The 572532-nt window shown below is 49.7% G+C and overlaps 4 protein-coding genes, 4 long non-coding RNA genes, 4 pseudogenes and 5 gene segments (V, D, J or C); 5 read left to right on the top strand and 12 right to left on the bottom strand.

Annotated features, from left to right (window-relative positions):
* Positions 1-9421: 9421 nt before the first annotated feature.
* LOC149119885 (uncharacterized) lies at positions 9422-96438 on the top strand. Of its 5 annotated transcripts, none has more exons than XR_016227032.1 (6): positions 9422-10019; positions 31031-31138; positions 38867-39057; positions 56665-56792; positions 79710-79837; positions 96058-96438. It is a non-coding gene; the product is annotated as an uncharacterized LOC149119885 (long non-coding RNA). The 5 variants fall into 5 exon arrangements; XR_016227029.1 differs by having other exon boundaries at positions 9424-10149; XR_016227030.1 differs by lacking the exon at positions 31031-31138 and having other exon boundaries at positions 9430-10149.
* A 23072-nt stretch (positions 96439-119510) lies between these two features.
* LOC149119884 (Ig lambda chain C region pseudogene) lies at positions 119511-121332 on the bottom strand (annotated as a pseudogene).
* A 2287-nt stretch (positions 121333-123619) lies between these two features.
* LOC108178662 (Ig lambda chain C region-like) lies at positions 123620-485668 on the bottom strand. Of its 15 annotated transcripts, none has more exons than XM_089323441.1 (4): positions 485447-485668; positions 485029-485336; positions 131235-131271; positions 123620-124089 (listed from the first exon to the last, which is right to left on the bottom strand). In XM_089323441.1, exons 1-4 carry the CDS (start codon positions 485493-485495, stop codon positions 123770-123772), a joined length of 714 nt encoding a protein of 237 aa, XP_089179567.1. In that variant the 5' UTR covers positions 485496-485668; the 3' UTR covers positions 123620-123769. The 15 variants fall into 15 exon arrangements, with proteins under 15 accessions (XP_089179567.1, XP_089179566.1, XP_089179562.1 ...); XM_089323440.1 differs by lacking the exons at positions 485029-485336; positions 485447-485668 and adding exons at positions 460877-461184; positions 461295-461439; XM_089323436.1 differs by lacking the exons at positions 485029-485336; positions 485447-485668 and adding exons at positions 395016-395346; positions 395457-395528 and having other exon boundaries at positions 131235-131272.
* On the bottom strand, positions 179074-181226 carry LOC149119883 (immunoglobulin lambda variable 3-9-like). The segment is given in 2 exon segments: positions 179074-180956; positions 181109-181226. Coding segments are annotated over 2 exon segments (381 nt in total).
* LOC127484779 (U2 spliceosomal RNA) lies at positions 195886-195972 on the top strand (annotated as a pseudogene).
* LOC103351717 (uncharacterized) lies at positions 235215-256514 on the bottom strand. Its single transcript, XR_016227360.1, has 3 exons — positions 256314-256514; positions 250092-250195; positions 235215-236087 (listed from the first exon to the last, which is right to left on the bottom strand). It is a non-coding gene; the product is annotated as an uncharacterized LOC103351717 (long non-coding RNA).
* Positions 257032-270376, top strand: LOC100341560 (melanoma antigen preferentially expressed in tumors). Of its 2 annotated transcripts, none has more exons than XM_089323434.1 (4): positions 257032-257172; positions 265822-266141; positions 266528-267133; positions 268852-270376. In XM_089323434.1, exons 2-4 carry the CDS (start codon positions 265882-265884, stop codon positions 269426-269428), a joined length of 1443 nt encoding a protein of 480 aa, XP_089179560.1. In that variant the 5' UTR covers positions 257032-257172; positions 265822-265881; the 3' UTR covers positions 269429-270376. The 2 variants fall into 2 exon arrangements, with proteins under 2 accessions (XP_089179560.1, XP_089179559.1); XM_089323433.1 differs by having other exon boundaries at positions 257033-257191; positions 268852-270373.
* LOC103351722 (leucine-rich repeat-containing protein 59-like) lies at positions 271227-278081 on the bottom strand (annotated as a pseudogene). The gene is made up of 2 exons (XR_016227462.1): positions 278039-278081; positions 271227-272131 (listed from the first exon to the last, which is right to left on the bottom strand). The product of XR_016227462.1 is annotated as a leucine-rich repeat-containing protein 59-like (transcript).
* On the top strand, positions 281003-286832 carry ZNF280A (zinc finger protein 280A). Of its 2 annotated transcripts, none has more exons than XM_089323431.1 (3): positions 281003-281137; positions 281459-281594; positions 284848-286832. In XM_089323431.1, the coding sequence occupies exon 3, from the start codon at positions 284918-284920 to the stop codon at positions 286544-286546; it is 1629 nt and encodes a 542-aa protein (XP_089179557.1). In that variant the 5' UTR covers positions 281003-281137; positions 281459-281594; positions 284848-284917; the 3' UTR covers positions 286547-286832. The 2 variants fall into 2 exon arrangements, with proteins under 2 accessions (XP_089179557.1, XP_069921952.2); XM_070065851.2 differs by having other exon boundaries at positions 281032-281198.
* On the top strand, positions 290744-308874 carry ZNF280B (zinc finger protein 280B). Of its 5 annotated transcripts, none has more exons than XM_051826711.3 (3): positions 290744-290904; positions 298678-298786; positions 303549-308874. In XM_051826711.3, the coding sequence occupies exon 3, from the start codon at positions 303613-303615 to the stop codon at positions 305212-305214; it is 1602 nt and encodes a 533-aa protein (XP_051682671.2). In that variant the 5' UTR covers positions 290744-290904; positions 298678-298786; positions 303549-303612; the 3' UTR covers positions 305215-308874. The 5 variants fall into 5 exon arrangements, with proteins under 5 accessions (XP_051682671.2, XP_089179558.1, XP_008270389.2 ...); XM_089323432.1 differs by lacking the exon at positions 298678-298786 and adding an exon at positions 293513-293785; XM_008272167.5 differs by lacking the exon at positions 298678-298786 and adding an exon at positions 293001-293054.
* On the bottom strand, positions 326389-330575 carry LOC149119882 (uncharacterized). Its single transcript, XR_016227359.1, has 2 exons — positions 328491-330575; positions 326389-328381 (listed from the first exon to the last, which is right to left on the bottom strand). It is a non-coding gene; the product is annotated as an uncharacterized LOC149119882 (long non-coding RNA).
* LOC149119881 (immunoglobulin lambda variable 4-69-like) lies at positions 378370-380546 on the bottom strand. The segment is given in 2 exon segments: positions 378370-379894; positions 380005-380546. Coding segments are annotated over 2 exon segments (369 nt in total).
* On the bottom strand, positions 421035-421386 carry LOC149119880 (uncharacterized). Its single transcript, XR_016227275.1, has 2 exons — positions 421319-421386; positions 421035-421194 (listed from the first exon to the last, which is right to left on the bottom strand). It is a non-coding gene; the product is annotated as an uncharacterized LOC149119880 (long non-coding RNA).
* On the bottom strand, positions 427635-428272 carry LOC138847364 (putative non-functional immunoglobulin lambda variable 5-48). The segment is given in 2 exon segments: positions 427635-428095; positions 428206-428272. Coding segments are annotated over 2 exon segments (462 nt in total).
* Positions 485669-507555: 21887 nt separating the features above from the next.
* On the bottom strand, positions 507556-509337 carry LOC149119879 (immunoglobulin lambda variable 4-69-like). The segment is given in 2 exon segments: positions 507556-509113; positions 509224-509337. Coding segments are annotated over 2 exon segments (369 nt in total).
* Positions 509338-510942: 1605 nt separating this feature from the next.
* On the bottom strand, positions 510943-511666 carry LOC149119878 (immunoglobulin lambda variable 4-69-like). The segment is given in 2 exon segments: positions 510943-511466; positions 511573-511666. Coding segments are annotated over 2 exon segments (378 nt in total).
* A 30257-nt stretch (positions 511667-541923) lies between these two features.
* LOC149119877 (putative non-functional immunoglobulin lambda variable 5-48 pseudogene) lies at positions 541924-542477 on the bottom strand (annotated as a pseudogene).
* Between the last annotated feature and the right edge of the window lie 30055 nt (positions 542478-572532).

Here is a 572532-nt window from a genome sequence, read left to right as displayed (position 1 = left end):
ACAGAACCTGTCCCTGCAGGACCTCCTGTGCAAGCTGGGCCGGTCCTTCAGGGAGTACAAGCTGTGGGCCCTGTGCCTGGCCTGCCTCTGTGCCCTGCAGGTGCCCACGGAGCCCCCAGGTGACCCAGTGAGCCTGGGGGCAGGGCAGTGTCCACATCGTGGCCCTGGGGGAGGGGCAGAATGGGATACCAGGGACCGAGGATCCACCTGTGCGTGCTGCAGACCCTGAAGCCCGCTGGCCCCTGACCACACCCCTGGGTGCACGTCCTGTAGCTTACCTGTGCCCGGACTCCATGCTGGTGGCCGAGGACAGGACTGTGCTCCTCAGGCCGGCCCCTGACAATGGTGCGTCAGCAGGGGCACCCTGGGACCGTGGTCCAGGGCTGCTGGCCAGGCCGAGGGGAACACAGCGGGGCCTGCTCTCTTCCAGGGCCCCACAACTCCTTCCTGGCTCCTGAGGCGGCCGGGCAAAACCGGTGAGCAAGAATGTAACTGGGTGGTCTCTCCCCAGGCCCAAGATCCCCCACTGCCTGGCGGACCCCGTGTCTGCCCTGGGGTGGTGCAGACCTGAGACAGCTAAATCCGAGACACTCAGAACCCTTGGCTCCCACACAGGCGGAGGACACAGCAAGGGCAGGGCGGCGGCCGGCGTGGGGAGCCTGGTGGGGAGCCGAGGAAAGGCCGCCACGCCGGGGCTCTCTCTGTCCAGGCACAGGAGCGCGACGGAGGCTTCAGCCTTTGACACCCCTGGACAGCAAGCCCCGCAGGGCGCATAGAAGGGCTGCCAGGAGCTGAGGCTGGGAGTGGGGCCTCCCCGCTATCACAGCCCCCAGTGTCAGGGGGTTGGCCGGGGGACGGGAGCGGTGGCATAGGAGGGCGTGGCACGAGACCACAGGGGAGCGGTGGCATAGGAGGGCATGGCACGAGACCACAGTGAATGCCGGCATGGACAGCACAGAGGCCAGGAACACCCAAGAGGGGCGGGCGGCACCGAGGCTGTGCCTCCGTGGGCAGCCACGGCACGCTGGCGATGTAAACACGCTCGCGGCAGCACGCTGGTGACGCAAGCACACCGGACGGTGCCTGTGAGCGGTGTCTGAGCAACAACGTTTCCACAAAGAAGAGAAATCCAGCATAGACGTTAGACCGCGCACTGTTCCCGGCTGGGCGGATGGGGGAGCGCAGTGAGCTGGCGGTGTAGCCCTGGGTGCAATGCCATAGACCACCGAGTGGGCCCTGCTGCTCTGCTCCCTGCTGACGGGAAAGCGGCGGGAGATGGCCCAAGTGCCTGGGCCCCTGCGCCCGCGTGGGAGACCCGGAGGAAGCTCCTGGCTTTGGCCTGGCCCAGACCTCTGTGGAGTGAACCCGCTGACAAGAGATCGCTGTGTCTCTCTGCGACTGCCTTTCCAATAAATAAGAGAGGCAGAGAGAAAGAAAGTGAGAGACACAGAGAGAGAAAGAGGTCTTCCATCCGCTGGTTCACTCCCCAAATGGCTGCAACGGCAGGAGCTGTGCTAATTTGAAGCCAGGAACCAGGAGCTTCTTCTGGGTCTCCATGTGGGTGCAGGGACCCAAGGCCTTGGGCCATCTTTCACTGCCTTCTCAGGACACAGCAGAGAGCTGGATCAGAAGTGGAGCAGCTGGGACTCGAACCGGCACCCATACGGGATGCTGACACTGCAGGTGGCACCTTTGCCTGCTACGCCACGGCACCGGTCCCATAAATCAGTCCCTAGAAAAAGAAGAAGAAATAGGGGGCGGAGCCAAGATGGCGGAATAGTGAGGGCGTGCACCGATAGTCCGGGAAAATTTAGTTTAATAAAAGGGGAGTTACGGTAGCCTCAGAAAAAAGAACCAGGAAAATATTGCAGAGGAAACTCTTCTGGATCGAGTGGCTGTGAATCGGAGGACCTACTGGGAGAACAAGGTCACCCACCGCGCGGAAGCCGAGCCGCGGGACCGAGCCGCGGAAGCCGCAGGGTCTGCGCGCCAGTGCTCGAAGGGGAGTGCATGCCACACAGACAACAGTGGGGAGACTTGGGACGTCCAGGGCTCCGAGTCCACACATCGGTGCTGGAAGGGGAGGTGAGCTCAATAACCCGAGACATTGGTGGGGAAACGGGGGTCAGAATCTAGAGGGGGCCGGAAAGTGCAGCAAACTCACTACCGGAAAGAAGGAAAAAAAAGCTTGAGGGTTTCTCTTCCCCCTAACCTTGCAAAGATTGCAAGGCTGCAAGGCTTGAAGAATTCGCAAGAGACAAAGAGCAGGCCCCCTCTCTGGATTTACATATCAACGGGGGAGAGCTAAGGAACTGAGTCACTACAATTCAGTAGCCTAGGCAACCCAGTGGGAGTCCAGAGGAGCCTAAACGGACTCTGTGGGTAGAAGCCAGAATGAAGCTGGAAATTAGCAACTCAGGAAACCCCAGAAAGTATGCAAACACATGGAGACTGAACAACATGCTCCTGAATGAACACTGGGTCATTCAAGAAATCAAAAGAGAAATCAAAAACTTTCTGGAAGTAAATGAAGACAACAACACAACATATCAAAACTTATGGGATACAGCAAAAGCAGTATTGAGAGGCAAATTTATAGCAATAGGTGCCTATATCAAGAAATTGGAAAGGTACCAAATAAATGAGCTTTCAGCGCATCTCAAGGACCTAGAAAAACTACAGCAAACCAAACCCAAATCTAGTAGGAGAAGAGAAATAATTAAAACCAGAGAAGAAATTAACAGGATTGAATCCAAAAAAAAAAAAACACTACAAAAAATCAGACAAGCGAGAAGCTGGTTTTTTGAAAAAATAAACAAAATTGACACCCCATTGCCCCAACTAACTAAAAAAAGAAGAGAAAAGACCCAAATCAATAAAATCAGAGATGAAAAAGGAAATGTAACAACAGACACCACAGAAATAAAAAGAATCATCAGAAATTACTAAAAGGACCTGTATGCCAGTAAACAGGAAAACCTATCAGAAATGGATAGATTCCTGGACACATGCAACCTACCTAAATTGAACCATGAAGACATAGAAAACCTAAATAGACCCATAACTGAAACAGAAATTGAAACAGTAATAAGGGCCCTCCCAACAAAGAAAAAGCCCAGGACCAGATGGATTCACTGTTGAATTCTACCAGACATTTAAAGAAGAACTAATCCCATTTCTTCTCAAACTATTCAGAACAATCGAAAAAGAGGGAATCCTCCCAAATTCTTTCTATGAAGCCAGCATCACCTTAATCCCTAAGCCAGAGAAAGATGCAGCACTGAAAGAAAATTACAGACCAATATCCCTGATGAACATAGACGCAAAAATCCTCAATAAAATTCTGGCAAATAGAGTACAACAACACATCAGGAAAATCATCCACCCAGACCAAGTGGGATTCATCCCTGGTATGCAGGGATGGTACAACATTCGCAAATCAATCAATGTGATTCACCACATTAACAGACTGCAAAAGAAAAGCCATATGATTATCTCAATTGATGCAGAGAAAGCATTTGATAAAATTCAACACCCTTTCATGATGAAAACTCTAAGCAAATTGGGTATAGAAGGAACATTCCTCAATATAATCAAAGCAATTTATAAAAAAAACCACAGCCAGCATCCTATTGAATGGGGAAAAGTTGGAAGCATTTCCACTGAAATCTGGCACCAGGCAGGGATGCCCACTCTCACCACTGCTATTTCACATAGTTCTGGAAGTTTTAGCCAGAGCCATCAGACAAGAAAAAGAAATCAAAGGAATACAAATCAAGAAGGAAGAAGTCAAACTATCCCTCTTTGCAGACGATATGATTCTGTACTTAGAGGATCCAAAGAACTCTACTAAGAGACTATTGGAACTCATAGAGGAATTTGGCAAAGTGGCAGGATATAAAATCAATGCACAAAAATCAACAGCCTTTGTATACACAAGCAATGCCATGACTGAGAAAGAACTGCTAATATCAATCCCATTCACAATAGCTACAAAAACAATCAAATACCTTGGAATAAACTTAACCAAGGACGTTAAAGATCTCTACGATGAGAATTACAAAATCCTAAAGAAAGAAATAGAAGAGGATACCAAAAAATGGAAAAATCTTCCATGCTCATGGATTGGAAGAATCAACATCATCAAAATGTCCATTCTCCCAAAAGCAATTTATAGATTCAATGCAATCCCAATCAAGATACCAAAGAGATTCTTCTCAGATCTAGAAAAAATGATGCTGAAATTCATATGGAGGCACAAGAGACCTCGAATAGCTAAAGCAATCTTGTACAACAAAAACAAAGCCAGAGGCATCACAATACCAGATTTCAGGACATACTACAGGGCAGTTGTAATCAAAACAGCATGGTACTGGTACAGAAACAGATGGATAGACCAATGGAACACAATTGAAACACCAGAAATCAACCCAAACATCTACAGCCAACTTATATTTGAACAAGGATCTAAAAACCAATTCCTGGAGCAAGGACAGTCTATTCAATAAATGATGCTGGGAAAACTGGATTTCCACGTGCAGAAGCATGAAGCAAGACCCCTACCTTACACCTTACACAAAAATCCACTCAACGTGGATTAAAGACCTAAATCTACGTCCTGACTCCATTAAGTTAGAGAACATTGGTGAAACCCTGCAAGATATTGGCACAGGCAAAGAATTTCTGGAAAAGACCCGGGAGGCACAGGCAGTCAAAGCCAAAATCAACTATTGGGATTGCATCAAATTGAGAAGTTTCTGTACTGCAAAAGAAACAGTCAGGAGAGTGAAGAGACAACCGACAGAATGGGAAAAAATATTTGCAAACTATGCAACAGATAAAGGGTTAATAACCAGAATCTACAAAGAGATCAAGAAACTCCACAACAACAAAACAAACAACCCACTTAAGAGATGGGCCAAGGACCTCAATAGACATTTTTCAAAAGAGGAAATCCAAATGGCCAACAGGCACATGAAAAAATGTTCAGGATCACTAGCAATCAGAGAAATGCAAATCAAAACCACAATGAGGTTTCACCTCACCCCGGCTAGAATGGCTCACATACAGAAATCTAGCAACAACAGATGCTGGCGAGGATGTGGGGAAAAAGGGACACTAACCCACTGTTGGTGGGAAGGCAAACTGGTCAAGCCACTATGGAAGTCAGTCTGGAGATTCCTCAGAAACCTGAATATAACCCTACCGTTCGACCCAGCCATCCCACTCCTTGGAATTTACCCAAAGGAGTTTAAATTGGCAAACAAAAACGCGGTCTGCACCCTAATGTTTATTGCAGCACAATTCACAATAGCCAAGACCTGGAACCAACCTAAATGCCCATCAACGGTAGACTGGATAAAGAAATTATGGGATATGTACTCTTTAGAATACTATACCGCAGTAAGAAACAACGAAATCCAGTCATTTGCAACAAAATGGAGGAATCTGGAACACATCATGCTGAGTGAAGTAAGCCAGTCCCAAAGGGACAAATACCATATGTTCTCCCTGATCGGTGACAACTGACTGAACACCAAAAAAGAAACCTCCTGAAGTGAAATGGACACTATGAGAAATGGTGACTTGATCAGCATAGCCCTGACTGTTAATGAACAACTTAATACATTATCCCTCTTAGTAGTTTTTTTTGTCTGTTCTACTTAATATGACTGGTTTAATTCTGTAATTATCACACAGTTATTCTTAAGTGTTGAAAATTAACTGAAATGTGATCCCTGTTAAACATAGAGTGGGAATAAGAGAGGGAAGAGGTGTACAATTTGGGACATGCTCAAGCTGACTTGCCCCAAATGGTAGAGGTAGAAACATACCAGGGGACTCCAATTCAATCCCATCAAGGTGGCATGTACCAATGCCATCTCACCAGTCCAAGTGATCAATTTCAGTTCACAATTGATAATAATGAAAGGACTAAGAGTCAAAGGGAGCACATAAACAAGTCTAGTACCTGCTAACACTAACCGATAGAATAAGTAAAGGGGAGAGTGATCCAACATGGGAAGTGAGATACTCAGCAGACTCATAGAATGGCAGATGTCCTAAATAGCACTCTGGCCTCAGAATCAGCCCTAAAGGCATTCGGATCTGGCTGAAAAGCCCATGAGAGTATTTCAGGCATGGAAAGCCAAGACACTCTGGCAAAAAGATCTCTGTGAGTGAGATCCCAGTGGAAAGAACAGGTCTTCAAAGAAGGAGGTACCTTTCTCTGAAGGGAAGAGAGAACCTCCACTTTGACTATGACCTTGTCTAAACAAGATAAGATTCGGAGAACTCAAGGGGCTTCCATAGCCTTGGAAACTCATGACTGGTGCATAGGGAGATTACTGATGCCATAAACAGGAGTGTCAATTGGTAAAGTCAACAACAGGAGTCACTGTGCACTTACTCCTCATGTAGGATCTCTGTCCTTAATGTGCTGTACATTGAGGCTTAATGCTATAACGAGTACTCAAACAGTATATTTCACTTTGTGTTTCTATGGGGGTGCAAACTGTTGAAAGCTTTACTTAATATATACTAAACTGATCTTCTGTAAAAAAAAAAAAAGAACTTATCAATTCCCAACTTGACTCTCACTGGGATTAAACATGACAATAAGTCTGATCTGATTTCATCATCATTTAAAAAACCATCTATTATTTTTCACTTTATGTTTCTGTGTGGGAGCAAACTGTTGAAATCCTTACTTAATGTATACTAAGCTGATCTTCTGTATATTAAGATAATCGAAAATAATCCTCATGTGAATGGAAGGGGAGAGGGAGTGGGAAAGGGGAGGGTTGTGGGTGGGAGGGACGGTATGGGGGGGAAGCCATTGTAATCCATAAGTCGTACTTTGGAAATTTATATTCATTAAATAAAAGTTAAAAAAAAGAAATAAAAAAAAGAAAAAGAAGAAGAAATAGCACAGCTGGAAGACAGAGAGCAGCCCCAGACTTGCACGAAGACATTCTCGAACCTCCTTCATCGTCTTGCACACACGAAGGAAAGAAATGAGGAAATGAGACTGAGAAGTGAGTATCCTGGGAGACAGGTGAGGACCCACTGCACTGACCCCAGCCCAGGGAGTCTCATTCGGCTACTGCTGTGTCTCCTCCTTTCTCTGCTTCTTTCCAGCATGGCTTAGCTCCTCCCACCTGAGCTCTGTCTCTGGGGGAAGCACAAATAGAAATAAAATGGCCTCAAACACATGCCACACATAGGATTAAAACATGCCTAGTAGTCACATTGTATAAAAAAGATTCATTTGAAAGAGAGAGAGGGAGAGATCTCTGATGTGCCGGTTTATTCCCCAAATGGCTGCAACAGACTAGTCTGGGATAGGCTGAAGCCAGGAACTCAGAACTCCATCCTGGTCTTCCAGGGGGGTGGCTGGCAGTGACCCAAGCAATTGGGACATCACACCATTGCCTTCCCTGAAGCACTAGCAGGCAGCTGGATCAAAAGTGGAGCATCCAGGACTCGAACTAGGATGGGATGCCAGTGCCCCAAGCAGTGGTTTCTCCCGTTGCTCTACAATGCAAGAATGTGATCGTTTCAACTTGTAGTCATTATAAAAATAAGATATTTTACATTTCTGAACTAAATCCTCATCATCCATGCATGTTTTCCTTGAAGAGAACATCTCCATTCGGGTGTTTCCAGGGCTCAGTAGCCACACCTAGCTCCTGGCTCCTCAGTGGGCAGCAAGGTGTCAGGTTCTCTAACTGTGTCCTAACTCAGTCTCTAACTCTGTGTGCTGCCTCCATACTCCTCACCACCTGCACGCACACAGCTGGGCATGGGGGACTGGAGCCTGGCTCCTGAGACACTAGGGGCCTTTCCCCAGGACACTGACTCCGAGGGATACTGTGTAACCAAGAGCTACAACAGCAAAAAGGAAAACACCCACTCTCTCATGAGCTTGTATGGAAAGAGAGCCAAGGCGTGGCATCCAGTGAACAAGACACAGTGTATGTGGAACTCACCTGCTGCAGGAAGAGCAGGGACTTGGTTGTTGGCACACCCACTTCCCAGAAGGATTCTTCAGGAACTCGGAACACCCAGAGGGGCAGCTGGATGGATGGAGGGCGGGAGTGGGAAGAGGGCTTTCCATAGCCTGCATGCTACTCTCCCCAAAATAACATCAACACTTCAGCTAAGGACACATTTGGGCCCAGGAGTCCTCCCAGTGCCTTTATCCACACGTAGTCCTTGCATCCATTCCCTGGGGCTTTGCATCAGAGGAACACACACAGATGAGGTCTCTGCTGTTCCGGCTGTTCCACAGCGGGAAGGGGGCTTGGCAGAGGCACAGGCAGGAAGATAATACCGGGGGACTGCAAAGAGCTCTGTTGTTTCAGGAAGGCTTCCTGCCCCTTCCCACAGCCCACCGGCAGGGACCCCTGGGCCACCTGCTGCAAGAGCATCCCGTCCCCCCAGGAAGAGCCCTGGCCTTGAGGTGGGCGGGGAGGGAAGCAGTTTCTGTGAGGCGCATCATCCTCTCTCCCCGAAGGATGTCCCTCATCCCCAGAGGCCAGATGCCATCCTGCGGCTGCCCCCTATGGCCCGGCATCTCCAGCTTGCGCCGTGTGTCCCTCTGCGCACACCCGTTCCCCGTGCTCTGGCACCCATTCATTCCTTCTTCACATATTCATGGAACACGTACAGCTTCCCGGTCACTGTGCTGCACCCTGGAGACAGAGGCAGGAACGAGACAGAAAGGCCCTGCGTTGTGCAGTTCACCATCCAGCAGGAGAAACGACGCTAACGTAAAAATGAGTCACTGCTGCTGTCGTGATAGAGTGGACACAAAAGGACAGGAAACCGGGCACACGGCGCACGATCCGGCCTTTCAGCTGAGTCTAAGAAACCTGTAAATGCAGAGATGAGATGTGAGAAGTGGGCCTGCAGCAGTGGTGGGGAAATGAGGCCGGGAAAGGTGAAGGCAGGTTCCTAGGAGCCCGCACCTAGTGAGCGGGGGAGTCCAGATTCGAATCCAGACCTATCCGGCTGCAGATCTCGGGGTTCTCCAGCGTCCTGCTGCTTCCCAAGCTCCATCCAGAGCGAGAATCCTCTGGGGTCAGGTTTTTAACCGACGTGGCCGCTGACCCCGCTCCTTCCGTGCGGTCACGTGGTGCCTCCGCTTCCACTCGCAGGGGACCCCGTCCGGGTCGGCGGCCGTCACCCCACGGACCCCAGGGGCCACGGGCCGGCTCCTGCAGGCCCCGCGTCGGGCGTTCGTGCGCGGGCGGAGCGCGCCGCCTCCAGGGCCCGCGCGCCCCGGGCTCAGCCCGGTCGCGGGGTTGCGGCGGCCGCGCTCCTCCGTGCTGGCTGCGGCCGCCTGCAGTCGGGGAGCGCGGTGGGGACTGATGGGGGTCCCCTGAGGGGAGCTGCCCTTGGAGGGTAGGACAGAACGAGTCTGGTTCAGGGAGGCGATGCCAGCAGTGGCCGCTCGGGGCGCTCTCGGGCAGGGCCTCCAGGAGCGGCGAGGGCTGCGCTGTTCGTCCCGGGGTGCAGGCCCTGCAGCTGTCAGCGCCCGGCTTCTGGGGCAGCCGTGAGATGCGGGACTGCAGAGTGTGGAGCTGGCGGGCGCCGGCTCGCAGGGGCGCCCTCTTCAGGCAGCCAGGCCTTCCTGCCTCGCTCCCGCCAGTGCCGCATCACTGCGCAGGCGCAAAGCGCTGTCCTCCACAGCTCAGGGCGGGGTCTCCAGAGGTGGCAGACCGGCCCAGACGGAGGACAGTGGCTACGCATGCGCAAGCACAGAATTACTGATTGGTTGCTGCTCTTCCCGTCTTATCCAATAGAAAAGAGTCCCTCCGGCACCCATATTTGAATACAGAGGCTATGAGTATGCTATGCAGTTGGCGTCGGCCATTTTTTTTTAATGTTTCGTTAGATTTGTTGTCGTCCGTTGGCGTGCGCTGTGGACTGCAGCACATACGGAGGCCAGGCTTGAAGCCAGGCACGTGGAGCTGCCGCGGAGAGGGCCGACTGGAGAGAGCGCGGGTCTGCGGGTGCGTGAGGAGAACGCTCCCGTGGACGGCTGCCCCGCGCTCCCCGGCGTCGCGGGCCTGCTGAGCGCCGCGTCAGCGTCTGTGGCGCGTCCGTGGGGCCTGGCCGGGCCCGGGCGCTCTCCTCAGGGAGGTGGGAGCCGCGGAGAGGCGTGGAGGGCGCGGGGCGTGCGTGCCGGGAGGACGGACGCGGGCTGTGGGCGTCGCCGCGCCGCTGGGCGCCCTGTGGCAGGCGCTGCTCGCGGCCATGAAGCTCCTGGGGGCAAACTGGAATGAGGGTTTCTCCTGTCAGCGGCCGGGGGAGCTGCCGTCTGAGAACTGGGACCCGAGCTGCGCGTTGGTTTCCTTGATGGATTGATTTTATATTTTATGGAGTACGTGTTTGTGGGCTGTGTTGTCGCTTTCCCACCAGCTTCTGCTTGTGGGGTCTGGGATGTTGTCCGTGGAGCGTTGGTTGTGCTGTCGGTTCAGTTTGGGGTCGTTTTCAGGGTGAACAGTGTTTGTGACTGAGGGGTATCTTGGTTCTCTTGGGTTATCTCACTGTAACGCTACGGGAGAGTCTCCTGGAACTTGGGGCCGAGTGTGGGCATTTGGGAGTCATAGATTTTAGGATTGTTTATGGAATAAATTATATGAATGGTGAACTATGATGGGGTAGAAATTTCTTTTAATTTTAAAAATTCAGAAGATTGATTTTTTGAGGTCTTGGGGAAGAGTCTGTTTTGTGGGCGATTATGTCGTTATGGAGGGCTGTGGGTGCTGGTCATTGTTGCTGCGTTTCTTGTGACTGACATTTTCTGGGGGATTAGATGGCTGGTGATGTGGTTAATCAACGTGAAATGAGGGAATGAAGAAATGCAGTGTAACTAAGACTCTCTATTTGACATTGTAGTTCAGGCTGTTATTTGGGAGGGGAAATATTTTGGGGCTCATTTTTTCCCGTCAGATTCTGTACAATATTAGCGATGATTGAATTTGGCTTGCAAGAAATGTGATTGGCAGGCCGGCGCCGTGGCTCACTAGGCTAATCCTCCACCCGTGGCGTCGGCACCCCGGGTTCCAGTCCCAGTCTGTCCCGGTTGCTCCTCTTCCAGTCCAGCTCTCTGCTGTGGCCCGGGAGTGCAGTGGAGGATGGCCCAAGTGCTTGGGCCCTGCACCCGCATGAGAGACCAGGAGAGGCACCTGGCTCCTGGCTTCCAATCAGTGCAGTGTGCTGGCCGCAGCGCACCAGCCGCAGAACCAATGGTAAAGGAAGACCTTTCTCTCTCTGTCTCTCTCTCTCACTGTCCACTCTGCCTGTCAAAAAAAAAAAAAAAGAAATGTGATTGGCAATGCATGATTGTTGGGAAAAACTAGATGATTAGAGAATTTGAAGGCGAGGAAAATCTGGTTTTAGGATTGTATATTAGTTGATGGAATTGTATTTCTGTAGTCCTAAAATGGTTATGATGGAAGCTGATAATTTTGTGTGAAGCATCATTTGGTAAATGGTTACAGGGAGAGACATTGTTGGACACGAGTGAGCCAGCAGAAACCCCACCAGCAGGCTGGCATTTGATTGACTTAATTAGGAATGGGTCAGTTTCCACATTAGAGCTGAGAATCAGGGCTGTCCTCAGAATGCAAAGACGTTAATGTGAGTACCACGGGCAGCTTTTGGGGAGGTGACAGTGTCATTACAAGGGGATGGGATGTGTTTGTGGATTGAAAGTCTCAGTCTTTAGAGTAGAAGCCTTTCAGGAAAGGGATGCCTGTCAGTTCAAGGCCACCAGGAATAAGTAAGGGCTAACATCGACTGTGTTTCAATCTGTTGTGGAGGCAATGGGTTGCAGATCTGGAGCACATAAATAATACAGCTTTGAGGAATGGGTGTATACTAGTGTGTAGACATGATAGATGTGTGGGGTCAGTGCTATTGCATAGCCAGTAAAGCTATGGCCTGTGATGCTGGCATCTCTGCAGGCACTGGTTTGTGTCCTGGCTGCTCCACCTCTGCTTTAGCACTCTGCTAATGGCCTGGAGAAAGCAGCCAAAAATGGCCAAAATATTTGGACTCCTGCTGCCCACCTGGAAGATCTAGATTTATCTCCAGCTCCCTGGCTTCATCCTGGCTCAGCCCCAGCCATTGCAGCCATCTGGGAAGTGAACTAACAGATGGCAGATTGATCTATTTATCTCTATCTCTATTTCTCCCTAACTCCGACTTTCAAATAGAAAAATATTTTTAAAAGAAGAGATCAATGTAACTGCTTAATGCCAATGGTAACCATTTTTAAACCCAAATGTTCCGATTTTTCAAATACAGAATAATTTACAATTAATTGGAACCACCTCAAATATGCAGCTACCAGGCATTCTTGCAGCGTAGTTAGAAATAGAAGCTGTGGAATCATGCTGACCTCGCTTAGAATCCTGACTCTGACTTCCCAGCTGCAGGTCCTCAGCTTGGGCAAGGCAGTTAACCACAGTGAATTCTTTTTTTTTTTGACAGGCAGAGTGAACAGTGAGAGAGAGAGACAGAGAGAAAGGTCTTCCTTTTGCCGTTGGTTCACCCTCCAATGGCCACCGCGGCCAGCGCGCTGCGGCCGGCGCATCGCTCTGATCCAAAGCCAGGAGCATGGTGCTTCTCCTGGTCTCCCATATGGGTGCAGGGCCCAAGGACTTGGGCCATCCTCCATTGCACTCCAGGGCCATAGTAGAGGGCTGGCCTAGAAGAGGGGCAACCGGGACAGAATTCGGCACCCTAACCGGGACCAGAACCCAGTGTGCCAGTGCTGCAAGGCGGAGGGTTAACCTGTTGAGCCGTGGCGCGGGCCACCACAGTGAATTCTAGGACTGTTGCAATAAGGAGAATATGAAATTCAATTTAGGCTGTTTTGGGGTAAATAGATGTTAAAACTTATGTGGCTTCACCAAGAAAATGGAATTGCAAGCAGCCTGCTGTGATACTGGCTCTTCATGGGGCCAGGGCTGTGTAAATGTCTTCATTCATCAAAATATTAGATTGTACCCCATAAATATGGATAGTTAGTATGTCAATAAATAAAAAACTAAGTTGACAGCTTTGATAATTACTGATATAGGAATGAAAGGGGAATGGTTGCCTTGAGGGCGGAGATGGGCTGTAGATAGTTGTTGTTGTTTTTTGACAGGCAGTTAGAGAGAGAGAGAGAGAGAGAGGGAGAGAGAGAGAGAGAAAGGTCTTCCTTTTTCCATTGGTTCACCCCCGAAGTGGCCACTACGGCTGGCGTGCTGCGACTGGCATGCTGCGCCGATGTAAAGCTAGGAACCAGGTGCTTCCTCCTGGTCTCTCATGCGGATGCAGGGTCCAAGCACTTGGGCCATCCTCCGCTGCACTCCTGGGCCACAGCTGAGAGCTGGACTGGAAGAGGAGCAATGGGGACAGAATCCAGCGCCCCAACTGGGACTAGAACCCGGGGTGCCGGTGCCACAGGTGGAGGATTAGCCTAGTGTGCCACGGCACCGGAAATAGTTTTGTTTTAGGACAGAAGCCAGTAACCACTGCTTCTGAGGAGCAGCCAGGACTAGAACCAGTGCCCAGATGGGATGCCGGTGCCACAGGCAGATTAACCTGTGCTGGGGCTGGTGCCATGGTTCACATGGTCAACCTCTGCTTGCGGCGCCGGCATCCCATATGGGTGCTGGGTTCTAGTCCCGGTTGCTCCTCTTCCAATCCAGCTCTCTGCTGTGACCCAGGAAGGCAGTGGAGGATGGCCCAAGTGCTTGGGCCCCTGCATATGCATAGGAGACCAGGGGGAAGCACCTGGCTCCTGACTTTGGATCGGTGCAGCTCTGGCCGTAGCAGCCATTTGGGGGGTGGACCAGTGGAAGGAAGACCTCTCTCTCTCTCTCTCTCTCTCTCATTGTCTAACTCTCTAAAATTAAAAAAAATAAACTACTCTACCATGGTCCCGGCCCCCTGGAATCTCCTCAGAAGTTGTGGGGTTGAAATCAACCTCTGAGCTGAGGATTTTCTACCAGATTTTTTTCTCAACAACACATCTTGAAGTGTTTGGATTTGGTCTACAGAGAATGTGCTAGTTCTTTTAAGAAAACTTGTATTTATTTTTTGAGATAACATATAATTTACATTATAGCCAAAGGCTTATTGGTGCCCCTAAATAAAGAGTTCCAGAAATAAAAAGTGAGAAGACCATAGTTCAGTAGGAAAGGAGGCACGGGCTACACAGAATAACCAACAGAAAAGATGTTCATGTTGACTCACATAAAGTAAATTTTAAAGTAGTCCCCAAATCATTAAAACTCTAGCAGAATATAATTCCTATCAATTTTCTTGGATAAATATTTAACACAAAATGAGACAAAACACTCTATTTCCAGTAAAACTATATATTCAGGCATTTTTCTCTTTAAATATTGGCTGCCACCCTATAAGAGAGGACATGCGCCATTTGTCTTTCTGTGTTTGGATTATTTCACTCAATAGCATGTCCTCCAGTTCCAGCCATTTTTCCTGCAAATGGTAGAATTTCATTCTTTTTATGGCTGAATAATCCTCCTATGTTTGTGTGTGTGTGTGTGTGTGTGTGTGTGTGTGTGTGTGAGAGAGAGAGAGAGAGAGAGAGAGAGAGAGAGAGAGACCTTAGCAGGTTTTCAGCTGTCAACTTCAGTGGGTTTGTTAAGAAGTGACCCTGCCGCTCCTCAGTTGAGTGTGTGTGCTCCATTCTGCACACCTGCAGATGGAACCAAGGGCTGGAATGGTGATTGCTTTATGAGGAAAGGTGGCTGTGAAGCTGCTGGGTCATCCCAGGGCTGCACCTGGTTGCATGCTCCCCAGCAGCCTGCTCAAGGCCCATCTACCCTTGGTCTGACCACAGGTATAGAGTTCAGCATTTCTTTCCCACATGTGGGCACCCTTTCCTCTGTGGGATTTATGTGGATTCTCCTGTTGGGAGTGAGGGGCTATCTTGTTAGGCACATGAGGCCATTTGTATTTCCTTTTGGTAACCTGTGTGCTTCTGTTCAACCTGCATTTCTTTTGAGACATTGATGTTTTTCCCATTGAATTATGTATGCTTTCATTTTTAAAGATTGTATTTATTTATCTGAGAGGCACAGTAATATTAAGGGATGGTGGTGGTGGGGAGTGATCCTGAGATACTCCATCTACTGGAGATGCTCCATCTATTGATTCCCTTCCCAAATGGTCACACTGGTGAGAGCTGGGCCGATCCAAAGCCGTGAGCCAGGATCTTAGGACCTCTCCTTATGGGATGGGAATAGCAATGGGAGCAGCAGAGCTCAGGCAGCAGCTGTTTGTATTGCAGGGACTGCTAGTAGCCCCAGTTGACATGTGGGACACTGAGGCCCAGAGCCACCAAGTACCTATCTCATGGTGGGGGTCTGGAATCCAAACTCTTAGCTGTCAGCTGAACTTGTAACTGCACCCTCCTGTCAGTGAGGTGGGAGGGAGGAGGAACTGAAGGCGGTGTTGCTGGCAAAGCCTCGACACAAAGGAGCTGCTCAGGAATGACAGCTGTGTCCAGTTAGTAGCATGGAGCTTAATCCAGATCTCCCACATGGGTGTCAGGCACCTAACTACCTGACCATCCCTTGCACTCTCCTACGACCGACACTAACTTCTTCTTTTTTTGTAGTAAGTTTATTGATTTATTTGAAAGAGTTGCAGGGTGGGGGAGAGAGAGGGAGAGAGACAGAGAGTTCTTCCATTAGCTGGTTCATTCCAGAGATGGCTGTGATGGGCAGGCTGAAGCCAGGCACCAGGAGCATCATTCAGTTCTCCCATGTGGGTGGCAGGGCCAAAGATTTGGGTCCTGTTCCTCTAATTTTTGCAGGTCAACAGCAGAAAGCTGGATTGGAAGTAGAGCAGCTGAGCAATGAACTGACCACCATATGGATGCCAGCATTGCAGGCAACAGCCTTATACACTAAGCCACAGGACTGGCCTCCACATGAACTTCTATTTCTCTCATATTGCTCTGTCAGAGCCACATGGACCTATGATTTTTAGTTTCTGCCTGCATTGATAGAATATTATACAATAAAATCATCTTGTTAATTTGTGTGGCAACAAATTTGCTGTGTTTCCAGTGCACTTTGTTATTGGCAAAGCTGATGCTCAAAATATAGTAAGAATCACTAGAAGCACATTTAGCCTAGTGATTAAGATGCTCATTAAGAGACCCACACATCGGAGCTGGTGCTGTGGCACAGCAGGTTAAAGCCCTGGCCTGATGCGCCGGCATCCCATATGGGTACTGATTCTAGTCCAGGCTGCTCCTCTTTCGATCCAGTTCTCTGCTATGGCCTGGGATAGCAGTAGAAGATGTCCCAAGTTCTTGGGCCCCTGCACCCACATAGGAGACCCAGAAGAAGCTCCTGGCCCCTGGCTTTGGATCGGCACAGTTCCGGTCATTGCAGCCATCTGGGGAGTGAACCAGTGGATGGAAGACCTCTCTCTCTGTCTCTATCTCTCTCTGTGTCTCTGTCTTTCAAATAAATACAGTAAATATTTACAAAAAAAAACCACATCATTGGACCTAGGTTCAGTTCCTCCTGTCTTTAGCTCCTGATTCCAGCTTCCTGCTAATGCAGACTCTAGAAGGCATCAGTGATGGCCTGAGTAAGTCAATTCCTGCCAGCCACAGCCACATGGGAATCCTTGGTTGCATTTCCAGCTCCCAGCTTCAGTTCCTACCTGGTTTATCCCATTTGGTTGCAAGAATTTTGGGAATAAACCAAAAAATGGGAGTACCATCTGTGTCTCAGCCTCTCCAAAAATTTAAAGACTTAGAAGATGTGTTCATTATTGAAAGGCAGAGTGACAGAGAGGGAGACACAGAGAGATCTTCCATCCAGTGGTTCACTTCCTAGAATGCCACAGCAGCCATGTGTGGAACTCCATCATGATTTCCCACATGCGGAACAGGGACCCAAGTACTTGGGGTGCCTTTGGCCTTTGCAGGCACATTAGGAAGAAGGCAGATATGCAGTGGAGGAGCCAGGACTCAAATCATTACTCCAGCATGAGATGCCAGCGTCATTGTTGACAGCCTAAACCATAGTGCCATGATGCTGTCACCACAAAATAAATAACTTTAAAAATCTTTTAAATGCATAATGAGAACACTGGAGTTGCCCCAGTGGTGGGGGAAGACAGGGAGCCCGCCAGCCAAGGACATGTTACAGGCTGAACCTACTAGGTCCCTGCTGTCTGGCAGGGGGCACTGTGGAGTAAAGCATGCTCAAATGATTGAGTACAGTGAGGCTTTGGTGGTACTAGGCAAGACTGATGTTTATTGCACCTGGCAAGCAGCAGAATTTGGCCCAAATGCTTGCCCCATTTCCAATGTGTGGGAGACCCAGCTGGAATTCCTAACTCAAGGCTTTGGCTTGGCCCAACCATGATCATTGAAATCATTTGGTGAATGAACCAGTAGATGGAAAATCTCTCTCTCTGTTTCTAGCCCTCTCTATCTGTAATCTGTCTTTCAGAGAAATAAGTCTTTTTTTTTTATAAAAGGCCCCTCCTTCCAATGCCATTGCACTGGGGGCTAAGTTTCCAGCACAGGTATTTTGGGAGGACATTTGAGCCACAGCATTCTTTCAAGGAAGCAGCCAGCAGTGCAGACAGGTGAGGGCTTTGCAACCTTCCTGCAAGACATCTCTAGTGGGTGGGCCAGAGAGTGGGGCCAGGAGGAAAGACTCTGTTCTGTCCCACAAGGACCACAGGCAGGGCATGGCAGCTGAGAGGCCCCCATCCTGTAATTGGTTAAGATGAAGTAGCCACTCTTTTCAGCCAGGAGAGAATCCTGGGCTCCCATCCCTTCAGTTCAGCCACAGGTTTCCTGCTCAGGTGTCAGTCCTTGTGGACACCAGTGTGTTGGGCTCCACAGCCCCCTGGCCCACATGACAGAAACTTTCCAATAGGATTAGACCTTCCCTGGTAGCTGTCACACAGGTCAGTGCTTTCTGACACAGGATCTGCAGAGCAGACACATGAGCACAAGAGACAAGGAGGCTTTTGTATTGAACACTGCCATCTAATGTCAATGTTCAGCCAGCAGGAGGCCACAAGACGAGGGGTTCTCCTGAGTAAGAGGTGTGCCACAGGTTGGAGGGCAGAGGAAAGGATCAGACAGATGGGAGGGTCTCCAATGAAGAGACTAAGGAATCAGGTTTGGAGGCCAGGGAAAGGCAGGAAGCAGGTTGGCAAGTGGGTCCTGCATCCATGGCCGTGTCCCTCATCAGACACTGCCTGGGCGGTAGGACAGCAGCAGCTATGAGGGTCCACATCCCTAGGGCTTAGATAATCTGGTCCAGAGGTGCAGGGAAAGGCAGGAATGCAGGCAAAATGGTCCCCTGGAGACAGCTGTAAGCCCCAAGAGGAGAGGCTGGCATGGAAAGAAATACCCATGGGCTTTTTAAAAAAGATTTTTCTTTTTATTTATTTATTTGAGAGGGACAAAGAGAAAGGTCTTCCATCTGCTGGTTCACTGCCCTGATGGCTGCAATGGCCAATGCTGAGGGGCGGAGCCAAGATGGCGGAATAGTGAGGGTGTGCACCAATAGTCCGGGAAAATTTAGTTTAATAAAAGTGGAGTTATGGTAGCCTCAGAAAAAGGATCAGGAAAAAATTGCAGAGGAAACTCTTCTGGATCTAGTAGTATGACTCAGAGGACCTACTGGGAGAGCAAGGTTGCCCACCACGCAGAAGCCGAGCCGCGGGAGCCACAGGGTCTGCGTGCCAGTGCGGGAAGGGGAGTGGATGTGGCACAGACACCAGCGGGGAGAGGAGGGTGGCCAGGGCTCCGAGTCCACACCTCGGTGCTGGAAGGAGAGGTGAGCTGAGTAACCGGAGACATTGGCGGGGAAATGGCGGACAGAATCTAGAGGGAAGCAGGCTTTGAAGCGGGAAAGTTCACCAGACTGACTACAGGAGAGAAGGAAAAAGAAAAAAGGGTGGGGGGGTACTGGTACAGACTAGTTTCTCTCTCCGCCAACCTTGCAAAGGCGAGCAAGAGACAAAGAGCAGGCCCCACTCAGGATATACATAATAAAAGGGGAGAGCTAAGGCTACAATTCAGTAACCTAGGCAACCCAGTGCGAGTATGCAGGAGAAACTGAGCTGGCACAGACTCTTTGGGTAGAAGCCAGAGATCGGAAACTAAATACCATCAATTCTGCTCAGCCGTGCGGTATTACTTACCTCCTGAATAAAAAATAAAATAAAATAAATAAATAAATAAAAAGAGAGAGATTTCCATGCGTAACCTGAGGGTGTCACCTTTGCACACCTGTAACCTGGAAGAACCAAGCAGAGCTCTCAGGCCACACCCATCTCAAGCCTCCAAGGCTCCTCCAACAGCAGGCAGTCCACTTAACACAGACATAGTATTAAAAAAAAAAACTCACAGTGAGGGAAGAAGAATTAACTATGCCAAGCAACAACAGAGACATTCTAGTACAGGAAGCTCATAGAACCCCCAGTAAACATGACCAAAAAGATCCTCACCACGACACGTTGTAATTAAACTCACCACAGTGAAACATAAAGAAAAGATCCTAAAATGTGCAAGAGAGAAACGTCAGATTACTCTCAGAGGATCTCCAATCAGACTCACAGCAGACTTCTCATCAGAAACACTACAGGCTAGGAGGGAATGGCGAGACATAGCACAGGTGCTGAGAGAAAAATTGCCAGCCCAGAATATTATATCCTGCTAAGCTCTCATTTGTGAATGAAGGTGAAATAAAGACCTTTCATGGCAAACAGAAATTAAAAGACTTTGTGGCCACTCATCCGGCCCTGCAAAAGATGCTTAAAGATGTGCTACACTCAGAAACACAGAAACATGGCCATCAATATGAAAGAAGGTAAAGGAAGAACACCTACCAGTAAAAGAGCTTGGGAAGCTCAAAGCATATACTAGAAAATATTTCCGGGAAAATGGCAGGGCAAAGTCACTATGTATCAATAGTCACATTAAACGTTAATGGACTTAACTCTTCAGTTAAAAGACACCGATTGGCTGATTGGCTTAAGGAACAAAACCCAACTATTTGTTGCCTACAAGAAACACATCTCTCTAACAAAGATGCAAGTAGATTGAAAGTGAAAGGTAGGAAAAAGATATTCCATGCCAACAGAAACCAAAAAAAAAGCAGGTGTAGCCATATTAATATCAGACAAAATAAACTTTAATACAAAAACTGTTAAGAGAGACAAAGAGGGGCACTATATAATGATTAAGGGTTCAATTCAACAGGAAGATGTAACTATTATCAATGTATATGCACCTAATTACAGGGCACCGGTTTATTTAAAAGATATGGTAAGGGACTTCAAGGGAGACTTAGATTCCAATACAATAGTACTGGGGGACTTCAATATTCCACTCTCAGAAACAGACAGATCATCCAGACAGAAGATCAATGAGGAAACAGCAGATTTAATTGACACTATTGCCCAAATGGATCTAACAGATATCTACAGAACTTTCAATCCTGCATCTAAAGACTTTACATTCTTCTCAGCAGTGCATGGAACCTTCTCTAGGATTGATCACATACTAGGCCATAAAGCAAGTCTCAGCAAATTTAAAAGAATTAGAATCATACCATGCAGCTTCTCGGACCACAGTGGAATGAAGCTAGTGATTAGCAACTCAGGAATCCCTAGAAAGTATGCAAACACATGGAGACTGAACAACATGCTCCTGAATGAACACTGGGTCATTCAAGAAATCAAAAGAGAAATCAAAAACTTTCTGGAAGTAAATGAGGATAACAACACTACATATCAAAACTTATGGGATATGGCAAAAGCAGTATTGAGAGGCAAGTTTATAGCAATAGGTGCCTATATCAAGAAATTGGAAAGGTACCAAATAAATGAGCTTTCAGCGCATCTCAAGGAGCTAGAAAACCTACAGCAAACCAGACCCAAATCTAGTAGGAGAAGAGAAATAATTAAAATCAGACAAGAAATTAACAGGATTGTGTGGGGAGCAACTTGGACTAGACTAAGTTACTCGAATTAAGACTTATTCTATGCATTTGCTCTCCCAAAATATGGCGCTGAGAAGGGAGTAAACATCTTCTACACAGCTGCCTCTCACCAATTTGATTGACTGAGCTGCAGGAGCTGATCTTGCTCCTGATTGGAGGAGAGCAGCGTACTCGGCATGTGGGTAGCAGAGTTGGGATTGGTGGAAGAGGACTATAAAGGAGGAGAGAGATGGCATGCACCAGGAACATCTAAGGGGAACATCTAAAGGGAACACCTGAGCAGCCCCTGAGAGAGCCGGCCGGCTGTGTGCTGCTCCCCGGCGGAAGTGGGGAAAGTGGCAGGGGGAACCGCCCTTCCATGGAGGTGGAAGGGTCGGTAGCCAACCCGGGAAGAACTAGCAGCAAACCCAGGGAGGGCCGAGCAGACAAAAGAACAGCGCAGGGTCTAGTGTTGTTCCTCCACGAAGAGGGGGAGTGACAGGATTGAATCCAAAAAAACATTACAAAAAATCAGCCAAACGAGGAGCTGGTTTTTTGAAAACATAAACAAAATTGACACCCCATTGCCCCAACTAACTAAAAAAAGAAGAGAAAAGACCCAAATCAATAAAATCAGAGATGAAAAAGGAAATGTAACAACAGACACCACAGAAATAAAAAGAATCATCAGAAATTACAGAAATTACTACAAGGACTTGTATGCCAGCAAACAGGGAAACCTATCAGAAATGGATAGATTCCTGGACACATGCAACCTACCAAAATTGAACCATGAAGACATAGAAAACCTAAATAGACCCATAACTGAAACAGAAACAGTAATAAAGTAATAAAGGCCCTCCCAACAAAGAAAAGCCCAGGACCCGATGGATTCACTGCTCAATTCTACCAGACATTTAAAGAAGAACTAACTCCAATTCTTCTCAAACTATTCAGAACAATCGAAAAAGAGGGAATCCTCCCAAATTCTTTCTATGAAGCCAGCATCACCGTAATTCCTAAGCCAGAGAAAGATGCAGCACTGAAAGAAAATTATAGACCATTATCCCTGATGAACATAGATGCAAAAATCCTCAATAAAATTCTTGCCAATAGAATCCAACAACACATCAGAAAGCTCATCTAACTACACCAAGTGGGATTTACCCTGGTATGCAGGGATGTTTCAACACTGGCAATTCAATCAATGTGATTCACCACATTAACAGACTGCAGAAGAAAAACATATGATTATCTCAATAGATGCAGAGAAAGCATTTGATCAAATTCAACACCCCTTCATGATGAAATCTCTAAGCAAATTGGGTATAGAAGGAACATTCCTCAATATAATCAATTTATGAAAAACTCATGGCCCGCATCCTACTGAATGGGGAAAAGTTGGAAGCATTTCCACTGAGATCTGGCACCAGACAGGGATGCCCACTCTCACCACTGCTATTTAACATAGTTCTGGAAGTTTTAGCCAGAGCCATCAGACAAGGAAAAGAAATTAAAGGAATACAAATTGAGAAGGAAGAAGTCAAACTATCCCCCTTTGCAGACGATATGATTCTGTACTTAGAGGATCCAAAGAACTCTACTAAGAGACTATTAGAACTCATAGAGGAGTTTGGCAAAGTGGCAGGATATAAAATCAATGCACAAAAATCAACAGCCTTTGTATACACAAGCAATGCCACAGCTGAGAAAGAACTGCTAAGATCAATCCCATTCACAATAGCTACAAAAACAATCCAATACCTTGGAATAAACTTAACCAAGGACGTTAAAGATCTCTACGATGAGAATTACAAAATCTTAAAGAAAGAAATAGAAGAGGATACCAAAAAATGGAAAAATCTTCCATGCTCATGGATTGGAAGAATCAACATCATCAAAATGTCCATTCTCCTAAAAGCAATTTATAGATTCAGTTAACTTTAAACACCTAAGAATAATTGTGTGTTGATTACAGAGTTCAATTAATAGTATTAAGTAGAACCAAAAAAGTACTAAAAAGGATAAAGTATTAAGTTGTACATCAACAGTCAGGACAAGGGCTGCTCATGTCACTCTTTCTCGAAGTGCCCATTTCATTTCAACAGGTTTCCTTTTTGGTGCTCAGTTAGTTGTCACCGATCAGGGAGAACAAATGATATTTGTCCCTCTGGGTCTTGCTTATTTCACTCAGCCTGATGTGTTCCAGATTCCTCCATTTTGTTGCAAATATCCGGATTTCATTGTTTTTGACTGCTGTATAGTATTCTATAGAGTACATGTCCCATAATTTCTTTATCCAGTCTACTGTTGATAGGCATTTGGGTTGATTCCAGGTCTTAGCTATTGTGAATCGAGCAGCAATAAACATTGAGGTGCAGACCGCGTTTTTGTTTGCCAATTTAATTTCCCTTGGGCAAACTTCAAGGAGTGGGATGGCTGGGTTGAATGCTAAGGTTATATTCAGGTTTCTGAGGAATCTGCAGACTGACTTCCATAGTGGCTTAACCAGTTTGCACTCCCACCAACAGTGGGTTAGTGTCCCTTTTTCCGGACATCCTCTCCAGCATCTGTTGTTGCTAGATTTCTGTATGTGAGCCATTCTAGCCGGGGTGAGGTGAAACCTCATTGTTGTTTTGATTTGCATTTCCCTGATTGCTAGTGATCCTGAACATTTTTTCATGTGCCTGTTGGCCATTTGGATTTCCTCCTTTGAAAAATGTCTATTGAGGTCTTTGGCCCATCTCTTGAGTGGGTTGTTTGTTTTGTTGTTGTGGAGCTTCTTGATCTCTTTGTAGATTCTGGTTATTAACCCTTTATCTGTTGCATAGTTTGCAAATATTTTTCCCATTCTGTCGGTTGTCTCTTCACTCTCCTGACTGTTTCTTTTGCAGTACAGAAACTTCTCAATTTGATGCAATCCCACATGTTAATTTTGGCTTTGACTGCCTGTGCCTCCAGGTTTTTTTCCAAGAGTCTTGGGTCTTTGCCTGTGCCTATATCTCGCAGGGTTTCACCAATGTTCTCTAATAACTTGATGGTGTTGGGTCGTAGATTTAGGTCTTTAATCCATGTTGAGTGGATTTTTGTGTAAGCTGTACAGTAGGGGTCTTGCTTCATGCTTCTGCACATGGAAATCCAGTTTTCCCATCACCACTTTTTGAATAGACTGTCCTTATTCCAGGGATTGGTTTTGGATCCCTGATCAAATATAAGTTGGCTGTAGATGTTTGGGTTGATTTCTGGTGTTTCAATTCTGTTCCATTGGTCTATCCATCTGTTTCTGTACCAGTACCATGCTGTTTTGATTACCACTGCCCTGTAGTTTGTCCTGAAATCTGGTATTGTGATACTTCCAGCTCTGTTTCTGTTGTACACGATTGCTTTAGCTATTCAAGGTTTGCTGTGTCTCCATATGAATTTAAGCATCATTTTTTCTAGATCTGAGAAGAATGCCTTTGGCATTTTGATTGGTATCACATTGAATCTATAAATTTCTTTTGGAGAATGGACCTTTTGCTGATGTTGATTCTTCTAAACCATGGGCATGGAAGATTTTTCCATTTCTTGGTATCCTCTTCTATTTCTTTCTTTAAGATTTTGTAATTCTCATAGTAGAGATCTTTAATATCCTTGGTTAAGTCCAAGGTGTTGGATTTTTTTGTGGCTATTGTGAATGGGATTGATTTTAGAAGTTCTTTCTCAGCCATGGCATTGCCTGTGTATACAAAGGTTGTGGATCTTTGCACATTGATTTTATACCCTGCTACTTTGCCAAACTCTTGTATGAGTTGCAATAGTCTCTTAGTAGAGTTCTTTGGATCCCCTAAATAAAGAATCATATCATCTGCAAAGAGGAATAGTTTGACTTCTTCCTTCCCAATTTGTATCCCTTTAATTTCTATTTCTTGCCTAATAGCTCTGACTAAAACTTCCAGAACTATGTTAAATAGCAGTGGTGAGAGTGGGCATTCCTGTCTGGTACCAGGTGTCAGTGGAAATGCTTCCAACTTTTCCCCATTCACTAGGATGCTGGCCGGGGTTTTTTCATAAATTGCCTTGCTTGTATTGAGGAATGTTCCTTTTATAGCCAGTTTGCTTAGAGTTTTCATCATGAAGGGGTGTTGCATTTAATCGAATGCTTTCCCTGCATCTATTGAGATAATCATGTGGTTTTTCTTCTGCAGTCTGTTAATGTGGTGTATCACCTTGATTGATTTGTGAACATTGAACCATATTGAGGATTTTTGCGTCTATGTTCATCAGGGAGATTGGTCTGTAATTTTCTTTCTTTTTTTTGACAGGCAGAGTGGACAGTGAGAGAGAGAGAGACAGAGAGAAAGGTCTTCCTTTACCGTTGGTTCACCCTCCAATGGCTGCCGCGGCCGGTGCGCTGCGGCTGGCGCACCGCGCTGATCCGATAGCAGGAGCCAGGAGCCAGGTGCTTTTCCTGGTCTCCCATGGGGTGCAGGGCCCAAGCACTTGGGCCATCCTCCACTGCACTCCCTGGCCACAGCAGAGAGCTGGCCTGGAAGAGGGGTAACCGGGACAGAATCCGGCACCCCGACCGGGACTAGAACCCGATGTGCCAGCGCCACTAGGTGGAGGATTAGCCTAGCGGAGCCGGTGTAATTTTCTTTCAATACTGCATCTTTTCCTGGCTTAGGGATTAAGGTGATGCTGGCTTCATAGAAAGAATTTGGGAGGATTCCCTCTCTTGATTGTTCTGAATAGTTTGAGAAGAACTGGAGCTAGTTCTTCTTTAAATGACTGTTAGAATTTAGCTGTGAATCCATACGCTCCTGGGATTTTCTTTGTTGGGAGGGCCTTTATTGCAGTTTCAATTTCTGTTTCAGTTATGGGTCTATTTAGGTTTTCTATGTCTTCATGGTTCAATTTTGGTAGGTTGCATGTGTCCAGGAATCTATCCATTTCTGATAGATTTTCCTGTTTGCTGGCATACAAGTCCTTGTAGTAATTTCTGATGATTCTTTTTATTTCCGTGGTGTCTGTTGTTACATTTCCTTTTTCATCTCTGATTTTATTGATTTGGGTCTTTTCTCTTCTTTTTTTAGTTAGTTGGGGCAATGGGGTGTCAATTTTGTTTATGTTTTCAAAAAACCAGCTCCTCGTTTGGCTGATTTTTTGTAAGGTTTTTTTGGATTCAATCCTGTTGATTTCTTCTCTGATTTTAATTATTTCTCTTCTCCTACTAGATTTGGGTCTGGTTTGCTGTAGGTTTTCTAGATCCTTGAGGTGAATTGAAAGCTCATCTATTTGGTGCCTTTCCAATTTCTTGATGTAGGCACCTATTGATATAAACTTTCCTCTTAACACTGCTTTTGCTGTATCCCATAAGTTTTGATATGTTGTACCATTATCCTCATTTACTGCCAGAAAGCTTTTGATATCTCTTTTGATTTCTTCTATGACCCATTGTTCATTCAGGAGCATGTTGTTCAATCTCCATGTGGTTGCATATGCTCTAGGGATTCCTGAGTTGCTAATTTCCAACTTCATTCCACTGTGGTCTGAGAAGCTGCATCGTATGATTCTAATTCTTTTAAATTTGCTGAGACTTGCTTTATGGCCTAGTATGTGGTCAATCCTAGAGTAGGTTCCAGGTACTGCTGAGAAGAATGTCAATTCTTTAAGTGTAGGATGAAAAGTTCTGTAGATATATGTTAGATCCATTTGGGCTATAGTGTTGTTTAAATCTACTGTTTCTTTGTTGATCTTCTGTCCGGTTGACCTGTCTGTTTCTGAGAGTGGAGTATTGAAGTCCCCCGTACTATTCTATTGGAGTCTTAGTATCCCTTGAAGTCCCTTAACATATCTTTTAAATAAACCGGTGCCCTGTAGTTAGGTGCATATACATTTATAATCATTCTATCTTCCTGTTGAATTGATCCCTTAATCATTATATAGCACCCCTCTTTGTCTTTCTTAACAGTTTTGGTGTTAAAGTTTATGTTGTCCTATATTAATATGGCTCTGCCTGCTCTTTTTTCATTTCTGTTGGCATGGAATATCTTTTTCCAGCCTTTCACTTTCAGTCTGCATGCATGTTTGTTGGAAAGATGTGTTTCTTGTAAGCAGCAAATAGATGGGTTTTGTTCCTTAATCCATTCAGCCAATCTGTGTCTTCTAACTGGAGAGTTGAGGCCATTGATGTTCCATGTGACTATTGATAAGTAGTAACTTTGCCCTGCCATTTTCCCAAAGATATTTTCTAATATATGCTTTGAACTTCGTGTGATCTTTTACTGTGAGGTTTTCTTCCTTGACCTTCTTTCATATTGATGACCATGGCTCTGTGTTTCTGAGTGTAGCACATCTTTAAGCATCTTTTGCAGGGCTGGACGAGTGGCGACCAATTCTTTCAATTTCTGTTTGCTATGAAAGGTCTTTATTTCACCTTCATTCACAAATGAGAGTTTTGCAGGATATAATATTCTGGGCTGGCAGTTTTTCTCTCTTAGTATTTCGGCTATGTCTCGCCATTCCCTCCTAGCCTGTAGGGTTTCTGCTGAGAAGTAAGCTGTGAGTCTGATTGGAGATCCTCTGAGAGTAATCTGATGTTTCTCTCTTGCACATTTTAGGATCTTTTCTTCATGTTTCTCTGTGGTGAGTTTGATTGCAACGTGTCATGGCGAGGATCTCTTTTGGTCATGTTTGCTAGGGGTTCTATGAGCTTCCTGTACTAGGACCAGATCTCTCTGTCCTTCTCCAAACCCTGGAAGTTCTCTGCTAGCATCTCACTATAAAGGCCTTCTAATCCTTTCTCTCTCTCTCCATGCCTTCAGGAACTCCTAGAACTCAAATGTTATTATTTTTTTTTAAATACTATCCTGTAGATTCCCAACAATATTTTTTAGATTTCTAATTTCCTCTTCTTTTCTTTGGTTTGACTGTAAACTTTCCTGTGCTTATCTTCTAAGTCTGATATTCTCTCTTCTGCTTCACTGACTCTGTTTTTAAGGCTCTCTAATGTGTTTGTCATTTGATGTATTGAATTCTTCATTTCATTTCATTTTCTCTTCACTATCACAATTTCCTGCTCTACTAGTTCCTGCATTTCATTTTGATTCCTCCTTCATTTTGATTCCTCCCTCCATGTAGGTCCACCATGAACCAATAGTTCCGTAAGTCTCCTCTGCTGTTTCTTCCCTAACTCTTCCTTGAACCTGCAGTATCTCCACTTTTATTAAACTGTCTTTTCCCGGAGTATCAATGTGCTCCCTTCCTATTCTGCCATCTTGCCCTCCTCCCATTTCTGGCTTCTGTACCTCTGCTTGCTTGATAATGGCCAAGGCCACCAGACTATGGTTTCTCCTGTCTTGTCCTGGATGCAACCACAAGATCACACAGGTGGCACCAAGGTCAGTGGCACCATGTTTGACCCTGACTGGGAACAATCAAATAATTAAATCTTTATGTTTTTCAATAAGGTTACAAAGAAACTGGCTGATTGGCTAAGTGCTTCTCGCTTCTGTATGTCTGAGTCCTGCTTGCAGAATCCTGCACATGTAATTAAATGACTGATAAAAAGTAGGTTTTGCCTTTACAGACTCTCTGCCCCTGCAACTCTCTGCTGTCTTCTCCAGACTTGCTCTGAGAGGGCAGTCACCAGCTGGACACTAAATATTCCTAATTGGACCTCAAAAGTCTCATTGTTTTTAATCTCTGCACCCCAAAACAAGAGACTCAGGTATGGATGTGAGTCTTTGGCTGCTCTGCCGTGTTCCCTGTGTACTGCTGAGTGTTCCAGCCATGGAGAGAACCCCAGGGGAGGCTCAAGAGCATCCACATTTCGGTCATTTCCACATTCCCTCACACTGACAGTTTGGTTTGTAATCCCTGGGATTAGTGATGACTGGGTTTCATGGAGAATTGAAATAGTAAATCCTGACAACTTCAAGTCAACACAGAATTGACTCTGCAGCATGGGCCTTCCCCAGCGTCATTCATTCTCCATTTGAATCAACTATTGGGTTGATCCTTGCAAGCTCCCTACCCCCATGGACACATCACTTTGTTTCTCCAATGTTTTAGCCTTGAGGTGGTCGAGGAGAGTGTTCAGTTATACATAAGTCATCCCACAGAGCAGCTGGGTGGAGACAGGCATGGTGCAGCACTGACTGAAGAAACAGTAGTTGGGAACAGGAAACATGTCAGCTGGTTGGAGATATAACAGGAGCTTCAACTATGTTACTTTTGCACATGAATTGTTTCACATTTAAAGGATGGATAAAAAAGCCAACAATAACCTTTATTCTTTCTAATCATTGCTCAACCTTAGGAGCAAGGTGATTCATAAAAAATGATTGACCCAATGCAATGTAATTTCTAAGCAAACCTGCTGAATATCCAACTTTGTGGAATGGTGATTCTCAACCCTTAGGTAAACTAAGTGGGAATTCATTTTCTGAGTTAGTTCAGAGGAATTATTAATAACACTTTTCTTACAGGTTTTATTTTTTGAAAGGCAGAGATACAGAGAGAGAAGGAGAGAGACCGTCATCCACTGGTGCACCCCTAGGTGGCCACACAGCAGGGGATGGGCCAGGCCAGAGCGCAGAGCCAGGAGTTCATCCAAATCCCCCACATGGATGCAGGGGCCCAAGTACTTGAGCCATCTGCTGCTGTTTTTCCCAGGCCATTAGCAGGAAGCTGGATCAGAAGCAAGGCAGCCCAGACTGGAAAAATATGGGATGCTGACCCCACCAGGTGGAGGCTTTACCTTCTCTCCCACAGCACCATCCTCTATTAATAACTCTTGTGCAAGAAATACAAGCAGAGATAGGCATGAAGGAATAAAGTCCCTCAGCTAAGTCATCCAGGAACTCATACAGTATTTCAATTAGGACAAGGTAACAAAGAATTATGAAGTTATGCTAGAAGAGTTACTCTGTTGTGAAGAGAATTCCAATAGATTTCATATGGCTCAGGATGGACACCTAAGGGAGAAAACATCTGTGGGTTTCCAATCCCCAAGGGTGGGCTTCAGCCCTCACAGGGTATAGTACAGTTACACCCCAGTAGACAGTGGACAGGTGTATGTGTGACCAAAAACAGGTTTGGTTCACACTCGCTGGGCTGAAGGCAGCCACCTTCCTGGGTAAAAGTGAGGTCTCTTGCAACTCTGTCTCCCTGCACATTCCTCATGTGTGTTTTCTGTTGGGCTTTGACTCAATACTGTATCATGAGAAGTATTTTTTTGTCACAACCACCACAAATGGAGTTAAGTATTGTAGAATCTCTCTGAGGTTGATATTATTATTATGACCATGTCACAAGTGAGGAAGATAAATCAGGTGGCAAAGAGAGACCTCTAGTGATCTGATCTTCAGGCTTGACCAAGGGGCTTTGGACAAGGATGGAAGGGCCCTGTGCTTTGTATTTCCTCACTTGTGCAGAATGGTGCACAAAAGAGACTTTGTCTAGTAGTGGTGGGAGGGTGTGAAGGGGTCAAGGACAGAATTTGGGGAGTCAAAAATACAGGGTTGAACCGTTTGGGAATTAGAGTGTTTATATGGGCAGTAGGTCTTACTCTTCCACAGACTTGGGAAGTAATGCTTACATCAGTGGTGCTTAGGACATACCAGCTATTTTCTTCAGGATTTGGATTTACTTAGTTTTAACCTCACAGTCATCCTAACACAGGTTCCATTAACATTTCCACACCACAGGCAGGGAACTGAGCAACAGAGTGGCTGAGGAACATCCTCAGGTACACTCAACATTGTCATCAGGCATCAGGCAGCTGTCCCCATACTCTAGTTCAGTGCATGATGCTGACTTTCTCCATCATCTCGTGGAAATACAGCAGCCGTTCTTGTATTTCACGGCACACCCAACTGTGAGAACTTACTCATTCCTACTCTGACCCAGGTGGCTCCTCCAGGCAGCCCACACTAAAGAGATCCATGATTGGGCCTGGGAAGAAATCATTTCTTATTTTGCCAAGAAGATGGCAACACCATTCTTGAGTGAATGCATTTCCTTTCATCTTCCTACAGGAATACGAAGAACAGCAACAAAAAGACAACTCATTTGTCCCTCAACAGCCTTTTGTTCATTTGTTCCAGGACCACACCCATAGCACCAGCAGTAACCAAAACACACAGGTATTCAAGTCCCTTCTATAAAGTGCCCATGGGATTGGAAATAACTATGCACATCTTGCATGTGACTTAAGTCATCCCTGTGCCAATAAATCATTACAAATTGTACTGCCTAATACAATGTAAAGGCACTGAAAAGGAATATGTAGTCTGAGGAATAATGACAAGAAAGACCTCTACATGTTCTGTATAGATGCAACTGTTTCTGAGTGTTTTCCAAGGTTATTGAATATGCCAGTGGGGGCACATGTCTTTGGAGGTCACTGAGTTAAAAGATCCACATGGGGATTGATCTTTGAGGAGGAAAACTCATCACTGGCCCCACAGTCACCGAGCAGCACCAGAGTGGGCTCTGACAGGAGACCAGGATTAAGCTTCCAGTATCACCTCCTATGACCTTTTACCACTGAAGTCACTGTGAGCACTGAATTGTTAAGGTGACTCAGGAGTGATGACTGTGGTCTGTATTCAGTCTACCATCTTCAGAGGCATACTGTACAGACATCTTAATTCATGTTCTTTTTAGCAAAATAGAATTCTCATGTGATAAATGGACATATTTAAAGTGTATAGTTTAGAGGCCAGCATTGTGGCATAACAGGTTCAGCCACCACCTGCAATATAGGCATCCCATATGGGTGCTGATTCTAGTCCTGCTGCTCCACTTCCTTTTTTTTTGGAATTAGTTATTCTTTATTTTTTTTTGTTTTTATTTAATAAATGTGAATTTACAAAGTGCAACTTTTGTATCATTGTGGCTCCCCACCCCAACCTCCCTCCTTCCCGCGGCCCTCCCCTCTCCCACTCCCTCACCCATCCCACCCTTCCATTGAGTTTCATTTTCAATTACCTTCATATACAGAAGATCAACTTAGTATACCCTAAGCAAGGATTTCAACAGGCTGCACTCACACAACCGCACAAGGTATAGGACATTGTTCGACTGGTAGTGTTGTTTTTAAGTTTCATAGTAAAACACATTAAGGACAGAGATCCTACATGGGGAACCTGTACCCAGTGACTCCATTGTTGATTTAACAATTGGCACTCTTATTTATTTTTTTTTCATTTTTTTTAAACTTTTATTTAATGAATTTAAATTTCCAAAGTACGGCTTAGGGATTACAATGGCTTCCCCCCATAACATCTCTCCCACCCGCATCCCTCCCCTTTCCCACTCCCTCTCCCCTTCCATTCACATGACGATTCATTTTCGATTCTCTTTATATACAAAAGATCAGTTTAACATACATTAAGTAAAGATTTCAACAGTTTGCTCCCACACAAACATAAAGTGAAAAATAATAGATGATTTTTTAAATGATGATGAAATCAGATCAGACCTATTGTCATGTTTAATCCCAGTGAGAGTCAAGTTGGGAATTGATAATTTCTTCTTTTTTTTTTTTTTTACAGAAGATCAGTTTAGTATACATTAAGTAAAGCTTTCAACAGTTTGCACCCCCATAGAAACACAAAGCGAAATATACTGTTCGAGTACTCATTATAGCATTAAGTCTCAATGTACAGCACATTAAGGACAGAGATCCTACATGAGGAGTAAGTGCACAGTGACTCCTGTTGTTGACTTTACCAATTGACACTCCTGTTTATGGCATCAGTAATCTCCCTATGCACCAGTCATGAGTTTCCAAGGCTATGGAAGCCCTCTGAGTTCTCCGACTCTTATCTTGTTTAGACAAGGTCATAGTCAAAGTGGAGGTTCTCTCCTCCCTTCAGAGAAAGGTACCTCCTTCTTTGAAGACCTGTTCTTTCCACTGGGATCTCACTCACAGAGATCTTTCATTTAGGGTTTTTTTTTTTTTTTTTTTTTTGCCAGAGTGTCTTGGCTTTCCATGCCTGAAATACTCTCATGGGCTTTTCAGCCAGATCGGAATGCCTTTAGGGCTGATTCTGAGGCCAGAGTGCTGTTTAGGACATCCGCCATTCTATGAGTCTGCTGAGTATCTCGCTTCCCATTTTGGATCACTCTCCCCTTTATTTATTCTATCGGTTAGTATTAGCAGGTACTAGACTTGTTTATGTGCTCCCTTTGACTCTTAGTCCTTTCATTATGATCAATTGTGAACTGAAATTGATCACTTGGACTGGTGAGATGGCATTGGTACATGCCACCTTGATGGGATTAAATTGGAGTCCCCTGGTATGTTTCTACCTCTACCATTTGGGGCAAGTCAGCTTGAGCATGTCCCAAATTGTACATCTCTTCCCTCTCTTATTCCTACTCTTATGTTTAACAGGGATCACATTTCAGTTAAATTTCAACACTTAAGAATAACTGTGTATTAATTACAGAATTATACCAGTCATATTAAGTAGAACAGACAAAAAAACTACTAAGAGGGATAATGTATTAAGTTGTTCATTAACAGTCAGGGCTATGCTGATCAAGTCACCATTTCCCATAGTGTCCATTTCACTTCAACAGGTTTCCTTTTTGGTGTTAAGTCAGTTGTCACCGATCAAGGAGAACATATGGTATTTGTCCCTTTGGGACTGGCTTATTTCACTCAGCATGATGTGTTCCAGATTCCTCCATTTTGTTGCAAATGACTGGATTTCATTGTTTCTTACTGCTGTATAGTATTCTAAAGAGTACATATCCCATAATTTCTTTATCCAGTCTACCGTTGATGGGCATTTAGGTTGGTTCCAGGTCTTAGCTATTGTGGATTGTGCTGCAATAAACATTAGGGTGCAGACAGCTTTTTTGTTTGCCAATTTAAACTCCTTTGGGTAAATTCCAAGGAGTGGGATGGCTGGGTCGAATGGTAGGGTTATATTCAGGTTTCTGAGGAATCTCCAGACTGACTTCCATAGTGGCTTGACCAGTTTGCATTCCCACCAACAGTGGGTTAGTGTCCCTTTTTCCCCACATCCTCGCCAGCATCTGTTGTTGGTAGATTTCTGCATGTGAGCCATTCTAACCATGGTGAGGTGAAACCTCATTGTGGTTTTGATTTGCATTTCATTGATTGCTAATGACCTTGAACATTTTTTCATGTGCCTGTTGGCCATTTGGATTTCCTCCTTTGAAAAATGTCTGTTGAGGTCCTTGGCCCATCTGTTAAGTGGGTTGTTGGTTTTGTTTTTGTGGAGTTTCTTGATCTCTATGTAGATTCTGGTTATTAACCCTTTATCTGTTGCATAGTTTGCAAATATTTTTTCCCATTCTGTCGGTTGTCTCTTCACTCTCCTGACTGTTTCTTTTGCAGTACAGAAACTTCTCAATTTGATGCAATCCCACATGTTAATTTTGGCTTTGACTGCCTGTGCCTCGCGTGTTTTTCCAGAAATTCTTTGCCTGTGCCAATATCTTGAAGGGTTTCTCCAATGTTCTCTAATAACTTAATGGTGTCAGGTCATAGATTTAGGTCTTTAATCCATGTTGAGTGGATTTTTGTGTAAGGTGTAAGGTAGGGGTCTTGCTTCATGATTCTGCACATGGAAATCCAATTTTCCCAGCACCATTTATTGAATAGACTGTCCTTGCTCCAGAAATTAGTTTTAGATCCTTGATCAAATATAAGTTGGCTGTAGATGTTTGGGTTGATTTCTGGTGTTTCAATTCTGTTCCATTGGTCTATCCATCTGTTTCTGTACCAGTACCATGCTGTTTTGATTACAACTGCCCTGTAGTATATCCTGAAATCTGGTATTGTGATGCTTCCGGCTTTGTTTTTGTTGTACAAGATTGCTTTAGCTATTCGAGGTCTCTTGTGCCTCCATATAAATTTCAGCACCATTTTTTCCAGATCTGAGAAGAAGGTCTTCGGTATCTTGATTGGGATTGCATTGAATCTATAAATTGCTTTTGGGAGAATGGACATTTTGATGATGTTTATTCTTCCAATCCATGAGCATGGAAGATTTTTCCATTTTTTGGTATCCTCTTCTATTTCTTTCTTTATGATTTTGTAATTCTCATAGTAGAGATCTTTAATATCCTTGGTTAAGTTTATTGCAAGGTATTGGATTGTTTTTATAGCTATTGTGAATGGGATTGATCTTAGAAGTTCTTCCTCAGCCATGGCATTGTCTGTGTATACAAAGGCTGTTGATTTTTGTGCATTGATTTTATACCCTGCTACTTTGCCAAACTCTTCTATGTGTTCCAATAGTCTCTTAGTAGAGTTCTTTGGGTCCCCTAAATAAAGAATCATGTCATCTGCAAAGAGGGATAGTTTGAGTTCTTCCTTCCCAATTTGTATCCCTTTAATTTCTTTTTCTTGCCTAATAGCTCTGGCTAGAACCTCCAGAACTATATTGAATAGCAGTGGTGAGAGTGGGCATCCCTGTCTGGTACCAGATCTCAGTGGAAATGCTTCCAACTTTTCCCCATTCAATAGGATGTTGGCTGTGGGTTTTTCATAGATTGCTTTGATTGCATTGAGGAATGTTCCTTCCAAACCCAGTTTGCTTAGGGTTTTCATCATGAACGGGTGTTGTAGTTTATCGAATGCTTTCTCTGCATCTATTGAGATAATCATATGGTTTTTCTTCTGCAGTCTGTTAATGTGGTGTATCACATTGATTGTCTTGCGCACATTAAACCATCCCTGCATACCAGGGATAAATCCCACTTGGACTGGGTGGATGATCTTTCTGATGTGTTGTTGCATTCTATTAGAGAGAATTTTATTGAGGATTTTTGCATCTATGTTCATCAGGGATATTGGTCTGTAATTCTCTTTCAGTGCTGCATCTTTCTCTGGCTTAGGAATTAAGGTGATGCTGGCTTCATAGAAAGAATTTGGGAGGATTCCCTCCTCTTCGATTGTTCTGAATAGTTTGAGAAGAATTGGAGTTAGTTCTTCTTTAAATGTCTGGTAGAATTCAGCAGTGAATCCATCGGGTCCTGGGCTTTTCTTTGTTGGGAGGGCCTTTATTACTGTTTCAATTTCTGTTTCAGTTATGGGTCTATTTAGGTTTTCTATGTCTTCATGGTTCAATTTTGGTAGGTTGCATGTGTCCAGGAATCTATCCATTTCTGATAGGTTTCCCTGTTTGCTGGCATACAAGTCCTTGTAGTAATTTCTGATGATTCTTTTTATTTCCGTGGTGTCTGTTGTTACATTTCCTTTTTCATCTCTGATTTTATTGATTTGGGTCTTTTCTCTTCTTTTTTTAGTTAGTTGGGGCAATGGGGTGTCAATTTTGTTTATGTTTTCAAAAAACCAGCTCCTCGTTTGGCTGATTTTTTGGAATGTTTTTCTTGATTCAATCCTGTTGATTTCTTCTCTGATTTTAATTATTTCTCTTCTCCTACTAGATTTGGGTCTGGTTTGCTGTAGGTTTTCTAGATCCTTGAGGTGAATTGAAAGCTCATCTATTTGGTGCCTTTCCAATTTCTTGATGTAGGCACCTATTGATATAAACTTTCCTCTTAACACTGCTTTTGCTGTATCCCATAAGTTTTGGTATGTTGTGCTGTTATCCTCATTTACTTCCAGAAAATTTTTGATTTCTCTTTTGATTTCTTCTATGACCCATTGTTCATTCAGGAGCATGTTGTTCAATCTCCATGTGTTTGCGTATGCTCTAGGGATTCCTGAGTTGCTAATTTCCAACTTCATTCCTTTATGGTCTGAGAAGCTGCATGGTATGATTCTAATTCTTTTGAATTTGCTGAGACTTGCTTTATGGCCTAGTATGTGGTCAATCCTAGAGTAGGTTCCATGTACTGCTGAGAAGAATGTAAAATCTTTAGCTGTAGGATTGAAAGTTCTGTATATATCAGCAATCACCCAAGACTCTTGCTATGAGCTGTCTAGGCTATGGAAGCCCCTTGGCTGCTCCACTTCTGATCCAGCTCCATGCCAATGCTTCTGGGGAAACAGTGGGAGATGGCCCACGCGCTTGGTCTCCTGCCACCCATGTGAAAGATATGGAGGAAGCTCCTGGCTTGTGGTTTCAGGCTGGCCCAGTCCTGGCTATTACAGTCATCTGAGGGGACTGAACCAGTGGATAGATCTCCCTATCATCCCCCACTCCCCATCACTCTGCCTTTCAAGTATATAAATCTTTAAAAATAAACAAAGCATACTGTTTACTGGGTCTTGGTATATTCAGGTTTTCCTGTCTTGTAATTTCTGTACTTTTCTCATCATCTCAAAGGGAAACACCATACTCCTTGCCAGAGAACCTCATTCTCTCCACCTGCCTTGCCTTGGTAACCCTTATCTACCTCCTGTCTCTGTGGATTTATTTTCACTTCTGGCCATATCATGGAGATAGAGGGTCACTTTTATGTCTGTTTTCTTTCAATAAGCAAAATATATCCAAGGTTCATCCATATTGTAGCATATATCCACACCTGATCCTTTCATGGCTGAGTAATATCTACTGTGTGAACGAAACATATTAATGCTTTTCATTTATCACATGCTGGGTAAATGGGTCACTTACACATTTGGCTACTATGTATACTGACACTCTGAACTTTTCTGAGGAAGTGTCAAACTTTTAAGGGAGGGGCCGGCACTGTGGCTCACTTGGTTAATCTTCCACCTGCAGTGCCGGCATGCCATATGGGCGCCGGTTCTATTCCTGGCTGCTCCTCTTCCAGTCCAGCTCTCTGCTGTGGCCCAGGAAGGCAGTGGAGGATGGCTCAAGTGCTTGGGCCCCTGCACCCATGTGGGAGACCAGGAAGAAGCACCTGGCTCCTGGCTTTGGATAGGCACAGTTCCAGCTGTAGCAGTATTTGGGGAGTGAACCAATGAAAGGAAGACCTTTCTCTCTGTCTCTCTCTTACTTTCTGTAACTCTACCTGTCAAATAAATAAAACAAATTAAAAAAAAAGCTTGTGAGGGATTTGCAGAATAAAGTGTGATGTTTAAATTCCAGAACATTACTAGCTATACTTTTTAAAAACGGATTACAGCCATACCAGTGTTCATCTTCTCAGAGATACTTTGTGCATGACAATTCATTCTGGAGGCCCTTGCATGTCTTTGTCTTTGCCTTCCAACTTACTAGGATGTGAATTTCTACTAGTGCAGTTCATTGAACTCCATGTATATTTTTGCATCCTATGATGTGTCAGCGATAGAGGCATGAGAGATATTCCAGCTGCTGATTGACTCCTGTGAAGTACTTTCTACAACTGTAAGATCACAGCTGGGAACTGGGTTCCCAATCCAAGTTTTCCCCATGTGTGGAATGAGCCCAACGACTTGGACCCTCACTGCTGCCTCCCAATATTCATAGGAGCAGGAAGCTGGAAACAGGAGACAGAGCTAGGGAATCAAATTGAACCATTTCTTTGTTGGATATTGATGTCCTGTTTGCTTTATGACTTGGCCAAACACCCATGCATATTTTGATTATTCTTGTTCAAAATGTTTAGGCAATTTGGGGACACAATTCATATATTCTTGCTGTCCCTGTCTCATATCCCTGTCTCTCTGGACTCTTTATGAATATGTGTTATGCTTGATAGTGTCCCACAGGTTTCTGAAACTATTGTTTGCTTATTATTCATTGGACTGGGTCATCTGCAGGGTCTGATCCACAGGTTCGGTGTTTCTTTTGCCTGTTCAAAATCCTATTGTATGAGGAGTTTGTCCTGCAACGTTTAAGCCTTAGCGCTCAATGTCTGTGTGGGAGGCTTTCTGTGGAAATAAGGTGTTCACAGGTAGAGTCAGGGATGATGAGCTCATCCTGTGTCAGAGTGGGCCCTGATCCATTGCTGTTGTCCTTCCATTCCAGGCAAATGTGGATGTGGAAGGAAGAAGACTGATGGCACAGGCAGAGGCTGGGAAGTTGCAGCTGCAAAGCAACAACCCAAGATGCAGCAAGTGCCAGAAACTAGGAAGAGCCCATGGAGGACCCTACGCTGGAGCCTTCAGATAGAGCAGGGAGCAGCAGGCCTCTGACATCAGGCCTTGCCCTCCAGAACTGTGAGCAACCTTCCTTTAAAGCCAGGCAGATGGCAGTAAGGAGCTATGGTGACTGTAGGAAGCTGGTGCAGGCCCCTGCAGGGGGGTTCTCAGTTGTTCTTTTGAATTCCAGAAACTTGAGTCACTCCTCTCATAAGATATATTCCCTTCCTGTTATTTCCTATCCTGTGAAACACTTCTCTTGATGTTTGTAGGGCTTAACACATAGATTCCTTCACTAATTTGAGTATAGTGTGAATGCCGAGTGCTCTGGGCCTAGTGAGTTCCATGTCTGTACTTCCTCAGAGGTAGTGTCAGCTGGCTGCAGTCTTTTCTTGGTGATTCTGCTTGTGTTGGGAGATCCTGATCCTGAGCACTCCCAGGGTCAGTGCTTCCTGTGGAGGCCCCCCTGGACTCAGAACAAGTTGTGACAACAAGAGTGACATTTGCCAGACAAGGTCTCAGAGTCTGATTGCCCAGGCTGTTCAGTGGTGCCTTCTTCCCAGCCCATGGGTAGATTCTAGTACCCCAGGAGGAGCAAGAGGTTTGGCATTAGTCCTTGTGTATGTGAGAAGTCCAGCACCTTGAGGCTCTCTCATCAGAGAAGGGTGCACCTGTGCATTTCTAGATTCCCAGGAGTGTGCCAGAGCTTCCTGAGTCCCCTACAGACACTCATGACTTAGCTCTCCTGCAATATTGTTGGGTTAGTTTGTCCTTTCTCTAAGGGAGTTGTTAACTACTTAGAGTATCCACAAAGTTAAGCAGTGGCTGTGATAGTTTTGAGAGTTTTGCTGGGGACCATTGTACTTATCACCTTGGACAAGCTCAAGGTCAGGTCAAGTTCAGCCTAGAAAGTGGGTTCTTCCCGAAGGCAGCAGACTCCTCAGAGAGTGCTCATTCTCTATGAATAAGGCTTTGGGGAAGCCACAGACTGCTTGTGCTCCCGGCAGTGGCTGCCCACTGCTGGTTTTCACCATGAATGTGGGCTTCCGTTTTCTGTGTTCCTGTGGAACTGCAGAGCAGCAGGTTGTACTCGGACTGCCACCAACCCCCTGTTCTTCCTGAGAGTCAGCTGTGCTTTGTTTTTCTGTGCTCGGTACTGCCTGGGTTCCTGCAGACGTTGGGTTAGTTTCCAGGATTCTTGAAATGCTAATGGCTTTTTGGCCCTTTTCCCTTTTGTGCTGGATGGTCTTGCTGCCCCTGCACCTTTGGGCATGTGGTCTTCAGGCCATCTGCTCCATGCTTCCTGGCCTGCATACTCCTCCACATGGTGGCTAGTGGTGTTCGGTATGAATCCAGATTTCTCTGTCTTTTTTAGATAGGGCCCTCACTCTCCTATGCATTTCTCCCACTGAATCAAAAGATTAAAAACTTACAAAATGTTAATGGTGACTGTTTTTACCTGGTTTCTCACTGATTTATTGGAGGGCAGAATTGGAGGGCTTTCAGCTGCTGTTTACTATACAGTCATCTACTTCTCCTTTTTGTGGCAATTGTAAGGATATAGCACATAACTGACTACCCTTGGGAGCTTGTGACTGTCAGAATATGCTGTAAATTCTCTCTCAGAGTGAAGGGCCCGAGTGCTCAGGCGAAGAAGATATTTAGGTGTGTGTGGAGCTGCTAAAGGGCTGTGGACTCCCTCAGACAATGACAGAGGACATGGGTCCCATGTTGAGATGTCATGGTCCCAGCCTAACTTGGAAGTGCAGAGGCTAAAGTGGATGAGAGCATCAGTGAGGCTGAGGGCACAGTGAAGAACCTAAGCAGCTACGTCCTGTGCAAGATCTTGAGGAGAGCAAAGGAGGTGGAGGAAGGGGAGAGAAGGGGCTGGGAGGGGCAGGACAGGGATCACTGGCCCATGGGGTTGAGTCATGGCTTCTCCCATTCTGCCTTTCTCCAGTGCCTTCCACGACCAGTGAAGATGCCTTTGATCTCTGTCTTCATTGCTCTCTTCAGAGGTTCCATCAGCTTTGTGTCGCTCCCTCTCTTCGTGGAGGAGCAACACAGGACCCTGCGCTGTTCTTTCGTCTGCTCGGCCCTCCCCGGGTTTGCTGCTGGTTCTTCCCGGGTTGGCTACTATCCCTTCCACCTCCGTGGAAGGGCAGTTCCCCCTGGCCACATTCCCCACTTCCGCAGGGGAGCGGCACACCACCGGCCGGTTCTCTCGGGGGCTGCACGGGTTCCCTTAGATGTTCCCCATAGATGTTCCTGGTGCATGCCGTCTCTCTCCTCCTTTATAGTCCTCCTCCGCCAATCCCAACTCGGCTGAGTACGCTGCTCTCCAATCAGGAGCAAGTCCTACAGTTTATTAGCTGAACTGGAGGCAGCTGTGCAGAAGCTGTTTACTTCTCTCCCAGCGCCATATTGTGGGAGAGCAGATGCATAGAATAAGTCCTAATTCGAGTAACTTAGTCTAGTCCGGATTGCTCCCCACAGATCCCCCTTTCTTTTTATTTTTTAGCGTTGATACGCGCCTGTCTTCGGTGTCCCGCGGCTAGAGTTGCCACAGGCTCTTACAAGTCCTATCAGGCAAACCGAATCCGGGTCCTCTCTTCGCCATGTTGTGAGGAGGTTTTTAGGCGCTGATGCGTGCCTGTATTCGGGAGTTGCCACAGGCTCTTACAAGTCCTATCAGGCAAACCGAATCCAAGCCTTCTCATTGCCGTATTGTGGGGGAGACTTATTAGTGTTGGTTCGTGCCTATCTTCGGTGACCTGCAGCTCATACTCTGGTCGAGCTTTGCTGGCGCTTACCGCCTTAAATCAGGCAGACCGAATCCAAGCCTCCTAATTGTTGCATTGTGGGGAAGCTTTACTGATGTTAATTCGTGCCTGTCTTCAGTGACCTGCGGCTAGCCGCCCAGGTGCTCATCGCCTCACTAATCGGGCAGACCGAATCCAAGCCTTCTAATTGGCATGTTGAGGGGAGCCCTTATTTTTCTCTATTTCTCTATCTCCGGGCATTCCTACCTCTCCCATTTCACTTCTATCTTCCAGCATTCCCATTTCTCTTTTACTTCACTTCCAAACTTCTGTTTCTCTTATCCCTGCGGCTTTCCGGCACCTCGCCCCGCCGGCGGGTTCCCGGCTCTGCGCCGCTTCAGCCCGCGCGCCTCATCTGCGCGGCTTCCCGGCTTTGCGCGGCTTGGCTTCGCGCTCCGCGGTCTCCACGCCCTTCGCGTCCGCACCACGGCCTACGCCAGCCCCGTTCCCTATCTATTCACGCCCCGTGCTCTCTGCATGCGGCGGCTTCCGCGAGTAACACAGCGTAGCTCACGTCTCCGCCACTAGGATTCAATCTAAGTTCCCCGGGCTAGCCTGGCGAATTCAACCCAGCGTACGTCTCCGCCCCACGATTTGGCTTCCCGTCCTTTGCTCCCCGGGCTAATCAGACGGATCCCAATCTGGCTTAGGTCTCAGCTTCTGGTTTCAACTTTTCGCCCCCTATTCCCGGGCTAACCTGAGAACCCCAAAGTGGCTTTCGTTTCCGCCTCGGCCTGCCCCCCGCGGCTTCAATTTCCCTAACATTTTTCTCTACCCGGTATGTTTCCCCAAGCTTTCTTCCAACAATACTCCTCCCTCATTTCTCCTGGCCTCTCCCCACAGTCTGCATCCGAATCTGTTTGTTCTAGCTTTCACTTTCGCTTTCGACCTTAGAGATTTCTCCCAGCTTCCCCCCGTAGTCCGTATCCGAGTCTATGCCTAGGCTTTCAATAGCTTCTTCCGGCACCCTTTTCGTCCGGCTTTTCCCTAGGCTGTTTGCTAGTCTCTCTCTCCGGTATTTTCCCAGTTCTTCCCGTTTCTTCCCTCCTAAGTTTCATATCCGTCCTAAGTTTCCTATCCGAGTCATTTCTTCCCTCCTAGGTTTCCTATCCGAGCTAGGTTTCCTAATCCGAGTCACGGCACCATTATGTCGCTCCCCCTCTTCGTGGAGGAGCAACACAGGACCCTGCGCTGTTCTTTCGTCTGCTCGGCCCTCCCCGGGTTTGCTGCTGGTTCTTCCCGGGTTGGCTACTATCCCTTCCACCTCCGTGGAAGGGCAGTTCCCCCTGGCCACATTCCCCACTTCCGCAGGGGAGCGGCACACCACCGGCCGGTTCTCTCGGGGGCTGCACGGGTTCCCTTAGATGTTCCCCATAGATGTTCCTGGTGCATGCCGTCTCTCTCCTCCTTTATAGTCCTCCTCCGCCAATCCCAACTCGGCTGAGTACGCTGCTCTCCAATCAGGAGCAAGTCCTACAGTTTATTAGCTGAACTGGAGGCAGCTGTGCAGAAGCTGTTTACTTCTCTCCCAGCGCCATATTGTGGGAGAGCAGATGCATAGAATAAGTCCTAATTCGAGTAACTTAGTCTAGTCCGGATTGCTCCCCACACTTTGGACAGCTCTATAGGCTAGATGAGTTGGTGAGTGTTCTGCTCTCTTTGGCAGCTCCTTTGTTTTCAGAAACACACAGGTGATTCTGTAGAAATTGACCCTAAAAATCCTTCAGCCTCATCAGGATTTCACCAGCTTTACATGCATGTGTGTGTGTGTGTGTGTGTGTGTGTGTGTGTGTTGCTGTATGAAATACATCAGCTCAGTAATACGGTGCTAGAAAAAGAAGATCCATGTAGGAAATGGCATACTAAGAAGGTAGCTGGAGGAAGGAGAGACATTTGTATTGACAACCATTAACACAGCAAGAATAGTTCTAAGTAGCACAAAGACAGGTGGATAAATGTGTGTAGTATCGTCCCCTGAATAATAGAGTAGTTATGTCCCCTAGCAATTCCACTGCTGGTGATATGAGGAAATTTAGAATTCAAGGACAGTGGGATTTAAAGATACGCCTAAAATATATACTTTGTCAATAGAAGGTAGTTTAAGTTCCAGACATTTTTGTAATAAAACAAACTCTTAGTACTTTCCTCAATAACTAAGGATCTTGGCAATTTGGCCATGTCCATGGAGTCTTCCAGTTTGTATTTTTTAAAAGATAGATAGATAGATAGATAGATATATTTATTTCTTTATTTAAAAGGTAGAGTTAGAGAATGAGAGAGAGAATCCAGTCTCCCATCCACTGGTTCACTCCTGAAATGGCCACAATGGCTGGAATTGTGCCTTTCTGAAGCCAGGAGCTTCTTCCATGTCTCCCATGTGGGTGCAGGGTCCCGAGTACCAGAACTGTCATCTGCTGCCTTCCCAGGTGCAATAGCAGGGAGCTGCATTGGAAATAGAACAGCCAGATGTTGAACCAGTGCCCGTAGGGGATGCCAGCACCACATGTGGCAGCTTTCCTCACTATGCCACAGTGCCAGCTCAGTTCTTCCACTTCTTTACTGAAGAAAAATGGGTCACCTTCACAGATATTGGAAGAGGCAGGTTTTCAGCACAGCACCCGATGCTGCTTGGGACATGCACATCCCTTGTCAGAGTGCCTGGGGTTGAGTTCCTGTCCCACTTCTGATTAATTTTCTTCTGATGTGTACCCTGGGAGGCAGCAGGTGGTACTGGGTGCTGTTGGTTGACTGTGATTCAGGTAAGAGACCCAGAGTGCCTTCATGTCTGCTGACTGTGGCTTGGCTACAACTGGGCTGCTGTGGATATTTGCAGGGTGAACCTGCAAAAGAGATGCATCTTGATCTCTGTCTAAAGATTTTATTTATTTGTCTGAGAGGCACAGTAATATTAAGGGGTGGGGGGTGATCCTGAGATACTCCATTCACTGGAGATGCTCCATCTATTGGTTCCCTTCCCAAATGGTCACACTGGTGAGAGCTGGGCCGATCTGAAGCCATGAGCCAGGATCTTAGGACCTCTCCTTCCTTCCTCTTTCAAATAGGGATGGGATGGGAATAGCAATGGGAGCAGCAGAGCTCAGGCAGCAGTTGTTTGTACTGCAGAGACTGTTAGTAGCCCCAGTTGACGTGTGGGACACTGAGGCCCAGAGCCACCAAGTACCTATCTCATGGTGGGGGTCTGGAATCCATACTCTTATCTGTCAGCTGAACTTGTAACTGCATCCTCCTGTCAGTGAGGTGGGAGGGAGGAGGAACTGAAGTTGGTATTGCTGGCAAAGCCTCGACACAAAGGAGCTGCTCTGGGATGACAGTTTCCTTGTGGTGTGGCCCTTGTTGTCTGCTGTCAGGTTGTTTCCTGTGTGCTCTGGGGAGCAGTGTTTGTCCCCTGGTAGAGATGAGTTTGGACAAATGTGCAGAGGTGTGAAACTGTTCAGGACGATGGACAGAATCGAGTGCTAAGGGCTGAGCTAAGACCTCCTTGTGTCTTGCTGGTGAAGCCAGGCCCTTGCTTTTCTGGGTGGTGCTTTGTTTTTGACATGTCCCTATGTCTGTACCCAGGATCATTCAGTGTGGTTGTCCGAGGGTTAAAGCATTCAGTCCTTAGGTCTTTATTCCAGGGACTGGAAAATAGGGAGTATGAGAGAGAAGGTTGAATCCTCTGAGCACAGTAGTAATTCCTGTGAGTGGGATGCATGTGCAGTGATAAGGAATTCAGGGAGTGGCTCCTGAGAGGTCCAGCCTTGGTCTTGATAGATATTTGCCCTGAAGGTGGTTTGGTGAATGGGCATCCCAGTGGCAAGGAAAAGATCACAATGTGAAACCAGGAGAGATAACTTCAGACTCTTTGGGGAGGAAATGAGAGAAAAGCTGAATTTACCTTGTTGCAGAAAGAATTTAAGTCCATGTGTCAGTTTACTCATAATGTGCATTTTCCATGACCTTTTGAAGTCCCTTCATAAAGGAACTGCTGGAAGTAGCTCGTATGGACATCTTTCCTTAGTGTGGTGTGTTTATTGCCATCAGTGAACCTGCACTGATACTTTATTATTCACTAAAGGCCACAGTTTATTCAAATTCCTTAGCTGTACCCACATGTCTGTTTTCTGTACCAACACTACATCCAGAATTTAGTCTCAGACTCTTCATGTTTTTCTTATAGAATCCATTTACTACTTTGAAAGTTAGACACACCCACTCACATGCACACTGACACACACAGAGTGAGAGAGAGAGAGAGAATGAGATCTCAAGACCTTCTATCTGCTAATTCACTTCCCAAATACAAAGGTGGGGCTGGGCCTGACTGAAGCCAGAAACTCCATCCTGTGCTCCCACATGAATGACAGGAACCCAAGCACTGAGGTCATCACCTTGGCCTCCCAGGGTGCACATGTGCAGGAAACTGGATCAGAAGCAATGGTGGGACTCTATCTCAGGAAATCCAATATGGAATGGGGGCTTCCCAAGCAGATGGCAAATCTATTGTACTGCAATGCCTATCTCCTTAGACCTGACTTGATTATGATGAGATTGATGTCTTGAGAAGTCCAGGCCACAGATTGATGGGATGCACCTGCACTGGCATGTATGTGGGACTTGGTATTTCCTAGAGATTTCCAGGTTATGCAGCATGGTTTGGGGTTTGATTTGTGTGAGAGAGAGCAAGAAGGAAGACGACAGCATTCCAGGCATGTGGGAAGTGGGCCATAGGAAGGAAGATCTGAGTATGGCTGTTTCCATCTCTTTCTGCAGCTCTCCTAACAAATAAAATGAAAATAAGTTTTTTAAAACTTTGTTAGCTCTTCTTTTAGAAAAGATTGCCCCCTCCCTGGAGTTTTATCCTCTCTAGCATGTGCACATTGTGCCCCCAGCAGTTGACCTATTACAGTCTGTGTTCCCTACCTACATTTGAGTCCCAGCAGAGGTCTGTGCTCAGTTAAGCTGGGATTCTCTGTATCTGACAGTCAAGGCAATTTCTGAAGGTGTGTTTTGCAAGTGACCTCACTTTTCTGTAGGGTACAAGATGAGTTGGTGAATTCAGGTGTTCAGCTTTTGTCTTGTGGCATGGCTGGGAGTGACTATTGATATGCTTTGTACTTGTGGGTTAAAAGATATAAATCAATTAATCCTTTTTTGGAAAATGGGACTCTAACTTAGCTTGTTTCCCCTGCAAATAGTCTCTTTGCTTCCCCTTTCCTAATCTGAATGGAAGAGCAACAAGGAGGACATCTCCGCATGTTGACAATCAGATCACCCGGGAATCAGTGACATCCTAGAGTTACGGTTGTCCTTGGTTATTGTGGGGCGATGAGTTTTCTTCCTCTGTTCTTCGTGGCCTGTGAGCTTCGATGCCAGATGTGTGCTTTCTGGCTGAGCTGTGAGTGTAGATTTCCCTAAGGGACCAGGTGTGAATGTGTAGAGTGTAGACTGCTGGTGTGTGTGAGGGGAGATCCAGCCAATTGCAGCTCAGAGAGGAGGTGAGAAGTGGTGGCTGCCATAGCCAGGATGACCCTTCCTGTCTCCTCCCTTCCTGGGTTCATTGATCCTGGGCCCCATCCCTTAAGTTCAGCCATAGCTTTTTTTTTTCCTTCGTTTAGAGATTTATTCATATATTGAAAAGTCTGAGTTACAGAGAGAGAGAAGGAGAGGCAGGGAAAGAGAGTTCTTCCATCCACTGGTTCACTCTCCAGTTGGCTCCTAAGGCTGGAGCTCTACTGATCCAATGCCAGAAGCCAGAGGCTTCTTCCAGGTGTCCCATGTGTGTAGAGGGGCCCAAGGACTTGGGCCATCTTCTACTGTTTTCCCAGGCCATAGCAGAGAGGTGGATCAGAAGTAGAGCTCCCAGGATTTGAACCAGTACCCATATGGGATGCCAGCACTGCAGGCCGCAGCTTCACCCACTATGCCGGCACAGGTGCCAGCCCATCAGCCACAGCTTTTCTGCTCAGGAGGAGTCATTATGGCCTTTGGCTCCTTCTACTCCCTAGCCCCCAACCCTCCAGCCCCTGTTTCTTGCACCACAGGAACATTTTCCCATAGGATCTGACCTCCTGTCAGCACTCACACAAGCCAGCATTTCTCACACTGGATCTACAGAGCATAGACACAAAAAACAGAACGAGTATGGTGTTTAATATTAAATAAGAATCTTGTGTGGTGAGGAGCCAGCTGGAGGCCATGAAAGGAGCTGCCTGGGAGCAGAGTTGTGCCATGTCCTGGAGGGGAGGGAGGAAGGGTCACGCGGGAGGGTCTATATCCATAGGTGCTGGGAAACTGGGTATGAAGATGCAAGGAAAGATGGGAAGGCCAGGCATAAAACTGCCCCTGGGACCAGCAGGAGGAAAACAGAGGGCAGGAGACGTGGTTGACCTTTCCATGGACTATGCTGGAAACTAGGGGGTGAAGGGTCCATGGCCTCCTCTGGAGGGGGAGTGTAGGTTGGTGTTGTGTCCATGGGCTCCTCTGGAGGAGGAGCCTATGGGATTGTGGTATCCATTGGTTCCTCCCTTGGTGGAGCGTAGGAGGGTGTGGTGTCCAGGCACTACACTGGAGGAGGAGCCTATGGCACTGTGGTATCCATTGGTTCCTCCTTTGGTGGAGCTTAGGAGGTTGTGGTGTCCAGGGACTCCTCCCATGGGGGAGCACAGGAGGGTGTGGGTCAATAGGCTCCTCCCATGGTGGAATGTTGGGAGTGTGATATCCCTGGGCTCTTCCCGTGGTGGAACATGGGGAGGTGTGGACCCGCCCAAGATGTTTCTTATGGGGGCGTGGTGTCCATCAGTTCTGGTGGCTCATATGGCGGTGTGGTGTCCATCAGTTCTGGTGGCTCATATGGCGGTGTGGTGTCCATCAGTTCTGGTGGCTCATATGGCGGTGTGGTGTCCATCAGTTCTGGTGGCTCATATGGGGGCGTGGTGTCCATGGGCTCCTCCTCCCGAGGTGGAGTGTATGGAGGAGTAGTGTCCATGGCTTCTTCCTGTAGGGGAGCAGAGAGGGATGAGTTGTTTATAGCTCTCTCCTTTCAGGGAACATATGGGGGTGATGTGTCCCTTGATACCCCCCATTGGGGAGTATAGGGGGAGAGATGTCCATGGCTTCCTCCTGTGGAGGAGTATCAGGGGGTAAAGTGTCCATATCCTGGATAATTGGATGATGTACTTTGCAGGTTTGCTTCCTCCGCCTTCCATTGCCGGTTCGTCTGGTAGGATCAGGCGTGCTCAGTACAGGTCCTAGAAAGGAAAAGGCAGGAAGGATGTGAACTGCTGTGCACCTGGGTGACCTCAGCATCACCTCCCAAAGTGCTTTTGCTTTCTGTTACAAATGTATTATGTGTAAAGGTTGAGTTGGGGAATGAGAAAACCAAAAGAGAGCTTCCATCTTCTGACTTGACCCTGAAATGGCCACCACAACTGGCAAGGTAGCTGGCCAGACAGGGGCCTGGCACTTCACCAGTGCCTTCCAAAATGGCCACGTACTTGAGCCATGTTCTACTGCCTTCCCAGGTACATTAGCAGGCAGCTGGGTTGGAAGTGCAGCAGCTGGGACTCAACCCAGCACTCCTTTGGGATGCTGGTGTTGCAGGCAGTGGCTGAGCCCACTGCACCACAGCACTGCACACACACGTGCTCCCCGCACTTCTACCACACCTCCCCTACAAGGCTTTCAGATTTCCATGATGATCAGGTTACCTAGCCTAGGGGGTGGTGGCATCCTGGCCTTACCGATGTTCACTCTGTTGGAGCACACGCGTTGTCGAGTCTGAAGCCCGCAGAGAGTGGTCAGCAGTGCCACGATGGCCCTGAGTTTTCTTATCATCAGACTGGGTTGTCTGACTTTTGGTCTGTAAGACCTATGGTATTTTGCCCGTGGACCAACTGGTCCAGGGCCAGAGGTGGGAGTGTGACCCCGACCTGGGCCTGGGGGCCCCTTAAGTCGGTGGTCAGCCCCCATTGCTGGGGCAGGTGAGGGGGGCAAAATTTGCTCCCCAAAGTTTTTGAAAAGAAGCTGGTGAGTCTCTATACTATGAAGACTTCCCAAAGCACTTTTGGCTGCTATCGCTCCGAAGGGCTAAGGCCAAAATGCCACATCTGCAGAACCTTAGTGGTCACAGAATGGGCACGTGTCACAGAACCTGCTGCTAGGGGTGCGCATCATAGAGAGCAGGGCCTGGAGATGGGTGTGTCCAGGACCCAGGCTAGGGGTGGAGTTTGCCAAGATGGCCTTAGGAGTGGCACATTGTGCAGATGACATGGGAGGAAGTGGCCCCAGCAAAGGCTGCCGATCCCCTCTGGACTCTTGTGTCCCTCCAGGCTCCTACTGAGGGCAGAGGGTGTCTGTATTGAGCATCATGAGCTGTTGGTAGTGCAGTGGCCCCCTCAGTGCTTTTCCAGGGCCTAGAGCCCTCAGGACACTGGGCAGGACCCATTGCCCGATCCCTGACCCTCAGGTGGGTGAGTGCTAGGAGCGGTCTCTTGGCAAGCAGGTCCTGTAGGCTATGGCCGCATTGGTGTCACCCAGTGGGGTCCTCCTTCCCTTGTCCTGGAAACACTGAGGAGAGAGCCCTCAGGGCAGAAATGCATGTGCCCCTCAGAGCCTGAGGTGCTGGCAGCATAGTTTTGGGCCAGGTAGGCTGGGAGAGACATGCTGACCATATAACTGAGATTCCATTCCTGCGAGTTCTCTGGGGAAACGCCAAGTTGGATTTCCACAAAGACCTGTTTATCAATCTGTTGCTGCTCCATTCCCAGATCTAGATCCTGAGGTGACCCAACTTCATCCTCTTATTTAAAAAAAATTTTTTTTTAATTTATTTGAATGACAGAATTAGAGAATGATCCTCCATCTGCCAGTTCTCTCCCCATGTTGCCACCACAGTCAGGGCAGGTCAGCAGAAAGCCAGGAGCTTCCTCCATGTCTCTCACATGTACAGGGGTGCAGGGACTTGGGCCATCCTCTGCTGCTTTCTCAGGCACATTAGCAGGGAGCTGCAAGTGCCTCAGGGTGTGGGATCGCACATTGCACCATGATGCCGGCCCACATCCAGCTTTTCTAGAGCGTGTCTTCATGTTTCAGTTGTTCTGGGCATAGCACTGTGGGTCCTGTTGCTTTTCCCATCTGATTAGAGTCCCTTTTCTTCCTGTTCGGCAGAGTAATGAAACCTTAAGGCCGCACGATTCTTTGACCCTCTGCTCTGTTGTGACTGTTCCCCTTGGTGTGACCTTTGTACAAACAGAGCCTCACCCTCTGAGTCTGTGCTTTCTGTTTTGGGTTCTGCAGATGTCATTTAGAGAATTTAAGGGCGAAAACACAGCCAGCAGTGATTTAAATCCTTAACGTTTCTCCTGCTCTTCATTACTCCTGATGTACCAGACTTCCTGTGGGCAGGATTTCACTTTAGCCTGAAGAATTCCATCCACTTGGTGCTGTTTTGATAGCAAGTGGTCTTCTGATGACTGCTCTTAGTATTCCTTCTTGTCCATCACCCCTCCTTTTTCTGCATAGGGGGCTGAGATCCTTCAGGGTGTCTTGGTTCCCTGGAGATTCCTGGGGAGGTCTTTTCTTTCCGCACTTGGAGGACAGGGTTCTAGTATCCTGTGGACTTTGTGTTTTCTGATGAGAAGTCAAACCCTCTCATGTGGGTATTCCCTCATTGGGAGCATGTCATTGGCTCTGATTTCAAGTTTTCTCCCTTTTTGTGCATTGCTCACATGTCCCTGTAATGCTTCTGAGCTACTTGGATTGTATTCCTAAAAGGGTGATCTTCCTGGCCATTGGATTCTTTATGGATTTTGTTGTTCACTGTCCCCCCCTACCATTTCTCCCCCCCCCCATTTCAGGCTCCCAAACATTAGGACTCTTGCTCTGGTTCACACATCTCTGAGGCTCCATTCATTTAGCTTCCAGCTTCTTCCCTTCTCTTTGTTCTTCAACTTGTACCTTTCTGTTGATTGGCATGTAATCTGATCCTTCCTCATTTTCTACACTCTGGTCCTGATTCCATCCATTGCATTTTGATATGAATGTTGTACGTTCAGGCCTGACATTTCCAGCTTGTGTTTTTCATGTAATTCTTTGTCTGCTCGGAACATTTTCTTCCCATTAATTTCCAGAGCATTTGCCTTTCCTTCTTTGGAAATGGTTAGAGGAGATGCTGTCCCTAGTCATTCCTCTATGAGGACAGGTTCAGAGCCAATCGGTGGTCTTTTTCTTTGAGAGCTGATCAGACTGTCCTAGTCATCTCTATGTTTTGTTGTGTACTGCTCCGTGGTATTCTGGACAGTGTGGGAGACTAAAAGCTCTCAGGAGGATGCTCATTTTCCTTCTCCGTTGCTCTGTGAAGCAAACCACATAGCGCACATCTAACTGATCTTGGTGTTTTGGCTCATGTCCTACAGTGGTGCACCTTTGTGCAGTTTTCAACTCATTTTCATGGAGCTGTGTCCACTGAGACCTTGTCCCCTCAGAGGTCACCTGGAAGTCAATTGCTTGGTTTCGTGGGGGCTCAGTTCAGCAGTCTTTCTTCCTCTGGGGCGTGGCCTGTGTATGTACAGTCAGAGGGATCTCACATCTTGTGCTGATTCATCTGCAGACTATTTGTCCCCTGCAGCTCTCTGATGTGCACAGTTCTCCTGACCTATGCAAGTGCTGCTCTTCCATGTTCTTCTCAGTGGTGTTTACCCTCGTGCCGTGGTCCAGATCCACTGACAAGAATACCTGTGAGGTGAGATTGTTTGAGAAAAGATCGCTGGAGACTTTCCTCCTCTTCCTTGGAGAATGCCATTGTTTCTAATTTGTTTGAGCAGAAATAGAGTAATTTCCAAGGTTTTCCCTTCGCTACTGCAGAGAGAAAGGACAGCTTTGTCAGTGAAGGGAGAGGAACAAAACAGATGGGTATAACATTCCTATTCCCCATCAGTTTCAGGTTGACTGCAGCCCCGGTCAGGAAGACCCTCCCTTTATCTCCATGACAGGCTGGCCTGTCAGCCTGGTGGGTCCGTGGTTCTTTGGCCTCTGTGTTCTCTGTGCACAGCTGAGTTTGCCAGCCATGGAGAGAACCCCAGGGGAGGGCCAAGTGTGTCCACATTTCAGTCATGTCCATGTTCCCTATCGTGACTGGTTTGTAATCTCTGGAGTTAGTGATGACTGTGCTTAATGGAGAATAGAAATGATCAATCCTGACACTCCTCAAGCAGCACAGAAGTTGATATTGAGCATGAGCCTGTCCCAGTGTCATTCCTTGCCCCTTTGAATGCATTGGGCTGATCCCTGCAGGCTCCCCTTCCCCATGGATGCATCTCAGTTTTTTCTCTCTGCAGTTAGCCCTGATGTGTCGCAGGAGAGTGTACAGTTCATATGTAGTCATCCAGGGGAAGGAGCTGTGACTGGACAGACATGGAGCAGCCCTTACTGTGTATAAATGATGGCTGGCAACAAGAAAGGAGTCAGCTGGTTGGGGGGATAACAGGAGCTTCAACTATGTTACTGTTGCATGTGAATTGTTTCCCATTTAAATAATGGATCAATTGAGCCAACAAAAACCTTATTCTTGCTAATCATTGATCAGCCATAGGATTGAGGTGAGCCATAAAAGAGAAATGATAGCTGGACATGTTCACCCTCATTTTAGACCTGGTACATCGTAATTGCTGAGTAAGCCTGCTGATTACCCAACTTTGTGGAACCATGATTCTAAATCGTTTTGGTAAAGCAAGTGGTAATTCATTTCCTGAATTACTTCAGAGTGGATATTAGTAACACTTTTCTTACAGATGTTAATTATTTGAAAGGCAGAGATACAGAGAGAGAAGGAAAGAGACTTTCCATCCTCCAGTTCACTCCTAGATGGCTGCAATGGCTGGGGTTTGGCCAGGCTGAAGTTCAGAGCCAGGAGCTTCATCCTGGTCTGCCATGGGGGTGCAGGGGCCCAAGTACCTGAGCTGTCTTCTGCTGCTTTTCCCAGGCCATTCACAGGAAACTGGATCAGAAGTGCAGCAGCCATGACTCAAACCATATGTGATGCAGACCCTACCATGTGGAGGCTTTACTTTTTATGCCAAAGTACTATCAGCTATTAATAACTTTTGTACAAGAAATACAAATAGAAATGAGCATGAAGAGAAAATAATCACTCAGTTTGGGCCATCTAGGAAGCCAGAAAATAGTTTGATTAGGACAATGTAACAAAGAGTTATTAAGTTACGATAGAAGAGTAACTCTCTTGTATAGAGAATTCCAATAGGTGTCCTAGGGCTCGGGAAGAGCACCTAAGGAAGTAAACATTTGTAGGGGTCCCACTCCCCAAGGATGGGCTTCAGAACTCACAGGTTGCAGTTGATCCCAGCAGACAGTGGGCAAGTGTTTGTATGACTGAGTGCAGATTTGGTGCACTCTCACTGGGCTGAAGACAGCCATCTGAGGTCTGTCTCCCTCTCTCCTCAACTCTGTCTCCCTGCACACACCTCATGTGTGTTTTCCTTTGGTTTTTCTAAAAGATGTATTTGTTTGTTTGAAAGAGTTACATGGAGGGAGGAGAGACAGAGAGAGGTGGAAAGAGGAGAGGGGGGGGAGAGAGAGAAAGGGTGAGAGAGTGAGAGAAAGTTAGAGAGAGAAAGGTTGAGAGAGGGAGAGAGAAGGAGAGAGAGGGAGAGAGAGGGAGAGAGAGGGAGAGAGAGAGAGGGAGAGGGAGAGGGAGAGGGAGAGGGAGAGGGAGAGGGAGAGTCTTCCAGGCACTGGTTCACTCCCCAGTTGGCTGCCATGGCCGGAGCTACACCAATGCAAAGCAATGACCATGAGCCAGGATCCTGGTGCTTTTTCTGGGTCTCCCACATTGTTGCAGAAGCTCAACAACTTGGGTCTTCTTCCACTGCTCTCTCAAGCTATAGCAGAGGGCTGGATCAGAATTGGAGCAGCCAGGACTTGAACCAGCATGCATATGGGATGCTGGTACTGCAGGCAGTGGCATTTTACCAGCTACGCCACAGCACCAGCCCCTTTCCTATGGGTTTTGATTCAGTCCTGTGTTTTGAGAAGTATTTTTTTAAGGAACACGAATGGATTTAAGTATTTCAAACTCTCTCTGAGGTTGATATTATTATTACGACCATGTATGTCACAGGTACTGGAAGATAAGTCTAAGGTGGCAAAGAGAAACCTCTGGTGACTGATCTTCAGGCTTGGACTGTGGGACTTTGGACAAGCGAGGGAAAGCCCCTGTGTGCTTTATTTCCTCACTTGTGCAGGATGGTGGACAAAAGAGACAATGTGTAGTTGTGGTGGTTCCTGGGTGTGGCTCAGACTGGGGCTGTCACGGTGTGCTAGAAATGTGGAGAGAGTGATAGAGAGGAGGCCAGGTGATGCTGGGGGGGTGTGAAGGGATCAAGGATGACTTGGGGAGTCAACAGTACAGGGTTGACCTCTGGGAATTAGCAGAGTCCAGGGCTCGGTGGGGGAAGCTCTATGTCAGAGGAGGGGTGGCCCTGGCCTCTTTCTCCACCCCTAACTCATACTTGCCTGCATCTCCCAGCTCATCACCCAGCTTGGCCAGAGTGGGCACTAAGGAGAGCATGGCATGGGGTGGATTCAGTTCAGCCTCTCACAAGTGGGTGTGCTGGGTTCACCCTCTATCTCAGGTGGGGCCTGGGGCAAAGCCTGGTCACAAGGCCCGGCAAGCAGACTCCTTCAGAGTGGCTTTGCTTTGGAGGTGACCCAGAGGTTCTCAGTAATGACTTCCATGGTGATAGGTTCAACTCAGACGCCTGATCCTGTGAGTGGGGCTGACTCAGGCAGATATAGGGGGAATTTGCAGGATGCAATAATCATGTGTGGATGAAGAGTATTTTCTTGAGTCTCTTGGTTCTTTGTGACCTGACTAGAAAATGTCATCACCTGTGTCCTCCTGGGGGAATGTTGTCCACATGTATGTGGATCAGCATCCACTGTGTCTGAGATATGTTTTATAATGTCTGTATAATACACTTGTGCAGTGCACTGTGATGTGTTCTGAGAGGTGCATAGTGATGGAGCAGTGGTCAAGTGATGCCAGTGACCCAGAGATACACCATGAGATACAGTCATATCTGGTGATATGTTAATATACAGTGACAGATAATAGTGACATACAGAGACAGGTAGAGTGGTATACAGTGTCAAAGCAATATTCAGTGACATATGGTGATGTACAGTGACAAATATAGGTGTATAGTGATATAGAGTGACAGATACAGTAATACATAGGGTAGATATGGTAATGCATAGTGGCAGATGTAGTGATGTGTAGTGATATAGTGATACATAAGGACAGATATGGTGATATACAGTGACAGTGATACACAGAGACAGAGTGATATACAGTGAAATCATATGTATGGTGAGAGATATGGTGATAAACAGATATGACCAATATAGCCCTATACTGACATATTGTGATAGTGATATATAGAAGTTGGTGGAGTATAGTGTGGAAGATGTTGATACAGTAGTGTAGTGCCACAGTGATATTTTAGAGTGACATAGTAAAAGACACAGATATCGGTGTATCCATGGGTGACATGTGAGTGTTGGTGTGTGGTGTGTCATGCACAACATTCCTTGTTGCTCTGTTCTTGCACGTTTTGGCACAGAGTTCTCTTACACCTGAGAGTGTCCATCAGGAATAAGGATTGGCTGTCTTTGGGGATGACTAATTCTCTAAGGTCTCAGGATTCATGAATATGCACACCACTTGCTGCATTGTGAAATCTCCTCAGGGCTGGTGTTTGGGACAGTAGTTGCACTGCCACTCGGGACACCCACGTCCTGTATCAGAGTGCCTGGATTTGATTCCTGACTCTGCTTTTGATTCCAGCTTCCAGCTTCTGTGACTGCTGGGAGGCTGCAGGTCATGGCGCAACTACCAGGGTCCCTGACACCCTTGTGGAAGACCTGGATTCAGTTCCTGGGTCCTGGAACCACTCTGCCCCAGCTCTTCCTGAGGTGAGCTTTTAGGGAGTGAACCAGCTGAAGAGAAATCTCTCTCACTCTTGTCACTCTGCCTTTAAAACAAATAATTTAAATTTTGAATTTATTTTAGTTTCATTGTTGACATTTCTAAAGTATAGGCAAAAGGGAATCTCATATTTAAAAATAGTGCAAAGCTGGGGCTGGCTTTGTGGCACAGCAGGGAAAGCCACCACCTGCAATGCCAGCATCCCGTATGGGGGTTGGTTTATGTCCTCCCAGCTGCTCCACTACCAATCCAGCTCCCTGCTTATGGCCTGGGAAAAGCAGCGGAAGATGGCCCAAGTGCTTGGGCCTCTGCGACCCACATCGGGGACATGGATGAACTCCTGGATCCCGATTTCAACCTAGCACAGTCCTGGCCATTGTTGCCATCTAGGGAGTGAACCAGTGGGTTTAAGATAGATCTCTCTCTCCCCTCTCACTCCATACCCCTTAACTGTGGGAATTCTCTCTCACCCTGTCTCTGCCTGTCTCCTATCTCTCTGTCATCACCCTGGTTTAAAATAAATAACATAAACAGAAAACTTAAAATCCATTCTTTATGTACATTTACAAAGCATAGGCAAAATGGATAATCATATTTAAAGTATGTGCATAGTGGCCATGGGGCCCTGTGGACACCCCTAGGGCAGAGCACTGAGAACTTTGGTGGGTGACACAGGGAACTTGCCCTGGACCTGTGATGTGGAGGTCACTGAAAATGTGTCAGCGTCCCAGGGGTGGGAAGTTGAACAACCCTGGATGAGTCATTCAAGCCCGTTGTGTCCCAGAAGTTCTTTGCCTCTGGGTGCATCATGCGATGTCTCTGGGATGGGCTTGGAGGGGATGACCTTCTGTGGGACTGGAGCCTGGAAGCAGTGCATCTCCCTGCATTTCTTGTTCTCTTTCTTCCTAGAAACATTTACAACTGTGGAGTATGGCGCTCTTGGAATGAAAGAGAATGTGTTGATAGTGTTAGCCTAACCCATGGCATGGGGCCTGTTGCGTGGCTGAGTGACAGGGGGAAAGTCTCTGTGAGGCTGTGATGTGTGTGAGCTGCCCCCGTTCTCACCATCGTCCTTGGTGTTAGGATCAAGTTAACGTCACAGTTCCCCATGTGCATTCCATTGTCTCAAGGAGTCAGCAAGTTGTCTAGAAAAACACTTTTTCCCCCTACAATCCCGTGTCTTCAGTGGAGTATAAATCTCTTCCAGGAATAGGTGGTGTGGAGGGATCTGTCATGCATCTCAGTTTTTGCTGTGGTTTATAGCAAATGCTCTATGATATCTCTTTCCTTTCCATTTAAATGGTTCCAGTTAAAGTCAGTAATTAGAGAATTTCTTGTTGAAGAGTCCCATGAGTTGTTTGCTAAAGGGTGAGGTACAATAAAATGGTGTGACTTTTGAGATGAAAGATTTCAGTGTCACTTGTTAGTTATTTAAGAAAATTATAAGGTATTCAGCCATAACTCGTGTCAACAGCTTCAGGAGGTCACTGACATCATCACATGAGAGTGCTAATTGTTAAATTAACAACAGGAAACTGTACACTAACTCTCATGCAGGTCTGCTGTCCTCAATGAGTTGAATTATGCGAGTTAACTGTAAAACTACTTCTTCAATAGTTTGTGTCTGTGTGTTTGTGTGTGTACGTGCAAATTGTTGAAATCTTTTACTTAGTAGAGTATTGGTCTTCTGTGTACAATTTTTTTTATCTTATTTTTTTATGTTTTTTTAAACTTTTATTTAATGAATATAAATTTCCAAAGTACAGCTTATGGATTACAGTGGCTTCCCCCCATAACTTCCCTTCCACCCACAACCCACCCCTTTCCTGCTCCCTCTCCCCTTCCATTCACATCAAGATTCATTTTCAATTCTCTTTATATACAGAAGTTCAGTTTAGTATATATATATTATGTAAAGATTTCCACAGCTTGCACCCACATAGCAACACAAAGTGAAAAATTCTGTTTCAGTACTAGTTATAGCATGAAATCACAATGTACAGCACATTAGGGACAGCGATCCTACATGAGGAGTAAGTGCACAGTGACTTCTTTTGTTGACTTAACAAACTGACACACTTGTTTATGGCATCAGCAGTCACCCTAGGCTCTTGTCATGAGTTGCCATAGCTATGGAATCCTTTTGAGTTCACCGACTCTTATCATATTTAGACAAGGTCATAGTCAAAGTGGAAGTTCTCTCCTCCCTTCAGTGAAAGGTACTTCCTTCTTTGATTGCCCGTTCTTTCTACTGGGATCTCACTTGCAGAGATCTTTCATTTAGTTCCTTTTTTTTTTTTTTTTGACAGAGTCTTGGCTTTCCATGACTGAAATACTCTCCTGTGCTTTTCAGCTGGATCCAAATGCCCTAAGGGCTGATTCTGGGGCCAGAGTGCTGTTTAGGACATCTGCCATTCTATGAGTCTGCTGTGTATGCCGCTTCCCATGTTGGATCATTCTCTCCCTTTTTTGTTCTATTGGTTAGTATTTTCAGACACTAGTCTTGTTTATGTGATCCCTTTGACTCTTAGTCCTATCATTATGATAAATTGTGAACAGAAATTGATCAAATGGACTAGTGGGATGGCATTGGTACATGCCACCTTGATGGGATTGAATTGGAGTCCCCTGGTATGTTTCTAACTCTACCATTTGGGGCAAGTCAACTTGAGCATGTCCCAAATTGTACATCTCTTCCCTCTCTTATTCCCACTGTTACATTTAACAGGGTTCACTTTTCAGTTAAGTTTCAACACTTAAGAATAACTGTGTATTAATTGCAGAATTAAACCAATAGTATAAAGTAGAACAGACAAAAAATACTAAGAGGGATAACGTATTAAGTTGTTCATCAACAGTCAGGTCAAGGGCTGATCAAGTCACTGTTTCCCATAGTGTCCATTTCACTTCACCAGGTTTTCTTTTTGGTGCTCGTTATTTGTCACCGATCAGGGAGAACATAAGATATTTGTCTCTTTGGGACTGGCTTATTTCACTCAGCATAATGGTTTCCAGATTCCTCCATTTTGTTGCAAATATCCGGATTTCATTGTTTTTTTTTTTTTTTTACTGCTGTATAGTATTCTATAGAGTACATGTCCCATAATTTCTTTATCCAGTCTACTGTTCATTGGCATTTGGGTTGATTCCAGGTCTTAGCTATTGTGAATTGAGCTGCAATAAACATTAAGGTGCAGACCGCTTTTTTGTTTGCCAATTTTATTTCCTTTGGGTAAATTCCAAGGAGTGGGATGGCTGGGTTGAACGGTAGGGTTATATTCAGGTTTCTGAGGAATCTCCAGACTGACTTCCATAGTGGCTTAACCAGATTGTACTCCCACCAACAGTGGGTTAGTGTCCCTTTTTCCCCACATCCTCGCCAGCATCTGTTGTTGGTGGATATCTGAATGCGAGCCATTCTCATATTCAGAAGGTGAGGTGAAACCTCATTGTTGTTTTGATTTGCATTTCTCTGATTGCTAGTGATCTTGAACATTTTTTCATGTGCCTGTTGGCCATTTGGATTTCCTCTTTTGAAAAGTGTCTGTTGAGGTCCTTGGCCCATCTGTTAAGTGGGTTGCTTGTTTTGTTGTTGTGGAATTTCTTGATCTCTTTGTAGATTCTGGTTATTAACCCTTTATCTGTTGCATAGTTTGCAAATATTTTTTCCCATTCTGTCGGTTGTCTCTTCACTCTCCTGACTGTTTCTTTTGCAGTACAGAAACTTCTCAATTTGATGCAATCCCACATGTTAATTTTGGCTTTGACTGCCTGTGCCTCCAGGGTCTTTTCCAGGAAGTCTTTGCCTTGCCAATATCTTGAAGGGTTTCTCCAATGTTCTCTAATAATTTGATGGTGTCAGGTTGTAGATTTAGGTCTTTAATCCATGTTGAGTGGATTTTTGTGTAAGGTGTAAGGTAGGGGTCTTGCTTCATGCTTCTGCACGTGGAAATCCAGTTTTCCCAGCACCATTTATTGAATAGACTGTCCTTGCTCCAGGAATTGGTTTTAGATCCTTGATCAAATATAAGTTGGCTGTAGATGTTTGGGTTGATTTCTGGTGTTTCTATTCTGTTCCATTGGTCTATCCATCTGTTTCTGTACCAGTACCATGCTGGGTTTTTTTTTTTTTGACAGGCAGAGTGGATAGTGAGAGAGAGAGACAGAGAGAAAGGTCTTCCTTTGCCGTTGGTTCACCCTCCAATGGCTGCCGCGGCCAGCGTGCTGCGGCTGGCGCACCGCGCTGATCCGATGGCAGGAGCCAGGTACTTCTGGTCGCCCATGGGGTGCAGGGCCCAAGCACTTGGGCCATCCTCCACTGCACTCCCTGGCCACAGCAGAGAGCTGGCCTGGAAGAGGGGCAACCGGGACAGAATCCGGCACCCTAACTGGGACTAGAACCCGGTGTGCCGGCACCGCAAGGCAGAGGATTAGCCTAGTTAGCTGTGGCGCCTGCCCTCCATGCTGTTTTTTTGTTTTTTTTTTTTTGATAGGCAGAGTGGACAGTGAGAGAGACAGAGAGAGAAAGGTCTTCCTTTGCCGTTGGTTCACCCTCCAATGGCCGCCGCTGCAGCCGGCGCACCGCGCTGATCCGATGGCAGGAGCCAGGATCCAGGTGCTTTTCCTGGTCTCCCATGGGGTGCAGGGCCCAAGCACCTGGGCCATCCTCCACTGCACTCCCTGGCCATAGCAGAGAGCTGGCCTGGAAGAGGGGCAACCGGGACAGAATCCGGCACCCTGACCGGGACTAGAACCCGGTGTGCCGGCGCCGCAAGGTGGAGGATTAGCCTATTGAGCCACGGCGCCGGCTTCCATGCTGTTTTGATTACAACTGCCCTGTAGGATGTCCTGAAATCTGGTATTGTGATGCCTCCAGCTTGTTTCTGTTGTACAAGATTGCTTTAGCTATCCGAGGTCTCCTGTGCCTCCATATGAATTTAAGCATCATTTTTTCTAGATCTGAGAAGAATGTCTTTGGTATCTTGATTGGTATCGCATTGAATCTATAAATTGCTTTTGGGAGAATGGATATTTTGATGTGTTGATTCTTCCAATCCATGAGCATGGAAGATTTTTCCATTTTTTGGTATCCTCTTCTATTTCTTTCTTTAAGATTTTGTAATTCTCATAGTAGAGATCTTAACATCCTTGGTTAAGTTTATTCCAAGGTATTGGATTGTTTTTATAGCTATTGTGAATGGGATTGATCTCAGAAGTTCTTTCTCAGCCATATCATTGCCTGTGTATACAAAGGCTGTTGATTTTTGGCATTGATTTTATACCCTGCTACTTTGCCAAACTCTTGTGTGAGTTCCAATAGTCTCTTAGTAGAGTTCTTTGGATCCCCTAAATAATCATATCATCTGCAAAGAGGGATAGTTTGACTTCTTCCTTCCCAATTTGTATCCCTTTAATTTCTTTTTCTTGCCTGATGTCTCTGGCTAAAACTTCCAGAACTATATTGAATAGCAGTGGTGAGAGTGGGCATCCCTGTCTGCTACCAGATCTCAGTGGCATGGACCAACTTATTTTAAAAAATGAAACCTGTGATTTTCAGTTTCTGCCTACATTGATGGAATATTATACAATAAAATCATCTTGTTAATTTGTGTGGCAACAAATTTGCTGTGTTTCCAGTGCACTTTGTTATTGGCAAAGCTGATGATCAAAATATAGTAAGAATCACTAGATGGACATTCAGCCTAGTGATTAAGATGCTCATTAAGAGACCCACACTTCAGGGCTGGTGCTGTGGCACAGCAGGTTATAGCCCTGGCCTGATGCGCCGGCATCCCATATGGGTACCAGTTCTAGCCCAGGCTGCTCCTCTTTTGATCCAGTTCTCTGCTATGGCCTGGGATAGCAGTAGAAGATGTCCCAAGTTCTTGGGCCCCTGCACCCACATAGGAGACCCAGAAGAAGCTCCTGGCCCCTGGCTTTGGATTGGCACAGCTCTGGCCATTGTGGCCATCTGGGGAGTGAACCAGTGGATGGAAGACCTCTCTCTCTGTCTCTATCTCTCTCTCTGTGACTCTGTCTTTCAAATAAATACAGTAAATATTTACAAAAAAGAAACCCACATCATTGGACCTAGGTTCAGTTCCTCCTGTCTTTAGCTCCTGATTCCAGCTTCCTGCTAATGCAGACTCTAGAAGGCATCAGTGATGGCCTGAGTAAGTCAATTCCTGCCAGCCACAGCCACATGGGAATCCTTGGTTGCATTTCCAGCTCCCAGCTTCAGTTCCTACCTGGTTTATCCCATTTGGTTGCAAGACTTTTGGGAATAAACCAAAAAATGGGAGTACCATCTGTGTCTCAGCCTCTCCAAAAATTTAAAGACTTAGAAGATGTGTTCATTATTGAAAGGCAGAGTGACAGAGAGGGAGACACAGAGAGATCTTCCATCCAGTGGTTCACTTCCTAGAATGCCACAGCAGCCATGTGTGGAACTCCATCATGATTTCCCACATGCAGAACAGGGACCCAAGTACTTGGGGTGCCTTTGGCCTTTGCAGGCACATTAGGAAGAAGGCAGATATGCAGTGGAGGAGCCAGGACTCAAATCATTACTCCAGCATGAGATGCCAGCGTCATTGTTGACAGCCTAAACCATAGTGCCATGATGCTGTCACCACAAAATAAATAACTTTAAAAATCTTTTAAATGCATAATGAGAACACTGGAGATGCCCCAGTGGTGGGGGAAGACAGGGAGCCCGCCAGCCAAGGACATGTTACAGGCTGAACCTACTAGGTCCCTGCTGTCTGGCAGGGGGCACTGTGGAGTAAAGCATGCTCAAATGATTGAGTACAGTGAGGCTTTGGTGGTACTAGGCAAGACTGATGTTTATTGCACCTGGCAAGCAGCAGAATTTGGCCCAAATGCTTGCCCCATTTCCAATGTGTGGGAGACCCAGCTGGAATTCCTAACTCAAGGCTTTGGCTTGGCCCAACCATGATCATTGAAATCATTTGGTGAATGAACCAGTAGATGGAAAATCTCTCTCTCTGTTTCTAGCCCTCTCTATCTGTAATCTGTCTTTCAGAGAAATAAGTCTTTTTTTTTTATAAAAGGCCCCTCCTTCCAATGCCATTGCACTGGGGGCTAAGTTTCCAGCACAGGTATTTTGGGAGGACATTTGAGCCACAGCATTCTTTCAAGGAAGCAGCCAGCAGTGCAGACAGGTGAGGGCTTTGCAACCTTCCTGCAAGACATCTCTAGTGGGTGGGCCAGAGAGTGGGGCCAGGAGGAAAGACTCTGTTCTGTCCCACAAGGACCACAGGCAGGGCATGGCAGCTGAGAGGCCCCCATCCTGTAATTGGTTAAGATGAAGTAGCCACTCTTTTCAGCCAGGAGAGAATCCTGGGCTCCCATCCCTTCAGTTCAGCCACAGGTTTCCTGCTCAGGTGTCAGTCCTTGTGGACACCAGTGTGTTGGGCTCCACAGCCCCCTGGCCCACATGACAGAAACTTTCCAATAGGATTAGACCTTCCCTGGTAGCTGTCACACAGGTCAGTGCTTTCTGACACAGGATCTGCAGAGCAGACACATGAGCACAAGAGACAAGGAGGCTTTTGTATTGAACACTGCCATCTAATGTCAATGTTCAGCCAGCAGGAGGCCACAAGACGAGGGGTTCTCCTGAGTAAGAGGTGTGCCACAGGTTGGAGGGCAGAGGAAAGGATCAGACAGATGGGAGGGTCTCCAATGAAGAGACTAAGGAATCAGGTTTGGAGGCCAGGGAAAGGCAGGAAGCAGGTTGGCAAGTGGGTCCTGCATCCATGGCCGTGTCCCTCATCAGACACTGCCTGGGCGGTAGGACAGCAGCAGCTATGAGGGTCCACATCCCTAGGGCTTAGATAATCTGGTCCAGAGGTGCAGGGAAAGGCAGGAATGCAGGCAAAATGGTCCCCTGGAGACAGCTGTAAGCCCCAAGAGGAGAGGCTGGCATGGAAAGAAATACCCATGGGCTTTTTAAAAAAGATTTTTCTTTTTATTTATTTATTTGAGAGGGACAGACAAAGAGAAAGGTCTTCCATCTGCTGGTTCACTGCCCTGATGGCTGCAATGGCCAATGCTGAGCCCATTTAAAGCCAGGAGCCAGGAGCTTCTTCTGGGTCTCTCATGTGGGTGTAAGGGCCCAAGGTCTTGGGCCACCTTCTACTGCTTTTCCAGGCCATAGCAGAGAGCTGGACTGGAAGAGGAGCATCTGGTACCAAAACTGGCACCCATATAGGATGCTGGCACTGCAGATGGAGGATTAATCTACTGCGCTACAACACCTGCCCCAATATCCATGGGTGGTTCTTCTTCTGCACCCTGGGCAGTGGCCCTGCTGGTGTCTCCTGTTTCCTCTTCTGTGTCCTCTGCTTTCCTTGTTGCTGGACACTGGAAGGGCAGCAGTCAAATGAATAATCCCTACAGCTGGCACAGGGTTAAAGGAGGAGGCTGTGTGCTGCTCTGCTGTGGGTGGCCATTGCTTCATCCCCAACATGCTCTTGATGCTCCACAGCCCTGTTGCTTCTCCCTGTCATGGTCTTTCCTGGTGACCCCGTTACTTGTCTTGGTGGGGACTGTAGTGGTTGTACTTTGCTGGAAGTGTTCGCTGAGCTGCAGGGATGGTGGTGAGTTTGTTCTGCCAGTGAGGCCTGCACAGAGGCATGAGCACCTGAATCAAAGGCAGCACCTCAGGGTGGCACAGTGAACTCAGGGTGGTGATCAGAGAGACCTGCACCCCTGCAGCAAGATCCTGGGGTCTTTCCCTTATGTCCTACCCATCAGTGCAGGACCACGGACAGGTGCTGACCCCGACCTGACGGAGGAACTTGACAGGCTGAGTAAATGGGATCAAAACAGTTGAGCTCTCTGGTCAAGGGCAGAAGTGAGGACAGAGTTTGCACGGGGAACTCCCTTAGGGATGTGGAGTCACATGGGGTGCTTGGATAGACAGCTAAACTCTCACCCTTCACCTTTGGCTGGGAACTCTGCCAAAACCTAAGTGAACAATCCTGGGGATCTTCTGGACAAAAGCTATAGGACTGTATTGTGAGTGAGGGCTGATTCCCTTGATGTCCAAGAGATGGCCTGGTCATATCCTGGAGGGGTAGGCAGTGTCCATGACCCCTCCCCCATTCTAGACCTTGTGCCAACCATGATTAGATGTGAACCCAAGTCCAGCCCTCACTCTGAGACCCAGGGGCTTGTGGATATCACTGAAGCAGCTGAGCAGCAGCCCTGCAAGTTGATGCCTCCTCATTGCTCCTCACCCAGTTCTGTTGCCTGTCACATGGGCAGTTGGTTTGGAATGTCCTGGCTTCTGACCGTTGGGAACTGAGCAGTGTACTGGTCACTCCAGGTGGTCCCTGACCACAGTGATGCCTCAATGCAGGGTGGTAGGTTGAGCCATGTGCTATGGGGGGATGGACACTGTGTGGACCCCCTGATTCTTCAGTGGGGCTGCATATCAGGGAAGCGATTGCATTTTGGCATGGATTTTAAATATGGAGCCATGAGGTTAGTCAGGATTTGGGGTCATGTACATCTTCAAGGACATCAGCAGTCTCTTGCAACCCCCCAGGAGATTTTTGGAAAGTGTGGGAGGACAGTCCTTGGTTCCATGGCCAGGGTAGCATCTTGTGGTCTCAGGGTTCAGGGATCTCCATGCTTAGGGAATCCAGCTGTACGTTCACCTTAAGATTCACGAATCATCAGTGAGGTAACTCTGGGGAAGTCATTTAATCTCATTTATTTCAGTGCCTTGAAACCATCAGAAGTCACAGCCGCTATTCTGCCTACACTACATCTCAAGACCATAGGTTTTGTTCGTGAGCTGTGAACAATCAGTCCCATGCCAGTGTGGAAGAGAAAGCCCTATTTTCTGATTTGTCACCTGTGAGGACCCTCCTCTGAGGACACTAGCACTCAGGTCTCCTTAACTCTACTGGATACTTGGGAAATGAATACTTATGTCAATGGCTCTTATGACATAGCAGCCAATTTTTTCAGGCTTTGAATTAACTTATTTTTAACCTCACAGCCATCCTAATACACAGGCCCTTCAACATTTCCACATGTGAAAGTGGGCCACTTCCACTTTTGTTGCTGCTGTGAATACTGCCACTATGAACATTTGCCTCAGATTGTTACATGAAGGAAAGATTTTTTTTCCTGCTTAGATATCCCTGAGCAGAATATCTGGACCACACAGTAGCCCTGAGTTTAACTTTCTGAGAAAGTGTCACACTTCTGGGGGGATTAGCTGAAGCAGTGTTTGAAGTTTCCAATTTTGCGACCTCACTGGCAGCACTTTTCTAAACAATTTGCAGGCATCCTAGTGTTGATCTCTCAGCTCTTTTATACACAGTGTTTCACTCTTGTGAGTCTCTCTTTGGCCTTCAGCTTATTATGATATGAAATTATAATGCCAGGGTACATTGAACTTCCTGGTTATTTTTTAATTGCATAGACAGAATCAAAGAGATGTCCTCTGCTGGTTCACTTCTAAAATGCTTGCTACAACTACAGGAGCCAAAGCTGGGAACTGAGAACTTGATCCACATCTTCCATGTGGCTGGAAAGCACCCAACTTCTTGAGCCATCACCACTGTCTCCCAGGATGCATATGGGCAGGAACTAGAGACAGAGGTAGGGGATCAAATGCAAGAATTCCTATGTGGGACATAGGTGTCCTAAGCATTAGCTTAATGACTAAGCCAGTTGGAGGCTTGGGGAGCCAGTTGGAGGCCATGTAAGGAGCTGGCTGGGGGCAGAGTTGTGTCATGCCCTGGCGGAGAGGTAGGAAGGGTCATGCAGTAGGGTTTATATCCATAGGTGCTGGGAAACCAGGTATGAAGATGCAAAGAAAGGTGGGAAGGACAGTCACAAAACTGCCCCTGGGACCAGCAGGAGGGAGACAGAGGGCAGGAGGTGCAGTTGACATTTCTGTGGTCCGTGATGGAACACAGCAGGGTGAAGTGTCCATGGCATCCTTCTGTGGGGAGCGTAGGGACTTGACTGTCCCCCTTCTGGGCTCATAGAGTAGTGATTTTTGTTTTTTTTCATGCCCCGTAGAGGAGTGTATGTGGGTGTGGTGTCCATGGCTTCCTTCCATGGGGGAGCATATGGGGTTTGCTGTCCATTGGCTCCTTGTGTGGGAGAGCATAGGGGGGTGTGGTATCCATTGGCTCCTCCTGAGGGAGAGCATAGGGGAGTGTGGTGCCCATGACTTCCTCGCATGTTGGATCATAGGGTGGTGTGGTGTCATGGCCTCATCTGGTCAGGGAGCATAGGAGGATAAGTTGTCTGTATCTCTCTCAGTTCAGGGAACATATGGGGGTGATGTGTTCATTGATAACCCCCCATTGGGGAAGATGGAGGAGAGATATCCATGGCTTCCTCCTGTGGAGTATCGGGGGTACAGTGTCCATATCCTGGATGATGGGATGATGTACTTTGCAGGCTTGCTTCCTCCGCCTCCCATGGCTGGTTGGTCTTTAGGAGCAAGAGTGCTTGGAACAGGACCTGCAGAAGGGAAAAGGCCAGAAGGCTGTGTACTGCTGTGTACATGGGTGACCTCAGCCTCACCTCCCAAAGTGCTTTTGCTTTCTATTACAAATGTATTTTGTGTGAAAGGTCGAGTTGGGGAGCAAGAAAAAAATCAAGCTTCCATGTGCTGATTTGACCCTGAAATGGCCACCACAGCTAGCGCAGTCACTTACAGACAGGGCCCTGGATCTTCAACAGAGTCTTTCAAAGGTCCAAGTCCTTGAGCCATGTTCTGCTGCCTTCCCAGGTACAGTGGCAGGCTGCTGGGCTGGAAGTGCAGCAGCTGGGACTCAACCCAGCACTCAAATGGGATGCTGGTGTTGCAGGCAGTGGCTGAGCCTGCTGCACCACAGCACTGCGCACACACATGCCTGCTGCACTCTGACCACCACCCCAGTGCTTTCAGATTTCCATGATGATCAGGTGACCTGGCTCAGGAGGTGGTGGCATCCTGTTCTTGGCAGTGCTCCCTGTGCTGGAGGACATGCCATGTCTGAGGCCCACAGACAGAGTAAAGCAGTGCCAAAATGCCACTCAGTTTTCTCAGGATCAGAAAGGACTGTCTGATGCAGGGTTTGTAATACCTATGATACTTTGGCCATCTTCCAATTGGTCCATGGCTTGAGGCAGGAGTGTGACCCCAACATGGGCATGGGATCCCTTTTTGTCAGTGGTCACCCCCCATTGCTGCGGTCAGGTGAGGGGGGAAAAATTTACTTCCCAAAGTGTTTCTCAAACAGGGAGAGTCTCTCTACAACAGTAGATGTCCCAAACAGCTTTCAGCCACTGTCCCTCAGAAGTGCTAAGGCCAAAATGCTGCATCTGTGGAACCTCAGGAGTGGCACATCTGCAGATGACATGGGAGGAAGTGGTACCGGCAAAGGCTGCTGATCCCCTCCAGACTCTTGTGTCTCCCCAGTTTCTAGCTGAGGGCAGAGGGTATGTGGATGGAGCACCATGAGCTGTTTGTAGTATGGTCACCCCCTCAATGCTTTTCCAGGGCCTTAGCCCTCAGGGTGCTATTCTGGACACATTTCCCATTTCCTTAGACCTGACTTGATTATGATGAGATTGATGTCTTGAGAAGTCCAGGCCACAGATTGATGGGATGCACCTGCACTGGTATGTGTGTGGGACTTGGTATTTCCTAGAGATTTCCAGGTTATGCAGCATGGTTTGGGGTTTGATTTGTGTGAGAGAGAGCAAGAAGGAAGACGACAGCATTCCAGGCATGTGGGAAGTGGGCCATAGGAAGGAAGATCTGAGTATGGCTGTTTCCATCTCTTTCTGCAGCTCTCCTAACAAATAAAATGAAAATAAGTTTTTTAAAACTTTGTTAGCTCTTCTTTTAGAAAAGATTGCCCCCTCCCTGGAGTTTTATCCTCTCTAGCATGTGCACATTGTGCCCCCAGCAGTTGACCTATTACAGTCTGTGTTCCCTACCTACATTTGAGCCCCAGCAGAGGCCTGTGCTCAGTTAAGCTGGGATTCTCTGTGTCTGACAGTCAAGGCAATTTCTGAAGGTGTGTTTTGCAAGTGACCTCACTTTTCTGTAGGATACAAGATGAGTTGGTGAATTCAGGTGTTCAGCTTTTGTCTTGTGGCATGGCTGGGAGTGACTATTGATATGCTTTGTACTTGTGGGTTAAAAGATATAAATCAATTAATCCTTTTTTGGAAAATGGGACTCTAACTTAGCTTGTTTCCCCTGCAAATAGTCTCTTTGCTTCCCCTTTCCTAATCTGAATGGAAGAGCAACAAGGAGGACATCTCCGCATGTTGACAATCAGATCACCCGGGAATCAGTGACATCCTAGAGTTACGGTTGTCCTTGGTTATTGTGGGGCGATGAGTTTTCTTCCTCTGTTCTTCGTGGCCTGTGAGCTTCGATGCCAGATGTGTGCTTTCTGGCTGAGCTGTGAGTGTAGATTTCCCTAAGGGACCAGGTGTGAATGTGTAGAGTGTAGACTGCTGGTGTGTGTGAGGGGAGATCCAGCCAATTGCAGCTCAGAGAGGAGGTGAGAAGTGGTGGCTGCCATAGCCAGGATGACCCTTCCTGTCTCCTCCCTTCCTGGGTTCATTGATCCTGGGCCCCATCCCTTAAGTTCAGCCATAGCTTTTTTTTTTCCTTCGTTTAGAGATTTATTCATATATTGAAAAGTCTGAGTTACAGAGAGAGAGAAGGAGAGGCAGGGAAAGAGAGTTCTTCCATCCACTGGTTCACTCTCCAGTTGGCTCCTAAGGCTGGAGCTCTACTGATCCAATGCCAGAAGCCAGAGGCTTCTTCCAGGTGTCCCATGTGTGTAGAGGGGCCCAAGGACTTGGGCCATCTTCTACTGTTTTCCCAGGCCATAGCAGAGAGGTGGATCAGAAGTAGAGCTCCCAGGATTTGAACCAGTACCCATATGGGATGCCAGCACTGCAGGCCGCAGCTTCACCCACTATGCCGGCACAGGTGCCAGCCCATCAGCCACAGCTTTTCTGCTCAGGAGGAGTCATTATGGCCTTTGGCTCCTTCTACTCCCTAGCCCCCAACCCTCCAGCCCCTGTTTCTTGCACCACAGGAACATTTTCCCATAGGATCTGACCTCCTGTCAGCACTCACACAAGCCAGCATTTCTCACACTGGATCTACAGAGCATAGACACAAAAAACAGAACGAGTATGGTGTTTAATATTAAATAAGAATCTTGTGTGGTGAGGAGCCAGCTGGAGGCCATGAAAGGAGCTGCCTGGGAGCAGAGTTGTGCCATGTCCTGGAGGGGAGGGAGGAAGGGTCACGCGGGAGGGTCTATATCCATAGGTGCTGGGAAACTGGGTATGAAGATGCAAGGAAAGATGGGAAGGCCAGGCATAAAACTGCCCCTGGGACCAGCAGGAGGAAAACAGAGGGCAGGAGACGTGGTTGACCTTTCCATGGACTATGCTGGAAACTAGGGGGTGAAGGGTCCATGGCCTCCTCTGGAGGGGGAGTATAGGTTGGTGTTGTGTCCATGGGCTCCTCTGGAGGAGGATTGTGGTATCCATTGGTTCCTCCCTTGGTGGAGCGTAGGAGGGTGTGGTGTCCAGGCACTACACTGGAGGAGGAGCCTATGGCACTGTGGTATCCATTGGTTCCTCCTTTGGTGGAGCTTAGGAGGTTGTGGTGTCCAGGGACTCCTCCCATGGGGGAGCACAGGAGGGTGTGGGTCAATAGGCTCCTCCCATGGTGGAATGTTGGGAGTGTGATATCCCTGGGCTCTTCCCGTGGTGGAACATGGGGAGGTGTGGATCCACCCAAGATGTTTCTTATGGGGGCGTGGTGTCCATCAGTTCTGGTGGCTCATATGGCGGTGTGGTGTCCATCAGTTCTGGTGGCTCATATGGCGGTGTGGTGTCCATCAGTTCTGGTGGCTCATATGGCGGTGTGGTGTCCATCAGTTCTGGTGGCTCATATGGGGGCGTGGTGTCCATGGGCTCCTCCTCCCGAGGTGGAGTGTATGGAGGAGTAGTGTCCATGGCTTCTTCCTGTAGGGGAGCAGAGAGGGATGAGTTGTTTATAGCTCTCTCCTTTCAGGGAACATATGGGGGTGATGTGTCCCTTGATACCCCCCATTGGGGAGTATAGGGGGAGAGATGTCCATGGCTTCCTCCTGTGGAGGAGTATCAGGGGGTAAAGTGTCCATATCCTGGATAATTGGATGATGTACTTTGCAGGTTTGCTTCCTCCGCCTTCCATTGCCGGTTCGTCTGGTAGGATCAGGCGTGCTCAGTACAGGTCCTAGAAAGGAAAAGGCAGGAAGGATGTGAACTGCTGTGCACCTGGGTGACCTCAGCATCACCTCCCAAAGTGCTTTTGCTTTCTGTTACAAATGTATTATGTGTAAAGGTTGAGTTGGGGAATGAGAAAACCAAAAGAGAGCTTCCATCTTCTGACTTGACCCTGAAATGGCCACCACAACTGGCAAGGTAGCTGGCCAGACAGGGGCCTGGCACTTCACCAGTGCCTTCCAAAATGGCCACGTACTTGAGCCATGTTCTACTGCCTTCCCAGGTACATTAGCAGGCAGCTGGGTTGGAAGTGCAGCAGCTGGGACTCAACCCAGCACTCCTTTGGGATGCTGGTGTTGCAGGCAGTGGCTGAGCCCACTGCACCACAGCACTGCACACACACGTGCTCCCCGCACTTCTACCACACCTCCCCTACAAGGCTTTCAGATTTCCATGATGATCAGGTTACCTAGCCTAGGGGGTGGTGGCATCCTGGCCTTACCGATGTTCACTCTGTTGGAGCACACGCGTTGTCGAGTCTGAAGCCCGCAGAGAGTGGTCAGCAGTGCCACGATGGCCCTGAGTTTTCTTATCATCAGACTGGGTTGTCTGACTTTTGGTCTGTAAGACCTATGGTATTTTGCCCATGGACCAACTGGTCCAGGGCCAGAGGCGGGAGTGTGACCCCGACCTGGGCCTGGGGGCCCCTTAGGTCGGTGGTCAGCCCCCATTGCTGGGGCAGGTGAGGGGGGCAAAATTTGCTCCCCAAAGTTTTTGAAAAGAAGCTGGTGAGTCTCTATACTATGAAGACTTCCCAAAGCACTTTTGGCTGCTATCGCTCCGAAGGGCTAAGGCCAAAATGCCACATCTGCAGAACCTTAGTGGTCACAGAATGGGCACGTGTCACAGAACCTGCTGCTAGGGGTGCGCATCATAGAGAGCAGGGCCTGGAGATGGGTGTGTCCAGGACCCAGGCTAGGGGTGGAGTTTGCCAAGATGGCCTTAGGAGTGGCACATTGTGCAGATGACATGGGAGGAAGTGGCCCCAGCAAAGGCTGCCGATCCCCTCTGGACTCTTGTGTCCCTCCAGGCTCCTACTGAGGGCAGAGGGTGTCTGTATTGAGCATCATGAGCTGTTGGTAGTGCAGTGGCCCCCTCAGTGCTTTTCCAGGGCCTAGAGCCCTCAGGACACTGGGCAGGACCCATTGCCCGATCCCTGACCCTCAGGTGGGTGAGTGCTAGGAGCGGTCTCTTGGCAAGCAGGTCCTGTAGGCTATGGCCGCATTGGTGTCACCCAGTGGGGTCCTCCTTCCCTTGTCCTGGAAACACTGAGGAGAGAGCCCTCAGGGCAGAAATGCATGTGCCCCTCAGAGCCTGAGGTGCTGGCAGCATAGTTTTGGGCCAGGTAGGCTGGGAGAGACATGCTGACCATATAACTGAGATTCCATTCCTGCGAGTTCTCTGGGGAAGCGCCAAGTTGGATTTCCACAAAGACCTGTTTATCAATCTGTTGCTGCTCCATTCCCAGATCTAGATCCTGAGGTGACCCAACTTCATCCTCTTATTTAAAAAAAAAAAATTTTTTTTAATTTATTTGAATGACAGAATTAGAGAATGATCCTCCATCTGCCAGTTCTCTCCCCATGTTGCCACCACAGTCAGGGCAGGTCAGCAGAAAGCCAGGAGCTTCCTCCATGTCTCTCACATGTACAGGGGTGCAGGGACTTGGGCCATCCTCTGCTGCTTTCTCAGGCACATTAGCAGGGAGCTGCAAGTGCCTCAGGGTGTGGGATCGCACATTGCACCATGATGCCGGCCCACATCCAGCTTTTCTAGAGCGTGTCTTCATGTTTCAGTTGTTCTGGGCATAGCACTGTGGGTCCTGTTGCTTTTCCCATCTGATTAGAGTCCCTTTTCTTCCTGTTCGGCAGAGTAATGAAACCTTAAGGCCGCACGATTCTTTGACCCTCTGCTCTGTTGTGACTGTTCCCCTTGGTGTGACCTTTGTACAAACAGAGCCTCACCCTCTGAGTCTGTGCTTTCTGTTTTGGGTTCTGCAGATGTCATTTAGAGAATTTAAGGGCGAAAACACAGCCAGCAGTGATTTAAATCCTTAACGTTTCTCCTGCTCTTCATTACTCCTGATGTACCAGACTTCCTGTGGGCAGGATTTCACTTTAGCCTGAAGAATTCCATCCACTTGGTGCTGTTTTGATAGCAAGTGGTCTTCTGATGACTGCTCTTAGTATTCCTTCTTGTCCATCACCCCTCCTTTTTCTGCATAGGGGGCTGAGATCCTTCAGGGTGTCTTGGTTCCCTGGAGATTCCTGGGGAGGTCTTTTCTTTCCGCACTTGGAGGACAGGGTTCTAGTATCCTGTGGACTTTGTGTTTTCTGATGAGAAGTCAAACCCTCTCATGTGGGTATTCCCTCATTGGGAGCGTGTCATTGGCTCTGATTTCAAGTTTTCTCCCTTTTTGTGCATTGCTCACATGTCTCTGTAATGCTTCTGAGCTACTTGGATTGTATTCCTAAAAGGGCGATCTTCCTGGCCATTGGATTCTTTATGGATTTTGTTGTTCACTGTCCCCCCCTACCATTTCTCCCCCCCCCCCATTTCAGGCTCCCAAACATTAGGACTCTTGCTCTGGTTCACACATCTCTGAGGCTCCATTCATTTAGCTTCCAGCTTCTTCCCTTCTCTTTGTTCTTCAACTTGTACCTTTCTGTTGATTGGCATGTAATCTGATCCTTCCTCATTTTCTACACTCTGGTCCTGATTCCATCCATTGCATTTTGATATGAATGTTGTACGTTCAGGCCTGACATTTCCAGCTTGTGTTTTTCATGTAATTCTTTGTCTGCTCGGAACATTTTCTTCCCATTAATTTCCAGAGCATTTGCCTTTCCTTCTTTGGAAATGGTTAGAGGAGATGCTGTCCCTAGTCATTCCTCTATGAGGACAGGTTCAGAGCCAATCGGTGGTCTTTTTCTTTGAGAGCTGATCAGACTGTCCTAGTCATCTCTATGTTTTGTTGTGTACTGCTCCGTGGTATTCTGGACAGTGTGGGAGACTAAAAGCTCTCAGGAGGATGCTCATTTTCCTTCTCCGTTGCTCTGTGAAGCAAACCACATAGCGCACATCTAACTGATCTTGGTGTTTTGGCTCATGTCCTACAGTGGTGCACCTTTGTGCAGTTTTCAACTCATTTTCATGGAGCTGAGTCCACTGAGACCTTGTCTCCTCAGAGGTCACCTGGAAGTCAATTGCTTGGTTTCGTGGGGGCTCAGTTCAGCAGTCTTTCTTCCTCTGGGGCGTGGCCTGTGTAGGTGCAGTCAGAGGGATCTCACATCTTGTGCTGATTCATCTGCAGACTATTTGTCCCCTGCAGCTCTCTGATGTGCACAGTTCTCCTGACCTATGCAAGTGCCGTTCTTCCATGTTCTTCTCAGTGGTGTTTACACTCATGCCGTGGTCCGGATCCACTGACAAGAATACCTGTGAGGTGAGATTGTTTGAGAAAAGATCGCTGGAGACTTTCCTCCTCTTCCTTGGAGAATGCCATTGTTTCTAATTTGTTTGAGCAGAAATAGAGTAATTTCCAAGGTTTTCCCTTCGCTACTGCAGAGAGAAAGGACAGCTTTGTCAGTGAAGGGAGAGGAACAAAACAGATGGGTATAACATTCCTATTCCCCATCAGTTTCAGGTTGACTGCAGCCCCGGTCAGGAAGACTCTCCCTTTATCTCCATGACAGGCTGGCCTGTCAGCCTGGTGGGTCCGTGGTTCTTTGGCCTCTGTGTTCTCCGTGCACAGCTGAGTTTGCCAGCCATGGAGAGAACCCCAGGGGAGGGCCAAGTGTGTCCACATTTCAGTCATGTCCATGTTCCCTATCGTGACTGGTTTGTAATCTCTGGAGTTAGTGATGACTGTGCTTAATGGAGAATAGAAATGATCAATCCTGACACTCCTCAAGCAGCACAGAAGTTGATATTGAGCATGAGCCTGTCCCAGTGTCATTCCTTGCCCCTGTGAATGCATTGGGCTGATCCCTGCAGGCTCCCCTTCCCCATGGATGCATCTCAGTTTTTTCTCTCTGCAGTTAGCCCTGATGTGTCACAGGAGAGTGTACAGTTCATATGTAGTCATCCAGGGGAAGGAGCTGTGACTGGACAGACATGGAGCAGCCCTTACTGTGTATAGATGATGGCTGGCAACAAGAAAGGAGTCAGCTGGTTGGGGGGATAACAGGAGCTTCAACTATGTTACTGTTGCATGTGAATTGTTTCCCATTTAAATAATGGATCAATTGAGCCAACAAAAACCTTATTCTTGCTAATCATTGATCAGCCATAGGATTGAGGTGAGCCATAAAAGAGAAATGATAGCTGGACATGTTCACCCTCATTTTAGACCTGGTACATCGTAATTGCTGAGTAAGCCTGCTGATTACCCAACTTTGTGGAACCATGATTCTAAATCGTTTTGGTAAAGCAAGTGGTAATTCATTTCCTGAATTACTTCAGAGTGGATATTAGTAACACTTTTCTTACAGATGTTAATTATTTGAAAGGCAGAGATACAGAGAGAGAAGGAAAGAGACTTTCCATCCTCCAGTTCACTCCTAGATGGCTGCAATGGCTGGGGTTTGGCCAGGCTGAAGTTCAGAGCCAGGAGCTTCATCCTGGTCTGCCATGGGGGTGCAGGGGCCCAAGTACCTGAGCTGTCTTCTGCTGCTTTTCCCAGGCCATTCACAGGAAACTGGATCAGAAGTGCAGCAGCCATGACTCAAACCATATGTGATGCAGACCCTACCATGTGGAGGCTTTACTTTTTATGCCAAAGTACTATCAGCTATTAATAACTTTTGTACAAGAAATACAAATAGAAATGAGCATGAAGAGAAAATAATCACTCAGTTTGGGCCATCTAGGAAGCCAGAAAATAGTTTGATTAGGACAATGTAACAAAGAGTTATTAAGTTATGATAGAAGAGTAACTCTCTTGTATAGAGAATTCCAATAGGTGTCCTAGGGCTCGGGAAGAGCACCTAAGGAAGTAAACATTTGTAGGGGTCCCACTCCCCAAGGATGGGCTTCAGAACTCACAGGTTGCAGTTGATCCCAGCAGACAGTGGGCAAGTGTTTGTATGACTGAGTGCAGATTTGGTGCACTCTCACCGGGCTGAAGACAGCCATCTGAGGTCTGTCTCCCTCTCTCCTCAACTCTGTCTCCCTGCACACACCTCATGTGTGTTTTCCTTTGGTTTTTCTAAAAGATGTATTTGTTTGTTTGAAAGAGTTACATGGAGGGAGGAGAGACAGAGAGAGGTGGAAAGAGGAGAGGGGGGGGAGAGAGAGAAAGGGTGAGAGAGTGAGAGAAAGTTAGAGAGAGAAAGGTTGAGAGAGGGAGAGAGAAGGAGAGAGAGGGAGAGAGAGGGAGAGAGAGGGAGAGAGAGGGAGGGAGAGGGAGAGGGAGAGGGAGAGAGAGAGTCTTCCAGGCACTTGTTCACTCCCCAGTTGGCTGCCATGGCCGGAGCTACACCAATGCAAAGCAATGACCATGAGCCAGGATCCTGGTGCTTTTTCTGGGTCTCCCACATTGTTGCAGAAGCTCAACAACTTGGGCCTTCTTCCACTGCTTTCTCAAGCTATAGCAGAGGGCTGGATTAGAATTGGAGCAGCCAGGACTTGAACCAGCATGCATATGGGATGCCGGTACTGCAGGCAGTGGCATTTTACCAGCTACGCCACAGCACCAGCCCTTTCCTATGGTTTTTGACTCAGTCCTGTGTTTTGAGAAGTATTTTTTTAAGGAACACGAATGGATTTAAGTATTTCAAACTCTCTCTGAGGTTGATATTATTATTACGACCATGTATGTCACAGGTACTGGAAGATAAGTCTAAGGTGGCAAAGAGAAACCTCTGGTGACTGATCTTCAGGCTTGGACTGTGGGACTTTGGACAAGCGAGGGAAAGCCCCTGTGTGCTTTATTTCCTCACTTGTGCAGGATGGTGGACAAAAGAGACAATGTGTAGTTGTGGTGGTTCCTTGGTGTGGCTCAGACTGGGGCTGTCACGGTGTGCTAGAAATGTGGAGAGAGTGATAGGAGGGCAGGTGATGTTGGGAGGGTGTGAAGGGATCAAGGATGACTTGGGGAGTCAACAGTACAGGGTTGACCTCTGGGAATTAGCAGAGTCCAGGGCTCGGTGGGGGAAGCTCTATGTCAGAGGAGGGGTGGCCCTGGCCTCTTTCTCCACCCCTAACTCATACTTGCCTGCATCTCCCAGCTCATCACCCAGCTTGGCCAGAGTGGGCACTAAGGAGAGCATGGCATGGGGTGGATTCAGTTCAGCCTCTCACATGTGGGTGTGCTGGGTTCACCCTCTATCTCAGGTGGGGCCTGGGGCAAAGCCTGGTCACAAGGCCCGGCAAGCAGACTCCTTCAGAGTGGCTTTGCTTTGGAGGTGACCCAGAGGTTCTCAGTAATGACTTCCATGGTGATAGGTTCAACTCAGACGCCTGATCCTGTGAGTGGGGCTGACTCAGGCAGATATAGGGGGAGTTTGCAGGATGCAATAATCATGTGTGGATGAAGAGTATTTTCTTGAGTCTCTTGGTTCTTTGTGACCTGACTAGAAAACGTCATCACCTGTGTCCTCCTGGGGGAATGTTGTCCACATGTATGTGGATCAGCATCCACTGTGTCTGAGATATGTTTTATAATGTCTGTATAATACACTTGTGCAGTGCACTGTGATGTGTTCTGAGAGGTGCATAGTGATGGAGCAGTGGTCAAGTGATGCCAGTGACCCAGAGATACACCATGAGATACAGTCATATCTGGTGATATGTTAATATACAGTGACAGATAATAGTGACATACAGAGACAGGTAGAGTGGTATACAGTGTCAAAGCAATATTCAGTGACATATGGTGATGTACAGTGACAAATATAGGTGTATAGTGATATAGAGTGACAGATACAGTAATATATAGGGTAGATATGGTAATGCATAGTGGCAGATGTAGTGATGTGTAGTGATATAGTGATACATAAGGACAGATATGGTGATATACAGTGACAGTGATACACAGAGACAGAGTGATATACAGTGAAATCATATGTATGGTGAGAGATATGGTGATAAACAGATACGACCAATATAGCCCTATACTGACATATTGTGATAGTGATATATAGTAGCTGGTGGAGTATAGTGTGGAAGATGTTGATACAGTAGTGTAGTGCCACAGTGATATTTTAGAGTGACATAGTAAAAGACACAGATATCGGTGTATCCATGGGTGACGTGTGAGTGTTGGTGTGTGGTGTGTCATGCACAACATTCCTTGTTGCTCTGTTCTTGCACGTTTTGGCACAGAGTTCTCTTACACCTGAGAGTGTCCATCAGGAATAAGGATTGGCTGTCTTTGGGGATGACTAATTCTCTAAGGTCTCAGGATTCATGAATATGCACACCACTTGCTGCATTGTGAAGTCTCCTCAGGGCTGGTGTTTGGGACAGTAGTTGCACTGCCACTCAGGACACCCACGTCCTGTATCAGAGTGCCTGGATTTGATTCCTGACTCTGCTTTTGATTCCAGCTTCCAGCTTCTGTGACTGCTGGGAGGCTGCAGGTCATGGCGCAACTACCAGGGTCCCTGACACCCTTGTGGAAGACCTGGATTCAGTTCCTGGGTCCTGGAACCACTCTGCCCCAGCTCTTCCTGAGGTGAGCTTTTAGGGAGTGAACCAGCTGAAGAGAAATCTCTCTCACTCTTGTCACTCTGCCTTTAAAACAAATAATTTAAATTTTGAATTTATTTTAGTTTCATTGTTGACATTTCTAAAGTATAGGCAAAAGGGAATCTCATATTTAAAAATAGTGCAAAGCTGGGGCTGGCTTTGTGGCACAGCAGGGAAAGCCACCACCTGCAATGCCAGCATCCCGTATGGGGGTTGGTTTATGTCCTCCCAGCTGCTCCACTACCAATCCAGCTCCCTGCTTATGGCCTGGGAAAAGCAGCGGAAGATGGCCCAAGTGCTTGGGCCTCTGCGACCCACATCGGGGACATGGATGAACTCCTGGATCCCGATTTCAACCTAGCACAGTCCTGGCCATTGTTGCCATCTAGGAAATGAACCAGTGGGTTTAAGATAGATCTCTCTCTCCCCTCTCACTCCATACCCCTTAACTGTGGGAATTCTCTCTCACCCTGTCTCTGTCTGTCTCCTATCTCTCTGTCATCACCCTGGTTTAAAATAAATAACATAAACAGAAAACTTAAAATCCATTCTTTATGTACATTTACAAAGCATAGGCAAAATGGATAATCATATTTAAAGTATGTGCATAGTGGCCATGGGGCCCTGTGGACACCCCTAGGGCAGAGCACTGAGAACTTTGGTGGGTGACACAGGGAACTTGCCCTGGACCTGTGATGTGGAGGTCACTGAAAATGTGTCAGCGTCCCAGGGGTGGGAAGTTGAACAACCCTGGATGAGTCATTCAAGCCCGTTGTGTCCCAGAAGTTCTTTGCCTCTGGGTGCATCATGCGATGTCTCTGGGATGGGCTTGGAGGGGATGACCTTCTGTGGGACTGGAGCCTGGAAGCAGTGCATCTCCCTGCATTTCTTGTTCTCTTTCTTCCTAGAAACATTTACAACTGTGGAGTATGGCGCTCTTGGAATGAAAGAGAATGTGTTGATAGTGTTAGCCTAACCCATGGCGTGGGGCCTGTTGCATGGCTGAGTGACAGGGGGAAAGTCTCTGTGAGGCTGTGATGTGTGTGAGCTGCCCCCGTTCTCACCATCGTCCTTGGTGTTAGGATCAAGTTAACGTCACAGTTCCCCATGTGCATTCCATTGTCTCAAGGAGTCAGCAAGTTGTCTAGAAAAACACTTTTTCCCCCTACAATCCCGTGTCTTCAGTGGAGTATAAATCTCTTCCAGGAATAGGTGGTGTGGAGGGATCTGTCATGTATCTCAGTTTTTGCTATGGTTTATAGCAAATGCTCTATGATGTCTCTTTCCTTTTATTTTAAATGACTCCTGTTAAAGTAGGTAAATTTTCTTTATTTAAAATAAAAGATTTATTGATGTTACTTGAAAGTCAGAGTTACACTGAGAGAGGGAGAAGGAGTGCAAGAGAGAGAGAGAGTTCTTCCATTCACTGATTGACTCCCCAATTGGCCACAACGGCCAGAGCTATGCTGAGCCGAGAAGCCAGGAGCCAGGAGCCTCCTCTGGGTCTCCCACATGGACTTTGGCCATCTTCCACTGCTTTCCCAGATCAGCAGAGAGCTGGAATGGAAGAGGAGCATCCGGGACTAGAACCTGCACCCATATGGGATGTCAGCCTCGCAGATGGAGGATTAACCCACTGCGCCACGGCACTGGCACCTGTAATACGCTTTTTAAAATTATTTATTTATTTATTTATTTATTTGAAAGGCAGAGTTACAGAGAGGCAGAGGCAAAGAGAGACAGAAAGAGGTCTTCCATCCCCTGGGTCACTCCCCAAATGGCCACAATGGCTAGAGCTGAGCTGATCTGAAGCCAGGATCCAGGAGCCTCCACTGATTCTCCTACATGAGTGCAGGCATCCAAGAATTTGGGCTGTCTTCCACTGCTTTCCCAGGGCAAAGCAGAGAACTTGATTGGAAGTGGAGCAGCTGATACTTGAAGCTGCACCCATGTGGGATGCTGGCACTGCAGGTGGCGGCTTTGCCTGCTATGTCATAGTGCTGGCCCCTGTAGAATGCTTTGAAATCAGGTATTTTGATGTCTCTAGCTTGATTTTTTTCTTTATGGTTGCTTTGGCTATTCTATATTGTTTGTGATTCCACGCAAATTTTAGGATTGTGTTTTCCAATTCTGTAAAGAATGTCATTGGTATTTTGATAGGGATTGCATTGAACCTGTAGATTGTTTTGGTAGTGTAGATATTTCAATGATACTGATTCTTCCTATCAAGGAAGCAAGGAATGTCTTTTCCATTTTTTTTTTTTTTTGTATCCTTGATGAGTTCTTCATCAATGTTTGATGATTTTATTTTTTTTAAATCTGATTCTCTTTCTTTCTTTTTATGTATTTGACAGGCAGAATTAGTGAGAGAGAGAGAGACAGAAAGAAAGGTCTTCCATCCATTGGTTCACCCCCCAAATGGCAACTACGGCTGGCGCTGCACTGATCTGAAGCCAGGAGCCAGGCACCTCTTCCTGGTCTCCCATGCGGGTGCAGGGACCCAAGTACTTGGCCCATCCTCCACTGTCCTCCTGGGCCACAGCAGAGGTCTGGACTGGAAGAGGAACAATTGGGACTAGAACCCAGTGCGCATATGGGATGCTGGTGCTGCAGGCGGAGGATTAACCAAGTGAGCCATGGCACTGGCCCCATGTTTGATGATTTTCATTGTAGAGATCTTTCACTTATTCAGCTAAATTTATTCCTAAATATTTGATTTTTTGGTGGCTGTTATGAGTGGGATTTCTTGATTTCTCTTTCAGTGAGTTCATCATGGGCATCAGAAGCAGCAATGGAAATAGCTAGGCAGGGCTCTCATGCCCCCAGGCCTGGCTGCAGACTTCCATGCAGGAGCTTGGCAAGGTTCTAGTTGACAGTGTCCTCTACTCCATACCTGTGGGTTAGGGGAAGCTGCACCACACTATCCACAAGGATAACTTAACTTGGGTTAAGTGCAGGTGCAGAGGGGTCTCCACACACCATGGTCTGGTAATGTCCAGGGAAGGCCTCCTGCCTTGACATCACCTGGCAACTCCCCTGGACTCTGCTGGAGATGTTCCTCTTGACTGGGCCCTAGTTTCAGCTCCTGTCCTCGGCCATAGTGCACAGCCACAGCTGGCACAGCTTGGCCAAGTGCAGAGTCAAGGTTAATATATCTGAACGGATACATGAGAAAATCACTCTGCTTTCATGTCACTTAGAGCTATGAGTAGCCAGTGAGAGTAGAGAAGTCATATTTGTTTGGTGGACTGGGAATTATTGATTCACTCTGGAACATGATGTACTTTAGGTGCCTAGAACACACTTGTCATGGTTCCTGGAAAATTTTGCCTCAGAGTTAATAGAAGAAATGTGAATAGTTGAATAAATAGATGAATCCCAAAACAGTGTATAGTAAAAGGACAGAAAAATTCAGGGATTGAGGCAAATTACCAGATTTAAAGCATGGGCCAAGTGCTTGACTAGACAGTTCTCCAAAGATATTGGGGACCTGTGTCATGACAGAGTGGGTTAAGCCACCACCTGTGACCCCAGTATCCTACATGCATGCTGGTTCAAGTCCTGGCTACTCCACTTCTGATCCAGCTCCCTGCTAATGTGCCTGGGAAAGCAGTGGAAGATGGCTCAAGTATTTGGGTCCCTGACACCCACATGAGAGACCTAGATGGAGTTCTAGGCTTCTGGCTTCAGCCTGGCCCAGCCCCAGCCATTGCACCTATTTGGGGGAGTGAACCAGAAGATGGAAGATTCTCTCACTCATTCTGCCTTTCAAATAAATAAATCTTTAAAAATAAACTAAATATATAAGGGCATAAGCATATGAAAATATGTCCAATCCCATTAACCGTAAGGAAAATGGAAATCAAAACCTCAATGAGATCTCACACAATTAGGATGGAACGAAAAGTTACATGGATTGGTAAAGATATGAATTTTTATCAACATTTGATTACTGATGGTGAGAATATAAAATGATATAGTCATTTTGGAAAACACTGTAGGTTCTTCATAAAATTCAAAAAACAGAATTACCATATGATCTGGTTATCCTGCTTCTGGGTGTGTATCTAAAATAATTCAAAGCAGGATATCAAGGAAATACAAGGACTATTTACCATTGCACCATCCACTCTGGCCACAATTTGTAAGGAAGGCAAATTTCATTCTACATATATACACAAAGAAAATGTGGTGTAAGCACACAGTGGAATACTATGCAGCCATAGAAAAGCAGAACGTTCTGTGCTGTAGACAGTGACATGGATGAACTTCAAGGACATAGTGCTAAACCAAATAATCCAGTCCCAGAAGGACAAATTCTGTGAGTCTATTCATAGAGAGTATCTAATGTACTCACAATCAGAGACAGAGTGCAGAAAGGTGGGTATGTGGTCCATTCATGAGGAGGATTTGTAGCAATAGAGTTTGTAAGATGTACATATTCCAGATACCTGTTGCACAGCAAGATAAATGTATCTGACCCTATTGATTGGTGCTCTTAGTTGCTAAAGGTGGTAAGTTTAGCAGTATATTTTTCTTAAGGTAACAACTAATGCGGATTTTGATATTTTCCTTTGGAGAAGCAGCATATAAGCCTCTTTGCACTTCCCTCTTGAGAAGGAGAGGGCTCTCCCTGTCGGCCTTAGGTTACCCTGTCTGTGGATTTGGACAGTGACAGATCAAGGCAGGTGAATGTTTGGAGATTCATGAGTGGTGTATGCAGGGAAGGATTGGAATCCCATCTCCTTTCTCCATCCCCAGCCTTGTCTTCTAGTCTATCAGGCTCCTTTGGGGTGAGAAGGGAGTAAGACGGATAGTTCTCCACTGAGTTCACGACAGTGCAGACACAGGTCAGGAAGGACTTGCTTACTTATGAATTGATCCCGTTTGTCATTCAATAGGCAGTTTTCTCATTTCGGCCTGGAACTTCTCTGTGCACCCAGGTAGTATTAGTTCCAGTTTTATTTCACTGACACTCTGGTGTATGTACAGCAGGAATAATCAATATTATCCTTGCAACATTTACACTAACCCATTTCCCTTTCCATTAAGGATGTTCTTGTTGAGAAGGTTTACGAAAGGCCATGATTTTCTCATCTCAATGGGGAGTAATTTCCTTCATTACTGTGTGAGTGACTTCAGTGTTTTGGACATGTGGGGAACACAGGAGACAGAGCTGAGTAAGCCGAAGTGACAGTGCAGTGGAGGGCAGACGCTTCCTCAGGGAGGGAGGTCAGTGATCCTGGCGGGAGAGGTGCTGGGTGAGCATTGAGTGCAGCATTGAGTGGGGGACAGAGTTGGACAAAAGCACATACTCTCTGCCATGCATGATACCCCTGTGGCCCTGGATAAACTATTCCCCGATATGAACTTCAGGTTCCTCCTCTGCAAACTGAATCACCAAGTTGTCACGAGCAATGAGAGATGCAATGAGACAATGTGTAAGTAGTCCCTATGCAGCAAACAACACATAGAATCCCGTTTGTGTTCACCAGTTTAAACTCAGAGAAGTTTTTTTGGAATTTAATGGATCTTTTTTGTACATTTTTTTTTTGACAGGCAGAGTGGACAGTGAGAGAGAGAGAGAGAGAGAGAGAGAGAAAGGTCTTCCTTTGCCGTTGGTTCACTCTCCAATGGCTGCCGCGGCCGGCGCACTGCGGCTGGCACGCTGTGGCCGGCGCACCGCGCTGATCCGATGGCAGGAGCCAGGAACTTATCCTGGTCTCCCATGGGGTGCAGGGCCCAAGCACTTGGGCCATCCTCCACTGCACTCCCTGGCCATAGCAGAGAGCTGGCCTGGAAAAGGGGCAACCGGGACAGAATCCGGCGCCCCGACCGGGACTAGAACCTGGTGTGCCGGCGCCGCAAGGTGGAGGATTAGCCTAGTGAGCCGCGGCGCCGGCCATTTTTTGTATGTTCTTAAGACAGACTCTCCTCATGTCCTTTGTCCCCAGAAAACCAATGTTCCACTTAGTAAATAAATAATCTTTGCTCAAGTTTTAAAACTGCAAGCAATGCATGATAACATTATTTCCTTAATTTTTGCTGTGTATTGGGAAGGAAGTTCAATGGAGTATAAATTAGGGCCTTGTGACTTTCTGGGACTAACTAGAGAGAAGTCCTTAAATTTAGAGTTTTCTGGGGTAGGCATTTGGTACAGTGATTAGAAGCTGCTGGAGATGCCTGCACCCCAAATAAGACTGCCTGGGTTTGAGACCCAACTCTGCTTTGAAATGAACTTCTGCTAATGCACATCCTAGTTGGCAGCAAGTCATGGCTCAAGTTCTTGGTCCCTGCCATCCATGTGGGAGACATAGATTGAGTTTCCAGCTGTTGGCTTCAGCCTGGCCCAACTCTAGCTGTTCTGGGCATTTGGAGGGTGAACTAACAGGTGGGAAATCTGTCTCTCTTGTTGCCTTTCTAATGAATAAATAATTTTTAAAAAACAAATGTATTGGGTTCCATTACCCATTTGGTATAACACTAGGGTTAACATACAAGAAAAATAGTGATAACTGACCCCTGAAGCCCCAGGGAGAGTTGAAGTGGAGCCCTCACTGCAGGAGGAGTCAGGATAGGACCCTCCTTGTCTAGCAGTTTCAGGTATGATCCTGTGTTCTGAGCTGTGTCCCATTCCATGTGGTGCACATGTGGTCTCTGTAGAGATGAGTAGAACTGTGTCTGCTAAACCCCACACTCTGCGGTTAGACAGCTGACACCACAGAAGGCTGCAGGTTGCTTCATTATCCTCTGTCACCTCCATGGACTGTCAATTCCATGTGTTGTTTGCTGCATGGGACTACTTACACATTGTCTCCTTGCATCTCATCGCTCGTGACAACTTGGTCAATCAGTTTGCAGAGGGGGAACCTGAAATTCTTACTGGGGAATAGTTTATCCAGGGCCACAGGGGGATCATGCATGGCAGAGAGTATGCGATGAGGCTCTGCATAAAGTTCAGACTGCTATGGAGGCATGGAGGTTATGTATTCTCAAGTTCAAACATTGTATTCAGTAATGAGGAAGGGAAATGTGCCTTTTTATTGAGAAATACCCTGGTTGTTTCATCCCACATCTCATGTGATGCTTCTGTACAATGAAATCACTGTGTTCAGAGTGTGTTTCCAGTGGTCATATGTGAATGTCTCACGGCAGGTCAACACAGAAGCAATGGGCTTGAATCCCAAACAGGTCTTGAGCTCTACATACATATAGCGCCCCTTCCTCAGAGTTGTGACATTGACAATCTTCCCATAGACGTTTGTAGGAATGGCACTGGCTCAAGCAGGCTATCAGTGTTCCAGTAGTCAGTCCCCTTCAAGGATGTGGCTGTGGCGTCACCCCAGGAGATGGGTCTTGCTGGAGAGCTCTCAAGGAGAGCTGTGAAGAGATGCAGTGCTGGAAAACACCAGACATCTGATGAATGTTAGGCTGTGGGCATTATCACTTCCTGAAGCTGTTTTACATAAAAATAATAGATGACCCCAGGTCATTTTTAAAATACCTGAAAGGCAGAGAGACAGGCAGAGATCTTCCATCACTTGTTTCATGCTCCAGATACCGGCAACAGCCAGGGCAGGGGCAGGATGAAGCCACAAGCCTGGAAGTTAGTCTGGGTCTCCCATGTGGGTGACAGGGACCCAGTACTTGAGCCATCAAGTACTGCCTACCAGGTTGCACATTAGCAGGAGGCTGGAATGAGTGGAGCTGGGATGTGAACCCAGACACTGCAGTGTGGAATGCAGGTGTCCCAAGTAGCATGTAAATTGTTGTGCCAACAGCCCTCCCCTGCTCATCTTGTTGATGCTGTCTTATTGTGTCTGTCAGTCCAGATCGAGTCAGGAGACAAACCACACTGTAATTTGAGCGGGAAACTTCCACTGTTACCAGTTGTTAACCTGTGAAAAGGATGAAAAAGACCACTAGATAATCATTAGTAGCAGATTCAGAAAGCAGCTTCCGACTCTGCTGAGGGAGGCTGGGCAGTGAGGGAACCAAGAGCTCAGGAGGAGGCTCCCCCACGTGGCCATGATTCATGTCTTTTCTGGAGAGCGTGGCTTTGCAGGGACGTGCAGTCTCAGAGCATGTGCCAGTACTGTCCAGGGAAGAGACCACTTATAACCCAAGGGCGTGGCCAGAGCCGGTCTGCAGAGTGACTGTCAGTGCTGCAGGTGTGGGTGGCTGCAGCAGGTTTGGGGGAGCAGCTTGTGGGGTGCAGAGATGGCTGCCTGAGGGATGCAGCAAGTACTGGTGTGTAGAAGTGGCAGCCAGGGGATTTGTGTTTGGTGAATAAAATCTTTCAAAAATCCCATCATACCTCTAGGGACCTGGAATATGATACCTGGGGCTAAGCAGACACCCTCTTTAAAAATACCCTGTGAAGGGGAGGGCATCATTGGTGATGGGCAGTCTGTTCTGCCACATGGGGCTTTGGGTGTCAAGGGCTTAGTGTAAATGTTTTGCTGTTACAGGGAGCACCCTCATTCCCCCACCTCCCCAACCTAGGCTGGGATATAGGGTACTGAGGCTGGGAAGGCCAGGGCAGTACGCGGTCAGAAGAAAGGCCCTGAGACCTGGCGCCAAGGACCACATCCCAGGAGGAAGGACTCTTGGTGAAGGAATGCTTCTGGTTATGCTGAGAGCTGGTCACTCTCAGCCAGAGGCTGGGTCTGCAGGCTGACAGGGGTCCCTTGTTACTCCAACCCCAGGAGCTGCTCCAGCCCCAGCATCGGGAGACTGTGTGAAGGACCCTTGTGGACACTGCCCGGACGTTGCATCTTTCCTGGAGATGATGGGCCCCAGGGCTGGTTAAGGAGGAGGGGAGGTGTGGAGGTGGGATTCCTGCTCCCTTCCTGCACACTAAGCCCTTTTCTCCATGGTCTGGGATTTGCCTGGCTCTGCCACCAGGTGTCGCTGTCACTTGCGCAGGAGCACAGGAAGTCAAGATTGCCTGTCAGGAGGGGAGAATGCAGGAACAGTGGCTGGGAAGAGCTCAGTCAGTGCTGGGCTGCGTGTGCCAGTTCCTGAGAACTGAAGGCCGAGTCATCCCTCCCAGATCTGTTTAGTGGGCACCGCGGTAGTTTGCAATCAGCCATAGGGAGAGGAGGTACACTGAAAATTGTCAAATATGGAGTGAGTGTTTGGCCTAGCTGATCAGATGTCCACTTCCCATGTTTGGACACCTGGGTTTGACTCCCAGCTCTGGCTCCTGATTCCAGCTTCCTGCCGATGCAGACCCTGGGAGGCAGCAGGTGATGGCTTGATTAGTTGCGTCTCTCACACCCACATGGGATACCTGGATTGATTTCTGACTCCCAGCTTCTACAGTTGATGGCATTTGGGCTGTGAACCACCAGATGGAGCTCTTTTTCTGCCTGCTTCACAGTTTCTCTCGAATAAATTTTAAGAAAGGAAAAAGGAATTAGAAAATGCTATAAATTAGGGCTTCCCATCCCAAACAGAAACTTCAAGTTGGTTGTTAACCATTTACCTGCTGGGCAGTGACCATCCAGTGATGCTGAATGGGAAAGTGGGGCCCAGGTAGTTTATTGAATTGGTCACAGAACAGGGAAGTCACTCTGTGTGTGACAAGCTCTGCATTAGAGAAACAAGAGTGACCCTGTTCCCATGGTCTGCTAGGTGGGAAAGGGAGACTCACCTGGCATCTGACACACAGGTGCTGCTCACCTGCAGTATTTGAGAGGGGGTGGGATTAAGAGCTGGGTGGGGACATAGAAATGTCTGACAATATGAAGTGTGGTGAAGACATAGGGAACAAGCACCCTATCCCCCAGTGCTGATCTGAGTGTCCATTCCTGTGGCCCCATAAGAGGGCAGAGAAACTCAAAGTGTGCATTGCTTTTGAGCCAGTGGGCCCACCCCCTGGAGTAGCATTATTTGCTAAAGGCTGCATTATTTATAGTAACAAAATGTTGGTAACATCCTAAATGCCTAGAAGATACCATGTACTCCTGTGAGGGTACTTCAGAGAATTCATGGGACATGGCATTAAAAGACAAATTCATTTTATTGCAAAAGTATTTGGAGATCATTGCCAAATTTTTTCATAATATGCATTTTTCTTGAACTTTTTGAGTATTCTTCATTATACTGTGAGACATTTAGGTTATGGACTATTCAGCAGCTAGGATAGATGAGCTAGATCTAAAAAACTCCATGTTGAGTGAAAAGCTGTAGCTAAATAGTATTTATACATAAACCCAGTTATGAAAATTTCAAAACTTGGAAACAAATCCATGTAAAATTTTTATTTAAGAAGGGAGAGAGGCAGGTAGAGCTCCCACCACCTGGTTAATTCTGTCAATGCCCACAGTGACCAGGACTGGGCCTGGTCAAATTCAGGAGCTGGGTGACAGGAACCCAGTCATCTGAGCCGTTGTCTGCTACCCCCCAAGGTATGCATTAGCAGGAAGTTGGAGTCAGGACCCAGAGGAAGAAATCAAACCTAGGTAGGATGCTGGTTTCTTAACCAGTAGGCCAAATGCCCACCCCATATTCAAAATTCTTACGACAGCTGATCATTACCTGTTGTTATCTTTTATTCATTTACATTTGATTATTTCCTGTTTCCCTCTCATAAATGTAAGCTCCAAAGAGTGCTTCCAAACTGTTCATGAGAAAGTAGAATTGTGCACCCAGTTTGGAAGACAGTTTGGTAGTTGCTGAAAAAGCTGAGCAATGAAGTGCCTCTGCCATAAATCCAGCCATTCCACACATATGAATATATTATTTATTAGACTTCCAACTGGCCTGTAGTTGTCATTAATGAATGAATTAACGGTTTAGAAGAGAAAATATGCAGTCTGAAAGAGGAGGCCAGGTCACACCAGGCAGGCAGATCACCTGACAGATCACTGGCCCCTGGCCAGGGCGGGGACCAAGGCTGGTGTATAGAAGTGGCTCAGCACGGCCAGCACATGAGGGAGGCTGGAGACAGTCATTGGCCTTGGGTTGAGGCTGGAGGTGCTGTGCCAGCGGCTGCCAGGTGGGCTGGGTAGGACCTGAGAGCTTAGGGGGAGCTGTTCACTCAGCCACTGCAGCAAGACTGGACCATCCCAAACCAAACCTTGGGCCCCTGTGCTATCACAGTATAATGAAGGACACTCAAAAAGTTCATAAAAAATGCATATTATGAAAAAAGAAGGGAGGGAATGTGGAAAAACATAGTGAAGCCTCTTCTTGCTACTGTGGCTTTGCTGTCTCTCTCTAGCACCCTCTGTTGGCAGTGCCTAACATTGCATCAGGTGACTAGAGAGGTTTATAGGCCACATTCTTTGAGTTGGGCAAGCAAAGGGGATTTGGAGCTGAGGCATTAAATTGGCAATTTGGGTGGTGGTCACTGGGTACAGCGGTCAAGACACTGACTGGGACGCCTGCATCTGATACTGAAGTGCATGGATTCAAGTCCCACCTCTACTCTAGGAGTTAGCAGGTAATAGCTCCAGTACTTAGGTCTCTGCCACCCATGTGGGAGACTTGGGTTGAGGTCCAGCTCCTGGCTTTGGCCTGGCTTAACCCTAGCTGTAGCAGGCATTTGGAAAGGAAACCAGAGGGTAGGAGATATTACTCTATCTCCCCTTCAAATAAATGAATTAAAAAATTTAAAATTGATAGCTGGCTCAGGTCACCCATTTTTTCAATCAGCTTCCATATTTATCCTTCCATATTGCATTCAAACATTGGAGAAAATAAAAACTTTGTTTCCGTAGAATAAGATGCAGCTCTCCTTTACGCAAATGAGGATATCACTCTTCCCAAAATAAGGAGATGCAATCTCCACAGCAAACTCTATTCATTTTTTCTCACATTTAATAACAGTTCCACTGAATATTCTAACTATTTGGAAATAAAGTAGTAAGAAGAAAAGAGAATGTGTTAATAAAGAGAAACACACAGCACACAAAGAAAAATGTGCAAAGTTCCCACAGTCTTCCTTTTTATCAACCAGACGAGAGTGCAAAGCACATATGAACATGCCCCAGACGTTGTATAGGACACAGTTACACAGTCATCCCTAGGTATCTGTGGGGGTTGGTTTCAGGACTCCATTAAGATACTAAAATCTGTGGATGCTCAAGTCCCTTGTATAAGATACCATAGTATCTGCATTTAGCCTATGTATATCCTTCAATATACTTCAAATTTTTGAAAAATTTCTTGAAATTTATTTTCACTTTATTTAAAAAGCAGACAGAAATCTGAGTCACTGAGTCACTCCCCCAAGTGCCCAAAGCTGAGCCAGGCTGAGGCCAGAAGCCCAGAACTCAGTTTGGATCTCTCACATGTATGGCAAGGACCCAAGTACTTGAACCATCACCTCCTACCTCACAAGGTAGACACTGTAGACACTAACAGGAAGCTGAAATGGAGAATGGAATGGGGACTCAAACCTAAGCTGTCCAATAATGGGACTTGGGCTTCCCAAGTGTCATTAACTGCAGCACCAAATGCCCCTTGCCCATCCCATTATATTCTTTTTTTAAAAAAGATTTATTTATTTATTTGAAAGTCAGAGGTACACAGAGAGAGAAGGAGAGGTCTTCCATCCGCTGGTTCACTCCCCAATTGGCCGCAGTGACTGGAGCTGGGCCGATCAGAAGCCAGGAGCCAGGAGTTTACTCTGGGTCTTCACGTGAGTTCAGGGGCCCAAGCACTTGGGTCATCCTCTGCTGCTTTCCCAGGCCGTAGCAGAGAGCTGGATCAGAAGTGGAGCAGTTGGGACTCAAACCAGTGCCCATATGGGATGCAAGCACTGCAGGTGGCAGCTTTACCCACTACACCACAGCACCGGCCCCCATTATACTCTAAATTATACTTAGATGACTTATAATATCTACTGCAATGTAAATATTATGTAAATAGTTGTCACACTGTATTGTATAGGGAATAATGAGAAGAAAAATGCACACGTTCGGTACAGGTGCAATTTCATTTCCAAGTATTTTCAGTTTTAGATCAGATGAACCCACGCTTTTGGAACTCAGGGATATGGAACAACCCTGCTGAAAACATCATTCAGGCTTCATATGTCTTGGCTGGGGCTTGTCACCCACAGTCTGCACACTTGTTCCAGTGTGATTGTCCTAGGTGCTCCCATGAGCTCTAGTGATCAGGAAAACTCAGCCCAGGGACTTTGGTGGAGGAACTGTGGTTGGGTCCTACAGTGGGTGTCCTGTTCTCATTCTCAGGCCCTATAGCCACCCCCCTTTTTCTTTTTCTTTTTTTAAATATTTATTTATTTATCTGAAAGAGTTACACAGAGACAAAAAGAGAGGCAGAGAGAGAGAGAGAGAGAGAGAGAGAGAGAATCTTCCATATGCTGGTTCATTCCCAAGTTGGCTGCAATGGCTGGAGTTGTGCTGGTCCGGAGCCAGGAGCCAGGAGCTTCTTCTGGGTCTCCCATGTGGGTTCAGGGGCCAAAGGACTTGGGCAATCTTCTACTGCTTTCCCAGGCCATAGCAGAGAGCTGGATTGGAAGTGGAGCAGCCGGGTCTCAAACTGGTGCCCATATGGGATGCTAGCACTGCAGGTGGTGGCTTTGCCCACTACGCCACAGTGCCGCTCTGCCCCCCTCCCCTTTCTTTGACCTCCTTGTTCTGGATGCAGCTTACTTGATGCTGGCATGTGTTGTCTCTGTGTGGCTTGCAGTGCATGGCCCAGGATGTGTGAGGTCAGCCTGCAATCTCCGGAAGAGGGGACAGGTGCTGTTTGTGATTAAGGAAGAGAAGCAGATCTAGCCCTGAACCCGGATCCTGTACCCTGTAACATGTCTAGTCGTTTCCAGCCATTTACCTAAACATTTCATTAAATCCTCAAGACGACAAAAGAAGGTGATTCTAGGCCTCAGTTAGGCATAACCATAAGGACATGACCTTTCCTGCCAGTACCCATGGTTGGAAGCAGTTGGCCGTATAGTTGCACCCAGGTATGACTCCAATTTCCACTGTCTTTGCCCTTGGTAACACCTTCACAGGGCCACGGCATGGGGCAGAGAGGTGCCTTGTGCTTGGCACGGAGGCAGGAAAAATCTGGTCTAAAGCAGACTCTGGGAGAATCTTCCCCAGACAGGAGAGAGAGAGGGCCTTGCTATGGAGGGACAAGATAGACTTGCCCAGCCCTCCTGTCCTGGTGCTGAGCTGTTGACACTGGCAATGGGGGACTTTTCACACCAAGCACAGCTGTGGAGCCCCTGGGTTTCCCTGAACCTTTACTCTGAAGCCTCAAATCTCTCCAGGGTTCTGCTAGTTTGTCCCCCTTTTGAAACTGAGGTTTCTTTGTATCTCCTTGGTATTTACATCTCAGAACCTCTCCTTTTGGTGGTGTCCGGTGCAGAGTGAGTCCCTGCTGTGCTGGAGACATTTTGTTTCCATGGGGCAAGTGAGGGCAGGGCAGGGAGAATCCCAGAGGAACAGGGTCAGGGGCTCTTGGGGCAGGTAGCCTTGAGCACTTCATATCTGGATTTTCTGTTAGGTGAGCCAATAATTTCCTCCTGGTCTAGGGCATTTGAATTGGGTTTCCTGTGACCAGAAGATGGCTCTCTGACATGATCCATATGAGACATCTGCACACAGGCTTTGTAAGCATAAGGAGGACAAGGGGCATCCAGTAATTCTGCCCCAGTCTCAAATATTGATCAGGAAGGCCAAGAGATCCCATTACAGAAATGCAGCTAACCTGTTGGAGATGGTGGGAGCTCTGACTTGACTTGCACATTTCTCAAGTGAGTTATGTCTGAAGAAAGCCTTGTAGTAGAGCGCCCTAAGCCAGGAATGCCAGGCAAAGCTATTTAGGGGATGGGAGAAGACACCAGAATTTCCTACCCAGAAAACGAACCGGTATGGTTATATTAGTGTTAGATTTAAATGCCTTATGACCTTGAAGTAACTTGAAGACAAACAGAAGATTGAAAGATTAATTGGCTTGGCCTAGTGAGATTTATAGAACACTGTGCCCTATGTGTGGGGTGTAGATAGATGTATCCTGTCCTCAGGCAGAAAAGGAATGTGCATCCAAACTGACTACTGTGGTCTGAATGTTGGTGTCCCCCCAGATTCCTATGTTGAAACTGAACATGATGGTGTTGGGAAGTGGGGCCCTTGGGAGGTGACTGGGTTACAAGGTCAGAGCCTTCATGAGTGAGACCAGGGCCATATAAAACAAACCCTGGAGATCTGCCTGATCCTTTTTTCCACGGGAGAACACAGCAAGAAGGTACCATCTGCGAACCCGGAAACATCTGCGAACCTCAGCAGACATCAAATCTGCTGATGCCTTGGTCTTGGACTTCCCAGCCTCAGCAATAAGAGAAATCTCTGTTGTCTGTGATCTACCCAGTTGGTGGGATTTTGTTCAAGCAGCCTTAATGACCTAAGATGTGAACCCTGTACTGGGCTGTAAGCTAGCCTAAGTCTACTTCAGATGACTCAAATCATTCAGTGTATGTCCCATAAGGAAAGTATGAGAAATCAATAACAAAGATACACATATAACTAGAACCTTTTCATAGGCTTGATAATAAAGAAATACTTTCCCAATGATTTAGAGAAACTCAGATTGGAAATTTGAACTCAACAAAAATGGAACTATTGCATAAACATCTTGAGGGATACAGCTCATGTAGTATGTGAAGAGAAACTTACTATTTTTAAATGTGCACAGAAATTTTATAGAAAATTAAAAGGAGTGGGCTGGCACTGTGGCATAGCAGGTGAAGCCACCGCCTGCAGTGCTGGCATCTCACATGGGCACTTATTCGAGTCCCAGCTGCTCAACTTCCCATCAAGCTCTCTGTTATGACCTGGGAAAGCAGTAGATGATGGTCCAAGTGCTTGGGCCTCTGTACCCACATGGGAAACCCGGAAGAAGCTCCTGGATCGGTGCAGCTCCAGCTGTTGTGGCTGGGGAGTGAACCAGTGGATGGAAGATATTCTCTCTCTCTCTCTCTCCCCCCTTCAAATAAAAAAAAAATACAAATAAAGTTTTTAAGAAATGATAAATGTTTGAGGTGATAGATGTGTTTACCCTGATTTTGAACATTATATAATATATACATGTGTCAAAACATCACTTGACCCCAGAAACATATATAATTTTCTATGTCCGTAATATAGTTAGAGATTGTTGAAAAACACCTACAGAGGCATTTTTAAAGTAATGAAATGTTTAAAAACATCCCTTTGTGACTAGATTCTGCTGCCCCTGTCCTTCCCACCGCTGCTGCTGCACCTTGTGCTGGAGAACCCATGGTGGGTGTAAAGCGGGGAATAAAAGGAAAAGGATAAGTATTGAGGTGTGTTGTGGCATACTGAGTATGGCGACCGCCTGCAGTGCCGGCATCCCATACAGGTGCTGGTCCGAGTCCTGGCTCCTCCACTTCCTATTCATCTTCCTGATAATGGCCTAGGAAAATCAGTGAAAGTTGACTCAAGTATTTCGTCCCCTGCCACCCAAGTGGGAGACTGGCATGAAGCTCCTGACTTCAGTCTGGCCCAGCCCCAGCTGTTGCAGCCGTCTGGGGAGTGAAGATCTCTGTCTCTCTGTCTGTCCCTCTCTCTGTAACTCTGATTGTCAAATAAATGAATAAAACCTTTTTAAAAATAATTCAGATTGCAACAAAATTGTCATTATTCATAGGTGATGTGTTTACATGTGCAGCATATCCCACAGAGTGGAGAGACATTAATAGAATCTATTAAAAACATCAGTTAACTAGGGATAACTCTATAGTGATGTCCAAGTTATTTGTAGGGAAAACAGAACACCTTTATAGAGAATAATCAAAACTTATTAGTAGGAATCGTGGATTGACTCAACAAGGTAAAGATGTCAGTTCTTCCCAAGTGGATTAGTAAATTCCTGGGAACTTGTTCCATGTGCAGAATTCCTGTACTTTTTTTTGGTGGGCGGTGAAGTTGAGGAGCTGATTCTAGTTAAGCATACCCTCTTGATGACAAAGAGGAATGTCCTCCTACTTCTGGTCATCTAGGCAGCTTCAAGGTCGTGACCAGAGACCTGATTCACTCCCTTATCTTCTATGAATTGCCTATGTGCCTTCCCCAAGCCCAGGATCTGGGCCCATTTTGTCCCCAGTTGAGGGGAACATCACCTTCTCTCTGCTATGGTCATCATCCAGGCCCTGCTTCTGCATAGGCGTGCATTGGGGGAGTGGTGGGTAGACTGGGGGAGGAGAGGGGCAGTGCTCCCACTGCCTCTGCCCTGTGGTGGGAGGATTGCTCCCAACGCTTCCTGGCTCTTGTCTTCCGGCAGTATAGCCCCATCTTGGGGACTGTCACACCCTCCTTTGCCAACAGGGGTCTCTGCCCCCTAGAAACTCAGAGAGGGGCTCCAGCCTATATGGATACAGAGGAGAGGGGACCAGGACCCTGAGAGGGACTTTCGAGTCACACTGTGGGAGAAAACAGGCTCAGAGCCCAGGGTCACAGGAGGCCAGGGCAGGGTGGGGGGCATCTGGGTAACAGGGTGGAGTGAATGCCAAGTGACACCTGTGTCCTTTCTCTGAGTTTGTATTTAATGCCTGAGGGGCTGTATCCAGCTGGGATGGTACCACTGAGTGAGCATACTTTCAAGATGGGGTGTGGATGCTGATGGGGCTGTGGCCTTGCGGTGCTGCAAATTAGTCTTTGGGGAGAGACTGTATCTCAGGTAAACTGGAAATCCCTGCCACCTTCCCCCAAGTGCCTTTTTCCCTCCTGGGGGGCCATGCATCCTATGTATGTGGGAGATGGGATGCATGAACCCCCAGGCCCTCTGCCCTAGCCCCTCTCCTGGGGCGGCCCCAGCCTTTGGTCTCTGACAGGATTTTGGGAGCTGGAATTAGCTGGAATGGAGGGCCTTGGCCATTCATTGGGAGGGTGCGGGAACACTGACCCAGAAGTCAGAGGCCAGGGCCCCCATTTGCCTGGCATGCTGTGTGTCTCTGCAGGTCACACCTCCCAGGTGAAAGGAGGTCATTATCTTCTCAGACTGTGCCTTGGAATGCTCATAAACTCTCCTGGGGGTTATTAGCCACTGGGATGGAGGCCGCAGAGGGATGGGACAGCAGCAGCCACTAGATGGCGCTAGCACTCTGGCTCCGGGGCTTGGGGACAGTGTGTGGGTATAGATGTGGCACTGTGAATGGGTGTGCACGGGGTAGGGGGAGGAGATTGTACGGGGAGACTTAGGCTAGGTGGGTAAGGAATGCAGTGTGGTCACCTCTGTGTATGCTGCCCGTGGACCCAGGTGAGGTCAGTGACCTCCCAGCTCAAGGTGACATCTAGTGCCTGGAACCCCACCCCTCCAATGAATGTTGTGCTTTCAAGAGAACCAAGATCCTCACCCCAGGCATGGTCCTGAGGCCCTTTGGTCTGGGGCCTGGGGCCTGGGGCCAGGGCTGAGTGTGGGATGTGGATGTGCTGGAGGGGGAGCGGCAGGAGGCGGTGACTCTGGTCTCAGACTCTGGGTCTCTCAGGGTCAATAATCAAGGCAGGATGTTTAACACTGAACCTGCCCAGAGAGAGGCAGGCAGGCAGGTAGGCAGGGCTGGGCCCTGGCCAGAGAAGACCAGAGTCAAGAGGCAAAGGGTCAGAGGCACCTGCTCTTGGCCTCACCTGCAGACCTGAGGACCCCTCAGCTCACAGTGACCAATGCTGAGCCTTGGGGTACATGTCACGGGGCTGCTGCCCATGTGAGAGGGGACCTATAAGGGCCACGACAGGTGATAGCACTATGTGGGTAGAGCCAAGGCCAGTGGCTGGATTCCTGGTGCGACCCAGGGCAAATCCTGCCCTCTCTGGGCCTCAGTTTCTCCTGTGCAGCTGAGTGGTGGGACCTACTAAGATGCTTTCTGAGCTGCCCCTGTGACCCCTGGGACAGCTGCAAAAACAAAGTGGACCTATATATGGCACAGCGCCAGGGTCCCAGAGAACTGCCCTTGGCTCAGACAGTGAGGTGGTCACGTCTCCACACAGTGGACTTGTAACCAGCAGGGAGAGTGAGAAACATGAACAGTTAGGAAAGGCATAGGGTAGAGAAAGAAGCAAGTCATAGGAAATGCGCACGGGCTGACATAATCTACATGAAGTTCAGAGTCCGGCTACCCTGAAAAATGGGTTAAGGGCACACATAGTGAAGGTAAAACTAGAAGGAAGAGGAAAGCAATGCTTCGTTTAGGGGCTCCTGAGATCCTGGCCATGTCCATAGCCTAGGAATCCAATAGGATGGCATTCACATCCCACCAAATTTACTATTTTAAAGCATGTGGTTCTGTGGCACTTAGTATGTTTACAGTGTTGTGCAACCATAACTCCTGATGTTCCTATTTTTAAAATATTAAACATGCGTTCTGTGTATTTTATGGTGGCTACAGTTTAACTGAAAAGGAGGAAATTCATCAGGATATCAGCAGTGGCTACTCCAGGCGAACGATGAGGGGTGAATTGCTTCCCTCTTGTTTGTTTTTCTGTACTTTTCATTTTGTTTACAGTGAGCAGATAGCATTTTGAAACTACAGACCAAGACCAATAAACAGTATTTTAAGAGGAAGTCACAAAACTAACAAGATGATTCTCCCTCACACCGAGCTGACATCTGTGTCCACATCATCTCATCTATGCCTTGCCCCCCCCCCGTGCCCCGCCCTGGGCCTGGACTGTGGGTTCCCTGGAAGCACTCTGTACCAGGACTGCCCTGAAGCAGGAGACCAGTCTTTCCCAGGCTTGGCTATTCTCTTCCTGGAATATCGGCAGCCGACTCCATGTCACACCTGTGTGTTTCGGCCCCTTGTTTGGGGGTATTTGTTGTTGTTGTTGTTAGCACAAGCTCATGAGCTATGGAAGTGCAGGTCCCCTGGGGGAATGAGCAGCGATGTTTTTGCCCCCAGATACTAATTTCTCTCCCAATGTTAATAAAATTCTCTTACGACAACATTGAAAAGTGTACAAATTAAGTTGAAGTTCCCCCCTAATCCTCTTGTTCCATCCAAATAGTTGCCCCTGCTGTTTTCCTCTCCCTGCCAGTGCACACTGCTCCAAGGTGGTAGTAATCCTTATTCAGATCTGGCATGCCAAGGCAGGCCCTGCTCCTGCATGGGGAAGGTCTCTGCTGGGCTGGACATCTGTCTATATTGCCCCCTGACGCAAAACCTGAGTTTCAACCCCTGGGGGAGTTAGTTCCAGGGCCTCAATTAATTCTAGCACTTAGAATCTCTCTGGGGTGGGGAGAACATTTGCTAAAGTTGTTAAGATGCTGCACAGGATGCCTGCATCCCATACAAGAGTGCCTGGGCTACAGTTTCAGCTCTGCTTCTGATTCCAGCCTCCTGCTAATGTGTACCCTGGGAGGCAGCAGGTGATGACTCAAATGTTTGGGTCCCTGCCACCCACATGGGAGACCTGGATTGAGTTCCTGGTTCTTTATTTCCTCCTAGCTAAATCCCAGCTGTTGCAGGCATTTGGGGAATGAACTGGTAGATGGAAGATCTGTATCTTTGTCTGCTCTGTCTCTGTCTCTCTGCCTTTACAATAAACAAAATATAAAGAAAAATAAATTATGAAAAAAGGATTTCTAAAACACCTTCATGCTTGTATATCATGTCAGTGTCCTTCTCAGCAGCTGGTGAGATGGACAGGGCAGGGAGTCTGCCTGGAGAGGGGACAAGACTTAAAGACATTAAGTAGGGGCCAGTGTTGTGGTGTAGCAAGTAAAGCCACTGCCTGCAGTGCTGGCATCCCATATGGGCACTGGTTCGAGTCCCAGCTGCTCCACTTCTGATCCAGCTCTCTGCTATGGCTTGGGAAACCAGTGGAAGTTGACCCAAGTATTTGGGCCCCTGCATCTGTGTGAGAGACCCAGAAGAAGCCCCAGGCTCCTGGCTTTGGATCGGTACAGCTCCAGCCATTGTGGCCATCTGGGGAGTGAACCATCTGATGGAAAACCTCTCTCTCTCTCTCTCTCTCTGCCTCTGTCTCTCTGTAACACTGCCTTTCAGATAAATAAATCAATCTTTTTTAAGGAAATAAGGACATTAAGTATACAGCTCAGTGTCACACCTGAGTTAGGACCAAAGTTGGGATTGGAATCTAAGTATTGGGTTCAGTCTCTATACATAAAGCTTCCAGGCAGTACTCTGTCTACCCATTCATACACCTGCCAATCTACCACCCATCCTATCCTCCCGTTCTTCCACTCACTCCTCACTCATCTATCTGTTTCTCATCTACACATCATACCCAACCATCTCTTCCTGCCTTCCTCCCTTCCCTTATCCAAACTTTCTGCTGAGAACATTGACGTTCCAGGCATTGAGCTGGCTGCTGGGGAAGAGACCTGGGAAGGGGCCACACCTCTCGAAGGCAGTAGCTCTACCTTTGTTAAAGAGGAAGGGGAAGTGGGGCAGGACGCAAGCAGGCTGAGGAGGTGGCTAGTGAGTGCCTGCCTATCTAGATTTTAGGTCACAGGATTAGACACTCAGAATTGGGTTACAAAATTGTGTTTTTCTGGGGAGAAGAAAGAGGGTGTGAACAAGTAAGATCTGATGTCTGTCTGCATGTTGCTTCTAGAACAGATATCTTGCAGTGACTATAGATGGAGAATGTCCTGAAAGAAATTTTATGATCCTAAGAAATGATGAATACAAGGGCACTTCAAACATTTTTTTCCTTTTAAAACTTTTATTAAGAGACCCCCCTCCCCGACCATCTGCTTGTGCAGCCCCCATAATGGCCAGAGGAAGGGCCAAAGCCAGGAGGTGGGAGGTAAATCTTTGATCCCAGGTGGGTGGTGGGTGGTAGGGGCACCACCTCCTGCATGGGGAGAGGGTAAGAGTGGGGTAGCATTAGCAGGAGGCTGGAACAGAGACCTAATCAGGAACTTACATAAGGCACTCAAGAGGTGACACCAGTGGTTTCTACCCTTAGCTTGCAGTTTCTGTGCTCACTCTGGCTACAAATCAGTTGCACTTAAAGATCAACTCCATTGGTGGAGTTGTACTCCGTGGAGAGTGGCTGGGTTTGATTCCCACCTTCTACTTCCACCAACCCAGCATTGAGCCCAAGCTTCCGGATTCTACAACCTATGTGGGCTTGGGGTTAGGATTGCTGGCAGCTCACCAAATTGAGACCTTAATGTCCAAAGCTGAGCCACCCTCCAAGGGCATCTTTTGGGTTATTACAATCCCCACAGCAGGGCAGGACAACAGGACCCCCTGCCCAACTCAAACCAGACCTTGATATTCCTCCATAAGCTCTGGCCAGTGCCCACCCATCACAAGCAGGGCCAGGAAACAGCCACCGCCCTCCCTCAGCCCCCACCCCAGTATATGCTGCTCATCTGTGGAGCCTGAAGAGGAGGTAGGATATCCCGGTGAGCCTTCCTTGGCAGTACACTTCAAACATTTGTAGAGAAATGGAAATGGAATTAAAAGATAAAGTATATTAGTGCAAAAAATGTTTAAATGCATTTATTTATTTGAAAGCCACAGTTAGAGAGAGAAAGGGGGAGGGAGGGAGGGAGGGAGGGAGAGAGAGAGAGAGAGAGAGAGAGAGAGAGAGAGAGAAAGAAAAGAGACACAGAGAGAACTTCCATCTGCTGGTTCACTCCCCAAATGGCTGCAACGGCTAGAGTTGGGCCATGCAGGGACCAGAAGCTTCTTCCAGGTCCTCCATATGGGTGCAGGGGCCCAAGAACTTGGCTCATCCTCTGTTGCTTTCCCAGGCACACCAGCAAGGAGCTGGATCAGAAGCGGAGCAGCCAGGACTAGAACTGGTTCATATATGGGATGCCAACACAGCAGACACTGGCTTAACTGGGTGTACCACAGTGCCAGCTCCTCCATGAATGTTTTGAAGACCCTTTGTGTGAATTTTCACATTTTTTGCACCAAAATAAACTTATCTTTTAATTCCATTTTTCAACAAACTTTTTTAATTACCCTTGTAAATACAAGTCGCTATATAATGAACATATATGGAATCTATAAGCAATAGGTCATATTGAGTGAGTTCCCAGTAGTAATTACTATCATATTTCTGCTGTTCATTGAGTCAGGAAGTCTGCTAAGGAAATTATGCAGTTTTCTCAGGCATTCCTCTTAACACACATGAGACGTTACTCTTAATATTAGTGGAATCAAATACATCAGCCCAGGAGAAAAAGAGATTAGTTGCCAGAGTAAATTTTTTTTTCTTTTTGGTAAAGATTTATTTGTTTATTTGAAAGAGTTACACAGAAGGAGAGAGAGAGGGGGAGATATCTTCTGTCTCCTAGTTCACTCCGCAGATGGCTGCAATTGCCAGGGCTGGACCAGGCTGAAACCAGGAGCCAGGAGGTTCATCCAGGTCTCCTACATGGGTGGCAGGGCCCAAGAACTTGAGCCGTCCTCCACCGCTTTCCCAGGTGCATTAGCAGGGAGCCAGATTAGAAGTGGAGCAGTCCTGGATATGAACTGGTGCCTATATGTAGCTATGCTACAATGCTGGTGCCTGCCTGAGGAAATTGATGCCTCTATGTGACCGATTTGTCAGCCCAGGTCTCCTCACAGATGCTCTGACTTGCCTGTATCTCTTCTTTTCCAAGGAACTGGTGAAAACTCTGTAAGTCTGTTCTGGTCTCTTTCAGATAGAGCTTCTTTCCTTTACAACCTTGTCCTCTGCTAATCTGCTTCATGTGTAAGAAAGCTTTTATTACTGTTTGTAGAAATTGCTTCAACTTTTGGTTTGCAGTTACCCCTGCTTCTATTATTTTAAAATCCAAGCTCTTAAAATTTTTAAAAAAATTTATTTGAGAGGCAGAGGAGACAGACAAATGCCTGTGATGGCCGGAGATGAGCCTGGGCTGGAGCCAGGATTTGGGTACTCCATCCAGGTCTCCCGTGTGAGTTGCAGGGACCCATGTATTTGGGCCATCACCTGTTGCTTCCCAGGGTTTGCATTAGCAGGAAGCTGGAGTCAGGATCTGGGAACAGAGATTGTACCCAGGGCCCCTGATATGGAATGCAGGCATCTTCACCACCAGGACGCTGCTTCTGTTTTGAACTCTATTTAAAGGGGGTTGCTTTACCTCAGTTTTCCTTGGCAAATGCCTACTGCTGGGCACGTGTCACCCCTGGAACGCTTTGTTCTTCCGTTATGGCTTCCTGACCCAGGGTGCTGGCTGCAGTGTAAGAGTTCCATGGATTTGGGTAGAACCAAAGACCTAGAGGAAAAGAACCCATACTAGAGTTGGAATGACCTGTTCTCACCTGTGGTCTCCCAGAGAGACAGCCTTCTGACTCTGTTGTGCTTCATCCTCAGCATCAGCCTACACTCTGCTGGTCATGAATGTGGCCAGCAAGCACTAAATATTTGTTCAGTGTTAAGTGAATTGAAATAAGTAGGCTTATTGAAGTAGCCTTTAAAATACCTCTTGTTTTTTTATCATGACACAATAAACGAAGACAGAGAAGTCAGATGGGCAGAATATTAAACAGCATTACCTTTAGTGCCACCCCACAGGTAGCCATATGGATATGAGTATGTGTGTAGGTACAGATATGGATAAAGAGCTGCATGCCACTCATTAAGGGAGAGAGAGGGAGGGAGGAAAGGGTGAAGGATAAAGAGAAAGAGAGAGATCTTTCATCTACTAGTCACTTTCCAAATGCCTGAAGCAGCCAAGCCTTGGTCAGGTTGAAGTCAAGAGCCCAAGAGTCAAACTGGGTCTCCTGTGTGGGTGGCAGGAACCCAGGTTCTTGAGCCATCATCTGTTACCTCCCAAGGTGTGCATTATCAGGAAGCTGGATCAAAAGCAGAGGAGCTGGGACTTGAACCAGACACTCCAGTGTGGGCTGCAGGTGTCCCAAGTGGCAACACCACATGTCACTTCTTGGCTTATGACCTCTTTGGGATAACATTCTGTGCAATCCTTATTAGGTGCCATTTCCATCTTCTCAGCCCCACATTTAGAGGATCTTATATCTTTATTTCCTCTTTTGAAAAATATTTGAAGGATGGAGAAAGAGAGAGATCTTACACTTCCATCCTCTGGTTCACTCTCCATATGTTCACAATAGCCAGGAGCTCCATCCTGGTCTCCCACATGGTTGGAAGGGACTCAGTACTTGAGCCATCATCATCTGCTGCCCCCCTTGGCATGTGAGCAGGGGGCTGGGTTGGAATCAGGCACAGGTGGGACTCAATCCCAGGTACTCCGATACAGGATGCAGGTGTCCCAAGTGGCACCTTATCCTGCTGAACCACAACGCTTTCCCCAAGATCTTGTATCTTAAGTCAGTTTGTTGTTTTGTGTTTTTAAAACTGATACATCTCCTCTGAAAAATCAGAAGAAACACAAGAAAGCATAAAGAATGTAAAGCAAATCTCCTGTCTCACACACCAGAGGGGACCCCTGTTAGAGGCAGCCAGGGGGCAGCATCAGGCATGGGCGCTGGGGCTGGAAAGGGGTGAGATGCAGGGCGGGGCTGGAGGACCCTGCTGCCCCCATCTGTGAGCTGCACAAACATCCGGTCTCAGCCCTGAAACTGCCTCTGCCCTGTGTGCCAGTCGCACCTGGCCCTGTTTGTCACCCATCCTATGCCCTATTGGCTGTGGACTTGGTTTCTCTTCCCCTTTAATGCTCCACTTTTGTCACCCCGGGTTTTGGTTTCAGCCAACTCGGGGTTAACTTTAGCCTGGGGATTCCCAGGGGTGGGCAGGTGCAGGCAGGGCCACCAGAACTGGGGGAGGTGACTTACTCCAGTCACTCTTTCCCCCAGTCCCTACCCCTACCCCAAGCCTGATGTCCCTCCAGACCTCCCTGGCCAACTCTGTCTTCCAGGAATCCTTTGATTTCCCAGATGGTGGACACCTGGGGCTCCTCATACAGGTTCTTCTTGGGCAGTTGGGAAGGTTGGGACACAGAGGGGGGACGGGCATTGCCCAGGGTCACAAAGCAGGTCATAGGCAGGCTGGGCAGGAGCTCAGGAAGTGACAGCAATAGCTGGGGGGATGGTGAGGGTCCCCATGATCCAGGCACACCTTGAACATCGTCTCAACCAATTCCCAAACCCACCCTGTTGGGGGGGGGGTTCTGTCAGAGGAGTAACTGAGGCCCACAGGGGGAGGTAAGTCACCCAGTGTTATGGCCTGTGAAGGCTCAGTGTGGGTGGGGACCTTCCCTGGCAGACCCTGGTCTGGGCTCCTACTGCAGACTCTGCTCCAGGAAGAACAACACTCTGGGTGCCCCCACCCCTGCCCTTTGCTGGGTGGCTACCCCTGGCTGCTCAGTGGAGGGATGGTCCCAGTTCTGTAGGTCTGCCTATGTCTGATATACGCTCTTGGGGCTTCTTCCTACACCCTTGAAATGAGGTCAGGGCTGTAAAATGATGAAAGGAGGTCTCCCCTCATGAACTTGTTCGGTACTGGCAGAGAGTGCTTGTGTTCCGAGATAGGTGACCCTCATGTGAGCTCAGGTCGGTTCTCGCCTCTGCTGGCCTCAGTTTCTCCCATTCCTCAGGTAGGAGGCTCTGGGATGCACATCAGGGCACCCAGGAGTTCAGTTTGTCATTCTCTCTGGGATTTAACTGCTCTGAGCCTCTGTTTTCTTACCTGTGAAATGGGACAATAATCTCGATATTGGTTCCATGCAGATAGCATGTGTCCCCATGTTTGGTAAATGATATGAGAAGAATAAAGCCACTCAGTAGTGTCTCAACACAGTACACATTAGCCTTTTGGAATCTCAGATCTGGTCAGATTTGAGGCCTTTTCGGCCTCTATTCCTGGCCTCACACCCACTGGGCCCTAACTTGCTCCTCACCCCTTTGCTGGGTTCCTGGTCTTGGGACGCTCTGACTTACTGGCTTCACTCAGCCTGTGTTCATCCTCTTGCCCTGGAGAACTCCTATGCATCTTCTGGGGCCTTGCTGTGGGTCTGCCTCCCAGCATCCTTTGCTCTTCCCTCATCTCTGCATAGTGGTCACTGCCTTCATCTAGTTCTCCTTCTTCCCCAGAGCAGGCCCCAGACTTCCTCCCTGCATTGTCCCCTGCCCTGACAGAGGCCTGACTCAGAGCAGGGCCTATGCATAGGCACAGAGTCTAAGGACTTTTAGAAATGTATATATACAAAACCAAAACCTAAATGAAAGATCTCCGTGAGTGAGATCCCAGTGGAAAGAACAGGTCATCAAAGAAGGAGGTACCTTTCTCTGAAGGGAGGAGAGAACTTCCACTTTGACTATGACCTTGTCTAAATATGATCAGAGTTGGTGAACTCAAAAGGCTTCCATAGCCTTGGCAACTCATGATTATGATTACTGATGCCATAAACAAGAGTGTCAATTTGTTAAATCAACAACAGGAGTCACTGTGCACTCACTCCTCATGTGGGATCTCTGTCCTTAATGTGCTGTACATTGAGATTTAATGCTATAACGAGTACTCAAACAGTATTTTTCACTTTGTGTTTCTATGTGGGTGCAAACTGTTGAAATCTTTACTTAATATATGCTAAACTGATCTTCTGTATATAAAGAGAATTGAAAATGAATCTTGATGTGAATGGAAGGGGAGAGGGAGAGGGAAAGGGGAGGGTTGTGGGTGGGAGGGAAGTTATGGGGGGGAAGCCATTATAATCCATAAGCTGTACTTTGGAAATTTATATTCATTAAATAAAAGTTAAAAATAAATAATATATATATATATATACACACACACATATGTATGTGTGTATACATACATACACATATACATACATATGGGTGTGTGTGTGCGTATATATACACATACATATATACATACACATATATTTGAGAGGCAGAGAGGTAGAAATAGAGATAGGTAGATCTTCCATCCACTGGTTCATTCCCCAAATGTCTGCAACAGCCAGGGCTGGGTCTGGCTGAAGTTGGAAGTGTGGAAACCAATCTGTGTCTCCCATGTGTGTGGCAGGGACCCATGTACTTGAGCCATTACTGCTACCTCACAGGGTGTGCATTAGCAGGGAGCTGAAGTTGGGAGCTAGGAGCTGGAACTCAAACTGAGGCACTCTGATGCGAGATGCAAGTATCCCAAGTGGTGTCTCAACCACTGCACCAAACCGCTGCCCCCTCTGAGGACTTTCTGAGTGGGAATCAGGGCAGGCCAGGTGGTGTGGGAGACAGGAGTCTGGGGTCTTTGAGACAGAGTGAGCTGCATTAATCGGGTCCTGAGTGCCCTGGCTACAGCTTTGTGGAGAGAAAGGTCACTGTAGCCCTCTCTCTCTGCCTTTTCTCTTGCTGATCCCCCAAGAATAGCCTTGCTGCCCCTGCCTCCAGCCCTCGGGGTCTAACTCCTGTCCCTGTTTGAGTTTTCTGCTGACACCAGGTCACCCTTGCTGATCACTCAGAACCCGCAGGATCCCCAAGCCCTTGTCTTCTTCAAAGAGGTCCCACCTGCAGTGAGAGCTCTAGACTAGGCAGGGACAAGCCTCCCACAGCTGGCACTATCCCCAGGACCTGACCTGGCCTGAGTATGTGTGTGCTGTTGAGGGGGAAGTGAGGAGACAGTAGTAGCAGGGAGCTCACTGACCATGGCAAGTCCAGGTGTGTGCTTGTGGGGTGGAAGGTGGAGGTGGGGGTCTATGTGATACTTCCCATCTCACATGTCAGGCAATTTATGCCATAGCTGTACGTGGCAGGCCTGGTTTCCCTAGGCTGGGCCTCTGGAAATGGCTGGGGGAAGCTATGGGCTTGAATCCCTGAGAGTGAGGTAGTGAAGTCTCACCAGGAGAAGGGGCTTGCCATCTACAGTGATTCACCTAGGCCCAGTGTCTGGTACCTGTTCGCCTCTCCAACTACTGTCAGGACTTGGAGCCCTGGAATATCCTGGGGCCTTTTTTTCTGAGTGGAGGACAGGGTGTGTGTGGGAGGTCTGGTCACTCACTGGGCAGGGGCAGCAGACCTCACTATGCCAGCCTGCCTGTACTCCTCCCTCCCTCCCTTTGGCCTCAGTATTTAGATCCAGCCTGGGGTAAGGGACAGTGATGTCCCAGGGCCACAGCCCCTTCTTCCTGAGTGAATAAGCAGACAAGAGCCAAGTCTTGCTTTGGCCTTGGCTGGGCCAGTCCTGCCTCACCTGGGACTCAAGAAGTTGAGGGCCCTGTCTAGGCCAGGTTCTGGGGAAGGTGAATGGGTGGATGGATGGACAGATGAGTTGGGTGACTGTCTACTGGGGAGGACTCTTGGAAGACACCTGTGCATCTGCTCTCTTTGTTATCGTCCAGGGCAGCGATTATGAGGATCATGTTTCTCTCCCCTTTTCTTCTCCCCTTTCCCCAGAAGAGTCCAAGGTCTAGGGTCAGCAAGTGGGGTGTGACCTACAGGGTCCCTTCCTGCCCACTCAGGGCTCCTCCAAGCTCCAAATGTCCAGTAGTACCCAGTGATTAATGGCATTTAGAGCAGTTCCTGGAGAGCCCTTAGGAAGGGCCATAAACAGAAGGTTCTGGAACAACAAAAAGATTCTGGAACAGAAGATGCCACTTTTGACTGTCCACTGATCATGACCTTGAGACTTTGGCTCAGGCCTGGGCATAGGGGCTTGGGTGGCCTTGGTACTGGGACATGGACTCATCCTCCAGCTGAGCTTGTGGAAACTTTAGGAACTAGAAGCCACCCCCATCCCCCAAGGAGAGGAATGCACCTGCTGCCAGGCCTGGGGCCAGGTGGGACTTCCCCAGCTATTTATGGCCTCAAAGACTCTTGGTTTCACCCAGCCAGCTGCACTGGGGTGACGGTGCCAGGGCCTGCAGGGAGCCTGGTGCAGATTAGGTGGCTGACCTGAGGCTACCTGTGGCTGGAACATACCAACATCAACAATGGTTAACCAAGCCTTTATCTTCTATGTGCTTGTGCCTCTCTGTCCTCCAGGGAATGGCTGCACAGAGGGGAGCTAAGGCTGGGCTTGGGCACCCCCGACTCTAGCCCAGGGTCTGGCCTCCAGTCAGGGCTAGAACCTGGCCTCCTGGCCAGACATGCTTTATCCTCCACACCCCTACTTTGTTTCTCTCCCTCATGCACCTGTCCCCCGTCTCCTGCAGGATGCCATTCACTTCTCTCTTAGGTGTGTTTCCGACTCTCCCAACACACCAGTGCTCCCATTCAGGCTGTGCCTGCCCTGCCCACCACCATGTTCCCAGCATATAGCATTGGTTCGGGAAACAGATCTGAACTCATGACTTTGGACAGTGTCTACACTGGGGCCCATCCATGTTGGGCTGTGATCCATTCTGGAACTGAGTTTAACCTGACCATGGGCTCATGTGGCTGATTTGGGGGTTCACTATCTCCGACCACCTTGCCCTAGGGCCCCAGGCCCAGAACCTGCCCTTCCCTAAAAACTGCTGTGCTGTCTGGGCCTATACAGCCCTTCTGTCGTCTGTTGGGATCCCAGACTGTGGCCTGGCCACTGCTTTCCTCTCTCTTTAGTTGGGCCAGAAAATGGTGTATCTGGGAGTCTGGACAGGAGGTGCCCCATTTGGCCTCTTTCTGGGGCTATGTGGCCACTTTGTCCTCTGTGATTCCCTTGGTCAGAAGGCCCAGAAGTTCCCTTTGAAGGCTGGGTGTTGAGCAGGCAGGGACGGCCCAGACAGGAAGCAACTGTGGGGACTCCAGTGTCCAGTACAACATCTGACACAGTAGATACCTGGATCACATTGGCTGGGACAAAGAGGAGAAGGGATAGGCAGATGAGACTGGGTATTGATGTATCCATAGGATAAGGGATGTAGGCATCCCAAGCAGCATCCCAATTGCTATGTCAAACTCCTGCCCTTGAAAATATATTTTAAAAGATAAGAACTTTATTTGATCATTCAGCAAATGGTTACTTTGAGCTTGGTAACCAAAATTTATAGTTGAAACTGAGACCTTTCTTGGGGTGTCAGGAGTGTTATTAATTATTATACCAGGACCATAAACTGGGAATGCTGAGGGAAATCTAGGATGTAGGCACTTCTAGAAGAGGCTATCCATTTGGACCTATCAGGAAAACAGAGTTAGGTCAGCTGTGATCCCAAATGACTTTTCAAGAAAAACAGTACAAAGACAGACTCTGACTGACCCCCAACACCCTCTGTCTTGTCATTGTGTTTATGTCCATCTGGCCCAGCTACAGTCCTTCAAAATGACCATGGAGGAGAATGGTTCCTGCAGATCATCCCAGAAAGAAGGAATCCTTTCTCCAGGCCTTACTACCAACCCCTGCACAGGTGCTTCCTGGAGACTTTGCATGATGAAGCATTCTAGGGAAAGACACAATCCAGCTAGCCATGAGGCTAGTGTGGGAATCATTGCATTTTGGGTGTGGGGAAAGGGACATGAGTAGGTTAAGAACTGTTTTTCAGGGCAGGCCTTCAGTGCAGTGGTTATGATACTTTAATAAAAAGATTTTCATTTATTTATTTGAGAGGCAGAGTTATAGACAGAGAGAGGAAGAGACAGAGACAAAGTTCTTCCGTCTGCTGGTTAACTCCCCAAATAGCCACAATGGCTAGAGCTGGGCTGATCCAAAGCCAGGAGCCAGGAGCTTCTTCTGGTCTCCCATGTGGGTACAGGGGCCCAACCACTTGGGTCATCCTCTGCTGCCCTCCCAGGCCATAAGCAGAGAGCTGGATCAGAAGAGGAACAGCTGGGACATGAACTGGTGCCCACACGAGATGCCAGTGCTGCTGGCGGAGGCTTAGCCTACTACGTCAGAGTACTGGCCCTGGTTAGGACACTCTTGGGATGCCCACATCCCATAACAGAGTGTCTGAGTATAGGCCCAGCTCCCCTTCCAATTCCTGCTCCCTGCTAATGTGCACTCTGGAGGCAGCAGGTGGCTCAAGTACTTGAGTTCCTGCTACCCACATGGTAGACCTGGAGGGAGTTCCAGACTCCTGGCTTCAGCCTGGCCCAGGCTGGCTTTTGTGGGCATTTGGAAAGTGAACAAGTAGATGGAAGATGTCTTTATGTCTGTCTCTCTGACTCTGCCTTTTGGACAAAACAAAGAATAAATAAATTTAGAATCTTTTCATACACACATCTCTTTCAGGAGCCATAGCTTGTGGCTCCTCTATGGCCTTGGGAAACCTGTTCTGTTGTTGAGGGTAGAGCCTGGGTTTCAGGTGAGACACTAAGGACTGTGCCCTGAAGATGGAGCAAAGAACGTGTGACTGGGCCCAGGGGGATGAACCTTGGAGAAGAGGTTGGTGTGTTGGGAAGGAATAGTGAAGGACAGCCCACTCTGAGTGGTATGACTGTGACTGTCATTCCACTGTGTCACTAAGCTGGTGGGTACTACAGCAGGCCGTGACCATGACATCCATATCCCCAAAGTGGGCATTCCTTTTCTTTTTTTAAGATTTATTTATTTACTAGAGAGGTAGAGTTACAGACAGAGCGAGAGACAGAGAGAAAGGTTTTGTATCCACTGGTTCACTCCCCAAATGGCTGCAATGGCTGGAGTTGGGTTGATCTGAAGCCAGGAGCCAGGAGCTTCTTCCTGGTCTCCTATGTGGGTACAGGGGCCCAAGCACTTGGACCATCATCTATTGCTTTTCCAGGCCATATCAGAGAGCTGAGATGGAAGTGGAGCAGCTGATAAATTAACTGGCGCCCATATGGGATGCTGGAGCTGCAGGTGGAGGCTTAGCCCACTACGTCACAGCACTGGTCCCCAACGTGGGCATTTCTTAGATGGCTGAACAATTCAGTTTTAGACCTTTCACATTGGAAATACAGGATGGGGCCAGAGTCCCCCTTGCCACTGCTGCTGAGGCTCAGTGAATGCTGGGGGGTGAAGGATGGGGAGTGCCCTGGAGGAGGCTGGGCAATTGGGAGATTCCCCCGGGCTTGCTCAGTAGGAGCTCCCAGCTCCTCCCCTCCCCCAGGGCCCAAGCAGCTACCTCATCATCTTACAGGAGGCCTCAGGTTCTCAAACAGCTTCCTGTCCCTCCCCCAGGGCTCCTCCACCCATACCAGTGGCTATTCTGGGCTCTAGCTTTCTTTGTAGAAGAAGCCAGCCCTTCCCCCATCTGTCGCAGACACCGGGCTCAGCCAAGGGCACATGGTGAGACAAGGTTGGGGCCAGGCCAAGCTACCCTCATGGACCCTGACCCTGTCACTCGTATGTGTACCTGGCGTACCCTGCAGGACTGACCTTCAGTCTGAGATGGGCTGGGTGAGACCTGCAGAGGGAGCTCAGCCCCAGCTTGGCTGTCCTTGGGCTGTGTGGAGCCTGGGTAGCCCCAGATGGCCCTCATGGCCAGTATCCCCTCTGTGACATTTGATAAAGGCAACCCTAAGGCCCCAGAGGTACCACAAGGGCCACTCGCACTGTGATGAGTCACAAGTGTCCAGGATGGCATCTGGAGCAGCCCACAGCATCCCTGTCAGCTCAGTCTCATCCTTAGTGTAGGAGCCATGCTGGACTGCATTGTCCTTGCCATCAGATGCCAACATTGGGAGCCTGAGGACTGGGCTGGGGGCAGTGGTGACCACCACACCATCCCCAGCTTGTGAGTTCCTCCAGGGCAGGTCTGCTCTTTGCTCCTGCCCTTGATCCACAGCTGTGCTCCAAGGTTTGTTGATGTTTGAGTGGATGAATGAATGATGTGATACACAGGGTGGAGGAACTGTGCAGAGAGCCTGGGGGTGGGTCACTTCACAACTCATCCCCTCCCATCAGAGCCTCACTTCTCGCCTCTCTGAAATGGGCATACAAACACCTGTAACTGCTTTGCTTTGTGGAATCAGAGGGTCTTCCCAGGACACCTTCTGTCCATTACCCACCCCCCAACCGAGTCAGTATGGACTGAAAGACCCACGTACCCTCATCCCACAGGGCTACAAGGCAGGGTTTGTGTGCTCAGCACCTTCTGTCCCTCCATGGGCATGGCCTCTTCAGGAGAGAGTGACCCTGGACTGGGAGCCTGGGCACCCATTGTCTGTGCTGCCCTGAACATCTCTGGCACTTGAGTGGGCTCAGATTCCTCAGCTGGCCTTAGGAAAGGTGTGGTGACCTCACCTAGGGGTGGTCTGGGGTCAAGGGGCCCAGGGCCCACTGTGCAGCCTTGATCAGGTGTGGGACCCAGGAGGGCTGCCTCAGCTCTTGAACTTGCCTCTTCCTACATGAGGCAAGAATAGGCTGGGATCACAGGATATGAAGCTCACCAGACACTAGCTCAGAGCTTGCCTGGAAGCAGCACTTGGCTGGGACCATGATGTGATAGGTGGAAGCAGATGAGATTGTACCTGTAGCAGGGTTAGGAGCAACTCCACAGCTGGGCTGCAAAGACTGGGGACCTGTAGCTCCAGGACCAGAACCAGTTACACCTCTGAGGAGCCAGGGGAGGCACAGCCATGGTCTCCTGGTGCTTGTTTCCAGTCGAGACAAAGAAGGGGGAGACCGGGGCTGGCGCTGTGGTGTAGCAGGTTAAGCAGCCATCTGTGCCAGCATTCCATATGGGCACTGGTTTGAGTTCCAGATGCTCCATTTCTGATCTAGCTCTCTGCTAATGCACCTGGGAAAGCAGTGGAGGATAGCCCAAGTGCTTGGGCCCCTGCCTCCCTCATAGGAGACCTGGATGAAGCTCCTATCTCCAGTCTGGCCAGCCCAGCCCTGGCCGTTGTGGCCATTTGGGGAGAGAACCAGCAGATAGAAGATCTTTCTCTCTCTCTCTCTCTCTCTCTCTCTCTCTCTCTCTCTCTCTCTCTCCCTCTCTATAATTCCGACTTTCAAATAAACAAATAATCTTAAAAAAAATAAAAAAGAAGAAGGGGGAGGCCAAGCTCCCACAGGCCCTTGCTAGACTGGTGTCCTGGGAGGCCATTAGTCCCTGGACACAACAAGATTGAGTGACTGGGCTGGTGAAGAAGCCATGAACTATCTGACCTCCTGGTAGTTTATTATTTAGGTGGACAGAGATAGAAAGAGTAGCCCAAGGTGCCAGCTCCTAGCATCCCTGGCAAGGTAGTTGCAGAAAAAAGGGATGAGGGATGATGGAAAAGCGGACTTGGGAGATGAGGAGTTACAAGAGGGTAGAAGGATGTGCATGGCTCGAGCCCCCTCTAGGGTCAGCAGGGGAAAGCCATGAGGGGCCCATGGACAGAGCCATTTGGAGGGCACTGGTGCTGTGGCAAGAGCAAGTGTGTGGTGTGGGAGACTCGGGCTAAAGGTGGGAAGGAAGGGATATGTGGTGTCCAGAGCTGTGGAGATCGGAAGTGAAGGGCAGGAGGCCATCCCAGACAGGGTCTGGGGTGGGAGGAAGAGTGGGAGAGGAAGCCAATGTGGGGGCAGGAATGGAAGAGTCACAATGGGAGGGAGCTGCTAGGTGTGATGAGGGTAACCAGGAAAAGATAGGTGCAGATGTGCCGAACACAGGTTGGGCCTTGGGTCAGGCAGCCTAGGGAACCAGACTCTGGAGAGATGCAGTACCTTGGGGACACCAGGGGTGTCTGATCACTGAGGAGGTCAGAGGTCAGAGGTCTTGGCCGAGTGTCCCATGTGCAAGGTTAGGGGCCTCACTATGCAGCCTGAAAGGGTAGATCTTGCACAGCCCCCCTGCCCCCCTTTTTTGGGTCAGGGAAATGAAATCCTTAAGTTTGCCAGGCCACCGACAGTAGCCCTCATGTTCAGAATTTCATTGACTTCTGTTAGTTTTTCCCAGTAGAGTCTTCCTTGGGGTCCTAAGAGGACCACTGGGAGAGACACAGACTCTTCACCCTGAGCTACTGAGGCCAGGGGGCAGTAGTCCAGGCTCTCCCGCTGAGATGGGTGGGGATGCCTAAGGCCACATTGAGTGCTGGGCAGGGCTAGGTTGGGTCCTGAGCAGAGACTGGACACCCAGTAGCACCTGGGAAACCACAGCTAATGGTGGCTGGTGGTCTGGGATCCGGCTGTGGTGGGGGTGACCAGTGGGTTGAGCATTGCCCCCTGCATCAGCCTCAGCTCCTAGGAGTCAATAGACATAGGGCTGGAACAACAGCAGAGCAGGGGGTGGGGCACAAGTTTCCTCCAGGGACTAGAAGCAGAGGAGGTTTGGTAGTAGGGTCCCATGTTGCTGACAGCCCCAGGACTGTATGTCTGGGGCAGCCACTCTCACAGAACATTTGTAACTAGGGGTGCCAGCAGTGAGGTTCCCACTGCCAGATGCTTCTGCTGCTGTCCCCTTGACACAGGGGTTCCTCACAGGGTGGCCATGCTGGGGGACCCTGGAAGGTACTCAGTAGGGCAGGTCAAAAGTGGACTAAAAAAGTCCAGGAGAGAGAGGCTGGGGCCTGCCTGCTGTTCATGGGACAGCTGGGTGCTGTCCTGGCCTGATCCCTGGGGAGTTTCACGCATGGCCTTGAACAGCCTCCTTCCAGCTCCTACTGTGGACTTGGAGCCAGGCCCTGTGAGGACCCTGATTTCCTTCTCCCTGCCTCCCAACCCAGAGCCCCATGGGCTGTTCCCTTGGGAGAGGCCCAGACTGACAATGGTTTTGAGAATTCCTGGATCCTGAGAGAGCGGTTGAGATGGGGGGAGAAAAAGGGGGTGGGATTTGGGCCAGAGGAGTTGCCTGCTAGGGATAGATCCTCCTGGAGGTGGGGGCACCAATGACTGCCACCCTGAAGTCCTAGGGTAGGGACCTGGGTCCAGTGTAGTCTGTACATCTCCAGGGAGGGAGCTGGGCCAGCAGGGAGGCCTGGCCAGGGGATGCTGAGGACAGTTGGGCAGCTGGTTCAACAGCTGAGATCTGGAGCCTGGTAGGCCTGAGCTCAAGTCCCTGCTATGGTCTTGGGCAGGTCACTTGGGATATCTGGGTCATGGTGTCTCCTTCATAGGACAAGGATACTGGGGCTGGCACTGTGGCACAGTGGGTTAATGTCCTGGCCTGAAGCGTCAGCATCCCATATGGGCGCCAGTTCTAGTCCCGGCTGCTCCATTTCCAATCCAGCTCTCTGCTGTGGCCCAGGAAAGCAATAGAAGATGGCTCAAGACCTTGGGCCCTTGAACCCACGTGGGAGACCCAGAAAAGGCTCCTGGCTCCTGGCTTCGGATTGGCGCAGCTCCGGCCATTGCGGCCATCTGGGGAGTGAACTATTGGATGGAAGACCTCTCTCTCTCTCTCTCTCTCTCTCTCTCTCCCCCCCTCCCCCTCCCCCTCCCTCTCTGCCTCTCCTCTCTCTGTGTAACTCTGACTTTCAAATTAATAAATAAATCTTTTTTTTTAAAGGGATACTAATAGAAACTTTCTCCGCAGGTGTTTTGGTGACGGCGAGCTGAGGCCTCAGAGGCAGCTGAAGTCATAGCTCCTTCCTGTAAGCCCAGGTGGGAGAGAGAGGGGCTCAGCTTGGCCTAGGAAGGTCCCTAGGAATGGCCCAGGGCTACTGTACTAATTGACCTCTACCCAGGCCAGGGTACAGAGAAAGGATGGGAGAAGTTTCTGAATTCCCAGGGAACAGGGAGCAGAGCTGTGGCAATGGAATATGGACCCCAAAGACAATTGTGTCCTAGTGTGGGAATCTGGGTTTTGAGGTGATGAGGAGATGTGGTGGGAGATGATCTGGAAGCACTGGGTGGGTCCAAGTCAGGGTCTTTTCAAGGGAAAGAGTGAGACAGGAGTGAGAGCAGATGTGTGGATGGAAGCAGAGGGGTCAGGGGGTTTGGGGAGAGCATCGTGGTACAGCATCCACATCCCATATCGGAATGCCTGTGTTCAAGTTCTGGCTGCTTCACTTCTGATACAGCCTCTGTGAGTAAGCAGAAGGGGATGGATCAAGTGCTTTAGTTCCTGCCCCCACACGGGAGACCAGGATGCAGTTCTGTCTCCTGGCCTCAGCCTGGCCCAGTCCTGGCTGTTGTGATCATTTGGGGAGTGAAACAGAGGATAGATCTTTCTCCATCTCTTGAGTTTCTCTCTGTAACTCTGCCTTTCAGATAAATAAATCTTTTAAAAAGATTTACTTAGATTTATTTTATTTATTTTAAAGGGAGAGAGAGATCTTCCACCTGCTGGTTCACTCCCCAAATGGCCACAATGGCCAGGGCTGGGCCAGACCGAAGCCAGGAGCCAGGAGCTTCATCCAGGTCTCCCAAGTGGGTGTCAGGGGTCCAAACCCTTGGATCATCTTTGCTGCTTTTCCCAGGTGCATTACCAGGGAGCTGGTTTGGAAGTGAAGCAGCCAGGACACGAACCGGCACCTGTGTGGGATGCCAGCATTGCAGGTGGAGGCTTTATCTGCTATACCACAGCGCTGGCCCCAATAAATCTTTTTCTTAGAAAAGATTTGAAGCTGTTGTGCTGCTGGCTTTGAAGTTGGAGGCAGAGCCATGAGCACAGGGCTGGAAAAAATGAGAAAATGGGCTACCCCCCCATCCCCCAGTCTCCAAAAGGAACACAGTCCTGCTGATATCTTGGTCTTAACAGACCCTTCTGACACTCAACCCCACTTATTGAGGGTGAAGGTCTGGATCCATCCTTCTCAGATTGGGGTAGGCAGCAGGAGAAACAGGTCTGCCTCTCACAGTCGTGGCTCTCCAGCTAATGGCTGGTCCTGGAAGGAATCCTGTGCTGGGCTTAGCTCATCTGGGGAATGTCAGCAACCAGTGAGTTAGTTACAGTCCAGCTTTTACTGTAGACATGGTGGAGCTGGGCCCTGGGCTGTGCTGAAGACATCGAGAGGGTCCTTGATGCCCAGTTCAATGGGGCCATGGTCATAAAGAGCATGTGAGTATGTAATGTGTACAGGTGTATTTCTGTTTGTGAATTTTTTAAAGATTTATTTATTTGGATGGCAGAATTACAGAGAGGTAGAGGCAGAGAGAGAGAGAGAGAGATCGATCTTCCATCACTGGTTCACTCCCCATATGGTTGCAACAGCTGGAGCTGGGCCGATCCAAAGCCAGGAACCAGGAACTTCTTCTGGGTTCCCACACGAGTCCAGGGGCCCAAGGACCTGGGTCATCTTCTACTGCTATCCCAGGCCATAGCAGAGAGCTGGATCAGAAGTGGAGCAGCTGGGACTTAAATCAGTACCCATATGGGATGCCAGCACTGCAGGTGGTAGCTTTTCCCGCTACACCACAGTGCCAGTCCCCTGTTCGCAGATTCTTGAGTGTGTGTTTGGTTCTACAGATCATTCCCCCCACCTAGGGCCAGACAGGGACTTGTCAGGCTGGAGTGTATCCTGAGTGGAGCACAGTGGTCAGGCTGTGGGGACTGAGGACTCCAGTGAAAGAAGCACAGCCACTGTCCTGGAGGCCTTTGGGACAGGAGTGGTGCTGCTGAGCAGGGGTGGGGAAAGTCCACTCAGGGGCAGGAAGCACAGGGCCACAGGGGACCCTCCAAAGGCCCCTCCCAGGGTCAGTAAGTCTCTGTGGCTAGGGTGACAGTGACAGAATCTCGCAGGGAATCTGCAGGACTCTTTCCTGGGCTGCTTGCTCCCAAGTTCACAGAAATCACTGCTGACCTTTGGGGATGGTCAATTCAGGATGGAAAGCACATGAATAAATAAGAAGTGAAACCACTTTTTCTGATTTATGTAAGGATATTTATTGAGAGTTTATTGGGTGCAGGGGAAAGGTGGGATGATGGGTGGGTAGAGGACAAGGTGAGAACGTGCTGGGGTCTGCAGCTCCTGGCCCTTAGGGGTGGGTGAGGGTGGGGCCCTAGGAGCATTCTGCAGGGACCAGGCTCCTCTCCATGGCTTGGCCCTCGTGTGTGACCTGGCAGGTGGCTCTCTGGTAGGATTTCCACTGATTGGCTGACAGGCTGAGGAAGCTGCTGGCCGCGTACTTGTTGTTGCTCTCTTTGGAGGGCTGGGTGGTGTCCATGCCCTGGGTGATGGAGGTGCCATCTGCCTTCCAGTTCACCGTCACGGTGCCCGGGTAGAAGTCATTGATCAGACACACTAGTGTGGCCTTGTTGTCCTTGAGTTCCTCAGAGGAGGGCGGGAACAGAGTGAGTGAAGGAGTGACTACGGGTTGACCTGTGGGGTGGCAGAGGGATAGCAGGTCAGAGGTCAGATGTCCCTCATGGAGCCCCTGACCTTGGCCTCAAACTGTAGGTGGACCCAGGCTCAGGGCAGGGTTTCGGGTCAGTGCCTTGCTAGCCTGAGGTCAGGTCACTGATAGGACACTTCCTGCTGGAACACTCCTTGTGCCCCACAAGTGAGGGATCCACAGTCCCCCTCTTTGGATCTGGTCTTACCATGTGTCCTTGTCACCTGCCAACTCTCAACTGTGCTACCCAAAAACTGGATGGGACAGGGTCTGGGAGCTCATTTCTCCTGGGCTGTGTTTCTGTTCTGGGGCCTCTGAGATCTGACAGCTGCCTGCCTACCTGTGTTCCAACAGGGCATATGTCTGCCCTGTGTTCTGGCTTCTTCTTCCACCAGAAGGGACTTTCTGGCCCCCTGTCTTCCTGGTACCATCACTGCTACCCCTTGCCAGCGTCTCACGGAGCTGTTTTCTGTCCTGAGCTGTTGACAGTGGCTTTTCTGAGGGTGTCCAGCCAGGTGGACTTTCCTGGGAAAGCTATCTCAGCCATGAGTATTATGTAACTGGTGGGTGACTGTCCCTTGAGGTGTCCTTGTCCTGGGCATGGTCTCTTGTCCATGGTGGCTCAGGACAGGTCCAGCTTTGGGGCTCTGAGTATTCTGAGAGCTGTTTTGTCTGGGTTTATGCCCATGTTGGAACAGAAGGAGGCTTCCTGTTCCCAGGGGCCACACAGGAAATTTTTCCAACGAGGATCCTTGTTCCCCTCCCATGCATCCTGCCTCTCTCCAAGTCCCCAGAGAAAGGGCCACATCATTGTGTTGAGAGCAGTCCCATCCCTGAGACCCCAGGAGGACAGAGCCCCAGATGCTGAGCACGCCCAGCCTCTTTCTCCAGTCGCATTGCCCCTGAGCCCCAACCTGAGCCCCTTTTCCCTGGTTCTGGAAACAGTAGACCCTGAAGTAGGGAGTGGACATCCCAGAGTGCAGAGGGGAATGTCTCTGAAGAGAGGACTTGGGGTCACAATGAAACCAGAGCACGGTGCAGAAAAGGCTCATTGGGATCCCCTCCTGCCCTGACCAGGTGTCTAAGAAGAGTGGACAGGCTTCAGAGGGGTGACAGGTAAGGCAAAGATGTTATAGACCACAGACAGTGCAAATTCACAGTATAATGTCTCCAAATTTCAACTCAGATCCCAGAAAGGAAGGAAAATAGACACTCACCAAGGACGGTCAGCTTGGTTCCTCTGCTGAACACATAACACGGTGACACAGCCCCATGCACAAAACCTGCTGCACACGAGCCAGGCGACCTGCAGCTGCACCAGGTTCCAGGGTTGGGCAACACAGTCACAGGGCACTTTTGTCTCGTGGCAGGTGAGTTGGTCCCTCCTCATATTGAACTTCACTTTAGCGTCTCTGACATGGTGGAACTGGACCTTGGGCTGAGATGAGGCTGTCAGGAGAGAACTTGATGTCCAGTCTGGTGGGGCCATGATTGTAGAGTGTGTGGGTGTGGAATGTGGGCAGATGTGATTTTTTTTCTTACAAATTCCTGAATGTGTGCTTTTGTCCCATAGATCATTACCCCATCCTGTACTGGCTCCTAGAACAACATTACTATGTTAGATCCCACAGAGATCCTAAAAAGAGCAGTGAGGATGGGCCAATTATTGTAGTGGTTGGCTGTTTTGAGATGCCTACATCCCGTTCTGAGTCCTGGGTTTAAGTCCCAGCCACATTTCCTATTCCAGCTCCTGCTGATGTGCACCTTGGAAGGCAGCAGGTGATAGCTCAAGTAGTTAGGTTCCTGCCAGCCTCGTGGGAGATCTGGATTGAGTTCTGGGCTCCCGGTTTCCCTTTGGCCTCACTCTGTCTGTGAGGCAGAGCATCTGGGGAGTGAATCAGTGCATGTGAGATGTCTGTCTCTCTGTTTCTTTGACTTTCCAAAACGTTAAGTAAAGTTTAAAATAAGAGAGAGTCCAAGAGAAAAGAAGATAAAAGAGAAATAAAAAAATACAAATAAAAAAATAAAACAAAAAACAAAAAAAAAACCAAAATATTACAAAACAGTAAACAGAGGGCTTATTATTGGTGCAGCCCTGAGCCCAGAGAAAAGTTGAGAAGTTAGAGGTCAAGGTGTCCCTCTTCATTGAAGGAATCTCTACTTTTAGACCCACGAAGTGAGGCCATACAGATGCTGAGGGCTGCAGGAACCCCCCAAGTTTCTTCAAACTTAGAGACTGAAATTGGGGTAGGGGTTGCTTTGCTCAAGCACTGAGACCCCTCTCTGTTCCATTGAGGCCCTGCAGCCCCCTGTGTGTGTAGGCTCCATGCTGGGCTGACTGGGCTGTCCAGCAGCTCTACTGAAGGCTGCTGTGCTGTCCCCTGTGGGATGGAGGCAAAGACGGGGGCCCGTGAGCACCTGGGAACCAAGCCCTGAGATAGCTGGGCCTGCACATCTAGGCAGCCACCTCACTCGTGACAGACTATGGGTCCATGTGGGTACTCGGCCATGACAGCAAGGAACAGTCCTCATGGGGTTGTGGGGTGTGGAAGAGCTGGGTCCCCCTGGAAGCCTGACCTCATCTGTCACTCTCATGACACGCTCACCCCACCCTGATCTACTCTGACCTGGCTCTGACTCTAGTCCTGAAGTTAAATCTCACTCCACCTCCCTCAGACAAATCAGTGGAATTCGTAATGCTCTTATCCAAGTTCTCCCAAGTCCATCCCTAATGCAAGAAAAATCTCATCACTGTTCAGGTATTGACAGCTCAATACTGGAGTCTAACCTTGTCGTGATCCTTGAGACCCCAGCCTCATGCTAGTGTTAACCTTGACCTAACTCTGACAGATGCCCACCTGAACATCTACACAAGCCTCCTTTGCACCTTAGCCATGTGCCTGGCAGTAGCAACGAGAACACCCTTGTCTTCCCAGCTGCTAATGGGACTGAACGGGATTGCAAACTTGTTAGATTATGTGTACTGTTTTGCTGCTGTGGGACTTGTCAGTAACTTTATTTGGATAACTTGTATTGGGAAAGTTCAGGAATGCACTGCTGTGCTCTATCTTCTATCCTTCCCACAACTCACTAGAGACAGCACAGCCATGGAGCCCTAACCTGGTAAACCTTGCCCTGAGTGGTCCCTGCTATGGGACAGGGCAGGTCGACCTCTGTTCCTGTGGGATCTTGACCATGGCTGAAGGGTCTGCAACCCCAGGTCCTTTCCTCCCTCCCTCCCTCCTGGGAACCCCCTTCCTGTCCACTGGTTCCCCTCTCTGGATCCCACATCAGTTCTTCAGGGCTCCGTCCTCTCCCAGGGGGCACAGAGGGCTGCTCCGCAGGGTCAAGCTCCTGCTCGGGACTCAGTCCCTCCAGACAGAGGGAGCTCACCTGGTTCCCTGGTGGACTGTGGGGGTCACAGAGGATGGGATCTCACCAAGAAGTGCCCCTGTCCCTGTGCAGGGATCCCTCAGCCCTGGAGATAAGAAGACCCTGACAGTGCACTGGAAACCTGACTCTCTCATGATAAGGTCTTTAGTAAGGAGGAGACCGGGAAGGAGGCAGTGAGGCTGCCTGCTCCAAATGTACCAGATGGGGCTCAAGACATTGGGGAGCTGGGGAAAGGGTCTGGATGACAATGGCATGTCCTGGGTGATGGCTGGACATGAACTAGGAGCACCCATAGTCCCATGGATGCCACGATACTTCTGCCAACACTAAGACTCCCAGGTGTCAGTGAATATGAGATGTGAAAAAAACGAGATGGACAAAGGTTTCTGATTGAAAAAGTGAGGATATTTATTGAGAGTTTATTGGGTACAAGGGAAGGGTGGGATGATGAATGGGTGGGGGACAAGGTGAGACCCTTGGGGTCTTCTGGGGTCTGCAGCTCCTGGCCCCTGGGGGTGGGTGAGGGTGGGGCCCTAGGAGCATTCTGCAGGGGCCAGGCTCTTCTCCACCGTGTGGCCCTCATGCGTGACCTGGCAGGTGACACTCTGGTAGGATTTCCATTGATTGGCTGACAGGCTGAGGAAGCTGCTGGCCGCATACTTGCTGTTGCTCTGTTTGGAGGGCTGGGTGGTGTCCACGCCCTGGGTGACGGGAGTACCATCGGCCTTCCAGTTCACCTTCACGGTGCCCGGGTAGAAGTCATTGATCAGACACACCAAGGTGGCCTTGTTGTCCTTGAGTTCCTCAGAGGAGGGCGGGAACAAAATGACCGAGGGGGTCACCGCGGGCTGACCTGCAGAGTAGAAGAAGGGCAGCAGGTCTGAGGCCTGGTGTCCACTTGGGCCCCCTGACCTCTGTGTGAAAGGAGGGGTGTGGTCAGTTTCTCTTACTCAGAGACTGTGGGTCAGAAGTTCCTTGCAGAGAAGGGAGTGCCACGCTCTCGCTCAAACATCTCCCCATCATCTTTGGGAACCTTGGTCTGGAACCCTGTCCTGGTAGAGTCCTGAGACCACAAGACCACGGCCTCCCAGAATGACATCTGACCTTCACCATGCTGTCCCTTCTGCTGACACTGATGAGCCTGTGTCAAGTTTTCTGTCTCCGTAGCTGTGAGTCTCCTGATGTCTCCTCCCATAGCAACCTTTCTGATCTGCCTGTTCCATTCGCAGTGATTCTGTGGCCTCTGGGGTCTGTTTGTCCCCCATCTCCATCTGAGCCTATCTACTGGGCTAGAGTCATGGAAGATCAGATCTGCCTGCCTGTCCTTGGGTTTCTCTTACCCATCGAGCGTGTGTGGCATCCCCCTGTCTCATGAGATGCCACAATCTGCTGCACACTCGGCCCTTCTGTCCATTCTGGAAGTTACCTGACCTAGCCTGGGTCCTGCAGACCCTCCAGCCACCGTTTCCTTCAGTTACTGCTAACCCAAGTCCTGTCCCAGAACCTTCTACAGCCCTGCAGGCTGCTGTTAGTTCCTGGTCTGCTGAGCTGTGTCCCTGACAGTGTGCCACTTACCTCATTTCTGGTCCTGGATCCTGTTCACATAGCTCAGGGGACCTGTTCTATTTACCTCTGACGTGTGGCTGCCCAAGCCCAACGTTAAGGTCTGGCTCTTTCCATTTCCAGTTCCCACTCCCTCAGTTCCCCCGTGCCCTCTTCCTCATGAGATGGGACTGAAGTGACCCCACAGATAAAACTGTTTCCAGGAGGGTCCCAGGAGGCAGATAGAGCAGAGGAAATTTAAGAGTCCAGGAGCTCTGGGAACAGGGACAGGAGGGAAGACAGACAAGTCTCGGGAGGTCCTCCTGTCCAAGCCCCTGTCTCTGAGGTCAGAAGGGGAGGGCAGTTGGTGATCAGCGGAGGCAAGTGGGGCTTGAACAGGGAAGGCAGAGGTCAGTGTCCCAGAACGTGGATCCAGGGAGAACACTGACACCCCGGGGACAAGACACAGAAAATGAACCAAAGCAGCAGAAAATTTCTCCAAGGCACAGGAAGGGCAGGGAAGGAGGGGAAGAGGAGACTCACCTGTGACGGTCAGCTGGGTCCCTCCGCCGAACACAACACACAGTGACACAGACTCATGCAAAAACTCCTCCCTGGGACTCCCCTACCCACCCCCATCCCCCAGCTGCAGCTGTGATGGAGGAAGCCAGGGCCACTGCCCCAGGCCATGTCTGCAGTGCAGTGAGGGCACAGGACCACCTTCTTCCCAAATCAGTGGCCCCCAACACCCAGTTCTTAGAGGAACTTGGTGGCCTGGATTTGGTTTTCCCTGTGACTCTCAACCAAGATGGGAATAAACTCACTGGGAGCATCTGTGTCACTAAAGGGTAAGGTTGCCCCAGAGGGACATGGTGTGTGTTCTCTAAGAGTCAATGCAGCCCTGATCCCTTAGTGAGACCTTGGGTAGACTAGGACGTGTCCCATGCCATCAGGATGTACTGGAAGCCATGGAATGCAGGCTGCTCAGTGCCCATCTCATGCAGGACTCCAAGGGTCTCAGCCACACCTTCCCTGAGGTTGTCCTGGGTGGGATTGGCCTGGCCAGGGAGGCTTGAGCTGGTCCCCTATGCCAATATCAACCTGTTCCTCCATGATGGCCTTAAAAGCAACCCTGCTTACCCTCTATCAGGTGTCACATGTATCAGGTCTGGTGGATTGGAGGCCATTGCTGCCTCATTTCCAGGGAGACAGTGTGAGAGTCCACAAATGGGACATACATCCATGGCTATCCCAGGCCTGGGTCAGGAAGGGCCTGTAAGAGGGGCCAACCTATTCTCTCTAGTTGAAGACTCTGTGTGTCCCAAAGGGTCTCATCTGAAATGCCAGACACCACCTGAAGAGGCTCCAGTGGGTCATTTGCATCACTGGACTTCATGATGTCATCCATAGGGAGCATTGTGACTGTGCATCCACATTGTTCCGATGCATTGAGACCATGGTTGCTGTGTGATTGTCCACCCCGAGTGCCCAGGAAACCAGCCATCTGTATGTAAAGAGACTAACAGGAGAGGCTGCATTTCCTCCTCTTTCTAGAATGTGCAACCACTCCTGTGTGACCCAGGTGCATGGGCTCTTGAGCCATGGAGCAGGAGGAGAACTGAATCAGTTATGGCAGCATCGCTTCCCAGTGCAGTACAGAGTAGCATCCATCAGTTGTGGCCACTTTGATGTCACCAAGAGGGTAGCTTTGGTAACTGTTATGGTGTAGCAAGTCATGGAGACTGGGGTGACCAAGGGAAGTGCTCAGTGTTCCCTGGGGAGGCAGGGGCTGTGTCCCAACCTTGCCATGGCCCCAAGACCAGCTTTCAGCCCCATAGCTCCTGCTCTGCAGGAGGAAGGACAGCAATAGGCGAAAACTTGGAATTGGACAGTGATATTTTGCAAGAGAAGACAGGTAAAGACACAAGCACAGCCACAATATCACACCTCATTGAACTTCATTGAAACAAAGGAAAACAGTAAAATAACAACAGTGTCAAGAGCCGTAACAGAGTAAATACCCTTTTGACATTGGAAGGAAGTTGATGATGGATTAGGTGTTTTTTGATATTTTTGAAAATGGCTTTTTAAGTTTACTTTTTGTGTATTTGAGAGGCAGAGAGGTGATGGGTAAGAGACAAGTCTTGCATGCAGTGATTCACTCCCCAAATGCCTGTAACATCTGGGACAAGAACCCCACCTGCATTTCCCATGTAGGTGTTAGTGACCCCAGTACTTGAGACATCCGCTGCTGCCTCCCAGAGCATGCATTAGCAGAATGCTAGATTAGAAGCAAGGTGAGATTGAAACTCAGGTACTCTGATAGGTCACACAGGTGCTGCAAAAAGTGGCTTGTTATTCCAGTGTCCCACATAACACCTCAATATTCTTTTTAAAAATTATTTATTTTCATTTTATTCAAACAAGAAAGGGAAGTAGAAAGATAAAACTTTCCACCTGCAGCTTCACTCTCCAGTGTTTGCTCCAGCTGGGACTCGGCCAGGCTGAAGTCAGGAAGTCTGAGACACATCCACACATCCTGTGTGGGTGGCAGGGAGCCAACGACTGGAACTCTTCCCTTGCTGCTCCCCAAGGTGAGCATTAGCAGGAGTCTCCAATCAGGAGTGCAGCAAGGACTCAAACCAGGTGATCTGGTGGGGGATGTAGGCACTCCTAGCGCTATCTTAGCTGTTAGACCTCATGCCAGCACCCAACACTTCTTGATATCCAGGAATTATTGATGATTCCTGTTTAGGCTTGATAACGGTTTGCAGATATGTTAAAGTCTGCATCTTTCTAGTACACAAGTAAGTACTTACCAGGGAAGAGATATTAAGCCTAGAATTTGCTTTCAAGTGCTGGCTAAAGGAGGAGTCATTTTGTTGTGAGTGGGTCAGCATTATCTGTGAATTGATTATTTTGGGGTCAGGAGATGGGAACATGAGAGAGGTTAATATTCCTCTATATCCTGTCTCCTTACTCTAATGTTGAAAGCTCCTTGTGATAAAAGCATATAACAAATGACAGGGACAGCAGCCGGGGTGGCTGGATCCAGGCCTTGTACTCAGCAGGACCATGCATGTGCCCTGGAGACCTCAGTTGTGTTTTTCTTGCAGTGGAGTCAGAGAGATGCTGTGGGCCACTGGGACCCCCAAGCTCCCTTCTTACTCTGAGTCTGGGATTTGGGAGAGGAGTGGCTCTGCCCAGACTCCCAAAAGACCCCTGTCTCTGTTCCTTTGAGGCTCTAGAGCTCCCTGTGTGTGTAGTCGCTAGCTGTGGGCTGGCTGGGCCACCCAGGAGCTCTGCTGAAGGCTGCTGCCGTGTCCCTAGGAGCTGGAGGCACAGAGCAGGGCCTGAGAGCACCTGGGCCCCTGAGCCCTGAGGTGGCTGGGCCTGCACATGCACAGGCTACTTCAGTTGTTTTCAGGGCCCCTTGTCTCTGCCATCAGGCTGCAGGTACATCTGGGGGCTGAGCCAGGAGAGCAAGGGAGAGAGAGGGTCCTCATGGTCAGTGGGTTGGGGGAGTGGGGAGCTGTGTGCCCTGGAAGCCTGACCTTGTCTGTCACTCTCAGTGCATACTCACTCCTCCGTGACCTAATATGATCTGGCCCTGACTCCATTCCTAAATTTGACCTTGACTCTACCTTTGTATGGCAATCGACAGAAGTCCATTCAGTCCTTATCACACATTCACTCTTCAGGAAAGCAGAACCTCATCAGCCTCCAGCTGTCAACCCCCATCAACGATTTCATCCTGGAGTCTGACCTCAGTGGTCTGATTCTTCAAGATTGATACCCCAGCCTCATGCAAACCTGAGGTACTCAAACCTGAGCACACACCAACCCTCCTGTGTACCTCAGCCATGTGCCCAGCAGTAGCGATAAGAACATTCTGCTCTAGGCAAGTGCTAATGGGTTTGTCAGATGGTTGATTGACCGAGCAGGATTGCACACTTGGTAGATTCCATTCACTGTTTCCCTGCCATGGGACTTGTCAGTACCTTTATTTGGATAACTTGTATTGGGAAAGTTCAAGAATGCACTGCTGTGCTCTATCTTCTTTCCTTTCCACCACTTGCTAGAGACAGCACAGCCATGGAGCCCAAACCTGGTAAATCTTCCCTGCGTGGTCCCTGCTGTGGGACAGGGCAGGTCGACCTCTGTTCCTGTGGGATCTTGACCATGGCTGAAGGGTCTGCAACCCCAGGTCCTTCCCTCCCTCCCTCCCTCCCTCCTGGGAACCCCCTTCCTGTCCACTGGTTCCCCTCTCTGGATCCCACATCAGTTCTTCAGGGCTCCGTCCTCTCCCAGGGGGCACAGAGGGCTGCTCCGCAGGGTCAAGCTCCTGCTCGGGACTCAGTCCCTCCAGACAGAGGGAGTTCGCCTGGTTCCCTGGTGGACTGTGGGGGTCACAGAGGATGGGATCTCACCAAGAAGTGCCCCTGTCCCTGTGCAGGGATCCCTCAGACACACAGGTGAGCAAACCCTTACAGTGCCTTGGAAATGCTGCTCTTCTAAGATCAGGTCTTAGTAAGGTGGAGACCAGGAAGAAGGGAGTGAGGCCACCTCCTCTGACTGCCCAAGCTGTGCTCAGGGGACAGTAGATAACTGGAGGAAAGGGCCTAGGTGAGGATGGTTCTTCCTGGGTGATGGCTGGACATGACCTGGGAGTACCCATAGGCCCATGGATGCCCGGATACCCCTGCCAACACTGAGAATCCCAAGAGGTGTCAGTGAATATGAGATGTGAAAAAAACGAGATGGACAAAGGTTTCTGATTGAAAAAGTGAGGATATTTATTGAGAGTTTTTTGGGTACAAGGGAAGGGTGGGATGATGGTGGGTAGGGGACAAGGTGAGAACCTGCTGGGGTTTGCAGCTCCTGGCCCCTGGGGGTGGGTGAGGGTGGGGCCCTAGGAGCATTCTGCAGGGGCCAGGCTCTTCTCCACAGTGTGGCCCTCGTGCGTGACCTGGCAGGTGACACTCTGGTAGGATTTCCATTGATTGGCTGACAGGCTGAGGAAGCTGCTGGCCGCGTACTTGTTGTTGCTCTGTTTGGAGGGCTGGGTGGTGTCCACGCCCTGGGTGACAGAGTTGCCATCTGCCTTCCAGTTTACCTTCACGGTTCTGGGGTAGAAGTCATTGATCAGACACACCAGGGTAGCCTTGTTGTCCTTGAGTTCCTCAGAGGAGGGCGGGAACAGAATGACCGAGGGGGTCACCGCGGGCTGACCTGCAGAGTAGAAGAAGGGCAGCAGGTCTGAGGCCTGGTGTCCACTTGGGCCCCCTGACCTCTGTGTGAAAGGAGGGGTGTGGTCAGTTCCTCTTGCTCAGGGACTGTGGGTCAGAAGTTCCTTGCAGAGAAAGGAGTGTCAGGCTGTCCCTCAAACATCTCCCCATCGTCTTGGGAACCTTGACCTAGGGCTCAGGTCAAGCTTCTCCGTGCTGTCCCTTCTGCTGACACTTATGAGCCTGTGACACATTTTCTGTCCCCAGAGCTGTGAATCTCCTGTGGGCTCCTTCATCAGCCATTGCTTATCTGCCCGTTCCACTTGCAGAGACTCTGTGGCCTTTGAAATGTGGGGTCTGTTTCTCCCCAGTCTCCATCTGAGCCTGGCTACTGGGCTAGAGCCTTAGAAGATCATATCTGTTTGCGTGTCCTGGGTTTCTCTTACCCACCAATATCTGTTTGCGTGTCCTGGGTTTCTCTTACCCACCAAGTATAGGTGGTGTCCCCCTGTCTCATAAGAGCTTTGCTGCTGCACACTCTGTCCTTCTGTCCATTATGGAGGTGAACTGTCCCATGCCTTGGTCCTGCAAACCCTCCAGCCACCCTTTCCTTCAATGACTCCTAACCAAGCCTTGTTCCCAGAGCCTTCTCCACCTTGCTGCAGGTGCCCTGAGTCCCAGGCTGGCACAGCTCTGTCCCTTGGCACTCACAGTGCAGCTCGCGGAACCCCTGCACATTCTCCCTCATTCTTAGTCCTGAATCTCACAGCTCAGGGGACCTGTCCTGTTCCTGTGAGTTGTGACTGCTCAACCTTAGCCTTGAGGGTTCTGGCTCTTTCCATTTCCAGTTCCCACTCCCTCAGTTCCCCCGTGCCCTCTTCCTCATGAGATGGGACTGAAGTGACCCCACAGATAAAACTGTTTCCAGGAGGGTCCCAGGAGGCAGATAGAGCAGAGGAAATTTAAGAGTCCAGGAGCTCTGGGAACAGGGACAGGAGGGAAGACAGACAAGTCTCGGGAGGTCCTCCTGTCCAAGCCCCTGCCTCTGAGGTCAGAAGGGGAGGGCAAGTGGGGCTTGAACAGGGAAGGCAGAGGTCAGTGTCCCAGAACCTGGATCCAAGGAGGAACCCTGACACCCCGGGGACAAGACACAGAAAATGAACCAAAGCAGCAGAAAATTTCTCCAAGGCACGGGAAGGGCAGGGAAGGAGGGGAAGAGGAGACTCACCTGTGACGGTCAGCTGGGTCCCTCCGCCGAACACATAACACTGTGACACAGACTCATGCAAAAACTCCTCCCTGGGACACCCCTACCCACCCCCATCCCCCAGCTGCAGCTGTGATGGAGGAAGCCAGGGCCACTTCCCCAGGCAGCATCTGGCACCCAGCCACCTGCTCTCCCCAGCTCAGGGACAGGACAAATGTCCTCACATGCCCAGCTCTAAAAAGGACTTGTTGTCCTTGATTTGATTTCCCCAGCGACCCTCAGCCAAGATGAGAATAAATTCACTGGACTGCTTCTGTGTTGCTAAGGGGTGAGGTCCCCTGTGAGGGACACGGTGTGTGTTCTCTGGGAGTTGATACAGCCCTGACCCATTGGTGAGACCTTGGTTGAGGATAGAAGGTGCCCCATGCTGTCAGGGCATGCTGGTTTCTGTGGAGTGCAGGCTGCTCAGTGCCCATCTATGGCCCCATGCAGGACTCCAAGGATCTCTGTCTCACATTTCCTGAGGTCGTCCTGAGTGGAATAGGCCTGGCTTGGGAGGCCTAGGCTGGTCCCCTAGGAAAATATCAGTCTGGTCCTCCAGGGTGGTGTTGAGAACACCCCCTGTCGTCCCCTCTGTAGGGTCTCACATGTGGCAATTCTGTTGGAGTGGAGGCTATTTGTGCCTTGCTCCAAAGGGAGATGGTGCAAGGGTCTGGATTATAGTCTCTAAAGGGACATGGGTCCGTGTCTACTCCCCTGCACGGGGCAGAAAGGGCCCATGAGGAGGTGAAATGTGTCACCCTAGATGTTAAGTGCCCATGCAGTCCCCAAGAGTCTCAGAGATCTCAGCGGCTGTCGCTCCCCGTCTTCGTGGAGGAACGACACAGGACCCTGCGCTGTTCTTTTGTCTGCTCGGCCCTCCCCGGGTTTACTGCTGGTTCTTCCCGGGTTGGCTACCATCCCTTCCACCTCCGTGGAAGGGCGGTTCCCCCTGCCACTTTTCCCCACTTCCGCGGGGGAGCGGCACACCGCTGGCCGGCTCTCTCGGGGGCTGCACAGGTGTTCCTTCAGATAGATGTTCCCCTTAGATGTTCCTGGTGCATGTTGTCTCTCTCCTCCTTTATAGTCCTCCTCCACCAATCCCAACTCAGCTGCCCACACGCCGAGTACGCTGCTCTCCTCCAATCAGGAGCAGGTCCTGCTGTTTATTGGTTGAACTGGAGGCAGCTGTGTAGAAGCTGTTTTCTCCTCTCCCAGCGCCATATTGTGGGAGAGCAGATGCATAGAATAAGTCTTAATTCCAGTAACTTAGTCTAGTCCGGGTTGCTCCCCACAAGCGGCCACCTGAAGCAGCTCTCGGTGGGTCAGTCTCCATCATGGTAAGTCATGACATGGTCCTGGGTGAACACGATGACCGTGCATCCATGCTCTTCAGATGCACTGAGGCCACGTTAGTGGTGACCATAGGTTGTGTAGCCTCAAGGACTGCAGGTCATCATTTTTTAAGAGGTGACAGGTGGCACAGCTCCAGTGATTTCATCCATTTGGAGAGTGAACAATTCATGGAAGACCGATCTCTCTCTCTCTCTCTCTCCTCTCTCCTCTCTCCTCTCTCCTCTCTCCTCTCTCCTCTCTCCTCTCTCCTCTCTCCTCTCTCCTCTCTCCTCTCTCTCTCTCTCTTCTCTCTTCTCTCTTCTCTCTTCTCTCTTCTCTCTTCTCTCTTCTCTCTTCTCTCTTCTCTCTTCTCTCTTCTCTCTTCTCTCTTCTCTCTTCTCTCTCTCTCTCTCTCTCCCCTCTCTCTCTCTGCCTCTGCCTCTATGTAACTCTGCCTTTCAAATAAATAACTAAATCTTAAAAACTATTTATTTTTATTTTATTTAAGCAGCAGCAAGACCATCAAAGAAAGACAAACTCAGGCAAATCTTCCATGTACTGGTTCACTTCCTAAATGTTTGCAACAGCTGGGGCTAGAGTAAAGCCAGGAAGTCTGGAATCTATCCAGGTCTCCCACGTGGATGACAGGGAACCAGCTACTTGATCCATCTCATCTGCTGCTTTCCAGTAGGCTGGAATTGGAGTAGGGCAGGGAGTCAAACCCAGGCCCACTGGTATGGAATGCAAGTCTCCCTGATGGTGTCTTAGCCCCTAGGCCAAATGCCTGTCCCCTAACACCTTTGAGATATCAGAGAATTATTGATAATTTTTGTTTAGGTTTGATAATGGTGTGCAAATATTTTTAAGTTTCTATCTTTTAAGGTTATAAATGGATATTTACAGATGAAAGATATTAAGTCCAGAATTTGCTTTAAAATATTCGCTAAGGAGTCATTCTGTTGTGGGTGGGTTTTTCAGCAGTCTGTAAATGGGTTATTTTGAGCTCTGGTGATGAGAATATGAGAGACCTTAATATTCCTCGTCTTCTGTCTCTGTGCTTTGGTGTCAAAAAGCTTCCCTATCATCAAAATGTATCATGGGACTCTTGTGCTCAGTGGGTTAAGCAGCACCTGGGATGCTGGCATCCCATATTGGAGTACCAGGTGGAATCCTGGTTGCTCCGTTACTGATCTAGCTCTCTGCTGATTTGCCTCTGAAGAGCACTGGAGGATGTTCCAGGTACCTGGGCCCCTGCCACCTGCATCCCTAGGATACCAGGATGGAGTTCCTGGCTTCTGGCTTCCACCAGTCATTGCAGCCATTTGGCTCCAGCCCTGGGCCACCTGTGAATTCTGCTGAAGGCTGTTGCCCTGTCCCTGGAGGTACAGGTGGGAGCCTGTGAGCACCTGAGACTCTAAGCCTGACAGAGATGGCCGGGTCTGCATTTCGGGGAGACTGCCTTACTCGTTTTCACGGTCCCTTGTCTCTGCCATCAGGCTGCAAGTGCATGTTGGGGCTGAGCCATTTGAAGAAGGGAAGGAGGAGGTCCTCATGGATGGGAGGTGTTGAAGAGCTGAGCCCCTGGAGGCCTGACTTTGTCTGTCACTCTCAGGATACTCACCTTGCCCTTACCTAGTCTGATCCAGCTCCAACTAGAGTCCTGAATTAGAGTCTGACCCTGCTTCCCACTCCATGCCTCTGTTGGTACTTTGCTCTTGGGCCCAGTTTTCCTCTGCTTCTCTCCTTCATGCGGGCTGCTTCTGTCCTGGAGCCTGATATCTGTATCCCAGACTCCTCATAGGCAAGGTCCAGACCCCTGCTGTGGTGAGCCTGCAGGCTGACCCTGATCTCCCCCACCATTGGGTCATCCTCCACAGCCCTGGTGTGCCACCTCCGTACCCCATGTTCTCCAGACCAGCTCCACAAAACACTGGCATCTTTCAGGGCTCTCAGGGCGGAGAAGTGGCTCAACGTGATTTGGGAAACACTGGGTTTTACCACTTTAACTGTTTCTCTTGCCAGTGGCTTTATTTAAGGAAATACTGTGAAAGTCTGAGGAATGCGTATTTCATTAGGTTTTATTTTCCGGGCTTTTCCATGGCTCTGTGATGATGACAAACCATCAACTCCCATCCTGACAAGTGTTCTCCTGGCTGGGTCTCTTGTGTGGAAACCAGAAGTTCAGTCTCTTTTCCTTCCCTTCAGGCTGTGAGCTTGGCTCAGGGGCACCTACCCCGGTGATTCAAAGCCTACTCCTGGCTCCTAGCTCCTGGGACCTTGCTCATTTCTCCCCCATTCTCTCACTGAATTCCTCTCCTTTCCCAGGTGGACAAGGAGGGCATCCCAAGGCTGGGCTGCAGGGAGCTCGCCTGGGTCTCTGCTGGGCTGAGGGGAATGATGGAAGATGGGATAGCACCAGGAAGTGCCCCTGTGTCTGAGTGGAGACCTCTCAGCTCAGGAGGTGAGCAGACCCCAAGGCAGCCTTAGAAATGTGGCTGAGGCATGATTGGGTCTTTGTCGAGCAGGGCTGTGGGATGGAGACTCCAGACAGTGGGCAGCTGGGGAAAGGGTATCTGGATGAGGACAACTCATCCGCGCAATGCCCCAGGGAGACCCTGGGCTGCTCTACTTGAGCCATTTCCCCACTAGGTGCCAGGAATTCCCTCACCTCTCACTGAGAAGCCTGGAGAGGTCAGGAATGAATTGTTGACACGAAATAATGAGATCGAGCAGGTGTCTGATTGACAGTGAGGATATTTATTGAGAGTTTATTGGGTGCAAGGGGAAGGGCTGGGATGACAGGGGGGAGTGAATGGAAGGTTCTGCAGCTCCTGGCCCCTGGGAGTGGGTGAGGGTGGGGCCCTAGGAGCATTCTGCAGGGGCCAGGCTCTTCTCCACAGTGTGGCCCTCGTGCGTGACCTGGCAGGTGACACTCTGGTAGGATTTCCACTGATCGGCTGACAGGCTGAGGAAGCTGCTGGCCGCGTACTTGTTGTTGTTCTGTTTGGAGGGCTGGGTGGTGTCCATGCCCTGGGTGACAGAGTTGCCATCTGCCTTCCAGTTCACCTTCACAGTGCTGGGGTAGAAATCATTGATCAGACACACCAGGGTAGCCTTGTTGTCCTTGAGTTCCTCAGAGGAGGGCGGGAACAGAGTGACTGAGGGGGTCACCGCGGGCTGACCTGTGAGACAGAGAAAGGGGTGATATGCTAGAGGTGAAACCTGGTGTTGGTAAATCCCCCCTTGCCATTTTCCCATCTAAAGTCTGTGACTGTTCACAGTGTGGCCGTCTGTTCCTTACCCTGGGACCCTCCTCCCTCCTCTTTCTCTTTTGCCGATGGAGCCCCCTACAGAGCAGACAGTCCTGCACCCTCCTGAAGCCCTTCCATGTCTCCTGTCCCAGGTGAGCTGACCCAGCCCCTCGCCTCTGCAGCCTCAGCTTCTTCCGCTTTGTAATTGGAGCAGCCTTGCTCCTCTCTGGTCCTCAGAGGCTGAGATTGGAATCTGGCCCTGAGCTGCTGAACCCCAGCCCCAGTGGAGGCCTCTACTTCACTTTATTCTTTCAGTGCCTGGAGACTCCTCTGAACAAAGGTCCCACCCTCCCAGCAGCACAGTCAGGGCTGTGTGGGGCGGCCCCAGCCTATGCTCAGCATGTGAGGGAGGGCCCTGAAGCCTCCTGCCCCCTCAGGCTCTGTCCCAGTGAGGCCCCCCTCCCTCTTGCCCCCCCCCAGGGACTCACTTTTGCTTTGGCTCCTGGGAATGCTCCCCAAACCAGAGCAGAGTGACCCCCATGGCTGCCCCAGCAGCCTCTCATTCCACGCAGCAGCCAGAGCTTCTCTGAGCTGCCCTCTGCTCCCCCCTCCTGGGCCACTGGGTCTACTGTGCCCTTCAGGGAAGGCAGGAGGCCCGGCCATGGTCAGGGGAGACATGGACCCCAGGGGCTCCAGATCTGCTCCTTTGTGACTAGCCCTGGGCTCTGGTCACCTCACCCAGTCTGCCCTGTCCCTCAGTGTCCCTGTGTCCTCATGGCCCAGCAGAGGCTCAGATAGCACAGCCTAGCATGAGTCAGAGCCCTTTCCACCCTCTGCTGGCCCTCCCTCAGAGGGATCCTGTGCCTCTGGGTGCTGGGGTCACAGCCCCGGCCATGCCCCTGGGCCTCCCGGGTGCTTCTCCCAGCCTAGATGGACCTCAGGCCCTCAACCCAGACCCTGGAGAGTCAGGGGCTGTCTCTAATGCCTGCTGGAACCCCCAATAAGAACTCAGACCTTGGAGACTCAGGGACTGTCTCTCATGGCTCCTGAAGCCCCTGATCAGAACCAGTCTTTTCCCCCTGCATGGACCTGCCCTGAAAGAGGAAAGGAGCCTCTGTCCCTGAGTAACCCCTGGCCCAGGCCCTTGGACCTAGCTGTGTCCTGCTGTTGGGATAAGAAGGCTCCTGCTGCTGGGGCCCTTCTTGTGGGCTAGAGACCACCTGAGACCACACATGTCCCCCAGAACCCATGGGAAAAAGGGGAACGCAGAGGGGTGAAGCCCCTAGGGAGAGAACACAGACAGCAGGAGGTGAGATGGGAAGGAGAGGTGGTGAGAGTCACTTACCTGTGACAATGACCTTGGTCCTGCTGCCGAAGACATACCACGGTGACTGAGACTCGGACCAAAACCCGTGGGGCAGCACCTGGAGCTGGCCCTGTGGTGGGCAGGGCTGGTGCAGGAATCTGCCGGGTGTAACGAGCGTAGGCTTAGCAGACAGGGCTGCTTTCTCGACACAGGGCAGATGGGTGGACAACCCATCTCCCCCCAGCCCTCAGAGGCCTGCCCCTCATCTGAGGCGGGTGCTGCCCACAGCCCTGAAGCCACCCTCATATACGTCCCCCTCTGAGGCTGTCAGTGCTTATGGAATGCACACTAGGAGCTCAGCAGATCCCTGAGAGACACATTCTCTCAGGTCACCATGAGATGTAGCAGAGAGACCTGCGCTGGTTCAGACCTGCCCTACCTCTCCTGGCCTCATTTAGGGTCTCTGAGTCTTCCTCCCCAACTAGGTGCCAGAGTTCAGCCAGGCTGGCCTCCCTGGATCTGAGGACACCGGATCATTCCTGACTCAAGGCACTCCCACGTAGAGACTCCTCCTCTTTCATTTCTACTCATGGAGATGCAGATCATTCCCACCTGATTCATGAAGCCTTCTCTGATGTCGCAAGACCACTCTTTCCAGCTGTTGATCGATCACTTGATCCATCCATCAATCTACAGATCCATGTACCCATCCAACTGTGTATGTTTGTCCATCTATCTAGCCACTGATTTATCTGATCACCATCTGTCATCCATCCATCCATCCATCCATATATCTACCTGTCCATCTATTCATCTGTGGATCCCTCTGTCATTCATCAGTCTAACAATGCTACCAACAGCCTGCCTGCACCAGAAACGGTTTCACACACTGGGACATGGGAAAGCCTCTCTGGCTCTCAGGTCAAGGCCAACAAAGCCCTGATCTCAATCAGCTCTGCATTTCCTCCCTAGTCCCTTGATGTCTCTGCAAGAGCTCTCACTTTTCTGGAGACTTCTTGGTGTCTGAGACCACTCACTCCTCTCCTCAGCTTCCCTTTCATCCAGGCCCAGATATGGTTGCTATCCCCAGACCATCACTCTGGCTCCTTCTTTCCCTGGACTCTCCCCACTCTTCTGCACCTGACCCTCACTAGGTACTCCCATGACTGCTCAGGGTCTCAGATCCTGGTTTCCAGCCCTGACTTGTCCTCTTGACTGCAAATTTACATACTTTCTGCGTCCTGAGCTGGTCTCTGCATGACTGCTTGCCTCAACCTGAACTCCTCATTTCCCTGCAAACTCAACACTGTGCAGTCCTCATGTCAGGCAGTTCTCTCCAAGCCAGAAGTCTGGAGTCATTCCCCTCATTGAAGCACTCTCTGAGTTCCAGACATCTTATCTCAATAGCAAACATCATTCAAGTACTCAAAAGAGAAAGAAAAAAATACCAAACTTAGACTGTGACACTCAGAGTTTTGTTGGCAAGAATTCTCAGTCTTTGCCAAATCTGAGTTTTCCTCCCAAGATAATTCACTTCTGTTGGAATCGCTCACCTCAGTAGCAGGACCATTTGACCATGATTGTGTGTTTGTTTGTTTGTTTGTTTGTTTTTTGACAGGCAGAGTGGACAGTGAGAGAGAGAGACAGAGAGAAAGGTCTTCCTTTGCCGTTGGTTCACCCTCCAATGGCCGCCGCGGCCGGCGCGCTGCGGCCGGCGCACCGCGCTGATCCGATGGCAGGAACCAGGAGCCAGGTGCTTTTCCTGGTCTCCCATGGGGTGCAGGGCCCAAGCACCTGGGCCATCCTCCACTGCACTCCTTGGCCACAGCAGAGAGCTGGCCTGGAAGAGGGGCAACTGGGACAGAATCCGGCGCCCCGACCGGGACTAGAACCCGGTGTGCCGGCGCCTCTAGGCGGAGGATTAGCCTAGTGAGCCGCGGCGCCGGCCCCATGATTGTGTTTAAGACTTTCACACAGAAGATCTTTGAAACAGAAGTTCAGAGTGGCGATGTGAGTTCACACTTGCGTCTGATTTAAAGAAAGCAAGCAGCCAGCCTCTTATTAATTGTTGAAGGAAACTGTTCAACTTGACAAAAGGTATCTTTCCAAACAATCTTTACACTTAAAGGCAAAACATTTTGGAGTCAGAAACAAGGCAAGTTTGCTCACTCCCACTTCTGTTGTTCAATGTATGAGGGCACTTCAAAAGTTCACGGAACAAAAATGGAATGACAGGATGTTTATTTTGGTGCAAAAAAAATGAAATCTGTGCATATTTTTTCATGTCATGCATTTTTTCATGACATTCTTAGACCCCTTTTATGCATGAATTTGAATCTTTTTTGTACCAAAAATAAACTTACCCTTCATTCCACTTCCTGCAAACTTTTTGAAGAATTTTACAGATTCTGGCATATGAGCTGATATGGGAGGGGGAAAGGTTTAAATATTAGTAAAAAAGAGAGAAAATGATTGTTTACACATGCTGTGATACTAAAGAGAAACCCCAAGGAGAATCAGCTGAAGAACTGTTAGAATTAGGATATGAATTAAAGTGGCTGAACACAAGAGCAGGTCTTCTTGCTACTCAAACAATAATCTTTCAGGGTATGAAACTGGGGGAAAGTTTCCAACTTCAATAAAATTGTATTACAGAAACCCAAGAAATAAATCACCAAGTATGTAAGATTTACTTGAATGAAATAGAAAAATACTTGACCAGTAAACAATGTAAAAATGAGTCACCAAGGAGTAGATCATGTTCCTGGATGAAGATACTGAGCATCCACAGGAAAACAAACACAACACAAAAAGTACACTTTTTAAAAATTAAAAAACTGATTCTAAAATCCAGCACTAAGAGTGGTGGTGGATAAAAAACAATTATTTTGAAAGCCTTTATTTAAATGACAGGTCCTTTCCCTACCAGATACCACCACATACTATAGAACTAAAATGATTAAAACAGAGTAGAGCAATGCAGCAGTAAACTAACAGACAAGAGAACCACAGAGAGAACGCCATAAACCATTCAGTATTTGATAAAAGTTGCATTTATAGTCAACAAATGTGTGATGATTGACTTCCATTTGGAAAATAAATAGGTAATATTTCTATGTAAAAAAATGAATTCCAGATCAAGTAAAACAAATGCAACAACCTACCAAAATAGTGGAAGGACTAGAATAAAATGGAAAAGTAATTTTATAATATTTCTACACATGGAGCAGATCAGAGAAATAATAAAGAGAAGTTCAGAGGACAACATTATGGTGCAGTGGATTAAACTACACTGGAAACACTGGCTGGAGTGCCCGTTAGAGTCCTGGATGCTTCACTTCCAATCCAGCTTCCTGCATTTAATGCACCTGGAAAGGCAGTGGGTGAGGCCCCAAGTACTTGGGCCCCTGCCACCAGTGCCGGGGAATAGGATGGAGTTCCTGGATCCTGGCTGCAGCCTGACCTGACCTGGCTATTGCAGCCATTTGGGGAATGAAACCAGTGGAGAGAAGAGCTCATTCTGTCTCTCCCTCTCTCTCTTGCATTCTGCCTTTCAAATAAACAAACATATTTTTATTTTAAAAAGTTCAAACTAACCCAACACATAAAAATTAATTGCTTTATGACGAAAGATTCCATAAACAGAAGGCATAAAAAAGACCAGGGAAAAACATTTGTAACATATTTAGTAAATAAGAAACTAATACCCCAACTGTAGGAAGAGTTTCCGTAAGTTACACCAGAGGATTTGAGCAATGGCCAACCAGTTAATTCACAGAAGAAATAAAATCAGTCAATTAAAATATGAAAACACAATCTACTTCACCAATGATCAAATAAACAATAAAATAACAAACACTACCTACTGTTTGCCTGTCAGGCAAAATAGAGAACCAATGGGTACTAGCACAGTGTTGGGCACTGTCACTCAAGCGAGTATAAGCTGCTGCAGTCTGTTGGATGCATAACCAGGCACTGCCTGCAAGGTTTCAGAAGTACCTCTTCTCTGACACAGCAGTTGCACTGTTAGACACCCACCTGTGGACACGCCTAAGTTGGATGTGTCCACACCCGCACACCTGCACACAGACACAAGGACTTCCATGGCAGCATCACTCGCATGGGTTCTATCAGACGCAGCCTAAATGTCCACTAACAAGAGGACGCATAAATGCATTCTGGTCCATCCATTCTTAGCTCACAGTGCCGGAATGCTTAGAACATGGCAGATGCACAGGGACTGCTATTGGAAATGTCTATGATAGGTCACTTAAAAAGCTTCAATCCCTGTGCAGGACAAAGGCTGGGGTGCACGAGACCCCTGTTGTTTGCCGACTCCCCCCAGTCCAACTCCTTGCATGCTTAAGTCATGCTGCTGCTCTGCCTAGATCCTGAGCCAGCTGGGGCACCCCCACACAGAGTGAGCACCCATTCCCCTAAAACTGGCTGTGGGTCCATCCCAGTAACTGGACAGCCCTCACGTTTCAGGGCCACCCTGCCTGCACGTTGGCCTATCCCCCAGTGTGCATTTATGGACAAGTCTGAGAGTACGTCCTTGGGGAAGACTGAGCCAGCCCTGACTCTTCTCTTGGGCCACTTGTTTTAAAACACAGAATCTGCTACTGGGGTCGCACAGGTCCTCTCACTGTCCTGGGACTGTCTGCGCCCCTGTGCTCTGTAAACAGCGAGAACAATGGGAACGGCCTTGCAAGGTGCTCAGAGGGAGGTTCTGTCCCTGAGCTCTAGTGCCCACTGGGTACAATGAATGGGCTGTCACAGAAGCTTATGATTTCACAGCCTGTAGAGGAGGGGGCTGGTCAGGATGCACCCGGGCCCCCCGCAGACCCTACTCTGAGCATTTGCCCTGGCAGCACCTGCATCTGGATGGGTTTGGGCTTCTGGGGGAGAGGACCCGTCCCAGAAGTTGACTTGGGCTGAGTGTCCTTGTCTGAGGGCCATTGAATGGCAGCTGGAGCCCAGGGTGAAGGCTGGATGACAGCTCAGCAGTGGGATGGGGAGTGGCTGCATCCTGCTCCCAGCAGGCACAGAGGCTACCTCCTGCTGTGGACTCCTGCCCCTGCCTGTCTGTTCCACCCAGAGGACTAGGGGAAGGCAAGAGACGCTCAAAATTCAAATGGAGCTGGAACACTCAGGAACCCAGATCAACAATACTTCAAGGCAATCTTCAAATAAAAATGAATGCAAACCAATCCATGACCGACAAACATGGACATGACCCAGGAAGCCAGTGTCTGCCCAGCCCCTCCTCTGGGGCAGGCCCTTCCTTCTCCCATTCAGCCATCCACACCCAGGCTCCTGCTGCAGAGACCCCACTGTGTCCCCCACGACTCGCTCACCCCTTACCTGCCCCATGGGTTCCACAGGCTGAATCCGCTGCTTCCTGTCCCGGTTCCAGGGCCTCTGTGATGCTGCTGGCAGGATCAGCAGGCCCTGGGTGCCCACATCCAGGTCCAGCAGCAGCAGGGCTCAGCACTGGTTGGTGCTCATCTGCCCTCAAGATCAGAGTCATCTCTGGCTGGACATTAGTGTGGGGTCTCTGGAAGCGGATCTTCAACTGATGGTGGCTGTCCCACTGCACTGCGATCTGCACAGCCCCATGCATGCCCTCGGCCAGTTCTGGTTTCTGCTCTTTGGCCATTACTCCCAGGTCTCACTCCCAGAGGAGCATCCACCAACTGCCCTGCTGTGGTTGGGATCTGAGGCTCAGCCGCCTGCCTGGCCCTGCCCCTGGAGCCCTGTGTGGGGCACACATGGCCCGCCCTTTCTCCCTTCCCAGATCCCCCAAGGGCACCCTGGGTCTTGGAGCATGACAGCCTCACCCAGTGGAACAAAAGCTCCCCAGGGCTGGAGTTTGGGGGAGGAGTGGGGTGTGGTGGGGCTGTGGCTTCTCTCTGATCAGCACCCAGGCTGGGGCCCTGCACCCTACACTCTGGCAAGTCAGGACCAGCTGCCCCCTTGCCCTCTCCTGCATCAGGCAAGGGCGCTGCAGGGAGTGATTCCGTATCCCTCAGGCAAGGAGTTACTGTGAGATCACGAATGCTGAGTCCATGTAGTCCTAGTTGCCCCCAAGCCTCAGTTTCCTCCTCTGTATAATGGGAAGAGGTGTTCTCTGCAGCAGAGAGGTGATTAGGATTAATGAGGGGGCTGGCGCTATGGCGCAGCAGGTTAAAGCCCTGGCCTGAAGTGCTGGCATCCCACATGGGTGCCGGTTCTAGTCCCGACTGCTCCTCTTCTGATCCAGCTCTCCGCTATGGCCTGGGATAGCAATAGAAGATGGTCCAAGTCCTTGGGCTTCTGCACCCAAGTGGGAGACCCAGAAGAAGCTCCTGGCTCCTAGCTTCAGATCAGCGCAGCTCTGGACATTGTGGCCATCTGGGAAGTGAAACAGCAGATGGAAGACCTCTCTCTCTCTCTCTCTCTCTCTCTCTCTCTACTTCTCTCTGTAGCTCCATCTTTCAAATAAATAAATATTTTTTTAAAAAAGGATTAATAAGACCACATGTTTGCTAAGGACCCAGTGGCTGTCAAGTGAATGCTGGCTCCCTTTCTGCCCTCAGGGCAATTTTGGGGGTGTCCTGGGGGCAAGTGCACCTGTTTTACAGGTGAGAAAACTAAGGTGCAGGGAAGGTGACATCACTCCAGGGATGGGTGCAGGGAGAACTAGAATCTAACAGCGAGCTCAAACCCTGTGTTTTCAGGCCTCCTCCTGCGCTCCCCATCTACCTGCAAGGCTGGTGCCCAGCTCCTGAGGGAGCCAGGGTTTGAGCTCTGGTAGGAAGAGGTGGAGGAGGAGAGGGCTGAATAGGTGCTTTGGGGGTGGAGTCTGTTTGGAATCCCAAGAGCATAACACATAATGTATGTTTTAAACATTTATTTATTTGTTTGAAAGGCAGAGTTACAGAGAGGCAGAGGGAGAGAGAGAAGGAGGGAGGGAGGGAGGGAGGGAGAGAGGGAGAGGAGGAGAGAGGGAGGGAGGGAGGGAGGGAGAGAGAGATCTTCTATCCACTGGTTCACTCCCCAGATGGCTGCAATGGCTGGCACTACGCTGATCCAAAGCCAGGAGCCAGGAGCCTCTTCCAGGTCTCCCACACCAGTAAAGGGGCCCAAGAACTTGAGCCATCCTCCACTGACTTCCCAGGCCATAGCAGAGAGCCGGATCGGAAGTGGAGCAGCCGGGACTCGAACTGGCACCCATATGGGATGCCGGCACTGCAGGCAGCAGCTTTACTCACCACGCCACAGCACTGGCCCCAACACATAATGTATTGACAGCAGTAATACTGCTTAATGCTGGTTGATGTTCTGCATGCCTTAACCCCGGCACCTATTTGAAGATGAAGAAACAGATGCTCAGGTACAGGAGACAAGGAGGGGGAGAGCGAGTATTCTCATCCCCTGGTTCACTCCCCAAATGCCCACAATGGCAGGATCTGGGTCAGGCCAAAGCCAAGATCCAGGAACTCAATCTGGATCCCCCACATGGGTGGCAGGGACTCAACTACTTGGGCTGCCACCTGCTGCCTCCCAGCATGCACATAAGGAGGAAGCCGGAATGGAGAGCAGAGCCAGGAATTGCAGACAGGCACAGTGATTGGCATGCTTGTGTCCTACCCAGTGTCTGAAGCCCTGCACCAAATGCCTGCCTCCCCTCCCCTTTCTGGATGCCACTTGGCTGAGAGGTGGTGGGACTATGGTCGCGGACTCAGGCCTGGCCCTTGCACACACCAAAGTCTGCTCTGTTGATGCTGCTGCTCTCTGGGCCCTGGTGGTGTCACACTGCTCATTACAGCCTGCAGCCCAGCACACAGCAGCTGTTCTATTACACACGAACTGAGCTTTTCTCTGCCTCATTCATTCTCTGGTGGCATTCCTGCTCTTTACCTCCCTCCATTCTCATTCTTTCTGATAGCACACAAAGGGCGGACCCCAAACCCTGTCCTGCCACCTCATATGACTGTCTTCTTGCATTTGCATTCCTTGCATTTCCAGTTGCTTTTTCTGCCACAAAATCCTTTTTTTTTTTTTTTGACAGGCAGAGTTAGAGAGAGAGAGAGAGAGAGAGAGAGAGAGAGAGAGAGAGAAAGGTCCGTTGGTTCACCCCCTAAATGGCTGCTACGGCCCACACACTGTGCTGATCTGAAGCCAGAAGCCATTTTTAAAAAAATATATTTTATAGTGTGAAATTTCAATATGTGATTAGTGTGCAATGATCGGATCTGTGTAAGTGGCAAATCTTATCACAAACACTGGTTGCTTCTTTGTGTTGGTATCATTCCAAATGCCCTCTACTAGCTATTTGGAAAATGATTGTTGTCAATCATAGTTACTCTCCTCTGCCACAAAATTGTCTGCAAAGGTTCAGTTCTGCAGCCCTGGAGGGTTATTTTTTTAAAAAAGATTTATTTATTTATTTTTAAGTTAGAAAATTCATAAACATACATTTATTCAGGAAATACAATTACTAAAGTCCTTGATATTTCAATGATCATTCCACATTATAAAATTTTCACAACATGTACTCTTTTAAGTCTATACCAAGCCATGCTGACGTTCTTTTCAGATAAGCCATAACCATTTCTTCTATTAAATGATGTAATATCCATTTTAATTATAAACACAGTATTTGAGCCAAACTACTTAAGTTCTTGACCAGAAAGCTTTTAGAAATTTAGAAGAGAAGGACAATGATATTTTTAAAGAACACATCTGAATCATCAAACCCTACAATACAAGGCCACTTTAATCCAATAAATGGTTAAAGTGGCCATATTAAGACAGCAAGTAATTATCATTGACAACATTTCTCACCTGCAATTTTTAAACATGCTTTTTCAAATAATAAACACTTATTTTTCTAAGTTTTAAGGGCAATAGGGCATAAAGATGACATATACTAAAAGATTACTTTTAAACTACTGGTAAAAAGGCCGGCGCCGCAGCTCACTAGGCTAATCCTCCGCCTAGCGGCGCCGGCACACCGGGTTCTAGTCCCGGTCGGGGTGCCGGATTCTGTCCCGGTTGCCCCTCTTCCAGGCCAGCTCTCTGCTGTGGCCCGGGAGTGCAGTGGAGGATGGCCCAAGTGCTTGGGCCCTGCACCCCATGGGAGACTAGGAAAAGCACCTGGCTCCTGGCTCCTGCTACCGGATCAGCGCGGTGCGTGCGCCGGCCGCAGCGCGCCGGCCGCGGCGGCCATTGGAGGGTGAACCAACGGCAAAGGAAGACCTTTCTCTCTGTCTCTCTCTCTCACTGTCCACTCTGCCTGTCAAAAAAATAAATAAAATAAACTGGTAAATTTATTTTTAAAAAAGTAGACTGCAATTACTTTCCAAATAAGGAATGCCAAGTTGCCTTTAATGCTTAAGAAATATAATCAATCATTAAATAGCTGCAAATTGAATTATTCCATTCCAATACTTCCAAACAGAATCCAGTGTAATTAGATCATTTTACAAAGGTGAAAACTATTGGTTCTCAGCTCTGGGTGTCCATTAGAATCACCAGGAAAGGTTTAAAAAAATGAGTGCTTCAACTGTTGAAATCTTTACTTAATATATGCTAAACTGATCTTCTGTATATAAAGAGAATTGAAAATGAATCTTGAATGTGAATGGAAGGGGAGAGGGAGCGGGAAAAGGGAGGGTTGCGGGTGGGAGGGAAGTTATGGGGGGGGAAACCATTGTAATCCATAAGCTGTACTTTGGAAATTTATATTCATTAAATAAAAGTAAAAAAAAGCATTCATTTAAATAAATGAAAAATAATGAGTGCTTCTGACTTAGTAGTTAATAGGTACCAATATTCTTCAAGTTCTGTAGGGTGCTCTGATGTGCAGCAAAAGTTTTAGTCAACCCATTTTGAAATATCAAGACAATAAGTGGAAACTGGAGCAGGTGGATAATTTATACTTGTAACCTATAAATCAAACACCTATTATATACTTACTATATGCCTAGTTTTATTCATGAACCATTCTTTTATAAGATGAAAATTCCCTTCATTTCCTTTCTATACTAGACCACTGCTATACATCTTTGCCACTGAAGGATTGAATTTCTCTGTGGTCAAGATTTAAAATTCTGGGAGACACTAGAAAACTGCATTGATGATGAAAACAAACTACTGCTACTCATGCTCAACAGGAGCAAGCAAAACTACTGTATTTGGCTCCTTCAAGCTATCCTTATTTTAAGAAATATAAATAGGTGCCAGCCCACACAAAGAACAGATTGTGGATTACTGTAGAAAAAACGCTTACTCAACTTACTAAGTTTCAACACCAAAACGATTTAACTTGGCTGGAAGTTCTGAAACAGCTGAGACACTGAACCAGGAAGCTGTAATTTATAATGAAATGTTGATACGTTCTTAAAAGCTACTGCAGCTGTAGTTACACTAAAATAGGGTTTCTTCAGGGTTTACTTACCCTGTAATTCAAGAATATGTGGGGAGCAACTCAGACTAGACTGTTACTCGAATTAAGACTTATTTTATGCATCTGCTCTCCCACAATATGGTGCTGGGCGAGGAGGAAACAGCTTCTACACAGCTGCCTCCAGTTCAACCAATAAGCAGCAGGACCTGCTCCTGATTGGAGGAGAGCAGCGTATTCAGCATGTGGGTAGCAGAGTTGGGATTGGTGGAAGAGGACTATAAAGGAGGAGAGAGACAACATGCACCAGGAACATCTATCTGAAGGAACACCTGTGCAGCCCCCGAGAGAGCTGGCCGGCTGTGTGCCGCTCCCCCGCGGAAGTGGGGAAAGTGGCAGGGGGAACCGCCCTTCCACGGAGGTGGAAGGGACGGTAGCCAACCCGGGAAGAACCAGCAGCAAACCCGGGGAGGTCCGAGCAGACAAAAGAACAGCGCAGGGTCCTGTGTCGTTCCTCCACAAAGATGGGGAGCGACATAATGGTGCCGTGACTCGGATATGAAGCCTAGGCAGGGTCTAGTGTCGTTCCTCCACGAAGAGGGGGAGCGACAGAATACGAGCATAACAATAATATTACTGTTTTCATATGCACCAATACCTCTCTTTAATATATAAAGCTCTACAACTAATAATTTTACAATTAAATTAAAATAAGTCCATAATTCTTCCATACTACTTTGGTCTCAACATTTTAAAAACATCAATTTTGAAAATATACAATTTAACATGATCCTGTCAATAACAAGCACATTTTGTAGTGGACTAAGACACATTCAACCATGCAATCCAGTGTTCAATACCTAAATGATAAATAACAATGCTGATTGACTTTTATTCTGAAAAATCACTGAAACCTGGAATAATCTTTTAATTGAGATCAGCAAAACACAGGCAACAGACCTAATACAGTTCAAACTTTGTAATGCAGTTTGCTTTTTAGCTAGAGAAGTTTTACTTGTGACCTACTGAGGGCCGCAATGCCAGTGATTGTAAAAACAAACAAATTTCCCGTGAGATCCTTCTTACCATTTTATAAATGCCTATTTTAACATTATTTATGGTTCCAGAGATGCATACACTTTTTTCTGATGAGAAAAAGTAAAAGGTGATGAGGGCGATTGTGTCCTGCTGTTTTTACAGGCCTTTTTCAAATGCAGATTTTGTCATAAAATTGTTATAGATTTTTTAAAATGCTTTTTTAATATTAAAATGTACTTTTACATTCTTAATCTTTTTTTAGGAAAAAATGTTTTCTTCATTTGGCTACATATTTAAAATAATAGTTCTCCAGTTCTTTTTTCGCTTACTCTATTTTTTTTAATCTGTAAAATTTTTTTACAGTTTTCCAAGAAATTAAACTTAACAGTCTCACCTATAGTAGTTCATTAAATTGTCAGTGTTAACATCACTGCTGCATTTTGTACTTTGAACACACACATAATATATATATTCAATGGTAAATCATAACTCAGCACAGTGGAAGTTTTTAATTTAAACATAATGTATAATGGATATTCATTTATACTGATTTATACAAATTTTTAAACACTGAAACAATCATTGCTGAAATATGTATTCTTCCATAATATTTGAGCAGTAAGGCAAAAGGATGTAATTTGATTGTTAACATTACTAATTACATCCCTTTCTATTTATATTCAATATATCATAAATTATAAATGCAAACAGGTTCAGATTTCTTCTTTTGCAAATTTTTTTAATGCTATTCATTTTTATTTAAATAAATTTCTTATATTTTGGTCCTTCCATTCCTAAAGATGAGCCAGTTAGTTTGTGGTTGGAATGGCAGAAACGAAGAGGAAAAAGTAATACTTTTAATCTTCCTAGCCTCAAGAGTTGTACATTCTTACTAGTTCAATTGAAAAAACTGATTTTCAATAGGAAGAAGAGAGGATTTATTTAAGATATAATGATGTAATGTATTCATAAGAATCTATGGACTGTGTCAAAATGAGTATAAACTATTAAAAATGATTGGATTTAGAGATGCAATCTTTGTTTATGGTCAAATATAACGATAGGAATTTTGAGAGATACTTTATTTCATTTGTCCACTGGATGTCACTGTTTTACTAAAAGGCAGCTATTAGTGTATGATTGTGACTGGGATCTAAAAGGCTGAAATTTAAACAAATTAGAGTTTGTTTTCAGTCACAACTTATAGGAAGTTTCCTGCTTTTCACAATATTGTAAGTGACAAGCAGAAAAGAAGATAGTGGATTAAAATGTATGAGAAATTTGGCATAATTATTGACCCTATATTTGAAAAGTGGGCATTTTGTAACATTCCTTCAGGATGACTAGAAATGTATACCTTTTTCTGCATGTTTGTGAGCACTGTGATTCTTAAAAGATTTATTTATTTATTTGAAAGAGTTACACAGAGATAGAGGAGAGGCAGTGGGGGGGGGGGGGGGGCTTCCATCTGCTAGTTTACTTCCCAGTTGGCCACAATGGCCAGAGCTGAGCTGAACCGAAGCAAGGAGCCAGGAGCTTCTTCTGGGTCCTCCACTCAGGTGCAGGGACCCAGGGACCTGGGCCATCTTTTACTGTTTTCCCAGGCTATAGCGGAGAGCTGAATTGAAAGTGAAGCAGCCAGGTCTCGAACCAGTGTCCATTTGGGATGCTGGCACTGCAGGTGGGGGCTTTGCCTGTTATACTACAGTGCCAGGCCCCCTTGAGAGTTCTTGATTCTGTTTCAGTTAGCTCTCAAAATGAATTGCCTAGGAGGCCCTTTAAGAGTGGCATGGGGTAGGAGGCATTTGGCACAGTGGTTAAGGGTCACAGGAAGACTGTATCCCGTATTAGAGTGACTGGGTGGAAGTGGCAACTCACTGCTAATTCCAGCTTCCTGCTCATGCACACCCTGGGAGACAGCATGTGATGGCACAGGTGCTTGGTCCCTGTCACCCACTGGGAGATCTGGGTTAAGCTCCAGGCTCCTGACTTCAGCCTGACCCAGCCCTAGATGGTGCATCCATTTGGGAATTGAACCAGCAGATGGAAAATCTCTCTCTCTCTCTCTCTCTCTCTCTCTCTCTCTCTCTCTGCTTTTCAGATAAAAAAGAAGAAAATTATTTAATTGAAAAAGTGTTGCTCAGCCCTTGTTATGAGTCAGATGGTCTTTACCTTTCTTATTAAATTTGGTGAAAATCAGTCTAACGGTTTTCATGGGATGTGGTAGCAAAGATAAGCTGGAACTTTATATCACTTCAATCGATTATAGCTGTCTCTGAAACTACACATTTCTGCATGTCTTTGAGGAAAGTTATTGATTACTTTTATTGCTATCAAGGGTGTTTGTATCCTAAACAACCATAGAAGGTATAAATAGTATCTGCCTTGGGAGCAGAGGCCAGGCATGCTTACTGTCCAGGGTAAAAAGGTTTGGGGTCCCCAAGCTTGGGTGTGCAGATGTCACCTTCTTTATATAGTCTTGGGGAACTGCTGCGACAAAGAACTGAAACCTCGTACTTTTGCTGTGAGTGATGAACTGTTCTTTGTCTCTGATCCAGGAGTCTTGTGTCTTCTGCCACCCTCCACAAAAACCCATGGCAGGTGTACCTTTTAGTTACCAAGTAAAATCTCAGATCCTTCACAGTCCTCAATAATGAGGAGAAGGAGAAGGAGGAAGACAGATGAAGCAGAGAATGGTGACCTTGCCTTAATGGTTTCACTAGTAGATTACCTTTTTATTTTATTTTATGATTTTTACAAAATGTTTATTTTCTTAAATCTGCATTCACAGCATGTTAACACTTTAAATGTTTATCATTTCCAACAACAGCAGCAATATCTAAGTAAATGGAAATAATCACTTTTATCTACATATAAAATTAGTATTAATTTTTTTAGTAAAAAAAAAAAAAAAACCCTTAGGGGCCAGTGCTGTGGCATAGCGAGTAAAACCACTGCCTTCAGTGCCGCATCCAATATGGGCGTTGGTTTGAGTCCCAGCTGCTCCACTTCCCATCCAGCTCTTTGCTATGATCTGGGAAAGCAGTAGAGGATGACCCAAATCTTTGGGCCCCTGCACCTGCGTGGGAGACCCAGAAGAAGCTCCTGGTTTCAGATGGCCCAGCTTCTGCTATTGTGGCCATTTGGGGAGTGAACCAGCAGTTAGAAGACCTCTCTCTCTCTCTCTCTCTCTCTCTCTCACCCTCTCTCCCTCTCTCCTTCTCTCCTTCTCTCCCTCTCTCCCTGCCTGTGCCTCTCTGTAACTCTGCCTTTCAAATAAATAAAAAAATTTAAAAAAAAGAAGAATCTTAACTTCCATCACATTTCAACTCAGGTAGCTTTGTTGTACTTTCATTTAGTAGATATTTTTAAAAATAGTTAATAGCTTGAAGTATATTAAACCATGTTCTCAGCCAAGCCGAGTTACAAAGAAACAGTGATTGTGGATTTCACAGCCAGGCTCAGTGTTTTCAAAGCGCTTGACATTCACCACTAATGCAGAATCAGATCAGCCTTCTGTGATCTCCACAAACATTGCTCCAGCAGCTGGGACTGAGGGCTGCATTATGCATGCAGATACCCACCCCCTCCCCTGATCCCTGCTGGTGGAGATGGAGGACGATGAGTGGTAATGGGGAGTGGGTGCTCTAACAGATATCCTGCGGGGCACAGGGGAGTCCCCAGGGGACCCCAATCCACTCCAGCTTCCCCGACTTGGAGTGCTTGGCCCATTCCTGTCTTTGACCCTGGGCTCCTGCTATCTTGGGGCTTGGGGCCTCAAGCTGTTCTTTCCTCCAGCACCCACTGTGGGTGTGACATCCACCGACTGCCCAGCAACCAGAAGCTGTGGTTTTCCCCACGGGACAGCCCCAAGGTCTTGGGGGAGAAGAAGGGGCTGTCCCTAAACATAGCATCTGCAGCTGTTCTCTAATACTCACCATGTGGCTGGACCCCTGCCCCGCCACCTGATTCCCACACCTGTCATGGTTTCTGTCTGAGTGGATGCCGCCACCACAGACCACATCCTTCCTTGTGGCTGCAGTCGGAAATCCAGGTTTGGCTGGGTTCTGGGGACTGCCCCCTCCCCGCCTTCTTCCGCGTGGCTGGGCTGGGCCTCTCCAGCTGGGGCACCTGCAACTCTGGCCTCCCAGGCCCTCTCCCTCCTGACTGAGCTGTGCCATGGCCTGGATCTAGGCCCTGGCAGAGGAGTTTGAGTCCAGCTGTCCCACTTGGAAAACCCCCTTGCTCAGTGTTGCTGGCACCTCTGCAGAGCCCTCCAGGGCCCTGCCTCTTCTCTCTTGGGGCAGAGATGTGTCCCTGTCCAGTGGCTTCTACCCTGCTTGGTGTTGGAGGAGACCTTCATCCTGGCCTCCTGTGGGTCAATCACCTGCCCACTCTCCACCCCACAGGGGTCCATAGACTCCACCTGAGGCCAAGGATTCCTCTCTTCCAGATTCAGGTGTTTCTAGATCTCTGCCCCCTCACCTGCCCCAAACTCAAGCCATCTTATCCTATCTGGAACTTCTCACTGTTGGGGCCCAGGGATGGCAGAGCATAGACCTGGGGTCATGACGAAGGCCTGGATCTGTTGAGTCCTCAGTGTCAGAGCCTTGCTCTGCAGCTTTTGATCCTCCAATGAGGGGTCCCCAGGAACACCAAAGAAGCCCAGCATCTCTGGGGTTCCCAGGGATGCACCCGGAAGCCCAGGTCTTCTCCAGGAACTGGGGAGAGATTCTTGCTTCCTCTGCAGATGTCAGGGTCACCAACCTGGCCAAGATCCTCTGGCTCCTTCCACTGATGAGGAGAGGGAGGCACAGAGAGGGAGGGATTCTTACCTGAGATACACAGCAACTTGGCCTAAGGACTGCAGCCTGGGATTTGACCAGTTTTGAGCTGAGAGCTGAGAGCATCAGTGTCTTGGGACGTGGGGTGGAGCCAGCCTGGAACTGGAGGGCAGGGCTTTGGAAATCTCAGGTCTTTCACCTCCCAGTGGGCTCAGCAGCCTCGAATGCTGCCCACAGAGGAGAGTCCAGCAGGGGGCAGCAGAGATCAGCAGTAGGGGAGGCTGGAAACCCAGGGGAGGGCTCTGGGGTGGAGGCAGGCAGGGATACAGGGGCTAGACTTGGGTTATACATCCCTCCAGCATTCACCTCACCCCTGGACCTGGGGCTGGGGCTGAGGGGGGCAAGTGACGTGAGTCAGGTCCTGATTTTCTGTTCATTGTTGGCTTTGGGGGAGCATTAATTTAGATTTTTAAAACTTAATTTTTTTTTTTTTTTTTTTTGTATTTGAGAGGCAGGTATGAAAGAAAGACCCAAATGCCTACAACATCTGGGTCGGGGTCAAAGGTGAAGCTGGGAGGTTAGAACTCCATCTGGGTCTCCCACATGGGTGCCTCCCAAGGTGCACATTAGCAGGAAGCTGGAATCAGGCACTCCAATGTGGGATGTGGGCATCTCAACTGCTGGGCTAAGCACCTGGCTCTAACTCTGATTTTTTTTTTTTTTGCCAGTTTTCAATATAGTTTTATTGAAGACGTTGTGTTTCCCACTCAGACTCCAGTGGTTATAAATTGCAGTGTCATTTCCTTTCCCCGTCGTGCACTGTTCCCTATGCAAGGCTTGAGAGTGTCCAGTGATGCATGATAGCAGTTAGACTTTCAAGATGCCTTGGAATTCCCAACATGGGGTCTTCAGCGTGGGACTGTGGTGCACCTGCACTTGCCTTGGGCTTCATCAGCCTCTTCAACGGTGGAGCCTGAGGAGGCACCACCAGAGGGAGGAGCCCCTCCACCAGCAGGCCCCCAGCCCTCCCACCTGGCATGGCCCCTGTGCTCTGGTCCAGCTCAGTGGCAATACACTTGCAGCCCTTCTCCAGGTTCTTTCTGTGGATGTTCAGATTCTTCATTCGCTATAGTCTGATTTTTTGAAAAAGATTACTTACATATTTGAAAGGCAGAGTGACACAGAGAAGGGGGAGGGAGAGAGAGAGAGAGAGAGAGAGAGAGAGAGAGAAGTGAGAGAGAGAGAGAAGTGAGAGAGAGAGGAGAGAAAGAGAGAGAGAAGAGAGAAGAGAGAGAGAGAAGTGAGAGAGAGAGAGAGAGAAGTGAGAGAGAGAGGAGAGAGAGAAAAGAGAGAGAGAGAGAGAGAGAGAGAGAGAGAGAGAGAGAGAGAGAGAGAGAGATGGATCTTCCATCTGCTGATTCACTCCTCAAAATGGCTGCAACAACCAGAACTAGGCCAGACCAAAGCCAGGAGCCTGGAGCTCTATCTGGGTCTCCCCTGTGGGTGGCAGGGGCCCGAGGACTTGAGACTTCATCTGCTGCCTCTCAGGCACATTAGCAGAGAACTGGATCAGAAATGCAGAGCAGGGGCCGGCGCTGTGGCATAGTAGGTTAAGTGTCTGCCTGTGATGCTGGCATCCCACATGGGTGCCCGTTCAAGTCTTGGCTGCTCCATTTCTGATCCAGCTCCTCGATAATAGTCTCCAAAAGCTGTGGAAGATGGCCCAAGTGCTTTTGCCCCTGCATCCATGTGGAAGACCTGGAAGAAGCTCTGGCTCCTGGCTTCAAATTAGCTCAGCTCCGGCCTTTGTGACCATTTGGGAAGTGAACCAGAGGATGGAAGACTTTCTGTCTCTCCCTTCCTCTCTCTGTAACTCTGCCTCTCCAATAAATAAATAAATCTTAAGAAAAGAGAAAAATGTGCAGAGCAGCTGAGACTTGAACCAGGGACTCTCATGTAGGATGCAGGTGTGTGCGAAGCAGCAACTTAACTACTATGTTGAATGCCCACTACTACATAATACATTATGAATGGAACTAGCATGAGTTACTTCTAACTGACTGTGTTTTGGTGCTCATTTTCCTACCTCCATTTACCTTCCCCCTGCCTTTCCCAGCCCTAGTAATCATTGTTCTGTGTTCAGGTTGACTATCTATATTTTTTTAGATTTTAATTATTTAAAAATTTCATTCATTTGTAAATCATATTAGTTCTTTTTTAAGATTTGTTTTTATTTATTTGAAAGGCACAATTAGAGAGAGAGAGAGAGACAGCTAGGGCTAAGCCAGACCAAATCCAAGAGCCGGGGGCCCAAGGAGTTGCCATCCTCCGCTACTTTCCCAGGCACATTATCAGGGAGATGGATCAGAAGTGGAGCAGCTGGGACTCGAATCAGCGTCCATATGGGATGCCAGCATTGCAGGCAGCAGTTTTACCCAATATGCCACAGCGCCAACCCTAAATCATACTAGCTCTTTATTATACATTGTAAATTAAATCATGACAGATATCCTATTGACTTATCTTATTTTTAAAACATGCAAAGGTTACATAACTTTCATATCATTTTTTAAAAGATTTATTTATTTGAAAGGCAAAGTTACAGAGAGGCAGAAGCAGAGAGAGAGAGAGAGAGAGAGAGAGAGAAAGAGAGGCTTTCCATCCACTGGTTCACTCCCCCCAGTTGGCCGCAACGGCCGGACCTCATCACGTTGTCCTTCAGGTGATGTCACTAGCTCCACACACAATACAGGCTCCCGGACTTCCTGCTCACATTGTCACATGTATTGCTGAATATCCCTTTGCAAACACCTCCTGCACTCTTTGCACTGATACAGTAAGATCTTGCTGTGTTTATTCTTATTGTGGATGCTCTTTCTGGAAGTTGTCCTAAACCTCATTGAAGCTTCTGTCATCTTTGAGTCTTCTTTTTTTAATAGAAAGCTTTTATTTAATAAATATAAATTCCATAAGTACAACTTTTATATTATAGCAATTCTTCCTCCCATACCTGCCCTCTCACCTCCAAACCATCCCACCTCCTACTCTCTCTCCCATCCCATTCTTCATTAAGATTCATTTTTAATTATCTTTTTATAAGAAGATCAACTTGATACTAAGTAAATATTTCAACAGTTTGTATTCACACAGACACACAAAGTATAAAGTACTGTTTGAAGACTAGTTTTACTGTTAATTCTCATAGTTCAACTCATTAAGGACAGAGGTCCTACATGGGGAACAAGTGCACAGTGACTCCCATTGTTGATTTAACAATTAACACTCTTATTTATGATGTCAGTAATCACCCAAGGCTCTTGTCATGAGCTGCCAAGGCTATGGAAGCCTCTTGAGTTGACAAACTCTGACCTTATTTAGACAAGGCCATAATCAGAGTGGAAGTTCTCGCCTCCCTTCAAAGAAAGGCACCTCCTTCTTTGATTGTCCCTTCTTTCCACTGGGATCTCACTCACAGAGATCTTTCATGTAGGTCATTTTTTGTCACAGAGTCTTGGCTTTCCATGCCTGAAATGCTCTCATGGGCTTTTTAGCCAGATCCAAATGCCTTAAGGGCTGATTATGAGGCCAGAGTGCTGTTTAGGGCATTTGTCATTCTGTGAGTCTGCTGTGTGGCTCACTTCCCATGTTGGATCATTCTCTCCTTTTTAATTCTATCTATCATTATTAGCAGACACTTGGTCTTATTTATGTGATCTATCAGACACTTAATCTTATCTTTATGATCAGTTATGAACTTAAACTGATCACATTAACTAGTAAGATGGCATTGGTACCTGCCAACTTAATGGGATTTGGAGTCCCATGGCAAGTTTTTAACTTTACCCTTAGGGATAAGTCCGAGGGAACATGTGCCAAACTGTATATCTCCTCCCTCTCTTATTCCCACTCTTATTTTTAACCAAGATCAAATTTTAATTGGGTTTAAACACTAAGAATAATTCTGCTTTAAGTAAAGAGTTCAACCAATGGTATTAAGTAGAAAAAGAAAATAATAAAATAATAATCTGTTCCTCGACAGGACAAGGGCTGATCAAGTCATTGCTTCTCATAGTGTCAGTTTCACTTCTACAGGTTTCCTTTTAGGTGTTCAGTTAGTTGTCACAGATCAGTGAGAACATATGACATTTGTCCCTTTGAGACTGGCTTATTTCACTCAGCATGATTTTTTCCAGATTCCTCCATTTTGTTGCAAATAGCCAGATTTCAGCAGTTTGTTTATGTGTTGTATCACATTGATTGATTTGCGAATGTTGAACCATCCCTGCATACAAGGGATAAATCCCACTTGGTCTGGTTAGATGAGCTTTCTGATGTGTTGTTGGATTCTATTGGCTAGAATTTTATTGAGGATTTTTTCATCTATGTTCATCAGGGAAATTGGTCTGTAATTCTCTTTCTCTGCTGCTTCTTTTTCAGGTTGGAATTAAGGTGATTCTGGCTTTGTAGAAAGAATTTGGGAGGATTCTCTCTCTTTCAAAGGTTTTGAATAGCTTGAGGAGAATTGGAATTAGTTCTTTAAATGTCTGGTAGAATTCAGCAGTGAATCCATCCAGTCCTGGGCTTTCCTTTGTTGGGAGCGCCTTTATTACTGATTCAATTTTTGTCCTGGTTATGGGTCTGTGGGTCTGTTTAGGATTTCTGTGTCTTCACGGTTCAATTTAGTTAGGTTGTATGTGTCCAGGAATCTATCTATTTCTGATAGATTTCCCAGTTTGTTGGCATACAACTCTTTGTAGTACTTTCTGATGACTCTTTTTATTTCTGTGGTGTCTGTTGTTACATTTCCTTTTTCATCTCTGATTTTATTAATTTGGGTCTTCTCTTTCCTTTTTTGGTTAGTTTGGCCAATGGTGTGTCAATTTTGTTTATTTTTTCAAAAAACCAGCTCTTCACTTTGCTGATCTTTTGTAAATTTTTTTGATTCAATTTTGTTGATTCTCTAATTTTAATTATTTCTCTTCAGATACTAGTTTTGGATTTGGTTTGCTGTAGTTTTTCTAGATCCTTGAGATGCATTGATAGCTCATTTATTTGGTGCCGTTCCAATTTCTTGATGTAGGCACCTATTGCTATAAACTTTCCTCTTAACACTGCTTTTGCTGTATCTCATAAGTTTTGATATGTTGTGTTGTTATGTTCATTTGCTTCCAGAAAGTTTTTGATTTCTCTTTTGATTTTTTTCTATGACCCACTGTTCATTCAGGAGCATGTTATTCAGTTTCCATGTGTTTGCATATGCTCTAGAGATTCCTGAGTTGCTGATTTCCAACTTCATTCCATTGTGGTCTGAGAAGATAAATGGTATGATTTCAATTTTTTTGAATTTGCTAAGACTTGCTTTATGGCCTAGTATGTGGTCAACCCTAGAGAAAGTTCCACGCACTGCTGAGAAGAATGTGTATTCTTCAACTGTAGGATGAAAAATTCTGTAGATATCATTAGGTCCATTTGGTCTGTAGTGTTGATTAAATTTGCTGTTTCTCTTTTGATTTTCTGTCTGGTTGATCTGTCCATTGCTGAAAGTGGAGTATTGAAGTTCCCCAATAATATTGTATTGGAGTCTAAGTCTCCCTTTAAATCCATTAACATTTCTTTTAACTATCCCGGTGCCCTGTAATTAGGTGCATATACATTTATAATAGTTACATCTTCCTGTTGAATTGATCCCTTAATCATTATATAGTGCCCTTCTTTGTTTCTTTTAACAGTTTTTGTGTTAATGTCTATTTTGTCTGATATTAAGATGGCTATGCCAGCTCTTTTTTGGTTTCTCTTTTTCCAACCTTTCACTTTCAGTCTACATGCACCTTTCTTGGAAAGATGTGTTTCTTGTAAGCAGCAAATAGATGGGTTTTGTTTTTTAATCCATTCATCCAGTCTGTGCCTTTTAACTGGGTAGTTGAAGCCATTTACATTCAATGTGACAATTGATAAGTAATGACTTTGCCCTATCATTTTTCCAAAGATATTCCTAAGTTATACTTTGAATGTCCTTTGATCTTTTACTGAGAGATTTTCTTCCTTTACCTTCTTTCTTATTGATGACCATGTTCCTGTGTTTCTGTGTGTAACACATCTTTAAGCATCTTTTGCAGGGCTGGATGGGTGGTGACAAATTCTTTCAATTTCTGTTTGTTATAAAAGGTCTTTCACCTTCACTTACAAATGTGAGCTTTGCAGGGTATAATATTCTGGGATGACAGTTTTTTGTCTTAGGACTTGGGCTATATCTTGCCATTCTCTCCTAGCCTGCAGGGTTTCTGATGAGGAGTCTGCTGTGAGTCTAATTGGAGATCCTCTGAAAGTAATCTGGCATTTCTCTCTTGCATATTTTAGAATCTTCTCTTTATGTCTCACTGTGATGAGTTTGATTACAATGTGTCATGGTGAGGATCTTTTCTGGTCATGTCTTTTGGGAGTTCTGTGCTTCAGGAAATACAACCCAAATGTTGTTGGTATTTTTATAGTATCCTGTAGGTTCTCAATAGTGTTTTTTAGATTTCCAATTTCCTCTTGTCTTTGGTTTGACTGTATCTTTTCCTGTGCTTTGTCTTCTAAGTCCGATATCTCTCTTCTGCCTCACTGATTCTGTTTTTAAGGCTCTCCACTGCGTTTTCTATTTATTCTATTGACTTCTTCATTTCATTTTGATTTCTCTTTAATATCTCAGTTTCATGTTCTATTAAATTCTTCATTTCATTTTGATTCTTCCTTAAGATTTCAATTTTGTGGGAAAGATTTTCTTTCATGTCCTGTATGGATTTCAGTAGTTCATGTGTTTGCTTTTGATTATTTCTATGCAATCTTAAGATCAATTTTTTGAGTTCCATTTCTTTCATTTCTTCTATCTCATCATCTTCATAATCTTGTATTGAAGTGTTGTCTTTTGGGAGCATCATATTGTCTTCCTTATTCTTGTTTCTTGGATTGTTGCGTTTGTTGTTTGGAATTTGTGGAGGTATTCGTTGGTTTCTTTTTTTTTTTTCAGCTGTGGTGGCTTTTATCATTGTACTATGACTCTGTAGATAAGTGGACTGTTGGCTTTCAGGGAATCTCTAGAGGCTTGTAGTGGATGTGGCCAGAGAGCTCTTGTTCAGTTCTCCAGGTTTAAGGGCATGCATAAGGTGACACTTACAGGTTAGCTGTGGTGAATGTTCTCTCTTTGTTTTAATCAGCTCAGCTGAGCTCTTCTCTTCCTGATGGAGACCAGTGCCTGAGCCCTAACCCCAGTGTGTATAATATTCATCTGCTCTGTCCCAAGGACCACACAAAGGATCTGTGCAGTCCTCAGTGTAAGTTCAGATTCCCCAGCAATGTCTCTCACCAGGTAACCAGGAACCCCGGAGCTTGCGGCATCTCCCACTGAGTCTACTCAAAGTCCCAGTCACACCATGAGTTCCCCCACACACCCTCAGTTTTTTTTCACAGTCCCAGTTCAGAAGCTTCACACAGTCACAAGCTCCTAGCCCCCTATTATTTGTCCCTACCAGAGTCAGGAGTCTCCACTTGGCTGATTGCCAGGTGCAGACACATGTTGACACAGCTGTTACGTATGTCCAGAATGGCTCCCACTCTATTGACTCATCACAGTACACCTTTGTAAAGTGATTGGAGAGAGAGAAACGTGTCCATCCCATGCTTTTTTTTCCCCTAGTTTGGCTGGTGCACTTTCTAGCCTCGTTTCCTCTAGGCTCTTCCTGCCGCTTTTTCGCCAGTGGCTTGGGCTACTGCGGTCTTGTCTCACCTTGCATTCCACCGCTGGTGCATAGGCTCTCAGCTGTTGAAATCCTGAGCCGTGGGCACCCATGCCCTCCACGTAGATCCACTGTGTCCCTCTAATTTCGGAAGAGTTTCCTCTGCCGTTTTTTCCCTAACTCTTCCCTGAGACTACACTAGCTCCACTTTTTAAAAACTGTCTTCTGGGTCAGAGCAGTACGCTCCCTCCCTACTCCGCCATCTTGCCACCGTCCATTCTTTGAGTCTTCTTATCAATCAGTGCTTTCATCTCTTTTCTATAGTTTCCATGGCTTTGTCATAAAATTCACTGATCTTTCCTCTGGCTGTGTCTCTCTCATTGTTGCATTCAGGGAACAGATTGGAAACCCTGCACCCCCTTCCCCTTCACTTCTGCTCTCTCCTTGTGGGGAGGAGGTTAGCTCGCAGGCCAGGGCTGGGTCCTCCTCACACCTGGGGCCACATTCAGGACTCATCCCCAAGGAGCTGCAGGTTAGGGATGCTACTTCTATGATGCTCTCTGTGCTTCCACTCAGACTGTTTTACTGAGTTCCCCCTGCAGCCCAGCACACACCTGGACCTGGACAACCATATTCTGCCAGCCCTGACCAAGCCTCTGTAGAGCTAGCCTGCAGGCTGGGAGGAGAGGGCAGCCTGGGGGTCTCAGAAATGGGTGAGCTGGGCCTGACCTGCTCATGGCTCTGGCACCAATCCCTCTGGGCTGCAGGGAGAGTGTGCTTCATGGGAACAGGTTTGTATCTCACTTCCCCATTTGCCTGTGTCACTGTGAGCTCCAAAACCACTGTTAAACACCTGGCAGTAATAGTCAGCCTCGTCCCCCGCCTGGGCCCTGCTGATGGTCAGGGTGGCAGTGTTCCCCGAGTTGGAGCCAGAGAAGCGGTCAGGGATCCCTGAGGGCCACTTGCTATCCCTGTAGATGAGCAGCACAGGGGCCAGTCCTGGCTTCTGCTGGTACCAGTGCACAGCATAACTTTCAATGCTGTCTCCCCCACAGGTGATCCTGGCTGTCTGTCCCAAGGACACTGACACTGATGGCAGCTGTGTCAGCTCATAGGAGGCCACGCAGCCTGCAAGAGAGAGAAAGAGTGGGGATTTGAAGACCAGGGATCCAATCCCAAAGAGTTGCTCTGAGGCTGAAGTCAGGTTTGCAGCAGGTACAGGCCAGGTCCCTTGGATTGGAAGCTGGGGGCAGGGCCAGGGTGGCCGCACCTGTGCAGAGAGTGAGGAGGGGGAGCAGGAGAGGGGTCCAGGCCATGGTGGAGTCACCCAGCGCTGCCTCCAGAGCTCACAGCACAGCTGGGCTCCCCAGGCCTCTCTTATTTCCTCTCAGGCTGTGGGGCAGGGATGGTGGTGTTTATGCAAATTCCCTCCTCCCCTGGGGCTCCCCATAGAGCAGGGCTCAGTCTCAGTAGCTGTGCAGGCAGAACAGGGGCTGGGGAAGAGGAGAATCCCAGCTTCCTCAGAGCTGCTTCTCAGGTCTGGACATCTGCCTTTGCCTCTGAGACCCTTTTTTTTTTTAAATATTTATTTATTTATTTATTTATTTGAAAGGCAGAGTTGCAGAGAGGCAGAGGCAGAGAGAAAGAAAAATCTTCCTTTCTCTGGTTCACTCCCCAAGTGGCTGCAACAGCTGGCACCGAGCCAGTCTGAAGCCTGGAGCCAGGAGCTTCTTCCGGTCTCCCACACAGGTGCAGGGGCCCAAGGACTTTGGCCACCTTCTTCCTAGACCATAGCAGAGAGCTGGATCAGAAGTGGAGCAGCCAGGACTGGAACTGGCATCCATATGGGATGCCAGCACTGCAGGCAGCGGCTTTACATGCTATGCCACAGCGCCAGCCCCTCTGACTACTTCGAAGTAATCCCACAGTCAATTTTTTGAACTCTATTTCCAGCATTTCTTCAATCTCTTCTTTTTCACTAATATCAAAGTGTTGTTGTGTTCCTTTGGAGGTGTCATGTTTTCTTGTTTCCTGAATTGGTGCATTTATTTTTAAGCGTTTGTGGAGATGCTATGCCTCTGTGGGTCGGTGGAGTGTCTGCTCTTTCAGTCAATACCCAGGGGTAGTGCTGGGTGTGGCCAGGGAGCTCATTCAGTGCTCAAGGTGAGGGGAGTGTCTAAGGTGACACTCAAATTGGGCATGGTAAATCTCCTCTTATTTTAATATTTTTTATCAGAGGGGAGTTTTAATCTGCTCTTTTGGCATAGTCTCACACTCACCTCCTCTCCTCCAAGCTGACCAATGCCTGGTTGCCAGCCCCAGTGGGTATAATATTCATTTGCGCTGCCACAAGAACCGCACAGAGGACCAAGCAGTGTGAGCATGGATCGCGCAGCAGTGATCCTCACCAGGGATTCAGGGAGCCCCAAGTGTGAGGAGCGACTGTCCAAAGACCCAGCCACACCCTGTACCCTCACACGCAGCCAGTGTTTTCACAGTCCCAAGTACCCAGATCCCTGGCAGTTCTCCCAACCAAACTTTGGTGTCTTCTCTCTGCTAGTTGCTGGGCATGAACACAAGCTGGTGCAGCAGTCACATATGTCCAAAATGTCTCGGCTAGTTACAGGATGCCAGTGCCAGGTGGTCAGGGAGAGAGAAACGAGCCCCTTATTTTCCTTTCTAGGTTGACAGAAATACTGTCCCCTGCAGGGCTCTAAGCAGGACTCATGCTGGGCTCTTCCCACAGCTTTATCGCCTGTGGCTTGGACTGCTGCAGTCTGGTCTCACCTCACTCTCCAAAGCTGGTGCTGAGGCTCTCAGCTGCTGGGGTCCTGAGTTGTGCATGTCCACACTTTCTACGTAGATCCACAGTGTCCCTCTCATTTGCATGGAGTTTCTTCTGCCATTTTCTCCCTAACTCTTCCCTGAGATTGCACTCTCCATGTTTTTTTTAAAACTATCCGCCCCTAAACTAGATCAGTAAGCTCCCTCCCTCTCCCTATTCTGCTATCTTGGTGTCTCCCACATGTGGTTTTAAAAGATCATAGGAATTTTATTTTTTGAAAATTTTAAATTATTTTCATTTTATTTGAAAGGCAGAAAGACAGAGATAGATCTGTCATCCACTGGTTTACTCCAAAGATACACACAGCAGCCAGTGTTGGGCTGGTGGGAACCAGACTCTGATGCATCAATTGCGTAGACTACCTTGTCTCAGGCTTTCCAGGTGTCCTTGGCAGAAATTCTAATAGTTCAATGTTATCTCTTCCATTTCTCCGTGTGACATAGGAATCAGCTCTCTGGGGCTGCGGGTGCCGGCACTGTTTTCCTGTCCAGGTCTAGAAGGGTGGAATCTGCACATTCAGGGGCCGCAGTGCGTGGATCCCCTGTTCTGCTTTGCCGTGGCTCAGAGTGTCCTGCTGTTCTGTAGCAATTTTGAATGAATGTCTGCAGTGTGAGCTTGTCCTCATGGGGCCTGTGGCGGTTTTCAATTTGTCCCTGTGTTTCTCTTCATTGTTGGTTCAGCAAAGTTGCTTGGATGCAGTTTGGTCCCTCTGAGCTCTTGCCCTTGACTGCAGGGGACGTGAGCAGACTTGAACCTGTGGCTGAGTTTCCCCAGTACTGAGCAGGCTCCTCTGACTGGTGACTCCGATGCCTTCCATGAGGCTCTCAACACTCTGAGCATAGGAACAGGTGCAGTGTGCCTTGTGTATGTGTATATGTGTGAGTGTTTGCATATGTGTTTGAATGCTTGCATGTGTGAGTGTTTGCATGTGTGTATCTGAGTGTTTGCTTGTGTGTGTGTTTGCTTTTGGGTGTGTTTGCTTTTGGGTGTGTTTGCATGTGTGTGTTTCTGTGATTGTTTGCATATGTGTTTCCATGTGTGTCTGAGTGTCTGCATGTGTGTGTATGTTTGCTAGTGTCTGGAGAAGTGGAAGGGGCGAGACGTAACAGTCATGAAGCTTCGATTTCTACTTCACTTCTAAGACATGTTTATTCGAAAGGCAGAGTTAGACACAGAGCCATCTTCTATCCGCTGGTCACTCCCTAAGTGGCCCTAACAGGCCTGGGCCGAGCTGAAGCAGGGAGCCAGGAGCTCCCTTGGGGTCTCCCACGTGGGTCCAGGGACCCAAGCACGTGGGCCACCTTCCTCCGCTTTGCCCAGGCCCTTAGCAGGGCGCTGGACCTGAGTGGGGCATGTATGTGTATTTCTATGTGTGTATTTACAAGTGTGTGTTTTTTCCTTTGTGTGTGTTTGCCTGTGTTTGTGTGTGTGTTTGCATTTCACTGTGTTTTCGTGTGTTTCCATGTGTGTCTGAGTGTCTGCGTGTGTGTGTGTATGTTTGCTAGTGTGTGTTTGCAAGTATGTGCATTTCTGTTTGTGTGTATTTACAAGTGTGTGTTTGTTTCCTTTGTGTGTGTTTGCCTGTGTTTGTGTGTGTCTCTGTGTGTATGTGTTTGCATGTCTATTTACCTGCATGTGACAGTTTGCATGTATGGCTCCCATGCATAATTGCTCTCAGTTATCTTTGGGGTCCATTCCTTAACCTCGGGTGTTTATTTCACGCCTTCCCTGTTCATCAGTCCACAAGAAGGACACAGGCTCCTGAGAACTGTCTTTGCCCAACCACCTCTCATTTCCATTCCTTTCCCTGTATGCAGCCTGCATTTTGGAATGTCCCAGGAGTAAGAATCTAAGGGGAGGCACTGCGCCCAGAAACCCATTGGAAGGTAATCTCTGAGAAGTGAGAGAGGACACCTGTGTGCCTGCATGTGGCTACACTAGAGGCCACAGCTGGGAGGCCCTTTTAGGTCATTCTCCCCTGAGACAGGGACTTGGCACCTTGGTCTCAGGTGGGTCCTGGACCTGAGCCTCACTCTGGGTGGGGTGGATTCTGCAGCCCAGGTCGATCCCAGGTGCTGGCAGCACTGTGGCTTCCAGCAAGGAATCCCAGCAACAAGGATGGGAGGGGCAGCTCTGCAGAGTAGATATCCAGCACCCCCAGCAGGAAACTTCTGTGTTCAGGACCCAGGGGCCATGGAAGCTGGGGCTGCACCTGGGCAACTCAGGGCACCCTGTAGGAGCCCTGGGAGTGAGTGGAGGCCCTGGGCTGGGAGCAGACCCCACACACATGGAGACCCAGGCCACATATCAGCAATGGGTGTCTCCTCTGTGTGCCATTCCATTCAGGGCCTTTCCCCCCCACTTCTCACTCAGACCACAGCAGGAAGCCTGGTGCTGCTGTCACTGACCCCAGTGCTGACCAAGTCTCTGCAGAGCCTACCTGGGGGTCTCAGAAATGGGTGACCTGAACTGACCTGCTCATGTCTTTGTCCCCAGTCCCCCTAGAGCTGCAAGGAGAGTGCAGCCCTGATGGGGATGTGGTTTGTGGCTCACTTCCCTGTTTGTGTCACTGTGAGCTCCAAAACCACTGTTAAACACCTGGCAGTAATAGTCAGCCTCGTCCCCCGCCTGGGCCCTGCTGATGGTCAGGGTGGCCGTGTTCCCCGAGTTGGAGCCAGAGAAGCGGTCAGGGATCCCTGAGGGCCACTTGCTATCCCTGTAGATGAGCAGCACAGGGGCCAGTCCTGGCTTCTGCTGGTACCAGCTCACAGCATAACTTTCAATGCTGTCTCCCCCACAGGTGATCCTGGCCGTCTGTCCCAAGGACACTGACACTGATGGCAGCTGTGTCAGCTCATAGGAGGCCACACAGCCTGCAAGAGAGAGAAAGAGTGGGGATTTGAAGACCAGGGATCCAATCCCAAAGAGTTGCTCTGAGGCTGAAGTCAGGTTTGCAGCAGGTACAGGCCAGGTCCCTTGATTGGAAGCTGGGGGCAGGGCCATGGTGGACGCACCTGTGCAGAGAGTGAGGAGGGGGAGCAGGAGAGGGGTCCAGGCCATGGTGGAGTCGCCCAGCGCTGCCTCCAGAGCTCACAGCACAGCTGGGCTCCCCAGGCCTCTCTTATTTCCTCTCAGGCCAGTGGGGCAGGGGGTGGTGGCGTTTATGCAAATTCCTCTGTCTCCTACAGGAGAGGCAGGGACCCACACACTTGAGTCATCACCTGCTGCTCCCAGATGTGCCCCACGAGTGCAGTAGCAGAAAGCTGGGATCAGAAGCGATATCGGCACTCGACTCAGCCTATCAGATATGGATTGCCTGTGGCCCAGGTGGCATCCTAACCACTGCCCCAAATTCCTGCCCCACTGCTTCTGTGGTCTCCTCACGGCTTCTAGTCTCATTTCCTCGTGGGGTTTGCCCCCTTCTGTGACTGCACCCCCATTAATGTTAGACCAGCGACAGATGCTGGGAATTTGTGATGGTTTCCTCTCAGGAACATTTAATTTAATTTTCACATTTTAAATATGTATTTATTTGAAAAGCAGAGTTATGAAAAGAAGAATAAGAGAGGTGAGAGACAGAGTCTTCTGTTAGCTGGTTTAACCCCAAATGCCTGCAATGACTGGTGCTGGGCCAGGCCAAAGCAAGGAACCTGGAGCTCCGCCTGGGTCTCCCACATTGGTGGATGGGGTCCAAGCAGCCGGGCCATCTTCCACTGCTTCCCCAGGTGCACAGGCAGGGAGCTGGATCAGAAGTGGAGCAGCCAGGCCTGGAACTGGCATCCCCATGGCGTGCTGTGTTGCAGATGGTGGCTCAGCCTGCTGCACCACAGCTCCATCCCCATTCTCTCGGGGATTTTACATTAAATATTTCCAAAGGTGAGAGACCTAGTCCTGACAGGGAAACCAACTGCAGGGATTATAACCTCTGTGTGAACATCAAGGTCATGGTCTTTGCCCGGGGCAGAGCTCTGAAGGGTAGGAGGTCAGGGGTCCCTAAGGGATGATCCTGTGACTGCAGCCAGGCCAATTGTGTGGTCAGAGTTGTGGCCAGAAGCACATAGAGTCTCCCTCCCTCTGCAGAGTCCCCTACAGGAGCTGTGGGTGCTGTACCCAGGGACCAGCTCCACCTGTCCTCTCCCCAACCTGAGACTGCACCTGTGCCCAGGGCTGCATCCCTCAGGGCAGATGGGCTGCAGGTGGAGAGAGAGGCAATGGAGCAGGGGGTAAGGGTGGCTCTGGAAGTGCCCAGGGCAGAGAAATCAGCCCAGTACCCCTGCTGGCCAGTGAGCTTCATGGCCCTGAGAGTGGGCAGCAGGCTGAGGCATAGATCCTGGGAGAAGGAGGCAGGCCCTGGGAGCCCTGGGGTCTCACTCTGTGCTCCCTCCTGGTGCCCTGGACCATGGAGGGGCTCCCAGGTGAGTCTCACCCATAGGACCTGACCATGCTGAGTGCTGGTGCCAGGCTCCTCCAGTGCACTTCCCAGTGGAGCCCTTGCTGTGCCAGGGCTCCTGCCCTGCCCGTGTCCTGGGCTGTTCCTGTGTGAGCCTGACCTCGAAACAGGGTCCTTTCATGTCCTGGGGATGGGATGGACATTGCTGAGCTCCACTCGCAATCCTGACCTTGGACACCTGTTGCTCCATGGCACTGGCCACCTCCTCAGGCTTCCCCTGGGGAGCCCCATCCTCCCCCATGGCTGCTGCTTCTGCCTGCAGCTCTGCTGCCCCCTGCTGGTGCAGTTGACTTCACAGCAGGTGCTTCCCTGCTCCAGGTTCCTCCAAAGCCCCTGTCCCCTGAGAGGTGAGGACAGGGAGTCCAGCCTTGCTTGTGCTAGCTGTGCCCCCTCCATACTCAGCCCAGCCCAGAGAGGTGGCATCCGTGGTGTGCAGGGCTCAGAGCAGGTGCAGTGTCCATCAGCGCTTCCTGGGGTGCTGTACCCTTCCCGGGGGGCTGTCTGTGTGAGAACGAATAAGACCTAGCTCTTCCTTAGTTCTGTGCTCCCTGACTCCAGGGACTCCTGTGGGCTGCCTTGCAGGAGCACAGGCTGCTGTGTGCTCAGGCCCCAGAGTGAGGCTCCACCCACCCCAGTGGGGTAGCATTGCTTTTTGGGACACACAGGACGCGCCTGACCCTAGGCTCCATCGTGCACTGGAGCCATCATTGCCGATGTCGCTGTCACTGTCATGTTGCTCCTCCCACACCTCTCAGAGTTTTGGGTGCGAGGACTTCTGCACTGGCTGAGCCTGTGCCTGTATTGGGACTGGACATCTCCAGTTCCCTGTGACCTGGGGACCCCGTGCCTCCTACAGGACACAGCTTCTTGGCTGAATGCCTGACCTTGTATACACTCATGTTCCTCCTTCTCAAGGCTCCTGTAGAAACACCATGCTTCCTGCTCCTATTCTGAGAGCAATAGCCTTTCAACATTTTGATCCCCTTTCCGTTCTTTTGGTTGTGACTGGCAGATAGCATCTTGTTATTTTGTGTTCTGACACTGTGCATGTGTCTGATGTATGTGTGTGTGTGTGTGTTTTTAAGATTTATTTATTTATTTGAAAGTTAGAGTTACACAGAAAGAGAAGGAGAGGCAGATGAAGAGGTCTTTCATCTGCTGGTTCACTCCCCAGTTGCCTGCAAAGGCTGGAGCTGTGTCGATCCAAAGCCAATACACAGGGGGCCAGTGCTGTGGTCCAGCGAGTTAACACCCTGGCCTGAAGTGCCAGCATCCCATATGAGCACCGGTTCTAGTCCTGGCTGCTCCTCTTCCAATCCAACTCTCTGCTATGGCCTGGAATAGCAGTAGAAGATGGCCCAAGTCCCAAGCACCTACATGGGAGATGCAGAAGAAGCTCCTGTCTTCGGATCAGCGCAGCTCCAGCCATTGTGGCCATCTGGGGAGTGAACCAGTGGATACAAGACCTTTCTTTTTGTCTCTACCTCTCTCTGTAACTCTGTCTTTCAAATAAATAAAATAAATATTAAAAATAAACAAAGCCAACACAAGAGGCAGGAGCTTCTTCTGGGACTTTCACATGGGTTCAGGGACCCAAGCACTTGGACCATCTTCTACTGCTTTCTCAGGCCATATCAGAGCTGGATAGGATGTGGAGCAGCTGGAACATAAACCAGTGCCCATAGGGGATGCCAGCTCTGCAGGCAGCAGCTTTACCTGCTATGCCACAGCACCAGCCCTGGGTGATGTGTTTTACCATTCTGATGTGCATGTAATGTGACACTAGGGTCCCCAGCCTGGGTATTCCCTTGTGCTTGGTCAAATCCAGTGCAGCCTGGACTTCTGCATGTCCCTCTGTGCCCTTGAGCAGAAACAGGAGATGTGATTCTTCTCCACCACCTCATCAGGTGCTGGATCCGCCAAACCCAAACCTCCTCCTCTGCACTCATCATCTTCAACGGCACTGTCACTGAGCTGAAGCAGTCAAGTGTGTGCCTCCCTTTGCATCCGCTGAAATGAGTGGCTGGGCATCCAGGAGATCCTGGGGTGGAAGCCAGAGTCTGCAGGTCCCTCGGCTCAGGGTCGCATTGGCAGTGTCTGAGACCCAGGAGGAGAGAGCTGTCGGTCAGAAGGCAGTGAATGCCGGTGCACAGGATGCACCTCTGATTCAGACCCTGAGCTGTGTCTTCCTCTCAGAGCGTAGGGGTGGGGGCAGTGAGCCCTCAGGAGGAGGGGACGTCAGTGGACGTCTCCATTCCATCCCCTGGCTTCCTATCTCCTCTCCCTGCCATCACTCGGTCCTGTGGTGTGCTCCACCTGCACATCGGAACACCCAGGTGGTATCATGGTCATGGAGCCGATGCCACTTGGGGAAGATTGGGAGAGTCCTGCACTCAGGGAGTGGAGAATCGACCACAGGGGGCCTCATCCTGCCCAGGAGCAGCAGCCTGGAGGAGTGGAGGAGTGGTTGTTCCTGCATTCTGAGGCGGGCCCCTCAGCATAAAGGACGGGTGTGGTTCCTGCACCCCCACCACCAAGAAGGAGGCGCTGAGCCTCATGGACTCCGTGGACTCGGGAGTTGTCTGGGACTCAGTTGGGGAGGTTGCCCCAAAGCACACAGGTTGGGGAGCTCTGTGGCCCAGGCCAATCCCAGGTGGAGGCAGCGCTGTGGCTCCTAGGGAATCCCAGCAGAGGGGTGGGAGGGGCAGCCTGAAGAGCAGATGCACAGCGCCCCCTGCAGGGACCTTTCTGTTCAGGACCCAGGGGCTATGGGGAATTGGGGCTGGGCTTGTGCAGCTCAGGGCATCCTAAGGGCCCTGGGAGTTGAGTGGAGGCCCTGGGCTGGAAGTTGTCCCTGCACACATGGAGACCCAGACCCTACAGCCCACAGCAGGAGAGTGCCTCTGTGTGTCCTTCCACTCAGTCCTCTTTCCCCAGTTCCTACCCATTCCATAGCAGAGCACCCTGGTGCTACAAGAGCTGACCCAGCCTCTGTAGACACAGCCTGAGGGTCTCAGACCTGAGAGAGCTGAGCCTGACCTGCTCAGGGCTTTGTCCCAGTTCTCCTGGGGCTGCAGGGAGAGATGCCACTGACAGGGATGGGGTTTGTGTCTCACTTCCCCGTCTGCCTGGGTCACTGAGAGCAATGGCACTGCTGTCCCACACCTGGCAGTAGTAGTCAGCCTCATCCCCGGCCTGGGCCCCACTGATGGTCAGGGTGGCCGTGTTCCCCGAGTTGGAGCCAGAGAAGTGGTCAGGGGCCCCTGAGGGCCGGTTTCTATTACTGTAGATGAGCAGCACAGGGGCCAGGCCCGGCTTCTGCTGGTACCAGTGCACACTGTAGTCTTCTTTTTTTATTTTATTTTTTTTATGACAGGCAGAGTGGACAGTGAGAGAGAGAGAGACAGAGAGAAAGGTCTTCCTTTCTCCGTTGGTTCACCCTCCAAATGGCCGCTGCGGCTGGCCTACTGCGCTGATCTGAAGGCAGGAGCCAGGGGCTTCTCCTGGTCTCCCATGCGGGTGCAAGGCCCAAGCACTTGGGCCATCCTCCACTGCACTCCTGGGCCACAGCAGAGAGCTAGACTGGAAGAGGAACAACCAGGACAGAATCCGGCACCCCGACTGGGACTAGAACCCGGTGTGCCAGCGCCGCAGGTGGAGGGTTAGCCTAGTGAGCCATGGTGCCAGCCCTGCACACTGTATTCTTCTATGCTGTCTCCCCCACAGGTGATCCTGGCCATCTGTCCCAGGGACACTGACACTGATGGCAACTGTGTCAGCTCATAGGAGGCCACACAGCCTCCAAGAGAGGGGCTGAGCAGAGCAAGGACCCATTCACAGAGGGGCTCAGTCTGGATCAGTCTTGGGCTGGGCTCCTGGATCAGGGCAGGTCCAGGTTAGGGGCTGATGGTTGAGCCTGGCTGCAGGGCCATGATGGCTGCACCTGTGCAGAGAGTGAGGAGGGGGAGCAGGAGAGGGGTCCAGGCCATGGTGGAGTCACCCAGTGCTGCCTCCAGAGCTCACAGCACAGCTGGACTCCCCAGGCCTCTCTTATTCCCTCTCAGGCCAGTGGGGCAGGAAGGGGTGGGGTTTATGCAAATTTCCCCCTCGCCTGGGACTCTCCACAGAGCACAGCTCAGTGTAAGCACCTGTGCTGGCAGACAGGGCATGGAGAGAAAGGAGGGGGCTGGAACTTCCTCCGAGCTGCCTCTTTGCTCAGGAAATTCTCCTTGACCTCTGAGGCCCCTGACCACAGTTAGGTGCACTTCTGACCACAGGACCACAGCCTCCCACCACCCCCGGCCTTACTGTGTCCTGGGCCCACCTCAGCAGGCTATGTCTCTCATCAGCCTGGCCATGGGCTGGGCTGGGTGCTGCTGAGAGGTCAAGGTCAGCTCCTTACTCAGCAGCAGGTGCACCCTGGTCCCCAGTGCACTTCTGCCCCACTGCACTTGCCATAGCCTTTCTCTAGGATTTAGATTTATTTTCACATAAGATAACATGCTTGTTAAACATCCACATGCTTTTGAAATAAAAATTCTAGGTGTTTAATTTTTAAAAGATTTTAATAATTTTCATTTTATTTGAGAGGGAGACAGACAAGATAAATCTTCCATCCACTAGTTCAATCCAAAAATGCACACAAAAACCAGTGCCGGCCCAGTCTGTAGCCATGTGCTGGGTCCCCAGCTTGAGTGGCAGGGACTCAACTCCTTGAGCCAGCACCTGTGGGCTCCCAGGGTGCACCTCAGCAGGAAGCTGGAATGAGGAGTGGAGTCTGCACTGCAAACAGGCAGTCAGACGTGGGATTCTTGTGTCCCGAGTGGCATCCTAACCACAGCAAAAAATGCCTGCCCCAACTGCTTGCCCTTGTGGACTCATCACAGCCTCTGTCTCACTTCCCATGAGGGGTTTGCTCCCTTCACCCTTATCCCATAACAGACGCGTGTGTTTTGTGATTTTGGTTTTTCTCAGGAATCTTTAAGGTTAATAATTTTTAATAGTGAGAAATCCAGTCCTGGCTGGGAGACCGATTGCAGGCTCCTAGGCCGCGGTGAGATCTCAGGGTCATGGTGCCTGCCATGGGCAGGAGGTCAGGGGACCCTCAGGGATGTTTCTGTCACTGCAGCCAGGCCAGCCCCGTGGTCAGAGCTGTGGCCGGCTGCGGCTGGGAGAGTCCTCCAAAATCTGCAGAGTTCCTTACAGGAGCTGCAGACACTGCACCTGGGAACCTGGACCACCTGTCCTCTCACCCATCTGAGCCTGCACCTGTGCCCAGGTGATAAAAATCAGCCAGGGAGGAGAGGTCAGGGGAGCTCTGGAGATACCCAGGAAAAATGGTTAGCCTTGGGAGCCCTGCAGGACAGAGAGGGACATGGTCCTGAGAGTGTGCAGGTGGCTCAGGCACTGTCATGGGGAAGGCCCTGGTGTCCATGGTCTCACACTATGCTCTTTCCTAGAGACCCTGACATTGGGCAGTGTCCCCAGTGCGTCTCAACCTAGTGGGACCTGACCAGGCTCACCAAGGGACAGGCCACTCCAGTGCATTCCCAGAAGAGGCCCCATTAATCCCAAGGGAGTCCAAGGGGCTGGGTCAGGCATACCTGCCCGAGGTCACAGAGATGATTCTTGGACACCTGTTGCCTCCCAAGCTCCTCCTCCTCAGATGACATCACAACAGCCCAGCCTCCCTCCAGGCTACAGCTCTCCTGCTACCTGCTGGTGGAGAAGACTCAGACCAGGAACTTCCCTGCTCCAGGTTCCTCCTAAGCCCCGGTACCCTGAGCTAGGGGATGAGGACCCCACAGCCTCAGCCTGCACTGCAGAGCAGCTGCACTCCTAGACAGCCTCATCCTCCCCAGGAGCTGCAGCGTGGAGGTGTGGTTGTTGCCTGCATTCTTAGGTGGGCCCTTCAGCATAAAGGACAGGTGTGATACCTGCACGGCCACCATGGAGACGGGGGCTCCAAGCCCGCATGGACCCCATGGAGTCTGGAGTTGTGTGGGTCACAGGTAGCGAGGGGCAAAGGAAGAGTCATGTCATGTGTGTGGCAGTGGTGTCAGCTCCCCGCTGCCTGGGCCCTAGGATCCTGCAGCCTTAACAGAATAGAGCATCTGTGATAGAACAGAAATCGTGTGTTTCTTGTGGACCCCGTTACCCAATCTCCAGAGAGATTCCAGGAGTTGGGTATCAAGGCCTTGGCATTTTGAATGGAATCCATGCACCTTGAAAAAAGCTTGGTTCTTCATCGGATGGAAGACCTCTCTTTTTCTGCCTCTCTTCTCTCTGTGTGACTCTGACTTTCAAATATATAAATAAATCTTAATATAAAAAGAAAAAAGCTAGGTTCTGGTCCATGCTCACACCTGAGAGCTGCGTGCACTCCTGCTTCTCCTGCAGAGTCGATGTCCCTGGCCTCAGACAGGCAGAGCTGGGCCAGCATCAGCGCATCCCATCCTGGGCTCACAGCCTTGGTCTCTCTCAAGTCCACGATCTCAGAGACAGAAATCAGAGACCGGGTGCCTCTCCTGCCACATGAAGTGTGGAAAGGAAGGGAGAAGAGGAGAGGTGTCTCGTGCAGGCACCAGGCTCTCTGCAGACTTTGTCCATCCCTGGCCCTGTGCCTGGATCTCAGCAGGGCCTGGACTGCAGTGAGGAGATGCCAGGGTTGACCATGAACTCTTTCTCCAGGAAGCTGGGCTTCCAGTGGAATCTAAACTGCTTCTCCTGCTGCTGGGGCTGTGGTGAGAACCCATCTGAGTAAGCTGAGACTGAGGTCACGGTTATTGCTCAAATGGTGGTGAGAGGGAGAGCCAGGCCTGCACCGGGAGGTTCTTGTTCCTTGACCCCATCTGTCTGTGCCACTGTGAGTCACTGATAGCTGCTGCCACTGCCATCGCTTGTAGCACAATAGTAGTCAGCCTCGTCCCCAGCCTGGGCCCCACTGATGGTCAGGGTGGCCGTGTTCCCTGAGCTGGAGCCAGAGAAGCGGTCAGGGACCCCTGAGGGCCGACTGGTATCCCTGTAGATGAGCAGCACAGGGGCCTGGCCTGGCTTCTGCTGGTACCAGGAAGCATAACTTCTGCTCAGTGTATCTGCAGTGCATGTGAGGGAGACCGTCTGTCCCAAGTTCACCTGCACTGAGGCTGGCTGAGTCAGCACGAAGGAGAGCACAGGGCCTGCAGGGAGAGCGAGAGGGAGAGATGAGTTCAAGGATCATGGGCCCTCTGAAGAATCCCCAGTCATCCTGGGCTGGACACATCCAGGGAGTCGTTGGTCCCACAGGGCGACCTCATGGCCCTGCTGAGCTCAGAGTGAGGCCAGGCTGGCCCCAGAGCACCGGGCTAGGCAGGGTGCGGGGCCATGGGGCAGTACCTGTGCAGTGAGCAAGGATGACCAGGAGGACAGGGGTCCAGGCCATGGCGGAGGCGCCCCTGAGCTGTTCCCTGAGTGCCAGGCTGGGCTGGGCTCCTCCCCGGCCTCTTATGTCCTGGCTGCTGAGAGCTGCCCCAGATGCAAATCAGCCAGGCTCAGGGCTGCTGCCTAGGAGCCTGTGGTTTCCTGAGCAGGGCTCAGCCCAGGGTGAGAGGGGAGAGCCCTGTCTCCTTTGCCCTCGCCCTGACTGCTGCTTCTTCTGTTGCTACCATGGAGTGTGCTGACATCACCACTGCGTCCTGTCCTCGCTCCTGGGCTGCCTGGCAGAGCTCAGAGGGATCTGTCTGCCTCTCTTGACCCCAGTCTGCAGGGCACAGTCAGAGCTTAGACCAACTGGAGGTCTGCACAGGGCACACTCCTGACCTTCCAGAGCCCGAGTCAAACCCTTCCTGTGCAGGGGCACACGGAGTTGTTGAATTTCCTGAGCCAGGTCAGGGTTGTTCCTGCTATGAGCGCCAGTGGCAGCTCACAGGGGCTGGGCCAGGTCTCCAGTGTCTGCTGTGCCCTGAATCAGTTCTTGTGCTTGACAGATACCTGAGGGTTCTAATGTTTTAGCTAACCTGGGATGAGTAAGTGGCGTGGAGAGAGGACTCTGTGTTCTAGATGCCCTGAAAAAGAGGTACATTCTACAGGAGTGAGATCTGAGTGATGAGAAAGCAACATTCATAGGAAAGTGTCAAGGACAATGATTTAGTCACCAGCAGCTTGTCCTGTAGGTCTGAGGTCCTAGTCCCTGAGCCCTCCCCGCCCCACACACACACACCCCACACCCTCCCCCAGCCAGTGTTCTATGCCCCTGGAATCTTCTCCCTTCCCAGCCCGGGTCTCTGCTGCCCTCTGGTGGCTCCACACTGGCTGATGGGGGCTCAGCGGCATCTATGGTGCAGGTGCAGGTTCAGCGCCTGCTGCTCGGAAGGTGAGCACTGTGTTGTGATCCTGGTGCACTCCTCCCAGCCTCTGTCTCTTTTCCCCTGTGGGATGCCCTGTAAACCCCCATCCCTTGTTAGATCAGGCATCCACACTGTGAATTTTGCAATTTTGTTTTCACTTGAGAACATTTTAAGTTAATAATTTTCCATGTGAGATATCCAGTCCTGACTGGGAAACTAATTGCAGATTCTGTGGCCTCCGTGAAGCCTCAGGGTCCTGGTCCCAGCCTAGGGCTGATCTCTGGAGGGTGGGAGTAGAGACTGTGCGTTATGTCGGATAGGGTGAGCACAGGGCCCTGCTGAGCTCAAGAGTGAGGCCAGGCTGGTCCCAGAGCTCTGGGCTGAATGGGATGGGGCCCTGATTAGCACCTGTGCAGTGAGCGTGGGGGCCCAGGAAGACAGGGGTCCTGGCCATGGCGCTCTGGAGGCCCAGGCTGGGCTGGGCTCCTCCTCGGCCTCTCATGCCCAGGCTGCTGAGAGCTGCATCAGATGCAAATCAGCTGGGCTCAAGGCTGCTTCTGAGGAGCCCGGGGTTTCCAGAGAAGAGCTCAGCCCAGTGGTGAGGGGGAGGGCCCTGCAGACCCCGCCCCAGCCCCGCCTGATCCTTCCCCTGCAGCTGCCATGGTCTGGGCCGACATCACCACCCACCACTGACGGTGTCCTGGCCTCACTCATGGCCTGGCAGAGCTCAGAGGGGATCTGTCTGCCTCCCTGAGCCCAGTCTGTGGGCCACAGTCTGAGCTTAGGCAACTCGAGGTCAGCACAGGTCAGGCCTCTGACCTCCCAGAGCCTGAGTCAGATCCCTTCCTGAGCAGGTGCACACGGAGTTGTCAAAGTTCCCTTTCGCTGCTCCTTCTCCCCTACCTACCCCATCAAGGTGTTAAGAGGACCTGTTCCTGACACGTGGTCCTCTGTGTGTGTGTGTGTGTGTGTGTGTGTCTTGATCCCTCTCTCCCTTGTTCTCTCCCTCCTTCTCTCTCTCGTGATCCCTCTCTTACGCTCTCCCTCTCTTTTCCCTCCTTTGCCCCTTCTCTCCGGTCTGTTGGGTTCCCCCAATAAACCTTCTCTCTTAAAAAACGTTCCTGAGCCATGTCAGATGTGAGAGCCTGTGGTGGCTCCCAGGTGCTGGGTGCCCAGCTCTCCTGTGTCTGCTGTAGGTAGGGTCAGATCATGCGCTTGACAAATACCTGAGAGTCATAGTGTTTTAGCTCGATTGAAATGAGAACCAGCTGGGAGAGAAGGAGAATCCGTATGCTAGGATGTCCCTGAGAGCATCCCTGTGGAGTTTTCCTTCTTCTGGTCTACATGATATTTTTAAATGCCTCTTTCTAAAAAAAAATTATTTATTTGAAAGGCAGAGTAATAGAGGTAGAGGCAGAGAGAGAGAAAAGTCTTCCATCAGCTGGATCACTCCCCAAATGGACACAACAGCTGGAGTTGAGTCTATCCAAAGCCAGGAGCCAGGAGCTTCTTCCAGGTCTCCCACGAGGGTTCAGGGACCCAAGGGGCCCTTCTTCTACTGCTTTCCCAGGCCATAGCAGAGAGCTTGATTGGAAGTGGAGCAGCCGGGACTAGAACCGGTGCCCATATAGGATGCTTGCACTGCAGGTGGTGACTTTACCCACTACGCACCAGCGCCGACCCTTTAAATTCTATTTTATGTTTATCTCTTTGTTCTCAGAGTCAGTAAAGTTGACCTGAATTCATTTGATCCTTTCTCAACGACCTGAACAATTTCCAGCACAGACAGGAGCAGAGTTGGCCTCAGCTCTTTGTCCCCAGCACTGAGGCTCAGCCTTTCTGGAGCTCAGCAGCATCCACAGGGCACTTTCTGCTCAGACTGTAGGGACAGGCACTGTGCTCTGTGTGCGTGCACATGGGTGTCTGTGTGTTACATGTGTGTATATGTGCACATGTGTGTATGCCTGTGTGCTTACTTGTGTTTGTATGGGTGTGTATGTGTGACTGTAACTGTGTGTATGTGTACATGTTTATGTATGTGTCTGTGTGAGTATGTGTGTGTGCATGTGTCTGTATGTGCATTTTCCGTGTGTGTAAATGAGCTTATGTGTGTATGTGCATGTGTTTCTGTGTGAATATGAATGGGTACAGGTGTGTAAATGTGCATCTATGCGTATGTTCACAAGGGTGTGTACATGAATTCGTGTATGTATATGTGACATATATATGTATCTGCATGTGGTTGTGTGTGCATCCATTTGTATGTACATGTATGTGTGTACACATATGTGGGTATGTGTATTTGTGTGTAATTATATGTGTGTATACATATGTGGGTATGTGTATGTGTGTTAGTGTTTGTGTAATTATATGTGTGTATGTGTGTGTGTTTGTGTAAGTGTATATGTCTACACGTATGTGAGAATGTGTATGTTTGTTCCTGTGTGTTTGTGTAAATGTATGTGTGTACATGTATATGGGTATGGTATGTGTGTATGTGTTTCTGTAATTGTATGTGTGTATACGTAAGTGGTTATGGGTGTGTGTGTGTGTAATTGTATGTGTGTACATGTACGTGGGTATGTGTGTACACATATGTGGGTATGTTGATGTGTGTGTTTGTTTAATTGTATGTGTGTGCAGATATGTGGGTATGTGTGTTTGTATAATTGTGTATGTGTACACGTATGTGGGTATGTGTATGTGTGTTTCTGTAATTGTATGTGTGTATACGGAAATGGGTAGGTGTATGTGTGTGTTTGTGTAATTGTATGTGGGTATGTTTCTGTGGGTATGTGTGTATGTAATACTGTATGTGCATACATGTATGTGGGTATGTGTGTAATTGTATGTGTACACGTATGTGGATATGTGTAGTGTGTTAGTGTAATTGTATGTACACATGTGGGGGTGTGTTTGTGTTATTGTGCATGTACACATATGTGGGCATGTGTGTGATTTTATGTTTATACATGTGTGTGTATGATTGTATGTGCACACATGTATATGGGTATGTATGTGTGTGTGTGTGTGAGCCTTCCCAGTGTGTTATGACACGACTTTGGTTGGTTCGTTTCTCAACTTCAGGCCTCTTTTCCCACAAGGAAGCCCATGAATCTCAGGGAGATTGCAGACTGCAGGTCTGTCTCGGTGACTTCTCTCCCCTCTGTGCACTCTGTAACACTGGGCTTCCAGGAAGAAGAGTCCCAGAGGAAACACTGCATGCTGCAGGCGATGGGGAAGTTTCCACCATAAGGCAGTGTAGCAGGACACCAGGCGCCTGCTGTGGCTACACTAGAGGCCCCCCCGGGACACCCCTCCAGGTCACCGGGCCTGGAGACAGGGACTTGGCGCCTTGGTCTAAGTCAGGTCCTGGACCTGGGCTTCCCTCTGAGTGGGGCCTGGCCTTGCTGGGGCAGGGGAGCTCTGCAGCCCAGGTCAATCTATGTGGGGGCAGCACTGTGGCTCCCAGGGACTCCCAGCAGAGGGGTGGGAGGGGCAGCCTGATGAGCCTATGTACATCGCCCCCTGCACGGAGCTTCTGTGTTCAGGACCCATGGGCATTGGGAGCTGGGGCCGCACTGGGGCAGCTCAGGGCATCCTCCAGGATCTGGAGGCCAGACTGGACGCCCTGGGTTGGCAGCAGACCCCACACACAGTGACTCTGGCCCCACACCCAGCAATGGGTGACTCCTCTGTGTGTTCTTCCACTCAGGGCCTCTTTCCCCACTCCCCACCTGACCACAGCACAGCCTGGTGCTCTAACCCTGGCCCAGCCCTGACCCAGCTTCTGCAAAGCCAGCCTGGGAGCTGGGTAGACAGGGCAGCATGGGGGTCTCAGACCTGTGTGAGTTGGGCCTGACCTGCTCTTGACTTTGTCCCCTGTCCTGCTGAGGCTGCAGGGAGAGTGTGCCCCAGATGGGGACAGGGTTTATGTCTTACTTCCCTGTCTGTCAGTGTCACTGTGCTCTTCATTGTTATCATCCCACACCTGGCAGTAATAGTCAGCCTCGTCCCCGGCCTGGGCCCCGCTGATGGTCAGGGTGGCCGTGTTGCCTGAGTTGGAGCCAGAGAAGTGGTCAGGGATCCCTGAGAGCCGGTTGCTATCCCTGTAGATGAGCAGCACAGGGGCCTGGCCTGGCCTCTTCTGGTACCAGTGCACACTGTATTCTTCTATGCTGTCTCCCCCACAGGTGATCCTGGCCGTCTGTCCCAGGGACACCGACACTGATGGCAGCTTTGTCAGCTCATGGGAGGCTACGGAGCCTGCAAGAGAGGGAAGAGAGGGGCTGATCAGAGGATGGACCCATTCCAGAGTGTTGTCTCTGAATCTGTCTTGGACTTGGCTGCTAGATCAGGGCAGGTCCAGGTTGGGAGCTGTGTGGTTGAGCCTGGGGGCAGGGCCATGGTGGCCGCACCTGTGCAGAGAGTGAGGAGGGGGAGCAGGAGAGGGGTCCAGGCCATGGTGGAGTCACCCAGCGCTGCCTCCAGAGCTCACAGCACAGCTGGGCTCCCCAGGCCTCTCTTATTCCCTCTCAGGCCAGTGGGGCAGGGAGGAATGGGGTTTATGCAAATTTCCCCCTCCCCTGGGCCTCTGCAGAGCATGGCTCAGTGTCAGCACCTGTGCTGGCAGACAGGGCATAAGGAGAAAGGAGGGGCCTGGAGCTTCCTCTGATCTGCCTCTCTGCTCAGGAAATTCTCCTTGACCTCTGAGGCCCCTGACCACAGTTAGGTGCACTTCTGACCACAGGACCACTGTCTCTCCCCAACCCCTGGCCTTACTGTGTCCTGGGCCCACCTCAGCAGGCTGTGTCTCTCATCAGCCTGGCCATGGACTGGGCTGGGTGCTGCTGAGAGGTCATTGTCAGCCCCTTACTCAGCAGCAGGTGCACCCTGGTCCCCAGTGCACTTCTGCCCCACTGCACTTGCCATAGCCTTTCTCTAGGATTTAGACTTATTTCACATCAGATAATATGCTTCTTAAACAACCACATGCTCTTTATATACAAATTCTAGGTGTTTAATTTTTAAAATTTTTAATCATTATCATTTTATTTGAGAGTGTGACAGAGATAGATTTTCCATCCACAAATTCACTTCAAAAATGTACAAAAAAGGCCGGCACCGCGGCTCACTAGGCTAATCCTCCGCCTAGCGGCGCCGGCACACCGGGTTCTAGTCCTGGTCGGGGCGCCAGATTCTGTCACGGTTGCCCCTCTTCCAGGCCAGCCCTCTGCTGTGGCCAGGGAGTGCAGTGGAGGATGGCCCAGGTGCTTGGGCCCTGCACCCCATGGGGGACCAGGAAAAGCACCTGGCTCCTGGCTCCTGTCATCGGATCAGCGCGGTGCGCCGGCCGCAGCGCGCGGGCCGTGGCGGCCATTGGAGGGTGAACCAACGGCAAAGGAAGACTTTTCTCTCTGTCTCTCTCACTGTCCACTCTGCCTGTCAAAAAAAAATATACAAAAAAGCAGTCTGGGCTAGTCTGTAGCCATGTGCTGGGTCCGCAGCTTGAGTGGCAGGGAATCTACTCCTTGAGCCAGCACCTTTGGGCTCCTAGGGTGCACCTCAGCAGGAAGTAGGAATGGGAAGTGGAGTCTGCACTGCAAACAGGCAGTCAGACATGGGATTCCTGTGTCCTGAGTGGCGTCCTAGCCACAGCAAAAAATGCCTGCCCCAACTGCTTGCCCTTGTGAACTCATCACAGCCTCTGTCTCACTTCCCGTGAGGGGTTTGCTCCCTTCACCCTCATCCCATAACAGACGCGTGTGTTTTGTGATTTTGTTTTTTGTTGGGAATCTTTAAGGTTAATGATTTTCAATAGTGAGAAATCTAGTCCTGGCTTGGAAACCAACTGTAGGCTCCTAGTCCACGGTGAATCTCAGGGTCATGGTTCCTGCCCAGGGCTGAGCTCTGGAGGGTGGGAGGTCAGGACCCTCAGGTAGGATACTGTCACTGCAGCGAGGCCAGCCCTGTGGTCAGAGCTGTCACTGGCGGCAGGGACAGTCCTCCTCCCTCTGCAAGTCCCCCATAGGAGCTGCAGACATTGCACCTGGGGTCCAGGCCCACCTGTCACCTCCTCCACCTGAGCCTGCACCTGTGCCCAGGTGGGAAGGAACAGCCCAGGAGGAGAGGTCAAGGTAGCTCTGGAAGTTCCCAGGGAAAAAGCTCAGTCATGGTATCCCTGCAGGACACCTGAGAGTGTGCAGGTGGCTCAGGCTCTGTCCTGGGGAAGAACCCAGGCACTGCTGTCCATGGTCTCACACTGTGCTGTTTCCGAGCGCCCCTGACCATGGGGTGGCATCCCTGTGAGTCTCTTGCTAATGGCACCTGCCCAGACTGACCAAGGGACCAGGCTGCTCCAGTGTATTCTCAGGTGAGGCCCCATTAATCTCAACGAAGCCAAGGGGATGGGTCAGACAGTCTCTGCCTGAGGTCACAGAACTGACCCTGAAACACCTGTAGCCTCCTGGGCTCCTCCCTCAGGTGGCATCTGAACAGCCCCAGCCTCCCTCCTGATGCAGTTCTGCTGCCCTCTGCTGGCAGAGCACTCAGACCAAAGCTTTCCTCCTCCAGGTTCCCCCAAAGCCCCTGTTCCTTGGGCCTGGGGATGAGGACCCCACAGCCTCAGCCTCCACTGCAGAGCAGCTGCACCTCCCCAGGAACAGCAGCAGGGGTGTGGTTGTTGCCTGCATTCTGAGGGGGGCCCCTCTGCAGAAAGGACAGGTGTGTACCTGTCCCCCGTCCACTAAGAAGGAGGCGCTGAGCCTGCATGGACCCCATGGACTCTGGAGTTATCAGGGTCTCACGTGAGGAGGTTGCCCCACAGCAGACAGGGAAGGCTGTGTCACATGTGTGGCAGTGGTGTCAGCTCCCTGCTATTTGGGTCCTAAGATCCTGCAGTCTTAACAGAAGAGAAGCATTTGTGATGGGAGCAGAAATCATGTGTTGTAGATGGACCCTGTTTTCTAATCTTTAGACAGATTCCAGGAGTTGGTACGAAGGCCGAGAATTCTCCATGGAATCCATGCACTTTGAATGTAGTTTGGTTCTGGTCCATGCTCACACCTGAGAGCTGCGTGCACTCTTGCTTCTCCTGCAGAGTCGATGCCCCTGGCCTCAGACAGGCAGAGCTGGGCCAGCATCAGCCCATCCTATCCTGGGCTCACTGCTTTAGTCTCTCTCAAGTCCACGATCTCAGGGACAGAGATCAGAGAACGGGTCCCTCTCCTGTCACGTGATGCTTTGAAAGGAAAGGAGAAGAGGAGAGGTGTCTCATACAGGCACTGGCTCTGCAGACTTTGTCTGTGCATGACGCTGGGCTGCAGTGAGGAGATGCCAGGATGGGCCGAGAACACATTTTCCTGGAAATCAGGTGCCCAGTGGAAACAGCTTCTTCTCCTGCTGCTGGGGTATGGTAAGAACCCATCTGAGTGAGCTGAGACTGAGGTCACGGGGTTTGCCCGAGGGTGGTGAGTGGGAGGCAGGCCTGGGCTGGGAGGTTCTTGTTCCATGTCCCTGCATGTCTGTGCCACTGTGAGTCACTGATAGCTGCTGCCACTGCCATCGCCTGTAGCACAGTAGTAGTCAGCCTCGTCCCCGGCCTGGGCCCCGCTGATGGTCAGGGTGGCCGTGTTCCCTGAGTTGGAGCCGGAGAAGCGGTCAGGGATCCCTGAGGGCCGGTTACTATCCGTGTAGATGAGCAGCACAGGGGCTTGGCCAGCTTCTGCTGGTACCAGGAAGCATATCTATTTCCCAAATTTTCTCCATCGCATGTGATCTTGACTGTTTGTCCCAAGGACACTGACATGGAGGCAGGCTGTGTGAGCTCATAGGAGGCCACTGAGACTGCAAGGAGAGAAAAGTGGAGTTGACATGAAGGCACAGGACCCTCCAGGGATCCCCCGTAGCCCCGGACAACCCCTCCCATCCCCCTCAGAACCATGGCTCAGAGAGAACCTAGCAGAGGTACAAACACCAGAGGAGCACTCTCGGGCTCGCTAAAGCCAGTGGTCCTAGAGAGGGCTTTGGTCTGTGTCCGCTGCCCTGCTCCTGACAGCTGCCCCCTGCCATTCTCCACCCCTCCCCACAGCAGGCCCCTGCTGAGCTCAGAGTGAGGCCAGGCTGGTCCTGGAGTCCTGAGCGGGGCTGGGTGGAGGCCTTGGGGCAGCACCTGTGCAGTGAGCGAGGAAGACGAGGAGGATGAGGAGGACAGGGGTCCAGGCCACGGCAGAGGCGCCTTGTACTAGTTTCCGAGACAAGCGCTGGGAAGGGCTCCTCCCAGGCCTCTCTTATGCCCTGGCTGCTGAGAAGTGGCCCAGATGCAAATTAGCTGGGCTCACTCTGCCTCTGAGGAGCCTGTGGTTTCCAGAGCAGGGCTCAGCTAGGTGCAGACAGGGGAGGGCCCTGCAGGCCCCGCCCCAGCCACTGTGCTCCTTGCCCTGCTGCTGCCTGGTCTGGGCCAACATCGCCACCCAGACTGGGTCCTGGCCTTACTCCCAGGCTGCCTGGCCAAGCACCGCAGGGATCTGTCTGCCTCTCCTGACCCCAGTCTGCAGGGCACAGGTGGAGCTGAGACCAACTCGAGGTCTGCACAGGGCACGCTCCTGACCTTTCAGAGCCCGAGTCATACCCTTCCATGTCAGATCTGGCGCTCAACAAATACCTGAGAGTTGCAGTGTTTTAGTTCACCCGGGATGAGTAAGAGGCAGGGAGAGTAAAAGGCTCTGTATGCTAGGATGTCCCTGAAAACAGACACATTGTATACGAGTGAGATCTGAGAGATGAGGAACCAGCATTTTAGAAAAGTGTCAGGGATGCTGATACAGAAAACAACAGCTTGTCCTGAGGTCTTGGTCCTGGTCCCTGAGCCTCCCTGCGTTAGGATCCCCCAGATGGCTTCTCCCTTCCCAGCCTGGGTCTCTGCTGCCCCCTGGTGGCGCCACGCTGGCTGCTGGAGGCTCAGGGGCATCCATGGCACCTGCTGCTCAGGTGAACACTGCGTTGTGATCCTGATGCACGTTCTGTGGCCTGTGGAGAGGCCCTGCTGGCTCTGTGTGGCCCTCGCCTGCCTCAGGACCAGAGGCTGGGTGGCTGAGTGAGGGGCTGTCAGGGGAGGGAGAAGTGTGGGTAGGGAGAGATCAGGGCCGAGACCCCAGGGGGCCTTAGTGGTAGGTATGGAGAAGCTGGGTCTGCACCTGCATGCCAGCTGCACCCCACATTGCACCCCATGGCATGTGCTCAGGGACGCTTCAGAGCTCTGCTCCAGCTGGGGTGGGAACCTCACTTCCTCTGCTTCTGACCTCAGCCCTCACCTCCTTCCTGTGCTCTTATAGCCCAATTTCTCATGTTTTGCTGCCCTGGCCTGGTCACGCTGTGTGTGACATGAGGACAGGGCGTGTGGGGATGTGCAGGAAGTGTGGTTCCATTGGACATGCCGACGCCCATGTGGGAGTGTGTGGGAGGGGTCATCCACTTGGGAAGCCCAGGTGAGATCAGTGGTGGGTTCTTGCATCTCTCATGTCTCATTCAGCTCCAGGCCACCTGCTCTGTGCTCACATCTCACACACAGGTACTCCCCTGTGTGCTGCAGCCTCGTTGAATTCTCTCTGCCTGCCCCCTCTCCAGTGTGTGACCTTGCCCATCCCTCTTGCCAAATCTGTCCTCATCTCCTCTCAGATTTGAATGCAGTTTCTATGTCAGTGTCATGGCCTCTGTGCCCTGGATACTCAGAGCCCCGGGAGCCCCAGCCTTCAGCAGTGTCCATGAGAATCCTCAGGGCTGGGTGTAGTGAGCAGAGTCCTTGTGGAAGCTCCCTGTGGCCTATCTGCTCCCAGCCCCTCTCCATCCTGACGCTCTCACAGGACTGCACATACCAGTGCTGTGTGTGCCTCCTGGGGACACTGGCTGAGCCCAGGAGAGGCCCACGGGCCGTGTCCTGTCTTCTGTGAACCTGGGTTCTGCATTAGTGATGCCAGATGGGCAGCCTGCATTACATCCTGGACAACACCACACGCTCATGGGGTTCCCTCTGCTCACCCTCTGCAAGGGGCTTATTGAGGCTTTCTTTCATTACAACAGTCTTCACAGAGGTGATTGACCTGCAGTCTCTCTGGGGTGTTGCTGTTTGTTGTTACTAGGAAGTTCCTGGACCCTCAGAATGTGCCACGTTTTCCCTGTACTGCATGATGGGGAGAGTTTAGGAAGATTGGTCTGAGTTGTAGTGCCAGCCAGAGCTGAGCTGATCCAAAGCCAGGAGTCAGGAGCTTCCTCTGGTTCTCCTATGCGGGTGCAGGTGCCCAAGCATTGGGCCATCTTCTACTGCTTTCCCAGGCCATAGCAGAGAGCTGGATCGAAGTGGAGCAGCAGGGACTCCAACCGGCTCCCATATGGGATGCTGGCACTGCAGGTGGCGGCTTTATCACTAAGCCACCGCACAGGCCCCGAGTGTATTCTGAACACTTGCTGTGTCTTCAAGGTCGTGCCTCTCTGTTTTCAGACTCCAATCTATCAATTGTTCAGACTATTTTATTTCATGCTTCCCAAGCTTCCTTACTAGAAATTCAATTTGTTCAGTGCCATCTCTTCCCTTTCTCCATGTAACATATGAATCAGCTCTATGTCCAGGATCACTGGGCTGCAGGGTGAGCACTGGATTTCTCTACGAGTCTAGAGTGCTGGTGTCTGCATTCTGGGGCCACAGTGCAGGATCACCTGTTCTGTTTGCAGTAGCTCAGAGTTTCCCGCTGCTTTGCAGCAATTCTGAATGAATTTCTGCAGCTTGAATTTGTCCTCCTGGGGCTGTGACATTCTTCAGTCTGTCCCCATGTTCCTCTCAGTCATTGTTGGTCCAGCAATGCTGCTTGGATGTAGTTTCGTCCTCCCGGCTGTTGCCCTTGGCTGCAGGGGACGTGCACAGACTTGAGTCTGTGGCTCCTATCCTGGGTCTGAGCCCTGTTGAGCAGCTCCTCCGACTGGGCACCCTGATGCCTTCCATGAGGCTCTCATCGCTCTGAGGTAGGAAAGGTGCAGTGTGCCCTGTGTGTGTGTGTGTGAGTGTGTGCTCGCTAGTGTGTGTGGTGTGAACAGAGGCCCTGGGCTGGGGGCAGACCCCACACACGAGGAGACCCAGGCCCACAACCAGCAGTGGGTGTTTCTATCTCCCTGTGTGTCCTTCCACTCAGGGCCTCTTTCCCTACCTCCCACCCAGACCACAGCGGGACAGCCTGGTGCTGCCAGCCCTGACCCAGCGCTGACCCAGCCTCTCCATAGCCAGCCTGGTGGTCTCAAATCTGGGTGAGCTGGGCCTGACCTGCTCTTGGCTTTGTCCCCAGTCCTCCTGGGGCTACTGGGAGTGCGTGCCCAGAGAGAGATTTGGTTTGTCTCACTTCCCTGTCTGCCTGTGTCACTGTGAGCTTGATGGCTGCCATAATCCCACACCTGGCAGTAGTAGTCAGTCTCGTCCCCGGCCTGGGCCCCGCTGATGGTCAGGGTGGCCAAGTTCCCTGAGTTGGAGCCAGAGAAGCGGTCAGGGACCCCTGAGGTCCGGTTTCTATTACTGTAGATGAGCAACCCAGGGGCCAGGCCAGGCCAGTCTTCCGCTGGTACCAGCTCACAGCATAACTTCCAATGCTGTTTCCCCCACAGGTGATCCTGGCCGTCTGTCCCAGGGATACTGACTCTGATGGCAGCTGTGTCAGCTCATAGGAGGCCATGCAGCTTGCAAGAGAGGGAAGAGAGGGGCTAAGCAAGGACCCATTCCCAGGAGACCTGCCTCTGAGGCTGTCTTGGGCTGAATTCAGGAGTCAGGGCAGGTCCAGGTTAGAGGCTGTGAGGTTGAGCCTGGGGGCAGGGCCAGGGTGGCCGCACCTGTGCAGAGAATGAGGAGGGGGAGCAGGAGAGGGGTCCAGGCCATGGTGGAGTCACCCAGTGCTGGCTCAAGAGCTCACAGCACAGCTGGCTGCCCCAGGGCTCTCTTATTCCCTCTCAGGCCTGTGGGGCAGAGGGTGGTTGGATTTATGCAAATTCTCTCCTCCCTTGAGCTGCGCACTGAGCAGGGCTCAGTCTTGGCATCTGTGGGGGGAGAACAGGGTCTGGTGAAGTGGGGAGCCACAGCTCTGAGTCCCTCAACTGCAGTAGCTATCCAGGTCTAACAACAGGACCTCTACCGCAAACTTCATGCCCTGGGTCAGTCTGGGCACTGCTCAGCAGGGCTGTGAACTTCCAGCAGCCTGGCCACGGGCTGGGTGGGGACACAGTGAGAAGTCAGTGACAGCACCTGGTCAGCAGCAGGTGCAATGTGTACTCAGTTCCTTCTTCCTCCTCCATCTCCTCCATGGGCCCCAGTGCACCTTCGTCCCTAGCCTGGTTGCCATTTCCTGTCTGTGAAGGTATAAAAATTATATCTTGTGTGAAACTTTATTAAAGGGCACATGAATTTTTTTTGTTTGTAGTGATATATTTTGTTCAAAGAATTATTTTTGGGGCCAGCTCTGTTTTGCAGCAGATAAAGTCCCGACCTGCAGCGCTGGAATCCTATATGGGCTCCAGTTCGATTCCGCCTGCTCCACTTCTGAGCCAATCCGTACTAAAGCGCCTGGTAAAGCAGCAGAGGGTGGCCCATGTGCTTGGTCCATTGCATCCATGTGGGGACCCAGAAGAATCTCCCGGCTTGAGATTGGCTCAGCTCCAGCCGTTGCAGCCATTTGGGAAGTGTATGAGTGGATAGAAGACCTCTCTCTCTGTTTAACTCTCTCTGTAACTCTTTCAAAGAGATAAAAATAAATCTTAAAAAAATTATTTTCATTCTATTTGAAAGGCAGAGAGGAACACAGAGATAGATCTTCTATCCACTGGTTCACTCCAGAAATGCCCACAACTAGTCCTGGGCTGGTGTTTGCCAGGGGCCAGGTCTCCTATGTGAAGGACAGGGACCTAAACACTTGAGCCATCACCTGGGTGCCTCAAAGGGTGCACCTTGGCAGGAGACTGTAGGGACATGGCCTTGAGAGTGGGCAGGTGGCCGAGACACAGATCTGGGGGAAGCAGCCACCCCTGGGAGCTCTCTCCTCCCACCCTGTGCTCCCTCCTCGTGCCCCTCAGCCACAGAGAGATCTGCCTATGAATCTCAGCTCTGCAGGAGCAGCTCACGCTGAGCCCTGCGACCAGGCTTCTCCCATGCGTTTTCCTGTGAGGCCCTCGCTGTGCCCGGGGCCCCTGCCAGTGTCCTTGCTGGCCCTGTGTGAGCCTGACCTCTGAACAGGGCCCTTGCATGCCCTGGGGATGGGATGCAGTGTCAGGAATGGACTCCTAACTCTCACCTTGGACACCTGCTGCTCCCTGGTCCTGGCTGCCTCCTCAGGCTCCCCTGGGCAGCCCCAGGCTGCCCCACGGCTGCTGCTTCTGCCTGCAGCTCTGCTGCCCCCTGCTGGAGGAACAGCTCATAGCAGGAGCTGCCTGCACCAGCTCCCTCCAAGCTCCTGTGTGCTGAAAGGTTTGGACAGGGAGTCCAGCCTGGCTCTGTGCCAGCTGAGGCCCCACTCTCCCAGCCCTTCTGTGCCTTCATAAACTTGATCATTTTTAAAAGATTTATTTATTTGAAAGGTAAAGTGTCGCTCCCCCTCTTCGTGGAGGAACGACACCAAACCCTGCCTAGGCTTCATATCCGAGTCACGGCACCATTATGTCGCTCCCCCTCTTCATGGAGGAACGACACATGACCCTGCGCTGTTCTTTCGTCTGCTCGGCCCTCCCCGGGTTTGCTGCTGGTTCTTCCCGGGTTGGCTACTATCCTTCCCGGGTTGGCTGCTGGTCCTTCCCGGGTTGGCTACCGACCCTTCCACCTCCGTGGAAGGGCGGTTCCCCCTGCCACATTCCCCACTTCCGCAGGGGAGCGGCACACCGCCGGCCGGCTCTCTCGGGGGCTGCACAGGTGTTCCCCTTAGATGTTCCCCTTAGATGTTCCTCGTGCATGCCGTCTCTCTCCTCCTTTATAGTCCTCCTCTGCCAATCCCAACTCGGCTGCCCACACGCCGAGTACGCTGCTCTCCTCCAATCAGGAGCAAGTCCTACAGTTTATTGGCTGAACTGGAGGCAGCTGTGTAGAAGCTGTTTTCTTCTCTCCCAGCGCCATATTGTGGGAGAGCAGATGCATAGAATAAGTCTTAATTCCAGTAACTTAGTCTAGTCCGGATTGCTCCCCACAGTAAAGTGATATAGAAAGAGAGACGGAGAATAAGTGAGATTCATTCTTTTGGTTCTTTCCTCAAATGCCTGCAATAGCAGGACAAGGCCAGGCTGAAGCCAGAATGCAGGCCTGCCTCCCACCACCACCCCCTGCCCTGCATCTGTCACAAGGACATGGTGGCATTAGTAGGTTGTCGCCAACCATGAGATTCTTCTAGTGCTGGAAAGCCATCTGCTACGCATGCCCTCCCTCCTGTTCCTCTTCCTTGAGGCATCTGCATAGACACCGTGCTTCCTGCTCCTGTTCTGAGACAACATGGCCTTTCAACACCATCCTCCCTTACTTCTTAGCTGTAAATGGTAGTTGTGGTCCCTTTATTCTGTGCTCTGGCTTTGGGCATGTGTGTGACGTGCATGGGATGTGATACTAGGGTCCCTGCCTGGGTAACCCCCTGTGATTGGTTCACTTATGTGCACCCTGGACTCCTCCATGTCCCCAGTGCCCTGGGGCAGGAACAGGGGATGTGAGTCTTCGGCACCACCTCATCAGGTGGGGGATCTGCCAGACTCATGCCTCTTCCTCCTCCTCCCACCTCATTACATTGTCATTATCACAGAGCTGAAGGGGCCCAGCTTCTACTGCTTTCCCAGGCCATAGCAGAGAACTGGACGGGAAGTGGAGCAGCCGGGACTCAAACTGGCACCCGTATAGGATGCTGGCACTGCAGGAGGTGACTTCACCTGCTACGCATCAGCGCCGACCCTTTAAATCCTATTTTATGTTTTTCTCTTTGTTCTCAGAATCAGTAAAGTTGACTTGAATTCATTTGATCCTTTCTCAACGACCTGAACAATTTCCAACATGGACAGGAGCAGAGCTGGCCTCAGCTCTTTGTCCCCAGCACTGAGGCTCAGCCTTTCTGGAGCTCAGCAGCATCCACAGGGCACTTTCTGTTGGACTGTAGGGACAGGCACTGTGCTCTGTGTGCGTGCACATGGGTGTCTGTGTGTTACATGTGTGTATATGTGCACATGTGTGTGTGCCTGTATGTTCACTTGTGTTTGTATGGGTATATGTATCTGTGCATGTACGAATGTACCTGAGTGTATGTGCACATGTTTCTGTTTCTGTGTGCGTATGTGTGTGTGCATGTTTCTGTGTGTGTATATGTGTTTATGTGTATCTGTGCATGTGTTTCTGTGTGAATATGGATGGGTACAGGTGAGTAAATGTTTATCTATGTGTGTATGCAGAGGGTTGTACATGAATTTGTGTATGTATATGTGACAAATGTGTGTATCTGTGTATGGTTGCGTGTGCATGTGGGTACATACAAGTGTACACGTGTAGATGTGCATCTATAAGTGTGTTTGTTTAATTGTATGTGTGCCCACGTATGTGGGTATGTGTATGTGTAATTGTATGTGTGTACACATATGTGAGTATGCGTGTGTGTTCGTGTAATGTATGTGTGTACATGTATGTGTGTGTTCGTGTTTGTTTAATTTTATGTGCGTACATGTATGTGGGTGTGTATGTAATTGTGTACACGTGTGTGTTCATGTGTGTAATTGTGTGTGAACACATATGTAGGCATGTGCATGTGTTCGTGTGTGTAATTGTTGATGTGTATGTGTGTGTTTGTGTAATTGTATGAGTGTACACATATGTGGGTATGTGTATGTGTGTGTGCAACTGTGTGTACACATGTGAAGGTACGTGTATGTGTGTTTGTGTAATTGTATGTGTGTACACGTGTGTCTGTGTGTGTGTGTGTGTGTGAGCCTTCCCAGTGTGTTATGACACGACTTTGGTTGGTTCGTTTCTCAACTTCAGGCCTCTTTTCCCACAAGGAAGCCCATGAATCTCAGGGAGATTGCAGACTGCAGGTCTGTCTCGGTGACTTCTCTCCCCTCTGTGCAGACTCTGTAACACTGGGCTTCCCAGGAAGAAGAGTCCCAGAGGAAACACTGCATGCTGCAGGCGATGGGGAAGTTTCCACCATAAGGCAGTGTAGCAGGACACCAGGCGCCTGCTGTGGCTACACTAGAGGCTCCCCCGGGACACCCCTCCAGGTCACCGGGCCTGGAGACAGGGACTTGGCGCCTTGGTCTCAGGCAGGTCCTGGACCTGGGCTTCCCTCTGAGTGGGGCCTGGCCTTGCTGGGGCAGGGGAGCTCTGCAGCCCAGGTCAATCTATGTGGGAGCAGCACTGTGGCTCCCAGGGACTCCCAGCAGAGGGGTGGGAGGGGCAGCCTGATGAGCCTATGTACATCGCCCCCTGCACGGAGCTTCTGTGTTCAGGACCCATGGGCATTGGGAGCTGGGGCCGCACTGGGGCAGCTCAGGGCATCCTCCAGGATCTGGAGGCCAGACTGGATGCCCTGGATTGGCAGCAGACCCCACACACAGTGACTCTGGCCCCACACCCAGCAATGGGTGACTCCTCTGTGTGTTCTTCCACTCAAGGCCTCTTTCCCCACTCCCCACATGACCACAGCACCACAGCCTGGTGCTCTAACCCTGACCCAGCCCTGACCCAGCTTCTGCAAAGCCAGCCTTGGGACTGGGTAGACAGGGCAGCCTGGGGGTCTCAGACCTGTGTGAGTTGGGCCTGACCTGCTCTTGACTTTGTCCCCAGTCCTGCTGAGGCTGCAGGGAGAGTGTGCCCCAGATGGGGACAGGGTTTATGTCTTACTTCCCTGTCTGCTGGTGTCACTGTGCTCTTCATTGTTATCATCCCACACCTGACACTAATAGTCAGCCTCGTCCCCGGCCTGGGCCCCGCTGATGGTCAGGGTGGTCGTGTTCCCCGAGTTGGAGCCAGAGAAGTGGTCAGGGACCCCTGAGGGCCGGTTGCTATCCCTGTAGATGAGCAGCACAGGGGCCAGTCCTGGCTTCTGCTGGTACCAGCTCACAGCATAACTTCCAATGCTATCTCCCCCACAGGTGATCCTGGCCGTCTGTCCCAGGGACACTGACACTGATGGCAGCTGTGTCAGCTCATAGGAGGCCATGGAACCTGCAAGAGAGGGAAGAGAGGGGCTGAGCAGAGGATGGACCCATTCCAGAGTGTTGTCTCTGAATCTGTCTTGGGCTGTGCTTCTGGATCAGGGCAGGGACAAGGTTAGGGGCTGTGTGGTTGAGCCTGGCAGCAGGGCCAGGGTGGCCGCACCTGTGCAGAGAGTGAGGAGGGGGAGCAGGAGAGGGGTCCAGGCCATGGTGGAGTCGCCCAGCGCTGCCTCCAGAGCTCACAGCACAGCTGGCTGCCCCAGGCCTCTCTTATTCCCTCTCAGGCCAGTGGGGCAAGGATGGTAGTGTTTATGCAAATACCCTCCCCCTGGACTCTGCACAGAGCAGAGCTCAGTGTCTGCTCCTGTGCAGGCAAAACAGGGCATAAGGAGAAAGGAGGGACCTGGAGCTTCCTCTGATCTGCCTCTCTGCTCAGGATATTCTCCTTGACCTCGGAGGCCCCTGACCTCAGCTAGGTGCACTTCTGACCATGGACCACAGCCTCCCACCACCCCCAGCCTTACTGTGTCATGGGCCCACCTCAGCAGGCTGTGTCTCTTTCATCAGCCTGGCCATGGGCTGGGCTGGGTGCTTCTGAGAGGTCACGGTCAGCCCCTTACTCAGCAGCAGGTGCACCCTGGTCCCCAGTGCACTTCTGCCCCACTGCACTTTCCATTGCCTTTCTCTAGGATTTAGATTTATTTCACATAAGATAATATGCTTCTTAAACATCCACATGCTTTTTTAATAAATATTCTATGTATTTAATATTTAAAAGATTTTATTTTATTTATTAATTCTTTTCATTTATTTGAAAGACAGAGTTACAGAGAGAGGAGGGAAAGAGAGAGAGAGGTCTTACACCTACTGGTTTACTCACCAGATGGCCCCAATGGCCGGAGCTGTGCAGAACCAAAGGTAGGAGCTAGGAGCTTCTTCCGGGTCTCCTACGTGGGTGCAAGGGCCCAGGGACTTGGGCCATCTTCTACTGCTATCCCAGGCCATAGCAGAGAGCTGGTTCAGAAGAGAAGCAGCCAGGACTAGAACCAGCACCCATATCAGATGCCAGTGCTTCAGGCCTTTGATTTACCCTGCTGTGACACAGCACCAGCCTAATTTTTAAAAGATTTTAATCATTTTCATTTTATTTGAGAGGGAGACAGACAAGATAATCTTCCATCCACCAGTTCAATCCAAAAATGCACACAAAAGCCAGTGCTGGGCCAGTCTGTAGCCACGTGCTGGGTCCCCAGCTTGAGTGGCAGGGACTCAACTCCTTGAGCCAGCACCTGTGGGCTCCCCGGGTGCACCTCAGCAGGAAGCTGGAATGAGGAGTGGAATCTGCACCACAACCAGGCAGTCAGACGTGGGATTCTTGTGTCCCGAGTGGCATCCTAACCACAGCGCCAAATGCCTGCCCCAACTGCTTGTCCTTGTGGACTCATCACAGCCTCTGTCTCACTTCCCATGAGGGGTTTGCTCCCTTCACCCTCATCCCATAACAGACGTGTGTGTTGTGTGATTTTGGTTTTTCTCAGGAATCTTTAAGATTAATAATTTTTAATAGTGAGAAATCCAGTCCTGGCTGGGAGACCCATTGCAGGCTCCAAGGCCGTGGTGAGATCTCAGGGTCATGGTCGCTGCCCAGTGCTGTGCTCTGTGTGGGGCAACTGCTTTGCAGTGCAGGCTGAGGCTGTGGGGTCCTCACCTGGTGCTGTGTGTGTCCTGGGTTTCCCAGAGCCCGTATTTTCACTTGTGTGTGTGTAGACCCTCATACCTCTCCAGGATCAATTTCTGCTTGTATCTGCCCCTGGTGTGTCCCAGGGCTTGCTCTCTGCTGCCCCCCACAGGGCTCTGCAGGCTGCTGCAGCAGGGGGCCTGGGCTGGGCGGGGCTGCTCTCTGCATGGCTATTGTTCTCAGAGCTGCTGCCTCCAAGAACTCTGTGTTTATGGCTTTCACTGCATTTGTATCACCTGTTTTCATTATAAAATTCTTGTTCCTATCGATTCTCAGCCTTTTGGCTAAGAAAAAGTATAGTATCTGTTCTTATCAGTTTAAATTCTTATTCTATCCACTTTCCCACCTCTCCCATCAAGCGATTCTGAAAGCACCACTTAAATTGCATGAAGTGGCCCTGTAGCTCACTGTTTTCTATTCCTGCTTTGTAGATATTGTGAGTTTCATTCTGCTTGCTGGTCCCGCTGTGTCTTCAAAGTCGTGCCTCTTTAACTTTTCCGACTCTGATCCATCAGTTTGCATAGACTGTACCTTGTCCCAGGCTCTCCAGGGTCCTTGCCAGAAATTCTGTCTAGTTCAGTGTTGTCTCTTCCACGTCTCCGTGTATCGGAGGAATCAACTCTCCCCCAGCATCACCGGGGCTGCAGGTGCGAGCACTGATTTCCTGTCCAGGTCCAGTATGATGCAGTCTGCACATTTTGGGGCCACATGGTGTGGATCATCTTTTCTGCTTTGCTGTGGCTAGAGTTTGCTGCTGTTTTGCAGTGGTTTTGATGAGTATCTGCAGTTTGGACTTGCCCTCTTTGGGCCCATGGTGTTTTTCTATTTGTCCCCATGTTTCTTTCAGTCATTGTTGGTTCAGTAGAGTTGCTTGGACAGGTTGGTCCCCCTGGGCTCTTGCCCTTGACTGCAGGGTACGCAAAGAGATTTGAGTCTGTGTCTGAGCTTCCCCAGTACTGAGCAGACTCCTCTGACTGGTGACCCTGATGCCTTCTGTGAGACTGTCACCACTCCGAGTGTAGGAACAGGGGCAGTTAGCCCTGTTTATGTGTGTGGTTGCGTGTGTATGTGTGCTTGCATATGTGTGTGAGTTTACGTGTGTGTCTTTGCTAGCCTGAGTTTGCATGTGTGTGTTTGTTTCCACGTGTGTTCCTGATTCTTTGCATGTGTGTTTGCATATGTGTTGATTACATCACATGTGTTCCCATTTATGTTTAAGTGTTTGCATATGTCTGCATGTGTGTGTTTCCATATGTCTCTGTGTCTGTGTTTGCATTTGCGTGTTTGCATGTGTGTCTGTTTGCATATGTGTATTTGCTTTTGTGTGTTCCTGTGTGTGTATATCTAGGTATGTGTATTTGCCTATGTGTGTGTATTTCTGCATATATATGTTTCATTGTGTGGGTGTCTGCCTGTTTGTTCTGTTCTGTGTCTGTTTGTATGTGCACACATTTACATTTCTGTTTGTGTGTTTCCACGTGTTAATGTTGCTGGTGTGTTTGCGCATGTGTGTGAGTGTTGGCATGTCTGTTTACCTGTATGTGATTGTTTGCTTGTGTGGGTCCCCAGCACAGTTGCTCCCAGATATCTTCGGGGTTGTTTCTCAGCCTCAGGGTTTATTTCCCACCTTCCCTGCTCATCAGTCAGTGAGAAGGGCACAGGTCCAGAGGCGTGTCTCTGCCTAACCACTCCCTCCCCCATTTCCCTTCCCTTCCTTCTATACAGCTTGCACTTTGAATGTCCCAGGAATAAAACTCTAAGGGAGGACTGCATGCAGATGGCCATTGGGATGTATTCTCTGGGGGGAAGTGTGGGAGGACACTGGGCCCCTGCACGTGCTGGACTGGAGGCTGCAGCTGGGAGGTCCTTCCTCGTCACCTGCCCCTAAGACAGGGAATTGGCTCTATGGTCTCAGGCAGGTCCTGCACCTGAGCCAACTCTGAGTGGAGCTTGGCCTTGCTGGGGGGTGCTCGGCAGCCCAGGTCAGTCGCAGGTGTGGGCAGTGCTGTAGCTCCCAGGGACTCCAGCAGCAGGGTGGGAAGGGCAGCTCTGCAGAGCAGGTCTCCAGCGCCCCCTGCCAGGAACTTCTCTATAAACCCAGGGGCCATGGGAGCTGGGGATGACCTGGGCAACTTGGGCATCTTCCAGGAACCCTGAGAGTGAGTGGAGGCCCTGGGCTGGGAGCAGACCCCACACACATGGAGACCCAGGCCCCAGAGCCAGCAATGGGTGTCTCCTCTGTGTGTCCTTCCACTCAGGGCCTCTTTCCCCAATTTCTACCCAGACCACAGCAGCACAGCCTGGTGCTGTCACCCCAGACCCTAGGCCTGACCCAGCCTCTGCAGAGCCTGCCTGGGGTCTGAGACCTGGGCCAGCAGGGCCTGACCTGCTCGTGGCTTTGCCCCCATCCTCCTGGGGCTGCAGGGAGAGTGTGCCCCAAATGGTGATGGTTTGTGTCTCACTTCCCCATCTGCCTGGGTCACTGTGAGCTCCAGCACTGCTGTCCCACAGCTGGCAGTAATAGTCAGCCTCGTCCCCGGCCTGGGCCCCACTGATGGTCAGGGTGGCCATGTCCCCTGAGTTAGAGCCAGAGAAGCGGTCAGGGATCCCTGAGGGCCGCTCATCATCATTATAGATGAGCAGCCCAGGGGCCAGGCCCGGCTTCTGCTGGTACCAGTGCACTGCTTTACTTCCAATGCTGTCTCCCCCACAGGTGATCCTGGCTGTCTGTCCCAAGGACACTGACACTGATGGCAGCTGTGTCAGCTCATAGGAGGCCACACAGCCTGCAAGAGAGAGAAAGAGTGGGGATTTGAAGACCAGGGATCCAATCCCAAAGAGTTGCTCTGAGGCTGAAGTCAGGTTTGCAGCAGGTACAGGCCAGGTCCCTTGGATTGGAAGCTGGGGGCAGGGCCAGGGTGGCCGCACCTGTGCAGAGAGTGAGGAGGGGGAGCAGGAGAGGGGTCCAGGCCATGGTGAGTCGCCCAGCGCTGCCTCCAGAGCTCACAGCACAGCTGGGCTCCCCAGGCCTCTCTTATTCCCTCTCAGGCCTGTGGGGCTGGGGGTGGTGGCGTTTATGCAAATTCCTCTGTCTCCTACAGGACAGGCAGGGACCCACACACTTGAGTCATCACCTGCTGCTCCCAGATGTGCCCCACGAGTGCAGTAGCAGAAAGCTGGGATCAGAAGCGATATCGGCACTCGACTCAGCCTATCAGATATGGATTGCCTGTGGCCCAGGTGGCATCCTAACCACTGCCCCAAATTCCTGCCCCACTGCTTCTGTGGTCTTCTCATGGCTTCTAGTCTCATTTCCTCATGGGGTTTGCCCCCTTCTGTGACTGCACCCCCATTAATGTTAGACCAGCGACGGATGCTGGGAATTTGTGATGGTTTCCTCTCAGGAACATTTAATTTAATTTTCACATTTTAAATATTTATTTATTTGAAAAGCAGAGTTATGAAAAGAAGAATAAGAGAGGTGAGAGACAGAGTCTTCTGTTAGCTGGTTTAACCCCAAATGCCCAGAATTGCTGGTGCTGGGCCAGGCCAAAGCAAGGAACCTGGAGCTCCGCCTGGGTCTCCCACATTGGTGGATGGGGTCCAAGCAGCCAGGCCATCTTCCACTGCTTCCCCAGGTGCACAGGCAGGGAGCTGGATCCGAAGTGGAGCAGCCAGGCCTGGAACTGGCATCCCCATGGCGTGCTGTGTTGCAGATGGTGGCTCAGCCTGCTGCACCACAGCTCCATCCCCATTCTCTCGGGGACTTTACATTAAACATTTCCAAAGGTGAGAGACCTAGTCCTGACAGGGAAACCAGCTGCAGGCATTGTACCCTCTGTGTGAACATCAAGGTCATGGTCTTTGCCCGGGGCAGAGCTCTGAAGGGTAGGAGGTCAGGGGTCCCTAAGGGAGGGTTCTGTCACTGCAGCCAGGCCAGTTGTATGGTCAGAGCGGTGGCCAGAGGCAGGGAGAGTCTCCCTCCCTCTGCAGAGTCCCCTACAGGAGCTGTGGGTGCTGTACCCAGGGACCAGCTCCACCTGTCCTCTCCCCAACCTGAGATTGCATCTGGGCTCAAGGACTGAACGCTGATACAAATGAGCTGCAGGGAAGGAGAGGCAAGGAGAGGAGGGTCAGGGCAGCTCTGAGAGTGTCCAGGCAGAGATATCAGCCCCAGGACCCCTGTTGGCCAGTGAGCTTCATGGCCCTGGGAGTGGGCAACAGGCTGAGGCCCTGCCCTGGGGGGAAAGAGCCAGGCCCCGGGAGCCCTGGTGTCCCGCCCCGTGCTCCCTCCTGGTGCCCCAGACAAGGAGTGGGATCCCTGTGAGCCTCACCCAGCTGGACCTGCCCACACTGTGCCCAGGGACCAGGTCCTTCAGTGCTTTTCTCAGGTGTGGTCCTCGCTGAGCCTGTCCTGGGCTGGCCCTGTGTGAGCCTGACCTCAGAACAGGGTCCTTGCATGCCCTGGGGATGGGACGGATGTTGCTGACCTCCACTCACAATCCTGACCTTGGACACCTGTTGCTCTCTGGGGACTGGCCTCCTTCTCAGGCTCCCCCTGGGCAGCCCCCTGCCTGGCTGGGGCTTCTGCCTGCAGCTCTGCTGCCCCCTGCTGGTGGAGGAGATTCTCAGCCAGGGCTTTTCTGCACCCAGGTTCCCAGCAAAGCCCCTGTCTCCTGAGAGGGGAGGACAGGGAGTCCAGCCTCCTTCTGTAGCAGCTGTGCCCCTGCCAGCCCAGCCCAGCCCAGCCCAGAGAGGTGGCATCCGTGTGTGCAGGGCTCAGAGCAGGTGCAGTGTCCATCAGTGCTTCCTGGGGTGCTGCGCCCTCCCCAGGGCTGTGTCTGTGTGAGAACAAATGAGACCCAACTGCGACCTTAGCTTTCTGCTCTGAGACTCAGGAGGGCCGCTGTGGGAGACCCTATGGGGGCCAGGCTCCTGTGTGCTCAGGCCCCAGACTGAGGCTCCCCCCACCCCAATGGGGCAGCATTGCTGTCTGGAACTGTGTGGCCCTAGTCTCCACCATGCACTGATGTCATTATTGCCAATGTCACTGTCCCTGTCTTGTTGCTTCCCCCACACCTCTCAGCGTTTTGGGTGTGAGGACTTCTGCACTGGCCAAGCCCACCCCTTGGTGGGACTGGGCGTCTCCTGCTCCCTATGACTCAGGGACCCCATGCTTCCTACAGGACACAGCCTCTTGGCTGAACACCTGACGCTGGATGCCCCAGAGGCCAGGAGTGCCCATGTCTGCAGCTCTCTCAGCAGTCCTCAGAATTCCAGCTTCAGCCACTAAAACCCTTCCAGTGCCGTCATAAACTTGATCATTTTTTAAAAGTTTGTTTATTTGAAAGCCAGAGTGATATAGAAAGAGAGGCAGATATTTCTGAGATATTCAGCCTTCTGGTTCCTTCCCCAGATGCCTGCATCAGCCAGGACAAGGGCAGGCTGAGGCCAGGACCCAGGCCTCCTCCCTGCCCTGACTCTGTCCCAACAGTGTGGTGGCATCACCAGGCTGTCACCAGCCATGAGAGTCTTCCTGTTCTGGAGGAACCACCTGCCACTCATGCCCGCCCTCCCATTCCTCATCCTCAAGCCCCCTGGATAAACACTGTGCTTCCTGCTCCTCTCCTGAGAGCATGTAGTCTTTCAACATCAACCTCCCTGTGGGGAGCAACTGGGAGCAACTCGGACTAGACTAAGTTACTGGAATTAAGACTTATTCTGTGCATCTGCTCTCCCACAATATGGCGCTGGGAGAGGAGAAAACAGCTTTTACACAGCTGTCTCCAGTTCAACCAATAAACAGCAGGACCTGCTCCTGATTGGAGGAGAGCAGCGTACTCGGCGTTGTGGGTAGCAGAGTTGGGATTGGTGGAAGAGGACTATAAAGGAGGAGAGAGACAACATGCACCAGGAACATCTATCTGAAAGAACACCTGTGCAGCCCCCGAGAGAGCCGGCCGGCGGTGTGCCGCTCCCCTGCGGAAGTGGGGAAAGTGGCAGGGGGCCCGCCCCTCCACGGAGGTGGAGGGACGGTAGCCAACCCGGGAAGAACCAGCAGCAAAGCCGGGGAGGGCCGAGCAGACAAAAGAACAGCGCAGGGTCCTGTGTTGTTCCTCCACGAAGAGGGGGAGCGACATAATGGTGCCGTGACTCGGATATGAAGCCTAGGCAGGGTTTAGTGTCGTTCCTCCATGAAGAGGGGGAGCGACATATTGGTGCTGTGACTCAGATATGAAGCCTAGGCAGGGTTTAGTGTCGTTCCTCCATGAAGAGGGGGAGCGACACCTCCCCTTACTCCTCTTTGTTTGTGATTGGGAGTTAAGTGTCTGTTTATTCTGTGCTCTGGCCCTGGGCACGTGTGCGATGAGTTTTGTCCTTGTGATGTGTGTGGGATATGACACTAGGGTCCCCAGCCTGGGTAACCCCCTGTGATTGGTTGAATTCATTGCACCCTGGACTTCTCCATGTCCCTCTGTGCCCCAGGGCTGGAAGAAGAGACAGAGTTCTTCTCCACCAACCTCATCACATGGTGATTTGCCAGACTCAAACCTCCTCCTCCTCCTCCTCCTCCTCCTCCTCCTCCCCCCTCATCTTCAAAGTCACTGCCACAGAGCTGAAGGAGACGTGTAAGTGCCTGACTTTCCATCCATTGAAATGAGTGGCTGGGCCATCAGTAGGTCCTGTGGTAGAAGCAGGTGTCTGCAGATCCCATCAGGTCATGGTCCCGTTTGCAGGGTCTGTGACCCAGGGGGAGCTGTCAGTCAGAGGGAAGTGGGTGCAGGTGTGCAGGATGCACCTGTGAGCTCTTCTGTCTTCCTTTCAGGGAGGAGGGGCATGGGCAGTGAGCACCCCCGTGGAGTGGGTGTCAGTGGACATCTCCATTCCATCCCTTGGCCTCCTTACTCTCCCTTCTTTATCATCACATGGTCCTTGAGGGTGTGGGCCACCTGCACATCGGAACACCCAGGTGTCTGTCACATCATGGTCATGGAGCCGATGCCACATGGGGCAGGCACTGTGGAATGGTCGGGAGAGAGTCCTGCACTCAGGGAGTGGAGAATCAAACACAGGTGCCTGGTCCTCCCCTAATCAGCAGCGGGGAGGTTGGTAGTTTCCTGCATTCTAGGCAGGCCCCTCAGCATAAAGGATGGGTTGGTACCGGCACCCCCACCACCAAGGAGGCTTTGACCCTCATGGACTCCATGGAGTCTGCAGTTGTGTGGGTCACACGTGGGGAAGTTGCCACAAATCAAACATCAGGAGCAGGGAAGGGCTGTGTCACGTGTGTGGCAGTGGTGTCAGCTCCCTGCTGTTTGGGCCCTGAGATCCTGCAGCCTTAACAGAATAGAAGCATTTGTGATGGGAGCAGAAATGGTGTGTTTATGGTGGACCCCGTATAGGAACCTCCAGGCAAATTCAAGGAGTTGGTACCAAGGCCAAGTCATTTTCCATGGAATCCATGCACTTTGAGAAAAGCTTGGTTCTGGTCCACGCTCACACCTGCTTCTCCTGCAGAGCCGATGCCCCTGGCCTCAGACAGGCAGAGCAGGGCCTGGACTGCAGTGAGGAGATGCCAGGGTTGACCATGAACTCTTTCTCCAGGAAACCAGGTTTTCCATAAATCCAAACTGCTTCTTCTGCTGCTGGGGCTGTGGTGAGAACCCATCTGAGTAAGCTGAGACAGAGGTCAAGGTTATTGCTCAGAGGGTGGTGAGAGGGAGAGGCAGGCCTGAGCCGGGAGGTTCTTGTTCCTTGGCCCCATCTGTCTGTGCCACTGTGAGTCACTGATAGCTGCTGCCACTGCCATCGCTTGTAGCACAGCAGTAGTCAGCCTCGTCCCCGGCCTGGGCCCCGCCGATGGTCAGGGTGGCCGTGTTCCCTGAGCTGGAGCCAGAGAAGCGGTCAGGGACCCCTGAGGGCCGACTGGTATCCCTGTAGATGAGCAGCACAGGGGCCTGGCCTAGCTTCTGCTGGTACCAGGAAGCATAACTTCTGCTCAGTGTATCTGCAGTGCATGTGAGGGAGACCGTCTGTCCCAAGTTCACCTGCACTGAGGCTGGCTGAGTCAGCACGAAGGAGAGGAAGGGGGAGATGGGCTCTAGGATCACAGGCCTTCCAGAGAGTTCCGTGTAATCCTGGGCTGGTCAACTCCACGGATTTTTGGTCCCACAGGCTGCCCCTCCCATCCTTCTCAGCCTCAGTAGCCATGGGCTGGGCTAGGGGATGGAGCCTTAGAAGCAATGAGCAGGGGCAGCCCCTTGGACTCCCAGATGTCCACAGGCACTGAGATGTGGTGTCTCCACCCCTTCCCTCCCCAGGCAGCAGATTCTAGAGTGCTGTGCCCCCCAACCCCACAGTAGGACTCTGCTGAGCTCAGAGTGAGGCCAGGCAGGTATCAGAGTCCTGGGCTGGGCAGGGTGGAGGCCCTGGGACAGCATCTGTGCAGTGAGTGAAGAGGCCCAGGAGGACAAGGGTGCAGGCCATGGCAGAGGCGCCCCTGAGCTGCTTTCTTGAGGCTCAGGCTGGGCTGGGCTCCTCCCAGGCCTTTCTTATCCCCTGGCTGCTGAGAGCAGCCCCAAATGCAAATCAGCTGGGCTTTGGGCTGCTGCCTAGGAGCCTGTGGTTTCCTGAGCAGGGCTCAGCCCCGGTGCAGAGAGAACGGCCCTGTGGACCCTGACCAAGCCCTGCGCACTCCTTCCCCTGCTGTTGCCTGGTCTAGGCCGACATTGTACCCCAGACTACGTCCTGGCCTTGCTCCTGGGCTGCCTGGCAGAGCTCAGAGGGGATCAGTCTGCCTCTCCTGACCCCAGTGTCGCTCCCCATCTTCGTGGAGGAACGACACAGGACCCTGCGCTGTTCTTTTGTCTGCTCGGCCCTCCCCGGGTTTGCTGCTGGTTCTTCCCAGGTTGGCTACCGACCCTTCCACCTCCGTGGAAGGGCGGTTCCCCCTGCCAGCTTCCCCACTTCCGCGGGGGAGCGGCACACCGCCGGCCGGCTCTCTCGGGGGCTGCACAGGTGTTCCCTCAGGTGTTCCCGGTGCATGTTGTCTCTCTCCTCCTTTATAGTCCTCTTCCACCAATCCCAACTCTGCTACCCACAACGCCGAGTACGCTGCTCTCCTCCAATCAGGAGTAAGTCCTACAGTTTATTGGTTGAACTGGAGGCAGCTGCGTAGAAGTTGTTTACTCCTCTCCCAGCGCCATATTGTGGGAAAGCAGATGCATAGAATAAGTCTTAATTCCAGTAACTTAGTCTAGTCCGAGTTGCTCCCAGTTGCTCCCCACACCCAGTCTGCGGGAGACCCTCAGAGGTATAGACTCAGGCAAGTCACTGCCCCACAACAAGCTACCTGGTTTGTAGGGTCTAAAGGAAACCAACCCCTCCATGGCCAAGGTCACATTGTGTGTTTAAAGGTCCCAACATGTGCCATGTCTCCTGGGCCCAGCAGGTGAAATGTTGTGTGCCTTGGTATCCCAGCATGCCCAAGAGGCAGAAGTGGATTGGGAGATTGAGAAATATTTGATAGTCATAAATTTTTGGCTCAGTTGGTATGGAGAACAGGTGGCATGGGAAATGTGTGTATTTGTACTGATCCTAAAATTGCACGATCTTTACAAGAGGGAGACCTGCGTTGTAGAATGTCAAGGATGATGCTGTTGAACAACGACTCCTTTTCCTCAAGGACGCAGGTCCTGGTCCCTGAGCTTCCCTGCAGGCTGGGATCCCCCAGGTGCCCAAGGCAAGCCCTGCCCAGGTGGCTGTGCCTGCTAAGTCTTTGCTGCCCCCTGGTGGCTCCACATAGGATGAGGGAGGCTCAGCAGCGTCTCAGGTCCAGGTGCTGCTCAGGTCTGATTCCTGATTAATCACCTGCTTGACCCCTGCTTAGTGTGGCCCCTACCTGCTTAGGGCCCAGGCACTGTGGGAATCCAATGACCTGTGAAGATCTGAACATGCCCTTTGGAGAACGAGCAGATAGGATCCGTCCGTCACTGGGCTGTGGAGTCCAGGGAGATGGGATCAGGACTTCTTAGCACCATGAGGCTGGGTCTAGCTTTTGCTCTTCCTGTCTGCACACACAGGGCCCACTGGGGGTTAGCAGCTGCTACAGCCAAGACAGACACTGGAGAACATTCAGCCAACAAACCATGATTCAGATCCACTCTGCAAGGGTGATTTCCATGCTAGGGATCCCGTGTGCACTTGACACAGCCCCTGCCTTCTCAAGTTTTTAACCAGGTGAGTGGCCCAGGTTGTGTGCAAACAATTGGTTTGCACACACTCACCAGTCTCCACCCCCTTCTGTCTGTGCATTTTTTTGGCATATTTATTTGAAAGCCTGGAACATGCTTTCTGAGTCAGATGTGGCCAGAATAGACTCTGGGAATGTCAGGATTACTATTCTGCTAAGCTTCTCAGAGAACTTTTCACGAGAGAAGGAAGAGAAACCAGACAGGATTATTGCCTCTCCTTTATTTTGATTTTCAGATGTGAAAGATGCAGCCCCAGCAGCGCATGTGTGATGAGATTCCACAGGTGCAGCAGAGGTAAGAACCCACCCTGCAGGCATGAAAACATAGCATACATGCGTAAAGGAGCATGTGTGTGAGGGTCCTGGAGATGGCGCCCTCCTAAGAGTGGACATTGTGGAGGGCTCACATCGAAGGTCCACTGATAAACACTAATACAAAAGACACAGAGATGAAAGCAAGAAGATATGCATTCTCCAACAAGTACCAGGAAAATAACCATGGCCCAGTGAGATGGTCAAGTGGCACAGGACACCTGTAATCAGGTCTCAGTAGAAGAGACATAGGGAGAAGTGAGCCAATGCTGCAGTGGCTTCAGTAAACTCAGTGCGCAGGATCAGACACTCAGTGAGTGTCAGACGTGAGCGCGACACAGCCACGTGCATCCTGGGGTCCCCAGAGCTGTTGCTGAGAGGAAGGCCTTGTAGATCTCTGTGACGCCTCGGGACCACCAGGCAGAGAGAGCACTGCCAGCCACAGACGTGCACTCCCCGTGATTGTTAAACAGTAGTTATTCATTATTTGAAAGGCAGAATTTTTTTTAACTTTATACAATGTTTATAGCAGCTTTATTACTAAAAGCAAAAATCTTAAGACAACCAAGATACCCTTCAACAGAAATCCATGGGGCCTCGTTTTGAACGAATTTATTAGATTCTTGTATGCTTTAATAACATGCGAGATGCTATAGGATCACGTCAAAACAAAAAAATGAGCAAAGGAAACAGGTGAATTGATGCTAAGTATAAGCTAAATCAACTCCAGCACTTTGCCAGGAGCCTCGCTTTTTTTTTCAGGCTCTTTTTTTTTTTCATTTTCTTGTGTATATACTTTGTTTTTTTAACTTTTATTTAATAAATATAAATTTTAAAAGTACAACTTTTGGATTATAGTGGCTTTCCCCTCCCATAATCTCCCTCCCACCAGCAACCATCCCAACTCCCACTCCCTCTCCCATCCCATTCTTCATCAATTCATTTTTAGTTATCTTTCTGTACAGAAGATCAACTTGGTATATACTAAGTAAAGATTTCAACAGTTTGAACCCACACAGATACGCAAAGTATAAAGTACTGTTTGAGTAGTAGTTTTACCGTTTATTCACATACTACAACACATTAAGGACAGAGGTCCTACATGGGGAGCAAGTGTACAGTGACTCCAGTTGTTGATTTAACAATTGACACTCTTATTTATGACGTCAGTAATCACCTAAGTCTCTTGTCATGAGCGCCAAGGCTATGGAAGCCTCTTGAGTTTGCCAACTCCGACCTTATTTAGACAAGGCCATAATCAAAGTGGAAGTTATCTCCTCCCTTCAGAGAAAGGTACCTCCTTCTTTGATGGCCCATTCTTACCCCTGGGATCTCACTCACAGAGATCTTTCATCTAGGTTATTATTTTTCACCAGAGTGTCTTGGCTTTTCATCCCTGAGAAACTCTCATTGGCTTTTTAGCCAGATCCGAATGCCTTAAGGGCTGATTCTGAGGCCAGAGTCCTGTTTTGGGCATCTGCCATTCTATGAGACTGCTGTGTGGCCTACTTCCCATGTTGGATCGTTCTCTCCTTTTTAATTCTATCAGTTATTATTAGCAGACACTAGTCTTGTTTATGTGATCCCTTTGATACTTAATCCTATCATTATGATCAATTATGAGCTGAAACGGATCACATTGACTAGTAATATGGCATTGGTACATGCCACCTTGATGGGATTGATTTGGAATCCCCTGGCAAGTTTCTAGCTCTACCATTAGGGGTAACTCCAAGTGAGCATGTGCCAAACTATACATCCTCCCTCTCCTATTCCCACTCATATATAACAGAGATCACTTTTCAGATAAATTTAAACACCTAAGAATAATTGTTTGTTAAAGAGTTCAACCAATGGTATTAAGTAGAACAAAAAAATACTAAAAGGAATAACGTAGTAAGTTGTTCCTTGACAGTCAGGACAAGGGCTGATCAAGTTATTGTTTATCATAGTGTCTGTTTCACTTCTACAAGTTTCCTTTTAGGTGCTCAGTTAGTTTTCACAGATCAGGGAGAACATATGATATTTGTACCTTTGGGACTGGCTTATTTCACTCAGCATGATGTTTTCCAGGTTCTTCCATTTTGTTGCAAATGACCAGATTTCACTTTTTTTTTTTACTGCTGTATAGTGTTCTATAGTGTACATTTCCCATAATTTCTTTATCCAGCCTACTGTTGATGGGCATTTAGGTTGATTCCATGTCTTAGCTATTGTGAATTGAGCTGCAAAAAAAACATTGAGGGGCAGACAACTCTTTTATTTGTCAATTTAATTTACCTTGGGTAAATTCCAAAGAGTGGAATGGCTGGGTCATGTGCTACGGCTATATTCAGGTTTCTGAGGAATCTCCAAAGTGACTTCCATAGTGGCTTTACCAGCATGCCTTCCCACCAACAGTGGATTAGTGTGCCTTTTCCCCACATCCTCGCCAGCATCTGTTGTTTGTTGATTTCTGTATGAAAGTCATTCTAACTGGGGTGAGGTGAAACCTCATTGTGGTTTTGATTTGCATTTCCCTGATGGTTAGTGATCCTGAACATTTTTTCATGTGTTCATTGGCCATTTGGATTTCCTCTTTTGAAAAATGTCTATTGAGGTCCTTAGCCCATCTCTTAAGTGGATTATTTGTTTTGTTGTAGTGGAGTTTCTTGATCTCTTTGTAGATTCTGCTTACTAATCCTTTATCAGTTGCATAGTTTGCAAATATTTTCTCCCATTCTGTCAGTTGCCTTTTCACTTTCCTGATTTTTTTTTTTTTTTGCAGTCCAGAAACTTCTCAATTTGATGTAATCCCAATTGTTAATTCTGGCTTTGACTACCTTCCTCTGGGGTCTTTTCCAAGAAGTCTTTGCCTGTGTCTATATCTTGCAGGGTTTCTCCAATATTCTCTAATAATTTGATGGTGTTGGGTTGTAGGCTTAGATCTTTAATCCATGTTGAGTGAATTTTTGTGTAAGGTGTAAGCTAGGGGTCTTGCTTCATGCTTCTGCATGTGGAAATCCAGTTTTCCCAGCACCATTTGTTGAATAGACTGTCCTTGCTCCAGGAATTGGTTTTAGATCCTTGATCAAATATAAGTTGGCTGTAGATGTTTGGGTTGATTTCTGGTGTTTCTATTCTGTTCCATTAGTCTCTCCATCTGTTTCTGTACCAGTACTATGCTGTTTTGATTATAACTGCCCTGTAGTAAGTCTTGAAATCTTTGTTTTTGTTATACAATATTGCTTTAGCTATTCGAGGTCTCCTGTGTCTCCATATGAATTTCAGCATCATTTTTTCCAGATCTGAGAAGAATGTCTTTGATATTTTGATTGGTATCACATTGAATCTATAAATAGCTTTTGGAAGAATGGACATTTTGATGATGTTGATTCTTCCGATCCACGAGCATGGAAGATTTTTCCATTTTTGGTATTCTCTCCTATTTCTTTCTTTAAGATTTTGTAATTCTCATCGTAGAGATCTTTGACATCCTTGGTTAAGTTTATTCCAAGGTATTTGATTGTTTTTGTAGCTATTGTGAATGGGATTGATCTTAGCAGTTCTTTCTCAGCCATGGCATTGCCTGTGTATACAAAGGCTGTTGATTTTTGTGCATTGATTTTGTATCCTGCTATTTTGCCAAACTCTTCTGTGAATTCTAATAGTCTCTTAGTAGAGTTCTTTGGGTCCCCTAAATAAAGAATCATATCATCTGCAAAGAGGGATAGTTTGACTTCTTCCTTCCCAATTTTTATCCCTTTAATTTCTTTTTCTTGCCTAATGACTCTGGCTAAAACTTCCAGTACTATATTGAATAGCCATGGTGAGAGTGGGCATCCCTGTCTGGTACCAGATCTCAGTGGAAATGCTTCCAACTTTTCCCCATTCAATAGGATGCTGGCTGTGGGTTTTTCATAAATTGTCTTGATTATGTTGAGGAATATTCCTTCTACACCCAATTTGCTTAGAGTTTTCATAATGAAAGGATGTTGTATTTTATCGAATGGTTTCTCTGAATCTATTGAGATAATCATACGGTTTTTTCTTCAGCAGTTTGTTAATGTGGTGTATCACATTGATTTGCGAGTGTTGAAACATCCCTGCATACCAGGGATAAATCCCACTTGGTCTAGTTAGATGAGCTTTCTGATGTGTTGTTGGATTCTGTTGGCTAGAATTTTATTGAGGATTTTTGGATCTATGTTCATCAGGGAAATTGGTCTTTAATTCTCTTTCAATGCTGCATCTTTTTCAGGTTTAGGAATTAAGGTGATGCTGGCTTCATAGAAAGAATTTGGGAGGAGTCCCTCTCTTTCAATTGTTTTAAATAGTTTGAGAAGAATTGGAGTTAGTTCTTCTTTAAATGTCTGGTAGAATTCAGCAGTGAATCCATCCAGTCCTGGGCTTTTCTTTGTTTGGAGGGCCTTTATTACTGATTCATTTTCTATTTGTTTATGGGTCTGTTTAGGTTTTCTATGTCTTCCTGGTTCAATTTAGGTAAGTTGCATGTGTCCAGGAATCTATCCATTTCTGATAGATTTCCCAGTTTGCTGGCATACATCTCTTTGTGGTAATTTCTGATGACTCATTTTGTTTCTGTGGTGTCTGTTGTTAATTCCCTTTTTCATCTCTGATTTTATTGATTTGGGTCTTCTCTCTCCTTTTTTTAGTTAGTTTGGCCAATGGTGTGTCAATTTTGTTTATTTTTTCAAAAAACCAGCTCTTTGTTTTGCTGATCTTTTGTAATGGTTTTTTTTATTCATTTCTGTTGATTTCTTCTCTAATTTTAATTATTTCTCTTCTGCTACTAGTTTTGGATTTGGTTTGCTATATTTTTTCTAGATCCTTGAGATGCATTGATAGCTCATTTATTTGGTAGCTGAAAGGCAGAATTACAAACAGAACAACAGTGAGCAGGAGAGCAAGAGAGAGAGAGAGTGATCTTCCTTCTGCTGGTTCACTCCCCACATGGCCACAAAAGCCAAGCCTGGCCTGATTCAAAGCGAGGTTCCAGGAGATTCTTCCAGGTCTCCCACGTGGGAACACAGACCCAAGTACTTGTGCCATCTTCCTCTGTTTTCCCAGGTGCTGTAGCGTTGAGCCAGATCAGAAGTGGAGTAGCTGGGAATGGAACTGGTGCTCATGTGTGATGCTGGCATTGCAAACGATGGCTTCTATCTGCTACACCAAAGCACGAGCTCCTCCCTGGAGATCTGATCTGAGCGTTTGTCTCTTTTGCTTCCCTGATGCTCAAATGCAAGACGCAGCCTCAGAGCCAGGTCTCACGCTTGCTCCATGGTGTGGGATCCTGTTCACGCAGCACAGGTGATGTCTTCATTCACCACCTTTGAGTCTGCAGGGAAAATGCACCAAGTGTGTGAATGTAGTTTGCATTGAGAGTTTGTGAGCAGGCAGCTGAGTGTGCTATTCCTCAGCCTCACTAGGGAAGTACAGAACCTTGCAAAGTGCACAGTACAGGCAGGCACACCGGAAAAAGTAAACAAAATGCACAATATTGGGACCAACAGACCAGCGGCAACTGCTCTGAGCTGAGAAAGCCCAATCTCAGGTCTGCAGTAAGGACACCTGAGAGCCCTGTGGAATTCCCAATGGGGCCTGAATGGGGCAGTGCTGGGCCAGGGGCAGGCTGAGGTCAGCAGCGTTGCTGCTGCAGAAGAGGGGGTCCCCACAACCCCTTCCTTCCATGACCCCGGGCACCTGCCAGTGCCCTCACAGCCTGGGGAGGGCAGAGCACGGCCACCTGCTCAGGGTCCAATGAGACAAACAGGAAGACCACACTCAGTGACCATGAAAGAGTATCTGGAGACCATGTGGAGAGAAGCTAGAGCAGAATTGGAGGTCAAGGTCAGGGTGCCTGCAGCCCCTCTGCACACAGGGGAGGGGAGGGAAGCATCGTAGAGCAGGGAGGGAGCTGTGGGCTCAGGGCAGGTTTTGCCTCACTTCCCTATGCACTTGCACCACTGTGGAGAGTGTAAGTATTCGTGTATGAGCTGCAGAAATAGTCAGCCTCGTCCTCAGGCTGCAGCCCCGAGATGGTCAGGGAGGCCGTGGTGCCAAACCTGCAGCCAGAAACTCCTGCTTCCTTCCTTCTCCTTGGAGAAGTCAGATCTCTCACCAAGGACAGGGTGAACCACAGCAATGAGCTTCCCCAAATCCAGGTCAATGCTGCCCCCTGGTGGACACTCATGGAGGGTCCCAAAGCTCAGGGAGGGCAGCGGAGTGGAGAGGATGGAAACCCCTGCTCTGCTCCCTCCCCTGCTCTCTGCAGGAGCTCCCAGCTCAGAACAGGTGCGCAGGTCCCTTTTCTTCCTCTCAGGGTATCTTCTCTCATCTCAGGATTCCTCCAGGATAAGAGGTTCCTCTGCCTCCCCAGGTGCACAGTCTGCCCTGAGGACCGTGGTGCTCAATGCAAGCTAGTATTGCGTAGATTGTGCTCCTTAGGGGAATCTGGTCTCAGGGCTGGGGCAGAGGTAGAAGAGGAGTGAGACTTTGTGATGTGGGACAGCTGTGTGAGACACGTGTGGATGGAGGAAACTACAGCGTTAGTGCTGGGCCTGCTTCTTCTCAAACTCAGAGATGAGGTCATACGCCTGAGGCTTGGGGTACAGCTGTGAACCCAGGAGTGAGGGAATCACAGGGAGGATTTCCACATCCACCACTGCTCTCCTGAGTGGATCAGCTTCATCCTCAACTCCTGCATTTTCTGGTTCAGTCCTTTCTATCTGTGTGTTGTGTCTCGGGTCACAGGTCTCTGTGCTGGTCTCCTCTCTGTGTCCACACCCGTAGATCACAGCTGATGTTGTAGACATGGTGGACGAAGTCAGGGCCACCCTGCTGGTGTGAACGGAACACAGTGGAGTCCCAGCAAGTGAGTAGAGGAGGCAAAGAGGCCACTGAGACAGTGGGGACGAAGCCGTCCTACAGGGCAGCTGCACACCCACCTCCCTCCATGGCTGTGTGGACCAGCCGGTCCCTGCCTGGCTCATTCTCTGCAGAGGGTAAAGCAAAGACCTCTGTGGACGAGGCGTCCAGGCAGAGCTGGTGCTGTGGGCGTCACGAAGAGGGGCTTCTGGGCACAAGAACACTGAGTTCATGACCCGTCCCTCCAGGGGTCATCCCCATCCAGACCTGGCCCTGATGATGGGGCAGTGAGCATCTTGTCCTCCTGGGAGGAGAAGTCTGGGTGTGCACAAGGCTCCTGTCTCTGCTCTGCTGCCCCTGGATCTCTTGTCTCCAACTTGAGATTCATTGTTGCACTATTATGTCCACACCCAGTCACCCAGAATCACCGAGTTCCCTTTTCCCTACAAGGAAAGGTTTCTCAGTTACTGCAGGTGACCTTGCTGACAGCAGAATCAGAAAATATGAGAAATGGTCCCTGAGCAGCCCCTGGCTGCGTGGCCCTGCTCTGGCTCCAGTCAGCCATGGCCGATGACCCCAGTGGGAAGCTCTGCCTTTGCCATGGCCCTGACTTCTGTTTGAGCAGGTGTAGGAGTGGGTGGACAGGCTGGCATTCATTGGTTGCTGTGAGTGGATGACATACGTTGATTTTACAATTTTATTTTGGGGGTCGTCCTTATCAGCATGAAATAGAACATGAAACATGGCAGCAGTCCTAGAACGCTTCTCTTTTTCTATGATGAAAAACAAGACCTTAGAATAACTGCAAAATTTGAGAGAATTTCAAAGAGGAACATGAAACTAATGGGTGACTGCTGTGCCCTGAGGTTTTATTGCTGTGGCAAGAGCAAGGTCGCCCCAGCATGAACACAGCAGGTGGACAAGACCAGGGCAGGGCCCAGGGCAGACACAGCCCCTCCCCCTGCTGTGATGAAGCAGAGGTCAGGCCCTCAGCACCCTTCTTCCCCATCAACAGACCCAGGGCCGTGCAGGCAGCAGGTGGAACCCAGTGAGTGTGGATTCCCTGAGGGCTGAGTCCATGATGGCCTGGCCTGGGAAATCCTTGCCAGTGTTTAGAAACAAGACTTTTAACATTTCAGTTCTCTTTGTCAAATGGACAGTTCTCGTGTATTTACACCTAACTTTACAATATGTGTAGTTTACATTTTGGAGGAAGCCCAAGGTGCATTTCAGACACAATGCATCTCCACACTCAGGAGACTCAAGGCTGGAAACAGCTCAAGTAGTATCCGATTAGGGCCAAGATCTCTCAGCATTTCTCCACTGATTCTCCCTTAATGCTTCCTTCTGGGAAAGCAATGACGCTTTTCTCTCAGGGATATTTGTGCCACCTTAGCTGGAAAACCCCCAGAAGACAGGAGGAGGGCGCCCTGCCCTCCTGTGCACCTGCAGATGCTCTGTAAAACCCCAGTGCTGCGCCTGCAGTCAGGAAGGGAGTCTCAGGTCAGAGGCCATGGAGGATGCAGAGCGGTAGCCCCGCCCCCTCCCGCAGGTGCTGTCACAAGGACTCACAGCTCACAGACAGCCCAGCCCCTGCCCAGCCCCACACAGAGCAGGGGGACTCAGGACGGGATTCTCTGCTCTACACGGCCACATGTGCCACTGTTCCCACCCAAGCAATTCATTCAGGAAAGCACTGACTGTCACCCTACGATAATGAACATTGCAGGAGAGAGATTTGTGAGAACATCAGGCAGAACCTGAGCAGGAGTGAGCTCACGTCAGTGCCCACCCACCCTGACCGCTGTGCCATGTCAGGGTTAGAACTGGGGAAGTGCTGGCGCATTGGGAAGAATTGGGTTGGGTTTTCCCCTGACAATCGTGGGCAAAATATCAGCTGCTCAAGAAACGTGTGTGTGTGTGTGTGTGTGTGTGTGTGAACTCATTCATTACACTGTGATTTCTACTCAGCATGGGGATTTGCTATGATATAAGTGAGACGCTGGGATCCATAAGAAAAGGAGCAGAGCGCTGGTATTTCCTCCTGCACGAAGCAGAGAGGCTGAGTGCCCATGCGCATGGGGATGCAGAGGTCTCCTCTGTCCCAGTGCCCTGTCAGTGCCTTCACGGGGTGGGCAGGGCTGACCATGGCAGCCAGTTCAAAGCGCAGCCAAGCAAACAGAAGCTGTCATTCTGCCACTCACAATGAACAGGAAACAGACTGGTTTGGAGTTCATGGTGTGAGAGTGGAGGAACTATATAGAACTGAATGTCAAGCTCATGTCTGCAACACCAATGCATAGGAGGGTGGAGAAATCAACACAGCAGGGAGGGAGCTGTGAGCTCAGGGCAGGTTTTGGTCTCATTTCCCTGTGCACTGGCACCACTGTGGAAAGTGCCACTGCTTGTCCATGAGCAGCAGAAATAGGCAGCCTCATCCTCAGGCTGCAGCCCCGAGATGGTCAGGAAGGCCGTGATGCCAGACTTGGAGCCAGAGAAGCGCTCGGGGATCCCTGAGGGCCGAGTACTGACATAATAAATCAGAGGTTTGGGGATCTTTCCTGGGAGCTGCTGGTACCGAGACAGCACTAGTATATCCAATGTCATAGACGGTTCCAGTGCAGGGGATGGTGAGGGAACCGCCCAGAGCCCCAGACACTGAGGACGGCTGAGTGAGGGCAGGCTGGGCCCAGGACCCTGCAGAGGGAGAAGCACACTCTGTGAGTCAGGGCTGGGCCAGGGGAGCCTGAGCAGCAGACACAGCATCAGCCCAGCTGTCCCCGGGCCCTCCCCTGGAGGTTACCTGTGTCCTGAGTGAGGAGGGTGAGGAGGAGCAGAGCCCAGGCCATGGTGCAGACACCCCCAGAGCTGCCTGCTGAGCCCCAGCACTGAGCCTGCTGCCCCAGAGCTCTCTTATGCCCCACCCCACTGGAAGGAGGGGGGGCTTCTGTGCAAGTCTGCTTCTGCTCCTGCCTCTGCCCTTCCCACTCCCACCTGCTCTGACCCTGGATGCTTCTGTGCCCTGGCTGCAGGGTGAGCTGAGGGCGTGGAGTCCCTGTGACATGGAGCTCCTGAGTCAGGACACAGTGAGCCCTGGCAGCATCGGGGAAGTGGGTCCAGCCTTGGGGGGTCCTTTTCCTTCCTAGTCCAGGAAAGGCTTTGATCCTGGTAGAAAAACAAGCGATTTCTCTTTGAGTATTTTGTGACGTTGAGGCGCACAGGGTCAAGGGTGCTGGAGGGGCCCCGTCTCAGCTCTGCCAGCACACATATGCAGGAAGGAGCAGTCACTCCCCCTCCACTCTCCCTGTCTCCCCAGGCAGGATGGGTTCACACCCACTGCTCTGTCCCCACCTCTGCAGTGACCTGGATGTGGCTGTTGGCTGGGTTTTGTTTTCTTAGGGCAGGAACTTGTTGGGACAGAAGAGATTTGGGGGTCCTGTTCCCTTACCCTTTGGAGGGCTCAGGAGAACTCCTGGTCTCTAAAGGGCAAGGTGAACCACAGGAGCCACTTCCCCATGAAGTCCCCTGCTGCCCCCTGGTGGTCACCCAGCGAGGTTTCCCCTGCCCCTGGGAGGGCAGCTGAGTGGGGTGGAAATCCCTGCTCTGTTCCTTCCCTCCTCCTTCCTCCCAGCCCAGGACAGGCCCCTGCTCCTTCCTGAGCCACCCCAGCCTCCCCTCTGTCCTCTGGCCTCCTCCAGGATGGAAGGTGGCTGCTGCCTGCCCAGGTCCCAGATCCTCCCCTCCAAGCAGGGGTCCCAGGTCTGTGCCCCTGAGGGGAGTCTGAGATTATGGAGGAGGAACTGGCAGAGGACCCTGAAGTCCAACCTCCCTGGAAGGCTGAATGTGGGAGGGGCCAAGTGAGGGGGTGGGACCTCTCCCAACACTGAGAGAGAGAGGGTGCTGGGGGTGAAAGAGCTCAGGAGGACCCAAAGGAAGGCAGGAGCGGAGGCAGTGTGTGAGGCTGTGGGGAAGGGAGGGGGCTCATTTCTGCTTGAGGGTTCCACGGGAGTGGACATCGTGAGGAAATGATGGCAGTGTCCATGTCCACTGCCCACGAGACGTTTCTAAGAGCACAAAGAGGGACGCCCCAGCCAATGTGGTGGACAAGCTGATGGTGACCATGGAGGCTAGAGGAGCAGGAACAGGGGTGGGACAATGGCAGCTGTGGGTCCCTGACTGCTGGAATGCCACAGGTGCTGGGTTATTTCAGCCATCAGTGTGGGTGAGTGGAGTTTGGATCACACCAACACAGTCACAGTTCAATGCCCTGCTCAGGAAACCCCCACGATGGGTGCGGGGCCTGGATGGGGGCAGTGACTTTGACGTTGTCCCTGGGACGGCTGTGGAAAGGCCCTGAGCACAGAGCAGACAGCCAGGCGGTCCCTGCAGGGAGATCTCTCGGCCTCATGCAGGGCCACCTTCCTTTCCTGTGAGTTCTGTTAGTCCGAGAATCAAGCTCAGAGAGTCAGGTGCTGAGACCTGGAAGGCTAAGCCATGGTCTGCTTGCTGGCCTCTCATTCATGATTGCTGGCTCAGCTCCCAGCCACTCTGCTCCTGATGCAGATCTGGGCCTGGGAAGGGGGCAGATGACGGCCGCTACCACACCTGCTGCGGTCCAGGATGGAGTTCTGTGGCTTGTCCTGCCCCTGTGGGCTGTTACAGACAAGTGGACGTGAACCAGTGGAGAAGAGCTCTCTCTCACTAAGTCCTCCTTTCAAATAGCACTGGCACTAAGCTCTTTAGATGTGACTGCTCCATAATAAAGTAAATTCAAGACCTTAACATAAGAGGTACCTAATGTGGTGGAATGAGAAGGCCATGCCAAGATAGCTGCTGGTAACAGAGACTGCCTGGCAACAGGCTGTGATTGGATGGCTTTGGAAACTGCCTGGCAACAGGCTGTGATTGGTTAGGGCATAAACCGCCCCTTGAACAGATTGGCTGCCTTGGCTATTTGAGTTGCTGTACCACCTGAAATAAGCGAGTCTGTGGGCTGCTCGCCTCTGGCCGGCTGTCACCCTACTCCCAGGGTCTGTGTGGTGACTCCACGCCTATTGCCCCCACTGTGCTCCTCCTCTCAGAACAAATCCACAGCTATACCTAATGTTTGTGTTAAGTACACAGAACGGGGACTGAGAATAAAAGTGGAGGTAGACATGATTCTGATGCAACACCAAAGGAGAAAGGGGAGAAGACAGTGCCCCTGTGTGTGCTTGTGGATGTGGTAGAAACACAACATTCAAAATCCACAAATGAACCAATAGAAAAAGTAAGAACCATCACCAGACACAGCCCTCTCCTGCTGCTCTGGTGGACCTGAGACCATGGGGACCACAGTCTTACGCGCACCTCCAAGCAGGACCTGGCCAAGGAAGGCAGCAGGTGGAAAAGATGCAAAGGCCACTTGGGAGGGGAAAGCCAGCAGTCAAGGACTCTCAGCTCACAGACAGCCCCGCCCCTGCTCAGCCTCACACAGAACCGGGGAGCTCAGGACGGGACTCCCTGCTCTATGAGGGTTTGGTGCCACCATTCCCACCCAGGCGATTACTCATGAGCACTGACTGTCCCTGTGGGACAATGAATTTCACAGCAGAAAGAATTGGTGAGAATGTCAGGGCAGGGTGTGTTGGAGAATCTGATAGAAAGGGGGATCTAACAGTCGGTGCCCGACCATCCTGTGCCACCGTGGCCATGTCAGGGTTAAACTCGAAAGTTCTGCACTTTGGGAAGAGCTGGGTTTTCTCTGTCATTCGTGGACCGTAAGTCAGCTGTTCAAGGAGTGTGTGAGTGCGTGTGGGGGGGTGGGGATGGAGAGAAGGAGGGAGGGAGAGAGAACTCATTTTTATACCTGGATGTCTGCTCAACAGTGGGGTCTTCTAGGATATGTGTGAGACACTGGGGATCCCTCAGGAAGGAGCAGAAGCGCCAGGTGTTCCCTCATGCACAAAGCAGCCATGGGGCAGGGCCCATGCTGATGGGGACACAGAGGACCTGGGTCCCAGAGCCCTGCCAGTGCCCTCACAGCCTGGGGAGGGCAGAGCACGGCCGCCTGCCCAGGGTCCAGGGAGACAAACAGGAAGACGTCACTCGCCACACTCAGTGACCATGAAAGAGTCTCCTGTGGAGACCATGTGGAGAGAAGCTAGAGCAGAATTGGAGGCCAAGGTCAGGATGCCTGCAGCCCCCTCTGCACACTGGGGGGGCGGGGAGCAGCATCAGAGCAAGGAGGGAGCTGTGGGCTCAGGGCAGGCTTTGGTCTCACTTCCCCATGCCCTTTCACCACTGTGGAGATTGTAGGTATTCATGTATGAGCTGCAGAAATAGTCAGCCTAGTCCTCAGGCTGCAGCCCCGAGATGGTCAGGGAGGCCGTGGTGCCAGACTTGGAGCCAGAAAAGCGCTCGGGGAAACCTGAGGGCCGAGTACTGACAGCATAGATCATGGTCTTGGGGCTGCTTCCTGGGATCTGCTGACGCCAGGAGACATCATTATAACCACCAATGTCATTGCTGGTTCCAGTTTAGGTGATGGTTACCGAGCCGCTCAGAGCCCCAGACACTGAGTCCCCTCGCCTTCCTTCCCCTCTGTCCCCACCTCCATGGATCACAGCAGCCGTCGTGCTAATCAGGCAGCAATCAGCCCCATCCCGCTGCTGTGGACAGAAACCTGGTGAATCCAGCATCGACACAAAGAGGAAAGAGAAGTGTTGGGAGCAGTGGGGACGAAGCCATCCTACAGGGCAGCCTATTCTTCACGGGAGTCAGACACACACTCTGTGTGTGCATCTGCAGAGACCCCTCCTCCGAGTGGGACCCAGCTCCCCGAGGCCCCAAGTGCCACCACTGACACCCAGGTGACTGATTCATGAAAGTGCTGAGGGTCCCTGTGCTGCAGTGAGCGTCGCTGTAGGCAGATGTGTGAGGACATCGGGGGCAGAACCTGAGCAGCAGGAGTGAGCTCCCCCAGACCATAAACTTGACATTGATATCATTTCTATCCCCTCTTGGTCACCCCACAAAATCCTAAAGGAGACTCTTCCATGTTTGTTATGCTCTCTGTTTACTTGGCTGCTCTCTGAACAGGCGGCCTTGGTCAGCCCTCCCCAGTCTGCTCCGCCCCGGCCGTGCCCTGGGACTCAGGGACCTCTGCCTCCCCACCAGCATGGGCCCTGCAGCCACGGCTGCTTTGTGCAGGAGGAAATGTGGTGCTGCTGCTGCTTCCCTTAGGGATCCCCAGTGTCTCATTTGTATCACAGCAGATCCCAGTGTTGAGCAGATCCAGGGATAATGAAAGAGTCCACACACACACACACACACACACACTCACACTCCTAGAACAGCTGATATTTGGCCCAGGAATGGCAGGGGAAACCCCACCTCTTCTCAGTGTGGCAGAACTTCCCCAGGTTAACCCTGACATGGACACAGCAGCGCAGGGTGGATATGACTAGGACGGGGGAGGAATCTACAGGGCAAGGAGGGAGCTGTGGGCTCAGGGCAGGTTTTCGTCTCACTTCCCCATGTAATTGCAGCACTGTGGGAAGTGCGACTGCTTGTATAAGAGACACAGTAATAGTCAGCCTTGTCCTCAGGCTGCAGCCCTGAGATGGTCAGGGAGGCCGTAGTGCCAGACTTGGAGCCAGAGAAGCGCTCAGGGATCCCTGAGGCAAGCCCATCAACTCTAAACATCAGGAGTTTTGGGACTGAACCTGGGAGCTGTTGGTACCAGGAGATGAGGCTGTTGTACCCAATGTCACTGTTGCTTCCAGCACAGGTGATGGTGACTGAGCCGCCCAGAGCCCCAGACACTGAGGACGGCTGAGTGAGGGCAGGCTGGGCCCAGGACCCTGCAGAGGGAGAAGCACACCCTGTGAGTCAGGGCTGGGCCAGGGGAGCCTGGGCAGCAGCAGACACAGCATCAGCCCAGCTGTCCCCGGGGCCCTCCCCTGGAGGTCACCTGTGTCCTGAGTGAGGAGGGTGAGGAGGAGCAGAGCCCAGGCCATGGTGCAGACGCCCCCAGAGCTGCCTCCTGAGCCCCAGCACTGGGCATGGCTCCCTCACACCTGACTTTTATCCCCTCCCCTGCATCGAAGTGGGCGGGGCCTCCATGCAAATCAGCAGCCTGCCCTCCTCTGCTGGCTCCACTCCCCTCCCTGGACTCTGAGTTCTCCTGTGCCCTGCTCAGCGCTCAGCTGAGGACAGGAACTCGCCCAGCTGCAGTTCCTGAATCACAGGAGGCTGCACCCGTGGCTGTGCCAGCACCAGGAGCCTGGAGTGGGCTGCTCCTTCCCTGCCTGCTGGGGGCGCCACACAGGCTGCACACAGAGGAGACCCGCACTTCCCCCGTGTGTGTCCTTGGACTGCAGTCAGTAATGGGCCCAGGGTTTCTGATGAGATCCAGCTGTCTGATGTGCTGTGGCCAGAACACATGGTAGGAAACCCACACTAAACCCTGTGATCTCTCTCAGTGAAGATCAGTTCGTGGACACCTGCCTGTCCCAGGCCCCTCAGTGCACTCTGGATGCAGCCTGAGTAATCTGTGGTTGTTTCTAGAGAGTGAGGCACCAGGAAGAGTGAATGGGGACCAATGTGATTCATGGCTCCATTGGGAGGGTGGGGGTCTCAGGAGGAAGCAGTTCTGGGGTGTCAGACAGAGCAGGGTAAACCCCAGCATACAACTCCCCAAGTGCAGGCGCTTGCTGCCCCCTGGTGGCCACCTATAGGACACTGAACCCAGGAGTGCACCTCAGTGGTTCCTGCAAATCCTGACCATACCACTCTCTTCTACTCCCACCTACTGCCTCAACCCGGGACAGTGCCCGAGCCGCCCTGGTCCCTTTGGGACCATTCAACGCTGATTCCCTCTGTGTCTGGCTTCCTCCAGGAAAAAGGAGTCTCCTGGTTCCCCAGGTACGCAGCCCCTGTCAAGCCAGCCTCACTCTGCTGTGCCCCAAATCCCAGCTCAGCTGTTCCTGCCTGTGCACCAAGGCGTGCATTGCAACAGGGATTCTACAGTGAGGTCAGACTGGCTCCTGGAGAGGAGAGTCCCACAGAGATGGCCACTTCCCCTTCTCAGCAAGGAAGTAAAGGAGGCAAAGAGGCCGCTGAGACAATGGGGACGAAGCCTCCTACATGGCAGCTGCACCTGCACCCCCACCTCCCTCCATGGCCGTGTGGACCAGCTGGTCCCTGCCTGGCTCATTCTCTGCAGAGGGTAAAGCAGAGACCTCTGTGGACGAGGCGTCCAGGCAGAGCTGGTGCCGTGGGCGTCACGAGGAGGGGCCTGCAGGCTCGAGGACACGGACATCTGTGACTCCTCCCCCAGTGACCTCGCCCATCACACCCTGCCTCTGGGGAAGATGTGTATGCCCAGGTCAATACAGCTTGAGCATTCTGTCAGTCCAGCCTAGGATTTGGATCCTGGTCCCTTCTGATTCCTCCCAGACTCCTTCCCTCTGCCCTCTGCTTCCTCAAGAATGGACAGTGATGGACCATGATGGACAGTGTCTCCTGCCTCACCTGTATCCATAGCTCCCCTACAGCCTGGGGTGAGGACTACCTGAGACCCCTGTAGAGTTTTCTGAACAGCACCAGTGTGGGTCTGACCTAACCCAGGCCATGAGAACTTATATCAGACCATGATGACAGGCACCTGTCCAGTCTCATGAGCGCCACTGGGGATGCAATCACAGGACAGGTGCAGACAGCATCACACAGTCTGCAGAGGAGGCGCTGTGACCCTGAGCCCCAGAGAGGGCTCCAGGAAGTCACATGGGGAAATGCATCCCTAGCCCAACTCAACTCAATGTGCTAGATTTCCACTAAAGATAGAAATGTACATATAAATGAGACCAAAAATACCATCTCCCACTATTGTATATGCTCAGTAAAGAATCCAAAATCATTCAACAAAGAAAGGATTCGACAGAGCTCCCCTGATGTTAATTGACCAGCCCACATCCTGGTGCACCCCTGGCCTCAGTGGAAACGGCTGACAAGGGCATCCACACAGCTGTGATAGCAGCGGCCCCAGGACATGAAGGAACGCGCGTGCAGGGCCCATGACCAGGATGGGACTGGCTGACAGCGCTTTTAGAGGCCTCTCGGGCTTCAGGGAGCACCCAGCTGTCAGAGAAACGCCCGTGTGAACATGGGGACCCTACAGGTCTCAGAGCCTTTCCCCATCTGTGACTACACCCATGGCTCTGTGCCGCTCACGGGGCGACCCCAGGCTCCGAGCGAGGTTTTCCCCTGCCCCCGAGGGAGCAGGTTCTGCTCGGGCATCGCTGCTCCTCTCTCTTGGTAATGTGCTCACGGTTTCACACTTTGCACCAAAGGTGCAGATGGGCACCAGAAGAGAGCGTCATGAATCAGAGCGAATGCTCAGGTACAGATTTCTTTACAGATCCGTGGGGCTGTCAGATGCAGGCTGTGACTGTGGGCACTGAGATGTTTTTGTTAGAGCAATCAGCAGCTCTAATTATGGCATGAAGAGGAGACTCTCAGGAACATCATTCAAAATGAAATAGATCAAGGCCGGAGCTGTGGCACAGAGGGTAAAGCCGTCACCTGCAGTGCCAGCAAGTCATTTAGGTGCTGATTAGAGTCCTGGCTGCTCCACTTCCGATCCAGCTCTCTGCTATAGCCTGGGTTAGCAGTAGAAGTTGGCCCAAGACCTTGGGCCCCTGCACCCACTTGGGAGACCCAGAAGAAGCTCCTGGCTCCTGGCTTCAGATTGGCACAGCTCCAACCATTGCAGCCATTTGGGGAGTGAACCAGTGGATGGAAGACCTCACTCTCTCCATCTGCCTCTACTTCTGTAACTCTGCCTTCCCAATAAATAAATAGATCTTTAAAAATGGGAGAGTTTTTTTTGAAAATTTTTTTTTAAACTTTGTTTGAGAGGCAGTTACAGAGAGGGAGAGGGAGAGGGAGGGGAGGCCTCCATCCACTAGTTCACTCCTCAAATGTGTGCATTGGCCAGAGCTGTGCCGACCTGAAGCCAGGAGCTGCTAGTTTCTTCCTGGTCTCCCAGGTGTGTGCAGGGGCCCAAACACTTAGGCCATCTTCCACAGTTCTTCAAGGCCAGAAACAGAGAGCTGGATCAGAAGTGGAGCAACCGCCGGCGCCATGGCTCAATAGGCTAATCCTCCGCCTTGTGGCGCTGGCACACCGGGTTCTAGTCCCGGTCGGGGTGCCGGATTCTGTCCCAGTTGCCCCTCTTCCAGGCCAGCTCTCTGCTGTGGCCAGGGAGTGCAGTGGAGGATGGCCCAAGTGCTTGGGCCCTGCACCCCATGGGAGACCAGGAGAAGCACCTGGCTCCTGCCATCGGATCAGCGCAGTGCACCGGCCACAGCGCGCCGGCCGCGGCAGCCATTGGAGGGTGAACCAACGGCAAAAGGAAGACCTTTCTCTCTGACTCTCTCTCTCAAAAAAAAAAAAAAAGTGGAGCAACCAAGATGGGAACCGGTGTCCACATGGATGCCAGTGCCACAATCATAGGCTTAGTGCATTGTCCCACAGTGCTGGTCACAGGTATTTTTTAAAAACATGTATTGCTTTTATGTGAAAGACAGAGTTACAGGAAAAGAGAGGAAAGGGGAGAGGGAGAGGGAGAGTTTGAGAGAAATAGCTTTTCTCATTGGTCCCCTTGCCAAGAACCACATGCCTGGTCAAAAGTACAGGAGATTGTGAGGTGCGCTTGGAATCTCTCAGCACCGACACACATCACTACACCTCCCACTGTCACAGCTCGTTCCAGTGCAGGAGATGGATGCAGAGCCCCGAGCAGTGCAGAAGGCTGAGTTATGGAAGGTCTGTGCCTGGTCTCTGTCTCGCTCACGTCCTGCCCCAGAAGGAATGGAAAAACGTGCACATATAAAATGACGTCACACACAGAGAACAGGCTGTCATTGTGCGCAGATGATAACCCACAGGCAGGGCTGATTCGATTTCATGATGAGGGAGAGGAAAGGACATTGAACATTAAATTCTCAGGATATGGTGGCTGCAGCCCCTCTGCACAGGGGAGGGAGCGTCTTTCAAGCAAGGAAGAGCTGTGAGCTCAGGGCAGGTTTTGGTCTCACTTCCCCGTGCACTTGCACCACTGAGGGAAGTGCTACTTCTTGTCCAGGAAGCACAGTAAAAGACAACCTCGTCCTCGGGCTGCAGCCCCGAGATGGTCAGGGAGGCCGTGGTGCCAGACCTGGAACAAGTCAGGCAACCAGAGGTCTCTGCAGGCCGATTATTCTTACAACACATCAGAAACGCTGGGCTTGATTCTTCAAGCTGTTGGTACCAGCTGACATAGGTACTAAATCCGAAGTCATTGCTGGTTCCAGTGCAGGTGATGGTGACCAAACCGCCCAGAGCCCCAGACACTGAGGACGGCTAAGTGAGGGCAGGCTGGGCCCAGGACCCTGCAGAGGGGGAGAAACACACTCTGTGAGTCGGGGCTGGGCCAGGGGAGCCTGGGCAGCAGCAGACACAGCATCAGCTCAGCTGTCCCCGGGCCCTTCCCTGGAGGTCACCTGTGTCCTGAGTGAGGAGGGTGAGGAGGAGCAGAGCCCAGGCCATGGTGCAGACGCCCCCGGAGCTGCCTCCTGAGCCCCAGCACTGGGCATGGACCCTCACTCCCCTTTTATCCCGTCCCCTGCATCAGAGAGGGTGGGGCCTCCATGCAAATCAGCTTCCTGCACCTGCTCTGCTCCCCCAGTTGTCACTGCAGATTGATCAAGACCGTTCTGTGTCCCTGGAGATCAGAGTCAGTGCTTGGATGCAAATTGGGGGACTTCAACTCCCTTCCCCAGGTCAAATTAGGCCTTGTATGTCCCCAGGAACTAGGGTACCTTGAAGGATCATTTCCCTTATTCTCCTTGCAATGATGGGGGTTTATACTGAAAATTGAGAAAGGATGATTAATTCCCATTTCTGTTACTGTGGCAAAGGAGAGGACGTGGTCTGCAGCTCACCTGGGAGATCCAATCTCTTCCAATAAACAATGGGAGAGGGAACGCTCAATCACTATGAACTCATTTCAGTGCCCATGACAAGGCTGGTCCTGGGCACGGCTCTGTCCCGGTGACCAGGATGGGCCTGAGCTGTGGCTGGGACGATCACTGACTTGGACATACAGGAATGTGATGGACACAACACATTCAGAAACTCCTGCCTCCTTCCTTCCCCTTGGAGAAGTCAGAACTCTCACCAAGGACAGAGTGAACCCCAGCATGAGCTTCCCCAAATCCAGGTCAGTGCTCTACCCCGGTGGACACTCATGGAGGATCCCAAACCTTAGGGAGGGCAGAGGAGTGGAGAGGATGCAAACCCCTGCTCTGCTCCCCTGCGGGAGCTCCCAGCTCAGAACAGGTGCACAGGTGCCTTCTCACCCCTGCCAGGTGCCTTCCCTCTGCCCTCTAGATTCTCCCCTGATAACTCGTGGCTCTGCCTCACCAGGTGCCTGGACCTATCCTTCAAAGCCATGGGGCTGTAACACGATAGCTGCTACCAGGTCAATGCCCCATTGACTCTGTCTCAGGGCTGGGGCAAAGGGAGATGAGGAGTGAGAACCGGTGTCCTGGGACACCTGTGTGAGACACGTGTGCAAGGTGAGACCCATCGGCTCCTCACCATGTGATGTGGACTATAACTGAGTGCTTGGCCCACTTCTTCTCAAACTCAGACATGACATCGTCATAAACCTCAGGCATGGGGTGAGCTGTGGACACACGAGAGGGAGAAGTGCAAGGAGGCTCTCCTGATGCACCATTGCTCTCCTGAGTGGATCACGTTCATAGCTCCTGCATGTTCTGGGCATCTCTCCGTTTGATCTGTGTACTGAGTCTGGGTCACAGAGCAGTGTCCCCTCGCCTTCCTGTTTGTCCCCTCTGTCCCCACCTCCATGGATCACAGCAGCCATCGTGCTAATCAGGCAGCAATCAGCCCCATTCCGCTGTTATGGACAGAAACCTGGTGAATCCCAGCATTGGCACAAAGAGGAAAGAGAACTGTTGAGAGCAGTGGGGATGAAGCCATCCTGCAGGGCATCCTCATCTCTGTGTGTGCAGCCACAGAGACGACCCCAGCTCCATGAGTCCCCGAGTGCCACCACTGACACCCACATGATTGATTCATGAAAGTGCTGAGGGTTCCTGCACTGCAGTGAGCGTCGCTGTAGGCAGATGTGTGAGGACATCGGGGGCAGAACCCGATCAGAGAGAGTGAGCTCACAGTTGGTGCCCAACCACCCTGGGCCACTGTGGCCATGTCAGGGTTAAACATAAAAGTTCTGCACTTTGGGAAGGCTTTCTCCAGTCATTACTGGACCATATCTCAGCTGTTTAGGAACATGTGTGTGTGTTTTATGTGTGTGTGTGCGTGTGTGTGTGCATTCGTGTGTGAACTCATTCATTAAACCTGGATTTGTGATCCACATTGGGGTCTGCTAGGATATAAATGAGGTTGATGGTCCATCAGGAAAGCAGCGTAAGCACCACACAGTCCCTCCCGCACAAAGCAGCCACGGCTACAGGGCCCTCCGGATGGAGATGCAACGTCTCCTGGGTCCCTGGGCCTAACAGACAGGAGGGCTGGCCATGGCCACCTGCTCAAGGACCAGTCAAACACAGAGGAAGATGTCACTCTCCCACACAGAATAAACTCAGAGTCTCCTTCTGAGATCATGGGTCACAGAGAGGGGTTAGAACAGAACTGTGAAGGTCACGGTGTCTGCAGCCCCCCTGCACAGGATGGGGGAGGAATCTACAGAGCAGGGAGGCAGCTGTGGGCTCAGGGCAGGTTTTGGTCTCACTTCCCCATGCATTTGACCACTGTGGAAAGTGTTAATTCTTGTCCATGAGCCACAGTAATAGGCAGCCTCGTCCTCAAGCTGCAGCCCCGAGATGGTCAGGGAGGCTGTGTTGCCCGACTTGGAGCCAGAGAAGCGCTCAGGGATCCCTGAAGGCCGCATATTGACATAATACATCAGGAGTTTGGGGCTCATTCCTGGGAGCTGTTGATACCAGGAGATATAGCTGCTAAATCCGGCGTCGTTGCTGGTTCCAGTGCAGGTGATGGTGACCAAACCGCCCAGAGCCCCAGACACTGAGGACGGCTAAGTGAGGGCAGGCTGGGCCCAGGACCCTGCAGAGGGAGAAGCACACTCTGTGAGTCAGGGCTGGGCCAGGGGAGCCTGGGCAGCAGCAGACACAGCATCAGCCCAGCTGTCCCCGGGCCCTTCCCTAGAGGTCACCTGTGTCCTGAGTGAGGAGGGTGAGGAGGAGCAGAGCCCAGGCCATGGTGCAGACGCCCCCAGAGCTGCCTCCTGAGCCCCAGCACTGAGCCTACTGTCCCAGAGCTCTTATCCCCCACCCCACTGGAAGGGGGGTGGGGTTTCTATGCAAATCTGCTTCCTGCACCTGCCATGTTCCCCCATTATTTCTTGCCCTTGAGTCTGGAACCTTACGTGTCCCTGGACAGCAGGCTCAGCTGAGGAGAAGGAACCTCTCTGATCTCAAAATTCTTTTTTTTTTTTTTTTTTGGCAGATAGAGATGGTGAGAGAGAGAGACAGAGAGAAAAGTCTTCCTTCCATTGGTTCACCCCCCAAATGGCCACTTTGGTGGGCGCTGCGCTGATCCGAAGCCAGGAGCCAGGTGCTTCTTCCTGGTCTCCCACATGGGTGCAGGTGCTCAAGCACTTGGGCCATCCTCCACTGCCTTCCCCGGGCCAGAGCTGAGAGCTGGACTGGAAGAGGAGCACCCGGGACTAGAACCAGGCGCCCATATGGGAAGCCGGCGCCACAGGTGAAGGATTAGCCAAGTGAGCCACGGCGCCGCCGGCCCTGACCTTAAAATTCTTACTCAGGACACAGTAAAGCCATGACAGGTCCTTGTAAATGGAGCCACTGTGAGGGACACTTCTCCTCATTATAGAAATGATGTGGTTTTATTACTGAAACAAGGGACAAAGATAGTACATTATTTCCCCTTTCTGCTTTTTCTGTGGCCAGAGAGAGCACACGGTCTCAGCCTCCATGGGGAGATCCACTCTCATTTCTTCCAGAAACAGGTGCACAGGAGGGGAAGTTCACACCCCCTCGGCTCACTCTGGGTGTCCAACTCTGCGGTGAATAAGATGGGCCAGAGGCCGTGTCCGGAAAATGCTCACTGAATTTTATTTAAAGTATGTTATTGAGACAAAGCAGAAGCAGAATCCCACTCCGACCTTCCACTTGGAATATTTCAAACTCCCACAGCACACAGGGCAAACCCCAGCACCCACTTCCCCATAATCTGTCCACTGCTGCCCCCTGGTGGCCTCACATGGGGGCTCTGAGGCCTCATGGATGCACCTGAGGTGGGGGGAGGGGCTGGAAATCCCTGCTCTGCTTCCCTCTCTTCCTCCCCCCATTCAGCCTAGTCCAGAACTGGGGTTCTGGTCCCTTCAGGTTCCTCCCAGGCTCCTTCTCTCTCTTTTCTGCTTCCTCAAGAATGGACAGTGATGGACAGTATCTCCTGACTCACCAGGTGTCCATAGCTCCCTATGGCCTGGGTGCTATAACAGGACAGCAGGTGCCAAGTCACTTTTCCTGAGAAGGCAGGGGTCTCAGGGCTGGAGTTAGGTAGATGACAGGTGAGACCTGGCATCACAGGACACCTGGGTGAGACCAGTGGCACAGTGAGATGACCTATGGGCTCCGCTCCATGTTGCTATGGTAACTGTGGCATGAGCGTGGGACCTGCTGGTTCTCAGACAACCTCAGAGATGAGCATACAAACCTCAGGTGCGTGCAGTGGATCTGTGGATGCCTGAGTGAGAGGCGCAGAGGGAAAGCTCTGGGGACTAAGCACTGCGGTGCTCCCAGTCACTCCTTTCAGTGCGCACTCCACCCCCGTGTGACTGTGACTGCATTTCATCTGGGCATTGGCTCTCGGGTCCCACAGATGAGCTGCCTCTCCCTTCTCTGTGTCTGTGTCACTAAGAGAGTCTGGAAATGTTTAAACTTCAGCTCACAGGGAAGAGTGTTGGAAAAAGATTATTAGAAATACATGAAATGGGAAGCAATGGTAGGTGATAAAAAAGGGTCTAACTATTCGATGGCCCTGGGTTGCTGGTTGATTAGATGTGGGGTGCGTGGCAAGCCTGCCATTCATTGATGGCAAATGTGGATTTCATGACTTTGCTTAGGTGTCGTGGATTTTGCAATGAAATGACCTATGAACCACACATTCACATGTACTGCAGTTCTTGCCATTTCCTTATCACAAACACAGGGACTCAGATTAACTGAAAAATTAGAGACAGGGTCAATGAGGAAAGTTGCAAAAAAACAAAACTGATGACAGAGGAGGTCTCGTGGTCTTACTGATGTGGTGAGAACGAGGTCACTCAGCAGGAACACAGCACGTGGAAGAGACCAGGACAGAGCCCAGGGCAGACCCAACCCTGTCCTGCTGCTCTGATGGAGCAGAGGTGGGGCCAACACCTCCCGCCTTGTCCCTCTCACAGACCGGGACAGGTGCAGGCACTGGGCAGAGAGCACATGAACTGGGATTCCCTGAGGGTTGATTCCGTGATGGCCTTGACCACTGAAAGCTTGTCAGTGTTTAGAAATAAGGAAAATTTAGGCCGGCACCGCGGCTCACTAGGCTAATCCTCCACCTTGCGGCGCTGGCACACCGGGTTCTAGTCCCGGTCGGGGCTCCGGATTCTGTCCCGGTTGCCCCTCTTCCAGGCCAGCTCTCTGCTGTGGCCAGGGAGTGCAGTGGAGGATGGCCCAAGTACTTGGGCCCTGCACCCCATGGGAGACCAGGAAAAGCACCTGGCTCCTGCCATCGGATCAGTGTGGTGCGCCGGCTGTGGCGGCCATTGGAGGGTGAACCAACGGCAAAGGAAGACCTTTCTCTCTGTCTCTCTCTCTCACTGTCCACTCTGCCTGTCCAAAAAAAAAAAAAAAGGAAAATTTAATGTTTCCAATCTTCATCAAAATTTCTCTAATGCTTAAACATACTATTAATAGATATAAAATATAGGTTAATAGCAGGGGAAGCCTCAGATGCTGGCACAGGATCCATCCTCACAATCACACGACACTAAGGATGAGGCAGCTCCAGACATGTGGGATCAGCCCCCAGGCCCGCACTCAGTGTCTGTTCCTGGTTCTCTCTCATGCTCCTGCTCTAAAAGCAGTAGCTGATTTCTGCAAAGGGATCTCAGTGTCATCAGCACTGGAAAAAGTCTAGAGAGGATGCTGAGGCTCCTGGCCGGGCTGTGCACCTGCAGAGGGCTGTAAAACCCCAGTGCTGCTCCTGCAGTCAGGGAGGGAGTCTCAGGTCAAGTTCATGGAGATCCATCGCAGCAACTCCGCCCCTCCCACAGGTCCTGTCACAAGGACTCACAGCTCACAGACAGCCCAGCCCCTGACAGCAGGGGGACTCAGAACGGGACCCTGTGTGGGCAGCAGCAGGGGCCCCTTCCTGCCGGGGTGGGACCCAGCTCCTCGAGGTGGTCGGTGCCGCCGCTCCCACCCAGGGGTTCCTTCATGGAGGCGCTGACTGCCACTGTGCCACACTGATTGCTGCTGTCGGGAGATTGTGAGAACATCGGGGCAGAACCCGAGCAGAAGGGGCGACTCACATCAGTGCCCATCCACCTGCGCCACTGTGGCAAAGTGAGGGTTAAACTGGGGATGCTGGCAGATTGAGAAGAGCTGGGGTTTCCCCAGAAACCCTTGGACCAAAAAGCAGCTATTCAAGGGACACGTGTGTGAGAGTGTGTCTGTGTGCGTGCTTTTGCTTGTCTGTGTGAGAACTGATAATACTGAACTGTTGGTTCCAGTGGAGACGGGAGCCATCCTACAGGCAGCTTCATCTGCACGGATGTACACTCTGCGGATGCAGCTGCAGGCACTCCTTCCCAGCTCCACACAGCCTCGTGTGCCACCATCCTGTTGATTCACGAAAGCACAGACAGTCCCTGTGCTACGGTGAGCATCACTGTGGATTTTCTTAGAACACTTGCGGGCGATCCTGACCCGCTGGAGCTCATCCACCCTGCACCACTGTGGCTAAAGCTATGGAAGTTCCGGCACATGGAGGATGGCTAGCGTTCTCCCCTGAAATTCTTGGACTAAATATCAGCTCTTCACAAGCAGACGTATTTGACTGTGTGCATGTGTGTTGGTGTGTGTGTAAGACTCATTCATTATACTTGAATCTGTGCTCCACATTCGTATCTGCTCAGATACAAGCGAGACAGTGGGGATCCCTAAGGACAGCAGCCATGGCTGCAGGGCCCATGCTGATGGGGACACAGAGGTGATCTCTGTCCCTGGGCCCTGCCAGTGCCCTGCACCGGCTGGGGAGGGCTGTCCATGGCTGCCTGCTAAGGACCAGCCAGCCAAACAGCATGATGTCATTTTTCCACACAATACACACGAGACAGTCTGATGTGGAGTACATGGGGTAAAAAGAGAGGGGCTGGAACAGAATAGAATGTCAAGGCGAAGGTGCCTGTAGTGTCCTCTGCACAGAATGGGGGAGCAGCATCTTCAAAGCATTGCGGACCTGTTACTCAGAGCAGATGTTGGTCTCACTTCCCCATGCACTGGCACCACTGTGGAGAGTGTAAGCACTCCTGTATGAGAAGCAGTAATAGTCAGCCTCGTCCTCAGGCTGCAGCCCCGAGATGGTCAGGGAGGCCGTGGTGCCAGACTTGGAGCCAGAGAAGTGCTCAGGGATCCCTGAGGGCCTCCGATTGACAGCATAGATCAGGCTCTTAGGGCTGCTTCCTGGGAGCTGCTGCAGCCAGGAGACATAGTTACCAGATCCAATGTCATCGCTGCTTCCAGTGCAGGTGATGGTGACTGAGCCGCCCAGAGCCCCAGACACCGAGGACGGCTGAGTGAGGGCAGGCTGGGCCCAGGACCCTGCAGAGGGAGAAGCACACCCTGTGAGTCAGGGCTGGGCCAGGGGAGCCTGGGCAGCAGCAGACACAGCATCAGCCCAGCTGTCCCCGGGCCCTCCCCTGGAGGTCACCTGTGTCCTGAGTGAGGAGGGTGAGGAGGAGCAGAGCCCAGGCCATGGTGCAGACACCCCCAGAACTGCCTCTTGAGCCCCAGCACTGGCATGGCTCCCTCACACCTGACTTTTATCCCCTCCCCTGCATCGAAGTGGGCGGGGCCTCCATGCAAATCAGCAGCCTGCCCTCCTCTGCTGGCTCCACTCCCCTCCCTGGACTCTGAGTTCTCCTGTGCCCTGCTCAGCGCTCAGCTGAGGACAGGAACTCGCCCAGCTGCAGTTCCTGACTCACAGGAGGCTGCACCCGTGGCTGTGCCAGCACCAGGAGCCTGGAGTGGGCTGCTCCTTCCCTGCCTGCTGGGGGCGCCACACAGGCTGCACACAGAGGAGACCGGCACTTCCCCCGTGTGTGTCCTTGGACTGCAGTCAGTAATGGGCCCAGGGTTTCTGATAAGATCCAGCTGTCTGATGTGCTGTGGCCAGAACACATGGTAGGAAACCCACACTAAACCCTGTGATCTCTCTCAGTGAAGATCAGTTCGTGGGCACCTGCCTGTCCCAGGCCCCTCAGTGCACTCTGGATGCTGCCTGAGTAATCGGTGGTTGTTTCTAGAGAGTGAGGCACCAGGAAGAGTGAATGGGGACCAATGTGATTCATGGCTCCATTGGGAGGGTGGGGGTCTCAGGAGGAAGCAGTTCTGGGGTGTCAGACAGAGCAGGGTAAACCCCAGCATACAACTCCCCAAGTGCAGGCGCTTGCTGCCCCCTGGTGGCCACCTATAGGACACTGAACCCAGGAGTGCACCTCAGTGGTTCCTGCAAATCCTGACCATACCACTCTTCTACTCCCACCTACTGCCTCAAGCCGGGACAGTGCCCGAGCCGCCCTGGTCCCTTTGGGACCATTCAACGCTGATTCCCTCTGTGTCTGGCTTCCTCCAGGAAGAAGGTGTACGCAGCCCCTGTCAAGCCCAGCCTCACTCTGCTGTGCCCCAAATCCCAGCTCAGCCGTTCCTGCCTGTGCACCAAGGCATGCATTGCAACAGGGATTCTACAGTGAGGTCAGACTGGCTCCTGGAGAGGAGAGTCCCACAGAGATGGCCACTTCCCCTTCTCAGCAAGGAAGTAAAGGAGGCAAAGAGGCCGCTGAGACAATGGGGACAAAGCCTCCTACATGGCAGCTGCACCTGCACTCCCACCTCCCTCCATGGCCGTGTGGACCAGCTGGTCCCTGCCTGGCTCATTCTCTGCAGAGGGTAAAGCAGAGACCTCTGTGGACGAGGCGTCCAGGCAGAGCTGGTGCCGTGGGCGTCACGAGGAGGGGCCTGTCGGCCTGTGGTCACAGAATTAAGGCATTAATAGCATTAATAGGAGACTCTTTCAGGAACTTCATTCAAAATGAAATAGATCTTTTTTTGAAAGTTGTTTTTTCTTGGAGAGTCAGAGTTACAGAGAGGGAGAGAGAAGGAGAGAGGGGAAGTGTTCCATTCACTGGTTCAGTCCCCAAGTGGCCGTGACAGCCAGAACTGGGCTGATCCGAAGCCAGGAGCATCTTCTGGGTCTTCCTTGTAGGTTCAGGGCCCAAATACTTGGTCATCTTCCACTGTTCTTCCAGACCATACACAGAGAGCTGGTTTGGAAGTGGAGCAGCCAGGTCTCAAACCAGCGCCCATATGGGATAACAATGCTCCAGGCGGACGCTTCACCCACTACATCACAGAACAGGCCTCAGAAATTTATTAAAAAGATGTATTGCTGGGGCCGGTGCTGTGGCGCTGCGGGTTAAAGCCCTGGCCTGCAGCGCTGGCTTCCCATATGGGCACCAGTTCGAGTCCCAGCTGTTCCACTTCCGGTCTGGCTCTCTGTTATGGCCTGGGAAAGCAGTACAAGATGGCCCAAGTCCTTGGGCCCCTGCACCCATGGGTGATCCAGAGGAGTCTCCTGGCTTTGGATCAGCCCGCTCTGGCTGCCGCTGTCATTTCAGGAGTGAACCAGCGGATGGAAGGCTTCTCTCTCTCTCTCTCTCTCTCTCTCTGTAACTCTGCCTTTCAAATAAACAAAATAAATCTTTTTTAAAAATATGTATTGCTTTTATTGAAAAGGCAGAGTGATAGAAAGAGGAAGAGGGAGAGAGGGGAGGGTAGGGAGAGAGGGCAGGAAGGAGAGAAGGAGGAGAGAGGGAGAAGGAGAGGGAGAGAGGGAGAGGATGAGTGAGAGAGAGATTTTCCATCTGCTGCTTCACTCCCCAAATGACCACATGGCCGGGTGATTAAACTGGGACCTTGGGAGGAGCGCCTGGATTCCTTTGCTACCAATGCACATCATTGTACCTCCTGCTCAGCCCAGTGCAGGAGATGGTGACTGACTGTCCCAGAGCCACAATGGTGCAGAAAGCTGAGTTATGGAAGGTCTGTGCCAGGTCTCTGTCTCCCTCGTGTCTGCCCCTGGAGGCCTGGGAAAACGTGCACATTTAGAACAATGCCACACACACAGAGGAAGTGTCATTATGTACAGATGATCACCCACAGGCATGGCTGCTTTGGATTTAATGATGAGGGAGAGCAGAGGGCATTGGGACACTGAATTATCAGGGCCACGCCCTGGTGCCGGCAGCCCCCTCTGCACAGGGCGAGGAAGCATTTTCAGAGCAGGGAGGGAGCTGTCAGCTCAGGGCAGGTTTTTGTCTCACTTCCCCATGAACTTGTACCACTGTGGAGAGTGTTAGGATTTCTATATGAACTACAGTAATAGGCAGCCTCGTCCTCAGGCTGCAGCCACGAGATGGTCAGGGAGGCTGTGTTGCCCGACTTGGAGCCAGAGAAGCGCTCAGGGATCCCTGATGGCCGCTTGCTGTCATAATAAATCAGGAGTGTGGGGCTCATTCCTGGGAGCTGCCGGTACCAGTACACAGCATTAGTATATCCCACATCATCGCTGGTCCCAGTGCAGGAGATGGTGACCGAGCCGCCCAGAGCTCCAAACGCTGAGGATGGCTGAGTGAGGGCAGGCTGGGCCCAGGACCCTGCAGAGGGAGAAGCACACTCTGTGAGTCAGGGCTGGGCCAGGGGAGCCTGGGCAGCAGCAGACACAGCATCAGCCCAGCTGTCCCCAGGGCCCTCCCCTGGAGGTCACCTGTGTCCTGAGTGAGGAGGGTAAGGAGGAGCAGAGCCCAGGCCATGGTGCTATGCCCCCAGAGCTGCCTCCTGAGCCCCAGTAGTGGGCATGGTTCCCTCACACCCATTATATTCCCCCCGCCCTGCATCAGAAAAGGGCGGGACTTCCATGCAAATCTGCTTCCGGCACCTGCTGTGCTCCCCCCACCCTCACCTGCCCTGGCCTCAGCCTCTTCTGTGTCTCTGGACTGCAGGATCAGCTGAGAGCATGAAAATCCAGATTTTCACAGTCAGGACACAATGAGCCCCTGCCAGCATCCAGGAAATGGGACCAACCTTGGGATAGCATTTTCCTTCCTGTTACACAAATGGCAGTGGTTCTGGTGTGAAAAACAAAAATATGTCCCTTTTAAGTTTTTGTGACAATGGCGAGGACAAGATCATAGGCTGCGGTGGAGACCCCATCTCAGCCCTGTCAACAAACAAGTGCAGGAAGGAGCAGTCACTCCCCCCCCCACACCTTCCCTGTCTCATGGTTCATGCCCACTGCTCTGTCCCCAGCTCTGCAGTGATGAAGACTGTGGCCTGGGGCAAGGGTTGTAAGCAAATGATCGCAGTGTGTAACACTTGAGGCATTTCTAAGAGTGCAAGAAAAGGGGGCCGGCGCTCTAGCGCAGTAGGTTAATCCTCTGCCTGCAGTGCCAGCATCCCATATGGGTGCCGGTTCTAGTCCAGGCTGCTCCTCTTCCAATCCAGCTTTCTGCTATGGCCTGGGAAAGCAGTAGAAGATGGCTCAGGTCCTTGGGCCCTGCACTCGCATGGGAGACCTGGAAGAAGCTCCTGGCTCCTGGCTTCAGATTGGCCCAGCTTTGGCTGTTGCACCCATTTAGGGAGTGAACTAGCAGAAGGAAGACCTCTCTCTGTGTCTCTCTCTCTCCCTCTCCTCACTCTCACTGTCTGTAACTCTCTCAAATAAATAAATAATCTTTAAAAAAAAAAAAGATTACAAGAAAGGAAATGCCCCAGCCATGGGTGGGACAAATTACATGGAGGAATAGGAACAAGTGGGTGGTGCACGTGATAGCTGTTGTGTCAACACTGTTGTTTGTGTAATCTGAGATAGTACTAAAATGACAGTAGGTCAATGGCCAACTCAGAAAACCACAAGGCTTGAGTATGAGGGCTTGGATGAGGGACTATTGACTTTGCCTTTGTCTCTTGGGATGGCCATGGAAAGTTCCCCTGAGGAACCCTTAAAAATCTTCAAATAAATAAATAAAGACCTACCCCCTGCATGCTATAGAAGTTGATATTCTTGTTTAAGATCGTCCTGGGCCAGGCGTTTGGCACAGTGGGTAAGATGCAGCTGCAGACTCCCACATCCCCCATCAGAGTGCCTGGGTTCAGCTTCCTGCTGGTAGAAGCAGCAGAGCAATTACCAACAGGAGCTGAGCCCCCCAGCCTCTGCCTAGTCACATTGAATGTTAATGGACTCAACTCTACAGTTAAAAGGCATAGACTGGCTGAATGGATTAAGGAACAAAACCCATCTATTTGCTGCCTAAAAGAAACACATCTTTCCAACAAAGATGCATACAGACTGAAAGTGAAAGGTTGGAAAAAGATATTCTATGCCAACAGAAATGAAAAAAAAGCAGGTGTAGCCATATTAATATCAGACAAAATAAACTTTAACACAAAAACTGTTAAGAGAGACAAAGAGGGTCACTATATAATGATTAAGGGTTCAATTCAACAGGAAGATGTAACTATTATAAACGTATATGCACCTAATTACAGGGCACCAGTTTATTTAAAAGGTATGTTAAGAGACTTCAAGGGAGACTTAGATTCCAATACAATAGTACTGGGGGACTTCAATACTCCACTCTCAGAAATAGACAGATCATCCGGACAGAAGATCAACAAGGAAACAGCAGATTTAATCGCCACTATTGCCCAAATGGATCTAACAGATATCTACAGAACTTTCAATCCTACATTGAAACCTTCTCTAGGATTGACCACATACTAGGACATAAAGCAAGTCTCAGCAAATTTAAAAGAATTAGAATCATACCATGTGGCTTCTCAGACCACAGTGGAATGAAGGTGGAAATTAGCAACTCAGGAAACCCCAGAAAGTATGCAAACACATGGAGACTGAACAACATGCTCCTGAATGAACATTGGGTCATAGAAGAAATCAAAAGAGAAATCAAAAACTTTCTGGAAGTAATTGAGGATTGTGGGGACCCATGGCTGGCCATGGGCCCACATGCTAAGGCTTGGCTTGCTGATCATTGGCATTAGTTACTGCTGTGTGGATGTTTATGGTTTCTGTTGAGCTGTGATATCGGGACCGTTTCATAACCCCAGGCTAGAGTCAAAACAACTACAGCGTTGGGGCTTCCCGTACGTCTTTTCCCACTGACCAAGGCTGAGAAAACACCAGGTGGAAGCTTGTTGTTAGCACCCGAGTCGCCTGCTTGATTGGATGAAGGCGCATGATCACCTTTATGGTTGGACAAGGAGCGCATGGACTATGCATGATCAGGCACCCGACTGGAGCACCGCCGCATGGACTGTAGCATGGACTAAGCTTGCATTACATGCTTCAACAATGTTATGCTATATAAGCTGTTTGTGATATGGTACGGGAGCTTCCCCTTTCTTTCGGAGCTCCCCTTGCTCAAGGGTTTCTTTTTCTATCCTGTTTAAATAAAAGTCTACTGAAGACTGATCAGCTGGGAGCAGTGTTGTTCCTTTGCAGGCAAGGGAACCACAAGGATAAAACAACACAACATATCAAAACTTATGGGATACGGTAAAAGCATTGTTGAGAGGAAAGTTTATAGCAATAGGTGCTACATCAAGAAATTGGAAAGGCACCAAATAAATGGGCTTTCAATGCATCTCAAGGATCTAAACAAACTGCAGCAAACCAGACCCAAATCTAGTAGGAGAAGAGAAATAATTAAAATCAGAGAAGAAATCAACAGGATTGAATCCAAAAAACATTACAAAAAATCAGCCAAGCAAAGAACTGGTTTTTTGGAAAAATAAACAAAATTGACACGCCATAGGCCCAACTAACTAAAAAAAAAGAAGAGAAAAGACCCAAATCAATAAAATCAGAGATGAAAAAGGAAACGTAACAACAGACACCACAGAAATAAAAAGAATCATCAGAAATTGCTACAAGGACTTGTATGCCAGCAAACAGGAAGATCTATCAGAAATGGATAGATTCCTGGACACATGTAATCTACCTAAATTGAACCATGAAGACATAGAAAACCTAAATAGACCCATAACTGAAACAGAAATTGAAACAGTAATAAAGGCCCTCCCAACAAAGAAAAGTCCAGGACCAGATGGATTCACTGCTGAATTCTACCAGACATTTAAAGAATAACTAATTCCAATTCTTCTCAAACTATTCAGAGCAATCGAAAAAGATAGAATCCTCCCAAATTCTTTCTATGAAGCCAGCATCATCTTAATCCCTAAGCCAGAGAAAGATGCAGCATTGAAAGAAAATTACAGACCAATATCCCTGATGAACATAGATGCAAAAATCCTCAATAAAATTCTTGCCAATAGAATACAACAACACATCAGAAAGATCCACCCAGACAAAGTGGGATTCATCCCTGGTATGCAGGGATGGTTCAATGTTTGCAAATTAATCAATGTGATACATCACAATAACAAACTGCAGAAGAAAAACCATATGATTATCTCAATAGATTCAGAGAAACCATTCGATAAAATTCAACACCCCTTCATGATGAAAACTCTAAGCAAATTGGGTAAAGAAGGAACATTCCTCAATATGATCAGAGCAATTTATGAAAAACCCACAGCCAGCATCCTATTGAATGGGGAAAAGTTGGAAGCATTTCCACTGAGATCTGGCACCAGACAGGGATGCCCACTCTCACCACTGCTATTTAACATAGTTCTGGAAGTTTTAGCCAGAGCCATCAGACAAGAAAAAGAAATCAAAGGAATACAAATCAAGAAGGAAGAAGTCAAACTATCCCTCTTTGCAGACGATATGATTCTGTACTTAGAGGATCCAAAGAACTCTACTAAGAGACTATTGGAACTCATAGAAGAGTTTGGCAAAGTAGCAGGATATAAAATCAATGCACAAAAATCAACAGCCTTTGTATACACAGGCAATGCCATGGCTGAGAAGGAACTGCTAAGATCAATCCCATTCACAATAGCTACAAAAACAATCAAATACCTTGGAATAAACTTAACCAAGGATGTTAAAGATCTCTACAATGAGAATTACAAAATCCTAAAGAAAGAAATAGAAGAGGATACCAAAAAATGGAAAAATCTTCCATGCTCATGGATTGGAAGAATCAACATCATCAAAATGTCCATTCTCCCAAAAGCAATTTATAAATTCAATGCGATACCAATCAGGATACCAAAGACATTCTTCTCAGATCTAGAAAAAATGATGCTGAAATTCATATGGAGGCACAAGAGACCTCGAATAGCTAAAGCAATCTTGTACAACAAAAACAAAGCCGGAGGCATCACAATACCAGATTTCAGGACATACTACAGGGCAGTTGTAATCAAAACAGCATGGTACTGGTACAGAAACACATGGATAGACCAATGGAACAGAATTGAAACACCAGAAATCAACCCAAACATCTACAGCCAACTTATATTTGATCAAGGATCTAAAACCAATTCCTGGAGCAAGGACAGTCTATTCAATAAATGGTGCTGGGAAAACTGGATTTCCATGTGCAGAAGCATGAAGCAAGACCCCTACCTTACACCTTACACAAAAATCCACTCAACATGGATTAAATACCTAAATCTACAATCCGATACCATCAAATTATTAGAGAACATTGGAGAAACTCTGCAAGATATTGGCACTGGCAAAGACTACCTAGAAAAGACCTTGGAGGCACAGGCAGTCAAAGCCAAATTGAGAAGTTTCTGTACTTCAAAAGAAACAGTCAGGAGAGTGAAGAGGCAACCGACAGAATGAGAAAAAATATTTGCAAACTATGCTACAGATAAAGGATTAGTAAGCAGAATCTACAAAGAGATCAAGAAACTCCACAACAACAAAACAAGCAACCCACTTAAGAGATGGGCCAAGGACCTCAATAGACATTTTTCAAAAGAGGAAATCCAAATGGCCAACAGGCACATGAAAAAATGTTCAAGATCACTAGAAATCAGGGAAATTCAAATCAAAACCACAATGAGGTTCCACCTCACCCCGGTGAGAATGGCTCACACACAGAAATCTACCAACAACAGATGCTGGCGAGGATGTGGGGAAAAAGGGACACTAACCCACTGTTGGTGGGAATGCAAACTGGTGAAGCCACTATGGAAGTCAGTCTGGAGATTCCTCAGAAACCTGAAGATAACCCTACCATTCGACCCAGCCATCCCACTCCTTGGAATTTACCCAAAGGAAATTAAATTGGCAAACAACAACAACAAAAAAAAACAATCTGCACCTTAATGTTTATTGCCGCTCAATTCACAATAGCTAAGACCTGGAATCAACCTAAATGCCCATCAACAGTAGACTGGATAAAGAAATTATGGGATATGTACTCTATAGAATACTATACAGCAGTAAAAAAAAAAAAAAAAAAAAAAAAAAAAAAAAAAAAAAAAAAAACAATGAAATCTGGTCATTTGCAACAAAATGGGGGAATCTGGAAAACATTATGCTGAGTGAAATAAGCCAGTCCCAAAGGGACAAATATCATATGTTCTCCCTGATTGGTGACAACTAACCAAGCACCAAAAAGGAAACCTGTTGAAGTGAAATGGACACTATGAGAAACGGTGACTTGATCAGCATAGCCCTGACTGTTAATGAACAACTTAATACGTTATCCCTCTTAGTATTTTTTTGTTTGTTCTACTTAATACTATTGGTTGAATTCTATAATTAATACACAGTTATTCTTAAGTGTTGAAACTTAACTGAAAAGTGAACCCTGTTAAATATAAGAGTGGGAATAAGAGAGGGAAGAGATGTACAATTTGGGACATGCTCAAGCTGACTTGCCCCAAACGGTAGAGTTAGAAACATACCAGTGGATTCCAATTCAATCCCATCAAGGTGGCATGTACCAATGCCATCTCACTAGTCCAAGTGATCAATTTCTGTTCACAATTGATCATAACGATAGGACTAAGAGTTAAAGGGATCACATAAACAAGACTAGTGTCTGAAAATACTAATCGATAGAATAAAAAAGGGAGAGAACAATCCAACATGGGAAGTGAGATACACAGCAGACTCATAGAATGGCAGATGTCCTAAACAGCACTCTGGCCTCAGAATCAGCCCTTAAAGCATGCGGATCCAGCTGAAAAGCCCATGGGAGTATTTCAAGCATGGAAAGCCCAGACACTGTCAAAAAAAAAAAAAAAGGACCTAAATGAAAGATCTCTGTGAGTGAGATCCCAGTGGAAAGAACAGGTCATCAAAGAAGGAGGTACGTTTCTCTGAAGGGAGGAGAGAACTTCCACTTTGACTATGACCTTGTCTAAATATGATCAGAGTTGGTGAACTCAAAAGGCTTCCATAGCCGTGGCAACTCATGACAAGAGCCTCGGGTGATTATTGACGCCATAAACAAGAGTGTCAATTTGTTAAGTCAACAACAGGAGTCACTGTGCACTTACTCCTCATGTAGGATCTTTGTCCTTAATGTGCTGTACATTGTGATTTAATGCTATAACTAGTACTCAAACAGTATTTTTCACTTTGTATTGGAATCTTTACTTAATCTATGCTAAACTGATCTTCTGTATATAAAGATAATTGAAAAATTAATCTTTATGTGAATGAAAGGGGAGAGGGAGTGGGAAAGGGGAGGGTTGCAGGGAGGAAGGAAGATATGGGGGGGGAGACATTGTAATCCATAAGCTGTACTTTGGAAATTTATATTCATTAAATAAATGTTAAAAAAATTTTTAAAAATGGGCATGTCTGACACTCCTTATCGTGTACCTGACACCATGACACTTCTGGCATGACGCATCCAGCATTCAAAAAGGGGCAAGGAAATGGGAGGCATTCAAGCTCCGCCCCAAACCCTGCCCCTTATGAATATTCAATAAGCCCCGCCTCAGACACCACTCCTTCTGCCTTGCCAGATCTTACACAGGGCAAGACCTAAATCTTACTGTCTCTTTCTTGAGTGTGTACTTTGACTTTGCGTGCAAATAGATCTTGCTTTTCTATTGACCTTTCCCTTTCTCTCGTCCTTGAATTTTTTCTTGCATCAAAAACAGGGACCTAGATTCAAACTGCCCCTTGACACGGCTAATACTCAGCTTGAGAGTCAGCAGGTAACAGCCCAAGTGCTGGAGTCCTTGCACCCACACAGGACATCTAAGTTAAGTTCCTGGCTCCCGGCTTTGATCTAGCCCCACCCTGCCTGTTGTGGGCATTTGGGGAATGAAGCAGTGAATACGAAACGTCTCTGTGTCTGTCGTTCTCTCAGTGTGTCTTTGCTTTTCAAATGAATTGCTTAAAAGTTTAAATATGAAAAAGTTGCCGGTGCTGCGGCTCACTAGGCTAATCCTCTGCCTGCGGCACCGGCACACGGGGTTCTAGTCCTGGTCGGGGCGTCAGATTCTGTCCCGGTTGCCCCCCTTCCAGTTCAGCTCTCTGCTATGGCCCAGGAGGGCAGTGGAGGATGGCCCAAGTACTTGGGCCCTGCACCCACATGGGAGACCAGGAGGAAGTACCTGGCTCCTGGCTTCAGATCAGCGCGGTGCGCCAGCCGCAGCACACCAGCTGTAGCGGCCATTGGAGAGTGAACAAATGGCAAAAGGAAGACCTTTCTCTCTGTCTCTCTCTCTCTCACTGTCCACTCTGCCTGTCAAAAAAAATATATGACAAAGTTCTATATCCATGTATATTCCCAATAAGAGATGAAACAAAAAACAAGAACAACAAATGCTGCCAACCAGAAAAGCCACTTGCACAAAATATAAGTAATACCCAATAAAATTGAAGCAGATAAGTTAAAAATATAAAGAGACCAAGTTCTACCTCCTTATCAGGCAAAATTAAAACAAAATTAAAGGCAAAATTTAGCCAATGTTTCCTAGCACAAATATTTCTGTGGCAACATATTCAGAAAATATGATGTAGTGGAAAAAGTGTGGTATCAAACCCAGAAATCCTCAGGGCTGGAGCTATGGCATAGCAGGTTAAGCCACAGCCTGCAGTATCAGCATCCCAAATCAGGGCCAGTTCAAGTCCCAGCTGGTCCACTTCTGATCCAGATCCCTGCTAACGTGCCTGGGAAAGCAGCAGAGGATGGCCCAAGAACTTGGACCCCTGCATCCACGTGGGAGAACCGGATGGGGCTCATGGCTCCTGGCTTCAGACCAGCCTAGCTCTGGCTGCTCTGGCCGTTGCAGCCATCTGGGGAGTGAACCAGTGGATGGAAGACCTCTCTTTCTGTCTCTATCTCTCTGTAACTCTGCCTTTCAAATAAATCAAATAATTATATATAAATATATCTATGTATATGTCTGAGATGCTTCAAAAATGTGCATCACCTTTCACTTTAATTTTCCATGAGCTTTTTAAAAATTTTATTTGTTGGGGCCAGTGCTGTGGTGCAGTGGATTAACGCCCTGGCCTGAAGTACCGGCATCCCATATGGGCACCAGTTCGAGACCCGGATGCTCCACTTCCAATCCAGCTCTCTGCTGTGGCCTGGGAAAGCAGTAGAAGATGGCCCAAGTCCTTGGGCCCCTGCACCCATATGGGAGGCATGGAAGAAGCTCCTGGCTCCTGGCTTTGGATCAGCACAGCTCCAGCCGTTGCGGCCAACTAGGGAGTGAACCATCGGATGGAAGACCTCTCTCTCTCTCCCTCTCTCTCTCCGACTCTCTCTCTCTCTCTCTCTCTCTCTGCCTCTCCTCTCTCTGACTTTCAAATAAATAAATAAATATTTAATGAAAAATTTTATTTTATTTGAAGGGCAGAATGACAGAGGGAGAGGAGGAAGAGATAAAGTGAAAGAGAGAGAAAGAGAGAGAGAGAGAGAGAGAGAGAGATCTTCTATCTGTTGGTTCACTCCCCAAGTGGCCACAACAGCCAGAGCTGAACCATGCCAAAGCTGGGAGCCAGAAACTCTATCTGGGTTTCTGATGTGGGTGGCAGGAGTCTAATGGAGCATCATCCGCTGTCTTTTCTAGGCACATTAACTAAACCGGAATGTGAACAGCCGGGACTCAAACCTGCACTTGTGGATGGGATGCCTGTATCATAAGCAGAGGCTGAACCCACTGCACCCCTGACATGTATGTGTAAATCCATGTATATGTATCAACAAGAACACAGACATAGTCAGGTCTCCATATATACAGGTTCCACCTCTGTGGCTTCAACCAACTTTGGATCAAACAATTATTTGAAGAAATTGCGTCTGCATTGAATACACATAGACTGTTTTTTTTTTTTTTCCTTTTCCCTAGTCCTTAAATGACTCTTTAAATTGTTTTAGGCTTTGCAACTACTGCAGAGGTGATTTAAGTTTCATCTCTAGAGTATTTAATGGCATTAAGCTGCTTGTACGCAAATTCCAGGCCATTCCATAGAAGGGACTTGAGCATCCATGGATTTGGGTATCTGTTGCAGGGGGCGGGGGAGGGCTCCTGGAACCAATCCCCCAGGGAGACTGAGGGTCAGCCTTATTATGGGTTCATTATTTAAGAAAATGCAGGTGGCTCTTCTCCCAGCCTGAATCTTTACATCAACAAGCTGCAATGGGCTTCAGTGGCTCAGATTGTCACGCCTGAGTGCTCACCCCTACTCACATCTTCTACTGGTTTTCTACATGATGCACCCAACTGCAAACACAACAACTTCCTTTGAAGAAGATTAAACAGCAGAAACCTAGAAGCAGCGCTGGCGACTGCCTGCCCTCCTGCACCCATCCAGGTCATTCACAAATAGTCCTAGTTGTGCTGTGATGGAGAACAAGTGTGGAATCAGACGCTGAGGATAAAAACCACCACCTGAGCTTCTGCCCCGTACTGGTCGCCTCCACAAGGTTACACACCCTGCAGGCAGGCACAGCCTCTGATCAGCCTGATGGAGTCTGGGCCCACAGACTCAGGACAAGAGTCTCTGTCTCCAACAGCAGACCCCTTTCCCCCGGGCTGAGATCCAGCTGCTTAAGGGTTAATGTGTGTCGCTGTCCCCGTCTGAGATAAGCGAGAAGGCACTGAGTACTTTGAGGAGAGACAGAAAGTGGTTGGGAATGAGCCTTGCACTGTGGAATAGCAGGTAAAGCCACCGCCTGAGGTGCTGCATCCCATATGGATGATGGTTCAAGTCCTGGCTGCTCCGCTTCTGATCCAGTTCCCTGCTAATGCACCTGGGAAAAAAAGTGGAAGAAGAGCTCGGGCACCTGCCACCCATGTGGGAGACCCGGATGAAGCTTCTGGCTGCTGGTTTCAACCTGGCCCAGCTCTGGCTGTTATAGCCATTTGGGGAATGAACCAGCAGATGGAAGACCTCTCTCTCTCTCTCTCCCCCTCCCTTTCAAATAAAAAAAAAAAACTTTAACAAAAAAAGGGTAGTTGGGAAATGGAGGTTGAAAATATTGGAATGTGTGAACAACTATGAGAAAGGCTGAACTGTTAGGGAGGGGGAGCATCTGTCTACCTGCCATGACCTGGACTGTGGGTGAGACCTCCAGGGCTGCACCCTGGAAAGTGACAGTTGGGTCACCCCACCAGGTCCTATGGGAATTAAGCCCAGATTCCCTCAGTGGATCCTGGCACAGACATTTATGCATGGTTGTCCTTCCATGAGGCTATTTTTTAAAAGTTTGTGGGAAGATGAATTTAAAAATAAGTTTATTTTGGTATAAGAAATTATGAAATGTATGCAAAGCTTTTTCATAACATTTTCCATCAACTTCCTGAAAACTCCATGTGTGCTTGGATTTCAAAATTTTTTGCACGCAACTAAATTTATATTTTAATTCTATTTTCCATGAACTTTTTGAAGAACTCTCATGCGTATACAGAAATCTAGGGTCCTTGAAGGCTGAGAATTGACCCCATGCATTACTTGTGTTTGGGGACCATTCACAGGCTTTAAAGGTGCTAGGACACAAGGGTAAAGTCTGAAATGTTGCTGTTGCTTATAAAGCAGGAGATAGTGCTGCAGCTGCCCAAGTACACTAACATGCCTGGAGATTTATACTTCTAATAATCCGTAGTTAAAGTGCCATCTCCCAAAGAAAGCTATAAAATGCATTGACCTGAATGAAAATGAAAATACAACATATTAAAATAGGGGAGAGTAGTGTGGTACAGCAGAGAAAGCTGCCTCTTAGGATGGACCCAGCCTTTATCTGAGTGACTGGTTAGAACCCTGGCTGCTCAGTTTAGGATCCAGCTCCCTGCTAACACTACTGGAAAGCAGCAGGAGATGACCTAGGTGCTTGGGTCCCTGCACCCATGTGGGAGACCTGGAAGAGGCTCCTGGATCCTGGCTTCAGATCGGCCCAGCTCTGGCAGTTGCAGCCATTTGAGGAGTGAACCAGTGGATGGAAGATACCTCTCTCCCCCACCCTTATCTCTCTATATCTCTACCTTTCAAATAAATAAATATTTATAAAAGAAGGAGGAAGCTGAGATGGAGAGGTTAAGCTTGCTCAGTCTACTAGCCACAATGAGGCATGTTAAATACATATATTCTATTTTATATAATACATAAATTATATATAATTATAATATAATAGTTGTTAATATGTATTTACATATTCTACATATATTATATATAGTGAGAAATAGATTTGTATGTGTTTCCTCATATACCCCTGCCCAGCCAACACCACACTCTGCTCTGGGGGTACTCTTCTTGTTCTGTCTCTGCAGTCACCCCATAACATACAGGAGGTGAGAGGCACAGGACCTGTTCCTTCCTGGAGAACATGATTCTGTTTGCAGAGAAAGCTGAAGACTCACTCATCCCTTCCCTGGGGGGTGAGCCTGCCTCGGAAGCGTCCAACAGCTTCCTTCCAGGGACTGAAGGCAGGGCTGGCAGGAAACTCCTCATCCTTCTCTACCCCTGCAAGGGCGCATGCTCCCACATCTCCCTGTCCCCAGCCTCGGCAGAGGCCTGAGACAGAAGCCCAGGGATATTGACTGGCATCTGCAATGAAGAGACTCAATGGGGACCACATGCTTATGAATGTTTTGCAATCACTTGGGCCCCCCTACAGGCCAGGATAAACCTTAGCAGTGCATTTGGGCCATTGCAGCTCTCAAATCCAGGCCCTTGCTGCCCCCCAGTGGCTTACGCAGGAGAGCTAAGCTCAAGAATGGAGCTCAGGAGGAGACCCAGGAATCAGCGGTCAGCTTCTTCTATACACCTGCTTCCTTCTCCTCCCCTCACTTTTCCTCCTAATGCAAGCACTGTGTATCTCCCTCTTGGTCCACAGTGGAATGTAGCACCCAGTGCACCTGCTGACTCAGACACTCCTCCACCGGGACCACTGTCTGCCCCAGCGACCCTGGAGCCCAGTGGATCACTTCTGGAGAGGTGGTCTCAGTTCAGGGCCAGAGAGATGCTAGATCCACATCGGTGCCAGCCCTGGTGGGAGCACTGCAGGAGGGAAACGGGACCAGAACCAAGCCTTTTGGTGTGTCAAAAACTTCACTAGGGGAAAGAGAAAGAGATCAGTCTGCACGGCAAAGATTCCAGGAACCCTCTCAGCAGCTGGACAGGGCTCAAAGGAAGATTGGGCCAAGAGTCCAGAACCGGGGACCTGGAGTCCACTTGGGATACCAGATGCTGGGTCTCCCTTTAGCCTTCATCAGTGTCCATGTTACCAGAACCAGAACTCAGGGTAGTTCACCAGCTTGGACTGAGATCTTCCACCCATGGGTAGTGTGTGATCATTGTATGTTTTTCTACCAATACTTAGAAGTAAGGCATGGCGGACTGAGTGCCTGCTCCAAACATATCAGGTGGAATCATTTACAGGTCCTTATTTTTAGCCACCCAGTTTGTACTTTGATGATTTATCACAACAGCCACACTAAGCAAATATGATAAGCAAATACAAGAGTACTTACAAAGGTTCATGGAAAAGGGAATTAAAAGATACGTCTCTCTTAGTGCAAACAACTTGGGAAATCCATGCATATAGAAGTCTTCAAAATGTTAAAGGAAAACACATATTATGAAAAAACTATATGTGGATTTACAAGTATTTTTGCAGGGCAAATTTAGCTTTTAACTTCATTCTTCATTGACTTTGAAAGGACCCCTGAACTCGGGGGGACTTGGCTTCATAGGTTGGGCTATCTAGGAAGCTTTTCTGTAAGAGTTCGACTCCCAGTCCCAGTACCCTCCTCTCTTGCTTCCCTCTGAACATGCTGGTTAGTATGTTAGACCTTTACTGGTGGCCCATATGTCTTGTCTGTTGGTACTGCGCTATGTTTATTGAGAATTTCTATCGCCGTGGGTGTCAGATGTCCTAGCTCCCCCTTTGCCCTTTGTCACTCGCCTGGTGTTGGTGGTTAAGCCTCAACAATGTGCTTCTGGGGCTGGTGTGGTGAAGCAGCAGGGTAAGCCATTGCTTGGGATGCCTGAATCACATAATTGAATGTCAGTTAGAGCCCGCAGATCCCCCTTCCTGCTAGTGCACCCTGGGAGGCAGCAGGTGATTGCTCAAGTCCTTGGGCCCCTTCCATCCACATGGGAGATCTGGATGGAGCTCCTAAAGGCAGAGAATGAAACTGCTGTTTGAGAAACACAAAAGCAACACTCTTATCTTCAAAGACAAGAAGCTGAGGCCAGAAGAATTCGGTAGAGACCGTGACCTTGTGAAAATCATTCTTACCTTTAAAACCTCCATGTGTAACTTAGTTCTTCTTCACCAGTATATGATTAGCTGATGTGAGCTGCTTCTTCAGGGGCCTTCATTTCCCCATGCAGGATCTCATGCTGCATAAAAATTATATAAAATATGTTTGCATGTTTTCTCTGGTCAATCTAGACAAATCTGTTTTTATGTATTTTTTCAAGATTTGTTTATGCATGTATTTATTTGAAAGGCAGAATGACAGAGAGAAAGGGAGAGACAGGGAGACATCTTCCTGGTTCATTCCCCCCCAAAGAAATGCAGCAGCCAGGGCTGGGCCAGTCTGAAGCCAGGAGCCTGGAACTCCATCTAGGTCTCCCACATGAGTGGCAGGGGCTCATGTACTTGAGCCATCATCTGCTGTCTCCCAGGTGCATTAACAGGAAGCTGGGGGGCCAGCGCTGTAGCACAATTGGTTAACATCCTGGCCTGAAGTGCCGACATCCCATATGGGCACCGGTTCGAGTCCTGGCTGCTCCACTTCTGATCCAGCTCTCTGCTATGGCCTGGGAAAGCAGTGGAGGATGGCCCGGATCCTTGGGCCCCTGCACCCATGTGGAAGACCCGGAAGAGGCTCCTGGCTCCTGGCTTCGGATCAGCACAGCTCTGGCCATTGCGGCCAATTGGGGAGTGAACCAGTGGATGGAAGACCTCTCTCTCTCTCGCTTGCTTGCTCTCTCACTCTCTCTCTCTCTCTCTCTTTCTCTCCCAACTGAGGAGTGAACCAGTGGATGGAAGACCTCTCTCTCTTTCTCGGCCTCTCCTCTCTCTGTGTAACTCTGACTTTCAAATAAATAAATAAAATATTTAAAAAACAAAACAGGAATCTGGGTTAGAAGTACAGAGTGGCGGCCGGCGCCACGGCTCAATAGGCTAATCCTCCACCTGCAGCGCCGGCACACCGGGTTCTAGTCCCGGCTGGGGCACCGGATTCTGTCCCCGTTGCCCCTCTTTCAGGCCAGCTCTCTGCTGTGGCCCGGGAGTGCAGTGGAGGATGGCCCAAGTACTTGGGCCCTGCACCCCATGGGAGACCAGGAGGAAGCACCTGGCTCCTGGCCAGTGTGGTGCGCCGGCCGCAGCACGCCGGCCGCATCGGCCATTGGAGGGTGACCCAATGGAAAAAGGAAGACCTTTCTCTCTGTCTCTCTCTCTCTCTCTCTCATTGTCCACTCTGCCTGTCAAAAAAAAAAAAGAAGTACAGAGTGGCAAGAGATATGGGATTAGCACTCTGATATGGGATGCAGGTCTCAAGCAGAGGCTTAACCCACTGCACCACAACATCCACACCTGTTCATCTGCTTTATGTCAGTTTAGGTCTTGGTCCCAGGTGGGACTCTAAGAGGCTGAAGGTGGAAATTTCCCACCCCTACAACTCCTACTTGGCAATCACTGATGAACCATTCCAGCATCTTTTAAAAAAAAAAAAAGATTTATTTTATTTATTGGAAAGGCAGAGTTATAGAGAGAGAAGGAGAGACAGAGGGGGAGAGAGAGAGAGAGAGAGAGAGAGAGAGAGAGAGAGAGAGATCTTCCATTGCTGGCTCACTCTCCAAACAGCAGAGTCTGGGCCAGGCCGAAGCCAGGAGCCAGAAACTCCACCCATGTCTCCCACATGGGTGACAGGGACCCAGGCACTTGGACCATCTTCCTCTGCTTTCCCAGGAGCATTAGCAGGAGCTGCCAAGACTTGAACTGGTGCTCACATGGATGCCAGCATTGCAAGCAGTGATTTAACCTGATGCATCACCACACCAGCTCCAACCCCAACATTTATCTTCTGCTGAAGAGTTAAAATTGTATATGTACGGGTGTCAAAAGTTAAGCTTAAGCTTACAGGTTTAAACCTTCCTGGTACAGCTGTGAAAATAAGACAGAGTAAAGTAGCACCTTGACAGTAGGGACTCCATTTTGGAGCACTTGAGACTGCATTCTGGGAAAGCACCCCCCCCCCCGTGAGACTCTGGTCTGAAACTATGATCTCAAATAGTCGGACAATAGCAGTGCACTACATCACCCTTGGCAACGCACAAAAACCCCCTAGCATGATTGCTCAAGCTTAAAAGTAGAAAGGTTGCACCTGGGTTACCTGGGCTGCTAATGAAGATGTGATTTGTCTATGTCTTAAAATCATAATTGCTGATTGTAAGATTTTAGCAACTGCTTAGCAACCGTGTATTCTCTCCCTCCTCCCGATTTTGCGGTTTTTGCCTTTATAAACCCTATGCTGTAGTTCCTCACTGCTCCTCTGTCCTTGTCAGAGGGCCCCAACATGTTGGATCAATAAATTTAACCCTTTGCTGGTTGCATGAGAGAAAAAGTCTCTTGGAGTCGTTCCTCGGGCGGTGGGCTTTTTTTTAGACCCTAACACTGCAAATCATCTGTTGTGGTTGCCAACAGCTACCACATAGCTCCAAGAGTGGAGACTGGAATTGGTGCCATAATCCTTAAAAGTACTATGTTTTTTCCATTTCTCAAATGCTAGACTCATAGCCTTTCACCTAAATAAATAAATCTTTAATAATAATAATAATAATAATAATAATAATATAGGGCCAGCATTGTGGAGGCACAGCAGGTTAAGCCACTGCTATCCATATAAGAGCACTGGTTCAAGTCTCAGCTGAGCTGCTTCTGATCCAGCTCCCTGATGAAACACTGGAAAAACAGTAGAAGATGGCCCAAGTACTCAGGTCCCTGCCACCCACACAGGAGACCTGAATTAAGTTGCTAGCTCCTGTCTTCAGCTTGGCCCAGCCCTGGTCATTGTGTCCATTTGGGGAGTGAGCCAGCACATGGTAGATCTGTCTCTCTGTGTCTCTCCCTCCCTCCCTCCTTCCCTCCCTCCCTCCCTCCCTCTCTCTCTCTCTCTCTCTGTAAATCTGCCTTGCAAATAAACAAATCTTTTTTAAAAAAAAAAAACCTTATGGAAAATAGAATAGAATTAAAAGCTAAACTAATTGTGGTACAGAAATTTTTGAAGCTCTTGCCCAATTTTTTCATAATATGCTTTTACTATGAAACTTTCAAAGATCCCATTCATACAGCATCTCCCATATAATGCATAATAGATGTAAAACTTCGGTCTTGTGCAGTCCTGCTAAACTGGGGAGCAGTCTCAGGACTTGGGAGGACAGGGCCTCGAGGATCATTTGTTTTAGGAATATTTTGAAATCAGTGTGTCACTGGGAATATCTAACCATAAAATACTTGTGACTAATTAAGTAGGCCAGACGCTTTCCAAACCAGGGGGTGTACATGGGATTAAGAGCAAATCCCCATCACCTGAGCTCTTTCAGGGAACGGGCCAGTGCAAGGCACCAGGTGCTGCTGGTTTCTTCCTGAGGGAAGTATAGAAGGGGTTTGCTCTGTGCATGTGGGAGACACAAGGGGCCTTTACGTGCGTGTCACCAAATAATCAGCCTCAAGTGAGAGTCACTCAGAGGGAAATTTTACTTCCTTATGACCTTAAAAAAAAACCTGCATTCCAGAGAAACAATTTGCAGGAGTTTTTACAGCAAGGGTTAGAGGAGTGTGCAGGATGCAGGAAAAAGGCGAGTGGGAGGGCCCTTCTGGCTTACTCAATATGTATCTTCAGAGATCGTATGTTCAAAAATCTGACTCAGTGGGGCTGGCACTGTGGCATCGCAGGTAAAGCTGCTGCCATCAGTGCCTGCATCCCATATGAGCGCCGGTTTGAGTCCCGGCTGCTCCACTTACGATCCAGCTGTCTGCTGTAGCCTGGGAAAGCAGTAGAAGATGGCCCAAGTCCTTGGGCCCCTGCACCCACGTGGGAGACATGGAAGAAGCTCCTGGCTCCTGGCTTTGGACTTGCCCAGCTCCAGCTGTTGTGGTCATTTGGGGAGTGAACCAGCAGATGGAAGACCTCTCTCTGCCTCTGCCTCTCTGTAACTCTGCCTTTCCAATTTGCAGCCTTCCTTGACTGTAGTGGTCTGGCTGGCTCTGAGCACAGTGTTGCAACAGGAGGCTTTTCTGGAACATTTCCTGAACACCAACCTCTGACCAATTGCGGCAGGTTCTCGGGCCCTGTTGCTGCGCCCCCTTAGCTGAAATTCCACACTCTTGGTTACATGATCAACATTTCCAGGAGATTTTCAGGCACTTTCAGATGCAGAAGTCATCATTCTAATTAATTCTAGAGAGTTCTGTTCACACTGTCATGCAACAGACATAAGCAGTTTAGCTGTAAATTAGAAAATAATGGTAATTTGCATGAGACATAACTTATCACCTATAAAACCAACATTAATGTGCTGAAGAAAGTTCCCAAATAACTTCCTGTATACTGAAGGTGTCTAAGTAAGACAGCATTAACCCTAAAGAATCTTGGACACAATACAAATTAAAAGGATTCAATAGGGGTAGGCATTGTGTGTGGGTTTTTTTTTTGGTCAGGCAGAGTGGACAGTGAGAGAGAGAGAGAGAGAGAGAGAAAGGTCTTCCTTTTCCGTTGGGTCACCCCCCCCCCCAATGGCCGCTGTGGCCGGCACACCACACTGATCCAAAGCCAGGAGCCAGGTGCTTCTCCTGGTCTCCATGCAGGTGCAGGGCCCAAGCACTTGGGCCATCCTCCACTGCACTCCCGGGCCACAGCAGAGAGCTGGACTGGAAGAGGAGCAACCAGGACAAAATCCGGCGCCCTGACCGGGACCAGAACCCGGTGTGTCGGCACTGCAGGCAGAGGATTAGCCTAGTGAGCCGCGGCGCCGGCCAAGGGGTAGGCATTGTAATACAGCAAGATAGGAAGCCACTTGGGAGCCCCACATCCCATATCCGAGTGCCTAGATTAGATCCCACCTCCAATCCAGCTTCCACCTGGGAGGCAGAAGGGGATGCTTCAAGTACCTGAGTCCCTGCCACCCACGTGGGAGACCAGAAAGAAGTTCTGGGATCCTGAGTTCATCCTGACCCAGCTTTGGCTGTTGTGGGCATTTAGAAAGAGAACCAGCAGATGGACGATTCTCTCTCTCTCTCTCTCTCTCTCTCTCTCTCCCTCTCTCATCCTCTCTCTGTGTCACTCTACCTTTCAAATAAATTAAACGTCTAAAAATTACTTTTTAAAAAAGTAAAGTACGGGGCCAGCACTCTAGTGCAGCGGGTTAACGCCCTGGCTTGAACGCCGGCATCCCATATGGGCACCAGTTCAAGACCCGGATGCTCCACTTCCGATCCAGCTCTCTGCTGTGGCCTGGGAAAGCAGTAGAAGATGGCCCAAGTCCTTGGGCCCCTGCATCCACATGGGAAGACCTGGAGGAAGCTTCTGGCTCCTGGCTTTGGACTTGCCCACCTCCGGCTGTTGTGGCCATCTGGGGTGTGAACCATCAGATGGAAGACCTCTCTCTCTGCCTCTCCTTTTTCCGTGTAACTCTGACTTTCAAACAAATAAATAAATCTAAAAATAAAAAAAGTAAAATACATGGAGAAGATGTCAAAAATGCATGGCATCCAACCATACTAGATTCCTGTTGTTGCTATGAAAGTTAACCACAAATTTAATGGTTTGGAATAATGGATTTTTTTCTCTTATTGTTCTGAGAAACTGAAATCCAAAATGAGGCTCAGAAGGACGAATATCTGCTGGGTAAGATAAGGGAGCCGAAGGGAGCCTGGCTCTGTGGTTCCAAGGTGAAACTGGTGGAGGCTTTCACAAGCCAAGTTCTAGGTGACAATGCCAAGTGCACTGATGGCCAGCGCAATGGCCGACCCCATTTGTAGCTACCACTTCCTTTCCTTCTTCCTCTCCATTTGTGTAGCCTGGAATCTGAAGGTGCCTGGGAAACGGCAGGGCCGATCCAGGAAAAACAGTCACCACCATGGTCATGGCCTTTGTGGCTCCAAATCTGAGGTGGCCTGGCTGACAGGCACTCAGTCCCAGACCCCACGTCCCCACACATCCCTTTCTAGTAAATCACCCGTAGAGACTGGATACTTTCCAGGCCAGACTCAAGCAGCTGGAGGAAAAAGACCCAGAGATCCCACGCCCTCCCCATCCCCAACCCCTGCCCGTGTGGCCACCAGTGCCCCGTGTCTGCACCAGAAAAGTCTCCCCGAACCCTGACTCCCTCCCCCACCCTCAAAGGGCAGTAGCCAGCACCGAAACCCAGCACAGGCCTCTGAACCATCCCTGTGGATTCTGGGGAGGGGGCCCAGACAGTGGTCAAGGCTCCCAGAGGGCTTGCTTACCCCTCCTCCACATCCTTGACCCGCTGGCCAGACCACCTAGCCAAAGGTATGGTTGAAAAGAGAGGCCCTGGTTTTAGGACAAGGGGCAGCTGCAGTCCTCCGAAGGGCCAGGGGGTGGCACCAGCAAACGCAGTTTTCCGTGGAAAGCAAGCTCAGCAGAACAGCGCAGTGGGACAGGAATTCCACAGCTTCTGAAAACTTGGGGAAAACTGTGGGAAGGGAGGAGAGCGCCCTCTGGTGGAAGGGCAGGGACCTGAACCGTGGTGAGGAAGGGCTGAGGAGAGCGCCCTCTGGTGGAAGGGCAGGGATCTGAACCATGGTGGGGAAGGGGCTGCTCTTCTGCCCGGCAGAGGGAGGGGTCCCGTCTTTTCTAGATCAAAGGGGGTGGAGTGAGGAGCCACCTTCAAGGCACCCCAGAGCCGGCCCCTGTGGGAAAAGGGTCACCCTAGGGTGGGTCCGAGTCTTGGCCTTGCCCTCTCACTCTCCAAACCTCGGATCCCACTAACCCTCCATCCCAACAGTCTCACCCCTACACCCATTCTCTTGTCTCCGCCTCCTGCCCCCGCCACATCCCCCTCCTCACAAACCCTCCCCCATCTCTGGCTACTCCACCCACTCACTCCCAGCCAGCTTGTCCCCGCCCAGCCCCACCTCCCCACAAATCGCCTCACACTCAGTGGGCGTGGCCACAAGCAATAGCCCCTCCCCCTCAAGAGATTTCCTCCCCGCCCCCCCAGGATCGCGTGAGATTTCACAGCCCACACCTGATTGGTCAGGTCAGGCGCTGTCCCTGCTGGGGGCGTCCGGGCGCTAGCTGAGTTGGGGTCAAGTTCTGTCCGGCGGCCGGTCACGTGGTGAGGTGCGCGCTGGGAGAAAGCGTAAGTTCAGACCCTTCCCCTGGCCCCCCACTGTCTCTCGGGGTGACCTGGGGCACCTCCCTGGTCGCCACCAGCCCCCATGGGCCCCCGTTTTGCCTCTGAAATCGGGGGTCACTGGGCGCAGGGTGGAAGGGAAAGACGGGGCGAACGCGCACGCGCCCGGCGCCCTGGAGATGGCCACGGCTGGGCGTCTCAGACGTAATAATTCGTGGAACCGAGACGTGTGCGCTTAGGGTTGCGCGTGGGGGCGGGCTGCGGGTGCCTTAGAAATGGGGTAGCTGCTCTGGGAGGCTGGCCCCTCTAGAGGTGCTAGGAGGTGGCGGGAATGTGGCCATGGGACGGTGGCCCGTGCCCTTGAGGGCCGGGGCACTGGGAGACCTGGGGGGGCCAGGTCTGCCCCGTAGATTGTCGTCGGGTTCCGCCTAGGGGAAGCGAGTCCCACCTAAGGCAGGGGGCGGGTGTGTGTGTGTGCAGGATCCAGTTGCCAGCATTTGGCTCTGCAGAGGTTCTCCTTGGAGGCCCTTGGTTCCTAAACACGGGTGTTAAAATCCCTGGCGCCTTGCTTTTTGGAGCGGTTTAGTTATTGCTCTCAGGTTTGGGTAGAAGCAGGTGGCTGAATCGCCAGGACCCCTGGAAACGGACGGATCCGAGCCCCGAGGCCGGTCTGAGCCGGACCGGTGTGTTCAGAAGGTATCAGCAGGTAAGACACGTCCCCTGAGCTGTCTCAGGTGTAAGGTCTTGGCCTCGAGGACCCAGACGGCGGCTGCTTCCTGACGCCCCTCCCAGTGGAAGTAGCAGGCTTTCCTAATTTTACCCAATCATTTGCCGCAAGAGAGTGTTTCACTGGTCCTGCTACCTTTGTTTTGTAAGAACAACTGTAGTGTGCTGGGACTCGATTCTTAGCGCAGTGCTCACCCTGGAACCTCTGCCTGGGGCATTCAGAAGGGGCGGGGCACGTAGGGAAGAGTGTGCAGGAGTTCAAGTTCCCGGAGGGTTCCTTCACCTGTGGCCTTGGACCACTGAGGGTAAGGCTTGCTCCTGGAAAGTGAGCACAAAGGTCCCACAGCCTCATGTCTCCTGTACTGCGTGGGGCGGTCCCACGTGGTCTGACTTGAAGCCCATGGACTGAGCTGGGGCCCGAGGCCCAAGGATAAACCAGTACCGGGAGAGTTTTTGATACCAGGTGTTGCTGTTGCCTTCCAAGCAGAATGTAGTGAATGAGAGGTATGGCCTGCAGACAGAAGACAGGGTCATCACCCCAGGGGGTTTTGGGAAGGCATGGGTAGAGGCAGCCCTGAGTTGCCAGGGGGACCCCTCCTTAGCGTCTCTTGGCTGTGCAAAGACCAAGGCGGTGAGCAGAGCCAAGGCCAGGCTGTCATGGAAATCACCGAGACTCAGCTCCTGCATCCGTTTCCCAGCCTCCACATCTGCTGCTTAGAACCTGCTGGTGAGGCCACAGCAGTAAATTTGGCTCCTTGTCCATGACAAGGAAGTGCAGGTGAGAAAGTGTTGGCTGTGCGGCATTGCTGTAAGTCTCGCACACTAGGGAGACAGAGCTCCTTACTGTGGTGCCTCAAGACGGTGAACAGAGGCCTCTCGAGGTTTTCCATTGGGAGTATCAAGTCCTCTTTTCTCCATCCGTCTGGAAAACTTGGCAGAGGCCAGAGACCACAGACCTGCTGCACCCCCGGGCTGGTGTGGGACATCGTGTAAACAGAGACTGTGTTGTACCTGTACCTGATCCTGCCTGTGGATAGCACACACAACAGAGGGAGGTGTCCCCATTGTAACTTTTCCTGGCACTCTCACATCAGATTGGCACAGGTGCACTGTTGCGGGCTGTGTTCCCATGTCACCCTCTTGGGAGAGTCAGCCACCTGTGGCTCATCCCTGTGAGCATGAGTTCCTGCACCCTGAGAGAGGGAAGACCGGTGTGAGCCCATTGCAGGATCAACACATGGCACTAGGGGAGTGAAGTGGTTGCATAAACTCGAAGCAGTGCCGGACACAGGAACTGTTTTTGCCTTATCGTCGTGATTCCAAATACAGCTGGTTCTGATTCAGGCTCATGTTCTCCATCTCCTAGCACAAGGGAAGAAAATGGTTGTGATGAGCCGGCGCCGCGGCTCACTAGGCTAATCCTCCGCCTTGCGGCACCAGCACACCAGGTTCTAGTCCCTGTCAGGGCAACGGATTCTGTCCCGGTTGCCCCTCTTCCAGGCCAGCCCTCTGCTGTGGCCAGGGAGGGCAGTGGAGGATGGCCCAAGTGCTTGGGCCCTGCACCCCATGGGAGACCAGGAGAAGCACCTGGCTTCTGCCATGAGATCAGCGCGGTGCGCCGGCCGCAGTGCGCCAGCCGTGGCGGCCATTGGAGGGTGAACCAACGGCAAAAAAAAGGAAGACCTTTCTCTCTGTCTCTCTCTCTCACTGTCCTCTCTGCCTGTCAAAAAAAAAAAAAAAAAAAAAAAAAGAAAGAAAATGGTTGTGATGAAAAGGATGAAGATGTTTTTGGAGGAAATGACAGTGGAAAAAAAATTTTTTGACCATAAAGACAGTCACGACATGGAAAGCACAAAGAATAAATACGTTGAAAGCTGATATTGAAACTTAGAAAGCGTGTGGGAATTCACCAAGGATGGGACTGCTGTTTGGTCCCGCAGTGGAGGCATTCACATCCCAGGACAGGTGTCGTGGCACAGTGGGTTAAGCTGCTGTTTGGGACCCCCGTATTCTGCACCCGAGTACTGGTCCAAGTCCTGGCTGTTCTGCCTCCAATCCAGCTTCTTGGTGTTGTGCATTCTGGGAAGCAGTGGAGGATGACTCAGGGGCTTGGATCTCTTACCACCACATGGGTGGGTGGCTTCTGGCTTCAAACCCTGACTATTGAAGACATCTGGGGAGTAAACCAAGGGATGCAAGATCTCTCCTGCCTCTCTGTGTCCCGTTGCTCTGCCTTTCAGGTAGATGAGAATAAGCGAATTAAACATTTTTGAAAAGGACACCCATCCCATATTGGATTACCTGGGTTTGACTCCAGGCTTCTGCTCCAGTAATTCCAGCTTCCTGCTAATGCAGACCCTGGGAGGCAGCAGATGATGGCTTAAGTAACAGAGTTCCTGCCACCTGTGAGAAAGAAGATTGAGTTATCAGCTCCTGGCTTCAGCCTGGCCCCAGCCTCAGTCCCAACCATTGCAACCATGTGGGGAATCAGGCACCAAATGGGAGCTTTCTCTGTCTCTGTGTATCTCAAATAAAAACCAAACAAGGCATGGATGGTCCCTTCTTATCAAAGATTTTGCAGTGACAGGGAGGCAAGCACTATTCAAAGTACTCAATAAGCATTTTTGAAATTTTTTTCATCCTCGATGTTTTAAATCAGGATACTCAATAAATATTAATTATAGTATTTTTCATTTCTGTATACATGTATGAGAGATAGTAACAGTTCTTAATTCTTTAACCTAATAGACAAGGAGAAGTCACAAGTCTGCCTGTGAATAGGCAGATAGGATAGCTTTGCTTGGTTTCAGCTGCACAATCACTTTTATGGCCTTCAGCCGGGATTAATTAGCTTTCCAGCCTGTGTGTTTCTCGTTTGTCTACTGAATACAGTGTAAAGTCCAGGTCCCAGGTTCTCACTGGGTGCTCCTCTTGGTCATCCTCAGGAGGGCACCCAGGAGGTGCTCTTGAGTGCACCGAGAGGAGAGGATGATCTGTGCCGGAGACTGCCAGGGAGTCTGTCTCGAGCACTGACTTGCCCCAGGGCCTCCTGCCAGCCCTCCCCATGGGACATGGGGGTTTCTGTCCGATCAGAAGTGAGGCCGTGCCCCTAGCATCCCTGAGGATCATTGCTCCCCTCCTTGGCTCCAGCAGAAGGTGCCACACAGCTCGGCACACTCGGCTCAGCTTTGCTCTGCACCACCAAGTTGTTCCTGTGGCTCGGAGAGTTGGGGTTCGGTGGACAATGAGCACACGTCCAGGCTCCATTTTCTCTCGCTCTGTCTTCAAAAGCACAGACTTCACAGTCCACCGATAGCTCTGGTGAATGATGATAATGAAGTGCAAAAGTCTAATCAAAGGACATTCCTTGCTGGCGCCGCGGCTCACTAGGCTAATCCTCCGCCTAGCGGCGCCGGCACACCGGGTTCTAGTCCCGGTCGGGGCGCCGGATTCTGTCCCGGTTGCCCCTCTTCCAGGCCAGCCCTCTGCTGTGGCCAGGGAGTGCAGTGGAGGATGGCCCAGGTGCTTGGGCCCTGCACCCCATGGGAGACCAGGAGAAGTACCTGGCTCCTGGCTCCTGCCATCGGATCAGCGCGGTGCGCCGGCCGCAGCGCGCCGGCCGCGGCGGCCATTGGAGGGTGAACCAACGGCAAAGGAAGACCTTTCTCTCTGTCTCTCTCTCTCACTGTCCACTCTGCCTGTCAAAAAAAAAAAAAAAAAAGACATTCCTCTCTGGGCCAAACAATAAGGCCAGGTCCCACCCTTTGCCTCCTAACTCCTCCCTTGTCTGCGTCCAGGATCTGTGGTCACCTCTCCCCTTTCCCCAGACTCCATTGGTCTGAGTCTGTACACAAGGGCTGAGGGTAGGGGGGATAGTCACCACAGCCACTAGCACCTCCCCTAGATCAAGGTCAAACAGAGCAAGCCCTTAAGACATCCCAGCCTCCAAATCAAAGCCCACAATGTCACCAGTTGGTCTTGAAACACCCCACCCCTTAAGGGATGCAGTTAGCCTAGCAGTTAAAAGCCTGCATCCCATGTCCTGGAGCTTGGTCTGATGCCCAGCTCTGACTCCTGAGTCCAGCTTCCTGCTGGTGCGCAGCGGTGATGATTCAAGTGGTTGAGGTCCTGCCTCCCCCATGGGAGACCTGGAGTGAGCTGCTGGCTTTGGCCTGGTACAGCCCCAGTTGTTGTGGGCATTTGAAGAATTAACCAGTGGATGGAATCTTGAGTCTCGCTGGTTCCATACTTACCTGCCTACCTACCTACCTCTCAGATACATACAAGAAGGAAAAAACAAGCTAAGAGGGGGTGAGGCCATGGGCATCAGGTCTGGTCTCCAGCCTGTGGTTAGCTTGATGATTCTGGGAAGATGAGAGATTTCTTCTGGAACCAGGAGAGGTCCTCTTCCAGCATTTCTGGTGCCTCTTTAGTTAAAAGGAGCTGGACTTTATTTTTCCTTTTACCTTTTGGCTTGCTGTGATCTTCAGACTAGCTCAGTAGAATGGGAGAAAACGCCTCAATTTTTAAAAAGACTATGTATTTGAAAGGCAGAGCAACAGAGAGAGGGAGAGAGAGCACTTTCCATCCACTGGTTCACTCCCCCAATGGCCAGGCCAAAGCCAGGAGCCTGGAGCTCCATCCAACTCATCCAGGTCTTCCTGACATCACAGCACAGCCCGATGTCAGGAAGCAGGAACTGCATTTGGGACGCCCATGCAGGTGGCAGAAACTCAAGTACTAGGGCCATCACCTGCTGCTGCCCAGGTGCATTAACTGGGAGCTGCATTGGAAGCAGAGCAGCTGGGACTGGAACCAGCACTCTTAGGTGGAAAGCAGGCATCAGAAACAGTGGCCTACCCTGCCGCACTGCAACACCTGCCCTGAGCCAAGGTAGCAGCTAACACTGCATGCCCAGGGGATTTCCCCTCTCCCTCTAAATGAGCTTTATTTTTTTTCTCTAAGTACAATTTTGTCTTAATCACAAACATTTTATTTATCTTTTATTAATTTCATTTTATTTGGAAGGCAGAGAGACAGGGATCTTCCGCCCTCTATGTCACTCCCCAAATGCCTCCCACAGCCAGTACTGGGCCAGGCTGAAGCCAGGAGCCCAGAACTCAGTCCTGGTTTCCCATATGGGTGGCAAGGACCCGACTACTTAAGCTGTAACCTGCTGCACCCCACCCCCCTGCCCAAGTGGGCATTGTCAGGAAGTTGGAAATGGGAGCAGAGCCAGAGCCCATACCCCAGGCAACCTGATAAAGGATGAGGGTGTCCCAAGGACAGCTTAGCTGCTGTGCCAAATGCATACTTCCAAACATTTTAATTTCTTAAACCAAGGATAAGGTTTTGGGGCTACTTGGATATTTATAACATTATTTCCAGACCATACAGACTCACCAACTTAAAAATTAGCCAGCTATAGATTTATTAAATTTCGTGTCCCACCTGCAGGTGCTATGGCAGGTCCAGATCAGGTGATTTCATGGGCTGGACATTTTCCACTACTGTTAAACAGATATTAGTTGTGGTTTTTGTTTGTTTTAGAATTATTTATTTTGAAAGAGTTGAAGATCTTCCATTTGCTGGTTCATTCCACAATGGCCAGTGCTGGGCCAGGCCAAAGCCAGGAACCAGGTACTTCATCCAGGTTTCCCATGTGAGTGGCAGAGGCCCAAACACTTGGACATCTTCCACTGCTTTCCTAGGCCATGAGCAGGGAGCTGGACCAGAAGTGGAGCAACTAGGACTCAACTGGTGCCCATATGGGATGCTGGCATCAAAGGTGGTGGCCTTTGCTACAATGCCAGTTCCAACAGCTAGAGATTTTTTTTATTTATTTTTTTTTTAGAAATAAAGACATAAAATTAGTTGGGATTTTAATTAATGCCTTTTTCTTATAGTTAGTGTGTGACCCATAATTATAGTTTGTATCATTTATGGTTTTGTGGTATTACAAGTTAGGCCATTTTTCGCCCACCAAAAGCTGAAAACACATTCCATGGGCTATTTAAGAGAACGTTTCTTCAAGAAATCTAGGATAAATTAAAATTTAAAAATTAAATGTTTTTTAATTTTAAAAAGATTTAGAGCATAACATGGTGGCTGTAGTTAACAAGAATGTATTATCATTTAGCTCAGGGTGTCACCTGTGGCCCGTATCAGAGAGCCTGGGTTCAATCCCAGGCTCTGTCTCCCGACTCCCGCTTCCTGCTAAATGTAGACCGTGGGAGGCAGCAGTGGTAGCTCAAGTAATTAATTGGGTTCCTGCTACCCAGGTGAGAGACCCGAGTTCCCAGTTCCTAGATTTGGCCCCAAGTGGGGCCTTTGTAGGCATTTGGGGTGTGAACCTGTGGGTGGGAACTGTCTATATGTCTCTGTCTCTCTGCCTTACAACTGTAGGAAAATTAAAGAATGTATGGACTTCTTAAAAATTTCCAAGAGAGTAGATTTTAAGTGTTCTTACCACAGAAAATAAGTATGAGAAATAAGGCATATGTGTGTGTTTATTAGCTTGCATTAGCCATTCTATGGTGTAAACATTTCAAAACATCATCTTGTACACTACAAATGTGTACAGTATTTGTTGGTTAAAGAAATAGTGTTTTGCAGACAACAGTACTCCCCCCGCCCTGAATTCCATATCAAAGTGATAATTTAATATGTGAGGGATCGGCTGGCACTGGGGTGCGGCAGGTTAAGCTGCCACCTTCGATGCTGGCATCCCAAGTGAGCAGCTGTTTAGAGTCCTGGCTGCTGCAGTTTGGATCCAGCTCCCTACTAATGCACCTGGGAAGGCAGAATAAGATGGTCCAAGGACTTGGGTCCCTGCCACCCCCATGGGAGACCCAGATGGAGTTCTAGGTTCCTGGCCATTGTGGCCATTTGAGGAGTGAACCAGTGGATGGAAGATTCTCTCTCTCCCCCTCTCTCTCTCCCTTTCCATCTCCCCCACCCCCTCCACCTCTCTCTCTCCATCCCTGTCTCTGTCTCTGTCTCTCCCTCTGAATGCAAAGTGAAGCAGCCAGCACACAAACTGGCACACATAGGGGACATTGGCACCGTAGGCAGCAGCTTTACCCGCTGTGCCACAGTACTGGCCTCACGTTATCTTTTTGTTAAATTTTTTATTTATTTGAAAGCCAGAGCAACAGAGAGAGAGGAGGAAAAGAGAAAGAGATCTTCCATCTGCCGATTCACTCCCCAGATGAGCACAACAGCCAGGAACAGGCAAGGCCAATGCCAGGAAGCCAGGAGCTCCATTCTGGTCTCCCACAGGGATGGCAGGGTTCCAAGTAGCTGAGCTGTCACTCACTGCCTTCCCAGGCACATTAGCTGAGTAGCTGGCCCTCCAACTGGCAGTTGGATAGGAGATGCCAGTGCCACAAGCAGTGGCCCCTCAAATTATCTTCAAATTCTGTTTTTCATAAATGTTTTGAAGCCCCATCCTTCATAGAAGAGATACTAGTTAAAATGGGCACCATCTGTGTAACACTGCTGGGTTGCTTTCGTGGCTTCTGATTGAAAGTTTCTGTGTGTGTTCCTTATTAGATCTGAGGGGGCTATGCCAGACTACGTGACCAAAAGGGCAAAAGGTTAATCTTTCAGGCATCTTTCCTCCCTCCCCAGGTGGGCTGGAAAGAAGTGGAGCAGGGACTGGATATGGGATGGGGCGCTGGTGTTGCCCCTCTCCAACACTTTGCCTGATGCTCAACCTGCTGTTGCAAGAGGTGGAGCTGGGACTTGGTGGCCGTCAGGGTACCGTGAGGACCTCCCCACCCCCCATCCCCGTTGCCAGAGCAGTGATGCCAGCTCTGCATTGGCCCCACTGAAGAGTGGGGGGGAAGTTGGAGCTGCCCGCCCTGTCCTGAGAAGAATGCCTCGTTGTTCCCTGTGTGTGTCCGCAGGATCCCGTTTGGAGCCAGCGGAGCAGGACGAGCCTCTGGGCCCCACCAACGCTCCTGGAGATGGCAGGGAAGAACCTGCTGAGGAATGAGTCCTTGGCCAGCGCTGCTCCGCAGGAGCTGCCCATGGAGCTCTTCCCGCCGCTGTTCATGGCAGCCTTTAGCAGGAGGCGCAGAAAGACCCTGAAGGCGATGGTGCAGGCGTGGCCCTTCGCCTGCCTCCCTCTGGGGGCTCTCATGAAGGAGCGGAAGTTTCACCGGGAGACCTTCCAAGCCATGCTTGATGGGCTCGACGTGCTGCTTGCCCAGGACATTCACCCCAGGTGAGGGGTGGGGTAGGGTGGGGTGGCGGGCAGAGCCCTGGGAGTATGAGCAAGGTCAGCCAGGGTCCAGGGGTGTGGAGAGCCAAAGGCAGGGCGGGAGCTTCAGACAATGCCATCAGGGGAATGGGCTTTGGATGTGGACGGCTAATGAGGATGCACCTGCTCCCTCCTGATGGCACTCAGATATAAAAGAACCGGGGACCAGGAGGGACCCCAGGGGAGGAGATATTCCCGGAGAAGGATTCAGAGGAGAGGCAGGGTCCCGGGGAGGGGAAGCAAGCAGCCGCTGTCTGGGACGTGGGGTCATAGTGCAGCCAGACGTCTGGTCTCGCTGGATTCTGAGCCTCGCACTCTATCGCTGAGTGAGTTCTCTGTTTTCCCCACAGAAGATGGAAACTGCAAGTTCTGGATTTACGCAAAAATGCTCATCAGGACTTCTGGACCGTGTGGTCTGGAACCAGGGTCGGTGCCTGCTCGTTGGTGGACAATGAGGCCACCCAGCCCCTGAGGAAGAAGCAGAAAGTGGACAGGTCCAGGGCTGGGGTGAGACAGTCGCCGGCCCCCCTGGAGGTGCTTGTCGACCTGTGCCTCAAGGAAGGCAGCCGTGACGAAATGCTCAGCTGTCTCCTTGAGAAAGCCAAGGAGAGGGAGGGGCTGCTGCACCTGTGCTGTAGGAAGCTGCGGATCTTCGCGATGCCCATGCAGAACATTAAGACGATTCTGAAAATGGTGCGGCTGGACTCTGTCCAGGATCTGGAGGTGAGCTGCACCTGGAAGCTGTCCACACTGGGCAAGTTTGCTCTGCACCTGGGCCAGATGAGGAATCTGCGCCGCCTCCTCGTCTCCCACATCCACATGTCTTCCTGCGCGTCCCAGGAGAAGGAGGAGTGGGTCAGCCAGTTCACCTCTCAGTTCCTCAGTCTGCACCACCTCCAGGAGCTCTACTTGGACTCTATTTCCTTCCTGGAAGGCCGCTTGAACCACATGCTCAGGTGAGGGACGCCGGCCAGGATAAGGCCTTCTGTGTTGTAGTGGATGGGAGCAGGCATCTCCTTGTGTTGCCAGCTGCCAACAGTGCAAGAGAGGAAAGCCTGTAGAAGTCAGCACTTGTTCACTGCTGCACCCCTAAGCCGGGTGTCCCATAACTACCCAGGTGAAGGCCAGAGGTCGGTAGGACAGGATCCACTGGGTGAGTTACAGAGCCCCAAGGCTTGTGTGGCTCACAGGTCTGGCCCAAAGTTGAGCCACATCTGGTAATGACTTTCTTGCTGACAGAGCCCCAAGGCAGTCTTTAGCATGATATGCCAAGAGACTAGGAGTGTGTGAGATACCCAGCCAAAGTGGCTTTTCCAGTAGAACTGCTCTGGAGAGAACCCATTAGTCTGTCCGTGAGGCGGACCCCAGTCACCTCTTAGAGGTCTCATCTCTTAATGTCTCATAATGGGGATTAAGTTTCAGCACATGTTTCAAAGGCAACAAGCCACATCCAGAGGTATGAGCTAGGATAGTTGCCATCAACAGTTGCTCCTTGCCAGCAAACTACAAAACAGGACTTTGAGGGCTGGCGAGGGTTAGCCCTGGGAATTCTTCCTTAGGCAATGATGTCTAAGTGAAGAAGTCCAAAAGTAGCAAAACAAGGAGGGCATTGTAGAAGAGGAAACCCCCCACCCCCCAAAATGGGGAGGTTTCCGATCGCAAGCTTTGCATTCACCCACCTTCTCGGCATGGGCCTTTCCCTCCAAACCAGCCTCACGCTTCCTGCCTGGAAAGGGTGGTTTTGAACTCCAGGTGAAGACATACATGGCGAATGCATGGTTCTGGGATGAGGGAGGAAGGGGCAGGTGTGAGGAATGGGAGGAAGTGATGGCTGAGCCGCTGACAATGCAGCGGACGAGGGCAGCCCCTGCAGCCAGGCAGCTCCCTTTGGGTGTTGCCGACTTGCCCACGTATGTTCCTTATGGCCTCATCAGACACAGAGATGCAGGGTCCTGAGCCCAGGCTGGGGCTAGAAGGAGACCCGAGTTGAAAACATTAATTTTTTTTTTCTAGTGTTGCTGATTTGGAAGCTTTTCTAATCAGGTCAATGAGAGGCAGAGAGAGAGAGAGAGAGAGAGAGAGAGAGAGGTCTTTCATCCGATGGTTCACTCCCCAGATGGCCGCAATGGCCGGAGCTGCGCCAATCCAAAGCCAGGAGCCAGGAGCTTCCTCCAGGTTTTCCTATGCAAGTGCAGGGGTCCAAGGACTTGGGCCATCTTCTACTGCTTTCCTAGGCCATACCAGAGAGCTGTATTGGAAGTGGAGCCCACATGGGATTGGAACTGGTGCCCACATGGGATGCTGGCACTGCAGGCACCAGCTTTACCCGTTACATCACAGCGCCGGCCCCAGGCTGTCTTCTGAACACATCCCCAGCGTTGTCATCATTATTCAGGCTCACAGCCCCTAAGAGGTCTGTGCTGTGCTGCACTCTGCTTGACAGATGAGCAGAGGGAACGTTCTAGATTCATTCGCCTGACCCCATCACACCACAGAAGAAGTCAGGCAGAGAGCACCCCACCCGGCCTGGGGCTCACTCACAGCCCTTTGCAGCACGGCATCCTCGAATTCACCAGCATTCGGAAGGCTTGGGGTCTTGACCTCTCCCCACCGCCATCACCCCCTTCCACCCACATGGCCGTTCCCCAGCACTAACTGCTCTGTCTGTCTGCAGGTGCCTGAAGAGCCCCTTGGAGACCCTCTCAATCACTAACTGCCTGCTTTCGGAACTAGACCTGAAGCATCTATCCCAGAGCCCCACCATCTGTCAGCTGAAAGACCTGGGTCTCAGCGGCGTCAACCTGACCAGTGTGAGCATGCGGTCCCTGCAGGTTCTGCTGGAGCGAACCTCCGCCACCCTCCAGGACCTGGACTTGGATGAGTGTGGGGTCGTGGACCCCCAGTTCAGTGCCATCCTGCCTGCTCTGAGCCGCTGCTCCCAGCTCACCACCTTCAGTTTCTGTGGGAACCCCATCTCCATGGCCGTCCTCGAGAACCTCCTGTGCCACACCATCGGGCTGAGCAAGCTCAGCCACGTGCTGTACCCGGCCCCGCTGGAGAGTTACGAAGACGTGCGAGGCACCCTGCACCCGGGGAGGCTCGCCTACCTGCACGCCAAGCTGAAACGGATGCTGCGGGAGTCGGGGCGGCCCAGCATGGTCTGGTTCAGCGCCAACCCCTGTCCTCACTGTGGCGACAGGACCTTCTACGACCCAGAACCCATCCTGTGCTCCTGCTACATGCCTGTCTAAGGGTCCACACCTCATTCTGGGCGTGTGCACACCGAAGCTCAGGGTGGAAGGATCGTGGGGGGACGTGCACCACGGTTTCAGATCCCTGCTTAGTGTGAGCAGGAAGAAGCAAAGTGGTGGGGGGGGAGGGGAGGAGAGCAGTTGCTCACTGGGGTTGTTGTTCTGTGGGAGGTGCAACCTACTGAGTTGTAGATGTGCATCTGGGCTTCTGGAGGGGGATTTGGGCTTGGGAGGTATATGTGGGAGTTATCCCTGTGTGGATGTTTATAAAGAAATGGTCAGAAATAAAGAAACCTTCACGTTAACTGTCTGTGTCCTCTCAGAGACGTTAACCTGCTTCCCTGGTTTGCACTGGGCAGGCCTGGTTACTGATTAAAGAAGGCACCGAGCACCCAGGACGCTTACACATCTGAGTGAACGGTTCAGCCCAAGCTCTCATACCTCTCATCATCCCTCCACTTGGCTTTCTCTGGGGCATCAGTTACCCCCCCCCTTCACTTCTGTGGCTGTTCAGTGGGTCTGTGCCTGCACAGTACATCATCAAGATCTGGAACATGCTAGGTGGCCGATTGTGGGTGCCCCTGAAGGAAGAGTTCTTCACAAGGACCCTCAGTGCCAACCCCGCTGAGACCCTGGGCACGTTCCTCTCCCGTGGGTCCACACACCTCTGTCCCAGGTCTTCGGCTGCACAAGGCAAGGCCCTGATCCTGCAAGGGGACCTCCTAAATGGCATCTTTACTGCTGCACCAAAGTCAGCCCCTGCAAGGAGTTTTTCACAAGCTGAGTGTGGCTGGAGAGAGAACTTGGTCAGGATAACCACAGAGGAGGAGTGGAGAGGTTGTGGCTACCAATGGCCCTGGTAGGCAGGGGAGCCTCCTGGTCATTTATAGTATTTAAAACCAAATATGCACAAGAATTCACAATACCTTTTCACTGTAATTTCATGAATCCTGTAATGGTCACACTTGTAGCACTGTCTGGTTCTTTAATTTTATTAAAAGGAAAAAATGTAATGCAGTAAACTACAAAGACTTTTATCTTAAATGTTGCAAACAAAGAAAAGAATTCAGGGAAAAAAGACAAGAAAAAATGCAGGGTGATTTAGCTATAAGCACTTAGGACTAAGTTTTAGGTCTAAGTTATTTCAAACTTGCTACAAAGGGGAAGGCTTAGAGCTAACCAAATTGAAATTCATTCCTGGTGGAGACATCTTTATAGAAAAATAGAATGTTTAGGAGTCATCACAATGACATGAAATCCAAAAAGGAAAAAGCTAATGTTCAATAACCTCATTGACAGTTCTCTGGGGGAGAGGGATGGGTAATTTTCAAAAAAAAAAAATCTTAATCCCATTAAAGTTCATCAGGTAAGAGTCTTCGTGCTCTGTCAGGAAGGCAGAGCTGTTCCTTGAAGGTGGCTGCTAAGGACATCGTGCCGACAAGGAGTGGGACAGCTTTTCCTTTTTTCTGAATCAGACTTTCTCGATTTAGCACTGGACTGTGAAGGCTGCATGTTTCTCTGTGGTCGGAGACTGTCCTGGGCACTGCAGGATGTGTTGGAGCATCCCTGGCTTCTACTTACTGGATGCTAGTGTGACAACCAAAACGCCATGGCAGCTGTCACCTGGCAACCAGCCCACCTGCCACACACAGTAGCAGCCACACAGCCCAGGAACCAAGTGTGTTTCCGGGGTGGTGGCTTGAGGAGCAGAAGCCAGACTTAGATTTTGGGGCCTGATTTGTTTCCTTCTTAGGTTTCTTTTTTTTTTTAATATTTATTTATTTGAAAGGCATAATTACAGAGAGGCAGAGGCAGAGAGAGAGAGAGAGAGGTCTTCCATCCACTGGTTCACTTCCCAGATTACCGCAATGGCCAGAGCTGGGCAGATCTGAAGCCAGGAGCTTCTTCCGGGATTCCCACGCAGGTGCAGGGGCTCAAGCACTTGGGCCATCTTCTACTGCCTTCCCAGGCCATAGCAGAGAGCTGGATCGGAAGTGGAGCAGCCGGATCTTGAACCGGTGGTCATATGAGATAGTGGCACTGCAGGTGGCAGCTTTACCCGCTACACCACAGCGCTGTTCCAGCTTCTTAGGTTTCTCCTGCTCCTGCTTGGCTGCTTTGAGGGCATCCTACTCCTTGCTCCGACGCTCCTCCTCCTCTGCCTTTTCGCACTTCTGCACCCCCAGCTCCCGAGCGTCCTTAGCTCGTCGCTTTGCCTCTTTCCTCTCTACCTGTGCTCTCCTTCCTGCCGCCACTGCCTCTCCCGCTCCTGATCTGCCTGCATGGGCCTCCATGTGCTGTAACACCTTGTTTGCACACTGCTTCTCATCCAAGTAACCCCCTGCCACTTTGGCCAGGACAGGATCCAAGAAGGGGAGGGAGTTACGCTTCAGGTCCCTCCGCTTCAGATTCTGGAGGTGAGCATAGCTGAGAGGCAGGGTGACCAGCCCGTTGATGGGAGCCAGGTGCCGGAGGTTGACCAGCTGGCCAGGTCTTGCTGGCAGCTGCTGTAGCTTGTTCCTGGCCCAGCTCTACCAGCTGTGTGAGGCCACAGAAATCCGACGGCAGCGTACTGAGTTTATTTCAGGACGGATCCAGAGCGATGGCCTTTGGGGAGGGCAGCCAGCTCCTTCACGGGGACCTCATTCAGGTCGCTGAGGCTCAGGTCAGGCTCATTGCCGTCCAATTTGTTTGCTACTGGCCCTGGTCATGATGACGCCGGCTGAGCAGGCCCAGCTCCGGGCTTCCGATGGGCAGGGAAAGGGAAAGCCGCTCAAGGGTCCAGCGGACTCGCAGTCAACCGACAAGGCCTGCACCCACAACCACCGCCCGGGAGAGACCAATGCCGCTGCCGCCTGGCCGCCCGCCGGCCACACTCCGATCCCGCGCCCAGTCCCACTGGTACCGCCGCAATGACCTCAGATGAGCAGCAAAGTTTCAGCACCCTGCGAGAGAGGTGCAAACCTGCAGAAGCTCAAGGCCTTTATATAAAAGGAATGGGGTATTTGCACAGAACCTACACCAGCCTCCCAGAAACTCTAACTCATCTCAAGAGTGTTTATGATACCTAAGATGACATAAATTCTACTTAAAAAGTGATTGTGGGGGCCGGCACTGTGGCATAGCAGGTAAAGCGGCCGCCTGCAGTGCCGGCATCCCTATGGGTGCCAGTTCGAGTCCCGGCTGTTCCAATTCCGATCCAGCTCTCTGCTATGGCCTGGGAAAGCAGTAGAAGATGAGCCAAGCTCTTGGGTCTTTGTACCCCCATGGGAGATCCGGAAGAAGCTCCTGGCTCCTGGTTTTGGATCGGCGCAGCTCCGGCTACTGCAGCCAATTGGAGAGTGAACCATCAGATGGAAGACCTCTCTGTCTCTACCTCTCTCTGTAACTATATCAAATAAATAACATAAATCTAAAAAAAAAAAAAAGTCAAGGAGAAGGTCCTCCCATCCAACACTTTGGTCATTCCTTTTCCTACAAAGCAAAGCTTCTCTGCACTTTTGTGACATGAGCTGGCACAGACAGGCCCTGGAAGTTGAACTTGGTCCCTTCTTGACTTCCTTTGGGATTGCACAAGTTTAAGAATGGAGATGTGACCTTGAGGATGTAAGTCAGCCTGAGTCATTCAACTGTGCTGTTAAGACGACCTGTGGCTGTCTCCCAGGTAACTAACTGTGACTAAGGAAACAGCTACTGTACCTTAAGGAGGCTCAATCTTTATGTCCTAGGGCTGTTAGTAAGAGTGATCAACAACTTGATTGTTGAGGTGGTACTGTGGCACTGGGGATAACTGCTGGTTTGAGTCCCGCCTACTTTGCTACTTTGCTCCCTTGCCAGTGCCGCTGGGAAACAGATGATTGCTCAAGTACTTGCATTCCTGCCACTCAAGTAGGAGACACAGCTGGAGTTCCTGGTTCTTGGCTTAAGCCTGGCCCAGCCCCAACTGTTACAACTATTCGGGGAATGAACCTGTGGTGATCTCTCTTTCTCTTTTTTTTTCTGTTACTATGCCTTCCAAATAAATAAATCTTTTTAAAAAATTGTTTGCCTCTCTGCATATAAGTAACATCCAGTGTGGGAATGTAGTCATGTACTCGCTTTAATTGATAATGAGTCTGTTGGCTATTGCCAAGTGTTCTTCTATTTTCAACGAGATAGTCTTTGATTATCAATGTCATTGATAACCACACACAAATCTTTATTATCTAAACCTGATTCAGTGCATGTACCCATCCTTTAAGAAAAGTGTAAAATCTGCAACCAAACACAAACTTGCTTATCAGCCAACTCAGGCAACTGACTTGTTGTTTCCTGATTTAAATCCTCAATTTCACTATCTGAATAAATTTTAACTCTTGTTCTTTAACCAGACTCTAATTGTTTATTAAGTCAACAATGGCCAAGAGTTGCTTTTTTTTTTTTTTGGTTTATTTATTTATTTGAAAGGCAGAGTTACAGAGAGGCCGAGAGAGAGAGAGAGGTCTTCCATCTGCTGGTTCACTCCTCAGATGGCCGCAACAGCTGGAACTGCACCAATCTGAAGCCAGGAGCCAGGAGCTTCTTCCAGGCCTCCCAGGAAGGCACAAGGTCCCAAGGACTTGGGCCATCTTCTACTGCTTTTCTCAGGTTATAGCAGAAATCTGGATTGGAAGTGGAGCATCCAGGACTTGAACTGGCACCCATATGGGATGCTGGCACTGTAGGCAGTGGCTTTATCCGCTATGGTGCAGCACTGGCCCCACTCCTTCCCCTCTGCAGACCTGAGTCAGCTCTCTGCAGTTCTGAGATACAAAGGCATAAAACTCCATCTACTATTCACCGCCCAACCTCATTTTCACAACATATATACTGTAGAGTTGAGAAAAATACACAGGATCTGTAAGAAAGGGTTAATGTAAAGTTTACTCAGGGCAGGGGCTGGTGTTATGGCTGCACCACTTCTGATCCAGCTCCCTGCTAATGTGCTGGGAAAGCAGTGGATAACGGCCCAAATACCTGGGTCTCAAGTAGGAGGCCTTCCACATGGTTGAAATTCTGTTGGAGTTCCAGATTCCTGGCTTCAGCCTGGCCCAGCCCTGTCTATTGCAGCCATTTGGTGAGTGAACCAGCAGGTGGAAGATCTCTCTCTCTCTCTCCCTCTCTCTCTCTCTGTCATCCTGCCTTTCAAATAAATAAATAAATATTTAAAAAAAAAAAAGAGAGAGAAAGGTTTACTCAGGACAGAATATGAGTGATTTAGGCCTGGATATGACCCCAGTGATTTTCAATGAGTTCTGGGAAGCACTTCAAAGTGATTAAATTCTAATCTGAATTTATGTATTACATAGTGAGCATACTTTGGCCAGAAAAAGTGGCCCAACCTTTTGACTTTGTTGTAGGGATGGGGATCCCCAAACTATGTTAGGGGATCAAGAGTCCTAACTGGGCTGGGAGAGACCCCCCCACCCCAGTTGGACAGTCTGGGTTCTTATCTTTGCATGTGTAAGAATACAACTGGGAGATTTTGGTAGAGGTGGACAGAAGAGCAGGATTTACTGAAGGGCGAAAGGGTAGCAGACACTCAGATGTGAATATGGGCAACCTCAAGAGAGAGAATTGCCCCCACCCAGGCTGGGGTCCTCCTTTCATAGGGAAGGGCAGGCCCTGATTGGAGATTCACAGGAGGCAGGATTTGGGGTGGGGCAGCAGCGCCAGTGATGGTCTCCAGGAAGTATCTTGGCACCTGGAGCATGATACGAAGTGAGGCTCAGCTGCATGAGGAAAGCTGAGTTGAGTTGACATGGGGGATGATGGGATCTGGGAAATGGGATTTGGTTGGTGCACTGGGTGTTGGCATTTCTTAACTCTTTGTGTCTTCCTGACTCCCTGATTTGTCCACATCACTGTTGGCTACAACCACCTTTAGAGACGGGGAAAGTCTGAAAAGAGCCTGTCAAGGGATGGGTACGTGGCACAGTGAGTTAAGCCACCCTTGGGATGCCCACATCCCCTGTCACAGTGCTGAGCTTGCAACCCAGCTTCCTGCTAATGAAGCAACACCTTAGAAGTAGGGACTCCATTTTGGAGCACCTGAGACTCCATCTTGAAAAAGCATCCCCACCCCCACCCCACCATGAGACTGGTCTAAAACTATGATCTAGAACTCTCAGACAATAGCAGTCTACTGCATTGCATTTGGCAAAACATAGAAACCCTCTAGCATGATCGCTCAAGCTTGGAAGTAGATAGATAGGCTGCACCTGGGTTAATGATAAAAATGTAATTTGTCTATCTCCTACATACGACTTAAGCCAATACCTGGATTAATGTCAAGATTATAATTGAAACTGTTAAGATTATAACTAGAATTGTCAATATTATAATTGATATTAGTTTCACATAGGTTTTAGGTTAGCTTGACCTTGGTAACTATGTATTCCCCCTGATCCTAGCAACCATGTATTCCCCTCCCGATTTTGTGGGTTTTGCCTTTATAAACTGAAGTAACACCTTGACAGTAGGGACTCCATTTTGGAGCACCTGAGACTCCACTCTGGAAAGGTGCCCCACCCCACACGCCGTGAGACTCTGATCTGAAACTATGTTCTAAAACAGTTGAACAATAGCAGTGCACTACATCACACTTGGCAGAGCATAGAAACCCCCTAACATGATCGCTCAAGCTTGGAAGTGGATAGGCTACACCTGGGTTAATGATAAAAATGTAATTTGTCTATGTCCTACATAGGGTTAAAACCAATACCTGAATTAATGTCAAGATTATAATTGGAATTGTTAAGATTGTAACTGGTATTGTCAAGATTATAATTGATACTAGTTTCGTGTAGGTTTTAGATCAGCTTGACCCCGGTAACCATGTATTCCCCCCTAATCCTAGCAACCATGTATTCCCCTCCCGATTTTGTGGTTTTTGCCTTTATAAACCTTGTTGCTTTGGGCTTCAGGGTCGAGAGTTCTTTGGGGCAGGAGTCCACTCTCGGCCACCGGCAATAAAGGACCGTCAACTTTTATCAATGTGTGGTGCTCCTCTGCACTCGCTCAGGTACAACACTAATATGACTGTCAAAGGACCACAGGATGGCCCAAGTCCTTGGGTCCCTCCATGTGGCAGATCCAGATGGAGATTCAGGCTCCTGGCTTCAGTTTGGTCCAGCCCTGGCTGTTGTGAGCATTTAGGGAGTGAAGCACTAGATGAAAGTCTCTCTGTATCTGCCCTTTCCCTCTCCATTGATCTGCCATTCAAATAAATAAATCTTTTGTAAAGGAAGCTGTCAAAAAGAAGGGTAATTTTACAGATGGCATTTCCAGGAATGGATAAGGAATGTATAGATAAAGAACAAAGGATTGCCCAAGGTCACTCCAGATGGCTAAGACAAACATTTTGTGTTAATCTCTCAAGTTAAATTGACTTGGTAGATAAGCCACTTCTCCCATAAGTCTCAGTAGGCATGCCTCTTGAATGCCTTGCTGGATGCAGTGTGCATCTTGTTTGATGCAGTCCCATGTGTCTATTTTTGCTTTTGTTCCTTCCTTGTGGTTTTAGGATCATATCCAAGAGGGTTTCCCAACCGCAATGTCAGGCAGCTTTTCATTATGTTTTCTTCCAGTCCTTCCATTTTCAGACCTTATGCTTTAGTCGTTGATCCATTTAGAGTTGATTTTTTGTGTGTGTATGAGGTGAGTTAAGCACATGATTTCCTTTTTCTGTATGGACACATCCAGTTTCCCCAACATTTTTGAATAGAAACTGTCTTTTGCCCCTTATGCGACTTTGTTGAAGATCACTTGGCTATTAATGTGTGGGTTTATTTCTGGGCTCCATATTCTTTTCCATTGGTTTGTCTGTCTGTTTTTGTGCCAGTATCATGCAGTTTTCATCATTATAGCTTTGTAGTTTATTTTTAAGTCAGAGATGTGATGCTTCCTACGTTGTTCTGTCTCAATATTGCATTGGCTGGTCAGAGTCTTCTGTGGTTCCATACAAATCTTAGGACACTTTTTCTACTTCTGTGAAAAATGCCACATCCTGTGAGACAAAGAAGTGACTCCAAATTCCTGTAACATGAGGATGTCAAGTGTCAGAAAGCAAGGAAAAAAATAAATTGCAATATGTTAACATGACATGGGAGCTATGTTAAAGGGGCATCTCCAGGATATTTAAAGCAAGAAAAAATTGTCTGATCATAACATTTTAAATTAAAAAAATTCCTGGGGTTGGTGCTCTGGTGCAGCGGGTTAAAGCTCTGGCCTGAAGCACCAGCATCCCATACAGGCGCCGGTTATAGTCCTGGCTGCTCCTCTTCCGATTCAGCTCTCTGCTATGGCCTTGGAAAGCAGTAGAAGATGGCCTAAGTCCTTGGGCCCCTGCACTCAGGTGGGAGACCCGGAAGAAGCTCCTGGCTTCGGATCAGCACAGCTCTAGTTGTTGTGGCCATCTGGGGAGTGAACCAGCGGATGGAAGATCTTTCTCTCTGTGTCTCTACTTCTCTCTGTAACTCTGTCTTTCAAATAAATAAAATAAATCTTAAAAGAAAAAAGAATTCCTGCTGCCATACTAATTGTCAAAATCCACCTACTGATAATGAGGACAAATGAATCTCTCATCCATACCAGGATGATCAAGGAAGGTGGCAATTTGAAAACGGCCGTTCATGAAGTCAGAGGCTAGACAAAGTGCTGTGATCTGGGCAGTCCAAGCGCATGGTGCAGCACCTGCAGGATCTGGGAGGGCCTTCCCTCAAAGTCACTGCAGGGCAGAGGTGCTGAGGGCCTTCCTGCTGAGTCACTGCAGGGTAGAGGCACTGAGGGCCTTCCCTCAAAGTCACTGCAGGGCAGAGGCGCTGAGGGCCTTCCTGCTGAGTCACTGCAGGGCAGAAGCACTGAGGGCCTTCACTCTGGGTCACTGCAGGGCAGAGGCGCTGAGGGCCTTCCTGCTGAGTCATTGCAGGGCAGAAGTCAACACAGGTGAGACAGACCAAGAAAGCCAGGAATACTCGCTTTTATAACAAAACCACTCCCAGGGTAACACATTAATTCATGAATGGATTAACTCATTCCTAAAGGCAGAACCCTCCCAACTCAGTAACCTCCTAAAGCCCCACCTCTCAAATACCATTAACAGATGAATTTGGAGATAAAGCTTCCAATGCATGAAATTTGGGAGACACATTCAAAGCAAAGTAGATGATAACAACAATGAAAAAGCCTTGAAGCCATAATGGCAGAAGATTTTCAAAACCTGATGAAAGCTAACATATGAACTGTAATATGTCAATTCTTTGTTCAAAAAGAATTTTTATTTATTTTTAGTATTGGATGAATAAATGTTTCAAGTCATGCAATCATTTGAAAAAATATAATAGTAAGAAGGCACTTTGAAAAGTTTACAGGAAAATAGGATTAAAAAATAAGCTTATTTTTGATGCAAAACCATTTAAAATTCCAACTGTAGGGTTATTTTGATAAACTCTTCACTTTTTAAAAGATTCATTTGAAAGGCAGAGTTACAGAGAGGGAGGGAGAGACTGAGAGAGATCTTTCATCTGCTGATTCACTCCCCAAATGGCTAAATGGCCAGGGCTGGGTCAGGCCAAAGCCAGGAGCCAGGAGCTTCATCTGTGTCTCCCACATGGGTGCAGGATCCTAAGCCCTTGGGCCATCTTTTCCTGTTTTTCAGGCCATTAGCAGCGAGCAGGATCAGAAGTGGAGCAGCTGGGACTTGAACTGGTGCCTATGTGGAATGCTGGTGTCTCAGGTGGTAGCTTAACCCACTATGCTATGACGTTAGCCCCCAACTATAGGTTTTTTCATTGAGGTCTTTTTGAAGACCTCTTACATGCATGGATTTCACATTTTTTCCCCACTAGAATAAACTCATCTTTGAATTCTATTTTCAGTGAACTTGTTGAAGTACTCTTGGACAATCGTGATGGGTTTTAATGAAATCCTTAGAATTATGTTTGTAAAATGGGCTTGCCTGAAAGATTTCCCACTCGGAGCTTCCCAGAGGCTGAGGTACCTCCAAGGAGACTACTAGAGAATCAGCTATAAGGATGTCTCACACATTCTGCAGCCTTAGAGTCTTTGTACCTAGCTTGGTCAGCATAGTAGCCAACGCTAGAAAAGGCTACATTTTGCAAGAGGAGGTAAATATTTCATTTGCTGGAAAAGAGAAACCTCTTTTGCAAATGTATATTCCAACTATCTGAAGTTAACCTTACTAAATTAATTCGTTAGAAAAGCTTGGTGGGAATGGGGGATAGATGTGTGGGCCAGCATGGATGTGTAGGAAGCCTCTTAGCACACCCACTTCCCATATCAGAGTGCCTGGGTTTGGGTCCAGTCCTGTTCCTTATTTAGCTTTCTTCTGGTGCTCACACTGGAAGGCGGCTGGTGATGGCTTAAGTGGCTGGGTCCATGCCATTCCCATGGGGGACCAGGATTGAGTTCCTTGTTCTTGATTTCTGCCTAGATCAATCAGGGTAGTTGCAGGCATTTGGGGAGTGAATCAGTGGATGGAGAACACTCTCTGTGTCTCCTGCCTTTCAAATAAAATAAATACATAAATAAGTAGAATTCAGAATAGCTCACAGAGCCGGCGCCGTGGTGTAGCAGGTAAAGCTGCTGCCTGCAGTGCCAGCATCCCATATGGGCAACCGTTCCAGTACTGGCTGATCCACTTCCGATCCATTCCTGCTGTAGTCTGGGAAAGCAGTAGAAGATGGCCTAAGTGTTTGGGCCCCTGCACCCATGTGGGAGATCTGGAAGAAGCTCCTGGCTCCTGGCATTGGATTGGTGCAGCTCTGGCTGTTGTGGCCAACTGGGGAGTGAACCAGCAGATGGAAGACCTCTCTCTCTGCTTCTCCTTCTCTCTCTGTGTAACTCTGACTTTCAAAAAATAAATAAATCTAATAAAAAATTGATTACAGGATACTTTATGTTGAATAGTTATATGAGATCTAATTTTCAGACATTTAAAAAATTATTCATTTATTTTAAAAGTAGAAAGAGAGAGAGAGAATCTTCCATCTGCTGGTTCATTCCCCCAAAAGGCCTCAATGGCTGAGGACAGGCCAGGCTAAAATTAGGAACCTGGAACTCCATCCAGGTCTCCCACGTGGGTGGCAGGGGCCAAAAAACTTGGGCCATCTTCTGCTGCCTTCCTGGGTGCATTAGCAGGGAGCTGGATGGGAAGTGGAGCCACTGGGACTTGAACCTTGGTTCCCAGGGGATGCTAGCATTGTAGGAGGCAGTTTAGACCACATTGCCACACCAGCCAAGGTATTCCTTAAGTTATATCAGGTTATGGCACTTTCAAACATTTTAATTTACAAATTGGATTTTTGTTTTAATTTTGTGCCTAAATGCATGGGAATGGTAGAAATAAAAACATTTCTTGCCCACTGAGGACTCTAGTCCCTCCATTTGCCCTACGTTGTGTATTGTTAAGGTCGGTTAGGGTAGTGGCTGGGAAGGCCTGAGATTCCATCAAGAGTGTTCTCAAGGGAGGGGCTCGTGAAGGGGGAGGGGTAAGACCTTTCACTCTCGCAAATGGATTAAACAGGGAGTGGGCTGCTGTCTGGAGAATGCAGCTGAATCCCTCGGGGTGGCCCTGCCTGGAAACCACGTGGATGCTGAGTCTCTGGTCAGATCGCCCTGGGCCTTGTTTGAGTGAGGCCCCAGGGCAGATCGTAGCTCTCTGCAGCTGGGGTGAGTTGCAGGCACTTCCCTGCACCTGCGGAGACTTGGGCCCTTTTAGCTCCTTACCTGTGTAAGAGCCCAGTGGGTCACTCCCTACTCCCCCAGCGCCTGCTACTGACCCATAAGAGCTCCGGGGTGGGGGTGGGGGGCAGATAAATGGGAGGGAACAAGGTGGAGCTCTGATTAACCTAGAGGGGAGGGAGAAAGTTTTTGGCGATCACTCCCAACAACCGATGAAAATGCAATCAAAATAACCTGGCTCAGACCTGTGATTGGATCCTGGGTTAGAGGCTACAGATTGGATTATAATGGGCTTTTTTTTTTTTAAAGGGGGTGGGATTTTTCTGATCAGGCTACAAAAAGGACTTTGAGGAGCAGAGCTGAGTGGCAGGAACACAGAAAGACTTGCCCCTGGCCCAGCGTGGAAAACATCGCTCTACATGGATTCACCCAACGCGAGGAACTGGTGAGCTGAGACATTTGATATGCTTCTTTCTACCTCTTTTGCAATCTGGCACTGGGGGGCACATGGTCTCTGTAGCAGCTGTTCCATTCTGTCTTGGAGCAAAGGCAGCCATGGAACACGGCACAGCGGTACTACACAAGCGTTGAGGACCACGCCCCAACAAAATAACTGTGGACGTGGAGGGTTTTTTTTTTTTTTTTTTAAATGATTTTATTTATTTATTTGAGGGGTAGAGTTACAGACAGTGAAAGGAAGAGACAGAGAGAAAGGTCTTCCTTCTGTTGGTTCACTCCTCAGATGGCTGCAACGGCTGGAGCTGCGCCGATCCGAAGCCAGGAGCCAGGAACTTCTTCCGGGTCTCCCACGTGGGTGTAGGGACCCAAGGGCTTGGGCCATCTTCTACTGCTTTCCCAGGCCATAGCAGAGAGCTGAATCAGAAGAGGAGAAGCCAGGACTTGAACTGGCGCCCATATGGGCTGCTGGCGCTGCAGGCGGAGGATTAACCTACTGCGCCACAGCACCAACCCCAACATGGAGGTTTTTAAGTGCTGTATAGTTTTTCACATCACAGAAAATTTCTCTGGTCCCCCCCCCCCAATTAAAAAGTGTAAAAAATGAAAAACAGATATTTTTAAATATTAAAAACAAAATCCTTAACTTTCTGGTTGTATAGAATTGCAGAGGGTCAATTTGTCAGTCCCTGTCTTAAAACATTTTTTTTAATTTTTTTTATTTTTTGACAGGCAGAGTGGACAGTGAGAGAGAGAGACAGAGAGAAAGGTCTTCCTTTTGCCGTTGGTTCACCCTCCAATGGCCGCCACTGCCGGCGCGCTGTGGCCGGCGCACCGCGCTGATCCCATGGCAGGAGCCAGGTGCTTCTCCTGGTCTCCCATGGGGTGCAGGGCCCAAGGACCTGGGCCATCCTCTACTGCACTCCCGGGCCACAGCAGAGAGCTGGCCTGGAAGAAGGGCAACTGGGACAGTATCCGGCACCCCGACCGGGACTAGAACCTGGTGTGCCGGCGCCGCAGGGCGGAGGATTAGCCAAGTGAGCCACGGTTTTTTTAAGATTTATTTGGGGCCAGCACTGTGGCATAGTGGGTAAAGCCGCTGCCAGCATTGCCAGCCTCCCATATGGCACCGATTCGAGTCCTGGCTGCTCCACTTCCAATCTGGCTCCCTACTATGGCCTGGGAAAGCAGTGGAAAACGGTCCAAGTCCTTGGGCCCCCGCATGCGTGTGGGAGACCCGGAAGCTCCTTACTCCTGACTTCTGATCAGCGCAGCTCCGGCTATTGCGGCCATCTGGGTAGTGAACCAGCAGATGGAAGACCTCTGTCTCTCTCTCTCTGCCTCTGCATCTCTGTAACTCTGCTTTCCAAATAAATAAATAATAATAATAAATTTATTTATTTGAAAGACGGAGTGCTGGCATGAGGTGAGGGGGCTAGGAGAGAGAGATTTTTTTATCTACTGAATCACTGCCCTAATGGCCAAAAATCTGTATCTGGGCCAGGCTGAAGCCCAAACTCCATCTGGGTCTCCCACATGGGTTGCAGGGGCCCAAGTACTTGAGCCATCATCCACTGTCTTCCCTGGCCTGTTACAGGCAGCTAGATGGAAAGTGGAGTAGCTGGGGCTGGAACTGGCTCTCTGATACACCATTCTGTCACCACAGTGCCACAACATCAGCCCCAATAGCTGGCGTCTTATTGGTGAGCTGTAAAATAAATTTACTGGGTTACAGTCAGCTACAAAAAAATAGTGTTAGGAGCTGTGGCATTACAGGTAAAACTACTGTCTGCGATGCCAGCATCCCATATGGGCGCTGGTTCGAGTCCTGGCTGCTTCACTTCCAATTCAATTTCCTGCTAACGGCCTGGGAAAGCAGCAGAAGATGGCCCAAGTGCTTGGGCCCCTGTACCCACACAGGAGACCTGAAGAATCTCCTGGCTTTAGTCTGGCCCAGCCCTAACCAGTGAATGGAAGATCTCTCACTGTAACTGTGCCTTTCAAATAAATAAAGTAAATCTTTTTTTAAAAAAATAATTTTAAACTGACTCTAAGATACCCTTAATTCTCCATTCGGGGGCTACCCTTAGGAGATATGACAAATGTTTGAGATTGGAAAATTCCACAATGATCCAGGAAAAAAAAAAGGATTACTTCCATCCATCAGGGAGAGGACAGCAGAAAGGGAGTGAACAGATCCTGGATATTTCTGGGAGACGGCACACAGGGTTTGCTAACTGATTGGTTTTAGGGTGTGAGGGAAAGTCTGGCAAAGGATGATGACAAAATTTATGGACTGAGCAACTGGGTTTACAGTGGGTCTTCTGTATCTGTGTTTTGCATCCATTGATTCAGCCAATCACTTAAAACATTTGGAAAAAAAATGGCATCTATACTGAATAGACTTTTTTCTTGCCATTATTCCCTGAATAGATCCATTTATTTTATATTAGGTATTATAAATAATCTAGAGGTGACCTAAAGGTATGTAGGATATGTATAGGATATATGGAAATACTGTACCATGCTACATAAGGCACTTGAGTGCCGTGGGCACCAACCATTGATATTGGAATCAATACCAAGGGAAGACTTTATTGAGAGAAAGGAATATTATAGGAATAGCAGGGTTTTTTGCTTTTGAAAGGCAGAAGGAGGCCTTCCCATCTGCTTGTTCATACCTCACATGCCTGCAATAGCCAAGGCTGGGCCAGGCTAAAATTAGGAACTCAATCCAGTTCTCCCATGTGGGTGGCAGGGACCCAAAGACTTGAACCACCACCACTGTCTCCCAGGTTGTACATATGCGGGAAGCTGGAATTTGGGACACAGTCAGGACTTAAGCCCAGGAACTCCAACATGTCATGTGGGCTTCCCAAGCGGTGTCTTAACCATTGCACTAAACACTTGCCCTGGGGAGTGGCAGGTTTTTGAGAGCTAAGTTTTGTTGGGATTGGTTATTACCCAGAAGATACCTGGAAGGACTAGGAGGAGGGCAGTGATGCACCAAAGGCACAAAATTACAGCTAGGCAACTCAGAGATGTTCAACTGGCATCTCCTTCTATCTTGTCCCCTAAACCCTTTCAAGGGAGCAGAGGGAGGTAAATTGGGAACTATGTCACTTTAATGGACTCAGGTCTGTTTTCTCACATAGGAAACAGTGATGTTAATAGTTATCAGTGTTTTACATGAGAGATAAAGCATGTCTTTTGAAATCATGGTGTCACATGGTTACCCTTAGGTGGTAATTTATACAGACCTCTTCGGCTGTGGAAGGGACCGCGTGCTTCAAGTGATACGTGATTTTTGACATGGCCCATTGCCGCTCCCTGTGTGTGAGAGAACAAAAACCAGAGGAACTGAAGAAGAACGAGAGAGAATGCACGGTGAAGGAGGAGGAAGAGGAAGATGAGCTGGTCTTTGTTGGAGTGGAGCGTGTCAGTGAAGATGCTGATCTTGTCTTCGTCGGGGTGCTTTCTCCTTCCAAACCGGTCATTTCAAACATTTTGAACAGAGTCACCCCAGGCTCATATGCAAGAAGAAAGAAAGGCCCCCTCAGTCAAGACCCTGCTAATTTTTCCCAGCTTGCAAGTCATGTCTCCCGTCCTAAAAACACAGTGGCCATAAAGCCAGCTGCTCAGCCTCCATGGAGTTCAGGAGATGGTTCCATGAGTATTGAGTCTCCATCCGAAGCCGGTTGTAAAGTGAGCTCACCCCCAGTGGATCCTGGCCGTTGTTCAGAATTGCTTTCTCCAAGGACCCCGTCTCTTGTGGGAGCCGTCCTTCCTGTAGGAGGTCGAGATGCGAGTCCTCGTGAATCAAAGCAAATTTCCACACCGGATATAAACAGCAGAAATCCCAAAAGGTCTAAGCTCAGTGATGGAATCCCAAGTGCATGTTCTGCAGCTGACACCCCTTCCAGCATCTCGCCCACCAAGGACGCGAGTACACCCTCAAAAAGCGACTGCCTCTCACCCAGCCAGGTTCAGGACAGAACAGCATCTCCTGGGGTTTGTGCTAATGACAAGGCACATTTCAGTCCTAGGGATCCAGACAGAGCCAATGACATTGCAGTACTGGCCAGACCAGACTGTTTGAGTGAAGCAAGTCAAAACAAGGCCTTTGATCCCGTGAAAGGCAACCTGACCATGCTCCTTAGTGACTTCTACTATGGACAGCATAAAGGCAATGGACAGTCCGAGCAGAAGACCCACACAACCTTTAAATGCCTCAGCTGCTTGAAAGTTCTGAAAAACGTTAAGTTTATGAATCACATGAAGCACCATTTAGAACTTGAGAGGCAGAGGGGTGACAGCTGGGAGAACCACACCACCTGCCGGCACTGCCACCGGCAGTTTTCCACCCCCTTCCTGCTGCAGTGTCACATTGACAGCGTGCACACCACCCAGGAGCCCTCTGCCGTCTGTAAAATCTGTGAATTGTCGTTTGAAACAGATCAGGTTCTCCTGCAACACATGAAGGACAACCATAAGCCCGGGGAAATGCCCTACGTGTGCCAGGTTTGCAGTTACCGATCGTCAGCCTTTGTGGACGTGGAGACACATTTTAGAACGTGCCACGAAAACACGAGGGATTTGCTCTGTCCGTTTTGTCTCAAGCTTTTTAAAACCGCAATCCCGTACATGAATCACTGTGGCAAGCACCAGAGCAAGAAGGGCTTTCCGTGTTCCAAGTGCCGGCTACAGTTTTTGACTAAGAAGGAAGTAATAGAACACAAAGCCAAGAATCACCAAACTTTTAAAAAGCCAGAGCCCCTCAGTGGGTTGTCTCCTGAAACGAAGATTATTATTCAAACTTCAGACCGACCAGGATCAGGAGTGGCCTCCATTGTTGTGAGCAACACTCGCCCTTGGGTGTCACCCGTGAAAAGTAAAAAGAGGATGGCTGTGAACACTTCGATACCCCAGCGTCCCTTGTAGCACGAGTTCTGGCTGGAACTATGTTCTGCCTACTTGTAGAAACTCAGCACAGCACAGGCTAGGCTACAACAGGCAATGCCATCAGATGTCGGGTTTTACAATGACAGCTCTCAGCTGGTCCCTATTATCAAGAAGGGCTCTCTCAGACCTCAAAGATCCTGCTCCTTCACGACTAAGCCCCTCCCCTCATCCCCACAAAGCAACCACTATTAAGACCTCTACCACCATAGATTTTTCTTTTTCTTGTATTTGTTTATGAACTTTCAATAAACGGAATAAAACAATAGATTCTTGTCTTTGGTGTTAAAATAAGTGAGCTGCATTTCTTTGGTTTTTTTTTTTTTTTTAAGATTTATTTATTTTAAAGGCAGAGTTAAAGAGGAGATCTTCCATTTGCTGGTTCACTGCCCAAATGGCTGCAACAGGCAAGGTTGGCCCAGGCTGAAGCCAGGAGCCAGGAGCATCATCCAGATCTCCCACATAAGTGCAGGGGCCCAAGGACTTGGGCCACCTTCCGCTGTTTTCCCAGGCACATCAGCAGTGAGCCGGTTTGGAACTGGAGCAACTGGGATTTGAGCCCATATGGGATGCTGGTGCTGCAGGTGGAGGCTTAACCTGTCCTGCCACAATACCAGCCCTGTGAGATGCATTCTTGCTGTGTGTCATGACAGCACATTCTTTTTCATGGCTGGGTGAACTCCACTGAATGAGCAGGGCATATCCATTTTACAATTTATAATACATTTTACGATTTACACAACCATTTTACAATTGATGGACTTTGGGGATCATTATTTGGCTTTTTAAAATATTTTACTTGAAAGTCGAATTAGAGAGGGGGGAGAAAGAGAGAGAGAGAGCTCTTTCATCCACTGGTTGACTGCAATGGACAGGGTTGAAGCATCTTCCAGGTCTTCCAAATGGTTAGCAGCGGCCCGAGCACTTGGGCCATCTTCTGCTGCTTTTCCCAGGCCAATAGCAAGGAACTGGAACAAAAGTAGACCAGCTGAGACTCGAACTGGTGCTCTTATGGGATGCTGGTATTGCAGGCGGCTTTACCGGCTATGCCACAAGACTGGCTTCTACTCAGCTTTTGACTAAAGCTATTGTGAGCCTGTACACACCTTGGCAGACATAAGCACCCATTTCTCTTGGATATGCTAGAACTGCATATATTTAGCTTTTTGGTGGGGAAGGGAGATAGATACTGTCAAGTATTTTTCAAAGTACATTCCTGCCATCAGTTGAGAACCTCATTGCTACAGAACCAAAACCTGGTAGTTAATCATTTTAATTAGCACACATTTAAAAAATTTTGCATTTCCCTGATGAGTAATCTTGAGAATATTTTATGACTATTTTCTAGTTGGATATTATATAATTTTTTCCCAATAAAAACTATTTGAAAGGCAGAGACACACAGAGAGGGACAGAGAGAGATGTCCTACTGCTTGTTCACTGCACAAATGCCTGCAACAGCCGTGGCTGGGCCTGCTAGAAGCCAGTAGCCAGGGACTCAATCTGAGTCTCCCACATGGGTGGCAGGGATCTAATTATCTGAGCCATCACCCGCTGCCTCCCAAGTGTGCGTATTAGCAGGAAGCTGGAATCAGGAGCAGCGCCAGCACTCAAACCTAGTTACTCAGATTTGGGATGTGGGTGTCCTAAGCAGTGCCCCGCCCTCCTTTTAAAGATTTATTTATTTGGAAGTCAGAGTTACAGAGACAGCCCCCCCACACACACACACAGTGAGAGTGCTTGGATTCATTGGTTCACCCCCCATTATTGGTCTCAAATTCAGTTCCTCCATACTGTGCTGTTGTCTGTAGGACTTTTTGTAGCTACCTACTGACTTCCGGGAAAGTAAGCTACAAATTGGTAACTGAAAAGGTCATTGGAAAAAAACCCTCAAAGGTTGGAAACTAGGCCATTACAGTTCAAAACAGGGTTGAAATTAGGGTGATTTTTTTTTTAAGATTTATTGATTTGAAAGGCAGAGTTAGCAAGAGACAGATATCTTCCATCCATTTGTTCACTCCCCAAATGGCTACAATGGCCAGGGCTGGATCAAGCCAAAGCCCAAAGCCAGGAGCTTCATCTGGGTCTCCCACGTGGGAGCAGGGGCCTGAGAACTTGGGGCCATATTCTGTTGCTTTCCCAGGCACCATTGCAGTCGGCAGCTTAATCTGTTATTCTGCCACACCGGCTCCTCTACATTGGTTCTGATACATTACCTGTGACCACTAAGCTGTTGAGATGTGGCTACTGCCAAAGAGGTACAGAATTTTAAATTTTATTTATTCTAAGTAATTTGTGCCTATATTCTTAAAAAAATAAACCTAAATATCCTAGATGGGGATCGGGGCAGAAAAAGAACATTACAGGGCTGGCACTGTGGTGTCACGAGTAAAGCCACAGCCTACAAAGCCAGCATCCCATAAAGGTGCTGGTTTGAGCCCCTGCTGCTCCACTTCTGATCCAGCTCCCTGCTAATATGACTGGGAAAGCAGTGGAGGATGGCCAGGTCCTTGGGCCCCTGCCTCTACACAGGAGACCTGGAAGAAGCTCCTGGCTCCTGGCTTTGGCCTGGCCCAGTCCTGGCTGTTGCGGCCATTTGGGGGAGTGAACCAGCAGGTGGAAGATCTCTGTCTCTCCCCTTTCCTCTGTAACTCTGACTTTCAAATAAATAAATACATCTTAAAGGGAAAAGAACATTACTAGAAAAATGAATGAAATTTACATAAAGCTTAGGGCTTAATTAACAGTAACTTCTTCACGAATGTGAAGAAAGGAGATATTTCACATGTAAACATTTTAGGTATTGCAACTATCTTTTCTATATTCACTGAACAGAAATCTTCAAATGCAACAAATCAATTGTACATAAACAATCATAAGGCAACCAAAGTAGATATTGATTAAGGAATAGCTTTCAAAAATCCCATAATTTTAAAAATAAATATAACTCTGTAACCCGAGTTAAAGAGAATCCCTGGGGGGAAATTAGGACATCCTTGGGATTAAAGGATAATGAATACTTTACCAAGCAAAAATTGTGGGACACAATTTTTAAATAGCATTAACTAGAAGAGACTAAAAACTTTATCAACAAACGAGGTAAGTATTTATTTTACAAAGCTTATAAAGGGGAGAAACCCAGCAAGCCTACAGAGACAGGAAGGACGAAAATAACAGAATGGAAGAAATAATGAAATAGGGAAGAAAGTAATATACAGATTAATCAAACCAAAAGTTGTTTTGCTTTTCCTAAAAGAGTACTAAAACAGACTTCTGACAGAAATGGCCAATTTAAAACAAACAAAAAAAATTAAATCTGGAAATAACCCAGAGTGTGCAAACCTTTTTCTGCAAAGCAGCATCGCAGGCTTTTGTACGCGGGCTCTGGCCGTTAAATCTGCTGACGTAGGGGCTGGTGGTGTGGCACTAAGTCACTGCCTGCACCGCCCTGCTTCCCCCAGGGGCCCCGGTTGGCGTCCTGCCCGTCCCACTTAGGATCCAGCTCCCTGCCCTGCCCTCCCAGCTACTGGGAAGGCAGCAGAAGGTGGCCCAAGTGCTAGGGGCCCTGCCACCCACATGGAGACCCCAGGGAGTTCCAGGTTCCTGGCTTCCACAGGGGCTGGCTGGAAGTTACTGCTGTTTGGGGAATGAACCGGTGGATGGAAGCTCTCTCTGGCTCCCTCTCTCTCTCCAAATAAAATAAATCCTAACAAACAAAACTTGGCTGTTGCAGCAGCAAAGGCGAAGGGAATGGGCGTGTCCATATTCTGATAAAACGTTACATGAACACTGAACTTTCAGTTAGTTTTCACATGCCACAAAAATAAATCGCCTTCTTGATTACTTTTTCCCTAAGCATTGAAAATATATAACATAATCCGTTCTCAGCTTGCAGCAAACTGTGCAAACCCAGAGGAGAGGCTGGCTCCCCAGGCAGGGGGCAGCCAGCGAGTGCTTCTAGCATGGTAAAAGGACCCCGTAAGAGGAAGGCTCCAGAACCTTCGCCGCCCATGATCCGGCCTTGTAGGGCTCACGGGGGCACCTCAGTCCCGGCCCCTCACAGCCCGAGCGAGCCCAGCGGGCGCCACCAGGGCGCATGCGCCCACGCCGGACCCGGCGACCAATCAGCTCGCAGCGCCCGGAGCCTGGCCGCCCGACCTCGCGCCGGTACCTGGAAGCCAATCACAGGTCGCCCTGGGCGCGCGTGCGGCGGCGACGGCGGCGTCGGCGGCGCCTGAGGCCTGAGGGAGGCGGCGTGACTGCGGGCTGGGCCCCGGCAGCGCCGCCGGTGCCCGCGAGTCGCCGGGCGCCCCGGGGGGGACTGCCGCCCACCGGGGCCGGTAAGGACGGGGGGCGGGGCGGGGGGCGTGTGCGTCCCCTGCGGCGAGACGGGAGGGGCTCCCGCGCGGGTCCCTAAACCGGGGCGCTGCGGTCCCTCAGCGGCGCGGGTGAGGCGAGCGGCCGGCGGGGCCGATTCCCGGCGGCTGCCCACGACCGCAGCGCCGTCCCTAACCCCGGCTCGCGCAGCTCTCTGCAGCCTGCCCTCGGCCGCCCGCGCCGCCGGGCTGGGGGAGCCCGGGCCTCCGGGACAAGGGGCCTGTCATGGCTCCCAGCGCGCTCCCCTCCCCCTACCCCACCGCTCGGGTTCCCTGGCCGCCCACCCTCCCTCCCTCTCTCCCCGCCACCCCGCCGTGGTCCCTGGGGGTGCTTAGAGCCTTCACAAATCTAAAAGTCTTCAGCCAGGTTTTTTTTTTTTTTAAACTCCAGCCCCGCCCCCATCCCGGGTCCTGCGGCCCCAGCACCCCTACGGTGTTGAAAGCTTTCTCAAATTCTCCATTAGCCTCGCGCCCCTACGGGCCCCGCAGCAGAGTGCTTGGTTTTCTGGTTTGCTTGGGTACTGAGTGCCGGCCTTGGACCCCCGAGGAAGGCCCCCTGACAGCCAAGACCAGGGATGAGTTTTGAGGCCCGTGGGTTTTTTTTTTTTTTTTTTTTTTTTTTTTTTTTTTTTTTTTTTTAACGGAGGTTGGGTAGGTGGGGGGAACAGATTTGGGGAAATGCTCTGTGCTGGATCAGCGGGAGAGAGGTTGATCCACAGCCGCATGGCAGTGTCGGGCAGGCAGAGGCAGTAGGAGTTAACCCGCATCCAGGGTGCGGCCACCTCTGGCTGACCCCAGCTTCTGCCCAAGTTTCAGATCCCTAGGTAAGAGGAGAGAGGGCTCCAGAACAGGGACCTTGTCCTTGGCTTTTTCTCCCTTGTTCCGCCCTGGCTGGTAAAACATGGCTATTTAGTGTTTCCTGAGGGAATCTGATTGTATACGGCAAATTCAGGCCAGTTAGTGATCAATTTATTTGTTTTTATTTTTAAAAAAGATTGACTTTGAAAGGCTGAATTGGGGGGGGGGGCGGGGGAGGAGATATGTTTCAATCTGTTGGTTCACTCCCCAAATGGCCACAAAGGCCATGGCAGGGCCAGGCCAGAGCCAGGAGCCAGGAGCAACATTGGGTCTCCCACGTGGGTGGCAGGGGCCCACAGGCACTCCGGCCGACTTCTGCTGCCTTCTCAGGTGCACTAGCAGGGAGCTGGATCGGAAGTGGAGCTGCCCACATGGGGTGCTGGTGGCAACTTAACCTGCTGCGCTACTTTCTGGCCCCCAGGTTGCTGATTTAGGTAATTATGCGGCTCTCTCCGCTGCTTCCTTAAGAAAGGAGAGGGTAATGCTGGTGGCAGCATTCTGTCTTCTGATCTCTTGAAAGGGAAAAGAGCTAAGAGCATCTTGATGTTCAGTAAAGCTGACTGCTTTTATTGCATTGGGAGGCTGATATGGATCGACGTGCATACCCCAAGATTGCAGCTGATACATTGAATGGTTCATTCAGGTTAGATGGGTGTTTGATTCCTTGTTCATTTCTATACCTCCTTTTGATAGGGACCTTGTTTCATGAGGTAGTTGGCACGTGACTGGACAGTGAAGGCCATCCGAATTCATTTCGTGCCAGTAAATGAGGTTATAGGTCAATTCTGTACCCAGCAACTTGTGACTCTAACTCGATAAGACCTATTCTATTAGTTAGCTATCTATTACTGAGTAACAAATTATCTTAAAGCTTTGAAATTTAAAATAACACATTTTTGTTACCTCATAATTTCCCAAAGGCCTGGAATCCAAGAGGGGCTTAGCCAGATGGTTTCTGTTTCAGAGTCTCTCATGAGATTGCAGTAAGGCTTTGGGCTGGATTGTCAGTCTCTGAAGTTGGAGCTCATTTACTCGGCTGTTGGCAAGGGGTCACACATAGTTCCTTACTCCACACACCTTTCATATCATCATATTGGGTTTTCTCCAGAGAGCTTGTACCCAAGATGAACAGAGAGTCTTTTTATAACCTGATTGCAGAAGTGGCGTATCATCACTTCTGGTCTGTGTGCTTGGTTCTACAGGCCAATCCTGTTACATTGTGGGGGAGGGCTCCACAACCATGTGTCTGTCTGAAGGTAAGCTTCATTTGAGACTGTCTTGAAGGGCATCACACCCATTTACCCAGTATTCCCTCATTCTTGTGATCTCAGCAATTGTCCTATCACTGTGGCTGAATTTGGCTCCATGCTAAGGATGAAATGGCTCCTGTGCTGTTGTGTATTTAATCAGCACTATTCTAGCAAAGTCTGATTTACTTTAGATTGCATTTTCTGTCTCTGGATCATTCTGATAGCAAACATACTGACTGTATGCTGCAGCCCTTTTCTGTTTATTGTATTTTGTATTTGCTTGGTCTTACAGGAAGATTTCTCCAGAGTTGACCATATTTGCTGCCTCCAGTTCTTCCCTCATTCTCCCTTAAACCCACTCTATTCTACCAGTGAATTCCATGTTGTTTAGTCCAGTGGTCAATTTTAATTGATGTGTTAGCAGCATTCATCAGGGTTGTTCATTTTTGTCTTTTGTTCGACAGAGTTAGACAGTGAGAGAGAGATACAGAGAGAAAGGTCTTCCTTCCATTGGTTCACCCCCCAAATGGCTGCCACGGCCGGAGCTACGCTGATCCAAAGCCAGGAGCCAGGTGCTTCTTCTCGGTCTCCCATGCGGGTGCAGGGGCCCAAACACTTGGGCCATCCTCCATTGCTCTCCTGGGCCACAGCAGAGAACTGGACTGGAAGAGGAGCAACCGGGACTAGAACCCGACGCCCATATGGGATGCCGGCACTGCAGGTGGAGGATTAACCAAGTGAGCCACAGCACCGGCCTCCATTTTGTCTTTCTAAAGATGTTTTTTATTTGGAGTCTGAAATACTTCCCACCTGAATGGCTGAGAGTAACTGTTCTCGCTCATCTTCACTGTTACTTTCTCTTCTCTGTGACTTCTAGCCAGGGGAATGCCTGGGGCATGTATCTCAGACCATTTTCCCTGCCTGATCTCGTCCAGTCTTGTGTTTTTTAAATGATGCTACGTGCTAAAGACTCCAAAATTTAGACACCCACCTTAGATTGCTGCCTAAATGCTGACTACAGAGATTACCTGCTCAACATCGTCACTTGTGTGTCATGCTCCTTTCTTTCACATTCAGATCCACTCTGAATCTGTGGGCCTTCCAGGTTTTGATCTAGTTTCTGACTCTTAGTATCTTTATTTCTCTCTATTTGCAGAAGTGATTAAGGATCTTGGGATGGAAAAATTATCTGGATTATGTGAGCTCTGAATGTCATCACAAGTGTTTATCTGACACATTTGTCTATTATACCACTAGCTGCTGTCTTTTTAAAGATTTATTTATTTATTACTTGACAATAAATAAATTTATTCGGCACATACAAAAGGCAAAGTAACAGGGAGGGAGAGACCGTCTATCCATTGGTTCATTCCTCAAATATCCCCAACAACCAGGGCTAAGTCAGGCCAAAGCCAGGAGCCCAGAACTCATTCCATGTCTCTTATGTGGGTGGCAGAGACCCAAATACTTGGGCCAGCACTTGCTGCCTTCTTAGATGCATTAGGAGAAAATTGGATTGGAAGCACAGAGTAGCCAGGGCTCGAACTAGGAACTCTGATATTGGGATGTGGGTGTCCCAAGTGGCAGCTTAACCCACTGAGTCCCAACACCCCCTCCTAAGTAACCTCTCCATTAGAAGTCCAAAATCCATTTCACTGGACAGATTTACTGGCAGGACTGTGCTTCCCTGGAATTCTTAGGGAGATAAATTACTTCCCTCTTAGAGTATACATGACTTTCCTTGGTTTCCCATATTCATGCTCCAATCTTTGTTTTTGTCTTTCCATCACATTGTCCTAGTGTATGTGTGAAGTCTCCCTTTGCTTCCAAAGACTCTTGTGATGTCATTTAACGCTCACATGTATGATCTAGATAATTTTTCCGTCTCAAGATCCCCCCCCCTTTTTTTTTTTTAAGATTTTTATTTATTTATTTGAGAGGTAGAGTTACAGACAGTGAGAGGGAAAGACAGAGAGAAAGGTTTTCCATCCATTGGTTCACTCCCCAAATAGCCGCAATGGCTGGAGCTGAGCTGATCCAGAGCCAGGAGCCAGGAGCTTCTTCTGGGTCTCCCACACAGGAGCAGGGGCCCAAGCGCTTGGGCCATTTTCTACTGCTTTCCCAGGCCACAGCAGAGACCTGGATTGGAAGAGGAGCAGCTGGGTCTAGAACTGGCACCTATATGTGATGCCGGCACTGCAGGTGGAGGATTAACCTGCGCCACGGCACCGGCCCCTCAAGATACTTAGTCTTGTCAGCAAAGACCCCTTTTTCAAATATGATAACACATACAGGTTTTTCAGCCTCCCATGATCCACATTTTTTTTTATCCCAGCCCATGGCAGCTACTGGTTTCTTTTTTCTTTTCTTTTTTTAAGATCTATTTATTTACTTGAAAGTCAGAGTTTACACAGAGAGAGGAGATGCAGAGAGAGAGAGAGGTCTTCCATCTGCTGGTTCACTCCGCAGTTGTCCGCAACGGTTGGAGCTGTGCTGATCAAAGCCAGGAGCCAGGAGATTCTTGCAAGTCTCCCATGGACTTGGGCCATCTTCTGCTTTCCCAGGCCATAGCAGAGAGCTGGATTGGAAGTACAGCAGCTGGGACTCGAACTGGTGCCCATGTGGGATGCCGGCACTGCAGGCGACAGCTTTACCAGCTACACCACAGCGCTGGCCCCACTGAATTTCCACATTCTGGGCATTTAAAACAATTATTTATTAGAGAGACAGTGAGCTCCTATGTTACTATCCAGATGTCTGCAGTGGCTAGGACTGGGCCATGATGAAGCCAGGAGTTACGAATTCAATATAGGTCTCACAGGTGAATGACAGGGACCCAGCTCCTCGAGCCTTCAATATTGCCTCCCATGATCTGCATTAACAGAAGCTGGGCCAGCGCCGCGGCTCACTAGGCTAATCCTCCGCCTTGCAGCGCCAGCACACCAGGTTCTAGTCCCGGTCGGGGCGCTGGATTCTGTCCTGGTTGCCCCTCTTCCAGGCCAGCTCTCTGCTGTGGCCAGGGAGTGCAGTGGAGGATGGCCCAAGTGCTTGGGCCCTGCACCCCATGGGCGACCAGGAGAAGTACCTGGCTCCTGCCATCGGATCAGCGCGGTGCACTGGTCGCGGCGTGCCGGCCGTGGCAGCCATTGGAGGGTGAACCAACGGCAAAAGAAGACCTTTCTCTCTGTCTCTCTCTCTTACTGTCCACTCTGCCTGTCAAAAAACAAACAAAAAACAAAACAGAAGCTGGAATCAGAAGCAGAGCCAGGAATCTAACCCAGGTGTCCTAGTTTTCATTTTAACCACTTAGCCAAATTCTGTCCTTATTCTGGACATTTTATGTAACTGGAATCTCATAATATATGGATTCAGTCTGAGTCTCCCAACTACTTGAGCCATCATCTGCTAATTAGCAGGAAGCTGGAATCAGGAGCAGAGCCAGCACTCAAACCTAGTTACCCAGATGTGGGATGTGGATGTCCTAAGCCATTTTTTTTTTTTAAGATTTATATATTTGAAGAGCTGGGGGGAGGGGTGGGCAGAGAGAGAGATTGATCGATCTTTGATCCACTGGTTCACTTCCCAGATGGACACAATGACCAGGGCTGGGGCAAGCCAAAGACCAGAGCTGGGAGATTTTTTCAGGTGTCCCATATGGGTAGCAGGGGCCCAAGCACTCAGGCCATCTTCTGCTGCTTTTCTCAGACTATTAACAGGAAACTGGACTGGAAGTGGAGCAGCTGGGACATGAACCAGCACCCATGTGGGATGCCAGGAGGTGGTGGCCTTAACTGCCACACCACAATGCCAGCCCACAGTGTGCAGTTTTAATTTGCATTTCCCTGATGATTAGTGATGTTGAATGTATCTTCATATACGTGCTGGCCATTTATATGTTATCTTTGGAGAAAGTACAAGTCCTTTGTTCATTTTAAAATTGGATTTTTAAAAAAACTTTTAGCCAGTGCTGCGGCTCAATAGGCTAATCCCCTGCCTAGCGGCGCCAGCACACCGGGTTCTAGTCCCGGTCGGGGCGCTGGATTCTGTCCCAGTTGCCCCTCTTCCAGGCCAGCTCTCTGCTGTGGCCAGGGAGTGCAGTGGAGGATGGCCCAAGTGCTTGGGCCCTGCACCCCATGGGAGACCAGGAGAAGCACCTGGCTCCTGCCTATGGATCAGCGCAGTGCGCCAGCCGCAGCGCGCTGGCCACGGTGGCCATTGGAGGGTGAACCAATGGCAAAGGAAGACCTTTCTCTCTGTCTCTCTCGCGCGCTCGCTCTCTCACTGTCCACTCTGCCTGTCAAAAAAAAAAAAAAAAAAAAAACTTTTAGTTCTTTGTATATTCTGTATACAAGTTTCTTACCACATACATGAATTACAAATATTCTCTCCCATCTGTAAGATGTCTTTTTTTTTTTTTTTTTTTTTTGACAGGCAGAGTGGACAGTGAGAGAGACAGAGAGAAAGGTCTTCTTTTGCCGTTGGTTCACCCTCCAATGGCCGCCGCGGCCAGCGCACTGCGGCCGGTGCACCGCGCTGATCCGATGGCAGGAGCCAGGTACTTCTCCTGGTCGCCCATGGGGTGCAGGGCCCAAGCACTTGGGCCATCCTCCACTGCACTCCCTGGCCACAGCAGAGAGCTGGCCTGGAAGAGGGGCAACCGGGACAGAATCCAGTGCCCTGACCGGGACTAGAACCCGGTATGCCGGCACTGCAAGGCAGAGGACTAGCCTAGTGAGCCGCGGCGCCGGCCTTGTAAGATGTCTTTTATGATGGTGTTTTCTAAAGCACCAAAAGTTTTTTAATTTTGATAAAGTTCTGTTTTTTCTTTTGTACTTTTGTTATGTTTGTTTATTCTTTTCTTATTTTTTAATACTTTTGTAGGTGTAGCTATTACATCTAAATCCATGATCATTTTGAGTTATTTTTTGTATGTAGTGTAAGAGCAAGGATCCAAATTTGAATGCTTTCATTTCATTTCATTTCATTTCATTTGTTGAGAAAATTATTCTGTTTCCCATTGAATTGTATTGATAGTCTGACAGAAAATCAGTTGACTATTAATATATAGATTTGGGGCCGGCGCCGCGGCTCACTAGGCTAATCCTCCGCCTAGCGGTGCCGGCACACCGGGTTCTAGTCCCGGTCGGGGTGCCGGATTCTGTCCCAGTTGCCCCTCTTCCAGGCCAGCTCTCTGCTGTGGCCAGGGAGTGCAGTGGAGGATGGCCCGGGTGCTTGGGCCCTGCACCCGCATGGGAGACCAGGAAAAGCACCTGGCTCCTGGCTCCTGCCATCGGATCAGCGCGGTGCGCCGGCCGCAGCGCGCCGGCCGCGGTGGCCATTGGAGGGTGAACCAACGGCAAAGGAAGACCTTTCTCTCTGTCTCTCTCTCTCACTGTCCACTCTGCCTGTCCAAAAAAAAAAAAAAAAAATATATATATATATATATATATATAGATTTGTTGCTTCATTGTAAATTCTTTTTTTCTTTGCTTATCTTGAATGATTAGTTGGATGGGGAGTTAATCAGCAGCCAAAAATCCAACCAGGACCAGCTGGTTGAAAGTCGAGCTGTGTTATTGGGACCCAGTTGAGTGTGTGTGTATAAACAGCAGGAGTTTATTTCTTACAGTTTTGGAGACTGGGAAGCCCAAGTTCAAGGTGCTGCTCAATTTAGTTTCTCACTGAGACAGTGGATGACAGTGTCTGTGTCTTTACATGGCAGAGAGAGAGGAAACAAGGTCAGTGGTGTCTCTTTTTGTGAGGGTACTAACCCCATTATGAGGTCCCTAACCTCAAGATCTCAACTTAACCTGATTACTTCCAGAGGGCTTCATGTTTAAATACCATCATATTGGAAGTTATGGCTTCAATTTGTGAATTTTGGGGAGAAATGTTTCAGACCATAGCGTAATCTAAAATATATCCTCTAGATTGGAGGAATCATAGAACATTTTGGAATAGAGGGGTGATGTGATTACAGTGGGGCTTTAATATCCATCTAGTAGTAGTGTAACTTAAAAGGCAATGAAACAGACAGAACAATTTGGAATTTGTGACAGGTATACAAACACGAAGTAACCAATGGACCTAAACCTAGATGTTGGGGCTGGGGCCTGGGAGCTGGGAGGATATTAGTAGAATAGAAATGAAAAGTAATTAGAATGACAAGGCTCTAAAAGTTATTTAAAATCAAGCTAATTTGATGGGATATTTGAATAGAAAGATTTGAAGAGAAACAAAGTGAAAAGTAAAAATAAAAGAATCTTTTGAGACACTAATTCTTAGAGACCAAGCAGTTAATAGTACCATCATCAGAGATAGGCGTGGATTAAGTCAGATTTGTGTCAGAAAGAAGACAAATTAGAATTTAACAATCTAAATATGTTTTAGGCCAGCTCTGTCTACAAACCCTGCATATAACTTCAGGTAATTAGTAAACTTTTCCAGGCTTTAAAAAGCTATCCTCAGATCTGATGGCCATATTGGTTGTCAAATTACTGTCTGGTTTTTATGATATCAGGGAGAATACTAATAATTTTTATTTAGAATTTTTTTCTTTAGATAGGACGTTAGGGTTTATGTGTAGAATTACCTTGGAGATAGTTACTAGAAATGTGGAAGTGGGACCGGCTTTGTGGTGTAGTGGGTTAAGGTGCCACACGTGGTGCCAGTATCCTATATGGGCACAGATTTGCGTCCCGGCTGCTCCACTTCGATCTAGCTCCCTGCTTCTGTGCCTGGGAAGGCAGCAGAAGATGACCAAGTACTTGGGTCCCTGATACCCATGTGGGATCCTGGGATGGAATTCCAGGCCCCTGGCTTTGTACTGGCCTAGCCCTGGCCATTGAAGCCTTTTGGGGACTGAATCAGAGGATGCAGTATCTCTTTCCTTGTGTCTGTCTCTTTCCCTGTAACTCTGCCTTTCAAATAAATAATTTTTTTTTACTGTTTTTAGATACATCTACAGTTTTATGATAAAATCATTGTTTTGGCATTAGTTGGTTACAGTGAGAGCAAGATACTGTGAGTGTGGCAGAGCAGTTCTAGTGCAGCAGCTGTATTCACTGCTTGCAAAACTGCAATTTGTTACCTCATAGCCATTACATATGAGTTACCTGCAGTCACTACTGCTATGAATCCTTACGTACATCCCCTTCAGGGAAGAGCTGATGCTAAACAATTAGGTTAAATCCAGATGAGATTATGAAAGTTCCTTGATGGAACCTTTCTCTTTCCCCTCCCCTCCAATAACGTTGCTTTAAAATAACTGTTACTCAGAGCTAATCGGATAGCAGCCGCACAAATAAATAATCTTAAAAAAAAAGAAGTAGGCAGTGTGGAAGTGATCCTGAGAAGAAAGTTAAATTTGGATGGCATTTGTTAATGCCTGGAGCCATTTTCAGTTGCCACAATTGGTGCACTGCTACTGGTATCTAGTAGGTGGAGGTCAGGGATGGTGCTAAACATGGTACAGTGCACCTGACAACCTCTCACAGTAAATAATTATCTGGTCCAATATTGATGAACATCCATAGTGCTTAGGTTGTGAAACACTGAGCTTGATGGTGTCATCTTGGAATTAGGTGATTGAAGCTACATATAGACCGTTGACTCTGAAGGGCAATATTTTCAAATCTGCTTCATGTTTTTCTGACATTGCATATCTACTATTTATTTATTTGATCTTAGTTTTGAGATTGTAACTCACTCTTCATGACACCCCAGGCTATAAGCATCATGCATTTATTTACTACTGTCCAAACCGTGTTTGGCATAGTATCTGACCAGTGTTGGACAAACAGTATATAATGGGTAACATAAGTGAGGGGAAGAATAAATACTTTTTATTATGACTAACTTATTTTTAAATTCACTTCCAAAGTGATATACATGTTTACAGGAATAAATATTTGTATGTTTCAAAACTGGGTATTGATAGTGTAATTAATATTAATGCAGTGTTTATGGCATATCTTACCTGACAGTTATTTTATAGATTAGATTTTGCTGGTTCAAAGGGTCTTCAAAAATTCTTGGAAAATGTATATTCTTAAAAAACTGTAGATTTAAAAAATTTCCACCAAAATAAAAATATCTTTTTATTCTATTTTCCCACAAACTTTTGGAAGTGCCCTCCTATTCAGAAATTGGTGAATTCTGAACCATGGTTAAAGTACCTATATCTTGCTAACTTTAGACCATTGTTCTTCAGATCACCAATAGTGATCTTGTGGGTCATGGTCAGTTTTAGAAAAATGAAATAGAAAATATTTGAATGCATCCCATATAGTAAAGGCAATTATTATTTACATGCATGTTTGCTTGTGAGATAAGATTCTATATAAAACAAAATTTTTAATTGATTATAGTGAAAATATTTGTAAAAATCATTTATTGGTCTACAGAATTTCTGACTTGGACATGGTTCTCAAAATAAATTGATAGGAGCAGGCATTGTGGCATAGTGGATAAAGCTGCTGCCTCTGACACTAGCATCCTATGTGGGCACTGGTTTGAGTCCTGGCTGCTCCACTTCTGATCTAGCCCCTGCTGATGTGCCTGGGAAGGTAGCAGAGGATGGCCCAAGTGCTTGGGCCCCTGCCCCAGTGTGGGAAACTTGGAAGATGCTCCTGGCTCTGGTCTGGCCCAGTCCTGGCCATTGTAGACATTTGGGGAGTGAACCAACAGGTGGAAGATATCTCTGTCTCTTGCTGTCCCTTTCTCTCTCTCCAACTGTGCCTTTCAAATAAGTAAATCTTTTTTTTTTTAGAGAAAATAAAAATAAATTGATAGGAAATGTAGAATTAAAGTAGCACAGTTTGCTCTACAAATAAAAGATCTTATTAATAAAACTTACTGTTTGTTCATTTAACAAATTCTGCATTTGTAGAGCACTTGCTGTGCTAGGCACTCTTTTGTGCTAGAGATCTTAACAGTGAACAAGAGACACATCATTGCTGTTTGGAGTTAGTTTCCAACTGGATGGTCACTAGAAAAGAATCGAGGTAAATAGATGGTGACAGGGCATGAAGATGAAGCAGAAGGGAAGCAAGATTGACTGATGGGAATTTTTAAAGACTTCATTGAGAAAGATCCTTGAAACAGAACTAGCTAGCCATGTGAGTTTGTATGAAGGTATTAGAGGGAATAGCAAATACAAGCACCTTGAGCAAGGTAAAAATTTAGTATGTTCAGGCAGTGTCAAGGAGGTTAGTGTGGCTGCAGTAAAGTAGGTGCAGGAAAGAAGTGTGAGAAAACCGTAGGGTGATAAGTGGGAAGTATGGTCTTGATGAGGACTTAGTCTGAGTGAATCAGAAGGCCTTTGGTAGGTTTTGAACTGGGCTGTGATATGATCTGACATGATTGAGCAGAATCACTCTGCCTACCAGGTAGAAAAGAGACTGAAGTGGGTTGAGAGAAGAAGTATTATTTTATGTTCACTGGGGAAGTCAGGACTAGAAAGAGAAATTTAGTAGACATCAGTGAATGGATTAGAATTAAGTCCATGAATTGAAATGAGGCCATTGAAAGAGCTCCTTCCTAATTGTTCTGTCTAGAATCTGGTTTGCACTATACTATTTGCTGGCCAAGTGTAGGTACTGTATACATTTGAATAAATTTATGTATTTATATTTATTTTTTTAATTATTATTTGACAGGTAGAGTTAAAGCCAGTGAGAGAGACAGAGAGAAAGGTCTTCCTTCCATTGGTTCACCCCCCCAATTGACCGCTACGGCCGGCGTTGTGCTGATCCGAAGCCAGGAGCCAGGTGCTTCTTCCTGGTCTCCCATGCGGGTGCAGGTGCCCAAGCAGTTGGGCCATCCTCCACTGCCCTCCCTGGGCCACAGCAGAGAACTGGACTGGAAGAGGAGCAGCCAGGACTAGAACCAGCGCCCATATGGGATGCCGGTGCCGCAGGTGGAGGATTAGCCAAGTGAGCCACGGCGCCAGCCCCCTGTATTTATATTTATGAAATTAGTATGAATCAGTTATCAGTTTAGGTATGTACATTAGATACAATTTTCTTCCAGTTTTACTACAAAGCATGATACCACTGAATAGTTCATGCTTTTTAAAAAATAGCTGTTCTCTTAAATCTCACAGATAAGAATCTTTGTCTTTAAGGTACGATGCACATTCAAAAGTAAAACTTGCTGAAGAAGGTAGAGCTTGTGTATGGCAGATGCGGATTCCAGCTTAATCTCCATCTTCCAGGCCCCTGTTTCTAAACACTGCCTAGTGGTGCCTTTCTCTTTCTGTGTGATTTCATCTAATGATTAGTTGCTAAAGGTTCTTTTGATGGAGGTGTAGGGCAAAGCTGTGAAGCTGTAATTTTCTAGTCGCAGAGTCCTGATCTTGGTATCATAGGATTTGAGCTCTCATGTATCCTCTGAGTCTCAATGTCGTCTGTAAAATAAGGGTGTTTATAATGACCTTTGAATTTTGGAGGAGAATTAAATAACAGAATACATTTTTCTGTACTGTGTGTTTGTATTTAGGTGGCAGTTTATTTAAAGGAGTCACTTGGACTGTGGCCACACCCTTGAATAAAAAAATTAGAAAATGGCACAACCATTTATATTGTGTGAAGAACAAGAGCAAGAACCAAGCAAGGGTGTCAAAGAAACCAAGCAAGTAGAAGATGAAGATGCTGAGCTGATCTTTGTTGGGGTGGAGCACGTGAATGAAGATGCTGAGCTCATCTTTGTTGGAGTGACTTCAAATTCAAAGCCAGTTGTTTCAAACATTTTGAATAGGGTCACCCCAGGTTCATGTTCAAGGAGAAAAAAGTATGGTCAAATTATAAAAGGTACAGCTCACAAACTGCAGCCTGCAAGTCAGGGGACCCCTACATCAGAAGCAGTGACCGTCTTGCCCGCTTCTCAATCTGAATCAAGATCAACAGATAGTCCTATTATCATTGAGCCTTTGTCTGAACATGATTATAAAAAGAATTCACCACAAGTCGTGCCTGATAGTTCTTCAAAGTTACGTTCTCCTGTGGTTACACTCACAAGTTCGTTGCCTAATCCTGTAAGAGTAGCACTTTCAGTAGGAAATATGAATGCAAATCCTTGTGTGTCAGAGCAGCTGTCCACTTCTGAAGGAAACGGTATAGATCCTAAAAGACCGAAACTTGATGGGATCACAGCTGTGTCCTCTTCAGATACTCAGCAAAGTATGCCCTCAGACAGTGCTCAGACCTTACTGAACCCTGTCCAGAATGGAGTACCTTTTCCAACAGCCGTTTCAAAGGACAGTGTCCATTTCAAGCCTATAAATAGAAATGTTGATAAGGAAAATGAATTGGCAAATCCAGACTGTTTGAGTGAAGCAAGTCAAAACAAGGCCTTTGATCCCATGAAAGGCAACCTGACCATGCTCCTTAGTGACTTCTACTATGGACAGCATAAAGGCGATGGACAGTCCGAGCAGAAGACTCACACAACCTTTAAATGCCTCAGCTGCTTGAAAGTTCTAAAAAACGTTAAGTTTATGAATCACATGAAGCACCATTTAGAACTTGAGAAGCAGAGGGGTGACAGCTGGGAGAACCACACCACCTGCCAGCACTGCCACCGGCAGTTTTCCACCCCCTTCCTGCTGCAGTGTCACATTGAAAGAGTGCACACCACCCAGGAGCCCTCTGCCGTGTGTAAAATCTGTGAATTGTCGTTTGAAACAGATCAGGTTCTCTTACAACACATGAAGGACAACCATAAGCCCGGGGAAATGCCCTACGTGTGCCAGGTTTGCAGTTACCGATCGTCAGCCTTTGTGGACGTGGAGACACATTTTAGAACGTGCCACGAAAACACTAAGAATTTGCTGTGTCCATTTTGTCTCAAAATTTTCAAAACTGCCTCACCATACATGTGTCATTATAGGGGGCACTGGGAAAGGACTGTGCACCAGTGTTCTAAGTGCCGGCTGCAGTTTTTAACTTTCAAGGAGAAAATGGAGCACAAGACCCAGTGTCATCAAATGTTTAAGATGCCTAAGCAACTGGAAGGGTTGCCTCCTGAAACAAAAGTTGTTATTCAAGTGTCACTGGAACCTCTTCAGCCAGGATCAGTGAAAGCAGCATCTGTGACAGTGAGCACATCTGACTCTGAACCCTCACCCCCCAAGCCTAAAAGCAGAATTTCAAAAAACTCCCACTAATTCTAGTTTTGGTAAATCTAAAGCAAGCATTCCAATCTAAGTTTTTTAAAAAGCCCATAAAGACAAAAGTTTTTTAAAAATGCATTATTAAGTAGCACCAAAAGTAGCGAAACTAGCTGATTACTTGAGGTTTTCTATTTTATGTGCATACATATGCAATGTTGTTTGATCTAAGTTTTCAGGTTTTTTTTTTTTTTTTAAATACATCACCTGGTTTTTATGTTAACTATCTAGGTTAACACATGGAAGGTGTTTCTGTATATTTGAGTGAGAGGAAAAATGTGTAAACCTATTTATTATTTTTATATTTTGTGTTACTTCTAAGCTTGAAAGTTCTTCCTTCTAAATATAGAATTTGTGTAGTTTTTGAGGTACTTAATTTATTATCAACTTTTTCCTCTGTGTTAGAAGATTTCACTATGACTGGAATGAGTATGTCATGAACTAGCCCAGTTGCTACTGAATTCCCAGAAGTGCCTCTGCTGTGCTGATATAAAATAACCTGTTTCTGAAAGCCCAGGTGTGAAGCTGAGACTATGGCATGAACAGAGACCTGGAAGACAGAGCTTTGTCAAGAAGAGAGCCGTGGTTCCCTGTCCCAGTTGAAAGACACACATTCACTACAGTCTTGGAGACAAGGCAGAAGGACCACTGCCTCAGAGTATCTTTATCTAACTGGAGAACATCCAAATAATCAGACCCATTCTTAGTAAAATGTCTTGTGTTTGGTGAGGGGCTCCTCTAGACATCAGACAGCCACTATGTCTCATTGGTTTCAGATGACAAAGCAGTGGTAATAGAGTGGAGCCTGGTGCCAGCAGCCTGCCTGTTTAGTTTTCTAAAGGGTAATCGGATTCATTCCTTTCTCTCCCTTCTGGCTAGCCATTAGTGGAGAATGAACTGGCCATATCCATCTCAGCCACAGTAGTAAAGCAAGTCAAGTTTCCCGAGGGAAAGAAGCCCTGTCGTAAATAGTTTGAACTGTTCTGGACCCATAGTGGGTTTTTTTGTTTTTTTGTTTTTTTTTTTTTAAGATTTATTTATTTATTTGAAAGAGTTACACAGAGAGAGAAGGAGAGGCAGAGAGAGAGAGGTCTTCCATCCTCTGGTTCACTCCCCAATTGGCCACAGTGGCCGGAGCTGTGCCAATCCGAAGCCAAGAACCAAGAGCTTCCTCTGGGTCTCCCACATGGGTGCAAGGGCCCAAGGACTTGGGCTATCCTGTACTGCTTTCCCAGGCCACAGCAGAAAGCTGGATTAGAAATGGAGCAGCCGGGACTCGAACCAGCGCCCATATGGGATGCCGGCACTGCAGGCAGCAGCTTTACCTGCTATGCCACAGTGCCGGCCGTGGACCCATAGTTTTAACTGAAAAGGGCCAAAGAAATGACAGCTGTCATTTCATGGACTCTTCTAAATTTAGTTCTCCCACTGTTAAGCTGGAAGCGGGGACTGCTTGTCCAAAAATAGTAAGTATAGTGGACAAAAATAGTCCCCGGTAACTGACTAAAATTAAACCCATAGGGCTTTTCCTTAGTTTTTTTTATGTGTTTAACTGTAATTGAACATAATAAGCTTGCAATTTTGAACCTTGCCTTAGATCTGAGTGTACTACAGCTAACAGTTATTCATTTATTTGTGTAATTTTCCAGTTTATTATACTAATACTGTTTGGGTCTTACTTGATACACTCCAGTGTGCAAAAGATGTACCACTTACTAACTTTAATACTTGAAAAGTATTAAATCTTAAGAGTTAAATCTCCCTTTTCTGATACATCCTGTTAACCAATCTGTCACTGTTCTGTCAGAGAACATTTTCCCTTGCCCTCCCCAGGGGCTTTTCACAGAACTGTGGAGTCTGTTCTGAGTATTGGTTCCTGAACATCCGAGGCCTTGGCTCCCATGGTTGTCTCCCCGGGCCTGTTCTAGTGCCAGCCCTTGCTCCACTCCTGACACAGATGTGCGACAGCCTGTGTTCACCAGTCAGGGGCTCCAGCGTCCTGCATGTGACATAGGTCTGGAGAAATTGTTCCTTTGTTCCTTGCTGCTTCTAAAAGGTACCTTACGTCTCTTTATACCTTTCTTTCCTTGATCTAGTTAAATCTCCTAAGCTTTCACAAAGTGCTGGGGAGAAAGACACATCAGGGGTTTAGCATCCCTCTTAAAATTTGAGGAGGAAGGACTGCAGATAGTGAAGAGATACATTGTGTGGTTGGTTGATTGATTTGCCTCTTGAACGTTTTACTAGGCCTGTTTGTGTGGGCCATGGCACTTTTCTCAAATCTCAGCCTGAGCCCTTTCTCTAGGTATATAGAAAGTGTATGTGTGTGTGTGTGTTCCACTTGTTCTGGCCTCATGTGGAAACTTCTACCATGTATAAATAGATCTGCAGACTTTGACATGCTTAACTACCCTTATTCTGTGGTAAAAATAAGAAATGTTTTAGTTCTGTATTTTTGTGACTGCTAAGTGTTCCTAACTCTTTTGTTATGTTCTTTGTCTAAAGCAGAGGCGGACAATGTCAGGCCTGCGAATTCATTTGGTCTGGCCCTGCCAAGGCAGCTGCAGGTGGGACTTGAAATGCAATAAATCTATAGCAGGCTGATTTTTCAGTTGGTAATTGTATATGGCCTGCAGATGCTATTATAAATCTCCAAATGGCCCTTGGCAGAAAAAAGGTTCCCTGCCCCTGCAAAGCATGCTCCTAAGGAGTGCAGATTGACATTGCCAACTACAGGTTCAAGTGTTGTGGTCCCTACCTACCTCCATTCACTGCCATGCTTTTCTGTCATTTTCCCCACTGATGCACTATTTTGACACGCTGGCCTTGTTATGCCTCTAGCAAACCAGTTTCCTTACTGATCCAAAGACTTTGCACATGCTATTCTCTTCCAGAATGCTCTTCCCCTAGGCCTGCATGGCTCGCTACCTCACTTAATTATTTGACACTTGTCTTTGGTTCATTTAGCTTCGCCAAGGTTCTTTGAATGACACTAAAATTCCCCTCCCCCTCTTAACCTTATTTTCTCCTCTTCCTTAAAGGCACTTTACCTCTCCCTCTTCTTTTCCCCCTCTCTAATCCAGTTAAGTTTCCTAGATTTTCACAAAAAGGTGAGAAGATACTGTCCTTAGGAACTTCGCTTCTATCTTAGAGTTGAGATAGCTTGAGTTGATTTCTGTGCCTGCAGCCAAAAGAAAATTGATAGAGTGAGTTGAGTTCTTTCAGGAGCTTTCTCTGTTTTTCTATTAATAGTGCTCTATTTTTTTAAGGCAATGTCACTTTGTTTTGCTTACAAATATATTGAATATCTGTTAAGATTGCTATTTTGTTACTGCTCGTTGTGAATCCCCCTGTGTATTTTGCTTGCTTCTTTCAAATAAAATTTATTTTATTAATGTTGCCAAAAATTGAATGTTAAATAGCAATTATAATAATAAAATGTTTTGTGAAAAAACATTTCCTGTTACATTCTCTTTCTGCCAATAACATAATGTTTTCATTTTTATTTAATACATTTTTGCCAGTTTTGTTGATTTTTAGTCTTATTTTACTGGCTGGAACTTCTAATCAGTGATATGTAATGCTGGATTTGATGAGCTTTCTTGTTGGTTTTAATGAGAAGTGACTTAACATTAAAGGTAATGAATATTACTTAAACTGTTGCTTAAAGAATTTCTGTTTCTGTTGTTAGAGACTTTAAAGGAAATTGGAGGCAGAGACTTTTGGCTGCTGCTTGGTCGCCTACATCCCAGCTCTGCTTCTGATCCCAGTTGCCTTCTTTTTTATTAATAACCTAGTGTTTTTTTTAAAGATTTATTTATTTAAAAGAGTTACACAGAGAGAGGAGAGACAGAGAGAAGTCTTCCATGCGCTGGTTCGCCCCCCAAATGGTCATAATAGCTGGAGCTGGGCAGATCTGAAGCCAGGAGCCAGAGGTTTTTTTCTGGGTCTGCCAAGTTCTTAGGCCATCTGCTGCTGCTTTCTCAGTCCATAGCAGAGAGCTGGATTGGAAGAGGAGCAGCTGGGACTAGAACAGGTGCCCTATGGGATGGTGCTGCCGCAGATGGAAACTTAGCCCACTGCGCCACAGCGCCAGTCCCACAGCTGCCTTCCAGGGCATACCCTCAGGGGTAGCAGATGATAGTGACCCCTTGTCACCTGTGTGGGAAACCCCCAACTCTAGCTGTTGGTGAGCATTTGAGTAGTAAACCAGCAATTGGAAGAACTCTCTTACTCTTTCAAATAAATAAAAATGAATACACAATAATTATACAAATTTAAGCTTTTTAAAAAATTGTTTCATTTTTTGGAATAGCTTAAAACATCTATTGAGACAATCATTAACTTTACAAACCTAGGGGTTTATTTGGCTGCACTCACAACATTCCTATTAGAAATTTTCCTTTCCTGAATCAAAGGTAGTTCTATTGAGGCAGAATATTTTAACTACTCCGAATCTTGCATCCTTTTTCATTTCTAATAAAGTCTATTTCCTTTCTCTTTTTATTAGTTTTATCAGTGTTTCTTATTTACTTTTCCAAAAGGCAACCCCTTATTTCATTTATTTTTTTTTTTTTCTATTTTTGTCTTTATTCATTGTAACCATTCTGTCTTCTTTGGGGTTGTTCTTTTCTTTCTTTTTTTTTGACAGGCAGAGTGGACAGTGAGAGAAAGAGAGACAGAGAGAAAGGTCTTCCTTCTGTTGGTTCACCCCCCAATGGCTGCTCTGGCCGGTGTACCGCACTGATCCAAAGCCAGGAGCCAGGTGCTTCTCCTGGTCTCCCATGTGGGTGCAGGACCCAAGGACTTGGGCCATCCTCCACTGCACTCCCAGGCCACAGTAGAGAGCTGCACTGGAAGAGGAGTGACCGGGACAGAATCTGGCGCTCCGACGGGGACTTAGAACCCGGTGTGCCGGCGCCGCAGGAGGATTAGCCTAGTGAGCCGTGGCGCCGGCCGATTTTTTTAAGATTTATTTTTATTTTATTTAAAAGGCAGAATTACAAAGAGGAAGGAATAAACACACAAACACAGATTGAGAGAGAGAGAGAAAGAGTGAGTCTTCAATAGCTGGTACCTTACCCAAATGACTTCAATAGCCAGGACTGGACTAAGCTGAAACCAGGAATCAAACAACATCTGGACATCTGGGTCTCCCATGTTTGTGTCAGGGACTGAATCATTTGGGCCATCTGCTACTGCTTTCCCAGATGCATTAGCAGGGAACTAGATCAGAAACGGAGCAACCAGAACTCAAAAAACAGGAGCTCATAAGGGGTGCTGGCATTTCAGACTGGCTTAACCCACTGCACCATGATTCCAGCCCCCAATTTTTTTCTTTAATAAAGAACAGATTTAAGACTGCCTACTTCTGTTTACAGCTTTGCTTAAATCAAAAATACTTTGATGCATATTTGAGTTTTTATTAAAGTTTTCAAGCTCAGTTTTTTGGGGGGGCTAAGTTAATTTCAAACATTTAGAGTTTCGCAGATTAAGCATTTTTATAGTTTTAATGAGAATTGAGTTTTGCTTAGAACTTGGAGGGTATGTGTGAATATATATGTTGTCATGTTTTTATAAATTCCCTTGCTATGTAGCTTGCATAAAAATTTGTTTCTATAATAAAAGGAAAGACATTTTAATTATAGAACTTTATCTCTGCCAAATGAGTATAGTATAAAAAGCACAGGTATGAAAATAATCATTTGAGAGTAATTCCTAGTTAGGAAAATTGGAAACTAAACTGAAGTTCAAAGAAATTGTTAAATATGTACACCTACTGTAAACAATTTCAAGAGTTTATCCAAAGTAATGACTACAGAAGTTATGGCAGTACAAAATTTTATTTAAAATGCAAAATCAGTAACTGTAAAGTTGTATTTTGCAGTTGTACATGATAATATCTGAAAAAGATACTAAATGCAATTAAGCTTACTTAATTTTAAAATATTTATTTTCATTTTATTTGAAAGGTAGAGAAAAAGTTCTTTCATCTTCTAGTTCACTCTCCAAATGCTTGCAATGGTTGGGGCTGAGCCAGACTAAAATCAGGATCTTGGAACGCAACCTGGGTCTCTCATGAAGGTGGCAGGGACCCAACTACTTGACCCATCATTGCTGCCTTCCAGGGTACATACACATTAGAGGAAAGTTGAAATCTGAAACAGCTGTGACTCAAACCCAGGTACTTCAGTATGGGATGCAGAGGAGAGATCTGAACTGCAGTATACACCTGTCCCAGGCTCATGTAATCTTACGATGATTGTATTCTTGGAAATGTTATATAATTGAATTATTTTACTTTGAAAAAGCTTTCATCTTATTAAATAGAAAAGTGGATTCCATTTCTGTGGAATTTTTCCTTTGTGAATCTGAGATTTTTTTTTTTTCAAGATTTATTTATTTGAAAAGGCAACAGGGAGGAGAGAACATCTTCCATTTACTTATTCATTGCCTAAAACAGCCAGGGTGGGCCAGGCTGAAGCCAGGAGCCAGAAACTTCATCAGAGGCTGCCATGTGGGTGGCAGGGACTCATTTGCTGCTTCCCAGCACATTAGCAGGCAGCTGGATCGGGAAGCAGAGTAGCTAGGACTTGACCTGGCACTCCTACGGGGGATGCTGGTGTTGCCACCACAATACCTGCTCTAGGTATGAGATGTGAATGAGAACAGTTAGCCAAGGTATGGAAAGGCTGCAACAAAGCACGAGAGTCTGTCTTAGCTTTAGGGCAAGCATTGGGCAACTATGACATTTGGGCCAAGAACTTGAAGTTTCAGAGCATTGTTGTTGATAGAGTGAGAGTGAGCTGCAGTTCCTAATGCTATCCAGTGATAGAGTCCAAAGTAATGGAGAGAAACAATGTCTTAAGGCTATGTGTGTGTGAGAACATACATATCAAAGCCTCAATGCCACGTTTCTATTATTTTTTTCTTTTTAAAAATTTATTTATTTGAAAGAGTTACATAGAAGGGGCCGGCACCATGGCACAGTAGGTTCATCCTCCGCCTGCGGCCCTGGCTTCCCATATATGCACCAGTTCTAGTCCTGGCTGCTCCTCTTCCAGTCCAGCTCTCTGCTATGGCCTGGGGAAAGCAGTGGAAGATGGTCCAAGTGCTTGGGTCCCTGCACCCACATGGGAGACCGGGAAGAAGCTCCTGGCTCCTGGCTTCAGATTTGGGCAGCTCCAGCCATTGCAGCCATTTGGAGAGTGAACCAACGGAAGTAAGATCTTTCTCTCTCTCTCTTCCTCTCACTGTTTGTAACTATCTCTAAAACAAATAAAAATCTTTGTCCAGCGCCATGGCTCACTAGGCTAATCCTCCGCCTTGCGGTGCCGGCACACCGGGTTCTAATCCCGGTCGGGGCTCCGGATTCTGTCCCAGTTGCCCCTCTTCCAGGCCAGCTCTCTGCTGTGGCCAGGGAGTGCAGTGGAGGATGGCCCAAGTGCTTGGGCCCTGCACCCCATGGGAGACCAGGAAAAGCACCTGGCTCCTGCCATCAGATCGGCGCGGTGCGCCGGCCGCAGCGTGCCGGCCGCGGCGGCCATTGGAGGGTGAACCAATGGCAAAGGAAGACCTTTCTCTCTGTCTCTCTCTCTCTCACTGTCCACTCTGCTTGTCAAAAAAAAAAAAAAAAAAAAAAAAAAAAAAAAACTTTAAAAAAAAGTTACACAGAGAAAGAGAGGCAGAGAGAGAGGCCTTCCACCCGCTGGTTCATTCCCCAGATGGCTGCAACAGCCAGAGCTGTACCGATCCGGAGCTAGGAGCTTCCTCCGGGTTTCCCACATGGGTGCAGGGGCCCAAGGACTTGGGCCATCCTCCACTGCACTCCCTGGCCACAGCAGAGAGCTGGATCAGAAATGGAGCAGCTGGGACACAAACCGGCGCCCATATGGGATGCAGGTGTTGCATGCTGGGTCTTTACCTGCTACGCTACAGTGCAAGCCCCACGTTTCTATTTTTTTGAGGAGTTATTAAGTACAGCTGCTTACGTTGCCCATATCCCATTTTTGAGTGCTTGGGTTCAAGATCTGGCTGTGCTTCTGATTCCAGCTTCTTGATAATGTGCACCCTGGGAGGCAGTAGGTGGTGACTTGAGTAATTGGGTCCTTGGTACTCATGTGTGAGACTTGTATTGAATTCCTGGCTCCTGGCTTAAGCTTGGCCTAGCCCCAGCTGTTGCAGGCATTTAAGAGACAGAGGCAGAGAGAGAGTGAATCTTCCAGGCCCTGGTTTACTCCCCCAAATGCCAGCAACAGATGAGGCTGGGCCAGGCTGAAGCTGGAGCCAAGAATTCAGTCCGGGTGTCCTGTGTGGGTGGCAGGGATCCAACTACTTGAGTTGTCAATGCTGTCTTCCAGGGTACACATTAGCAGGAAGCTGGAATTGGAAGCAGAGCCAGGACTCAAAACCTAGGCATTCTGAAATGGGTTACAGGTATCCCAAGCTACTTCTTAATTGCTACATCAAACAGCCCCAAATTCCACTTTTGCCACAGCATTTTTGAAATGCGTGTGTAGAAGGTTGAGGTCCAAAGATTTCTTTTCATTATGTACTCTGGTCCTTGCAGTCCAAGCTAGTGGTGTTTCTCCACATCGTTAAAAATTTTGTCTACTGTTGGTCTTATTTGTGTTGAATCCAAAGAACTCGATGCCAAAGCCGCAGTGATACAGCCAGCCCTTCAAGTTTAGGTTTTCTCTGTCTTGGTTTTCTGCTGAATCAGCTGAGAAATTAAGAGAGAGCCCAGTACTAGAAGCAGTCCAGACTAACTCCATTCCATGGCTCCTTTCCAGCACTTATATAGTAGACAACACAGGGTGGAAGGCCATTGTAATGAATTTTTGCCAACAGACAACAAGATGTAGATTTTGACAAAAAGAAGTTTAAAAAGGCTCCATTAAGACTGCCCCTGCCTTTACAATAGCTGGTACATAACCACTACATTTGCTGTTTGGAGATGATGGGTTCAAGACATACGAATACCCTTAGACTGTGGGACCTCAGCGGCCTGGGCCTGGTCTCCCTCTCCCAGCCCCTCCCTTTGCTGGGAGTGTCTCTGTTTCCTACTCAAATAAAACTTTGCTTCTTCTCTTCTCACTGTCGCATCCAGTCTGGTAAATTGTCCTCAACACCAGGACACCAACCCTGACACCTCACCAGTTTTCCTGCAACAATAATACTCCTAAACTTCTGATTCTTTTACTCTCTTAAGATTTTAAATTTATTACCATTTTCATTCTATTGTTTGAGATGATCTCAGGCCCACCCTTAATCTCTTTAGAGGGTCTTTCTTTGAATGGTCCGCAGAATCATCACCTTGGATCTTTCTGAGCCTTTATGAAGGATTTTTTTTTTTTTTTTTTTTTGACAGGCAGAGTGGACAGTGAGAGAGAGAGACAGAGAGAGAGAAAGGTCTTCCTTTGCCGTTGGTTCACCCTCCAATGGCCGGCGCGCTGCGACCGGCGCACTGCGCTGATCCGATGGCAGGAGCCAGGAGCCAGGTGCTTTTCCTGGTCTCCCATGGGGTGCAGGGCCCAAGCACCTGGGCCATCCTCCACTGCACTCCCTGGCCACAGCAGAGAGCTGGCCTGGAAGAGGGGCAACCGGGACAGAATCCGGCGCCCCAACCGGGACTAGAACCCGGTGTGCCGGCGCCGCAAGGCGGAGGATTAGCCTAGTGAGCCGCGGCGCCGGCCTTTTTTTTTTTTTTTTTATGAAGGATTTTAACAGTCACATGTTCAACCTTTAGTTAGACCCCATTTCTTCAGTGTCCTGGTTGTGATCTTGGCTTTGGAGTCCTTGATTTGAGCATCTTTTGCCATCTGGCGAGATCAGGACTTTTCCATACCAGCAAGTACTGGTTCCCTTTTCCTTAATATTCCTTGCGCTAGAGGATCTCGCCCCTGGTACTGCACTGGAAGCCGTGAGGAGAAACCGGGCGGCACTTGCAGCACTCTGCCTGGAAATCATAGCTAGGTTACTCAGTTAATTAGGTGCATTCTCCACTTCTCATGACTGCAACGGATGGTGTCACTAAACTTCCTGCTGCTATGTAACTGTGTAGCCCTGTGCCAATTTTAAATAATAGGTTCTCTGCTTTTGAGTTACCCCAGGTGAACCTCTTCAAATTCCAGTTTTCTACTCTGGTTTGCATTAACTCTCCTCAGCTTCTATCTTCTGCCCACTCCCCAGTTGCAAAATTACTCCTGTGATATATCTTGCAGCAGATCCCCCTTCCAGGTGGATACCATCTTATCTACTGCTGTGTAATGTATTACCCCGGACTCACCAAATCAAACCAGCAAGCATTGATCAGATTCTCTTGGTTTGAGGGCCAGCACTTTGGAGTCAGCTTAGCTGATTGGTTCTCTCTCAGCTTTCATGAGGTAGTTAAGACGTTGGCTAGGGTATAGTTACCTGAAGGCTTGATTTAATGCAGAGTGAGAAGGCAACATGCAAATCTGTGTTTTGTGATTACAGGTATATATGGCGGTGTCTCTGAAAAAGAATGATAAATACTAAGTGCAGTTGAACTCCATCTTACAGTGCTTTTGAAGTAACATCTTGACAGTAGGGACTCAATTTTGGAGCACCTGAGACTCCATTCTGGAAAGGTGCCCCCCCACACCGTGAGCCTCTGGTCTGAAACTGTGATCTAAAACAGTTGAACAATAGCAGTGCACTACATCACACTTGGCAGAGCATAGAAACCCCCTAGCATGATCGCTCAAGCTTGGAAGTGAATGGGCTACACCTGGGTTAATGATAAAAATGTAATTTGTCTATGTCCTACATATGATTAAAACCAATACCTGGATTAATGTTAAGATTATAATTGGAATTGTTAAGATCGTAACTGGTATTGTCAAGATTATAATTGATACTAGTTTCACATAGGTTTTAGGAAAGCTTGACCCCGGTAACCATGTATTCCCCCCTGTTCCTAGCAACCATGAATTCCCCTCCCAATTTTGTGGTTTTTGCCTTTATAAACCCTGTTGCTTTGGGCTCAGGGTCGACAGTTCTATAGGGCATGAGCCCACTCTCCACCGCCAGCAATAAAGGACCATCAAATTTTGTCAATGTGTGGTGCTCCTCTGTTTGCACTCCCTCAGGTACAACACTTTCTCCTTCCAAATATTGTGATTGAGTTATTTTGCCTTTAAAATGTTTTTATTTTTTGGAAGCAGTGTTTGAGATGCCTGCATTTCACCTTGTAACACCTGGGTTTAAATCCTGGCTCTGGCTCCTGATTCCAGCTTCCTAATGCTGCAGATCTCTGAGGGTGGGTGCCAGGGAGAGGGAGTGGTGATGGCTTAGATGCTTGGGGTCCTGCCGCCCTTGTGGGCGACTTGGATTGCATTTCCTGTTCCTGGCTTTGGAGCTGGCTTTGACCCTGGCCCAGCCCCAGCTGTTGTGGCATTTGGAGAATTGGCAGTAGATAAGAGTGCCGTAGTCTCTCTGCCTCTGAAATAAATACATTTTTAAAAATTAAGGAAAAAACTTTTCATTTTGGAATCTCACAGATCATGACCACTGTCACTTCTGATGAAGCCCTTTTAACATTTACCTATTGTAAGCAGTTTTTTAAGGAAGACACGGAAGTGTTCAGAGGCCCAGGACTCAGACACCTGATCCTGGACTCTTTATTCACCCTTGTGGGTGGAATTTTCCACTAAAATGGAACAATTTGTGGGTGTAGAATGGGGGTGGAACCTGCCATGAAAGAAGCATTCTCATGCCTGAGTTAGCATGTTCAATGGCCTGGAGGAATTCTAGTTGTTGGGGATGCTATGTCAGAGACCAGAAGAGCAACAGTTTCTGTCGTGAGGGACTTCACAGTCTAGTGGTACAACCACTTCCAGACCACCTGTGAAATGAGAGGTTGTGATTGTTGGGGTTTTCCTGAGGTGCCCCTTGGGGCCCTTGTGTGCTGTGGTGTAGCAGGTAAAGCTGCCACCTGCTGCATTGGCATCCCATATATGTGCCAGTTTTCTAGTCCCGGATGCTCCACTTCCAACTCAGCTCCCTGCTAATGTGCCTGGGAACATAGCAGAGGATAGTCCAAGTGCTTGGGCCCCTGCACCCACATAGGAGATCCAGATGAAGCTCCTGGCATCAGCCTGGCCCAGCCCCGGCTGTTGTGGCCATCTGGGGAGTGAACCAGTGGATGAGAGATCGATCTCTCTCTGTAACTCTGCCTTACCCCCTCCCCCCACCAAAAAAAGAAAGGATTATTGTCACAGAGATGATGCCTTAATAGAACCTTTGGAACCTAAAGAAGTTAAAGATTCAGGGGCTGATGCTGTGGCACAGCAGGCTAAAGCCACAGCCTGCAGTGCCAGCATCCCATGTGGGCACCAGCTTGAGTACCAGGTGCTCCTCTTCCAACCCAGCTCTCTGCTGTGGCCTGGGAAAGCAGTAGAAGATGGCCCAACTCCTTGGGCCCCTAAACCCATGTAGGAGACCCAGAAGAGACTCCTGGCTCCTGGCTTCAGATCAGCTCAGCTCTGGCCGTTGTGGTCATTTGGGGAGTGAACCCGCGGAATGGAAGACCTCTCACTCTCTCTCTCTCTCTCTGGCTCTGCCTCTCTCTGTAACTCTCTTTCAAACAAATAAAAGATTCATTCATCCTTTCACTCAACTTTTATTTATTTATTTGAAAGGCAGAGTTACAGAGAGAGAATCTTCCATCTGCTAGTTCATTCCCCAATGTCTGGAGCTGGGCTGATCCAAAGCCAGAAGCCAAGAGCCTCCTCCAGGTCCCTCACACAGGTGCAGGGGCCCAAGCACTTGGCCATCTTCTGCTTTCCCAGGCCATAGAAGAGAGCTGGATTGGAAGTAGAGCAGCCAAGACTTGAACCGGTGCTCATATGGGATGCCGGCACTGCAGGCAGTGGCTTTACTTGCTATGCAACATCATCAGCCCCCACTCAACTTGATAAAGAGACTTATCACTGCTTATCAGACACAAGCTAAATTAGATTCTGCTGTCTTGGAATTTAGTCTGAGACAAGAGACTGGCCAAAAAAAAAAAAAAAAGTATAAAAATATAGGGACAGAAAATACATCATTGTAACACATGAGTAAATGGTGGGAAATCTGCCTGGAGAGATCAGGAACGCTCTCCAGTACAGGGAAGATCTAAGTGACATTTGAGAAAAACCAGCAGATAATGTGGAAAGATGAAAGCTTTCTGGATAAGAGCTTATCCTACCCAAAGGACTATGAGAGAGAAAGAAAAGTGTATTCCTAGTACAGCAGAAGTGATTTGATTTGGCCAGCTATGCGCTGGGACTGAGAAGGGCTGAGAACATCTCTGCAGTTTGGACTTGATCTTTTGGGTGACTTTGATGACTTTCGAAGGGAAAGACCCCAGAGCATACTGGAAGTATAGAAAAACACTCTGCCTCTGCTATGAAGTATGTATTGGAGAGGTCTGGGCAGAAAGGACGGAAAGGTGAGGCCAGCAGTCCAGAGCGAAAGGTGGAAGCGTGCTTTCATGAAACTGACAGAAACCGTTTTCAAGAAGAAACATTTCAGTACTGCCAGTTGCTCCTTAGGGCTAAAAGGCAAAAAGAAAAGTGCACCTGTAAAATTGTCAGATACTGACGGTAGCCAGAGCACCTCAGGAGCTCATGGAAGGAGTCCTCCTGCTGCAAACCAACATGGCCTGCTGGGTCACAGCCCTCAGGCCATCCATGCAGGTGACAAGCATGGATGTGGATATGTAGAAATAATGTAAAAGGAGGAGCAGGGTGGGATTTGGGCCTAACTTTAGGATGCCACTTGGGAAACCCACATCCTGTTTTGGGGTGCCTGGGTTTGATTCCCTGCTTTTTTGGGGATTCCAGCTTCTTGCTAACATGTACCCTCGAGGGTGATGGCCCAACTACAATCTCTACCACCCACGTGAGAGACCTGGATGGAGTTCCTGGCTCCTGGCTTCAGCCTGGCCCACCCTTGGCTGTTGTGGGCATTTGGGAGTGAATCAGTAGATAACAACTTAATGTTGTCTCTCTTTCATATAAATGAAATAAATAAAAAGATACAATGAGGAGAGAGTAGGGCTGTGGACCCTGTTTATTTTGGGGAGTGTCAGGGAGCATAGAGTGAGAGGACCAGATTTCCTTTTTTTTTTTTTTTTTTTTTAAAAGTTTATTTAGTATCAAGCAAGATAGGACTTTGCTTAACACTACAGAACATTCCAAGATTTTAGTTACAAAAGAATACCACATTATTTGCACTTGTAATTGGCTTCCCTTTTTACGCAAGAGAAAAAACAAAGAACTAGCATATTGCTGAAAGATAAAATAACTAAATTCTATGGAAACCTTTAAAATAAAAGGTGAAGCTTATGTTAAAAGAACGGATTAACATATTTAGTAAACTTATTTTTTTGTTTAACACTAGTTAAAGTTATTTTTTCTCCTTTTGATGACCTATTTTTTCATTTGAGGGCAGTCCTTGGCAAGAGGCCTCTAGAGTTTGTCTGTTTTCTCTCCTGCTTGCTGCCTGGCTGCATTATCCTCTGTCTGTGGGCCTTTGAGGGATTAAGGGGGACAAACAAAACAAAACAAAGAGGCCCAAACAAATGAAAAAATCACCAAAGCAACTCAGGCTAAATTGAATCTGCAGCACCACAATAGAGCATCAGGGGTCAACAAAACAACAGGCAGGCAGAGCTCCGGTTTCTGGTTCTCCTCTTCTTGCCCCACTCCAAGGCCCTAGGTTTACTGGGGTGTGTGTTGGGGGTGGCCTGCGGTGGGATTTGCATACATCCGATCCCCCCAGGAGTTAGAGGGAGTGAGATGAAGCAAGGATGGTGGACTGGACTCGCTAACCCTGAGACTTGTTCCTGGGCACGTCTTCTGCTTGAATTCATTCACCAGGAGCCAGGGGCCCAAGGCTTGGGACCCAGTGCCAGTTCCCTGTACTGTTCTGAACTGAGTAGCTGATGTCTGGGTGACTGGCCACAAAAGGAAACAGATGTCTATAGAAATGCAAGGACTAGAAAGAGTTAGTTAAACTGTTAGGTAGGAAGTCAGAAATTTAGCTTCTATGTGTATGACAAAGGCCTGAAGACCAGCACCTACTGTGGAAGCCCAGCATCTTGCACTTCAAAGTCCTGCTCAGACCCTGATAACCTCCCAGATGGTCCCAGCCCTTCCCCCGAGGAAAGTTCCCAGGAGAACTCTCTCCTCAGGACCAAATGGGTTACCTGATAACAGGGGCAATAAAACCTTCTCAGATGCCCTAAGGAAGCCCCCCTACTCTGCCCAGGTGTCAGCAAATCTGGGGAAGAATTTGCTAATTTTCACCCAACAAACCCTTCTGCCAGGACTCTCCATCCTTTGTCCTGGAGGAGGAGGTGGGGTAAACAGACTTCCTTAACCTGTCTGCTGGCCGGTGCCACGGCTCACCAGGCTAATCCTCTGCCTTGGGGCGCCAGCAAGGAACTCTTAACTGGGTCCACTCCCCAGGGAATACCTGGACCATCACTGCTGCCATCCAGGGTGTGTAGTAGGAAGGCAAAGGTAGCACTTGAACCCAGGCCCTCCAATATGGAACGTGGGCATCCTATGCAGGTAACCTGCTGTGCCACAATGCCTGCCCTTAGAATCTTTTTCATTACAAGTTATTTTATTCTGTATATTTATGGTGAACCGCATAATGCTTTGATATTAATATTTACATCTCTTTAAACATTTTTTTTTGGCAGGCAGAGTGGACAGTGTGAGAGAGAGAGACAGAGAGAAAGGTCTTCCTTTTGCCGTTGGTTCACCCTCCAATGGCCGCCGCGGCTGGCGCGCTGCGCTGATCTGATGGCAGGAGCCAGGTACTTCTCCTGGTCTCCCATGGGGTGCAGGGCCCAAGGGCCTGGGCCATCCTCCACTGCACTTCCGGGCCACAGCAGAGAGCTTGCCTGGAAGAGGGGCAACCGGGACAGAATCTGGCACCCCAACCGGGACTAGAACCCGGTGTGCTGGCGCCGCAAGGCAGAGGATTAGCCTAGTGAGCCCCGGCGCCGGCCTCTTTAAACATGTTTTAAAACATTTTTGGTTACCATGATTTCACATATTTACAGGGTATAGTGTGACCTTTCGGTATTTTTATATACTCTGTACTGATCAAATCAGGATCCTTCTCATTTCCATCTCCTTTTTGGGTTTAAAGCCTTTGAGTGCCTCTCTTCTAAGTTATTCATAAACTATGTAGTAGGCTGTTGTGAAATATAGTCATCCCACTGTGCTGTAGAACTCCAGAATTGTCCCTTCTGTTACTTGTGCTTTGGTGCCTGTTATTCAACTGCCCTCTGTCTCCCTTTCCCTTCACCTTCCTAGTAAAAGCTTTTTATTTCCTTTCATAACAGAAAAATCGCAAATTGTCTACATATTCAGCATCACAGAAATATTTAAATAGTGCATCTATTTGAGACAAGTTTGAAAACCCTGCGTTTGAAGAATATTTAATGAGCATGCAAACAGTCTCAGTGTGCAAATAAGACACAAGTAGGCATTCATATTGTAAACCCAAATCTGTACCAAAACATGCATGTAACAGATCACACACACAGGCACATGTACATGGGTAGAAGAAATCACTCAAATAAGCTAAGAGTGTTGAGTGGAAAGAAAACATGGAAAGTTCCTCAATCCGTGATTTGAAGTCCGCACGACTCAAGCACCGGAACATAGCAGTACCAAGAAAGGGCAGCACTGTGGGGAAGGAGAGCTCCGCAGGCCAGATGTGAGTCCTGGAACAGGAGATTGTGTGTGTGCACCTGTGAGGCAGGGTGATGGGGGCTGTGGCAATGCAGAGCGCAGACTACACACAGTCTTCCTCAGGACCTGTGCAGGATCGCTTCCAGGATGCCTGGAAGGTGCACAGTCTGCAGCAGCTCACATCAGAATCTGCCCAGAACCCCTGCACATCCTGTCACGTAGTTTAAAGCATCTCTAGGTTACTTAGCATACCTAATGCCGTGTAAGTGCCACATAGATAGATGTCGTACTGTATTGTTTTAGGGAATAAGGCAAGAAGAATGTGTGGGTGTGTGTTTAGTTCAGACTCAGTATTTTTTTTTCTCAAAAAATTTGCATCCACAGTGATGGAAGGTTGACTGTATTTCTATTCTACCTCCCCACCAAGGGCTGTCAGACCCCCTGCTTTTGAAGGCTGGGGGCTGAGGAGCCCAGACTTTTCCCTGACGTCTCCATCATGAGTGCTTGTTTGGAGGTTGTGGCAGGGGAGTGCAGACCAGTCCTCTTCTAGCGGGGAAGGTCGTCCTCGTCCTCTCACTGAGCGTGCAGCTTTGGGAGGGATGCACATGGAGCGGTGAGGGAGGAAGGGGACACCTTGCTAGCCAGCCAGATCAGCCGCATCAACCCTGGCAATCAATGGGGTGACAGGTGTCGCAGCCAGATTGCCCTCACATCCTGATGTCCCCATCTTAACAGCTTTATAACAATGGCAGGTCACACAATCCACAGGCTGAATTTTTCCTCAAATCCATGGTCTTAGGTAAAAAAAAAAAAATGTGAATCCTTTGCTTTTCTTTTAAGCTGGAGAGCTGGGAAAGCTGCACCTCTGTCCATGCCTCATTGAGGACATTTTCCCCAAGTCCTGCACCTGCTGAAGGCAACCGTGCCCTAAGGCTGGTTAAGTCCCCTTGAGCCTAGTCACATGCTGCCCCTTGTGCCCACTCCAGCGGAAGCCCAGTGTGTCTGTGTATGGGGACAGTGCCTCAGTCTCCCTCCAATGATTAACTTTGTGGACCTCAGTCTCTTTATTAATTATCTGTTGTTGTGTAACAAATGATTCCAAAACATAAAAGCATTTATTTTCTGATAGTCTCAGTGATAGGGAGCAAGGGGTTGCCTGGCTGAGTGCCTCAGGCTCAAGGCATCTCATTTAGTGGCAGGAACACTGTCAGCAGGGGCTGCGTTCATCTCAAGGTTTGGCTGGCACAATAGGTCCTCCTCCTCCTTCTTGTTCTGGTTTTTAATGATTTATTTATTTATTTGAAAGAGTTACAGAGAGGAAGGGAGAGACACACAGAGAGAGACAGAGAGAGAGACAGAGACAGACATCTTTTACCTTTGGTTCACTCCCCAGATGGCCGTGAAGACCGAGGAACCAGGAGCTTCATCTGGGTCTCCCATGTGGGTGCAGGAACCCAAACACTTGGGCCATCTTCTGCTGCTTTTCCCAGGCCATTAGCAGGGAGCTGGGACAGAATTGAAGCCAGATGGTACATGAACCGGTGTCCATATATGATGCGGGCCTTGCAGGCTGCAGCTTTAGTTGCTGTGCCACAGTGCTGGCCCCAGCATTCACTTCCAATCCAGCTCACGGGTCTTGGGTCCTCACTACGTGTGCTTCTCCACAGGGTTGCCCCAGAACAGGGTATCCAGCTGCACTGCTGCCCCTGCCTCAGGGCAAGAGAAGCCGAGGGAGACTGCATCTTCACATAACCTGATCTCAGGAGTGACATCCCATCGCCTCAGTGTTCTTTCCTGAAAGAACTATTTTTTTGTTATCTGAAAGGCCAAGCTGGGGCTGAGCCAGGCTGAAGCCAATAGCCCGGAGCTCCATTGGGGTCTTCCACATATGTGGCAGGAACTCAAGTACTTGAGCTAGCGTCTGCTGCCTTAACAGGCACATCAGCAGGGAGCTGGACAGGAACCAGAGGAGGCAGGACTTAAACAGGAACTGCTTAACCTGCTGCGCCACAGTGCCTGCCCCACTCCTGTGTTCTCTACTTAGAATCCAGTTGTTACATCTTGTTCAAGATGGCCTCAGTGTACACTGGCTTCTGTGTTTACTTCTTCATAGCAGACTGGGATCATTCACTCAAACCTGCCAGTGTCAAAATGAATTTTTTTTTTTTGCATATCGAATTACTTTAAATGTAGACCAGTGAGTATATTTTGAGCCATTCGGAGCCTGTCTGCTCTTCATGGCCCCTGAAACTGCACTAAGCATCTGCTAGTCATAGATGTGAATGCTCCCGCACTGCTGCTGCCCTCCCTAGCTCTCGGACCTTGCGATTCCTGGACGTGCTGCTAAGTGGCATCGAGATACACAATCCTTTCTCCAACTCCATGCCTCCTTTGGAGGGCTGTTCCTACTTCCTCTTCTTGGTGGTGGCCCTTGCTGCTGTCTCTGGAAGTTCTCTTTCTGAGAGAGACTTCCCTTCACAGTCTGCCCAAGTACAGCCCATACCCAGCTCCTTGTGTGCTCCTGCCGTCTCCCAGTCATTCCTCTTCCTTAATCTCCCCCACATCCTCAGTCTCACGTGGACTAGAATAATCAGAGTCTGGTTGGGAAAATCAGAGTAAAACGTGGTTCAGGGTGTCAAGACTGAGGGTTCAAACCCAGAAACGACCAATCAGTTGCTTGAACCAGCCGTTCTCCAAGCCCGAGTTTGATTACAGCATGGTTTTATACCTTTTATATGGTTTTATATATATACTTTATATATGGTTTTATACCTTTTCTTCTTTTTTTTTATACCTTTCTTTTTTCTTTTTTTGTCTTCATCTACATGAAAGGCAGGGTAATAGACACACACACACACACACACACACGAGAGAGATTCCATCCTTCCATCTGCTAATTCACTCCTCAAATGTCTGCAATAGCTAGGGCTGGGCCAGGCCAAAGCAGGGATCCTAGAACTCCACTTGGGTCTCCCCTTGGGTAGCAGAGGCCCAAGTACTTGAGCCATGGACCTGCTATCTCCCAGGATGCATTAGCAGGAAGCTGGATTGGAAATGGAGTAACTGGGACTTGAATCAGGCCCTGCACTATGGGATGTGGACATTTTAAAGTGGGAGACTTAACCCACTGCACCATAATACCTATCCTGATTTTATACTTATAGGATGAGTACATATATTGATTAAATCAGGTTTATTTTATTTTTGAAGATTGATGTATTTATTTGAAAGGCAGGGGAAGGGGGAGAAGAGAGAGAGATCGATCTACTGGTTCACTACCCAAATGGCTACAATAGCTGGAACTGGAACAGGCTGAAGGCAGGTCCCGGGAACTTGATCCAGGTCTCCCACATGGGTGACAGGGGCCCAAGTACTTGGGTCATCTGCTGCTTTTCCAGGTGCATCAGCGGGAAGCTGGGTTGGAAATGGAGCAGCTGGGACTCAAACGGGCACTCCAATATGGGACACCAGCATCATGGATTGTGGCTTAACCTGACCCGCCACCGTTCTGGTCCCATGAATCAGATTTACGAAGTACGGATTTCTGTATGGTTACGAATCACATTGACAACTGGATGAGATCTGTCAGGCAGGGAGGGCAAGCAATGGGGTCAGTAATCACTTATCCTACAATGGCCTTCAAGCTCACCCCTTCCGATGCAAGAAGTTTTCTTGCCTATGGCTGCTGTTTCCTTGGTTGCAGATGAGGTTCATTGAAAGGTCCTGTGACCTGGGAACCAGCCAGAGGGCATGTGGCGTCTTTGCAGCACAAACAGCATCCTGGCTGACTTAGGTCACCTTTTAAGCGCACACTCAGTACAGCAGTCACTCACACTCACTCAAAGGCAGGGTTACACATGGGCACGAATAAGTAGAGGCGGAGTTTACTGGAAGCTGTCTGGTCCCCATAGTCTGCTCTCTGGCCTCGGAAGACAGTCATATCGCTCTCAGATGCCAGACACACTTTGTAGGACTGGTGTTCATCTTTGTACACAGGACCAGGAGATGCTGCAGAGCAAACTGTGAGGCTGAGGCGGGGTGTTGTGTCACTTCCTCATCTGCAGCTGACACTGATGTTGGCCACTATATCCTCCTTCCAGGCTGGGCTCTGTGATGGTGAAGGCAGCCTTGTCTCCAAGCAGGGAGCCTGAAAGTCCAGCAAGGAATTCTGGGGCTCCATAGTTACTAGTGGTGACAGCCCCTGCACTGGAGCCATAGGGCGGTGTGACTGTCCTTCCAGGATGTGTGGGCAGTGACTCTTCCTGAGTCACCACAGCCTGGGCTGGCTTCTGGACAGGCGAGGGACCAGTGACTCAGAATGGACAGCGTGACGGCAGCCAGGACCGCAGAGGTGTGAAACAGGAGGACCGGGGTTGCCTTGCTGGTAGGAATACAGCCACCTTGGAAAACAGCCGAGTACTTCCTTGTAAAGTGAGCAGTTTTCCTTGTGACCTATCCTTCTACTCCTGGTGAATCATTCTAGGGAAATGGAACCACAGAGTGACTTACCGATGAAAACGTGCAGCAGGATTACTTGGAGCGGATCGATGTGGACAGACCACAAACGCTTGCCAGGATGTGACTAAGCAGAAAGGTGTAACATTTCTGCATTGGAGGCCTGCACAACTGTGACAGAGAATGAAGTGCTCCTACACACATTCCGTGCATGGGTTTCACAATGCCTATTTGGAGCATTAGAAAGTGAATACAACAGAGCACACACCACATGTTTCTCTTGGAATGGAATAATCTGTACGTATGAAGCTGATCCTGGGGTCTTCAGGTCAGAGTTGCTGAGACACTGAAAACTGCCACAAGAGAAACGTATGGGTGATGGAAATGTTCTGTATTATTATTGTGTGATCGTTAAAAAACTGTATAATAAATTAGTGATACAAAGATTAATATGTAACAGTATGTTAATGTGTGTAAATTATATATATGTATGCATATATATATTGACTACTACTTATTAAACTGTACAATTTCAAATATGTTGAATTAAAATTACCATGAGTTGCCGGTGTTGTGGTATAGCTGGTAAAGCCACCACCTGTAGCACTGTTATCTTGTATGGGTGCCAGTTTGTGGCCCAAGTGCTCCTCTTCTGATCCAGGTGATTGCTAATGGCTTGGGAAAAGCAGTGGAGGATGGCCCGCATAGGAGACCTGGAAGAAGCTCCTGGCCCCTGGCTTTGTCCTGGCCCAGTGCTGGCCATTGCAGCCATCTGAGGATTGAGCCAGCAGATCGAAGATCTCTCTCTGTCTCTCCCTCTAACTCTGAGTTTCAAATACATAAATATTTTTTTAAAAAAACCACCATGATAATACTTCACGTGCAAATACTCAATGACTGAATGAACAGGTGATTTTTAGGAAGTAAGCATGAATTATGTTGTCACGTTCAAGAGACTGTAGGGAGCAGAAAAGCAGGACAGGGGATGAGAGCAGGCAGGAGCGTGTGAAGGGGTCCATGCTGCTGTAATTTCTGGAACTTGCCCTCACTGGAGATGCAGCCCCTGAGAACTGGAAACAGCAGCAGAGCCTACTTAAGTCTCTCTTCAAATGCAGTGTGGGGATGGGTGAAGGCTTGAATCCCTCCAGGAGCAAGCAGGAGGCGCGAGGGATACAGGGACAGAGAGAAGGGGAGGGAGGATTTGGGGGTTGACAGAGTCCATGGAGTCCGTGACTATGAATATCTGGTTGCGTTCAGAGGGAGCAACACATGTCTATCACTGGAGTGGGTGCCAATAAATCAGCTCTGGGGGCATCACTAATATCACACTGTGTGAGCCAAGCTGCGGAAATGGATCGGTGGATGACCGTGGTTGCGCTGGTCAGCATTTCCAGCAGCTGACAGTGTGTTTCCTTTTGATAATTCATTGCAGACTCTACAGAGCTGTGCCCTGTGCTCTGTGACCTCATCTGTCTGTGCCTCCCCCAGATGCCCTAATGTGGCTCAGGTTCAGGCTGCACCTGTGTGTTTTCTTTTTTCCCTGTTGCTGGGCATAGCCTGCTGCAGAGAAGTCTGCCCTGGGGTCTCCACAGATGTTGATCATTGAAAGCACTCAGAGCCAAGGTCTGTGGGCCCAGAGGTTTTTGTTTTGCTTCCTCATCATCTGAAGCACTGTGTTCCCACTGCACAGTAATAGTCGGCCTCGTCCTCGGGCTGCAGCCCAGAGATGCTCAGGACGCCTGCATTAGCCGAGTCATCCTTGGATCCAGAGAAGCGGCTGGGGACCCCGGAGCCCTGGTGTTTAATATCATCTGTGTGGTAGCCTAGCAGATACCTGGGAGGCCTCCCTGGCACCTGCTGGAGCCACACTAAAGGGTACTCGCCAACACTGTAGCCAGTGCTCAGGGTGCAGGTGAGTCTGGCTGTTGTGCCCAGAGACGCAGACAGGGAGGGTGGCTGAGTCAGCACAGGCTGGGAGAGGGAACCTGCAGACACAGAACACGGGGAGGGGGCAGAGGTCAGGCTCACGTCCCTCAGGGCTCTGAGCAAGGGGTCGGAGCCAGGCTGGGACCTGGTCCCCAGGGCCGTCCCTACCTGTGCAGTGAGAGAGGAGCAGCAGGAGCAGAGGAGCCCAGGCCATGGTGGTCACAGCCCCTGATGCCCACAGTGGGCTGTGCTGCCCCAGGCCTCCTTTTCTTCCCAGCCTGTGCCAGAGGAGGGGCTGCACATGCAAATGAGGCCCCGCCCAGTGCCTGCCCCGCCCCTCCCTGAGCCCTGGTGCTGGGGCTCAGCTCCCACTGTAGACTGAGGAGGATGAGGGTTTATTGCACTTCTTGGGGATGCCTTGAGAGGAGAGGAAGCACCTGTGAGACCAAAGTCCATGCTTATGGGACTGTCAGGCCTGAGAGCACACAGCTGCTTACTCCCCTGCAGTGAGCACAGGGCCCAGCCCCCAGCCAGGGCTCCTCTGAATGGTCCTGACAGCTTCTGGGTGGGTCCACAGGATAGTCCCACAGTGCCCCCTGCTGGTAGCAGGACACACAGAGCCTCATGTCCCAGAGAGGGGGTAATCCATTTGATTTCTGCAGCTCACCAGGCACTGCCTCCATTCACTCACTCATGATCTGGTATTGAATCCCGTGATTCTGATGCAGCGTGGTGATTACTGTGGTTTCTTCCTCAAAGCAGGCGTCCTGGTCTCTGTGATGTGCACACATGCACGTAACTGAAGACGTGCTAGCTCCCTGAGAGAAGATACTTCAGTGATATCCTTTCATTGGTATAGGGTTAAGGATGTGCATATCTTGTCTGCCTTTCATCTCTTGCACGTTAAATAATTGGATTTCCAGCTGATCTCTTGTAAATAAGCTTGTGTGTGTGTGTGTGTGTGTTAAAGATTGTGTAAGAGGCAGTTACAGACAGAGAGGGAGAGACACAGATAGAGATCTTCCATCTGCTGGTTTGCTCCCTAAATTTTCATGATCTCTAGGATATATATCAAAAAGCTACTGATACAACTTAAAGTTTAGCATCATTTTGTGATTTGACAGTACTTTCCATGTGATCTAAATAAGCCTAATGAGATATTACCCCCTCAAGATGACAGAGACACCCTGTGAGGAGCTCGAAGGGCCCAGCTGGAAATCTTACAGTCAGGAGATGTCATTGAGCACTTTGACCTTGAGCAGGCCTGCGAATGAGGTCAAAAGAATTAAAACACTGGGGCCGGCGCCGCGGCTCACTTGGCTAATCCTCCGCCTGTGGTGCCGGCACACCGGGTTCAAATCAAGTTCTTGGGCCCTGCACCTTCATGGGAGACCAGGAGAAGCACCTGGCTCCTGCCTTCGGATCAGCACGGTGCGCCGGCCGCAGTGCACCAGCTGCGGTGGCCATTGGAGGGTGAACCAACGGCAAAGGAAGACCTTTCTCTCTCTCTCTCTCACTGTCCACTCTGCCTGTCCAAAAAAAAAAAAAAAAAAAAAGAAAGAATTAAAACACTGGGTTAAAATTGGACCCCAGATCACTGTGAAGTAATAGTTATCTATTTAATCAGTTTGGTTTGGTTTAACCAGAGTGATAAGCTACATTTAATCAGCATTATAAAGTGATTAAATATTTCAAAATGAATAGCTAGCAAAATAATGCTTTAGCTCTTTTAAGATTTTTTTTCAAGCAGTCAGAACTTAATAAAGAGAACACAATAAATTATTTTGAAAAAACCAATTTCTTGTATCCTTGGTTAGTTACCAGAAAGATAAAGGAAAACGAAACAAATCCCCAGAACTCTCCTGCATTGTTTGTCCTTCTGGGAAGCTGGATGAGAGGACCTGAGCGTCAGACCTGATGGGTCGGTATCTGAATGTGATTAGACATAAGAAGAGTGGGTGTCCAAGGTTGTGAGTACGCACCATACCACAATAGAGTGTAAACAAGAAACCTTGACGAGAAGGGTACCTGACTCTTACAGACAATACAAGCACTTGAAATTGTTTAATTACATACAACGGTTTAAGTACTTCAAGAAAAGTCCCAAGTAAAGAATCAAGTTATTCTGTTATTTATTCCCAGGCTTTGGAGACATCTTCAGTGTGAGATCATAGTCAAGTCAAAACCTCGGGGTTGTGGAGGGGGGAGGGACAGCGTACAAGACCTCACTCTAAAGCTGAGGGGCAGAGTCACCAATTAATCAAATCGAAATTGTAAAAACAGGAAAAGCTGCAGTTCAAAATATAGTTCAAAGAATTTTTTAAAGATTTTTTTATTTATTTGAAAGAGTTACACACACATACACAGAGAGAGAGAGAGAGAGAGATTCCATCCACTGGTTCACTCCCCAACTGGCTGCAATGGCCGGATCTGCGCTCATCTGAAGCCAGGAGCCAAGAGCCAGGAGCTTCCTCTGGGTCTTCCCATGTAGGTGCAGGGGCCCAAGCACCAGGCCATCTTCTACTGCTTTCCCAGGCCATAGCAGAGAGCTGGATTGGAAGTGGAACAGCCGGGACTCAAACCAGTGCCCATATGGGATGCCGGCACTGCAGGTAGCGACTTTACCCACTATGCCACAGCGCCAACCCCTCAAAAAAATTTTTTTAAATTCAGGGGGTTGGTGCGTTGGTGCAGCGGGTTAACGCCCAGCCTGAAGCGCCAGCATCCCATAGGGGTGCAAGTTCAAGACCCAGCTGCTCCACTTCCGATCCAGCTCTCTGCTATGGCCTGGGAAAGCAGTAGAAGATGGCCCAGGTCTTTGGGCCCCTTCACCCATGTGGGAGACCTGGAAGAAGCTCCTGGCTCCTGGCTTTGATTGGCGCAGCTCCAGCTGTTTTGGACAACTGGGGAATGAACCAACAGATGGAAGACTTCACTCTTTCTCTCTGCCTCTTCTCTCTGTGTAACTCTGACTTTCAAATAAATAAGTAAATCTTTTAAAAAAAATTCAGGATCGCTGGCACAATAGGTTCAATAGGCTAATCCTCCGCCTAGCAGCACCGGCACACCAGGTTCTAGTCCCAGTCGGGGTGCCGGATTCTGTCCCGGTTGCCCTTCTTCCAGGCCAGCTCTCTGCTGTGGCCAGGGAGTGCAGTGGAGGATGGCCCAGGTCCTTGGGCCCTGCACCCCATGGGAGACCAGGAGAAGCACCTGGCTCCTGCCTTTGGATCAGCGCAGTGCGCCGGCCATTGGAGGGTGAACCAATGGCAAAAGGAAGACCTTTCTCTCTCTCTCTCTCTCTCTCTCTCTCTCTCTCTCTCTAGAGCACTGTCCACTCTGCCTGTCAAAAAAAAAAAAAATTCAGGATGAAAATCAAACCTTCTTGTGAATTTGTACTAAGAACAGATCAACATTTTAAGAAAAATGTGTTGCTTCAATACAGTAGACTAGAATCCAGTTTTGCGTCAGTCTGTGTACCTTTGGTGTTAATGTTCAGTCTTTAGAAAACCCTGTAGATAATAAATCGCTTACACTTCTACCAGCCTGACCACTCAAGATTCCTCTTCCACAAACCCTCTTAACTTTTTTATATTCTTTCAGTTATTAGTCCTGTATTTTTCTTTTATCTTCTTATGGAACATCAGTAAGTTTACATTAGGACAAAAATTACTATTAGTAACCTTAATTTCTAGTGAAAACCTTGTAAGCAATTTTGAACTGTCACGTATATCCTATAAAACCATTTTTATTAATAGTCCCAGACATCCTAACTTTTTATGGAATTCATTTATTTAATTTATTTAGAAGACATAGTGATAAAGAGAGAAAGAAGAGGAGAGACAGAGATTTTCCATTTGCTGGTTCACTCTGCAAATGGTGTAATGGCCTGGGTTGGTCTCAGCTGAAGCCAGGAGGGTGGAACTCCATTGTGGGAGGCAAGGACCCAAGCACCTGGGCCGTCCTCCACGGCTTTCCCAGGCTCATTAGCAGGGGCTGGGTCAGAAGTGGAGCAGTCAGGACTTGAACCCGCATTCCAGTGTAGGATGCCAGTGGCAGCTTGACCTGCTGCACCACAATGCTGGCCCCAACTTCTTCTTCTTCTCCTCCTCCTCCTTCTCTTCATAGAATTTAAGAAGCCAAGAGTACTTGCATTTATATTTAGGAACAAGTATCCTTTCTGTTTACCTATTTTATTTTTTAACAAGTATGCTTACATATGAAAGCAGGGGTGTTTTATAAGCATGACTATTACTTTAAGTTATTTTCTTGTCAAAGAAAAACTCTAAAATTTATTATAGCTAAACAAAAAGATTTATTTATTTATTTGAAAGGCAGAGTTACACAGAAGGGGTAGGGAGGGAGGGACGGAAGGAGGGGAAGAGAGAGAATGAGAGAGAGAGAGAGAGAGAGAGAGAGAGAGAGAGAGAGAGAGAAATCTTCCATTTACTGGTTCGTTCTTATAATTCTCATGACTGGGCCAGGCTGAAACTAGGAGCTAGGAACTCCATGATGGTCTCCCATATGGGTGGCAGGAACCCTAATACTTGGGCCCAGTATCTGCCACCTCCCAGGTGCATTGGCAGGAAGCTGGTTGGGAAGTGGTGTAGCTGGGACTTGAACCAATAAATCATGCTTTCATTAAGCAGGAAGCAACAGCCACCATCTTGCACTTTATTTTTAAAGATTTATTTATTTATTTGAAAGGCAGACTTAAGAGAGAGAAAGAGGCAGAGGTAGAGAGATCCTCCGTCCATTGGTTCACTCCCCAGTTGGCTGCAACAGTCAGATCTGGGCCAATCTGAAGCCAGGAACCAGGAGTTTCCTCTGGGTCCTCTGCATGGGTGCAGGGGCCCAAGGACTGGGGCCATTTTCCACTGCTTTCCCAGGCCATAGCAGAGAGCTGGATCGGATTTGGAGCAGCTGGGTCTTTAACCGGCGCCCACATGGGATGCTGGCCCCGCAGGTGGCATCTGTACCCGCTACGCCACAGTGCTGGCCCCACTATATTGCCCTTTAATCTGAGTTATTTGTTTTTACATGGTATTAGTCAGCTTTCTGCTACTTGTGCTGAAATCCCCGAGAGGAGCTTCTTGGGAAGGAAGAGGTTATTTCAGTTTACATTTCGGAGGCTCACTGTTCAAGATGGGGCAGCCCTGTTTGTCTGGAAGCATGGAGCTGTATGGAGGAAGGATCACGTGGTTCAGCCAAGTAACCAGCCCTTTGGGAAGGCAAGCCCCTGGCGACTTACAGCTTCCACAAGGCTGCCTCCTAGCCACCTCAATTAGATCAAGCCTCCGCCCCAGTCCATCAGACAATAGCATTCATCCCTTAACCATTAGCACAGAACTGCAGTTTCAATGTCTGCAGAAATCTGGACAGCCAAATCCTGTCCAATCCATAACATACATCAAAATGAGAGGATTTGAAATATTAACATACATAACTTTTCCTGGCCATGAAACCAGGCACAAATGTATGTTAACAATTCCAAAAACATGTTCACATCTTTTTTTTTTTTCAATAACAAGTTTAAAGCAGCTTACTCATCAGAGATTTACCTAAGTCATGTGAACCAACAAACATTTGGGTTAATTTAATTCCTTCTGAACCATTGTTCTAGGTATGTCCCACTTTCTCTGTATTGGCTCCGTTTGATGTAATAGCATAAAATCTTGCATATGTGAAATTTCTCCCTATTCTTCCTTTTTCATGAAACAAGCATAGCTGGAAAATAGTGACAAAACCCAGATATCCATTAAGTGAATACTTCTCGTCAGATCCCAGGGAGTAGTAGTGTGGCCAAGCAGTGTTACAGTAAAATACCTGGGTTTATAATTAATACTACCCAGTTTTGCAAAGTGTAAACTAGAGCTCTGATTACTCACTGAATTTTACAACTGGACCTGTTGACAAAGAATCAAGCTTTAAAAAAAATTGTCACGTTACAAAGCAGTCTGTCAGGACACAGAACTTTCTCTGGCTCCTGAAATGGAAACTCCCTTCCAACAAGAGACACTGGTGTGGCTGTGCTACCAAATATGTTTCCCCAGATTTTGAACAAATTTGAGCCTGATTTCTTCTACGCAGAATGTGCTTCAGGCCAGTGAGACCTGGTCAACAGTCAGCCACTAGGGGGTGTCCCTGAGGCTGCTACAGGACAACCCCTAAGGGTGGCTTTCAGCCCAGGGCCCATTTGCTACAGGTGAGAAGCCCACTTGGGACCAGAGTCCTTTTGTGATCATCAGTATGCTATGAAACCCCAATAAAACCTGGGTTCATCTGATGCATATCAAGCCAATCACTGACACCAGAGTGTTAGGAAAAAAGTGTAACAGGATACTTGGATTGAGAGGTGGGACATCGAGGCTTTTAACAGGAAAACAGCTCAATTGATTGATGGTTGGATTGATGCCGGCAGGCCCAGCGGAGAGTTTGTCTGTAAAATTATGGGCCCTGAACAAAGCAAGGTGTTGTCTTACATAACCTTGGCACACATAACCTTGGCACAAACAACTTTTTCAGTGCAGATGTGGTTACATATACCTAGATTGGATAGCTAAAAGCTATAGCCCTGCTCACACAGCTGTTACACTCACGTGCGGTAGGTTTGCTTCAGTTCATCTAGTTGCAGTTGCAATTGCGGAGTTGCTCAGAAACCTAGGAGGCACAGGGTGGTGGGAAAGGGAGAGAGACCCAGGAATGGAGCAGGGGAGTTGTAAATCAGGCCTGGAGAAGACGCTGTGGGGCCTGGGCAGGAGCTAGAGGGGGAGCTCAGGTCAAGAAGAGTTTTGTTTCTGTTTCTAAACTGGAGCCTCTCCCAGCTTCCCAGCTGTCGTATCTGGCAGTCTCCTTGTGTGGGCTGGCGGATTCCTCTTTAACCAGAACCTCCTGTTTCTCTCTGTAAGACACTGGTGTTTGCTTTTCTCTGACAATCACTTCTTATTTTACACGTCTTATTTTACACCATGTGGATTTTAAGGGCATGAGCCTCTTACAAATGCAGACTCCAGGCCCCCTCCAGTCCCATTATTCAGAATCCACATTTTACAAGGTCCTCTGACAACCCCCAGGCACGTTAAGGTCTGAGAAGCACTGGTCCAACACAGGGAGGAGCCTGGCTGGGGGTTGGGGTATTGATTTTTTTTTTCTCTCTCATGCCTCATCAATTCTGGTTCCTAACCACACGGCCAGTGAGCCAACTTCCTCATTCCTCCAGGCATAATGTGCTCAAGGGTTCCCACAGAAAATGCAGACATCTCCCTCAGTACTTCCAAAGTCACAGAAATGTCTCCAGTGTTCCTTCTAGGAATGTTTCCTGTTCCCTTCCTGATTCTCAGCTTTTTGTGGTCAATTTTCTGCATTCCTTGGTCTGCAGCTGCACAAGGCCTTTGTCTGAATCTTTGCCTGGCTTTCTTCTCGGACAGATACCGGGTCACCTTAGTCATAGTTAATTAGATATGCAGTGACACCATTTTTATTTTATTTTAAGAAAAGATTTATTTATTTATTTGAAAGGCAGAGTTACAGAGAGAGACAGAGAGATAATCCATCCCCAGATGGTTCACTGCCTAGATGGCTGCCATGGCCAGGAGTGGGCCAGGCTGAAGCCAGGAGCCAGGAGCTTCTTTCAGGTCTCCCACATGGGTGGCAGGAGCCCAAGCACTTGGGCCTCTTCCATTGCTTTTTCCAGGCCATTAGCAGGGAGATGGATCGGAAGTGGAGCAGCCGGGACTCAAACCATCGCCCAAAGGGATACTGATCTCACAGATGGCAGCTTCACCTGCTATGCCACAATACTCGCCCCCGTGACACCATTTTTAAGATAGTTGTATATTCTGGTGGTGGGACTGTGGCGTGTCTTCTTAGGGGGACATATTTTATCACATAACATTAGAAAGAAGTATCCTTTTTGATAATTTTCCTTTTTTTCATATCCAAAATTATCACGCAATACATTTGTATTAAAATGAAACATAATAAAAGCAAATAATAGCAACACACAACAGAAGGTTGGTTTCTCCTCTTTGCTCTTAACTGATGAAAAGAACATTACTGGAGATGATTTTTTCTGGAGGAAACGAATTCAGCTTTAGGCTTCAGATCTGGCCCAGCTGTTGCTATTCTTTTGGAACATGAAATAATTGAATTCTGCTTTTTGTTGACCAAATCATTCACAAACACCTGCCAGGATAGGACTCAAACAGGAGTAAGAGTCAATTCCTAGCCTTTCCTCTGCCCTTCTCTCTATGGGTGGTCCACATTAGGCTGCCTTGAGAGCCCAGGGTTCTTGTCACATGATGCCCAGGACACATGATTATGTTTTTATCCAGGTGTGGTCAAGCATAAGTTCATATCTTGGATCCTGATCTGAGTGCCAAGCACCACCATGCTGTAGCTGACAGTAGTACAAAGCTTTGTCCTCAGGCTGGGTCCCAGAGAGGGTCAGGGCTTCGAGGGTGCGGGGTGGCCTGAGAACTGGGCAGATCTCCAGGGGAGTTTGTTACTTGTCTCCTATACCCACAGGAGCTTAGCCAGACTTCTGCTGGAACCAGTGTGGATAGTGGCACTTGGTGACTGTCCCAGTGCCAGAGCCACAGATGAGATGTCCCTCCTGGGGACACAGAGAGGACTCCTGAGTCACCACAGACTGAGAAATGGTCTCTGAGACCAAAGACACACATGTTAAGAGTGAGGACGAGGGGGCCGGCGCCGTGGCTCACTAGGTTAATCCTCCACCTGCAGCGCTGGCATCCCATATGAGCACCGGGTTCTAGTCCCGGTTGCTCCTTTTCCAGGCCAGCTCTCTGCTGTGGCCCGGGAGGGCAGTGAAGGACGGCCCAAGTACTTGGGCCCCTGCACCTGCATGGGAGACCAGGAAGAAGCACCTGGCTTCTGGCTTCGGATCAGCGCAGCGCCAGCGGTAGCAGCCATTTGGGGGGGGGGGTGAACCAACGGAAGGAAGATCTTTTTCTCTGTCTCTGTCTCTCTCTCACTGTCTGTAACTCTATGTCAAATAAATAAAAAAAAAAGTGAGGACGAAATACACAGGTGTCCCTCCAGAGGCCAGACACTGAAATCTCTGTGAGCCTGCGCAGAGGCTGAAGACAGAGAAGAGGGGCAGGAGAGGCCATGGTGTAGATTTTCCAAGGATTCTCAGGAGCTACAGCTGCTGCTGAACCCTCTGAAGTCTCTTTTATCCCAGCTCCTGGGTAAAAGGCCTGTGTCTGGGGGTGGTAGTGTACATGATTCAAATAAGAACCTTTCTCCAATACCATCCGATTCTGGTTCCTTAACCCAGGGAGCAGTTCCTCCATCAGGGAGTGGAGTGGTTGTGAGCTCATCGTGCGCCCTGGGAGAAGCACCTGCTGTGATGTCTGAATCCACCCGGTCAGCTCAAGCTCCGGGCCCATCCATGACAGATACCATGCAAGGTGGTTTTAAGCCAGACCCACAGCTCCCTCTGCTGTGCTCTGATAACTATTTGTGAGTTGAATACCTTCTTCAGCGATTGGAATTTAAGTTCTTGAAACTTTCCAGAGGTTTGTTGTTTAATTTAGCATGTTGTATTTTTCAGTTTTTTTTTTTTTTTTTTGACAAGCAGAGTGGACAGTGAGAGAGAGAGACAGAGAGAAAGGTCTTCCTTTGCTGTTGGTTCACCCTCCAATGGCCACTGCGGCCAGCGCACCGCACTGATCCGATGCCAGGAGTCAGGTATTTATCCTGGTCTCCCATGGGATGCAGGGCCCAAGCACTTGGGCCATCCTCCACTGCACTCCCTGGCCACAGCAGAGAGCTGGCCTGGAAGAGGGGCAACCCAGGACAGAATCCGGCGCCCCGACCGGGACTAGAACCCGGAGGATTAGGCTAGTGAGCCGCGGCGCCGGCTCATATTTTTCAGTTTTAACTACTCCCCTTTGGTCTGTTTTTATGACTTCTGTTTCTTTTCTGAGACTTGTTCTCTCCTGTTTGTTTCAAGAACGTCTGAAATCGCTCACCAAGGGGTTTTCCGACTGTCGCTCCGAAAATCACTGCTGCGTAATTCCAGCACCGTAGTCATCTCCGCACTGGTGTCTGGATGCTCGGCACAAAGTCAAGTTCTGATGTTCCTGCTTTGTGACACGACACGTGGCGTTTTATTGTGTCCTATGCGTTTGGGGAATTATGAGACTGAAGCTAGACATTTAGCAGTTGATCTGAAAAATGCCTGGGTTGGGTTCGTTGGTTTGCTCTATTCATTTTCATTTTGTTACTCTCAGGGAAAATGTCGTAATTTAATTTCAGACTTTGCAGTCAGGCACGTGACGTTAGAAACGAGGCACCCTGTCTGTACTCTGCTACTGAAAGCCCCCTGAAGCCTCAAATCCCCACTCTACTCTGAATCCAAGCTTGCCGTTGAAGGGGACCGACTAAGTCCCAGGGTTGCGGATACCCTGAGAAAGAGAAATAGGTCTGAAGTTACCACCAGGATGGACAGAGGAAATGATTGTGAACGTTCCACCTGGAGCCTCAGGAACAAATGCCCTGAGGGTACAGGGCCAGAAACCAGGTTCCAAACCACAACAAATTGGTTGAGAAACAAATGGCAGTGGCCATGGTGATGGTTCAGGTGCCCCTGAGCACCTTGGAACCCAGGCTCACTCTTGGGCTGACTCCCCCTAGTGGTGAAGGTGGCTCAGACCTGGGAACCAGGGTATCTTAGCGTCTCCCATTTGACAGACATGAGGTCCACTTGTAATCACAGGCAGACCCTTTCTGCCTGGTTCTAACTGTATGAAAGAACCCAGGAAACCGAGTCTCAATCACTGGACTGGCAACAGCAGGAGGCAGAGCACTACCTGAATCCTATTGTTAACAAAGATGCCTAACACAGGGAATTGGCTTCTTGTCAACAGAAACTGGGCAGAGGAGGAAGTCTCTAAATGTCCAATGTTTCCTCCAGAACTAAGGAGATCAGGGCACGGCTGGAACCCAAGCACTGAACTGTTTCACAGGTGAGGGATCTGTTGACCAGAAAGCTTCGGTGCTTGGGCCGGCGCTGTGGTGTAGCGGGTAAAGCCACCGCCTGCAGTGCCGGCATCCCTTGTGGGCACCGGTTCGAGTCCCGGCTGCTCCACTTCTGAACTAGCTCTCTGCCATGGCCTGGGAAAGCAGTAGAAGATGGCCCAAGTGCTTGGGCCCCTGCACCCACGTGGGAGACCTGGAAGAAGCTCCTGGCTCCTGGCTTCAGATTGGTGCAGCTCTGGCCATTGTGGCCAATTGGGGAGTGAACCAGCAGATGGAAGACTCTCTGCCTCTCCTTCTCTCTCATTGTAACTCTTTCAAATAAATAAATAAATCTTAAAAAAAAAAAAGATTTGGTGCTAAAACCCCCAGTCAATTCTTGCCTCACCAGTGCTGCCACATGTCAGCTTGCCCTCCACATCCCCAAACAAGATTAAGGAAACAGATTTGAACCCTAGACATTAGGGCCATCAATCAAATTGTAAAAGATACACATCCCGTGGGGTCAAATCTCTACACCTTGCTTACCTCTCTGTCTGGGAATTTTTATTTGTTCAGAGCCTTAGATTTGAAAGAGGCTTTTTAAAAAGATTTATTTATTTATTTATTTATTTATTTGAAAGTCAGAGTTACACAGAGAAAGAGAGAGAGAGAGAGAGAGAGAGAGAGGTCTTCCATCCGATGGTTCACTCCCCAGCTGGCCGCAATGGCTGGATCTGCCGTGTGTTTGGACTATTCACAGACACTGACAAGGGGAAGGCACTGCCTGAGACACCCATGCGAACTCTCTCAGTGCCGGGTCACTCCTCAGCCCCTACCCCAAGGCTGCTGAGAAGTGAGGGGATCCATTAGAGATGTCTGAGCGCATTGTAAGTGTGATGCCTGGAAGTGGCATAAGACAAGGCAAAGACAAGGAGGGACAGAAGGAGAAACATGAATGAATCATACTCAGTGTTTCAATATTTGGACTCTTTAAGTTATGCATAATAATAACAGTACTACTGAATTGATACAATGCAATTTGGTTCATGCTGTGGGGTACACTTCCTCGATGAAATATTGAAAATTGGCTCATCATCAAGGTCAAAATTTTTAAAAAAGATTATAAATGCAGGGGCAACAAATGTGTATCTATGGACGTTGAATCCACACCTGGAAGATATCAAAAGGGTAATGGTCAGTTCCCTGGAATTTGGGAGGGCTGTGCTACTGAATCCTAGCATGACTCTCATGACTCTCCAACTGGAGACTGATCACGTCATGTGCCTTTCGGCAGCCCGTCTTGGAAATACCAAAGGCTTCGTTCCTCACCTCTTTCCTGTTCTTCTCTTTGCCTGTGCCCTTTCATCAAGGATGATTGTCCAGCAGTAGCTGAATTCCTGCTTGTTAAACAGCCATGCCTTCCAGTTCTAGGCCACTGTCCATGATGAGCAAGTTCCTGAGAAGTCAGTGAGCCACACCAACCATGAACTGACAGCTGTTCTGTGTCGCCCTAGCGCCCCCTGAATGTCAGAGGCAGGAGATTCCAGAGTCATGGGCAAAAAGGACCTGGACAATATCCAAGGTCAGACAGTCTTTCTTTGTCTAAAACAGAACCGTGACCTTTGTCGCTCCCCCTCTTCGTGGAGGAACGACACAGGACCCTGCGCTGTTCTTTCGTCTGCTCGGCCCTCCCCGGGTTTGCTGCTGGTTCTTCCCGGGTTGGCTACCGTCCCTTCCACCTCCGTGGAAGGGCGGTTCCCCCTGGCCACTTTCCCCACTTCCGCAGGGAAGCGGCACACCACCGGCCGGCTCTCTCGGGGGCTGCACAGGTGTTCCTTCAGATAGATGTTCCCCTTAGATGTTCCTGGTGCATGTTGTCTCTCTCCTCCTTTATAGTCCTCTTCCGCCAATCCCAACTCTGCTACCCACACGCCGAGTACGCTGCTCTCCTCCAATCAGGAGCAGGTCCTGCTGTTTATTGGTTGAACTGGAGGCAGCTGTGTAGAAGCTGTTTCTCCCTTCTCAGCGCCATATTGTGGGAGAGCAGATGCATAGAATAAGTCTTAATTCCAGTAACTTAGTCTAGTCCGAGTTGCTCCCCACAACCTTCTCTGTTCCTTTCTTTTGGAATGGATATTGGGTATGAATAATTGTCCATGTGCATCATGTGTGGCTGGTACAGCTTACCTGGAGGGAAGATGGAGAAGGATAATCTTACCCCGGTACCTGATTCAAGGGAACATACAAAATTAACAGTGTCTGGTCGTATGTGGTATGCTTGCCTTTTACTTACATTTTTCTCTTCAGGCAGACAATTTTGAAACTTCCTTACAGCTCTATCCCCTAGAAATCTTTTGGGCTTTCCATTGGTGTCTCTCTTCCAACTCTTGATTCCTTTCACCTGTCGGCCGCATCCCATCAGAGTGACGTAGAGTAGCAAGAGAACAAAGACGAGGGCAAACAGAGCACAGCATGTTCTGATTCTCACCGTGTTTTTTCCGCATTGCAGGTGCCCTCAAGGAGAAGAATGGTCGGTATGTATTTTAGAGCCCCTTACTGTCTGGTGACACAATCTAGATAAGTAACGTGGTCCTTCCGTGCTGGACTTTGTCTGGAGATGCACCATGATCACAGTCCTATGGCAGAAATGAGGCTGATGGGAGTGTAGCGAAAGAAGCTAGTTTTCCAGTTTTCAAACGCCAGATATGTGTCCATGGTCCCTAGAATCAGCTGTGTTCCCTTTGCGTGCAATGCATTTGTGCGCTGGCGGGTAGACAGCATCTAGGTGTAAAATTGTGAATGTGCAGATGTGTGTGTGTTTCCTCCAGACAAATGTCAGTTTCACCCAGCACAACTCTCTATGACACTCTTCTCAATTAAAAAAAAATTAAACTGCATCCTTTCCTACACTAACTTACTCAGACCTCATCACAGACATACATTTTGGACTTAATCTAGTATACCCATTCCACAGGTGGAGAAACCAAATCACATAGGTAACCTTACTCAAGCTCGCTAGATAATTAAGTGGAAGAACCAGGACATGTAGCCAGGAGTGTGGGCCCACTTTTGTTGTTGAAACTGAAACCTACACCTTACCCCCAAAAGCAGGTGGATCCTTAGCCACCATACCAGGGAGTTCTCACATCCATGCATACTCCCAGAATTCCCCAAGCCTTCAGAGATGTAACCCACGTGGCACATATAAAATGGACTCATCTGTCATGCGGTCCCGTAGCTATCTGTGTGTGTGTTCCGGCAGATATTCAGTAGTTGCTAGTGGGACACGGACATAAAGAGCACACATGCATCTTGTCAGACCCCAGATCCTAAACACTGAAAGACACTGGGTGGATCAATGTCTTATCGGAGCCTCTCCTCACCATGCCACTCCTATTCCAACAAGAATTAGGGGGCAGCTTTAAAGTAGTGGGTGATAGTTATCACCATGGGCTCTGTGAGCCACGTGTGTGGTCAGCGCTCAGTAGAACTCTGGTTACAGGCCTGGCCTCTTTCCTTCATGGATCATCTCAGTGCAACAGGTAAGGCCCAGCAGGAGGAGCCATAAGTTTGTATACACAGTGTTGAAATATAATATTAGATTTAATTATTTACAGATTTTAATAATTGATTATCTCTGTTATGTGGTAGTTCAAAAAGGGTGCAGTGTCACTGAGAAAAAAATCCATAGTACACCACAGCCCCTGTACTGCATACCAAAAATTAATGAAATAGCAGTGAGTGAGGTATTCCAAGTATTTGAAAATGCACTGATGTTTTTTGGTAGAAAGCTGTGAAAACTGTAGCATCTCACTCCTCCACCCAGTAGAATTAGACACGTTATCAAAGGTACTATGACAAAGGGTTGGTGAGGATGTGGGGGAGTTGAAATGGCCTCCTGTTAACTTTGGGAATGGACTTTTTTTTTAAGGTTTATTTATTCATTTGAAAGGCAGAGTTAGAGAGACAGAGCGAGAAAGAAAGAGAGAGAGAAAGAGAGAGAGAGAAAGAGAGAGAGAGAGAATGAGAGGTCTTCCATTTGCTGGTTCACTCCCCAAATGATTGCAATGGCTGGAGCTGGGCTGATCCGAAGCCAGAAACCAGGAGCTTCCTTTGAATCTCCCACATGGGTGCAGGGGCCCAAGGACTTGGGCCAACTCTACTGCTTTTCCAGGCCACAGCAGAGAGCTGGATTGGCAGTGGAGCAGCTGGGATTCGAACCGGCACCCACAAGGGAGATGTTTCACATTCACAGCTTATTTAATTTGTCCATTGAAGGGGAGTTGATTTTCTGTAGAAATGTCACATGGCAGTTGGATTGGGTGTGCTGGGGTGTGAGCCATTCTGGGATACTGATAGATGCTGGGTGGCTCAAAAACATTCAGCAGAGGCAGCCGCAGCATTCAGGAAATGGAGGAAGGAAAGAGGCCACAAATCTGCACTTCCTAAGCTTTCTCCATAGATCCTCTTTGGAAGAACATGTTCTGTTTCGGGTCAGATTGAAACGTAGAGGTGAATGTGAGCTGCTCGTATCTCAGGCCTCTCTCTGCAGGGCACCCAGGTTCCCTGTCATGAAGCCTAGCTGGGGAAGATCTGAAAAACAGAATGAGGGGAGCTTTTGGGTCGGTGGTCGAGGACATGATCTCTGCTGTTCAGGGACCTCTGATCCCAGGGAGCCAAGCTAATGTCCAATACCACATCGATCACTGATTGTCATCTTGATTCTGCAGATCACTTAGTATCTCTGTTAATCATCTCAAGTGTAAAAGGTGATTTGCATCCTGCCCTCCGCCCACTCCACTGGCTTGATAGCACAGGGATTGGAGGAGACGAGGACAGATGTTCTGTCTCCAAACCGCCTTACCTCTGATTTGGGTGAAAAGGAAACTCCATCCTCTGCTGCCGTGGTACTGTCCAAGCACCCTCTCTGGGTTCAACTCCGGGTGATCTAGCCTATTCCTCCTCACACATAGTAAAACACTTCTGGAGGGCTTTGTCAGCACCATCCACCTTTTGTGGTACTGATATACACTTAGACAGTTTGTGACTCATGATAGAAGACCAGTATGTAGGCCCAGTTTAACTGCAAGAGGACCATGGAGAGAACCGAGGACACAGGGCTTGTATCACCTTCCCTGGTTCACACAACTCTTGGGGTGATGCAATCCCAAGTCGCCGAGCATCAGCACCCACAGTCTCAGGGTCCTTTCTGCACTGACCTCTTCCCCATCAAGACCTGGGCCGCGCAGTCTCCCTGGTGCACATGGGAAGAGCTCGCTAAACCCCACCATTGGCCCGAAGCCTCCCTCTGCCTCCTGTGACTGTGCCAGTAAACGGTGAGGTCAGAAGTAGAACCTCAGAATAAACGATTAACAATTTCCCTCTGTTCTTCTGCTAGCAAGAAATCGGCAGCATCTAACGAGAATGTATTTCCCTAGGAACCTCCTCAAAGGTTTGTCTCTGTCCCTGTGAGCTTCCCACTAGCCCCCGGCAAAGGATCAACAAAGTGTTGGTGATCATACACACCAAGATGCAACCTCTAAGTAAATTAAGTGAAGCTAATGTGAAAATTCAGCATAGGATTTGATTAAAGAATGAAAGCTTTAGACAATTGAGTGTATAATGTGTGAGTACAAATTATCAAGAGGGTAGGACATCTTCTTAAAATTTGTATACATTTAATTTTCCTGTTCAGTCAGCAATGCTATGATTTACAGAAGTAAAAATACATTTAAAAGGCAAATTTGGGGATAGTTAAGACACCGGCTGGCACACCTATAGTCTATATTTTAGGGACTGGATTTGTGTCTTGTCTTTCCTTTTGATTTCAGCTTCCTGATGATTGGCTCCCTGGAAGACAGCGGGTGATGGCTTAGGTAGTTCCATCCATGCCACCCACATAGGAAACCTGAACTGAACACCTGGCTCATGGCTTTGATTGGGTCGGCCCCAGGCTTTGAGGGCATTTGGGGATTTACCAACTGATGGGAACTCTGTCGCTTCTTTTCTTGCCTTTTCTAGCTTTCTTTGTTTCTTTCTTTCTTTTTTTAAATATTTATTTATTTATTTGAAAGAGTTACACAGAGAGAGAAAGAGAGACAGATAGAGAGGTCTTCCATCTGCAGGTTCACTCCCCAGATGGCCACAATGGCCGGAGCTGGGCCGATTCGAAGCCAGGAGCCAGGAGCTTCTTCCAGGTCTCCCACATGGGTGCAGGGGCCCAAGGACTTGGGCCATCTTCCACTGCTTTCCCAGGCCACAGCAGAGTCTAGCTCTATTTCTAACTTTGCCTTTCTTTCAAATGAAATAAAGTTTCAAAGTCACCTTTGGTTGACATGCAGTAGCAGTTTTGACCTAGTGTCTAGACTTTAGTTAGCTGTCGAACATTAGCAGAAATACATCTTCTCCCTGAACCTATTACTGGTTCTTATTATTTCTAAATTAATAGACAATCCCACTTTACACGTGAGTCAAAAGCTACCTCTCCATTCACTTCTCCAGGGACATCATCATGGTCAGTTGCTTCTAGTTTTGGCAATTACAGATAAGTATTTTGGAAATATCCCTGTGCAAATTTTCCTATGGACATAAACTTTCATATCAAGGATAAATATCTAGAAGCACAGTTGATGAATTACAGATGCATAAACATTCAGTAGATTTTATCAATGAAGGCAATTGGACCTAGAGCTTTTTTTTTTTTCATTTGGGCCACTATGAATCTGGACTCAATATGTTTAATAGATAAAATTCCTCACATTGTCTGGGTTTTTTTGTAAAGCATTTATTTTTATTTATTTAAAAGAATTACAGAGAGAGGTAGAGACAGAGAGAGAGAGAGAGGTCTTCCATTCACTGGTTCACTCCCCAATTGGCCATAATGGCCAGAGCTGCTCTGATCTGAAGTCAGGATTCAGGAGCTTCTTCTGGGTCTCCCACATGGGCAAAGGGGCCCAAGGACTTGGGCCATCTTCTACTGCGTTCCCAGGCCATAACAGAGAGCTGGATCAGAAGTGGAGCATCTGGGACTAGAACTGGCGCCCATGTGGGATGCCGGCACTGCAGGCTGGGGCTTTAACCCACTGTACCTCAGCACCGCCCCCCACATTATCTGGATTCTGGAATATATGTCTTTCAGGAAACTGGCTCATTTCACTTAGATATTCAAACTGTGGGATTAGAATTGTTCATAGAATTCCTTTTCAGTAGTACTGGCCCCTCTCCCGTTCATTGTATTAATTGTTTTATGTTTGCTCTTCTTGTTTCCTGTTTAGCCTGAATCGGGTTTTATCAGTTGTATTGATCCTCTCAAGAAGCCAATTTTTGGGTCATTGATTTGATGAGAAATTCCTGTGCTTCATCTTCCCTGACTTCCGCAATATGTCTCGTCACTTCTTCCATGTGCTACACATTGCGTTGCTCCATTTTCAGTCATCTCCTAATGGCAGGCTTAGATGATTGATTTTATCTTCTTCTCTTCCAATACATTACATCTAATGGTATAGATTTCTCTCCGAACACTGCCTTTGTTGCACTAGACATACTTTATCTAGTTAAATTATTACTTCTTTTAGTTGAAAATATTTAGAAATTTCTGTTGAAACATCTGTAACTTAGATGTCCTTTTCAACTATCTTGTTACATTGACAAACAGTTTTGGATGTTTTCTTTAAAGCCCCAATAATCTAAGAGCATATTTTTTTCATATAACTGGTATTAATATAAAGTGAGAGCAGTGATATTATGCCCAGAATATAGTCTCTTTTTGAGTGTTCCGTGTAAGCTTAAAAAATGCATGTATTCTGCTGCTTTGGATAAAATAGGCAATAAAAGGTGGATCCTGATAATTGATGATAATTTTCAGCTCAATCATATTCATACTGTTGTTCTGCCAGTGAGATCTATCACCTCACTATTTTACTTCATATTTCAGAATTGTAAATGAGTCTTTGTTTATTTTTATCAGTTCATTGCCATTCCCAATTTGTAAAAATCATCACAGGCTTGTTTTGCCTTTGTGTGTTATTGAGTAGATAGTATATGGCTCTATTATTTACATATATATTTTTAAAGATTTATTTATTTACTTGAAAGTCAGAGTTACACACAGAGAGAAGGAGAGGCAGAGAGAGAGGTCTTCCATCCGCTGTCTCACTCCCCAATTGGCCACAATGGCCAGAGCTGAGCTGATCCGAAGCCAAGAGCCAGGAGCTTCTTCTGGGTCTCCCACACAGCTGCAGGGGTCCAAGGACTCAGGCTATCTCCCACTGCTGTCCCAGGGCATAGCAGAGAGCTGGATTGGAAGTGGAGCAGCCAGGACTAGAACTGGCACCTATATGGGATGCTGGCACTGCAGGCAGTGGCTTTACCTGCTATGCCACAGTGCCGGCCCCTGTTATTTGCATATATTAGTGTAGATGTTATATGGTTCCATTATTTGTATATATTAGTGTAGATATTATATGGCCCTGTTATTTGCATATATTAGTGTAGCTCACTTACATCCTCTGTCTTAGTGAAAAATCTAGGCTTCCCCAGGGACAGTTTCTATTGAATTTTCCTTTCTCTGGGGTATAGCCCTCGCTGAGTGTGCTTGAGACCATTCTCAGGTTACCTTTGATGATCTCTGGGAGGACCCACAGAGTTTAGTACACAGTCATTAGCATGTCTATGACTTCTTACAGTAAAAAGGTACAAAACAAAAAGCATCAAAGAGAAAATGTGCATGAGATGATGTCCAAAGAAAACCTTGTGCCAGGTTCCGGTGGTCCGTGCCTCCCCACCCCCCCCGAAGAATTCCACAGGGACACTCCTTCTCCAGCAAGAATGCAACATCATGTCAGCTGGTCTACCAGGGAAGCTCATTAGATACTCAATTCCCAAACTTATTATTATTATTATTTTTTTTTTTTTGACAAGCAGAGTTAGACAGTGAGAGAGAGACAGAGAGAAAGGTCTTCCTTTTTCCGTTGGTTCACCCCCCAAGTGGCCGCTATGGCCAGCACTGCGCCGATCCGAAGCCAGGAGCCAGGTGCTTCCTCCTGGTCTCCCATTGCAGGTGCAGGGCCCAAGCACTTGGGCCATCCTCCACTGCCTTCCCGGGCCACAGCAGAGAGCTGGACTGGAAGAGGAGCAACCGGGACAGAATCCGGCGCCCCAACCTAGACTAGAAGCCGGGGTGGCAGCACCGCAGGCGGAGGATTAGCCAAGTGAGCCGTGGTGCCAGCCCCAAACTTCCTCTTGGACCATGTAGGCACCTTCTGCTTAGCGTGTACCAAACCCAAGATTCCCAGAAAGCAGATGTTTAGCATAAACCATGTGGCTCACATACACTATTTAGGCACAGTGTGACATCACGATAGTTCTAGTGATAGTGACGACTTTTCCAAGCTCCAATTCTCAGGTGTCAGATTTGGGCAAATTTTGAAATTTTGTAAATTTTATTCACTATATTTGTTAGAAAAGGAGAAAGAGAGAGAGAGAGAGAGAGAGTGAGAGAGAGAGAGAGAGAGGTTTTCCATGTGCTGATTTAATCCCCAAATGTTTGTTCTGAGTGTGTGTTGGGGATCACCTTTTTAGTAACCTGCTGATCAGAATTCTACCTTATCTTCACTTGATCAGCTTCTTAATGTCAACTGGACTTGAGAATTTAGAACCACCTCAGTTCCTTCCCCGCCGTGTTCCCAGCCCCTTTGAGTAGGAGACTTCCACAAGCGAGTGTGGCCTTCCAGAAGTATGCTGAGCCTGTGTAAGCTTCCTTTGTGAATACCCAGTCAACATGCAGCTTCTCTTTTGCTGTCTTCTGTTTAATATTTCCCACAGCACTGGTCCACCAACTCAGGCAGCCACAAGATATATCATTGCCTGCAACTGTTTTGAACAAGTATCCTAGGGAAAATGATTTTTCCCCTGCTCTGGATAAGTTCTGAATCATTATAAATACTAACACACACAGAGAGAGAAAAACAACACATCTAAAAATACTGAGACTTCTCCCAGAAAGAAGACTTGAAGGAAATCCAGCAGAATCCTGGTCATATTCCACTGCTCCTGGGTTTTACATTTTCACTGCAAACATGGCTGTTAATTTTCAAGCCAAAGGCAGGACTGGAGAGTGGAAGATGGGGCCAGGAGAAGTTAAAATGCCGCACAGTTTGCTGTTTTATGGAGACTCCGCTATTTTCATAAATGAGATCCTCTTGCAGTATTGAAAAGCTGTTGTTAAAATATAAAGTTTTTAAATATATTCGGTCATTTTATTATGAGTGGCCTACCTGATACCCTGGTGGGGGAGTGGTCTGTATACTGCTGTGTGTTCACTAATATCATTCCTTAAACTGTTTTTATCCGGGACCCTAATCTATAACAGATTATCCTGAGAAGCTTGCATTGAATGCCCCTCAGCATGAACTACAGCACCATGGACTTCAGAGCAGCACTGAGCTGAGCTCTGCGTCAAACGTCACTAGTGACAGCTGTTTCAGTCAAGAAACCATAGTAGGCAGTTTAGAGAGACCTGCAGGCTGACGGTTATGTCTGGCCTTGTGCTGCCATTACCACCGTGCCAGCGTCCCCGTCCTTGTTGTTTCCCGGTCATTTCTGCCTCTGCTTCCACCGAGCAGGATGCTCTGGCCACGCGCATTTCACTGCGGTCTAAGCCACAGGGAAGCAGCGCTCTGCGTGACTCATCCCTGATGACTGGCACATGCCCTGTGTCCTCTTAGACTTTCAGGAAAACACTAAGCTGTGGATAGATCCTGGGAAACACTTCTCTGGAGAGGAAGGAGAGGGATCATGCATGGCAAAGGTAAGGTCACCTTTCTTTTCCTGAACTGGAAATACTGGTTCCTTGCTTTCCTGTGTTTTCAGCTGAGTCAATGGGAAAGCATTCTGCATAGATCTCAGATACTATCTTCTTCACTGATGGAATAATAGTTGCTGACCAACTGATATTTACAACCAAGGGATTTTCCAGGACCAAGTTATAAATTTTGTGCAAGAGGTTCTTTCCCTCCCAAGCAATGTCTCCTCCTTGATTTAAATACTCTCTCCCTCAGTAAAACCAGTGTTGAGAGACACATGCCCAAAGAAAAGCTTATGTCTTATCCAAAGCTATAACCCATGCTTGCCCAGATCCCCTTTGCTCTGTCTGACGTTGCTTCTGTGTTTCCAGTTCTCATTGAGAGAATCCAATGTGTGTGAAAACACTCAGCCCCGCGATGCACTCATACTGTTTGTTTTTGTGATTGCAGGAGGTGTCCATAAGATCTGGAGATAGTAAGTATTTTTGAGTCATTCATTTGATGAGGTAAAGACAGTATTTGCTAAGACTGTTGTAGGATTCTTTGAAGAGCCCCCTGATTCCGGGGTCCTGGTGGGAGTTAGGATTGTGTGGGTATGCTTAATGAAAACTGTTTTGTTGTCAAAAATTTCAGAATTATTTTTCAAGATTTTCTTTCCAGAAAACAAAACCCATTACCATCACACATTGTAATACACATTAACTCAATGAATTTTGAACTCATCTGTGTCTTATTTATTTCCCACTCCTCTGCTTTGCTGTCCTCCTTCCACCCAAGGGGATGGACCAGCAGTGGCTCAGTCCATGCCCTCTACCCCCATGTCCACACTGACCGAAGATTCCTGACTGATTCGCAATCACTGTCCACCAGTTCAGGTCTGACTGGGTGGATGAGGCTGTCTCGTGGCTTCAAGTCCACCGTTCTCTGTCTTCTATGGAAATGTCGTTTTCTTCTCAATCAAATGTAGATGTGAAAACCAGATGATGCACATTATAGCTGCCACACACATTGTCCTTGGTGGGGGTGGTGTCATTGGGAGGACCACATGAGACCTAATCCTCTAGAACATTTGAAATCAGAGCATGCATTAAAAACCATATGGTTAGCACCAGTCTTCTTCCTTGCATTTAGAATTGTGTACCTCCAGCAGCAATGAACTTGAGAGTTGCATTGTACAGGAGAGCATCTTGCCCTTACACCAGTGCTCCTTGCAGTAGTTTGGGGATATGTGACCTTTTGACTCAACCGCTGCTCCCTAACTGGTCCTAACACCAAGGGAACAACGGCCCTGTGTGTGAAGTACACAGCACGGTCTGGTCTCTACAACACCTTCTTTTCTATAATCACAGATAACCCCATTCGGAACACACAGTGGCCGGTGCTGTGAAATCACACACTTGCTATAGTCTGGAGAAGCCTGATTCCACAGTCTGTCTGGGAAGCAAGGTTGGGGTTGAGGGTAATTTAGTAAGTTTAGAACTGTAGCCAGCGAGGCCGTGGGCAAGGTGTGTGAACCAGAGCAAAGCCCCAGCTGACTGGGTGTGTGCCTGTGTGGCCTCCTCTGGTAGAGGGAGCTGAAAGTGGGAAATGCTCTTTCCTGATGTTTTTCTACTTGTTTGCATTCCAGAAGACTTGGTCCTGGAAAGCATTAGTGATGACGAGGATGGCGTTCCAGGTTGCTATCAGCCTTCCAAGGTAGCATCCAGGTGGTGGGTTCCCAGGAACAGTCAGGGTTATCCTTGCTGCTCGAGAGGCTAGCAGGAGAGGGTATAAAATTAGAAAGAAAAAGGAAATTTGTGTGCAAGTTGGTTTTGCTCTTTTCCTGGTCGGATGGTGTACCAGGAAGGTGTTCTGTGTTTATGAGCACCGAACCTGCTGTGTTTGTGTCCATGCCTCTGGTTTGATTATGAAAACCCCTTGGGCACTGTTTTTTTTTTTTTAAGATTTATTTTATTTATTTGAGAGTTAGAGAGAGGGGAGGGGAGGAGAGGGGAGGAGAGGGGAGGAGAGGGGAGGAAAGAGAGAGAGAGAGAGAGAGAGAGAGAGAGTCTTCCCTTTGCTGGTTCACTCACCAAATGACCACTATGGCTGGAGCTGAGCTGATCTGAAGCCAGGAGCCAGGAGTTTCTTCCAGGTCTCCCATATGGGTGCAGGGGCCCAAGGACTTGAGCCATCCTCTGCTGCTTTCCCCAGCCATAACAGAGAGATGGATCAGAAGTGGAGCAGCCGGGACTCGAACCAGCGCCCACATGTGTGGGGAGCAACTCGGACTAGACTAAGTTACTGGAATTAAGACTTATTCTATGCATCTGCTCTCCCACAATATGGCGCTGGGAGAGGAGGAAACAGCTTCTACGCAGCTGCCTCTTGCCAACTTGAGTGATGACCTCCAGGAGCTGATCCTGCTCCTGATTGGAGGAGAGCAGCGTACTCGGCTTGTGGGCAGCCGAGTTGGGATTGGCGGAAGAGGACTATAAAGGAGGAGAGAGACAACATGCACCAGGAACATCTAAGGGGAACATCTATCTGAAGGAACACCTGTGCAGCCCCCGAGAGAGCCGGCCGGCGGTGTGCTGCTCCCCTGCGGAAGTGGGGAGAGTGGCCAGGGGGAACCGCCCTTCCACAGAGGTGGAGGGGACGGTAGCCAACCCGGGAAGAACCAGCAGCAAACCCGGGGAGGGCCGAGCAGACGAAAGAACAGCGCAGGGTCCTGTGTCGTTCCTCGACGAAGATGGGGAGCGACATCATGGTGCCGTGACTCGGATATGAAGCCTAGGCAGGGTTTAGTGTCGTTCCTCCATGAAGATGGGGAGCGACACACATGGGATGCCAGTGCTGTAGGCGGGAGCTCTAACCCACTATGCCACAGCACTGGCCCCTGCATTGGGTGTTGAGCTGGGATGGAAGGAGTCTGCTAAGGCCCTTACTTGAAACTGGAGACAGTTTATTTTAGTGTGTGCCTGGATACGGAGGGGAAATCCTTGGTCTCCCTCGGATTGTCCAGGTCTTCTAGCAGCACCTTCCTGTTGCTGTCCTCAATGCTGTTCATTTTAAAGGACACTCACCAGGGTACATGGCAAAAGGAGTATTTACTCAGGACTGCCTGGAAGGGGCTGGAGAAGCAAGACTTTGAGCAGACGGCCATCCTCGACTGCTCACCCCCAATCACAAACTTTGGGGTGAGGCTTCTTTTCTCCCTCTATAAAGAAGCATGATACTGCACTCTTCCCATCTCCCAGGATTAGATGTAAGTAGGTGACCTCTAAATTTCCATGTAGAACTTCACTTCTAGATGGGATCATTCTCAGGTCACCAGGAGCTTTGCAGGAAACTCCACGGGACAGAGTATGCTGACAGCACCCGGCTCAGTCAGTGGTTACCTGCACTTTTCTCTTTGTAGCACCCCGGATTACAAAAGTCTTTCTCTCCCAGTCTCCAACATTCTTCAGGCCCAGGAGCAAGTACGAGAGAGAACTTACATCTGGATGTTAAGAGAATCTTGGTTTCTTCCAGAAATTTCTCTACAGAAATGCAGACATTAGAGTGGACCAAGGGCCCACCAGTAAGGTTCCATTAAAGTGAGTCGTAAAGTTCTTGAGTAAAGGAATGACTGTGCTTACAACTAATTCAATTTTTCATCTTTCTGGATACAAGAATCGGGGGTCTTGCCTTTAGAGCAAACAGCTCTTTTTCTTTAATTACTAACGTCTTTCAGTATCTCTCATTTCTTCATCTCCTGCAGACTCTCTGCCTCAAACAACATCCTCATCACATTCTGTCTTTTTTTCCCCCTCAAGATACAAAATTTCCACAGGCCTGAAAGGGTGGTGAATTGTGTCTTTCTTTTTTTTTAAGGATTTATTTATTTATTTGAAAGAGTTATACAGAGAAGAGGAGGAGGAGGAGGAGGAGAGAGAGAGAGAGAGAGAGGTAGATCTTTTTTCCTCTGGTTTACTCCCCAACTGGCCACAATGGCCAAGGCTGGGCCAGGCCAAAGCAAGGAGCCAGGACCTTCATCTGGGTCTCCCACGTGGGTACAGGGGCCCAAGTACTTGGGTCATCTTCCTCTGCTTTCCCAAGTGCATTATCAGGGAGCTGGGCCAGAAGTGGAGCAGCTGAGACTTCAACTGGTGCCCATATGGGGTGCTGGTGTTGCAGGCAATGGCTTAGTCCATTGTGCCACAATGCTGGCCCTGGTGCGTTGTGTCTTGAGGTCTTCATGTGTATCATGTGAAAGTGGTATTTGATGAGGCTGTCCACTCATCACGCAACAACCCTCCACTGTGCTTAAGAATTTGGACATTGGCCGGTGCCGCGGCTCACTAGGCTAATCCTCCACCTTGCGGCACCGGCACACCGGGTTCTAGTCCCGGTCGGGGTGCCGGATTCTGTCCAGGTTGTCCCTCTTCCAGGCCAGCCCTCTGCTGTGGCCAGGGAGTGCAGTGGAGGATGGTCCAAGTGCTTGGGCCCTGCACCCCATGGGAGACCAGGATAAGCACCTGGCTCCTGCCATCGGATCAGCGCAGTGCGCCGGCCGCAGTGCGCTGGCCGCGGCGGCCATTGGAGGGTGAAACAACGGCAAAGGAAGACCTTTCTCTCTGTCTCTCTCACTGTCCACTCTGCCTGTCAAAAAAAAAAAAAAAAAGAATTTGGACGTTAGGCTCAGAGGAGATGAATCCCAAGAGGCCATGTGTAGGGCTTATCAGACCAAAAAGCCCAGAGGGAGAAAACCCATAGTAATATTTATGGCATCGTTTCATTGTTTCCACTTAACAATTTTGAAATAGTCTCTCTTTTACCATAGAACATTTCAAGATGTTTAAAAACTTATTATACATCAAAAATGCAGAAAGCATACAAAATAAATGTACGGCTCAATGATTTCAGCCAAAATGGTCACCCTTGTTAAACACCAGTTCAGGTCTAGAACTAGGAACTGCTGGCTCTCAGAATCATCTCTCAGCTTCCTTCCGTGTTGACCCCTGTGAGTCTCCATGTGTTCTAGACTGGACTGTTCCAGTGTTGAACTATCGATAGAATAACCTGCATGTTCTGTTTAACTGTAGTTCATCTGTTTCCTTACTGCGTAGCATTTGCATTGCAGTCAAACACTGCACCTTATTCATTCTGCTGTGGATGGGTGTCCATTTTTTTGTGTGTGTAGATTTTGACTACATAATGTTGCCTTGAGAATGTTCATCTACGATTCCTGAATCATATGAAGAATGATTATTGTTGACTGAATGGTTTTGAGTGTGTTTATCTTTCACTTTCATTAATTTTTCCAAAATTTGCACCAGTGTATGCTCTTTTTATTTTTTAAAGATTTATTTACTTATTTGAAAGGCAGAGTTACAGAGGAGCAGAGGCAGAGAGAGGCAGAGAGGTCTTCCATCCACTGGTTCACTCCTCAAATGGCTACAATGGCCAGAGCTGAGTTATCTGAAACCAGGAGCCAAGAGCCAGGAGCCAGGAGCTTCTTCCAGATCTCCCAGTCAGGTATAGAGGTGGGTGCAAAGACTTGGGCCATCCTCTGCTGCTTTCTCAGGCCATAGCAGAGAGCTGGATCGGAAGTGGAGCAGCCAGGACTTGAACTGGTTCCCGTGTGGGATGCCAGCACTGCAGATGGTGGCTTTACCCGCTATGTCACAGTGCCAGCCCCTCAATGTATGCTCATTAGCAGTGTATGTAATTACACATTTGCCAAAATAAATTCTGGTTTATCTGACTTTTAAAACATTGTAGTTAGTGTTTCATTTCCCAACCTTTTCACTTCGACACTAAACAGCAGACAACAATAGAACTGTTGGTTCATTTCAATGTAGTGCATTTTCATAAAGAGGTTCAATATACTACCAAGCAAACTAAGTGTTTTGTGGGACCTTATTTTCTTCGAGTCCTGAACGTAATTTCCACATGAAAAGTTTAATATACTAATCATTATTTTTCTTTTGATTTATTTTTAAACATTTTTGAAGTGAGTATGCTGAACTATTAATGGCTTTGAAACAGTAAAATTGTGATTTGGGCCGTGCATCTTAGCCCACGAGACATACACATCGTCACTTTGTATGGACTAGACTCATAAACAGAGCAAGGAACTGTGGCAGAACTAAGGCCACAGGATTAGGGACTCACGTGGCCTCCCTAGCAGGCAGCTTGGTGCTGTCAAACTTGAAGATAATTAAAACTTTTTTTTCTGGAACCGGCGCTGTGGCGTAGCAGGTAAAGGCACCGCCTGCAGGGCCAGCATCCTGTATGGGCTCCGATTCAAATCCGGCTGCTCCACTTCTGAACTAGCTCTCTGCTATGGCCTGGAAAAGCAGTAGAAGATGGCCCAAGTCCTTGGGCTCCTGCACCCATGTGGGAGACCTGGAAGAAGCTCCTGGCTCCTGGCTTCAGATCAGTGCAGCTCCGGCCGTTGCGGCCAATTGGGGAGTGAACCCGCACATGGAAGACCTCTCTCTGTCTCTGCCTCTCCTTCTCTCTCTGTGTAACTCTGCCTTTCAAATAAATAAATAAATCTAGAAAGAAAGAAAGGTAGGTAGGTAGGTAGGTAGGTGTGGAGATCCTGGCCTCCTGCTGGACAAATCTCCAGTCGGTAGAGAGCCCTTCCCAGTGCCTCCTTGATGACACCACGTTACTCTGTCCATCTGATTTGGAGGGGAGAGTGAGAAGAGACAGTGAAAGAAAATGATTTGTGGCCGGCGCCATGGCTCACTTGGCTAATCCTCCACCTGTGGCGCCGGCACCCGGGTTCTAGTCCTGGTTGGGGTGCTGGGTTCTAGTCCTGGTTGGGGTGCCAGATTCTGTCCCGGTTGGTCCACTTCCAGTCCAGCTTTCTGCTGTGGCCTGGGAGGGCAGCGGAGAATGGCCCAAGTGTTTGGTTCCCTGCACCCGCATGGGAGACTGGGAGGAAGTACCCAGCTCCTGGCCTCGGATCGGCGCGGCACAGGCTGTAGCGACCATTAGGGGAGTGAACCAATGGAAGGAAGATCTCTCTCCTGTCTCTCTCTCTCACTGTCTATAACTCTCTCTCTGTCTCTCTGTCTCTCTCTCTTTCTCTCTCACTGTATAACTCTGCCTGGCAAAAAAATAATAATAATTTAAAAAAAAAGAAAATGATTTGCCTTACAGTTCATGGAAAAATGCTGGAATTGATGCTGCTATCAAATCTGCCTGGAGTTAAAGTAGTAATAATGTGAATGTGTTATTTCTGCTTTTGTGGCTTCATTTTTGTCAGTTATCTACCTATGTGGTTTTCTGTAAAAGAAATGAGTTAGGTGGGCTCACAGGTTAACACTTAAAACTTTCATCTGAGCCTCCCTACCAGGAAGAATGGAAACGGAATTCTTGCTCCTCTCCTTGATCTACTGTCTCTCATTTCCCGCGGCTCATTCATTGAGTGAGTTGACCTGGGCACCTAGGCCTCTGTGGATCCAGGGAAGTGTTGCCCTCAAGTCAGCACAGGTAAGCAGTGCCAGCAAGTCCCATTGTGCCTGTATTTCAGAGAAATGGGACATCAAGAAAGACTACTCCTTATCAAAAAGATAGTGAATGGTTGGTGACAGTTTTGTAAAGGAACAGTTTCTTTAGTAAATTTAAAATTTGATGTAGAAAATACCAGGGCCAGAACTCGCCGAGAAATTGATCCTGGGCAAGTGACACAGGAGTGAGAGAACCGTGTGGAATCTGTCCTTCTGAAGGGGAGCCCACGACGCCACTGCCACAGTAATAGGTTTGTGATCTTGGGCACAAATGCTCGTTTGATTTCAGGATGGAAGAACAACTACACTGAATTTGATTGGGAAAAATCAATGAATGACCATAGGAATCAGTTTAAGAAGTTAAGTCATGGGGGCCAGAGTCGTAGCGTAGAAGGTTAAGCCACCGCCTGTGATGCTGGCATCCTGTAGAGGTGCTGCCAGTTCAAGCCCCCACTGCTCCACTTCCGATCCAGCTCCCTGCTAATGCACCTGGAAAGCAGCAGAAGATGGCCCAAGTGCTTGGGCCCCTGTCACACACATGGGAGACCCAGATGGAGCTTCAGGCTCCTGACTTTGGCCTGGTCAGCCCCTGCCATTGCAGTCATTTGGGGTACATGAACCAGCGAATGGAAGCTTCTCTCTCTCTCTCTCTCTCTCTCTCTCTCTGTAACTCTGACTTTCAAATAAATAAAGAAATCTTAAAAAGCAGAGGTCAAGCCCAGTGGTGATCCCAGTATTGATTTGTCTAATACTTAAATCCCTTTGTTGTCCTCACAGATCCCTTCTTACCCTCCTCACTCTGACAGCGTCATGTGTGTCCCACTGGTACACACACCACATGGGCCGCCGTTCCGTTACACGGGGTCATGCGCTTGCTCCCTTTGCCCTCCAGTTGTCGCTGTCCTCTGGCCTGCCATCTGCTATGAGACGCACTTGGCAGGTAAATTTTTCCCTGATGGAGTAATAAAATAATTATTTATTTCAATAGGATAGCAAAACCCATATTTTTCATCTTATTTATAAATAGTCAACTTTATTTTCTGATGTGGTTAACCACAATTCTCCCTTTTCACTAACGTACATAACGGAAGAAGGCACACGGAGTATGGTCTCCATTTCTTTTGAAATATTTTATATGCCCTTGGTAGACTGCTAAAGGACACAGGATTTGGGGGCAGAGTGGCAGGGTACCGTCCTGTCTCTGCTACTCAGTAGCATTAGGGTCGTAGGCAAACTGCTCAACTCTCTGTAAAACAAAGACATAATTGTACCTAACTTGAGATTTGTTGTAAAGAATTAAATGAAATAGAGAATTGGCAGAGTTCTTAAAAGACAAAGCTAACACCCTAACAAGTGTTTGAAATATATTGACGGTTGCCTATCTATATAGTGGTCTGGTTGATTTATTTTTTATAAACTGATAGATATTTATTAACTGTTCCTAGACTGGTAACCTTACTACTCTGATTGTCAGATGAGGAAGAGACTTGAAGCACTTGGTATCTCTGTTCTTTACACATACAGCTTTGTGTTAGGAAGGGGGTCGTTGGATCCAAGCTCCTGGCTTCCCTCACTCAGAGGTAACAGCTACTTTCTATGCAGCACTGCTTCCCTTAAACACCTCGAGCAGGAGAAGATCTTTGCTTCTCCAGCCAGCCACCAACTTCTCAGGGAAGGTCACTGCTTTGCTTGTTCAAACCATGATAGAACCTCCCAGCCCAGCAAATGGTGACATCAGTGACAGTTCTGCTTCTTCTACAAAACCAAGGCACATCAACAATCTACATATAAAATAAAAGTCATCGAAAAATCTAGCTTCAGCTGGAGAGGCAGTAGGGATGTAGATTATGGAAATCCTCAATGCAATGATATTCAGGAGCAAAGAGACAAATGTCTCATTTTTAAACACAGAAATTAGTACCTTTCCCTGCTTTGGTAACTTTGTACTCATCAGCATGCATAATTTTTAAAACTTTGTCACGAAACATTGAGGATACTAGTTAATACTTCCTGGAATGGACTTCTCATTTTCAGTCAAGTCTCTAATTCTATTCTTTCTTTTGCAGGGAATGGAAGGGCTTCACTGGATGTGTGGTCAGTCTTCTTCACACGATGAGAGTTCACCGACAACACGGCATTGTGGTGTGGCCGTGAGGGTCTGAGCTGAGGTCGTGTGTGGATGCACTCACCGTGATCTGCCACTGTGTCCATCTCAGCTGTGTTGGGTTGTTTTTCCTGGTAAGTAGACCGATTCCTGTGACACATGTACCTAATGAGTAGTGGATTGAAGTTCATTTTACTGTAAGATCTCTTCCACTTCTAACACTGTACTAATGTGCAAATCCCAGGCAATGTATTTACTACACCACCAGAGCTTGAAGAAGTTCCAAGAGACCATCTTTCTAGCACTTTCAAAGCACCAGGGCATTGACAGGGAAGGGGTCGGGCAGTGGACACTATAGTATAAGGTCTTCACGGTCATTTGTTGGGTATGAACCTGCACTGTTATTGGACCAGGAAGAGTACACTCAGTGCTGCCCGAGACACTGAGAAACACTGCACAGTACAGCCAACATCTGAGCTGTGTTTCATTGGGGGCCAGTAGGGTTTCACCTAGGGCTTGAGCACTGGCTCAGCAATTTAAAAGAATACATACTATTAAGGACCAGGGAAACTGAAAAACAGTTCCTTTCTAATAGTCAAGGACATTTAACGTGAATGATAGTATTAAAGAGGATGTGGGGAAATGCTCACTCTCTAAAGCTTGTTGGGGTTATTCAAGCTTTAGATCCGATGAGGAAAATGCAAACCACTTTTAGGGGACTAGCATGAAAGCAGAAAGTGTGTGTGACTGACACCTTTCCGTTGAGAATGGTTTCTAATACAATGGTGCAGTCAGCCCATGGTTCTACCACCAGGGGAGCAGGCAAAGGAATCCTACCATGAGTATGAGGCATCTGTGCCCAAACAGGAGTGAGCTCTGTTCTTGACTTTGACTATGCCCATGATACAGACTAAATGGGGGAAAAAAACCCACAGAATAACATAAATGCCTTTATTTCACTTTTTTTAAAGATTTATTTATTTTACTTGAAAGCCACAGTTGCAGAGAGAAGAAGAGGCAGAGAGAGAGAGAGAAATAGAGAGAGAGGGAGATATCTTCCATCTGCTGGTTCACTCCCCAGATGGCCGCAATGGCCAGAGCAGCGCCAATCTGAATCCAGGAGCCAGGAGCTTCTTCCAGGTCTCCCATGCAGGTGCAGGAGCCCAAGGACTTGGGCCTTCTTCTACTGCTTTCCCAGGCCACAGTAGAGAGCTAGATTGGAAGTGGAGCAGCCGGGTCTTGAACCAGCACCTGTATAGGATGCTGGCACTACAGGTGGCAGCTTTACCTGCTACACCACAGCGCGGGCCCCTTTATTTCACTTTAGAAAATAAAACAGATGAAGTTGAAGTATGAAGGTTGTCTGAGCACATAGAAAAATCCTAAACCATATACCTGTAACTTTGAACTGCAGTTATCACTGGGAGAATATGCAGTGCAGTAGACCAGCAAGTACTGATCATTTTTAAAGTGTCAGCATTCTTTTTATTTATTATCTATTTATTTTTAAAATTTTATTTATTTATTTGAATGGTAGAGTTACCGACAGTGAGAGGGAGAGACAGAGAGAAAGATCTTCCATCTACTTGTTCACTTCCCAAATGGCCACAATGGCTAGAGTTGAGCTGATCCCAAAGCAGGAGCCAGGAGCTTCTTCTGGGTCTCCCACACGTGTGCAGGGGCTGAAGTGCTTGGGCATCTTCTACTGCTTTCTTTTTTTTTTTTTTTTTTTTTGACAGGCAGAGTGGACAGTGAGAGAGAGAGACAGAGAGAAAGGTCTTCCTTTGCCGTTGGTTCACCCTCCAATGGCCGCCGCGGCCGGCGCGCTGCGGCCGGCGCACCGCGCCGATCCGGTGGCAGGAGCCAGGAGCCAGGTGCTTTTCCTGGTCTCCCATGGGGTGCAGGGCCCAAGCACCTGGGCCATCCTCCACTGCACTCCCGGGCCACAGCAGAGGGCTGGCCTGGAAGAGGGGCAACCGGGACAGAATCCGGCACCCCGACCGGGACTAGAACCTGGTGTGCCGGCGCCGCCAGGCGGAGGATTAGCCTAGTGAGCCGCGGCGCCGGCCTTCTACTGCTTTCTGAGGCCATAACCGGCGGCCTTATGGGACGCCACTGTGCCACAGCGTTGGCCCCAGTGTCAGCATTCTTGATATGCTAACATTATTTGAATTCATGATAACACGTCATTCTTCATATTGAAGGAAAGACTGCTCCTGAGAAAGGCTGGCTTGTAATTCTCCGTTAGGACTCAAAAGAGCTAACCCTACTGTAGAGATGAGAAGGCACAGGGTCATGCAGGACAGATACTCATAGAGGATACTCAAGGGTTCACATCCTGGTTTTACTCCCAAACCTTTATTCTGCCCCTCACCCTCCACCCCTGCTGGTAATGCCACCATTTCATTTTTTTAAAAAAAGATTTATTTATTTATTTGAAAGGTAGAGTTACAGAGAGAAGGAGAGGCAGAGAGGGAGAGAGAGAGAGGTCTTCCATCCATTGGTTCACTCCCCAAATGGCTGCAGTGGCCAGAGCTGTGCCGATCCAAAGCCAGGAGCCAGGAGCTTCTGGGTCTCCCACATGGGTGCAGGGGCCCAAGGACTTGGGTCATCCTCCACTGCTTTCCCAGGCCATAGCAGAGAGCTGGATCGGAAGTGGAGCAGCCGGAACTCGAACTGGTGTCCATATGGGATGCCGGCACTGCAGGTGGCGGCTTTACCTGCTACACCACAATGCCAGCCCCCACCATTTCTTAACTGTCACATTAAACACTGCAAAGAGACTCTCCACTGCTTTGAAACCATCCTCTGGTTATCTCACAAGGACGTTGCACTTCCCTCACAGCTTGTTTGATGGTTGCCTGTCAACCATGGGAATGTTTCCCACCAGGTTGCCCGTGGCGCATGTGGGCACCAGAACCTGTCACCTGGTCCTCACGGTAATGCCAGCGGTGGTCGCCAGTCACATTCTGTCCACAGGACCCCTGTTCTAATGTTGGAATCCTGCGAAGTGTTTTTAAGGTGCAGTAAATCCTCCATGAACTAGAAAATCCATTATGTTTGGAAAGAAAGCCAGGATGGCGGAGGAGAGAGAACAACCTGTGCAAAGGGTCGGAGGCAGGGACGTTTGATGTATTCGACATTCTGTTCACCACAGTTTAATATACCTGCTTGATTCCTGCAGGTATATATTCTGAATATATATATTCAGAGTCCTGAATCCATGAGCGCATTATATTTAAGGGTATGTAGAGACAGGGAGTTAAGGCATTGGGAGAAGAAGCAGAACGGGATGAACTTGGCCTGTATGAATTGTGGTTGAGTGGTGGTGATGTCCCTGATGGAGATTTGGGGGATGCTCTGTCATTTCCTAGCCCTTCTGAGACACCTGTGGAGTTGAATTGATTTCACTACTGTGGAACCAGACTGAGCATTTTAATTTCCTCCTGGCTGGTCCTGCTGGGCACAGCCATGAATCTTCACCATGGACCCATCCAGAAGGCTCAGACACAATGTCATTAGAGGGAGTTCCCAATAGCTGGGTGGTGAGGAATCCCTGGTTTCTTTTTCAGCTCCTCTGGAGAAGTGTGAATGCTGACGGGACTTAGAGGCCCCCTATGTTTTGTTTTAGTGAAACCAGTCAAGGCGTTTCAGAACATTGGGCAGACGTTCCACACTGTCCCTTTCTGCCTTCAAACACCAAGGCCATATATTTAAATGAAATGCTTGTGTTCCATAGTTGCAAGTGTCCTCATTGGCTATTATTATTATTATTATTATTATTATTTTGGTCTCAAACTCCTACCTCCCAAACACATCTTCATAAAAATCATTTCTTCTCATTCTTCAAATTGAGTAACTTTAAAAATCTACATATAGTATCATTATTTGCTTGGAATGATATCTATGGACTACATAGAATCTGTTCTCTTTGTATTAATATCACAATAATGGTGCCGGCGCTGTAGAGTAGTGGGTTAAACCTCCGCCTACAGTGCCGGCATCTCATATGGGCACTGTTTCAAGTCCTGGCTGCTCCTCTTCTGATCCAGCTCTCTGCTATGGCCTGGGAAAGCAGTAGAAGATGGCCCAAGTTTTTGGGCCCCTGCACCTGCATGGGAAGACCCAGAGAAAGCTCCTGGCTTTGGATCTGCACAGTACTAGCTGTTGCAGTCAATTAGAAAGTGAACCAACGGATGGAAGACCTTTCTCTCTCCCTCTCTCTGCCTCTCCTTCTCTCTCTCTGTAACTCTGACTTTCAAATAAATAAATAAATCTAGAAAAAAATTACATTAACATGAAACTTGAGAACTGTGTAGTAGTAATTATGCATCTGCTATGACCCTGAGAACCCGATGTGTTAATAAATTCTTTTAAAAAATTAAAAAATCTATCTGTAACTTATGAATCAGTTCTCTTTCTCACAGAAGCCCATACATATTGGGCTGGGACATACAGAATGTAGTATTCTCCTGGAGCTGGAGAGCCAGCAGCTCATTGTGGGACATGTGGAGCCACTGCCCACTACTGAACACACCCTCCTGTGCTGCTCCCCGGGCTCTGCAGTTCCCTGCTCGAGGTTAGCTGCTTGCTGCTCTCTGAGGCGAGAAAGCAGGCAGGGTGATGACTAGAGCTTCTCAGGTTTTTACCCCAAAATTTATATTTTTTTTTCTTATGCAGGGTGCTTTTTGGGTCCCAGAGTTTGCTTGCAGAGGTAGTAGCTGCGTGGCTGCCCGTGACCGTCTGAAGATTGTGCAGTGCACTGTCTGTCCTCTCCATCTCTCTCCTTTTTGGGTCCATCCTCGGAATTCCCTTGGTATCTAGATCGTTCCTGCTGTAGATATGAGTAGCAACTAGTGAATGTGTGCTCATTTTTAAAGATGGACCCTTGGCCTTTTGTTTTGTAAAGATTTATTTTATTTATTTGAAAGACAGAGTTACAGAGAGAGGTAGAAACAGAGAGAGAGGGCTTCTATCCATTGGTTCACTCCCCAGATGGCCGCAACAGCTGAAACTGCACCAATCTGAAGCCAGGAGCTTATTCTGGGTCTCCCATGTGTGTGCTGGGGCCCAAGGATTGGGCCATCTTCTACTGCTTTCCCAGGCCATAGCAGAGAGCTGGATCAGAAAGAGGAGCAGCCAGGACTAGAACTGGCACCCATATGGGATGCTGGCACTTCAGGCCAGGGCTTTAACCCACTATGCCACAGTGCTAGCCCCACCCTTGGTCTTTTACACAAAGCTCAGGGTAGTGGAAGCGGCAGCACAGATCCCTAGGGCTAAAAGGAACCTAAGGCATTCTCATTCAGCCATCTAGCGAAATAACCATTTGCACCATGTTTTTGCAATGTGCCAATGAAGTGAGGAGGAAGAAGAGATTAGAAAATGGGATTCACACCAAAACACAACAACAACAGCAATGAAAACCTCCCAGTGTGATTGAAAGGTGAATTACATCATTGTTACCGGTTCCAAGAATAGGATTAGTTTGCATAAGAGACTGGGGAAGATCTCACTGCAAGGTTTTGTCCTGGATGCACGTGCCTGGGAGTGAAGGGAATGTTATATACCTCACAGACACTCTCACAGCGAGTGTCATGAATTGCCAAGGGTATGGAAGCCTCTTGAGTTCACAAACTCGGACCTTATTTAGACAAGGCCATAATCAAAGTGGAAGTTCTCTCCTCCCTTCAGAGAAAGGTACCTCCTTCATTGATGGCCCTTTCTTTCCACTGGGATCTCACAGAGATCTTTCGTGTAGGTCATTTTCTGCCACAGTGTCTTGGCTTTCCACACTTGAAATGCTCTCATGGGCTTTTTAGCCAAATCTGAATGCTTTAAGGGCTGGTTCTGAGGCCAGAGTGCAGCACCAGTTTGAATCTGCATCAAACCCTGCTCACTGCTGCATGGATCCACAGCGCCCCCTGGTGAATGAACCACAGAATGGGAATGACCTGGAGAATTCCCCAGAATGTTCAGCAGCTCTTTTTCCTTTGAACAAACATGGAATTTTGTTTTCCATTGAACCTCCTCCAGCTCAGACAGAGAATTGTTTGTGTTTTGCTGTTGTTATTCGGAATTTGTCAGTCCTTTATTTCATGATGTGCTGAGCCATTGAATCTCCCCAGTGTCTGACTTCCATTTTAATACTAAGTCTGTTTTTATTTCTATTTGAATTTTTCTTTTTTGTGTCACTTTTACAAAATACGCTTTCATAATTTACACCTGGTTATCATGTATACCTTATCTGTCTTTACATTCACATCATTTCCATTTGTTTCTAAAGCATTAGACATTTTTTTAAAGGACTTAGTGACTGCTGTGGGGAGATCTCTGTCACAAAATTTGAACATCAATATCATCTCAGCATTGGAGTCTGAGGTTTGCGTTTTCATTTCTCATCCATGTCCCAGCTTATTGCAGAATGCACAGGGCTGTGCCCTGGACTCTGAGACCTCCTCTGTCTCTGCCTTCCCCAGATGCACTGGGGTGGTTCAGGGTCAGGCTGCACCTGTGTGTGTCACTGGCCCCTGGTCCTGGGCACAGCCTGCTGCACTGAACTTGCACTCAGAGGTCTCCACAGATATTCACCACTAAAGATGCTCAGAGCCCATGGCTGAGGAACTGGGGTTTTTGTCTCACTTCCTCATCGTCTGAAGCACTGTGCGCATGGAAGCTGCTCCCACTACCGTGAGCTGTAGCACAGTAATAGTCGGCCTCGTCCTCGGGCTGCAGCCCAGAGATGCTCAGGACGCCTGCATTGGCCGAGTCATCCTTGGATCCAGAGAAGCGGCTGTGCACCCCGGAGCCCTGGTGTTTAATTTCTTCTGTGTGGTAGGTCAGGAGATACCTGGGAGGCCTCCCTGGCACCTGCTGGTACCAGCCAATTACATAACTGCCAACACTGTAGCCAGTGCTCAGGGTGCAGGTGAGTCTGGCTGTTGTGTCCAGAGACGCAGAGAGGGAGGGCGGCTGAGTCAGCACAGGCTGGGAGAGGGACCCTGCAGACACAGACACACGGGGAGGGGGCAGAGGTCAGGCTCACGTCCCTCAGGGCTCTGAGCAAGGGGTGTGAGCCAGGCTGGGACCTGGTCCCCAGGGCCGTCCCTACCTGTGCAGTGAGAGAGGAGCAGCAGGAGCAGAGGAGCCCAGGCCATGGTGGTCACAGCCCCTGATGCCCACAGTGGGCTGCGCTGCCCCAGGCCTCCTTTTCTTCCCCAGCCTGTGCCAGAGGAGGGGCTGCTCATGCAAATGAGGCCCCGCCCAGTGCCTGTCCCGCCCCTCCCTGAGCCCTGGTGCTGGGGCTCAGCTCCCACTGCTGACTGAGGAGGATGAGGGTTTGTTGCCCTCCCTGGGGATGCCTTGAGGGAGAGGAAGCACCTGTGAGACAACACAAAGGTTCTTGCTCAGGACACTCTACCAAGTTTCAAGGGAACAGCTGCTGCATCCCCAGGAGTGAGCACAGGTAACACAGGACAGTCTCACAGCGCCCCCTACTGGTGGTGATGCATACACTTCCCCATGACCCAGAGACCTGAGGTTCACAGAAATTCTGCAGCTCACCAGTCACTGTGCCCATTCACACACTCACAGCCTGATTGTAGAAGCTGGGACCTGATAATCTGTGTAGCTACTGTGCTTCTAACTCCCTGTATCTGACCTACACATAGGGCACAAAGTAAGTTGTCAGCAGTTATTTAATTATTTATTGCAAAGTGCAATGGAAGGAGGGAGAGAGAGATGAGAGAGACAGAGAGAAAAATATCCTCTGATCTGTGGTTCACTCCAAATGTCCAAAACAGGGCTGAGCCAGGCTGAAGCCAGGAGCCCACAGCTACACTCAGGGCTTCAACATGAGTGACAGGAACCCAAGTGTTTGGGCAGCACCTGCGGCCCCGAGGCCATGTGCAGGAAGCTGGGTCAGGGGCAGAGCAGGACTTGATCCCAGGCCCCCTGGTTGAGATGCTGGAATTCCATATGTGTACCTTTTTTTAAAAATTGGACAGATAGACAGTGTGTGTGAGAGAGACAGAGAGAAAGGTTTTCCTTCCATTGGTTCACCCCCCAAATGGCCGCTACCGCCTGGGCTACACCGATTCAAAGCCAGGAGCCAGGTGCTTCTTCCTGGTCTCCCATGAGGGTGCAGGGTCCCAACGACTTGGGCCATCCTCCACTGCCTTCCCGGGCCACAGCAGAGAGCTGGAATGGAAGAGGAGTGACCGGGACTAGAACCCAGTGCCCATATGGGATGCCAGCGCCTCAGGTGGAGGATTAACCAAGTGAAGATTTATTTATTTATTTGAAGGTTTGAGTTAGAGAGAAAGAAGGAGAGAGAGAGGAGAGAGAGATGGATCTTCCATTCACCAGTTAATTCTGCAAGTGACTGCAAAGGCCAGGGCTGAGCCACTGCGTGTCTGGTATCTGATAACAGAAGACAACTGGAGCTTTGGGTAGAGTGGATGATCACAGCCCTCACCCTGACTGTTGATGAGCAACTTGATATGTTATCCCTCTTAGTATTTTTTTTGTTTGTTCTACTTAATACTTTTGGTTGAAAACTGTAATCAATACACAATTATTCTTAAGTGCTGAAACTTAACTGAAAAGTGATCACTGTTAAATATAAGAGTGGGAATAAGAGAGGGAAGAGATGTGCAATTCGGGACATGCTCAAGCTGACTTACCTCAAACGGTAGAGTTAGAAACATAGCAGGGGATTCCAATTCAATCCCATCGAGGTGGCGTGTACCAATGCCATCTCACTAGTCCCGGTGATCAATTTTTGTTCACAATTGATCATAATGATAGGACTAAGAACCAAAGGGATCACATAAACAAGAATAGTGTCTGCAAATACTAGCTGATAGAATGAAAAAGGGAGAGAATGATCCAACATGGGAAGTGAGATACGCAGCAGACCCTTAGAATGGCAGATGTCCTAAACAGCACTCTGGCCTCAGAATCAGTCCTTAAGGCATGCGGATCCGGCTGAAAAGACCCTGAGAGTATTTCAGGCATGGAAAGCCAAGACACTCTGGAAAAAAAAAACTAAATGAAAGATCTCCGTGAGTGAGATCCCAGTGGAAAGAACGGGTCATCAAAGAAGGAGGTACCTTTCTCTGAAGGGAGGAAAGAACTTCCACTTTGACCATGGCCTTGTCTAAATATGATCAGAGTCGGTGAACTCAGGGGGCTTCCATAGCCTTGGCAACTCATGACTAGAGCCTAGGGTGATTACTGAGGCCATAAACACGAGTGTCAATTTGTTAAGTCAACAACAGGCGTCACTGTGCACTTACTCCTCATGTAGGATCTTTGTCCTTAGTGTGCTGTACATTGAGATTTAATGCTATAACTAGTACTCAAACAGTATTTTTCACTTTATGTTTCTGTGTGGGAGCAAACTGTTGAAATCTTTACTTCATGTATGCTAAACTGATCTTCTGTATATAAAGAGAAACGAAAATGAAAAAAGAAAAATTGAGAGTTTCAATGTAATTCCCACTGAGATGGAGATCCTAATCTGCGTGCATGGGCATCAGTGTTGGACCTGTGGGGGCCCCTGACTACTGTGCTGTCTGGGTACTGACAGCAGCATAGGACTGGACATACAAGACACTGGCTTGGGTACTTAGTGTCATCCCAGGGTCTTGGTTGGACCAGCAGTCTCTAGGGACAGCTGTGTGATGTGGTGAGAGAGCAAGCATGTCCAGACATCTGGTCAACCTCACAGCCAGCTCTGGGGCACATGGGTCAACATTGTCTCCATCTTAATGGACAAAAGACCTACGAAAATGTTCACAACTGTGATGTGCCCGTACCTCATAACATCAGCTACTCTCTGATGAGTATATACCCATTGTTGTCCCAAACCTACCTTACTTCATGAGCTGTTTGAGAGACCAACTAACTTTACCAGTACATTTCCAGGATTTGAAAATCATACAGGCATTTTCCATCCCTGACAGAATGAGACGGGTGTCCAATACTCTCTCTGAATGTGGTAGAGGGTTAGATAGGCTGACAAGGCCAACCACAGGCAACCTGGAATGTGAACACTCAGAATAAAGACGTTCAGAGTCCTCCTTACTGACAGCATTGTGTGCATGGGCACTGCATGGGTCCCCTGTTCAGTGTCACCCAGAGTTATTTCAATCCCCTGGGCTGTAGAAGGCTGGGCTTAGAGTGTCTCAGCTGTGGCCTCTGGGAGTTCTGATAAGAGAAGATGCCCTCAGCCCCAGTCTGGAGGGAAGAGTAGAAATGTGGGGAAAACCAGGGTAAAGGCATTTGAGACACCAGATGCTCTGGTATGAATCAAAGGTCAATGCTATCAAAATCCTTTGATTAAATAAAGTACTAAGTTCCATGAAGGTAGTTTGTTGAGTCACTGATTCAGGGAATTTGAAAGCAATATGGGGTGAGCATGTGCACAATTGGGTCTCCTGGCAAATGTGGGAAAATGGAGTTGATGTAGGCTGGAAGCTGTGGTGTGTGCACCTGCTGCACATCCCTGCTGTCCCCCTAGAGATCTTACACAAACTCTGCCCTGAGAGCCGGTGTTTCTATTCTGGAGAGCGAGGTGGCAGGAATGAGGTAGATGGAAGGGAAACTCTGCAGCCACTGGCAATGGGACGTGCTATCCTCCTGTGGGCATGGGATGAGGTAAGGAACTAAAATGGGCCCGTGGGGGCCTTCACTGTGCATGGGAGAACAGAAGTCATTGGAACTCATGTATGATGGGACAATTTTCATTTATTTACTGATGTAATTATGCCAGCATTTGTGAAACATGTATTTCAAAGTCTTCCACAAGGGATAGTGAGTGTTGTAAAATGTTGGATTTAAACACCCCTGGGAATGCCCACATTCCCTATTTTATTGACTGGGATAGAGTCCTGTCTCCCTTTCTGGTCCAGCTTCCTGCTAAGGTGCACCCAGCATGGCAGAGGATGATGGCTCCTTGGGCACTTGGTTAGCAGCAGCCATGTGGGACCCTCACATGGAATTTCTGACTCCTGAATTCAGCATGGCCCAGCCCCAGGTATTGTAGGTATTTTAGAAGTAAACTTATGGATGGAGACACAGCTCTCTCCCTCTCCCTGTCACATTGCCTTTGAAATTAATAAATATGCTAATAAATAAAAATCATGGGTGTCTACGTTATGGTGCACTGGGTTAAACCACTGTGTGTGAGAGTTGGCATTCTGACACAGCATTTTAAACCACCACTTGAGACTCCAGCAACCCAAAAGGGTGCAGTTTCGAGACTGGCTGTTCCACTTCATTCCAGCTCCCTGCTTATGTGTCTGGAAAGTGCAGAAGATTGCCCAAGAATTAGTGTCCCTGCAGCCATGTGGGTGACATGATGGAATTCTGGGCTCCTGATATCTCAACACCAATTGCTGCGGCTATTTGGGGAGAGACCAGCAGACAGAAGATTCTCTCTCAAGTAAATCAGTAAATAAATCTTACAAAAAAAAACCCTGTGTACTCGGCTCTGCTTGGTGACAGATGACAAAGGTATATGAACCCAGAGGGAAACAACACCTCAAAGCAATGATCTGTCCTCTCCGCTACGATGTTAGTAAGGAGGACTCTGAGCTGCTCTGATTCTGAGTGTTCTAGTCGCAGGTTATGAGTGATGAGTCTTATAAACCTGAGAGCTCCCCCACCAAACTCACAGAAGTATTGCACTCGAGCAAGTGTGACAGATGCACCTGGATCTACAGAGGGATTCAGTGATCTCTGTGACACAGGCAGAGGGGGAGGGGACTCTAATGAGACGTCAGGGCAGGTGCAGGGCAGAACCCAAAAGCAGACAGAAAAGGGGAAGAGGGCAGAGTGAGGCTGCTGAGGACCTGGCTGAGCAGCCTCCCAGGGCCAGAGCAGGGACCCTCTGCATCCACCAGTCCCAGCAGAATAGAAAATGAAACCATGGAAAATGAAGGCTTCCTTAGCAGGTACACCAGCCAGCAGAGTGTGTGTCCCAGAGGAGAGACTCTGCAGTCACAGCCACATCCCCAGGTGTGGCCGCTACATACGTGTTTAGGGGCAATGCAGGCTCCATCATGCTAACCCAGGCCCTTATTTTTAAGCATCCTAAGAGCACACACAGTGCTCACTCACAGCTCAGCCCTTCTCCCTGTGTATGGTTGTGAACCAGGGCTCTGTGCAGTCCCCCTGTGCTGGGGAGGCTGGGAGCCCCTGGGTTTCTGTCTCACTTCCCCCCTGGCCCACAGCACTGTGTCAGCACCCAGGCTGCTGTCCCATGCGGCACAGTAGTAATCAGCCTCATCCTCGGGCTGCAGCCCAGCGATGGTGAGGGAGGCCGTGTTCCCAGACGTGTAACCTGTGAACCTGTCCGGCACCCCTGAGGGTCGAATACTGCTGCTGTAGAGGAGCATGGTGGGGGGCCTGCCGGGGAGTGGCTGGTACCAGGATGTGTACCCCTTCCTCACGTTGCTGCTGCTCCCTGTGCAGGGGATGATGATGGTCTGCCCCTCAGCCTCGGTAAAGGCAGACGGCTGAGTCAGTGCAGCCTGGGCCCAGGACCCTGAACATCAGAAAAGACTCTGGTAAGGAAATCTGCTCACTCACAGGCACACACACCCACGGCTCCCCATCCCTTCCTGCCCTCTTGCTCAGCCTCCAGGCACCTGTGCAGTGAATGAGAAAAGGGAGGAGCAGAGGAGCCCAGGCCATGGTGAGACCCTCCTGCAGCTCTGTCCTGAGGACCCTCTGCTGGTCCCAGGCCCTTTCTTCCCTCTTATCCCCTGCTGCATCCTGAGGTGTGGGTGGGGTCTTTCATGCAAAGTAGACCCCTCCCCTGGGCAGTCCCAACTCAAAGGGAACCCTGACCTCATTCTTCTTCTCACTTCATTGGGGGAGGGGCCAGAGCTCAGACTGGGTGATGCTTCTACAGCTCCTTAGGGCCTAGGACGGTGCGCTAAGCCGGCCCCCCGGGAGCTGAGCAGGGCATGGGCCAGGGCCAGCTGCTGGTTCCCAGCTGGGAGCTCAGCTCAGAGCCCTCGGGGACAGCCCAGGGTGCCCTCTGCTGCCTGAGTCACAGGTGCGCCATGGCATCCTCTCCTGTCCCCTGTGCATGGTACTGCTCAATGAAACAGGGAGCTGGGCATTGAAAACACAGCACACATTAGTGTTACATCTGCCCACAGCCCCCAACCCAAGGGACCCACCTGAACAGCCAGCTGTGCTGCTTGTAGGACACTCCGTGGATCCCCATCTGTCGGGCCCAGCAGAGCAGGAATCCCTGTGGGAGGCAGAGCAGCTGCCTCTCTGAAGGCATCAGAACAGCTCTCTCCTCCTCCTCCCATCACAGCCCAGAGCCCCAGCACAGACTCCAGGACTTGTCCCCCGGTCCCTGGCTTTCCCTGTCTGGGTGGACGTTTCCCTCCCAGACTAGGCTGCAGAAACAGTGGTTAAAATTCTCCATTGCTCATTCCGAGTGTGCATTCTAGAGTGATGTGAACACACAGTGCCATGGTGAGAGTGTGGCGGGAGAGGCCTGGGGCCACTTCTTTTTTTTTTTTTTTTTTTTTTTTGACAGGCAGAGTGGACAGTGAGAGAGAGAGAGACAGAGAGAAAGGTCTTCCTTTGCCGTTGGTTCACCCTCCAATGGCCACCGCGGCCGGCGCGCTGCGGCCGGCGCACCGCGCTGATCCGATGGCAGGAGCCAGGAGCCAGGTGCTTATCCTGGTCTCCCAACTGGGGCCACTTCTGATTCCTACTTCTCCTCACTTTGTGTCAGCCCTGGGATCTCACTGTCACCTTCCCAGGGTCAAAGGACGGTGTCCCATGAACCCGACCCTGCACAGGGGACTCACACTCTCCAGCAGTTGCAGACATGGCACTCATGTGGCTGGGGGCTCTGCCTGCAGCAGGAGACCGGGGATTGGGCAGGGCTCCTCCAGGTCCAAGTCTTCCCCGATGCAGCCCATATTGCTAGGGGTCCTTTGTGGGAGAGGAGGGCAGAGGCTGAGCCTGTACTAAGGCAGCTCAGTGGCCTGTGGTGGACCCAGCTATTGGCCCCATGCATCCTGCATCAGGCCCAAGAAGCAGTGTCTGAATACCAGGCTGAGAGCCCCACCCACTGCCCCATGCACTCACCGCAGCCCCTCCTGCCCAGGCCCATGTGCCTGGTGTCTGAGCAGCGACAGGAAGTCCAAGTGAGGCTCCTGCACCCTACAGCTCCTACCACTGCCTGCTCCCCCAATCCAAGGTCACAGTGACCCGTGCTCAGAGGCAGCCCCCTCCTTGTCCAGGCTCGAGCCTTCCCTTTCCTCCTCAGTGGAAGCAGCAGGTGGCTCCACCCACTTTATAGGGACTAAAGGGGGAGATTCAGTGAGGTCAGAGTAGAGGGAGAGGAGCAGCCAGGGTCACACTGCCTAAAACCTCCCCTCCCCCTCCCTCCCCACCAGCAGTCAATCCTGAGTCCATGGCCAGGGAGCTGTGAGTTATCAGTGAGTCTGGGGAGGCTGTGAGTGCTGCCTGGGTCCCTGGGGAGGAAGCACCTGCTATGGCTTCTCCCTTGCCCCATATAACTTGTGTCCAGGACCCTATAACCAGCAACAGTTTTTTTTTTAATTTTTAATAGAAAAAATCTATCTAATAAATATAAATTTCAAAAGTACAACTTTTGGATTATAGCAGTTCTTCCAGCCATAACCACCCTCCCACCACAAACCATCCTATCACCTACTCCTTCTCCCATCCATTGTTCATTAAGATTCCTTTTTAATTATCTTTATATATAGAATATCAACTCTATACTAAGTACGATTTCACAGTTTACACCCATATAGACACACATAGTATAAGTACTGTTTAAAGACGAGTTTTATCACTCATTCTCATAGTACAACACATTAAGCACAGAGGTCCTACATGAGGAGCAAGTGCACAGTGACTCCTCTTGGTGATTAACAATTGACGCTCTTATTTATGACGTCAGTAATCACCCAAGGCTCTTGTCAGGAACTGCCAAGGCTATGGAAGACTCTTGAGTCCACAAACTCTGACTTTATTTAGCCAAGGCCATGATCAAAGCGGAAGTTCTCTCCTCCCTTCAGAGAAAGGTACCTCCTTCTTTGATGTCTCCTTTTATCCACCGAGATCTCATTCACAGAGATCTTTCATTGAGGTCATTTTTGCCACAGTGTCTTGGTTTTCCATGCCTGAAAGGTTCTCATGGGCTTTTTAGCCAGATCTGAATGCCTTAAAGACTGATTCTGAGACCAGAGTGCAGCACCAGTTTGAATCTGCAGCAAACCCTGCTCACTGCTGCATGGATGCACAGCGACCCCTGGTGACATGAACCACAGAATGGGAATGACCTGGAGAATTCCCCAGAATGTTCAGCAGTGCTTTTTTCCTTTGAACAAACATGGAATTTTGTTTTCTATGCCACCTCCTCCAGCTCAAAAGAGGATTTTTTGTGTTATACTGTTGTTATTTGGAATTAGTACGTTCTTCATTTCCTGGCCTTCTGTGCCATAAATCTCCTCACTGTCTGAATTTCATTTTAAATATTAACTCTGTTTTTATTTCTATGGGAATTTTTCTTTTTTGGTCACAACCCTGCTCCAGGCTGTGAGGGAGAGGGGAGCCAGGCCATGGTGTCACACTCTGGGGATCCCACAGTCTCAGTGCACAGTGGGGTCTGGTCCCAGGCGTGTTCCACCCACACTCTGCCCAGCAGCCCCCCCAACTGTGATTCCTGTAGCCAGTTGGGGTCTCTTCCTTGATGAGCCCTGGGCTCTCTGACTGCCCCTGATTGGGCTACCCCAACTAACAGCAGAGTGACAGCCTGCATTGCCTGTCTCCATGTGCAGCCCAGTGCATACGGATCCAGCGATGCATCCTCCCAGGGCTGCAATCCCATCTGTGGGTGTTTATAGATTCTGAATTTCTTCTATCACCGCCACAAGGCAAATGCATTTCAGCCAGGACCGTGGCATCCAGAGCCTTGATCAATCTTCAGAGAACCAATTGCTTGACCACCTTGAGGGTTTTGACCCTGCACTACTGGATCTGCCCATTTTATCAGATTTATATTTTATTTATTTTATAGCTTTTACTGAACCAGACCCTCAAATTCTGTTACATTTATTCTCAACTGTGTTTTATTTTTCGGCTGCTGTAAGAGGCATTGGTTGTGGCTATGCATGCGTGTGTGTGCCTGGTGGTGTGGAGAAGGCAGCTCCCATCAGCAGGTGGGTCTGTGCCCTGGAGCCCTGATGATGCTCAGACAGGAAGTGTCCCAGAGTCACTCACAGACCAGAGCTGTGCATGACTTAGTCCAGCCCTGGTTCCCCTGCAGCCCCCTCGGAGGGATTTGCCCTCTTACCAGGGCTCCCCGGGGGTAGAAGCATTGTGAGGGCCACGTGGGCAATGGCTCCCTGCCAATCTGGAGGTGGAGAGAGGGAGATGGTAATCTGACATCAAGCAGCTGAGGACAATCTGGTGATGACAGAGGAGGTGAGGGCTGAGGTCACCTCCTGTGCTGGACGGGGTCAGAGGCAGCAGCATCAGGGACGACCCTAGGTCAGGAGCACCCAGGGGAAGTTTTTTCTCACTTCCTCACAAGTCAGGAACACTGTGTTTCTTTGAGCTGCTATCCCATACTTTGCAGTAATAGTCAACCTTGTCCTCGGGCTGCAGCCCAGAGATGCTCAGGACGCCTGCATTGGCTGAGGGGTCCTTGGATCCATAGAAGCGGCTGGTCACCCCAAGTCCCAGTGATGTACTTGAGTAGTAGTACAGGAGTAACCGGGGAGGGCTCCCTGGCACCTGCTGGTACCAGCCAATTCCATAACTGCCAACACTGTAGCCAGTGCTCAGGGTGCAGGTGAGTCTGGCTGTTGTGTCCAGAGACGCAGACAGGGAGGGCGGCTGAGTCAGCACAGGCTGGGAGAGGGACCCTGCAGACACAGACACACGGGGAGGGGGCAGAGGTCAGGCTCACGTCCCTCAGGGCTCTGAGCAAGGGGTGTGAGCCAGGCTGGGACCTGGTCCCCAGGGCCGTCCCTACCTGTGCAGTGAGAGAGGAGCAGCAGGAGCAGAGGAGCCCAGGCCATGGTGGTCACAGCCCTGACGCCCACAGTGGGCTGTGCTGCCCCAGGCCTCCTTTTCTTCCCCAGCCTGTGCCAGAGGAGGGCTGCACATGCAAATGAGGCTCTGTCCAGTGCCTGCCCCGCCCCTCCGTGAGCCCTGGTGCTGGGCTCTGCTCCTAGTGCAGAGAAGAATGAAGGTTTGCTTCCTTCCCTGAGGCCTTGAGAGGATTCACATGCAACATATGAAAATGACCTTTGCCCAGGGACTCTGCCAGGCCTGAGGGGACACAGATGCTGAGGCCCCATCAGTGAGAACCTTGCTCAACCCCCAAGCCAGGCACCTTTGCATGAATGGTGGTGAAGGAGCAACTGTGTAGGAATCAAGAAGTTAGTCCCACAGCGTCCCCTCCTGGCAAAAGAGCACAATCCTCCCATGGTCAGGAAGCCTTGGAGCCCAGCTGGTTTCTGAGGCACCCCAGTTTCTCTCTCCATTCATAGGGACCCATGAGATCCACCCAGCCTACTGGACCCCATCCCCACGACTGAAGTCCATTATCATCTGTGTTCTCTGTATTACCAACATATTTTTAATTCAAAATCTGCTCTTCAATGAATTCAGAATCCCACACTCATATTGTCCAATAGAAAGGATCACACTCTGGCCCTAGATCTGTTGTTGGAACTGGGATTCCAATTTATTTGAATTCACACATTCAGTGACCTGGGATGCTGGTTTTTTTCCCCTGAGCCGGGCAGTGTCTGGGCTCTGTGGATGCAGCAGGAAGAACCACAGGAGAGAAGCTCCCTGCTCTCAAGGAGCTTGGAGCACAGCGGGGGAAACACTCAGGAAACAGAGTCCTGGAGACAGGTCCTCCTGGCTGAGCCCTGACCACGCTCACCCTGGGAGCCTGGTTCCCACTCCTGACTACTGGGAGCTACTCATCTCCCAGGAGACACAGACACCACCCTCCCCCAAGCTCTGTCCAGAGCCTCCCCCAGTCTGCCGCCCTCTGACCTAATCCTGGTGCTCGTGTCCATCACAGTTCACCAGGGCTAGGAAGCCTCCTGGGGGATTTGCCTACTGTGAATCCCATGATTCTTCATTCCTTAAACCATGCTCTGAGTAATAGTTCAAATACCTGCATCTGATAAACATACTTCTTGCTTGAAAATCTCCCTTAAATTCTATCTCCAACAATATGAAATAAATCTCTCAAGTATCTCACACAAGGATTCTCTGGGATCAGCCTCTGTTTGTTCCCAGTTCTTGCATTACCTGTCCCTCCTGTGCTGGGACAAAGGCAGAAGCAGATGCTACAGGCAGGAGGATACGGAACCAAGGGTCAGGACATTCCTCTCTAAGTCATTCTGATCTCCCAGCCCCATCACTGTCCATCACAGCTTAGAACCAAACACACACCACTGCCCACCCTGAGAATAGCAAGTGTATATTTTTATCACTTTGCTTTTCAGTGTTGTAAAAACATAGAATACTACATTACCAGTTTTTTTAAACATTACCCAATTTTATTTATTTATTTATTTATTTATTTATTTTTATTTTTATTTTTTGACAGGCAGAGTGGACAGTGAGAGAGAAAGACAGAGAGAAAGGTCTTCCTTTGCCATTGGTTTACCCTCCAATGGCCACTGCGGCTGGCATGCTGCGGCTCGGGCACCGCGCTGATCCGATGGCAGGAGCCAGGTGCTTCTCCTGGTCTCTCATGGGGTGCAGGGCCCAAGCACTTGGGCCATCCTCCACTGCACTCCTGGGACACAGCAGAGAACTGGCCTGGAAGAGGGGCAACTGGGGCAGAATCCAGCACCCCGACCGGGACTAGAACCCGGTGTGCCGGCGCCGCAAGGCGCAGGATTAGCCTAGTGAGCCGCAGCGCTGGCCCTACATTAGTTTTGAATACTGTAAATGCTGTCCCCAGCTGTACTCAGGCTGTTGTGCAGTGTGTGTAGAACCAGGCACAACCAGCACTCAGCAGTGTGTGTTGTCCCAGGAGGATCTGGCTGAAGCTGATGTTGCAGGTGGTGGGAGAATTCACCAGAGCTCTCAGAGTGAGGAGTGAGATGAGTGAGCACTCTGCCAGGGAGCAGCAGGTGAGGCTGCCACAGGTATTTTGCAGGTATGGCCAGTCCAATGAAGTCGAGGAGGCACAATCTTGTCATGTCCTTGCACCCCCCCTCCATGGAGTGATCCCTCAGTCGATGAGCAGGGGGCGACAAGAGTACTTTTTTATTCGACAGGTAGAGTTATAGACAGTGAGTGAGAGAGAGACAGATAATAAGGTCTTCCTTCTGTTGGTTCACTCCCCAAATGGCCACCATGAACAGAACTGCGCCAATGAAGACAAGAGCCAGATGCCTCCTCCCAGAATCCCATGCGGGTGCTAGGGTCCATGCCCTTGGGCCATCTTCCACTAACTTCCCAGGCCACAGCAGAGAGCTGGACTGGAAGAGGAGCAGCCAGGACTAGAACCAGTGCCCATATGGGATGCTGGGGATGCAGGCGGAGGATTAACCAAGTGAGCCAGGGGGCTGGCCCCGATGAGTGCTTTTGTTTGCATCACATCTGCAGATGTGCACACTCTGTAGGAACTGGCCCCGGCATGTGGTTCCCAGGGAATTGGGGTGGGGAGACCATGGGGAGCACAAAGCATCCTGTTCACTCCTGGGTGGATGAACATAAAACGTATGTGTTTGAGGATCAGGAAAGCAGACAATCTTTCAAGAGCCATTTGGCAATCTTGGTAAGAGAGAAACAAGTTTTTGTCCCACTTCCCCGTTCATCTGGGTCACTGTGCATACCCACTGCTATAACCTGCACCACAATAGTAGTCGGCTTCGTCATCAGCCTGGACGCTGGAGATGATCAAGTAGCGGTCAGCCCCAGAGCTGGAGCCCGAGAAGCGATCAGGGACCCCGGTCCCCTTGGTGTAGCTTCCATCACTCTTAAGCTTCATTAGGTACCAAGGGGCCTCCCCTTGCTGCTGCTGATACCATGCAATGGTGTAGGTCTTGTGGGCACTGCTCAGGGTGCAGGTGAGCTTGGCCGAGGCTCCCAGGGTGGCAGATGCAGAGGGCGACTGAGTCAGCACAGGCTGGGACAGGGACCCTGAAAGCAAAGACACCGTTACCCTGGAGGAAGCACGGGGTGGGGGCATTGCTCCCAGGAGGTGGGAGAGTTAGGTGACCTGGGGGTCTCGATGTGAGGCCCCTCCTGACCTGTGCACTGGAGGAGGGTGAGGAGGAGGAGGAGCGGGGTGCAGGCCATGGTGCAGACTCCCCAGGGCTCAGCCGAGGCCGATGCTCTGCAGGGCTCTTATCCCCGCCCTGGCCCCAGAGGAGCCTGAGACGTCCTTCATGCAAATCTGCTCCTCTTGGTCTGAGCACCCATGCACCTCTGGGACCCGTGTGCAGCCCCCATGGCTGGGTGTCCTTTGGGGGAGTCCAGGGCCCCTCCTCAGGGGCAGCCCCCACCTGGATTCTCACTTCCGTGTTCTCTTTGTCTCCTCAGTGGGAGCAGCAGGTGGCTCCGCCCACTTGACAGGGCGTCCTTGTGGAACGCAGTCTCAGACACCCAGTGCACCCACAATGAACACACACAGGAGCAGACATGATCACAGCTGACCACCGTGCCAGTGGGCCCTGAGCACACCTGCTGGTGGCTGAGGACAGCAGGCTGCCCTCGTCCTCCTGGGCCCCTCACAGCCGAGCCCACAGGGAGCAGGGTGGGGAACGCTGGGAGAATGATCCCCCTCTGGGAGTGGCACCCTGGAGTCACTGGGAAGTGAGGAGCAACCCAGGGAGGGAAGTAGGAGATTCACTGAGGTCAGAGCAGAAGGGAGAGGAGCAGCCAGGGTCACACTGCCTAAGACCTCCCCTCCCCCTCGGTCCCCACCAGCAGCCAATTCTGAGTCCAGGGCCAGGGAGCTGTGAGTTATCAGTGAGGCTGGGGAGGCTGCGAGTGCTGCCTGGGTCCCTGGGGAGGAAGCACCTGCTATGGCTTCTCCCTTGCACCATAGCACTTTTCTCCAGGGAGCTATAAACAGGAACAGATTGAATCTGCTTCAGACACTGCTCACTCCTGGATGGGTCCACAGCGCCCCCTGGTGGCATGAACCACAGAATGGGAATGACTTGGAGAATTCCCCAGAACGTTCAGCAGTGCTTTTCCTGACAGCCAACATGGAGTTTTGTCTAAATTCCAACTCCTCCAGCTCTCAGCAGATGATTGTTTGTGTTTTTATGTTGATATCTGGAATTTGTAAGTCCTCCATTTCCTGGTCTGCTTTGCGATTGAATCGCCCCAGTGTCTGAATTTTACACAGGGGTTAACTGTTTATAATTTCTGTGGGAACTGTTCTTTTCCATGTCACTTTCTAATATTTAACCTTTCCTATCCAAGGTTTCCATTTATAGCATATTGCTTTTCTTCACAACATTTCCATTTGTTTCCAAAACATCTGAAGGCTTTCTTTAAAAGGATTTAGTGACTGCTGTTGGAAGATCTTGGTTACAAATTGAACATCAACCCCATCTCAGAACTGGAGTCCATATTTGCATTTTCTCATTTATCATCCAAGTCCCGTCTTTCCTAGCTCTTGATGAGCCCAGGGGACTTCTCTTCGTACAGTAGAAGTGTGGACACCGTGTGATGTTGTGCTATGTGTGCAGAATGGTTTCTGTGGTGGAGCATGGAGTAGGGATGCTCACTGACGGCACTGTTGGGTTTGCTCCCCACAGGGCTCCACTGCCATCAGGAGCAAGAAAGCACAGGGCTGCATGGGGCGGCTTTGCTGCTGTGAGGTGGATATGTATGGTGGAAAGAGAAGGTCATGCCAAGATGGCCGCTCACAATGGAGCCTGCCTGGCAATAGGCAGTAATTTATTAGGGCATAACCACCCCTTGACCAGATTGGCTGCCTCGGCTGTATAAGCTGCTGTACCAACTGAAATTAGCGAGTCTGCAAGCTGCACCGCTTTGGCCTGCTCTCACCCCACTCCCTTGGTCTGTGTGGTGACTCCATGCCTTTTGCCCCAACCACATGATTTCTGAGTGTCCAGGACCTCAGCAGTCTGAGACAATGCGAGCCTTGATCAGAGAACAAAGAAGAGGGTTTTTGTCCCACTTCCTCGTTCAGCTGGGCCACTGTGCATAAACATTACTGCCAGTTACACCACAGATGTAGTCAGCTTCGTCCTCAGCCTGGACGCTGGAGATGATCAAGTAGCGGTCAGCCCCAGAGCTGGAGCCCGAGAAGCGATCAGGGACCCCGGTCCCCTTGGTGTAGCTTCCATCACTCTTAAGCTGCATCAGGTACCGAGGGGCCTCCCCTTGCTGCTGCTGATACCATTCAATATAGTAGGTGCTGTGGGCACTGCTCAGGGTGCAGGTGAGCTTGGCCGAGGCTCCCAGGGTGGCAGATGCAGAGGGCGACTGAGTCAGCACAGGCTGAGACAGGGACCCTGAAAGCAAAGACACCGTTACCCTGGAGGAAGCATGGGGGGCATTGCTCCCAGGAGGTGAGGGAACTAACTGACCCGGGGGTCTTCATGTGAGGCCCCTCCTGACCTGTGCTCTGGAGGAGGGTGAGGAGGAGGAGGAGCGGGGTGCAGGCCATGGTGCAGACTCCCCAGGGCTCAGCCAAGGCCGACGCTCTGCAGGGCTCTTATCCTCGCCCTGGCCCCAGAGGAGACTGGGACATCCTTCATGCAAATCTGCTCCTCTTGCTCTTAGAAACCACATCCCACTGCGACCCGTGTGCAGCCCCCGTAGCTGGGGGTCTTTTGCGGCATCCAGGGCCCCTCCTCAGGGGCAGCTCCCATCTTGTCCCTGGCTCATGTACTCACTTTGCCTCCTCAATGGGAGCAGCAGGTGGCTCGGCCCATCTGACAGGGCATCCTCGTGGGATCGCGGGTCTCAGACACCTAGTGCACCTGCAGTGAACACACACAGGAGCAGACGTGATCACAGCTGACCACCGTGCCAGTCGGCCCTGAGCACACCTGCTGGTAGCTGAGGACAGCAGGCTGCCCTCGTCCTTCTGGGCCCCTCACAGCCAAGCCCACAGGGAGTGGGGTCGGGAGCACTGGGAGGATGATTCCCCCCGGGAGTGGCACCCTGGATTCACTGGGAAGTGAGGAGCAGCCCAGGCAGGGAAGTTGGAGATTCACTGAGGTCAGAGCAGAAGGGAGAGGAGCAGCCAGGGTCACACTTGCTGAGTCCTCCCCTCCCCCTCTGTCCCCACCAGCAGCCAATTCTGGCCACTCCCCAATGAGGCTGGGGAGGCTGTGAGTGCTGCCTGGTCCCTGGGGAGGAAGCACCTGCTATGGCTTCTCCTTTTTTTTTTTTTTTTTTTTTTTTTTTTTTTTTTTTTTTTTTGACAGGCAGAGTGGACAGTGAGAGAGAGAGACAGAGAGAAAGGTCTTCCTTTTGCCGTTGGTTCACCCTCCAACGGCCGCCGCGGCCCGCGCACTGCGGCCAGCGCACCGCGCTGATCCGATGGCAGGAGCCAGGAGCCAGGTGCTTTTCCTGGTCTCCCATGGGGTGCAGGGCCCAAGCACCTGGGCCATCCTCCACTGCACTCCCTGCCCACAGCAGAGGGCTGGCCTGGAAGAGGGGCAACCGGGACAGAATCCGGCGCCCCGACCGGGACTAGAACCCGGTATGCCGGCGCCGCTAGGCAGAGGATTAGCCTAGTAAGCCGCGGCGCCGGCCGGCTTCTCCCTTTTGTCATTTATCTTGTGTCCAGGATGCCATATACAGGAACAATTTGAATTTCCTTCAGACATTGCTCACTCCTGCATGGATGCACAGCGCCCCCTGGTGACATGAACCACGGAATGGCAATGACCTGGAGAATTCCCCAGAATGTTCAACAGCTCTTTTTCCTTCCAGCAAACATGGAATTTTGTTTCTGTTTCACCTCCTCGAGCTTGAAGCAGAAGATTGCTTGTGTTTTGCTGTTTTTATTTGGAATTCTTACGTCCTTTAGTTCCTGGAGTGCTGTGCTATTGAATCTCCCTAGGGTCTGAATTTCATTTTAATATCAACTGTGTTTTTAATTTCTACAGGCATTTTTCCTTTTATGTCATTTTTAATATTTGCACTTTCAGGCTTTCCATATTTGACTTTTATTTCTTTACTTTCACATCATTTGCATTGTTTCAAAAATATTTGAATTTTTTAATTGAAAGGACTTAGTGACTGCTATAGAGTAGATCTCTGTCAGACAACTTGAACATGAACATATCTCAGTATTGGAGTCCGTAGTTTGGATTTTCTAAGTTCTCGTCCATGCACCAGCTTCCCTCATCTTGATGAGCCCAGGGGACTTCTCTTCGTACAGTAGAAGTGTGGACACCGTGTGATGTTGTGCTATGTGTGCAGAATGGTTTCTGTGGTGGAGCATAGAGTAGGGATGCTCACTGACTGCATTGCTAAGCGGCACTGTTGGGTTTGCTCCCCACAGGGCTCCACTGCCATCAGGAGCAAGAAAGCCCAGGGCTGCATGGGGCGGCTTTGCTGCTGTGAGGTGGATATGTATGGTGGAAAGAGAAGGTCATGCCAAGACGGCCACTCACAATGGAGCCTGCCTGGCAACAGGCTGTGATTGGATGGCTTCGGAAACCACATGACAAAGGAGCCTGCCTGGCAATAGGCAGTAATTTATTAGGGCATAACCACCCCTTGACCAGATTGGCTGCCTCGGCTGTATAAGCTGCTGTACCAACTGAAATTAACGAGTCTGCAGGCTGCTCCCCTTTGGCTTGCTCTCACCCAACTCCCTTGGTCTGTGTGTTGACTCCATGCCTCTTGCCCCACCACACTCCTCTTCTTAGAATGAATCCACAGCAGCATCTGATCCCCAATGTGACTGAGAGAGAGAGACAGTGTGTCGGACTTGGCGAAGTTCCCCCTTGATTTTGGCAAGAAGGCTCTTGGGTGTTTTGTGTGCTGCTCGGCTCTGTGAGGGTGAGCACAGAACCCCCTCCTACACCCTTTTCCTTGTCCTTGTCCTCGGTCGAAGTGACCCCAGGTTAGTCACACACCGCCCAGAAGCATAACGCCACTTCTCGGCTCCCCTTTTACTTTCGGTTTGCCTGTCAGATCCACATAAGGGACTGATCATCCCAGGATTCAGAACCAAGTCATCTTTCCTCACTCGGGAGAGGTGATGCTCTGGAGACACCGTGTGGGCATACGGCCTTGATCTAACGAATCAAGGAAGTCCCCCACTAAGTACAGGACATACTTACGATCGGATACACCACTGTCTGTTTCTCTAACATAGGGAACCCCCTGCATGATGCCATCAGCCACTGAGGTGCTAGGAATCTGTTTAGTTATGGAGGAAGTGCTGTGCATGTCTTTCCTTTGGCTAGAGTTGGCATGGCGTGCCACTCTGAAGTGCTCAAACATGGGAAAGATACCCCCTCTCAGAAACCCATACAGATTACCAAAAATAATGAATCTGTGAGTGATAAGAGCCTGTCACTCCAGGCTGCTGCCTCACAGGCAACAACTGATGACTTAGGGAGAGAGAGCTCTGACAGTGAAAGTGACATGACAGCAGACAACACAGCAATGCCTAGTCAGCCACCCCCCATATACCCGTGGGATGAACTTCGACGACCTTGAGGCAATAACCCATGCGAGGTCATCCCATCTGCACCCAGTGAGGATCCCCACATTTGTGGCAGTCCTCAGGCACCCCAGGCTCTCAGAGCAGCTGCTAGACCCCATGCCACCATATGTTTGCCATTAATGTAGGAGCAGACGCAGAATTCAAGCCCTGGATTCCAACGCCCATAAAAGGCTTCTGCTAACCAAGGGCCAAAAATATGCTTGTGTCTTTCCAAAAAATGTGGGACAGCCCATTTGGGTACAGCCAGAAACATCAAGTGTGCAACTGACAGCCAACCGGAACCAGCTGAACAAGACTGAGAGTTCACCTTGTTACTGGACACACCTGCTACCGATTGTCAAGCTGATGCCCTATCATTCTGCCCTGAGGAACTGCCCATAGCCGCATAGACACTGTTTTATACCCCACTAGCTCTGGTCAACCAAAGGGCCCACAGCCTGCGTGCGGTCACGCCATTCCTGATTACCATTGTTCCTCATTCCTACCCCCATCTGAGCAAGCACTCCTGTGGTCTCCTGTTTTGAGCACTTGTTAGTCAACGATGGGTAAGATCCCCTGGGGGACAACCTAAGACAGGCACAGCTGTATACGGAGACCACATGGAAATGGAGTCAACAATGGTATGGCCAAGAATCATGCCTCCCATTGCTCAAAAATAAATGAAAAGGGAGAAATGTGGTGGAATGAGAAGGCCGTGCCAAGATGGCCACTGGCAAAGGAGCCTGGCTGGCAACAGGCTGTGGTTGATGACTATAGAAACCACATGGCAAAGGAGCCTGCCTGGCAACAGGCTGTGGTTGGTTAGGGCATAAACCACCCCTTGACTGGATTGGCTGCCTCGACTATATAAGCTGCTATACCAATTGAAATAAATAAGTCTGCGGGCTGCTCACGTCTGGCCTGCTTTAACCCACTCCTGGGGTCTCTGTCCTGACTCCACGACTCTTGCCCCCACCAAGCTTCTCCTCTCAGAACGAATCCACAGCAACAGATGTGGAATTCACCTCCCTGTGTGGTTAATGTGGCTGCCCTGCAGCAGGTAGGAGACTGGACTAATGAACTGGTGTCTTCTCTTTCCACAACTCCACAACCGGTACTGTATTAAATGCTTTACTTATCTGAATGACAGTGTGAAAGATAAAAGACAGACAGAGAGAGAGTGACAGAAAATGATCTCCATTTGCAGCCTCACTATGCAAAGGTCCCCAGCACTCAGAGCTGGCCCAGGCCAAAGCCAGGAGCCCAGAACTCAACACCAGTCTACCCCATAGGAGGAAGGCCCTGAGTACAGGGATTGTAATCTGTTGGTGTCTCCGTGGTGCATATTAGCAGGAATCAGGATCCTAAGCTGAGTCATGTACTGGAGTACAAGGCTGCACTATGGGATTGTCACCCAAGTTCAAGTCCACCACTCTATGCTCTCCCACCCTTCCCCACCCAGCACTGCTTTATCCCAGGACAAACTCGGGCTCAGCTCCTCCCCAGGCCCAACAGACACCATGGACACTCCTGCAGGGCAGCCTCGCTCAGCTTCTCCTCCTGACCCAGCCTCATTGCTGAGGGCTGGAGGCTGCAGCTCAGATCCCCACGGGGCACAGCAGTGACAGGCGAGGGGAAGGAATTGGGGCTCTCACTGTCCCCGACTGCACTCTGTGCTCAGGCCTGCTGATGCCTGGTGAGGATGGGGGCTCAGGTGTACACTGGACCCCACTGACATGAAACCACTGGGCACTGGGCCACTCCTGCTTCTGCTGGGCAGGGGATGGAAGATGATCCTGTGCTCCGCACAGCAGAGTCTTCTGGAGGGGCAGAGTGGGTGGACACTGTGCATTCTGGGCTGCTGTTGACAGTGTCCTGTCCATGCCCCACAGCTCATGGATGACTGCAAAGGCGAGTTGTGGGTTTCACTTGTTTTTCCATTCAAATGTACAACCTCTATGGAAGCAAATTCAACTGTAACCTCTAATGTTTGAGAGATAAGTTTTTGAGTGCATTGTGGTTTAAAAAAATAGATTCCATGGCTGAAGGCCCACCTGGGAGCTCTTGGCAAAGAGAGATTCTGAGGCTGAATCCAATCCATGAGTTGTAGGGGTGGAGCTGGCCCAAACCCCGCCCCCTTTTTGAATCCCTGCCAGGTGTCCCTGCTGCAGGGTCTCTGGGTGAGATGAGGGATGCAGAAGAAAAAAAATTCAGATGATGACAAAGAGAAGAGAAAGAAGCCCCTAACGTGCGGTGCAGACATTCAGTGGATGGATGAACAGGTCTGGTTCAGAATCAGTTTTGAGTGAAACAAAGAGATCTATTTATCATCATGGATCTGAGCAATGCTAAACTGAATCAGAGTGATATTCCACTACACAAACACACGAAGCGTCAGAATGAATGAAGCGACAAGATCCACTCTTCAGGAAGCGAACTGCAGGGCTGACTTTATGGTGACTCCTCTATTTCACTTTCCATTTTCTTAAAAATGTATTGCATGTCATTTTCCGTCTTCTCCTGCATGGATAAAGTTCCTCCTGCAAGGAAACAATTTCTCTTATTGCCCCTTGCACCCAAATCAGGCACAGAAGACAGTGAGAATTTGGAAAGCAGAAGAGGCTTGAAGGAGTTGCCTCCATAAGCACACCTGTTCCTGAGCTCTGTCTCCATTTATGCAGGCGTTCTTCCTACCCTGTTGGTAGTATTCTAGTGTCTTACGTCAGAGCATCCTTAGGCTGTTCTAGATGAGGCCATGGAAATGGATCTGGAGGAAGCAGCAGTGAAGGCACCCTGAGCCCCATCTGGACGTGGGAGCACCTGGAAAACTCATCTGATGCCCACGGACTAACAGTGTGGTCGCCCACGTGAGCCAGGATCTGTTACATGACTTCACTATCATGACTGCTGTGTCCTCTGTGGGTGTCTGGCTCTGAGTCTTCCCAGAAACCTCTGGGCAGCAATCATGAGCCTTCTTGCACTCTCCTTGCAATGTACAAATAGGAAGGAAAGAGAGAGAGAAAGAGAGAGAGAGAGAAAGAGAGAGAGAGAGAAAGAAAGAAAGAAAGAAAAAGAAAGAAAGAAAGAAAGAAAGAAAGAAAGAAAGAAAGAAAGAAAGAAAGAAAGAAAGAAAGAAAGGAAAAAAGAAAACATGATGATTTCTGAGTGTTCAGGACCTCAGCAGTCAGAGACCATGCGACAGCCTTGATCAGAGAACAAAGAAGGGGGTTTTTGTCCCACTTCCTCATTCAGCTGGGTCACTGTGTGTACACATTGCTAACAGGTACACCACAGATGTAGTCTGCTTCGTCCTCAGCCTGGATGCTGAGAATGATCAAGCAGCGGTCAGCCGCAGAGCAGGAGCCCGAGAAATGATCAGGGACCCCGGTCCCCTTGTGTAGCTTCCATCACTCTTTTTTTTTTTTTTTTTTTTTTTTGACAGGCGGAGTGGACAGTGAGAGAGAGAGAGACAGAAAGAAAGGTCTTCCTTTGCCGTTGGTTTACCCTCCAATGGCCGCCACGGCCGGCGCAATGCGGCCAGTGCACAGCGCTGATGCGATGGCAGGAGCCAGGTACTTATCCTGGTCTCCCATGGGGTGCAGGTCCCAAGTACTTGGGCCATCCTCCACTGCACTCCCTGGCCACAGTAGAGAGCTGGCCTGGAAAAGGGGCAACCGGGACAGAATCCGGCGCCCCGACCAGGAGTAGAACCCGGTGTGCCGGCGCCGCAAGGCGGAGGATTAGCCTAGGGAGCCGCGGCGCTGGCCGCTTCCATCACTCTTAAGCCACATCAGGTACTGAGGGGACTCCCCTGACTGCTGCTGACACCATTCAATATAGTAGGTCTTGTGGACACTGCTCAGGGTGCAGGTGAGCTTGGCCGAGGCTCCCAGGGTGGCAGATGCAGAGGGCGACTGAGTCAGCACAGGCTGGGACAGGGACCCTGAAAGCACAGACACCATTACCCTGAGGAAGCACGGGGTGGGGGCATTGCTCCCAGGAGGTGGGAGAGTTAGGTGACCTGGGGGTCTTGATGTGAGGCCCCTCCTGACCTGTGCACTGAGAGTGAGGAAGAGGAGGTGCAGGGTGCAGACCATGGTGCAGACTCCCCAGGGCTCAGCCAAGGCCAAAGCTCTGCAGGGCTCTTATCCCCGCCCTGGCCCTGAGGAGCCTGAGACGTCCTTCATGCAAATCTGCTCCTCTTGCTCTGAGCAACCATGCCCCATTTTGACACCATGTGCGGCCCCCATGGCTGGGTGTCCTTTGGGGGAGTCCCGGGCCACTACTCAGGGTAGCCCCCACCTCATCCCTGGCTTCCGTGTTCTCTTTGCCTCCTCAGTGGGAGCAGCATGTGGCTCCGCCCACTTGACAGGGCATCCTCATGGACACCCACCGCAGACACCCACCGCACCCGCAGTGAATACACACAGGAGGAGACATGATCATAGCCAGCCACTGTGCCAGTCGGCCCTGAGCACACCTGCTGGTGGCTGAGGACAGCAGGCTGCCCTCGTCCTCCTGAGCCCCTCACAGCTGAACCCACAGGGAACAGGGTTGGGAGCGCTGGAAGAATGACCCCCCTTGGGAGGGGCACCCTGGATTCACTGGGAGTGAGGAGCAACCCAGGAACAGCAAGTGGGAGATTCAGTGAGGTCAGAGTAGAGGGAGAGGAGCAGCCAGGGTCACACTGCCTAAGACCTCCCCTCCCCCTCCGTCCCCACCTGCAGCCAATTCTGAGTCCACGGCCAGGGAGCTGTGAGTTATCAGTGAGGCTGGGGAGGCTGGGAGTGCTGCCTGGGTCTCTGGGGAGGAAGCACCTGCTATGGCTTCCCCCTGTTGCCATTTAGCTTATGTCCAGGACCCTATAACGAGCAACAGTTTTCTTTTAAATTTTTTATAGAATACTTTTATTGAATAAGTCTAAATTTCAAAAAACAACTTTTGGATTATAGCGGTTCTTTCCTCCATAACCACCCTCCCACCCACAAATCATCCCATCTCCTACTCCCTCTCCCATCCCAATCTTCATTAAGATTTATTTTTAATTATCTTTCTATACAGAAGATCAACCTGATACTAAATAAAGATTCAACATTTTGCACCCACACAGACACACAAAGTATAAAATACCATGTGAAGACTAGTTTTACCGTTAATTCTCATAGCACAACACATTAAGGACAGAGGTCCTACTTGGGGAGCAAGTGCACAGTGACTCCTGTTGTTGATTTAACAATTGACACTCTTATTTATGACGTCAGTGATCACCCGAGGCTCTTGTCATGAGCTGCCAAGGCTATGGAAGACTCTTGAGTCCACAAATTCGGATCTTATTTAGCCAAGGCCATAATCAGAGTGGAAGTTCTCTCCTCCTCTCAGAGAAAGGTGCCTCCTTCTTTGATGGCCCCTTCTTTCTACCATAATCTGGCTCACAGAGATCTTTCATTGAGGTCACTTTTGCCACAGTGTCTTGGCTTCCCATGCCTGAAATGCTCTCATGGGCTTTTTAGCCAGATCCAAATGCCTTAAGGGCTGATTCTGAGGCCAGAGTCCAGCAACACTTTCAATCTGCATCAAACACTGCTCACTGCTGCATGGATGCACAGCGCCCCCTGGTGACAGGAACCACAGAATGGGAATGACCTGGAGAATGCCCCAGAATGTTCAGCAGCTCTTTTTCCCTTTGAACAAACATGGAATTTTGTTTTCCATTCCACCTCCTCCAGCTCAAGCAGATTATTTTTTTGTGTTTTGCTGTTGTTATTTGGAATCTGTAGGTTTTTCATTTCCTGGCCTGCTGTGCTATTGAATCTCCACATATCTGAATTTCATTTTAAGTACCAACTTTGTTTTTATTTCTATGAAAATTTTTCTTTTTTGTGTCACTTTCAAAAAATACACTTTCATAATTTACACCTGGTTTCCATGTATGCCTTATATGTTATACTTCCACATCTTTTCCATTTGTTTCTAAAGCATTAGACGTTCACTATTAAAAGGACTTAGTGACAGCTCTTGGGGGGTCTCTGTCACACAACTTGAACATGAACATCGTCTCAGCACTGGAGTCCGAGGTTTGCATTTTCATATCTCATCCGTGTCCCAGCTTATTGCAGAATGCACAGGGCTGTGCCCTGGGCTTTGAGACCTCCTCTGTCTCTGCCTTCCCCAGATGCCCTAGGTGGCTCAGGGTCAGGCTGCACCTGTGTGTGTCACTGGCCCCTGGTCCTGGGCACAGCCTGCTGCACTGAACTTGCACTCAGAGGTCTCCACAGATATTCACCACTAAAGATGCTCAGAGCCCATGGCTGAGGAACCGGGGTTTTTGTCTCACTTCCTCATCGTCTGAAGCACTGTGTGCATGGAGGCTGCTCTCAGTAGCATGAGCAGTAAAACAGTAATAGTTGGCCTCGTCCTCGGGCTGCAGCCCAGAGATGCTCAGGACAAACGAATTCTCTGAGGTGTCTTTGGATCCAGAGAAGCGGCTGTGCACCCCGGAGCCCTGGTGTTTAAATTCTTCTGTGTGGTAAGTCAGGAGATACCTGGGAGGCCTCCCTGGCACCTGCTGGAGCCACACTAAAGGGTACTCGCCAACACTGTAGCCAGTGCTCAGGGTGCAGGTGAGTCTGGCTGTTGTGCCCAGAGACGCAGACAGGGAGGGCGGCTGAGTCAGCACAGGCTGGGAGAGGGAACCTGCAGACACAGACACACGGGGAGGGGGCAGAGGTCAGGCTCACGTCCCTCAGGGCTCTGAGCAAGGGGTCTGAGCCAGGCTGGGACCTGGTCCCCAGGGCCGTCCCTACCTGTGCAGTGAGAGAGGAGCAGCAGGAGCAGAGGAGCCCAGGCCATGGTGGTCACAGCCCTGACGCCCACAGTGGGCTGTGCTGCCCCAGGCCTCCTTTTCTTCTCCAGCCTGTGCCAGAGGAGGGGCTGCACATGCAAATGAGGCCCCGCCCAGTGCCTGCCCCGCCCCTCCCTGAGGCCTGGTGCTAGGCTCTGTTTCTAATGCAGACAGAGTAGAATCAATATTTCCGTCATTCCCTGGGGGCCTTGAGAGGAAGCACCTGTGACATAAGACAAAGGATGTTGCCAATGGACTCTGCCAGGCCTGAGGGGACACAGATGCTGAGGCCCCATCAGTGAGAACGTTGCCCAACCCCCAAGCCAGGGATCCTTTGCATGAATGCTCCTGGAGGAGCAGCTGTGTAGGAATCCGATGTTAGTCCCACAGCGCCCCCTGCTGACGGGAAGCAGATTTGAATACCAGGCTGAGAGCCCGCACCCCGCCCCTGTGCACCCACCTCAGTCCCTCTTGCTCAGACCCATGCGCATGGTGACTGTGCAGCGACAAGATGTCCTGAGTGATCTCCTGCACCCCTAGTGCTCTGACCACTGACTGCTCTCCTTCCACCTAGGTCAGAGTGACCCCTCCTCAGGTGCAGCCCCCACCTCGTCCAGGTTCGAACCTTCTCTTTGCTCTCAGTGGGAGGAGCAGGTGGCTCCACCTACTTTATAGGGAATAGAAACGGGGGAGATTTCTGAGGTCAGAGTAGAAAGGAGGGGAGCAGCCAGGGTCACACTTCCTGAGACCTCCCCTCCCCCTCCGTCCCCACCAGCAGTCAAGTCTGAGTCCAAGGCCAGGGAGCTGTGAGTTAACAGTGAGGCTGGGGAGGCTGGGAGTTCTGCATGGGTCTCGGGGGAGTTAGCACTTGCTATGGCTTCTTATTCGTGTCATTTAGCTTGTGTCCAGGACTCTATAACAACAGTTTTGTTTTAATTTTTATAGAAAACATTTATTAAATAAATATGAATTTTGAAAGTACAACTTTTATATTATAGCAGTTCTTCCACCCCATAAACACCCTCCCACCCACAAACTATCCCATCTCCTACTTCCTCTCTAATTCCATTCTTCATTAAGATTCATTTTTAGTTATCTTTCTATACAGAAGATCAACTCTATACTAAGTAAATATTCCAACATCTTGCACCCACACAGACACATAAAGTATAAAGGACCGTTTGAAGACTAGTTTTACCATTAATTCTTATAGTACAATACATTAAGGACAGAGGTCCTACATGGGGAGCAAGTGCACAGTGACTCCTGTTGTTGATTTAACAATTGACACTCTTATTTATGACATTGGTAATCACCCGAGGCCCGTGTCATGAGCTGCCAAGGCTATGGAAACCTCTTGAGTCCACAGACTCTAATCTCATTTAGACAAGGCCATAATCCAATTGGAAGTTCTCTCCTCCCTTCAGAGAAAGGTGCCTCCTTCTTTAATGGCCCCTTCTTTCCACTGGGATCTCACTCACAGAGCTCTTTCATTGAGGTCATTTTTTGCCACAGTGTCTTGGCTTCCCATGCCTGAAATGCTCTCATGGGCTTTTTAGCCAAATCTGAATGGCTTAAGGGCTGGTTCTGAGGCCAGAGTGCAGTGCCAGTTTGAATCTGCATCAAACCCTGCTCACTGCTGTATGGATCCACAGCGCCTCATGGTGAATGAACCACTGAATGGGAATGACCTGGAGAATTCCCCATAATGTTCACCAGTGCTTTTTCCCTTTGAACAAACATGGAATTTTGTTTTCCATTCCACCTCTTCCAGCTCAAGCAGACTATTTTTTTGTGTTTTGCTCTTGTTATTTGGATTTGTAGGTTTTTCATTTCCTGGCCTGCTGTGCCATTGAATCTCCACATGTCTGAATTTCAGTTTAAGTATTAACTTTGTTTTTTTTTATTTCTATGAGAATTTTTCTTTTTTATGTCACTTTTAAAAAAAATGCACTTTCATAATTTACACCTGGTTCCCATGTATGCCTTATATATTATACTTCCACATGTTTTCCATTTGTTTCTAAAGCATTAGACGTTCACTATTTTTTTTTGACAGGTAGAGTGGACAGTGAGAGACAGAGACAGAGAGAAAGGTCTTCCTTTTGCATTTGGTTCACCCTCCAATGGCCGCCGCGGCCGGCGCGCTGCAGCCGGCGCACCACGCTGATCTGATGGCAGGAGCCAGGTACTTCTCCTGGTCTCCCATGGGGTGCAGGGCCCAAGGACCTGGGCCATCCTCCACTGCACTCCCTGGCCACAGCACAGAGCTGGCCTGGAAGAGGGGCAACTGGGACAGAATCTGTCGCCCCAACCGGGACTAGAACCCGGTGTGCCGGCGCCGCAAGGCGGAGGATTAGCCTAGTGAGCTGCAGCGCTGGCCTAGACGTTCACTATCAGAAGGACTTAGTGACAGCTTTTCGGAGGTCTCTGTCATACAACTTGAACTTCAACATCGTCTCAGCACTGGAGTCTGAGGTTTGCATTTTCATATCTCATCCATGTCCCAGCTTATTGCAGAATGCACAGGGCTGTGTCCTGGGCTCTGAGACCTCCTCTGTCTCTGCCTTTCCCAGATGCCCTGGTGGCTCAGGGTCAGGCTGCACCTGTGTGTGTCACTGGCCCCTGGTCCTGGGCACAGCCTGCTGCACTGAACTTGCACTCAGAGGTCTCCACAGATATTCACCACTAAAGATGCTCAGAGCCCATGGCTGAGGAACCGGGGTTTTTGTCTCACTTCCTCATCGTCTGAAGCACTGTGTGCATGGAGGCTGCTCTCAGTGGCATGAGCTGTAGCACAGTAATAGTCGGCCTCGTCCTCGGGCTGCAGCCCAGAGATGCTCAGGACAAACGAATTCTCTGAGGTGTCTTTGGATCCAGAGAAGTGGGTGGGGACCCCAGAGCCCTGGTGTTTCTCTTCATCTGTGTTGTAGGTCAGGAGATACCTGGGAGCCCTCCCTGGCACTTGCTGAAGCCAAAGTACACCAAGGCTGCCAACACTGTAGCCAGTGCTGAGGGTGCAGGTGAGTCTGGCTGTTGTGCCCAGAGACGCAGACAGGGAGGGTGGCTGAGTCAGCACAGGCTGGGAGAGGGAACCTGCAGACACAGACACACGGGGAGGGGGCAGAGGTCAGGCTCACGTCCCTCAGGGCTCTGAGCAAGGGGTCTGAGCCAGGCTGGGACCTGGTCCCCAGGGCCGTCCCTACCTGTGCAGTGAGAGAGGAGCAGCAGGAGCAGAGGAGCCCAGGCCATGGTGGTCACAGCCCTGACGCCCACAGTGGGCTGCGCTGCCCCAGGCCTCCTTTTCTTCCCCAGCCTGTGCCAGAGGAGGGGCTGCTCATGCAAATGAGGCCCCACCCAGTGCCTGCCCCGCCCCTCCCTGAGCCCTGGTGCCTGGCTCTGCTCCTAGTGCAGAGTAGAACCAATGTTTTTGTCACTCCCTGGGGGCCTTGAGAGGAAGCACCTGCGACATAAGACAAAGGACCTTTGCCCAGGGACTCTGCCAGGCCTGAGGGGACACAGATGCTGAGGCCCCATCAGTGAGGACGTTGCCCAACCCCCAAATCAGGGCACCTTTGCATGAATGGTGGTGAAGGAAGGAGCAGCTGTGTAGGAATCCGAAGTTACTCCCACAGCGCCCCCTGGTGGCGGAAAGTCACAAAACTTCCCGTGGTCAGGAAGCCCTAGAGCCAGCTGGTTTTTGCATCTCTGCACTTTCTGTCTCCTTTCTCATGAACCCATGAAATCCCTGAGGGTGGGTACACAGATCTGGATGGAGTTTTCTTTCAATCCCTTTCTGACCCCTCTGTGAATTTCCTCCTGGATTTCTTGGTGGATCCTTTGTGCGTGGGGACCTCTGTGGTCACCAGAAATGTCACCAGAGAAAAGGCTGTGGAACCGTGGGGTTCTTGTCTTCATGCAAGAAAGAATTCTACCATGAGACAGAGAGTGAAGTGATAAGGTTTTATTGGGGATAGGGTGTATTTCAGAATGGACGGGACAGACAGTGAGTCCCCAGTCACTCAGACTGGGGGAGAGCGAGGTTATATGGCGAGAATTCACCTGGGCAGGCCAGGCGGGTGGCTCAGCAGAGAGCAGAGAGCTGAGCACACAGTCTGTTTAATTCCTGGTTTTTAAGGGAGTCTGTGTACCCACCTCCCCCTCTCCTCTAGGACAAATGATGGAGAGTCCTGGGGGAAGGGTTTGTTGGGTGAAAATTAGCAAATTCCTCCCCAGATTTGCTGGCACCAGGCAGAGTAGAGGGGTTTCTCTAAGGGAGTCCGTGAAGGTTTTACTGCCCATGTATTCAGGTCAGGGAACCCATTTGGACCTGAAGAGAGAATTCTCCTAAGAGCTTTCCCTGTGGGCAAGACTGGGAACACCTGGACTCTTACCGGGGTGTGAGCAGGATTTTGCAGTGCAAGATGCTGGGTTTCTGGATATTCCACATAGATGCTGCTGTTCGGGTCCATCTCACACACACAGATGCTAAATTCCTGACTTCCTGCTTAATACAGCCTAGTGGTCTGCTTCCCATTGGCTGAATCTATGCTCCTCTTTTGTTCTCAGTGCTAGCAACAGATTTATGACTCAAAATCTGCTCCTCAGTCATTCAGAATCCCAGACTCACAATGTGCAATAGAAGGGATCACTATCTGGCTTTAGTTCTGTGTGGGAACTGGGATTCCAATTTATTTGAATTCACACGTTCAGTGACCTGGGCTGTTGGTTTTTCCCCTGAGCCGGGCAGTGTCTGGGCTCTGTGGATGCAGCAGGAACAACCACAGGAGAGAAGCTCCCTGCTCTCTAGGAGCTTGGAGCACAGCGGGGGAAACACTCAGGAAACAGAGTCCTGGACACAGGTCCTCCTGGCTGAGCCCTGACCACGCTCCCCGTGGGGCCTGGTTCCCACTCCTGACTACTGCCATATGGGGAGTGAACCAACAGAAGGAAGAGCCCCTGCCTGAGCTCTGGTGCTGGGCTCTGCTCCCACTGCAGACTGAGGAGGATGAGAGTTTGTTATCATCCTTGGTGACGCCTTGGAGGAGAAGAAGCACCTCTGAGACAAGACAACGCTCCTTGCTCAGGGGACTCTGTCACGTCACAGAGGGCACAGGGGCTGCATCCCCATCAGTGAGCACAGGGTGCACACGGCAGTCCCACAGCGCCCCCTGCTGGTGGTGATGCATACACTTCCCCATGACCCAGAGACCTGAGGACCACAGAAATTCTGCAGCTCTCCAGTCACTGTGTCCATTCACCCACCCACGGCCTGATGTAGAAGCTTGGACCTGATAATCCATGTGGTCAAAACCCTTTGATTAAATAAAGTACTCAGTTCCATGGTGGAAGACTGTTGAGTCTCTGATCCAATGAACTTGAAAACAATATGGGGGAGAATGTACACGACTGGGTCCCCTGGCAAATGTGGGAAAACGGAGTTGATGTAGACTGGAAACTGTGGTGTGTGCACCTGCTCACATCACTGCTGTTCCCCTAGAGATCTTACACAAACTCTTCCGTGAGAGCCAGTGTTTCGATTCTGGAGAGCGAGGTGGCAGGAATGAGGTAGATGGAAGGGAAACTCTGCAGCCCACTGGCAACGGGACGTGCTGTCCTCCTGTGGGTCTGGGATGAGGTACAGAACTAAAATGTGCCCGTGGGGGCCTTCATGGCCATGGGGTACTAAAGTCATTGAAACTGATGTATGATGGGAAAATTTTCATTCATTTACCGAGGAAACTATGCCAGCATCTGTATAAAAGGTATTGTAAAGTCCTCCACAAGGGCTAGGGAGCATTGTTTTAAACACCACTTGGATGCCCATAACCCATTGAATTGGCTGGGGTAGAGTCCTGGCTCCCCCTTCTGTTCCAGCTTCCTGCTCTCTGCACACAGCAAGGCAGAGGATGATGGCTCCTGGGGCACTTGGTTCCTGGCCAGTCATGCAGGAGCTCCAGATGGAGTTTCTGGTCCCCATCTTCAGCATGGCCCAGCTCTGCTAATGTGGGCATTTGGGAAAAGAATCAGTGGGTGGAAAAACCCTCAGTCATCTTCTCTGTCACGTTGCCTTTTAAGTAAGTAAATAAATTTTAAAAGACATCACGGCAGGCTACATTGTGGTCCAGAGGGTTAAACCACTGTGTGTGAGGGCTGCCAGAGTAGCACAGCAGGTTAAGCCACCGTCTGTGACGACAACATTCCAAAGGGTGCGGGTTCGAGTACTGACTGTAGCAATTCCAATCCAGCTTCCTGCCCATGTGCCTGGGAAGTGGCAGAAGATGTCCCAGCAATTTATGCCCCTGCTTTGCTTCCCATGTAGGAGACACGGATGGAGTCTGGGCTCCTGCAGTTGTTGTGGCCATTTGGGGATTGAACCAGCACATGGAAGATATTCTATGTCTCTCTCTGATTTCCCTCTCTCTCACTCTTTCAATTAAATAGATAAATAAATCTAACAAATACCAAAGACATTGACTCTCCCCTGCTTGGTGACACATGGCAAAGGTATATGAACCCAGAGGGAACCAACACCTCAAAGCAATGATCTGTCCTCTCCGCTATGATGTTAGTAAGGAGGACTCTGAGCTGCTCTGATTCTAAATTTCTAGATGCAGGTTCCCTGTGATGAGTCTCACAAACCTGTGAGTTCCTCCAGCAAATTCCCAGAAAGTATTGCACTCGATAAACAGTGACTGATGGACCTGGATCTACAGAGAGATTCAGTGATCCCTGTGACACATCATGAGACGTCAGGGCAGGTGCAGGGCAGAACCCAAAAGCAGACAGAAAAGGGGAAGAGGGCAGAGTGAGGCTCTGAGGACCTGGCTGAGCAGCCTCCCAGGGCCAGAACGGGGACCCTCTGCATCCACCAGTCCCAGCGAAATAGAAAATGAAAGACACGGAAAATGAAGGCTTCCTTAGCAGTTACACCAGCCAGCAGTGTGTGTGTCCCAGATGAGAGATTCTGCAGTCACAGCCACATCCCCAGGGGTGGCCACCACATACGTGTTTGGTAGTAACGCAGGCTCCATCATGTTAACCCAGGCCCTTATTTTTAATCATCCTCAAGAGCACACACAGTGCTCACTCACAGCTCAGCCCTGTCCTTGTGTGTAGCAGCGAGACAGGGCTCTGTGCAGTCACCCTGTGCTGGGGAGGCCCGGGGAGCCCAGGGGAAGACAGAGCTGCCACCTCCCTGAAGGTCTCCAGGAGAGCCTCTCTCTCCCATATCCCTAGGACAGCCTGGGGCCTCTCACAAACCCACAGGACCTGATCCTCATACTAGGGTCTCTTTCTTGGAAGAAACAGAGAAATAGTGGAAATAGAGAAAAACCCCTCAAAAATCAACATTGTCAATCCCAGGCATCCATTCCAGAGTGATTTGCACACAGAGTGGTGTTGGGAGAGTGGAGCGCAGAGGCTTGGGGCCACTTCTGACTCCTCATTCTCCTCCTTCCTGTTGCACTGGGAGGCGATATTTCCCCTTCTGAAGCTTGAGGCCTGTGGCTCTCATATCCCACCCTGGACACGTGGACACACACTCTCCTGCAGTGTAGGAGCCAGCAGTGATGAGTTTGGGGACACTGCCTCCAGGGAGGCCCTGGGCTGTGCAGGTTTCTCCAGCAGCTCTGAGTCTGCACCAGCTGAGCTCTGGAGAGAAGAGAATGGGGAGCAGGTGAGAGGAGGAGGGGGCTGTGGGGATGCACCTGTGAGTGCTGCTCCCTGCCACCCCCTAGAGGAGGCTCAAAGGCCCACCTCTCCTGAGTTTCCTCCTCTCCTGGGGAGAGCCGGGCCCTTCTTGCAAACCTGCTCCTCTGCACTTGGCTGTGTGAGCTCTTTCTCACCTAATTGTGGACCTGCCCCTGAGAGCTGGTGCTGGGAGGAGGCCCCCAGCGAATCCTGTGATGGGCAAGCCCAGGGGCTCTAGGAGGACAGCAGCTGGGACAGTGAGCCCTGGACAGAGCCCCTGGCCAGGATCATCATGGGGCCCTCCCTGGACTCTCAGGGGACAGTGCCAAGTCCCATGCTCTTCCAGGGCTGAGGTCCTGCCACATGTCTCTGTCCACCCAACTGCCATGGGACCTGCAGTTAGGGGTCTCAGTGGGTGCTATGTAGGCTGTACCTATCAGACTACAGCTTTGCGTATGAAAATATTTGTCAAATTCAATTTCCATTATGACTGTCATCCACAGGAAGGAGGTGTGAGTCCAGTGGTGCCCTGTGTGCTCATGCACCTGTGAGATCAGCCCAGGAACTGCAGGTGTGATGTCACCCACGCATGTTCTGTACAAAGCTTTTTGGAGTGAAGGTAAGGTGGGGACAGAGCCTTCTTTAGTTGTTTGGAGAAACAGGATACAGCCTACTTAATCCAGACAACATCCATTCGTAAACCAGAAGTTTTTCTCTTCTCTTCATGAAAGGTGCTCAACTAACATTCCCTTTCTGCTTGTATGACGTCATCATGTCCTCTGTTCACAATTCGGAAATCAGAGTCCTTCCTCCCTGCAGGCCTTAATGCTGCAGCGCACCCTGCTGGCCACATAGGTGCACGAGACCTGATATTCCCAATGCACTGATCACGTGGGTCTCTTTCCTGACAAAGGTCCATACTGTGATGACTTTCCCTGTGTGCCTCACAGTAGGTATAACCTGGGTGTGTCCCTTTCCACCTGCCTGAGCAGAGCCTGCTCTACAGAGAAGTGTGTCCTCAGGGGTCTCCACAGACTCTGATCTCTGTAAAGAGCCCCAGAGCCGAGGTCTGTGGTGCAGGGTTTCTGTCTCACTTCCTCGTCGTCTGCAGCACTGTGAGGAAGTAGCGCTGCCCTCGCTACTGTGAGCTGTAGCACAGTAATAGTCGGCCTCGTCCTCGGGCTGCAGCCCAGAGATGCTCAGGACAAACGAATTCTCTGATGTGTCCTTGGATCCAGAGAAGCGGCTGGGGACCCCAGAGCCCTGGTGTTTCTCTTCATCTGTGTGGTAGGCTAGCAGATACCTGGGAGGCCTCCCTGGCACCTGCTGGAGCCAAAGTACACCAAAGCTGCCAACACTGTAGCCAGTGCTCAGGGTGCAGCTGAGTCTGGCCGTTGTGTCCAGACGCAGACAGGGAGGGCGGCTGAGTCAGCACAGGCTGGGAGAGGGAACCTGCAGACACAGACACATGGGGAGGGGGCAGAGGTCAGGCTCACGTCCCTCAGGGCTCTGAGCAAGGGGTCTGAGCCAGGCTGGGACCTGGTCCCCAGGGCCATCCCTACCTGTGCAGTGGGAGAGGAGCAGCAGGAGCAGAGGAGCCCAGGCCATGGTGGTCACAGCCCCTGATGCCCACAGTGGGCTGTGCTGCCCCAGGCCTCCTTTTCTTCCCCAGCCTGTGCCAGAGGAGGGCTGCACATGCAAGTGAGGCCCCGCCCAGTGCCTGCCCCGCCCCTCCCTGAGCCCTGGTGCTGGGGCTCAGCTCCCACTGCAGACTGAGGAGGATGAGGGTTTGTTGCCCTCCCTGGGGATGCCTTGAGGGAGAGGAAGCACCTGTGAGACAACACAAAGGTTCTTGCTCAGGACACTCTACCAAGTTTCAAGGGAACAGCTGCTGCATCCCCAGGAGTGAGCACAGGTAACACAGGACAGTCTCACAGCGCCCCCTACTGGTGACAGTGCATACACTTCCCCATGACCCAGAGACCTGAGGACCACAGAAATTCTGCAGCTCACCAGTCACTGTGCCCATTCACACACTCACAGCCTGATTGTAGAAGCTGGGACCTGATAATCTGTGTAGTTACTGTGCTTCTAACTCCCTGTATCTGACCTACACATAGGGCACAAAGTAAGTTGTCAGCAGGTATTTAATTATTTATTGCAAAGTGCAATGGAAGGAGGGAGAGAGAGTAGTGAGAGCGAGAGCAAGGGAGGAGAGAGAGAGAAAGAGAGAGAGAGAGAGAGAGGAGAGAGAGAGAGAGAGAGATCCTCTGATCTGTGGTTCACTCCAAATATCCAAAACAGGGCTGAGCCAGGCTGAAGCCAGGAGCCCACAGCTACACTCAGGGCTTCAACATGAGTGACAGGAACCCAAGTGTTTGGGCAGCACCTGCGGCCCCCAGGCCATGTGCAGGAAGCTGGGTCAGGGGCAGAGCAGGACTTGATCCCAGGCCCCCTGGTTGAGATGCTGGAATTCCATATGTGTACCATTTTCAAAGATCTATTTATTTATTTGAAAGTTTGAGTTAGGGAGAAAGAGGGAGGGAGGGAGGAAGGGGGAGAGAGATGGATCTTCCATTCACCAGTTAATTCTGCAAGTGACTGCAAAAGCCAAGGCTGAGCCACTGTATGTCCGGTATCTGATAACAGAAGAAAACTGAAGATTTGGGTTGAGTTGAAGGTGTCGATGTTTTGAAAAGACGGAAATCCTCATGTGAGAGCATGAAGCATCAGTGTTGGACCTATGGGGGTCACTGACCACTGTGCTTTCTGGGTACTGACAGTGGCATAGCATTAGACACACAAAACACTGCCTTTTGTACTTAGTGTCTTGGGGGTACCAGGTTCTTGGGGGTGGACCCAGTGGGCTCCAGGGACAGCTGTATGATGTAGTGAGAGAGCAGGTGGGTGCAGACAGCTGCTCAACCTCAGAGCTGGCTATGGAGGGCTTGGATCAACAGTGTCTCGACCTTCATGGACAAAAGATCTATGAAAATGTTCACAACTGGTGATGTGCCCATTCCTCATAACATGACCTACTGTCTGATGAGTATATACCTACTGTTGTCCAAAACCTACATTAATTACTTGACAATAGCTGTTTGAGAGACCAAGTAACTTTACCAGTACATTTCCAAGATTGAAAAATCATATAGGAATTGTCCATTTCTGCTAGAATAAGACAAGTGCCCAATACTTTCTTAGAAGGCAGTAGAGGAATATATAGGAATACAAGGCTGACCACAGGCAACATGGCATGAGAACACTCAGAATAACAACGTTCAGAGTCCTCCTTCCTGACAGCATTGCTTCACGGGCACAGCATGGATCCTGTGTTCAGAAACACCCAGAGTTATATCAAGTCCCATGGACGGCTGAAGGCTGGACTCAGACTCTTGGCTAAGTCTTCTGGAATTCTTTTTTTTTTAACTTTTATTTAATGAATATAAATTTCCAAAGTACGGCTTATGGATTACAATGGCTTCCCCCCATAACGTCCCTCCCACCGGCAACCCTCCCCGTTCCCACTCCCTCTCCCCTTCCATTCACATCAAGAGTCATTTTCGATTCTCTTAATATACAGAAGATCAGCTTAGTATACATTAAGTAAAGATTTCAACAGTTTGCTCCCACACAGAAACATAAAGTGAAAAATAATAGATGATTTTTTAAATGATGATGAAATCAGATCAGACCTATTATCATGTTTAATCCCAGTGAGAGTCAAGTTGGGAATTGATAATTTCTTTTTTTTTTTGGAAGATCAGTTTAGTATACATTAAGTAAAGATTTCAACAGTTTGCACCCCCATAGAAACACAAAGTGAAATATACTGTTTGAGTACTTGTTATAGCATTAAGTCTCAATGTACAGCACATTAAGGACAGAGATCCTACATGAGGAGTAAGTGCACAGTGACTCCTGTTGTTGACTTTACAAATTGACACTCCTGTTTATGGCATCAGTAATCTCCCTATGCACCAGTCATGAGTTTCCAAGACTATGGAAGCCCCTTGAGTTCTCCGACTCTTATCTTGTTTAGACAAGGTCATAGTCAAAGTGGAGGTTCTCTCCTCCCTTCAGAGAAAGGTACCTCCTTCTTTGAAGATCTGTTCTTTCCACTGGGATCTCACTCACAGAGATCTTTCATTGAGGTGGTGGTGGTGGTGGTTGTTTTTTTTTTGTTTTTTTTTTTTTTTGTTTTGTTTTGTTTTTTGCCGGAGTGTCTTGGCTTTCCATGCCTGAAATACTCTCATGGGCTTTTCAGCCAGATCCGAGTGCCTTTAGGGCTGATTCTGAGGCCAGAGTGCTGTTTAGGACATCTGCCATTCTATGAGTCTGCTGAGTATCTCGCTTCCCATGTTGGATCACTCTCCCCTTTATTTATTCTATCGGTTAGTATTAGCAGGTACTAGACTTGTTTATGTGCTCCCTTTGACTCTTAGTCCTTTCATTATGATCAATTGTGAACTGAAATTGATCACTAGGACTAGTGAGATGGCATTGGTACATGCCACCTTGATGGGATTGAATTGGAGTCCCCTGGTATGTTTCTAACTCTACCATTTGGGGCAAGTCAGCTTGAGCATGTCCCAAATTGTACATCTCTTCCCTCTCTTATTCCCACTCTTATGTTTAACAGGGATCACATTTCAGTTAAATTTCAACACTTAAGAATAACTGTGTATTAATTACAGAATTAAACCAGTCATATTAAGTAGAACAGACAAAAAAACTACTAAGAGGGATAATGTATTAAGTTGTTCATTAACAGTCAGGGCTATGCTGATCAAGTCACCATTTCTCATAGTGTCCATTTCACTTCAGGAGGTTTCCTTTTTGGTGTTCAGTCAGTTGTCACCGATCAGGGAGAACATATGGTATTTGTCCCTTTGGGACTGGCTTACTTCACTCAGCATGATGTGTTCCAGATTCCTCCATTTTGTTGCAAATGACTGGATTTCGTTGTTTCTTACTGCGGTATAGTATTCTAAAGAATACATATCCCATAATTTCTTTATCCAGTCTACCGTTGATGGGCATTTAGGTTGGTTCCAGGTCTTGGCTATTGTGAATTGAACTGCAATAAACATTAGGGTGCAGACCGCTTTTTTGTTTGCCAATTTAAATTCCTTTGGGTAAATTCCAAGGAGTGGGATGGCTGGGTCGAACGGTAGGGTTATCTTCAGGTTTCTGAGGAATCTCCAGACTGACTTCCATAGTGGCTTGACCAGTTTGCATTCCCACCAACAGTGGGTTAGTGTCCCTTTTTCCCCACATCCTCGCCAGCATCTGTTGTTGGTAGATTTCTGTATGTGAGCCATTCTAACCGGGGTGAGGTGAAACCTCATTGTGGTTTTGATTTGCATTTCCCTGATTGCTAGTGACCTTGAACATTTTTTCATGTGCCTGTTGGCCATTTGGATTTCCTCTTTTGAAAAATGTCTATTGAAGTCCTTGGCCCATCTCTTAAGTGGGTTGTTGGTTTTGTTTTTGTGGAGTTTCTTGATCTCTTTGTAGATTCTGGTTATTAACCCTTTATCTGTTGCATAGTTTGCAAATATTTTTTCCCATGCTGTCGGTTGTCTCTTCACTCTCCTGACTGTTTCTTTTGCAGTACAGAAACTTCTCAATTTGATGCAATCCCAATAGTTGATTTTGGCTTTGACTGCCTGTGCCTCCCGGGTCTTTTCCAGAAACTCTTTGCCTGTGCCAATATCTTGAAGGGTTTCTCCAATGTTCTCTAATAACTTGATGGTGTCAGGTTGTAGATTTAGGTCTTTAATCCACGTTGAGTGGATTTTTGTGTAAGCTGTAAGGTAGGGGTCTTGCTTCATGCTTCTGCACGTGGAAATCCAGTTTTCCCAGCACCATTTATTGAATAGACTGTCCTTGGTTTTAGATCCTTGATCAAATATACGTTGAGGCGGAGCCAAGATGGCGGAATAGTGAGTGCGCGCACCGATAGTCCGGGAAAATTTAGTTAAGTAAAAGGGGAGTTACGGTAGCCGCAGAAAATAGAACCAAACAAAAAATTGCAGGGGAAACCCTTCTGGATGGAGCAGGCGTGAATTGGAGGACCTACTGGGAGAACAAGGTCGCCCACCACGCGGAAGCCAAGTTGCGGGACCCAGCCGCAGAAGCCCCAGGGTCTGCGCGACAGTGCTCCAAGGGGAGTGCATGCCACACAGAAAACAGCAGGGAGACTTGGGACGCTCAGGGCTCCGAGTCCACACATCGGCGCTGGAAGGGGAGGTGAGCTCAATAACCCGAGACATGGGTGGGGAAACGGGGGTCAGAATCTAGAGGGGGGCCGGAAAGTGCAGCAAACTCACTACCGGAAAGAAGGGAAAAAAAAAGCTTCGGGGTTTCTCTTCCCCCTAACCTTGCAAAGGTTACAAGGCTGCAAGGCTTGAAGAATTCCCAAGAGACAAAGAGCAGGCCTCCTCTTTGGATTTACATATCAATGGGTGAGAGTTAAGGAACTGAGTCACTACAATTCAGTAGCCTAGGCAACCCAGTGGGAGTCCAGAGGAGCCAAAGACTGGAAGCTAAATACCATCAATTCTTCACAGCCCTGCCCTGCGGTGTTACTTACCCCCTGAATAAATAAAATAAATAAATAAATAAATAAAAAGAGAGAGATTTACCACGCATAACCTGAGGGTGTCACCTTTGCACACCCTTAACCAGGAAGAACCAGGCAGAGCTCTCAGGCCACACCCATCTCAAGCCTCCAAGGCTCCTCCAACAGCAGGCAGTCCACTTAACACGGACACAGTATAAAAAAAAAAAAAAAAGAAAAAAAAAAGCGCACAGTGACGCAAGAAGAATTAACTATGCCAAGTAACAAACACAGAAATAGAGGGAGCAAGATCAACGATGACACTATGATGCCTCCAAATAAGCAAAACACCCCAAGCCAAGAGTATGAAGATGATGAGATAGAAGAAATGCAAGATACGGATTTCAAAAAATTTATGATAAGAACATTTAGAAGTTTTCAAAAGCAAATCCTTGAACTACAGAAATCCTTAATGGACAAGATTGAAAATCTTTCTCGTGAAAATGAAATTTTAAGGAAGAGTCAAAATGAAACTCAGAAACTAGTAGAACAGGAAAGTGTAATAGTCAAGAGAAATCAAAATGAAATGAAGAGCTCAATAGATCAAATGACAAACACATTAGAAAGCCTTAAAAACAGAATGGGTGAAGCAGAAGAGAGAATATCGGACTTAGAAGATAGAGCACAGGAAAACATACAGTCAAACCAAAGAAAAGAAGAGGAAATTAGAAACCTAAAAAATATTGTTGGGAATCTACAGGATACTATTAAAAAAACCAACATTCGAGTTCTAGGAGTTCCTGAAGGCATGGAGAGAGAGAAAGGATTGGAAGGCCTTTTTAGTGAGATACTAGCAGAGAACTTTCCAGGTTTGGAGAAGGACAGAGACATCCTAGTACAGGAAGCTCATAGAACCCCCAATAAACATGACCAAAAGAGATCCTCACCATGACACGTGGTAATTAAACTTACCACAGTGAAACATAAAGAAAAGATCCTAAAATGTGCAAGAGAGAAACGTCAGATTACTCTCAGAGGATCTCCAATCAGACTCACAGCTGACTTCTCATCAGAAACCCTACAAGCTAGGAGGGAATGGCGAGACATAGCACAGGTGCTAAGAGAGAAAAATTGCCAGCCCAGAATATTATATCCTGCTAAGCTCTCATTTGTGAATGAAGGTGAAATAAAGACCTTTCATAGCAAACAGAAATTGAAAGACTTTGTGGCCACTCATCCGGCCCTGCAAAAGATACTTAAAGATGTGCTACACTCAGAAACACAGAAACACGGCCATCAATATGAAAGAAGGGAAAGGAAGAACACCTACCAGTAAAAGAGCATGGGAAGCTCAAAGCATATACTAGAAAATATTTCCGGGAAAATGGCAGGGCAAAGTCACTACGTATCAATTGTCACATTGAACATTAATGGTCTGAATTCTTCAGTTAAAAGACACCGTTTGGCTGGCTGGCTCACAGAACACAACCCAACTATTTGTTGCCTACAAGAAACACATCTCTCTAACAAAGAGGCATGCAGACTGAAAGTGAAAGGTTGGAAAAAGATATTCCATGCCAACAGAAACCAAAAAAAGCAGGTGTAGCCATATTAATATCAGACAAAATAAACTTTAATACAAAAACTGTTAAGAGAGACAAAGAGGGACACTATATAATGATTAAGAGTTCAATTCAACAGGAAGATGTAACTATTATAAATGTATATGCACCTAATTACAGGGCACCGGTCTATTTAAAAGATATGTTAAGGGATTTAAAGGGAGATTTAGATTCCAATACAATAGTACTGGGGGACTTCAATACTCCACTCTCAGAAATAGACAGATCATCCGGACAGAAGATCAACAAGGAAACAGCAGATTTAATTGACACTATTGCCCAAATGGATCTAACAGATATCTACAGAACTTTCAACCCTACATCTACAGACTTCACATTCTTCTCAGCAGCGCATGGAACCTTCTCTAGGATTGATCACATACTAGGCCATAAAGCAAGTCTCAGCAAATTTAAAAGAATTAGAATCAAACCATGCAGCTTCTCAGACCACAGCGGGATGAAGCTGGAAATTAGCAACTCAGGAAACCCCAGAAAGTATGCAAACACATGGAGACTGAACAACATGCTCCTGAATGAACACTGGGTCATTCAAGAAATCAAAAGAGAAATCAAAAACTTTCTGGAAGTAAATGAAGACAACAACACAACATATCAAAACTTATGGGATACAGCAAAAGCAGTATTGAGAGGCAAATTTATAGCAATAGGTGCCTATATCAAGAAATTGGAAAGGTACCAAATAAATGAGCTTTCAGCGCACCTCAAGGACCTAGAAAAACTGCAGCAAACCAAACCCAAATCTAGTAGGAGAAGAGAAATAATTAAAACCAGAGAAGAAATTAACAGGATTGAATCCAAAAAAACACTACAAAAAATCAGCCAAGCGAGAAGCTGGTTTTTTGAAAAAATAAACAAAATTGACACCCCATTGGCCCAACTAACTAAAAAAAGAAGAGAAAAGACCCAAATCAATAAAATCAGAGATGAAAAAGGAAACGTAACAACAGACACCACAGAAATAAAAAGAATCATCAGAAATTACTACAAGGACCTGTATGCCAGCAAACAGGAAAACCTATCAGAAATGGATAGATTCCTGGACACATGCAATCTACCAAAATTGAACCATGAAGACATCGAAAACCTAAATAGACCCATAACTGAAACAGAAATTGAAACAGTAATAAAGGCCCTCCCAACAAAGAAAAGCCCAGGACCAGATGGATTCACTGCTGAATTCTACCAGACATTTAAAGAACTAATCCCATTTCTTCTCAAACTATTCAGAACAATCGAAGAAGAGGGAATCCTCCCAAATTCTTTCTATGAAGCCAGCATCACCTTAATCCCTAAGCCAGAGAAAGATGCAGCACTGAAAGAAAATTACAGACCAATATCCCTGATGAACATAGAAGCAAAAATCCTCAATAAAATTCTGGCCAATAGAATACAACAACACATCAGGAAAATCATCCACCCAGACCAAGTGGGATTCATCCCTGGTATGCAGGGATGGTTCAACATTCGCAAATCAATCAATGTGATTCACCACATTAACAGACTGCAGAAGAAAAACCATATGATTATCTCAATTGATGCAGAGAAAGCATTCGATAAAAGGCAACACCCTTTCATGATGAAAACTCTAAGCAAATTGGGTATAGAAGGAACATTCCTCAATATAATCAAAGCAATTTATAAAAAACCCACAGCCAGCATCCTATTGAATGGGGAAAAGTTGGAAGCATTTCCACTGAAATCTGGCACCAGGCAGGGATGCCCACTCTCACCACTGCTATTTAACATAGTTCTGGAAGTTTTAGCCAGAGCCATCAGACAAGAAAAAGAAATCAAAGGAATACAAATCAAGAAGGAAGAAGTCAAACTATCCCTCTTTGCAGACGATATGATTCTTTACTTAGAGGATCCAAAGAACTCTACTAAGAGACTATTGGAACTCATAGAGGAGTTTGGCAAAGTGGCAGGATATAAAATCAATGCACAAAAATCAACAGCCTTTGTATACACAAGTAATGCCATGACTGAGAAAGAACTGCTAAGATCAATCCCATTCACAATAGCTACAAAAACAATCAAATACCTTGGAATAAACTTAACCAAGGACGTTAAAGATCTCTACGATGAAAATTACAAAACCTTAAAGAAAGAAATAGAAGAGGATACCAAAAAATGGAAAAATCTTCCATGCTCATGGATTGGAAGAATCAACATCATCAAAATGTCCATTCTCCCAAAAGCAATTTATAGATTCAATGCAATCCCAATCAAGATACCAAAGAGATTCTTCTCAGATCTAGAAAAAATGATGCTGAAATTCATATGGAGACACAAGAGACCTCGAATAGCTAAAGCAATCTTGTACAACAAAAACAAAGCCGGAGGCATCACAATACCAGACTTCAGGACCTACTACAGGGCAGTTGTAATCAAAACAGCATGGTACTGGTACAGAAACAGATGGATAGACCAATGGAACAGAATTGAAACACCAGAAATCAACCCAAACATCTACAGCCAACTTATATTTGATCAAGGATCTAAAACTAATTCCTGGAGCAAGGACAGTCTATTCAATAAATGGTGCTGGGAAAACGGGATTTCCACGTGCAGAAGCATGAAGCAAGACCCCTACCTTACATCTTACACAAAAATCCACTCAACGTGGATTAAAGACCTAAATCTACGTCCTGACACCATTAAGTTATTAGAGAACATTGGAGAAACCCTTCAAGATATTGGCACAGGCAAAGAGTTTCTGGAAAAGACCCGGGAGGCACAGGCAGTCAAAGCCAAAATCAACTATTGGGATTGCATCAAATTGAGAAGTTTCTGTACTGCAAAAGAAACAGTCAGGAGAGTGAAGAGACAACCGACAGCATGGGAAAAAATATTTGCAAACTATGCAACAGATAAAGGGTTAATAACCAGAATCTACAAAGAGATCAAGAAACTCCACAAAAACAAAACCAACAACCCACTTAAGAGATGGGCCAAGGACTTCAATAGACATTTTTCAAAAGAGGAAATCCAAATGGCCAACAGGCACATGAAAAAATGTTCAAGGTCACTAGCAATCAGGGAAATGCAAATCAAAACCACAATGAGGTTTCACCTCACCCCGGTTAGAATGGCTCACATACAGAAATCTACCAACAACAGATGCTGGCGAGGATGTGGGGAAAAAGGGACACTAACCCACTGTTGGTGGGAATGCAAACTGGTCAAGCCACTATGGAAATCAGTCTGGAGATTCCTCAGAAACCTGAAGATAACCCTACCGTTCGACCCAGCCATCCCACTCCTTGGAATTTACCCAAAGGAGTTTAAATTGATAAAGAAAAAAGCGGTCTGCACCCTAATGTTTATTGCAGCACAATTCACAATAGCCAAGACCTGGAACCAACCTAAATGCCCATCAACGGTAGACTGGATAAAGAAATTATGGGATATGTATTCTTTAGAATACTATACCGCAGTAAGAAACAACGAAATCCAGTCATTTGCAACAAAATGGAGGAATCTGGAACACATCATGCTGAGTGAAGTAAGCCAGTCCCAAAGGGACAAATACCATATGTTCTCCCTGATCGGTGACAACTGACTGAACACCAAAAAGGAAACCTCCTGAAGTGAAATGGACACTATGAGAAATGGTGACTTGATCAGCATAGCCCTGACTGCTAATGGACAACTTAATACATTATCCCTCATAGTATTTTTTTTTTGTCTGTTCTACTTAATATGACTGGTTTAATTCTGTAATTAATACACAGTTATTCTTAAGTGTTGAAAATTAACTGAAATGTGATCCCTGTTAAACATAAAAGTGGGAATAAGAGAGGGAAGAGATGTATAATTTGGAGCATGCTCGGGCTGACTTGCCCCAAGTGGTAGAGTTGGAAACATACCAGGGGATTCCAATTCAATCCCATCAAGGTGGCATGTGCCAATGCCATCTCACTATTCCAAGTGATCAATTTCAGTTCACAATTGATCATAATGAAAGGACTAAGAGTCAAAGGGAGCACATAAACAAGTCTAGTATCTGCTAACACTAACCGATAGAATAAATAAAGGGGAGAGTGATCCAACATGGGAAGTGAGATACTCAGCAGACTCATAGAATGGCGGATGTCCTAAATAGCACTCTGGCCTCAGAATCAGCCCTAAAGGCACTCGGATCTGGCTGAAAAGCCCATGAGAGTATTTCAGGCATGGAAAGCCAAGACACTCCGGCAAAAAGATCTCTGTGAGTGAGATCCCAGTGGAAAGAACAGGTCTTCAAAGAGGGAGGTGCCTTTCTCTGAAGGGAGGAGAGAACCTCCACTTTGACTATGACCTTGTCTAAACAAGATAAGAGTCGGAGAACTCAAGGGGCTTCCATAGCCTTGGAAACTCATGACTGGTGCATAGGGAGATTACTGATGCCATAAACAGGAGTGTCAATTTGTAAAGTCAACAACAGGAGTCACTGTGCACTTACTCCTCATGTAGGATCTCTGTCCTTAATGTGCTGTACACTGAGGCTTAATGCTGTAACGAGTACTCAAACAGTATATTTCACTTTGTGTTTCTATGGGGGTGCAAACGATTGAAATCTTTACTTAATGTACACTAAACTGATCTTCTGTAAAAAAAAAAAGAAAAGAAATTATCAATTCCCAACTTGACTCTCACTGGGATTAAACATGACAATAGGTCTGATCTGATTTCATCATCATTTAAAAAAAATCATCTATTATTTTTCACTTTATGTTTCTGTGTGGGAACAAACTGTTGAAATCCTTACTTAATGTATACTAAGCTGATCTGTATATTAAGATAATCGAAAATGAATCTTGATGTGAATGGAAGGGGAGAGGGAGTGGGAAAGGGGAGGGTGGTGGTGGGAGGGACGGTATGGGGGGGAAAGCCATTGTAACCCATGAGTCGTACTTTGGAAATTTATATTCATTAAATAAAAGATAAAAAAATATATATAAGTTGGCTGTAGATGTTTGGGTTGATTTCTGGTGTTTCAATTCTCTTCCATTGGTCTATCCATCTGTTTCTGTACCAGTACCATGCTGTTTTGATTACAACTGCCCTGTAGTAGGTCCTGAAGTCTGGTATTGAGATGCCTCCGGCTTTGTTTTTGTTGTACAAGATTGCTTTAGCTATTCGAGGTCTCTTGTGCCTCCATATGAATTTCAGCATCATTTTTTCTAGATCTGCGAAGAATGTCTTTGGTATCCTGATTGGAATTGCATTGAATCTATAAATCGCTTTTGGGAAAATGGACATTTTGATGATGTTGATTCTTCCAATTCATGAGCATGGAAGATTTTTCCATTTGTTGGTATCCTCTTCTATTTCTTTCTTTAAGATTTTGTAATTCTCATTGTAGAGATCTTTAACGTCCTTGGTTAAGTTTATTCCAAGGTATTTGATTGTTTTTGTAGCTATTGTGAATGGGATTGATCTTAGCAGTTCTTTCTCAGCCGTGGCATTGCTTGTGTACACAAAGGCTGTTGATTTTTGTGCATTGATTTTATATCCTGCCACTCTGCCAAACTTCTATGAGTACCAATAGTCTCTTAATAGAGTTCTTTGGATCCTCTAAGTAAAGAATCATATCATCTGCAAAGAGGGATAGTTTGACTTCTTCCTTCTCAATTTGTATTCCTTTAATTTCTTTTTCTTGTCTGATGGCTCTGGCTAAAACTTCCCCCAGTACTATTGTATTGGAATCTAAATCTCCCTTTAAGTCCCTTAACATATCTTTTAAATAGCCCGGTGCCCTGTAATTAGGTGCATATACATTTATAATAGTTACATCTTCCTGTTGAATTGAACCCTTAATCATTTTATAGTGTCCCTCTTTGTCTCTCTTAACAGTTTTTGTATTAAAGTTTATTTTATCTGATATTAATATGGCTACACCTGCTTTTTTTTGGTTTCTGTTGGCATGGAATATCTTTTTCCAACCTTTCACTTTCAGTCTGCATGCCTCTTTGTTAGAGAGATGTGTTTCTTGTAGGCAACAAATAGTTGGGTTGTGTTCCTTGAGCCAATCAGCCAATCGGTGTCTTTTAACTGAAAAGTTAAGACCATTAATGTTTAATGTGACTATTGATACATAGTGACTTTGCCCTGCCATTTTCACGGAGATATTTTCTAGTATATGCTTTGAGCTTCCCATGCTCTTTTACTGGTAGGTGTTCTTCCTTTCCCTTCTTTCATATTGATGGCCGTGTTTCTGTGTTTCTGAGTGTAGCACATCTTTAAGCATCTTTTGCAGGGCCGGACGAGTGGCCACAAAGTCTTTCAATTTCTGTTTGCCATGAAAGGTCTTTATTTCACCTTCATTCACAAATGAGAGCTTAGCAGGATATAATATTCTGGGCTGGCAATTTTTCTCTCTTAGCACCTGTGCTATGTCTCTCCATTCCCTCCTAGACTGTAGTGTTTCTGATGAGAAGTCTGCTGTGAGTCTGATTGGAGATCCTCTGAGAGTAATCTGACGTTTCTCTCTTGCACATTTTAGGATCTTTTCTTTATGTTTCACTGTGGTAAGTTTAATTACCACGTGTCATGGTGAGGATCTCTTTTGGTCATGTTTATTGGGGGTTCTATGAGCTTCCTGTACTAGGATGTCTCTGTCCTTCTCCAAACCTGGAAAGTTCTCTGCTAGTATCTCACTAAAAGGGCCTTCTAATCCTTTCTCTCTCTCCATGCCTGCATAGTCAACACCCATTGATTAAATAAAGTACTCAGTTTCATGGTGGTAGACTGTTGAGGCACTGATCCAGTGAATCTGAAAACAATATGGGATTAGAATGTGCACGACTGGATCTCCTGGCAAATGTGGGAAAATGGAGTTGATGTAGGCTGAAGCTATGGTGTGTGCACCTGCTGCACATCACTGCTGTCCCCCTAGAGATCTTACATAAACTCTTCCGTGAGAGCCGGTGTTTCTATTCTGGAGAGCGAGGTGGCAGGAATGAGGTGGATGGAAGGGAAACTCTGCATCCCACTGGGAATGGGACGTGCTGTCCTCCTGTGGGCATGGAATGAGGTACGGATCTAAAATGTGCTCGTGGGGGCCTTCATGGACATGGGGTACTAAAATCATTGAAACTCGTGTGTGATGGGGACAATTTTATTGCAAATGAGGTCCTGCCCAGTACCTGCCCTGCCGTCCCTGAGCCCTGGTGCTGGGTCTGCTCCTAATGCAGACACAGTAGAATCAATGTTTGCTTCATTCCTTGGGGCCTTGAGAGGAAGCACCTGCGACATGAGACAAATTACCTTTGCTAAGGCACTCTGCTGGGCCTGAGGGGACACAGATGCTGAGTTCCCATCAGTGAAAACCTTTGCCAACCCCCAAGCCTGGCACCTTTGCATGAATTGTCCCGGATGAGCAGCTGTGGAGGAATCCGAAGTTTGTCACACTGCGCCCCCTGCTGGCAGAAGGGTACAATCCTCCCCATGGTCAGGAAGCCCTAGAGCCCAGCTGGTTTCTGCAGCTCCCTGGTTTCTGTCTCAATTCACAGGGACCCACGAATTCAGCCCAGCCTACTGGGCCCCTTCCCCTGGCAGAGTGTATTTCTTCTCTATTGTTCTCAGTTTAGCAACAGATTTATGATTCAAAATCTGCTCTTCAGTGAATCCAGAATCCCAAAGCATAATGTCCAATAGAAAGGGTTATTACAGGCCTTAGATCTGTTGTTGGAACTGGGATTCCAATTTATTTGAATTCACACATTCAGTGACCTGGGATGCTGGTTTTTCCCCTGAGCCGGGCAGTGTCTGGGCTCTGTGGATGCAGCAGGAACAACCACAGGAGAGAAGCTCCCTGCTCTCTGGGAGCTTGGAGCACAGCGGGGGAAACACTCAGGAAACAGAGTCCTGGAGACAGGTCCTCCTGGCTGAGCCCTGACCACACTCACCCTGGGAGCCTGGTTCCCACTCCTGACTACTGGGAGCTGCTTGTCTCCCAGGAGACCCAGACACCACCCTCCCCCAGGCTCTGTCCAGAGCCTCGCCAGCTTGGCCACCCTCTGACCTAATCCTGGTGCCGGTGTCCATCACAGTTCACCAGGGCTAGGAAGCCTCCTGGGGAGATTTTACTACTGTGAACCCCATGATCCTTCATTCCTTAAACCATGCTCTGAGTAATAGTTCAAATACATGCATCTGATAAGGATACTTCCTGCTTGAAAAACTCCCTTAAATTCTATCTCCGGCCGGCGCCACAGATCACTTGGCTAATCCTCCGCCTTGTGGCCCCCGCACACCGGGTTCTAGTCCTGGTCGGGGCACCGGATTCTGTCCCGGTTGCCCCTCTTCGAGGCCAGCTCTCTGCTGTGGCCAGGGAGTGCAGTGGAGGATGGCCCAAGTACTTGGGCCCTGCACCCCATGGGAGACCAGGAGAAGTACCTGGCTCCTGCCATCGGATCGGCACAGTGAGAGGGCCACAGCGCACCGGCCGCGGCAGCCATTGGAGGGTGAACCAACGGCAAAAGGAAGACCTTTCTCTCTGTCTCTCTCTCTCACTGTCCACTCTGCCTGTCAAATAAATAAATAAATAAATAAATTCTATCTCCAACAAGATGAAATAAATCTCTCAAATATCTCACACAGGGTTTCTCTGGGAATCCCAGTTCCTTCCTTACCTGTCCCTCCTGTGCTGGGACAAAGGCAGAAGCAGATGCTACAGGCAAGGAGGATACGGAACTAAGGGACAGGACATTCCTCTCTAAGTCATTCTGATCTCCCAGCCCCATCACTGTCCATCACCACTTAGAACCCAACACACACCACTGACCACCACCCTGAGAATTGCAAACGTTTATTTTTATACTTTGGTTTTTATTGTTGTAAAAACATAGAATACTACATTACCACTTTTGAATATTTCAATGCTGTCCCCAGCTGTACTCAGGCTGTTGTGCAGTGTGTGTAGAACCAGGCACAACCAGCACTCAGCAGTGTGTGTTGTCCCAGGAGGATCTGGTTGAAGCTACATTGCAGGTGGTGGGAGAAGTCACCAGAGCTCTCAGAGTGAGGAGTGAGATGACTGAGCACTCTGCCAGGGAGCAGCAGGTGAGGCCGCCACAGGAATTTTGCAGGAGTGGTCAGTCTAATAAACATGGAGGAGGCAGAGTCAGGTCAGGTCCTTTACACCCCCCACAATGGTGTGATACCTCAGCCGACCTACAGGGGGCGAGAAGCGTTCTGTTATTTTTGCACCATGGCTGCAGATGGGTACCCTCTGTGGGAATTGGGCCCAGCATGTGGTTCCCAGGGATCCCAGAGCAGGACCATGGGGGAGTACAATGCATCTGGTTCACTCCTGGGAGCATTGTGCACAAAGGCAAAGTGTTTGAGGGATGAGGAGACCATACAATGTTTCAAGAACCATTCTGAAGACTTGGTAACAGAGAAACAAGTTTGTGTCCCACTTCCCCGCTCATCTGGGTCACTGTGTTTAACTATGCGAACCATCAATGAGAGAAACTACACCACAGATGTAGTCAGCTTCATCCTCAGCCTGGATGCTGGAGATGATCAAGTAGCGGTCAGCCTCAGAGCTGGAGCCCGAGAAGCCATCAGGGACCCCGGTCCCCGTTCATGGTTTCCATCACTCTCAAGATACATCAGGTACCAAGGGGCCTTCCTTGGGTGCTGCTGCTACCAGTCAATGGTGTAGTCACTGTGCTCAGAGCTCAGAGTGCAGGTGAGCTTGGCCGAGGCTCCCAGGGCGGCAGACGCAGAGGGCGACTGAGTCAGCACAGGCTGGGACAGGGACCCTGAAAGTACAGACACCGTTACCCTGGAGGAAGCACGGGGAGGGGGCATTGCTCCCAGGAGGTGGGAGAGTTAGGTGACCCGGGGGTCTCAATGTGAGGCCCCTCCTGACCTGTGCTCTGGAGGAGGGTGAGGAGGAGGAGGAGCGGGGTGCAGGCCATGGTGCAGACTCCCCAGGGCTCAACCGAGGCTGACACTCTGCAAGGCTCTTATCCCCACCCTGGCCCAGAGGAACATGAGAAGGCCTTCATGCAAATCTCTCCTCTTGCTCTGATCAACCACGCCCCACTGGGACCCGTGTGCAGTCACCATGGCGGGGTGTGCTTTTGCAAAGAGGAAGGCTGAGGCTGATCCTGTACTAATGCTGCTCAGGGGCCCGTGGAAGGCCCAGCTGCTGGCCCCAGAGCATCCTGCATCAGGCCCAGGAAGCAGTGTCTGAATACCAGGCTGAGAACCCCCAGTCCAACCCCTGCACATCTACACCAGCCCCCCAACCCAAGGTCACAGTGACCCCTCCTAGGGGCAGCCCCCTCCTCATCCAGGCTCCAACCTTCTCTTTGCTCCTCAGTGGGACAGCAGGTGGCTCCACCCACTTTATAGGGACTAAAAGGGGAGATTCAGCGAGGTCAAAGTAGAGGGAGAGGAGCAGCCAGGGTCTTACTCCCTAAGATACCCCTCCTCCTCCGTCCCCACCAGCAGCCAATTCTGAGTCCACGGCCAGGGTGCTTTGAGTTATCAGTGAGGTTAGGGAGGCTGCGAGTGCTGCCTGGGTCCCTGGGGAGGAAGCACCTGCTATGGCTTCTCCCTTGCACCATAGAACTTGTGCCCTGAACGCTATAACTAGCAACAGTTTTTTTTTTTTAATTTTTTATACAACACGTTTTTTTAAAGATTTATTTATTTATTTGAAAGTCAGAGTTACACAGAGAGAAGAGAGGCAGAGAAAGAGAGGTCTTCCATTCGATGGCTCACTCCCCAATTAGCCCGATACGAATTCCTTAAGGGTTGATTCTGAGATCAGAGTGCAGCACCAGTTTGAATCTGAGTCAAACCTGCTCACTGCTGCATGGATCCACAGCGCCCCCTGGTGACATGAACCACTGAATGGAAATGACCTGGAGAATTCCCCAGAATGTTCAGCAGTGCTTTTTCCCTTTGAACAAACATGGAATTTTATTTTCCATTGCACGTCCTCCAGCTCAGACAGAGGATTGTTTGTGTTTCGCTGTTGCTATCTCAAATTTGTGCGACCTTCACTTCCTGCCCTGCTGTGTCATTGAATCTCCCCAGTGTCAGAATTTCATTTCAAATATTAACTCTGTTTTTATTTCTATGGGAATTTTTCTTTTTTATGTCACTTTGAAAAATACACTTTCATAATTCACACCTGCTTTGCATGTGTAGCTTATATGGTTTCACTTTCACATTTCCATTTGTTTCTAAGCATTTGACATTTTTTATTAAAAGGATACACCCATGGCCTGACTTTAGAAGCTGGCATCCTGATAATCTGTGCAGTTACTGTCATTTCTAAAAGCTGCAGCAGACTTGACATATAGGGCACACAGTGAGTTGTCACCACTTCTTTAATTATTTATTTGAAAGATGCAATGGAGGGGGAGAGAGAGAGCGAGAGCAAGAGCGATAGAAAGAGAGAGATCCTCCAATCTCTGTTTCACTCTAAATGTCCAAAACAAGGCTAAGCCAGGTGAAGTCAGGAGCCCACAACTGCATCAAGGTCTGCAACCTGAGTGACAGGTACCCAAGCCTTTGGCCAGCACCTGCTGCCCCCATCCATGCGCAGGAAGCTAGGTCAGAGGCAGAGCCGGACTTGATCCCAGGCACCCTGGTTAGAGAGGCCGGAATCCCAGGTGCCTATCATTTTTAAAGGTTTATATATTGACTTCAAAGTCAGAGTTACAGAGAGAGGGAGAATGAGAGAGAGAGAGAGAGAGAGAGAGAGAGAGAGTGCTTCCATTAGTCAGTTCACAATGCAAGTGGCTGCACAGTCCAGGGCTGAGCTGCTCCGTGGCCAGTATCTGATAACTGTAGACAACTGAAGCTTTGGGTGGAGTTGATGATGATCGATGTTTTGCAAAACAAATGGACAGTTTCAATGTAATTCTCACTGAGACGGAAATCCTAATCCTAATGTGAGAGCTTCCCGCATCAGCATTGGACCTGTGGGGGCCCCTGAACTCTGTGATGTCGGGGTGCTGACACCAGAATAGCACTGCTCATACAAGACACTACCTGTGTTCTTAGTGTCCTCCCAGGGTCTTCGGGCTGCACCCAGTGGGCTCCAGGGAGAGCTGTGTGATGGGGTGAGAGAGCAGGTGTGTGCAGACGTTTGGTCAACCTCAGAGCTGGCTCTGGGGGAGTTGGTTCCACAATGTCTTCACCTTGATGGACAAAATACCTATGAAAACATTCACAACCAGGGATGTGCCCATTCCTCACAACATGAACTACCCTCTGATGAGTATATACCCGCTGTTGTCCAAAAACATACCTTAGTTACTCCCATAAGACCTTTGAGAGACCGACTCATTTTACCAGTACGTTTCCAGTATTTGAAAATCATACAGACATTGAGTTTCTGAAGGATTGAGACAAGTGTCCCAAACTGTCTCTGAATGTGGTAGAGGATTAGATAGGCTGACAAGGCCATGCACAGTGAATCCTGGAACATGAACAATCAGAATAAAGATGTTCAGAGTCCACCTTACTGACAGTTGTGCACCACATCTGTTCCATGAGTGACTGAGAAGGGAGCAGGAGGCATCCATGAATGTGTGGGGAACAGCACATCTCCACGCTGGGAAGAACAGAGAGGATCCATGTGCATGGATTCCAACCCCAGGCCTCCAGCAGAACACAGGGCAAAGAGCAACCTCCTGCAGGGCACAGGCTGGGGCACAGCTGGGCGGGGACCCTGGGGGAGTTTCTGTCTCACTTCCCCATGAGTCTGCATCACTGTGGGAATAGCACTGCTATCATAAGACTGACAGAAGTAGTCAGCCTCGTCCTCAGCCAGCAGCCCAGTGATGGTCAGGGAGGCAGAGTTGCAGGCGCTGTTGATGGAGCTACAGAATCGATCAGGAACCCCCGAGGGTCTCTGATCATCACTGTAGATGACCGTGGTGGGGGCCCTGCCTGGGTGCTGCTGGTACAAGTGCACTTAGTTACTCCCAATGTTGCCACTGTCGCGTTAGCAGGATAAGGAGACTGTCTGCCCCAGGGATCCCGACACAGACTGGGGCTGAGTCAGCACAAACTGGGCCCAGGACCCTGCAGGAGAGAAGACACACACACATCCGTGAGGACAGGTCAGCACGACCACCAAGTTAGGGGAAGCTGGCAGCATCCAAGGTGCCACCCAGGTGCACTCCCAGAATGCCCTGCAGGCAGCCACCTGTGCAGTGAACCAGGACTGTGAGGAGCAGTGGAGCCCAGGCCATGGCTGAGATGCCCAAGTCCCTGCTTCCTGAGCCCACAGTGAGGGCTGAGCCCAGCCTCCCTTCTTATCTGCTCTTCTGGCCCTCAGAGTGGGAGGTCTCCATGCAAATGTTTCTCACTCTGGAGGCTGCGAAGCCCCTCCCTCAACTTCAGCCTGCATTCTGCTTGAGAATTGGAAAGACCCTATAAGGGGGAAAGGGCTCCACCGTGTGGACGGAACAGAAACTCCTACAATTGGTAGGAAATCACCAGAGGAGCTGTGGGACCCTGAGCAGGTGCCTGGACCACAGCACCCTCTGGTGGATGCAGGAGACACTTACATGCTGCCTAGGTGCTGGTGATCAGGGCTCCTCCCTCCCCCACCAGCACCTGTCAGAACTCTAATCAGTGCCCAGGAGGTCTCTGTTCCCCATTTCATGCTCACGTTGAATTTAAGTCTTCCTGTCTAATCAAATGTGCTAAGCACCACTCATCTGGTTAAGACATTTTGTCTCAATTATTGTTGTTGGACTGATTTAGCATCCCAGAGAGAATGAGCTCTGTTTGGAAGGAGACAGAAATGAGGGACCTATTTTTTCCAGGATGAAGCACCTGGTGAGATTCTCTGAGATATGAGTGGAAATTGGCCCAGCAGGAACACGGAGGAAGCCTGGGCTGAGAGCAGACGTCACCGACAGAAGACACAGAGAGCAGCAGGCTCTGGAGGAAGTGGGGGGGCACTGTATAAATAAAGGTCAATGTAGTCAAAACCCATTGATTAAATAAAGTACTCAGTTTCATGGTGGTAGACTGTTGAGGCACTGATCCAATGAATCTGAAAATAATATGGGATTACAATGTGCACGACTGGATCTCCTGGCAAATATGGGAAAATAGAGTTGATGTAGGCTGGAAGCTGTGGTGTGTGCACCTGCTGCACATCACTGCTGTCCCCCTAGAGATCTTACACAAACTCTGCCCTGAGAGCCGGTGTTTCTATTCTGGAGAGCGAGGTGGCAGGAATGAGGTGGATGGAAGGGAAACTCTGCATCCCACGTTCAATGGAACATGCTGTCCTCCTGTGGGCCTGGAATGAGGTATGGATTAAAATGTGCCCGTGCAGGCCTTCATGGCCATGGGGTACTAAAATCATTGAAACTCATGTGTGATGGGGACAATTTTATTGCAAATGAGGTCCTGCCCAGTACCTGCCCTGCCGTCCCTGAGCCCTGGTGCTGTGCTCTGCTCCTAATGCAGACAGAGTAGAATCAATGTTTGCTTCATTCCTTGGGGCCTTGAGAGGAAGCACCTGCGACATGAGACAAATTACCTTTGCTAAGGGACTCTGCCAGGCCTGAGGGGACACAGATGCTGAGTTCCCATCATCGAAAACCTTTGCCAACCCCCAAGCCTGGCACCTTTGCATGAATTGTCCCGGATGAGCAGCTGTGGAGGAATCCGAAGTTTGTCACACAGCGCCCCCTGCTGGCAGAAGGGCACAAGCCTCCCCATGGTCAGGAAGCCCTCGAGCCCAGCTGGTTTCTGCAGCTCCCTGGTTTCTGTCTCAATTCACAGGGACCCACGAATCCAGCCCAGCCTACTGGGCCCCTTCCCCTGGCAGAGTGTATTTCTTCTCTATTGTTCTCAGTGCTAGCAACAGATTTATATTCAAAATCTGCTCTTCAGTGAATCCAGAATCCCAAAGCATAATGTCCAATAGAAAGGGTCATTACAGGCCTTAGATCTGTTGTTGGAACTGGGATGCCAATTTATTTGAATTCACACATTCAGTGACCTGGGATGCTGGTTTTTCCCCTGAGCCGGGCAGTGTCTGGGCTCTGTGGATGCAGCAGGAACAACCACAGGAGAGAAGCTCCCTGCTCTCTAGGAGCTTGGAGCACAGCGGGGGAAACACTCAGGAAACAGAGTCCTGGAGACAGGTCCTCCTGGCTGAGCCCTGACCACGCTCCCCCTGGGAGCCTGGTTCCCACTCCTGACTACTGGGAGCTGCTTGTCTCCCATGAGACACAGACACCACACTTCTCCAAGCTTTGTCCAAGCATCCCCCAGTCTGCCGCCCCTGACCTAATCCTGGTGCCCATGTCCTTCACAGTTCATCGGGGCTAGGAAGCCTCCTGGGGGATTTGCCTACCGTGAACCCCATGATCCTTCACTCCTTAAACCATGCTCTGAGTGATAGTTCAAATACCTGCATCTGATAAGGATTCTTCTTGCATGGAAATCTCCCTTCCACTCTATCTCTAACAAACTGAAAAAAAACACTCAAGTATCTCACACGGGGATTTTCAGGGGTCACCACTGTTTGTTCCCAGTTCCTGCCTTACCTGTCCCTCCTGTGCTGGGACAAAGGCAGAAGCAGATGCTACAGGCAAGGAGGATACGGAACTAAGGGACAGGACATTCCTCTCTAAATCATTCTGATCTCCCAGCCCCATCACTGTCCATCACCACTTAGAACCAAACACACACTGACTACCCTGAGATGGGCAAACATTAATTTTTATTACATGGCTTTGTATTTTTAAAAACATAGAACACTACATTACCATTTTTGAATATTTAAATGCTGTCCCCAGCTGTACTCAGGCTGTTGTGCAGTGTGTGTAGAACCAGGCACAACCAGCACTCAGCAGTGTGTGTTGTCCCAGGAGGATCTGGTTGAAGCTACATTGCAGGTGGTGGGAGAAGTACCAGAGCTGTCAGAGTGAGGCGTGAGATGTCTGAGCACTCTGCCAGGGAGTAGTAGGTGAAGCCACCACAGGTATTTTGCAGGAGTTGTCAGTCAAATAAACATGGAGGAGGCACAGTCATGTCATGTTCTTCCACCCACATGGAGTGATCCCTCAGCCAATGAGAAGGGGGTGACAGGATTCCGTTATGTTTGCATCATGGCTGCAGATGGGTACACTCTGTAGGAACTGGGATCAGCATGTGGTTCCCAGGGATCCCGGGGCAGAACCATGGGGAGTACAATGTATCTGGTTCCCTCCTGGGAGGATTGTACACAAAGGCAAAGTGAGGGATGAGGAGACAAGACAACCTTTCAAGAGCTATTCGGCAGTCTTGGTAAGAGAGAAACAAGTTTGTGTCCCACTTCCCTGCTCATCTGGGTCACTGTGTTTAACTATGCGAGCCATCAATGAGAGAAACTACACCACAGATGTAGTCGGCTTCATCCTCAGCCTGGATGTTGGAGATGATCAAGTCGTGGTCAGCCTCAGAGCTGGAGCCCGAGAAGCGATCAGCGACCCCGGTCCCCTGTTCATGGTTTCCATCACTCTCAAGATACATCAGGTACTGAGGGGCCTTCCCCAGGTGCTGCTGCTACCAGTCAATGGTGTAGTCACTGTGCTCAGAGCTCAGAGTGCAGGTGAGCTTGGCCGAGGCTCCCAGGGCGGCAGACGCAGAGGGCAACTGAGTCAGCACAGGCTGCTACAGGGACCCTGAAAATACAGACACTGTTACCCTGGAGGAAGCACAGGGTGGGCGCATTGCTCCCAGGAGGTGGGGGAGTTAGGTGACCTGGGAGCCTCGATGTGAGGCCCCTCCTGACCTGTGCTCTGGAGGAGGGTGAAGAGGAGGAGGAGCGGGGTGCAGGCCATGGTGCAGGCTCCCCCGGGCTCAGCCGAGGCCGACGCTCTGCAGGGCTCTTTTCCCCACCCTAACCCCGAAGACCCTGAGACGTCCTTCATGCAAATCTGCTCCTCTTGGTCTGAGCAACTTGGCCCTGCTGGAACCCGTGTGCAGCCCCTGTGTCTGGGGGTTCTTTGGGGCATTCTGGGCTCCTTTTCAGGGGCAGCCCCCACCTGGTCCCTCACTTCCCTGTTCTCTTTGCCTCCTCAGTGGGAGCAGCAGGTGGCTCCACCCACTTGACAGGGCGTCCTTGTGGAACGCGGTCTCAGACACCCAGTGCACCCACAGTGAACACACACAGGAGCAGATGTGATCACAGCTGACCACGGTGCCAGTCGGCCCTGAGCACACCTGCTGGTGGCTGAGGACAGCAGGCTGCCCTCGTCCTCCTGGGCCCCTCACAGCCGAACCCACAGGGAACAGGGTGGGGAGCGCTGGGAGAATGATCCCCCCTGGGAGGGGCACCCTGGATTCTCTGGGAAGTGGGGAGCAGCCCAGGCACGGGAAGTGGGAGATTCGGTGAGGTCAGAGTAGAGGGAGAGGAGCAGCCACGGTCACACTGCCTAAGACCTCCCCTCCCCCTCGGTCTCCAGCAGCAGCCAATTCTGAGTCCACGGCCAGGGAGCTGTGAGTTATCAGCGAGTGCTGCCTGGGTCCCTGGGGAGAAAGCACCTGCTATGGCTCCTCCAATGCCCCATATTACTTGTGTCCACGGCGCTATAACCAGGAACAGATTGAATCTGCTTCAGACACTGCTCACTCCTGGATGGGTCCACAGCGCCCCCTGGTGACATGAACCACAGAATGGGAATGGCCGGGAGAATTCTCCATAAGGTCCAGCAGCGCTTTTTCCTTCCAGCAAACATGGAGTTTTCTTTTCCATTTCACCTCCTCCAGCTTCAATCAGATTAGTATTTGTGTTTTGCTGTTGTTACTTGGAATCTGTACGTCCTTCATTTCCTGTCATGCTGTGCCATTAAAATCTCCCCAGTGTCTGCATTTTACATAGTGATTAACCGTGTTTTTAGTTTCTACGGGAACATTTCTTTTCATGTCACTTTTTAATATTTACACTTTCATAATATCAACTTGTTTCCATTTATAAAATATTTCCTTATTTAACATCATTCCCCTTTGTTTCAAAAACACTTTAAAGTTTCTTTAAAAGAACATAGAACGGCTGTTGGAAGATCACTGTCACGACTTGAACATCAACATCGTCTCAGCATTGGAGTCCGTGGTTTGCATTTTTCATTTCTCATTCCAGTCCCAGCTTCCCGAGGTCCTGATCAGCCAAGGGGACCTCTCCATTGTGCAGCAGAAGTGTGGGCACCGTGAGGTGCTGTGCTATGTGGTGCAGAACGGTTTCTGTGGTGGAGCCTGGAGCAGTGATGCTCCCTGACTGCAGCGCTAGGGGGCGCAGTTGGGTTCGCTCCCCACAGGGCTCCACGGCCATCAGGAGAGAGAAGCCCAGGGCTGCGTGGAGTGGATTTGCTGCTATGAGGTGGACGTGGAATTCACCTCTCCGTGTGGCTTAACGTGCCACCCTGCAGCAGTTAGTGGACTGGACAAATGAGTTGGTGTCTCCTCTGTCCACTCCCCCACATCTGGTAGTGTTCTCATTGCTTGATTTTTCTAAACTAGAGATGGCCAAAGCGAGGAACTCAGAGTTCAACACCAGTCTACCCCATGGGAGGAAGGCCCCGAGTACAGGAATCATAAGCTGTTGGTGTCTCCGTGGTGCATATTAGCAGGAATCAGGATCCTAAGCTGAGCCCCAGGATTGGAGTGCGAGGCTGCACTGTGGGATTCGTCACCCAAATTCAAGTCCACCACTGCCTGCTCTCCTCCCCTTCCCCACTCAGCACTGCTTTATCCCAGGGCAGACCCGGGCTCAGCTCCTCCCCGGGCCCCACAGACACCACTGGAGTCTCCTGCAGGGCAGCCTCGCTCAGCTTGTCCGCTGACCCAGTCTCACTGCTGAGGTGCAGCTCAGATCCCCACAGGGCCCAGCCTATGAAAGGCGAGGGGAAGGAACTGGGGCTCTCACTGTCCCCGACTGCACTCTGTGCTCAGGCCTGCTGATTCCCGGTGAGGAAGGGTCTCAGGTGCACACTGGTCCCCACTGACCAGAGGCCACTGGACACTGGGGGTTCCTCCTGCTTCTGCTGGGCAGGGGATGGAAGATGATCCTGTACTCAGCACAGTGGAGTCTTCTGGAGGGGCAGAGTGGGTGGACACTGTGCATTCTGGGCTGCTGTTGGCAGTGTCCTGTCCATGCCCCACAGCTCATGGACGACTCCAAAGGCGAGTTGTGGGTTCCACTGTGATTTTCCATTCAAATGTGCAACCCATGTGGAAGAAAAGTCAATTGTAACATCTAATGTGTGAGAGACAAGTATGTTGAGTGAGTGGTGCAGAATCAGTTCCCGTGTCGTGTTGGAGACTGAGGGGTGGGAGGAGGGGAGCAGGCAGGGAGGGGCCAACAGTGCAGGGTGGAGGCTGCCGTGCTCGTCTCTGGGCTGGAGGTGGAGGCCAGGAAGAGTGCAGCCTGCAGCACAGCTGCTCCGTCTGTCTGAACACAGCGTGGGGGTGGCTGTGACCTGAGTCCCCACGGGGGAGATCAGGAGTTGTGGAGATGCAGGGGGGAGGAGGGAGGGTTTGAGGGCTGACATCAGGGTGAGTCAGTGGGGCTTGGGCCATGGACGCGTGGTGTCCTGAGAGGGAGGTTTTTGTCTCAGTTCCTCGTCATCTGCAGCACTGTGAAAACCAACGCTGCTCCCACTACCATGAGCTGTAGCACAGTAATAGTCGGCCTCGTCCTCGGGCTGCAGCCCAGAGATGCTCAGGACGCCTGCATTGGCCGAGTCATCCTTGGATCCAGAGAAGCGGCTGTGCACCCCGGAGCCCTGGTGTTTAATTTCTTCTGTGTGGTAGGTCAGGAGATACCTGGGAGGCCTCCCTGGCACCTGTTGGTACCAGCCAATTCCATAACTGCCAACACTGTAGCCAGTGCTCAGGGTGCAGGTGAGTCTGGCTGTTGTGCCCAGAGACGCAGACAGGGAGGGCGGCTGAGTCAGCACAGGCTGGGAGAGGGAACCTGCAGACACAGACACACGGGGAGGGGGCAGAGGTCAGGCTCACGTCCCTCAGGGCTCTGAGCAAGGGGTCTGAGCCAGGCTGGGACCTGGTCCCCAGGGCCGTCCCTACCTGCGCAGTGAGAGAGGAGCAGCAGGAGCAGAGGAACCCAGGCCATGGTGGTCACAGCCCTGACGCCCACAGTGGGCTGTGCTGCCCCAGGCCTCCTTTTCTTCCCCAGCCTGTGCCAGAGGAGGGGCTGCACATGCAAATGAGGCCCCACCCAGTGCCTGCCCGCCCCTCCCTGAGCCCTGGTGCCTGGCTCTGCTCCTATTGCAGACAGAGTAAAGTCAACATTTCCTTCATTCCCTGGGGGCCTTGAGAGGAAACACCTGTGACATAAGACAAAGGACCTTTGCCCAGGGACTCTGCCAGGCCTGGGGGGACACAGATGCTGAGGCCCCATCAGTGAGGACGTTGCCCAACCCCCAAGCCAGGGCACCTTTGCATGAATGGTGGTGAAGGAAGGAGCAGCTGTGTAGGAATCCGAAGTTTGTCCCACAGCGCCCCCTGGTGACGGAAAGGCACAAAATTTCCCGTGGTCAGGAAGCCCTAGAGCCCAGCTGGTTTTTGCAGTTCTGCACTTTCTGTCTCCTTTCTCAGGAACCCATGAAATCCCTGAGGGTGGGTACACAGACCTGGATGGACTTTTCTTTCAATCCCTTTCTGACCCCTCTGTGAATTTCCTCCTGGATTTCTTGGTGGATCCTTTGTGCGTGGGGACCTCTGTGGTCACCAGAAATGTCACCAGAGAAAAGGCTGTGGAACCATGGGGTTCTTGTCTTTATGCAAGAAAGAATTCTACCATGAGACAGAGAGTGAAGTGATAAGGTTTTATTGGGGATAGGGTGTATTTCAGAATGGACGGGACAGACAGAGAGCGCCCAGTCACTCAGGCTGGGGGAGAGCGAGGTTATATGGAGAGAATTCACCTGGGCAGGCCAGGCGGGTGGCTCAGCAGAGAGCAGAGAGCTGAGCACACAGTCTGTTTAATTCCTGGTTTTTAAGGGAGTCTGTGTACCCACCTCCCCCTCTCCTCTAGGACAAAGGATGGAGAGTCCTGGAGGAAGGGTTTGTTGGGTGAAAATTAGCAAATTCCTCCCCAGATTTGCTGGCACCGGGCAGAGTAGAGGGGTTTCTCTAAGGGAGTCCGTGAAGGTTTTACTGCCCATGTATTCAGGTCAGGGAACCCATTTGGAACTGAAGAGAGAATTCTCCTAAGAGCTTTCCCTGTGGGCAAGACTGGGAACACCTGGACTCTTACCGGGGTGTGAGCAGGATTTTGCAGTGCAAGATGCTGGGTTTCTGGATATTCCACATAGATGCTGCTGTTCGGGTCCATCTCACACACACAGATGCTAAATTCCTGACTTCCTGCTTAATACAGCCTAGTGGTCTGCTTCCCATTGGCTGAATCCATGCTCCTCTTTTGTTCTCAGTGCTAGCAACAGATTTATGATTCAAAATCTGCTCCTCAGTCATTCAGAATCCCAGACTCACAATGTGCAATAGAAGGGATCACTATCTGGCTTTAGTTCTGTGTGGGAACTGGGATTCCAATTTATTTGAATTCACACATTCACTGACCTGGGCTGTTGGTTTTTCCCCTGAGCCGGGCAGTGTCTGGGCTCTGTGGATGCAGCAGGAACAACCACAGGAGAGAAGCTCCCTGCTCTCTAGGAGCTTGGAGCACAGCGGGGGAAACACTCAGGAAACAGAGTCCTGGACACAGGTCCTCCTGGCTGAGCCCTGACCACGCTCCCCGTGGGGCCTGGTTCCCACTCCTGACTACTGCCATATGGGGAGTGAACCAACAGAAGGAAGAGCCCCTGCCTGAGCTCTGGTGCTGGGCTCTGCTCCCACTGCAGACTGAGGAGGATGAGAGTTTGTTATCATCCTTGGTGACGCCTTGGGGGAGAGGAAGCACCTCTGAGACAAGACAACGCTCCTTGCTCAGGGGACTCTGTCACGTCACAGAGGGCACAGGGGCTGCATCCCCATCAGTGAGCACAGGGTGCACACGGCAGTCCCACAGCGCCCCCTGCTGGTGGTGATGCATACACTTCCCCATGACCCAGAGACCTGAGGACCACAGAAATTCTGCAGCTCTCCAGTCACTGTGTCCATTCACCCACCCACGGCCTGATGTAGAAGCTTGGACCTGATAATCCATGTGGTCAAAACCCTTTGATTAAATAAAGTACTCAGTTCCATGGTGGAAGACTGTTGAGTCTCTGATCCAATGAACTTGAAAACAATATGGGGGAGAATGTACACGACTGGGTCCCCTGGCAAATGTGGGAAAACGGAGTTGATGTAGACTGGAAGCTGTGGTGTGTGCACCTGCTCACATCACTGCTGTTCCCCTAGAGATCTTACACAAACTCTTCCGTGAGAGCCAGTGTTTCGATTCTGGAGAGTGAGGGGGTAGGAATGAGGTAGATGGAAGGGAAACTCTGCAGCCCACTGGCAACGGGACGTGCTGTCCTCCTGTGGGTCTGGGATGAGGTACAGAACTAAAATGTGCCCGTGGGGGCCTTCATGGCCATGGGGTACTAAAGTCATTGAAACTGATGTATGATGGGAAAATTTTCATTCATTTACCGAGGAAACTATGCCAGCATCTGTATAAAAGGTATTGTAAAGTCCTCCACAAGGGCTAGGGAGCATTGTTTTAAACACCGCTTGGATGCCCGTAACCCATTGAATTGGCTGGGGTAGAGTCCTGGCTCCCCCTTCTGTTCCAGCTTCCTGCTCTCTGCACACAGCAAGGCAGAGGATGATGGCTCCTGGGGCACTTGGTTCCTGGCCAGTCATGCAGGAGCTCCAGATGGAGTTTTGGTCCCCATCTTCAGCATGGCCCAGCCCTGGTAATGTGGGCATTTGGGAAAAGAATCAGTGGGTGGAAAAACCCTCAGTCATCTTCTCTGTCACGTTGCCTTTTAAGTAAATAAATAAATTTTAAAAAACATCACGGCAGGCTACATTGTGGTCCAGAGGGTTAAACCACTGTGTGTGAGGGCTGCCAGAGTAGCACAGCAGGTTAAGCCACCGTCTGTGACGACTACATTCCAAAGGGTGGGGCTTCGAGTACTGACTGTAGCAATTCCAATCCAGCTTCCTGCCCATGTGCCTGGGAAGTGGCAGAAGATGTCCCAGCAATTTATGCCCCTGCCTTGCCTCCCATGTAGGAGACATGGATGGAGTCTGGGCTCCTGCAGTGGTTGTGGCCATTTGGGGAGTGAACCAGCACATGGAAGATATTCTATGTCTCTCTCATATTTCCCTCTCTCTCACTCTTTCAATTAAACGGATAAATAAAGCTAACAAATACCAAAGCCATGGACTCTCCCCTGCTTGGTGACACATGGCAAAGGTATATGAACCCAGAGGGAACCAACACCTCAAAGCAATGATCTGTCCTCTCCGCTATGATGTTTGTAAGGAGGACTCTGAGCTGCTCTGATTCTAAATTTCTAGATGCAGGTTCCCTGTGATGAGTCTTACAAACCTGTGAGTTCCTCCAGCGAATTCACAGAAAGTATTGCACTCGATAAACAGTGACTGATGGACCTGGATCTACAGAGAGATTCAGTGATCCCTGTGACACATCATGAGACGTCAGGGCAGGTGCAGGGCAGAACCCAAAAGCAGACAGAAAAGGGGAAGAGGGCAGAGTGAGGCTCTGAGGACCTGGCTGAGCAGCCTCCCAGGGCCAGAACGGGGACCCTCTGCATCCACCAGTCCCAGCGAAATAGAAAACAAAAACATGGAAAATGAAGGCTTCCTTAGCAGTTACACCAGCCAGCAGTGTGTGTGTCCAGATGAGAGACTCTGCAGTCACAGTCATGTCCCCAGGGATGACCACTATATATGTGTTTGGGGGTAACGCAGGCTCCATCATGTTAACCCACACCCTTATTTTTAATCATCCTCAAGAGCACACACACGTCTCACAGCTCAGCCCTGTCCTTGTGTGTGGCAGTGAAGCAGGGCTCTGTGCAGTCACCCTGTGCTGGGGAGGTCAGGAGCCCCTGGGTTTCTGTCTCACTTCCCCCCTGGCCCACAGCACTGTGTCAGCATGCAGGCTGCTGTCCCATGCGGCACAGTAGTAATCAGCCTCATCCTCAGGCTGCAGCCCAGCGATGGTGAGGGAGGCCGTGTTCCCAGACACGGACCCTGTGAACCTGTCCGGCACCCCTGAGGGCCGCATACTGCCATCATGGATGAGCATGCTGTGGGGCCTGCTGGGCAGCTGCAGGTACCAGTCTGGATGTCCACGCCCCACGTTGCTGGTGCCTCCAGTGCAGGTGATGGTGACCGCCTTCCCCACAGCCCCCAACACTGCAGCTGGCTGAGTCAGGGCAGCCTCGGCCCAAGACCCTGAACATGAGAAGAGATTCGGGATGAGAGAGGCACTCAGTGCACGAGGACACACAGAGGCTCCCACAGTTCCTTTCCCTGCACCAGGCACCTGTGCGGAGAGTGAGAAGGATGAGCAGAGGAGCCCAGGCCATGGTGAGACCCTCCTGCAGCTCTGTCCTGAGGACCCTCGGCTGATCCTGGGCTCCTCTCTTCCCTCTTATCCCCTGCAGCACCCTGAGCTGAGGGCGAGACCCTTCATGCAAATAGACCACTCCTCCTCACTGTCCCAGCCTGGTCTATACCCAGAATTCATTCACCATTCAAATATTGTCCCCGGGGCCACAGCTGGGGATTTTTGACTGTCTGTAGTTCTAGGGTCATTGAGGACACAGTTTCTGGGCCCCAGGGAGCCTGAGCAGGGGCAGCAGACTATGGCCAGTGGGCGGTTTCCAGCTGAGATGCATCAGTGAAATGCCAGAGTGCACTCTGTTGGCTGAGTCACATACACAGCCCAGTCTGGGTTCCTGTCCCCTGTGCATGCCCTTGTCCACTCTCGCTGGGCTGTGCAGGCCACACCACACCTTCGTCTCAGACACGGACACAGCCTCCCACACCTGACTCCTGCCCAGCTCTCAGGCTGCTCACAGGACACACCTGGGCTCTCGGCCTCCCTGGTGGAGCTGCCCTGGGTGCAGCAGAGTGGGAAGCTGAGGGGAGACAGAGCTGACACCTCCCTGGGGGTCTCCAGGAGCCCCTCTCTCTCCCATCTTCCCTGGCAGCCTGGGACCTCTCACAGACCCACAGGACCTGACCCTCCTGCTTGGGCCTCTTTCTTGGCCAAAAGAGATAAATAATAGAAATAGAGAAAAACTCTTAAAAATCAACATTTCAATCCCAGGCATCAACTCCACGTGATGTGCACACTGGGTGGTGTTGGCAGAGAGGAGCGCAGAGGCTTGGGGCCACTTCTGACTCCTCATTCTCCTCCCATCCTGTTGCACTGGGAGGCAATTCTTCCCCCTCTGAAGGCTGAGGCCTGCGGCTCTCATATCCCACCCTGGACACGTGGACACACACTCTCCTGCAGTGTAGGAGCCAGCAGAGATGAGTTGGGGACCTGCCTCCAGGGGACACCCTGGGCTGTGCAGGTCTCTCCAGCAGCTCTGAGTCTGCACCAGCTGAGCTCTGGAGAGAAGAGAGTGGGGAGCAGGTGAGAGGAGGAGGGGCTGTGGGGATGCACCTGTGAGCGCTGCTCCCTGACGCCCCCTAGTGGAGGATGAAAGACCTACTTCTCCTGAGTTTCTTCCTCTCCTGGGGAGAGCTGGGCTCTTCTTGCAAACCTGCTCCTCTGCACTTGGCTGTGTGAGCTCTTTCTCACCTACTTGTGGACCTGCCCCTGAGAGCTGGTGCTGGGAAGAGGCCCCCAGGGAATCCTGTGAATTGTGCTTCGAATCCAGAGGAGAGAGTTGTGCGTCCAGTGGTGACCTGTGTGCTCAGGCACCTGTGAGATCAGCCCAGGAACTGCAGGTGTGACTGTCATTCATGCATGTTCTGCACAAAGCTCTCTTAAGTGAAGGGAAGGTGGGGATGGAACCTTCTTTTATTGTTCGGAGAAAAAAGATACAGTCTACTAAATCCAGACACAACACTGATTCCTAAACTGGAAGTGGTTTTCCTGTCTCCGTGAAAGAAGTTCAAATACCATTCCTTTTCTGTTTGTGTGACATCACCACTTCCTCAGGTAACAAAATAGGGAATCTTAGAGGCTTTAATCCCTGCAGGTTGCAGTGCTCCAGCTCATCCCGTTGGCCACCTGGGTGCACAGAACCTGATATCCAAAGGCACTGATCACGTGAGTCTCCCTTACTGACAAGGGACCACACTGTTAGGACTCTCCCTCCTGGACCTGGAGACCGGGGTTCCCGCCCACTGTGTGTGAGGACTGGTTTCTCACTGCCTGGCACTTGCATCTGTGGTCAGGGGGAGAGGCACAATCGTCACACCTGCTCTTGGGCTGGAATTTGAAACACGTGCCTTGTCTGTGCTCATCTTGCACTCTCGACAATGCATTCGTCTACTATGATGTCACTGGATTTGTGCTTTTAACTCGCATTTAGTTCACGTGCATACTGTTATAATAAACAGCGTGGAGCAGGCACACAGGATCCTAATGCTTCCGGCTGGCATTCCCCTTGTGCCGTCCAGGTAAAAACAAGGTCATGAGTGGAACCCACGACCTCTGACCTCTCACCTGAGCTCTTCTTCCAGCCCTCTCTGACAGAATGTTCTCCGGTGCAGACGCAGAACCTAGAGAACCGTGCATGGTTCCTCATGAGGTCTCTCCACAGGATGTGTGGGGATGTAGCAGAGAGCAGGGGACAGCAAGGTTTCTGTGAGGTCTGCAGCATCCTACAGATGTGCGCACTCTCTGGGAGCCTGGCCTGGCCGTGTGGCTCCCAGGGAGCTCGTGGGAAGGGAGAGGCACTGGTTCTCTTCTTGCAAAGCTTTACAGAGGATCCGTATATTAGTGTGATGGGAAACCTGGATGATGCTCAAGGGCCACAGGCAGTCTTGGTAACAGAACAGAGAACTAGGTTTTGGTCCCACTTTCCCATTCATCTGGGTCACTGTGTTTAATCATAGGATTCACCACTGCTATAGTCTGTACCACAAATGTACTTGGCTTCGTCATCAGCCTGGACGCTGGAGATGATCAAGTAGCAGTCAGTCCCAGAGCTGGAGCCTGAGAAGTGATCAGGGACCCCGGTCCCCTTGGTGTAGCTTCCATCACTCTTAAGCCACATCAGGTACTGAGGAGCAGTCCCTGGCTTCTGCTGATACCAGTCAATGGTGTAGGTGCTGTGGGCACTGCTCAGAGTGCAGGTGAGTTTGGCCGAGGCTCCCAGGGCGGCAGACACAGAGGGCGACTGAGCCATCACAGGCTGGGACAGGGACCCTGAAAACACAAACACCCATTACCCTGGAGGAAGCACGGGGGGCACATCTGTAAGAAAGTTGGAGGCGGTGTCAGGCGGATGAGGGGTAAGATGCCGAGCACCATCCTGACCTGTGCAGTGGAGGAGGGGGAGGGGGAGGAAGAGCGGGCTCCAGGCCATGGTGCTGCTGCCCTGGGCTCTGCTCAGGCTGACGCACAGCCATGCACTTTTTTAAAAAAAATTTTGACAGGCAGAGTGGACAGTGAGAGAGAGAGAGAGAGAGAGAGAGAAAGGTCTTCTTTTTCCGTTGGTTCACCCCCAGAGGCCGCTGCGGCCGGCGCACCACGCTGATCTGTGTGGGGAGCAATCCGGACTGGACTGAGTTACTGGAATTAAGACTTATTCTATGCATCTGCTCTCCCACAATATGGCGCTGGGAGAGAAGTAAACAGCTTCCGCACAGCTGCCTCCAGTTCAACCAATAAACTGTAGGACTTGCTCCTGATTGGAGAGCAGCGTACTCGGCGTGTGGGCAGCCGAGTTAGGATTGGCGGAGGAGGACTATAAAGGAGGAGAGAGATGGCATGCACCAGGAACATCTAAGGGGAACATCTAAGGGGAACACCTGTGCAGCCCCCAGAGAGCCGGCCGGCGGAGTGCCGCTCCCCTGCGGAAGTGGGGAATGTGGCCAGGGGGAACCGCCCTTCCACGGAGGTGGAAGGGACAGTAGCCAACCCGGGAAGAACCAGCAGCAAACCCGGGGAGGGCCGAGCAGACGAAAGAACAGCGCAGGGTCCTGTGTCGTTCCTCCACGAAGACGGGGAGCGACATAATGGTGCCGTGACTCGGATAGGAAACCTAGGACGGATAGGAAACCTAGGACGGATAGGAAACTTAGGAGGAAAGAAATGGGAAAATACCGGAGAGAGAGACTAGCAAACAGCCTAGGGAAAAGCTGGACGGAAAAGGTGCCGGAAGAAGCTATTGAAAGCCTAGGCATAGACTCGGATATGGACTGTGGGAAAGAAGTTAGGATTGAAAGCGAAAGTGAAAGCTTTCATAGACTCAGATGCAGACTATGGCGGGGAAGCTAGGAGATTGAAAGCGAAAGTGAAACCTGGAGGAGGCTTGGACTCGGATACGGACTGTGGGGAGTAGCCAGGAGAAATGAGAGGAATATTGTTGGAAGAAAACTTAAGGAAACATACCGGGTAGAGAAAAATGTTAGGGAGGATGAAGCCGCGCAGAGCCGTGAAGCTGCCGCAGGGCGAGGTGCCGAGAAGCAGCCTCGGGGCGAGCGCCGCCGGGAAGCCGCAGGGATAAGAGAAACAGAAGTTTAGAAGTAAAAGGAGAGAAATAGGAATGCTGGAAGATAGAAGTAAAATGGGAGAAATAGGAATGCCCGGAGATAGAGAAATAGAGAAATAGAAAGGCCTCCCCTCAACATGGCAATGAGAAAGCTTGGATTCGGTCTGCCTGATTAAGTGAGGCGATGAGCACCTGCGGGCGGCTAGCAGCTTATGCGCCGCAGGTCACCGAAGACAGGCACGAATTAACATCAGTAAGGCCTCCCCACAATACAGCAATTAGGAGGCTTGGATTCGGTCTGCCTGATTAAGGCGGTAAGCACCAGCAAGCAGCTCGACCAGAGTATGAGCTACAGGTCACCGAAGATAGGCACGAACCAACACTAATAAGTCTCCCCCACAATACGGCAATGAGAAGGCTTGGATTCGGTTTGCCTGATTGTTAGGGCTTGTAAGCCCCTGCAGGCAGAGCAGAGCATGCGCTGCAGGGCACCGAATACAAGCACACATCAGCGTCTAAAAACCTCCTCACAACATGGCGAAGAGAGGACCCGGATTCGGTTTGCCTGATTGATAGGACTTGTAAGAACCTGTGGCAACTCTAGCAAGCAGAGCAGAGTGTGTGCCACGGGGCACCGAAGACAGGCGCGTATCAACGCCAAAAATAAAAAGAAAGGGGGATCTGTGGGGAGCAATCCGGACTGGACTGAGTTACTGGAATTAAGACTTATTCTATGCATCTGCTCTCCCACAATATGGCGCTGGGAGAGAAGTAAACAGCTTCCGCACAGCTGCCTCCAGTTCAACCAATAAACTGTAGGACTTGCTCCTGATTGGAAAGCAGCGTACTCGGCGTGTGGGCAGCCGAGTTAGGATTGGCGGAGGAGGACTATAAAGGAGGAGAGAGACGGCATGCACCAGGAACATCTAAGGGGAACATCTAAGGGGAACACCTGTGCAGCCCCCAGAGAGCCGGCCGGCGGAGTGCCGCTCCCCTGCGGAAGTGGGGAATGTGGCCAGGGGGAACCGCCCTTCCACGGAGGTGGAAGGGACAGTAGCCAACCCGGGAAGAACCAGCAGCAAACCCGGGGAGGGCCGAGCAGACGAAAGAACAGCGCAGGGTCCTGTGTCGTTCCTCCACGAAGACGGGGAGCGACAGATCTGAAGCCAGGAGCCAGGTGCTTCTCCTGGTCTCCCATATGTGTGCAGGGCCCAAGGACTTGGGCCATCCTCTACTGCACTCCCAGGCCACAGCAGAGAGCTGGACTGGAAGAGGAGCAACCAGGACACAATCCGGCGCCCCAACTGGGACTAGAACCTGGGGTGCCGGCGCCACAAGGCAGAGGATTAACCTATTGAGCCGCGGCGCTGGCCAGCCATGCACTTTTATGCACTCTATGGAGCCTTAGGAGGGTGGGAGAACTTCATGCAAATTCAACCCACTTCCTCTGGCCAACCACGCAGTACCCAGGCTTTTGAGAGAGCCCAAGATCTGTGAGTCATTTCTCAGTTGAAGGCCTGGGCGAGGTCAGTCCGTGACCTCAGGACAGCCCCTGAGGCTCTCTGGGCACACAGGAGACTTCACTTCTGCTTCAGTGAGCACTGACCACAGACCAGGATGCAGGTGTCTGGCTGCCCAACTGAGAGCCCACCAGACCCCTCAGCAGCAGGCCCACAGCACCCCTGCTGGCCAGGGCCAGATCCACAGTGGCTGTGACAGGTGGCAGGTGTCCTGGCAGCCTCCCCCAGCCTGCAGCCCACTCCTGCCCAAAGTCATTGCGAGCCCCTACTCAGAGCAGCCTCCCACATGCTCTCACTCTTTCGTGTTCTGTTTGGGCTTCCTCAGGGTGCACAGCACACAGGGTTCTCCCCACCGGATTAGGTCCCTTAGGAAACAGTGGCCTCACACATGCCCTAGAACACAGTCAACCAGCAGAGACAGGAATCAGCCAAAGTGAAAGAGACAGAGAACAGTGAATGTTGAGCTGAGAACCAACTCCACAGAAGGCTCCCTCTCCCCGACTGAATCCTTGCAGAGCAGCACACAGGGGTAGTGTAGGGAGGATTTGGGAGAAGAAACTCACTCGCTTGTAGGATTCACGGGACTACAGGAAAATGCAGAGAGCCCTAGGACAGACAAGGGGACAGTCCCAGTGAGATTGAAACAAAGGAGTGGGAGTGAGAAACTTAGAATCTTTGAAAATGAGTGGATGACAGTTCCAAGGATGCGGGGGGCAGGAGGGATAAGCAGTGACTCCTAGAAAACTCTGGTGAAAGGTCACAGGCCACTCTGAGGACCTTGGCAGTGACCAAGCGGTCATAGAGAAGACAGAGGTGAGGAGGGAGGGGGAGACTCAGGACTGAGGAGGAGGCCGGGGATCAGAGACGATGAGCAGCCATAGGTTCAGGTGGTCTGCACATTGGGAAAGCCTGGAGCAGAAGCAGTGGAAGGTGGGTAGAGTCAGGGCGAGGCCGGGGCGGGATGAGCTTTGGTGCCTGTGAGCATCACCTGCGCTCTGCCTCCTGGAAAGAGGCCCACAGCAGGCTTGTGGCTCTCACCTCTGTAGGCTGCATGCATGGAATCTGCATTGCTCCTTAACCCCTTCCTTACATCGGACACGGGTGTCTGCTTTCGGTTTTGTCCAATACATTTTGCTTTCCAGTTACAAAATGTCTGTGAATGTTGTTGTGTTACCTGATGCACGTGGATCTCCTGTGCAAGATTCTAGAAATGCAGACTCCAAGGCCCTGTCCTTGGTCCTGAATCAGAATCCACACAGAGAACATCCCAGGGCCTCCTGTGCAGGGCATCGTCTGAGCAGCACTGGTCTCAGCCAGGTGGGAAACCTGGGAAGATCTGTGTCTGGACTTGATCCCAAAGCCTCAGCCAATGGTGCTTCCTGGATGTCCAGACACGCTCCATTTTCCCACATTGTTCACAATAATTCACCAGAGTTTTTCCAATAAAAGTCTCGGGAATCCACTCCTTATCACAAAATCTGAGGAATGACCAGAATGTAAGACCATAGTCACACTTTACCCATACCAGTAAGAAATTTAACTGAGTTAAACATGTTAACTTTGCCTTAGTTCCCACAATTTGAATCAAGTTGAGTATTTTGAAAAGGTAGATGGATATGCTGATACAAACAGGCTGATATAATATAATACACTTCATTATTGGTCTATTGAGGTTTCCTGTGGCTCGATGACTCAATGTTGGTAGCTGGTATGTATCCAGATCTATGCATTTTGATTTTCAAATTATTTGACATAGAGTTGTTTGTAGTATGACCTAGTGATTCTTTGGATTTCTGTGTTATCTGATGTAACATCTCCTTTTTCATCTCTGATTTTTTATTAATTTGAGTCTTGTCCTTGCCCCCTTTTTTGGTTAGTGGAACCAGTGGTTTATTGATTTTGTTGATTTTTTCAAAAAACAGCTCTTCAGAATCTCACTTAACTTTCTCTATTGTTGGTTTCACTTTCATATTTTTTTATTTAAATTACTGCTTTCCTTGTACTAATTTTGAATTTGTTTTTCTTGTTTTTCTAGGCCTTATAGATGATTTCTTAGATCATTTAGTGGATATATTTCCAGTTTCTTGACATAGTCACTAATTGCTATAGACTTCCCTCTTCACACAGCTTCCGCTGTATCCTGTGAGTGATGGGCTGCATTGGCATCTTCATTCATTTCCAGGAAGGCTTCTACTTCCCTTTTGATTCCCTGGATGACCACTTGGTCAATCAGCAGGGTCTTGGTTCTATCATAAACAACAACAGCTGTGTCGAAATGGTAGAAATTTGAATACAGACAGAATTGTGCAAAGTTTCGAGCCATGGTGTCCAGAATTGTGTAGATCCTGAGAGATGCTTACATCGATTTAGTTTCTTACTGTTTTAGTTTCCTACAGTCTCATGATGAATACTCACAAAATGGGCAGCTCAGACACAAGAACTTGTGCAGGCCCAGATCTGAATGATGAAAGTTCCTGGCCCCAGAACAGAGAAATGCTTCCTCTGAAGCCCAGGGGGAATCCTCTCGACCTCAGCATCTTCATAAGAGGTTGCAGGAGAATCACTGGGGTGCCTGGCCTGCACCTCCCTGGTCTCTCTATCTCTCTGCTTCTTCACATTGATTCTCCTCGTATCTCCCTGTCTCTTCAGCTCTGCAGGGTCACAAGGCTACCGAATCCAGGACGGCATCCGCTCAGCTAATTCTCATAGCAATGATCCTAGGTTCCAAGGACGACGCACTCTAAGGTACTGAAAGTTAAATTTCAAAGAATTTCTTGGGAAGATAAGACTAATAGATGACATGTGTTTTGAAGAATCCTTCCCACTAACAGTCACATTGTTTTACCATTTTATGGTCTCGGAAGCATTTGCACTGTCTGGAAACACAGCCTGATACTATCACTGTAAGAGTTCACACATGGAGGTTTCTTCCCTTTGTCTTAGCTGGCACAGCCCTCACTGCAGCTGCTGTTTCTGCAGGATCAGTGTCTGTGCTGGGTCCTGAGATCTCAGCGCACTTCCTGTCCCTTCTGGAATAGAAAATCATGGGAGGTGCAGGAGGCCTGAGGGGTGCAGGGCAGAGGGGAGTGAGGAGGGAGGGGTGAGGCCGTGGGCAGGGAGAGTGAGTGGAGGCCACATCCATGCTGTGTGCCGTGGTGCAGAGAGAGCACACATGTCTAGTGCAGGGGCAGCATGCATACGCCCACGCTGGGGGGTCACTGCTCACCCCAGCGCCCACTGTGTGGGGTGAGAAGGGAAACTGAGGATGATTGTGTTTCTGACGTCAGCACTTCCAGGGCTGAGCACAGGACTTCTTCCTGTCCACTTAACCGAGATCTGAGGGCTGTGCTCTCGGCCTGGTGTCTGCATCTGTCTGTGCCTCCCCCAGATGCCCTGTGTGGCTCAGGGTCTGGTGTAACCTGGGTGAGTCCACCTGCCTTCTCCCTGAGCAGAGCCTGCTGCAGAGAAGTGTGTCCTAAGGGGGCTCTACAGACTCTGATCTCTGCAAAGAGCCACAGAGCCCAGGACTGTGGTGCAGGGTTTTTGTCTCACTTCCTCTCATCTCGCCATTGTGTCCAGAGACGCAGACAGGGAGGGCGGCTGAGTCAGCACAGGCTGGGAGAGGGACCCTGCAGACACAGAACACGGGGAGGGGGCAGAGGTCAGGCTCACGTCCCTCAGGGCTCTGAGCAAGGGGTGTGAGCCAGGCTGGGACCTGGTCCCCAGGGCCGTCCCTACCTGTGCAGTGAGAGAGGAGCAGCAGGAGCAGAGGAGCCCAGGCCATGGTGGTCACAGCCCCTGACACCCACAGTGGGCTGTGCTGCCCCAGGCCTCCTTTTCTTCCCCAGCCTGTGCCAGAGGAGGGGCTGCTCATGCAAATGAGGCCCCACCCAGTGCCTGCCCCGCCCCTCCCTGAGCCCTGGTGCTGGGGCTCAGCTCCCACTGCAGACTGACGAGGAAGAGGGTTTGTTACCCTCCCTGGGACGCCTTGAGGGAGAGGAAGCACCTGTGAGACGAGACAACGGTCCTTGCTCCGGGGACCCTTTCACGTTTCAGAGGGCACAGCTGCCCCATCCCCATCAGTGAGCACAGGGTCCACAAGGCAGACCCACAGCGCCCCCTGCTGGTGGTGATGCATACACTTTCCCATGACCCAGAGACCTGAGGACCACAGAAATCCTGCAGCTCCCCAGTCACTGTGTCCACTCACACACCCACGGCCTGATTGTAGAAGCTGGGACCTGATGACCTGTGTAGTTACTGTCATTTCTAACCCCTGCAGCAGACCTGACATATAGGACACACATTTTGTTGTTACCAATTATTAGTTTAATTATTCATTTCTAATGTTCAACTGGGGAGAGAGAGAGAGAGAGAGAGAGAGAGAGAGAGAGAGAGAGATGCTCCATTTTCAAGTTCACTCTGCAAGGGGCTGCAAAGGCCATTCCTGAGCCACACCATGGCCAGTGTCTGATAACGGTAGACAACTGAATATCTGGGTGGAGTTGATGGTGATGGTGTTTTGAAAAGCCAATCGACAGTTTCAATGTAATTCCCACTGAGAAGGGAGAGCATGGAGCATCACTGTTGGACCTATGCGGGCACTGACCACTGTGCTGTGCGAGTACTGACAGCAGCATAGGACAGGACACACAAAACATGGCCTGTGTGCTGCTGGTCATCCCAGGGTCATGGCAGTGAGCCCAGTGTGCTCCAGGGAGAGCGTGTGATGGGGTGAGAGAGCAGGTGTTTGCAGAGAGCTGGTTTACCTCAGTGCTGCCTCAGGGAGACTTAGGTCAAAAATGCCTTCACCTTGCTGGACAAAAGATCTATGAAAATATTCACAACTGGGGATGTGCCTATTCCTCATAACATGAGCTATAATCTGATGAGTATATACCCACTGTTGTCCAAAAACATACCTTAGTTACTTACATGAGCTGTTTGAGAGACCAACTACGTTTGTCAATAACTTTCCAGTATTTGAAAATCACATTCTGACAGAATGAGACAAGATCCAATACTTTCTTTGAATGTGGCAGAGGATTAGATGGGCTGATAAGGCCAAGCACAGGAATCCTGGAACATGAACCATCAGAATAAAGATGTTCAGTGTCCTCCTTACTGACAGCTTTGCTTCATGGGCACATCATGGGTCCCCTGTTCAGCAACACTCAGAGTGATTTCAAAATCCCATAGTCTGCTGAAGGCTGGCCTCAGACTCCTGGCTGTGGCATCTGGGAGTCCTGATAACAGAAGATGCCCTGAGCGCCAGTCTGGAGGGAGGAGCACAAACGTGGGGATAACCAAGGGAAAGTCATTTGACACACAGGTGAAGCACCATGAACGGGACTGCCATAACTTGTAATTTTATTGAATTTTAAATAATGCAAATTTAAGCATGAGCATTCACACACAGTTCATGGGGACTGCACTGGACTGGACAATTACGATAGCACCGAGGTAGTGGAGGATATAATGTGAAGCCAGTCCACAGGGCAAAAGACCTGACAGCATTGTCACCCAGCTATGTTGCTGCTCCTGTCTGCTTGTCTGACGTCCACCCCAAAGTGGAAACAGAGAGAGTGCAGACCTTCACACTACTTATTCCTTCTTTATGCCGTGCTTATAGAAGATGCTCTTTAGAGAAGCCACCATGATGTTTGCATTTTCTATTCTTAGTTTTGGAAGCACTAAGTGCATACGTGTTTGGTCAACACTCATGCTTACCATTCTGGTTGGGGGAAGACTCCATCTTATTGGGTAACAAGTAGACTGACCGCATGTGCTTAGAACACTAATCATGGACCAGTGAAACCATTTGACTCTGTGTGAATATTTTGGATGGTCAAAGGGAATCAGCATCACAGAGACAAATTCCCTGTGCCTGTGGACAGCTGCAGGACACAAAGGAGATTTAAGCCATAATCTTGCCTGGAGCTTACAGCAGGGGACTCTGATCCAGTCCAAATCACACTGGGACCATTCCATGCCCATGGCACCAAAAATGTTTGAAGATGCCTGAAGATCATTCCATTTGTCTGAACTGGGATTAGAGGGCTACAGGCATCTGCCCAGGCTGGACCTACCTTAGTTTCCCAATGTCCTGCTCTGCACTGAAGAACCCTCCCCACAAAGAAGGACCTGCCCATCACATGCACAGCTCCCAGGCTCAAAAACCCAGTTGTGCACCACAGCTGTTCCATGAGTGACTGAGAAGGGAGCAGGAGGCCATCCATAAACATGGGGGAACAGCACATCTTCATGCTGGGAAGAACAGAGAGGATCCATGTGCATGGATTCCAACCCCAGGCCTCCAGCAGAACACAGGGCAAAGAGCAACCTCCTGCTGGGCACAGGCTGGGGCACAGCTGGGCGGGGAGCCTGGGGAGTTTCCGTCTCACTTCCCCATGAGTCTGGATCACTGTGGGATTAGCATCACTATCAGAAGACTGACAGAAGTAGTCAGCCTCGTCCTCAGCCAGCAGCCCAGTGATGGTCAGGGAGGCAGAGTTGGAGGTGCTGTCGGTGGAGCCAGAGAACCGATCAGGAACCCCCGACGATCTCTGATCATCTTTATAGATGACTATGGTGGGGGTCTTGCCTGGGTGCTGCTGATACCAGTGCACATAGTAATCCTCAATGTTGTCACTGTCGCGTTTGCAGGATATGGAGACCGTCTGCCCCAGGAATCCCGACACAGACTGGGGCTGAGACAGCACAAACTGGGCCCAGGACCCTGCAGGAGAGAAGACACACACACATCCGTGAGGACAGGTCAGAACGACCCCCAAGTTAGGGGAAGCTGGCAGCATCCAAGGTGCCACCCAGGTGCGCTCCCAGAATGCCCTGCAGGCAGCCACCTGTGCAGTGATCCAGGACTGTGAGGAGCAGTGGAGCCCAGGCCATGGCTGAGATGCCCAAGTCCCTGCTTCCTGAGCCCACAGTGAGGGCTGAGCCAGCCTCCCTTCTTATCTGCTCTTCTGGCCCTCAGAGTGGGAGGTCTCCATGCAAATGTTTCTCACTCTGGAGGCTGTGCAAGCGCCCCCCCACCCCACCCTTGACCTCAGCCTGCATTCTGCTTGAGAATTGGAAAGACCCTATAAGGGGGAAAGGGCTCCACCGTGTGGACGGAACAGGAACTCCACCAACAGGCAGGAAAGCAGCGGAGGAGCTGTGGAACCCTGAGCAGGTGCCTGGACCACAGCTCCCTCTGGTGGATGCAGGAGACACTTACATGCTGCCTAGGTGCTGGTGATCAGGGCTCCTCCCTCCCCCACCAGCACCTGTCAGAACTCTAATCAGTGCCCAGGAGGTCTCTGCTCAGCATCTCATGCTCACGGTGTATTTAAGTCTTCCTGTCTATTCAAATGTGCTAAGTACCACTCATCTTGTTAAGACATTTCATCTCAATTTTGGTTTTTGGATTGAATTACCATCCCAGAGCGAATGAGCTCTGTTTGGATGAGACAGAAATGAGGGACCTATTTTTTTCCAGGAAGGAGCACCTGGTTAGATTCTCTGAGATTTGAATGGAAATTGGGCCAGCAGGCACACGTAGGAAGCCTGGGCTGAGAGCAGACGTCACCGACAGAAGACACAGAGAGCAGCAGGCTCTGAAGGAAGTGGGGGGGGGCACTGTATGAATCAAAGATCAATGTAGTCAACACCCGTTGATTAAATAAAGTACTCAGTTCCATGGTGGTAGATCCAATGAATCTGGAAACAATATGGTATTAGAATGTGCACGACTGGATCTCCTGGCAAATGTGGGAAGATGGAGTTGATGTAGGCTGGAAGCTGTGGTGTGTGCACCTGCTGCACATCACTGCTGTCCCCCTAGAGATCTTACACAAACTCTTCCGTGAGAGCCGGTGTTTCTATTCTGGAGAGTGAGGGGGCAGGAATGAGGTAGATGGAAGAGAAACTCTGCAGCCCACTGGCAATGGGACGTGCTGTCCTCCTGTGGGCCTGGAATGAGGTAAGGAACTAAAATGTGCCCGTGGGGGCCTTCATGGCCATGGGGTACTGAAGTCATTGAAACTCATGTGTGATGGGGGCAATTTTATTGCAAATGAGTTCCTGTCCAGTACCTGCCCCGCCCCTCCCTGAGCCCTGGTGCTGGGCTCTGCCCCTAAGCAGACAGAGAAGAATCAATGTTTGCTTCATTTCCTGGGGCCTTGAGAGGAAGCACCTGCGACATAAGACAAATGATCTTTGCTAAGGGACTCTGCCAGGCCTCAGGGGACACAGATATTGAGTCCCCATCAGTGAAAACCTTGCCCAACCCCAAGCCACTCCCTTTGCATGAATGGTCCTGGAGGAACAGCTGTGTAGGAATCCGAAGTATCCACAGCGCCCCCTGCTGGCAGAAGGGCACAAGCCTCCCCATGGTCAGGAAGCCCTAGAGCCCAGCTGGTTCCTGCAGCTTCCTAGTTTCTGTCTAATTCACAAGGACCCCTGTGATGCAGCCCAGCCTACTGGGCCGCTTCCCCTGGCATAATGTATTGCTTCTCTGTTGTTCTCAGTGCCAGCAACAGATTTATGATTGAAAATCTGCTCTTCAGTGAATCCAGAATCCCAAAGCATAATGTCCAATAGAAAGGGTCATTACTGGCCTTAGATCTGTTGTTGGAACCGGGATTGCAATTATTTGAATTCACACATGCAGTACCTGGGCTGTTGGTTTTTCCCCTGAGTAGAGAATCATATCATCTGCAAAGAGGGATAGTTTGAGTTCTTCCTTCCCAATTTGTATCCCTTTAATTTCTTTTTCTTGCCTAATAGCTCTAGCTAAAATTTCCAGAACTATATTGAATAGCAGTGGTGAGAGTGGGCATCCCTGTCTGGTACCAGATCTCAGTGGAAATGCTTCCAACTTTTCCTCATTCAATAGGATGTTGGCTGTGGGTTTTTCATAAATTGCTTTGATTGTATTGAGGAATGTTCCTTCCATACCCAATTTGCTTAGGGTTTTCATCATGAACGGGTGTGGTAGTTTATCGAATGCTTTCTCTGCATCTATTGAGATAATCATATGGATTTTTCTTCTGCAGTCTGTTAATGTGGTGTATCACATTGATTGATTTGCGAACATTGAACCATCCCTGCATACCAGGGATAAATCCCACTTGGTCTGGGTGGATGATCTTTCTGATGTGTTGTTGCATTCTATTGGCCAGAATTCTATTGAGGATTTTTGCATCTATGTTCATCAGGGATATTGGTCTGTAATTTCCCTTCAATGCTGTGTCTTTCTCCGGCTTAGGAATTAAGATGATGGTGGCTTCATAGAAAGAGTTTGGGAGGATTCCCTCTTTTTCGATTGTTCTGAATAGTTTGAGAAGAATTGGAGTTAGTTCTTCTTTAAATATCTGGTAGAATTCATCAGTGAATCCATCTGGTCCTGGGCTTTTCTTTGTTGGGAGGGCCTTTATTACTGTTTCAATTTCTGACTCAGTTATGGGTCTGTTTAGGTTTTCTTTGTCTTCCTGCTTCAATTCAGGTAGGTTGTATGTGTCCAAGAATCTATCCATTTCTGGTAGATTTCCCTGTTTGCTAGCATACAAGTCCTTGTAGCAATTTCTAATGATTCTTTTTATTTCTGTAGTGTCTGTTGTTACGTTTCCTTTTTCATCTCTGATTTTATTGATTTGGGTCTTTTCTTCTTTTAGTTAGTTGGGCCAATGGCGTGTCAATTTTGTTTATTTTTTCAAAAAACCATCTCCTCGTTTGGCTGATTTTTTGTAATGTTATTTTGGATTCAATCCTATTGATTTCTTCTCTGATTTTAATTATTTCTCTTCTCCTACTAGATTTGGGTCTGGTTTGCTGCAGTTTTTCTAGATCCTTGAGATGCATTGAAAGCTCATTTATTTGGTGCCTTGCCAATTTCTTGATGTAGGCACCTATTGCTATAAATTTTCCTCTTAACACTGCTTTTGCTGTACCCCATAAGTTTTTTTGATAGGCAGAGTGGACAGTGAGAGAGAGACAGAGAGAAAGGTCTTCCTTTTGCCGTTGGTTCACCCTCCAATGGCCGCCGCAGCTGGTGCGCTGATCTGATGGCAGGAGCCAGGTGCTTCTCCTGGTCTCCCATGGGGTGCAGGGCCCATGCACTTCGGCCATCCTCCACTGAACTCCCGGGCCACAGCAGAGAGCTGGCCTGGAAGAGGGGCAACCGGGAAAGAAACCGGCGCCCCGACCGGGACTAGAACCCGGTGTGCCGGTGCCGCAAGGCGGAGGATTAGCCTATTGAGCTGCGGCGCCAGCCCTCACTAGTTTTTTAAAGAATGCTGACCTGCTCACACTGCTGTGGCTTGCATTCTTGTCCTTGTGTGGGGCAGTGTAACCAGGGCTCTGTGCAGTCCCCCTGTGCTGGGGAGGCTGAGGCCTCATGGGTTTCTGTCTCACTCCCCACCACTCTGGTCCACTGCGCTCTGCAAGTGCTAAGGCTGCTGTCCTGTGATGAGCAATATAACCAGCCTCATCCTCAGGCTGGAGCCCACGGGTGGTCAGGGAGGCTGAGCTGCCTGACCTGGTGGCAGAGTCTCTCTGGGACCCTCATGAGGGTCAGGAGCCTGGGCGTCCAGCCTGGGTGCTGCTGCAGCAAGATGCTCCATCATTGCCAACATTGTTGCCATCTCCGGTACAGTCTCTCCTGAGCTCCTGGACATGGAGGCTGGCAGATTCAGCTCTGCCTGGGCCCCAGAGACTATCAGAGGGGTGGAGAGGAGGGTGAGAACAGGGCCAGGTTTTACTGATCCAGCCTCTGGGGCCTGGAGCAGAGCTGGGTTTGGATCTCCTGTCTCCAAGGTAAGGCCCACACTCACGTGTACAGTGAGTGCAGACGGGGAGGAGGGGCGGGATCCAGGCTATGGCGCCGGCTCAGCCTGTGCTCCCGATAAAAGCTCTCCTTTGAAAATGGAGCTTCCTGAAGTCTCTGTTTTGTATCTCCCCCAAACTTCATGGAGGTGTGGTTGCCACTGCATTCAAATGAGATGTTGTTCTCGGTTGGTTCCTGGGTCTCCCTGCCCTGGGTACTGGCAGGTCAGAAGGAGAAAGAGAGGAGGCCCTGCAATGGGTGCAGGGTGCTGCTCTGGCCAGTGCAGGGTCTTAGTCCACCCGAACCAGGATGGACTGGGTCCAAAGAAAGGTAAGTGTGCCACTCGCCCATTCCCCAGCCCCCCGATCCCGGGGACAGTCAGACACAGTGGGGAGTCAAGTCAAGTTAGCAAGAACTCATTTATTGCATGCATAGCAATGCCTTTTAAAGCACAAGACTGCAGGATTACTGGGGCAGGGCATAAGGACCAACCAATTACTTAAAAGGTCATTTTACAGGGTGACTTTTTATAGGACCAGCCATATGTCTGTACACTCGTCATCAGTTGTCATCACCTCCCCTGATGCTGTGTGGCCAATCAGCTTTGGTGGTAAATTACTTTGGATACCGCCCACCTTCCTTCCTTTGGGTGCCATCTTTGAATTGCTTCGTGTACCTAATTTCCCCACAGATTCCCCCCTTTTTTTATATTAAAAAGAAAGAGGAACTGAGCGGAACTGCCTGTCTTAGGTTGTCCCTCTGACTGGGATCAGCCCTTTAGGGAGCATGTCTGTCTTAGGTTGTCCCCTTCTGGGGATCTTACCCGTCTGTGACTACTACTCCAGCTGTTCAGGGCTGCCCCAGGGGATCTTACCCATCATTGGCTACCACCTCAGCAACTCAGGGTATTATGTATTATACTTCTACATCTTGGCAGTGGCCATGGGTGGATGCACAGGGTTTCCAATCTGGCACTTGAAGAGCAGAATAACCCAGTTCTTAAACAGTGGCATATTGTTGTCAGACCACCATTAACTGGACCGCAGCAATGCGATCTTAGACATATTTACAAGGAAGACCAAGGGGCCCACAAGGGGGAGGAGATAAGGAAGCCATCCCCCAAGGCCCGACCACAGGTAACTAGAGCTTGGTTCATTACAACATTTTTCAAGGTCTCCTTGGAGGGTCTTGATCTTGTCCTGGATGATGCTGGACCAATTAGCATAAAAGCAGCACCCCTGATGTACCATGATGATCCAGTCACAAAGAGGCAGAGAGTTCAATATGGTCTTTTTATCCCTGTAAGAGAAAGGAAAAATCACTCCTGAGGAGGGGGTCCTCCTGGGTGACATTCTTTGGCAAAAGGGGGGATATTTAAGGTTTCTCACAGGTACCCATCCAAATCCTCTACCAGCCCTTACCAGTGGGTCTGGTCCTTGCCAGCATCCCTTTACTGGGTTTTTCCATTTTACCGTAACTGAAAGGAAGGGTACTTGGAGGGACCAAGGTTTGTAAAAGGCTGACAAGGGCTGATGTTTTGGAAAATTTAAAATATTTAAGGTGAGCATGGCCATTCATAGCTGCTTTTGTGGGGGTGTGATTCCCCCTTTTTGTTTTATAAGTTGGTATTTTGGTTTTTGATGATTGCCCTTGTGGGTTGTGAGGAATTTTAGTAGAGTGTTGAATTATTTTACATCTTGGCAGCACTTTTAATTTAATTTAAACATTCCGACTGGTTATTATCTCTGCAAGATGAGAGATATATCTTTTGACATCTCCGGGGGCCCTTCTGGAGATACCAAAAGTTTAGAGAATTTAGACTTTGATTTTTTTAGAAAGTCTGTTAAAGGTGCCGAGAGAACTTAGAGTATTTGGTTAGAATAGAATTTTTTAACATTTTGAAATGACAGTCATTTATTTAATTAGGGCGATTTTAACACTTTTAGACCAGATTTAATTATAATGATATTTAACATAGCTTTTTAAGACTTAATGTTTTTTTTCAATCTAAACTTAACAGAGACAGTAGAGTACACAATAGATTACCTTGGCAGAACATGAATTTTAGGTCTCTTGTTGTCGAATAAACCAGAAATAAAAACCTTGAACATAAGAGTTAGCACACAAAATCATCACATAACTCAGAACTGTTTAACAGAGTCAAAAAGAGCTGACAGGACCTAACTCTAGAAATGGCAGAGTAACCAATTAAGCAGACACTGTTAAAAAGAGACGTTACAGTTTTTGCAAAAACAGATCTGTAAAAGAAACAAGTTTAAAGCATATTAAAGACATGTAAAACTGAACAAGCAAACCAAGTAAACGGAAGGGTGTTTGCATTAACCCAATTTTCTGAACCAATCTGTACTGGCTTACTTCAATTGACAACATAATACACTTTGCACAATTTGAATTGACTCAAACAGTTGTTACTTAAACAAATTTAGAGTCTCATCCTTTGAGATGGCCATTGGGCCATTTGGGGAGTGAACCAGCAAGTGGAAGATCAATCTCTCGCTCGCTCTCTCTCTCTCTCTCTCTCTCTTTCCTCTTCTCTGTCTGTAACTCCACCTTTCAAATAAGTAAATGTTTAAACTAATTTTTAGAAAAAAATTTTAATATCTCTGGATTTTTATTTTTAGTGATAAAGTAAGAATCTCACTTAATTTTTTTTTTTTTGACAGGCAGAGTGGACAGTGAGAGAGAGACAGAGAGAAAGGTCTTCCTTTGCCGTTGGTTCACCCTCCAATGGCCGCTGCGGCTGGCGCGCAGCGGCTGGCATACCACGCTGATCCGATGGCAGGAGCCAGGTACTTATCCTGGTCTCCCATGGGGTGCAGGGCTCAAGTACTTGGGCCATCCCCACTACACTCCCTGGCCACAGCAGAGAGCTGACCTGGAAGAGAGCCAGCCAGGTCAGAATCCAGTGCCCCGACTGGAACTAGAACCCGGTGTGCAAGGCGGAGGATTAGCCTAGTGAGCCGCGGCACCGGCCTCACTTAATTTTTATTAAAATTTTCAGATCACCATATTCTTGTGTTTTTTTTTTTGTTATTTTTTTATTTACTTATCAATCTATCTATTTAAAAATGAGAGAGGAAGGAGAGAGAGAGGTCTTCCATCTGCTGGTTCACTCCACAAATGGCCACAATGAGTGGGGCTGGGCCAGGAGGAGCTGTCCCAGAGCTGTTTCCTTAGCTCCCACTGGTGACTTGGAAATGCCCAAAGATTCCCCTGCGATGGAAGCAGGTGCCTTCCATCAAATTACTTCCCACTTCTCTGACTGTCTCAGTCTTTTGCCAAGTCACAATTCAGTCACTGACCCTCGGAGTTGTATTTGTGGGCAATGTGATCCTTCTGATGTAGAATCCCCAGGGACTTGGGAGGATGACTCAGCTGTGCTCCAGGGAGCACAGAGCTTAGGCGCCTACTAAGGAACCTGCCCCGCCCCTTCCTGAGCCCTGGTGCTGGGGATCTGCTTCCACTGCAGACTTAGGAGAAAGAGGATTTACCTCATCACTTAAAAAAAAAAAAAAAAAAAAAAAAAAAAAAAAAAAAAAAACACCTTTGGGGCCTGTGATGTGGCACAGCGGGCTGCAGCCTTGAATGAAGTGCCGGCATCCCACATGAGCGCCGGTTCTACTCTCATCTGCTCCTTTCCTGATCCAGCTCTCTGCTGTGGCCCAGGAGTGCAGTGGAGGATGGCCCAAGTCCTTGGGCCCCTGCACCCACATGGGAGACCTGGAAGAAGCACCTGGCTCCTGGCTTTGGATTAGCACAGTTTTGTCCACTGCGGTCATAGGGGAGTGAACCAGCAGATGGAACACCTCTCTCTCTGTCTCTACCTCTCTCTTTAACTCTGCCATTCAAATAAATAAAATAAATCTTTAAAAAGACGCAGCTGAGGGTGCCCGCGTTATCACATCAGAGTGCACTTCCGGAATTCTCTCTTGGCTCCGCTCCAGATCTGAGCTCCTGTTCATGTGAACTCGGGGGTGGGCAGCAGGTTGTGGATAAACCTTTCAGCCCCACTCCCCACATGGGAGTCGTTGGTGGAGTTCCTGGTTTCTGCTTTCTGTCTCGTTCCGCTTGGTCTTTGCAGCGATTTAGTAAATAAACCAGTGGTGGAAGATATGTTTCTTTCTGTCTCTCTGTATGTGTCTTTCTTATCGTCTCTCTTTCAGATAAAATAAAACTTTCAAATTAAGATGAGAATCAAATGGGAGCCATCACACACCCACCTCAGACTCCGCACTACACTTGCAGGTGGAGGTTGAACTCTGGACTCAGAATTGGCTTCACGTGCACCTGCTCCTGTGGGCTCCTTGCACAGCACCTGGAGCTGCTCATGTCCTTCCCCACTGTCTCTGTGCCCTGGGGTCACACCCATCCCACTGGTCTCCTTCCCATTGCTGAACACCATGCTTCCCCTTCTCTCCTTCCCAAGGGCTAAGGGTTCACTTAAGACCTGCTCTCCAAGGAACCCAGAGCTCTCAACTCATAATCACCACAAATAGCAAAACCAAGGTCTTTGTCTCAGGTGTGCTTACTCTGGATTCTAATGGGATAGAATTCACCCATTCATTTAACGGTAGTTGGGAGTTAAACAAAGGGAACTATTTATCATCATGAATCTGAACAATGCTAAACTGAATCAGAGTGATATTCCACTACACAAACACACAATGTGTCAGAATGAATGGAGCGACAAGATCCACTCTCAGGCCGAGATCTGTGGGGGTGACTTTATGGTGACTCCTCTTCTTCACTCCCCATTTTCTTAAAAATGTATTGCATGTCATTTTCCATCTTCTCCTGCATGGATAAAGTTCCTCCTGCATGGGTTCAGTTTCTCCTCCCTGGGCCTTGCACCCAATCAGGTACAGAAAGACAATGAGAATTTGGGAAGCAGATGAGGCTTGAAGGAGTTGCTTCCATTGCACACATGTTCCTCATCTCTGTCTCCATTGTTGCAGGGGTTCTTCCTACCCTGTAGATAGAATTCTAGTGTCTTACGTCAGAGCATCCTTAGGCTGTTCTAGATGAGGCCATGGAAATGGATCTGGAGGAGGCAGCAGTGAAGGTCACCCTGAGCCCCATCTGGACGTGGGAGCACCTGGAAAACTCTTCCCATGCCCACGGACTGACAGTGTGGTCGCCCACATGAGCCAGGACCTGTAACACGACTTCAGCATCATGACTACTGTGTGCCCTCTGCAGCTGCCTGGCTTGGAGTCTTCCCAGAAACCCCTGGGCAGCAATCATGAGGCATCCAGTGCTCTCCTTGAAATGTACAAATAGCAAAAAAAGAAAAAATAAAATGCAACGGTTTCTGAGTGTTCAGACCTCAGCTGTCTGAGACCACGCAACAGCCCTGATTAGAGAACAAAGAAGGGGGTTTTTGTCCCACGTCCTCGTTCAGCTGGGTCACTGTGTATACACATTGCTAACAGCTACCCCGAAGATGTAGTCGGCTTCATCCTCAGCCTGGATACTGGAGATGATCAAGTAGCGGTCAGCCCCAGAGCTGGAGCCCGAGAAGCGATCAGGGACCACGGTCCCCTTGGTGTAGCTTCCATCACTCTCAAGATACAGCAGGTACTGAGGGGCCTTCCTGGGTGCTGCTGCTACAAGTCAATGGTGTAGTCACTGTGCTCAGAGCTCAGAGTGCAGGTGAGCTTGGCCGAGGCTCCCAGGGCAGCAGACGCAGAGGGCGACTGAGTCAGCACAGGCTGGGACAGGGACCCTGAAAGTACAGACACCGTTACCCTGGAGGAAGCACGGGGTCGGAGCATTGCTCCCAGGAGGTGGGGGAGTTAGGTGACCCGGGGGTCTCAATGTGAGGCCCCTCCTGACCTGTGCTCTGGAGGAGGGTGAGGAGGAGGTGGAGGAGCAGGGTGCAGGCCATGGTGCAGACTCCCCAGGGCTCAGCCGAGGCCTATGCTCTGCAGGGCTCTTATCCCCACCCTGGCCCAGAGGAGCCTGAGATGTCCTTCATGTAAATCTCTCCTCTTGCTCTGAGCAACCACGGCCTGCTGTGACCCGTGTGCAGCCCCAGAAGCAGGGTGTCCGTTGGGGAGAGGAGGGCAGAGGCTGAGCCTGTACTAGGCAGCTCAGGTGGACCCAGCTGCTGGCCCCATGCATCCTGCATCAGGCCCAGGAAGCAGTGTCTGAATACCAGGCTGAGAGCCCCACCCACTGCCCCATGCACTCACCGCAGCCCCTCCTGCCCAGGCCCAGGTGCCTGGTATCTGAGCATGACAGGAAGTCCAAGTGAGGCTCCTGCACCCTACAGTTCCGACCACTGCCTGCTCCCCCCAACCCAAGGTCACAGTGACCCGTGCTCAGAGGCAGCCCCCTCCTTGTCCAGGCTCCAGCCTTCCCTTTCCTCCTCAGTGGGAGCAGCAGGTGGCTCCGCCCACTTTATAGGGACTAAAGGGGGAGATTCAGTGAGGTCAGAGCAGAAGGGAGAGGAGCAGCCAGGGTCACACTTCCTAAGACCTCTGCACCCCCTCCGTCCTCACCAGCAGCCAATTCTGAGTCCATTGCCAGGGAGCTGTGAGTTATCAGTGAGGCTTGGGAGGCTGTGAGTGCTGCCTGGGTCCCTGGGGCGGAAGCACCTGCTATGGCTTCGCTCTTGCCCCAGAGAACTTGTGTCCAGGACCCTATAACCAGCAACAGTTGTTTTTAAATTTTTCGGAAAACTTTTATTTAATAAATATAAATTTTGAAATTACAACCTTTGGGTTATTATGCTTCCCCACCTATACCCACCCTCCCACCCACAAACCATCCCATCTCCTATTCCCTCTCCCATCCTATTCTTCATTAAGATTCATTTTTAATTATCTTTATATACAGAAGATCAACTCTGTACTAAGTAAATATTTCAACAGTTTGCACCCACACAGACACACAAAGTATAAAGTACTATGTGAGGGGCCAGCGCTGTAGCGCACTGGGTTAAACTTCCACCTATTATAATGCCAGCATCCCATATGGGCACCGGTTCTAGTCCTGGTTGCTCCACTTCCAGTCCAGCTCTCTGCTGTGGCCTGGGAAAGCAGTAGAAGATGGCCCAAGTGCTTGGGCCCCTGCACCCACATGGGAGACCCAGAGGAAGCTCCTTGCCTCCTGGCTTGGGATTGGTGCAGTTCCGGCCATTGTGACCTTTTGGGAGTGAACCAATGGAAGGAAGACCTTTACCTCTCTCTCTGTCTCTCTCACTGTCTGTAACACTACCTGTCCAATAAATAATTTAAAAATCTGTTAAAAAATAAAGTACTGTGTGAAGACTTGTTTTACCGTTGATTCTCATAATACGACACATTAAGGACAGAGGTCCTACATGGGGAGCAAGTGCCCAGTGACTCCTGTTGTTGATTTAACAATTAACACTCTTATTTATGGCATAAGTGATCACCTGAGGCTCTTCTCATGAGCTGCCAAGGGAATGGAAGCCTCTTGAGTGCACAGACTCGGACCTTATTTAGACAAGGCCATGATCAAAGTGGAAGATCTCTCCTCCCTTCAGAGAAATGTACCTCCTTATTTGATGGCCCCTTCTTTCCACTGGGATCTCACAGAGCTCTTTCATTTAGGTTATTTTTTGCCACAGTGTCTTGGTTTTCCATGTCTGAAATGCTCTCATGGGTTTTTTGCTGGATCTGAATGCCTTAAGGGCTGACTCTGAGACCAGAGTGCAGCACCAGTTTGAATCTGCATCAAACCCTGCTCACTGCTGCATGGATCCAAGCGCCCCCTGGTGACAGGAACCACGGAATGGGAATGACCTGGAGAATTCCCCAGAATGTTCAGCAGCTTTTTCCTTTGAACAAACATCAAATTTTGTTTTCTGCTCAGCCTCCTTTAGCTCAGACATAGGATTGTTTGTGTTTTGCTGTTGTTATCTGGTTTTGTGCGTCCTTCAATTCCTTGCCTGCTGTGTCATTGAATCACCCCAGTGTCTGACTTTCATTTTAATATTAACTCTGTTTTTATTTCTATTTGAATTTTTCTTTTTTATGTCACTTTTTAAAAAATACACTTTCATAATTTAGACCTGCTTTAATATATACCTTATATGTCTTTGCATTCACATCATTTCCATTTGTTTCTATAGCATTAGACATTTTTTATTTAAAGGACTTAGTGACTGCTGTGGGGAGAACTCTGTCACAAAACTTGAACATCAACATCGTCTCAGCACTGGAGTCCGAGGTTTGCATTTTCATATCTCATCCATATCCCAGCTTATTGCAGAATGCACAGGGCTGTGCCCTGGACTCTGAGACCTCCTCTGTCTCTGTTCCCCAGATGCCCTGGTGGCTCAGGGTCAGGCTGCACCTGTGTGTGTCACTGCCCCTGGTCCTGGGCACAGCCTGCTGCACTGAACTTGCACTCAGAGGTCTCCACAGATATTCACCACTAAAGATGTTCAGAGCCCATGGCTGAGGAACCAGGGTTTTTGTCTCACTTCCTCATCGTCTGAAGCACTGTGTGCATGGAGGCTGCTCTCAGTGGCATGAGCTGTAGCACAGTAATAGTTCGCCTCGTCCTCGGGCTGCAGCCCAGAGATGCTCAGGACGCCTGCATTCTCTGAGGTGTCCTTGGATCCAGAGAAGCGGGTGGAGACCCCAGATCCTAACCCTGAGCTTGAGTCAGTGTGGTAGTGCAGCAGGAACCAGGGATGGCTCCCTGGCACCAGCTGATACCAAGATATCTGGTAACTGGCAACACTGTAGCCAGTGCTGAGGGTGCAGGTGAGTCTGGCTGTTGTGTCCAGAGACGCAGACAGGGAGGGCGGCTGAGTCAGCACAGGCTGGGAGAGGGAACCTGCAGACACAGACACACGGGGAGGGGGCAGAGGTCAGGCTCACGTCCCTCAGGGCTCTGAGCAAGGGGTCTGAGCCAGGCTGGGACCTGGTCCCCAGGGCCGTCCCTACCTGCGCAGTGAGAGAGGAGCAGCAGGAGCAGAGGAGCCCAGGCCATGGTGGTCACAGCCCCTGATGCCCACAGTGGGCTGTGCTGCCCCAGGCCTCCTTTTCTTCCCAGCCTGTGCCAGAGGAGGGGCTGCTCATGCAAATGAGGCCCCGCCCAGTGCCTGCCCCGCCCCTCCCTGAGCCCTGGTGCTGGGGCTATGCTCCTAGTGCAGAGAAGAATGAAGGTTTGCTTCCTTCCCTGGGCCTTGAGAGGATTCACATGCAACATATGAAAATGACCTTTGCCCAGGGACTCTGCCAGGCCTGAGGGGACACAGATGCTGAGGCCCCATCAGTGAGAACCTTGCTCAACCCCCAAGCCAGGCACCTTTGCATGCATGGTGGTGAAGGAGCAACTGTGTAGGAATCAAGAAGTTAGTCCCACAGCGTCCCCTCCTGGCAGAAGAGCACAATCCTCCCATGGTCAGGAAGCCTTGGAGCCCAGCTGGTTTCTGAGGCTCCCCAGTTTCTCTCTCCATTCACAGGGACCCATGAGATCCAGCCCAGCCTACTGGACCCCATCCCCACGACTGAAGTCCATTATCATCTGTTGTTCTCTGTATTACCAACATATTTTTAATTCAAAATCTGCTCTTCAATGAATTCAGAATCCCACACTCATATTGTCCAATAGAAAGGATCACACTCTGGCCCTAGATCTGTTGTTGGAACCAGGATTCCAATTTATTTGAATTCATACATTCAGTGATCTGGGCTGTTGGTTTTTCCCCTGAGCCGGGCAGTGTCTGGGCTCTGTGGATGCAGCAGGAAGAACCACAGGAGAGAAGCTCCCTGCTCTCTAGGAGCTTGGAGCACAGCGGCGGAAACACTCAGGAAACAGAGTCCTGGAGACAGGTCCTCCTGTGGCTGAGCTGCCCTGACCACGCTCACCGTGGGAGCCTGGTTCCCACTCCTGACTACTGAGAGCTACTCATCTCCCAGGAGACACAGACACCACCCTCCCCCAAGCTCTGTCCAGAGCCTCCCCCAGTCTGCCGCCCTCTGACCTAATCCTGGTGCTCGTGTCCATCACAGTTCACCAGGGCTAGGAAGCCTCCTGGGGGATTTGCCTACTGTGAATCCCAGGATTCTTCACTCCTTAAACCATGCTCTGAGTAATAGTTCAAATACCTGCATCTGATAAACATACTTCTTGCTTGAAAATCTCCCTTAAATTCTATCTCCAACATTATGAAATAAATCTCTCAAGTATCTCACACGGGGATTTTCTGGGGTCACCACTGTTTGTTCCTAGTTCCTGCCTTACCTGTCCCTCCTGTGCTGGGGCAAAGGCAGAAGCAGATGCTACAGGCAAGGAGGATACAGAACCAAGGATCAGGACATTCCTCTCTAAGTCATTCTGATCTCCTGGCCCCATCACAGTCCATCACCACTTAGAACCAAACACACACCACTGCCCACCCTGAGAATAGCAAGTGTATATTTTTATCACTTTGCTTTTCAGTGTTGTAAAAACATAGAATACTACATTACCAGTTTTTTTTTTAAGCATTACCCAATTTTATTTATTTATTTATTTATTTATTTATTTTTTGACAGGCAGAGTGGACAGTGAGAGAGAAAGACAGAGAGAAATGTCTTCCTTTGCCGTTGGTTCAGCCTCCAATGGCCGCTGCGGCTGGCGTTTTGCGGCCCGGGCACCGCGCTGATCTGATGGCAGGAGCCAGGTACTTCTCCTGGTCTCCCATGGGGTGCAGGGCCCAAGGACTTGGGCCATCCTCCACTGCACTCCTGGGCCACAGCAGAGAGCTGGCCTGGAAGAGGGGCAACTGGGACAGAATCTGGCGCCCCGACCGGGACTAGAACCCGGTGTGCCGGCGCCGCAAGGCGGAGGATCAGCCTAGTGAGCCGCGGCGCTGGCCCTACATTACCAGTTTTGAATACTCTAAATGCTGTCCCCAGCTGTACTCAGGCTGTTGTGCAGTGTGTGTAGAACCAGGCATGACCAGCACTCAGCAGTGTGTGTTGTCACAGGAGGATCTGGTTGAAGCTGATGTTGCAGGTGGTGGGAGATTTCGCCAGAGCACTCAGAGTGAGGAGTGAGATGACTGAGCACTCTGCCAGGGAGCAGCAGGTGAGGCTGCCACAGGAATTTTGCAGGTATGGCCAGTCCAATGAAGTCGAGGAGGCACAGTCTTGTCATGTCCTTGCACCTCCCCCTCCATGGAGTGATCCCTCAGTCAATGAGCAGGGGGCGACAAGAGTACTTTCTTTTTATTCGACAGGTAGAGTTATAGACAGTGAGTGAGAGAGAGACAGATAATAAGGTCTTCCTTCTGTTGGTTCACTCCCCAAATGGCCACCATGAACAGAAGTGGGCCAATGAAGACAAGAGCCAGATGCCTCCTCCCAGAATCCCATGCGGGTGCTAGGGTCCATGCCCTTGGGCCATCTTCCACTAACTTCCCAGGCCACAGCAGAGAGCTGGACTGGAAGAGGAGCAGCCAGGACTAGAACCAGTGCCCATATGGGATGCTGGGGATGCAAGCAGAGGATTAACCAAGTGATCCAGGGGGCCGGCCCCGACGAGTACTTTTGTTTGCATCACATCTGCAGATGTGAACACTCTGTAGGAACTGGGCCCGGCATGTGGTTCCCAGGGAATCGGGGTGGGGAGACCATGGGGGAGCACAATGCATCCTGTTCACTCCTGGGTGGATGAACATAAAACGTATGTGTTTGAGGGATCAGGAAACCAGACAATCTTTCAAGAGCCATTTGGCAATCTTGGTAAGAGAGAAACAAGTTTTTGTCCCACTTCCCCGTTCATCTGGGTCACTGTGCATACCCACCGCTATAATCTACACCACAATAGTAGTCGGCTTCGTCATCAGCCTGGACGCTGGAGATGATCAAGTAGCGGTCAGCCCCAGAGCTGGAGCCCGAGAAGCGATCAGGGACCCCGGTCCCCTTTTCATAGCTTCCATCACTCTTAAGCTTCATTAGGTACCAAGGGGCCTCCCCTTGCTGCTGCTGATACCATGCAATGGTGTAGGTCTTGTGGGCACTGCTCAGGGTGCAGGTGAGCTTGGCCGAGGCTCCCGGGGTGGCAGATGCAGAGGGCGACTGAGTCAGCACAGGCTGGGACAGGGACCCTGAAAGCAAAGACACCATTACCCAGGAGGAAGCACAGGGTGGGGGCATTGCTCCCAGAGGGTGGAGGAGTTAGGTGACCTGGGGGTCTCGATGTGAGGCCCCTCCTGACCTGTGCACTGGAGGAGGGTGAGGAGGAGGAGGAGCAGCATGCAGGCCATGGTGCAGACTCCCCAGGGCTCAGCCAAGGCCGACTCTCTGCAGGGCTCTTATCCCCGCCCTGGCCCCAGAGGAGCCTGAGACGTCCTTCATGCAAATCTGCTCCTCTTGGTCTGAGCACCCATGCACCTCTGGGACCCGTGTGCAGCCCCTGTGGCTGGGTGTCCTTTGGGGGAGTCCAGGGCCCCTCCTCAGGGGCAGCCCCCACCTGGATTCTCACTTCCGTGTTCTCTTTGCCTCCTCAGTGGGAGCAGCAGGTGGCTGCGCCCACCTGACAGGGCGTCCTTGTGGAACGCGGGTCTCAGACACCCAGTGCACCCGCAGTGAACACACACAGGAGCAGACGTGATCACAGCTGACCACCGTGCCAGTCAGCCCTGAGCACACCTGCTGGTAGCTGAGGACAGCAGGCTGCCCTCGTCCTCCTGGGCCCCTCACAGCCGAGCCCACAGGGAGCAGGGTGGGGAACGCTGGGAGAATGATCCCCCTCTGGGAGTGGCACCCTGGAGTCACTGGGAAGTGAGGAGCAACCCAGGGAGGGAAGTAGGAGATTCACTGAGGTCAGAGCAGAAGGGAGAGGAGCAGCCAGAATCACACTGCCTAAGACCTCCCCTCCCCCTCCGTTCCCAGCAGCAGCCAATTCTGAGTCCAGGGTCAGGGAGCTGTGAGTTATCAGTGAGGCTGGGGAGGCTGCGAGTGCTGCCTGGGTCCCTGGGGAGGAAGCAGCTGCTATGGCTTCTCCCTTGCACCATAGCACTTTTCTCCAGGGAGCTATAAACAGGAACAGATTGAATCTGCTTCAGACACTGCTCACTCCTGGATGGGTCCACAGCGCCCCCTGGTGACATGAACCACAGAATGGGAATGACTTGGAGAATTCCCCAGAACGTTCAGCAGTGCTTTTTCTGACAGCCAACATGGAGTTTTGTGTAAATTCCAACTCCTCCAGCTCTCAGCAGATGATTGTTTGTGTTTTTATGTTGATATCTGGAATTTGTAAGTCCTCCATTTCCTGGTCTGCTTTGCGATTGAATCGCCCCAGTGTCTGAATTTTACACAGGGCTTAACTGTTTATAATTTCTGTGGGAACTGTTCTTTTCCATGTCACTTTCTAATATTTAACCTTTCCTATCCAAGGTTTCCATTTATAGCATATTGCTTTTCTTCACAACATTTCCATTTGTTTCCAAAACATCTGAAGGCTTTCTTTAAAAGGATTTAGTGACTGCTGTTGGAAGATCTTGGTTACAAATTGAACATCAACCCCATCTCAGCACTGGAGTCCATATTTGCATTTTCTCATTTATCATCCAAGTCCCGTCTTTCCTAGCTCTTGATGAGCCAAGGGGACTTCTCTTCGTACAGTAGAAGTGTGGACACCGTGTGATGTTGTGCTATGTGTGCAGAATGGTTTCTGTGGTGGAGCATGGAGTAGGGATGCTCACTGACTGCATTGCTAAGCGGCACTGTTGGGTTTGCTCCCCACAGGGCTCCACTGCCATCAGGAGCAAGAAAGCCCAGGGCTGCATGGGGCGACTTTGCTGCTGTGAGGTGGATATGTATGGTGGAAAGAGAAGGTCATGCCAAGATGGCCGCTCACAATGGAGCCTGCCTGGCAATAGGTAGCAATTTATAGGGCATAACTGCCCCTTGACCAGATTGGCTGCCTCAGCTGTATAAGCTGCTGTACCAACTGAAATTAGCGAGTCTGCAAGCTGCACCGCTTTGGCCTGCTCTCACCTAACTCCCTTGGTCTGTGTGGTGACTCCATGCCTTTTGCCCCCACCACACGATTTCTGAGTGTCCAGGACCTCAGCAGTCTGAGACAATGTGAGCCTTGATCAAAGAACAAAGAAGAGGGTTTTTGTCCCACTTCCTCATTCAGCTGGGTCCCTGTGCATAAACATTACTACCAGTTACACCACAGATATAGTCGGCTTCGTCCTCAGCCTGGATGCTGGAAATGATCAAGTAATGGTCAGCCCCAGAGCTGGAGCCTGATAAGCGATCAGGGACCCCGGTCCCTTTGGTGTAGCTTCCATCACTCTTAAGCTGCATCAGGTACCGAGGGGCCTCCCCTTGCTGCTGCTGAAACCATTCAATATAGTAGGTCTTGTGAGCACTGCTCAGAGTGCAGGTGAGCTTGGCCGAGGCTCCCAGGGCAGCAGATGCAGAGGGCGACTGAGTCAGCACAGGCTGAGACAGGGACCCTGAAAGCAAAGACACCGTTACCCTGGAGGAAGCATGGGGGGCATTGCTCCCAGGAGGTGAGGGAACTAAGTGACCCGGGGGTCTTGATGTGAGGCCCCTCCTGACCTGTGCTCTGGAGGAGGGTGAGGAGGAGGAGGAGCGGGGTGCAGGCCATGGTGCAGACTCCCCAGGGCTCAGCCGAGGCCAAAGCTCTGCAGGGCTCTTATCCTCGCCCTGGCCCCAGAGGAGACTGGGACATCCTTCATCTAAATCTGCTCCTCTTGCTCTTAGAAACCACATCCCACTGCGACCCGTGTGCAGCCCCCGTAGCTGGGGGTCTTTTGCGGCATCAGGGCCCCACCTCAGGGGAAGCTCCCATCTTGTCCCTGGCTCATGTCCTCACTTTGCCTCTTCAATGGGAGCAGCAGGTGGCTCGGCCCACCTGACAGGGCGTCCTCGTGGGATCGCGGGTCTCAGACACCCAGTGCACCTGCAATGAAAAACACACAGGAGCAGACGTGATCACAGCTGACCACCATGCCAGTAGGCCCTGAGCACACCTGCTGGTGGCTGAGGACACCAGGCTGTCTCGTCCTCCTGGGCCCCTCACAGCCAAGCCCACAGGGAGTGGGGTTGGGAGCACTGGGAGCATGATTCCCCCCGGGAGTGGCGCCCTGGATTCACTGGGAAGTGAGGAGCAGCCCAGGCAGGGAAGTTGGAGATTCACTGAGGTCCGAGCAGAAGGGAGAGGAGCAGCCAGGGTCACACTGCCTAAGACCTCCCCTCCCCCTCCGTCCCCACCAGCAGCCAATTCTGGCCACTCCCCAATGAGGCTGGGGAGGCTGTGAGTGCTGCCTGGGTCCCTGGGGAGGAAGCACCTGCTATGGCTTCTCCCTTTTGTCATTTATCTTGTGTCCAGGATGCCATATACAGGAACGATTTGAATTTCCTTCAGACGTTGCTCACTCCTGCATGGATCCACAGCGCCCCCTGGTGACATGAACCACGGAATGGCAATGACCTGGAGAATTCCCCAGAATGTTCAACAGCTCTTTTTCCTTCCAGCAAACATGGAATTTTGTTTCTGTTTCACCTCCTCGAGCTTGAAGCAGAAGATTGTTTGTGTTTTATTGTTGTTATTTGGAATTTTTACGTCCTTTAGTTCCTGGAGTGCTGTGCTATTGAATCTCCCTAGGGTCTGAATTTCATTTTAAGTATCAACTGTGTTTTTAATTTCTATAGGCATTTTTCCTTTTATGTCATTTTTAATATTTGCACTTTCAGGCTTTCCATATTTAACTTTTATTTCTTTACTTTCACATCATTCGCATTGTTTCAAAAATATTTGAATTTTTTAATTGAAAGGACTTAGTGACTGCTATAGAGTAGATCTCTGTCAGACAACTTGAACATGAACATATCTCAGTAATGGAGTCCGTAGTTTGGATTTTCTAAGTTCTCATCCATGCACCAGCTTCCCTCATCTTGATGAGCCCAGGGGACTTCTCTTCGTACAGTAGAAGTGTGGACACCGTGTGATGTTGTGCTATGTGTGCAGAATGGTTTCTGTGGTGGAGCATGGAGTAGGGATGCTCACTGACGGCACTGTTGGGTTTGCTCCCCACAGGGCTCCACTGCCATCAGGAGCAAGAAAGCACAGGGCTGCATGGGGCGGCTTTGCTGCTGTGAGGTGGATATGTATGGTGGAAAGAGAAGGTCATGCCAAGATGGCCGCTCACAATGGAGCCTGCCTGGCAACAGGCTGTGATTGGATGGCTTCAGAAACCACATGACAAAGGAGCCTGCCTGGCAATAGGCAGTAATTTATTAGGGCATAACCGCCCCTTGACCAGATTGGCTGCCTCGGCTGTATAAGCTGCTGTACCAACTGAAATTAACGAGTCTGCAGGCTGCTCCCCTTTGGCCTGCTCTCACCCAACTCCCTTGGTCTGTGTGGTGACTCCATGCCTCTTGCCCCACCACACTCCTCCTCTTAGAATGAATCCACAGCAGCATCTGATCCCCAATGTGACTGAGAGAGAGAGACAGCGTGTCGGACTTGGCGAAGTTCCCCCTTGATTTTGGCAAGAAGGCTCTTGGGTGTGTGAGGGTGAGCACAGAACTGCCTCCTACACCCTTTTCCTTGTCCTTGTCCTTGTCCTCGGTCGAAGTGACCCCAGGTTAGTCACACACCGCCCAGAAGCGTAACGCCACTTCTCGGCTCCCCTTTTACTTTCGGTTTGCCTGTCAGATCCACATAAGGGACTGATCATCCCAAAATTCGGAACCAAGTCATCTTTCCTCACTCGGGAGAGGTGATGCTCCGGAGACACCGTGTGGGCATACGGACTTGACCTAACGAATCAAGGAAGCCCCCCACTAAACAGAGGACATACTTATGATCGGATACACCACTGTCTGTTTCTCTAACATAGGGAACCCCCTGCATGATGCCATCAGCCACTGAGGTGCTAGGAATCTGTTTAGTTATGGCAGCAGTGCTGTGCATGTCTTTCCTTTGGCTAGAGTTGGCATGGCGTGCCACTCTGAAGTGCTCAAACATGGGAAAGATACCCCCTCTCAGAAACCCATACAGATTACCAAAAATAATGAATCTGTGAGTGATAAGAGCCTGTCACTCCAGGCTGCTGCCTCACAGGCAACAACTGATGACTTAGGGAGAGAGAGCTCTGACAGTGAAAGTGACATGACAGCAGACAATGCAGCAATGCCTAGTCAGCCACCCCCCATATACCCGTGGGATGAACTTAGACGACCTCGAGGCAATAACCCATGCGAGGTCATCCCATCTGCACCCAGTGAGGATCCCTACATTTGTGGCAGTCCTCAGGCACCCCAGGCTCTCAGAGCAGCTGCTAGACCCCATGCCACCATATGTTTGCCATTAATGTAGGAGCAGACGCAGAATTCAAGCCCTGGATTCCAACGCCCATAAAAGGCTTCTGCTAACCAAGGGCCAAAAATATGCTTGTGTCTTTCCAAAAAATGTGGGACAGCCCATTTGGGTACAGCCAGAAACATCAAGTGTGCAACTGACAGCCAACCGGAACCAGCTGAACAAGACTGAGAGTTCACCTTGTTACTGGACACACCTGCTACCGATTGTCAAGCTGATGCCCTATCATTCTGCCCTGAGGAACTGCCCATAGCCGCATAGACACTGTTTTATACCCCACTAGCTCTGGTCAACCAAAGGGCCCACAGCCTGCATGCAGTCACGCCATTCCTGATTACCATTGTTCCTCATTCCTACCCCCATCTGAGCAAGCACTCCTGTGGTCTCCCGTTTTGAGCACTTGTTAGTCAACGATGGGTAAGATCCCCTGGGGGACAACCTAAGACAGGCACAGCTGTATACAGAGACCACATGGAAATGGAGTCAACAATGGTATGGCCAAGAATCATGCCTCCCATTGCTCAAAAATAAATGAAAAGGGGGAAATGTGGTGGAATGAGAAGGCCATGCCAAGATGGCCACTGGCAAAGGAGCCTGCCTGGCAACAGGCTGTGGTTGATGACTATAGAAACCACATGGCAAAGGAGACTCCCTGGCAACAGGCTGTGGTTAGTTAGGGCATAAACCACCCCTTGACTGGATTGGCTGCCTCGACTATATAAGCTGCTGTACAAATTGAAATAAACAAATCTGCGGGCTGCTCACATCTGGCCTGCTTTAACCCACTCCTGGGGTCTCTGTCCTGACTCCACGCCTCTTGCCCCCACCAAGCTTCTCCTCTCAGAACGAATCCACAGCAACAGACGTGGAATTCACCTCCCTGTGTGGTTAATGTGGCTGCCCTGCAGCAGGTAGGGGACTGGACTAATGAACTGGTGTCTTCTCTTTCCACAACTCCACAACCGGTACTGTATTAAATGCTTTACTTATCTGAATGAGAGTGTGAAAGATAAAAGACAGACAGACAGAGAGTGACAGAAAATGATCTCCATTTGCAGCCTCACTATGCAAAGGTCCCCAGCACTCAGAGCTGACCCAGGCCAAAGCCAGGAGCCCAGAACTCAACACCAGTCTACCCCATAGGAGGAAGGCCCTGAGTACAGGGATTGTAATCTGTTGGTGTCTCCGTGGTGCATATTAGCAGGAATCAGGATCCTAAGCTGAGTCATGTACTGGAGTACAAGGCTGCACTATGGGATTGTCACCCAAGTTCAAGTCCACCACTCTATGCTCTCCCACCCTTCCCCACCCAGCACTGCTTTATCCCAGGACAGACTCGGGCTCAGCTCCTCCCCAGGCCCAACAGACACCATGGACACTCCTGCAGGGCAGCCTCGCTCAGCTTCTCCTCCTGACCCAGCCTCATTGCTGAGGGCTGGAGGCTGCAGCTCAGATCCCCACGGGGCACAGCAGTGACAGGCGAGGGGAAGGAATTGGGGCTCTCACTGTCCCCGACTGCACTCTGTGCTCAGGCCTGCTGATGCCTGGTGAGGATGGGGGCTCAGGTGTACACTGGACCCCACTGACATGAACCCACTGGGCACTGGGCCACTCCTGCTTCTGCTGGGCAGGAGATGGAAGATGATCCTGTACTCCACACAGCAGAGTCTTCTGGAGGGGCAGAGTGGGTGGACACTGTGCATTCTGGGCTGCTGTTGGCAGTGTCCTGTCCATGCCCCACAGCTCATGGATGACTCCAAAGGCGAGTTGTGGGTTTCACTTGTTTTTCCATTCAAATGTGCAACCTCTATGGAAGCAAATTCAACTGTAACCTCTAATGTTTGAGAGATAAGTTGTTGAGTGCATTGTGGTTTAAAAAAATAGATTCCATGGCTGAAGGCCCACCTGGGAGCTCTTGGCAAAGAGAGATTCTGAGGCTGAACCCAATCCGTGACCTGTGGGGGTGGAGCTGGCCCAAACCCCGCCCCCTTTTTGAATCCCTGCCAGGTGTCCCTGCTGCAGGGTCTCTGGGCGAGATGAGGGATGAGAAGAAGAAAAAAGAAATTTTCAGATGATGACAAAGAGAAGAGAAAGAAGCCCCTAACGTGCGGTGCAGACATTCAGCGGATGGATGAACAGGTCTGGTTCAGAATCAGTTTTGGGTGAAACAAAGAGATCTATTTATCATCATGGATCTGAGCAATGCTAAACTGAATCAGAGTGATATTCCACTACACAAACACACGAAGCATCAGAATGAATGAAGCGACAAGATCCACTCTTCAGGAAGCGAACTGCAGGGCTGACTTTATGGTGACTCCTCTATTTCACTTTCCATTTTCTGAAAAATGTATTGCATCTCATTTTCCATCTTCTCCTGCATGGATAAAGTTCCTCCTGCAAGGAAACAATTTCTCTTATTGCCCCTTGCACCCAAATCAGGCACAGAAGACAGTGAGAATTTGGAAAGCAGAAGAGGCTTGAAGGAGTTGCCTCCATAAGCACACCTGTTCCTGAGCTCTGTCTCCATTTATGCAGGCGTTCTTCCTACCCTGTTGGTAGTATTCTAGTGTCTTATGTCAGAGCATCCTTAGGCTGTTCTAGATGAGGCCATGGAAATGGATCTGGAGGAAGCAGCAGTGAAGGTCACCCTGAGCCTCATCTGGACGTGGGAGCACCTGGAAAACTCATCTGATGCCCACGGACTAACAGTGTGGTCGCCCACGTGAGCCAGGATCTGTTACATGACTTCACTATCATGACTGCTGTGTGCCCTCTGTGGGTGTCTGGCTCTGAGTCTTCCCAGAAACCTCTGGACAGCAATTATGAGCCTTCCTGCACTCTCCTTGCAATGTACAAATAGCAAAAAAAGAAAGAAAGAAAGAAAGAAAGAAAGAAAGAAAGAGAGAGAGAGAGAGAAAGAGAGAGAGAAAGAAAGAAAGAAAGAAAGAAAGAAAGAAAGAAAGAAAGAAAGAAAGAAAGAAAGAAAGAAAGAAAGAAAGAAAGAGACATGATGATTTCTGAGTGTTCAGGACCTCAGCAGTCAGAGACCATGCGACAGCCTTGATCAGAGAACAAAGAAGGGGGTTTTTGTCCCACTTCCTCGTTCAGCTGGGTCACTGTGTGTACACATTGCTAACAGGTACACCACAGATGTAGTCCGCTTCGTCCTCAGCCTGGATGCTGGAGATGATCAAGCAGTGGTCAGCCCCAGAGCAGGAGCCCGAGAAGCGATCAGGGACCCCGGTCCCCTTGGTGTAGCTTCCATCACTCTTTTTTTTTTTTTTTTTGACAGGCAGAAAGAGAGACAGAGAGAAAGGTGTTCCTTTGCCGTTGGTTTACCCTCCAATGGCCGCCACGGCCGGCGCTCTGCGGCCAGTGCACAGCGCTGATGCGATGGCAGGAGCCAGGTACTTATCCTGGTCTCCCATGGGGTGCAGGTCCCAAGTACTTGGGCCATCCTCCACTGCACTCCCTGGCCACAGCAGAGAGCTGGCCTGGAAAAGGGGCAACCGGGACAGAATCCAGCGCCCCGACCAGGAGTAGAACCCGGTGTGCTGGCGACGCAAGGTGGAGGATTAGCCTAGGGAGCCGTGGCGCCGGCCGCTTCCATCACTCTTAAGCCACATCAGGTACCGAGGGGACTCCCCTGACTGCCGCTGATACCATTCAATATGTAGGTCTTGTGGACACTGCTCAGGGTGCAGGTGAGCTTGGCCGAGGCTCCCAGGGTGGCAGACGCAGAGGGCGACTGAGTCAGCACAGGCTGGGACAGGGACCCTGAAAGCAAAGACACCGTTACCCTGAGGAAGCACGGGGAGGGGGCATTGCTCCCAGGAGGTGGGGGAGTTAGGTGACCCAGGGGTCTTGATGTGAGGCCCCTCCTGACCTGTGCACTGAGAGTGAGGAAGAGGAGGTGCAGGGTGCAGACCATGGTGCAGACTCCCCAGGGCTCAGCCAAGGCCGACGCTCTGCAGGGCTCTTATCCCCGCCCTGGCCCTGAGGAGCCTGAGACGTCCTTCATGCAAATCTGCTCCTCTTGGTCTGAGTGACCATGCCCCATTTTGACACCATGTGCAGCCCCCATGGCTGGGTGTCCTTTGGGGGAGTCCCGGGCCACTACTCAGGGTAGCCCCCACCTCATCCCTGGCTTCCGTGTTCTCTTTGCCTCCTCAGTGGGAGCAGCATGTGGCTCCGCCCACTTGACAGGGCATCCTCATGGAACACAGTCTCAGACACCCACCGCACCCGCAGTGAACACACACAGGAGGAGACATGATCATAGCCAGCCACTGTGCCAGTCGGCCCTGAGCACACCTGCTGGTGGCTGAGGACAGCAGGCTGCCCTCGTCCTCCTGAGCCCCTCACAGCTGAGCCCACAGGGAACAGGGTTGGGAGCGCTGGAAGAATGACCCCCCTTGGGAGGGGCACCCTGGATTCACTGGGAGTGAGGAGCAGCCCAGGAACAGCAAGAGGGAGATTCAGTGAGGTCAGAGTAGAGGGAGAGGAGCAGCCAGGGTCACACTGCCTAAGACCTCCCCTCCCCCTCCGTCCCCAGCAGCAGCCAATTCTGAGTCCACAGCCAGGGAGCTGTGAGTTATCAGTGAGGCTGGGGAGGCTGGGAGTGCTGCCTGGGTCTCTGGGGAGGAGGCACCTGCTATGGCTTCTCCCTGTTGTCATTTAGCTTATGTCCAGGACCCTATAACCAGCAACAGTTTTCCTTTAAAATTTTAGAGAAAACTTTTATTGAATAAGTCTAAATTTCAAAAAACAACTTTTGGATTATAGCGGTTCTTTCCTCCATAACCACCCTCCCACCCACAAATCATCCCATCTCCTACTCCCTCTCCCATCCCAATCTTCATTAAGATTTATTTTTAATTATCTTTCTATACAGAAGATCAACCTGATACTAAATAAAGATTCAACATTTTGCACCCACACAGACACACAAAGTATAAAGTACCATGTGAAGACTAGTTTTACCATTAATTCTCATAGCACAACACATTAAGGACAGAGGTCCTACTTGGGGAGCAAGTGCACAGTGACTCCTGTTGTTGATTTAACAATTAACACTCTAATTTATGACGTCAGTGATCACCCGAGGCTCTTGTCATGAGCTGCCAAGGCTATGGAAGACTCTTGAGTCCACAAACTCGGATCTTATTTAGACAAGGCCATAATCAGAGTGGAAGTTCTCTCCTCCCTTCAGAGAAAGGTACCTCCTTCTTTGATGGCCTCTTCTTTCTACCATAATCTGGCTCACAGAGATCTTTCATTGAGGTCATTTTTGCCACAGTGTCTTGACTTCCCATGCCTGAAATGCTCCCATGGGCTTTTTAGCCAGATCCAAATGCCTTAAGGGCTGATTCTGAGGCCAGAGTCCAGCAACACTTTCAATCTGCATCAAACACTGCTCACTGCTGCATGGATGCACAGCGCCCCCTGGTGACAGGAACCACAGAATGGGAATGACCTGGAGAATGCCCCAGAATGTTCAGCAGCTCTTTTTCCCTTTGAACAAACATGGAATTTTGTTTTCCATTCCACCTCCTCCAGCTCAAGCAGATTGTTTTTTTGTGTGTTTTGCTGTTGTTATTTGGAATTTGTAGGTTTTTCATTTCCTGGCCTGCTGTGCCATTGAATCTCCACATATCTGAATTTCTTTTTAAGTTTTTATTTCTATGAGAATTTTTCTTTTTTGTGTCACTTTCAAAAAATACACTTTCATAATGTACACCTGGTTTCCATGTATGCCTTATATGTTATACTTCCACATCTTTTCCATTTGTTTCTAAAGCATTAGACGTTCACTATTAAAAGGACTTAGTGACAGCTCTTGGGGGGTCTCTGTCACACAACTTGAACATCAACATCGTCTCAGCACTGGAGTCCGAGGTTTGCATTTTCTCATATCTCATCCAAGTCTCAGCTTATTGCAGAATGCACAGGGCTGTGCCCCGGGCTCTGAGACCTCCTCTGTCTCTGTTCCCCAGATGCCTGGGGTGGCTCAGCGTCAGGCTGCACCTGTGTGTGTCACTGGCCCCTGGTCCTGGGCACAGCCTGCTGCACTGAACTTGCACTCAGAGGTCTCCACAGATATTCACCACTAAAGATGCTCAGAGCCCATGGCTGAGGAACTGGGGTTTTTGTCTCACTTCCTCATCGTCTGAAGCACTGTGTGCATGGAGGCTGCTCTCAGTAGCATGAGCAGTAAAACAGTAATAGTCGGCCTCGTCCTCGGGCTGCAGCCCAGAGATGCTCAGGACACCTGCATTCTCTGAGGTGTCCTTGGATCCAGAGAAGCGGCTGTGCACCCCAGAGCCCTGGTTTTTAAATTCTTCTGTGTGGTAGGTCAGGAGATACCTGGGAGGCCTCCCTGGCACCTGCTGGAGCCACACTAAAGGGTACTCGCCAACACTGTAGCCAGTCCTCAGGGTGCAGGTGAGTCTGGCTGTTGTGCCCAGAGACGCAGACAGGGAGGGCGGCTGAGTCAGCACAGGCTGGGAGAGGGAACCTGCAGACACAGACACACGGGGAGGGGGCAGAGGTCAGACTCACGTCCCTCAGGGCTCTGAGCAAGGGGTCGGAGCCAGGCTGGGACCTGGTCCCCAGGGCCGTCCCTACCTGTGCAGTGAGAGAGGAGCAGCAGGAGCAGAGGAGCCCAGGCCATGGTGGTCACAGCCCCTGACGCCCACAGTGGGCTGCTCTGCCCCAGGCCTCCTTTTCTTCCCAGCCTGTGACAGAGGAGGGGCTGCACATGCAAATGAGGCCCCACCCAGTGCCTGCCCCGCCCCTCCCTGAGCCCTGGTGCTGGGGCTCAGCTCCCACTGCTGACTGAGGAGGATGAGGGTTTGTTGCCCTCCCTGGGGATGCCTTGAGGGAGAGGAAGCACCTGTGAGACAACACAAAGGTTCTTGCTCAGGACACTCTACCAAGTTTCAAGGGAACAGCTGCTGCATCCCCAGGAGTGAGCACAGGTAACACAGGACAGTCTCACAGCGCCCCCTACTGGTGACAGTGCATACACTTCCCCATGACCCAGAGACCTGAGGACCACAGATACTCTGCAGCTCACCAGTCACTGTGCCCATTCACACACTCACAGCCTGATTGTAGAAGCTGGGACCTGATAATCTGTGTAGCTACTGTGCTTCTAACTCCCTGTATCTGACCTACACATAGGGCACAAAGTAAGTTGTCAGCAGTTATTTATTTATTGGAAAGTGCAATGGAGGGAGGGAGGGAGGAAGGGAGGGAGGGAGGGTGGGAGAGAGATGAGAGAGAGAGAGAGAGAGAGAGATCCTCTGATCTGTGGTTCACTCCAAATGTCCAAAACAGGGCTGAGCCAGGCTGAAGCCAGGAGCCCACAGCTACACTCAGGGCTTCCTGAGTGACAGGAACCCAAGAATTTGGCCAGCACCTGCGGCCCCCAGGCCATGTGCAGGAAGCTGGGTCAGGGGCAGAGCAGGATTTCATCCCAGGCCCCCTGGTTGAGATGCTGGAATTCCATATGTGTACTTTTTTTTAAATTGGACAGATAGTGTGAGAGAGAGAGACAGAGAGAAAGGTCTTCCTTCCATTGGTTCACTTCCCAAATGGCCGCTACCGCCTGGGCTACACCGATTCAAAGCCAGGAGCCAAGTGCTTCTTCCTGGTCTCCCATGAGGGTGCAGAGCCCAAGGACTTGAGCCATCCTCCACTGCCTTCCCGGGCCACAGCAGAGAGCTGGACTGGAAGAGGAGCGACCAGGACTAGAACCCAGTGCCCATATGGGATGCCGGCACCGCAGGTGGAGGATTAACCAAGTGAAGATTTATTTATTTATTTGAAGGTTTGAGTTAGAGAGAAAGAAGGAGAGAGAGAGGAGAGAGAGATGGATCTTCCATTCACCAGTTCATTTTGCGTGACTGCAAAGGCCAGGGCTGAGCCACTGCGTGTCTGGTATCTGATAACAGAAGAAAACTGGTGCTTTGGGTGGAGTGGATGATCATTGATGTTTTGAAAAAGAAATTGAGAGTTTCAATGTAATTCCCACTGAGATGGAGATCCTAATCTGCATGCATGGAGCATCAGTGTTGGACCTATGGGGGCCACTGACTACTGTGCTGTGTGGGTACTGACAGCAGCATAGGACTGGACATACGAGACACTGGCTTGGGTACTTAGTGTCATCCCAGGGTCTTGGTTGGACCAGTAATCTCTAGGACAGCTGTGTGATGTGGTGAGAGAGCAAGCATGTCCAGACATCTGGTCAACCTCACAGCCAGCTCTGGGGGACATGGGTCAACATTGTCTCCATCTTAATGGACAAAAGACCTACGAAAACGTTCACAACTGTGATGTGCCCATACCTCATAACATCAACTACTCTCTGATGAGTATATACCCACTGTTGTCCCAAACCTGCCTTACTTCATGAGCTGTTTGAGAGACCAACTAACTTTACCAGTGCATTTCCAGGATTTGAAAATCATACAGGCATTTTCCATCCCTGACAGAATGAGATGGGTGTCCAATACTCTCTCTGAATGTGGTAGAGGGTTAGATAGGCTGACAAGGCCAACCACAGGCAACCTGGAATGTGAACACTCAGAATAAAGACGTTCAGAGTCCTCCTTACTGACAGCATTGTGTGCATGGGCACTGCATGGGTCCCCTGTTCAGTGTCACCCAGAGTTATTTCAATCCCCTGGGCTGTAGAAGGCTGGGCTTAGAGTGTCTCAGCTGTGGCCTCTGGGAGTTCTGATAAGAGAAGATGCCCTCCGCCCCAGTCTGGAGGGAGGAGTGGAAACGTGGGGAAAACCAGGGTAAAGGCATTTGAGACACCAGATGCTCTGGTATGAATCAAAGGTCAATGCTATCAAAATCCTTTGATTAAATAAAGTACTAAGTTCCAGGAAGGTAGTTTGTTGAGTCACTGATTCAGGGAATTTGAAAGCAATATGGGGTGAGCATGTGCACAATTGGGTCTCCTGGCAAATGTGGGAAAGTAGAGTTGATGTAGGCTGGAAGCTGTGGTGTGTGCACCTGCTGCACATCACTGCTGTCCCCCTAGAGATCTTACACAAACTCTGCCCTGAGAGCCGGTGTTTCTATTCTGGAGAGCGAGGTAGCAGGTATGAGGTGGATGGAAGGGAAACTCTGCAGCCCACTGGCAATGGGACGTGCTGTCCTCCTGTGGGCATGGGATGAGGTAAGGAACTAAAATGGGCCTGTGGGTGCCTTCACTGTGCATGGGAGAACAGAAGTCATTGAAACTCATGTATGATGGGACAATTTTCATTTATTTACTGATGTAATTGTGCCAGCATTTGTGAAACATGTATTTCAAAGTCTTCCACAAGGGATAGTGAGCGTTGTAAAATGTTGGATTTAAACACCCCTGGGAATGCCCACATTCCCTATTTTATTGACTGGGATAGAGTCCTGCCTCCCTTTCTGGTCCAGCTTCCTGCTAAGGTGCACCCAGTATGGCAGAGGATGATGGCTCCTTGGGCACTTGGTTAGCAGCAGCCATGTGGGACCCTCACATGGAATTTCTGACTCCTGAATTCAGCATGGCCCAGCCCCAGGAATTGTAGGTATTTTAGAAGTAAACTTATGGATGGAGACACAGCTCTCTCCCTCTCCCTGTCACATTGCCTTTGAAATTAATAAATATGCTAATAAATAAAAATCATGGGTGTCTATGTTATGCTGCACTGGGTTAAACCACTGTGTGTGAGAGTTGGCATTCTGACACAGCATTTTAAACCACCACTTGAGACTCCAGCAATCCAAAAGGGTGCAGTTTTGAGACTGGCTGTTCTACTTCATTCCAGCTCCCTGCTTATGTGTCTGGAAAGTGCAGAAGATTGCCCAAGAATTTGTGTCCCTGCAGCCATGTGGGTGACATGATGGAATTCTGGGCTCCTGATATCTCAACACCAATTGCTGTGGCTATTTGGGGAGAGACCAGCAGACGGAAGATTCTCTCTCAAGTAAATAAGTAAATAAATCTTTTTTTTTTTTTTTTTTTTTTGACAGGCAGAGTGGACAGTGAGAGAGAGAGACAGAGAGAAAGGTCTTCCTTTGCCGTTGGTTCACCCTCCAATGGCCGCCGCGGCTGGCGCGCTGCGGCCGGCGCACCGCGCTGATCCGATGGCAGGAGCCAGGAGCCAGGTGCTTTTCCTGGTCTCCCATGGGGTGCAGGGCCCAAGCACCTGGGCCATCCTCCACTGCACTCCCTGGCCACAGCAGAGGGCTGGCCTGGAAGAGGGGCAACTGGGACAGAATCCGGCGCCCTGACCGGGACTAGAACCCGGTGTGCCGGCGCCGCAAGGCGGAGGATTAGCCTAGTGAGCCGCGGCGCCGGCCTTAAGTAAATAAATCTTACAAAAAAAAAAAAAACCCCGTGTACTCGGTTCTGCTTGGTGACAGATGACAAAGGTATATGAACCCAGAGGGAAACAACACCTCAAAGCAATGATCTGTCCTCTCCGCTACGATGTTAGTAAGGAGGACTCTGAGCTGCTCTGATTCTGAGTGTTCTAGTCGCAGGTTATGAGTGATGAGTCTTATAAACCTGAGAGTTCCCCCACCAAACTCACAGAAGTATTGCACTCGAGCAAGTGTGACAGATGCACCTGGATCTACAGAGGGATTCAGTGATCTCTGTGACACAGGCAGAGGGGGAGGGGACTCTAATGAGACGTCAGGGCAGGTGCAGGGCAGAACCCAAAAGCAGACAGAAAAGGGGAAGAGGGCAGAGTGAGGCTCTGAGGACCTGGCTGAGCAGCCTCCCAGGGCCAGAGCAGGGACCCTCTGCAACCACCAGCCCCAGCAGAATAGAAAATGAAAGACATGGAAAATGAAGGCTTCCTTAGCAGGTACACCAGCCAGCAGAGTGTGTGTCCCAGAGGAGAGACTCTGCAGTCACAGCCACATCCCCAGGGGTGGCCGCTACATACGTGTTTAGGGGTAATGCAGGCTCCATCATGTTAACCCAGGCCCTTATTTTTAAGCATCCTAAGAGCAGACACAGTGCTCACTCACAGCTCAGCCCTTCTCCCTGTGTATGGTTGTGAACCAGGGCTCTGTGCAGTCCCCCTGTGCTGGGGAGGCCGGGAGCCCCTGGGTTTCTGTCTCACTTCCCCCCTGGCCCACAGCACTGTGTCAGCACCCAGGCTGCTGTCCCATGCGGCACAGTAGTAATCAGCCTCATCCTCGGGCTGCAGCCCAGCGATGGTGAGGGAGGCCGTGTTCCCAGACGTGTAACCTGTGAACCTGTCCGGCACCCCTGAGGGTCGAATACTGCTGCTGTAGAGGAGCATGGTGGGGGGCCTGCCGGGGAGTGGCTGGTACCAGGATGTGTACCCCTTCCTCACGTTGCTGCTGCTCCCCGTGCAGGGGATGATGATGGTCCGCCCCTCAGCCTCGGTAAAGGCAGACGGCTGAGTCAGTGCAGCCTGGGCCCAGGACCCTGAACATCAGAAATCTCCTCACTCACAGGCACACACACCCACGGCTCCCCATCCCTTCCTGCCCTCTTGCTCAGCCTCCAGGCACCTGTGCAGTGAATGAGAAAAGGGAGGAGCAGAGGAGCCCAGGCCATGGTGAGACCCTCCTGCAGCTCTGTCCTGAGGACCCTCTGCTGGTCCCAGGCCCTTTCTTCCCTCTTATCCCCTGCTGCATCCTGAGGTGTGGGTGGGGTCTTTCATGCAAAGTAGACCCCTCCCCTGGGCGGTCCCAACTCAAAGGGAACCCTGACCTCATTCCTCTTCTCACTTCATCTGGGGAGGGGCCAGAGCTCAGACTGGGTGATGCTTCTACAGCTCCCTAGGGCCTAGGAGGGTGTTGTAAGCCGGCCCCTGGGAGCTGAGCAGGGCACGGGCCAGGGCCAGCTGCTGGTTCCCAGCTGGGAGCTCAGCTCAGAGCCCTCGGGGACAGCCCAGGGTGCCCTCTGCTGCCTGAGTCACAGGTGCGCCATGCCATCCTCTCCTGTCCCCTGTGCATGGTACTGCTCAATGAAACAGGGAGCTGGGCATTGAAAACACAGCACACATTAGTGTTACATCTGCCCACAGCCCTCAACCCAAGGGACCCACCTGAACAGCCAGCTGTGCTGCTTGTAGGACACTCCGTGGATCCCCATCTGTCGGGCCCAGCAGAGCAGGAATCCCTGTGGGAGGCAGAGCAGCTGCCTCTCTGAAGGCATCAGAACAGCTCTCTCCTCCTCCTCCCATCACAGCCCAGAGCCCCAGCACAGACTCCAGGACTTGTCCCCCGGTCCCTGGCTTTCCCTGTCTGGGTGGACGTTTCCCTCCCAGACTAGGCTGCAGAAACAGTGGTTAAAATTCTCCATTGCTCATCCCAAGTGTGCATTCTAGAGTGATGTGAACACACAGTGCCATGGTGAGAGTGTGACGGGAGAGGCCTGGGGCCACTTCTGATTCCTACTTCTCCTCACTTTGTGTCAGCCCTGGGATGTCACTGTCACCTTCCCAGGGTCAAAGGCGGTGTCCCATGGACCCCACCCTCCACAGGGGACTCACACTCTCCAGCAGTTGCAGACATGGCACTCATGTGGCTGGGGGCTCTGCCTGCAGCAGGAGACCGGGGGCTGGGCAGGGCCCCTCCAGGTCCAAGTCTTCCCCGATGCAGCCCATATTGCTAGGGGTCCTTTGTGGGAGAGGAGGGCAGAGGCTGAGCCTGTACTAAGGCAGCTCAGTGGCCTGTGGTGGACCCAGCTGTTGGCCCCATGCATCCTGCATCAGGCCCAGGAAGCAGTGTCTGAATACCAGGCTGAGAGCCCCACCCCCTGCCCCATGCACTCACCGCAGCCCCTCCTGCCCAGGCCCATGTGCCTGGTGTCTGAGCAGCGACAGGAAGTCCAAGTGAGGCTCCTGCACCCTACAGCTCCGACCACTGCCTGCTCCCCCAACCCAAGGTCACAGTGACCCGTGCTCAGAGGCAGTCCCCTCCTTGTCCAGGCTCGAGCCTTCCCTTTCCTCCTCAGTGGGAGCAGCAGGTGGCTCCACCCACTTTATAGGGACTAAAGGGGGAGATTCAGTGAGGTCAGAGTAGAAGGGAGAGGAACAGCCAGGGTCTCACTCCCTAAGACCTCCCCTCCCCCTCCGTCCCCACCAGCAGTCAATTCTGAGTCCACGGCCAGGGAGCTGTGAGTTATCAGTGAGTCTGTGGAGACTGGGGAGGCTGCCTGGGTCCCTGGGGAGGAAGCACCTGCTATGGCTTCTCCCTTGCCCCAGAGAACTTGTGTCCAGGACCCTATAACCAGCAACAGTTTTTTTTTTAATTTGTAATAGAAAAAATATATCTAATAAATATAAATTACAAAAGTACAACTTTTGTATTATAGCAGTTCTTCCAGCCATAACCACCCTCCCACCACAAACCATCCTATCACCTACTCCCTCTCCCATCCATTGTTCATTAAGATTCCTTTTTAATTATCTTTATATATAGAATATCAACTCTATACTAAGTAAGATTTCACAGTTTACACCCATATAGACACACATAGTATAAGTACTGTTTGAAGACGAGTTTTATCACTCATTCTCATAGTACAACACATTAAGCACAGAGGTCCTACATGAGGAGCAAGTGCACAGTGACTCCTCTTGTTGATTAACAATTGAAGCTCTTATTTATGACATCAGTAATCACCCAAGGCTCTTGTCAGGAACTGCCAAGGCTATGGAAGACTCTTGAGACCACAAACTCTAATCTCATTTAGACAATGCCATGATCAAAGTGGAAGTTCTCTCCTCCCTTCAGAGAAAGGTACCTCCTTCTTTGAAGACCTGTTCTTTCCACTGGGATCTCACTCACAGAGATCTTTCATTGAGGTCATGTTTGCCACAGTGTCTTGGCTTCCCATGCCTGAAATGCTCTCATGGGCTTTTTAGCCAAATCTGAATGCCTTAAGGGCTGATTCTGAGACCAGAGTGCAGCACCAGTTTGAATCTGCATCATACCCTGCTCACTGCTGCATGGATCCGCAGCGCCCCCTGGTGAATGAACCACAGAATGGGAATGCCCTGGAGAATTCCCCAGAATGTTCAGCAGTGCTTTTTACCTTTGAACAAACATGGAATTTTGTTTTCTATGTCACCTCCTCCAGCTCAAAAGAGGATTGTTTGTGTTATACTGTTGTTATTTGGAATTAGTACGTTCTTCATTTCCTGGCCTTCCGTGCCATAAATCTCCTCACTGTCTGAATTTCATTTTAATTATTAACTCTGTTTTTATTTCTATGGGAATTTTTCTTTTTTGGTCACAACCCTGCTCCGGGCTGTGAGGGAGAGGGGAGCCAGGCCATGGTGTCACACTCTGGGGATCCCACAGTCTCAGTGCACAGTGGGGTCTGGTCCCAGGCGTGTTCCACCCACACTCTGCCCAGCAGCCCCCCCAACTGTGATTCCTGTAGCCAGTTGGGGTCTCTTCCTTGATGAGCCCTGGGCTCTCTGACTGCCCCTGATTGGGCTACCCCAACTAACAGCAGAGTGACGACCTGCATCGCCTGTCTCCATGTGCAGCCCAGTGCATACAGATCCAGCGATGCATCCTCCCAGGGCTGGAATCCCATCTGTGGGTGTTCATAGATTCTGAATTTCTTCTATCACCGCCCCAAGACAAATGCATTTCAGCCAGGGCCGTGGCATCCAGAGCCTTGATCAATCTTCAGAGAACCAATTGCTTGACCACCTTGAGGGTTTTGACCCTGCACTACTGGATCTGCCCATTTTATCAGATTTATATTTTATTTGTTTTATAGCTTTTACTGAACCAGACCTTCAAATTCTGTTACATTTATTCTCAACTGTGTTTCATTTTTCGGCTGCTGTAAGAGGCATTGGTTGTGGCTATGCATGCGTGTGGGTGCCTGGTGGTGTGGAGAAGGCAGCTCCCATCAGCAGGTGGGTCTGTGCCCTGGAGCCCTGATGATGCTCAGACAGGAAGTGTCCCAGAGTCACTCACAGACCAGAGCTGTGCATGACAGTCCAGCCCTGGTTCCCCTGCAGCCCCCTCGGAGGGATTTGCCCTCTGTCCAGGGGCTCCCCGGGGGTAGAAGCATTGTGAGGGCCACGTGGGCAATGGCTCCCTGCCAGTCTGGAGGTGGAGAGAGGGAGATGGTAATCTGACATCAAGCAGCTGAGGACGATCTGGTGATGGCTGAGGAGGTGAGGGCTGAGGTCACCTCCTGTGCTGGACGGGGTCAGAGGCAGCAGCATCAGGGACGACCCTAGATCAGGAGCACCCAGGGGAAGTTTTTTCTCACTTCCTCACAAGTCAGGAACACTGTGTTTCTTTGAGCTGCTATCCCATACTTTGCAGTAATAGTCAGCCTCGTCCTCGGGCTGCAGCCCAGAGATGCTCAGGACGCCTGCATTAGCTGAGGTGTCCTTGGATCCAGAGAAGCAGCTGGTCACCCCAGGTCCCAGTGATGTACTTGAGTAGTAGTACAGGAGTAACCGTGGAGGGCTCCCTGACACCTGCTGGTGCAGTATATGGTGTAACTGCCTACACTGTAGCCAGTGCTCAGGGTGCAGGTGAGTCTGGCTGTTGTGTCCAGAGACGCAGACAGGGAGGGCGGCTGAGTCAGCACAGGCTGGGAGAGGGAACCTGCAGACACAGACACACGGGGAGGGGGCAGAGGTCAGGCTCACGTCCCTCAGGGCTCTGAGCAAGGGGTCTGAGCCAGGCTGGGACCTGGTCCCCAGGGCCATCCCTACCTGTGCAGTGAGAGAGGAGCAGCAGGAGCAGAGGAGCCCAGGCCATGGTGGTCACAGCCCCTGATGCCCACAGTGGGCTGCGCTGCCCCAGGCCTCCTTTTCTTCCCAGTCTGTGCCAGAGAAGGGGCTGCACATTCAAATGAGGCCCCGCCCAGTGCCTGCCCTGCCCCTCCCTGAGCCCTGGTGCTGGGGCTATGCTCCTAGTGCAGAGAAGAATGAAGGTTTGCTTCCTTCCCTGGGGCCTTGAGTGGATTCACATGCAACATATGAAAATGACCTTTGCCCAGGGACTCTGCCAGGCCTGAGGGGACACAGATGCTGAGGCCCCATCGGTGAGAACCTTGCTCAACCCCCAAGCCAGGCACCTTTGCATGAATGGTGGTGAAGGAGCAACTGTGTAGGAATCAAGAAGTTAGTCCCACAGCGTCCCTTCCTGGCAAAAGAGCACAATCCTCCCATGGTCAGGAAGCCTTGGAGCCCAGCTGGTTTCTGAGGCTCCCCAGTTTCTCTCTCCATTCATAGGGACCCATGAGATCCACCCAGCCTACTGGACCCCATCCCCACGACTGAAGTCCATTATCATCTGTGTTCTCTGTATTACCAACATATTTTTAATTCAAAATCTGCTCTTCAATGAATTCAGAATCCCACACTCATATTGTCCAATAGAAAGGATCACACTCTGGCCCTAGATCTGTTGTTGGAACTGGGATTCCAATTTATTTGAATTCACACATTCAGTGACCTGGGATGCTGGTTTTTTTCCCCTGAGCCGGGCAGTGTCTGGGCTCTGTGGATGCAGCAGGAAGAACCACAGGAGAGAAGCTCCCTGCTCTCAAGGAGCTTGGAGCACAGCGGGGGAAACACTCAGGAAACAGAGTCCTGGAGACAGGTCCTCCTGGCTGAGCCCTGACCACGCTCACCCTGGGAGCCTGGTTCCCACTCCTGACTACTGGGAGCTACTCATCTCCCAGGAGACACAGACACCACCCTCCCCCAAGCTCTGTCCAGAGCCTCCCCCAGTCTGCCGCCCTCTGACCTAATTCTGGTGCTCGTGTCCATCACAGTTCACCAGGGCTAGGAAGCCACCTGGGGGATTTGCCTACTGTGAATCCCTGGATTCTTCATTCCTTAAACCATGCTCTGAGTAATAGTTCAAATACCTGCATCTGATAAACATACTTCTTGCTTGAAAATCTCCCTTAAATTCTATCTCCAACAATATGAAATAAATCTCTCAAGTATCTCACACAAGGATTCTCTGGGATCAGCCTCTGTTTGTTCCCAGTTCCTGCATTACCTGTCCCTCCTGTGCTGGGACAAAGGCAGAAGCAGATGCTACAGGCAGGAGGATACGGAACCAAGGGTCAGGACATTCCTCTCTAAGTCATTCTGATCTCCCAGCCCCATCACTGTCCATCACAGCTTAGAACCAAACACACACCACTGCCCACCCTGAGAATAGCAAGTGTATATTTTTATCACTTTGCTTTTCAGTGTTGTAAAAACATAGAATACTACATTACCAGTTTTTTTTAAACATTACCCAATTTTATTTATTTATTTATTTTTATTTTTATTTTTTGACAGGCAGAGTGGACAGTGAGAGAGAAAGACAGAGAGAAATGTCTTCCTTTGTCGTTGGATCACCCTCCAATGGCCGCCGCGGCTGGTGCGCTGCGGCCGGTGCACGGCGTTGATCCGATGGCAGGAGCCAGGTGCTTCTCCTGGTCTCTCATGGGGTGCAGGGCCCAAGCACTTGGGCCATCCTCCACTGCACTCCCGGGACACAGCAGAGAGCTGGCCTGGAAGAGGGGCAACTGGGGCAGAATCCAGCACCCCGACCGGGACTAGAACCCAGTGTGCCGGTGCCGCAAGGCGGAGGATTAGCCTAGTGAGCCGCGGCGCCGGCCCTACATTACCAGTTTTGAATACTCTAAATGCTGTCCCCAGCTGTACTCAGGCTGTTGTGCAGTGTGTGTAGAACCAGGCACAACCAGCACTCAGCAGTGTGTGGTGTCACAGGAGGATCTGGTTGAAGCTGATGTTGCAGGTGGTGGGAGATTTCACCAGAGCACTCAGAGTGAGGAGTGAGATGACTGAGCACTCTGCCAGGGAGCAGCAGGTGAGGCTGCCACAGGTATTTTGCAGGTATGGCCAGTCCAATGAAGTCGAGGAGGCACAGTCTTGTCATGTCCTTGCACCCCCCCTCCATGGAGTGATCCCTCAGTCAATTAGCAGGGGGCGACAAGAGTACTTTCTTTTTATTCGACAGGTAGAGTTATAGACAGTGAGTGAGAGAGAGACAGATAGTAAGGTCTTCCTTCTGTTGGTTCACTCCCCAAATGGCCACCATAAACAGAAGTGGGCCAATGAAGACAAGAGCCAGATGCCTCCTCCCAGAATCCCATGCGGGTGCTAGGGTCCATGCCCTTGGGCCATCTTCCACTAACTTCCCAGGCCACAGCAGAGAGCTGGACTGGAAGAGGAGCAGCCAGGACTAGAACCAGTGCCCATATGGGATGCTGGGGATGCAGGCGGAGGATTAACCAAGTGAGCCAGGGGGCCGGCCCCGACGAGTACTTTTGTTTGCATCACATCTGCAGATGTGCACACTCTGTAGGAACTGGGCCCGGCATGTGGTTCCCAGGGAATCGGGGTGGGGAGACCATGGAGGAGCACAATGCATCCTGTTCACTCCTGGGTGGATGAACATAAAACGTATGTGTTTGAGGGATCAGGAAGCCAGACAATCTTTCAAGAGCCATTTGGCAATCTTGGTAAGAGAGAAACAAGTTTTTGTCCCACTTCCCCGTTCATCTGGGTCACTGTGCATACCCACCGCTATAATCTGCACCACAATAGTAGTCGGCTTCGTCATCAGCCTGGACGCTGGGGATGATCAAGTAGCGGTCAGCCCCAGAGCTGGAGCCCGAGAAGCGATCAGGGACCCCGGTCCCCTTGGTGTAGCTTCCATCACTCTTAAGCTGCATCAGGTACCGAGGGGCCTCCCCTTGCTGCTGCTGATACCAGTCAATGGTGTAGGTCTTGTGGGCACTGCTCAGGGTGCAGGTGAGCTTGGCCGAGGCTCCCAGGGCGGCAGACACAGAGGGCGACTGAGTCAGCACAGGCTGGGACAGGGACCCTGAAAGCAAAGACACCGTTACCCAGGAGGAAGCACAGGGAGGGGGCATTGCTCCCAGAGGGTGGAGGAGTTAGGTGACCTGGGGGTCTCGATGTGAGGCCCCTCCTGACCTGTGCACTGGAGGAGGGTGAGGAGGAGGAGGAGCGGGGTGCAGGCCATGGTGCAGACTCCCCAGGGCTCAGCCGAGGCCGACGCTCTGCAGGGCTCTTATCCCCGCCCTGGCCCCAGAGGAGCCTGAGACGTCCTTCATGCAAATCTGTTCCTCTTGGTCTGAGGACCCATGCACCTCTGGGACCCGTGTGCAGCCCCCATGGCTGGGTGTCCTTTGGGGGAGTCCAGGGCCCCTCCTCAGGGGCAGCCCCCACCTGGATTCTCACTTCCGTTTTCTCTTTGCCTCCTCAGTGGGAGCAGCATGTGGCTCCGCCCACTTTACAGGGCGTCCTTGTGGAACGCGGGTCTCAGACACCCAGTGCACCTGCAGTGAACACACACAGGAGCAAACGTGATCACAGCTGACCACCGTGCCAGTGGGCCCTGAGCACACCTGCTGGTGGCTGAGGACATCAGGCTGTCTCGTCCTCCTGGGCCCCTCACAGCCGAGCCCACAGGGAGCAGGGTGGGGAACGCTGGGAGAATGATCCCCCTCTGCGAGTGGCACCCTGGAGTCACTGGGAAGTGAGGAGCAACCCAGGGAGGGAAGTAGGAGATTCACTGATGTCAGAGCAGAAGGGAGAGGAACAGCCAGGGTCACACTGCCTAAGACCTCCCCTCCCCCTCCGTCCCCACCAGCAGCCAATTCTGAGTCCAGGGTCAGGGAGCTGTGAGTTATCAGTGAGGCTGGGGAGGCTGCGAGTGCTGCCTGGGTCCCTGGGGAGGAAGCAGCTGCTATGGCTTCTCCCTTGCACCATAGCACTTTTCTCCAGGGAGCTATAAACAGGAACAGATTGAATCTGCTTCAGACACTGCTCACTCCTGGATGGGTCCACAGCGCCCCCTGGTGACATGAACCACAGAATGGGAATGACTTGGAGAATTCCCCAGAACGTTCAGCAGTGCTTTTTCTGACAGCCAACATGGAGTTTTGTCTAAATTCCAACTCCTCCAGCTCTCAGCAGATGATTGTTTGTGTTTTTATGTTGATATCTGGAATTTGTAAGTCCTCCATTTCCTGGTCTGCTTTGCGATTGAATCGCCCCAGTGTCTGAATTTTACACAGGGCTTAACTGTTTATAATTTCTGTGGGAACTGTTCTTTTCCATGTCACTTTCTAATATTTAACCTTTCCTATCCAAGGTTTCCATTTATAGCATATTGCTTTTCTTCACAACATTTCCATTTGTTTCCAAAACATCTGAAGGCTTTCTTTAAAAGGATTTAGTGACTGCTGTTGGAAGATCTTGGTTACAAATTGAACATCAACCCCATCTCAGCACTGGAGTCCATATTTGCATTTTCTCATTTATCATCCAAGTCCCGTCTTTCCTAGCTCTTGATGAGCCAAGGGGACTTCTCTTCGTACAGTAGAAGTGTGGACACCGTGTGATGTTGTGCTATGTGTGCAGAATGGTTTCTGTGGTGGAGCATGGAGTAGGGATGCTCACTGACTGCATTGCTAAGCGGCACTGTTGGGTTTGCTCCCCACAGGGCTCCACTGCCATCAGGAGCAAGAAAGCCCAGGGCTGCATGGGGCGACTTTGCTGCTGTGAGGTGGATATGTATGGTGGAAAGAGAAGGTCATGCCAAGATGGCCGCTCACAATGGAGCCTGCCTGGCAATAGGTAGCAATTTATAGGGCATAACTGCCCCTTGACCAGATTGGCTGCCTCAGCTGTATAAGCTGCTGTACCAACTGAAATTAGCGAGTCTGCAAGCTGCACCGCTTTGGCCTGCTCTCACCTAACTCCCTTGGTCTGTGTGGTGACTCCATGCCTTTTGCCCCCACCACACGATTTCTGAGTGTCCAGGACCTCAGCAGTCTGAGACAATGTGAGCCTTGATCAAAGAACAAAGAAGAGGGTTTTTGTCCCACTTCCTCATTCAGCTGGGTCCCTGTGCATAAACATTACTACCAGTTACACCACAGATATAGTCGGCTTCGTCCTCAGCCTGGATGCTGGAAATGATCAAGTAATGGTCAGCCCCAGAGCTGGAGCCTGATAAGCGATCAGGGACCCCGGTCCCTTTGGTGTAGCTTCCATCACTCTTAAGCTGCATCAGGTACCGAGGGGCCTCCCCTTGCTGCTGCTGAAACCATTCAATATAGTAGGTCTTGTGAGCACTGCTCAGAGTGCAGGTGAGCTTGGCCGAGGCTCCCAGGGCAGCAGATGCAGAGGGCGACTGAGTCAGCACAGGCTGAGACAGGGACCCTGAAAGCAAAGACACCGTTACCCTGGAGGAAGCATGGGGGGCATTGCTCCCAGGAGGTGAGGGAACTAAGTGACCCGGGGGTCTTGATGTGAGGCCCCTCCTGACCTGTGCTCTGGAGGAGGGTGAGGAGGAGGAGGAGCGGGGTGCAGGCCATGGTGCAGACTCCCCAGGGCTCAGCCGAGGCCAAAGCTCTGCAGGGCTCTTATCCTCGCCCTGGCCCCAGAGGAGACTGGGACATCCTTCATCTAAATCTGCTCCTCTTGCTCTTAGAAACCACATCCCACTGCGACCCGTGTGCAGCCCCCGTAGCTGGGGGTCTTTTGCGGCATCAGGGCCCCACCTCAGGGGAAGCTCCCATCTTGTCCCTGGCTCATGTCCTCACTTTGCCTCTTCAATGGGAGCAGCAGGTGGCTCGGCCCACCTGACAGGGCGTCCTCGTGGGATCGCGGGTCTCAGACACCCAGTGCACCTGCAATGAAAAACACACAGGAGCAGACGTGATCACAGCTGACCACCATGCCAGTAGGCCCTGAGCACACCTGCTGGTGGCTGAGGACACCAGGCTGTCTCGTCCTCCTGGGCCCCTCACAGCCAAGCCCACAGGGAGTGGGGTTGGGAGCACTGGGAGCATGATTCCCCCCGGGAGTGGCGCCCTGGATTCACTGGGAAGTGAGGAGCAGCCCAGGCAGGGAAGTTGGAGATTCACTGAGGTCCGAGCAGAAGGGAGAGGAGCAGCCAGGGTCACACTGCCTAAGACCTCCCCTCCCGCTCTGTCCCCACCAGCAGCCAATTCTGGCCACTCCCCAATGAGGCTGGGGAGGCTGTGAGTGCTGCCTGGGTCCCTGGGGAGGAAGCACCTGCTATGGCTTCTCCCTTTTGTCATTTATCTTGTGTCCAGGATGCCATATACAGGAACGATTTGAATTTCCTTCAGACGTTGCTCACTGCTGCATGGATCCACAGCGCCCCCTGGTGACATGAACCACGGAATGGCAATGACCTGGAGAATTCCCCAGAATGTTCAACAGCTCTTTTTCCTTCCAGCAAACATGGAATTTTGTTTCTGTTTCACCTCCTCGAGCCTGAAGCAGAAGATTGTTTGTGTTTTATTGTTGTTATTTGGAATTTTTACGTCCTTTAGTTCCTGGAGTGCTGTGCTATTGAATCTCCCTAGGGTCTGAATTTCATTTTAAGTATCAACTGTGTTTTTAATTTCTATAGGCATTTTTCCTTTTATGTCATTTTTAATATTTGCACTTTCAGGCTTTCCATATTTAACTTTTATTTCTTTACTTTCACATCATTCGCATTGTTTCAAAAATATTTGAATTTTTTAATTGAAAGGACTTAGTGACTGCTATAGAGTAGATCTCTGTCAGACAACTTGAACATGAACATATCTCAGTATTGGAGTCCGTAGTTTGGATTTTCTAAGTTCTCGTCCATGCACCAGCTTCCCTCATCTTGATGAGCCCAGGGGACTTCTCTTCGTACAGTAGAAGTGTGGACACCGTGTGATGTTGTGCTATGTGTGCAGAATGGTTTCTGTGGTGGAGCATGGAGTAGGGATGCTCACTGACGGCACTGTTGGGTTTGCTCCCCACAGGGCTCCACTGCCATCAGGAGCAAGAAAGCACAGGGCTGCATGGGGCGGCTTTGCTGCTGTGAGGTGGATATGTATGGTGGAAAGAGAAGGTCATGCCAAGATGGCCGCTCACAATGGAGCCTGCCTGGCAACAGGCTGTGATTGGATGGCTTCAGAAACCACATGACAAAGGAGCCTGCCTGGCAATAGGCAGTAATTTATTAGGGCATAACCGCCCCTTGACCAGATTGGCTGCCTCGGCTGTATAAGCTGCTGTACCAACTGAAATTAACGAGTCTGCAGGCTGCTCCCCTTTGGCCTGCTCTCACCCAACTCCCTTGGTCTGTGTGGTGACTCCATGCCTCTTGCCCCACCACACTCCTCCTCTTAGAATGAATCCACAGCAGCATCTGATCCCCAATGTGACTGAGAGAGAGAGACAGCGTGTCGGACTTGGCGAAGTTCCCCCTTGATTTTGGCAAGAAGGCTCTTGGGTGTGTGAGGGTGAGCACAGAACTGCCTCCTACACCCTTTTCCTTGTCCTTGTCCTTGTCCTCGGTCGAAGTGACCCCAGGTTAGTCACACACCGCCCAGAAGCGTAACGCCACTTCTCGGCTCCCCTTTTACTTTCGGTTTGCCTGTCAGATCCACATAAGGGACTGATCATCCCAAAATTCGGAACCAAGTCATCTTTCCTCACTCGGGAGAGGTGATGCTCCGGAGACACCGTGTGGGCATACGGACTTGACCTAACGAATCAAGGAAGCCCCCCACTAAACAGAGGACATACTTATGATCGGATACACCACTGTCTGTTTCTCTAACATAGGGAACCCCCTGCATGATGCCATCAGCCACTGAGGTGCTAGGAATCTGTTTAGTTATGGCAGCAGTGCTGTGCATGTCTTTCCTTTGGCTAGAGTTGGCATGGCGTGCCACTCTGAAGTGCTCAAACATGGGAAAGATACCCCCTCTCAGAAACCCATACAGATTACCAAAAATAATGAATCTGTGAGTGATAAGAGCCTGTCACTCCAGGCTGCTGCCTCACAGGCAACAACTGATGACTTAGGGAGAGAGAGCTCTGACAGTGAAAGTGACATGACAGCAGACAATGCAGCAATGCCTAGTCAGCCACCCCCCATATACCCGTGGGATGAACTTAGACGACCTCGAGGCAATAACCCATGCGAGGTCATCCCATCTGCACCCAGTGAGGATCCCTACATTTGTGGCAGTCCTCAGGCACCCCAGGCTCTCAGAGCAGCTGCTAGACCCCATGCCACCATATGTTTGCCATTAATGTAGGAGCAGACGCAGAATTCAAGCCCTGGATTCCAACGCCCATAAAAGGCTTCTGCTAACCAAGGGCCAAAAATATGCTTGTGTCTTTCCAAAAAATGTGGGACAGCCCATTTGGGTACAGCCAGAAACATCAAGTGTGCAACTGACAGCCAACCGGAACCAGCTGAACAAGACTGAGAGTTCACCTTGTTACTGGACACACCTGCTACCGATTGTCAAGCTGATGCCCTATCATTCTGCCCTGAGGAACTGCCCATAGCCGCATAGACACTGTTTTATACCCCACTAGCTCTGGTCAACCAAAGGGCCCACAGCCTGCATGCAGTCACGCCATTCCTGATTACCATTGTTCCTCATTCCTACCCCCATCTGAGCAAGCACTCCTGTGGTCTCCCGTTTTGAGCACTTGTTAGTCAACGATGGGTAAGATCCCCTGGGGGACAACCTAAGACAGGCACAGCTGTATACGGAGACCACATGGAAATGGAGTCAACAATGGTATGGCCAAGAATCATGCCTCCCATTGCTCAAAAATAAATGAAAAGGGGGAAATGTGGTGGAATGAGAAGGCCGTGCCAAGATGGCCACTGGCAAAGGAGCCTGCCTGGCAACAGGCTGTGGTTGATGACTATAGAAACCACATGGCAAAGGAGACTCCCTGGCAACAGGCTGTGGTTAGTTAGGGCATAAACCACCCCTTGACTGGATTGGCTGCCTCGACTATATAAGCTGCTGTACAAATTGAAATAAACAAATCTGCGGGCTGCTCACATCTGGCCTGCTTTAACCCACTCCTGGGGTCTCTGTCCTGACTCCACGCCTCTTGCCCCCACCAAGCTTCTCCTCTCAGAACGAATCCACAGCAACAGACGTGGAATTCACCTCCCTGTGTGGTTAATGTGGCTGCCCTGCAGCAGGTAGGGGACTGGACTAATGAACTGGTGTCTTCTCTTTCCACAACTCCACAACCGGTACTGTATTAAATGCTTTACTTATCTGAATGAGAGTGTGCAAGATAAAAGACAGACAGACAGAGAGTGACAGAAAATGATCTCCATTTGCAGCCTCACTATGCAAAGGTCCCCAGCACTCAGAGCTGACCCAGGCCAAAGCCAGGAGCCCAGAACTCAACACCAGTCTACCCCATAGGAGGAAGGCCCTGAGTACAGGGATTGTAATCTGTTGGTGTCTCCGTGGTGCATATTAGCAGGAATCAGGAGCCTAAGCTGAGTCATGTACTGGAGTACAAGGCTGCACTATGGGATTGTCACCCAAGTTCAAGTCCACCACTCTATGCTCTCCCACCCTTCCCCACCCAGCACTGCTTTATCCCAGGACAGACTCGGGCTCAGCTCCTCCCCAGGCCCAACAGACACCATGGACACTCCTGCAGGGCAGCCTCGCTCAGCTTCTCCTCCTGACCCAGCCTCATTGCTGAGGGCTGGAGGCTGCAGCTCAGATCCCCACGGGGCACAGCAGTGACAGGCGAGGGGAAGGAATTGGGGCTCTCACTGTCCCCGACTGCACTCTGTGCTCAGGCCTGCTGATGCCTGGTGAGGATGGGGGCTCAGGTGTACACTGGACCCCACTGACATGAAACCACTGGGCACTGGGCCACTCCTGCTTCTGCTGGGCAGGGGATGGAAGATGATCCTGTACTCCACACAGCAGAGTCTTCTGGAGGGGCAGAGTAGGTGGACACTGTGCATTCTGGGCTGCTGTTGACAGTGTCCTGTCCATGCCCCACAGCTCATGGATGACTCCAAAGGCGAGTTGTGGGTTTCACTTGTTTTTCCATTCAAATGTGCAACCTCTATGGAAGCAAATTCAACTGTAACCTCTAATGTTTGAGAGATAAGTTGTTGAGTGCATTGTGGTTTAAAAAAATAGATTCCATGGCTGAAGGCCCACCTGGGAGCTCTTGGCAAAGAGAGATTCTGAGGCTGAACCCAATCCGTGACCTGTGGGGGTGGAGCTGGCCCAAACCCCGCCCCCTTTTGGAATCCCTGCCAGGTGTCCCTGCTGCAGGGTCTCTGGGCGAGATGAGGGATGAGAAGAAGAAAAAAGAAATTTTCAGATGATGACAAAGAGAAGAGAGAGAAGCCCCTAACGTGCGGTGCAGACATTCAGCGGATGGATGAACAGGTCTGGTTCAGAATCAGTTTTGGGTGAAACAAAGAGATCTATTTATCATCATGGATCTGAGCAATGCTAAACTGAATCAGAGTGATATTCCACTACACAAACACACGAAGCATCAGAATGAATGAAGCGACAAGATCCACTCTTCAGGAAGCGAACTGCAGGGCTGACTTTATGGTGACTCCTCTATTTCACTTTCCATTTTCTGAAAAATGTATTGCATGTCATTTTCCATCTTCTCCTGCATGGATAAAGTTCCTCCTGCAAGGAAACAATTTCTCTTATTGCCCCTTGCACCCAAATCAGGCACAGAAGACAGTGAGAATTTGGAAAGCAGAAGAGGCTTGAAGGAGTTGCCTCCATAAGCACACCTGTTCCTGAGCTCTGTCTCCATTTATGCAGGCGTTCTTCCTACCCTGTTGGTAGTATTCTAGTGTCTTACGTCAGAGCATCCTTAGGCTGTTCTAGATGAGGCCATGGAAATGGATCTGGAGGAAGCAGCAGTGAAGGCACCCTGAGCCTCATCTGGACGTGGGAGCACCTGGAAAACTCTTCCCATGCCCACGGACTAACAGTGTGGTCGCCCACGTGAGCCAGGATCTGTTACATGACTTCACTATCATGACTGCTGTGTGCCCTCTGTGGATGTCTGGCTCTGAGTCTTCCCAGAAACCTCTGGACAGCAATTATGAGCCTTCCTGCACTCTCCTTGCAATGTACAAATAGCAAAAAAAGAAAGAAAGAAAGAAAGAAAGAGAGAGAGAGAGAGAGAGAGAGAGAGAAAGAAAGAAAGAAAGAAAGAAAGAAAGAAAGAAAGAAAGAAAGAAAGAAAGAAAGAAAGAAAGAAAGAGACATGATGATTTCTGAGTGTTCAGGACCTCAGCAGTCAGAGACCATGCGACAGCCTTGATCAGAGAACAAAGAAGGGGGTTTTTGTCCCACTTCCTCGTTCAGCTGAGTCACTGTGTGTACACATTGCTAACAGGTACACCACAGATGTAGTCGGCTTCGTCCTCAGCCTGGATGCTGGAGATGATCAAGCAGCGGTCAGCCCCAGAGCAGGAGCCCGAGAAGCGATCAGGGACCCCGGTCCCCTTGGTGTAGCTTCCATCACTCTTTTTTTTTTTTTGACAGGCAGAGAGAGAGACAGAGAGAAAGGTCTTCCTTTGCCGTTGGTTTACCCTCCAATGGCCGCCACGGCCGGCGCTCTGCGGCCAGTGCACAGCGCTGATGCGATGGCAGGAGCCAGGTACTTATCCTGGTCTCCCATGGGGTGCAGGTCCCAAGTACTTGGGCCATCCTCCACTGCACTCCCTGGCCACAGCAGAGAGCTGGCCTGGAAAAGGGGCAACCGGGACAGAATCCGGCGCCCCGACCAGGAGTAGAACCCGGTGTGCTGGCGACGCAAGGTGGAGGATTAGCCTAGGGAGCCGCAGTGCCGGCCGCTTCCATCACTCTTAAGCCACATCAGGTACCGAGGGGACTCCCCTGACTGCTGCTGATGCCATTCAATATAGTAGGTCTTGTGGACACTGCTCAGGGTGCAGGTGAGCTTGGCCGAGGCTCCCAGGGTGGCAGATGCAGAGGGCGACTGAGTCAGCATAGGCTGGGACAGGAACCCTGAAAGCACAGACACCGTTACCCTGAGGAAGCACGGGGAGGGGGCATTGCTCCCAGGAGGTGGGGGAGTTAGGTGACCCGGGGGTCTTGATGTGAGGCCCCTCCTGACCTGTGCACTGAGAGTGAGGAAGAGGAGGTGCAGGGTGCAGACCATGGTGCAGACTCCCCAGGGCTCAGCCAAGGCCAAAGCTCTGCAGGGCTCTTATCCCCGCCCTGGCCCTGAGGAGCCTGAGACGTCCTTCATGCAAATCTGCTCCTCTTGGTCTGAGCGACCATGCCCCATTTTGACACCATGTGCAGCCCCCATGGCTGGGTGTCCTTTGGGGGAGTCCCGGGCCACTACTCAGGGTAGCCCCCACCTCATCCCTGGCTTCCGTGTTCTCTTTGCCTCCTCAGTGGGAGCAGCATGTGGCTCCGCCCACTTGACAGGGCATCCTCATGGAACACAGTCTCAGACACCCACCGCACCCGCAGTGAACACACACAGGAGGAGACATGATCATAGCCAGCCACTGTGCCAGTCGGCCCTGAGCACACCTGCTGGTGGCTGAGGACAGCAGGCTGCCCTCGTCCTCCTGAGCCCCTCACAGCTGAGCCCACAGGGAACAGGGTTGGGAGCGCTGGAAGAATGACCCCCCTTGGGAGGGGCACCCTGGATTCACTGGGAGTGAGGAGCAGCCCAGGAACAGCAAGAGGGAGATTCAGTGAGGTCAGAGTAGAGGGAGAGGAGCAGCCAGGGTCACACTGCCTAAGACCTCCCCTCCCCCTCCGTCCCCAGCAGCAGCCAATTCTGAGTCCACAGCCAGGGAGCTGTGAGTTATCAGTGAGGCTGGGGAGGCTGGGAGTGCTGCCTGGGTCTCTGGGGAGGAGGCACCTGCTATGGCTTCTCCCTGTTGTCATTTAGCTTATGTCCAGGACCCTATAACCAGCAACAGTTTTCCTTTAAAATTTTAGAGAAAACTTTTATTGAATAAGTCTAAATTTCAAAAAACAACTTTTGGATTATAGCGGTTCTTTCCTCCATAACCACCCTCCCACCCACAAATCATCCCATCTCCTACTCCCTCTCCCATCCCAATCTTCATTAAGATTTATTTTTAATTATCTTTCTATACAGAAGATCAACCTGATACTAAATAAAGATTCAACATTTTGCACCCACACAGACACACAAAGTATAAAGTACCATGTGAAGACTAGTTTTACCATTAATTCTCATAGCACAACACATTAAGGACAGAGGTCCTACTTGGGGAGCAAGTGCACAGTGACTCCTGTTGTTGATTTAACAATTAACACTCTAATTTATGACGTCAGTGATCACCCGAGGCTCTTGTCATGAGCTGCCAAGGCTATGGAAGACTCTTGAGTCCACAAACTCGGATCTTATTTAGACAAGGCCATAATCAGAGTGGAAGTTCTCTCCTCCCTTCAGAGAAAGGTACCTCCTTCTTTGATGGCCTCTTCTTTCTACCATAATCTGGCTCACAGAGATCTTTCATTGAGGTCATTTTTGCCACAGTGTCTTGACTTCCCATGCCTGAAATGCTCCCATGGGCTTTTTAGCCAGATCCAAATGCCTTAAGGGCTGATTCTGAGGCCAGAGTCCAGCAACACTTTCAATCTGCATCAAACACTGTCACTGCTGCATGGATGCACAGCGCCCCCTGGTGACAGGAACCACAGAATGGGAATGACCTGGAGAATGCCCCAGAATGTTCAGCAGCTCTTTTTCCCTTTGAACAAACATGGAATTTTGTTTTCCATTCCACCTCCTCCAGCTCAAGCAGATTGTTTTTTTGTGTGTTTTGCTGTTGTTATTTGGAATTTGTAGGTTTTTCATTTCCTGGCCTGCTGTGCCATTGAATCTCCACATATCTGAATTTCTTTTTAAGTATTAACTTTGTTTTTATTTCTATGAGAATTTTTCTTTTTTGTGTCACTTTCAAAAAATACACTTTCATAATTTACACCTGGTTTCCATGTATGCCTTATATGTTATACTTGCACATCTTTTCCATTTGTTTCTAAAGCATTAGACGTTCACTATTAAAAGGACTTAGTGACAGCTCTTGGGGGGTCTCTGTCACACAACTTGAACATCAACATCGTCTCAGCACTGGAGTCCGAGGTTTGCATTTTCATTTCTCATCCGTGTCCCAGCTTATTGCAGAATGCACAGGGCTGTGCCCCGGGCTCTGAGACCTCCTCTGTCTCTGTTCCCCAGATGCCTGGGGTGGCTCAGGGTCAGGCTGCACCTGTGTGTGTCACTGGCCCCTGGTCCTGGGCACAGCCTGCTGCACTGAACTTGCACTCAGAGGTCTCCACAGATATTCACCACTAAAGATGCTCAGAGCCCATGGCTGAGGAACTGGGGTTTTTGTCTCACTTCCTCATCGTCTGAAGCACAGTGTGCATGGAAGCTGCTCCCACTACCGTGAGCTGTAGCACAGTAATAGTCGGCCTCGTCCTCGGGCTGCAGCCCAGAGATGCTCAGGACACCTGCATTCTCTGAGGTGTCCTTGGATCCAGAGAAGCGGCTGTGCACCCCAGAGCCCTGGTTTTTAAATTCTTCTGTGTGGTAGGTCAGGAGATACCTGGGAGGCCTCCCTGGCACCTGCTGGAGCCACACTAAAGGGTACTCGCCAACACTGTAGCCAGTCCTCAGGGTGCAGGTGAGTCTGGCTGTTGTGTCCAGAGACGCAGAGAGGGAGGGCGGCTGAGTCAGCACAGGCTGGGAGAGGGAACCTGCAGACACAGACACACGGGGAGGGGGCAGAGGTCAGGCTCACGTCCCTCAGGGCTCTGAGCAAGGGGTCTGAGCCAGGCTGGGACCTGGTCCCCAGGGCCGTCCCTACCTGTGCAGTGAGAGAGGAGCAGCAGGAGCAGAGGAGCCCAGGCCATGGTGGTCACAGCCCCTGATGCCCACAGTGGGCTGTGCTGCCCCAGGCCTCCTTTTCTTCCCCAGCCTGTGCCAGAGGAGGGGCTGCTCATGCAAATGAGGCCCCGCCCAGTGCCTGTCCCGCCCCTCCCTGAGCCCTGGTGCTGGGGCTCAGCTCCCACTGCTGACTGAGGAGGATGAGGGTTTGTTGCCCTCCCTGGGGATGCCTTGAGGGAGAGGAAGCACCTGTGAGACAACACAAAGGTTCTTGCTCAGGACACTCTACCAAGTTTCAAGGGAACAGCTGCTGCATCCCCAGGAGTGAGCACAGGTAACACAGGACAGACTCACAGCGCCCCCTACTGGTGACAGTGCATACACTTCCCCATGACCCAGAGACCTGAGGACCACAGAAATTCTGTAGCTCACCAGTCACTGTGCCCATTCACACACTCACAGCCTGATTGTAGAAGCTGGGACCTGATAATCTGTGTAGCTACTGTGCTTCTAACTCCCTGTATCTGACCTACACATAGGGCACAAAGTAAGTTGTCAGCAGTTATTTATTTATTGGAAAGTGCAATGGAGGGAGGGAGGGAGGAAGGGAGGGAGGGAGGGTGGGAGAGAGATGAGAGAGAGAGAGAGAGAGAGAGATCCTCTGATCTGTGGTTCACTCCAAATGTCCAAAACAGGGCTGAGCCAGGCTGAAGCCAGGAGCCCACAGCTACACTCAGGGCTTCCTGAGTGACAGGAACCCAAGAATTTGGCCAGCACCTGCGGCCCCCAGGCCATGTGCAGGAAGCTGGGTCAGGGGCAGAGCAGGATTTCATCCCAGGCCCCCTGGTTGAGATGCTGGAATTCCATATGTGTACTTTTTTTTAAATTGGACAGATAGTGTGAGAGAGAGAGACAGAGAGAAAGGTCTTCCTTCCATTGGTTCACTTCCCAAATGGCCGCTACCGCCTGGGCTACACCGATTCAAAGCCAGGAGCCAAGTGCTTCTTCCTGGTCTCCCATGAGGGTGCAGAGCCCAAGGACTTGAGCCATCCTCCACTGCCTTCCCGGGTCACAGCAGAGAGCTGGATTGGAAGAGGAGCAACCAGGACTAGAACCCAGTGCCCATATGGGATGCCGGCACCGCAGGTGGAGGATTAACCAAGTGAAGATTTATTTATTTATTTGAAGGTTTGAGTTAGAGAGAAAGAAGGAGAGAGAGAGGAGAGAGAGATGGATCTTCCATTCACCAGTTCATTTTGCGTGACTGCAAAGGCCAGGGCTGAGCCACTGCGTGTCTGGTATCTGATAACAGAAGAAAACTGGTGCTTTGGGTGGAGTGGATGATCATTGATGTTTTGAAAAAGAAATTGAGAGTTTCAATGTAATTCCCACTGAGATGGAGATCCTAATCTGCGTGCATGGGCATCAGTGTTGGACCTGTGGGGGCCACTGACTACTGTGCTGTGTGGGTACTGACAGCAGCATAGGACTGGACATACGAGACACTGGCTTGGGTACTTAGTGTCATCCCAGGGTCTTGGTTGGACCAGTAATCTCTAGGACAGCTGTGTGATGTAGTGAGAGAGCAAGCATGTCCAGACATCTGGTCAACCTCACAGCCAGCTCTGGGGGACATGGGTCAACATTGTCTCCATCTTAATGGACAAAAGACCTACGAAAACGTTCACAACTGTGATGTGCCCATACCTCATAACATCAACTACTCTCTGATGAGTATATACCCATTGTTGTCCCAAACCTACCTTACTTCATGAGCTGTTTGAGAGACCAACTAACTTTACCAGTGCATTTCCAGGATTTGAAAATCATACAGGCATTTTCCATCCCTGACAGAATGAGATGGGTGTCCAATACTCTCTCTGAATGTGGTAGAGGGTTAGATAGGCTGACAAGGCCAACCACAGGCAACCTGGAATGTGAACACTCAGAATAAAGACGTTCAGAGTCCTCCTTACTGATAGCATTGTGTGCATGGGCACTGCATGGGTCCCCTGTTCAGTGTCACCCAGAGTTATTTCAATCCCCTGGGATGTGAAGGCTGGGCTTAGAGTGTCTCAGCTGTGGCCTCTGGGAGTTCTGATAAGAGAAGATGCCCTCCGCCCCAGTCTGGAGGGAGGAGTGGAAACGTGGGGAAAACCAGGGTAAAGGCATTTGAGACACCAGATGCTCTGGTATGAATCAAAGGTCAATGCTATCAAAATCCTTTGATTAAATAAAGTACTAAGTTCCAGGAAGGTAGTTTGTTGAGTCACTGATTCAGGGAATTTGAAAGCAATATGGGGTGAGCATGTGCACAATTGGGTCTCCTGGCAAATGTGGGAAAGTAGAGTTGATGTAGGCTGGAAGCTGTGGTGTGTGCACCTGCTGCACATCACTGCTGTCCCCCTAGAGATCTTACACAAACTCTGCCCTGAGAGCCGGTGTTTCTATTCTGGAGAGCGAGGTAGCAGGTATGAGGTGGATGGAAGGGAAACTCTGCAGCCCACTGGCAATGGGACGTGCTGTCCTCCTGTGGGCATGGGATGAGGTAAGGAACTAAAATGGGCCTGTGGGTGCCTTCACTGTGCATGGGAGAACAGAAGTCATTGAAACTCATGTATGATGGGACAATTTTCATTTATTTACTGATGTAATTGTGCCAGCATTTGTGAAACATGTATTTCAAAGTCTTCCACAAGGGATAGTGAGCGTTGTAAAATGTTGGATTTAAACACCCCTGGGAATGCCCACATTCCCTATTTTATTGACTGGGATAGAGTCCTGCCTCCCTTTCTGGTCCAGCTTCCTGCTAAGGTGCACCCAGTATGGCAGAGGATGATGGCTCCTTGGGCACTTGGTTAGCAGCAGCCATGTGGGACCCTCACATGGAATTTCTGACTCCTGAATTCAGCATGGCCCAGCCCCAGGAATTGTAGGTATTTTAGAAGTAAACTTACGGATGGAGACACAGCTCTCTCTCTCTCCCTGTCACATTGCCTTTGAAATTAATAAATATGCTAATAAATAAAAATCATGGGTGTCTATGTTATGCTGCACTGGGTTAAACCACTGTGTGTGAGAGTTGGCATTCTGACACAGCATTTTAAACCACCACTTGAGACTCCAGCAATCCAAAAGGGTGCAGTTTTGAGACTGGCTGTTCTACTTCATTCCAGCTCCCTGCTTATGTGTCTGGAAAGTGCAGAAGATTGCCCAAGAATTTGTGTCCCTGCAGCCATGTGGGTGACATGATGGAATTCTGGGCTCCTGATATCTCAACACCAATTGCTGTGGCTATTTGGGGAGAGACCAGCAGACGGAAGATTCTCTCTCAAGTAAATAAGTAAATAAATCTTACAAAAAAAAAAAAAACCCCGTGTACTCGGTTCTGCTTGGTGACAGATGACAAAGGTATATGAACCCAGAGGGAAACAACACCTCAAAGCAATGATCTGTCCTCTCCGCTACGATGTTAGTAAGGAGGACTCTGAGCTGCTCTGATTCTGAGTGTTCTAGTCGCAGGTTATGAGTGATGAGTCTTATAAACCTGAGAGTTCCCCCACCAAACTCACAGAAGTATTGCACTCGAGCAAGTGTGACAGATGCACCTGGATCTACAGAGGGATTCAGTGATCTCTGTGACACAGGCAGAGGGGGAGGGGACTCTAATGAGACGTCAGGGCAGGTGCAGGGCAGAACCCAAAAGCAGACAGAAAAGGGGAAGAGGGCAGAGTGAGGCTCTGAGGACCTGGCTGAGCAGCCTCCCAGGGCCAGAGCAGGGACCCTCTGCAACCACCAGCCCCAGCAGAATAGAAAATGAAAGACATGGAAAATGAAGGCTTCCTTAGCAGGTACACCAGCCAGCAGAGTGTGTGTCCCAGAGGAGAGACTCTGCAGTCACAGCCACATCCCCAGGGGTGGCCGCTACATACGTGTTTAGGGGTAATGCAGGCTCCATCATGTTAACCCAGGCCCTTATTTTTAAGCATCCTAAGAGCAGACACAGTGCTCACTCACAGCTCAGCCCTTCTCCCTGTGTATGGTTGTGAACCAGGGCTCTGTGCAGTCCCCCTGTGCTGGGGAGGCCGGGAGCCCCTGGGTTTCTGTCTCACTTCCCCCCTGGCCCACAGCACTGTGTCAGCACCCAGGCTGCTGTCCCATGCGGCACAGTAGTAATCAGCCTCATCCTCGGGCTGCAGCCCAGCGATGGTGAGGGAGGCCGTGTTCCCAGACGTGTAACCTGTGAACCTGTCCGGCACCCCTGAGGGTCGAATACTGCTGCTGTAGAGGAGCATGGTGGGGGGCCTGCCGGGGAGTGGCTGGTACCAGGATGTGTACCCCTTCCTCACGTTGCTGCTGCTCCCTGTGCAGGGGATGATGATGGTCCGCCCCTCAGCCTCGGTAAAGGCAGACGGCTGAGTCAGTGCAGCCTGGGCCCAGGACCCTGAACATCAGAAATCTCCTCACTCACAGGCACACACACCCACGGCTCCCCATCCCTTCCTGCCCTCTTGCTCAGCCTCCAGGCACCTGTGCAGTGAATGAGAAAAGGGAGAAGCAGAGGAGCCCAGGCCATGGTGAGACCCTCCTGCAGCTCTGTCCTGAGGACCCTCTGCTGGTCCCAGGCTCTTTCTTCCCTCTTATCCCCTGCTGCATCCTGAGGTGTGGGTGGGGTCTTTCATGCAAAGTAGACCCCTCCCCTGGGCGGTCCCAACTCAAAGGGAACCCTGACCTCATTCCTCTTCTCACTTCATCTGGGGAGGGGCCAGAGCTCAGACTGGGTGATGCTTCTACAGCTCCCTAGGGCCTAGCAGGGTGTTGTAAGCCGGCCCCTGGGAGCTGAGCAGGGCACGGGCCAGGGCCAGCTGCTGGTTCCCAGCTGGGAGCTCAGCTCAGAGCCCTCGGGGACAGCCCAGGGTGCCCTCTGCTGCCTGAGTCACAGGTGCGCCATGGCATCCTCTCCTGTCCCCTGTGCATGGTACTGCTCAATGAAACAGGGAGCTGGGCATTGAAAACACAGCACACATTAGTGTTACATCTGCCCACAGCCCTCAACCCAAGGGACCCACCTGAACAGCCAGCTGTGCTGCTTGTAGGACACTCCGTGGATCCCCATCTGTCGGGCCCAGCAGAGCAGGAATCCCTGTGGGAGGCAGAGCAGCTGCCTCTCTGAAGGCATCAGAACAGCTCTCTCCTCCTCCTCCCATCACAGCCCAGAGCCCCAGCACAGACTCCAGGACTTGTCCCCCGGTCCCTGGCTTTCCCTGTCTGGGTGGACGTTTCCCTCCCAGACTAGGCTGCAGAAACAGTGGTTAAAATTCTCCATTGCTCATCCCGAGTGTGCATTCTAGAGTGATGTGAACACACAGTGCCATGGTGAGAGTGTGACGGGAGAGGCCTGGGGCCACTTCTGATTCCTACTTCTCCTCACTTTGTGTCAGCCCTGGGATGTCACTGTCACCTTCCCAGGGTCAAAGGCGGTGTCCCATGGACCCCACCCTCCACAGGGGACTCACACTCTCCAGCAGTTGCAGACATGGCACTCATGTGGCTGGGGGCTCTGCCTGCAGCAGGAGACCGGGGGCTGGGCAGGGCCCCTCCAGGTCCAAGTCTTCCCCGATGCAGCCCATATTGCTAGGGGTCCTTTGTGGGAGAGGAGGGCAGAGGCTGAGCCTGTACTAAGGCAGCTCAGTGGCCTGTGGTGGACCCAGCTGTTGGCCCCATGCATCCTGCATCAGGCCCAGGAAGCAGTGTCTGAATACCAGGCTGAGAGCCCCACCCCCTGCCCCATGCACTCACCGCAGCCCCTCCTGCCCAGGCCCATGTGCCTGGTGTCTGAGCAGCGACAGGAAGTCCAAGTGAGGCTCCTGCACCCTACAGCTCCGACCACTGCCTGCTCCCCCAACCCAAGGTCACAGTGACCCGTGCTCAGAGGCAGTCCCCTCCTTGTCCAGGCTCGAGCCTTCCCTTTCCTCCTCAGTGGGAGCAGCAGGTGGCTCCACCCACTTTATAGGGACTAAAGGGGGAGATTCAGTGAGGTCAGAGTAGAAGGGAGAGGAACAGCCAGGGTCTCACTCCCTAAGACCTCCCCTCCCCCTCCGTCCCCACCAGCAGTCAATTCTGAGTCCACGGCCAGGGAGCTGTGAGTTATCAGTGAGTCTGTGGAGACTGGGGAGGCTGCCTGGGTCCCTGGGGAGGAAGCACCTGCTATGGCTTCTCCCTTGCCCCAGAGAACTTGTGTCCAGGACCCTATAACCAGCAACAGTTTTTTTTTTAATTTGTAATAGAAAAAATATATCTAATAAATATAAATTACAAAAGTACAACTTTTGTATTATAGCAGTTCTTCCAGCCATAACCACCCTCCCACCACAAACCATCCTATCACCTACTCCCTCTCCCATCCATTGTTCATTAAGATTCCTTTTTAATTATCTTTATATATAGAATATCAACTCTATACTAAGTAAGATTTCACAGTTTACACCCATATAGACACACATAGTATAAGTACTGTTTGAAGACGAGTTTTATCACTCATTCTCATAGTACAACACATTAAGCACAGAGGTCCTACATGAGGAGCAAGTGCACAGTGACTCCTCTTGTTGATTAACAATTGACGCTCTTATTTATGACATCAGTAATCACCCAAGGCTCTTGTCAGGAACTGCCAAGGCTATGGAAGACTCTTGAGTCCACAAACTCTAATCTCATTTAGACAATGCCATGATCAAAGTGGAAGTTCTCTCCTCCCTTCAGAGAAAGGTACCTCCTTCTTTGAAGACCTGTTCTTTCCACTGGGATCTCACTCACAGAGATCTTTCATTGAGGTCATGTTTGCCACAGTGTCTTGGTTTTCCATGCCTGAAATGCTCTCATGGGCTTTTTAGCCAAATCTGAATGCCTTAAGGGCTGATTCTGAGACCAGAGTGCAGCACCAGTTTGAATCTGCATCATACCCTGCTCACTGCTGCATGGATGCACAGCGACCCCTGGTGACATGAACCACAGAATGGGAATGCCCTGGAGAATTCCCCAGAATGTTCAGCAGTGCTTTTTACCTTTGAACAAACATGGAATTTTGTTTTCCATGCCACCTCCTCCAGCTCAAAAGAGGATTTTTTGTGTTATACTGTTGTTATTTGGAATTAGTACGTTCTTCATTTCCTGGCCTTCCGTGCCATAAATCTCCTCACTGTCTGAATTTCATTTTAATTATTAACTCTGTTTTTATTTCTATGGGAATTTTTCTTTTTTGGTCACAACCCTGCTCCGGGCTGTGAGGGAGAGGGGAGCCAGGCCATGGTGTCACACTCTGGGGATCCCACAGTCTCAGTGCACAGTGGGGTCTGGTCCCAGGCGTGTTCCACCCACACTCTGCCCAGCAGCCCCCCCAACTGTGATTCCTGTAGCCAGTTGGGGTCTCTTCCTTGATGAGCCCTGGGCTCTCTGACTGCCCCTGATTGGGCTACCCCAACTAACAGCAGAGTGACGACCTGCATCGCCTGTCTCCATGTGCAGCCCAGTGCATACAGATCCAGCGATGCATCCTCCCAGGGCTGGAATCCCATCTGTGGGTGTTCATAGATTCTGAATTTCTTCTATCACCGCCCCAAGGCAAATGCATTTCAGCCAGGGCCGTGGCATCCAGAGCCTTGATCAATCTTCAGAGAACCAATTGCTTGACCACCTTGAGGGTTTTGACCCTGCACTACTGGATCTGCCCATTTTATCAGATTTATATTTTATTTGTTTTATAGCTTTTACTGAACCAGACCTTCAAATTCTGTTACATTTATTCTCAACTGTGTTTTATTTTTCGGCTGCTGTAAGAGGCATTGGTTGTGGCTATGCATGCGTGTGGGTGCCTGGTGGTGTGGAGAAGGCAGCTCCCATCAGCAGGTGGGTCTGTGCCCTGGAGCCCTGATGATGCTCAGACAGGAAGTGTCCCAGAGTCACTCACAGACCAGAGCTGTGCATGACAGTCCAGCCCTGGTTCCCCTGTAGCCCCCTCGGAGGGATTTGCCCTCTGTCCAGGGGCTCCCCGGGGGTAGAAGCATTGTGAGGGCCACGTGGGCAATGGCTCCCTGCCAGTCTGGAGGTGGAGAGAGGGAGATGGTAATCTGACATCAAGCAGCTGAGGACGATCTGGTGATGGCTGAGGAGGTGAGGGCTGAGGTCACCTCCTGTGCTGGACGGGGTCAGAGGCAGCAGCATCAGGGACGACCCTAGATCAGGAGCACCCAGGGGAAGTTTTTTCTCACTTCCTCACAAGTCAGGAACACTGTGTTTCTTTGAGCTGCTATCCCATACTTTGCAGTAATAGTCAGCCTCGTCCTCGGGCTGCAGCCCAGAGATGCTCAGGACGCCTGCATTAGCTGAGGTGTCCTTGGATCCAGAGAAGCAGCTGGTCACCCCAGGTCCCAGTGATGTACTTGAGTAGTAGTACAGGAGTAACCGGGGAGGGCTCCCTGACACCTGCTGGTGCAGTATATGGTGTAACTGCCTACACTGTAGCCAGTGCTCAGGGTGCAGGTGAGTCTGGCTGTTGTGCCCAGAGACACAGAGAGGGAGGGCGGCTGAGTCAGCACAGGCTGGGAGAGGGAACCTGCAGACACAGACACACGGGGAGGGGGCAGAGGTCAGGCTCACGTCCCTCAGGGCTCTGAGCAAGGAGTCTGAGCCAGGCTGGGACCTGGTCCCCAGGGCCATCCCTACCTGTGCAGTGAGAGAGGAGCAGCAGGAGCAGAGGAGCCCAGGCCATGGTGGTCACAGCCCCTGATGCCCACAGTGGGCTGCGCTGCCCCAGGCCTCCTTTTCTTCCCAGTCTGTGCCAGAGAAGGGGCTGCACATTCAAATGAGGCCCCGCCCAGTGCCTGCCCTGCCCCTCCCTGAGCCCTGGTGCTGGGGCTATGCTCCTAGTGCAGAGAAGAATGAAGGTTTGCTTCCTTCCCTGGGGCCTTGAGTGGATTCACATGCAACATATGAAAATGACCTTTGCCCAGGGACTCTGCCAGGCCTGAGGGGACACAGATGCTGAGGCCCCATCAGTGAGAACCTTGCTCAACCCAGAAGCCAGGGCACCTTTGCATGAATGGTGGTGAAGGAGCAACTGTGTAGGAATCAAGAAGTTAGTCCCACAGCGTCCCTTCCTGGCAAAAGAGCACAATCCTCCCATGGTCAGGAAGCCTTGGAGCCCAGCTGGTTTCTGAGGCTCCCCAGTTTCTCTCTCCATTCATAGGGACCCATGAGATCCACCCAGCCTACTGGACCCCATCCCCACGACTGAAGTCCATTATCATCTGTGTTCTCTGTATTACCAACATATTTTTAATTCAAAATCTGCTCTTCAATGAATTCAGAATCCCACACTCATATTGTCCAATAGAAAGGATCACACTCTGGCCCTAGATCTGTTGTTGGAACTGGGATTCCAATTTATTTGAATTCACACATTCAGTGACCTGGGATGCTGGTTTTTTTCCCCTGAGCCGGGCAGTGTCTGGGCTCTGTGGATGCAGCAGGAACAACCACAGGAGAGAAGCTCCCTGCTCTCAAGGAGCTTGGAGCACAGCGGGGGAAACACTCAGGAAACAGAGTCCTGGAGACAGGTCCTCCTGGCTGAGCCCTGACCACGCTCACCCTGGGAGCCTGGTTCCCACTCCTGACTACTGGGAGCTACTCATCTCCCAGGAGACACAGACACCACCCTCCCCCAAGCTCTGTCCAGAGCCTCCCCCAGTCTGCCGCCCTCTGACCTAATCCTGGTGCTCGTGTCCATCACAGTTCACCAGGGCTAGGAAGCCTCCTGGGGGATTTGCCTACTGTGAATCCCTGGATTCTTCATTCCTTAAACCATGCTCTGAGTAATAGTTCAAATACCTGCATCTGATAAACATACTTCTTGCTTGAAAATCTCCCTTAAATTCTATCTCCAACAATATGAAATAAATCTCTCAAGTATCTCACACAAGGATTCTCTGGGATCAGCCTCTGTTTGTTCCCAGTTCCTGCATTACCTGTCCCTCCTGTGCTGGGACAAAGGCAGAAGCAGATGCTACAGGCAGGAGGATACGGAACCAAGGGTCAGGACATTCCTCTCTAAGTCATTCTGATCTCCCAGCCCCATCACTGTCCATCACAGCTTAGAACCAAACACACACCACTGCCCACCCTGAGAATAGCAAGTGTATATTTTTATCACTTTGCTTTTCAGTGTTGTAAAAACATAGAATACTACATTACCAGTTTTTTTAAACATTACCCAATTTTATTTATTTATTTATTTATTTATTTATTTATTTTTATTTTTATTTTTTGACAGGCAGAGTGGACAGTGAGAGAGAAAGACAGAGAGAAATGTCTTCCTTTGTCGTTGGATCACCCTCCAATGGCCGCCGCGGCTGGTGCGCTGCGGCCGGTGCACGGCGTTGATCCGATGGCAGGAGCCAGGTGCTTCTCCTGGTCTCTCATGGGGTGCAGGGCCCAAGCACTTGGGCCATCCTCCACTGCACTCCCGGGACACAGCAGAGAGCTGGCCTGGAAGAGGGGCAACTGGGGCAGAATCCAGCACCCCGACCGGGACTAGAACCCAGTGTGCCGGTTCCGCAAGGCGGAGGATTAGCCTAGTGAGCCGCGGCGCCGGCCCTACATTACCAGTTTTGAATACTCTAAATGCTGTCCCCAGCTGTACTCAGGCTGTTGTGCAGTGTGTGTAGAACCAGGCACAACCAGCACTCAGCAGTGTGTGGTGTCACAGGAGGATCTGGTTGAAGCTGATGTTGCAGGTGGTGGGAGATTTCACCAGAGCACTCAGAGTGAGGAGTGAGATGACTGAGCACTCTGCCAGGGAGCAGCAGGTGAGGCTGCCACAGGTATTTTGCAGGTATGGCCAGTCCAATGAAGTCGAGGAGGCACAGTCTTGTCATGTCCTTGCACCCCCCCTCCATGGAGTGATCCCTCAGTCAATTAGCAGGGGGCGACAAGAGTACTTTCTTTTTATTCGACAGGTAGAGTTATAGACAGTGAGTGAGAGAGACAGATAGTAAGGTCTTCCTTCTGTTGGTTCACTCCCCAAATGGCCACCATGAACAGAACTGCGCCAATGAAGACAAGAGCCAGATGCCTCCTCCCAGAATCCCATGCGGGTGCTAGGGTCCATGCCCTTGGGCCATCTTCCACTAACTTCCCAGGCCACAGCAGAGAGCTGGACTGGAAGAGGAGCAGCCAGGACTAGAACCAGTGCCCATATGGGATGCTGGGGATGCAGGCGGAGGATTAACCAAGTGAGCCAGGGGGCCGGCCCCGACGAGTACTTTTGTTTGCATCACATCTGCAGATGTGCACACTCTGTAGGAACTGGGCCCGGCATGTGGTTCCCAGGGAATCGGGGTGGGGAGACCATGGAGGAGCACAATGCATCCTGTTCACTCCTGGGTGGATGAACATAAAACGTATGTGTTTGAGGGATCAGGAAGCCAGACAATCTTTCAAGAGCCATTTGGCAATCTTGGTAAGAGAGAAACAAGTTTTTGTCCCACTTCCCCGTTCATCTGGGTCACTGTGCATACCCACCGCTATAATCTGCACCACAATAGTAGTCGGCTTCGTCATCAGCCTGGACGCTGGGGATGATCAAGTAGCGGTCAGCCCCAGAGCTGGAGCCCGAGAAGCGATCAGGGACCCCGGTCCCCTTGGTGTAGCTTCCATCACTCTTAAGCTGCATCAGGTACCGAGGGGCCTCCCCTTGCTGCTGCTGATACCAGTCAATGGTGTAGGTCTTGTGGGCACTGCTCAGGGTGCAGGTGAGCTTGGCAGAGGCTCCCAGGGCGGCAGACACAGAGGGCGACTGAGTCAGCACAGGCTGGGACAGGGACCCTGAAAGCAAAGACACCGTTACCCAGGAGGAAGCACAGGGAGGGGGCATTGCTCCCAGAGGGTGGAGGAGTTAGGTGACCTGGGGGTCTCGATGTGAGGCCCCTCCTGACCTGTGCACTGGAGGAGGGTGAGGAGGAGAAGGAGCGGGGTGCAGGCCATGGTGCAGACTCCCCAGGGCTCAGCCGAGGCCGACGCTCTGCAGGGCTCTTATCCCCGCCCTGGCCCCAGAGGAGCCTGAGACGTCCTTCATGCAAATCTGTTCCTCTTGGTCTGAGGACCCATGCACCTCTGGGACCCGTGTGCAGCCCCCATGGCTGGGTGTCCTTTGGGGGAGTCCAGGGCCCCTCCTCAGGGGCAGCCCCCACCTGGATTCTCACTTCCGTGTTCTCTTTGCCTCCTCAGTGGGAGCAGCATGTGGCTCCGCCCACTTGACAGGGCGTCCTTGTGGAACGCGGTCTCAGACACCCAGTGCACCCACAGTGAACACACACAGGAGCAGACGTGATCACAGCTGACCACAGTGCCAGTGGGCCCTGAGCACACCTGCTGGTGGCTGAGGACACCAGGCTGTCTCGTCCTCCTGGGCCCCTCACAGCCGAGCCCACAGGGAGCAGGGTGGGGAGTGCTGGGAGAATGATCCCCCTCTGGGAGTGGCACCCTGGAGTCACTGGGAAGTGAGGAGCAACCCAGGGAGGGAAGTAGGAGATTCAGTGAGGTCAGAGCAGAAGGGAGAGGAGCAGCCAGGGTCACACTGCCTAAGACCTCCCCTCCCCCTCGGTCCCCACCAGCAGCCAATTCTGAGTCCAGGGCCAGGGAGCTGTGAGTTATCAGTGAGGCTGGGGAGGCTGCGAGTGCTGCCTGGGTCCCTGGGGAGGAAGCACCTGCTATGGCTTCTCCCTTGCACCATATAACTTTTCTCCAGGGAGCTATAAACAGGAACAGATTGAATCTGCTTCAGACACTGCTCACTCCTGGATGGGTCCACAGCGCCCCCTGGTGGCATGAACCACAGAATGGGAATGACTTGGAGAATTCCCCAGAACGTTCAGCAGTGCTTTTTCTGACAGCCAACATGGAGTTTTGTGTAAATTCCAACTCCTCCAGCTCTCAGCAGATGATTGTTTGTGTTTTTATGTTGATATCTGGAATTTGTAAGTCCTCCATTTCCTGGTCTGCTTTGCGATTGAATCGCCCCAGTGTCTGAATTTTACACAGGGCTTAACTGTTTATAATTTCTGTGGGAACTGTTCTTTTCCATGTCACTTTCTAATATTTAACCTTTCCTATCCAAGGTTTCCATTTATAGCATATTGCTTTTCTTCACAACATTTCCATTTGTTTCCAAAACATCTGAAGGCTTTCTTTAAAAGGATTTAGTGACTGCTGTTGGAAGATCTTGGTTACAAATTGAACATCAACCCCATCTCAGCACTGGAGTCCATATTTGCATTTTCTCACTTATCATCCAAGTCCCGTCTTTCCTAGCTCTTGATGAGCCCAGGGGACTTCTCTTCGTACAGTAGAAGTGTGGACACCGTGTGATGTTGTGCTATGTGTGCAGAATGGTTTCTGTGGTGGAGCATGGAGTAGGGATGCTCACTGACGGCACTGTTGGGTTTGCTCCCCACAGGGCTCCACTGCCATCAGGAGCAAGAAAGCCCAGGGCTGCATGGGGCGGCTTTGCTGCTGTGAGGTGGATATGTATGGTGGAAAGAGAAGGTCATGCCAAGATGGCCGCTCACAATGGAGCCTGCCTGGCAATAGGCAGTAATTTATTAGGGCATAACCACCCCTTGACCAGATTGGCTGCCTCGGCTGTATAAGCTGCTGTACCAACTGAAATTAGCGAGTCTGCAAGCTGCACCGCTTTGGCCTGCTCTCACCCCACTCCCTTGGTCTGTGTGGTGACTCCATGCCTTTTGCCCCAACCACATGATTTCTGAGTGTCCAGGACCTCAGCAGTCTGAGACAATGCGAGCCTTGATCAGAGAACAAAGAAGAGGGTTTTTGTCCCACTTCCTCGTTCAGCTGGGCCACTGTGCATAAACATTACTGCCAGTTACACCACAGATGTAGTCAGCTTCGTCCTCAGCCTGGACGCTGGAGATGATCAAGTAGCGGTCAGCCCCAGAGCTGGAGCCCGAGAAGCGATCAGGGACCCCGGTCCCCTTGGTGTAGCTTCCATCACTCTTAAGCTGCATCAGGTACCGAGGGGCCTCCCCTTGCTGCTGCTGATACCATTCAATATAGTAGGTGCTGTGGGCACTGCTCAGGGTGCAGGTGAGCTTGGCCGAGGCTCCCAGGGTGGCAGATGCAGAGGGCGACTGAGTCAGCACAGGCTGAGACAGGGACCCTGAAAGCAAAGACACCGTTACCCTGGAGGAAGCATGGGGGGCATTGCTCCCAGGAGGTGAGGGAACTAACTGACCCGGGGGTCTTCATGTGAGGCCCCTCCTGACCTGTGCTCTGGAGGAGGGTGAGGAGGAGGAGGAGCGGGGTGCAGGCCATGGTGCAGACTCCCCAGGGCTCAGCCAAGGCCGACGCTCTGCAGGGCTCTTATCCTCGCCCTGGCCCCAGAGGAGACTGGGACATCCTTCATGCAAATCTGCTCCTCTTGCTCTTAGAAACCACATCCCACTGCGACCCGTGTGCAGCCCCCTAGCTGGGGGTCTTTTGCGGCATCCAGGGCCCCTCCTCAGGGGCAGCTCCCATCTTGTCCCTGGCTCATGTACTCACTTTGCCTCCTCAATGGGAGCAGCAGGTGGCTCGGCCCATCTGACAGGGCATCCTCGTGGGATCGCGGGTCTCAGACACCTAGTGCACCTGCAGTGAACACACACAGGAGCAGACGTGATCACAGCTGACCACCGTGCCAGTCGGCCCTGAGCACACCTGCTGGTAGCTGAGGACAGCAGGCTGCCCTCGTCCTTCTGGGCCCCTCACAGCCAAGCCCACAGGGAGTGGGGTCGGGAGCACTGGGAGGATGATTCCCCCCGGGAGTGGCACCCTGGATTCACTGGGAAGTGAGGAGCAGCCCAGGCAGGGAAGTTGGAGATTCACTGAGGTCAGAGCAGAAGGGAGAGGAGCAGCCAGGGTCACACTTGCTGAGTCCTCCCCTCCCCCTCTGTCCCCACCAGCAGCCAATTCTGGCCACTCCCCAATGAGGCTGGGGAGGCTGTGAGTGCTGCCTGGTCCCTGGGGAGGAAGCACCTGCTATGGCTTCTCCTTTTTTTTTTTTTTTTTTTTTTGACAGGCAGAGTGGACAGTGAGAGAGAGAGACAGAGAGAAAGGTCTTCCTTTTGCCGTTGGTTCACCCTCCAACGGCCGCCGCGGCCCGCGCACTGCGGCCAGCGCACCGCGCTGATCCGATGGCAGGAGCCAGGAGCCAGGTGCTTTTCCTGGTCTCCCATGGGGTGCAGGGCCCAAGCACCTGGGCCATCCTCCACTGCACTCCCTGCCCACAGCAGAGGGCTGGCCTGGAAGAGGGGCAACCGGGACAGAATCCGGCGCCCCGACCGGGACTAGAACCCGGTATGCCGGCGCCGCTAGGCAGAGGATTAGCCTAGTAAGCCGCGGCGCCGGCCGGCTTCTCCCTTTTGTCATTTATCTTGTGTCCAGGATGCCATATACAGGAACAATTTGAATTTCCTTCAGACATTGCTCACTCCTGCATGGATGCACAGCGCCCCCTGGTGACATGAACCACGGAATGGCAATGACCTGGAGAATTCCCCAGAATGTTCAACAGCTCTTTTTCCTTCCAGCAAACATGGAATTTTGTTTCTGTTTCACCTCCTCGAGCTTGAAGCAGAAGATTGCTTGTGTTTTGCTGTTTTTATTTGGAATTCTTACGTCCTTTAGTTCCTGGAGTGCTGTGCTATTGAATCTCCCTAGTGTCTGAATTTCATTTTAATATCAACTGTGTTTTTAATTTCTACAGGTATTTTTCCTTTTATGTCATTTTTAATATTTGCACTTTCAGGCTTTCCATATTTGACTTTTATTTCTTTACTTTCACATCATTTGCATTGTTTCAAAAATATTTGAATTTTTTAATTGAAAGGACTTAGTGACTGCTATAGAGTAGATCTCTGTCAGACAACTTGAACATGAACATATCTCAGTATTGGAGTCCGTAGTTTGGATTTTCTAAGTTCTCGTCCATGCACCAGCTTCCCTCATCTTGATGAGCCCAGGGGACTTCTCTTCGTACAGTAGAAGTGTGGACACCGTGTGATGTTGTGCTATGTGTGCAGAATGGTTTCTGTGGTGGAGCATAGAGTAGGGATGCTCACTGACTGCATTGCTAAGCGGCACTGTTGGGTTTGCTCCCCACAGGGCTCCACTGCCATCAGGAGCAAGAAAGCCCAGGGCTGCATGGGGCGGCTTTGCTGCTGTGAGGTGGATATGTATGGTGGAAAGAGAAGGTCATGCCAAGACGGCCACTCACAATGGAGCCTGCCTGGCAACAGGCTGTGATTGGATGGCTTCGGAAACCACATGACAAAGGAGCCTGCCTGGCAATAGGCAGTAATTTATTAGGGCATAACCACCCCTTGACCAGATTGGCTGCCTCGGCTGTATAAGCTGCTGTACCAACTGAAATTAACGAGTCTGCAGGCTGCTCCCCTTTGGCTTGCTCTCACCCAACTCCCTTGGTCTGTGTGTTGACTCCATGCCTCTTGCCCCACCACACTCCTCTTCTTAGAATGAATCCACAGCAGCATCTGATCCCCAATGTGACTGAGAGAGAGAGACAGTGTGTCGGACTTGGCGAAGTTCCCCCTTGATTTTGGCAAGAAGGCTCTTGGGTGTTTTGTGTGCTGCTCGGCTCTGTGAGGGTGAGCACAGAACCCCCTCCTACACCCTTTTCCTTGTCCTTGTCCTCGGTCGAAGTGACCCCAGGTTAGTCACACACCGCCCAGAAGCGTAACGCCACTTCTCGGCTCCCCTTTTACTTTCGGTTTGCCTGTCAGATCCACATAAGGGACTGATCATCCCAGGATTCAGAACCAAGTCATCTTTCCTCACTCGGGAGAGGTGATGCTCTGGAGACACCGTGTGGGCATACGGCCTTGATCTAACGAATCAAGGAAGTCCCCCACTAAGTACAGGACATACTTACGATCGGATACACCACTGTCTGTTTCTCTAACATAGGGAACCCCCTGCATGATGCCATCAGCCACTGAGGTGCTAGGAATCTGTTTAGTTATGGAGGAAGTGCTGTGCATGTCTTTCCTTTGGCTAGAGTTGGCATGGCGTGCCACTCTGAAGTGCTCAAACATGGGAAAGATACCCCCTCTCAGAAACCCACACAGATTACCAAACATAATGAATCTGTGAGTGATAAGAGCCTGTCACTCCAGGCTGCTGCCTCACAGGCAACAACTGATGACTTAGGGAGAGAGAGCTCTGACAGTGAAAGTGACATGACAGCAGACAATGCAGCAATGCCTAGTCAGCCACCCCCCATATACCCGTGGGATGAACTTCGACGACCTTGAGGCAATAACCCATGCGAGGTCATCCCATCTGCACCCAGTGAGGATCCCTACATTTGTGGCAGTCCTCAGGAACCCCAGGCTCTCAGAGCAGCTGCTAGACCCCATGCCACCATATGTTTGCCATTAATGTAGGAGCAGACGCAGAATTCAAGCCCTGGATTCCAACGCCCATAAAAGGCTTCTGCTAACCAAGGGCCAAAAATATGCTTGTGTCTTTCCAAAAAATGTGGGACAGCCCATTTGGGTACAGCCAGAAACATCAAGTGTGCAACTGACAGCCAACCGGAACCAGCTGAACAAGACTGAGAGTTCACCTTGTTACTGGACACACCTGCTACCGATTGTCAAGCTGATGCCCTATCATTCTGCCCTGAGGAACTGCCCATAGCCGCATAGACACTGTTTTATACCCCACTAGCTCTGGTCAACCAAAGGGCCCACAGCCTGCGTGCGGTCACGCCATTCCTGATTACCATTGTTCCTCATTCCTACCCCCATCTGAGCAAGCACTCCTGTGGTCTCCTGTTTTGAGCACTTGTTAGTCAACGATGGGTAAGATCCCCTGGGGGACAACCTAAGACAGGCACAGCTGTATACGGAGACCACATGGAAATGGAGTCAACAATGGTATGGCCAAGAATCATGCCTCCCATTGCTCAAAAATAAATGAAAAGGGAGAAATGTGGTGGAATGAGAAGGCCGTGCCAAGATGGCCACTGGCAAAGGAGCCTGCCTGGCAACAGGCTGTGGTTGATGACTATAGAAACCACATGGCAAAGGAGCCTGCCTGGCAACAGGCTGTGGTTGGTTAGGGCATAAACCACCCCTTGACTGGATTGGCTGCCTCGACTATATAAGCTGCTATACCAATTGAAATAAATAAGTCTGCGGGCTGCTCACGTCTGGCCTGCTTTAACCCACTCCTGGGGTCTCTGTCCTGACTCCACGACTCTTGCCCCCACCAAGCTTCTCCTCTCAGAACGAATCCACAGCAACAGATGTGGAATTCACCTCCCTGTGTGGTTAATGTGGCTGCCCTGCAGCAGGTAGGAGACTGGACTAATGAACTGGTGTCTTCTCTTTCCACAACTCCACAACCGGTACTGTATTAAATGCTTTACTTATCTGAATGACAGTGTGAAAGATAAAAGACAGACAGAGAGAGAGTGACAGAAAATGATCTCCATTTGCAGCCTCACTATGCAAAGGTCCCCAGCACTCAGAGCTGGCCCAGGCCAAAGCCAGGAGCCCAGAACTCAACACCAATCTACCCCATAGGAGGAAGGCCCTGAGTACAGGGATTGTAATCTGTTGGTGTCTCCGTGGTGCATATTAGCAGGAATCAGGATCCTAAGCTGAGTCATGTACTGGAGTACAAGGCTGCACTATGGGATTGTCACCCAAGTTCAAGTCCACCACTCTATGCTCTCCCACCCTTCCCCACCCAGCACTGCTTTATCCCAGGACAGACTCGGGCTCAGCTCCTCCCCAGGCCCAACAGACACCATGGACACTCCTGCAGGGCAGCCTCGCTCAGCTTCTCCTCCTGACCCAGCCTCATTGCTGAGGGCTGGAGGCTGCAGCTCAGATCCCCACGGGGCACAGCAGTGACAGGCGAGGGGAAGGAATTGGGGCTCTCACTGTCCCCGACTGCACTCTGTGCTCAGGCCTGCTGATGCCTGGTGAGGATGGGGGCTCAGGTGTACACTGGACCCCACTGACATGAAACCACTGGGCACTGGGCCACTCCTGCTTCTGCTGGGCAGGGGATGGAAGATGATCCTGTGCTCCGCACAGCAGAGTCTTCTGGAGGGGCAGAGTGGGTGGACACTGTGCATTCTGGGCTGCTGTTGACAGTGTCCTGTCCATGCCCCACAGCTCATGGATGACTGCAAAGGCGAGTTGTGGGTTTCACTTCTTTTTCCATTCAAATGTACAACCTCTATGGAAGCAAATTCAACTGTAACCTCTAATGTTTGAGAGATAAGTTTTTGAGTGCATTGTGGTTTAAAAAAATAGATTCCATGGCTGAAGGCCCACCTGGGAGCTCTTGGCAAAGAGAGATTCTGAGGCTGAATCCAATCCATGAGTTGTAGGGGTGGAGCTGGCCCAAACCCCGCCCCCTTTTTGAATCCCTGCCAGGTGTCCCTGCTGCAGGGTCTCTGGGTGAGATGAGGGATGCAGAAGAAAAAAAATTCAGATGATGACAAAGAGAAGAGAAAGAAGCCCCTAACGTGCGGTGCAGACATTCAGTGGATGGATGAACAGCTCTGGTTCAGAATCAGTTTTGAGTGAAACAAAGAGATCTATTTATCATCATGGATCTGAGCAATGCTAAACTGAATCAGAGTGATATTCCACTACACAAACACACGAAGCGTCAGAATGAATGAAGCGACAAGATCCACTCTTCAGGAAGCGAACTGCAGGGCTGACTTTATGGTGACTCCTCTATTTCACTTTCCATTTTCTTAAAAATGTATTGCATGTCATTTTCCGTCTTCTGCATGGATAAAGTTCCTCCTGCAAGGAAACAATTTCTCTTATTGCCCCTTGCACCCAAATCAGGCACAGAAGACAGTGAGAATTTGGAAAGCAGAAGAGGCTTGAAGGAGTTGCCTCCATAAGCACACCTGTTCCTGAGCTCTGTCTCCATTTATGCAGGCGTTCTTCCTACCCTGTTGGTAGTATTCTAGTGTCTTACGTCAGAGCATCCTTAGGCTGTTCTAGATGAGGCCATGGAAATGGATCTGGAGGAAGCAGCAGTGAAGGCACCCTGAGCCTCATCTGGACGTGGGAGCACCTGGAAAACTCTTCCCATGCCCACGGACTAACAGTGTGGTCGCCCACGTGAGCCAGGATCTGTTACATGACTTCACTATCATGACTGCTGTGTCCTCTGTGGGTGTCTGGCTCTGAGTCTTCCCAGAAACCTCTGGGCAGCAATCATGAGCCTTCTTGCACTCTCCTTGCAATGTACAAATAGGAAGGAAAGAGAGAGAGAAAGAGAGAGAGAAAGAGAGAGAGAAAGAGAGAAAGAGAGAGAGAGAGAAAGAGAGAGAGAGAGAGAAAGAGAGAGAGAGAGAGAAAGAAAGAAAGAAAGGAAGGAAGGAAGGAAGGAAGGAAGGAAGGAAGGAAGGAAGGAAGGAAGGAAGGAAGGAAGGAAGGAAGGGGGGAAAAAAGAAAACATGATGATTTCTGAGTGTTCAGGACCTCAGCAGTCAGAGACCATGCGACAGCCTTGATCAGAGAACAAAGAAGGGGGTTTTTGTCCCACTTCCTCGTTCAGCTGGGTCACTGTGTGTACACATTGCTAACAGGTACACCACAGATGTAGTCGGCTTCGTCCTCAGCCTGGATGCTGGAGATGATCAAGCAGTGGTCAGCCCCAGAGCAGGAGCCCGAGAAACGATCAGGGACCCCGGTCCCCTTGGTGTAGCTTCCATCACTCTTTTTTTTTTTTTTGACAGGCGGAGTGGACAGTGAGAGAGAGAGAGACAGAGAGAAAGGTCTTCCTTTGCCATTGGTTTACCCTCCAATGGCTGCCACGGCCGGCGCAATGCGGCCAGTGCACAGCGCTGATGCGATGGCAGGAGCCAGGTACTTCTCCTGGTCTCCCATGGGGTGCAGGGCCCAAGTACTTGGGCCATCCTCCACTGCACTCCCTGGCCACAGTAGAGAGCTGGCCTGGAAAAGGGGCAACCGGGACAGAATCCGGCGCCCCGACCAGGAGTAGAACCCGGTGTGCCGCGACGCAAGGCGGAGGATTAGCCTAGGGAGCCGTGGCGCCGGCCGCTTCCATCACTCTTAAGCCACATCAGGTACCGAGGGGACTCCCCTGACTGCTGCTGATGCCATTCAATATAGTAGGTCTGTGGACACTGCTCAGGGTGCAGGTGAGCTTGGCCGAGGCTCCCAGGGTGGCAGACGCAGAGGGCGACTGAGTCAGCACAGGCTGGGACAGGGACCCTGAAAGCAAAGACACCGTTACCCTGAGGAAGCACGGGGAGGGGGCATTGCTCCCAGGAGGTGGGAGAGTTAGGTGACCCGGGGGTCTTGATGTGAGGCCCCTCCTGACCTGTGCACTGAGAGTGAGGAAGAGGAGGTGCAGGGTGCAGACCATGGTGCAGACTCCCCAGGGCTCAGCCAAGGCCAAAGCTCTGCAGGGCTCTTATCCCCGCCCTGGCCCTGAGGAGCCTGAGACGTCCTTCATGCAAATCTGCTCCTCTTGCTCTGAGCACCCATGCCCCATTTTGACACCATGTGCAGCCCCCATGGCTGGGTGTCCTTTGGGGGAGTCCCGGGCCACTACTCAGGGTAGCCCCCACCTCATCCCTGGCTTCCGTGTTCTCTTTGCCTCCTCAGTGGGAGCAGCAGGTGGCTCCGCCCACTTGACAGGGCATCCTCATGGAACACAGTCTCAGACACCCACCGCACCCGCAGTGAATACACACAGGAGGAGACATGATCATAGCCAGCCACTGTGCCAGTCGGCCCCGAGCACACCTGCTGGTGGCTGAGGATGCCAGGCTGCCTCGTCCTCCTGAGCCCCTCACAGCTGAGCCCACAGGGAACAGGGTTGGGAGCGCTGGGAGAATGACCCCCCTTGGGAGGGGCGCCCTGGATTCACTGGGAGTGAGGAGCAACCCAGGAACAGCAAGTGGGAGATTCAGTGAGGTCAGAGTAGAGGGAGAGGAGCAGCCAGGGTCACACTGCCTAAGACCTCCCCTCCCCCTCCGTCCCCACCTGCAGCCAATTCTGAGTCCAGGGTCAGGGAGCTGTGAGTTATCAGTGAGGCTGGGGAGGCTGGGAGTGCTGCCTGGGTCTCTGGGGAGGAAGCACCTGCTATGGCTTCTCCCTGTTGTCATTTAGTTTATGTCCAGGACCCTATAACGAGCAACAGTTTTCTTTTAAATTTTTTATAGAAAACTTTTATTGAATAAGTCTAAATTTCAAAAAACAACTTTTGGATTATAGCGGATCTTTCCTCCATAACCACCCTCCCACCCACAAATCATCCCATCTCCTACTCCCTCTCCCATCCCAATCTTCATTAAGATTTATTTTTAATTATATTTCTATACAGAAGATCAACCTGATACTAAAAGATTCAACATTTTGCACCCACACAGACACACAAAGTATAAAATACCATGTGAAGACTAGATTTACCATCAATTCTCATAGCACAACACATTAAGGACAGAGGTCCTACTTGGGGAGCAAGTGCACAGTGACTCCTGTTGTTGATTTAACAATTGACACTCTTATTTATGATGTCAGTGATCACCCGAGGCTCTTGTCATGAGCTGCCAAGGCTATGGAAGACTCTTGAGTCCACAAACTCGGATCTTATTTAGCCAAGGCCATAATCAGAGTGGAAGTTCTCTCCTCCTTTCAGGGAAAGGTACCTCCTTCTTTGATGGCCCCTTCTTTCTACCATAATCTGGCTCACAGAGATCTTTCATTGAGGTCATTTTTGCCACAGTGTCTTGACTTCCCATGCCTGAAATGCTCTCATGGGCTTTTTAGCCAGATCCAAATGCCTTAAGGGCTGATTCTGAGGCCAGAGTCCAGCAACACTTTCAATCTGCATCAAACACTGCTCACTGCTGCATGGATGCACAGCGCCCCCTGGTGACAGGAACCACAGAATGGGAATGACCTGGAGAATGCCCCAGAATGTTCAGCAGCTCTTTTTCCCTTTGAACAAACATGGAATTTTGTTTTCCGTTCCACCTCCTCCAGCTCAAGCAGATTATTTTTTTGTGTTTTGCTGTTGTTATTCGGAATTTGTAGGTTTTTCATTTCCTGGCCTGCTGTGCCATTGAATCTCCACATGTCTGAATTTCAGTTTAAGTATTAACTTTGTTTTTATTTCTATGAAAATTTTTCTTTTTTATGTCACTTTCAAAAAACACACTTTCATAATTTACACCTGGTTTCCATGTATGCCTTATATGTTATACTTCCACATCTTTTCCATTTGTTTCTAAAGCATTAGACATTCACTATTGAAAGGATTTAGTGACAGCTCTTGGGAGGTCTCTGTCACACAACTTGAACGTCAACATCGTCTCAGCACTGGAGTCCGAGGTTTGCATTTTCATTTCTCATCCATGTCCCAGCTTATTGCAGAATGCACAGGGCTGTGCCCTGGGCTCTGAGACCTCCTCTGTCTCTGCCTTCCCCAGATGCCCTGGGTGGCTCAGGGTCAGGCTGCACCTGTGTGTGTCACTGGCCCCTGGTCCTGGGCACAGCCTGCTGCACTGAACTTGCACTCAGAGGTCTCCACAGATATTCACCACTAAAGATGCTCAGAGCCCATGGCTGAGGAACCGGGGTTTTTGTCTCACTTCCTCATCGTCTGAAGCACTGTGTGCATGGAGGCTGCTCTCAGTAGCATGAGCAGTAACACAGTAATAGTCGGCCTCGTCCTCGGGCTGCAGCCCAGAGATGCTCAGGACACCTGCATTCTCTGAGGTGTCCTTGGATCCAGAGAAGCGGCTGTGCACCCCGGAGCCCTGGTGTTTAAATTCTTCTGTGTGGTAGGTCAGGAGATACCTGGGAGGCCTCCCTGGCACCTGCTGGAGCCACACTAAAGGGTACTTGCCAACACTGTAGCCAGTGCTCAGGGTGCAGGTGAGTCTGGCTGTTGTGCCCAGAGATGCAGACAGGGAGGGTGGCTGAGTCAGCACAGGCTGGGAGAGGGAACCTGCAGACACAGACACACGGGGAGGGGGCAGAGGTCAGGCTCACGTCCCTCAGGGCTCTGAGCAAGGGGTCTGAGCCAGGCTGGGACCTGGTCCCCAGGGCCGTCCCTACCTGTGCAGTGAGAGAGGAGCAGCAGGAGCAGAGGAGCCCAGGCCATGGTGGTCACAGCCCCTGACGCCCACAGTGGGCTGTGCTGCCCCAGGCCTCCTTTTCTTCCCCAGCCTGTGCCAGAGGAGGGCTGCACATGCAAATGAGGCCCCACCCAGTGCCTGCCCCGCCCCTCCCTGAGCCCTGGTGCTGGGGCTCAGCTCCCACTGCAGACTACGAGGAAGAGGGTTTGTTGTCCTCCCTGGGGATGCCTTGAGGGAGAGGAAGCACCTGTGAGACAACACAAAGGTTCTTGCTCAGGACACTCTACCAAGTTTCAAGGGAACAGCTGCTGCATCCCCAGGAGTGAGCACAGGGTAACACAGGACAGTCCCACAGCGCCCCCTACTGGTGACAGTGCATACACTTCCCCATGACCCAGAGACCTGAGGACCACAGATATTCTGCAGCTCACCAGTCACTGTGCCCATTCACACACTCACAGCCTGATTGTGGAAGCTGGGACCTGATAATCTGTGCAGTTACTGTGCTTCTAACTCCCTGTATCTGACCTACACATAGGGCACAAAGTAAGTTGTCAGCAGTTATTTAATTATTTATTGGAAAGTGCAATGGAAGGAGGGAGAGAGAGTAGTGAGAGGGAGAGCAAGGGAGAAGAGAGAGAGAGGTAGAGACAGAGAGAGAGAGAGAGAGAGAGAGAGAGAGAGAGAGAGAGATCCTCTGATCTGTGGTTCACTCCAAATGTGCAAAACAGGGCTGAGCCAGGCTGAAGGCAGGAGCCCACAGCTACACTCAGGGCTTCAACATGAGTGACAGGAACCCAAGTATTTGGGCAGCTCCTGCGGCCCCCAGGCCATGTGCAGGAAGCTGGGTCAGGGGCAGAGCAGGACTTGATCCCAGGCCCCCTGGTTGAGATGCTGGAACTCCAAATGTGTACCATTTTCAAAGATCTGTTTATTTATTTGAAAGTTTGAGTTAGGGAGAAAGAGGGAGGGAGGGAGGGGGAGAGAGATGGATATTCCATTCACCAGTTAATTCTGCAAGTGACTGCAAAAGCCAAGGCTGAGCCACTGTGTGTCTGGTACCTGATAACAGAAGAAAACTGAAGATTTGGGTTGAGTTGAAGGTGTCGATGTTTTGAAAAGACGGAAATCCTCATGTGAGAGCATGAAGCATCAGTGTTGGACCTATGGGGGTCACTGACCACTGTGCTTTCTGGGTACTGACAGTGGCATAGCATTAGACACACAAAACACTGCCTTGTGTACTTAGTGTCTTGGGGGTACCAGGTTCTTGGGGGTTGACCAGTGGGCTCCAGGGACAGATGTATGATGTAGTGAGAGAGCAGGTGGGTGCAGACAGCTGGTCAACCTCAGAGCTGGCTATGGAGGGCTTGGATCAACAGTGTCTCCACCTTCATGGACAAAAGATCTATGAAAATGTTCACAGCTGGTGATGTGCCCATTCCTCATAACATGAACTACTGTCTGATGAGTATATACCTACTGTTGTCCAAAACCTACATTAATTACTTGACAATAGCTGTTTGAGAGACCAAGTAACTTTACCAGTACATTTCCAAGATTGAAAAATCAAACAGGAAGTGTCCATTTCTGCCAGAACAAGACAAGTGCCCAATGCTTTCTTAGAATGCAGTAGAGGAATATATAGGAATACAAGGCTGACCACAGGCAACATGGCATGAGAACACTCAGAATAACAACGTTCAGAGTCCTGCTTCCTGACAGCATTGCTTCACAGGCACAGCATGGGTCCTCTGTTCAGAAACACCCAGAGTTATATCAAGTCCCATGGACGGCTGAAGGCTGGACTCAGACTCTTGGCTGTGGCTTCTGGGATTCTTGATAAGAGAAGAGGCCGTGAGCCTCAGTTGGAGGGAGCAGTAGAAATGTGAGGAAAACAGGGAAAAGCATTTGTTACGCAGGTGAAGCACCAGGAATGTGACTGCTATAGTTTGTAAATTTTACTGAATTTTAAGAAACGAAATTTAAGCATGAGCATTCACACGCAGTTCATGGGGACTGCACTGGACTGGACAATTCCGATGGCACTGAGGTAGTGGAGGATACAACGTGAAGCCAGTCACAGGGCAGAAGACCTGACAGCATCGTCACCCAGCTGTGTTGCTGCTCCTGTCTGGGTGTATGACATCCACCCCAAAGTGGAAACTGAGAGACTGCAAGACCTTGACACAACTTACTCCTTCTTTATGCCATGTTTGATGTAGACGCTGTTAGAGAAGCCACCACGATGAATGCATTTCCTATTCTTAGGGGAATTGTGAACATTTTTGAAATGTTAATTGCATACGTGTTTGGTCAACACTCATGCTTAACAGATTGGTTGTGGGAAGACTCCATATTATTGGGTAACAGATAGAGAGAGACTTCATGGGTTTACGACATTAATCACATACCCATATGATCATTTGAAATCTGTTGTGAATACTTTGGGTGGTCAAAGGGAATCAACATCAAAGAGAGAAAACCCCTGTACCTGTTGAGAGCAGCAGGACACAAATGAGATTTAAGCCATAATCTTGCCTGGAGCTGACAGCAGGTGACTCTACTCCAGTCCAACTCACACAGGGGCCAGTCTGTTTCCAGAGCCCCTGAAATATTTGAAATGCCTGGAGTTCATTCCATTTGTCTGGACTGTGATTAGAGGGCTATGGGCTTCTGCCCTGCTGGACCCACTGCAGCTCCCAATGTCCTGCACTGCACCGAAGAGCCCTCCCCACAAGGAAGGACCTGCCCATCCCGTCCACAGCTCCCAGGCTCAGAAACCCACTTGTGCACTACAGCTGTTCTATGAGTGACTGAGAAGGGAGCAGGAGGCCATCCATGAACGTGTGGGGAACAGCACATCTCCATGCTGGGAAGAACAGAGAGGATCCATGTGCATGGATTCCAACCCCAGGCCTCCAGCAGAACACAGGGCAAAGAGCAACCTCCTGCTGGGCACAGGCTGGGCGGGGACCTGGGGGAGTTTCTGTCTCACTTCCCCATGAGTCTGGATCACTGTGGGATTAGCATCGCTATCAAAAGACTGACAGAAGTATACAGATTCGTCCTCAGCCAGCAGCCCAGTGATGGTCAGGGAGGCAGAGTTGGAGGCGCTGTCGATGGAGCCAGAGAAACGATCAGGAACCCCCGACGGTCTCTGATCATCATTGTAGATGACCATGGTGGGGGCACCGCCTGGGTGCTGCTGGTACCAGTGCACATATTTCTCCTCAATGTTGCCACTGTCGCATTTGCAGGATATGGAGACCGTCTGCCCCGGGGATCCCGACACAGACTGGGGCTGAGTCAGCACAAACTGGGCCCAGGACCCTGCAGGAGAGAAGACACACACACATCCGTGAGGACAGGTCAGCACGTCCCCCAAGTTAGGGGAAGCTGGCAGCATCCAAGATGCCACCCAGGTGCACTCCCAGAATGCCCTGCAGGCAGCCACCTGTGCAGTGATCCAGGACTGTGAGGAGCAGTGGAGCCCAGGCTATGGCTGAGATGCCCAAGTCCCTGCTTCCTGAGCCCACAGTGAGGGCTGAGCCCGGCCTCCCTTCTTATCTGTTCTTCTGGCCCTCAGAGTGGGAGGTCTCCATGCAAATGTTTCTCACTCTGGAGGCTGCGAAGCCCCTCCCTCAACCTCAGCCTGCATTCTGCTTGTGAATTGGGAAGACCCTATAAGGGAGAAAGGGCTCCTCCAAGTGGACGGAACAGGAACTCCACCAACAGGCAGGAAAGCAGCTGAGGAGCTGTGGAACCCTGAGCAGGTGCCTGGTCCACAGCTCCCTCTGGTGGATGCAGGAGACACTTACATGCTGGATAGGTGCTGGTGATTAGGGCTCCTCCCTCCCCCACCAGCACCTGTCAGAACTCTAATCAGTGCCCAGGAGGTCTCTGTTCCCCATTTCATGCTCACGTTGAATTTAAGTCTTCCTGTCTAATCAAATGTGCTAAGTACCACTCATCTTGTTAAGACATTTTGTCTCAGTTGTTGATGTTGGATTGAATTAACATCCCAGATAGAATGAGCTCTGTTTGGAAGGAGACAGAAATGAGGGACCTATTTTTTCCAGGATGAAGCACCTGGTGAGATTCTCTGAGATCTGAGTGGAAATTGGCCCAGCAGGAACACGGAGGAAGCCTGTGCTGAGAGCAGACATCACCGACAGAAGACACAGAGAGCAGCAGGCTCTGGAGGAAGGGGGGGGGGCACTGTATGAATCAAAGGTCTGCGTAGTCAAAACCCATTGATTAAATAAAGTACTCAGTTCCAGCTGGCGCCGTGGCTCAATAGGCTAATCCTCCACCTTGGGGCGCCGGCACACCGGGTTCTAGACCCGGTTGGGGCGCCGGATTCTTTCCCGGTTGCCCCTCTTCCAGGCCAGCTCTCTGCTATGGCCAGGGAGTGCAGTGGAGGATGGCCCAGGTGCTTGGGCCCTGCACCCCATGGGAGACGAGGAAAAGCACCTGGATCCTGGCTCCTGCCATCAGATCAGCGCGGTGCGCCGGCTGCAGCGGCGGCCATTGGAGGGTGAACCAACGGCAAAGGAAGACCTTTCTCTCTCTGTCTCTCTCTCTCACTGTCCACTCTGCCTGTCAAAAATAAAAATTAAAAAAAATAATAAAGTACTCAGTTCCATGGTGGTAGACTGTTGAGGCACTGATCCAGTGAATCTGAAAACAATATGGGATTAGAATGTGCACGACTGGATCTCCTGGCAAATGTGGGAAAATAGAGTTGATGTAGGCTGGAAGCTGTGGTGTGTGCACCTGCTGCACATCACTGCTGTCCCCCTAGAGATCTTACACAAACTCTGCCCTGAGAGCCAGTGTTTCTATTCTGGAGAGTGAGGGGGCAGGAATGAGGCAGATGGAAGGGAAACTCTGCAGCCCACTGGCAATGGGACGTGCTGTCCTCCTGTGTGCCTGGGATGAGGTAAGGAACTAAAATGTGCCCGTGGGGGCCTTCATGGCCCATGAGGTACTAAAGTCATTGAAACTCATGTATGATGGGGAAAATTTTATTGCAAATAAGACCCTACCCAATCCCTGCCTTGCCCCTCACTGAGGTCTGTTGCTGGCTCTGCTCCTAGTGGGGGAATGGATTCAAGGTTTGCTTCATTCCCTGGGGCCTTGAGAGGAAGCATCTGCGGCTTAAGACAAATGACCTTTGCTAATTCACTCTGCCTGACCTGAGGAGACACAGACGCTGAGGCCCCATCAGTGAAAACCTAGCCCAACACCCAACCAGGCACTTTTGCATGAATGGTCCTGGAGGAGTAGCTGTGGAGGAATCCGAAGTTAGTCACACAGTGCCCCCTGCTGGCAGAAGGGTACAAGCCTCCCCATGGTCAGGAAGCCCTAGAGCCCAGCTGGTTTCTGAAGTTCCCAGCTTTCTGTCTCAATTCACAGGGACCCATGAATCCAGCCCAGCCTATTGGTTCCCATCCCTGATATAATGTATTGCTTCTCTATTGTTCTCAGTTTAGCAACAGATTTATGACTCAAAATCTACTCATCAGTGAATCCAGAATCCCAAAGCATAATGTCCAATAGAAAGGGTCATTACTGGCCTTAGATCTGTTGTTGGAACTGGGATTCCAATTTATTTGAATTCACACATTCAGTGACCTGGGATGTTGGTTTTCCCCTGAGCCAGGCAGTGTCTGGGCTCTGTGGATGCAGCAGGAAGAACCACAGGAGAGAAGCTCCCTGCTCTCTAGGAGCTTGGAGCACAGTGGGGGAAACACTCAGGAAACAGAGTCCTGGAGACAGGTCCTCCTCTGGCTGAGCCCTGACCATGCTCACCCTGGGAGCCTGGTTCCCACTTCTGACTACTGGGAGCTGCTTGTCTCCCATGAGACACAGACACCACACTTCTCCAAGCTCTGTCCAAGCATCCCCCAGTCTGCCACCCCTGACCTAATCCTGGTTCCCATGTCCTTCACAGTTCATCGGGGCTAGGAAGCCTCCTGGGGGATTTGCCTACCGTGAACCCCATGATCCTTCATTCCTTAAACCAGGCTCTGAGTGATAGTTCAAATACCTGCATCTGATAAGGATTCTTCTTGCATGGAAATCTCCCTTCAATTCTGTCTCTGACAAACTGAAAAAAAAATCACTCAAGTATCTCACACGGGGATTTTCTGGGGTCACCACTGTTTGTTCCCAGTTCCTGCCTTACCTGTCCCTCCTGTGCTGGGACAAAGGCAGAAGCAGATGCTACAGGAAAGGAGGATACGGAACTAAGGGACAGGACATTCCTCTCTAAGTCATTCTGATCTCCCAGCCCCATCACTGTCCATCACCACTTAGAACCCAACACACACCACTGACCACCCTGAGAATTGCAAACGTTTATTTTTATACTTTGGTTTTTATTGTTGTAAAAACATAGAATACTACATTATCACTTTTGAATATTTCAATGCTGTCCCCAGCTGTACTCAGGCTGTTGTGCAGTGTGTGTAGAACCAGGCACAACCAGCACTCAGCAGCGTGTGTTGTCCCAGGAGGATCTGGTTGAAGCTACATTGCAGGTGGTGGGAGAAGTCACCAGAGCTCTCAGAGTGAGGAGTGAGATGACTGGGCACTCTGCCAGGGAGCAGCAGGTGAGGCCGCCACAGGAATTTTGCAGGAGTGGTCAGTCTAATAAACATGGAGGAGGCAGAGTCAGGTCACGTCCTTTACACCCCCCAGAATGGTGTGATACCTCAGCCGACCTACAGGGGGCGACAAGCGTTCTGTTCTTTTTGCACCACGGCTGCAGATGGGCAACCCTCTGTGGGAATTGGGCCCAGCATGTGGTTCCCAGGGATCCCAGAGCAGGACCATGGGGGAGTACAATGCATCTGGTTCCCTCCTGGGAGCATTGTGCACAAAGGCAAAGTGTTTGAGGGATGAGGAGACCAGACAATGTTTCAAGAACCATTCGGCAGTCTTAGTAACAGAGAAACAAGTTTGTGTCCCACTTCCCCGCTCATCTGGGTCACTGTGTTTAACTATGCGAACCATCAATGAGAGAAACTACACCACAGATGTAGTCGCCTTCATCCTCAGCCTGGATGTTGGAGATGATCAAGTAGCGGTCAGCCTCAGAGCTGGAGCCTGAGAAGCGATCAGGGACCCCGGTCCCCTTTTCAAAGCTTCCATCACTCTCAAGATACAGCAGGTACTGATGAGCCTTCCTTGGGTGCTGCTGCTACCAGTCAATGGTGTAGTCACTGTGCTCAGAGCTCAGAGTGCAGGTGAGCTTGGCCGAGGCTCCCAGGGCGGCCAACGCAGAGGACGACTGAGTCAGCACAGGCTGGGACAGGGACCCTGAAAGCACAGACACCGTTACCCTGGAGGAAGCACGGGGAGGGGGCATTGCTCCCAGGAGGTGGGGGGAGTTATGTGACCTGGGGGTCTCAATGTGAGGCCCCTCCTGACCTGTGCACTAGAGGAGGGTGAGGAGGAGGAGGAGCGGGGTGCAGGCCATGGTGCAGACTCCCTAGGGCTCAACCGAGGCTGACACTCTGCAAGGCTCTTATCCCCTCCCTGGCCCAGAGGAACCTGAGAAGGCCTTCATGCAAATCTCTCCTCTTGCCCTGATCAACCACGCCCCACTGGGACCCGTGTGCAGTCACCATGGCGGGGTGTGCTTTTGCGAAGAGGAAGGCTGAGGCTGATCCTGTACTAATGCTGCTCAGGGGCCCGTGGAAGGCCCAGCTGCTGGCCCCAGAGCATCCTGCATCAGGCCCAGGAAGCAGTGTCTGAATACCAGGCTGAGAGCCCACAGCCCAACCCCTGCACATCTACACCAGCCCCCCAACCCAAGGTCACAGTGACCCCTCCTAGGGGCAGCCCCCTCCTCATCCAGGCTCCAACCTTCTCTTTGCTCCTCAGTGGGACAGCAGGTGGCTCCACCCACTTTATAGGGACTAAAGGGGGAGATTCAGTGAGGTCAGAGCAGAAGGGAGAGGAGCAGCAAGGGTCTCACTCCCTAAGACACCCCTCCTCCTCTGTCCCCACCAGCAGCCAACTCTGAGTCCACGGCCAGGGTACTGTGAGTTATCAGTGAGGCTGGGGAGGCTGGGAGTGCTGCCTGGGTCCCTGGGGAGAAAGCACCTGCTATGGCTTCTCCCTTGCACCATAGAACTTGTGCCCTGAACGCTATAACTAGCAACAGTTTTTTTTAAATTTTTTATAGAACACGTTTTTTTAAAGATTTATTTATTTATTTGAAAGTCAGAGTTACACGGAGAGAAGAGAGGCAGAGAAAGAGAGAGAGGTCTTCCATTCGATGGCTCACTCCCCAATTAGCCCGATACGAATGCCTTAAGTGTTGATTCTGAGGTCAGAGTCCAGCACCAGTTTGAATCTGAGTCAAACCCTGCTCACTGCTGCATGGATCCACAGCGCCCCCTGGTGACAGGAACCACAGAATGGGAATGACCTGGAGAATGCCCCAGAATGTTCAGCAGCTCTTTTTCCCTTTGAACAAACATGGAATTTTGTTTTCCATTGCACCTCCTCCAGCTCAGACAGAGGATTGTTTGTGTTTCGCTGTTGCTATCTCAAATTTGTGCGACCTTCACTGTGGGGAGCAACTCGGAATAGACTAAGTTACTGGAATTAAGACTTATTCTATGCATCTGCTCTCCCACAATATGGCGCTGGGAGAGGAGAAAACAGCTTCTACGCAGCTGCCTCTTGCCAACTTGAGTGATGACCTACAGGAGCTGATCCTGCTCCTGATTGGAGGAGAGCAGCGTACTCGGCGTGTGGGCAGCTGAGTTGGGATTGGCGGAGGAGGACTATAAAGGAGGAGAGAGATGGCATGCACCAGGAACATCTGAGCAGCCCCCGAGAGAGCCGGCCGGCAGTGTGCCGCTCCCCCGCGGAAGTGGGGAATGTGGCAGGGGGAACCGCCCTTCCACGGAGGTGGAAGGGACAGTAGCCAACCCGGGAAGAACCAGCAGCAAACCCGGGGAGGGCCGAGCAGACAAAAGAACAGCACAGGGTCCTGTGTCGTTCCTCCACGAAGAGGGGGAGCGACACTTCACTTCCTGCCCTGCTGTGTCATTGAATCTCCCCAGTGTCGGAATTTCATTTCAAATATTAACTCTGTTTTTATTTCTATGGGAATTTTTCTTTTTTTATGTCACTTTTAAAAATACACTTTCATAATTCACACCTGCTTTGCATGTGTAGCTTATATGGTTTCACTTTCACATTTCCATTTGTTTCTAAGCATTTGACTTTTTTTTATTAGAAGGATACACCCATGGCCTGACTTTAGAAGCTGGCATCCTGATAATCTGTGCAATTACTGTCATTTCTAAAACCTGCGGCAGACCTGACATATAGGGCACACAGTAAGTTGTCACCACTTCTTTAATTATTTATTTGAAAGATGCAATGGAGGGGGAGAGAGAGAGCGAGAGCAAGCACGATAGAGAGAAAGAGAGAGATCCTCCAATCTCTGTTTCACTCTAAATGTCCAAAACAAGGCTAAGCCAGGTGAAGTCAGGAGCCCACAACTGCATCAAGGTCTGCAACCTGAGTGACAGGTACCCAAGTCTTTGGCCAGCACCTGCTGCCCCCATCCATGCGCAGGAAGCTAGGTCAGAGGCAGAGCCGGACTTGATCCCAGGCACCCTGGTTAGAGAGGCCGGAATCCCAGGTGCCTATCATTTTTAAAGGTTTATATATTGACTTCAAAGTCAGAGTTACAGAGAGAGGGAGAATGAGAGAGAGAGAGAGAGAGAGAGAGAGTGCTTCCATTAGCCAGTTCACAATGCAAGTGGCTACACAGTCCAGGGCTGAGCCGCTCCGTGGCCAGTATCTGATAACTGTAGACAACTGAAGCTTTGGGTGGAGTTGATGATGATCCATGTTTTGCAAAACAAATGGACAGTTTCAATGTAATTCTCACTGAGGCGGAAATCCTAACGTGAGAGCTTCCCGCATCAGCATTGGACCTGTGGGGGCCCCTGAACTCTGTGATGTCGGGGTACTGACACCAGAATAGCACTGCTCATACAAGACACTACCTGTGTTCCTAGTGTCCTCCCAGGGTCTTCGGGCTGCACCCAGTGGGCTCCAGGGAGAGCTGTGTGATGGGGTGAGAGAGCAGGTGTGTGCAGACGTTTGGTCAACCTCAGAGCTGGCTCTGGGGGAGTTGGTTCCACAATGTCTTCACCTTGATGGACAAAATACCTATGAAAACATTCACAACCAGGGATGTGCCCATTCCTCACAACATGAACTACCTCTGATGAGTGTATACCCGCTGTTGTCCAAAAACATACCTTAGTTACTCCCATGAGACCTTTGAGAGACCAACTCACGTTACCAGCACGTTTCCAGTATTTGAAAATCATACAGACATTGAGTTTCTGAAGGATTGAGACAAGTGTCCCAAACTGTCTCTGAATGTGGTAGAGGATTAGATAGGCTGACAAGGCCATGCAAAGTGAATCCTGGAACATGAAAAATCAGAATAAAGACGTTCAGAGTCCACCTTACTGACAGTTGTGCACCACAGCTGTTCCCTGAGTGACTGAGAAGGGAGCAGGAGGCATCCATGAACGTGTGGGGAACAGCACATCTCCACGCTGGGAAGAACAGAGAGGATCCATGTGCATGGATTCCAACCCCAGGTCTCCAGCAGAACACAGAGCAAAGAGCAACCTCCTGCAGGGCACAGGCTGGGGCACAGCTGGGCGGGGACCCTGGGGAGTTTCTGTCTCACTTCCCCATGAGTCTGCAGCACTGTGGAATTAGCACTGCTATCATAAGACTGACAGTGGTAGTCAGCCTCGTCCTCAGCCTGCAGCCCAGCGATGGTCAGGGAGGCAGAGTTGGAGGCGCTGTCGATGGAGCCAGAGAACCGATCAAGAACCCCCGACGGTCTCTGATCATCACTGTAGATGACCGTGGTGGGGGCCTTGCCTGGGTGTTGCTGGTACCAGTGCACATAGTCACTCCCGATGTTGCCACTGTCGCGTTTGCAGGATATGGAGACCGTCTGCCCCAGGGATCCCGACACAGACTGGGGCTGAGTCAGCACAAACTGGGCCCAGGACCCTGCAGGAGAGAAGACACACACACATCAGTGAGGACATGTCAGCACGACCCCGAAGTTAGGGGAATTTGACAGCATCCAAGGTGCCACCCAGGTGCACTCCCAGAATGCCCTGCAGGCAGCCACCTGTGCAGTGAACCACGACTGTGAGGAGCAGTGGAGCCCAGGCCATGGCTGAGATGCCCAAGTCCCTGCTTCCTGAGCCCACAGTGAGGGCTGAGCCCAGCCTCCCTTCTTATCTGCTCTTCTGGCCCTCAGAGTGGGAGGTCTCCATGCAAATGTTTCTTACGCTGGAGGCTGTGTAAGCCCCTCCCTTAACCTCAGCCTGCATTCTGCTTGAGAATTGGAGAGACTCCATAAGAGGGAAAGGGCTCCACCGTGTGGGCGGCACAGGAACTCCTGCAACAGGCAGGAAAGCAGCGGAGGCTCTGTGGGACCCTGAGCAGGTGCCTGGACCACAGCTCCCTCTTGTGGATGCAGGAGACACTTACATGCTGCCTAGGTGCTGGTGATCAGGGCTCCTCCCTCCCCCACCAGCACCTGTCAGAACTCTAATCAGTGCCCAGGAGGTCTCTGTTCCCCATCTCATGCTCACGTTGAATTTAAGTCTTCCTGTCTAATCAAATGTGCTAAGCACCACTCATCTGGTTAAGACCTTTTGTCTCAATTATTGTTGTTGGACTGATTTAGCATCCCAGAGAGAATGAGCTCTGTTTGGAAGGAGACAGAAATGAGGGACCTATTGTTTCCAGGATGAAGCACCTGGTGAGATTCTCTGACATATGAGTGAAAATTGGCCCAGCAGGAACACGGAGGAAGCCTGGGATGAGAGCAGATGTCACCGACAGAAGACACAGAGAGCAGCAGGCTCTGGAGGAAGGGGGGGCACTGTATGAATCAAAGGTCAGTGTAGTCAACACTCGTTGATTAAATAAAGTACTCAGTTCCATGGTGGTAGACTGTTGAGGCACTGATCCAATGAATCTGAAAACAATATGGGGTTAGAATGTGCACGACTGGATCTCCGGGGAAATATGGGAAAACAGAGTTGATGTAGGCTGGAAGCTGTGGTGTGTGCACCTGCTGCACATCACTGCTGTTCCCCTAGAGATCTTACACAAACTCTGCCCTGAGAGCCGGTGTTTCTATTCTGGAGAGCGAGGTGGCAGGAATGAGGTGGATGGAAGAGAAACTCTGCAGCCCACTAGCCATGGGACATGCTGTCCTCCTGTGGGCCTGGGATGAGGTATAGAACTAAAATGTGCCCATGGGGGCCTTCATGGCAATGGGGTGCTAAAGTCATTGAAACTCATGTATGATGGGGACAATTTTATTGCAAATAAGACCCTGCCCAATGCCTGCTCCGCTCCTGACTGAGTTCTGTTGCTGGGCTCTGCTCCTAGTGGGGGAATAGATTAAAGGATTGCTTCATTCCCTGGAGCCTTGAGAGGAAGCATCTGCGGCTTAAGACAAACGACCTCTGCCAAGTGATTCTGCCTGACCTGAGGAGACACAGAGGCCCCATCAGTGAAAACCTCTCCCAACACCCAACCAGGCACTTTTGCATGAATGGTCCTGGAGGAGTAGCTGTGGAGGAATCCGAAGTTAGTCACACAGTGCCCCCTGCTGGCAGAAGGGTACAATCCTCCCCATGGTCAGGAAGCCCTAGAGCCCAGCTGGTTTCTGAACTTCCCAGCTTTCTGTCTCAATTCACAGGGACCCATGAATCCAGCCCAGCCTATTGGTTCCCGTCCCAGATATAATGTATTGCTTCTCTATTGTTCTCAGTTTAGCAACAGATTTATGATTCAAAATCTGCTCTTCAGTGAATCCAGAATCCCAAAGCATAATGTCCAATAGAAAGGGTCATTACAGGCCTTAGATCTGTTGTTGGAACTGGGATTCCAATTTATTTGAATTCACACATTCAGTGACCTGGGATGTTGGTTTTCCCCTGAGCCGGGCAGTGTCTGGGCTCTGTGGATGCAGCAGGAACAACCACAGGAGAGAAGCTCCCTGCTCTCAAGGAGCTTGGAGCACAGCGGGGGAAACACTCAGGAAACAGAGTCCTGGAGACAGGTCCTCCTGGCTGAGCCCTGACCACGCTCACTGTGGGGCCTGGTTCCCACTCCTGACTACTGGGAGCTGCTCGTCTCCCGTGAGACAAAGACACCACTCTTCTCCAAGCTTTGTCCAAGCATCCCCCAGTCTGCTGCCCCTGACCTAATCCTGGTGCCCATGTCCTTCACAGTTCATCGGGGCTAGGAAGCCTCCTGGGGGATTTGCCTACCGTGAACCCCATGATCCTTCATTCCTTAAACCATGCTCTGAGTGATAGTTCAAATACCTGCATCTGATAAGGATTCTTCTTGCATGGAAATCTCCCTTCAATTCTATCTCTAACAAACTGAAAAAAATCACTCAAGTATCTCACACGGAGATTTTCTGGGGTCACCACTGTTTGTTCCCAGTTCCTGCCTTACCTGTCCCTCCTGTGCTGGGACAAAGGCAGAAGCAGATGCTACAGGCAAGGAGGATACGGAACTAAGGGACAGGACATTCCTCTCTAAGTCATTCTGATCTCCCAGCCCCATCACTGTCCATCACCACTTAGAACCCAACACATGCTGACTACCCTGAGATGGGCAAACATTTATTTTTATTACATGGCTTTGTATTTGTAAAAACATAGAACACTACATTACCACTTTTGAATATTTAAATGCTGTCCCCAGCTGTACTCAGGCTGTTGTGCAGTGTGTGTAGAACCAGGCACAACCAGCACTCAGCAGTGTGTGTTGTCTCAGGAGGATCTGGTTGAAGCTACCTTGCAGTGGTGGGAGAAGTACCAGAGCTCTCAGAGTGAGGAGTGAGATGACTGAGCACTCTGCCAGGGAGCAGCAGGTGAGGCCGCCACAGGTATTTTGCAGGAGTGGTCAGTCAAATAAACATGGAGGAGGCACAGTCATGTCATGTTCTTCCACCCACATGGAGTGATCCCTCAGCCAATGAGAAGGGGGTGACAGGATTCCGTTATGTTTGCATCATGGCTGCAGATGGGTACACTCTGTAGGAACTGGGATCAGCATGTGGTTCCCAGGGATCCCGGGGCAGAACCATGGGGAGTACAATGTATCTGGTTCCCTCCTGGGAGGATTGTACACAAAGGCAAAGTGAGGGATGATGAGACGAGACAACCTTTCAAGAGCTATTCGGCAGTCTTGGTAAGAGAGAAACAAGTTTGTGTCCCACTTCCCTGCTCATCTGGGTCACTGTGTTTAACTATGCGAGCCATCAATGAGAGAAACTACACCACAGATGTAGTCGGCTTCATCCTCAGCCTGGATGTTGGAGATGATCAAGTCGTGGTCAGCCTCAGAGCTGGAGCCCGAGAAGCGATCAGCGACCCCGGTCCCCTGTTCATGGTTTCCATCACTCTCAAGATACATCAGGTACTGAGGGGCCTTCCCCGGGTGCTGCTGCTACCAGTCAATGGTGTAGTCACTGTGCTCAGAGCTCAGAGTGCAGGTGAGCTTGGCCGAGGCTCCCAGGGCGGCAGACGCAGAGGGCAACTGAGTCAGCACAGGCTGCTACAGGGACCCTGAAAATACAGACACTGTTACCCTGGAGGAAGCACGGGGTGGGGGCATTGCTCCCAGGAGGTGGGGGAGTTAGGTGACCTGGGAGCCTCGATGTGAGGCCCCTCCTGACCTGTGCTCTGGAGGAGGGTGAAGAGGAGGAGGAGCGGGGTGCGGGCCATGGTGCAGGCTCCCCCGGGCTCAGCCGAGGCCGACGCTCTGCAGGGCTCTTTTCCCCACCCTAACCCCGAAGACCCTGAGACGTCCTTCATGCAAATCTGCTCCTCTTGCTCTGAACAACCTGGCCCTGCTGGGACCCGTGTGCAGCCCCTGTGTCTGGGGGTTCTTTGGGGCATTCTGGGCTCCTTTTCAGGGGCAGCCCCCACCTGGTCCCTCACTTCCCTGTTCTCTTTGCCTCCTCAGTGGGAGCAGCAGGTGGCTCCACCCACTTGACAGGGCGTCCTTGTGGCACGCGGTCTCAGACACCCAGTGCACCCACAGTGAACACACACAGGAGCAGATGTGATCACAGCTGACCACGGTGCCAGTCGGCCCTGAGCACACCTGCTGGTGGCTGAGGACAGCAGGCTGCCCTCGTCCTCCTGGGCCCCTCACAGCCGAACCCACAGGGAACAGGGTGGGGAGCGCTGGGAGAATGATCCCCCCTGGGAGGGGTGCCCTGGATTCTCTGGGAAGTGGGGAGCAGCCCAGGCACGGGAAGTGGGAGATTCGGTGAGGTCAGAGTAGAGGGAGAGGAGCAGCCAGGGTCACACTGCCTAAGACCTCCCCTCCCCCTCGGTCTCCAGCAGCAGCCAATTCTGAGTCCACGGCCAGGGAGCTGTGAGTTATCAGCGAGTGCTGCCTGGGTCCCTGGGGAGGAAGCACCTGCTATGGCTCCTCCAATGCCCCATATTACTTGTGTCCACGGCGCTATAACCAGGAACAGATTGAATCTGCTTCAGACACTGCTCACTCCTGGATGGGTCCACAGCGCCCCCTGGTGACATGAACCACAGAATGGGAATGGCCGGGAGAATTCTCCATAAGGTCCAGCAGCGCTTTTTCCTTCCAGCAAACATGGAGTTTTCTTTTCCATTTCACCTCCTCCAGCTTCAATCAGATTAGTATTTGTGTTTTGCTGTTGTTACTTGGAATCTGTACGTCCTTCATTTCCTGTCATGCTGTGCCATTAAAATCTCCCCAGTGTCTGCATTTTACATAGTGATTAACCGTGTTTTTAGTTTCTACGGGAACATTTCTTTTCATGTCACTTTTTAATATTTACACTTTCATAATACCAACTTGTTTCCATTTATAAAATATTTCCTTATTTAACATCATTCCCTTTTGTTTCAAAAACACTTTAAAGTTTCTTTAAAAGAACATAGAACGGCTGTTGGAAGATCATTGTCACGACTTGAACATCAACATCGTCTCAGCATTGGAGTCCGTGGTTTGCATTTTTCATTTCTCATTCCAGTCCCAGCTTCCCGAGGTCCTGATGACCCAAGGGGACCTCTCCGTTGTGCAGCAGAAGTGTGGACACCGTGTGGTGCTGTGCTATGTGGTGCAGAATGGTTTCTGTGGTGGAGCCTGGAGCAGTGATGCTCCCTGACTGCAGCGCTAGGGGGCGCAGTTGGGTTCGCTCCCCACAGGGCTCCATGGCCATCAGGAGAGAGAAGCCCAGGGCTGCGTGGGGTGGATTTGCTGCTATGAGGTGGACGTGGAATTCACCTCTCCATGTGGCTTAACGTGCCACCCTGCAGCAGTTAGTGGACTGGACAAATGAGTTGGTGTCTCCTCTGTCCACTCCTCCACATCTGGTAGTGTTTTCATTGCTTGATTTTTCTAAACTAGAGATGGCCAAAGCAAGGAACTCAGAGTTCAGCACCAGTCTACCCCGTGGGAGGAAGGCCCCGAGTACAGGAATCGTAAGCTGTTGGTGTCTCCATGGTGCATATTAGCAGGAATCAGGATCCTAAGCTGAGCCCCAGGACTGGAGTGCGAGGCTGCACTGTGGGATTCGTCACCCAAGTTCAAGTCTACCACCGCCTGCTCTCCTCCCCTTCCCCACCCAGCACTGCTTTATCCCAGGGCAGACCCGGGCTCAGCTCCTCCCCGGGCCCCACAGATACCATTGGAGGCTCCTGCAGGGCAGCCTGGCTCAGCTTGTCCCCTGACCCAGTCTCACTGCTGAGGTGCAGCTCAGATCCCCACAGGGTCCAGCCTATGACAGGCGAGGGGAAGGAACTGGGGCTCTCACTGTCCCCAACTGCACTCTGTGCTCAGGCCTGCTGATACCCGGTGAGGACGGGGCTCGGGTGCACACTGGTCCCCACTGACCAGAGCCCACTGGACACTGGGGGTTCCTCCTGCTTCTGCTGGGCAGGGGATGGAAGATGATCCTGTACTCAGCACAGTGGAGTCTTCTGGAGGGGCAGAGTGGGTGGACACTGTGCATTCTGGGCTGCTGTTGGCAGTGTCCTGTCCATGCCCCACAGCTCATGGACGACTCCAAAGGCGAGTTGTGAGTTCCACTGTGATTTTCCATTCAAATGTGCAACCCATGTGGAAGAAAAGTCAATTGTAACATCTAATGTTTGAGAGACAAGTATGTTGAGTGAGTGGTGCAGAATCATATCCGTGTCGTGTTGGAGACTGAGGGGTGGGAGCAGGGGAGCGGGCAGGGGAGGGGCCAGCAGTGCAGGGTGGAGGCTGCCATGCTTGTCTCGGGGCTGGAGGTGGAGGCCAGGAGAGTGCAGCCTGCAGCAGAGCTGCTCCATCTGTCTGAACACAGCGTGGGGGTGGCTGTGACCTGAGTCCCCACGGGGGAGATCAGGAGTTGTGGGGATGCAGGTGTGGAGGGGGAGGGTTTGAGGGCTGACATCAGGGCGAGTCAGTGGGGCTTGGGCCATGGATGCGTGGTGTCCTGAGAGGGAGGTTTTTGTCTCAGTTCCTCGTCATCTGCAGCACTGTGAGGAACCAGCGCTGCTCCCACTACCGTGAGCTGTAGCACAGTAATAGTCGGCCTCGTCCTCGGGCTGCAGCCCAGAGATGCTCAGGACGCCTGCATTCTCTGAGGTGTCCTTGGATCCAGAGAAGCGGCTGTGCACCCCGGAGCCCTGGTGTTTAATATCATCTGTGTGGTAGCCTAGCAGATACCTGGGAGGCCTCCCTGGCACCTGCTGGAGCCACACTAAAGGGTACTCGCCAACACTGTAGCCAGTGCTCAGGGTGCAGGTGAGTCTGGCTGTTGTGCCCAGAGACGCAGACAGGGAGGGTGGCTGAGTCAGCACAGGCTGGGAGAGGGAACCTGCAGACACAGAACACGGGGAGGGGGCAGAGGTCAGGCTCACGTCCCTCAGGGCTCTGAGCAAGGGGTCTGAGCCAGGCTGGGACCTGGTCCCCAGGGCCGTCCCTACCTGTGCAGTGAGAGAGGAGCAGCAGGAGCAGAGGAGCCCAGGCCATGGTGGTCACAGCCCCTGACGCCCACAGTGGGCTGTGCTGCCCCAGGCCTCCTTTTCTTCCCCAGCCTGTGCCAGAGGAGGGGCTGCTCATGCAAATGAGGCCCCGCCCAGTGCCTGCCCCGCCCCTCCCTGAGGCCTGGTGCTGGGCTCTGTTCCTAATGCAGGCAGAGTAGAATCAATATTTCCATCATTCCCTGGGGATCTTGAGAGGAAGCACCTGTGACATAGACAAAGGATGTTGCCAATGGACTCTTCCAGGCCTGAGGGGACACAGATGCTAAAGCCCCATCAGTGAGAACATTGTCCAACCCCCAAGCCAGGGATCCTTTGCATGAATGCTCCTAGAGGAGCAGCTGTGTAGGAATCCGAAATTAGTCCCACAGCGCCCCCTGGTGGCGGAAAGCAGATTTGAATACCAGGCAGAGTCTGCTCCCCGCCCCTGTGCACCCACCTCAGCCCCTCTTGCTCAGGCCCATGTGCATGGTGTCTGTGCAGCGACAAGATGTCCTGAGTGATTTCCTGCGCCCCTAGTGCTCTGACCACTGACTGCTCTCCTTCTACCAAGGTCAGAGTGACCCCTCCTCAGGTGCAGCCCCCACCTCGTCCAGGTTCGAACCTTCTCTTTGCTCTCAGTGGGAGGAGCAGGTGGCTCCTCCTACTTTATAGGGAATAGAAACGGGGGAGATTTCTGAGGTCAGAGTAGAAAGGAGGGGAGCAGCCAGGGTCACACTTCCTGAGACCTCCCCTCCCCCTCCGTCCCCACAAGCAGTCAAGTCTGAGTCCACGGCCAGGGAGCTGTGAGTTAACAGAGAGGCTGGGGAGGCTGGAAGTTCTGCATGGATCCCTGGGGAGTTAGCACTTGCCTATGGCTTCTTATTCGTGTCATTTAGCTTGTGTCCAGGACTCTATAACAACAGTTTTGTTTTAATTTTTTATAGAAAACATTTATTAAATAAATATGAATTTTGAAAGTACAACTTTTATATTATAGCAGTTCTTCCCCCTCATAAACACCCTCCCACCCACAAACTATCCCATCTCCTACTTCCTCTCTAATTCCATTCTTCATTAAGGTTCATTTTTAGTTATCTTTCTATACAGAAGATCAACTCTATACTAAGTAAATATTCCAACATCTTGCACCCACCCAGACACATAAAGTATAAAGGACCATTTGAAGAATAGTTTTACCATTAATTCTTATAGTACAATACATTAAGGACAGAGGTCCTACATGGGGAGCAAGTGCACAGTGACTCCTGTTGTTGATTTAACAATTGACACTCTTATTTATGACATTGGTAATCACCCGAGGCGCTTGTCATGAGCTGCCAAGGCTATGGAAACCTCTTGAGTCCACAGACTCTAATCTCATTTAGACAAGGCCATAATCCAATTGGAAGTTCTCTCCTCCCTTCAGAGAAAGGTGCCTCCTTCTTTAATGGCCCCTTCTTTCCACTGGGATCTCACTCACAGAGCTCTTTCATTGAGGTCATTTTTGCCACAGTGTCTTGGCTTCCCATGCCTGAAATGCTCTCATGGGCTTTTTAGCCAGATCCAAATGCATTAAGGGCTGATTCTAAGGCCAGAATCCTGCAACACGTTGAATCTGCATCAAACACTGTCACTGCTGCATGGAAGCACAGCGCCCCCTGGTGACAGGAACCACAGAATGGGAATGACCTGGAGAATGCCCCAGAATGTTCAGCAGCTCTTTTTCCCTTTGAACAAACATGGAATTTTGTTTTTCATTGAACCTCCTCCAGCTCAGACAGAGGATTCTTTGTGTTTTGCTGTTGCTATCTCAAATTTGTGCGACCTTCATTTCCTGGCCTGCTGTGCCATTGAATCTTCACATGTCTGAATTTCATTTTAAGTATTAACTTTGTTTTTATTTCTATGAGAATTTTTCTTTTTTATGTCACTTTTAAAAAAACACACTTTCATAATTTACACCCGGTTTCCATGTATGCCTTATATGTTATACTTGCACATCTTTTCCATTTGTTTCTAAAGCATTAGACGTTCACTATTGAAAGGACTTAGTGACAGCTCTTGGGGGGTCTCTGTCACATAACTTGAACGTCAACATCGTCTCAGCACTGGAGTCTGAGGTTTGCATTTTCATTTCTCATCCATGTCCCAGCTTATTGCAGAATGCACAGGGCTGTGCCCTGAGCTCTGAGACCTCCTCTGTCTCTGTTCCCCAGATGCCCTGGGTGGCTCAGGGTCAGGCTGCACCTGTGTGTGTCACTGGCCCCTGGTCCTGGGCACAGCCTGCTGCACTGAACTTGCACTCAGAGGTCTCCACAGATATTCACCACTAAAGATGCTCAGAGCCCATGGCTGAGGAACCGGGGTTTTTGTCTCACTTCCTCATCGTCTGAAGCACTGTGTGCATGGAAGCTGCTCTCAGTAGCATGAGCAGTAAAACAGTAATAGTCAGCCTCGTCCTCAGGCTGCAGCCCAGAGATGCTCAGGACAAACGAATTCTCTGAGGTGTCTTTGGATCCAGAGAAGCGGGTGGGGACCCCAGAGCCCTGGTGTTTAAATTCTTCTGTGTGGTAGGTCAGGAGATACCTGGGGGGCCTCCCTGGCACTTGCTGAAGCCAAAGTACACCAAGGCTGCCAACACTGTAGCCAGTGCTCAGGGTGCAGGTGAGTCTGGCTGTTGTGCCCAGAGACGCAGACAGGGAGGGTGGCTGAGTCAGCACAGGCTGGGAGAGGGACCCTGCAGACACAGACACACGGGGAGGGGGCAGAGGTCAGGCTCACGTCTCTCAGGGCTCTGAGCAAGGGGTCTGAGCCAGGCTGGGACCTGGTCCCCAGGGCCGTCCCTACCTGTGCAGTGAGAGAGGAGCAGCAGGAGCAGAGGAGCCCAGGCCATGGTGGTCACAGCCCCTGACGCCCACAGTGGGCTGTGCTGCCCCAGGCCTCCTTTTCTTCCCCAGCCTGTGCCAGAGGAGGGGCTGCTCATGCAAATGAGGCCCCACCCAGTGCCTGCCCGCCCCTCCCTGAGCCCTGGTGCTGGGCTCTGCTCCTAGTGCAGACAGAGTAGAACCAATGTTTCTGTCATTCCCTGGGGGCCTTGAGAGGAAGCACCTGCGACATAAGACAAAGGACCTTTGCCCAGGGACTCTGCCAGGCCTGAGGGCACACAGATGCTGAGGCCCCATCAGTGAGGACGTTGCCCAACCCCCAAGCCAGGGCACCTTTGCATGAATGCTCCTGGAGGAGCAGCTGTATAGGAATCCGAAGTTACTCCCACAGCGCCCCCTGGTGGCGGAAAGGCACAAAACTTCCCGTGGTCAGGAAGCCCTAGAGCCAGCTGGTTTTTGCAGCTCTGCACTTTCTGTCTCCATTCTCAGGAACCCATGAGATTCCTGAGGCTGGGTACACAGACCTGGATGGAGTTTTCTTTCAATCCCTTTCTTTCCACTCTGTGAATTTCCTCCTGGATTTCTTGGTGGATCCTTTGTGCGTGGGGACCTCTGTAGTCACCAGAAATGTCACCAGAGAAAAGGCTGTGGAACCGTGGGGTTCTTGTCTTCATGCAAGAAAGAATTCTACCATGAGACAGAGAGTGAAGTGATAAGGTTTTATTGGGGATAGGGTGTATTTCAGAATGGACGGGACAGACAGAGAGCGCCCAGTCACTCAGGCTGGGGGAGAGCGAGGTTACATGGAGAGAATTCACCTAGTGGCTCAGCAGAGAGCAGAGAGCTGAGCACACAGTCTGTTTAATTCCTGGTTTTGAAGGGAGTCTGTGTACCCACCTCCCCCTCTCCTCTAGGACAAAGGATGGAGAGTCCTGGAGGAAGGGTTTGTTGGGTGAAAATTAGCAAATTCCTCCCCAGATTTGCTGGCACCGGGCAGAGTAGAGGGGTTTCTCTAAGGGAGTCCGTGAAGGTTTTACTGCCCATGTATTCAGGTCAGGGAACCCATTTGGACCTGAAGAGAGAATTCTCCTAAGAGCTTTCCCTGTGGGCAGGACTGGGAACACCTGGACTCTTACCGGGGTGTGAGCAGGATTTTGCAGTGCAAGATGCTGGGTTTCTGGATATTCCACATAGATGCTGCTGTTCGGGTCCATCTCACACACACAGATGCTAAATTCCTGACTTCCTGCTTAATACAGCCTAGTGGTCTGCTTCCCATTGGCTGATCCATGCTCCTCTTTTGTTCTCAGTGCTAGCAACAGATTTATGATTCAAAATCTGCTCCTCAGTCACTCAGAATCCCAGACTCATAATGTGCAATAGAAGGGATCACTATCTGGCTTTAGTTCTGTGTGGGAACTGGGATTCCAATTTATTTGAATTCACACATTCAGTGACCTGGGATGTTGGTTTTTCCCCTGAGCCGGGCAGTGTCTGGGCTCTGTGGATGCAGCAGGAACAACCACAGGAGAGAAGCTCCCTGCTCTCTAGGAGCTTGGAGCACAGCGGGGGAAACACTCAGGAAACAGAGTCCTGGAGACAGGTCCTCCTGGCTGAGCCCTGACCACGCTCCCCGTGGGGCCTGGTTCCCACTCCTGACTACTGCCATTTGGGGAGTGAACCAACAGAAGGAAGTGCCCCTGCCTGAGCTCTGGCGCTGGGCTCAGCTCCCACTGCAGACTGAGGAGGGTGAGAGTTTGTTATCATCCTTGGTGACGCCTTGGGGGAGAGGAAGCACCTCTGAGACAAGACAACGGTCCTTGCTCAGGGGACTCTGTCACATCACAGAGGGCACAGGGGCTGCATCCCCATCAGTGAGCACAGGGTCCACACAGCAGTCCCACAGCGCCCCCTGCTGGTGGTGATGCATACACTTCCCCATGACCCAGAGACCTGAGGACCACAGAAATTCTGCAGCTCCCCAGTCACTGTGTCCATTCACCCACCCATGGCCTGATGTAGAAGCTGGGACCTGACAATCCATGTGGTCAAAACCCTTTGATTAAATAAAGTACTCAGTTCCATGGTGGAAGACTGTTGAGTCTCTGATCCAATGAACTTGAAAACAAATTTGGGGAGAATGTACACAACTGGGTCCCCTGGCAAATGTGGGAAAATGGAGTTGATGTAGACTGGAAGCTGTGGTGTGTGCACCTGCTGCACATCACTGCTGTCCCCCTAGAGATCTTACACAAACTCTGCCCTGAGAGCCGGTGTTTCTATTCTGGAGAGAGAGGGGGCAGGTATGAGGTGGATGGAAGGGAAACTCTGCAGCCCACTGGCAATGGGACGTGCTGTCCTCCTGTGGGTCTGGGATGAGGTACAGAACTAAAATGGGCTCGTGGTGGCCTTCATGGCCCATGGGGTACAGAAAGTCATTGAAACTGATGTATGATGGGAAAATTTTCATTCATTTACCGAGGAAACTATGCCAGCATCTGTATAAAAGGTATTGTAAAGTCCTCCACAAGGGCTAGGGAGCATTGTTTAAAACATCGCTTGGATGCCCATAACCCATTGAATTGGCTGGGGTAGAGTCCTGGCTCCCCCTTCTGTTCCAGCTTCCTGCTACCTGCACACAGCAAGGCAGAGGATGATGGCTCCTGGGGCACTTGGTTCCTGGCCAGTCATGCAGGAGCTCCAGATGGAGTTTCTGGTCCCCATCTTCAGCATGGCCCAGCCCTGGTAATGTGGGCATTTGGGAAAAGAATCAGTGGGTGGAAAAACCCTCAGTCATCTTCTCTGTCACGTTGCCTTTTAAGTAAATAAATAAATTTTTAAAAACATCACAGCAGGCTACATTGTGGTCCAGAGGGTTAAACCACTGTGTGTGAGGGCTGCCAGAGTAGCACAGCAGGTTAAGCCACCGTCTGTGACGACAACATTCCAAAGGGTGCGGGTTCGAGTACTGACTGTAGCAATTCCAATCCAGCTTCCTGCCCATGTGCCTGGGAAGTGGCAGAAGATGTCCCAGCAATTTATGCCCCTGCCTTGCCTCCCATGTAGGAGACACGGATGGAGTCTGGGCTCCTGCAGTTGTTGTTGCCACTTGGGGAGTGAACCAGCACATGGAAGATATTCTATGTCTCTCTCTCTCTCTCTCTCTCTCTCTCTCTCTCTCTCTCACACACACACACACACACACACTCTTTCAATTAAATAGATAAATAAATCTAACAAATACCGAAGCCATAGACTCTCCTCTCCTTGGTGACACATGACAAAGGTAAATGAACCCAGAGGGAAACAACACCTCAAAGCAATGATCTGTCTTCTCCCCTATGATGTTAGTAAGGAGGACTCTGAGCTGCTCTGATTCTAAATTTCTAGATGCAGGTTCCCTGTGGTGAGTCTTACAAACCTGTGAGTTCCTCCAGCGAATTCACAGAAAGTATTGCACTCGATAAACAGTGACTGATGGACCTGGATCTACAGAGAGATTCAGTGATCCCTGTGACACATCATGAGACGTCAGGGCTGGTGCAGGGCAGAACCCAAAAGCAGACAGAAAAGGGGAAGAGGGCAGAGTGAGGCTCTGAGGACCTGGCTGAGCAGCCTCCCAGGGCCAGAACGGGGACCCTCTGCATCCACCAGTCCCAGCGAAATAGAAAACAAAAACATGGAAAATGAAGGCTTCCTTAGCAGTTACACCAGCCAGCAGTGTGTGTGTCCAGATGAGAGACTCTGCAGTCACAGTCATGTCCCCAGGGATGACCACTATATATGTGTTTGGGGGTAATGCAGGCTCCATCATGTTAACCCACACCCTTATTTTTAATTATCCTCAAGAGCACACACAAGTCTCACAGCTCAGCCCTGACCTTGTGTGTGGCAGTGAACCAGGGCTCTGTGCAGTCACCCTGTGCTGGGGAGGCCAGGAGCCCCTGGGTTTCTGTCTCACTTCCCCCCTGACCCACAGCACTGTGTCAGCATGCAGGCTGCTGTCCCATGCGGCACAGTAGTAATCAGCCTCATCCTCAGGCTGCAGCCCAGCGATGGTGAGGGAGGCCGTGTTCCCAGACACGGACCCTGTGAACCTGTCCGGCACCCCTGAGGGCCGCATACTGCCATCATGGATGAGCACGCTGGGGGGCCTGCCGGGCAGCTGCAGGTACCAGTCTGGATGTCCACGCCCCACGTTGCCTGTGCCTCCAGTGCAGGTGATGGTGACCGCCTTCCCCACAGCCCCGACACTGCAGCTGGCTGAGTCAGGGCAGCCTCAGCCCAAGACCCTGAACATGAGAAGAGATTCGGGATGAGAGAGGCACTCAGTGCACAAGGACACACAGAGGCTCCCACAGTTCCTTTCCCCGCACCAGGCACCTGTGCAGAGAGTGAGAAGGATGAGCAGAGGAGCCCAGGCCATGGTGAGACCCTCCTGCAGCTCTGTCCTGAGGACCCTCGGCTGGTCCTGGGCTCCTCTCTTCCCTCTTATCCCCTGCAGCACCCTGAGCTGAGGGCGGGACCCTTCATGCAAATAGACCCCTCCTCCTCACTGTCCCAGCCTGGTCTACACCCGGAACTCATTCACCATTCAAATATTGTCCCCGGGGCCACAGCTGGGGATTTTTGACTGTCTGTGGTTCTAGGGTCATTGAGGACACAGTGTCTGTGCCCCAGGGAGCCTGAGCAGGGCCAGCAGACTATGGCCAGTGGGTGGTTTCCAGCTGAGATGCATCAGTGAAATGCCAGAGTGCACTCTGTTGGCTGAGTCACATACACAGTCCAGTCTGGGTTCCTGTCCCCTGTGCATGCCCTTGTCCACTCTCGCTGGGCTGTGCAGGCCACACCACACCTTCGTCTCAGACACAGACACAGCCTCCCACACTTGACTTCTGCCCAGCTCTCAGGCTGCTCACAGGACACACCTGCGCTCTCGGCCTCCCTGGTGGAGCTGCCCTGGGTGCAGCAGAGTGGGAAGCTGAGGGGAGACAGAGCCGACACCTCCCTGGGGGTCTCCAGGAGCCCCTCTGTCTCCCATCTTCCCTGGGCAGCCTGGGACCTCTCACAGACCCACAGGACCTGACCCTCATGCTTGGGTCTCTTTCTTGGCCAAAAGAGATAAATAATAGAAATAGAGAAAAACTCTTAAAAATCAACATTTAATCCCAGGCATCAACTCCACGTGATGTGCACACTGGGTGGTGTTGGCAGAGAGGAGCGCAGAGGCTTGGGGCCACTTCTGACTCCTCATTCTCCTCCCATCCTGTTGCACTGGGAGGCAATTCTTCCCCCTCTGAAGGCTGAGGCCTGCGGTTCTCATATCCCACCCTGGACACGTGGACACACACTCTCCTGCAGTGTAGGAGCCAGCAGAGATGAGTTGGGGACCTGCCTCCAGGGGACACCCTGGGCTGTGCAGGTCTCTCCAGCAGCTCTGAGTCTGCACCAGCTGAGCTCTGGAGAGAAGAGAGTGGGGAGCAGGTGAGAGGAGGAGGGGCTGTGGGGATGCACCTGTGAGCGCTGCTCCCTGACGCCCCCTAGTGGAGGATGAAAGACCTACTTCTCCTGAGTTTCTTCCTCTCCTGGGGAGAGCTGGGCTCTTCTTGCAAACCTGCTCCTCTGCACTTGGCTGTGTGAGCTCTTTCTCACCTACTTGTGGACCTGCCCCTGAGAGCTGGTGCTGGGAAGAGGCCCCCAGGGAATTCTGTGAATTGTGCTTCGAATCCAGAGGAGAGAGTTGTGCGTCCAGTGGTGACCTGTGTGCTCAGGCACCTGTGAGATCAGCCCAGGAACTGCAGGTGTGACTGTCATTCATGCATGTTCTGCACAAAGCTCTCTTAAGTGAATGGAAGGTGGGGATGGAACCTTCTTTTGTTGTTTGGAGAAACACGATACAGTCTACTGAATCCAGACAGAACACTGATTCCTAAACTGGAAGTGGTTTTCCTGTCTCCGTGAAAGAAGTTCAAATACCATTCCTTTTCTGTTTGTGTGACATCACCACTTCCTCAGGTAACAAAATAGGGAATCTTAGAGGCTTTAATCCCTGCAGGCTGCAGTGCTCCAGCTCATCCCGTTGGCCACCTGGGTGCACAGAACCTGATATGCAAAGGCACTGATCACGTGAGTCTCCCTTACTGACAAGGGTCCACACTGTTAGGACTCTCCCTCCTGGACCTGGAGAATGGGGTTCCCGCCCTCTGCGTGTGAGGACTTTGGTTTCTCACTGCCTGGCACTTGCATCTGTGGTCAGGGGGAGAGGCACAATCCTCACACCTGCTCTTGGGCTGGAATTTGAAACACGTGCCTTGTCTGTGCTCATCTTGCACTCTCGACAATGCATTCGTCTACTATGATGTCACTGGATTTGTGCTTTTAACTCGCATTTAGTTCACGTGCATACTGTTATAATAAACAGCGTGGAGCAGGCACACAGGATCCTAATGCTTCCGGCTGGCATTCCCCTTGCGCCGTCCAGGTAAAAACAAGGTCATGAGTGGAACCCACGACCTCTGACCTCTCACCTGAGCTCTTCTCCAGCCCTCTCTGACAGAATGTTCTCTGGTGCAGACGCAGAACCTAGAGTACCCATGCATGGTTCCTCATGAGGTCTCTCCACAGGATGTGGGGGACGTACCAGAGAGCAGGGGACAGCAAGGTTTCTGTGAGGTCTGCAGCATCCTACAGATGTGCGCACTCTCTAGGAGCCTGGCCTGGCCGTGTGGCTCCCAGGGAGATCGTGGGAAGGGAGAGGCGCTGGTTCTCTTCTTGCAAAGCTTTACAGAGGATCCGTATATTAGTGTGATGGGAAACCTGGATGATGCTCAAGGGCCACAGGCAGTCTTGGTAACAGAACAGAGAACTAGGTTTTGGTCCCACTTCCCCATTCATCTGGGTCACTGTGTTTAACCATAGGATTCACCACTGCTATAGTCTGTACCACAAATGTACTTGGCTTCGTCATCAGCCTGGACGCTGGAGATGATCAATAGCAGTCAGTCCCAGAGCTGGAGCCCGAGAAGCGATCAGGGACCCCGGTCCCCTTGGTGTAGCTTCCATCACTCTTAAGCTGCATCAGGTACCGAGGAGCAGTCCCTGGCTTCTGCTGATACCAGTCAATGGTGTAGGTGCTGTGGGCACTGCTCAGAGTGCAGGTGAGTTTGGCCGAGGCTCCCAGGGCGGCAGACGCAGAGAGCACAGGCTGGGACAGGGACCCTGAAAACACAAACACCCATTACCCTGGAGGAAGCACGGGGGGCACATTTGTAAAACGGTTGGAGGCGGTGTCAGGCGGATGAGGAGTAAGATGCCGAGCACCATCCTGACCTGTGCAGTGGAGGAGGAGGAGGGGGAGGAAGAGCGGGCTCCAGGCCATGGTGCTGCTGCCCTGGGCTCTGCTCAGGCTGACACACAGCCATGCCCTTTTTTTAAATTTTTTTTTTGACAGGCAGAGTGGACAGTGAGAGAGAGAGAGAGAGAGAGAGAGAGAGAGAGAAGTCTTCATTTTCTGTTGGTCACCCCCCAGTGGCTGCTGTGGGCAGAGCGCTGTGGCCGGCGCACCACGCTGATCTGAAGCCAGGAGCCAGGTGCTTCTCCTGGTCTCCCATGTGAGTGCAGGGCCCAAGGACTTGGGCCATCCTCTACTGCACTCCCAGGCCACAGCAGAGAGCTGGCCTGGAAGAGGGGCAACCGGGACAGCATCCGGCGCCCCAACTGGGACTAGAACCTGGGGTGCCGGCGCCAAAAGGCAGAGGATTAACCTATTGAGCCGCAGCCAGGATGCTGTTTTATGCACTCTATGGAGCCTTGGAGGGTGGGGGAACTTCATGCAAATTCAACCCACTTCCTCTGGCCAACCACGCAGTACCCAGGCTTTTGAGAGAGCCCAAGATCTGTAAGTCATTTCTCAGTTGAAGGCCTGGGCGAGGTCAGTCCGTGACCTCAGGACAGCCCCTGGGGCTCTCTGGGCACACAGGAGACTTCACTTCTGCTTCAGTGAGCACTGACCACAGACCAGGATGCAGGTGTCTGGCTGCCCAACTGAGAGCCCACCAGACCCCTCAGCAGCAGGCCCACAGCACCCCTGCTGGCCAGGGCCAGATCCACAGTGGCTGTGACAGGTGGCAGGTGTCCTGGCAGCCTCCCCCACCCTGCAGCCAACTCCTGCCCAAAGTCATTGCGAGCCCCTACACAGGGCAGCCTCCCACCTGCTCTCACTCTTTCGTGTTCTGTTTGGGCTTCCTCAGGGTGCACAGCACACAGGGTTCTCCCCACTGGATTAGGTCCCTTAGGAAACAGTGGCCTCACACATGCCCTGTAACACAGTCAACCAGCAGAGACAGGAATCAGCCAAGGTGAAAGAGATGGAGAACAGTGAATGTTGAGCTGAGAACCCGCTCCACAGAAGGCTCCCTCTCCCCGACTGAATCCTTGCAGAGCAGCACACAGGGGTAGTGTAGGGAGGATTTGGGAGAAGAAACTCACTCGCTTGTAGGATTCACCGGACTACAGGAAAATGCAGAGAGCCCTAGGATAGACAAGGGGACAGTCCCAGTGAGATTGAAACAAAGGAGTGAGAGTAGAAACTTAGAATCTTTGAGAATGAGTGGATGACAGTTCCAAGGATGGGGGCAGGGAGGATGAGCAGTGACTCCTAGCAAACCCTGATGAAAGGTCACAGGCCACTCTGAGGACCTTGGCAGTGACCAAGAGGTCATAGAGGAGACAGAGGTGAGGAGGGAGGGGGAGACTCAGGACTGGGGAGGAGGCTGGGTATAGAGTCGTCGAGGAGGCACAGGTTCACTGGTCTGCACATTGGGAGAGCCTGGAGCAGAAGCAGTGGAAGGTGGGTAGAGTCAGGGCGAGGCAGGGGCGGGATGAGCTTTGGTGCCTGTGAGCATCACCTGGGCTCTGCCTCCTGGAAAGAGGCCCACAGCAGGCTTGTGGCTGTCACCTCTGTAGGCTGCATGCATGGAATCTGCATTGCTCCTTAACCCCTTCCTTACATCGGTCACGGGCGTCTGTTTTGGGTTTTGTCCAATTCATTTTGCTTTCCAGTTACAAAATGTCTGTGAATGTTGTTGTGTTACCTGATGCACGTGGATCTCCTGTGCAAGATTCTAGAAACGCAGACTCCAAGGCCCTGTCCTTGGTCCTGAATCAGAATCCACACAGAGAACATCCCAGGGCCTCCTGTGCAGGGCATGGTCTGAGCAGCACTGGTCTCAGCCAGGCGGGAACCCTGGGAAGATCTGTGTCTGGACTTGATCCCAAAGCCTCAGCCAATGGTGCTTCCTGGATGTCCAGACACGCTCCATTTTCCCACATTGTTCACAATAATTCACCAGAGTTTTTCCAATAAAAGTCTCGGGAATCCACTCCTTATCACAAAATCTGAGGAATGACCAGAATGTAAGACCATAGTCACACTTTACCCATACCAGTAAGAAATTTAACTGAGTTAAACATGTTAACTTTGCCTTAGTTCCCACAATTTGAATCAAGTTGAGTATTTTGAAAAGGTAGATGGATATGCTGATACAAACAGGCTGATATAATACAATACACTTCATTATTGGTCTATTGAGGTTTCCTGTGGCTCGATGACTCAATGTTGGTAGCTGGTATGTATCCAGATCTATGCATTTTGATTTTCAAATTATTTGACATAGAGTTGTTTGTAGTATGACCTAGTGATTCTTTGGATTTCTGTGTTATCTGATGTAACATCTCCTTTTTCATCTCTGATTTTTTATTAATTTGAGTCTTGTCCTTGCCCCCTTTTTTGGTTAGTTGAACCAGTGGTTTATTGATTTTGTTGATTTTTTCAAAAAACAGCTCTTCAGAATCTCACTTAACTTTCTCTATTGTTGGTTTCACTTTCATATTTTTTTATTTAAATTACTGCTTTCCTTGTACTAATTTTGAATTTGTTGTTCTTGTTTTTCTAGGCCTTGTAGATGATTTCTTAGATCATTTAGTGGATATCTTTCCAGTTTCTTGACATAGTCACTAATTGCTGTAGACTTCCCTCTTCACACAGCTTCCGCTGTATCCTGTGAGTGATGGGCTGTATTGCCATCTTCATTCATTTCCAGGAAGGCTTCTACTTCCCTTTTGATTCCCTGGATGACCACTTGGTCAATCAGCAGGGTCTTGGTTCTATCATAAACAACAACAGCTGTGTCTAAACGGTAGAAATTTGAATACAGACAGAATTGTGCAAAGTTTCGAGCCATGGTGTCCAGAATTGTGTAGATCCTGAGAGATGCTTACATCGATTTAGTTTCTTACTGTTTTAGTTTCCTACAGGTCTCATGACGAATACTCACAAAATGGGCAGCTCAGACACAAGAACTTGTGCAGGCCCAGATCTGAATGATGAAAGTTCCTGGCCCCAGAACAGAGAAATGCTTCCTCTGAAGCCCAGGGGGAATCCTCTCGACCTCAGCATCTTCATAAGAGGTTGCAGGAGAATCACTGGGGTGCCTGGCCTGCACCTCCCTGGTCTCTCTATCTCTCTGCTTCTTCACATTGATTCTCCTCGTATCTCCCTGTCTCTTCAGCTCTGCAGGGTCACAAGGCTACCGAATCCAGGACGGCATCCGCTCAGCTAATTCTCATAGCAATGATCCTAGGTTCCAAGGACGACGCACTCTAAGGTACTGCAAGTTAAATTTCAAAGAATTTCTTGGGAAGATAAGACTAATAGATGACATGTGTTTTGAAGAATCCTTCCCACTAACAGTCACATTGTTTTACCATTTTATGGTCTCGGAAGCATTTGCACTGTCTGGAAACACAGCCTGATACTATCACTGTAAGAGTTCACACATGGAGGTTTCTTCCCTTTGTCTTAGCTGGCACAGCCCTCACTGGAGCTGCTGTTTCTGCAGGATCAGTGTCTGTGCTGGGTCCTGAGATCTCAGCGCACTTCCTGTCCCTTCTGGAATAGAAAATCATGGGAGGTGCAGGAGGCCTGAGGGGTGCAGGGCAGAGGGGAGTGAGGAGGGAGGGGTGAGGCCGTGGGCAGGGAGAGTGAGTGGAGGCCACATCCATGCTGTGTGCCGTGGTGCAGAGAGAGCACACATGTCTAGTGCAGGGGCAGCATGCATACGCCCACGCTGGGGGGTCACTGCTCACCCCAGCGCCCACTGTGCGGGGTGAGAAGGGAAACTGAGGGTGATTGTGTTTCTGACGTCAGCACTTCCAGGGCTGAGCACAGGACTTCTTCCTGTCCACTTAACCGAGATCTGAGGGCTGTGCTCTCGGCCTGGTGTCCGCATCTGTCTGTGCCTCTCAGATGCCCTGTGTGGCTCAGGGTCTGGTGTAACCTGGGTGAGTCCCGCTCCCTTCTCCCTGAGCAGAGCCTGCTGCAGAGAAGTGTGTCCTAAGGGGGCTATACAGACTCTGATCTCTGCAAAGAGCCACAGAGCCCAGGACTGTGGTGCAGGGTTTTTCTCTCACTTCCTCTCATCTCACCATTGTGTCCAGAGACGCAGCCAGGGAGGGCGGCTGAGTCAGCACAGGCTGGGAGAGGGACCCTGCAGACACAGACACACGGGGAGGGGGCAGAGGTCAGGCTCACGTCCCTCAGGGCTCTGAGCAAGGGGTCTGAGCCAGGCTGGGACCTGGTCCCCAGGGCCGTCCCTACCTGTGCAGTGAGAGAGGAGCAGCAGGAACAGAGGAGCCCAGGCCATGGTGGTCACAGCCCCTGACACCCACAGTGGGCTGCGCTGCCCCAGGCCTCCTTTTCTTCCCCAGCCTGTGCCAGAGGAGGGGCTGCTCATGCAAATGAGGCCCCACCCAGTGCCAGCACTGCCCCTCCCTGAGCCCTGGTGCTGGGGCTCAGCTCCCACTGCAGACTGAGGAGGAAGAGGGTTTGTTGCCCTCCCTGGGACGCCTTGGGGGAGAGGAAGCACCTGTGAGACGAGACAACGCTCCTTGCTCAGGGGATCCTTTCAGAGGGCACAGCTGCCCCATCCCCATCAGTGAGCACAGGGTCCATAGGGCAGTGCCACAGCGCCCCCTGCTGGTGGTAATGCATACACTTCCCCATGACCCAGAGACCTGAGGACCACAGAAATCCTGCAGCTCCCCAGTCACTGTGTCCACTCACACACCCACGGCCTGATTGCAGAAGCTTGGACCGGATGACCTGTGTAGTTACTGTCATTTCTAACCCCTGCAGCAGACCTGACATATAGGACGCACATTTTGTTGTTACCAATTATTAATTTAATTATTCATTTCTAATGTTCAACTGGGGAGAGAGAGAGAGAGAGAGAGAGAGAGAGAGAGATGCTCCATTTTCAAGTTCACTCTGCAAGGGGCTGCAAAGGCCATTCCTGAGCCACACCATGGCCAGTGTCTGATAACGGTAGACAACTGAATATTTGGGTGGAGTTGATGATGATGATGTTTTGAAAAGCCAATCGACAGTTTCAATGTAATTCCCACTGAGAAGGGAGAGCATGGAGCATCACTGTTGCACCTATGGGGGCACTGACCACTGTGCTGTGTGGGTACTGACAGCAGCATAGGACAGGACACACAAAACACTGCCTGTGTGCTGCTGGTCATCCCAGGGTCTTGGTGGTGAGCCCAGTGTGCTCCAGGGAGAGCTGTGTGATGGGGTGAGAGAGCAGGTATTTGCAGAGAGCTGGTTTACCTCAGTGCTGACTCTGGGAGACTTAGGTCAAAAATGCCTGCACCTGGCTAGACAAAAGATCTATGAAAACATTCACAACTGGGGATGGGCCCATTCCTCATACCATGAACTATAATCTGATGAGTATATACCCACTGTTGTCCAAAAACATACCTTAGTTACTTACATGAGCTGTTTGAGAGACCAACTACCTTTGTCAATAACTTTCCAGTATTTGAAAATCACAAGGCATTGCCATTTCTGACAGAGTGAGACAAGATCCAATACTTTCTTTGAATGTGGCAGAGGGTTAGATAGGCTGATAAGGCCAAGCACAGGAATCCTGGAACATGAACCATCAGAATAAAGATGTTCAGTGTCCTCCTTACTGACAGCGTTGCTTCATGGGCACAGCATGGGTCCCCTGTTCAGCAACACCCAGAGTGATTTCAAAATCCCATAGTCTGCTGAAGGCTGGCCTCAGACTCCTGGCTGTGGCATCTGGGAGTCCTGATAACAGAAGATGCCCTAAGCGCCAGTCTGGAGGGAGGAGCACAAACGTGGGGATAACCAAGGGAAAGTCACTTGACACACAGGTGAAGCACTATGAATGGGACTGCCATAACTTGTAATTTTATTGAATTTTAAGTAATGCAAATTTAAGCATGAGCATTCACACACAGTTCATGGGGACTGCACTGGACTGGACAATTACAATAGCACCGAGGTAGTGGAGGATATAATGTGAAGCCAGTCCACAGGGCAAAAGACCTGACAGCATTGTCACCCAGCTATGTTGCTGCTCCTGTCTGCTTGTCTGACGTCCACCCCAAAGTGGAAACAGAGAGAGTGCAGACCTTCACACTACTTATTCCTTCTTTATGCCGTGCTTATAGAAGATGCTCTTTAGAGAAGCCACCACGATGTTTGCATTTTCTATTCTTAGTTTTGGAAGCATTAACTGCATACGTGTTTGGTCAACACTCATGCTTACCATTCTGGTTGGGGGAAGACTCCATCTTATTGGGTAACAAGTAGACTGACCACATGTGCTTAGAACACTAATCATGGACCAGTGAAACCATTTGACTCTGTGTGAATATTTTGGATGGTCAAAGGGAATCAGCATCACAGAGACAAATTCCCTGTGCCTGTGGACAGCTGCAGGACACAAAGGAGATTTCAGCCATAATCTTGCCTGGAGCTCACAGCAGGGGACTCTGATCCAGTCCAAATCACACTGGGACCATTCCATGCCCATGGCACCAAAAATGTTTGAAGATGCCTGAAGATCATTCCATTTGTCTGAACTGGGATTAGAGGGCTACAGGCATCTGCCCAGGCTGGACCTACCTTAGTTTCCCAATGTCCTGCTCTGTACTGAAGAGCCCTCCCCACAAAGAAGGACCTGCCCATCACATACACAGCTCCCAGGCTCAAAAACCCAGTTGTGCACCACAGCTGTTCCATGAGTGAGTGAGAAGGGAGCAGGAGGCATCCATAAACGTGTGGGGAACAGCACATCTTCATGCTGGGAAGAACAGAGAGGATCCATGTGCATGGATTCCAACCTCAGGTCTCCAGCAGAACACAGGGCAAAGAGCAACCTCCTGCTGGGCACAGGCTGGGGCACAGCTGGGTGGGGACCCTGGGGAGTTTCTGTCTCACTTCCCCATGAGTCTGGATCACTGTGGGATTAGCATCGCTATCAGAAGACTGACAGAAGTAGTCAGCCTCATCCTCAGTCAGCAGCCCAGTGATGGTCAGGGAGGCAGAGTTGGAGGTGCTGTCGGTGGAGCCAGAGAACCGATCAGGAACCCCCAACGGTCTGATCATCTTTATAGATGACTATGGTGGGGGCCTTGCCTGGGTGCTGCTGGTACCAGTGCACATAGCATTCCTCAATGTTGCCACTGTCGCATTTGCAGGATATGGAGACCGTCTGCCCCAGGGATCCCGACACAGACAGGGGCTGTGTCAGCACAAACTGGGGCCAGGAACCTGCAGGAGAGAAGACACACACACATCAGTGAGGACAGGTCAGCACGGCCCCCAAGTTAGGGGAAGCTGGCAGCATCCAAGGTGCCACCCAGGTGCACTCCCAGAATGCCCTGCAGGCAGCCACCTGTGCAGTGAACCAGGACTGTGAGGAGCAGTGGAGCCCAGGCCATGGCTGAGATGCCCAAGTCCCTGCTTCCTGAGCCCACAGTGAGGGCTGAGCCAGCCTCCCTTCTTATCTGCTCTTCTGGCCCTCAGAGTGGGAGGTCTCCATGCAAATGTGCCTCACTCTGGAGGCTGTGCAAGCCCCCCCCCCTTGACCTCAGCCTGCATTCTGCTTGAGAATTGGAAAGACCCTATAAGGCGGAAAGGGCTCCACCGTGTGGACGGAACAGGAACTCCACCAACAGGCAAGAAAGCAGCGGAGGAGCTGTGGAACCCTGAGCAGGTGCCTGGACCACAGCTCCCTCTGGTGGATGCAGGAGACACTTACATGCTGCCTAGGTGCTGGTGATCAGGGCTCCTCCCTCCCCCACCAGCACCTGTCAGAACTCTAATCAGTGCCCAGGAGGTCTCTGCTCAGCATCTCATGCTCACGGTGTATTTAAGTCTTCCTGTCTATTTAGATGTGCTAAGTACCACTCATCTTGTTAAGACATTTCATCTCAATTATGGTTTTTGGATTGATTTACCATCCCAGAGCGAATGAGCTCTGTTTGGATGAGACAGAAATGAGGGACCTATTTTTTCCCAGGAAGGAGCACCTGGCTAGATTCTCTGAGATTTGAATGCAAATTGGGCCAGCAGGAACACGGAGGAAGCCTGGGCTGAGAGCAGACGTCACCGACAAAAGACACAGAGAGCAGCAGGCTCTGAAGGAAGTGGGGGGGGGGGCACTGTATGAATCAAAGATCAGTGTAGTCAACACCCGTTGATTAAATAAAGTACTCAGTTCCATGGTGGTAGATCCAATGAATCTGGAAACAATATGGTATTAGAATGTGCACGACTGGATCTCCTGGCAAATGTGGGAAAATAGAGTTGATGTAGGCTGGAAGCTGTGGTGTGTGCACCTGCTGCACATCACTGCTGTCCCCCTAGAGATCTTACACAAACTCTGCCCTGAGAGCCGGTGTTTCTATTCTGGAGAGTGAGGGGGCAGGAATGAGGTGGATGGAAGGGAAACTCTGCAGCCCACTGGCAATGGGACATGCTGTCCTCCTGTGGGCCTGGAATGAGGTAAGGAACTAAAATGTGCCCGTGGGGGCCTTCATGGCCATGGGGTACTAAAGTCATTGAAACTCATGTGTGATGGGGGCAATTTCATTGCAAATGAGTTCCTGTCCAGTACCTGCCCCGCCCCTCCCTGAGCCCTGGTGCTGGGCTCTGCCCCTAAGCAGACAGAGAAGAATCAATGTTTGCTTCATTTCCTGGGGCCTTGAGAGGAAGCACCTGCGACGTAAGACAAATGATCTTTGCTAAGGGACTCTGCCGGGCCTCAGGGGACACAGATATTGAGTCCCCATCAGTGAAAACCTTGCCCAACCCCAAGCCACTACCTTTGCATGAATGGTCCTGGAGGAGCTGCTGTGTAGGAATCCGAAGTATCCACAGCGCCCCCTGCTGGCAGAAGGGCACAATCCTCCCCATGGTCAGGAAGCCCTAGAGCCCAGCTGGTTCCTGCAGCTTCCTAGTTTCTGTCTAATTCACAAGGACCCCTGTGATGCAGCCCAGCCTACGGGGCCCCTTCCCCTGGCAGAGTGTATTGCTTCTCTGTTGTTCTCAGTGCTAGCAACAGATTTATGATTGAAAATCTGCTCTTCAGTGAATCCAGAATCCCAAAGCATAATGTCCAATAGAAAGGGTCATTACTGGCCTTAGATCTGTTGTTGGAACCGGGATTGCAATTATTTTAATTGACACATTCAGTACCTGGGCTGTTGGTTTTTCCCCTGAGTAGAGAATCATATCATCTGCAAAGAGGGATAGTTTGAGTTCTTCCTTCCCAATTTGTATCCCTTTAATTTCTTTTTCTTGCCTAATAGCTCTAGCTAAAATTTCCAGAACTATATTGAATAGCAGTGGTGAGAGTGGGTGTCCCTGTCTGGTACCAGATCTCAGTGGAAATGCTTCCAACTTTTCCGCATTCAATAGGATGTTGGCTGTGGGTTTTTCATAGATTGCTTTGATTGTATTGAGGAATGTTCCTTCCATACCCAGTTTGCTTAGGGTTTTCATCATGAACGGGTGTTGTAGTTTATCGAATGCTTTCTCTGCATCTATTGAGATAATCATATGGATTTTTCTTCTGCAGTCTGTTAATGTGGTGTATCACATTGATTGATTTGCGAATGTTGAACCATCCCTGCATACCAGGGATAAATCCCACTTGGTCTGGGTGGATGATCTTTCTGATGTGTTGTTGCATTCTATTGGCCAGAATTCTATTGAGGATTTTTGCATCTATGTTCATCAGGGATATTGGTCTGTAATTTCCCTTCAATGCTGCGTCTTTCTCCGGCTTAGGAATTAAGATGATGGTGGCTTCATAGAAAGAGTTTGGGAGGATTCCCTCTTTTTCGATTGTTCTGAATAGTTTGAGAAGAATTGGAGTTAGTTCTTCTTTAAATATCTGGTAGAATTCATCAGTGAATCCATCTGGTCCTGGGCTTTTCTTTGTTGGGAGGGCCTTTATTACTGTTTCAATTTCTGACTCAGTTATGGGTCTGTTTAGGTTTTCTTTGTCTTCCTGCTTCAATTCAGGTAGGTTGTATGTGTCCAAGAATCTATCCATTTCTGGTAGATTTCCCTGTTTGCTGGCATACAAGTCCTTGCAGCAATTTCTAATGATTCTTTTTATTTCTGTGGTGTCCGTTGCTACGTTTCCTTTTTCATCTCTGATTTTATTGATTTGGGTCTTTTCTTCTTTTAGTTAGTTGGGCCAATGGCGTGTCAATTTTGTTTATTTTTTCAAAAAACCATCTCCTCGTTTGGCTGATTTTTTGTAATGTTTTTTTGGATTCAATCCTATTGATTTCTTCTCTGATTTTGATTGTTTCACTTCTCCTACTAGATTTGGGTCTGCTTTTCTGCAGTTTTTCTAGATCCTTGAGATGCATTGAAAGCTCATTTATTTGGTGCCTTGCCAATTTCTTGATGTAGGCACCTATTGCTATAAATTTTCCTCTTAACACTGCTTTTGCTGTACCCCATAAGTTTTTTTTTTTTTTTGATAGGCGGAGTGGACAGTGAGAGAGAGAGACAGAGAGAAAGGTCTTCCTTTTGCCATTGGTTCACCCTCCAATGGCCGCCGCAGCTGGTGCACTGATCTGATGGCAGGAGCCAGGTACTTCTCCTGGTCTCCCATGGGGTGCAGGGCCCATGCACTTGGGCCATCTTCCACTGCACTCCCGGGCCACAGCAGAGAGCTGGCCTGGAAGAGGGGCAACCGGGACAGAAACCGGCACCCCACCCGGGACTAGAACCCAGTGTGCCGGTGCTGCAAGGCGGAGGATTAGCCTATTGAGCTGCGGCGCCGGCCCTCACTAGTTTTTTTTAAAGAATGCTGACCTGCACACACTGCTGTGGCTTGCATGCTTGTCCTTGTGTGGGGCAGTGTAACCAGGGCTCTGTGCAGTCCCCCTGTGCTGGGGATGCTGAGGCCTCATGGGTTTCTGTCTCACTCCCCGCCACTCTGGTCCACTACACTCTGCAAGTACTAAGGCTGCTGTCCCATGATGAGCAATATAACCAGCCTCATCCTCAGGCTGGAGCCCACGGGTGGTCAGGGAGGCTGAGCTGCCTGACCTGGTGGCAGAGTCTCTCTGGGACCCTCATGAGGGTCAGGAGCCTGGGCATCCAGCCTGGGTGCTGCTGCAGCCAAGATGCTCCATCATTGCCAACATTGTTGCCATCTCCGGTACAGTCTCTCCTGAGCGCCTGGACATGGAGGCTGGTTGATTCAGCTGTGCCTGGACCCCAGAGACTATCAGAGGGGTGGAGAGGAGGGTGAGAACAGGGCCAGGTTTTACTGATCCAGCCTCTGGGGCCTGGAGGAGAGCTGGGTTTGGACCTCCTGTCTCCAAGGTAAGGCCCACACTCACGTGTACAGTGAGTGCAGACGGGGAGGAGGGGCGGGATCCAGGCTATGGCGCCGGCTCAGCCTGTGCTCCCGATAAAAGCTCTCCTTTGAAAACAGAGCTTCCTGAAGTCTCTGTTTTGTATCTCCCCCAAACTTCATGGAGGTGTGGTTGCCACTGCATTCAAATGAGATGTTGTTCTCTGTTGGTTCCTGGGTCTCCCTGCCCTGGGTACTGGCAGGTCAGAAGGAGAAAGAGAGGAGGAGATGAGCTGGCCCTGCAGTGGGTGCAGGGTACCTCTGGCCAGTGCAGGGTCTTAGTCCACCCGAACGAGGATGGACTGGGTCTGAAGAAAGGTAAGTGCGCCGCTCGCCCATTCCCCAGCCCCCCGATCCCGGGGACAGTCAGACACAGTGGGGAGTCAAGTCAAGTAAGCAAGAACTCATTTATTGCATGCATAGCAATGCCTTTTAAAGCACAAGACCGCAGGATTACTGGGGCAGGGCATAAGGACCAACCAATTACTTAAAAGGTCATTTTACAGGGCGACTTTTTATAGGACCAGCCATATGTCTGTACACTCGTCATCAGTTGTCATCACCTCCCCTGATGTTGCATGGCCAATCAGCTTTGGTGGTAAATGACTTTGGATACCGCCCACCTTACTTCCTTTGGGTGCCGTCTTTGAATTGCCTCGTGTGCCTAATTTCCCCACAGATTCCCCCTTTTTTGTTGTATATTAAAAAGAAAGAGGAACTGAGTGGAGAGTGTGCCTGTCTTAGGTTGTCCCCTCTGACTGGGATCAGCCCTTTAGGGAGCATGTCTGTCTTAGGTTGTCCCCTTCTGGGGATCTTACCCGTCTTTGACTACTACTCCAGCTGTTAAGGGCTGCCCCAGGGGATCTTATCCATCATTGGCTACCACCTCAGCAACTCAGGGTATTATGTATTATGCTTCTACATCTTGGCAGTGGCCATGGGCGGATGCACAGGGTTTCCAATCTGGCACTTGAAGAGCAGAATAGCCCAGTTCTTAAAGAGTGGCATATTGTTGTCAGACCACCATTAACTGGACCGCAGCAATGCGATCTTAGACATATTTACAAGGAAGACCAAGGGGCCCACAAGGGGGAGGAGATAAGGAAGCCATCCCCCAAGGCCCAACAACACGTAACTAGAGCTTGGTTCATTACAACATTTTTCAAGGTCTCCTTGGAGGGTCTTGATCTTGTCCTGGATGATGCTGGACCGATTAGCATAAAAGCAGCACCCCTGATGTACCATGATGATCCAGTCACAATGAGGCAGAGAGTTCAATATGGTCTTTTTATCCCTGTAAGAGAAAGGAAAAAATCACTCCTCAGGAGGGGGTCCTCCAGGGTGACATTCTTTGGCAAAAGGGGGGATATTTAAGGTTTCTCACAGGTACCCGTCCAAATCCTCTACCAGCCCTTACCAGTGGGTCTGGTCCTTGCCAGCATCCCTTTAGTGGGTTTTTCCATTTTACCCTAACTGAAAGGTAGGGTACTTGGAGGGACCAATGTTTGTAAAAGGCTGACAAGGGCTGATATTTTGGAAAATTTAAAATATTTAAGGTGAGCATGGCCATTCATAGCTGCTCTTGTGGGGGTGTGATTCCCCCTTTTTGTTTTATAAGTCGGTATTTTGTTTTTTGATGATTGTCCTTGTGGGTTGTGAGGAATTTTAGTAGAGTGTTGAATTATTTTACATCTTGGCAGCACTTTTAATTTAAACATTCCGATTGGTTATTATCTCTGCAAGATGAGAGATATATCTTTTGACATCTCTGGGGGCCCTTCTGGAGATACCAAAAGTTTAGAGAATTTAGAACTCTGATTTTTTAGAAAGTCTGTTAAAGGTGCCGAGAGAACTTAGAGTATTTGGTTAGAAGAGAATTTCTTAACATTTTGAAATGACAGTCATTTAATTAGGGTGATTTTAACACTTTTAGACCAGATTTAATTATAATGATATTTAACATAGCTTTTTAAGACTTAATGTTTTTTTTTTCAATCTAAACTTAACAGAGACAGTAGAGTACACAATAGATTACCTTGGCAGAACATGAATTTGAGGTCTCTTGTTGTCGAATAAACCAGAAATAAAAACCTTGAACATAAGAGTTAGCACACAAAATCATCACATAACTCAGAACTGTTTAACAGAGTCAAAAAGAGCTTACAGGACCTAACTCTAGAAATGGCAGAGTAACCAATTAAGCAGACACTGTTAAAAAGAGACGTTACAGTTTTTGCAAAAACAGATCTGTAAAAGAAACAAGTTTAAAGCATATTAAAGACATGTAAAACTGAACAAGCGAACCAAGTAAACCGAAGGGTGTTTGCATTAACCCAATTTTCTGAAGCAATCTGTATTGGCTTACTTGAATTAACAACATAATACACTTTGCACAATTTGAATTGACTCAAACAGTTGTTACTTTAACAAATTTAGAGTCTCATCCTTTGAGATGGCCATTGGGCCATTTGGGGAGTGAACCGGCAAGTGGAAGATCAATCTCTCTCTCCCTCTCCTTTTCTCTGTCTGTAACTCCACCTTTCAAATAAGTAAATCTTTAAACTAATTTTTAGAAAAAGATTTTAATATCTCTGGATTTTTATTTTTAGTGATAAAGTAAGAATCTCACTTAATTTTTATTAGAATTTTTAGGTCACCATATTCTTGGGGTTTTTTGTTATTTTTTATTTACTTATCTATCTATCTATTTAAAAATGAGAGAGGGAGGGAGAGAGAGAGGTCTTGCATCCGCTGGTTCACTCCCCAAATGGCCACAATGAGTGGGGCTGGGCCAGGAGGAGCTGTCCCAGAGCTGTTTTCTTAGCTCCCACTGGTGACTTGGAAATGCCCAAATATTCCCCTGCGATGGAAGCAGGTGCCTTCCGTCAAATTACTTCCCACTTCTCTGACTGTCTCAGTCCCTTGCCAAGTCACGATTCAGTCACTGAACCTCGGAGTTGTGTTTGTGGGCAATGTGAACCTTCTGATCTAGAATCCCCAGGGACTGGGGAGGACGACTCAGCTGTGCTCCAGGGAGCACGAAGCTGAGGCGCCTACTAAGGAACCAGGTGCTGTACTCACAGCTGGGGCCTTACCACACGAGGGTGAGACACAAGCCCCTTTGCGCCCCCTTCTGGCCCTGGTCCCCATTGCACCCTGAGACTGACGTCATCCTCCTACCTAAGGGAGGAGAGGATCCCTCTAGGTTCCTCGCCTTCTCCCCAGCGACCCCCTGCGCAAAGGGGAGGGCTCACCCACCCTGGGACGCCTCACTAGGCTGTAACCTTAGCGCCACCAGTTCTTTATTCCACAGAGTGCTCTACCTAACAGACTCACCAACTCTCTCTCGTTGTCTACGTTGGTGGAGGGTGGCGGCTCTGAGGCCCGCCTTCTGAGGGGTGGTTTTTGCTGAATCCAGCACAAGAGGAGGAGGGCGGGCCAGAAAGCCAGCTGCATCTGCACCATTTGCGAGGCCTGAGCCTCTTCCTCTCTCTGAGCCACTTGCACCCAGAGGGACGAACACCAATCTGTGCTCCCACAGGCAAGTAACCCCCGGAGGCGCCCGCAGAAAATCCTGAATTACTCTGTAAACCTTCCTCCAACCCCTCTTGGCTGCAGCTAGAGGGGTGCCCGGGTCACACAGAGCTCACCAGCGCCCCCTGCAGGCTGACCCACTGACGGCCTTCCATTCGCGTGACTCAGTTGCAGCTTTCAGCAGCAGGGTAGGACAATACTGCCCTCCCGGGGATCCACCTCCCCACCGGGATGGGAGAGGGTAGGGAGACCACGGGGACGTCTCTCAGGAGCTCAGAGGCCATTCCACACGCCTGGTAAGGGCCCCACTCTCAGCACACCCTAAGCAGACTCTGTTTCAGCACCTGCACTCTGAGCAAAATGCCAGGAGACAGTCCCGCCCGCCCAGGAAGTAGATGGGTTCCACCCCAGCTAGAGGCCCTGGTGACCACAGCCCCGCCGTGGACCCAGCAGCGGCCATGTGACAACGGCTCCCAGGGACATCAAGTCTGGAAGGCAGGTTCCATCAGCCTGGTAGCTTTATGGGCAAAGTCCTTATCATGTTGAAACCAGCTTATCCAGATGGGATGTGTTTGTTTCTGCAAATACTCGGGCTCCAAGGCAAGGTGACAAGATAACAAAGACTTAGACAAACGTGATCACACACACACACACACACACACACACACCTCCAGTACGTAAACCCCCAAAACATGGAAATCTATGAATAACCTGGAAAGACTTCAAAATTCAAAACAGCAATCCTTCTTTTAAAAGATTTATTTATTTGAAAGGCAGAGCGAGCGAGCGAGAGAGAGAGAGAGAGAGAGAGAGGTCTTCCATCCACTTGTTCACTCCCCAGGTAGCCGCAATAGCTGGAGCTGTGCTGATCCAAACCCAGGAGCCAGGAGCTTCTTCCAGGTCTCTCACATGAGTACAGGGGCCCAATGACTTGGGCCATCTTCTGCTGCTTTCCCAGGCCATAGCAAAGAGCTGGATCAGAAGTGGAGCAGCTGGGACTCGAACCAGTGCCCATATGAGATACTGGCACCGCAGGTGGAGGACTAACCCACTGTGCCACAGCGCTGGCCCCCACAAAGGGATTCTTGAACTGAAAATTGCAACTCTAGCACACAAGGAGAAGACGTAGAGAGCAGCCCTGCTGGAGTGGGCCTGCCCTGGGGGAGATTTGGCCTCACTTCCCCATGGGTCTAGCTCACTGTGTGATAATAGTTGTCATAACCAGACAGACAATAATAGTCAGCCTCGTCCTCAGGCTGCAGCCCAGCGATGGTCAGGGAGGCAGAGTTGGAGGCGCTGTCTTTGGAGTCAGAGAACCAATCAGGAACCCCTGAAGGTCGTTTGTCATACTGATAGATGAGCTGGGAGGGAGCATGTCCCTGGTGCTGCTGGTACCAGTACACATAGTTGGCCCCAATGTTGCCACTACTGCGGGTGCAGGAAATAGAGACCGTCTCCCCGAGAGACCCCGACACAGCCTGGGGCTGCGTGAACACAACGCTGGCCCACGACCCTACAAGACAACAGTGAGACAGGGATGAATGAGGACGGGACAGGCTCCCTCCCCAGGGGAGGAGGGAGTGGTCCTCATCAAAACAGCCAGCCAGGAGCACCCTCCTCCCCCAGGACCTCCCGCAGGAAGCCACCTGGGCAGGGAGCAAGAAGGGTGAGGAGCAGCAGAGTCCAGGCCATGCTGGATACACCCACACTTCTGCTTCCTGAGCCCCACAGCCAGGCCTGAGCCCACCAACCCTTCTTATCTGCAACCCTGATCCTGAGATGCAAATCTTCCCCCTTCTGCAGGCGACTGCAAGCCCCTCCTTTAACTGTAGCTCGGGCTCCAGCTGAGAAACCGACCTCCCTTGTGGGCAGGCTGCTGTTTTCTCGCTGGGCGGGGGGAGGGTGGTGATGGCACAGAAACACCTGCTAGGGGAGAGAGAAACAGCGACACGTCAAGCAAGTGGTTAGACTACAGCGCCCCCTGGTGGATGGCACAGGTGCTCAGGGCTCTTCCCTTGCTAACCCTCACTCCAGCCACATGGCATGTCCAGGAGGTGCTCTCCGCACAGCATCTTGTGCTCACCGTGTGTTTAAACCTTCAGATCCCAGATTGGCTGTGATTCAGACGTTTTTGAATCATGTTGTGTCTGGGAAAATGATGGATATCACAGCCAGAAACGGGAGGAAATGGAGGGACCTCCGTGGCATCCTGTGAAAGCATCGTAGACGTCCACTGCTGGTGGAGTCAGAGCCATGGGCTTTGGTTTGTTTGCTGCCAACCTGCCAGGGTGATAGACGCATACCTTTTAGCATAAGGTGAGCAAAAATGCAGATTGTGTTTCTTCCAACTCATATTCCCAAAGCTGAGAATCAAACCCAGCTATTCTGATGTGAGATATGGGTGTCTCACCCACTAGACAGATGTTTGCTGTTGAAAATGTGATCCAAGGAACAGTGCTGTGGCACAGCAGGTTAAGCCAGCACCTGCAATGCCAGCATCCCATATGGGTTCGAATCCCAGCTGCTCCACTTCTGATCCGGCTCGCCGCTAATGTGCCTAGGATAGCAATAAAAGATGGCCCAAGTAATCATGCCCTTGCCACCCACGTGGGAGACCCATATGAAGCTTCTGGCTCCTGGCTTCTGCCTGGACCAACCCCAACCATTGCAGCCAATCAAGGAGTGAACCAGCAGATGGAAGAGCTCGCTCTCTCTCTCTCTCTCTCTCTGTCACTCCCTCTCTCTGTGTAACTCTGCTTTTCAAAGAAGTACACAAATCTCCAAAAAAGAAAATGGGATTAAAAGATAAAAATACGTGAACTTTATTACTGACATAAGCTCCATCAAGTTCAAGGCATTTGTGGTTTTTTTAAGATTTAGTAGATATTTATTGGAAATGCAGAGTGACAGAGATTTAGAGAGAGACAAAGAGAGATCTTTCATTCACTGTTTCATTCCCCAAATGGCACAACAGCCAGATCTGGGCCAAGCTAAAACCGGGAGCCAGGAGTTCCATCCTGGTCTCCCACATGGGTGATGGGGCCCATGTACTTGGGCTGTCTTCCACTTTCTTCCCATGTGCATTAGCTAAAAGTTGGATCAGAAGTAGAGCAGCCAGGTCATGAACAAGTACTCCAATATGGAATGCTGGCTTGGTGAGTGGCAGCTCAATCTGCTGTACCACAATGTGCATTCCAAGTTTGAGCACTTTTGTAAGCAATGAAACAAGCCATTTAGTCTAACTCTAAGGAACTCAGAATCCTATGGTCTTGGGAATTCCACATATCAATGTAGTTTTTTACATTATTAACTGAAGAAAAATGAGTACACCTTAAAGATTTTTTTTAAAAGATTATGAAGCATAAAGAAGTCAGAATGTGGGGCCTGCATTGCGGCACAGCAGGTTAAACCACAACCTGCAGCTCTGGTATCCCATATGTGCGTGCCAAATGGGGTCCAGGCTGCACCACTTCTGATCCAGCTCCCTGCTAATACGCCTGGGAAAGCAGCAGAGGATGGCCCAAGTGCTTGGGGCCCTGTGCCCATGTGGGACATCCAAATGAAGTTTCTGGCTCCTGGCTTTGACCTGGCCCAACCCCAGCCTATGCAGCCACTTGGGAAGTAAACCAGTGGATGGAAGATTTCTCTCTCTATCTTTTTTAATTTTTTTTATTTTTTATATTTTATTTTATTTAATGAACATAAATTTCCAAAGTACAGCTTATGGATTACAATAGCTTCCCTCCCCCATAACTTCCCTCCCACCCACAACACTCCCCTCTCCCACTCCCTCTCCCCTTCCATTCACATCAAGATTAATTTTCAATTATCTTTATATACAGAAGATCAATTTAGCATATATTAAGTAAAGATTTCAACAGTTTGCACCCACACAGAAACACAAAGTGTAAAATACTATTTGAGTACTAGTTATAGCATTAATTAAACACCTAAGAGTAATTGTGTATTAATTACGGAGTTCAACCAATAGTTTTAAGTAGAACATAAAAAAATACTAAAAGGGTAAAGTATTAAGTTCTTTTTTTTCTTTTTTTTTGTTTGTTATATAGTTACTTTTATTTAATAAATGTGAATTTACAAAGTGCAACTTTTGTATTGTGGCTTCCCCCCCCCAACCTCCCTCCCTCCCGTGGCCCTCCCATCTCCCACTCTCTCTCCCATCCCGCCCTTCATCGAGTTTCATTTTCAATTACCTTGATATACTGAAGATCAACTTAGTATATACTAAGCAAGGATTTCAACAGGCTGCACTCACACAACCGCACAAGGTATAGGGTATTGTTTGACTAATAGTGTTGTTTTTAAGTTTCATAGTAGAACACTTTAAGGACAGAGATCCTATGTGGGGAGCATGTACTCAGTGACTCCCGTTGTTGATTTAACAATTGGCACTCTTATTTATGACATCAGCAATCACCCGAGACTCTTGCTATGAGCTGTCTAGGCTATGGAAGCCCCTTGAGTTCACCGACTCTGAACTTGTTTAGTCAAGGCCATATCACAGTGGGGGTTCCTTCCTCCCTTCAGAGAAAGGCACCTCTCTCCTTGATGGCCTGTTCCTTCTGCTGGGGTCTTGTTCACCAGGATCTTTCATTTAGATAGTTTTTTGCCACCGTGTCATGGCTTTCCATGCTTGTGCTCACTCTCTCTCTCTCTCTCTCTCTCTCTCTCTTCCCCCCAATTCTGTCTGCTCAAAGAGAAAAGAAGAGAATTAACTCTCTCAAACTTTTCCCAAAAGTTGAAGGGGAGAGAATATTTCCCAATTCTTCTATGAAGTCATCATCACCTTGATACCAAAGCAAGGCAAAGAAGCAAGGAGAGAAAACTCACAATGCGGTTTCCCTTTTGAATATTGGTGCAAAAATCATTAAAGTGTCATCAAACAGCAGTCCTGTCGATGTTTGCTTCATGCATTTTGTGTACTGCAATGTTTTGTGAATGTGTGTTTATAAATGTTAAATATTAAAATGACAAAACACTATGACCAACTGGGATTTATTCCCAGAAGGCAAAATGGTTCATCATACCAAAATAAATCAATGCAATTCTTCAACTTCATAGAATGATGCAAAAACATGGGGCAAGAAAACTTTTGAAATTTTTCTACATCTTTTCTTGATTTAGAAAAAACTCCACAAGTAAATAAGAGATAACACTAAATATCATATATGAAAAAAATCTGTACCTAACATCACACTTAATGGTGAGGCTGAAACCTCTTCCCCTAAGATCAGGAAAAAAGATAAGGGTGCCTGCCTTCAACATCTGTATTCAGTATAATATTGGAAGCTACTATCATTCAAATATGTCTTTTTCCCCTCCCCACAATTGCATGAAGGAGTTTATTCCTCAGAGTCATATATTACTGATGTGAAAAGGGTAAAACCTTAATCCGACTGTGGTCTTTTGGTTGTCACTCCCACTATTGAATTTGGTTTGCTTTGTAAGCAGAGGGTGAGAGACAGACACAGACACACACTAGCCTACTTCCTGTCTTTTGCACTGTGTGTCTTGGACCTCTCCAACTAGATGATCACCCAGTGAGGCCCCTAGCAGCTGCACCTCCAGAGATCTCTGAGCCAAAATAAATCTCTCTTTTTAAAATTATCCTGGGGCCGGCGCTGTGGTATAGCAGGTAAAGCCCCCGCCTGCAGGGCCAGCATCCCATATGGGCACCGGTTCAAGTCCCAGCTGCTCCTCTTCTGAGCCAGCTCTCTGCTTTGGCCTGGGAAAGCAGTAGAAGATGGCTCAAGTCCTTGGGCTCTTGCACTCACATGGAAGACCTGGAAGAAGCTCCTGGCTCCTGGCTTCGGATTGGCACAGCTCTAGCCATTGCAGCCATTTGGGGAGTGACCCAGTAGATAGAAGATTCTCTCTCTCTCTCTCTCTCTCTCTCTCTCTCTGCCTCTCCTTCTCTCCGTGTAACTCTGACTTTCAAATAAATAAATAAATCTTAATAAAAGAGAGAGAGAGAGAGAGACTAGTGTGGATAGTCTACTCCACGTTCTGGTGGAATCTGCTTCATTTCCATCCAAGACCTTGTAAGCACGGCTTTACTGTCCACATTGCTGTCATGATTCTGCTCCAACAGGGTAAGCCAATATCTAAGACTAGTTGCTTTGCACTGGGACAATGGACATCTCAGGAATCTTCAAGGTTGTTCTCATCAGAGGCCCGGAGAGCTTCCAGGACAGAACTGTTTCCTGGAGCCCTCAGGGTGCTGCTCATGGGCTTCCTGCCCAAGACCACCTTGGAATTCAGTTCCCTGCAATAAGCTAGCAAAGCACTCTATGCTGCAGGTCCAGCTGCAATTCCAGCAAGCAGCAGGCTTTGGTGGTGTCCCTGGAATGCTGGGTGTGCAGGTGCACAGAACACATGAGGTATGAGGTCATGGCAGCTTCCAGTGGAACGTCAATGAAAAGTCTGTGAGTCCAGGCATCAGTTGGACGTAGGGTCAGTGTCCCCACAGAAGGCAGGAGTGCTGTCTAAAGGAGCTGTTGGAAGTAATGCAACAGTGGTGACCCCAAATAGGTAAAGCCACCAGCAATGTGCCACACCCAGCTGTCTGATGCTACTGACATCAGTGTGCAGCCCACGACAACTGTCATTTGTGTGTCACCTAGCAAAGCCATAGGGGTGGGACAGCCCAAGTTCGTGAGGCCACATCCCTTGCTGCATTCTGTCTAAGATGTCAGCCATGGGGCTTTAGGACTGAGCGTCTTCCCTGGTGAGTTTTGCTTAGGCTCAGTACCCCCTTCTACTTCCTTGCTATTTCCTTTTGGCATGGAGATATACACCCTGTGGCTGTTGTGCCATTGCATCATGGAAACAGATAACTTGTTCTGATCCTCAGATGAGACTTTGGATTTTGTACTTTGGAGTCAGTGCTAGAACAGCCCAAGACTGTGGGTTGCAGAATTATTGCGTTTTGCACTGTGAGAAGGGCATGAAATCTTTGGGGTCAGGGAGAGGAAGCTGTGAATGGATATGTTTAAGTGTCTCCCAAGGATTTATATGTTGAAGTTGAATTCCACTGTGAGGTATTAAAAGGGTGGAAATCCAATCCAAATACGGTGTTTAGAGGTACAGACTATGGAAAGTGATTAATTTAAAATGGACATTAGGGAGCCAGCGCCATGGCTCACTTGGTTAATCCTCCACCTGTGGCGCCGGCATCCCATGTGGGCACCGGGTTCTAGTCCTGGTTGCTCCTCTTCCAGTTCAGCTCTCTGCTGTGGGAAGGCAGAGGAGGATGGCCCAAGAGCTTGGGCCCCTGCACCCGCATGGGAGACCAGGAGGAAGCACCTAGCTTCTGGCTTTGGATGGGCATAGCTCTGGCCGTGGTGGCCATTTAGGGGGTAAACCAACGGAAGAAAGATCTTTCTCTCTGTCTGTCTGTCTCTCTCACTGTCTAACTCTATCTATCAAATAAATAAAAATAAAATAAAATGGACATTAGGGTGTGGCCCTCATGATTTAATCCTGGCAGATATATAAGAGGGAAAGAAACTTTACAGACCCACGTGGTTCATGCATCTTTCACGTTGATGACACATGCTGCCTTGGGATTTTGCCAGCAAGAAGATCATTGCCCAGTAAGGCCCCCAACCCTTTTACTTCCAGAACAATAGACCAAAAGTAGCCTCGTCTAGATTTCACTAAAGTAATGAAAAATAGACTAACACAAAAGTTCTACCCAGGGTAGTTAGATGAGGAAAAGAAATAAATGGCATCTAAATTG

Source organism: Oryctolagus cuniculus, chromosome 21 (genome assembly GCF_051225735.1).
Source record: "Oryctolagus cuniculus isolate XC-2025 breed Fujian yellow rabbit chromosome 21, ASM5122573v1, whole genome shotgun sequence".
NCBI lineage: Eukaryota > Metazoa > Chordata > Mammalia > Lagomorpha > Leporidae > Oryctolagus > Oryctolagus cuniculus.
Note: the sequence above shows the minus strand (reverse complement) of the source record. Positions and strands in the feature narration are given on the sequence as shown.

Bases quoted from the DNA above. Each gene is read 5' to 3' on its own strand.
- LOC100341560 (XM_089323434.1), top strand. From the start codon at position 265,882: ATGGCAGGGAAGAACCTGCTGAGGAATGAGTCCTTGGCCAGCGCTGCT. The intron at 266,142-266,527 runs GTGAGGGGTGGG...TTTTCCCCACAG, and splicing joins GCCCAGGACATTCACCCCAG to AAGATGGAAACTGCAAGTTC. The intron at 267,134-268,851 runs GTGAGGGACGCC...GTCTGTCTGCAG, and splicing joins CGCTTGAACCACATGCTCAG to GTGCCTGAAGAGCCCCTTGG.
- ZNF280A (XM_089323431.1), top strand. From the start codon at position 284,918: ATGGCCCATTGCCGCTCCCTGTGTGTGAGAGAACAAAAACCAGAGGAA.
- ZNF280B (XM_008272166.5), top strand. From the start codon at position 303,613: ATGGCACAACCATTTATATTGTGTGAAGAACAAGAGCAAGAACCAAGC.
- LOC108178662 (XM_089323436.1), bottom strand. From the start codon at position 395,502: ATGGCCTGGGCTCCTCTGCTCCTGCTGCTCCTCTCTCACTGCACAG. The intron at 395,347-395,456 runs GTAGGGACGGCC...CTGTGTCTGCAG, and splicing joins GCTCCTCTCTCACTGCACAG to GTTCCCTCTCCCAGCCTGTG. The intron at 131,273-395,015 runs TGCACACAGTGC...TGTGTCACAGTG, and splicing joins GCCACTGAGAGCAGCCTCCA to TTATGTGTTCGGCGGAGGGA.